The 576,716-nt window shown below is 39.2% G+C and overlaps 11 protein-coding genes and 1 long non-coding RNA gene across 19 annotated transcripts; 2 read left to right on the plus strand and 10 right to left on the minus strand.

The window, feature by feature from the left end:
• Positions 1 to 6,718: 6,718 nt before the first annotated feature.
• LOC307123488 (uncharacterized protein) lies at positions 6,719 to 18,319 on the minus strand. Of its 2 annotated transcripts, XR_013816172.1 has the most exons (5): positions 18,148 to 18,317; positions 9,342 to 9,728; positions 9,137 to 9,240; positions 7,512 to 7,617; positions 6,719 to 7,324 (listed from the first exon to the last, which is right to left on the minus strand). XR_013816172.1 is itself a non-coding variant. In XM_079812034.1 (4 exons), the coding sequence occupies exons 1-4, from the start codon at positions 18,254 to 18,256 to the stop codon at positions 9,046 to 9,048; spliced, it is 621 nt and encodes a 206-aa protein (XP_079668160.1). In that variant the 5' UTR covers positions 18,257 to 18,319; the 3' UTR covers positions 8,357 to 9,045. The 2 variants fall into 2 exon arrangements, 1 of the variants encoding a protein (XP_079668160.1); XM_079812034.1 differs by lacking the exons at positions 6,719 to 7,324; positions 7,512 to 7,617 and adding an exon at positions 8,357 to 9,066 and having other exon boundaries at positions 18,148 to 18,319.
• Positions 18,320 to 18,734: 415 nt separating this feature from the next.
• LOC307123489 (uncharacterized protein) lies at positions 18,735 to 24,832 on the minus strand. The gene is made up of 5 exons (XM_079812035.1): positions 24,671 to 24,832; positions 24,180 to 24,413; positions 23,991 to 24,100; positions 21,130 to 21,233; positions 18,735 to 21,022 (listed from the first exon to the last, which is right to left on the minus strand). The coding sequence occupies exons 1-5, from the start codon at positions 24,762 to 24,764 to the stop codon at positions 20,875 to 20,877; spliced, it is 690 nt and encodes a 229-aa protein (XP_079668161.1). The 5' UTR covers positions 24,765 to 24,832; the 3' UTR covers positions 18,735 to 20,874.
• Positions 24,833 to 57,064: 32,232 nt separating this feature from the next.
• LOC307122967 (uncharacterized protein) lies at positions 57,065 to 215,640 on the minus strand. Of its 2 annotated transcripts, XM_079811316.1 has the most exons (5): positions 60,544 to 60,736; positions 59,951 to 60,232; positions 59,711 to 59,832; positions 57,850 to 57,953; positions 57,065 to 57,646 (listed from the first exon to the last, which is right to left on the minus strand). In XM_079811316.1, the coding sequence occupies exons 1-5, from the start codon at positions 60,641 to 60,643 to the stop codon at positions 57,508 to 57,510; spliced, it is 747 nt and encodes a 248-aa protein (XP_079667442.1). In that variant the 5' UTR covers positions 60,644 to 60,736; the 3' UTR covers positions 57,065 to 57,507. The 2 variants fall into 2 exon arrangements, 1 of the variants encoding a protein (XP_079667442.1); XR_013816113.1 differs by lacking the exons at positions 57,065 to 57,646; positions 57,850 to 57,953; positions 59,711 to 59,832; positions 60,544 to 60,736 and adding an exon at positions 215,597 to 215,640 and having other exon boundaries at positions 60,098 to 60,232.
• On the minus strand, positions 90,799 to 210,693 carry LOC307122952 (complement C3-like). Of its 2 annotated transcripts, XM_079811297.1 has the most exons (41): positions 210,491 to 210,693; positions 210,220 to 210,415; positions 201,047 to 201,215; positions 199,734 to 199,807; positions 195,906 to 195,994; positions 195,674 to 195,756; positions 195,311 to 195,398; positions 187,664 to 187,766; positions 186,013 to 186,181; positions 185,801 to 185,916; positions 183,546 to 183,695; positions 183,210 to 183,413; positions 182,875 to 183,066; positions 182,648 to 182,800; positions 182,430 to 182,559; positions 182,210 to 182,281; positions 174,194 to 174,391; positions 169,221 to 169,323; positions 169,051 to 169,139; positions 168,168 to 168,310; positions 163,104 to 163,310; positions 157,901 to 157,958; positions 157,190 to 157,273; positions 155,168 to 155,371; positions 154,982 to 155,057; positions 145,748 to 145,907; positions 137,937 to 138,032; positions 137,647 to 137,803; positions 134,127 to 134,290; positions 132,524 to 132,682; positions 132,133 to 132,192; positions 131,959 to 132,049; positions 123,421 to 123,463; positions 116,269 to 116,359; positions 116,043 to 116,132; positions 98,791 to 98,896; positions 96,715 to 96,804; positions 96,173 to 96,253; positions 95,476 to 95,559; positions 95,177 to 95,312; positions 90,799 to 92,697 (listed from the first exon to the last, which is right to left on the minus strand). In XM_079811297.1, the coding sequence occupies exons 1-41, from the start codon at positions 210,559 to 210,561 to the stop codon at positions 92,553 to 92,555; spliced, it is 4,974 nt and encodes a 1,657-aa protein (XP_079667423.1). In that variant the 5' UTR covers positions 210,562 to 210,693; the 3' UTR covers positions 90,799 to 92,552. The 2 variants fall into 2 exon arrangements, 1 of the variants encoding a protein (XP_079667423.1); XR_013816112.1 differs by lacking the exons at positions 90,799 to 92,697; positions 95,177 to 95,312; positions 95,476 to 95,559; ... (4 more) ...; positions 116,269 to 116,359; positions 123,421 to 123,463 and adding an exon at positions 130,044 to 131,700 and having other exon boundaries at positions 131,863 to 132,049.
• Positions 215,641 to 219,025: 3,385 nt separating the features above from the next.
• LOC307122955 (complement C3-like) lies at positions 219,026 to 262,194 on the minus strand. The gene is made up of 41 exons (XM_079811300.1): positions 262,082 to 262,194; positions 261,184 to 261,376; positions 258,928 to 259,090; positions 258,765 to 258,838; positions 258,494 to 258,582; positions 258,151 to 258,233; positions 257,947 to 258,034; positions 256,938 to 257,043; positions 256,506 to 256,626; positions 256,272 to 256,387; positions 256,012 to 256,158; positions 255,722 to 255,925; positions 255,450 to 255,641; positions 255,218 to 255,373; positions 254,983 to 255,112; positions 253,602 to 253,673; positions 252,816 to 253,016; positions 252,486 to 252,600; positions 252,313 to 252,404; positions 250,578 to 250,717; positions 250,229 to 250,438; positions 247,689 to 247,746; positions 244,701 to 244,787; positions 244,418 to 244,621; positions 244,249 to 244,324; positions 243,979 to 244,138; positions 241,691 to 241,786; positions 241,413 to 241,563; positions 240,135 to 240,298; positions 236,406 to 236,564; positions 234,463 to 234,522; positions 234,292 to 234,382; positions 234,017 to 234,065; positions 233,648 to 233,738; positions 231,845 to 231,934; positions 231,382 to 231,487; positions 220,536 to 220,625; positions 220,366 to 220,446; positions 220,135 to 220,218; positions 219,625 to 219,760; positions 219,026 to 219,412 (listed from the first exon to the last, which is right to left on the minus strand). The coding sequence occupies exons 1-41, from the start codon at positions 262,150 to 262,152 to the stop codon at positions 219,274 to 219,276; spliced, it is 4,935 nt and encodes a 1,644-aa protein (XP_079667426.1). The 5' UTR covers positions 262,153 to 262,194; the 3' UTR covers positions 219,026 to 219,273.
• A 1,901-nt stretch (positions 262,195 to 264,095) lies between these two features.
• Positions 264,096 to 303,491, minus strand: LOC307122954 (complement C3-like). Its single transcript, XM_079811299.1, has 41 exons — positions 303,395 to 303,491; positions 302,851 to 303,046; positions 302,541 to 302,709; positions 302,343 to 302,416; positions 299,099 to 299,187; positions 298,885 to 298,967; positions 293,839 to 293,926; positions 293,590 to 293,692; positions 293,392 to 293,512; positions 293,028 to 293,143; positions 292,565 to 292,711; positions 291,924 to 292,127; positions 291,573 to 291,764; positions 291,252 to 291,404; positions 291,044 to 291,173; positions 290,899 to 290,967; positions 290,575 to 290,769; positions 286,671 to 286,788; positions 286,219 to 286,310; positions 285,987 to 286,126; positions 284,255 to 284,467; positions 283,803 to 283,863; positions 283,637 to 283,723; positions 283,355 to 283,558; positions 282,409 to 282,484; positions 282,163 to 282,322; positions 281,864 to 281,959; positions 281,630 to 281,786; positions 280,377 to 280,540; positions 277,213 to 277,368; positions 277,046 to 277,105; positions 276,868 to 276,958; positions 276,701 to 276,749; positions 276,462 to 276,552; positions 275,417 to 275,506; positions 274,971 to 275,076; positions 273,916 to 274,005; positions 273,743 to 273,823; positions 273,579 to 273,662; positions 264,947 to 265,082; positions 264,096 to 264,825 (listed from the first exon to the last, which is right to left on the minus strand). The coding sequence occupies exons 1-41, from the start codon at positions 303,463 to 303,465 to the stop codon at positions 264,684 to 264,686; spliced, it is 4,944 nt and encodes a 1,647-aa protein (XP_079667425.1). The 5' UTR covers positions 303,466 to 303,491; the 3' UTR covers positions 264,096 to 264,683.
• Positions 303,492 to 308,660: 5,169 nt separating this feature from the next.
• On the minus strand, positions 308,661 to 338,494 carry c3a.5 (complement C3a, tandem duplicate 5). The gene is made up of 41 exons (XM_079811298.1): positions 338,396 to 338,494; positions 338,120 to 338,315; positions 337,870 to 338,038; positions 337,482 to 337,555; positions 337,270 to 337,358; positions 337,086 to 337,168; positions 336,893 to 336,980; positions 334,107 to 334,209; positions 333,169 to 333,289; positions 332,233 to 332,348; positions 331,983 to 332,129; positions 331,696 to 331,899; positions 327,937 to 328,128; positions 327,709 to 327,861; positions 327,508 to 327,637; positions 327,350 to 327,421; positions 325,609 to 325,803; positions 325,213 to 325,330; positions 322,402 to 322,493; positions 322,186 to 322,322; positions 318,933 to 319,142; positions 318,739 to 318,802; positions 318,564 to 318,650; positions 316,666 to 316,869; positions 316,492 to 316,567; positions 316,131 to 316,290; positions 315,827 to 315,922; positions 315,594 to 315,750; positions 314,772 to 314,935; positions 312,171 to 312,326; positions 311,921 to 311,980; positions 311,751 to 311,841; positions 311,626 to 311,674; positions 311,036 to 311,126; positions 310,610 to 310,699; positions 310,354 to 310,459; positions 309,904 to 309,993; positions 309,729 to 309,809; positions 309,455 to 309,538; positions 309,190 to 309,325; positions 308,661 to 309,033 (listed from the first exon to the last, which is right to left on the minus strand). Exons 1-41 carry the CDS (start codon positions 338,467 to 338,469, stop codon positions 308,892 to 308,894), a joined length of 4,947 nt encoding a protein of 1,648 aa, XP_079667424.1. The 5' UTR covers positions 338,470 to 338,494; the 3' UTR covers positions 308,661 to 308,891.
• Positions 338,495 to 345,140: 6,646 nt separating this feature from the next.
• Positions 345,141 to 415,715, minus strand: LOC307122956 (complement C3-like). The gene is made up of 42 exons (XM_079811301.1): positions 415,580 to 415,715; positions 409,900 to 410,053; positions 409,632 to 409,824; positions 409,324 to 409,492; positions 408,648 to 408,721; positions 408,442 to 408,530; positions 396,668 to 396,750; positions 396,489 to 396,576; positions 393,334 to 393,436; positions 393,079 to 393,199; positions 392,890 to 393,005; positions 392,627 to 392,773; positions 392,186 to 392,389; positions 391,769 to 391,960; positions 391,542 to 391,694; positions 391,330 to 391,459; positions 391,043 to 391,114; positions 390,682 to 390,879; positions 381,434 to 381,536; positions 380,894 to 380,982; positions 380,654 to 380,793; positions 378,770 to 378,982; positions 378,572 to 378,632; positions 378,265 to 378,348; positions 370,064 to 370,267; positions 369,894 to 369,969; positions 366,974 to 367,133; positions 360,488 to 360,583; positions 360,238 to 360,394; positions 359,887 to 360,050; positions 359,651 to 359,809; positions 357,933 to 357,992; positions 357,759 to 357,849; positions 357,598 to 357,646; positions 355,476 to 355,566; positions 355,196 to 355,285; positions 352,838 to 352,943; positions 352,519 to 352,608; positions 352,182 to 352,262; positions 346,056 to 346,139; positions 345,817 to 345,952; positions 345,141 to 345,417 (listed from the first exon to the last, which is right to left on the minus strand). The coding sequence occupies exons 2-42, from the start codon at positions 409,968 to 409,970 to the stop codon at positions 345,276 to 345,278; spliced, it is 4,929 nt and encodes a 1,642-aa protein (XP_079667427.1). The 5' UTR covers positions 409,971 to 410,053; positions 415,580 to 415,715; the 3' UTR covers positions 345,141 to 345,275.
• LOC307122973 lies at positions 413,805 to 418,597 on the plus strand. The gene is made up of 3 exons (XR_013816114.1): positions 413,805 to 414,119; positions 415,877 to 415,924; positions 416,054 to 418,597. It is a non-coding gene; the product is annotated as an uncharacterized lncRNA (long non-coding RNA).
• Positions 416,498 to 440,797, minus strand: dennd1c (DENN domain containing 1C). Of its 4 annotated transcripts, XM_079811304.1 has the most exons (23): positions 440,599 to 440,797; positions 438,847 to 438,911; positions 438,275 to 438,318; positions 436,360 to 436,409; positions 436,146 to 436,265; positions 435,837 to 435,906; positions 433,920 to 434,000; positions 433,763 to 433,837; positions 432,821 to 432,874; positions 432,600 to 432,710; positions 428,917 to 429,017; positions 428,526 to 428,571; positions 428,330 to 428,431; positions 428,130 to 428,255; positions 427,948 to 428,049; positions 427,309 to 427,399; positions 427,184 to 427,224; positions 426,885 to 426,935; positions 425,346 to 425,393; positions 422,116 to 422,235; positions 420,884 to 420,969; positions 420,606 to 420,813; positions 416,505 to 418,173 (listed from the first exon to the last, which is right to left on the minus strand). In XM_079811304.1, exons 1-23 carry the CDS (start codon positions 440,613 to 440,615, stop codon positions 417,430 to 417,432), a joined length of 2,553 nt encoding a protein of 850 aa, XP_079667430.1. In that variant the 5' UTR covers positions 440,616 to 440,797; the 3' UTR covers positions 416,505 to 417,429. The 4 variants fall into 4 exon arrangements, with proteins under 4 accessions (XP_079667431.1, XP_079667430.1, XP_079667432.1 ...); XM_079811305.1 differs by lacking the exon at positions 433,763 to 433,837 and having other exon boundaries at positions 416,498 to 418,173; positions 440,599 to 440,793; XM_079811306.1 differs by lacking the exon at positions 422,116 to 422,235 and having other exon boundaries at positions 440,599 to 440,773.
• A 3,887-nt stretch (positions 440,798 to 444,684) lies between these two features.
• LOC307122962 (tubulin beta-4B chain) lies at positions 444,685 to 451,955 on the minus strand. The gene is made up of 4 exons (XM_079811310.1): positions 451,749 to 451,955; positions 450,808 to 450,916; positions 450,604 to 450,714; positions 444,685 to 447,485 (listed from the first exon to the last, which is right to left on the minus strand). The coding sequence occupies exons 1-4, from the start codon at positions 451,803 to 451,805 to the stop codon at positions 446,428 to 446,430; spliced, it is 1,335 nt and encodes a 444-aa protein (XP_079667436.1). The 5' UTR covers positions 451,806 to 451,955; the 3' UTR covers positions 444,685 to 446,427.
• A 27,203-nt stretch (positions 451,956 to 479,158) lies between these two features.
• On the plus strand, positions 479,159 to 572,620 carry LOC307122950 (complement C3-like). Of its 2 annotated transcripts, XM_079811294.1 has the most exons (42): positions 479,159 to 479,272; positions 479,347 to 479,542; positions 482,551 to 482,719; positions 492,994 to 493,067; positions 493,282 to 493,370; positions 493,566 to 493,648; positions 495,824 to 495,911; positions 497,215 to 497,317; positions 497,453 to 497,573; positions 497,701 to 497,816; positions 507,318 to 507,464; positions 507,588 to 507,791; positions 507,932 to 508,123; positions 508,198 to 508,350; positions 518,600 to 518,729; positions 523,844 to 523,915; positions 524,110 to 524,307; positions 525,146 to 525,254; positions 525,593 to 525,681; positions 525,858 to 525,997; positions 530,369 to 530,575; positions 533,940 to 533,997; positions 534,227 to 534,310; positions 546,550 to 546,753; positions 549,086 to 549,164; positions 549,291 to 549,450; positions 554,027 to 554,122; positions 558,092 to 558,184; positions 558,246 to 558,402; positions 560,003 to 560,166; positions 560,256 to 560,414; positions 560,759 to 560,818; positions 560,902 to 560,992; positions 561,099 to 561,147; positions 564,730 to 564,820; positions 564,955 to 565,044; positions 567,207 to 567,312; positions 567,503 to 567,592; positions 570,704 to 570,784; positions 571,324 to 571,407; positions 571,546 to 571,681; positions 572,072 to 572,511. In XM_079811294.1, the coding sequence occupies exons 1-42, from the start codon at positions 479,202 to 479,204 to the stop codon at positions 572,193 to 572,195; spliced, it is 5,007 nt and encodes a 1,668-aa protein (XP_079667420.1). In that variant the 5' UTR covers positions 479,159 to 479,201; the 3' UTR covers positions 572,196 to 572,511. The 2 variants fall into 2 exon arrangements, with proteins under 2 accessions (XP_079667420.1, XP_079667421.1); XM_079811295.1 differs by lacking the exon at positions 558,092 to 558,184 and having other exon boundaries at positions 479,165 to 479,272; positions 507,588 to 507,804; positions 508,020 to 508,123; positions 572,072 to 572,620.
• The last annotated feature ends 4,096 nt before the right edge of the window (positions 572,621 to 576,716 follow it).

Genomic DNA, 576,716 nt, shown 5'->3' on the forward strand with positions numbered 1-576,716 from the left:
CTAATAACACGAGGACGTGCTACACAGTAAAATCCCCAGAGTTAAATTAACACTGCTCAGAGAACATTTGGTCCCACTCTACAGAGTGTTAAAGTAACACTGAATCAGTGTTAAAGTTAATGAGATAATTGAGAGATTAATTAAGTGATAATTGACCATTAGTGGTGAACACCTGATGATAATGAGTAGAATCACTGAAGGAAAGAGAAAAAGAAAAACACAAGAACTACGACTGACTATTAAAAAGACATTCAATCTCTGAAGATCTCAGCAGAGGAGGATTAAACAACTCCACAAACAGCATTACCAGCTTCACACATTACTAACCAGACTGACTTTATTTCTATCAGATGACTACAGAAGCTCTTATTGAGGTTTAGATGTTGATGTTTTATTGAAAATTAAAGTTGTTTGAAGTTACCATTATTGTGATTAGTGTTTGCTTTAATTGGGCTCTTGACCCTTGACTTGCCAACATAAGTTTTTCTCTGGCTGCTGTAACTGTTCGTTACGGTGAAAATGGCAAGAAAATCTTGACGCTTGTTGTTTATGATACTGCTGTTATCATCATATAGTGCCTTATTTGCTGATCCCCTGAAAGTCATTGATTATAGGAGCATTGTGATTCTAGGGCAGAAGATCCAGCAATGTTATCATCAGATAAACTAAACAATTATCAAAAAAATTTTACGTAAGATTTGTACTGCGGTTTAATAACACATCACACAATAAGCACTTCTAACTCCTGCGAGTTTTACTCACACAGAGAGATCAAGAATCTGCCTATGAATCTCAACAATGGTGACATGCTTCATGCCACAATGCATTCTGGGTGCATCACGCAAAACTCATCTATGGCTCCCAGAATGCATTGTGGCATGAAGCATGTCACCATTGTTGAGATTCATAGGCAGATTCTTGATGTCTGTGTGTGAGTTCATCTCGCAGGAGTTAGAAACGATTAGTGTACAATCGGTTGCAAAACTTATTCAGCTTTTCTGATTAAAACAGTGTTGGATCTTTTCTAAAATCACAATAAAAAAAGTGAATAGTTTATTGCTCATACTCAGTCATAAAATCAATGAATTAAATCATTATACAATGATCATATTCTCATCATCGAGCAGCCGACAGCATCTGATTGTGTTTACTCTTGCTTTTCTTGCCATAGCAAACTCAGTTACAGCAGCCAGAGAAACACTAACGTTAAAACGTCATCAAACTGCCCAACTAAAGAAAACACTGATCACCATGATGGTCACATTAAAAACTAACAATTTTCACAACAAAATCAAACAAAACATTTGTTAATTCTCAATAAGAGACGTCTGACAGAAATAAAGTCAGTCTGGTTAGTAATGTGTGAAGCTGGTAATGCTGTTTGTGGAGTTGTTTAATCCTCCTCTGCTGAGATCTTCAGAGATTTAATGTCTTTTTTATAGTCAGTCGTAGTTCTTGTGTTTTTCTTTTTCTCTTTCCTTCAGTGATTCTACTCATTATCATCAGGTGTTCATCACTAATGGTCAATCATCACTTAATTAATCTCTTAATTATCTCATTAACTTTAACACTGATTCAGTGTTACTTTAACACTCTGTAGAGTGGGACCAAATGTTCTCTGAGCAGTGTTAATTTAACTCTGGGGATTTTACTGTGTATGGTCTTGGATAAAAACAAATTGAATGACATTGTCAGACTCAGAATGCTGCTGCTGAACTCAAGACTCGAGTTATGCTTTTATTATAATTAAGCATAACTTGCACGCTCCCGCAACCTTTACAGTAGCGTGGTGGAAGGATAAATATACATTTTCTGTATTAGCTTACCTGCTGATCGTGTAGTTTGAAAACTCGCGCGGCTAATTGCTGTGCTGTGTGCAGGCTGCGTGTATAGAGCTGAATAGGTAACTCCGCCTACCGATCCACCTCCGCCAAATTTTTTTTTTAAATAATACTTTTTGTAATATTGTTAGTGGTAAAATGGTATATAAGTGTATTGTTATTTATTAAAACATTTATAATAATAGTAATAAATATTATTTACTATTACCAGGGAGGGGCACATTACATTTTGAGACAAAAGGGGCAGGGGCTTGAGCCCCCCCCCCTTGTGCACGCCACTGGTCTGTGAGTTGCTTTGCAATTACAAATGTAAAATATGTCCACAATGAGCACATTTGAACTAGTTTTTAACCTTGAGGTTCCATGAACGTCTATATCGGACGTGCAGAACACGTCTAAAACAGACGTCATAAAAACTTTCATTCTGGCTCCTCAGTGGACGTCTTTTCAACGTACGCCTCTAGGGGCAAAGACATTGAAAAGACGTCTTTTGGACATAACTTTGCTCAGTGGGGCAGTGGGCGTTTTCACTGAAGTCTCACAGCAGACACGCCCCTTGAAACAGAGCATTCAGCCAGAAGGGTAATAACAGTACAGAAAAAATGCCTTTTATTTCTAAATTATGACATTTTTTTAATGTAATCATACTAACAATATAGTTACACCTCAGGAAACATTATAAAATAATAGAAAAATGCCATGCCATGGGACCTTTAAAAAGGTCAAGAGTCAAACTGCCCAACTAAAGCAAACAATATTATTCCAACCAAAATTCAACGTCTGCCCAACATCAAAATGTCAAACAAACTGTGTTTTTAGACATCAAACCAATTTTAATTTTCAACCAAAATCTACAGAGTCTACATCCTGTGCCTGCTGGGTAAACTCGAAATCTCCCTCTAGTTTTTAAAGGTCCCATGGCATGAAATTTTCATTTTATGAGGTTTTTCAACATTAATATGAGTTCCCCTAGCCTGAATATTGGCCCCAAGTGGACAGAAATGTTGCTCGGTGTAAACCCGAGTTCTGGCTGTCTTTCTCTGCCTTTGAGAAAATGACAGGCCAGACGAGCCAATCCTGAAGTCTCCTGTTATGACGTCCACACAGGAACGGTTTCCTCCCTTTCCTCCGCCCAGAGAATCTGCCACGCCCATGCAAACGCTCGAGAGATCATGGCTTGTGAACGAGTGAATGCTGGCAGTTTCTCAGTGTTTGGATGTACAAATGAAAATAGAAGTCTTTTTTCAGTTCCTTCTGATCTGTGATCAGTGATTTCTGATGTGTATCTAATTATTTATTATTCGTGCACACTCAGCGGCTTCTCTCTCTCCAGACAGAACGGTGTTTTCGTGTTTTCTATCTTGTGAGTCAGTGTTTTTGTACGTCCTCGTCGCGTCTATCTGTTCTAAAATGTGCATACAGTCGTTTCTGCTCAACATCGGCAGACTCACATCTCTTTAGAGATAAACCTCACGCACGCCGAAGCTCGGGCTGCACTGACCGGTCGGCCTTCAACATCCCCGACCCCCAGTACTGCATCTGGCCCACAGCGGAGGCACCAAACGCGGGTGAGATTAAGCAGAAGGGGGGTAAGCGTGAGCATATTCGGGCTAGCCAGCTTTCCCCACAATAAACTGGATTACATTCGATTACTGCTGTTGTGCTGTGTACTCAATGCGCGTCACTGACGCTTTTATTTTATTTTAAAAATAATGCTATTATCAACACTTACTTTTAAAGGTCCTGTTCTTCGTGATCCCATTTTTCAAACTTTAGTTAGTGTGTAATGTTGCTGTTAGAGCATAAATAATACCTGTAAAATTATAAAGCTCAAAGTTCAATGCCAAGCGAGATATTTTATTTAACAGAAGTTCCCTTTCAAAGCCTACAGCGAACGGCCGGTTTGGACTACATCCTGGTATTTCCTGCTTTAATTACGTCAGTAGAGCAGTTTGTTGACTAACCTCCGCCCACAAGAATACGCGAAAAAGGGGGCGTGGTCTTGTTGCTCCCTCGTGGAGAAGAGGAAGTGTTGGGTTGGGTTGGGTTCGGTTGCGTTTGTCGCCATCAGACGCTGTAATTTTCATCCCGGAGTCAAATCACCTTTGTTTGGCCTTCAGGGGCTGTAGTTTGAGCGCGTTCATCTCCCCGTTATGGTGAGAGGCGTGACCTTTCCGGGCAACGAGCGCTAAGCTGCTGTCGAATCACAACACGGGAACCGCTGGCACAATCAGAACTCGTTACGTATTTCTGAAGGAGGGACTTCATAGAACGAGGAAATTCTCAGGCCGTTTTGAGGACAGTGAAAACAGCGGTATACAGATAAGTAAATTGTGTGAAAAATACTGTGTTTTTTTACACATGAAACATGAACACATGTTATATTGCACACTGTAAACACAATCAAAGCTTCAAAAAAACACGAAAAACGGGACCTTTAACTCGTTCATCTCGACAGCTGTAATGGTACTTTGCATGTGTTACAAAGTTGGTAATAATGATGAAGACGGACTCGGTGTGACTGGGACTCGTGTTTATTCAGAACTCTCAGATACAAACACAATAAACTCGCGCTGACTGACAGCGCTCTCATAACTCAGTAGTTACTATAAATAACTGTGTTAGCAATCGCTGAGCTCAGTCTCTGGTCCATTAGTGATGTCCGGTTCGCGAACGATCTTTCTTTTGAACCAGTTCTTTTTAGTGAACCGAATCAGTTGTAAGAGTCGGTTTTGGTGCTAAGACAAAAGCTGAGATACACACCTCAGTAATTGAACAATAAAAGTCACTAATCTTGAGGAAAAGATCTCACAGAAACTGTGACAACACCCTGACAAACATTCCTCCCCCCTCGCCATTTTGCCCTCTCCTTGTCCTGGTTTCAAGTCACCAAATGCAGATATATCAGTGATGATGTATTTTGTAAATCTATTGTTTTATCCCTTTCATGTTTGATGTCTTTTTAAAGGTCTCAGTGCGAATGGTAAAATGGTCTCAGTTTCACTGCAGTCAATGGTAGTATTAGAAAGATTGGAAAACTAATGAGAATTCAGTCCTCCTTTGAGTAGTCTCTTCAAAGATATCTGATCCACTCCCCCAAAACCAGGTGGGGGTGTTGCAAATATTTACAGCCCTTTTGTTCTAGTTGGAGTATTTAAGGCTGGATGTTCTAACTCTCTGGGGGGAATACTCTGTAGCCAGACCCCCCGTGCAAACTGCATGTAGATGTGCCAGACATGATGACTCTTTTAAATTATTTTCATATTGCTTTGCAATTGTGTTTTATGTTTTTACGCTGATCAGTTGTGTACCATGGATTCTTGTTTACTTATTTACTTTTCCGGTCTGGCCAAAATAAATGTTAATCTTGATTTATTCTGTATCTTTCTGAAATCATTATTTTATTCATGTCCATGCGGGGTTTTGTAGGGGTTACCGCAGATCTCTCTGCCAGGGCAGGCCATACTGGGAACTCCATAGCGGGAGCATTGAGCCATGCATGAGGGAAAACCTGATTTCTGACCTGCCACTGTTATTATAAGTTGCAGTTTCCGTGACTATCACTAAAATTACATGTTTCACATGTGTGACTCACTTAGAGGTAAGATAGTTCACCCTGCAATCCTCTGTAATATCAGAACTGACTAATCTGTGACCGTTAGAGCAAGCGAAATCCGGACGCTTAGCCTATTTGAGACTCCGTGTCCCATGGAGGATATTAATATTTGAAAATAAGTGATACTATGAAAAATCATTGATCTAAATTAAATCGCAACTAATCTTCAAATCAGCTGATAAACTCTAAATGTAACACACTTTATGGAGTCAGATAGAATCGGAGTCAGATACAATTATTAATGGAGTCAGATTTAAAATGAGATATCAATAAATTAAAAGAACTTCACCTAAAGGCTGAAAAGGCTTACACGCAGAATTCCTTTTGACCACGTCATTAGTTTTCGGTTTTTGGGCTAATGGATGGAATTTTACACAGTTCACCAAATCGGACTGAATCGTTCTAAACGGTTCGCGTCTCCAGTCAGCGCTGATCCATAATTTACTAAAGTTACTAACTTTCTGACATGAGTGACAGCCCCTCCGACTAGAAATAAACTAATAACCTGAAGTATATGCTGTAACTACAACAGTTCAGACATGCTGAGAACTGATGTGAAGTGAACTCAGGTCCATCCGTCTCTCTGGCAGCAGCTCGTGCCTGCTCGTGCCTCGTAGACCTCGTTAAACCACGCCCCCTCCGCTCATTTCAAATGCAAAGATGTCAGCCAATCACAACAGTGGGCGTTTTTACTGAAGTCTCACAGCAGACACGCCTCTTGAAGCAGGGCATTCAGTCACAGGGCAAACATCAGTATAGAAAAAATGCCTTTTATTTCTAAATTATGACATTTTATGATGTAAAAGTCATACTAACAATAGAAGTACACCTCAGGAAACATTATAAAATAATAGAAAAATGCCATGCCATGGGACCTTTAAGAAAACACCCCATGTGTCACGAGTTCTTAAATGGTAAACCTACTTCCTCAAAGTGAGCATGTGCCCTTCACTAACCTTCTAGATGGAGGCACTTTGTGGTTATGTTGCTCACTTTTCAGTTTCATTTGGATCGACCGTTATTCAAGTGGCGTGGCATGCCTGTTATTCTTTGGCAATATATTATTTGCAGTGGTACTTTCTTAAGTGTAAAAAAAATACTGTATGTGTATCTTTTTTTTTTTGGATCTGACATTCTCTGATGATTACTTTAGTGGAATAAAATGCTGCTCTCTGCTGCATTCCTCTGGCTGCAGAAAATTTCAAAATCATGCATCAAGTACCCTGATGTAGATGTAATATGAAATAAATGCTTTGGTAATGATGGTTATTGACCATTTTATTATGTTTACATTACATTGACCATTTAAAGACAAAGCAATCCAACTCAAAGCATTTCACAGACAATCAATAACAGCATAATAAGGTGAATTATTGCATTCTGGGACACTTTAGACTTCTGTGGTTTACTGGCTCATCATAACAGCTAGAATAAGGTCAGACTGACATGAAGCTGCTGTGATGAAGCAAGACATGAACAGATCAGAGGTTTGGTCTCCCAGATCACCAAGCTAATGTTAGAAGTTTATTAAAGCAATACATTTAACAGTTTTACATTTTCATTTAATTTAATTAATTTCCATTTGTGGTTTTGTATGTTATAGAAAGTTATACAATTAAATCGATATCATGAAAGCAGTAAATGAAATTAAAGTAGGGGAGACCTCATTCAGAAATGTTACTATCATAATAAAATTGATTCCATTAAACAATACAATAAAAACATGCTCCCTTATTTCTCACAAATCCATTTTTTCTTGTCAGAGCATTTGAGATCATTCCAGTTGTTCAGGGTGTGTTTGTCTGGATTCAGTTCAATGCAGTCCTCATCTCCACCTGCATTGTTTGGTTCACCTCCATTCCAGAATCTGAATAACATGTGGCAAGAGTAAACTTAGCACTGAAGCAAGAGCAAAAGTAATGGAGAGAAGAGTTGTGTTTTGCTTAACAACCTTTGGTTGTGGTTTTTGTGGAAGAGTTGTGTATTCAGTTATTTTTATAGAGGTTGTGATGGTCTCATGTTTAAAATACATGTGTAATGGTTTTATCACTTACCCTTGATTCAGTGGTGAATTATCCACCCATTTCATTTTGCCCTCGTTCTCAATGTCAGTCAAACCAATCCACACTCTCTCCTTGATGAATGAAGATATGAACAGTGCTTAATTTGTAAAGTGGGAGGTCCCGGAGCGCAGAGGGGGGGTGGATCCGGCGACTCAAAACGCAGGTTGGAGGTAACGGAACAAAACATTTTTTACACTGCCTATAGCAGTGCTTCTCAATCTTTTTTCAATAACGTACCCCCTATCATTTTTTTTCTCAGCCAAGTTATTAAAAATCATTTGAGATAGAAATAAAAGTTATGACTATAGTGATATGCCCAGTCAGAATTATTAGATTTATTAAACAAATTAAAAACATTTGCAATAATAAACAATATCACTACCGATAACGAGCATCATATATAAATAAAATATAGGCCTATATTTTAAATATATATATATGTATTCGGGTGACATTATTTTTTTCCCACTTTCATTAAATTTTGCTTTGTAGAAAAAGCCTTTCTTTGAAACGAATTTCGTTTTGTATAAATTGTATATTCATTTTAGTAAATGTTGCATTAACTAATTGCTTGTATTTAATAAATAAAAAGCAAATATAACAGACAATATAATAACCGTGAAATGGAGGCACCGGTGCGCCGCGTTCAGTTGCATTGCGCGTGAACTGCAGCGCATCTAATCATAAATAAATTAAACTCAGCATAGGCCTATGCATACATTAGCCATTAAATATATTTGTTGCATTGGATGGTATCCTTTCTACAACAGACCAGGGATTTCTCGCGGCTCGCATCAGAAGAGCATTGCGTCAATAGACCGCAAAACAAACAAGGCCGCCTATAGCCTATTCAAGGCAATTTTTATTTTTATTTCAGAACATGCACTGCACGGGTGCGAAATGTAAAAAAATACACTGCATGAATTGTTTTCACAAGCAGTTATTTTTCGGAATATTAAATTAACCAAGAAAAAAAAGAAGAAAAACACTCCATCCAGATAAACAGCAACAGGCTATTGTGGGACTTAAATAAACACAATGAAATTTCATATAGTAGATACATTTCATATAAAACTATATAGTAGGCTATTTTAATGATGCACCAATAATCAACACAAACACATCAGGTCGTTATCCTATTTATCCAGAACGGCCCATACAGCATCGATAGTGCCCCCGGCCTCGATTCTGCTTCTTTCTCTACACCTCGTGTCCAGTGCATTTTTCTAACAGCGATCTCAAGGCTCGACAACAAGCGCGAATAGCATGTGTCACTTTAAGTGCTTCACCTTTCGTCGTCCCTCTCCCCTCCCCTTCCATAAAAAAACAAAAAAATGTATGGAACTTTCATAGGGAATAAATACGAACACAACCAATAACATTGAACACTACACAAATAGTATTTTTTTTTTTTTTTTAGACGATTAATTTGAATAGTGACATTTGAGGTGCCGGATTCAATAAAAAAGGTTCCGGATCCAACATCGGAGGTGCCGGAACATGTTCCGGCGTGTTCCGGCTCAAATTAAGCCCTGGATATGAACCTCTGTGTGTGAATAAAAACAGGAGTAAGTGTGATTCCTCTCATTCATGAACAGTCACTCACACAAACTCACCTGCTTCTCTTCAGTGTTGATAATGATCAGATCAGCTCCTCGATCCCTGCAGTACTGCCTGCTCTCAGACCAGCTCTTCAACTCACTGGATATGGTAAAAAACCCTGGACCACACAGATTGTCGTACATAAACACTTTGCAAAACTGTATACAGTAAAGATAAAAAAAGAAAAAAAGAAAAGAAAAAAAACAGTTGTGTACTAACCTCGTTTAGACACTTCTCTCATCAGTTCCTCACTCAAAGAGGTAACTTTTCTTTCTAACTCCAGTTTCTTCTGACTCAAAGAGTCAACTCTTCCCTGAAACTGACTTTTCTCAGCAGTGAGATCATTGACTCTGGTCTCCAGCTCCAGTTTCTTCTGACTCAAAGAGCTGAAGTTGTTCTTCAGTTGGTGTTTTTCAGTCATTAGATCAGTGTAATTGTCCTGTAAGCTGTTGATAGTGTGGTTGAACTCTTCAACTGTGTTCTTGGAACTCTTTAACAGGTCTCTCTCTGCTGTGATGGTGATGAGCTGCAGTATGACGAAGACCAGCAGAACAACACAAATGAGCCCGAGACACACTGTCATCAACACCAAACGCCTGCTTCCTCCTGACAAACACAGAGAAAACACACACATATCAGTGAATAGCTTTCATATTATTATAGTTAACCCATTTAATCCCATTTAATTAATAGTCTTCTGGCAACCCTGCAGATTGAACCATCTGCAGGAGTCCACTCTTACAAGAGCATTTCTTGGTGTACTTTTTATTTTAATAAATAATAATACAAAATATCAAAAGACATGGGATTCCTCTTAAGATCCATCAGTGGAAATAACACAGTAAATTCCCTGGTGTTGAATTAACACCGCTCGGTGTTCATATGGGAACCACCAGCAGGTGTTAAAGTAACACTGAAGCAGTGTTAGAGTTAATAAGATACTTAAGTGATTCATTGAGTGATGATTGTTTGATTATTTGAGACACCTGATGATAATGAGCAGAAACACTGAAGGACAGAGAAACACAACTACAGCCACAGATTAACTGAAAAGACATTAAATCTCTCTTAATATAGAACAGACTGACTTTATTTCTGTCATTTGTCTACAGTTATTTTTGAGAATTAACAGAGGTTTAGAGGTTGATGTTTTATGGGAATGATCAGTGTTTATTTTAGTTGGGCAGTTTGACTTGGCATTGTATGTCAGTTTGTGGTCTTAATAATAGTGATGGGCAGACCGAGGCTTCGTGAAGCACTGAAGCAGTTGAAGCAAATGTGTCATATTGTTTCGAAGCTTCGAATCAATCTGACACCCGTCTCTACGGCGACACCTAGTGGTCATTTCCATGTGTTGATCTGAAATACCTTGACAATGATCCATGTAAAAAAAAATGTTTTTAACATCTGTCTGACAACTACATGATCTTGGTTTTGTAACCTGTAGCCTCGTCATTGTAAAGAACTATATATTTTTTGTTTGTTATACAAAATGAACATTAATAAAATAAATAAAGCCACAATGTGTCACATTTGTCACAAAACATTTGTATTCAAAAATATGAATTGCTCTGCTGTTGAAGGACTCAGCTGACTTCTTTTTTTACATATAATTTCTCCAGCCTTTGAAAAAATCCTCTCACAAGGGACACTTGTTGCTGGCATGCACAAATATTTTTGGATGATGTAAATACATGGATGATGTATTGTTGCAGAAGGCTAGCTGCCTATCACAATACACACATCTCACTTTATTTGGTGCTTCCAAATGGAAATGCTCCCACACCACAGATGTACGGCATCTCTTGCGTGCAGCCTCCGTTTTTATATATTCTATTAATATATCTATCTATATATCACCTATGAATCTATATCTATATAGGCCTAATTCTATATATCTAACTTATGCTGTGCTATCTATCTGTCACTATCTAACTTAGCCTATATGAATGTGTCACTATATCTATCCTAACTATATGTCACTGTCTATACCTATCAGTCAATATATCTAATTTAAATCTAGCCTAAATATAACTAACCAAAGCGCACTATAAATCTCACTGCTATCACAAAATCACTGCTATCACAAAATCACTCTCCTCTCACAAAAACCCACGAGGTGAAGATTAGATACTTCACTTTTAAACTGTGGTGAATTAGGTTTATACAGATGTGTGACTGTGTGGCTTGTTCCCGCCCCCTTTAATCAACGCAGTTTCGGAAAGCACCACCTGATGAAACACTTTGTAGCTTCATTTAGCCATAGTCACGTGACATGGGTGTTTCGAATCACAGTTCGGAGCAGTGTTTCGAAACATCTGCGATTCGGGATCTCGGCAAAGCCCCGAAACGTCTGTTTCGCGTCTGCCATCCCTACTTAATAACAGAGTTTACTGGAACACGTAGCAAAGGAATGTGTTCCTTGCAAAGGAATCCATAAGCATAAATGATCAGGTGAAATAGTTATCATCATAAAGATTTTTTTTTTTTGAACAAACTAATCTTTGAGAAAAGTGGATAATAGAAAAGTTAATAAAAGTTGTTTTAATAGATTTTCACCATAAAAGCTTTACTGCCACAGATCAGTCATCCTAAATTTAGATTTTTAGATACATTTAGGGGGGAAAAGTTGTTTGCGCCCACAGACATCAAGAATCATCATATGAATCTCAACAATGGTGACATGCTGCAATGCATGCTGGGAGTCATGAGTGTTATCCTATGATGATTATATATCCCAGCATGCATTGCAGCATGAAGCATGTCATCGTCATTGAGATTAATATGCGGATTATTGATGTTTGTGTGGGTGTGCCTAAAGTGTTTTTCTTCACAATATATTTAAATAACAAATTTCAGAATATTTGATTTCTGGCAAGAAATGATTGCTGGTGAAAATCTACTATTAACAATTTGAAAATTAGATTTTTTATGTGTCAATTATCAGTCTCCTCTATGATGTTGAAAGATATATCATATAACCATCTTTGTTTACAGCTTCTTTCGCAACAAATTATGTGTTTGTGTTTGAGTAAACACTGTTACAAAGACCACAAACTGAAATCAATAGCCAAGAGTCAAACTGACCAACTAAATGAAACACTGATCACCATAATGGTGACCAAATATTTTCAATACAACATCAACCTTTAAACCTCTGTTAATTCTCAATAAGAACTTCTGTAGATGTCAGAAATGAAGTCAGTCTGGTTTGTAATAAGAGAGATTTAATTTCTTCTGTTGATTTCATCTAAAGCTGTGGCTGAAGTCAGTTGTAGTTCTTGTGTTTCTCTGTCCTTCAGTGATTCTGCTCATTATCATCAGGTGTCTTCAATAATCAAAAAATCATCAGTCAATGAATCACTTAAGTATCTTATTAACTCTAACACTGCTTCAGTGTTACTTTAACACCCTGCGGGTGGTTCCCATATGAACACCGAGCGGTGTTATTTCAACACCGGGGAATTTACTGTGAACGATAAAGAAGAAGAGGAACAAGAAGAGGAAGACAATCAAGAGAAACAAAAAAAGGGACAAAACGTACCTCTTTCTGTCCGGACGTTATTATTTGAAATTAAAAGGTTATTTAAAAAAAACAAATATCAGTCAAATCTGTTTTGGATTAAGTTGTTTTCAAATAAATATTTCCAAGTGATATCAGATTTTGTATGTGTTGTTTATTGTACTTACCCTGTAACTACATGAAACAAGAGAAGAACAATCACCACTTTAATTTACAGCCCGTAGATTCATACTGTGTTGCTATGGTGCGTGACTGCGTGTCTTGCTTGACTGCTCACTCGGACACGGCCTCCTCTATATTTTTTTTCTTTGTGTTGTAATAATTCTGCTCATTGTAAAAGTAAAATACAATAATTTTGTATCTGTAATCCCAGATTCATAATCTTCTGCTTACAACAGCGGTCGGGAACCTCTAGGCTCGCGAGCCATATGCCATTCAGTGAGCGCTTGTGGCTCGATGGCAGAAAAAAACAATCCAAACAATCACGATTTTGAAACCTTCATTTTCATCATTAATCAAAACTATTATTCGAAATGTAGGCTGTCAAGAAGGAGGCAAGATGGGCATTGTCTCTTAAAAAAACTGAAAGACACAATATATAATATTACAAAAAATAAAACTATATATATATATATATATATATATATATATATATATATATATATATATATATATATATATATATATATATATATATATATATATATATATATATATATATATATATATATATATATATATATATATATCATTAAAAAAGTATAAAAATCACTCATTTTTATAAAGTCACACTGTCCAAGAGCGACACCCGCAGGTAAAGTTACAGCAGGTTGCCTGAGCCCATTGATTTGAACACACCCATGAAAGTCGCACTATGATTGAACATCGGACAGCGTAGCGTGGCATGGGGATGTAATGACGTACCATTAATCGAACTATGTTCTGTAACATGTGAAACGGGAACATGAACGTAATATTCTAAAACCAACTCATGTAAACGCCTTAATCAGATTATTGTCTTATTCAGAATAAGGTCAATAATTAGATAACTGCTGTCCATGTAATATATTTGAAAAGCTCATTAAAAAATGGGTTTTGTGTCTGGTCACAATTGTGACCAGTGGTGCACAGAGAGTCTAGGTCTATGGTGTTAATGCATTTACAAAATGACAAACCTCCAGCAGTTAGTTTAAAGACTGGGTTAACTAGACGAAATTAGTGTTTTATTCCATTTACAAATAAGTAAACCTTGTCTGGCTTCCAGTTTCAAAAAGGACAAAATAGCATTCCTGTTTAGCCGAACCGCACAAATAATCAAATCAAATGCTGAAAGAATGATTTCCACCCCCAAATCATTCTTGTTGGCTATTGGCTGGAGCACTGTTTGTTGTGCTTCGTGGTCCAGACTGCACCAGTTTGTTTTTGTTGCAGTTTGTGGAGCTTAGTCGGACTACAGAGACCGTGTTTTTTTGCAGTGTGTTCAGGGGACAGGCAGCTAGTGGATAGTGAGGTGATGTTTGCTGTATGTGACAAAAAAATGTTGGCCTAAAAAACGTGTGACATTGCTTAGAGCACCTTTAAGCCGCGATTCCACCGCAGGCACTTTCCCCAGGAGCTAGGAACTTTGGGGTGGTACTCGGTGTGTTTCGACCGCAGGAACCAGGGTCTAAATTAAGTTCCGGGTATATATTTCCCCCTCCGAAAGTCCCTGCTCGCGAGGTAGTACTTTTTCAAAGTTCAGGAACTTTCGGGGGTGGGACTTGGCCGCTGAACATGCTGATTGGTTGAGCTCACGCAGCATTTTATTTCAAATTTCAGACAGATAGACAGATAGATAGACAGAAGTAAAGACAGATAGACAGACAGACAGACAGACAGACAGACAGACAGACAGATAGCCAGTGTGGTGGAAATTAATTTCCTTTCATGTAATGTATGTATTTGCATGACAACAAACAACTGATCTTAGTGGAAAATTCCTGTGTATGTGTGCTATCTCGTGTGTCAGAAGAAAGAAAAAAAATGAGCTGAAATTGTGTTTGCTACAAGATGTGTTAAAATCTACACCCTGCTATTTCTTAGAAGTGGCTCCTCTATCCGGGGCCCAGAGAATGAGAGATGGTCTTGTCTCCTCATATGGTATATATCTTCAATTTATTCAACATAACAGGAAAACAGCAGGATGAGGGGTAACATGGCATATAAGGCAGCTCGCACTGGGCAACCTGTCCTTCTCTGCAGAAACTTTGTCTGTATGTGAATGGCCTTCTTGCAAGAATAAAATACTTCAAAGACAAGTGGGTTTGGTTTTCATTGCAGTCTCACCACTAAAGAGATATTTTTCCACAACAACAGATAGACATACATACAGACAGACAGACAGACAGACAGACGGACAGACAGACCAAGATAGACAGACAGAAGTAAAGATAGACAGGCAGATAGACAGACAGAAGCAAAGATAGACAGACATACAGAAGTATATACAGACAGACAGAAGTATTTACAGACAGACATACAGACAGAAGTATAGACAGACAGCAGTATTTACAGACAGACAGAAAAATAGACAGACAGACAGATGTATAGACAGACATACAGACAAAAGTATTTACAGACCGACAGAAGTATAGACAGACATACAGACAGAAGTATTTACAGACAGACAGAAGTATAGACAGACAGATGTATACAGATAGACAGACAGAAGTATAGACAGACAGACAGACATAAGTATAGACAGACAGACAGACATACAGACAAAACTATGGACAGACGGACAGAAGTATAGACAGACAGATAGACAAAAGTATAGACAGACAGAAGTATATACAGACAGACAGAAGTTTAGATAGACAGACAGAAGTATAGACAGACAGACATAAGTATAGACAGACAGACAGACAGACAGACAGACAGACAGACAGACAGACAGACAGGAGTATGGACAGACAGAAGTATGGACAGACAGACATACAGACAAAACTATAGACAGACGGACAGAAGTATAGAGATAGACAAAAGTATAGACACACTGAAGTATTTACAGACAGACAGAAGTTTAGACAGACAGGCAGAAGTATAGACAGACAGTTATACAGACAGAAGTATAGACAGACAGACATACAGAATTAAAGACATAAAGACAGAAGTATATACATACAGACAGAAGTATAAACAGACAGAAGTATAGACAGACAGACAGACAGACAGAAGTATATACATACAGACAGAAGTATAAACAGACAGAAGTATAGACAGACAGACAGACAGACAGACAGAAGTATAGACAGACAGACAAACAGACAGAAGTATAGACAGACAGAAGTATAGACATACAGACAGATAGATAGACAGACAGACAGACGTATAGAAACACAGACAAAAGTATATACAGACAGACAGAAGTATAGACAGACAGAGAGATAGATAGACAGACAGACAGGCAGACAGAAGTAAAGATAGATAGACAGACAGACAGAAAGACAGAAGATAGACAGACGGCAGTATAAACAGATGGATTGACAGACAGAAGTATAGATAGACAGACAGACAGAGGGACAGACAGACAGTAGTATAGACAGACAGACAGACATACATAAGTAAAGATAGACAGACAGACAGACAGACAGACAGACAGACAGACAGAGAGAGCAGACATAAGTATAGACAGACAGACAGACAGACAGACAGACAGACAGACAAAAGTATAGACGGACAGAAGTATATACAGACAGACAGACAGACAGTCAAAAGTAAGACAAAAGTATAGACAGAGGGAGACATACAGAAGTATAGACAGACAGACAGACAGAGAGACAGACAGACAGACAGAAGTATAGACAGACAGACATACAGGCAGGCAGACAGACAGACAAAAGTATATACAGACAGACAGACAGACAGAGAGACAGACAGACAGTCAGTCAAAAGTATAGACAGACAAAAGTATTGAAAGAGAGAGACATACAGAAGTATAGACAGACGGACAAAAGTATAGACAGACAGAGAGACAAAAATATAGATATGTGGATTTCTGCTGAACCAACACAACAAAGTCAGTCATTTCAACTTTTTTCAAGTTATGTTTTTTACAGTGCAGACAGACAGTCAGAGAGACAGACAGACATAAGTATAGACATACAGACATACAGAAGTATAGACAGACAGACAGACAGACAGACAGACAGACAGACAGACAAAAGTAAAGATAGACAGACAGACAGACAGACAGACAGACAAAAGTATAGACAGACAGACATACAGAAGTATAGACAGACAGACAGACAGACAGACAGACAAAAGTAAAGATAGACAGACAGACAGACAGACAGACAGACAGACAGACAGACAGACAGACAGACAGACAGACAAAAGTATAGACAGACAGACATACAGAAGTATAGACAGACAAACAGACAGAAGTATAGACAGACAGACAGACAAAAGTAAAGATAGACAGACAGACAGACAGACAGACAGACAGACAGACAGACAGACAGACAGACAGACAGACAGACAAAAGTATAGACAGACAGACATACAGAAGTATAGACAGACAGACAGACAGACAGACATACAGAAGTATAGACAGACAGACAGACAAAAGTAAAGATAGACAGACAGACAGACAGACAGACAGACAGACAAAAGTATAGACAGACAGACATACAGAAGTATAGACAGACAGACATACAGAAGTATAGACAGACAGACAGACAGACAGACAGACAAAAGTACAGACAGACAGACAGACAGACAGACAGACAAAAGTATAGACAGACATACATACAGAAGTATAGACAGACATACAGACATACAGAAGTATAGACAGACAGACAAACAGACAGAAGTATAGATAGACAGACAGAAGTATAGACAGACAGACAGTAGATAGATAGATAGATAGATAGATAGATAGATAGATAGATAGATAGATAGATAGATAGATAGATAGATAGATAGATAGATAGATAGATAGATAGATAGATCTTAGAAAACGATCCTGTCATTTCTGAGCTTTGAAGTCATCATTGTGTTAAGATGGCAGTATCAGGAAATAAGTGACCAAACTATCCAAAAAAGTTTGAACTGCCCAGAACTCATGTAAACATCTTAAATTTGCATTATAAATGAACGTTAAGTTGCTTTGTAATACCACACTAAAATATGTGAGGAAAAATTGTGGTCACAATTGTGACCGGTTGGATTAAATGGGTTTCAAATCAACCTTTTTAGGTAATCTACCTGTGTCTTATAGTGCTTTCATATTCTTTTACAAGACAAACATTGATATAGCCTATGGTTAAATGACTAAAGATGAACACATTGAAAAAGTAAATTAAATCAAAACATTAATACTAAAGCAGAAACATTGACATAGCCAATTGTTCTTAGAAAAAAATATTTGAAATTGTATGTGACACTTCCTCAAACATTGACACCATTAATAACATGATCTGCGACACCAGACAACCGCCTTTAAAGTCATTTTCTGCTTACTGCGCTTTTCATCTTTTCCTCCTTCCTGACCGTTACTCTGTGTTCGGGGTCCAGTTGTGTCCTCAATATCTCTGCGTTCAACATTTTGATAAATGTCCTCTGAATCCATTATTCACTGTTTCTGACAGCACGTCTTCACAGATGAGTTGTGTTCTTTAAAATGATGATGTGTTTTTAATGATAAATGTGTTTTTACAGTATAGTGTTAAACCTTCACAGGAAGTGGTTTCATTTCACACTAGCCTTCAGCAAGAATTAAGACTTGTAATTCATCTTAAAAACTCTCTGCAGACTCATCACTGTGCTTGTGTATTGTACATTCACATGTTATCAGCTTCAAAATCCAACAAGAGGAATCTGTGACCACTCAAATGGACTCAAACAGCCTTAAACATGCCAAACTGGACCTTTGTGTTGATGATGCAGGAAACAGCAGCAAGTGCCCTGAATCTGATGTTTCTGTTCCTCTGATCACTTCAGTCTGATAAACCTGCTCTCTGCTGCGCCCTGCTGGACTGGAGCAAATATATCCATAGAGCAATAAAGCAGATGCACAAGGAAATATGGAAATAAAAACAAAATGCTGTGATAATAATAACTATTGACCATTTTATTTAAAGAGAAAGTTTCACATTCACACATTATCAGAATTGTTGTGATTACAGTGTTTCCATAAAATAATACAAGTGGGTAAAAAAAATACGTTAATCCACAGACCATATCCCAGCACAGCCATGTGTGGCCTAGATGGGTTTGACCTGGGCTGTCTAACTGGGGCACAGCCAGTTCATATGTAGGCTCCACATGGGTTTGACTTAGCCTAGATAAAATCAAGGGAAGAACTGGTAATGCTGTTTGTGGAGTTGTTTAATCCTCCTCTGCTGAGATCTTCAGATATTTAATGTCTTCTTTAATCTTCAGTTGATTTGATCTAAAGCTGTGGCTGAAGTCAGTTGTAGTTCTTGTGTTTCTCTGTCCTTCAGTGATTCTGCTCATTATCATCAGGTGTTCATCACTAATGCTCAATCATCACTGTAATGTAGTTTGTATGTTCAGGGAAGAAGGAGGCAGGAACTGGCGAACAATTAACACGTTTTTGATAAAATAAATCAACAAAATAAAATAACGGCGGCAGCTCCTCACGGACGACTGCCGTCTACGTACAAACACAAATATAAACAAACACAATTCAAATTCCAGGCCTGGTTCTCTCTCGTCTTGAACTGTCATTACTCCTCCGTGAGATGACCGGTGTGGTGCGCAGCTGGCGCTCATCATCACTCGCCACCGGCCCGCTCTCACAGTCCCTCGCCTCGCTGCTTGCCACAATCACTTTATTATCTCATTAACTCCAACACTGATTCAGGGTTACATTTAACAGTCTGTAGTGTGCACACTGAGCAGTGTTCATTTCATTTGGGCTTACCCATTTGGGGCCTTTACCGCTGTGTTGGCTGGGAAATGGTGACAGTTAAGGGGTTAAATGATAAACAGTCTTTAATATGTCAGAACACAGCAATAATATCAGTCTCAATGAAAAGTGAGAGCAGCTTTATTTAAAAAACAACTTAACACGAAATGGGCCTACATTTTTTTCACTACACTCTCAGAAAATAAAGTACATAATTGTACCTTTAGGGGTACAATGGCTTGTCACTGGGGCTGTACCCTTAAGGGTACATTTTGTACCTTTAAGTCAGGGGTAGGCAAGTTCTGTGGCAAGAAATTACTGTTGATGATTATTATTTATTAATGGTTTTAGTCAGTCACAAGTTCAGTTAAACATTTTTCTTCCTGACAATTTTTGTTTATGGCTTCTTTTGATTTGAACAGAGTATGTGTTTTGTTGACACTGTAACAAAAGCCAAGAGTCAAACAGCCCTACTAAACCAAACACTGATCACCATAATGGTGACCAAATATTTCCAATAAAACATCAACATCTAAACCTCTGTTAATTCTCAATAAGAGCTTCTATAGATGTCTTTCAGGGTTGGAGTCAAACTCTGCAGGACAGCGACTCACTAGGACTGAAATTGCTTGCAAATGGTTCATTGTAGGGGTAATTGCACCCTAAGGACCAATTGTGTACCTTTAAAGGTACAGTTATATGTTTTTTTTCCCCAAGGAACTAAATTGTACCTCCACTGTACCTTTTTTTCTGAGAGTGTAGGCTATATGAGCCACAAGAGAAATATTAAGAAAATACATAAAGACAGTTATACGTTATCAGCATATGTTGAAGTAGATTTATCTCTCGTTGCCTCTGAGAATATGCGTTGAAAGCTCATCAGATTTTACTTTCAGTTTCTGTAGTGAATCCACTGACTCGCCTTCATGATTTAAAAAAAAAAAAAAAAAAGATTCCAATATTGCGACATGGAATTTTTTTTCTCACCAATTGTCAAATTGACTCACGACAAACGATGCATGACAAAGCTGAAAATCGGCCCAAAATTGGACAAAAATCACACAGTGTATGCCCAGCTTTAGACGGTCCAGGTCAAACCCATCTGGGCTCCACATGACTGTGCTGGCTGGGATATTTTGTGCAAAAATATGAGAAACAAGATGTTGTCAGATTAAAGTGTAATAGCCAATTTGGAAACAGGAAATAAAAATATTAAAAAAGCATAAAATTATTTTGGTGACAATAGCTTTGAACCTTCAGCAGAAATTATGCAATTAAAATAATAAAGCAGAAAAAATATCAGCATCAAATCATTATTAACCATCATGAAGATTCTCACAAATCCATTTTTTCATTGCTGAGCATGGGATGTCATTCCAGTTGTTCAGAGCTTGTTTTGCAGGATTCAGTTCAATACAATCCTCCTTCCCCCCTGCGTCATTCGGCTCATTTCTTTTCCAAAACCTGAATAACATACAATCAGATTAAGTTCCTGATGAGCTCTGAAAGCCTTTACTCACTAGAACATGTGGTTAGTGTGTGTGGTTTTCTGTGAGTGTTTTATCACTTACCCTCGACTCAGTGTTGAATTATCCACCCATTTCATGTTGCCCTCGTTCTCAATGTCAGACAAACCAATCCACACAGACTCTTTGACTAAAGAAGATATGAACCTCTGTGTGTAAATATATAAAACATGAAAGAGTGGGAATCATCCTTACATTTGCGGTCTTTTTCTGGTATTAGTTGACTGTCAGAAGACAAGAACAGTTATATGAAAGATGTTTGTTATCATGCCTGGTTGGTTACCATTCACTATAGCAGTTTGCAGCGTCTTTATAGTCGTCTAAAATTCAATAGCCTGACTTGATAATCACCTTTGTTTTGCATGGTGCTTTGTAAAATGCAATGTATTTTTCAGTTTTGGGGTGGCTTTGCAGCGGTAAATGGGATATATCCATAGTTCATACAAGATTCGGTTATGAAATTATTAAAGGTCCCATGGCATGGCATTTTTCTATTATTTTATAATGTTTCCTGAAGTGTACTTATATTGTTAGTATGATTTTTACATTAATTTTTTTTCATAATTTAGAAATAAAAGGCATTTTTTCTATACTGTTATTACCCCTCTGGCTGAATGCCCTGTTTTAAGGGGCGTGTCTGCTGTGAGACTTCAGTAAAAACGCCCACTGTTGTGATTGGCTGACATCTTTGCATTTGAAATGAGTGTTAGATTATGTTGCGGAGGTGGCGTGGTTTAGCGAGGTGCACGCATGAGAGAGAGAGAGAGGCTGACTGTGCACTCGTGAACCATGGAGAGCTGGAGGAAGTTTTATTGTACTGAGTTGTTGTGAGCGCTGTGCTGTTAGCGTGAGCTTATTTGTATCTGAGAGTTCTGAATAAACAGTCCCAGTCACGTCGACTCTGTCTACCACCTTTTTCTACGAACTTTGTAACACATGTAATGTACCATTACAGACGTCAAGATGAACGATACGTCAAAGTGTGGATTATAGCATTATTTTATGATCTATTCCTATCACATGAAAGGCTGCAGTGATGAGCATTGAGTAGACAGACAGTCTGTTGATCATGTGAGAGCTTTTTGCAGCATAACAGTGTCATTCATTATAACGGCAGTTTGGGCAAGTGCGCATACACTCGCGACGTGTGATTGACAGATTGATTGCCACTTGCCTCCGGTAACCTGGACTAACCACAAGATAACCATGCAGATAAGTCCAATAATCATCTATGGATTAATGTATCTGTTGTCTGTGTGTGTTTATAAAGGGAATTTGGAAAAAAGATTGATAATGGTGTGAATATGTGTGTGTTATGTATGCTACTGAAGCGTTAACCTGACCCTCGTGTGCACCCAAGGGTAGGAAACAATAAACCAGGTGGATAATGGATCTGATCGCTCTCTGTAGTTTAATCACTTAAAAAATGGATTTGTTTCAGGCTACTAACAGAAACTATCGTTTTAGTCACTGGCTTGATTCACTGATGCATTATGCTTAGGGCATCAAGACCGCAATCATTAAACAATCTAGAAAGAAAGTCTGAGTGAACTTGAATGATTAGCTACACATCAGAAATCACTGATCACAGATCAGGCATTAATGAACACTGTTACTCTCTGTTTGTCGCGGTGCTGTTGAATACATATTGTAAAGTCTGTTTGTAAAGCCTGTGCTGACATCGCGACTGATAAACTGAATCAATTTTCTCCGAATGCTCTGGGAGGGCAAAGCAGAGGAAGGGGAGGTAACCTTTCCTGGTATGACGTAATAACAGGAAAATTCCAGATCGGCTCGTCTGAGCTCTCATTTTCTCAAAGGCAGAGCAGGACAGCCAGAACTCGGTTTACACCCATCAAGATTTCTAGCTACTTGGGATCCATGTAGAGGCTAGGGGAACTCATATCAATGTTGAAAAAGCTCATAAAATGAAATTTTCATGCCATGGGACCTTTAAGGGATAGTTTAAAGTTTAATAATTATGAAATTAGTTAATATATAAAGAGACTTAAAATAATAGTTCAAGTCACCTTTAAAGTAAAAAAAAAATGTATCTGTCTGATGTATAGAGTGAGTTAATTCCCAGCAGGCACAGGATGTAGACTCCAACGTCAGTCAGACGTTGGATTTTGGTTGAAAATGAAAATTGGTTTGACGTCTAAATCCAACGTTTGTTTGACATCAAGCTCCAACATTGCTGAATTTTGGTTGGAATAATACCAACAAGTTATTGAAGACACCTGATGATAACAATCAGAGTCTGAAGGACAGAGAAACAAGAACTACAACTGACTTCAGCCACAGCCTTAGATGAAATCAATTGAAGATAAAAGAAGACATTAAATCTCTGAAGATCTCAGCAGAGGAGGATTAAACAACTCCACAAACAGCATTACCAACAACTGAAGTCAGTTGTAGTTCTAGTGTTTCTCTTTCCTTCAGTGTTTCTGCTCATTATCATCAGGTGTCTTCAATAATCAAACAATCATCACTCAATGAATCACTTAAGTATCTTATTAACTCTAACACTGCTTCAGTGTTACTTTAACACCCTGCTGGTGGTTCCCATATGAACACCGAGCGGTGTTAATTCAACACCGGAGAATTTACTGTGCAGCAGCAGCAATAATCAACAGCAGCAGTTGCAGATCTATTCCGCCAAGACCAAAATACATTAACATATTTCATATCCATTACCAATGCGAAAAATCAGAGTTGTCATGATATAATTATTATTAAAGCATTGAAAAACATGAAAACATGAATCTTTGGTGTGACTGTTTCTTTTCATTACTTTGTGTATTTTGTGTAATGTTTGAATGTGTTTATTTATGACCAAATCTATTTCCGTATGTTCATTCACAATAGAATTGTCTTGAACTGTTTCTGTTTGCCACTGAACTCACCTGCTTCTCTTCAGTGTTGATAATGATCAGATCAGCTCCTCGATCCCTGCAGTACTGCCTGCTCTCAGACCAGCTCTTCAACTCGTTGGATATGGAAAACTTGCCATTTCCTTTAAAAAAACATAAACAGTTATATTTATTAATTGTGTTGTAAAGTGCAAATATACATATAAATCCATTTGTACTGACCTCGTTCATAAAACTTCCTTAGTTCAGTTTCTAACTCCAGTTTCTGTGTTAAATCAGTGTAATTGTCCTGTAAGCTGTTGATAGTGTGGTTGAACTCTTCAACTGTGTTCTTGTAACTCTTTAACAGGTCTCTCTCTGCTGTGATGGTGATGAGCTGCAGTATGATGAAGACCAGCAGAACAACACAAATGAGCCCGAGACACACTGTCATCAACACCAAACGCCTGCTTCCTCCTGACAAACACAGAAAACACACATGTATCAATTAACAATTCATATTATTAGATATAATATTTCAAATCAACCTGTTAAAATTACAAAGACAGTAAAATATGCAAACAAGAACATGCTGAGAAAGTAAATAAATAAATAAAAAATAATAAAAAATAATAATTCCATGAAATACACTTCATATAAAAGCAGAAATACAGTGTTCATAGAAAACCAAACTGAAATTGAGATTGTTTTCAGTTCCTAATCTTTCTGCTTACTTTTCTTTTCAGCTTGTCCTTCATCCTGACTGTGACTCTGTGTCTGAGGTCCACGCGTGTCCTTAACATTTTGATAAATCGTGTCTATCTCCATTATTCGACTTCACAGATGAGGGGTGTTTAGAAATATGAGTAGTTTCTACTCATAACGCGGCTAAAACTACAGAGGAAGTGATTTTCCCTGACAAACATGTTACAAAATCATGATTATGTGGTAACAGATGATGTAATCACGACTGGTGATTTAATCCTGACCATTTCTTTCTTCCCTGAAGCGTAAGGATCAGCATGCTTTATGCGAACGTAAACTTCAGAACAGATGAAAACCATAAAAGTTGTGATAACAGATCTGTGTCAGACAAAGAGCATCAAGCCCTTTAACAGGTCTCTCTCTGCTGTGATGGGGATGTTTGCTGAGCCTGTCCAAATACCGGTCTTGTCCCCTTGAGAGCATGTGTGCCCAACAGGAAGTAAGTGCACAAGACTGTTCCCTGTCTGAAAATGGCAAAGCGCAGGTTTGACTGTCGGGTAGAAGTCTGCTGCGAAGCTTGCGGGTTTACAGGCTTGGCAAAAGTGTGCATTGAGGGCGAGCACCCTTCTGAAACATAACATGATGAATGGGGCACCCTACGGTCTTTGGGACCGAAAGTGTGCGTGAAGTGTGTCATTTGGGACTTGACCTAATACCGCTTCAGAGAGGTCTTTTAGGCTAAATGTATCCCATCCTACATCACGTTCAGAATCTGACTTGACCCAACTTTGTGTCATGTCTAGGAGAACTTTCCAAAGTCAACTTTAAACTTTACAAATGTAAAACGTAAAATTGCACATTATTGGTGCAAAGACTGCAGAGATGTATTTTGTAAAATGTCTGCCCATGAAGCACTACAACCATGCAGTAGTTAAGTATGTCCCATTGTGTAAAAGTCTCAAAACACTTAGTCCTTTACACCCACTTGAACACTTTGGCCTAACTCCCAAAATATGCGGTCACGTGCAAAGACCTCAAGTCATCAACAGCACATATCTACTTCCTCCTGCCAAACTGGACTTTAATACTGCTACACATCTATTTGCCCTTCATGTCAGGAGTAGCATAAGCATTAAGGTCAATAGATAGAATGAGGAATCAGATCATATGGGAATCAGATTTTTGTCACGCAACTCGTGTTCGATGAAGACGAGGGCTATCCCTTACGAAAAATAACCATGGTTTTATTATAGTAAAAGTGTAGTAACCATGGTTTTTTGGCTAATTGATTACAGTAAATTCCCGGTTTTGAATTAACACCGCTCAGTGTTCATATGGGAACCGCCAGCAGGTGTTAAAGTAACACTGAAGCAGTGTTAGAGTCAATAAGATACTTAAGTGATTAATTGAGTGATGATTGTTTGATTATTGAAGACACCTGATGATAATGAGCAGAATCACTGAAAGAAAGAGAAACACAAGAACTACAACTGACTTTAGCCACAGCTTTAGATGAAATCAACTGAAGACATTAAATCTCTCTTATTACAAACCAGATTGACTTTATTTCTGACATCTACAGAAGCTCTTATTGAGAATTAACAGAGGTTTAGAGGTTGATGTTGTATTGAAAATCGTTGGTCACCATTATTGTGATCAGTGTTTCGTTTATTTGGGCAGTTTGACTCTTGGCTTTTGATGTCAGTTTGTGGTCTTTGTACCAGTGTTTACTCAAACACAAAATATGTTGTGAAAGAAGCCATAATCAACGATGCTCATATGAAATAACTTTCAACATCATAAAGGTGGCTGATAATTGAAACATAAAAAATAAAATTGTCAAATTGTTATTAGTAGATTTTCAACAGCAATCCTTTCTTGGCAGACATCAAATATTCAGAATTGTGTTATTTAAATACATTGTGAAGAAAAACACTTTATGCACACCCACACAAACATCAAGAATCAGCATATTAATCTCAATGACGGTGACATGCTTCATGCTGCAATGCATGCTGGGATATATAATCATCATATTATAACACTCATGACTCCCAACATGCATTGCAGCATGTCACCATTGTTGAGAATCATATGATGATTCTTGGTTTCTGTGTGCGCAAACATTTATCACCCTTAAATGTATCTAAAAAACAAAATTTAGGATGACTGATCTGTGACAGTGGAGCATTTATAGAGAAAATTTATTAAAACAACTTTTATTAATATTTCTATTATCCACATTTCTCAAAGATTAATTTGATCAGAAAAATAAATATCTTTATGATAACTATTTCACCTGATAATTTATGTTTATGAATTCCTTTGCAACAAAGTATGTTCCAGTAAACTCTGATACAAAGACCACAAATTGACAGAAAATGCCAAGTCAAACTGCCCAACTAAAATAAACACTGATCTACATAATGGTGACCAAACATTTCCCATAAAACATCAACCTCTAAACCTCTGTTAATTCTCAAAAAGAACTGTAGACAAATGACAGAAATAAAGTCAGTCTGGTTTATAATGTTGTTATGTAATGTCTTTTCAGTTGATTTCATCTTAAGCTGTGGCTGTAGTTGTGTTTCTCTTTCCTTCAGTGATTCTGCTCATTATCATCAGGTGTCTTCAATAATCAAACAATCATCACTCAATGAATCACTTAAGTATCTTAGGCTGCGTTCACACTGCAGGGCTTAATGCTCAATTCCGATTTTTTTGCAAGGCCGTTCACATTTCCAATTAAATGTGACCTTTTGTGATCTCCTGTGTGAACGTGAAATGACCCAGAAGTGACCCGCATGCGCAGAAGAGTACTCAACGGTCAACGACGTCACTTGTTGTTTACGGCCATTTCGCTGGAAATGTTTTCAAAAACCGCCCGGTTCCGATAAGAGCCCTCGAGTTTGGCCTGAATAGAGCTGTCCCCCCAAATATTAATTAACTCCGAAATCTCGCTTCCCTTCCACTGACTGGTCTCAGCATCGTCCGCCATAGTTGTTTATCTTTTCATTCCCGCCTACTTCAACGTACAATGATGACGTTTGTCGCGTATCAACGACGTGCGGGTCGGATACATGTGACCTGGCAGTTCAGACTGAAGACGCATTTCAAAAGATCGGATATGTATCGGATTTGGACCACATACCCAAGTGGCCTGGGTCGCATTTGAAAAGATCGGATCTGTGTCGTTTCAGCCTGCAGTGTGAACGCAGCCTTATTAACTCTAACACTGCTTCAGTGTTACTTTAACACCCTGCTGGTGGTTCCCATATGAACACCGAGCGGTGTTAATTCAACACCGGGGAATTTACTGTGTATAACCACAGTTGTACCACTAATACCATGGTTAAACTATGGTTAGAGTAGCAAAATCATGGTTAATTTGTGGTTACCATGTTTTAACTACAATAACCATGGTTTTTTGGTTTTATTTGTAGTAAAACCATGGTTAATTTCCGTAAGGGTACATATAAGTAAAAATTTGTATGCCCTTCCCTTGCTAACTTCCCTACATCTCGTTTACTAGGATGTACTGTAGTGATATAGTTAATTACTGCCCCCTACTGGGGAGTGAGGAATAAAATAAAGCGCATGTAATGACATCTCACCTGGCTTGTTTTAGCACTAAACATTGACAAATAGCCATTATAATGTGAGAGTGAGTAAAAGGGCACGCAAAATCACTCTGGACACTCTCTGTTTGAACTGTTACCGTCTGGTCGGCGCTACAGAGCACCGAGAACAAAAACATCCAGACATAGAAAAAGCTTCTTTCCTCAGGCCATCTACCTCTTGAACAGTTAAATGTTCACCTTGAGCAATAAATGTGTGCAATAAACAACTTCCGTCAGACTCTGCGTATATAGCACCTTAAAAATGTGTAAATTTGTATATTTAAAACACCTGTAGATCGTATAGCACCCGTATATACATATTATACACCCTACTGTGCAATAAATGTGTGCAATACTTTACCTCAGACATTTCACATATAGCACCTTATAACTTATATATAGTACCTATATTTATAAAACATCTGTACATATTCTATTCCATCCGAAGCGCTTCTGTCACATTGCATTTCCACCATTGTGTGTTTAACTTACATATTTTTATTTTTATTTTTATTTTTTTATGTTACTTGTCTCTTGTCTTGTCAATTTACATTGTGTACTGGAAGCTTCTGTAACCAAAACAAATTCCTTGTGTGTGTAAGCACACCTGGCAATAAAGCTCATTCTGATTCTGATTCTGATTCTGATTCTGATAACACAACATGTACATCGTAGCTTACGTTGCACGAGTGCCAACGACTGGAGGAACATTTTAAATGTGTTTAAGTGGAACACCCTGAGCCCTTGATTTATTATGAGCTGATTTATTATTTACAGTTGTTTTCCCTTATGAGTTAGTACAATACAATAGCCTATAACTGTGTAAAAAACAGTCAGCTTAAGGTATCTACTGTAATGCTGCGTTCACACCAAACGCGAATTGAGCGTCTGGCGCGAGTGATTTCAATGTTAAGTCAATGGAAAGGCGCGTTGACGCGCGTCTGGAGGTCCCGCGGAGCGGCGCGAAGCACGCGAATCCGCCTATGGCAAGCCAAAGTGTTCATATACGCTTGGACGGGCGTCTGATTGCACACTGACACGTCAAAAGCGTGCGATTTGACAGCAAAACGCGCGTCCTCGACGCGTGATTTACCATAAAAACGCGCGTTTTTAACGCGCACTTTGGGGTCACAGAAAACGCGCGTTTCCCACGCGTGTTTTTATATCAAAGCGCGCGTCCTTGCGTCGGAAACACAACAGAAATAAAGTAAATCTGCTTAGTAATGTGTGAAGCTGGTAATGCTGTTTGTGGAGTTGTTTAATCCTCCTCTGCTGAGATCTTCAGAGATTTAATGTCTTCTTTTATCTTCAGTTTATTTCATCTATGGCTGAAGTCAGTTGTAGTTCTTGTGTTTCTGCTAATCTATTTTCTCTGTTCTCTTCTCTCCTTCAGTGATTCTGCTTGTTAACAGGTTTATTGAAGCTGAGATGACTACATTTTTATTATACACAGATTTTGTGGCTCAGATAAGGTCCAGTTCTGGTTTATTTCTTTGCTCTTGGCTGACATGTGGCATTGCTCTGGCCTGCTTGTGGCCCAGATCTGGCAAACAGGAGTGGTCCACTCAAGGGCCGTCATTCAATGCAGCATGTGGGCCAGATCAGTATGCCACAAGTGCCAGATTTGGGCCGGATCTGGGCCGACACAATGTTGCTATGTGGGTTACTATGACAGCAAGTCCAGGATGTGCTTAGAAGAACCAAACAGTCCAAGATCATGCCAAATCGTCAACAATCAAATCCAGCTAACTGAGTTAGCGAGGTACGAAGAACGGGCCCCAGATGTATGAGGAAATATGGAATAAAAACAAAATGCTGTGATAATAATGACAATTGACCATTTTATTCAAAGAGAAAGTTTCACATTCACACATGCATCAGAAATTTTGTGATTACAGTGTTTCCATAAAGTGGGGAAAAAAATCAGTTAATCCACAGACCATATCCCAGCCAGCACAGCCATGTTTGGCCCAGATTGGTTTTTGCCTGGGCTGTCTAACTGGGGCACATCCAGTTTTGTCCTCAGTTTCTATGTAGGCTCCGCATTGGTTTGACTTCAGCCACAGCCTTGGATGAAATCAACTGAAGAACTGGTAATGCTGTTTGTGGAGTTGTTTAATCCTCCTCTGCTGAAATCTTCAGAGATTTAATGTCTTCTTTTATCTTCAGTTGATTTCATCTAAGACTGTGGCTGAAGTCAGTTGTGGTTCTTGTGTTTCTCTGTCCTTCAGTGATTCTATTAACATCAGGTGTTCATCACTAATGCTCAATCATCACTGTAACGTAGTTTGTATGTTCAGGGAAGAAGGAGGCAGGAACCGGCGAACAATCAACAAGTTTTTAATAAAATAAACCAACAAAATAAAATAACGGAACACTCTTCCGTGAGACGACCGGTGTGGTGCGCAGCTGGCGCTCATCATCACTCGCCACCGGCCCGCTCTCACAGTCCCTCGCCTCGCTGCTTGCCACAATCACTTTATTATCTCATTAACTCCAACACTGATTCAGGGTTACATTTAACAGTCTGTAGTGTTCACACTGAACAGTGTTCATTTCATCTGAGATAACCCATTTGGGGCCTACATTGCTGTGTTGGCTAGGAAACGGTGACAGTTAAAGTGTTAAATGATAAAAAGTCTTTAAAGGGGTGGTAAACCACGATTTCACTATTCTAACTTTAGCTAGCGTGTAATGTTGCTGCTTGAGCATAATCAACATCTGCAAAGTTGCAACGTTCAAAGTTTAAAGCAAAGGGAGACATTTGCTTTTAAAGAAATCGATTTCTAAGGACAACAGCAAACGGCCAGTAGGCGACTACACACATTCCTCCAGGGTTGGTGACATCACCAGCCGCAATATTTACATAAACCCCTCCTCCGAGAATATTAAATAAGGGGGGGGGGGGGGGGCATTTTGTATCGCTGCGCTGTTGTGGTTAGTAGGCTGGAGTGGTGTTGCTGCAAAACAGTTATTTTCATCCGGATTGCAGGTCTGGGGTACTTGCTTTGTTCAGCCTTTCTAGGGACGGGGGTGCGTTGCAGAGCGTTTAACATACAGCATGTTATATGCATGTGTGTATGAGACAGAGGGGAGCAGGTCGCAGGTCGCAGGTCGCAGATGCTGCCCAACATAAAGCACGAGACAGACAGGGGTCGGAGGAGAAGACTGGAAAATGTGACATAATGGACAATATTCATCTGTATTTGCAATTCATGGCTCGCGGCTCCCGCTGCACATTTCACGGAGGAAACCTTCCACAATCTTCGCAAGTTCAATGCAGGATTTGCACAACGTCAGCTGCGCAAGACAAACACTGCCAGTGCGTGGATGCAAGACGCGCGCGGGGCTCCCGCTGCACATTTCACGGAGGAATTAGCTTCCACAATCTTCGCGAGTTCAATACAGGATTCGCACAACGGCTTGTCCTGAAAGCTGGATTTACAAAAAGAAGCTGTTTACGGGCCACAACCTGTAAGTCTGATTTATTTTTCATCGATGTGTTTTCCTGTAATAGGTTAATTGTACGTTGTAGCAAGGAAGTAAACAGATGACAACACTGTTCTGCAAACCAGTCTGTTAAATGCTCATTCATACTTAACTTTATCCGACGAACACCGTTACAAACACCTAACGTTAAAGGTCCCATGGCATGAAATTTTCATTTTATGAGGTATTTCAACGTTAATATGAGTTCCCCTAGCCTGAATAATGTCCCCAAGTGGATAGAAATGTTGATCGGTGTAAAACCGAGTTCTGGGTGTCTCTCTCTGCCTTTGAGAAAATGACAGGCCAGACGAGCCAATCCTGAAGTCTCCTGGTTTGACGTCCAAGCAGGAACGGTTACCTCCCTTTCCTCCACCCAGAGAATCTGGCACGCCCATGCAAACGCTCGAGAGATCATGGGTTGTGAACGAGTGAATGCTGGCATTTTCTCAGTGTTTGGATGTACAAATGAAAACAGAAGTCTTTTTTCAGTTCCTTCTGATCTGTGATCAGTGATTTCTGATGTGTAGCTAATTATTTATTATTCGTGCACACACTGCGGCTTCTCTCTCTCCCGACAGAACGGTGTTTTCGTGTTTTCTATCTTGTGAGTCAGTGTTTTTGTACGTCCTCGTCGAGTCTATCTGTTCTTAAATGTGCATACAGTCGGGAGTTTCTGCTCAACATAGGCAGAGCCACATCTATAGAGATAAACCTCACGCACGCCGAAGCTCGGCCTTCAACATCCCCGACCCCCAGTACTGCATCTGGCCCACAGCGGAGGCACCAAACGCGGCGTGAGATTAAGCAGAAGGGGGGTAAGCGTGAGGGTATCCGGCTAGGCTATCCAGCTTTCCCCACAATAAACTGGATTACATTCTATTACTGCTGTTGTGTCTTTGTTTGCGCTGTGTACTCAATGCGCGTCACTGGCGCTTTTCATATGATTGGAACATATCTAGAAATAATGCTTTAATCAATACTTACTAACTCGTTCATCTCGCTGTAATGGTACATTGCATGTGTTACAAAGTTGGTAGAATAATGATGAAGACGGACTCGGCGTGACTGGGACTCGTGTTTATTCAGAACTCTCAGATACAAACACAATAAACTCTCGCTGACTGACAGCGCTCTCATAACTCAGTAGTTACTATAAATAACTTTGTTAGCAATCGCTCCGTCTCCGTGATGTCCGGTTCGCGAACGAATCATTCTTTTGAATCGGTTCTTTTTAGTGAACCGAACCAGTTCACCAAATCGGACTGAATCGTTCTAAACGGTTCGCGTCTCGAGTCAGCGCTGATCCATAATTTACTAAAGTTACTAACTTTCTGACATGAGTGACAGCCCCTCCGACTAGAAATAAACTAATAACCTGAAGTATATTCTAGTAACTACAACAGTTCACCCTGAACTGAGACATGCTGAGAGAACTGATGAGAAGTGAACCCAGGTCCGTCTCTCTGGCAGCAGCTCGTGCCTGCTCGTGCCTCGTAGACCTCGTTAAACCACGCCCCCTCCGCTCATTTAAAATGCAAAGATGTCAGCCAATCACAACAGTGGGCGTTTTTACTGAAGTCTCACAGCAGACACGCCTCTTGAAACAGGGCATTCAGCCACAGGGCAAACAGCAGTATAGAAAAAATGCCTTTTATTTCTAAATTATGACATTTTATGATGTAAAAATCATACTAACAATATAAGTACACCTCAGGAAACACTATAAAATAATAGAAAAATGCCATGCCATGGGACCTTTAAAATCTCAACAGCGAACTTGGCATTAGTGTAAATTATTCTTTGATTAGAGCTTTTATGTATTGTTTATCTACAGGCATGCTAAACATGGTTCTGTGTGTGATTTGGCTACTAGCAAAGCCAATGTTTAGTGTTCGTTTTGGGTTAATAGTTCTTGCGACAGATATTTGGCTATAATCCTTCTAAAAATACAAAAGTAACAGTGCCATTCAGTAGCGATCACTATAGATCCGCTCAAATTGGTATGGTTTTATTGATGCCATTGTCACTGACCAAAGCACAGTCTACTGGTAAAGGTAAGGGGCGTGACATTTCCTACAAACGTGCACTGCGGTTAGCGAATCACAACACACTGGGCCAGCTAACCAATCTGAGCCCATCGCGTATTTTTGAGGGACTGGCTTCATAGAACCCGGAAAGCATCAGACCGTTTTACAAGGAGGGACAGAGCAGTGTAGAATAAAGGTCAAATATATGAACAATAATGCAATTTTTTTTAAAACGAAGCATGAACACATGTTACAGTGCACCCCACAAACACACAGTAAATTCCCCGGTGTTGAATTAACACCGCTCGGTGTTCATCTGGGAACCACCCGCAGGGTGTTAAAGTAACACTGAAGCAGTGTTAGAGTTAATAAGATACTTAAGTGATTAATTGAGTGATGATTGTTTGATTATTGAAGACACCTGATGATAATGAGCAGAATCACTGAAGGACAGAGAAACACAAGAACTACAACTGACTTCAGCCACAGCTTTAGATGAAATCAACTGAAGACATTAAATCTCTCTTATTACAAACCAGACTGACTTCATTTCTGACATCTACAGAAGTTCTTATTGAGAATTAACAGAGGTTTAGAGGTTGATGCTTTATTGAAAATATTTGTATTGTCAAAATATTGTCACCATTATGGTGATCAGTGTTTCCTTCAGTTGGGCAGTTTGACTCTTAGCTTTTGCTGTCAGTTTGTGATTTTTGTAACAGTGCTTGCTCAAACACAAACATATAATTTGTTGTGAAAGAAGCCATAAACAAAGATGGTCATATGATATATCTTTCAACATCATAGAGATGACAGATAATTGACACATAAAAAATTTAATTGTCAAATAGTTATTAGTAGATTTTTACCAGCAATCATTTCTTGCCAGATATCAAATATTCTGAATTGTGTTATTTAAATACATTGTGAAGAACAACACTTTAGGCACACCCACACAAACATCAATAATCTGCATATTAATCTCAATGACGGTGACATGCTTCATGCTGCAATGCATGCTGGGATACATAATCATCATAGTGTAACTCTCATGACTCCCAGCATGCATTGCAGCATGTCACCATTGTTGAGATTCATATGATGATTCTTGATGTCTGTGTGCGCAAACAATTTTCCCCCCCTAAATGTATCTAAAAATCAAAATTTAGGATGACTGATCTGTGGCAGTAAAGCATTTATGGTGAAGTTATTATCCACTTTTCTCAAAGATTAGTTTGGTCCAAAAAAAAAAAAATCTTTTTGATGATAACTATTTCACCTGATAATTTATGTTTATGGATTCCTTTGCTATGTGTTCCAGTAAACTCTGTTACTAAGACCACAAACTGACATACAATGGCAAGTCAAACTGCCCAACTAAAATAAACAATGATCTCCATAAATTTCCCATAAAACATCAACCTCTAAACCTCTGTTAATTCTCAAAAAGAACTGTAGACAAATGACAGAAATAAAGTCAGTCTGTTTTATAATAAGAGAGATTTAATGTCTTTTCAGTTGATGTCATCTTAAACTGTGGCTGTAGTTTTGTTTCTCTGTCCTTCAGTGATTCTGCTTATTATCATCAGGTGTCTTCAATAATCAAACAATCATCACTCAATTAATCACTTAAGTATCTTATTAACTCTAACACTGCTTCAGTGTTACTTTAACACCCTGCTGGTGGTTCCCATATGAACACCGAGCGGTGTTAATTCAACACTGGGGAATTTACTGTGCACAATCAAGCCTTCAAAAGAATGTGTTTTACCACCCCTTTAATATGTCAGAACACTGCAATAATATCAGTCTCAATGAATAGTAAGAGCAGCTTTATTTAAAAAACAACTTGTTTAACACGAAATGGGCCTACTTGTCTTCTATTTTTTTTTCACTAGGTTATATGGGCCACAAGAGAAATATTAAGAAAATACATTAACACAGTTATACGTTATCAGCATATGTTGAAGTAGATTTATCTCTCGTTGTCTCTGAGAATATGCGTTGAAAGCTCGTCAGATTTTACTTTCAGTTTCTGTAGTGAATCCACTGACTCGCCTTCATGATTTAAAGGTCCCATGGCATGAAATTTTCATTATATGAGGTTTTTCAACATTAATATGAGTTCCCCTAGCCTGAATATTGTCCCCAAATGGCTAGAAATTTTGATTGGTGTAAAACCGAGCTCTGGCTGTCTTTCTCTGCCTTTGAGAAAATGACAACTCAGACGAGCTGATCTTGAATTCTCCTGTTATGACGTCATAACAGGAACGGTTACCTCCCTTTCCTTCGCCCAGAGAATTTGGCACGCCCATGTGAGCGCTATATTTGTCCTGGAGAGATCATGGCTTGTGAACGAGTGAATGCTGGCAGTTTCAGAAGTCTTTTCTCAGTTCCTTCTGATCTGTGATCAGTGATTTCTGATTTGTAGCTAATTATTCAAGTTCACACAGAACTTTATTTGAGCAAAAGCTGCGGCTTCTCTCTCCTGACAGAACGGTGTTTTCTATCTTGTGAGTCAGTGTTTTTGTACGTCCTCGTCGCGTGAGTTGTGAGTTTCTGATCAACATCGGCAGAGCAACATTTTTAGAGATAAACCTCATGCACGCCGAAGCTCGGGCTGCACTGGCCGGTGCCTTCAACATCCCCGACCCCCAGTACTGCATCTGGCCCACAGCGGAGGCGCCTTATGCGTCACGAGATTAAGCAGAAGGGGGGTAAGCGTGAGGGTATCCGGCTAGGCTAGCCAGCTATTCCCACAATAAACTGGATTACATTCGATTACTGCTGTTGTGTCTTTGTTTGCGCTGTGTACTCAATGCGCGTCACTGACGCTTTTCATATGATAGGAAAATATCTAAAAATAATGCTATAATCAACACTTACTTCGTAACTCGTTCATCTTAACAGCTGTAATGGTACATTACATGTTACAAAGGTGGCAGAATAAGGATAAAGACGGACTCGGCGCGACTGGGACTCGTGTTTATTCAGAAATCTCAGATACAAACACAATAAACTCGCGCTGACAGTTAATGAGATATTTAAGTGATTAATTGAGTGATTCAGCTCAATTGATGAATATGTCAAAACATAATCAAAACCACCTGCTCATCTTTTACTCTTTGCTTGACTGGCTGTTAAACCAACCAAAACATAATCTAATGTGTTGAATGTCAAGAGTCAAGATCCAAACTAAATCAAACACTTATCCCCATAATGGTGACTTAAGAATTGTGGTGTTCTCCTTTGGCGATTCTGCTTGTTATCATCAGGTGTTCGTCACTAATGGCCAATCATCACTCAATTAATCACTTATTTATCTCATTAACTTTAACACTGCTTCAGTGTTACTTTAACACTCTTATTTTAACACTTTAACACTCTTGAGTGTGGTCTCACATATACTCCCAGGAGAGTTAATTTAACACTGGAGTTTTTGCTGTGTAGTAACTACAACAGTTCACTGAACTGAGACGTGCTGAGAGAACTGATGAGAAGTGAACTCAGGTCCATCCGTCTCTCTGGCAGCAGGCTCTGCTCGTAGACCTCGTTAAACCACGCCCCCTCCGCTACAAGATCTGATACTCATTTCAAATGCAAATATGTCAGCCAATCACAACAGTGGGTGTTTTTACTGAAGTCTCACAGCAGACACGCCCCTTTAAACAGGGCATTCAGCCACAGGGCAAACATCAACATAGAAAAAATGCCTTTTATTTCTAAATTATGACATTTTATGATGTAAAAATCATACTAACAATATAAGTACACCTCAGGAAACATTAAAAAATAGAAAAATGCCATGCCATGGGACAAAACAAAAAAATTATTCCAATATTGCGACGTGAAATTTTTCTTTATCACCAATTGTCAAATGATGGACAATGGTTCACATTTCCCGTGATGATAAAATTAAGTAAATATTGACTAAATGAAAGTGAAACAAATAAGCCTAAATTAATGATCAAGTAGCTAAATTAATAAAATAGGTGCTGGATAGGCTACACAGTGGTTTGAAAGTCTCAGATTATCCATTACAACACATACTGCTTTGGCAGAAACTTCAGCTAATCGGGCAATAAGTTGGTAGCTCTGCTTCAGCTGTACGATACCCTCATGAGGGGCGACCAGAATTTCTGACATGGCAGGAATTCCCGACCATCTAATTGCCAATCGGGAGAGGTTTCTCAACCCTGTACACTGCACGAACACCTCACGAAAAATGACGCATGACAAAGCTGAAAATCGCACAGTGTATGCCCAGCTTTAGACGGCCCAGGTCAAACCCATCTGGGATCCTCATGACTGTGCTGGATGGGATATTTTAACAAGATGTTGTTAGATTAAAGTGTAATAGCCAATTTGAAAACAAGAAATACACATTTTAATTTAAATAAATTAAAATAATAAAGCAGAAAAAATATGAGCATCAAAGCATTATTTTAACCATCATGAAGATGTTAATTCTCACAAATCCATTTTCTCATTGCTGAGCATGGGATGTCATTCCAGTTGTTCAGGGCTTGTTTTGCAGGATTCAGTTCAATACAATCCTCATTCCCCAATGCGTCATTGGGCTCATTTCTTTCCCAAAACCTGAATAATATACAATCAGATTAAGTTCTTGATGAGCTCTGAAAGCCTTTACTCTCTAAAACATGTGGTTAGTGTGTGTGGTTTTCTGTGAATCACTTACCCTCGACTCAGTGTTGAATTATCCACCCATTTCATGTTGCCCTCATTCTCAATGTCAGATAAACCAATCCACACAAACTCTTTGACTAAAGAAGATATGAACCTCTGTGTGTAAATATATAAAACATGAAAGAGTGGGAATCATCCTTACATTTGTGGTCTTTGTCTGGTATTAGTTGACTGTCAGAAGACAAGAACAGTTATATGAAAGATGTTTGTTATCATGCCTGGTTGGTTACCATTCACTATAGCAGTTTGCAGCGCCTTTATAGTCGTCTAAAATTCAATAGCCCGACTTGATAATCACCTTTGTTTTGCATGGTGCTTTGTAAAATGCAATGTATTTTTCAATTTTGGGGTGGCTTTGCAGCGGTAAATGGGATATATCCGTAGTTCAGACACTATTTGGTTACAAAATTATTAAGGGATAGTTTAAAGTTGAATAATTATGAAATTAGTTAATTTAGAACTAGACTTAAAATCATTTAAAAAATCCACGCCATGGGACCTTTAACATTTTCATATCCATTACCAATGCTATAAATCTGAGTTGTCATGATATAATTATTATTATACACAGTAAAATCCCCAGTGTTAAATTAACACTGCTCAGAGCACATATGGTCCCACTCTACAGAGTGTTAAAGTAACACTGAATCAGTGTTAAAGTTAATGAGATAATTAAGAGATTAATTAAGTGATGATTGACCCTCAGTGATGACACCTGATGATAATGAGCAAAATCACTGAAGAAAAGAGAAAAAATAAAAACACAAGAACTACAACAGACTATTAAAAAGACATTAAATCTCTGAAGATCTCAGCAGAGGAGGATTAAACAACTCCACAAACAGCATTACCAGCTTCACACATTACTAACCAGATTTACTTGATTTCTGTCAGATGCCTACAGAAGCTCTTATTGAGGTTTAGATGTTGATGTTTTATTGAAATTAAAAGTTGTTTGAAGTTACCATTATGGTGATTAGTGTTTGCTTTAGTTGGGCTCTTGACCCTTGACTTGTTAATATAAGTTTTTCTCTGGTTGCTGTAACTGTTCATTACGGTCAGAATGGCAAGAGAACCTTGAGGCTTGTTGTTTATGACACAGTTGTTATCATCATATAATGGCCTTATTTGCTGATCTCCTGAGTTTTGTTGATTATAGTAGCCTTGTGACTCTAGGGCAGAAGATCCAGCACTGTTTTCATCAGATACACTAAATGATTATCAATAAATGTTTATGTAAGTTTTGTTCTGCGGTTTAATAACACGTCACACAACAAGCACTTCTTACTCCTGCAAGTTTAACTCACACATAGACATCAAGAATCAGCCTATGAATCTCAACAATGGTAACATGCCGCAATGCATTCTGTTTGCATCACACAAAACTCATCTATGGCTCCCAGAATGCATTGTGGCATGAAGCATGTCACCCTTGTTGAGATTCATAGGCAGATTCTTCATGTCTGTGTGTGAGTTAATCTCTCAGGAGTCAAAAGTGATTAGTGTACAATCTGTTTCAAAACTTATTCAGCTTTTCTGATTCAAATTGTGTTGGATCTTTTCTAGAATCACAATTAAAAAAAATTAATAGTATATTGCTCACACTCAGTCATAAAATCGATGAATTAAATCACTACACAATGATCATGTTCTTATCACTGAATAGCCGACAGCATCTGATTGTGTTTACTCTTGCTTTTCTTGCCATAGCAAACTCAGTTACAGCAGCCAGAGAAACACTAATGTTAAAAATTCATCAAACTGCCCAACTAAAGAAAACACTGATCACCATGATGGTCAAATTAAAAACTAACAATTTTCACAACAAAATCAAGCAAAAAATCTGTTAATTCTCAATAAGAGACGTCTGACAGAAATAAAGTCAGTCTGGTTAGTAATGTGTGAAGCTGGTAATGCTGTTTGTGGAGTTGTTTAATCCTTCTCTGCTGAGATCTTCAGAGATTGAATGTCTTTTTTATTGTCAGTCGTAGTTCTTGTGTTTTTCTTTTTCTCTTTCCTTCAGTGATTCTACTCATTATCATCAGGTGTTCATCACTAATGACCAATCATCACCTAATTAATCTCTCAATTATCTCATTTACTTTAACACTGATTCAGTGTTACTTTAACACTCTGTAGAGTGGGACCATATGTGCTCTGAGCAGTGTTAATTTAACACTGGGGATTTTACTGTGTAGCATTGAAAAACATGAAAACATGAATCTTTGGTGTGACTGTTTCTTTTAATTACTTTGTGTATTTTGTGTAATTGTTGGATGCGTTTATTTATAACCAAATCTAATTCCGTATGTTCATTCACAATATAATTGTCTTGAACTGTTTCTGTTTGCCACTGAACTCACCTGCTTCTCTTCAGTGTTGATAATGACCAGATCAGCTCCTCGATCCCTGCAGTACTGCCTGCTGTCAGACCAGCTCTTCAACTCACTGAATATGGAAAACTTGCCATTTCCTTTAAAAAAACATAAACAGTTATATTTATTAATTGTGTTAAGTGCATACATATAAATCCATTTGTACTGACCTCGTTCATTTAACTTCCTTAGTTCAGTTTCTAACTCCAGTTTCTTCTGTGTTAAATCAGTGTAATTGTCCTGTAAGCTGTTGATAGTGTGGTTGAACTCTTCAACTGTGTTCTTGTAACTCTTTAACAGGTCTCTCTCTGCTGTGATGGTGATGAGCTGCAGTATGATGAAGACCAGCAGAACAACACAAATGAGCCCGAGACACACTGTCATCAACACCAAACACCTGCTTCCTCCTGACAAACAGAGGAAACACACACACATATCAGTGAATGCTGTTCATATTATTAGATATTACATTTAAAGGTCCTGTTCTTCATGATCCCATTTTTCAAACTTTAGTTAGTGTGTAATGTTGCTGTTAGAGCATTTATAATACCTGTAAAATTATAAAGCTCAAAGTTCAATGCCAAGCGAGATATTTTATTTAACAGAAGTTCCCTTTCAAAGCCTACAGCGAACGGCTGGTTGGGACTACATCCATGTACATCCTGCTTTAATGACGTCAAAAGAACAGTTTGTCGACTAACCTCCGCCCACAAGAGTACGCGAAAAAGGGGGCGTGGTCTTGTTGCTCCCGCGTGGAGTAGAGAAAGTGTTGCGTTCGGTTGCGTTTGTATAGTTTGTTTGTCACCATGTCGTCGAGACGCTGTTATTTTCATCCCGGAGTCAAGTCACCTTTGTTTGGCTTTCCCAGGGACGCTGTACTTAGAGATCATTGAGCGCATGCATCCCCGTTATGGTGAGAGGCGGGACCTTTCCGGTAACGTGCGCTCTGCGTGCACTAAGCTGCTGTCGAACAGATAAGTAAATTGTGTGAAAAATACTGTGTTTTTTTACACGCGAAACATGAACACATGTTATATTGCACATTGTAAACACAATCAAAGCTTCAAAAAAACACGAAAAACGGGACCTTTAAAAAAAACCTGTTAAAATTACAAACTGGAATTGCTAGACAGTAAACTATGCGAACAAGAACATGCTAAGAAAGTAAATAGAAAAATAATTCCATGAAATACACTTCATATAAAAGCAGAAATGCAGTGTTCATAGAAAACCATGACTAAAACTGAAATTGAGATTGTTTTCAGTTCCTAAACTTTCTGCTTACTTTTCTTTTGAGCTTGTCCTTCATCCTGACTGTGACTCTGTGTCTGATGTCCACGCGTGTCCTTAACATTTTGATAAATCGTGTCTATCTCCATTATTCGACTTCACAGATGAGGGGTGTTTAGAAATATGAGTAGTTTCTGAAACAGTGCTAAACCTACAGAGGAAGTGATTTTCCCTGACAAACAGGTTAAAAATTCACAATGAAGAAGTGGCAACAGATGAGGTAGTCACCTCAACCATTGTTTCTTCTATGATGCCTGAGGATCAGCTTGCTTTATGTTAAACTTTAGAACAAATGAAAACCATGACAATAAAGTTTGAACAAACACTTGCGGTCTGTTCCCTGTCTGAAAATGGCAAAGCGCAGGTTTGACTGCCAGATAGAAGTCCGCTGCGGAGCTTGCGGGTTTACAGGCTTGGCAAAAGTGTGCATTGAGGGTGAGCTCCCTTCTGAAACATAACATGATGAATGGGGCACCCTACGGTCTTTGGGACCAAAAGTGTGCGTGAAGTTTGTCATTTGGGACAGGACCTAATACCGCTTCAGAGAGGTCTTTGAGAGCTGCGTTTAAGTTCAGTTTTTTTATGCCCTTCCCTTGCTAAATTTTTTCTAGCACACACAGGAAAAAATTATATATATATATATATATATATATATATATATATATATATATATATATATATATATATATATATATATATATATATATATATATATATATATATATATATATATATATATATATATAATATAAAATGCATTTTTTCCCCTGTGCTACAAAAAACAAATTGACGAAAAAAGAAAAGTTCTGGACGGCCGACCATCTGTGTGATTGTTGATTTTATGTCTGTCCATCAATATGAATGCTCACTGTATAGCCGGCCATTAGATTGATTGTAGGACTGTGTGCGAATGTATGGGCCGCCGTCAATATGAATGCTCACTGTATAGCTGGCCGTTAGATTGATGCTTGGGCTGTGTGAGAATGTATAGGTGGCCGTCAATATGAATGCTGTCTAACCGACTGCCCATCAGTTTCATTGTTCATGGGATGGCCTGTAATTAGAGTGAATGATGACAGTGTGATTGTTGATTGAATGGGCAAACTATACAGAAATAATACATGCAGTGCTACTTCTCATCCCTTTCCTTGCTATTCGGCATCAGGTTGAGTCTTCAGATGAGCTATGGCATCCAAGCACCAGCCAACCAGCAGAAAAGAGAAGAAAGCTTTCAGATTCTTCAAGATCTGCACTTGCTGTTGTAGACCTGAATCGGCCAGTAAAAGGCCAGTAAATGTTTTTTTTTTTACATTTGCAAATTGTGTGTGTTTTTATAGCTATATATTTATATTATATTGTTATTCATATTTATATTACTAGTTATATTTATAGTTATTATACTTATATTACTTGTTGTATTTTCAGTTGCAAAGAAGTTTAGCTATTTTTTATTAATATTTCATTTATTTATTATATTTTTATAAGTTCTGTTGTACAAATAAATCACTTATACAAAGTCTTATGGTTCTGCCTATTATTTTATAGTTGAAAAAGCATTCAAGCATCATATATGATGGCTAAAACAGCTTGCAGTACACTTCATAACATTAGGTTATCAAGTCTCCTGTAAGTTTCTTGGCACCTGGACATATTCTTAGAAAAAAGCATTCAGGAACCCCATTTTTCATGATATCTTCGTCAAATTTTAAATATAAACTGATGAGACTTGTGCCTTTCAATTCATTAACTAACTGGATTCCTCCAGGCTTATTTTCATATATTTTTACATCAAATAATAAAGTGTTCATTGTAGCACAAATCATCTTCAAGACACTTCAACTTCTATAACTGTTTGTCTTTCTAAGTTTTTTTCTACTTTAATGTTTGGGTAATAAACTCTAAAGTGTCTTCTTTTTAAAGATGTCTAAATTGTGCATGTAGTGCAAATTGTTCAGCAACTGCAATTGTTTTAGTTGGGAGATGTCATTTCTGGGGATGTGCCTCAAGCAGGCGGAGGGAGAAATGGAACAGACATAGTCTTGGAAAAAAGCTTGCAGGAACCACATTTTTCATTATATCTTCCTCAAACTTGAACTATAAACTGATAAGTCGTGTGGCTTTCAATCCATAACTGAACTGGATTCCTCCAGGTCTATTTTCATATATTTTTACATGAAATAATAAAGCATTCTATGTAGTGCAAATCATTTTTGAGGCATTTCAACTATTATAATTTTTTATCTGTTTGAGAATTCTTTTTAGTAGAGTTCCAAGTGTCTTCTTTCCAAATATACCTTAATTGTGCCTGTAGCACACTGTTCTCAGGAGCTATAATTGTTTTAATTCAGGTAGGTCGTTTTCAGCTGTGAGCCCCCTAGTGGGGGTGCAGCTTAACAGGCTAACTTCCCTCTATCTCGTTCACTCGGATGTACTGTAGTTATATGGTTAAATACCGCCCCCTGGTGGGGAGTGAGGAATTTGAGGAAATAAAGTGCATGTAATGTCTCAACTGTCTCACCTGGCTTGTTTTCGCATTAAACATTGACAAATAGCCATCCTAACGCAACATACATCAGGGGTTCTCAACCAACTGTCCTACAGAGTTTAGCTCCAACCTTGATCAAACTCAAAAGCCTGTAGCTTTCTCCTGAAGAGCTTCATTAGCTGTTTCAGGTGTTTGATTAGGGTTGGAGCTAAACGACTGCCCACGGCTGGAGGAACATTTGAAATGTGAACACATTTGAACACATTTCACATATTATTTACAGTTGTTTTCAGTTATGAGTTAGTTTTATGCACCATTCTATAGGCCTGTATGTATGCTTGGGCTTGTGCAGAAAATAAAAATAAAATACATAAATACAAATTACTATAATACAATAACCTATAACTATGTAAAAAAAAAAAACAGTCAGCTTAAGGTAACTACAAGTATTATGTGTTTAAATGTCAAAATACTAAATATCATACACTGGCGAATTCGGACACAGCAATTGACTCAATCCCTTTGTCAAGTGGGCGAGGCAGGTTTATTTAGACACTGATTTTGACTAAGTTGAACGGCTCTCAAAATGGTGGCAGGGATTTCCCCGAGGGCAAGTGCTTAGGGAAGTTTGCGAGTGTATGTCTAAAAGTGGAGTTAAACGCAGCCACTGTGTTACCTTAAACTCTGGGCTGAGAGCTCATTGAAGGAAGTTCATTCTTTCCAGATCAGAAAAACAAATCTGTTTTTGTAACTGGCATTTGTTTTTTTGTTAACAGTTATAGTCACTGAATGTTGTTTCCACCACTAGTCTTCTGATTCAGAGTAGGAGTTGAAATGTCCTAATTTTAAATATCTTCATTTCTACGCAGGTCTTCCTCAGCTTCTTTATTGTTGTTTTTATGTTCAACTGCTCTATTTCCATCACTTGAAAGAAACTATGCAGGCCCCGTCCACACAGAGACGTGTTTAGCTGTATCCAGATAAGCTTTTATCTTTAATTCATAACTCAAGAATCAAAACTTCACTTTTCTCAGCAGTGAGATCTTTGACTCTGGTCTCCAAAAGTCTTTTCTCAGCAGTGAGATCTTTGACTCTGGTCTCCAGTTCCAGTTTCTTCTGACTCAAAGAGTTGAAGTTGTTCTTCAGTTGGAGTTTTTCAGTCATTAGATCAGTGTAATTGTCCTGTAAGCTGTTGATAGTGTGGTTGAACTCTTCAACTGTGTTCTTGTAACTCTTTAACAGGTCTCTCTCTGCTGTGATGGTGATGAGCTGCAGTATGATGAAGACCAGCAGAACAACACAAATGAGCCCGAGACACACTGTCATCAACACCAAACGCCTGCTTCCTCCTGACAAACACAGAAAACACACACATCAATTAACGACAATTCACTCCATCATATTAGATAACATTTCAAATCATCCCTTGTAAGTAATCCAGCTTTGTCTGTAAATAAATAAATAATAGTTTTTCTAAAGAGTTTATTCTTTTATAATGACAAACATCTCGGAATTCCTATATAGTAAAATATGGCACATTTCATATAAAATCAGAAACAATTACACATATTTCGTAGAAAACAATGATATTTTACTTATCATTTCTCATGCCCTCAAACATTAGCGACACCATGTCTACTTCAAACGAAACGTTCTGCTTACTTTGCTTTCGATCTTTTCCTTCATCCTGGCGACGAGTCTGTGTTCGAGGGCCCGATCTGTTATTAATATTTCTGCATACATAAAAGGCCCCTGACTCCATTATTTGCTCAAATTTACAGTCTTTCAGTACAGTACGTGTTCACAGATGAGGTGTGGTCTAGGATGTGTGCCGTGTTTTTAAATAGTTCTAAACCTACACAGGAAGTGGTTTTATTAGTTCAGACACAGATACATCTAGATATTATTCACATTCTAAAACTCTCTGTACACTCACACTACTGTATGATTGAATATATATATATATATATATATATATATATATATATATATATATATATATATATATATATATATATATATATATATATATATATATATATATATATATATATATATATATATATATACATACATTGTATATTTGCCCTCATATAGTCAAAGCAATGAGTTTACCCTGTGATCATGTTAGCAGCTACAACGTCCAACAAGAGGAATCTGTGATCTTCCAAACCGACACAAACACCCTGAAACAGGCTGAACTGGACATGTGTATTAATGACCATAACTGTAAGGGGAAGATGATTTGCATCGCTGTGGTGCTCAGGGACAGACAGGAGGATGGTAGGAAAGAGATTGTGGGATGATGACTAACTGTTTACAGTCATACAAGTGGGTGACAACAGGATATTCACATTTTCATTTGCTCAGTATGTCACTGTTCTGCCATTTTCAATATGATGAATACATTAAATAAATAACCCTTTAACTTTGAGTTCAAATCTGAATGGTAGAAGCTTAGCAGACCCTCCAAGGACCCTCATCAGGAGTCAAAACTTCTGTTATTGGCGATTCACAAAAGTCACAGTCACTGAATCTCTCCTCCAACTTAAGTTTCTTCAGACACAAAGACCTGATGTTGGTCTGCTGCTGATATTTTGTCCACTGAACCTGGTCTGCACCCTAAACATCTACTTCCTCTTGCCAAAAGAGTGTGGCAATAACCACGATGTGACCTTTGAGATGTGACCTTTGGTGAGGAGTATTTTGATGATCTGAGATATTCAAGGCACTTTTGCACATCCAACTGGAACAAAACTATAGGCTATTATATATTAATATTGTACATACAGAATTATTTCATTTACAAGTTTCATGTTGTAACACATTATGTTAATTAAACGGCAAAATATTACAAAAGAAAATAGAAAAGAAGGGTTATTATTAGGAAAGGATTTTTTTTTTGAGGCATCGCAAAAATGTGGAAATACTGTATGTACCCCACACACACTCGCAAAAATATGGAAATACTGTATGTACCCCACACACACTCGCAAAAATATGGAAATACTGTATGTACCCCACACACACTCGCAAAAATGTGGAAATATTTACCCTACACACACACACACACAATACATAAGCATTTCAACCCTTAATATAGTATGTCAAATTAACATTCACAATAGTTTGTGCACAGTTTACCAAGTACAAGATAAGAAGTCAAACCTGAATGATGTCTAGAACATCAGGTAGTTCCCGCCGGAGCGCCGTATCGAAACTTGTATTGTTTTAGTGAAATGCACTCTAAAAAGAGATGTGTTAAAAAACAACACACTGAGTGTGTTGATGGTATTTTGACACATGTTGTGTAGATATAACACACAATGTGTGTTAAATGTTACTCTGGATGAACAGCAGTGGGTGTTTTGGCAGCCAATCACATCATGCCTCTTTTTCAATGTCTTTTCAAATGCTTTCTCCGCTTTTCACTTGTTATCACTGACCAGACTGACTTTATTTCTGTCAGACAGAAGCTCTTATTGAGACGAACAGGATTTGTGTTGATGATTCAGTGAATGTTTCATCTGAAGTCACCAGAATTGTGATTAGTGGCTCCTTTATTTGAGCTCTTGACCCTTGACTCTTTCACATCAGTTTTTCTCTGTTTGCTGTGACTGTGTGTTTATTATGCACACTTGAAGCAGCAGAATTAACCATGAGAAAACTATGATCAGATGATAATGTTATCATCGAATACATTTGCTGAGCTCAGGCAAGTGTTTGATATCTGAAACTTTACTGTAAAAAATATTTTGCGCTGTTAATAATTATTTTATAACATTGTTGTCATTATCTGCACATTTGTTTTTAGATACTCAGCACACATAGGATGTTCTAGTCTATGGTGTCACACAGGCACACACACATATCAAGAATCAGCTCATGAATCTCAATAATGGTAACAAACCAAAAGCTTCATCCCGCAATGCATTCTGGGAGTCACCATAGTACAAAACTCATCCATGACTCCCAGCATGCACTGCAGGATGAAGCGTTTGTCACCATTGTTGTGATTCATGATCTGATTCTTGATGTGTGTGTTTGACGAGTATCTGCTGCAGCTCTAAACTCTCTGAAAACATTGAATTTGTATTTATTTAAAACATGGACTAACTTCACAAAACTTTTATAGCTAACAGCACATAAATAAAGTAAATGTATACCATCCATTTAATCATAAACTGGATCAGATCTTGAGATTATGACGTGATCAAGAAACTTCTGATCGTGTTTTCTTTCATGCCATAAACATATGTGATTAAAAGGCAGTTACAGCAGAAAGAGGAGAATTATAAGACAAGTAAAGGGTCAAGAGCTCAAATAAAGGAGCCACTGATCACGATTCTGGTGACTTCAGATGAAACATTCAATGAACCATCAACATCTAAACCTCTGTTCATCTCAATAAGAGCTGGTGTGTGTAGATTCATGATGTCTAAAACATCCAGGTAATACAATAAACAGTCACACACTCTTTATTAAACGTCAATGGACTAAACACAAGTTACCAATACGTGTCAGTGTTCATCCAAACACGAAGTAACATGTAACACACATCTGACACACGTTGTGTAACTATAACACATTATTGTGTAAAAGGTTTCAACACACTTCTGTGTAAGAGGAATAACACATTAGTTGAGTTACAGGTAACACGGAGATGTGTTAAAGAAAACGACACAGGTTGTGTGTTAAATTTTACGCAACATGTGTTGTCCCTGAGCACACACACTACATGTGTTAACATCTACACAACATGTGTTGTCCCTGAGCACACACACACTACATGTGTTAAAATCTACACAACATGTGTTGTCCCTGAGCACACACACACTACATGTGTTAACATCTACACAACATGTGTTGTCCCTGAGCACACACACTACATGTGTTAAAATCTACACAACATGTGTTAAAATCTACACAACATGTGTTGTCCCTGAGCACACACAATACATGTGTTAAAATCTACACAACATGTGTTGTCCCTGAGCACACACACTACATGTGTTAAAATCTACACAACATGTGTTGTCCCTGAGAACACACACACACAATATGTGTTAAAATCTACACAACTTGTGTTGTCCCTGAGCACACACACTACATGTGTTAAAATCTACACAACATGTGTTGTCCCTGAGCACACACACTACATGTGTTAAAACTGACACAACATGAGTCAATTTTTAACACATCTGGTTGTGTTGTTCTCAACACATCATGTTATAAAGCACCGACACACACCATCATTGTGCATTGTATGCAGTGTTTATGTTCTCAAACAAACAGGCCTGAGTAAATAAAAGTTATTTATATAGAATGTTTTATCAGTTGCTACATTTTAATTTAATTCAAAGCGCAAACTCTGTCAACTGTTATCTCTTCATGATCTTTTCTCAAAAGCAGCATCGATGTGGTGTTGAAGTGTGAATAATTGAGTTTATAGAGTCATAGAGTTTGAAACATTTTACTTTGTGTGCACATGCGTTCTGTACTCGACTATTGATTAAATGCTTAATAATTTAGTTTCACTTTATTTTTAAAATTACATCTGAGTATGTGATTACCTGACACAATTAGTGTGTTAAAATGACTTACACATTTATTGTGTTAAATTTGACACAACATGTGTTGTCCCTGAGCACACTCACTACATGTGTTAAAACTAACACAACATGTGTCATTTTTAACACATCTCTTTTTAGAGTGTGCCGTCATCAGTGACATTCAAAACCTTGTTTGAACGCAGTGCTTCGAGAAGGGGTTCACTTTTGGGGTCCACACGGGCTGGAGGACGGAGGAGCAAGGAAACGAGGAAGCATCAATTTGAGTATTGAGAAGCACCCCTTGTTTGTGTATTGTACATTCAACCACATGTTATCAGCTTTAAAAGCCAACAAGAGGAATCTGTGGCCACTCAAATGGACTCAAACACCCTGCAGGCCAAACCAGGAAACAGCAGCAAGTGCCCTGAATCTGATGTTTCTGTTCCTCTCTGATCGCTTCAGTCTGATAAACCTGCTCTCTGAGAGAAAGATAGATAAGTGAATGAAATAAGAAACATTGAGTTGAACTTGTTCAACTCTCTAATTTTTAACTTCAAATTTTAATTTTTCAAATCTTAGTCACCACAGAGCACACACATTATATACAATACAAAATTATATCAATCTTCATACCAAATAATGTTCATATTACTGTTATTGCACACTGTTCAAAGATTTGGGTGAACAGGTTCTTGAAACATTCATGTCAATAAAGCACATCTGAACCGAGAAAAAAAAAATAGAGAGAGATGCAAGAAATCTGAATAGAAATAATATGACTTTTCCTGTCCTTTAAATATTTAAAACACACATTGCAGCAGCGCTACCTACCAACTGGATGCTGTCCCCTCTTTTCAACAAGTTCATTTTATATAAATAAATAGACATAAATTAGGGCTAAGTCTAGGACTTGACCAATATAAGTAATCTTTTGTCATACTTCTGCCTGCCCTGAGCTGTGTCCTTAAAAGCACTTCATATAGAGTACAGTACACAATAAATGACACAATCTAACACGTGATATTGTGACAGTCAATTATTATGATGACCTCTGTTATGCCTGACAATAAAAACGTCATATGTCTCAATCGACATTATAAAAACATGCCAAAATGAAGAGACGTACTCATAATATGTCATGTATTGTGTGGTAACGTTAAAGGGATAGTTCACCCAAAAATGAAAATTTGACATTTATCTGCTTACCCCCAGGCCATCCAAGGTATCTTTGTTTCTTCAGTAGAACACAAATGAAGATTTTTAACTTCAACCGTTGCTGTGTGTGACTCATAGAATGCATGTCAATGGGGTCTAATTCTATTAGGGTAAAAAAACATGCACAGACAACTTCAAATTAATCCATGCGGCTCGTGACGACACATTAATGTCTTAAGACACGAAACGATCGGTTTCTGAGAGAAACCGAACAGTATTTATATAATTTTTTACCTCAAATAAAACACCATGTCCAACAGCCCCGAAAGCGCAGCACTTCCGGGAAAGAAGGTCAATGTACGCGATCTAGTGTAGAGACCTCACACACAGGAAGTTAATCAGGCTGACTGTGAGCACGTGACAGCTAAAACATTACGATTATTTTAACTTACTTAAAATGAAGAAAAAAACAACGAGTAACTAACAGGCTTTCACAACTAACGTATTTCAGTTGTCTTAAGACACAATTGTGCTGTCACTAAGTCAACACAAGCTTGCATGCAAGATTAGTTAAACGAATGTGCTAACAATTAATTTACAGCACTATCTAATATACGTATGATAGCTATGCATTCAAGACTATTTAGCAAATCACGATCACTTCGGCTACGTTAACTTTCCAATGAAATGCATCACGATTGTTTTTGATGTTAAAATAAAAACTGATTCACATGTGATACTCACACTCTGATCGTCATCCATCTTTGCTGGTCCTTTAATTCGCTAGGTGGCATTGTCAATAAAAACCTAGGGTCCTAGAAATGCGGTCCTAGGACTGCGTTCCTGAAAATGCAGCCTCCGGTAGTGCAGGCAGATCTCCCTGAAGTGCGTCTTGGTCGAAAGCCGCCCCTTTTTCCTCGCACTGTGTGGATCGCAGAGGTACGTGTTGGTAGCAATGTAGCTTTGTTGTTGGAGTTGAATGCTATGTAGTGATATCATGCGAGCTTTACTTTAGTGTGACGTTGGTCCGCAAGAGCTGTGTGTGTGTGGTGTACTGCTTACCCTCAGGTACGTTTTAATGTGGTACATTCGGTGTTGTGAGAAGTTTGGTTTGAGTTGCCTATAGTTGTGCGTTTTTGCGCGGTGTGTTTACAGGGTGCCCACCTGCGTGTCCGGGCAGAACAGTAGACCAGTCGGTGAACCAGCTGTTAACCCACCAACTAAAGTAGCTACAGTATGACGTGTGTGTGTGTGTGTGTGTGTGTGTGTGTGTGGTTGTGAGTGTCCCGTCGTCTAATTATAAGGTGAGTAGCTTGTTTCTCCCTTGTAAATCGTGTATGTTTTAAGTTTAAAATGTAATAAATGTTTACGTTTAGGGTCCTCGTTAAGGCATTGCATTGTGCCTTCTCTCCCCTCCTCTCTCTCTCTCTCCAATCCACGCTCTGGGCCGCGCTGCTGCTTTGGGTCATCAACACTTCTAGTTTTGTAGGAGCTGAGTGTTCCTTGGGAGCGGACTGGTGCTGGGTTGCACAGGCTTCACTTTAATACAGGTTGTCATTTATTGCTGTGTCACTATTTCTGGTCATTATTTGCAGTGATTCTTTGTGGATGTGATTCTGATTGGTGGGATTTCTTTTGTGCACTGGGTGCACCATACTAGCCCGCTTCTCATAAAGGAAGCCTCACTCTCCCCCCTTGCATTGATTCATTTTTGGTTTGTTTTCTTTTCCATCTGACTACAACAATTAAATGCTGTGTTTGGGATTTTAAATTTTGTAAACTCTTTTTAACTTGAATAAAAATATCTGTTTAAACGGAAACTCACGCCTCTTGCCCTTTCCAAGTGGAGCTTATTTGCGTGTTCTTTTTGATAATTTCCCCGTTTTTGGGGTGGCGTAGTCATTACAAATCAGCCACATACTACATCTACTTTAAAGAAGGAAGAGAAACTGCAGGTCTAGATAAAAGATCAGAAAAGCTGCTCCGGATTATTCTTCACAAACCAGTGAGTATAGAGTTGCATACCTTAGCAGAGCCTATTATTGTAATTCTAAATCTATATTTATTAATAAAACCATTACTAGATAAGAAATACCCATTAGCATCTAACAAATCATGAATAAAATAATGCCTTTGTTATATCAATCATGTTTAAACAGAGACTAATAAAAACTGCCCAATTTTCCAGTGTTATGAGAATAATTTGTGCAAATACACAGCAAAATCCCCAGTGTTAAATTAACAATCCTCAGTGTACATATGTGTCCACACTACAGGGTGTTAAAAGTAACACTTAAGAAGTGTTAAAATTAATGAGATAATTAAGTGATTAATTAAGTGATGATTGACCATTAGTGATGAGAAACACAAGAACTACAACTGACTTCAGCCACAGCTTTAGATTAAATCAACTGAAGATAAAAGAAGACATTAAATCTCTGAAGATCTCAGCAGAGGAGGATTAAACAACTCCACAAACAGCATTACCAGCTTCACACATTACTAACCAGACTGACTTTATTTCTGTCAGACGACTACAGAAGCTCTTACTGAGGTTTAGATGTTGATGATTTATTGAAAATAATAGTTTTGTTTGACGCCACCATTATGGTGATCAGTGTTGCTTTAGTTGGGCTCTTCACCCTTGACTTGTTAGTATGTTTTTTCTTTCTGTCTGCTGTAACTGTTTGTTACGGTGAGAACAGCAAGAGAAACTTGATGATGACAAGTTGATGATAGATGATGTTGGCTTGTTGTTGGTGATACAGTTGTTTTCATCATATGGTGCCTTATTTGCTGATCTCCTGAGAGTCATGGAATATAGTAGCCTTGTGACTCTACAGCAGGAGATCTAGCAGTGTTTTCATCAGATAAACTGATCAATGTTTAAAACATTTACATAAGTCTTGTTTTCCGGTTTAATAACACATCACACGATAAGCACTTCTAACTCCTGCGAGATTTACTCACACACAGACATCAAGAATCAGCCTATGAATCTCAACAATGGTGACATGCTTCATGCCGCAATGCATTCTGGGTGCATCATGCAAAACTCATCCATGGCTCCCAGAATGCATTGAGGCATGAAGCATGTCACCATTGTTGAGATTCATAGGCTGATTCTTGATGTCTGTGTGTGAGTTAATCTCGCACGAGTTAGAAGTGATTAGTGTAGAATCCCTAAAACCTTTCAGCTCTACTCATTAAAACCAATCTGGATCTTTCCTGGAATCACAGTAAAACCAAAGTTAATCAGTGATATAAATCACTATACAATGATCATACTCTTATCACTGAGCAGCCGACAGCATCTGATTGTGTTTACTCTTGCTTTTCTTGCCATAGCAAACTCAGTTACAGCAGTCAGAGAAACACTAACCTTAAAATGTCATCAAACTGCCCAACTAAAGAAAACACTGATCACCATGGTGGTTTCAATCATGAAAAAAGTTTCAACACAAAATAAACAAAAATGTAATTCTCAATAAGAGCTTTTGTAGACATCTGACAGAAATAAAGTCAGTCTGGTTAGTAATGTGTGAAGCTGGTAATGCTGTTTGTGGAGTTGTTTAATCCTCCTCTGCTGAGATCTTCAGAGATTTAATGTCTTTTTTTATCTTCAGTGGATTTCATCTAAAGCTGTGGCTGAAGTCAATTGTAGTTCTTGTGTTTCTCATCACTAATGGTCAATCATCACTTAATTAATCACTTAATTATCTCATTAACTTTAACACTTCTTAAGTGTTACTTTTAACACCCTGTAGTGTGGACACATATGTACACTGAGGAGTGTTAATTTAACACTGGGGATTTTGCTGTGTATCATTTCCCAAAAATAATACTTGTTTATGAAATAAAGATACCTTCAAGGCAATAAAAAACAAGATCAAGATCACATCTTTACACAAATTCAAGGCCGCAAACTTAAAAAAAAATATAATTAGGAATATGGTAGCAAATTGAGCGTGACTTTGCCCAGCAGGCACAGGATGTAGACTCCATCGACAGATATTAGATTTTGGCTGAAAATGAAAATTGGTTTGATGTCTAAACCCAACGTTTTTTTATGTCATGCTTCATCATTGGGCAGATGTTGAATTTTGGTTGGAATAAACACAAAAAATTAAAAAATTAAAATAACACTTAAAAAATGGTGAAATGCATGGCAGTACAGGGTGCCAAACATGAAAATAACAGTTAAAGACAATTACAACTGACGTTAGCCACACTGCAAAATTCAACAGTTGTTCGAACTAACACTTTTTAGTTAACTTTACTTAATGTCGTAACTTAATTGTAGAAATGTTCTGTAGAAATCTAGTAATATGTGCTATTCACATACTATGCCTTGTTTACTCAGAATAACCAAGAAGTTTACCTCGCTAAATCTAAAATAATCGATTGGTTTTAAGTGCCATTTTGTCAAGAAAAAACAAAACAAAAAAAAACAACGGTTTTTGATGCGATTCTTAGACTTTTCACTCATTTCCTCCACTTCTGCAATTATCTTTCTCTGTTTGCATTCACTCATTTCCAAAAGGCATCTTGAATGTTGAATTGTCAATACAACTGAAACATTTGAGAGAACATCACATAAGCTGACTTCATAAACTGATGTTGATTTTCCTGAAATATATTTGTTTGAACTCACCATTATGGTGATCAGTGTTCCCTTTGGTTGGGCACTTTGAACTTCATGAATATCATTTTCTTCATATTATCTCTTTCTACATAAACAGGGAGTGGTTTCATTTCAGCAGCAGGTGCCCTGAATCTGATGTTTTTATTCCTCTCTGATCACTTCAGTCTGATAAACCTGCTCTCTGCTGCGCCCTGCTGGACTGGAGCAAATATATCCATAGCACAATAAACTAGAGTCCTGCACGGGCCTCAAACACTTGACTTGTCTTGCTAATAATACAATCCATAGATATAAAACACTTCAAGCATCACAATGTTAGTTTAAACGTTTAGCCAACTATCATCACCACCACCACAGTAAAAAGGCATTTTTGACAAGTTGAGGCAGGCTGATGTTGCTCGCAGACGAAAAGGGCTACACAATCTAAACAAATAAAAACAAAAAAACATGCAGGTTGTCTTACCTTACACCTCTCCGCAAAAAAGTCAGATCTTCAATTCTGCGCTATATGCACATTTAATGGAGTTCACGTCAATGAAAGCAACAGATATGAGCTGCATTTATTCATCAGCTCATTTCAAGATCAAAAAAACACAATATGAGAATGAGCGACCTAAGCACTGGTAAGAGCATTTAGTCTCATTCATTTTAATGAAGATGATTGTGTTTTTGAGCATCTAAGACGTACCTTATTTTCAGTTCCACTTGCAGCAGTTTGCTTGATGGCTTGCTTTACTCATTTGCAGCGACGTGTGTTGCATAGCGCCATACTCTAAACACTGTGCGAGCCAGGCTTGACAGTCGCGGTATCATAGTCTCATGTTGTTTCCACCAGCGCAGCACATCTCATTGTTTCTTTTAATTAATGAATGTCTAAAATATAAAACAAAGGAGAATCCTAAAAAAGGCCCGAAGCCCGGCCCGCGATTGAGGTATGACGTGAAAATTGGCCCAAAGCCCGGCGGGCCCTAGGGGCGTAAAAAAGTCGGGGCCCGTTGGGCTCGGGCAGAAATGCAGGGCTCTACAATAAACAGGTATACAAGAATTAAATATAAAATAAAAACAAAACATGCCAAATGCCAACGATGTAATGATGGTATTGACCATTTTATTCAAACAGTAGACAAATCAACACAAAAGCGGTTTCACAGACACTTAATATCAGAATAATAGGGGTAAATAATTGCAATGTGGGAGACTTCAGATGATTGTCAGCAACACTTCAGACCAACAAATGAGACGCATGATAACATCCAGAATAAGATCATATTCACAGTTGCTTATAATGAACACATCAGAGGTTTGGCCTCCCAGATTAAAGACAATTTTACCGTCCCTTTCATCTGAACATCAGCTTGTGATTTTGTATATTACAGAAAAGTATGAAATAAAATTGATATCATAAAAGCAGTTTATATAAATGAAAGTAGCAGGAGCCTCAGAAATCCTGAATTCTCGATACGAGTGATTCCATAAAATAAAAAATAATAGAAGTAAAACTATAACGAGACGGGATGAACCTTATTTCTCACAAATCCCTTTTCTCTTGTCAGAGCATGGGAGATCATTCCAGTTGTTCAGGTTTGAAGATAAAGGAGACATTATTTCAACACAGTCTTCAATTCCATGTTGGTCATTCGGCTCACCCTTGGACCAAAACCTAAACAACGTATTACATTTTCAATTATTCAAACCCTCACATTTTCTCATTCAGGAATACAAAATAAGCAGATGCTTTTTAATTTATGTGGTTGTTAACATGTTTGTAAAAAAGATGTCAAGGTTGTGATGGTCTTATTTGTATAATGAGAGTACAAATGACCAACCAACACAGTGATTTTCTGTGAGTGTTTTGTCACTTACCCTTGTTTCAGTGGTGAATTATCCACCCATGTCATGTTACCCTCGTTCTCAATGTCAGTCAAACCAATCCACACTCTGTCCTTGATGAATGAAGATATGAACCTCTGTGTGTGAATAAAAACAGGAATAAGTGTGATTCCTCTCATTTATTAAAGGTCCCATGGCATGAAAATTTCATTTTATCAGGTTTTTTTTTTACATTAATATGAGTTCCCCTAGCCTGTATATTGTCCCAAAGTGGCTAAAATGTTGATGGGTGTAAACCGAGTTCTGGCTGTCTTTCTCTGCCTTTGAGAAAATGTGTTCAGACGAACTGATCTGGAATTTTCCTGTTATGACGTCATACCAGGAAAGGTTACCTCCCCTTCCTCTGCTTTACCCACCCAGAGCATTCAGTTTATGTCCGCACAGGCTTTACAAACAGACTTTACAATATGGATTCGACAGCACCGCCACAAACAGAGAGTAACAGTGTTCATTAATGCCTGATCTGTGATCAGTGATTTCTGATGTGTAGCTAAATATTCAAGTTCACATAGACTTTCTATCTAGATTGTTTAATGATCGCCGTCTTGATGCCCTAAGCGTAATGCATCAGTGAATCAAGCCAGTGACTAAAACGATTGTTTCTGTTAGTAGCATGAAACAAATGCCTTATTTAAGTGATTAAACTACAGAGAGCGATCAGAGAACACTCTTTATAATGTTCGTGTGACAGAGGGCTCTGTCACGATGATGGCAGCACTACATTTTACACACATATTTGATCCATTATCCACCTGGTTTATTGTTTCCTAGCCTTGGGTGCACACAAGGGTCAGATTAACGCTTCAGTAGCATACATAACACACACATATTCACACCATTATTGCATCTTTTTCCAAATCCCCTTTATAAACACACACAGGCAACAGATACATTAATCCATAGATGTTTATTGGATTTATCTGCATATTATGTTTTGTTTTTGGTCGCGGTCTGTTTGTGTTGTGGTTAGTCCAGGTTACCGGAGGCAAATGGCAATCAATCTGTCAATCACACGTCGCGAGTGTGAACATCGCGTGTGAACATCGCGAGTGTATCTGCACACTTGCCCAAACTGCCGTTATAATGAATGACACTGTTATGCTGCACAAAGCTCTTACTGTATTCCTGTCAATGTTGTGTTAGCTGTTAATTGTGGTGAGAGCATTTTGTGAGAGAAAACGCGCTGCAATGACGAGATCACTGCATTCACTGATCAACAGACTGTCTGTGTACTCAATGCTCATCACTGCAGTCGTTAATGTGATGGAAAAAATTCATAAAATAATGCTATAATCCACACTTTGACGATTCGTTCATCTTGTCATCTGTAATGGTACATTACATGTGTTACAAAGTTCGTAGAATAAGGTGGAAGAAGACAGAGTCGACGTGACTGGGACTCGTGTTTATTCAGACTCTCAAATACAAATAAGCTCACGCTAACAGCACAGCGCTCTCAACAACTCAGTACAATAAAACTCCTCCAGCTCTCCATGGTTCACGAGTGCGCAGTCAGCCTCGCTCTCATGCGTGCAGTGCCTCGCTAAACCACGCCCCCTCCGCCACATAATCTAACACTCATTTCAAATGCAAAGATGTCAGCCAATAACAACAGTGGGCATTTTCACTGAAGTCTCACAGCAGACACGCCCCTTAAAACAGGGCATTCAGCCAGAGGGGTAATAACAGTATAGAAAAAATGCCTTTTATTTCTAAATTATGACATTTTTTAATGAAAAAATCATACTAACAATATAAGTACACCTCAGGAAGCATTGTAAAATAGAAAAACGCCATGCCATGGGACCTTTAACAGTCTCTCACACAAACTCACCTGCTTCACTTCAGTGTTGATAATGATCAGATCAGCTCCTCGATCCCTGCAGTACTGCCTGCTGTCAGACCAGCTCTTCAACTCGTTGGATATGAACAAGCCATCTAAACTACACTGGTGTCCTAACAGAAACACACACTTTTTATATGAAAGATAAAGAAAACTAGGAAAACCAAAATGTATACAAAAGCTTTTATCTTTAGTTCATAACTCAAGAATAAAAACTTCCCTGAAACTGACTTTTCTCAGCAGTGAGATCTTTGACTCTGGTCTCCAGTTCCAGTTTCTTCTGACTCAAAGAGTTGAAGTTGTTCTTCAGTTGGTGTTTTTCAGTCATTAGATCAGTGTAATTGTCCTGTAAGCTGTTGATAGTGTGGTTGAACTCTTCAACTGTGTTCTTGTAACTCTTTAACAGGTCTCTCTCTGCTGTGATGGTGATGAGCTGCAGTATGATGAAGACCAGCAGAACAACACAAATGAGCCCGAGACACACTGTCATCAACACCAAACGCCTGCTTCCTCCTGACAAACAGAGAAAACACATACCAATGAATAACGATTCACTCCATCATATTAGATAACATTTCAAATCATCCCTTGTAAGTAATCCAGCTTTGTCTGTAAATAAATAAATACTAGTTTTTCTAAAGAGTTTATTCTTTTATGATGACAAACATCTCGGAATTCCTATATAGTAAAATATGGAACATTTCATATAAAATCAGAAACAATTACACATATTTCGTAGAAAACAATGATATTTTACTTATCATTTCTCATGCCCTCAAACATTAGCGACACCATGTCTACTTCAAACGAAACGTTCTGCTTACTTTGCTTTCGATCTTTTCCTTCATCCTGGCGACGAGTCTGTGTTCGAGGGCCCGATCTGTTATTAATATTTCTGCATACATAAAAGGCCCCTGACTCCATTATTTGCTCAAATTTACAGTCTTTCAGTACAGTACGTGTTCACAGATGAGGTGTGGTCTAGGATGTGTGCCGTGTTTTTAAATAGTTCTAAACCTACACAGGAAGTGGTTTCATTAGTTCAGACACAGATACATCTAGATATTATTCTCATTCTAAAACTCTCTGTACACTCACACTACTGTATGATTGAATATATATATATATATATATATATATATATATATATATATATATATATATATATATATACATATATATATATATATATATATATATATATATATATATATATATATATATATATATATATATATATATATACATACATATATTGTATATTTGCCCTAATATAGTCAAAGCAATGAGTTTACCCTGTGATCATGTTAGCAGCTAAAACGTCCAACAAGAGGAATCTGTGATCTTCCAAACCGACACAAACACCCTAAAACAGGCTGAACTGGACATGTGTATTAATGACCATAACTGTAAGGGGAAGATGATTTGCATCGCTGTGGTGCTCAGGGACAGACAGGAGGATGGTGGGAAAGAGATTGTGGGATGATGACTTCCTGTTTACAGTCAAACAAGTGGGTGACAACAGGATATTCACATTTTCATTTGCTCAGTATGTCACTGTTCTGCCATTTTCAATATGATGAATACATTAAATAAATAACCCTTTAACTTTGAGTTAAAATCTGAATGGTAGAAGCTTAGCAGACCCTCCAAGGACCCTCATCAGGAGTCAAAACTTCTGTTATTGGCGTTTCACAAAAGTCACAGTCACTGAATCTCTCCTCCAACATAAGTTTCTTCAGACACAAAGACCTGATGTTGGTCTGCAGCTGATATTTTGTCCACTGAACCTGGTCTGCACCCTAAACATCTACTTCCTCTTGCCAAAAGAGTGTGGCAATAACCACGATGTGACCTTTGAGATGTGACCTTTGGTGAGGAGTATTTTGATGATCTGAGATATTCAAGGCACTTTTGCTCATCCAACTGAAACAAAACTATAGGCTATTATATATTAATATTGTACATCCAGAATTATTTCATTTACAAGTTTCATGTTGTAACACTTTGGGCCCTATCTTGCACCCAGCGCAATTGACTTTGTACACCGACGCATGTGTCATTCCTATTTTGCACCCGCGCAAAGCGCGCTTTTCCCTCCACAGAAGCACGTCGCTAAACTAGTGAATGCACTTGCGCTCCCTGGGCGGTTCAGCGCAAAAAAGGAGGCGTGTTCCGGCGCAAACAATCCCTGGTGCTATTTTGCTGTTCCATTAAACAATTGCGCCACTGACCAGAAAAAACCTAGTCTAAAGTCAGTGGCGCGTTGCGCGTTGTTCATTATGCTATTTTAAGGGCGCATGCTTGACCATAATGTATAGCGTGCACAACGCGCATACACTTTGCTCATGTAATCTACACAGATGCAACAGTTATTTTTGCAAATCATAAATTGTTACACTAAAAAAATATTAACACATGAGATGACGGAAATCATTGTGGTGTGCCACGAAGATGTGAAAAAATAGGCATAAATCTAGCTTACAAATGATTCAGGCTAATTGTAATAATTAAGGATAAGACCTGTTTGCCCAATAGTGGCAAGACATATATGTATATAAGGACATCTGACAAATTGGTTTGTCCGTCAAGAACCAGGAAAAAAAATCGACTGAAAAACTGAAAAAACTGAAAGACTGGAAAAAAAAAAAGACTGTGAAATCACCTTTACCATAATGTACAACATTACAACTTCACTTCTCTGTCTTTCACTGCTCTTACTAGAACATCAGTCTCCTCGGCTGTGAACCGCTCATGGCGTGCGCCTGGTAAATACGCCATAATAATAGCAATCCATAATGGAACTTGCGCACCTGCTTTTAAAGGGAATGTTGGATGACGCTCGGATTGGTTTATTCACGTTACGCCCAAACCACACCTATGAATAATGAAGCTACTTCAGACCAACCCATTTTAGATTTGCGCCGGGAAAATAGCAACAGCGCCGAGACCCGCCCACAAAGTTACTTGCGCTTCGCGTTTTTACACTTGCGTTTCAGATCGTTAAAATAGGGCCCTGTATGTTAATTAAACGGCCAAATATTACAAAAGAAAATAGAAAGAAGGGTTATTATTAGGAAAGGATCCTTTTTTTTTTTTTTTGAGGCATCGCAAAAATGTGGAAATACTGTATGTACCCCACACACACTCGCAAAAATGTGGAAATATGTACCCTACACACACACACAATACATAAGCATTTCAACCCTTAATATAGTATGTCAAATTAACATTCACAATAGTTTGTGCACAGTTTACCAAGTACAAGATAAGAAGTCAAACCTGAATGATGTCTAGAACATCAGGTAGTTCCCGCCGGAGCGCCGTATCGAAACTTGTATTGTTTTAGTGAAATGCCGTCATCAGTGACAATCAAAACCTTGTTTGAACGCAGTGCTTCGAGAAGGGGTTCACTTTTGGGGTCCACACAGGCTGGAGGACGGAGGAGCAAGGAAACGAGGAAGCATCAATTTGAGTATTGAGAAGCACCCCTTGTTTGTGTATTGTACATTCAACCACATGTTATCAGCTTTAAAAGCCAACAAGAGGAATCTGTGGCCACTCAAATGGACTCAAACACCCTGCAGGCCAAACCAGGAAACAGCAGCAAGTGCCCTGAATCTGATGTTTCTGTTCCTCTCTGATCGCTTCAGTCTGATAAACCTGCTCTCTGAGAGAAAGATAGATAAGTGAATGAAATAAGAAACATTGAGTTGAACTTGTTCAACTCTCTAATTTTTAACTTCAAATTTTAATTTTTCAAATCTTAGTCACCACAGAGCACACACATTATATACAATACAAAATTATATCAATCTTCATACCAAATAATGTTCATATTACTGTTATTGCACACTGTTCAAAGATTTGGGTGAACAGGTTCTTGAAACATTCATGTCAATAAAGCACATCTGAACCGAGAAAAAAAAAAATAGAGAGAGATGCAAGAAATCTGAATAGAAATAATATGACTTTTCCTGTCCTTTAAATATTTAAAACACACATTGCAGCAGCGCTACCTACCAACTGGATGCTGTCCCCTCTTTTCAACAAGTTCATTTTATATAAATAAATAGACATAAATTAGGGCTAATGTCACAGACACGTCAGGTTCCACCCTTCACCAATCACAGCGCACTCCATCCCCAGAGTACTGATCACTATCACCTGCACCTCATCATGGCACTCATCACCAGCACTATAAGAAGCACACGCACACAGCACTCCACGTCCGGTCTCGTTCGCATATACTGCTACCTATGCTTACCTCAAGGACTCTCCTATCGATACTACCTGTCTCCAGCGTGTATCCCTCCTTCCGTGTTTCCTGTCTGCTGTGTGGGTGTGTTCCTGTCCGTCCCTCTGACCTCCAGCGATCTCCAGTCTCCAGCGATCTCCAGTCTCCAGCAATCTCCAGGTTCCAGCGTCATTTTACCTTCTATGCAAAAGACAGTAACTCTCTCACTCATATCACCTTCCTAACTACCATCAACTGCTTAACTCACCTGCTCCACTTCCCATGCTCTACTGTGGTCAATAAACTACCATTCCTGTTAACACCTGTGTCTGCCTCCTTTCTACATGTAACAGAAGACCGGACCATAACCGAGACCCAGTATGAGCCAACCGGATCCCTTCCAGGAATTGGTAGATGCGCTTCGGCGCAAATTTCCTCCACAACCCACTCCAGTTACTGTCCATTCACCTGCACCAGCGAACACCAACCCATCTGTCAACAACCCTCCTTCACTACCTCCGTATGCTAGTCCCATGGCCAAACCGGCGCCCTACTCAGGATCGGCGGAGAATTGCAGTGGTTTCCTGCTGCAATGCACACTGGTCCTGGAAATGCAGCCGCACTTGTACCCGAGCGACACTTCCAAGATAGCCTTCATTATCTCTCAGCTCAGCGGCAAAGCAATGATGTGGGCCGATTCCATCTGGTCACAACAGGGTGCGGTAACGCAATCATATACAGCGTTCATTTCCCACTTCCGGGAGGTGTTTGGGAAGCCTATCACAGATTCGTCAGCTGGTGAGAAACTTTATAATTTGAAACAGGGATCCCTGTCTATTTACGATTATGCTTTGCAATTCAGAACGCTTGCAGCCGTCAGTGGATGGAATGAACAGGCGCTGACAACTACATTTCGGCAAGGATTGGAACCTCGGGTACGGCTGCATCTCGCTGCATGCGAGGACTCCATCGGCCTTGAGAAGTTCATCCAGCATTCCATTCGCTGCGCCACTCGCATGCAGGCGTGCATCCAAGAGCACCAGGACCAGTATCCCTTCAACGTGCCCTTCCGCCGATCCGAACCCGTCAGCTCCCCAGAACCAGCCCACGAACCCATAGAGTTAGAGAACTCCCGACTAACCCCTGAAGAACGCCGTCGTCGGCTGACCCTACGTCTCAGTCTGTATTGTGGTGAACCTGGGCATGTCATAGCTGCATGCCCCACCCGACCTCCGCAACCCATGGTGAGTGCCATTATTCCTGCTGATCATAAAATGAAACCACTCACCACTGTCGTCACCCTTACTGCCGCCAATGTCTCCCTTTCAGTGGTCGCGCTCCTTGACTCGGGGTCAGCCGGCAACTTCCTCTCCGGTGCCATCTGCCGCCAGTTACGCCTCAAGACCACTCCGTCTCCGACCACCTACAGGATCAGCTCAATAACCGGAAGACCCCTTAGTCGCAAGCACGTCCGTACCGTGGCTGGACCAGTCACTCTCCAGGTTGGGCTTTTACATCGGGAAGAGGCTCACATGCTGGTTCTGGAGGATTCCACCGCTGACGTGGTTCTGGGGCGCCCCTGGTTGGAGCAGCACAACCCTACCATCTCCTGGAAAACGGGCGAAATCCTGAAGTGGGGCGACACTTGCTTCTCACAATGTCTGACTGAACTTCCTCTTCCATCCTCATCTCTGCCTGATCTGACTCTTTGTGCCACATCCATCGAAAGTCCAGTTGAACAACGCTCTGTTGATGTTCCTAAGTGTTACGCCCCCTTCAGCGATGTCTTCTGCCCGCAACGGGCTTCCAAGTTGCCTCCACACCGGCCATGGGACTGTGCCATCGACCTGCTTCCGGGTGAACCACTACCAAGGGGTAAGATATACCCACTATCCATCCCGGAGGAGAAGGCCATGGAGGAATACATCCAGGAAGCCCTCGACCAAGGTTACATCAGGCCGTCTACTTCCCCTGCTGCGTCCAGCTTCTTCTTCGTGGCAAAAAAGGACGGAGGCTTGCGGCCATGCATCGATTATCGTTCCCTCAACAAGATCACAGTTAAGTTCAGATATCCCCTTCCTCTCGTCCCAGCAGCCCTCGAACACCTCTGTGGTGCCACTGTGTTCACCAAGTTGGACCTCCGCAGCGCGTATAACCTCATCCGGATACGTGAGGGGGACGAGTGGAAGACTGCCTTCATTACCCCTACTGGTCACTATGAATACCTCATCATGCCGTATGGATTGGTAAACGCCCCCTCCGTATTCCAGGATTTCATCCATGAGGTGCTCCGGGAGTTTCTCCATCGATTCGTCCTAGTCTACATCGACGACATCCTCATCTACTCCCGGAGCCAGGCCGAGCATCGCCAACACGTTGCGGAGGTCCTCAACCGTCTACGTCAGCACCATCTATTCCTCAAGGCCGAAAAGTGTTCTTTCCACCAATCTTCAGTTTTCTTCCTGGGATACCACATTGATCACAGTGGCATCCGGATGGACGAGAGGAAGGTGGAATCCATCACAACCTGGCCAGAACCCACCACTATAAAAGAACTCCAGCGCTTCCTAGGTTTCTCCAATTTCTATCGACGATTCATCAAAAGTTACAGTTCCATCACTCATCCACTCACCAGTATGTTACGCAACAAGCCCAAGTCTCTGTCCTGGACCCCGGCAGCCACCAACGCCTTCTGCCACCTTAAGAAAGCCTTCACCACCGCTCCCCTCCTAGTCCATCCAGACCCGGAAAAGCCCTTCGTCGTGGAGGTGGACGCCTCCACAACCGGAGTGGGAGCGGTGTTGTCTCAGCAGCAGGGGACGCCAAGTAGACTCCACCCATGCGCCTTCTTCTCCCGCAAGCTCAGCCCGGCGGAGGTCAACTACTCCATCGGTGACAGGGAACTTCTCGCAGTCAAGCTTGCCTTGGAAGAGTGGAGGCATTGGTTGGAGGGAGCCAAACTTGCGTTCCTGGTGCTTACTGATCACAAAAACCTTGAGTATCTTCGATCAGCCAAGAGACTAAACCCCAGACAAGCCCGTTGGGCCCTATTCTTCTCCCGCTTCAATTACACCATCTCCTATCGTCCCGGTACCAAGAATCTTAAAGCTGATGCTCTCTCCCGTCTTCATGCACCTGACGAACAGATCGAAGAACCAGAACCCATTATTCCAAGCTCCCTCATTGTAAGTCCTATTACCTGGTCCGAAGAAACCATTCCCTCCTCCAATGCCTCCACGAACCCTCCGCCGGGCTGTCCACCTGGCTTGCTGTACCTCACTCGGACACGACGCACTCCCACTATTCACTCGGCTCACACGTCACTCGGTACTGGTCACCCGGGGGTCAATGAAACCCTCTCGTTGCTAAAAGAACGCTTCTGGTGGCCAGGGATGGCAAAGGATGTCAGAAGGTACGTGCAGGGCTGTAGGGAGTGTGCCATTTCCAAGTCTCCACGTCATCTTCCAGCTGGTAAGCTCCTTCCTCTGCCCCTTCCAGAACGCCCATGGTCACACCTAGGAGTAGATTTCATCACTGACCTGACGGTCTCAGACGGTAATACCACCATCCTAGTGGTAGTAGATCGGTTCTCCAAGTCATGCCGTCTGATCCCACTCCCAGGTCTGCCTACTGCCATGGAAACAGCTGAAACACTCTTCAATCAGGTTTTTAGATACTTCGGAGTACCTGAAGATATTCTATCTGACCGAGGTCCCCAGTTCATATCCGAGTATGGAGATCGTTCTTCTCGCTCCTAGGTGTGGCCGTTAGCCTGACGTCGGGGTACCATCCACATTCGAACGGGCAGACGGAAAGGAAGGTACAGGAAATTGGCCGCTTCCTACGTACCTTCTGTCATGACCACCAGGACTCTTGGAACCAGTTCCTAGGTTGGGCCGAGTACGCCCAAAACGCCCTGAAGCAGTCGACCACTGGACTCACCCCATTCCAATGCATACTCGGCTTCCAACCTCCACTGTTCCCCTGGGATGGGGAACCCTCCGACGTTCCTGCTGTGGACTACTGGTTCCGAGAGAGCGAGAGGGTCTTGGACTCAGCTCACCATCAGTTGCAGCGGGCCCTGCGCAGACGCAGGATGGTCGCGGATCTTCGGCGTTCTGACACCCCCGTCTTCCAACCTGGTCAGTTGGTGTGGCTTTCTACCCGAGACATCAGAATGCGTCTGCCTTGCAAAAAGCTGAGTCCCAGGTTCATTGGCCCGTTCCCCATCATCAAGCAGGTCAACCCGGTCACATATCAACTCCGTCTGCCACAAGGGTATCGTATTCATCCTACTTTCCATGTTTCACTACTCAAAGCTCACCATCCCTCTGTTTTCCCCACAGGACCTGACGTAGTTCCCGCCGAACCCCCCCTTCCACTCATCCTGGAGGACGGTACGGCCTACAAGGTCAATGAGATCTTGAACTCCCGACGTCGCGGTGGTCAGCTGGAATATCTTGTGGATTGGGAAGGATATGGTCCCGAGGAATGCTCCTGGGTCCCAAGGAACGACAATTTAGATCCCAGTTTACTCCAGACATTCCACGACAGTCATCCTGAGAAGCCAGCTCCGCGGGGTAGAGGACGACCACCACGGCGTCGGGGTTCTCGGCCCTCTGGAGCGGGCCGTGGAGGGGGGGGGGTACTGTCACAGACACGTCAGGTTCCACCCTTCACCAATCACAGCGCACTCCATCCCCAGAGTACTGATCACTATCACCTGCACCTCATCATGGCACTCATCACCAGCACTATAAGAAGCACACGCACACAGCACTCCACGTCCGGTCTCGTTCGCATATACTGCTACCTATGCTTACCTCAAGGACTCTCCTATCGATACTACCTGTCTCCAGCGTGTATCCCTCCTTCCGTGTTTCCTGTCTGCTGTGTGGGTGTGTTCCTGTCCGTCCCTCTGACCTCCAGCGATCTCCAGTCTCCAGCAATCTCCAGGCTCCAGCGTCATTCTACCTTCTATGCAAAAGACAGTAACTCTCTCACTCATATCACCTTCCTAACTACCATCAACTGCTTAACTCACCTGCTCCACTTCCCATGCTCTACTGTGGTCAATAAACTACCATTCCTGTTAACACCTGTGTCTGCCTCCTGTCTACATGTAACAGCTAAGTCTAGGACTTGACCAATTAATTCATCTTTTGTCATACTTCTGCCTGCCCTGAGCTGTGTCCTTAAAAGCACCTCATATAGAGTACAGTACACAATACATGACACAATCTTGGTATTGTGGTATTTTGACAGTCAATTATTATGATGGCCTCTGTTATGCCTGACTATAAAAACGTCATATGTCTCAATCAACATTATAAAAACATGCCAAAATGAAGAGACGTATTCATAACATGTCATGTATTGTGTGGTGACGTTAAAGGGATAGTTCACCCAAAAATGAAAATTTGACATTTATCTGCTTACCCCCAGGCCATCCAAGGTGTAGGTGTCTTTGTTTCTTCAGTAGAACACAAATGGAGATTTTTAACTTCAACCGTTGCTGTGTGTGACGCATAGAATGCATGTCAATGGGGTCTAATTCGGGTAAAAAAAACATGCACAGACAACTTCAAATTAATCCATGCGGCTCGTGACGACACATTAATGTCTTAAGACACGAAACGATCGGAACAGTATTTATATATTTTTTACCTCAAATAAAACACCATGTCCAACAGCCCCGAAAGCGCAGCACTTCCGGGAAAGAAGGTCAATGTACGCGATCTAGTGTAGAGACCTCACACACAGGAAGTTAATCAGGCTGACTGTGAGCATGTGACAGCTAAAACATTACGATTATTTTAACTTACTTAAAATGAAGAAATAAACAACGAGTAACTAACAAGCTTTCACAACGAACGTAATACAGTTGTCTTAAGACACAATTGTGCTGTCACTAAGTCAACACAAGCTTGCATGCAAGATTAGTTAAACGAATGTGCTAACAATTAATTTACAGCACTATCTAATATACGTATGATAGCTATGCATTCAAGACTATTTAGCAAATCACGATCACTTCGGCTACGTTAACTTTCCAATGAAATGCATCACGATTGTTTTTGATGTTAAAATAAAAACTGATTCACATGTGATACTCACACTCTGATCGTCATCCATCTTTGCTGGTCCTTTAATTCGCTAGGTGGCATTGTCAATAAAAACCTAGGGTCCTAGAAATGCGGTCCTAGGACTGCGTTCCTGAAAATGCAGCCTCCGGTAGTGCAGGCAGATCTCCCTGAAGTGCGTCTTGGTCGAAAGCCGCCCCTTTTTCCTCGCACTGTGTGGATCGCAGAGGTACGTGTTGGTAGCAATGTAGCTTTGTTGTTGGAGTTGAATGCTATGTAGTGATATCATGCGAGCTTTATTTTAGTGTGACGTTGGTCCGCAAGAGCTGTGTGTGTGTGGTGTACTGCTTACCCTCAGGTACGTTTTAATGTGGTACATTCGGTGTTGTGAGAAGTTTGGTTTGAGTTGCCTATAGTTGTGCGTTTTTGCGCGGTGTGTTTACAGGGTGCCCACCTGCGCGTCTGGGCAGAACAGTAGACCAGTCGGTGAACCAGCTGTTAACCCACCAACTAAAGTAGCTACAGTATGACTTTGTTGTGTGTGTGTGTGTGGTTGTGAGTGTCCCGTCGCCTAATTATAAGGTGAGTAGCTTGTTTCTCCCTTGTAAATCGTGTATGTTTTAAGTTTAAAATGTAATAAATGTTTACGTTTAGGGTCCTCGTTAAGGCATTGCATTGTGCCTTCTCTCCCCTCCTCTCTCTCTCTCTCCAATCCACGCTCTGGGCCGCGCTGCTGCTTTGGGTCATCAACACTTCTAGTTTTGTAGGAGCTGAGTGTTCCTTGGGAGCGGACTGGTGCTGGGTTGCACAGGCTTCACTTTAATACAGGTTGTCATTTATTGCTGTGTCACTATTTCTGGTCATTATTTGCAGTGATTCTTTGTGGATGTGATTCTGATTAGTGGGATTTCTTTTGTGCACTGGGTGCACCATACTAGCCCGCTTCTCATAAAGGAAGCCTCACTCTCCCCCCTTGCATTGATTCATTTTTGGTTTGTTTTCTTTTCCATCTGACTACAACAATTAAATGCTGTGTTTGGGATTTTAAATTTTGTAAACTCTTTTTAACTTGAATAAAAATATCTGTTTAAACGGAAATTCACGCCTCTTGCCCTTTCCAAGTGGAGCTTATTTGCGTGTTCTTTTTGATAATTTCCCCGTTTTCGGGGTGGCGTAGTCATTACAAATCAGCCACATACTACATCTACTTTAACCCTCATATGTCCTTAGTTTCCTGTTTACACTCAGTGCATTTGGGGTCAATATGACCCCAAAATTTAAAGAATGATTGTAAGAAAAATTTACATTTTTAATAATACATATAATGTATTATTTTTTTTGTTTACTTCTCATCTATACAGTAATGCTGTGTTTTTGGATATACAAAGTACTTTTGTACCTATTTACCACACAATTCTTCAACTATACCATTAGCTTGCGTGTGAAATATAAATTTTTTATGAAAAAAATACTTAAATGATGATCTAAATTAAATATAATTTGTTTCTGGATATTGATCTAGGTGTTAGCTGTACAATTCTGCCATCTGTTGGTCAAAGACAAACCTGAAGGAATTACAATTTAAGAAAGAAATTGTTTTGTCCATAGAGACCCAGCAGAGGGCAATAGAGATCCATTCATTTTACTGGATGTGGCCAACTGCTCATATCATAACTTTTATGATACATTTTGTGAATTTATACATGTATAAACATTATACAAGACATTAAAAATAAATATTCTTTCAAATAGTAGAATTTTGGTAGTTTTTGATGCGTTTTGAAATGTCTGTTTTTACAAAATACCACAGAAATCGCCACATAAGAAACACCTAAAGTTTCTCTTGAATCAAGCAAGTAATCCAAAGTCTCCAGGAGAGTGTATTTCTTTGCCATACTGCCACAGAATGAACTGTGTGCAGGACACCAAAGACCCTCTTGTATACCTTTCGTGTGGGAACAATTTCTTTATTTTCAAAACAAAGTTGCAGCTCTTAGATCTCAGAGTAAACTTTCTCAAAGTTGAACAGGTTAGTTACCTTTCATCTCTCCCTTGCTCTCTCTGCATGTGTGTGTGTGCATGCATTAGGTCTCACTGATTCACTCACATGTGTTCTACATTTGATAGCTGATTTCATTTGACAAATTATTGCATTTGCTGATTTCTGATTTCATTTGACAAATTCCATACAGATGCTCTTTGTGACAGTCACACCTCTCTCTCTCTCTCTCTCTCTGTGTGTGTGTGCGAGTGTGTGTGTGTGTGTGTGTGTGTGTGTGTGTGTGTGTGTGTGTGTGTGTGTGTGTGTGTGTGTGTGTGTGTGTGTGTGTGTGTGTGTGTGTGTGTGTGTGTGTGCGTGTGTGTGCGTGTGTGTGTGTGTGTGTGTGTGTGTGTGTGTGTGCACGCATGTGTGTGTGTGTGTGTGTGTGCGCGCCCATGTGTGTGTGCATTAGGTCTCACCCCTTTTAATCTTAGTTCTGCATTTGTGGCTGATTGTATTTGGCTGTGGCAGTCATACCTATTTGTGTGTGCGTGTGTGTGTGTGTGTGTGTGTGTGTGTGTGTGTGTGTGTGTGTGTGTGTGTGTGTGTGTGTGTGTGTGTGTGTGTGTGTGTGTGTGTGTGTGTGCGTGTGTGTGCGTGTGTGTGTGTGTGTGTGTGTGTGTGTGTGCACGCATGTGTGTGTGTGTGTGCGCGCCCATGTGTGTGTGCATTAGGTCTCACCCCTTTTAATCTTAGTTCTGCATTTGTGGCTGATTGTATTTGGCTGTGGCAGTCATACCTATTTGTGTGTGCGTGTGTGTGTGTGTGTGTGTGTGTGTGTGTGTGTGTGTGTGTGTGTGTGTGTGTGTGTGTGTGTGTGTGTGTGTGTGTGTGTGTGTGTGTGTGTGTGTGTGTGTGTGTGTGTGTGTGTGTGTGTGTGTGTGTGTGTGTGTGTGTGTGTGTGTGTGTTTGAGTGAGCATGTCTATTCTACATTGCATTTTTGCTCTAGTACCAGGCCTTCATTTCTGTGTGGAAATTTTCAGATTTATGCTGGAATTATTGATTTTATTTGTCAATTTCTAAAAAACAAATGCTTTCAATTGGAGTCACACCTGTGTGTGTGTTTGTGTGCGTGAGCATGTGTGTGTGCAAGTGATCATGTTCGTTCTACATTACATTTGTGCTATAGTACCAGGACTTCATTGTGGTATGGAAATTTTCAGATTTATTCTGGATTTATAGATTTTTTTTGACAAAAGAAAAATAAAAAACATTTTTTTTTCGATTTTTCCATTCATTTCAATGTGGGGTCATATTGACCCCAAAGGTCATGAGTGTGACTTTTTTTTTACATACCTTTAGAACAACCGAATCAAGCCCAGATTTTTTTGTGTGTGTATGGTTAGATAACTTAGAAAAAGTCACAAGATTTCATTCCCCTGAGATATAGGGAACCATTTTTAAAAAAAGAAAGAAAAGTCGATTGGGGTCATATTGACCCCAAAGCACAAATGAGGGTTAAAGAAGGAAGAGAAACTGCAGGTCTAGATAAAAGATCAGAAAAGCTGCTCCGGATTATTCTTCACAAACCAGTGAGTATAGAGTTGCATACCTTAGCAGAGCCTATTATTGTAATTCTAACTCTATATTTATTAATAAAACCATTACTAGATAAGAAATACCTGTTAGTATCTAACAAATCATGAATAAAATAATGCCTTTGTTATATCAATCATGTTTAAACAGAGACAACATTTTCCAAAGAGTGGAGTTATGAGGATAATTTGTGCAAATATCATTTACCAAAAATAATACTTGTTTATGAAATAAAGATACCTTCAAGGGAATAAAAAACAAGATCAAGATCACATCTTTACACAAATTCAAGGCCGCAAACTTAAAAAAAATGTATAATTAGGAATATGGTAGCAAATTGAGCATGACTTTGCCCAGCAGGCACAGGATGTAGACTCCATCGACAGATATTAGATTTTGGTTGAAAATGAAAATTGGTTTGATGTCTAAACCAAACGTTTTTTTTTATGTCAAGCTCCATCATTGGGCAAATGTTGAATTTTGGTTGGAATAAACACAAAAAATAAAAAAATAAAAATAACACTTAAAAAATGGTGAAATGCATGGCAGTACAGGGTGTCAAACATGAAAATAACAGTTAAAGACAATTACAACTGACGTTAGCCACACTGCAAAATTCAACAGTTGTTCGAACTAACACTTTTTTAGTTAACTTTACTTAATGTCGTAACTTAATTGTAGAAATGTTCTGTAGAAATCTAGTAATATGTGCTATTCACATACTATGCCTTGTTTACTCAGAATAACCAAGAAGTTTACCTCGCTAAATCTAAAATAATCGATTGGTTTTAAGTGCCATTTTGTCAAGAAAAAACAAAACAAAAAAACAACGGTTTTTGATGCGATTCTTTTTGATCTGGGTGGCCAGAGTAGGAGGGTGGAAAGCTAATAGCACATTTTTTTAGCCAGGAGGTAGAATTAATTAGTGAAATCAGCTGACTGAGTTCATGAGTGGAATAAAAATATGGCAGGACTTTTACTTACTGGCCCTGGATTTGACACCTCTGCAGGTTTATTTCTTTGCTCTTGGCTGACATGTGCACAGTAAATTCCCCCGGTGTTGAATTAACACCGCTCTGTGTTCATACGGGAACCACCAGCAGGTGTTAAAGTAACACTGAAGCAGTGTTAGAGTTAATAAGATACTTAAGTGATTAAGTGAGTGATGATTGTTTGATTATTGAAGACACCTGATGATAATGAGCAGAATCACTGAAGGACAGAGAAACACAAGAATTACAAGTGACTTCAGCCACAGCCTTAGATGAAATCAACTGAAAATATATTACATCTCTTTATTTCTGTCATTTGTCTACAGTTCTTTTTGAGACTTAACAGAGGTTTAGAGGTTGATGTTTTATGGGAAATATTTGGTCGCCATTATGGGGGTCAGTGTTTTCTTTAGTTGGACAGTTTGACTCTTGACTTTTTATATCAGTTTGTGGTCTTTGTAACAGTGTTTAGTGGAACACATACTATGTTGCAAATGAAACCAAAAACCTATATTATCAGATGATATAGTTATCACCATAAAGAAAAAAATATTGACTAATCTAATCTTTGAGAAAAAGTCAAGTCAAGTCAACTTTATTTATACATTTTAACAATGTAGATTGTTTCAAAGCAGCTTTACAGTGTTAAACAGGAAAATAATGCAGCATAATTTTATTCAGCTGTATAGCCATTCTGGAAAAAACTCTGATGTCATCAGTTCATTTCAATTATCATACAGTGACAGTGTGGGCTTTAGATCAATAATTCGATCAGTAATTTAGTTTAAATGGTTAATTTAGTTTATTAATTATATTTATTTCGATGTTTAGTTGAAAAATTTAGTGTCCCCAGCTGAGCATGCCAAGCCAGAGGCAACAGGAAACCAAAACCCCATTAGGTGACCTAATGGAGAAAAATAAACCTTGGGAGAAACCAGGCTCAGTCGGGGTGCCAGTTCTCCTCTGGACAATTAACAAACAGCGTATGATTATTATTATTATTCTGGCAGCTTTACAGCTCAGAGGTCATAATAGATCAGAATATTTGAGGGACCGGGGGCAACATGCTGGAGACGGGTTTATTGAGGATGATGTTGATTAAATAAATATTAAAGTGCAATATTCAAATGATCGGAGGCAACACGCTGGAGACGGGTTTATTGAGGATGACATATCGATTTAAGTATTATTTAATTGTAATATTCGAACAATCTGAGTCAACACGCCTGAGACGAGTTTATTGAGATGCCGTGTCGATGAGGCAGTTGCAGTGGGAGTCTAATCACGGTCTCTGCAGTCTAATCACGGTCTCTGTTGGTCTTCTCTGGGCGCAGGTCCACCATCTGAACTGGATACGGCCCGGATCCGGCTGACTGCAGTAAACCTCGGGATAAAACAGAGAGACTATCATTAGCGTAGATGCCATTCTTCGTAACGAGTACATCAGGTGTTATGGGAAGTGTTCCCGGTTCCGGCTGACCTAGTTAATGCAGCCTAACAATCATTTCATTGAAAAAGTGTTTTATGTGTATGCCACAGTAAAGAGATGTGTTTTTAGTCTAGATTTAAACTGACAGAGTGTGTCTGCTTCCCAAACAATGTTAGGAAGACTGTTCCAGAGTTTCGGAGCTAAATAGGAAAAGGATCGACCACCTGCAGTTGATTTGGATATTCTAGGTATTATCAACTGGCCAGAATTTTGAGACCGCAGTAGACGTGATGGAGTATAATATGTTAAGAGCTCGCTCAAGTATTGGGGAGCTAAACCATTTAGTGCTTTGAAGTAATAAGTAAGATTTTAAAATGTATGCGATGTTTAATAGGCAGCCAGTGCAGTGTTGACAGAACTGGGCTAATATGGTCATACTTCCTGGTTCTAGTAAGAACTCGAGCTGCTGCGTTTTGGACCAGCTGGAGTTTATTTATTAAGCGAGCAGGGCAACCAGCCAGTAGAGCATTACAAAAATCTAGCCTTGAGGTCATGAACGCATGAACTAACTGTTCAGCATTTCGCATTGAGAGCATGTGCCGTAATTTAGATATATTTTTAAGATGGTAGAAAGCAGTTTTACAGATGCTAGAAACGTGGCTTTCAAACGAAAGATTGGTATCAAAGAGCACATCCAGGTTCCTCACTGACGACGAGGACTTGACAGAACAGCCATCAAGTGTTAGACAGTATTCTAGGTTACTACTTGTGGAGCTTTTTTGTCCAATAATTAAAAATTAAGTTTTTTCTGAATTGAGTTGCAGGAAATTACCAGTCATCCAATGTTTTATATCAGCTATACATTCCGTTAATCTTGTGAATTGGTAAGTTTCTTCAGGGCGTGAAGAAATATAGAGCTGAGTATCGTCAGCATTACAATGAAAACTAACGCCATGCTTCCTAATGATATCTCCCAGTGGTGCACAGTAAATTCCCCAGTGTTAAATTAACACTGCTCAGAGCACATATGGTCCCACTCTACAGAGTGTTAAAGTAACACTGAATCAGTGTTAAAGTTAATGAGATAATTAAGAGATTAATTAAGTGATGATTGACCATTAGTGGTGAACACCTGATGATAATGAGCAGAATCACCGAAGAAAAGAGAAAAAAGAAAAACACAAAAACTACGACTGACTATAAAAAATACATTAAATCTCTGAAGATCTCAGCAGAGGAGGATTAAACAACTCCACAAACAGCATTACCAGCTTCACACATTACTAACCAGACTGACTTTATTTCTGTCAGACGTCTACAGAAGCTCTTATTGAGAATTAACAGATTTTTTGTTTGATTTTGTTTAGAAAATTGTTAGTTCTTAATGTGACCATCATGGTGATCAGTGTTTTCTTTAGTTGCGCAGTTTGATGACTTTTTAATGTTCGTGGTTCTCTGGCTGCTGTAACAGAGTTTGTTATGGCAAGAAAAGCAAGAGTAAACACAATCAGATGCTGTCGGCTGCTCGATGATGAAAATATGATCATTGTGTAGTAATTAAATTAATAGATTTTATGACTGAGTATGAGCAATATACTATTAACTTTTTATTATTGTGATTATAGAAAAGATCCAGCAGTGTTTTAATCAGAAGAGCTGAATACATTTTGAAATAGATTGTACACTAATCACTTCTAACTCCTGCGAGATGAACTCACACACAGAGGTCAAGAATAAGCCTATGAATCTCAACAATGGTGACATGCTTCATGCCACAATGCATTCTGGGAGCCATAGATGAGTTTTGCGTGATGCACCCAGAATTAATTGCGGCATGAAGCATGTCACCATTGTTGAGATTCATACGCTGATTCTTGATGTCTATGTGTGAGTACAACTCGCAGGAGTTAAATGTGCTTATTATGTGATGTGTTATTAAACTGGAGTACAAAACTTATGTACACATTTTTTGATAATCATTTAGTTTATGTGAAGAAAACACTGCTGGATCTTCTGCTGTAGAGTCACAAGGCTACTATAATCAATGACTCTCAGGAGAACAGCAAAAAAGGCACTATATGATGATAACAACTGTATCATCAACAACAAGCCAACAACAAGTCAACATCATCTGTCATCAACTTGTCATCATCAATTTTCTCTTGCTGTTCTCACCGTAAAAAAACAGTTACAGCAGCCAGAGATAAACAATGCTGACAAGTCAAGGGTCAAGAGCCCAACTAAAGTAACACTGATCACCTTAATGGTGATCAAACAACTTTTATTTTCAATAAAACATCAACATCTAAACTAGGGCTGGGCGATATATATCGTGAGATTGTTATGCGCATCTCATCAGTAAAGCCGGTTAATTGATTAGTAGTAAATCGCCTTCACCTGCTTTCAGATGGCAAGGCATTTACTACAAAGAGCCGTAGTTAACTGACAAGCTGAGCCATATCGCATTAATATCCGGACGTATCGCCAGCGATAATTAATGCGATATGGCTCAGCTTGTCAGTTAACTACGGCTCTTTGTACACAGCAAAAACTCCAGTGTTAAATTAAAACTCCTGGGAGTGTATATGAGTCCACTCAAGAGTGTTGAAGGTAATGAGATAATTAAGTGATTAATTTAGTGATGATTGATCATTATTGAAGACACCTGATGATAACAAGCAGAATCTCTGAAGGAGAAAATCTCAAATTGTAAGCCACCGTTATGGGGATGGGTGTTTGCTTTAGTTGGGCTCTTGACCCTTATGTTATTAACTTTAGATTTTAACTGCCAGAAGAACAAAGATAAAAAGTGATCTGTTGGTTATTTTATGACAATCATCATTTGAACTATGTTTTTGATTTATGTTGTTGTTAACAGCATAACTGTGATTCTGCATAAGTATACAAAAGTTTAGATATAATATAAAGGATTTCTTAAAAGTTGTCATTTTAGGCACACACAGACGTCAAGATTCAGTCTATGCATCTCAACAATGGTGACGAGCAGAATATTCAATTAGGAAAAGAAAATTACATAGACAAATCAGATCATAATTTATTCATACCGCAATGCATGATGGGAGTCATTAATGAGTTGTGATTGGTGGTAGCCACTGCAACATGCTTTATTATTGTCACCATTGTTGAGACTCACAGGCTGATTATTGATGTCTGTGTTTCTAAATAAATTAATTTGAAAGTCTTTTGATCAGAACACTGTTCATTAAAAATTTTGGATAAGAAAAAAATGATAATCACATGCTGTAAAATCTCAGGCTGCTATCAAGTTAAACCAAACTACCTCAAAAAGTTTCATTTTTTTGATCACAGCATGATTATGTCAGAACATAACCAATAGAGGTGTGCGATACCGCTAGATTTGGTATCGATCCGATACCAAGTAAATACAGGGCCAGTATCGCCGATACCGATACCAATATCGATACTTTTTAATAATTAAGGTGGATGCGTCTTCAACCTAAATCTAAATGAATTTTCATGACTTTTAATTTGTTTTTGTGATTTGCATTTTGGGTTATTAATCAGTACTACAAAAGCTTTTGTTCAGAAACAACTTTTGGTTACTTCTGTTTTATTTAAATAAACAAAGTTACAAAATGATTACTTCACAAATATAAAAAATGTAAAAACAAAATCTCTTTTCAAGTAGCATGTTAACAAAAAATGTTTCTCCTCTTTAGTGCACTTCTTTTCAGGATTTTTTTCTTAAATAAACAAAGTCACAAAGTTTTACATACAACGCTCCTCTTTCTCTCTGCTGCCATTCTCCGCCTCTGACTGACTGCTGTTAGAAATGCGCGGCTGAGCGGCGCGCGCGCCTGACTGCTGGTGGTAGCGCTAGTGGTGAGTCACGTGACAGTACAACACAGGAGAGGGGGAGGAGAGCAGCGTCGAGCACGAGCAGCACTCTTGAGAGCTTGCTCTGCTCTGTGACAGCAGCAGCATTTCGACAAACACGGCCAGGTCGCAAAACGAGAGAAACTGAAACTTAAGTATCGATATTTTCACGTTGGTATCGATCAATACCGATACCAACGTTGGTATCGATATTATCGATATTAGTATCGATCTGCCCACCTCTAATAGCCAACACTATCAGATCACACTTTTCTTTGTTAATTTGACTGTTATAAATCAATAACAGCAGACAAACTAAATAAATATGAGGGTCAAGAGCCCAACTAATGCACACACCCATCCCCATAACGGTGGCTTACAATTTATGATTTTCTCCTTCAGTGATTCTGCTTGTTAACATCAGGTGTCTTCAATAATGCTCAATCATCACTAAATTAATCACTTAATTATCTCATTAACTTCTCTAACTTCTTTCTTAATTTAACACTGGAGTTTTAGCTTTGTAGTAAATGCCGCTCCATCTGAAAGCAGGTGAAGGTGATTTACTACTAATCAAGGAACCGGCTTTACTGATGAGAAGCGCATAACAATCTCACGATATATATCGCCCAGCCCTAATCTAAACCTCAATAAGAGCTTCTGTAGACGTCTGACAGAAATAAAGTCAGTCTGGTTAGTAATGTGTGAAGCTGGTAATGCTGTTTGTGGAGTTGTTTAATCCTCCTCTGCTGAGATCTTCAGAGATTTAATGTCTTTTTTATAGTCAGTCGTAGTTCTTGTGTTTTTCTTTTTTCTCTTTTCTTCAGTGATTTTGCTCATTATCATCAGGTCTCATCACTAATGCTCAATCATCACTTAATTAATCTCTTAATTATCTCATTAACTTTAACACTGATTCAGTGTCACTTTAACACTCTGTAGAGTGGGAACATATGTGCTCTGAGCAGTGTTAATTTAACACTGGGGATTTTACTGTGTAGCATGTACAGGGTGAAGAGTAGCGGTCCTAGCACTGAGCCTTGTGGTACTCCATACTGAACTTGCGATCGGTGTGACATATCTTCATTTACTACTACAAACTGATAACGTCGCATAGGTATGATTTAAACCATGATAAAGCAATTCCACTAATACCTACATAAAAAGAATGGTGTGGTCGATAGTATCAAATGCAGTGCTAAGATCGAGTTACACTAATAGAGAGATACAGCCACGATCGGATGATAAGAGTAAATCATTTATAACTCTGATGAGAGCAGTCTCAGTGCTATGATACGGTCTAAATCCTGACTGGAAATCCTCACAGATACCATTTCTTTCTAAAAAGGAACAAAATTGTGAAGACACTGCCTTTTCAAGTATTTTTGACAGAAAGGGTAGATTTGAGATTGGTCTATAATTGACTAATTCTGTAGGATCAAGTTGCGTTTTTTTAATAAGTGGTTTAATAATAGCCCACTTAAAAGTTTTCGGTACATATCCTAATGACAAAGATGAATTAATGATATTAAGAAGAGGATCTATGACCTCTGGTAGCATCTCTTTTAATAGCCTAGTCGGTATAGGGTCGAGCATACATGTTGTCGATTTTGATGATTTAACGAGTTTAGCCAATTCTTCTTCTCCTATAGCAGTGAATGAGTGTAATTTTTCCTCAGTGACACTACAAGGCTCTTTCTGATGTGATACTGTAGTAGACGGCTGCATGGTTAAAACATTTTTCCTAATATTATCAATCTTACATGTGAAGAAGTTCATAAAGTCATTACTGCTGTGCTGTTTACAATCATCAGAAGTTGAAGCTTTATTTTTGGTTAATTTAGCCACTGTATCGAATAAATACCTTGGGTTGTGTTTGTTTTCTTCCAAGAGAGTTGAGAAATAAGCAGATCTAGCAGTTTTTACGGCCTTTCTGTATGTGATCATGTGCTCTTTCCACGAATTACGAAATACCTCTAATTTTGTTTTCTTCCAGCTGCGCTCCATTTTTCTGGCTGCTGTTTTAAGGGCCCGGGTGTGCTCGTTGTACCACGGCGTTGGACTATTTTCTTTAATCTTCTTTAAGCGCAGAGGAGCAACTGTGTCTAAAGTACTGGAAAAGAGAGAGTCAATAGTTTCTGTTGCAACATCGAGTTCTTCTATACTATCTGGGATGCTGAGGAGATGATACTGATGAGGAAGATTATTTAAGAGGCAATCTTTAGTAGCGGCAGTGATTGTCCTGCCATTTTTGAAGCGAGGGGGCGGCTTTGCAACCTTAGCTAAATTAAGTATACATGATACTAAGTAATGATCTGAGATGTCATCGCTCTGCTGCAGAATTTCAACGGTATCAACATTTATTCCATGTGACAATATTAGGTCTAAAGTATGATTATGGCGATGAGGGTTGCCTAACTCCAATAGAGTTTAGTGTGTCTTTAAATGCTAATCCCAATACGTCTTTTCCGTTGTCTACATGGATATTAAAATCACCAACAATTAGTACTTTATCTACGGCCAGTACTAACTCTGATAGAAAATCAGCAAATTCTTTGATAAAGTCTGTATTATGCCCTGGTGGCCTGTATACAGTAGCTAACACAAATGTTGAACAGGTTTTATCATGTACACTACATAGCGTTACATAAAGCACCAAAACTTCGAAGGAATTATATTTGAAACTAGACTTCTGAGTAATGCTGAAGATATTATTATAAATTACAGCAACCCCTCCCCCTTTACCTTTCAGACACGGCTCATGTTTATAACAATAATCTTGGGGGGTGGACTCATTTAAGGTAATGTAGTCGTCAGGTTTTAGCCAGGTTTCTGTCAAACAGAGCACATCTAGATTATTATCTGTAATAATATCATTAACAATAAGCGCTTTTGGGGAAAGGGATCTAATATTCAGCAACCCAAGCTTTATCAATTGTTCATCTGTATTATATATTTTGTTTATTTGTTGGACATCAATTAGATTTTTACTGTTGAATGGTTTTGATGTTTTTTTTGTATTTACTAATTCGGGGAACAGACACAGTCTCTATATGATAATATCTAGGTGAAAGAGTCTCTATGTGCTGGGATTTATCTGACTCCGGTAACGTGAGACAGCTAGCAGACGGTCGGTTTAGCCAGTTTGTCTGCTTCCTGACCTGGGCCCTAGTGAGTCAAGGTTTAGCTCTAAGACTATGTGCCAAATTACTAGAGAGAAGAGCGGCACCACCCCAAGAGGGATGGATGCCATCCTTCTTCAACAGGTCAGGTCTGCCCCAAAAACTTTTCCAATTGTCTATGAACCCTATGTTATTTTGCAGACACCACTTAGACAACCAGCCATTGAGTGATGATAGTCTGCTAACTATCTCATCACTCCTTTTTACAGGGAGCGGTCCAGAACAAAAAACAGCCTCTGACATCGTACTAGTGAGTTCACACATCCTTTAATATTAATTTTGGTGATCTCCGACTGGCGAAGTCGAACATCATTAGTGCCGACGTGAATAATAATCTTAGAGAATTTACGATTAGCTTTAGCCAGCACTTTTAAATTTGCTTTGATGTCAGGTGCTCTGGCTCCTGGTAAACATGTGACTATGGTGGCTGGTGTCTCTATCTTCATGTTCCGTGTAATAGAATCGCCAATGACTAGGGCACTTTCAACAGGATACTCAGTGGGTGCTTCACTGAGAGGGGAGAACCTGTTTGATGTTCTAACCGGAACGGAAAAGCGGTTCTTTGGTTTGCGACATCTGAAGATAGATTAACTTTATTTCTGTCAGACGCCTACAGAAGCTCTTATTGAGAATCAACAAATGTTTAGATGTTGATGTTTTATTGAAAATAATAAAGTTGCCATGGTGATCAGTGTTTGCTTTAGTTTGGCTTTTGACCCTTGACTTTCTATCATATTTTTGTCTGGCTGTTTGTTATGGTGTGAACAGCAAGAGAAAATGTGATCTGTTGGTTTTGGTTCATAGATGATAAGAATATAATCCTCATGTTGTGACTTAATTCACTGATCTTATGTCTGACTTTGATATGGGTGACATTTGTTATTAATTTCTGTTTGATTATTGTTGTGATTCTACAATAAGAGACTCAGTTAAATCAAAAATGATCAGAATTCAATGAACACTAAACATTATAAACTCCTGTGAGATCAACTCACACTCAAACATCAAAAATCAGCCTATGAATCTCAACAAAGGTAACATGTTTCAATTCCGCAATGCATTCTGGGAGGCATGCATGAGTTTTGTATGATGCACCCAGAATGTATTGTGGCATGAAGTATGTCACCGTTGATGAGATTCATACACTGATTCTTGATGTCTGTGTGTCTAAACCTCACAGGAGTTTGAAAGTGTTTATGAACAGGAATAGCCTGGGAAAACCCAGTCAACTTCCAGCAAATTTTGATTTTTCTGGCTAAGAGCCCATTCAAACCCATTTCTAATCCCTCGAAATCACAACTATATACAATGATGACATATTTATAATAAAACGAAGTATAACACACCCTGCCTCTTTTCGTTTACATTTTAAAAATAATATATTAAACATTAATATGTGGTCACGTTTTCTCTTGTTATTCTCACCATAACAAACACAGCTACAGCAACCAGAGAACATTTGATGTTAGAAAGTCAAGGGTCAACAAACACATCAAACACTGATCAGCTGATAGCATGATTTTTCTAATCAGAAGAAAAATTTTTTCTTCATGACAAATTTTGTTTATGGCTTCTTCTGATTAGAACAGATTATGTGTTTTATTAACACTGTAACACAAACTCAAATAAAAGCCAAGAGTCAAAAAGCCAAACTATAGGAAACACTGATCTCCATAATTGTGACCCCACATTTTCAATAAAACATCAACATCTAAACATTTGTTAATTCTCAATAAGAGCTTCTGTTGACGTCTGACAGAAATAAAGTCAATTTATCTTCAGTTGATTTCATCTAAGGCTGTGGCTGAAGTCAGTTGTAGTTATTTCGTTTCTCTGTCCTTCAGTGATTCTGCTTGTTATCATCAGGTGTCTTCAATAATGCTCAATCATCACTCAATTAATCACTTAATCATTTAACAGCCTGTAGTGTGCACACTTCATTTTTATTTAATCTGGGCCAGAGGTGGAAAAGCCCAGGTTCAGAAAATAAAAAGTCCTGCTCTGTATTTTATTCCAAACACTTGAATTTGCTAATAGCACAGTTTTCAGCCAGGAGGTAAAATTAATTAGTGAAATCAGCTGACTGAGTTCATGAGTGGAATAACAATATGGCAGGACTTTTACTTTCTGAACCCTGGACTTTCCACCTCTGACAAGAACTAGAGATGCTCCGATCAGAATTTTTGGGGCCGATCACCGATCACCAAGATCATGATCTGCCGATTGCCGATCACTGCCAATCACTGAATGGCAGGGGAATGGCAATCTTTTATCTAAAATCTTGCAGAGTTTGCACCATTTGTAGAAATTAAACTAACTCTAAATTAACTGAGTCAAGATCTTGAAGAACCACCAAGTGTTTATTTTAGAAAATGAGATAACTTAAGGCTACTGTAGGCCATCTTTCATGGCTTTTCACTGACACTCAATTATATATTTCATCACGACCAGATGAAAACGCTAAATTATCTAAACTGACAGCGTGTGTTGATGATATTAAACACTGGATGACGTGTAATTTTCTGCTATTAAATTCAGATAAAACGGAGGTGTTACTTATTGGTCCAAAAAATTGCCCACAAAACCTCTCACAATACAACTTTAACTTGGAAGGATGTCCTGTCGCTTTATCCACTACAGTAAGAGACCTGGGTGTTATATTAGACCGCAACTTATCTTTCGAAAGTCATATTTCATATGTTACAAGAACGGCATTTTTCCACCTTAGAAACATTGCCAAGCTACGTAACATGCTATCTATTTCTGATGCAGAAAAGTTAGTTCATGCATTCATGACCTCGAGACTAGATTACTGTAATGCTTTATTAGCTGGTTGTCCTGCATCATCGATAAACAAACTACAGTTAGTCCAAAACGCAGCTGCTAGAGTTCTTACTAGGTCAAGAAAATATGATCATATAACACCAATTTTATCATCCCTACACTGGTTACCTATTAAGTTCCGTATCAATTACAAAGTATTGCTACTGACCTATAAAGCCCTAAATGGGTTAGCTCCAGTGTATTTAACTGATCTTTTATCGCCCTACAATCCATCGCGCTCTTTAAGATCACTAAACTCGAGGCTTCTGGTCATTCCTAGGATATCTAAGTCCACTAAAGGAGGGAGGGCATTTTCACATTTAGCTCCTAAACTCTGGAATAGTCTTCCGGATATTGTTCGAGGTTCAGACACGCTGTCCCAGTTTAAAACTAGATTAAAGACGCATCTCTTTAGCCAAGCATTCACATTATAAATAAGTTTTATACTACAGTTAAATCGCACCAACAGCATTAATATTCTGAACAGCAGCTATGCTAATTATTTCCCATCTGCTTTTCTGTTGTTATCTCGGGACACTAGTCCCGAGGTAACTAGTTCGTCAGCTCCAGTTTGTATCCAGCCTCTGATGGAGACTTCAGATGCCCCTGTGATGAGACGACTCGACGCCTGTGAAGAGACGACTCAACGCCAGCGTTGTTATGGCCTAAAATAATACATGAGTGATTAACTTATCCTAACATTTTTTCTTTAACATTCTCTTTTCTAACATTTTTCAATGTACATTTATGAAATGCACTTTCTGTGAAGCTGCTTTGAAACAATGTGTATTGTGAAAAGCGCTATACAAATAAATTTGAATTGAATTGAATTGAATCTTTCCCAAATAAATGTATACAATAAATGTATATAATTACCTCACCTAAATATTTGATCATGCAGTGCATTTTTGTTTTTAAAAACAAATTTTCAGGTAGGTCTAACATTAGTATTGAGGTAAGAAATACTAAAGACATTTAATAAGAAATCAAATGTAAATTAATATTGGTCTTCCCTGAATAAATTAAATTAGATTAATCCTTACACTTAAAGGGTTAGTTCACCCAAAAATGAAAATTCTGTCATAAATTACTCACCCTTATGTTGTTCGACACCCGTAAGACCTCCGTTCATATTCGGAACACAAATGAAGATATTTTTGTTGAAAGCTGATGGCTGAGAAAGGCTTCAGATGGGCCTCCATTGGCATTCAGTACACTTATACTCCCAAGACCGATAAAAGGCACTTAAAATGTCGTTACAAAGTCCATCTCACCACAGTGACTCTACAATAATCTTACGATGCGACGACAATAGTTTTTGTGCGCAAAAAAAAATCAAAATAACACCTTTATCCAGCTTGTTATTGCCTTCCGCGTGTGCCTCCACGACGCATGCGCGAGAATATGACGTAGCGCCGGTGTTCGGGAATCCATGAAATGCACACTTAAGCCCCATTTTGAGAACTACGCCGAGACCTAAAGCACGATCAATGTAGAATCCAACAGCTGAGACACGCGCGTCTTCCTCTGATTGTAAACAAATCGCTTCTGGGTCATCTGTCCGAACGCCGGATCTGCGTCATATTCTCGCGCATGCGTCGTGGAGGCACACACGGAAGGCAGTAACAAGTTGGATAAAGGTGTTATTTAGATTTTTTTTGCGCACAAAAACTATTGTCGTCGCATCGTAAGATTATTGTAGAGTCACTGTGGTGAGATGGACTTTGTAACGATGTTTTAAGTGCCTTTTATCTGAGTTTTCAGAGTTTACATTATACCTGACTGAGTTCATTATTTGCTCTTACTTACAGACTTTCAATACAGTAGCTTTTGTTCATTTGGCTTTTTTTATTTAATTTCCCTGTTTTCATATAGGTGACAACAAAATATTTGCATAGATATTTGATTCCATCCAAAATCCAAGGCACAAGGGGAAATGGATGAAATTTCCCAGTTTCTGAAACTAAACCAAACACCGATCACCATAATGGTGACTTAAGAATTGTGGTGTTCTCCTTTGGTGATTCTGCTTGTTATCATAAGGTGTTCGTCACTAATGGCCAATCATCACTCAATTAATCACTTAATTATCTCATTAACTTTAACCCTGCTTCAGTGTTACTTTAACACTCTTATTTTAACACTTTAACACTCTTAAGTGTGGTCTCACATATACTCCCAGGAGAGTTAATTTAACGCTGGAGTTTTTGCTGTGTACAAATGAATTAAGGATATGAAAATAAGTAAGTCTGAACAACAGGGAGATATATAAATGTGTGCGTCCATCAATTCACTAAAGTTATGGTATAACAGGTTCAGAAGACGTCGTAACATCTTACAATATCTGTTCATGACCTTCCTTCTGCCCATATATGTTCAGGGTAATTAGGACATTTGTCAAATAAAAATAAACAAAATAAGAACAAATAATCAAAGTACAAGCAACAGCACAAATACATATAATAGAGCTGTTGGATTTTGGTTGAAAATGAAAATTCGTTTGACGTCTAAATCCAACATTTGTTTGACATCAATCTCCAACGTTGGGCAGATGTTGAATTTTGGTTGGAATAAACACCCTGCCCCAAAAACGTACACTTATTACTTACTCTTATTGATAATTAACAGAGGTTTAGATGTTGATGTTTTATTTAAAACACCATTATGGTGATCAGTGTTTCATTTAGTTGGCCAGTTTGACTCTTCAATGTTTATGTGTAGTTTGTGGTTTTTGATACAGTGTTAACAAAAAAACATAAAATTATCATGAAGAAAAATGTTTGATTAAGCTCATCACTGACTACAAATGTAAATAAATAATCTTAACCAACAATGTTATTTTACCACAGATCAGAGATTCTGAAATCTGATTTTTAAATACATTCTATATGCCATCAGATTTGAGATGAACTGTGGTGCAAGTGCGTGTTGAACCAAGGGTGGAGAACCATACGGTTCAAAGTTTTACAGAGAACCGCTCATATATATATACCCAGCAGGCACAGTGTGTCAATGTGACGTCAGGAAGACGGTGGACTCCAACTAATCCAACATCAGTCAGGCGTCATATTTTGGTTGAAAATGAAAATCTGGTAACCCAACGTTTGTTTGATGTCAAGCTCCAACGTCAGACAGACGTTGAATTTTGGTTGGAATCATATTTAGAGACGTCTGACTGACATTGGATTAGTTGGAATCCTACACAGCAAAATCCCCAGTGTTAAATTAACACTCCTCAGTGTACATATGTGTCCACACTACAGGGTGTTAAAAGTAACACTTGAGAAGTGTTAAAGTTAATGAGATAATTAAGTGATTAATTAAGTCATGATTGACCATTAGTGATGAGAAACACAAGAACTACAATTGACTTCAGCCACAGCTTTAGATGAAATCAACTGAAGATAAAAGAAGACATTAAATCTCTGAAGATCTCAGCAGAGGAGGATTAAACAACTCCACAAACAGCATTACCAGCTTCACACATTACTAACCACACTGACTTTATTTCTGTCAGATGTCTACAGAAGCTCTTTTTGAAAATTACTTTTTTGTTTATTTTGTGTTGAAACTTTTTTAATGTCACCATCATGGTGATCAGTGTTTTCTTTAGTTGGGGAGTTTGATGACATTTTAATGTTAGTGTTTCTCTGGCTGCTGTAACTGAGTTTGCAATGGCAAGAAAAGTAAGAGTAAACACAATCAGATGCTGTTGACTGCTTCGTGATAAGAATATGATCATTGTATAGTGATTTAAATCACTGATTAACTTTGTTTTTACTGTGATTCCAGGAAAGATCCAGATCGTTTTTAATCAATAAAGCCGAGTATGTTTTAAAGCAGATTGTACACTAATCACTTCTAACTCCTGCGAGAGTAACTCACACACAGACATCAAGAATCAGCCTATGAATCTCAACAATGGTGACATGCTTCATGCCGCAATGCATTCTGGGAGCCATGGATGAGTTTTGCATGATGCACCCAGAATGCATTGCAGCATGAAGCATGTCACCATTGTTGAGATTCATAGGCTGATTCTTGATGTCTGTGTGTGAGTTACTCTCGCAGGAGTTAGAAGTGCTTATTGTGTGATGTGTTATTAAACCGGAAAACAAGACTTATGTACATTTTTAAACATTGATCAGTTTATCTGATGAAAACGCTGCTGGATCTCCTGCTGTAGAGTCACAAGGCTACTATAATCCATGACTCTCAGTAGATCAGCAAATAAGGCACCATATGATGATAACAACTGTATCACCAACAACAAGCCAACAACAAGTCAACATCATCTGTCATCAACTTGTCATCATCAATTTTCTCTTGCTGTTCTCACTGTAACAAATAGTTACAGCAGACAGAGAGAAAAATGCTGACAAGTCAAGGGTCAAGAACCCAACTAAAGCAGCACTGATCACCATAATGGTGGCATCAAACAAAACTATTATTTTCAATAAATCATCAACATCTAAACCTCAGTAAGAGCTTCTGTAGTCGTCTGACAGAAATAAAGTCAGTCTGGTTAGTAATGTGTGAAGCTGGTAATGCTGTTTGTGGAGTTGTTTAATCCTCCTCTGCTGAGATCTTCAGAGATTTAATGTCTTCTTTTATCTTCAGTGGATTTCATCTAAAGCTGTGACTGAAGTCAGTTGTAGTTCTTGTGTTTCTCATCACTAATGGTCAATCATAACTTAATTAATCACTTAATTATCTCATTAACTTTAACACTTCTTAAGTGTTACTTTTAACACCCTGTAGTGTGGACACATATGTACACTGAGGAGTGTTAATTTAACACTGGGGATTTTGCTGTGTACATGTTTCTGCCATCACATTGACATACTTGTGCCTGCTGGGTATATACATACACTAAGGTAAAACTTGACTACTGTATATAAGTTCAAGACACATTTAATCATTCACAAATCATTAGCAAACAATGGTTTTCATCTGCTTGGAGTTTATTTACTCCATAACCTATTTTTCTGTGACTGGGATAGTTAGACACAAAAATGAAGGACACATAAAGTGCCCTTATTATGCTTTTTCAGATATTTCCTTTCATGTAGTGTGTAATACAGCTGTTTGTGAATGCAAAAGGTCTGGAGTTATTTCCAAAATAAAGAATCTATTCTGAACAGCCTGAAATGAGTCATCAGTAATTCAAATCTCACTTCCTGCTGAACCTATTTAGGATTGTGACAAATTTGCATCATGCCTGCCTATGGTCTTCATCGGCTGCCCACGAACAATGTCTACTTTGCCCTGCCCTCAAACACTGTAGTTGTAGCTGATAATGGAAGCGCTTGGCTTGTGTTGTCAACATGTCGAGAAGACGCTGTTTTCTGTGCTGGTAAAGCACTGTAAAAGCAAAACTTTGATGCGCATCCAAAGGATGGACTTGAAACAGTAAAACCAACACTATCGTTACTGTTCGTATCACTGTGTATCAAGTGCTGAGGAAGATCTGGAGCTGAAATTCAGATTTCATAATGGCCGTTTAGTTTCTGACATGCTGTAAGTGGATGACCAATCAAAAGAGTGAAATTACAAATTTAAGAAAGTACATTGCATTTAGCATTTAAGGTAAAAATTATGATATCAGATGAATCAGTCTGCTATGCAAATCTTCCAGACCTGTTTTAGTGATTTCAGAGGCTCTAGCAAGAGTCTCCTTTTCTGCCAGATCTGTTTTCTCTATTGTGTTTTAAATGAGTCAGATCACTGAGATTCCACCTTTCGGAGCCCAGACGTTGCACCTTTTGTCTTAAATGGCTCTGGGATGGCTCTTGGAATTGGAGTTCCTGGCCAGTATCAGCATGCGAATAGTTATGCTGATTCAATGGGACTGGTAGGGCTTTCATAGTAGGGTGTGTCCTTTTACCTATACAACATTTGCATTGTATTGTTCAGAGTGTCTCCTCCCCTGCTGTATAATCCCTCCCCCTGAAATATAGATAAATTACAATGTATAACTCCTTTAGTTAGATTTGGAACCTCAGCCGAAGAACAGCACGATTCTCAATAAACGAGTAACGTCTGCTTTAAAGATATCCCAACGTCTCCTGGTCTCTTCTTCAAACGAGGAAAAGGAAATTCACAACAGCGGTTTTAACTGATATATCTTAAAATATGGCAGTGTCGTTGTTTTGTCTCAAGATGCACACAGTTTAATTTTTTCTAATGCATGTTTCTAAAAGTTACTTAAGTCTTAACTGAACTAAGGCCTAATCCTGGCTTGATCTAAGCCCTATGAAACCTGGCTTACGACAGTTAAAATTACCATATCATTCTAATCTTCCACTGTGGTTTTCTCATACTTTTATATAACTGTAGACTCATTTCTTTCATTTATATTTCTGTTTTATTCATTTGAAATAATGTTTAGCCTTTATTAACACAAATGTCTTGTATGATTAAAATGAGATACAGATTCAAAATATTATACAAAACAAATTCTAAAGTTGGATTTGTAATTCAAAAAAAAAAAAAAAAAAAGTCCAGGCACTGTATATCAGTTATCAGTGTATATTGCAACAAAGTAATTACAATAAAGTATTTAGGCTAAAACAATATTTGTAAGTGTTATTGAGAGTACTCAAGAGACAATGTTTAATTTCCTGTGATCAACAAATAGATCTTATATAATTAATTGGGACATCCTTCTTTGAGGAGGCTATTCTCGACTTCAGAGATGCCGATGTACAGATCCTTGTATTCTTTAGTAGTTTGGCTTTCCTCTCTTGTCGGCCAGTATTCAACCCAGGTCTCCTCTCCAAAGATGTACTGCAGACTAAAACAACAGAACAGAGAAGACAAAACAGACTGAATGACTGACTTGGCTAAACTGAATTATTAACAGATGTTAGGTGATATTTATACTTATAAATAAATTGCGGACACTATTTGAACCTCTGTGTTGTTGTAACTTAAACAGTATGTAATAAAACAGAGTGTAAATTATTATAATTGTTAGAACTACTAAATTAATGTTTCCTTAGTTGGACTTTAAAGCCCTTCCTAAACCTACTCCTAAACACACACTTAGACACTTTATCTCCACTTTTCAAATATTTTCTTCATTTTTACTGAAAATAAATGCCTTTCCGATATGATATGTGATGGGAATTCAGTGATTCTAACCAACACTTTTTAGTTAACTTTACTTAATGTCTTAATTGGAAAAATCTAGTAAATCTGTACTATTCACATAATATTCCTTGTTTACTCAAAAAACCCAAGTTAAGATTAAAGGGTTACTTCAGCAATTTAGCATTAAGCTTTGTATCAGTAGAAACCCGGTAGTATATTCAAATGATCAAATTCATGAAAACACAATAAAACTGTACAATGACAAACTCGCTTAAATAGGCGCATTTCGCTTTTTCAGTACATTTAAACCATTTTAATGTGACCAGTGCTGCAAGATCCAGCGAGAAACATTCCAGTTCAGCCCAGAGTTCTTCCATACAAACCACAAATATCTCAGTCATTTAAGCCACACAAGATTATCATAATTACTACAGAAATTTTTTTCTTAGAAGATATTTATTCAAGACATTGTAGTATCACAATAAATTCCCCGGTGTTGAATTAACTGGGCTCAGTGTTCATATGGGAACCACCAGCAGGGTGTTAAAGTAACACTGAAGCAGCGTTAGAGTTAATAAGATACTTAAGTGATTAATTGAGTGATGATTGTTTGATTATTGAAGACACCTGATGACAATGAGCAGAATCACTGAAGGACAGAGAAACACAAGAACTACAACTGACTACAACACCCTGCTGATGGTTCCCATATGAACACCGGGTGGTGTTAATTCAATACCGGGGAATTTACTGTGATTAAACCCATTTAAGCCCACCAGCAACTATAGTTGCCGCAGTGTATAGTTGTCATTTTCATTTTGTAAGTATTTTTATAGATAGTATCCATGTTTTATATCTCAATGACTTGCAAGAATACAACCAAATAAAGGATTTCAAGAGAAAAAAAAGGTATTAACTTCCTTCCTGTCACATGAGACTGCCAATTTCCTACCCCTACTTCCAGGAAGCATAACGAAGACAAACCCTCCCAAAGAAAGGTTATTTTCATGTTAATAATAAGTATTTTTGTTGACATATATCGTGAAGGTCTCTAGAATCATCCAAACAAAACAATTCTTACAAGAGATCTATAGTTTTTTTGTATACTTAGTCAAAAGTCCAAGCGGCAACTGGCAAATGACTTGTAAGTACATATAATGTGGGGTATACTGTGGTAACAGGTTCATAAATCAAGGTTTTTGGTCTTTAGTGCTTTTTGCTTTCAGAATATCCCACCTAAAACATAACTTAACCCACCCTTTAACTGACATCTCTACTGTACAGTAGACCTTAATTCGATAGGAAAAAATATCATATTTTATGATATTATGTCTTGTAAGGGCCAAAATATTGAGGACCCTTCATCCAGTTTGGAATGGATGTGTTTCATTCTAATCGGTCAAGGACCCTATTTCTTTTTATGACTAGTAGCTTACGATTCCATTATAATGTGGAAATTCAGACAAGTAGTGAGTTTACATTTACATTATTATATGAAATCACCTACTACACTCAGCCATTGAATACTATGGGACTATTTATTTATTTTTGTTATATAGATGTATTTTTTTCGTCATTATATTCATTTATTTTCATTTAACATTTTGATACACAATGCCCTGTTAGTTACTTTGTTCTGCACTATGTTCCACCACTTTAAGACAAATGTATTTGTTGTTTGTTGTATTTTCATATTCAACAGATTATAAGATAGATGCAGCTTTTTTGAGTTTGCATCGAATGTTCTTCGACTTTTATACATAATACATTTGTTTGTGATTGTTTGTGTAAAGATGATCTGTTGAAAGCAGTTATTTTGAGTTAGATGCCAAATGTTCTCATCCTAGTCAAATTTGACATTGAAGGGGTGCAACATATTTGCCCACCGGCAACTATAGCACATTCAAATACGATTTCCAAGAAAAAAAAAAAGAACAAAAACTTGGGGAAAATAAATGCAGAACACTATTAACATGACTATATGCATGAAACCATTCAGAAAAATGTGGGCACAAATTGGTTAACTGTATTTCTTAATTTATTCAACTTTTTTTCTAGTTTATTAAAAATTAATTATAGCAACAACAACACCAACAAAAAAACATGAACCATGAACAAAACTCAACAGACTTTAAACACAGGCAAATCCTGTTATTCACAGACACACAGTGGACACTTACCGTCCTCCAAAGTTTGGCAGGTCAGTGGATTTCCCCATGATGAGGTACGACTTGCCTTCTACCAATCCCAAATGTTCTCTGCAATTGGGATGAGCCAAAAATGATCTGACATTCCCCTCAACATCATCATCAGTGCCTACAGGACAGAACAGAGTTTAGGAAATACTTGCACTGCAATGCAATTTAACCTCATGCTGAACATGTATTTGAGAGGACAAACATCTTTTAACAAGAATCAGACACATTTCTAATGCATTTCATGATCAGTGGAGAAACATGGAGATAATATTGAACTGTACCTTCTTTCAGCACCTGCTCCACCGTCACATTATAGATGTCAGAGTACTGGGACAGATCCATCCACACCACTGAGACTTTATAAACTGTCAAACATACATGTTGTTATCTATGTGTAGAGCTGTAAGGCTGAATTTAATCGTTTTAAAATTGCATTTACACAAGGGTTTAAGGAAGTCCACACATAAACAAAAATGATAATTTACTCCCTCGTGTTGTTCCAGACCTGTATGACTTACTTTCTTGAGCAAATAATTAAAAAAAAACCTCACTGATTCGGTTGCAGTGGTTCTGGAGTTAGTTTACTGGAGGGGGATCATGTTCAGTGAATAACTTAAATTTGGGTCTGTTCCTCTCACAAAGCTAATTCAATTTCCGGAGACGTGGAATACAGTGCACAAGCCAAAGGATTTACTCTTATTGTGTGTTTGCCAGTTTTGGAGATTAACAGACATGGTCATTATGAAAAGAAATCTCGTCAAATGTGATTTGGCAAACTGATTTTATGAGCAATAGTGTGCTGACTTTTTGCATTTTGTCCATGATTATATATATATATATATATATATATATATATATATATATATATATATATATATATATATATATATATATATATATATAATTTCTCATCCCACAGAAAAACAACAGGATCCTGAACATGAACATGAATTAATACACAGAACTGAATGTGTTTACCATAATCCATGCCAGCTTCACAGGCTTTATCCAAACGCTCCTCTTCTTTTACACCGTTTTTCTTCTGATAAGTGCACTTTTCTGTGTTCAGAGAAGTTTATGATCATGCACATGTGTACACACTTGTAATCACACAGACACTGTTTTTTCTCGCCAGAATAAAAAAATAAATCATAACTGAATGTGTAACTTTTTCCATGTAAAGAGGCCATTATTACATAGCAGTTGGAATAATCATTTTCTCTGGTCTTTAGGATTCACAGTATCTATATTACTACATTCATATTACTGATTTGCTTTGGGAAAGCTAATGTAAATATGCATGGTATCAAACTCAAGTTCCAAAAGAGCATTGCAGAATATAGATGTGCAACCTCAAAAGCATGTTCAGCACGTTAAATGCCTGATTGTTTTCTGGTGGACAGCAGGGAACCAAATAAAATATTTCAACAGTACAGGATACAGTACATGATAATATCTCTTTTAACTATTGCATTGCAGTGTTTGTCAAGTGTTGTTTGTGAAGTGATGAGTCGTAATACCTTCAACACACTGGCACATGTCTCCCTTACACAGTCTGTGTAGAGTGCCGTCTTCCCTATCAGGGTGGTAGAACTTCGTACAACGTTTATCTGACACACACACACACACACACACACACACACACACACACACACACACACACACACACACACACACACACACACACACACACACACACACACACACACAGAGACACAGACACGTGCACACGCACGCACACACACAGGTTTAATGCATGAAGATCAACTGATTATATGTAAATAATAAATTCAATATAATCAATCTCAATAAATGTTATATAACAATATCTTATGAAAAATCCCTCAAGTAAACTATTTGAATAAATTGAATAATTTGTCGATTATAGTGTCAGATGAGAAAATCTTCGAATGGACAATGAATTTAATGGGCATTGAATTGAGAATTTATGGGGAATTACTATTTTTAGTTAACTGTTTTATGTTGTACTTGAGACTTGCACAGCAACTCTGCTCAGAGTACATATGTCCCCTCTCTACAAAGAGTCAAAATACGACTGAATCAGCGTAAATGTTAATGAGATAATAAAGTTATTAACTAAGTGATTATTATGCATTAATGATGAACACCTGATGTTAACAATAATTACTGAAGAACATAGAAACACAAGAACTACAACTGACTTCAGCCACAGCTTTAGATGAAATCAACTGAATATAAAAGAAGACATTATATATCAGCAGAGGAGGATTAAACAACTCCACAAACAACATTACCAGCTTCATGCATTACTAAACATTACTGACATTATTTCAGTTCAAATAAAAATAATCGTATAATTTCAGGTCATTATGATGGAGATCAGTGTTTGCTTTAGTTGGCCTCTTGACCATTAACATGTTTTTAATGTTTTTTAAAAGTTTTTTTGGCTGCTGTATCTTCCAAAATAAATGTGCTTCATAAACACTCAAAGCAAAGAGAAAATGTTATCAGGTGATGTTGGCTATTTAGTTATGATGACATAATAATTTTACAGTGAATGTGTTTGTTAGTAATAATTTAGGAAATATTTTTAAAATAAGAATTTTTTGTGCTTTATTTAAATTAGGATATTTTACTTTAATTTTAAGTTTTTTGTTTGTCAGCCATAGCTGACAGTCATTGACCATTTTTTAAAGGGGGGGGGGGGGGGGGTGAAACACTAATTTTCAGTCAATCTCATGTCAATCTTGAGTACCAATAGAGTAGTATCGCATCTTTCATATCTCCGAAAAGTCTGTAGTTTTATTATATTTATAAAAGAAAGATATGCTGTACCGAGTCTTTCTGAAAAAAGCAGAGTGGCTGGGGGCGTAACGTTCGGGCGGAGCTTAAGAATGACTAGCGTGCGCAGCTATTCTGTTGAGCTATGCATGTTTACATAGCTAACAACACAAAGACATTTGAAGCATTTTACTCACCGCCTGCTACCAACACACAACCGTGAACCTTCTTTTGCTCCATCTTTCACATTAGGCGAGCTACAAATCCGGAGTTGAATTGTACCTTGTTTATAAAACATTGTCGCCAAAATTCAGGGAACAAACAAACACTTGCACAACTCCGTTGCTGCTCTGGAAAAACATAATTGTCTTGCCATGACAACCAAAAACACACATCTTTGTTGACATTGTTGATTTCGTGAAGTCCTGTGACTGCAGAGGGCTTCCCTAAAGCGTTTGCTCTCTCGCTCTAGTCGCGCACGCCCTTCCGGGATAAGAGCCCGTATGGCCTGTACACGGACATTCCGCCCCCTCTGACGTCACATATACCCATACTCGAAAAAACCGGAAGGAGTATTTTTGGCACAGAAATACTCCATCAAACGTCCAACTTTTTTTTTAAAAACTTTGTCCATGTTTCGGATGGGAATCCAAGTCTTTCACAGTGTAAAAAGCTCAGTGTGCATGAAACAGCATTTCACCCCCCCTTTAACAATTTTTTTTTTACAGTGTACGTTCCCCATACTAAAGTGTTACTCAAAAGCTTCAGTTTAAATCAAACGAAAGTGTGTGTTTATGTGTGTGTGTGTGTGTGTACGTGCACCAATACCTCACCTGGTGAGTAATATTCATATATTGTGACTGCAGCAGGTTGAAGCAGACCCACATCAAGCTTCTTGTGCATTTTGAAGGCGAGTCTCTCTGTCTTTTTATGAGAAACCTAATGACACAAATAAAAATAAAAATTATATGATATTAAATATCATATTGCACACTGGAAACTGCCCACCATCTGGCAAGAGGTCACAAGAGGCATACGTTGAAAAGACTTCTTTTGGACATAACTTTGCCTAGTGGGAAATTCTGCAGGACAGTGGCCCTCCAGGACCGAAGTTGCCCATCCCTGGTCAAATGCACAGTAAAATCCCCAGAGTTAAATTAACACTGCTCAGAGAACATTTGGTCCCACTCTACAGAGTGTTAAAGTAACACTGAATCAGTGTTAAAGTTAATGAGATAATTGAGAGATTAATTAAGTGATGATTGGCCATTAGTGATGAAAACCTGATGATAATGAGTAGAATCACTGAAGGAAAGAGAAAAAGAAAAACACAAGAACTACGACTGACTATAAAAAAGACATTAAATCTCTGAAGATCTCAGCAGAGGAGGATTAAACAACTCCACAAACAGCATTACCAGCTTCACACATTACTAACTAGACTGACTTTATTTCTGTCAGACGTCTCTTATTGAGAATTAACAAATGTTTTGTTTGATTTTGTTGTGAAAATTGTTAGTTTTTAATGTGACCATCATGGTGATCAGTGTTTTCTTTAGTTGGGCAGTTTGATGACTTTTTAACATTAGTGTTTCTCTGGCTGCTGTAACTGAGTTTGCTATAGCAAGAGTAAACACAATCAGATGCTGTCGGCTGCTCGATGATGAGAATATGATCATTGTATAATGATTTAATTCATTGATTTTATGACTGAGTATGAGCAATATACTATTCACTTTTTTTATTGTGATTTTAGAAAAGATCCAACACTGTTTTAATCAGAAAAGCTGAATAAGTTTTGCAACCGATTGTACACTAATCGTTTCTAACTCCTGCGAGATGAACTCACACACAGACATCAAGAATCTGCCTATGAATCTCAACAATGGTGACATGCTTCATGCCACAATGCATTCTGGGAGCCATAGATGAGTTTTGCGTGATGCACCCAGAATGCATTGTGGCATGAAGCATGTCACCATTGTTGAGATTCATAGGCAGATTCTTGATATGTGTGTGTGAGTAAAACTCGCAGGAGTTAGAAGTGCTTATTGTGTGATGTGTTATTAAACCGCAGTACAAATCTTACGTAAAAATTTTTTGATAATTGTTTAGTTTCTCTGATGATAACATTGCTGGATCTTCTGCCCTAGAATCACAATGCTCCTATAATCAATGACTTTCAGGGGATCAGCAAATAAGGCACTATATGATGATAACAACTGTATCATAAACAACAAGCGTCAAGATTTTCTTGCCATTTTCACCGTAACGAACAGTTACAGCAGCCAGAGAAAAACTTATGTTGGCAAGTCAAGGGTCAAGAGCCCAATTAAAGCAAACACTAATCACAATAATGGTAACTTCAAACAACTTTAATTTTCAATAAAACATCAACATCTAAACCTCAATAAGAGCTTCTGTAGTAATCTGATAGAAATAAAGTCTGTCTGTTTAGTAATGTGTGAAGCTGGTAATGCTGTTTGTGGAGTTGTTTAATCCTCCTCTGCTGAGATCTTCAGAGATTGAATGTCTTTTTAATAGTCAGTCGTAGTTCTTGTGTTTTTCTTTTTCTCTTTCCTTCAGTGATTCTACTCATTATCATCAGGTGTTCACCACTAATGGTCAATTATCACTTAATTAATATCTTAATTATCTCATTAACTTTAACACTGATTCAGTGTTACTTTAACACTCTGTAGAGTGGGACCAAATGTTCTCTGAGCAGTGTTAATTTAACTCTGGGGATTTTACTGTGTGGGTGGAAGGATAGAGTTATGAGTAGGGTTAGGGTGTAGTTGGATCTTCTAGGACCTTCTTGAACCCATTATGCCCAAATTACATCCAGAGAGGGGGAGCTGGACTTCACGCTCCACCCATGTTTCTGCAGTGACCAGCCTCTTGATACATTGTTGTTGTTTTTTTTGTCTTTGTTTTTTTGCAAAGGACTGGCCCATCATGCAGGGACAGCGGCCCATTGGTTTGCCTTCTGTATTGACAGGCCAAAGCGAGAGACTTCCTTCTTCCAATATTAGGTGCTATTTTCAAATCGGAGCACACTCAAATACTCAAAATGTGTGAACTATACCTGAAATAGCGCTACCCGCAGCACGAATTCAGATCGGGATCAGTCTCATCCACACAGTGCTGCCCCTGCTCCATAAAGTGTTAAATATTCTACTAAATATTAAACTATAGTGGTGTCAACAATAATCGATTCAGCGATGCATCGCAATGCGGGGCATGCACGATTCAGCATCGATGCGGCAAAGTGCCATAATCGATTATGTCACCGTTTATTTTCTGGACTTGAGTTGGACAATAAAGTTGTGAAGTTTCAATTACTTCCCGGGTCATAACAACAACAATCAAGATGGCTGAGGCGGAGGGAGATGACCGCGATAGACGGGTATTAAAAACGCACCCAAAGATTGGAAAGCGGACATCTGGGCACATTTCGGATTCTGACGCCGGCTTCACACCGCACGCGGAGCGGTGGGTATGGAGAGCCGGAGCCCGCGCCCCCATTGTGGATTCACACTGGCAGCGTTTGTCTCGCGCGGATATTGCAAATGCAGACAAATATTGTACATTATGTCACATTTACGGTCTTCTCCTCCGAGCCCCGTCTGTCTCGTGCTTTGATTTATGATGGGCAGCATGCTGCAAATGCGACCGTGTTCCCCTCTGTCCCAAACACATATGCATATAACTTGTTGTATATAAGTAGTTCACATGATAAATGTAAGTTAACATTAAAGTGAATATATGCTTCTAGTTTTAATAATTTAAACAGGCTTTTGAAGTTTTGGCAAAAACTTCTGGCAGTGTTGTGTTTTAAATTTTTTTAACAGCTCTGGATGTCATATGGTGATTGTGAAACACACGGGGCACTTCACTACATGATTTCATGGTGAAATTTGTTATTTTCCATGTTAATCTGGTCAGTTTTGATCAAGAACAATCCACTGCCGCGCCGCCTCTGCGTGCGATGTGAATGCTCTAATCTGTTAACATGGGCGGCGAAAAAAAATATGCGCTGCTTACGCCCTGCCACACTAAAATCAAGCACGAGAATTGACGAGTCTCTAGTGTCAACGTTACTGTGTGTGTTGCACTGAATATTTGAATTGCTGGGTGCCTGGGTGGTGGTTGTTGTTACAATAGTGTGACTGTAATTACGGATTAATATTTGCACAGGAGTTCATGAAGTGCCCTGTCTCAAAGCTTTTTACTGTACCATTCAATTTCATTTTATTTAATGACATTTATGTCAAAGAGACAGGAGAGTGATAATACACACATAGCAGCCAATACAATCTGTTGTTCAATATCTGACTGCTTGTATTGCCTCATGACTGATAACAAATTTGCCTTGTTGTGTGCAGTAGAATTTTGATGCATCGCAATGCATCGTAGAATCGAATTGAATCGAATCGTTACCTGGTGAATCCTAATCGAATCGAATTGTGAGGGCAGTGCCAATGCACACCCCTATTAAACTATATTACTGATCTGCCTGCATTGACACCATTGTATGAGAATTGAACTGAGATGGATGATGACATCACTGTTTTCTCCTGAGCGACTATACAGTCGAAAAACAAATTGTGTTGCATTATTTTGCTGTTATCACTGTAAAGCTGCTTTGAAACAATCTATAAATAAATAAAGGTGACTTGACGACTTAAACGTGTGATATGGGAACATTAAAGGTTCTGTGGTGAATAGCTGAACACAGGTGAGAGCAGGTAAACTACATGACGAGGTAAACGGGAAAACGCCAATACACACAACTACAAGCTTGTCATTCCAGCACCACCCTTATAGTAATTTTCCTTGCAGCTACTAACACTGAAGAGAAATTATGCTTTGACAGACATGTATTTATTAGAAATGTTGATATTATTATTTACAATAAATGTTGCAGAATATAAATGCATTTTATAGAGGTTGTTTTCATATTTTTTCTACATGTGTTTACAATATTTCTTATAACAAATTGTATAGTTTATTATGATTTAATTATTTATTTCAGACATACCCATGGTAATGAGCTGCGTTTTACCTGTGTTAAACAGAACTACAGGGATTCTGTAGTGGCCTGAGGGTATTCCAGAAAGCAGGTTATGTGACATACCTTAGTATGTTTAAGAGTAAGTAAGTGGATAAGCTCAACTTTCGGTTCCAAAAACGGAGCTTTCAGGGTATGTAAGTAACCATAGCAACTCACTCTCTGAACATAACCTGCTCCGGAGTGGCTCATGATCCAGGGTTAGTTTGCTTAAGAGGAATTCAACTGTGTTTTATATTAATATATAATAAATCTAGGTCCCTGGTCCTAAAGAAAGGCAAAGTTGCCGACCGGTTCCGCTTTACCTTGGAGGGGTCACAAATTCCATCAGTAACAGAGAGACCAGTCAAGAGCTTGGGGAAGATCTTTGACAGCTCCCTGAAGGACACAACTGCTCTCCAACAAACCAGGAACGACTTGACGAACTGGCTCATTGTAGTCGACAAGTCAAGGCTTCCAGGAAAGTACAAAACATGGATGTACCAGCATGCAATCCTGCCGAGGCTTCTCTGGCCCATTCTCGTATACGAGGTACCCACGACAACGTTAGAAGCACTGGATCGAACCATTAGTCAGTTCCTCAGGAGGTGGTTAGGGCTCCCACGGTCCCTAAGTAACATCTTCCTCTACAGTCATTCCACCAAGCTGCAGCTTCCCATCAGCAGCTTATCCGAGGAGTTCAAGGTCACACATATCCGGGGGGTCATGGGTGCTTCTTCATTCTTATTTGTGCATCCTCGTTTCCTTTCCTAGCTTCCTTTCCTCGCGTCTTCTCTCCACCCCTTCAGGATGCGAGGGAAGGACACAAGGAAAAGATGCGAGGACGGAGGAATTGAATCAAGTGAAATGATATCCTCGCTCCCTTTAGCGTCACCTCAAAGCGTCGTCAAATAATGATGACTCTATACCAATGGATTTAGTTTGCACATAGGGATTCTTGAACATTAGAGATAATTATTTATATTGTAATAGTTTCTTCCCCTACAAAATACCACATTTGTCCATATTTTATTTAATATTACCAGTTATTAATAACAACTATTTATTCCCAATTATTAACTGCTTTTTTTTGTTGTTTATAGTATTACAGTTTGTTTCTTTCATTTTATTGTGCTTTGATATAATTCTGCAACTGTTGTTATTTGACATACATTTGTGTTAATAAACTGTGGCAAGATGTGAAGGGGGAGGAGAATTAATACGTGCGTCACGTTTAGTCGATAAAACATTTCCTCAAAGGATACACCCATGTATCCTCGCTCATGACTCCTTAGGAAGCTTCCTCACTCCTCGATCCTCGCCTCCTCGTGATGCAATTAGAGAATTGAGATGTCCTACAAGATGGCCGAGCTCGGTCGGTTTCCGGGTCATAGGATGGAGGAGCGAGGAAACAAGGAGGGATATTGAGAAGCACCCCTTGATGTACAGAGATTTCTTGGATGCCAAAGTCTCCTCAGCTGGAATCTGCGTTAAGACTTGAAGGAAGTGGCAGACACAAGAAGCGGTGGACAGAGCAGAGGCATGGCTGAGGCATGGTGTCCTGGTTGGTAACGTGGCGGTGGGACGTGCAGGCCTGGGCAGTTTTCCTAAGCCACGCTACAATAAAGCCAGAGGGAGGAAGAAGCGTCAGTTGGTGCAGGACGAGGTGCGGGCAGAGGTGGAGGAAGATCGCCTGACCAAGATATTTGGTATGCAGCAGCAAGGCGCCTGGACTAGGTGGGAGAACGCAGAGCAGCGCAAGATAACCTGGGCAGAGTTGTGGAGCTCTGAAACCACTGCGCATCAAGTTCCTCATCAGTTCAGTATACGACCTTCAACCTAGCCCATCCAACCTGCACCGCTGGGGCTTGGTAGACTCTCCAGCATGCCAACTGTGCCAGAGGAGTGGCACACTTGAGCATATCCTCAGCTGCTGTCCAAAGGCTTTGGGGGATGGGCGGTATCGCTGGCGCCATGATCAGGTCCTTAGGGCTCTGGCAAATACAATCACTGCAGCGATACAGAACAGTAAGTGTCAGTATCCCTGCAGGCATACCATCTTCTTTTTTAGAGCTGGGGAGAAGGCACAACAACAGCTACGCTCACTAGGTGGGCTCCTCTCCAAAGCAAGAGACTGGTACCTCCAAGTGGACCTGGGAAGACAGCTTAAGTCCCCGAAGCACATCACAACCACTTCACTCCGCCCAGACGTGGTGATAACATCAGAATCGACCAGGCAGGTGGTCATAGTGGAGCTTACTGTCCCCTGGGAAGACAGATTGGAGGAGGCAAACGAGCGCAAGAGAGTCAAGTATGCAGAGCTGGAGGAGGAGTGCAGGAGCAGCGGCTGGAAGGTAAGCAGCGAGCCAGTGGAGGTTGGTTGTAGGGGCTTTGCCGGACAGTCGTTGCTCCGAACACTCAAACTCCTTGGAGTTAAAGGACAACTGTGCAGACGAGCCATAGAGAACATCTCAGAGGCTGCTGAAAAACCCTCACGATGGCTGTGGATCTGGAGGGGGGATCCGTTGAGTAGCATGCCACTTGGACACAGGCCGTGGTCGCTGAGGCGAGGGTGTCTGTTGATTAAAGACCCGAAACACCTGTTGACCCCGGGATTCATCACTGATGTGTCCAAGTAGCACCAGACGGTGTATGGTAGAACAGTTATAATATAACTACATTTGTTATATAGTTACAGTTATATAATATACAATATTATATATTAATTCTAAAGCACTATTATAACAAGATAAGTTTTAAATGTTAATTAAATTCAAATATATGTATTATTTATTTTATTTTCATCTCACACATGGATCTGCATTCAAATAATTAACATCAAAAACAATATAATCCTTATTATCAGTGAATAAAGATTACTTATTAAATGAAGACATTGTTTTCAATGATTGCACAACCACCAAATAGGCGATGTGTAAATCGACATTAAACAAAAGAAGAGGAAGTAGAAATGCGCACTCTTTCTTATGCTGCGTTCCAGTTCGTTTTTATTATGCCCTTCACTTGCTAACTTCCCTCTGTCTCGTTCACTCGGATGTGCGTAATTGCTTACGTTGCATGAGTGTCCACTACTGGAGTAACATTTGTAATGGACTGAACTGGAACGTCCTAAGCCCTTGATCACTTGGAATCCACTATGGAGTTGATTTATTTTTTATTTTTTTCCTTTACGAAATTGTTTAATGCAGCATTCTATATGTATATAGGTGTGGTTGGGTTGTTTTAAATGTTTTTAAAAATAATTAAAATATCATAGAGTTGTTTGTGGTGGGGCAAATTAAACGCAATGCAGTGACGTCACATTCGTGTTGCATTGTGGTATATGAAGCTGCCTGAAGTGTACATATGAAGTAGAATTGCTCCCTCGGTCTAAATCTAGGGAGCGAGCCGGGTCTGTCCATATAAATTTCCTTTGTTCACTTCACGAAGTGGATCGCACTTCAAAATGGCGGCAGGGATTTCCCCGAGAGGAAGTGCTTAGGAAAGTTCACAAGTTTGTGTCTAAAAGTGGAGTGGAACATAGCATTAGCATCTGTTTCCATGGTGAATCATCAATGTGTTGCTCTGTTGAGAATGTCTTGTGTAATAAGATACTTAAAGGGATAGTTCACCCAAAAATAATTTACTCACCCCTATATTGTTCCAAACCTGTATGAGTTTCTTTGTTCTGCTGAACACAAATTAAGATATTTTGAAGATAGTTTGTTGCCAAGCAGATAGAGCAACAATTGACTGCCATATTAGGGAAAAAATACTATGGTAGTCAATGGTTGCTCTATCTACTTGGTTACAAACATTCTTCTAAACATCTTCTTTTGTGTTCAGCAGAACAAAGAAACTGATACAGGTTTGGAACAACTTGAGGGTGAGTAAATGATGACAGAATTTTAATTTGTGGGTGAACTATCCATTTAAGTGATTGATTTAGTGATGATTGTTTGATTATTGAAGACACCTGATGATAATTAGCAGAATCACTGAAGGAAAGAGAAACACAAGAACTACAACTGACTTCAGCCAGAGCCTTAGATGAAATCAACTGAAGATAAAAGAAGACATTAAATCTCTCTTATTACAAACCAGATTGACTTTATTTCTGTCAGACAACTACATAAGTTCTTATTGAGAATTAACAGAGGTTTAGAGGTTGAAGTTTTATTTAAAATATTTGGTCACTATTATGGTGATCAGTGTTTCCTTTATTTGGCCAGTTTGACTCTTAGCTTTTGATGTTAGTTTGTGGTCTTTGTAACAGTGTTTACTCAAACACATAATTGTTTGTGAAAGAAACCATAAACAAAGGCGGTCATGTGATATATCTTTCAACATCATAAAGGAGAATGATATTTGAAACATAAAAAATTGTATTGGCTAATTGTTATTAGTAGATTTTCACCAGCAATCCTTTATTGCCAGAGATCAAATATAGTTAGAACTGAATACTGCTATTTAAATACATTGTGAAGAAAAACACTTTAAGCACACCCATATAAACATCAAGAATCAGCATATGAATATCAATGACGGTGACATGCTTCATGCTGCAATGCATGCTGGGCTATATAATCATCATAGTATAATGCTGCGTTCACACCAAACGCGAATTGAGCGTCAGGCGCGAGTGATTTCAATGTTAAGTCAATGGAAAGGCGCGTTGACGCGCGTCTGGAGGTCCCGCGGCGCGGAAGGCGCGTTACGCGCGGCGCGAAGGACGCGAATCCGCTTCATTCGCGCGTCCAATTCGCGCCATTCGAATTGAGCGTCTTGCGCGATACGCGCGTTACACGCGAATGGTGCTTTTGTGCATTCACGCGTTTGAAGCGAATTCGCGTCTGACGCCCGAGTTGAAAAATTTGAACTTTGGCGTCAATTCGCACCGCGTTAACCAATCAGGAGCCTGCTCGCTGCTGTCACGTGGTAAAGTGACGTGTATGAGAAAACCTGCATAAATTAAAAACAGTACTATTGTGTCACAAAATGTAGTTTTAAGACGTTTTCAGGTGGGAATGTAGTTGTTTAAAGCTCAAATCTGTGGTTTATTTATAAAGAGAGCGCCTATTTAAAAAAAATAATCTTGTGTTTTTGGAGTTGTGAGATCCAGGCGATCACCGGGCAATCACTGCTCATAACCCCGGCGAAGGCAGCCTTTCCTCGGCCAGTCCTTCTGGCGTCTGCCGCTGGCTCTGATGTCCTGTAGTGGTTCGTTTTGTGTAGATCTAACGGCCGAGCTTTGCTCTCATGAATCTATAATTTGTTGTCTGCCAAATCGTTTTGACTGAGGGCAAAGAGAAGTTTAATAACTTTATATTTTAAGGATATTTAAATATACATGTACTGAAGATGATGTAGGAGTTGCCTGGACCACATTTGTGTGGCTATTAATGCTTAATATATATGTTTAATGAAAATGAAAAGAGGCAGAGTGGTGTTTTATGACATATTTCTCCTGGAGTGCCTTGAACGCGTGTCAATTTCGCTACCAGCGTTCGATTTCTACGCGCGTCCAATTCTCTGCGGACGCGCGAATGCATTCAAAATGTTCGCGCGTGAAATTAGACGCGGTAGACGCGATTTTGACGCTCAATTCGCGTTTGGTGTGAACGCAGCATAACACTCATGACTCCCAACATGCATTGCAGCATGTCACCATTGTTGAGATTAATCTGTGGCAGTAAAGCATTTATGGTGAAAAGCTATTAACACATCATCAGTTTTTCTATAAGATGAGCTTAGTCAATAATATTTCTTTATGATCGTAACTCTATTACCTGATAATTAAGGTTTATAACTTCCTTTGCAACGTATTATGTGTTTCAGGAAACGCTGTTACAAACTGACATAAATTGCCAAGTCAAACTGCACAACTAAAGGAAACACTGATCACCATAATGGCTAACATTTTTGATAAAACATCAACATCTAAACCTCTTTTAATTCTCAATAAAACCTGCAGACAAATGACATAAATAAACTCAGTCTGGTTTGTAATAAGAGAGATGTAATGTCAAACTTTTCAGTTGATTTGATCTAAAGCTGTGACTGAAGTCAGTTGTAGTTCTTGTGTTTCTCTTTCCTTCAGTGATTATCATCAGATGTTCACTAATGTTCAATTATCACTTGCGGCAGTGGCTCAGTATTTCATGTAGGTTGTCTACAAACTGGAAGGTTGGTGGTTCAATCCCCGGTTCCACCTAACCAAGTGTCGAGGTGCCCATGAGCAAGACACCTAACCCCAGCTGCTCCCGATGAGCTGGATGGCGCCTTACATGGCTGACACCGCCATCAGTGTATGAATGGGTGAATGTGAGGCAATATATAAAGCGCTTTGGATGGCCATGGGTCTGTTGAAAGTGCTATATAAATGCAGTCCATTTACTTAATTAATATCTTAAGTATCTTATTGACTCTAACACTGGTTTAGTGTTACTTTAACACCCTGCTGGTTGTTCCCATATGACCACCTAGCAGTGTTAATTCAACACCAGGGAATTTACTGTGAAAGTTAACCTCTTAACCGGATTGAGGGCGCATTCGTCCTTAAACTTTATTTGTTTAAATTAGCTCAAATGACTGTCAGAATTACAAGTGACAAACTATATCATTTAAAAGATCTGAGTCAAGCTTCCATTTTTTACCTCTGTTTTATTCTCAAAGTCTTAGTTCAAAAGTGTGCAGATGAGGAGAAATATTGATAGATTCTCATATGTCTGTGTCAAATTTCTAAACAGAGGAGTATTTTTTATTCAATACTTCCTCAAAATGTGCAGATGTAGCCTAATCATGAGCGATTGAGACTCCTATGTGTTGTTTTCAATTCATACTGGCAGCCGGAGGGCGCTCTGTGCACATGTAGTCCATATTTGGTACACACAGACGAAGAAGATACCATGTGCCATAATATAAGTCCATAATAAAAGCTTCCTGAGATCGCTAAAGATGCAAATAGAGACATTTGAAGATAATAAACACAATCGCGATTATGTATGGTTTGTCTGTGTTCTTTATACCATGTTGGGTGTATTCATAATAGATTATATTTATAATGCAATGCTATTCGACATAGCTTTTATCAATATGCAGAATATTGTAAAATGATATATTTTCTGTCTGATTTTTTGATCAGAAGGTTATTTAAAACATCCCACTTGTGATATAAAGTAATTTTGGAGAAAAAACATGGTTTTAATCTTTATTGTATTTTGATTGTGTGCTAAGCTAACATGCTAGCTAGCCAATGCACCTGCCACCTGGGCAAACACGTTATTTGTATTAATAATTTTGAATAGACTGAAATGAAAAAACAACTGAAATGTTTCTATTGTCAACAACGGCATTTGAGGCACTTTAGAAGGTGAAGTGAGAAGTTTGATCATAAATGAGGTTTGAATAGAACAGTTTGAATACAGAGTCGTCAGTGATTACAATGAAGACAAAAGAATAATTTAATAAGAGCCATAACTGGCCAGAGAGGTGTGAAAGTGTTCTGGGGAGACTAAAACTGAATGGGCAGTTTGCACCTCAAAACAATAGAGACAATAAACTGAATGGTAGCTCAGAAGAGATGGCAATAAACATCAGTTAACATTTTAGAGAAATCTCAAAATAAAATCATATGACATGATCTTGAAAAACATTTCATAAAATTCAGAGTTTTAGACTTATCATCTTCAGATTTGAAATATAACATGGTCAATATAACATAGTGCACTTCTAGATTGTTAAAATGCCAACTTCAATTTTATTTTCATAAAGATATTTCATACAAATATATTTCTAATAACTTTACAAAACTTTGAAGCTTATTATAGCTACACAGCAAAAACTCCAGAGTTAAATGAACTCTCCTGGGAGTAAATGCGAGACCACACTCAAGAGTGTTAAAGTGTTAAAATAAGAGTTAAAGTTAATTAGATAATTGAGTGATTAATTGAGTGATGATTGGACATTATTGAAGACACCTGATGTTAACAAGCAGAATCACCAAATGAGAAATATCAGTCACCATAATGGCGAACAGTGTTTGCTTTACTTTTCAATATTATATATTTTTGGTGCTGTAACTGAGTTGTAACAGCCAGACAAGCAATGATGAAAGCTGATTGCTTGGTGTTAGTTATGTTTTGACATCCTCATTACTTGATCTGAATCACTAACCTCATTTAGAGCCTAGTCTCTGAGTTGGGTTTATCTTGTTGATAATAATATGAGATCCTGCATTTTCAATATAATTCTAAGGATTTCTTAAAAATTGTTCTGATAAGATAACAAAAAAAAAACTTTATTTGTAGGTACACGCAAATCAAGAATCAGTGTAGGAATCTCAACAATGCTGACAAACAGCTCGTAAAGCTCATAATTTATTCATGCAGCAATGAATGATGGGAGCCATGGAAGAATTTTGATTGATGGCTCCCAGAATGCACTGCAACATGCTTTTTGATGGTCACCACTGTTGAGATTCTCAGGCTGATTCTTGATGATTGTGAAATTATTATTTTTATAAATTTTTTTGATCAAAACAACTTTTAAGAAAACCTTTGGATTAAGTTGAAAATGCTTGATTTTATCTCTTGGAATCACAAGGCTGGTGTAAACGCAACTCAGATATAAGGTTATAATCAATGATTCAGCTCAATTGATGACTATGTCTAAACACAACCAAAACCACCTGATGAACTTTTACTCTTTACTTGTCTGGCTGTTAGAGCAACCAAAACAAAATCTAATGTGTTAAATGTCAAGGGTCAAGACATGGATTACCATAATGGTGACTTAAGAATTGTGGTGTTCTCCTTTGGTGATTCTGCTTGTTATCATCAGGTGTTCGTCACTAATGGCCAATCATCACTCAATTAATCACTTAATTATCTCATTAACTTTAACACTGCTTCAGTGTTACTTTAACACTCTTATTTTAACACTTTAACACTCTTGAGTGTGGTCTCACATATACTCCCAGGAGAGTTAATTTAACTATGGAGTTTTTGCTGTGTATTTTTGATTATGAAAATAATTATAATTTTGAATTTACAGTAAACTGCCAAGTGTCTGCTTTCAAATGATGCAATACTTATGATTTTAGTGCAAATTAATCATTCCCACTGAGCAAAGTTATGTCCAAAAGACGTCTTTTCAATGTCTTTGCCCCTAGAGGCGTGCGTTGAAAAGACGTCCACTGAGGAGCCAGAATGAACGTTTTTATGACGTCTGTTTTTGACGTGTTCTGCACGTCCGATATAGACGTTCATGGAACCTCAAGTTTAAAAAATAGTAATGTGCTCATTGTGGACATATTTTCCATTTGCAATTGCAAAGCAACTCACAGACAGTGTGTGTTTGTCCAGAAATCATGGAAATAAAAGAAACTTAGCTCACACCTTTAGACACTTTAGACAACTTATCATCTGTAATTCACACATATTTGGTTGGTGAGAGAATCGTGGGATTCAATCCAGGATCTTCTTGCTGTGAGGAGACAGTGTTTCCCACTGAGACACTGGTGCTGCCCTTAATCACAGACATAAGACACACTTTGACTATTTCTGTCAGACGTCTACAGAAGCTCTTAATGAGAATTAACAGAGCTTTAGATGTTGATGTTTATGTTTCATTTGAAATCACCATTGTGGTGAGCAGCGTTTTCTTTAGTTGAGCTCTTGGTCCCTGTTTTTATGTTAGCTTTTATTTGGCTGCTGTAACTGTGTGTGTGAAACACAATAGTTGTGGCTGAGAATGCAAAGACAAAACGACATTAGGTGTTGTCAACTCCTTGATGATGACTAAATCCTCAGAAAGCGAGCATCTTTTTTGGCAAATAGTCATTTATTATATCCACTATAAGCTTGTGAGCCCACTGCATTGGTACCAATAGCAATAAAATGATCATTGTCCTGAAAAATGATAAAGTAATTGAAATAAACGTTGGTTTGCAGTATTTGCACACAACATTTTTAGCAAGTATTTCACAGTCACACACAGACATCAAGATTTTGCATATGATTCACAACAACGGTGACAATCAAAACAAAAAAGCTTAATGCTGCAATGCATGATGGGTAGCTTCATAGTACAAAACTCATGCTTGATTGTCATCGTTGTTGTGAGTCCTATGCAAAATCTTGATGTCTGTGTGTGACTATGTGAAATATTTGCTGAAAAAAATTTGTGCACATGCGTTTTCATCATCTTTCAGGATAAATGATAATTTTGGTGCTATTGGTGCTAATACAGTGGGTCCCCAAGCTTATGATGATTATTATAAATGACTATTTGCCAAACAAGCAAACAAAATTAAATTAAAACATCAGATGCTCATCAACAACAAGCTGACAACACCTGCAGTCACTTCATCTTTGCTTTCTCAGCCACAACTACTGTGTTTCACACACACAGTTAGAGCAGCCAAAGAAAAGCTAACTCAAGTATGGGGATCAAGAGCCCAACTAAATCAAACGCTTCCCACCACAATGGTGACTTCAAATGAAACAAACATAAACATCTAAACCTCTGTTAATTCTCAGTAAGAGCTTCTGTAGACGTCTGACAGAAATAGTCAAAGTGTGTCTTATGTCTGTGATTAAGGGCAGCACCAGTGTCTCAGTGGGAAACACTGTCTCCTCACAGCAAGAAGATCCTGGATTGAATCCCACGATTCTCTCACGATCCAAAGATGTGTGAATTACAGATGATAAGTTGTCTAAAGTGTCCAAAGGTGTGAGCTAAGTTTCTTTTATTTTCATGATTTCTGGACAAACACACACTGTCTGTGAGTTGCTTTGCAATTACAAATGGAAAATATGTCCACAATTTGAACTCGTTTTTAACCTTGAGGTTCCATGAACGTCTATATCGGACATGCAGAACACGTCAAAAACAGACGTCATAAAAACTTTCATTCTGGCTCCTCAGTGGACGTCTTTTCAACGTACGCCTCTAGGGACAAAGACATTGAAAAGATGTCTTTTGGACATAACTTTGCTCAGTGGGATTAACTGTAACGGTTTTAGTCTGATTATGCCATTTTTTAGGATTTTTTCAAAAAAGGGGGTGCAGGCTAACAGGTTAACCTTGCTTTCTGGAATACCCCATGATTCACTGATAACACTTAACTTGTACTGACATATCTTTAAATATCATTCAAGTCTCATTGAAAATATCATATCAAGTCTCATTGTTTTGACTCATGATACACACCTGCACAGTAAATTCTCCGGTGTTGAATTAACACCGCTCGGTGTTCATATGGGAACCACCAGCAGGTGTTAAAGTAACACTGAAGCAGTGTTAGAGTTAATAAGATACTTAAGTGATTAATTGAGTGATGATTGTTTGATTATTGAAGACACCTGATGATAATGAGCAGAATCACTGAAGGACAGAGAAACACAAGATCTACAACTGACTTCAGCCACAGCTTTAGATGAAATCAACTGAAGACATTAAATCTATCTTATTACAAACCAGATTGACTGTATTTATGTAATTTGTCTACAGTTCTTTTTGAGAATTAACAGAGGTTTAGAGGTTGATGTTTTATGGGAAATGTTTGGTTACCATCATGGAGATCAGTGTTTATTTTAGTTGGGCAGTTTGACTTGGCATTTTATGGTCATCATACTTTTTTGCAAAGAAAGCCATAAACATAAATTATCAGTTAGTTATTATCAGTATAGTTTTGACCAAACTAATCTTTCAGAAAAGTGATTAATAGAGATGTAAGTAAAATTTGTTTTAATGGATTTCCACTATAAATGCTTTATTGCCACAGATCAGTCATCCTAAATTTTGATTTTTAAATATATTTACGGGAGAAAAAATGTTTGTGCACACAGACATCAAGAATCATCATATGAATCTCAACAATGGTGACATGCTGCAATGCATGCTGGGAGTCATGATTATATATCCCAGCATGCATTGCAGCATGAAGCATGTCACCGTCAGTGAGATTAATATGCTGATTCTTGATGTTTGTGTGGGTGTGCCTAAAGTGTTTTTCTTCACAATGTATTAAAACAACAAAATTCAGAATATTTGATATCTGGCAAAGAAGGATTGCTGGTAAAAATCTACTAATAACAATTTGATAATTAATTTTTTTGTGTGTCAATTGTCAGTCTCCTTTATTATGTTGAAAGATGTATCATATAACCATATTTGTTAATGATTTCTTTTGCAACAAATTATGTGTTTGAGTAAACACTGTTACAAAGACCACAAAGTGACATCAAAAGCCAAGAGTCAAACTGGCCAAATAAACGAAACACTGATCACCATAATGGTGACCACATATTTTCAATAAAATATCAACATCTAAACATCTGTTAATTCTCAATAAGAGCTTCTGTAGATGTCAGAAATAAAGTCAGTGAGGTTTGTAGAGATGTAATGTATTTTCAGTTGATTTCATCTAAAGCTGTGGCTGAAGTCAGTTGTAGTTCTTGTGTTTCTCTTTCCTTCAGTGATTCTGCTCATTATCATCAGGTGTCTTCAATAATCAAACAATCATCACTCAATGAATCACTTAAGTATCTTATTAACTCTAACACTGCTTCAGTGTTACTTTAACACCCTGCTGGTGGTTCCCATATAAACACAGAGTGGTGTTAATTCAACACCGGGGAATTTACTGTGTGTAATGTGTTTTTCTAGTGTATGTTTAAAAAAGCTACTTAAATGCCCCAATTGAGCTAAAGCCTAATCCTGATTTAGGCTTAGCTCAGTCTGTGAAACAGGTTTCAAGTGCCTTTCTTTGTGATAAAAATGCTATATTAAGTTTGTTAACTGTATTTGCAGTAAATTCAATAATATATATTAGTATTTGCTCCTGTCCTTTCTCTTCTGCTTAAAGTATCATGTGAAATATGATTCTGATATGCAGTGTGTAATGTACCAGAACTATGCAGAACTGCATGGCCTTAAGGATTCAATTTAGGTTTCCTGATAAAAAAATAAAATAAAAAAAACAATTCAGTTTTTGACACCATCAGGCGACACAGTCTGCTGAAATACCTTATCCAAGTAGAGGATGAGGGATCCTCGCTCTGACAGCTCTTTATTTTTTTCATATTTCTGAATGTATCTCTCCTTCCCTGAAGACAACTGAGGGCATGAAAGTGAGAAAAAAATCCTCAATGCATGACATAACCAAAATGTTTTATGGCCTATCTGCAGATGTGTGTTAGATTACTCTTCTATAAATGTGAGGCATCACTGCATCAGTTTATCATCAAAATACCTCTTTAAGATCCTTTTCTTCAACATCAAATCCTGTCGGAATGCCAATGTCCAGAATAGTCATAGTAGCATCGGTTTCATTGTTTTTGAAGCTGTAAAGATTAAGATAAAGAGTAGATTTTGGTAACACTTTATAATAACTACACGCTATGAAGAATTAGTTAAGCATTAGTAAATAGTTAATTCATCATTTATAAAGCATCAATAGACATTACTAAGCAGTTTATAAATACAGCTATAAATGCTTTATTCTTGATTTATAAGCATATCTATAATGTGTTTAATAATTGTATTTTCATACTTTATAAATTATCAATTTATCATTTCTAAATTAAGTATTACATTATTTACAAACCAGTTATTTTTGAGTTGTCAGTGGTTCATCAGATCATTTATAAAGCGTAAGTAAAGGATTATTAATCTAAACTACTTAATATAAAATTCAAATTAAACCTCTTCAATGACATATAAAATAATATTCCTGTAGACCGGCAGAAACCATAACTGCAGTCAAATGAAACTAAGCCTCTGCAATCTGATATAAAAATAAATTTCTGTAAAGTGTAAACATTGCTGAATAAAAAATTATCAGGGGATTACACTGAATTACAGGAGTGCCAAAATACAACAAATAAAATTTAGATTAAAAAAAAAATATTAAAAACAAAGATTTTGCAGTGTCAAAACAGTACACTCTAAAAAGAGATTAGGGCTGGGCGATATATATCGTGAGATTGTTATGCGCTTCTTATCAGTAAAGCCGGTTAATTGATTATTAGTAAATCGCCTTCACCTGCTTTCAGATGGCGTGGCATTTACTACAAAGCTAAAACTCCAGTGTTAAATTAAGAAAGAAGTTAGAGAAGTTAATGAGATAATTAAGTGATTAATTTAGTGATGACTGAGCATTATTGAAGACACCTGATGTTAACAAGCAGAATCTCTGAAGGAGAAAATCATAAATTGTAAGCCACCATTATGGGGATGGGTGTGTGCATTAGTTGGGCTCTTGACCCTTATATTCTTAACTTTAGATTTTGTTTGTCTGCTGTTATTGATTTATAACAGTCAAATTTACAAAGAAAAGTGTGATCTGATAGTGTTGGCTATGTTTTGACATAATCATGCTGTGATCAGAAAAATGAAACTTTTTGAGATAGTTTGGTTTAACTTGTTAGCAGCAGCTTTGTGATTTTACAGCATGTGATTATCATTTTTTCTTATAATCCAAAATATTTAATAAACATTGCTCTGATCAAAAGACTTTCAATTTAATTTATATAGAAACACAGATATCAATAATCAGCCTGTGAGTCTCAACAATGGTGACAATAATAAAGCATGTTGCAGTGGCTACCACCAATCACAACTCATTAATGGCTCCCATCATGCATTGCGGTATGAATAAATTATGATCTGAATTGTCTATGTAATTTTCTTTTCCTAATTGAATATTCTGCTCGTCACCATTGTTGAGATGCATAGACTGAATCTTGACATCTGTGTGTGGCTAAAAGAAAGACTTTTTTTTTAAAACAACTTTTAAGAAATCCTTTATATTATATCTAAAATTTTGTATATTTATGACGAATCACAGTTATGCTGTAAACAGCAACGTAAATCAAAAATATAGTTCAAATGATGATTGTCATAATATAACCAACAGATCACTTTTTATTTTTGTTCTTCTGGCAGTTATAACTCAGATGCAGCAGCCAGACAAAATCTAAAGTTAATAACATAAGGGTCAAGAGCCCAACTAATGCACACACCCATCCCCATAACGGTGGCTTACAATTTGAGATTTTCTCCTTCAGAGATACTGCTTGTTATCATCAGGTGTCTTCAATAATGATCAATCATCACTAAATTAATCACTTAATTATCTCATTACCTTCAACACTCTTGAGTGGACTCATATACACTCCCAGGAGTGTTAATTTAACACTGGAGTTTTTGCTGTGTACAAAGAGCCGTAGTTAACTGACAAGCTGAGCCATATCGCATTAATTATCGCTGGCGATACGTCCGCGATATTAATGCGATATGGCTCAGCTTGTCAGTTAACTACGGCTCTTTGTAGTAAATGCCGCTCCATCTGAAAGCAGGTGAAGGCGATTTACTACTAATCAATTAACCGGCTTTACTGATGAGATGCGCATAACAATCTCACGATATATATCGCCCAGCCCTAAAAGAGATGTGTTAAAAATGACACATGTTGTGTTAGTTTTAACACATGTAGTGAGTGTGCTCAGGGACAACACATGTTGTGTAGATGTTAACACATGTAGTGTGTGTGCTCAGGGACAACACATGTTGCGTAAAATTTAACACACAACCTGTGTCGTTTTCTTTAACACATCTCTGTGTTACCTGTAACTCAACTAATGTGTTATTCCTCTTACACAGAAGTGTGTTGCAACCTTTTACACAATAATGTGTTATAGTTACACAACGTGTGTCAGATGTGTGTTACATGTGACTGTATGTGTGTATTTGCCAGAGTTACTTCGTGTTTGGATGAACACTGACACGTAATGTTAACTTGTGTTTAGTCCATTGACGTTTAATAAAGTGTGTTTGACTGTTTATTGTATTACCTGGATGTTTTAGACATCATGAATCTACACACACCAGCTCTTATTGAGATGAACAGAGGTTTAGATGTTGATGGTTCATTGAATGTTTCATCTGAAGTCACCAGAATCGTGATCAGTGGCTCCTTTATTTGAGCTCTTGACCCTTTACTTGTCTTTTAATTCTCCTCTTTCTGCTGTAACTGCCTTTTAAGCAAATATGTTTGTTATGGCATGAAAGAAAACACGATCAGAAGTTTCTTGATCGAGTCATAATCTCAAGATCTGATCCAGTTTATGATTAAATGGATGGTATACATTTACTTTATTTATGTGCTGTTAGCTATAACATTTTTGTGAAGTTAGTCCATGATGTCCAGCAGTGCAGAATGAATTCTTAAAAAAACACAAATTCAATGTTTTCAGACAGTTTAGAGCTGCAGCAGATACTCGTCAAACACACACATCAAGAATCAGCTCATGAATCACAACAATGGTGACAAACGCTTCATCCTGCAGTGCATGCTGGGAGTCATGGATGAGTTTTGTACTATGGTGACTCCCAGAATGCATTGCGGGATGAAGCTTTTGGTTTGTCATCATTATTGAGATACATGAGCTGATTCTTGATATGTGTGTGTGCCTGTGTGACAACATAGACTAGAACAGGGGTGTCCAAAGTCGGTCCTGGAGGGCCACTGTCCTGCAGAGTTTAGCTCCAACTTGCCTCAACACCTGTCTGGAAGTTTCTAGTAAGCCTAATAAGACCTTGATTAGCTGGTACAGGTGTGTTTAATTGTGGTTGGAGCTAAACTTTGCAGGACAGTGGCCCTCCAGGAGCAGGATTGGACACCCCTGGACTAGAACATCCTATGTGCACGGTGTATCTAAAATCAAATGTGCAGATAATGACAACAATGTTATAAAATAATTATTAACAGCGCAAAATATTTTTTACTGTAAAGTTTCAGATATCAAACACTTGCCTGAGCTCAGCAAATATATGCGATGATAACATTATCATCTGATCATCGTTTTCTCATGTTTATTTCTGCTGCTTCAAGTGTGCATAATAAACACACAGTCACAGCAAACAGAGAAAAACTGATGTGAAAGAGTCAAGGGTCAAGAGCTCAAATAAAGGAGCCACTAATCACGATTCTGGAGACTTCAGATGAAACATTCACTAAATCATCAACACAAATCCTGTTCGTCTCAATAAGAGCTTCTGTCTGACAGAAATAAAGTCAGTCTGGTCAGTGATAACAAGTGAAAAGCGGAGAAAGCATTTGAAAAAGACATTGAAAAAGACATTGAAAAAGAGGCATGATGTGATTGGCTGCGAAAACACCCACTGCTGTTCATCCAGAGTAACATTTAACACACATTGTGTGTTATATCTACACAACATGTGTCAAAATACCATCAACACACTCAGTGTGTTGTTTTTTAACACATCTCTTTTTAGAGTGTACTAACTTTAAAACGTTAGAGAACAGCCATGCAGAAGAGAACTGAGCCTTTAAATATATACTTTGTAAAAGCTTTACGAGGAATAAATAGTCCTCACTTTAGATGAGCTCACAAAAAGAGTTAACTGACAACTACTAAATGTTTTATAAATACCTGAATTAATCATGAATTACAGTAGGAATACATGTAAATAAATCATTTATTAACACACTGAGTAACTATTACTATATGTCTAAAAAATAAGATGTATAAATGCATATTTAAATAGTTTATTAATCCTTTACTTACACTTTCTAAATGATCTGATGAACCACTGACAACTCCTAAATAACTGGTTTGTAAATAATGTAATACTTAGAAATTATAAATTGATCATTTATAAAGTATGAAAATACAATTATTAAACACATTATAAACATGCTTATAAATCAAGAATAAAGCATTTATAGCTGTATTTATAAACTGCTTAGTAATGTCTATTAATGCTTTATAAATTATGAAATAACTATTTACTAATGCTTAACTAATGCTTCATGTGTGTAGTTATTATAAAATGTTCCCATTTTGGTTTTTCATAGGTCTTCAGTTTTGCTTCTTCTACTCTGTGTTTAAAGGGATAGTTCACTCAAAAATGAAAATTAGCCCATCATTTTTCCTCCAAAATGTATTTAAAAATCTAAATTTTGGATGACTGATCTGTGGCAGTAAAGCATTTATGGTGAAAATCTATTAACACATCATCAGTTTTTCTATAAGATGAGTTTAGTCAATAATATTTCTTTATGATCATAACCAATAATATTTCTTTATGATCATAGTCATAGTGGCACCGCCTCCCTGTTCAATTTATGGAATAAAATTGTTGCAAGTTCCCCTGCCGATCGATAGACTAACGCGACCAGGTATGCTCGTCATGATGTCACATACGCATCTTGAGTTTCACTTTCAACATTCAACACTTTTCCACGGAAGACAGTCGGCCGAAAGATTACTTGATAAAGTTTTAAATATGTACATATTTATACATATTTAAAACGTTATCAAGTAATCTTCATACAGTAAATTCCCCGGTGTTGAATTAACACCGCTCGGTGTTCATATGGGAACCACCCGCAGGGTGTTAAAGTAACACTGAAGCAGTGTTAGAGTTAATAAGATACTTAAGTGATTGATTTAGTGATGATTGTTTGATTATTGAAGACACCTGATGATAATAAGCAGAATCACTGAAGGAAAGAGAAACACAAGAACTACAACTGACTTCAGCCACAGCCACATCAACTGAAGACATTAAATCTCTCTTATTACAAACCAGATTGACTTTATTTCTGACATCTACAGAAGTTCTTATTGAGAATTAAAAGAGGTTTAGAGGTTGTATTGAAAATATTTGGTCGCCATTATGGTGATCAGTGTCCCCTTTAGTTGGGCAGTTTGACTTAGTTTGGCTTTTGATGTCAGTTTGTGGTCTTTGTAACAATGTTTACTCAAACGCATAATTTGTTGTGTAAGAAGCCGAAAACAAAGATTGTCATATGATATATCTTTCAACATCATAGAGGAAACTGATGATTGACACATAAAAAAAAGTGAAATTGTTATTAGTAGATTTTCACCAGCAATAATTTCTTGTCAGATTCAAAATTTTGTTATGAAATACATTGTGAAGAAAAACACTTTAGGCACACCCACACAAACATCAAGAATCAGCATATTGATCTCAATGATGGTGACATGCTTCATGCTGCAATGCATGCTGGGATATATAATAATCATAGTATAACACTCATGACTCCCAGCATGCATTGCAGCATGTCACCATTGTTGAGATTCATATGATGATTCTTGATGTCTGTGTGCACAAACAACTTTTCCCCCCTAAATCTAAAAATCTAAATTTAGGATGACTGATCTGTGGCAGTAAAGCATTTATGGTGAAAATATATTAAAACAACTTTTATTAACATTTCTATTATCAACTTTTCTCAAAGATTAGTTTGGTCAAGAAAAGAAATCTTTATGATGATAACTATATCACCTGATAATTTATGTTTATGGATACCTTTGCAAAATAGTATGTGTTCCAGTAAACTCTGTTATTAAGATCACAAACTCACATTAAATATCAGTCAAACTGCCCAACTAAAATAAACACTGATCACCATAATGGTGACCAAACATTTCCCATAAAACATCAACCTCTAAACCTCTGTTAATTCTCAAAAAGACCTGTAGAAAAATGACAGAAATAAAGTCAGTCTGGTTTGTAATAAGAGATTTGATGTCTTTTCAGTTGATGTCATCTTAAGCTGTGGCTGTAGTTGTGTTTCTGTCCTTCAGTGATTCTGCTCATAATCATCAGGTGTCTTCAATAATCAAACAATCATCACTCAATGAATCACTTAAGTATCTTATTAACTCTAACACTGCTTCAGTGTTACTTTAACACCTGCTGGTGGTTCCCATATGAACACAGAGCGGTGTTAATTCAACACCGGGGAATTTACAGTGCAAACGCGTTGATTCGCTTCAGAAGGCCTTTATTAACACCCCAGAGCTGCGTTGAGCAGTTATTTGACGGACAGCTGCACTTTTTATGGACTTCAAAAACAGAGCAACTATGAATCAAATTCTAATGCTTGGATTAGCCTGGACTTTTGTAATATAACTCAGATTTTATTTGTCTGAAAGAAGAATGTCATATACACCTAGGATGGCTTGAGGGTGAGTAAATGATGGGCTAATTTTCATTTTTGGGTGAACCAACCCTTTAAGGCTGCTTTCACACTAGAGATTTTGGTGTGAACCCGAGTCCGCTTGATTTCAGATTTCTTATATTGTAGTATAACTTAGAGCTGCTTGTCTCTGAATAAACTGTCTTTGAGTTCTGATGCGGATTTCTTCAGTGAAACTGGAGTCATTAATCAACAACCAGCTGTCCCTACTCACGTTCATGAAGCAAACATACAGAGAATGTGAAAAAGTGGGGCGGGATTGAACTCGGGGTCAACATTAGTTTAGTTTGAAAACATTAGTTTTGAAAATTGACTAATTACAAATCAAATGGTTTCTTGACTAAATAAATTAAGATGTTCACATACAGGAATTCCATAATGAAGTTGTAACTTGTGTCTTCTTCTTTTGCTAAAGGGAAACAAAAGTATTTGGTGGTTTTAGTTCAAGTCTTTCTAAAGGGAATATAAAAATACAATTAATTAATATGAGAATAGATAATAATATATAGTGGTATTTGAAGGGGGTTTAGTTCTAAATAGGTCTTTTCACACTTGAACACAGCAAAATCCCCAGAGTTAAATGAACTCTGCTCAGAGTATACACGGTCCCTCTATAGTTAAAATAACTCTGAATCAATGTTAAAGGGGTCATATAATGCCATTTTTGTACAGTTAAGTTAATATGATTCTTTAGTGTCTAAATTAAAAGACAATTAAAAATTCTCATTAGTATTGTAAGAAAACACTAATTTTACCTGGTCAAAACAGCTCTGTTTTCAGCAAGCCATTTCAGTGCATGTGACTTTTAAATGATAATGAGCTTTGCTCACCCCGTCCCTCTGTTCTGTGGGGCTTTGACACAACACACGTGGAGTGTTGCCTTGACAACAGTTGAAGGTATTATTTTGGAGAAAGAATAGCAACGGGAGTCTTTGAGGACACATCTGTGCAATTTGAACAGGAGTCAATGAAGCCCCAATGAAGGCCCCAATGAAGTTCGAACAGGACGTTTCTGAATGTTTGGTTAATGTAATGTCCCTTTGATCTATCTTTGTATGTAACATTACTGGCAGGGTACACAGCAAAAACTCCAGTGTTAAATTAACACTCCTCAGAGTTTATTTGACTCCACACTCAAGAGTGTTAAAAGTAACTCTGAAGAAGTGTTAAAGTTAATTAGATAATTAAGAGATTAACTAAGTGATGATTGACCATTAGTGAAGACACCTAGCCTGGATGCCAGCCGAACTTAGCCCCGCCCACAACATTTTTACTCGGGCAGTTTGGTCAGGACTTGATCGGTAGAGAAGTAATTATGCCCGAACAGAAACTGTTCGGACCAATGAAATTGTCAGGGCGGGCTTTAGACGATGATGGACAGATGATCAACAGTAACGTCATCATCCACATCATCAAAGGCCCTTGGGTTGAATTTGTTCTAATCCTAAACAGAGAACTTGTTGGTATATGCATTCACCTTTACTATTTCTCTCAGAAATGATGATCGTGTTGGTAAGTACTCTGTGTATCCTTAAATTCTTTTTTTACAACACCGGCAAAGATCGTTTATACTCATCTTTTTCTTCTAACGTTAGGCTACTTATTCCAGCGTGCGTGCAGACAGGGTTGTCAAGTTTTTACAATAAAACCCGCCCAATTGCTAACGTTCCTCAAAACTAGCCAAAAACAAGCCCAATAGCTTTCCAGGGGGGTTCTCCAGGAAAAAAAAGCATTTGGGGGGTAAATATGTGTTATTTTGGCAGGACTGCCTGCTAAAATTCGCATTCCTGGGTCTGTATATCACATAATTGGGGTCGCTTCAACCCGTGGACTTGGCAACACAGTGCAGTTGAGTTCTGTTGACATTTGACAATTAACGTTATGCGTCGCTCCGTTGCTCTGATTGGTTGTAGGTCTATCCAATTGAGGTCTTTCCTGGTTCGGTTGAAACACGCCCCATAATCACAGCCCAATGGAGCAGGATCAGACTCATATTCTGAGTAGAATTGAGTATGACAACATCAGGCTAGAAGACACCTGATTATAAAAAACAAAATCACTGAATGCCATTTTTAAGTCATCATTATAGTGATCAGTGTTTGCTTTGATTGGGCTCTTGACCTTGACATTTTAACATACTTTTTGTCTGGCTGCTATATTTTCTGTCATTTAGACACACAGAGACATCAAGAGTCAGTGCATGAATCTCCACAATGGTGGCCATCAAAAAGCTTTGTGCAGTGCATTCTGGGTGCACCAATCAAAACTCACCAATGGCTCCCAGCATGCATTGCAGCATGAATAAATTATAAGATTAATTGTTTTAGTAATTTATTTTTATTCTAACCATTTTCTTTTATTTTTGCTGTTTTATGTGACTTTTTAGTTGCTTGTTTTGTGATGTTCAGAGTTGATCTGTGTATCTGATATAGCTTTAAAGAGCTGTTGTACTCAATAATGTAATATCACCACATCCCCAACATAATTAGAGATTGGTCTCATAATGATATTAGTTCATCAGGTCACTAAATGAGGATAACATTAATAATGTTAATCTAAACATAATCAACTCCTGAACAGATTTTCTATGTCCTTTCTTTGCCATAACAAAATGTGTTTTCTAAACACGCAGTTAAAGAAGCCAGAGAAAATAAAACTAATGTTAAAAAGTAAACCCTTGACTTGATGATCCCAAATAAAGCAAACGCCGATCACCATAATGGTGAGTTAAAATGGCGACTCTTTCCTTCAGTGATTCTGCTTGTTATCATCAGGTGTCTTCACTTAATGGTCAATCATCACTTAATTAATCTCTTAATTATCTCATTAACTTTGACACTTTGTCAGAGTTACTTTTAACACTCTTGAGTGTGGAGTCAAATAAACTCTGAAGAGTGTTAATTTAACACTGGGGTTTTTGCTGTGTGTTTACTGATGTATTTTTGGTAACAATTAGTTCATTGTTACCATGTTAACTTTATCACCAGCGTACACAGTTTGTAATAACCATAACGTGTTTTTTCATTATAAACGTGGGATTATGAATTATATTGAGAACGTCATCATACATAGAAAGCCTGCCGTAATGTAACTTACTCTGTAAACTTTTCGTGAAGCGTGCAAGCGATTTGCAAAGATTAATATAAAGGTTAATAAAACGTTGCACTCACTTCTTCTGGAGGTGCAGCAGGAACATGAATAGTTGGTACCGATCCTTTTTTCAGGAGCAGCTTCTTAGCAAAACCTGCTTTATACTGACCCTCGTTTATAAAGCAGTCTGGTGAGAAATGATTTGCGCAAACATGAAAGCATTGACGTTGATCAGGAGGAATATTCCCTTCGAAAACAAAACTCAGCCACTGCGTCTTCATCGGTTCGGATTTAGGAAAATCAAAATGACTGCTGTGTTCATTATCACACCCAAGAACAGAACACCACAATCGCTTAGACACCATTCTACTCCAGCGTATCAACAATGGCGGACTGATGACCGCTCGCTCAGGGCGGGTCTGTGTTGAAACGCTGCTGTCAGTCAACAATCGTGGGAGGGGCGTACACCGTGTGACATCACACGGTCAGACGGCTCGATTTGAGACAGGGGAAAATATATAAGGAGATTAAAAAAAAAACACTGGATGGATTTTTATCATTATAGGATGGTTGTGTACTGGCACAGCCAACACACATTTCCGTACAATCAACTTGTAAAAGTGCATGTACCATTATATGACCCCTTTAAAGTTAATGAGATAATTAAGTTATTCATTAAGTGATGATTTTGAATGATCACCTGCTGTTAACAAGAATCACTGAAGGAAAGAGAAATGTTATACGTCTACAGAAGCATATAACGTATAAGTCTCTAATTGAGAATTAACAGAGGTTTAGATGTTGAGGTTTTATTGAATATTGGATTTTATGTGAGTTTGTGGTTTTTGTAATAGTGTTTACAAAACACATAATTTGTTGCAAAAATGTCAGAAACAAAAATGATCCAGCGACATAGTTTTCAGCCTCACAAAACAGAAAAATTCTCTAACCTCTTCAATCATGTTTATTTGTTATTATTAGATTATATTCACTACAAATAATTTATTATCACAGATCAGATCAGTTTTTCTAGAAACAAACAGACATCAATAATCTGCATATGAATCTCAACAATGTTGACATATTTCATGCCGTAATGCAGGGGTCTCCAAACTCGGTCTGGAGGGCCGCTGTCCTGCAGACTTTAGTTCCAATCCCAAATAAACACTCCTGAATCAGCTAATCAGTGTCTTACAAGGCCCTAGTAAGACACTGATTAGCTGGTTCAGGTGTGTTTAATTTGGATTGGAGCTAAACTCTGCAGGACAGGGGCCCTCGAGGGCCGAGTTTGGAGACCCCTGCTGTAATGCATCCTAGGAGCCAAACATTTTTAGCAGAGATGTAAAGTCCAGGGGTTAGAAAGTAAAAGTCCTGCCATATTTTTATTCCACTTATGAACTCAGTCAGCTGATTTCACTAATTAATTCTACCTCCTGGCTGAAAAACTGTGCTATTAGAAAATCCAGGTGTTTGGAACAAAATACAGAGAACGACTTTTTGTCTTCTGAACCTGGACTTTCCACCTCTGTTCAAATGTCAAAGTCTCTGCCGCCCTGTGGTGGACAACTTGAGACACTGACAAGATCTCAGCAGAGGATGATTAAACAACAACATTACCAGCTTCACACATTACTAACCAGACTAACTTTATTTCTGTCAGACGACTACAGAAGCTCTTATTGGGAATTAACAGAGGTTTAGATGTTGATGGTTTATTGAAAATAATAAAGTGTGTTCTTTAGTTTGGCTCTTGACCCCTGAATTTTTAAAATTTTTTGTCTGGCTGTTTGTTATGATGTGAACAGCAAGATAATATGTGATCAGTTGATATTAGCTAATTGATGAGAAGAATTTAATCGTGTTGTGGCTTAATTCACTGATCTTATGTCTGACTTTTATATGATTGACATTTGTTATTCATTTTTGTTTGTTTATTATTGTGATTCTTCAGCAAGAAACTCAGAAATGTATGTTTTATCAGAAATGATCAGACTACATTGTAAACTAAAGATTATGAACTGTTGTGAGCTCAACTCACACTCAAACATCAAGAATCAGCCTATGAATCTCAACAATGGTGACAGGATACTCTGCCGCAGTGCATTCTGGGAGCCATGAATGAGTTTGTATGATGCACCCAGAATGCATTGCGGCATGAAGTACATCACCGTTGATGAGATTCATACGCTGATTCTTGATGTCTGTGTGTCTAAAATTCACAGGGATTTTAGAGTGATTATAAACAAGAGAACAACAAGATCTGTACATAACTTTTTTTTAACACAGCACAGCGATGTAGCCCTCACATCAGTTAATCCTGAAGAAATTTAAAATAAATAAATAAACTTTCCTATCCTCTCCTCTTTCCCTCCCTACTCTAGCCTGAGCTACACTGAGAAATATACACGGTCTAAGTATTTCAGGCACTTGTTGCGCTTACTCGACTCTTCACAACCAATTGCTTATTGTACCCAAAAGTTGTAAATCGCTTTGGATAAAAGCATCTGCTAAATTCATAAATGTAAATGTAAATGTCTCCAGAAGCTCTTATTGAGGTTTAGATGTTGATGATTTTTTGAAAATAATAGTTTCGTTTGAAGTCACTATAATGGTGATCAGTGTTGCTTTAGTTGGGCTCTTGACCCTTGACTTGTCACCATATTTTTCTCTCTGGCTGCTGTAACTGTTTGTTATGGCAAGAACGGCAAGAGAAATTTGATGATGACAGATGATGTTGGCTTGTTGTTGGTGATACAGTTGTGATCATCATAGAGTGCCTTTCTCCTGAGAGTCATGAATTATAGTAGCCTTGTGGCTCTACAGCAGAAGATCCTGCAATATTTTCATCAGATAAACTGCGCGATGTTTAAAATGTGTACATAAGTCTTGCTTTCTGGTCTAATAACACGTCACATATATCTTCTGCAAATTATTCTCACACACAGAGATGAAGAATCAGCCTATGAATCTCAACAATGGTGACAAGCTTAATGCCGCAATGCATTCTGGGTGCATTATGCAAAACTCATCCATGGCTCCCAGAATGCATTGAGGCATGAAGCATGTCACCATTATTGAGATTCATAGGCTGAATCTTGATTTCTGTGTGTGAGTTTATCTCGCAGGAATTAGAAGTGATTAGTGTACAATCTGCTTTAAAACTTATTCAGCTTTACTGATTAAAACCGCTTTGGATCTTTCCTGGAATCGCAATAAAAACAAAATTAAAGGGTTAAATCACCCAAAAATGAAAATTCTGTCATTAATTACTTACCCTCATGTCGTTCGACACCCGTCAGACCTCCGTTCATCTTCGGAACACAAATGAAGATATTTTAGTTGAAATCTGATGGCTCTGAAAGTCCTCCATTGGCACAATGCACGGTTCACTCTCAAGACAAGACCCTTAAAAGGTACTAAAGACGTCGTTACAAAGTCCATCTCACTACAGTGGTTCTACAATAACTTTCAAAACACGGCCTCATGAAGATTCGAAGCGTTATGAATCAGTGAGTCGAATCATGATTCGGATCGCGTGTCAAACCGCCAAACTGCTCATTCAACTCACTGATTCATAACACTTCGAAGCTTCATGAGGCCGTGTTTTGAAATCGTCATCACTATATAAGTCGTTATTTAGGGTTTTTTTGTGCACAAAAACTATTATCGCCGATTCATAAAGTTATTTTAGAACCACTGTAGTGAGATGGACTTTGTAACGACGTCTTTAGTACCTTTTAAGGGTCTTGAGAGTGAACCATGCATTGTGCCAATGGAGGCCTTTCAGAGCCATCAGATTTTAACTAAAATATCTTCATTTGTGTTCCGAAGACGAACGGAGGTCTTACGGGTGTCGAACGACATGAGGGTAAGTAATTGATGACAGAATTTTCATTTTTGGGTGAACTAACCCTTTATTAGTATATTGCTCATACTCAGCCATACAATCAGTGAATTAAAACACAACACAATGATCCTATTCTTATCACTGAGTAACCAACAGCATCTGATTGTGTTTACTCTTGCTTTTCCTGCCATAGCTAACTCAGTTACAGCAGCCAGAGAAACAATAATATTAAAAAGTCATCAAACTGCCCAAATAAAGAAAACACTGATCACCATGATAGTGACATAAAAAAAACAATAACAGTTTTCAACACAAACAAGAGCTCAATAAGAGCTTCTGTAGATGTCTGACAGAAATAAAGTCAGTCTGGTTAGTAATGTGTGAAGCTGGTAATGCTGTTTGTGGAGTTGTTTATCTCTGCTGAGATCTTCAGAGATTTAATGTCTTCTTTTATCTTCAGTTGATTTCATCTAAAGCTGTGGCTGAAGTCAGTTGTAGTTCTTGTTTCTCTTTCCTTCAGTGATTCTGATTGTTAACAGGAGCTATCTTTACTAATGCTCAATCATTACTTAATTAACTCCAACACTGATTCAGTTTTACACTTAACAGTCTGTAGTGTGCACACTGAGCAGTGTTCATTTCATCTGGGCTAACCGATGTGGAGCCTCCGTCGCTGTGCTGGCTGGAAAACATCCCGCTAGCGGGACGGTGTCAGTTAAGGGGTTAATCATTCAGTTTATCTGACAAAAACATAACTGGATATCATGTTGTAGAGACACATGGTTATTAAAATCAATGCTACTCGTGCATACATCTGTATAATCAAGAAGCAGCCAAAATCATCTGATCACATTGTCTCTTGCTGTTTTCGCCATAACAAACACAGCTACAGAAATGAGAGAAAATCTGATGTTAAAAAGTCAAAGGTCAAGAGCGCAACTAAAGCAAATACTGATCACCATAATGGTGAATTTATTATTTTCAATAAATCATCAACATCTAAACCTCTGTTAATTCTCAATAAGAGCTTCTGTAGACGTCTGACAGAAATAAAGGGAATCTGGTTAGTAATGTGTGATGCTGGTAATGCTGTTTGAGGAGTTGTTTAATCCTCCTCTGCTGAGATCTTCAGAGATTAATGCTGCCTTCACATGCTCTTGGAATTATCGTAAATACAAGTTTCTTATATAAAAATTGCACATGGACGCTCTCCACTTTCGAAATTTGAATGGGATGAGCTTGTAATCACGACTTCAGAAGTGGGAATTATCAAATTTCATATGGCACGTGAAGGCAGCATCAATGTCTTCTTTTATCTTCAGTTGATTTAATCTAAGGTGGTGGATGAAGTCAGTTGTAGTTATTGTGTTTCTCTTTCCTTCAGTGATTGTGCTCGTTATCATCAGGTGTTCATCATTAATGCTTAATCATCACTTAATTATCTCATTAACCCCAACACTGATTCAGAGTTATTTTAACTCTATGTAGAGAGGGACCATATGTACTCTGAGCAGAGTTCATTTAACTCTGGGGATTTTGCTGTGAACTTTTTAACCCTGGGTCATTATAAACCCCTGGTAAACAGAATAATGTGATTTGTTTAACCTTTCATAACCTGTGTAAAAAGCAGTGTGAATCCCACTTCTAATGTTATTGTAGTTTAGTTACAATTGTCAAACGTTCCTAAACAGGGTTTCGCATTCTCAACCCTGGTCCTCGAGGGCCACTGTCCTGCAAAGTTTAGCTCCAACCCTAATCAAACACACCTGAACCAGCTAATTAAGCTCTTCAGGATTACAGGCAGGTGAGTTTGATCAAGGTTGGAGCTAAACTCTGCAGGACAGTGGCCCTCCAGGACCAGGATTGAGAACCCCTGGTTTAGAGTGACAATAACCCAGGGTTAAGCACAGTGAGAAAAGCCTTAATGCACAGAAAATGCTACAGAAATGCCTCTTTGTCAGTCTTACTTTCAGAATCGTGTTCCATTTTAACAGTCAGATTAAAGAATGTACAGTCAGACTTCTTCTCAACAGGTCTGGCGTAGTACAGCTTCAGAACCTGAAAAGAGCAGCATGCCTCAGATTAGATGTTCAGGCACTTTAATCTCACTGTTGACCGTATAAACGCTCATGAACACTCACTGAGAGAGTGGCTGTTCCAGTTCCTCTAGCCGTCACATTGAAGTCTTTGTTGATCTCCACCTGTTGAGTGAACGCAGATGTTATCAGAATACTCAAATCCATGATATAGTAGAGATACCTAAAGGTTTTATTGACCAAACACAACAAGTCCTGCCATATTTTTATTCCACTCGTGAACTCATTCAGCTGATTTCACAAATTAATTCTACCTCCTGGCTGACTGTGCTTTGGAGGTGAACTCTGTAGGATAGTGGGCCTCAAGGACCAGGGTTGAGAACCCCTGTTTTAGATGACCTCACATTGTCACATTGTGACCACATGTTGAGATCACTGTGAGTTCAAAATGTTATCCCTTCTAGCCACAACACAATTTTTATGAGTTATTCTTCACCTTGTCTGACCGTGTAAGATGCATATTATTCCTTTGAATCGCCCATCTGGTATGTTTGTTTCTTCCTGCCACTAACAGCTCCACATCCAGATTAAAGTTTTGTTGGTCCTTCACCTGTGTGCGATACTCTGCCACGGCCTGGAACACCATGATGGTCACCTGGAAAGCACAGAAAAGCATTCAAAGACACGGCTCCAGACTAAATTGTAATGATGGGAGAAACAATTTTTTTTTCAAAACTTTGAATCAATTGAACCAATTGCTTTGCAAAATGATTTGCTGTTTCAAAGCACTTGAAATGCCACACAATGGTGTGGCAATGTTCCAGTGAGTATATATATTTTTTCTTCTAGTATTATGACATCTCTTTGATCACAACAGATGGACAAAACCGCTGAACCACACCCAGGCAGAAGAGGTTTGCATGAGTCCATCTGCCATCCACCAGAAGGGTTACAGTGACAAGCTAAGTGCACAGTGCCTGCATCCCTCACATTCAGTAAAAGCTTCCAGCTTACAAAAAAGCGTAACCGCTGCAATGTATAATGTTGGACATAGCATAAGCATTTTAAACTGCGACAGATGTTACACTTTCTTCATAAGTTGATTACGGAAGGCGGTCTGGCGGGGGCATGATATTTTACTTTATATAGTTTTAAATATGCATATTTTTCTTACAAAAACCCATCGAATCGCTTCAGAAGGCCTATTTTTTTAACCCCCAGAGCCGTGTGGATTACTTTTATAATGGATAGATGCACTTTTTTGGTTTTCAAATGGGCTGCCATTCACTGCCATTATAAAGTTTGGAAGAGCCAGGGCATTTTTAATATAACTCAGATTGTATTAGACTGAAATAAGAATATCATATACACCTATCCCTTTAGTTATGACCAACCAATAATCTTGCACGGCTAGTTCACTGTTAGTTCATTTTTCTCAATCAGGCAATCATTAACCTGAGAATGAAACCCATCAAAGTGATCATATACACTTTGTTGAGGGTGCAAGGCTGCCATCTGACAAGATGACAGACACGGGGCAATTTACTGGAACCTCTATCTTTTAAATGGGGCCAGACAGTATCCTGACGTTGTGCTTCTTTGTAGTTGTAGTTCTTGGCTGAATCCGAAATCGCCCCCTAAACACTCAATCACTATTCCCTATGTTATCAACTAATATAGTTCCAATGAAGAAGTGAATGAAAACGGACATCTGTTGAGTGTACATTGGCTGTACACCCGTTATTGCGGTGCAATGTGGGATTGAATGAGTGCACTCAATAACATCCACTATGGTTTTGGACACCACTACAAATGCCTGTTCCTTCAAATAATGCCCTATTTGAGGGTAAAGGGGGTGATTTTGGATCAGCCCTTGTTTCTCTTTCCTTCAGTGAGTTTTCTCATTATCATCAGGTGTCTTCAATAATCAAACAATCATCACTCAATGAATCACTTAAGTATCTTATTAACTCTAACACTGTTTCAGTGTTACTTTAACACCCTGCTGGTGGTTCCCATATGAACACAGAGATTACAGTATGGGAAGCTGCTGCTATTGTTAATTTAAGCTACAGTCAGATGATGAGATGTTAGTGTACCTGTGTGGTGCCATAACCACCATAATGAGTCTGTTGTTTGCCCAGCAAGTGCACTGCCTCTCCTGCTTTATCAAAGTCTTTGGCCTTCACAAGCGCCAGCACAGCATAGGCCGTCGCCTCGAGTGTGTGATGATGCTGTCCAGGGACAGCCCAAAACCTGCCAGCTGATTCAAACACAAAACACAAAACAGGAATAGAAACAGTTGTGGAGATGAAGCTGAAGTGCGAAGGGGAACCTGTCAATCAACTCACATATGCTGATCCAGACCACTGAGCTTGATGCTTTGGCTTATTTATGAACTATTTGTGTTGCCGTTCCCTTTCTATTCATTCCATTACTATTATTGCCCAGCCAGCAGTGCCATGTGGGACCCAAATGGGTTTGACCTGGGCTATCTAACTGGTACCCAGCCAGTTTTGCACCCAGTTTCCATGTAGGCCCCACATGGATTTGCCCAGATGAAATGAACACAGCTTAGTGTGCACACTACAGGCTGTTTAATGTAACACTTAATCAGTGTTGGAGGTAATGAGATAATTAAGTGATTGAATAATGATTTTGTATTAGTGTAGAACACCTGCTGTTAACAAGCATAATCACTGAAGGAAAGAGAAACACAAGAACTACTTCCAGCCACAGCCTTGGATGAAATCAACTGAAGATAAAATACATTACATCTCTCAAGATCTGATTAAAAAACTCCACAAACAACATTAGCTTCACTTATTACTAACCAGACTGACTTTATTTCTGTCAGACATCTACAGAAGTTCGTATTAAGAATTAAGAAGAGGCTTAGATGTTGATTACTTATTTGAAAGACAATAAAATAACAATAAAATAAAAAACAATAAAATAGAATTAATAACATACTACCCGTATAAACCTCCCACATAATATCAATGAGTTAAGCCAATATATGATGATTATATTCTTATCATCAATCAGCTTACAGCATCTGATTATAGTTTCTCTTGCTGTTCTCGCCATAACAAACACACAACTGTCAACAGAAAAAAGAATGTTAAAAAGTCAAGAGCCTGATTAAAGCACACACTGATCGCCACAATGGTAACATCAAATCAAACTATTACTTTTAACCCTCATTTGTGCTTTGGGGTCAATCGACTTTTCTTTAGTTAAAAATAATGTTTCCCTATATCTCAGTGGAATGAAATCTTGTGACTTTTTCTAAGTTATCTAACTATACACACACAAAAAAACTGGGCTTGATTCGGTTGTTCTAAAGGGATGTAAAAAAAAAAGTCACACTCATGACCTTTGGGGTCAATATGACCCCACATTGAAATGAATGGAAAAATCGAAAAAAATTTGTTTTTTATTTTTCTTTTGTCAAAAAAAATCTATAAATCCAGAATAAATCTGAAAATTTCCATACCACAATGAAGTCCTGGTACTAGAGCACAAATGTAATGTGGAACGAACATGATCACTTGCACACACACATGCTCGCGCACACAAACACACACACAGGTGTGACTCCAATTGAAAGCATTTTTTTTAGAAATTGACAAATAAAATCAATAATTCCAGCATAAATCTGAAAATTTCCACACAGAAATGAAGGCCTGGTACTAGAGCAAAAATGCAAAGTAGAAAAGACATGCTCACTCAAACACACACACCCGCACGCACACATACACACAAACAGGTATGACTGCCACAGCCAAATAAAATCAGCCATAAATGCAGAACTAAGATAAAAGGGGTGAGACCTAATGCACACACACGGGCACACACATACACACATGCGCGCACACACACACACACACACACACACACACACACACACACACACACACACACACACACACACACACACACACACTCGCACGCACACACACACACACACACACACAGAGAGAGAGAGAGAGAGAGAGAGAGAGAGAGGTGTGACTGTCACAAATAGCATCTGTATGGAATGTGTCAAAGGAAATCAGAAATCAGCAAATGAAATCATTTGTCAAATGAAATCAGCTATCAAATGTAGAACACATGTGAGTGAATCAGTGAGACCTAATGCATGCACACACACACACACACACACATGCAGAGAGAGCAAGGGAGAGATGAAAGGTAACTAACCTGTTCAACTTTGAGAAAGTTTACTCTGAGATCTAAGAGCTGCAACTTTGTTTTGAAAATAAATAAATTGTTCCCACACGAAAGGTATACAAGAGGGTCTTTGGTGTCCTGCACACAGTTCTGTGGCAGTATGGCAAAGAAATACACTCTCCTGGAGACTTTGAATTACTTGCTTGATTCAAGAGAAACTTTAGGTGTTTCTTATGTGGCGATTTATGTGGTATTTTGTAAAAACAGACATTTCAAAACGCATCAAAATCTACCAAAATTCTACTATTTGAAAGAATATTTATTTTTAATGTCTTGTATAATGTGTATACATGTATAAATTCACAAAATGTATCACAAAAGTTATGATATGAGCAGTTGGCCACATCCAGTAAAATGAATGGATCCCTATGGCCCTCTGCTGGGTCTCTATGGACAAAACAATTTCTTTCTTAAATTGTAATTCCTTCAGGTTTGTCTTTGACCAACAGATGGCAGAATTGTACAGCTAACACCTAGATCAATATCCAGAAACAAATTATATTTAATTTAGATCATCATTTAAGTATTTTTTTCATAAAAAATTAATATTTCACACGCAAGCTAATGGTATAGTTGAGGAATTGTGTGGTAAATAGGTACAAAAGTACTTTGTATATCCAAAAACACAGCATTACTGTATAGATGAGAAGTAAACAAAAAAAATAATATATTATATGTATTATTAAAAATTTACATTTTTTTTACAATCATTCTTTAAATTTTGGGGTCATATTGACCCCAAATGCACTGAGTGTAAACAGGAAACTAAGGACATATGAGGGTTAAATAAGTAATCAACATCTAAGCCTCTTCTTAATTCTTAATACGAACTTCTGTAGATGTCTGACAGAAATAAAGTCAGTCTGGTTAGTAATAAGTGAAGCTAATGTTGTTTGTGGAGTTGTTTAATCAGATCTTGAGAGATGTAATGTATTTTATCTTCAGTTGATTTCATCCAAGGCTGTGGCTGGAAGTAGTTCTTGTGTTTCTCTTTCCTTCAGTGATTATGCTTGTTAACAGCAGGTGTTCTTCACTAATACAAAATCATTATTCAATCACTTAATTATCTCATTACCTCCAACACTGATTAAGTCTTACATTAAACAGCCTGTAGTGTGCACACTAAGCAGTGTTCATTTCATCTGGGCAAATCCATGTGGGGCCTACATGGAAACTGGGTGCAAAACTGGCTGGGTCCCAGTTAGATAGCCCAGGTCAAACCCATTTGGGCCCCACATGGCTCTGCTGGCTGGGTGATACTGACAAGCAACTATTACACCACAAATCTTACATAATTATTTCATAATTTCCTCTCTGGTTTATTTGATTGATCCATGTTAAATGAAGCACAACACATTTTGATGACTTGTTGGTGTGACTGACCTTCTCCTTTGGTGGAATGTTTCATCAAGACTTCTTTATTGAGTTTGCCAGCATTGGCCATGGCGTAGGAAGTCAACGTAACAGCGTAAGGATTGGTCAGTTTTGGAAGTTGACCTTCTAAGAAGTCTACAGCCTTCCTGATACTTTCATGCAGACTCTATAAAAGTGTGTGTAAGATGTTAAACCCAAAACAAACAAAAAAAAACCCCATCAAAATCAACTTTTAGTTTATCATTTATTTTTATTTATAATATTTGTGATTAACAAAACAGTGGAAGAGGTGTACTTACAACAACTGATCCAGCACAGATCTCTCTGCCCTCTTGCATGGCAATCACGACAAAGGCCGTCAGAGAGGCTTCGGCATCTTTGCCCTGTACGCCACCCTGGAATAAAACAGAAATAAACAGTATCATACAAATGTGTGTGTGTTTTTACTACAGTAAAAAAATAAGCAAAGTATTATAATAAATATAAGTTTTCATGATTGTCATTTAGGTTTGAATGCAACAATACTCCCCGATGAAGCAAAAACATTTTGTTATTTTCAAAATGTCAAATCTCTTTGTTTTTTCTTCAAATAAAGTGTACACTCTCAAAAAAAAAAATTGCCTTTTAAATACATGTTATGGCTGCTATGTGTCAAAATAATTTGGTTTCTGGATATGTGCTGGGTTGATGACATGGCCCTCTCTGACATGGCCGCACACCCAACACGAAGTGCGAGGAACATAATAAAGCTGATTGTGTGACTTAACTGTCACCATTTCCCAGCCAGCACAGCCATGTAGGCCCCTAATGGGTTTGCCCAGATTAAGGTACAAGTGGCCGTTACTGGGGTGTGAAGGGTGATATATTATTAATATATATATATATATATATATATATATATATATATATATATATATATATATACATATCCTACTTAAATTCATAATCAAAGCCTTAATCATTATTTATATTTCTGTATTATTATTATGATTTTTAATGATTCTCTCCAGTTATGATTTTGCTCCATCAAGAGGACCAATGCTTGTTTCTTCCTTTATATTTCTAAAGTTTGTATTTGGTCTCTGAGTGGTGACTGAGGGTCTGTCCTAGGGATGTGTGATGTGTTGCTAAACACTTGATATCAGAACATGTTGTTGTGTGTTTGGATTTTGGAGGTATCACACACCTCTAACTCGATGTAACAGTGCTTGCTCACTTAGCCCGGCTTCCAGATATGAAATATGGATTTCTCTTTCATTTTATATAATTGTATTTCATTTTATATTTCCTTTTACTGAAACACTAAAGACTTGGCCTGTCTAATTGTCTGTACCTCTCCCTGAGAGAAAGCACATGCTGTCAGTATGTTTTGTGAAACTTGGATCAGAGCTCAACCAACCAACCTTAGAGAGAGACTGTTTATCTGTGTGTGTGCGCTTCTGTGTTACATTATTGTAGGTGGATTACGGGCATCCTAAGTGATGGGTAAACTTGCTCTGGACAAGCTGGGGCCTGCTCCAGAATGTGGAAGGTCATTAGGTGCCTAATTCTGGGGTGAAAGCCTCAATAAGTGCACACGTGTGAATCTGATTAACTGACAATGTGTGGAAATTTACCATGATTCCATTTTCTCTGAGCCAATCAGAATCATCCACCTGGCAGTAATGACGTGTGTGCTGGACTTTAATGTCTTCTTTTATCTTCAGTTGATTTCATCTTAAGCTGGGCATACACTGTGTAATTTTCGTCCGATTTCGAGCTTAATTCTGACTCGTGCGACTCTTTTTTGGGTCGGGCCGATTTTCAGCTTTATCGTGCGTCGTTTGTCGTGAGGTGTTCGTGCAGTGTACAGGGGAAACGAGACGCGATAAACCTCTCCCGATCGGCAATCGGATGGTTGAATGAATTTCTGGCATGTCAGAAATTCTGGTCGCTCCTCGTGAGGTTATTAAACAGCTGAAGCAGAGCTACGAACTGATTGCTCTATTTCTCATCACTGCGCCTGCGCGAAAGCAGAAGTTGAACCATTTAATCTTTAATGCAGCAAGAAAGAAAATGAAAAGAGGGAGATCTTTAGGTTCTGTAGGCAGTTATCAAATAGCAGCAATTTAGCAAACTGTTGCTTGCCTCCAGTTCGTGTTGTAAAATGGATAATCTAAGACGTTCAAACCACCTGTTTAGCCTATCAGTGCCTCTTTTATTAATTTAACTTTGAACATTAATTTACTTGTTTTACTTTTACAAATTATTTAATTTACTATTATTTAATATTTACTTAATTTTATTCACCAGGGTTTTTCTCTCTACCATCTTAGGTGGTGTTTCCCGACCAAGGCCTGCCCTGCCATATAATGCAATTTTCATGCTTGTATCACCAACTAAATGATTTCTTAAGCCTAATTGCTCCCCTAATGCTGCGTTCACACCAAACGCGAATTGAGCGTCAAAATCGCGTCTACCGCGTCTAGTTTCACGCGCGTACATTTTGAATGCATTCGCGCGTCAGCAGAGAATTGGACGCGCGTAGAAATCGAGCGCTGGAAGCGAAATTGACGCGCGTTCAAGGCACTCCAGGAGAAATATGTCATAAAACACCACTCTGCCTCTTTACATTTTCATTAAACATATATATTAAGCATTAAAAGCCACACAAATGTGGTCCAGGCAACTGTACATTATCTTCACTACATGTATATTTAAATATCCTTAAAATATAAAGTTATGAAACTTCTCTTTGCCCTCAGTCAAAACGATTTGGCAGACAACAAATTATAGATTCATGAGAGCAAAGCTCGGCCGTTAGATCTACACAAAACGAACCACTACAGGACATCAGAGCCAGCGGCAGACGCCAGAAGGACTGGCCGAGGAAAGGCTGCCTTCGCCGGGGTTATGAGCAGTGATTGCCCGGTGATCGCCTGGATCTCACAACTCCAAAAACACAAGATAATTTTTTTTTAAATAGGTGCTCTCAGATCCACAGATCCAGATAACCACAGATTTGAGCTTTAAACAACTACATTCCCACCTGAAAACGTCTTAAAACTACATTTTGTGACACAATAGTACTGGTTTTAATTTATGCAGGGTTTCTCATACACGTCACTTTACCACGTGACAGCAGCGAGCAGGCTCCTGATTGGTTAACGCGGCGCGAATTGACGCCAAAGTTCAAATTTTTCAACTCGGGCGTCAGACGCGAATTCGCTTCAAACGCGTGAATGCACAAAAGCACCATTCGCGTGTAACGCGCGTATCGCGCAAGACGCTCAATTCGCGTCCAATTCGCGCGAACTGGACGCGCGAATGAGGCGGATTCGCGTCCTTCGCGCCGCGCGTAACGCGCCTTCCGCGCCGCGGGACCTCCAGACGCGCGTCAACGCGCCTTTCCATTGACTTAACATTGAAATCACTCGCGCCTGACGCTCAATTCGCGTTTGGTGTGAACGCAGCATTAGGTGGTGGCCATCTTGAAAAATGGCCACCATCTTGAAATTTCAAGTAGCTGTGGGTGGCTTATTGTCTAGTGACCATCAGAGACTGCTCATGCCAATTGTCATGCTTGTATCACCAAATAAACCACTATATCACTTAACTGCTCCACTAAGGTGTCGGCCATCTTGAAAAATGGCCGCCATCTTGAAATTTCAAGTGGCTCGGACAATTTTCTTGTCAAGTGACCCATGGAGACTGCTCATGCCAATTTTCACGCTTGTATCATAAACTGAACGATTATATCACTTAGCCGCTCCACTAATATTGCACCAATCCGACAAGCTCCTGCTGTTTAGGTGGGTAATGGCCTGGTGTACTGACTGTGATGCTTTCCATTTCCTTCCAGTCTGCACTTGGGCCATGTTGTTTTGCACTGCCGGATTCGGTGAGTCGTTCAGCTTGAATACCAGCCGCACTTTCTCCAGCTTGTAGCCCAAGCTGATGGATTTCATTGGAAGCCTCAAGGTGTTTCTTCCAAACAGGACTACATTTGACAGACATCGGGGAAGGCCCAGCCACTTCCGGATATAGTTGTTAGCCTTTGAGTCCTTCTTCTGGACTGCTGATATGCCGATGTCACACAGTTTGAGGGGCCACATCAAGCGATGGTACAAGGTAAAATGGTAACACCAGACCTTCATTTTGCCAGGTAGCAAGCTTTGGGAAATCTTTTCAAGGCCCTCAGAGAGCTGTAGGGTGATGGAGGCGGCCATGTTCTTGTCGGACAGGTCTGGTATGTAAACCCACTGAGCAAAGTTATGTCCAAAAGACGTCTTTTCAATGTCTTTGCCCCTAGAGGCGTACGTTGAAAAGACGTCCACTGAGGAGCCAGAATTAAAGTTTTTATGACGTCTGTGTCTGATGTGTTCTGCACGTCCGATATAGATGTTCATGAAACCTCAAGGTTAAAAACTAGTTCAAATGTGCTCATTGTGGACATATTTTCCATTTGTAATTGCAAAGCAACTCACAGACAGTGTGTGTTTGTCCAGAAATCATGAAAATAAAAGAAACTTAGCTCACACCTTTAGACACTTTAGACAACTTATCATCTGTAATTCACACATCTTTGGATCGTGAGAGAATCGTGGGATTCAATCCAGGATCTTCTTGCTGTGAGGAGACAGTGTTTCCCACTGAGACACTGGTGCTGCCCTTAATCACAGACATAAGACACACTTTGACTATTTCTGTCAGACGTCTACAGAAGCTCTTACTGAGAATTAACAGAGCTTTAGATGTTGACGTTTATGTTTCATTTGAAGTCACCATTGTGGTGGGAAGCGTTTGCTTTAGTTGGGCTCTTGGTCCCCGTATTTGTGATCGCTTTTCTTTGGCTGCGTTAACTGTGTGTGTGAAACACAATAGTTGTGGCTGAGAAAGCAAAGATAAAGTGACTTCAGGTGTTGTCAGCTCCTTGTTGATGAAGTCTAGAATCTTATGTTGTGCTTTTGAGTTTTATGATCTTGTTTGGCAAATAATCACTTGTTTATAGCCACTATAACCTTGTGAATCCACTGTATCGGGACTAATAGCAATAAAATAATGATTTATCTTAAAAGATGAAAAAACAGTATGTGCAGATTGTTTTGAGAAAATATTTCACAGTCACACACAGACATCAAGATTTTGCCTATGATTCACAACAATGGTAACAATCAAAACAAAAAAAACTTCTTGCTGCAATGCATGATGGGTAGCTTCAAAGTACAAAACTCATGCTTGATTGTCACTGTTGTTGTGAATCATATGCAAAATCTTGATGTCTGTGTGTGACTATGTAACATATTTTCTCAAAACAATGTGCAAATGCTTTTTTTTAATCTTTTAGGATAAATGATTACTTTATTACTATTGGTCCCGATACAGTGGATTCACAAGGTTATTGTGGCTTTAAACAAATGATTATTTGCCAAACAAGAACATAAAACTCAAAAACACTACATCAGATTCTAGACTTCTAATGATTTAGTCATCAACAAGGAGCTGACAACACCTGAAGTCACTTTATCTTTGCTTTCTCAGCCACAACTATTGTGTTTCACACACACACACACACACAGTTACAGCAGCCAAAGAAAAGCTAACACAAATACGGGGACCAAGACCCCAACTAAAGCAAACGCTTCCCACCACAATGGTGACTTCAAATTAACCATAAACATCAACATCTAAAGCTCTGTTAATTCTCAGTAAGAGCTTCTGTAGACGTCTGACAGTAATAGTCAAAGTGTGTCTTATGTCTGTGATTAAGGGCAGCACCAGTGTCTCAGTGGGAAACACTGTCTCCTCACAGCAAGAAGATCCTGGATTGAATCCCACGATTCTCTCACGATCCAAAGATGTGTGAATTACAGATGCTAAGTTGTCTAAAGTGTCTAAAGGTGTGAGCTAAGTTTCTTTTATTTTCATGATTTTTGGACAAACACACACTGTCTGTGAGTTGCTTTGCAATTACAAATGGAAAATATGTCCACAATGAGCACATTACTAGTTTTTAACCTTGAGGTTCCATGAACGTCTATATCGGACGTGCAGAACACGTCAAAAACAGACGTCATAAAAACTGTCATTCTGGCTCCTCAGTGGACGTCTTTTCAACGTACGCCTCTAGGGGCAAAGACATTGAAAAGACGTCTTTTGGACATAACTTTGCTCAGTGGGAAGCCTTCCCACACTTCTAATAAATACAATAACTAATCATAAAATAGAATAAATATGTAAAGGTAATTTCTAGACATTTGGACATATCACTGAAATGGATGAGAAATATCGTCCACTTATTTGTACAGGTATGCTGAATTTAGACTGGATGCGGGGACCCCCATCACCAATGGCTGTTCTGGAGCTTATGACCTGCAAGTGTTCTTGGATCTGTTTCGGGAAGCTTCCTGACTGTTCCTGTCTTGCCAACAAATTGAAGTGCACAGAATTGTGCAAGCTACAAACAAACTGCAGCAATCAGAAGGGGGAGGAGGAGGATACTGATGTCATGAAACTGGTTGAATATGATGAATATGATGAAGATGATGATGATGAAGATGATGATAAATAAACAGAAACCGTTTGCAATGACCAAATAAGTTCATGAACAAGGTAGAATTATTTTTGTTGTTCTTTGCAGGACATGTTCTGTTCAAATAAAGTTACAAGATTTTTTACATTTTTTGGCTCAACGGTTAGTCATTGAAGGCTGATTTCTGTGACAAAGCTTCCACTAACAAAGGTAACAATCATGTTGTAATATCATCTAGAGATATGGATTAAAACAAATAATCAAACTAGAATTTGCCACCTTGGGTGGTACCAATTAGTGAAAATTGTGGCCTGGGCCCATGGACTAGTGATTATGGGGCGTGTTTCAACCGAAATTCCTCTGCATTCAATTGGATAGACCTACAACCAATCAGAGCAATGGAGTAAGGGAGGTATGTTGAGCAACGCATAATAGTAGTGGGAGGTTCGGATCATTTTACGGACTCTGATCTTTGAATCTCGTTCAGCAAAATGAACAAATCTTTTTTCAAGCAATTTTGTTAATTTCAGCAGAATATAATTAAAATGTCACATGTTAAATTCCCCAATGCATCTAGTATTTATACAAACGTTGATCATAACGTTGATAATTAATAAATTATAAGCTAATGCAGCCAAGGCCAGACTTTAAGAAAGAAATGGTTCATTAATTGTTTAGCTGGGTCTTCAGGCTATGCAGACTGCACATAGTTCACCTCAGCTCCGAATCCGAGTCATTCTTTCTTTTTGTCACTTCACATTTAATCACTTCTGTGATGAGTTTGCCTCACGAGTCTTCAGGTTCGAGTCATTCGTTCACCAACTCACAGCCCCATAGGCTGAATGCAGAAGATCCTGAACAGAACCGATGGCATGTAGTGCATGCGCGGCCAACACAAAATGAACATATCGCTTTCTGAGACAACTCGTGTGTTAAAATCTTCACTACATGTGTTGTCCCTGGGCACACACACTACATGTGTTAAAATCTACACAACTTGTGTTGTCCCTGAGCACACACACTACATGTGTTAAAATCTACACAACATGTGTTGTCCCTGAGCACACACACACTACATGTGTTAAAATCTACACAACTTGTGTTGTCCCTGAGCACACACACTACATGTGTTAAAATCTACACAACATGTGTTGTCCCTGAGCACACACACTAGCCTACATGTGTTAAAATCTACACAACGTGTCATTTTTAACACATCTCTTTTTGTTTACAAATCCATGTGTATATTGTGTTGCGTGTAACTTAATGGTCATTTAGAGCATGCATTTGTGGGAAGCTTTATGCTTTTAATGAGAGCGAAATAAAATGGTCTGAATCAGAAGCCGATGACGTGCTGTCAGTCTCCCCTCATTCCCCTCAACTCCACCGCTAAACCACGCCCACTTTTATAGCATTTTTCAAAACTGTGGTGAGAACTGACGGCTGCTGAAACAGGGGGTTTCATGACCCTTTAAAAAGTATAAACATGTTGCAATTGAAAACATATTCACTGCATCTTACACATTAATTGTAGGTCACTGCAATTTCTCCTCCCCAGATGAGTTTAAATGCAGTCAGTCATTGGCACATTCAACTTACCACCATCTCTCCATGAATTACAGCTGTCTCCTCTTTAAAGGAGCCGTCTGGCAGTTGTTTTTGCAGAACAAGCCACTTGAGGGCACTGCAGAGCACATTATCCTCTATAACAATTAAGCTTCTGGCCATGGCGAAGACTTTAGCCACATATGCAGTCAGCCTTAAACAAACAGAAACAAATCAAATTATAATTTATAAAACACAAATAATAATACAAATTATAATTTTGTTTTTTTTAAATGACTGGGAATGGAGAAACAAATGCTCAGAGATGTAAAGTCCAGGGGTCAGAAAGTAAAAGTCCTGCCATATTTTTATTCCACTCATGCACTCAGTCAGCTGATTTCACTAATTAATTCTACCTCCTGTCTGAAAATCTGTGCTATTAGCAAATTCAAGTGTTTGGAACAAAATACCGAGCAGGACTAGCCTGATGTTGTCATACTCAATTCGAGTCAGAATATGAGTTCAATCTGCTCCATTGGGCTGTGATTATGGGGCATGTTTCAACCGAAACAGGAAAGACCTCAATTGGATAGACCTACAACCAATCAGAGCAACGGAGCGACGCATAACGTTAGTTGTCAAATGTCAACAGAACTCAACTACACGCACGATTTTCCCGCGGGCTGTTTTTCCAGGTCAACAGGTTGGAGCGACCCCAATTATGTGATATTTAGACCCAGGAATGCGAATTTTAGCATTCTTACCAACACGATCATCATTTCTGAGAGAAATAGTGAAGGTGAATGCATATACGAACAAGTTCTCTGTTTAGGATTAGAACAAATTCAACCCAAGCGCTCTTTGGTGACGTGGATGATTACGACCAAACTTCTCAACGTCAAATGTTGTGGGCGGGGCTAAGTTCGGCTGGCATCCAGGCTAAAGCAGGACTTATCTTCTGAACCTGGACTCTCCACCTCTGTTCACATTTCGAAGTCTCTGCTGCCCTGTGGTGGACAACTTGAGACACTGACAATCACAAGATCTCAGCAGAGGAGGTTTAAACAACTCCACAAACAGCATTACCAGCTTCACACATTACTAACCAGACTGACTTTATTTCTGTCAGACATCTACAGAAGCTCTTTTTGAGAATTAACAGAGGTTTAGATGCTGATGGTTTATTGAAAATAATAAAGTCACCATTATGTTGATCAGTATTTGCTTTAGTTCAGCTCTTGACCATTGTTTAATATTATACTTTGTCTGGCTGTTTGTTATGACATGAGCAGCAAGAAAAATATGATCAGTTGATGTTGGCTCATTGAAGAGAAGAATATAATCATCATGTTGTGGCTTAATTCACTGATCTTATGACTGAGTTTTAAATGGGTGACATTTGTTATTCATTTCTGTTTGATTATTGTTGTGATTCTGCATCAAGAGACTCAGTTTAATCACACATTATCAGAATGCATTGAACACTAAACATTTCGAACTCCTGCGAGGTCAACTCACACTCAGACATCAAGAATCAGCCTATGAATCTCAACAATCCGTGCTTGTTAAGTCGTGAAGTAAGGAACGCCATTTCTGGGTCCAAGCCTCAACTCGTTTCACTCGAGAATGCCATCAACGGCTGTTTATGAGCGCTATTTATTCATATTAAACATCAAACATTTTAGAAAGTTAAACATTTTAAATACTTACAGTCTATACAACAGTCTCTGTGCTCACAGCGTCACAGACATTAATATTTTAACGATTTATAAAAGATGAATCACTGTATGGCCATCTGGAATTTTGGTATGAAGTTAAAGGTTGTGATTATAAATTTTTTTGTAGTATTACACCACATTGTGTGTGTGTATATTTGCACCATTTGTTGTTTTTCTTGTGGTATGAGTTAGAGCGTTTGGACCCGGAAGCGCTGCCGCGTGACGTCAGACTTAACAACCGAACGGTGACAGGATTCTATGCCACAAGGCATTCTGGGAGCCATGGGTGAGTTTGTATGATGCACCCAGAATGCATTGTGGCATGAAGTCACCCTTGATGAGATTCATACGCTGATTCTTGATGTCTGTGTGGATCTGATTGATGTCATATTAACTTTTTGTGCTTTGTTAAAATCTAAGGTTACACTTTATTTTGATGGTCCCTTTTGAACATTCTGTTGACTATAAGTAACTTTGCACTTACATGTTTACTAACTCTCACTAGAATATTAGTTATGTATTAGTAGACTGGTAGGGTTAGGGTTAGAATAAGTTGACATGTAGTTGCAAAGTTACTTATAGTCAGTGTAATGTCTGTTGATGGACCATCACAATAAAGAGTTAGCAGATATTAAGCAGACGGTCTACTAATACTCTAGTGAGAGTTAGTTGACATGTAGTAGCAAAGTTACTTATAGTCAACAGAATGTTCAAAAGGGACCATCAAAATAAAGTGTTACCAAATCTAATAACTGATTATTATAATACTGCAGGATCTCACGCTTCTGTACGCAAGGTTTGTAGTGCAAATGTATTATTAAAGGAACACTCCACTTTTTTTTAAAAAATAGGCTCATTTTACAAGTCCCCTAGAGTTAAATAGTTGAGTTTAACCATTTTTGAATGCGTAAAATAAAGTGGAGTGTTCCTTTAACACAACACACTTGTTAGGCTCAAATAATACCAAGCAATATCATACATAAAATGTCATTATAAAACCATCACCAAGGTAATCATAATCACCGGATGTTACTGCTCTTTAGCTTCCTTTGCTATTTCAAATGTGTTTTACCAACATACATTCGCAGAAGCCAAAAGAGAAAGACAATTAATAAGAGTAAAGAGTCCAACTAATGGAAACACTGATCACTGTCATGGTGAGTTCAGATGAAACACATTAGAGTTAAACCTCTGTTAATTCTCAATAGGAGCTTCTGTAGTCGTCTGACAGTAATAAAGTCAGTCTGGTTAGTAATGTGTGAAGCTGGTAATGCTGTTTGTGGAGTTGTTTAATCCTCCTCTGCTGAGATCTTTAGAGATTTAATGTCTTTGTTTATCTTCAGTTGATTTCATCTAAAGCTGTGGCTGAAGTCAGTTGTCATTGTCACAATGTTGCTATCTGGGTAGGAGTCAGTAAAGACGTTGTCCATGAAGTTCTTCCTATGTGGTTCACGTCATGAACAAATTAGTTTCTGTGTGTGTTCAAATTCAACTGTTGCCATATATTATTTTATAAAATATACACAATCTTAAATCTACCCCCAGAGTCATCCTTGTATATTCCCTCTTTACTTGAAAATGTGATTGACTGAAAAGGCTATACCATTCCTTGTTTATTTTACTTGATGAGTTATTAAATTATGCAACTTGGACCCAATAATTACTCAACATTCCTAGAAACCAGATTTAATTGCAATAAAGAAAGCAGTATTTGGGTGTAATAAACCTTTAAAAACCTCTAAAAAAAATGGCTTAAAATACTGCCTTGGTGGCACTTGTTTCGGATCTCCAAAACTAGGGTCCTGGAAATGCATTCCTGGGATTGCGGTTCTCGATTCGGTAGGTGGCGCTGTCACAAAAAAATAGGGTCCTACACAGCAAAAACTCCAGAGTTAAATTAACTATCCTGGTAGTATATGTGAAACCACACTCAAGAGTGTTAAAGTGTTAAAATAAGAGTGTTAAAGTAACACTGAAGCAGTGTTAAAGTTAATGAGATAATTAAGTGATTTATTGAGTGATGATTGGCCATTATTGAAGATACCTGATATTAACAAGCAGAATAACCAAATGAGAAAAATCTTTAAAATATGTCACCATTATGGTGAACAGTGTTTGATTTACTTTTGATCCTGACCCTTGGCTTTTTTTAAGATTATATTTTGTTTGCTGTTAAATCGTAGCAGTCAGTAGTAGTAGTGGGAAGTTCAGATCATTTTACTGACTCGGATCTTTGAGTCTCGTTCAACAAAATGCACTTATCTTTTTTCGAGTCATTTTGTTCATTTCAGAAAAATATAATTAAAATGACATGTTAAATAGCCCAACCCATCTAGTACTTATGAAAATATTGATTACATTTGTAAAACTAAATAAAAATAAACTATAGAGTACTGCAACCAAAGCCAAATGATAAGAAACTGAAACGTTTAATTAATTGATTAGTTGTTGGGTCAGGCTATTGCAGTCTAACTCTGTTAGTTCACCTCACCTCCTGATCCAAGACATTCTTTCTTTTGCAACTTCATATTTATCACGTTTGTTCTCCGCCTCTGGTGTCTTCGAACTCCTCGAGACGTTATTTGTTGACTCGTCTGTGTCTGACTCTGATCTGGGACCGGGCCATGTGACACAGGTCCGGGAACAGAATGATTAGTTCATCTTTCGAGTCTCGAGTCTCGAGTTCGGGTTTGAGTCTTTCGTTCTTCCTGTCAGTCCCATAGAGTCTATGCTGTCAGTAACGGAAACAGAAAAGATTAGTTCTTACGAGTCTTTCGGGTTTGACGTTTGAGTCATTCGTTCTTTTGCCACGTGACTTCTCACCGTATTGAACACTAGTTCAAAAAAATAACTACGTGCTTGTTAGTAAAAAGGTTGTGAACTAGTGTTCAATAAGGTGACAAGTCACGTGGCAAAAGAACGAATGACTCAAACATCAAACCCGAAAGACTCGTAAGAACTAATCTTTTCTGTTTCTGTTACTGACAGCATAGACTCTATGGGACTGACAGGAAGAACGAAAGACTCAAACCCGAGACTCGAGACTCAAGAGATGAACTAATAATTTTTGTTGTTTCCAGTACAGATTCAGCGTAATGCGCATGCGCGGTCAACACAAAATGAACGAATCACTCTCTGAGACAACTTGGTAGTCCCGAGTCATATTAAAGAGTACCGAGTTATTTTTTTTATAGGCACACGCAAATCAAGAATCAGTGTAGGAATTTCAACAATGGTGACAAACAGCTTGTAAAGCTCATAATTTATTCATGCAGTAATGAATGATGGGAGCCATGGAAGAATTTTGATTGATGGATCCCAGAATGCACTGCAACATGCTTTATGATGGTCACCACTGTTGAGATTCTCAGGCTGATTCATGATAGCTGTGAAAATATATATTTATATGTTTTTTGATCAGAACAACTTTTAAGAAAACCTTTGGATTAAGTTGAAAATACTTGATTTTATCCTTTGTAATCTGAAGCCAGTTGTAAATGGAACTCAGATATAAAGCTATAATTGATGATTCAGCTGAATTGATGATGATGTCAGAACATCAGCAATACCACCTGATCAACTTTTACTTGTCTGGCTGTTAAAGCAACCAAATCTAAAGTGTTAATTGTTAAGGGCAAGATCCAAACTAAATCAAACACGTATTACCATAATGGTGACTTAAGAATTGTGGTGTTCTCCTTTGGTGATTCTGCTTGTTATCATCAGGTGTCTTCAATAATGGCCAATCATCACTCAATTAATCACTTAATTATCTCATTAACCTAAACACAGTGTTACTTTAACACTCTTATTTTAACACTTTAATGCTGCGTTCACACCAAACGCGAATTGAGCGTCAGGCGCGAGTGATTTCAATGTTAAGTCAATGGAAAGGCGCGTTGACACGCGTCTGGAGGTCCCGCGGCGCGGAAGGCGCGTTACGCGCGGCGCGAAGGACGCGAATCCGCTTCATTCGCGCGTCCAGTTCGCGCGAATGGCGCGAATTGGACGCAAATTGAGCGTCTTGCGCGATACGCGCGTTACACGCGAATGGTGCTTTTGTGGATTCACGCGTTTGAAGCGAATTCGCATCTGACGCCCGAGTTGAAAAATTTGAACTTTGGCGTCAATTCGCGCCGCGTTAACCAATCAGGAGCCTGCTTGCTGCTGTCACGTGGTAAAGTGACGTGTATGAGAAACCCTGCATAAATTAAAAACAGTACTATTGTGTCACAAAATGTAGTTTTAAGACGTTTTCAGGTGGGAATGTAGTTGTTTAAAGCTCAAATCTGTGGTTTATTTATAAAGAGAGTGCCTATTTAAAAAAAATAATCTTGTGTTTTTGGAGTTGTGAGATCCAGGCGATCACCGCGGGCAATCACTGCTCATAACCCCGGCGAAGGCAGCCTTTCCTCGGCCAGTCCTTCTGGCGTCTGCCGCTGGCTCTGATGTCCTGTAGTGGTTCGTTTTGTGTAGATCTAACGGCCGAGCTTTGCTCTCATGAATCTATAATTTGTTGTCTGCCAAATCGTTTTGACTGAGGGCAAAGAGAAGTTTAATAACTTTATATTTTAAGGATATTTAAATATACATGTACTGAAGATGATGTAGGAGTTGCCTGGACCACATTTGTGTGGCTATTAATGCTTAATATATATGTTTAATGAAAATGAAAAGAGGCAGAGTGGTGTTTTATGACATATTTCTCCTGGAGTGCCTTGAACGCGCGTCAATTTCGCTTCCAGCGCTCGATTTCTACGCGCGTCCAATTCTCTGCTGACGCGCGAATGCATTCAAAATGTACGCGCGTGAAACTAGACGCGGTAGACGCGATTTTGACGCTCAATTCGCGTTTGGTGTGAACGCAGCATAACACTCTTGAGTGTGGTCTCACATATACTCCCAGGAGAGTTAATTTAACACTGGAGTTTTTGCTGTGTAGAAATGCGGTCCTGAAAGTGCAGCCTCCGGCATTGCAGACGGATAATGTTGGAGTAAATGACGCTTGGGTTTACTGTATGTGTGTCACATGATGGCGGCTTTCTGCTCCCTGCAAGCGGAATCTTTTGAGGACACAGCAGATTGCCATTCATTTGCTGCCCTGATTACACTCGCTATGTGCAAATACACTGCAGGCTCACTCTTGCTCGTGTCCAAGGTAAACTAAGCTGATCTATTTTGCCCAGATCAAATACATTAACATTGCCATATCCATACCCATCACCACACTCACAGAAATATTTCACCCAAAATTTAAGATTTATGTAATTTTATTAAATGACAAATTCCCATTTATATTTTTTTCATAATTTTAACACAAATCTACCAAATAAACTTTACACAATTTATTTTCATTAGGATAATAAAACCTATTTATTTAAAATACATAAAGTTTATTGTATAAATTGCATAATAATTAAGAGAACTAAATCAGGATAATTAAAAAAGTTAAATAACATTTATTTGAATCATGTTAAATGTATATTCATGGCAGAGTTAGTTTTTATGCATTTACATCTATTTGATTTTATTTAAAAACTCATATTTTTAAAATCTATACATTAAAAGTAAATAAACTCTAAAAGATTTAATCAATTTTACAATTTATTTAATGCAATTAGTTAATAAATACTAACATTGTTTGAATAATAAGAGTGATAAAACAAACAAGATTCTGTTATTTAAAGTTTATGTGATTGGTTTTCATCAAAGTTATGAAAAAAAATCCATTTGGGAAACAGGAAACAACGTCACTTTCGCTGGACACAAGCCCTCGAGATATTGTGGGAATCCGTCACACACATCCCACTGAGCAAAGGCGTACGTTGAAAAGACGTCCACTGAGGAGCCAGAATGAAAGTTTTTATGACGTCTGTTTTTGACGTGTTCTGCACGTCCGATATAGACGTTCATGGAACCTCAAGGTTAAAAACTAGTTCAAAATATGGACATATTTTCCATTTGTAATTGCAACGGTGACAATCAAGCATGAGTTTTGTACTTTGAAGCTACCCATCATGCATTACAGCATGAAGTTTTTTTTTTATGATTGTCACCGTTGTTGTGAATCATATGCAAAATCTTGATGTCTGTGTGTGACTATGAGAAATATTTTCTCAAAACAATGTGCACCTGCTGTTTTATCATCTTTCAATATGAGTGATTTGTTTATTGCTATTGGTGTCAATACAGCAGATTCACAAGGTTATAGTATATAAACAAATTATTATTTGCCGAACAAGAACCTAAAACTCAAAAGCACAACATCAGATTCTAGACTTCTGATGATTTAGTCATCAACAAGAAGCTGACAACACCTGAAGTCACTTTATCTTTGCTTTCTCAGCCATAAGTATTGTGTTTCACACACACAGTTACAGCAGCCAAAGAAAAGCTAACACAAATACAGGGACCAAGAGCCCAACTAAAGCAAACGCTTCCCACCACAATGGTGACTTCAACTGAAACATAAACATCAACATCTAAAGCTCTGTTAATTCTCAGTAAGAGCTTCTGTAGACGTCTGACAGAAATAGTCAAAGTGTGTCTTATGTCTGTGATTAAGGGCAGCACCAGTGTCTCAGTGGGAAACACTGTCTCCTCACAGCAAGAAGATCCTGGATTGAATCCCACGATTCTCTCACGATCCAAAGATGTGTGAATTACAGATGCTAAGTTGTCTAAAGTGTCTAAAGGTGTGAGCTAAGTTTCTTTTATTTTCATGATTTCTGGACAAACACACACTGTCTGTGAGTTGCTTTGCAATTACAAATGGAAAATATGTCCACAATGAGCACATTTGAACTAGTTTTTAACCTTGAGGTTCCATGAGCGTCTATATCGGACGTGCAGAACACGTCAAAAACAGACGTCATAAAAACTTTCATTCTGGCTCCTCAGTGGACGTCTTTTCAACGTACGCCTTTGCTCAGTGGGATGTGTGTGACGGATTCCCACAATATCTCGAGGGCTTGTGTCCAGCGAAAGTGACGTCGTTTCCTGTTTCCCAAATGGATTTTTTTTCATAACTTTGATGAAAACCAATCACATAAACTTTAAATAACAGAATCTTGTTTGTTTTATAACTCTTATTATTCAAAAAATGTTAGTATTTATTAACTAATTGCATTAAATAAATTGTAAAATTGATTAAATCTTTTAGAGTTTATTTACTTTTAATGTATAGATTTTAAAAATATGAGTTTTTAAATAAAATCAAATAGATGTAAATGCATAAAAACTAACTCTGCCATGAATATACATTTAACATGATTCAAATAAATGTTATTTAACTTTTTTAATTATCCTGATTTAGTTCTCTTAATTATTATGCAATTTATACAATAAACTTTATGTATTTTAAATAAATAGGTTTTATTATCCTAATGAAAATAAATTGTGTAAAGTTTATTTGGTAGATTTGTGTTAAAATTATGAAAAAAATATAAATGGGAATTTGTCATTTAATAAAATTACATAAATCTTAAATTTTGGGTGAAATATTTCTGTGAGTGCATGCCAATCTCTCTGAGAGTCATGACAGAAATAAAATTGATTGAAATGAAAATACCATGTGCTGCTTGGCCTGTTTACAAAGGCAGCGTAGGATCCTTCAGATTTACGGTAAACCAGCTGTCGTGTGTAACCTTAATGCAAAATAAGATAAAGAAAAAAATACTTGTTGTTTATTGTTTATTCTGTTTTCTTTTATTTTAAATCATAGTCAAATTATTTATATCTGTTGTATTCTGCTGACCTGTGTTGATATGTTCAACGGCTTCACTACGGCGCTGCATGCCAACATTCTCCCACTGATTGGTGTTGTCCAGATAATGAGTGGCAATGAGAGGTAGAGTCATAAGGATCATGTTCTGTTCTCCACAATGACGGGGCTGGACAATAAGGCGACCCATGAAGTCTCCACTGATGGCCTGTGCGACTGTCTGAGAGATCTCTTCACCTGGAAGGAGGAAAAAGTAAATGCATGCTGAGAATTCAGTTTTTTACTAGCTATCTTTGTTACAAAGAGCTGTCATTTATGCAACACTATGATATGACTGGTAGATTTTTAACTGACAGCTCAAGCAGTAATGTTTTCAGACTTTACAACTCCTAGTGAATAGTGGATTTGGAAATTCTTTAGGAGCAATGCTGTAGAGTGTAGTAGTGTAGAATTTTATTTATTGTGAATTGCGAGAGAAAAATCGATGCATCTTTATTCTCTCTCCAACGATTCTGGATCAATTCTGAGAATTTGAGCGGTTAAACTAATCTTTTATAATGCAGTGTGTCGGTTATGCAGTGATACGTTATGAAATTGTTGCGGGGCAAATTATTTGTAATATCAATTTAATAATAAAAGTAGGCCTACCCTAATAATAATAAATTGGAAATACTAAATCCTCATGATATCGATAGCTGATGGGCTATCTCTCTATACACCATGTCATTGTCTATCGTTGCAACCCGGCAAGGGGGTTTATCACGCATATTTCATAGTGTGATAGTGTTGAGAAACAGGAAGTAGAATGTCCCTTGGTGACCGATATTTGAAACGCCTCCTCTCAACCTGTTGCTTTATTTTAGTTGCTGATGTCTTTTTATTTAAAATATTTTTAGTGGACTCAAATTAAATACATTCACAGTAATAATATGCTCACATTACTATAAATACTAGTTTATACATTTGAATGACAGTTGGCCAAAATAAGGCAGTCGTTTTCTTCAAATGAAATGAGTTTCACTCAAGTTTTTATGGTATTTTTACAGTAGCATACTGTGAAGTAGATTACAGTAAATAACTCTACAATTAACAGTAAATTAATGTCAACAGTGTTGTCAGTATTTTACTGTAAAAAAGCCTGGTAAGGTCTAACAGTGTTCTCTATCAGTCAGTCACGAAAAACGTTACGTCAGTGACTGACAAATTGGTATCTCGCCTGAGCCGAGCGTTTCTGGAGATGATTCTGCTCTGCTTTCATCTTTGTGGTGGCTGAATCATGCAGCCGCTGTGCTCTTGCAACACCTCACACTCCTGGGAGAGTGGAAACTCCACCCCCAGGTGGGCCAGCTGATTTGGACCCAGCAGACACAGTATATCAATGTGACGTCAGGAATACATTGGAACCCAACTAATCCAACGTCAGTCAGACGTCATATTCGGGTTGAAAATGAAAGTTGAAGTCTAAACCCAATGTTTGTTTGACGTCAAGCTCCAACGTCAGACAGAAATTGAATTTTGGTTGGAATAAGCACTGCACTGTAAAAAAAAACAATTCGTACAAAAGGGTGAACTGTATGAGCAGAGGAGGATTAAACAACTCCACAAACAGCATTACCAGCTTCACACATTACTAACCAGACTGACTTTATTCCAACCAAAATTCAACATTGGAGCTTGACGTCAAACCAATTTTAATTCGTCTGACTGAAGTTGAGGTCTACATCCTGTGCCTGCTGGGCAGACACATGTAAACCTGTTTGCTCCTCCGGACACATCCCACTGGCAGTTGTTTTACTCCCTGACTGAGGTAAGCAAGTATGTGTTCCCCCCAGTGAGCCTGCTCACACAAGTGCTATCTGGTTGTGTAAAAAAATAAATAAAAAAAGGTGAATAAAAGTGACTGCAATTATTACAAACCAGCCTCCAACAATACGTACAACAAAATGTTGTACATAGAAGAATAGACAGATGTAATCAGATAATGATTCTAGATATAGGCTCCATCTCTCTTTAAAGAAATAATCTCTACAAGTTCCTGAAAACATTGTTACTTACCAGTAATCGAGATGTAGGTGTTAGCAGGTGTGTCTGGAATTCGATCAGATGGTGTTTCAGCTCTAACAACTACAGGTCTCTCCCCTGATCCATTTGCGATGAGAAACAGAAGAACAGGAAGATGAAGGAGTCATGAGTCATGTGCTGATAAGATTGTGTAAGGTTTTGGTGAGTTTTGAGTAAGAAAAGAGCAGGAGTTGATTATAAACTCCTGATTAGCTAGAACTATATTGTCTGGCTATCACCAGACAAATCTCAATTTAAGATTGAACATTGGTCTGGGGAGTCTGCTCTGTTTTTCCTACTGCACAAGAGGCGTGATCAACTGGCATAATTCAAATGACTCTGTACGCAATTGGATAGTCCTTCAACCAATCAGAGCACAAGAGGCGTGATCAACAGGCAACGACCCATCGCTTCTCTATCCGTCATCGTGTTAAACCAGCCTATAGCACACCAGGGGGATAAGTCAGTCTGTGATTGGTTCCCGCAAAAGTGTAACAGAAGCAGTAGAAATGAATGTACAGGTTTCCAGAGTAAGCTGCAGGGTGAAATCAAATCGCCGTCAGATCAGACTGGGTTTACCCAGTCTAAGAACTATAATGATATTCATAAAATTTCTTTCATAATTTGCTGGAAGTGTAATGTGCAGTGTTGCATAACGGAAGAGTAACGCAATAATGTTATTGTGTAGTTCACAATAAATCTCACCATTCTTAACAGGATTGAGTTCCACATTTTGATGATATTTAGTCAGCACACCCTCAGACTGAAAGAGAGAGCAAGTTAACTATATGTGGTGCTCTGGTTTATCTATTCAGAAAAAAATGTCAAACATTTTTTATCATGATAGCAAGCCACCATTCGAAGTTCATCAATGTTAAATCAATGTTACTGTGTCGACGTTAACTGCATCGAACACACATTTGCACCCACAATTAATGTTGAAAAAATGTTGAAATTTCATCCAAAAATCAACGGTAATGGCATTGAATCAATGTTAAAATGTGATGTTGGTTCAGAAAATAAAACACAACAACTACAACTAAAGCCAACAGCCTTTGTGGACTTTGAATCAGTGTTAACCGAAACACATAACTTGTTGCAAAGAAAGCCAGAAACAAATATGATCAGGTGATAGTGCTCAGCATCATAAAGTAGAAAAATTCACCAATCACATCACTGACCAAAAGTGGCTATTTGTCATTAATAGATGATATTCATCAGCAACTCCTGTAAAAGATCAGAAAACATTTTAATCCCTGAATGACGGAAAAATTATTTAGACATGCACATTAAAATCCGCAAATGAATCTCAATAATGGTGACATGCTTTTGCAGCAACACTGATTATATAAGTTTTTGGCTTTCTTTGAAGCAAATTATGTATTTCAGCAAACACTGTTACATAGACCACAAAATCACATGTAGAGAACCAAGAGTCAAACTGCCCAACTAAGGAAACGCTGATCGCCATAACTGTGACTTGACATTTTCAATAAAACATCAAAATCAAAAACCTCTGTTAATTCTCAGTTTCTGCTGAGATCTTGAGAGATTGATTGTATTATTTTATCTTCAGTTGATTTCAGGCTGTGTGGCTTTAGTTGTAGTTGTGTTTCATTTTGTTAGAGTGAAAGCATGATGTTGAACCAACATCACATTGTAACATTGTTAAATCAATGTTAATGTGTCAATGTTAACTGCATTGAATCAACATCCCTTTTGCACCCGCAATTAATGTTGAAAAATGTTGACATTTCATCCAAAAATGAGTCAATGCCTTTACCATTGATTTTTGGATGAAATTTTCAACATTAATTGTGGGTGCAAAAGTGATTTTGCAATGATTTTTCAACAATTCAATGCAGTTAACATTGACACATTAACATTGATTTAACATTATTTAGATGGTGGCTTGCTATCTGGGTTAATCATTATATTAACAACCCACTGAGCAAAGTTATGTCCAAAAGACGTCTTTTCAATGTCTTTGCCCCTAGAGGCGTACGTTGAAAAGACGTCCACTGAGGAGCCAGAATGAAAGTTTTTATGACGTCTGTTTTTGACGTGTTCTGCACGTCCAATATAGACGTTCATGGAACCTCAAGGTTAAAAAACTAGTTCAAATGTGCTCATTGTGGACATATTTTCCATTTGTAATTGCAAAGCAACTCACAGACAGTGTGTGTTTGTCCAGAAATCATGAAAATAAAAGAAACTTAGCTCACACCTTTAGACACTTTAGACAACTTATCATCTGTAATTCACACATCTTTGGATCGTGAGAGAATCGTGGGATTCAATCCAGGATCTTCTTGCTGTGAGGAGACAGTGTTTCCCACTGAGACACTGGAGCTGCCCTTAATCACAGACATAAGACACACTTTGACTATTTCTGTCAGACGTCTACAGAAGCTCTTACTGAGAATTAACAGAGCTTTAGATGTTGATATTTATGGTTAATTTGAAGTCACCATTGTGGTGGGAAGCGTTTGCTTTAGTTGGGCTCTTGGTTGGGCTCAATGTATTTAAACAACAAATTTCTGAATATTTGATATTGGGCAAGAAAGGATTGCTGATGAACATCTAGTAATAACAATTGGCCAGATTTATTTTTTATGTTTCAAATATCTTTTTTATTTTATGCTATTGAAAGATAAATTACAAAACTCTGAAATAAATAAATTCTGTTCATGGCTTCTTTTGCAACAAATTATGTGTTTGAGTAAACACGGTTACAAAGACCACAAACTAACATCGAAAGCCAAGAATCAAACTGCCCAACTAAATGAAACACTGAATAAAACATTTTCAAAAAAACCAACCTCTAAACCTCTGTTAATTCTCAATAAGAACTTCTGTAGATGTCAGAAATAAAGTCAATCTGGTTTTAATAAGATAGATTGAATGTCTTATTTTATCTTCAATTGATTTAATCTAAGGCCCTGTCCACACGAACACGGGTATTTTCAAAACCGCAGCTTTTTCTACGCGGTTTGGCTGTTCGTCCACACGCAAACGCAGTATCCGGTTACTGAAACCGGACTTTTTTGAAAACTCCGGCCAGGGTGAAGTTTTTTAGAAACTCCGGTTACAGCGTTGTCGTGTAGAAGGTGAAACCGGAGATTTCGGCTTGTTAAGTCGAAATGTGCGCCGTTCTCTCCTTTGTTTGACATCAGATTGTGCGCCGTTATCGCTTTTGTTTATACATGAGTGGAGTCTATGCAATGGCGGACGTAACTTTTAATAACTCTGCTAACAGCGCTTATTACATACAGATACATGTGCAGTTATCTCATTGTATTGCAGAACAGAGGCGCCAGCATACAAAAATACAACATACCCGTAAATCCTCTAATATTTGCCTGTATTCCATTAGCGGCCGGGTCTCCAACATTGGCCGGTCTCGCTGTCACCGAAGGTAAATAAAGGCCGGTCTCTAATAGCGGCCGGGGCTATTATTAGAACCAACGTTTTTCTGGGCAGGCCTTAACATTATGCTTGCATGTGATAGTAACATGCAAGTACCACAGGGGTCATGTCAATCACCCAGACATCCCAAGTCTCCCGCATATTTATAGCAGCTCCCTGATGCCCGCAAATTAGTAAAATTCTCCCGCAATCTAGAGCGAGCGAGCAAGAGCGCGCATGCGAGACACAAACTGTGCACGCGCGCACGGCAGAGAGCGAGAAACCTTACGTGTGTGTGCTAGTGTGCACCTAATGAAGCGCATGTAAGACGGAGAGCGTCCTGATTGGCTTGTTTCGGTAAGTCAACCAATCAATTGTCAGTGTGGGCGGGCTTTTATCTCTTCGGGCTTTTATCTCTCGCCCCAAAAAACGAAAGTATAAAGTATAAACATAATGATAATCTTGCACGCTCTACAGTTTGTAACTAACATGTTATGGTTGAGTTAAACAAGTTTCATTTCATGTGCATATTTTTCAGGTCGGCTAGTTGCCAAGGCTACATGAAAACAACAAACTCCTTAGACCTGTTTAAAGTTGCAATGAAATATAAATAAAAGCAGTTTACATAAATAGTAGTATAAGCAGCTTATGTAAATAGTAAAAGTGATCTACATAATTTTAGGAGAGATACCTCCCTGAAATGACTTTTTTCAGGTTGGGATGTCTGATCAACTCTCTCGCACGTGAGACTTCAGTCACCGGGTCCGGTAGGCTAACGTTTACGGCGCGAGGATGAGAACAGACGCGCAGCGGTCAGCGGAACATGAGGATGACGAAGAGGATCTGTACAATAATTAACTTGTTGTAAAGGCTGGCGCGAGTGATGAGGAGTTTACAGGGAGAGATGAAAAGGAGGAGGAAACTGAGGAGGATGAGGATTAAACAGAATTGGAGGATTTTTTTTTTTATAACTTCAAACCAAACGAGACAGGAATGGTTAAACTTTGGAGCGGTAAGGTGTCTGTTGCCTTTTGTTATGAATCAATAACCTAATTATCACCGTGTATGGTTAAGTGTTTACAATGCACTACCGGTAGCCTATGTTTGCTACGTTTTTGTTACCATATTTCTACACTGGAATTTAGCCTGAATTACCGGTATTTGTTGTTAATGTTCTGTATGCATACCATAATGTTATGGTAACTGTACGTTTTCAATAAATGAACCTAGTATTTTATAGGTTGAAATAGACGCAAAATCTCATTTTTAGTCATTCTACTGGTAGTTTGATTTGCTCAAATAGAAATTGAGGCCTGCCTCTAATTCTGGCCTCCTTCCAATAAAGGCCTGGACCGCGATGCGCTTGAGTAAAATAAAGGCCCGGGCCTATATTAGAGGATTTACGGTAGTAAGGCAAGTGTGTGAAGCTTCAGTCCACTAGAGCCCTGCCCCTACAGTTACCTGTCAGTGTCACTGATTCCAAAGTAAACTTGTAGAAGGGTTTCACTGAGCCCATGGCATCCCTCAGTGCATCGGTGCCGTGGATGGGACCCATGTGGAAATCAAGCAGCCAATCATAGCGCAGTTTTGCGTTTTCATGTGGACGGAGATTTTTTTAAAACTGTGCTTGTGTGGACGCGATTGTTTTTTAAAACGGAGGAGGAAAAACTCTGGTTATAAAAATACCCGTGTACGTGTGGACTAGGCCTAAGGCTGAAGTCAGTTGTAGTTCTTGTGTTTCTCTTTCCTTCAGTGATTCTGCTCATTATCATCAGGTGTCTCAAATAATCAAACAATCATCACTCAATGAATCACTTAAGTATCTTATTAACTCTAACACTGCTTCAGTGTTACTTTAACACCCTGCGGGTGGTTCCCATATGAACACCGAGCGGTGTTAATTCAACACCGGGGAATTTACTGTGCACAATGGTGACTTCAAATGAAACATAAACATCTAAAGCTCTTTTAATTCTCAGTAAGAGCTTCTGTAGACGTCTGACAGAAATAGTCAAAGTGTGTCTTATGTCTGTGATTAAGGGCAGAACCAGTGTCTCAGTGGGAAACACTGTCTCCTCACAGCAAGAAGATCCTGGATTGAATCCCACGATTCTCTCACCATCCAAAGATGTGTGAATTACAGATGATAAGTTGTCTAAAGTGTCTAAAGGTGTGAGCTAAGTTTCTTTTATTTTCATGATTTCTGGACAAACACACACTGTCTGTGAGTTGCTTTGCAATTACAAATGGAAAATATGTCCACAATTTGAACTAGTTTTTAACCTTGAGGTTCCATGAACGTCTATATCGGACGTGCAGAACACGTCAAAAACAGACGTCATAAAAACTTTCATTCTGGCTCCTCAGTGGACTTCTTTTCAACGTACGCCTCTAGGGGCAAAGACATTGAAAAGACGTCTTTTGGACATAACTTTGCTCAGTGGGAAATGACTAAACCAAACAGAAAGGCTGAAAATATCAGAATACTCATCATACGTACCACCACCTTCAGGGTCTTTCTCACTCCATCCTCATACTCAAACATTGAAGCTTTGACCTCAATATCATGATCTCCCAGAGTCATGGGAATAATCACGTATGAAACCGCTGTGCTGGAGTCTTGGTCAATTTTTACTATTTTTCTGTATTTGCCTTTCTTACTGGCAAAGCTGCAAACATCAGCGGTCTCCATAAACTCCACACGCACCTGAGATAACAGAGAGAGAGACACAAATCACTTCAATATCTAGAGGAAACTTCCTCCAAAGTAAATGCATTTCAATTGAATATGAAATGTGTGATAAAAGAGGACATTTCTGTTTAAAGGGATAGTTCACCCAAAAATTAAAATTAGCCCATGAATTACTCACCCTCAAGTCATCCTAGGTGTATATGACATTCTTATTTATGGGGCGGCAGTGGCTCAGTGGTTCGGCCCCCCGGTTCTACCTGATCAAGTGTCGAGGTGTCCATGAGCAAGACACCTAAACCCAGCTGCTCCCGACGAGCTGGCGCTATATAAATGCAGTCCATTTACCATTTTATTTCAGACAAATAAAGTCAGAGTTATATTAAAAAAGTCCTGGCTCTTCCAAGCTTTATAATGGCAGTGACTTGTTCGGTCATTTTTGAAGTCCTTAAAAGTGCATCTATACATTATATAACTGCTCCACACAGCTCCGGTGGGTTAATAAAGGCCTTCTGAAGTGAAGTGGTGCGTTTGTGTAAGAAAAATATCCATATTTAAAACTTTATAGACTAAAATAACTAGCTTCCGGCGGTCAGTGGTAGCAAGTCGACTTGCGCTAAAAGAGTAAACCCTGACGCGATGTATAGAAGCATCCCAAGCTTTGACACCTCTCGTGGATAGTGCTGGGCAACAAACTCAAGCTCCCCTTCTCTTATACTGAAATCTTCCACCATTTCTCTTGAAAAATTATCGTTTTAGACTCTAATTCATGACGGGTGTTTTGTTTTGCTCTATCCTCTGAGCTTCTGCGTTCGTCAATACGCATGCGTCAAGGGTTACTTTTTTGCCGTAACTCGACTTGCGTACTGCTGACCGTTGGAAGCTGGTTATTTTAGTCTATAAAGTTTGAAATATGCATATTTTTCTTACACAAACGCACCACTTCATTTCAGAAGGCCTTTATTAACCCCTGAGAGCTATGTGGAGCAGTTATATGATGGATAGATGCTTTTTTTATGGACTTCAAAAATGACCCAACAAGTCACTGCCATTATAAAGCTTGGAAGAGCCAGGACTTTTTTAAATATAACTCTGACTTTATTCGTCTGAAAGAAGAATGTCATATACACCTAGGATGACTTGAGGATGAGTTGATTATGGTCTACTTTTCATATTTGGGTGAACTAACCCTTTAAGCACAGGGCATTATCCCACACTTTTCTACGGTTTGAATCACATGATTCTCAGAATCCATGTATCCAGTCATTAAATTATTTGACTCAAGCAAAAATAGTTATTACAATGCACGTGGTTTTAAGGGGGTCATGAACTGGCTTTTTCATTTTTTTATACTGTTGTCTGAGGTCAACTTATGACATTTGCGTGTTTTTTTACATTTAAAAACATCATAATGAATAAGTAATAGGCTATTTCCTAACCTGGTTTTGAGCCTAGCTCTTGAAACGCTTGGTTTTTATGGGTGTGCCGCATTGATGACTTGGAAGTAAATGCCCACTGCTATGATTGGATAACAGTTTTGTATATTATAATGGGTTTCTCGACCTCTGTCTTGTTTACAAAATAATCCGCTGTGAAATGAAGCAAACAAACACGCAATGTCTTACCCACGTGAACTGGATATTCATTAAAAATAAAGTTCAACTGCATTCCTAATATTGGAATATGAAGGAAGCTTATGCAGCAATTATGTTCTTCCACAACCAGGCACTGCATAATAGTGTTATTGCTTGGTAGCTCAATCCGGTTTAGCTCCACATAGGCCTATGTGACTTACCACACAGTAAATTCCCAAGTGTTGAATTAACACCACTCTGTGTTCATATGGGAACCACCAGCAGGGTGTTAAAGTAACACTGAAGCAATGTTAGAGTTAATAAGATACTTAAGTGATTAGTTGAGTGATGGGTGACCATTAGTGATGACACCTGATGATAACAAGCAGAATCACTGAAGGAAAAAGAAACACAAGAACTACAGCTGACTTCAGCCACAGCTTTAGATCAAATCAACTGAAAATACATTAAATCTCTTTATTACAAACCTCACTGACTTTATATATGTCAGATGTCTACATAAGCTCATATTGAGAATGAACAGGATTATATTTTGATGATTTATTGAAAATATATGGTCACCATTGTGGTGATCAGTGTTTCTTTTTATTGGGCAGTTTTACTTTTGACAGAAGGAAGTCATAAGCCAGTTTCTCCAGAAAAACGTGATAGTGTAATCGTATGATTTAATGCATAATCAGCCAAAATCTGCATATTTTTAAATATGCTTCACTTTTGCTGCATAAATTGCATATTTCTGCGGCTAACATGATTTCATAATCCCCGCATTTTTGTTGCAAAAAAGTCATATATATTAGTAGAAAATTGAAAAATTTTTGTTGACTTTTCACAGAGCCACCTTTACCCCCTATTGCCATGGGAACATTTTGAAGTGATGTTATTACCTGACACGAACATCATCGAAAAAGCTGCAAACCCCGTGGTGAAACCTTAGATATCGGTGAAACCATGATGAAGCACGCAAATTCCCATTTGCCGACAAATATAACAGCAAAAGGCCGTGCATAGCAGTTTCCCGGTGTGTTGACCGATTTCAATTTGGTAGTCAATGGTTGCTCTATCTGCTTGGTTACAAACATTCTTCAAAATATCTTCTATTGTGTTCAGCAGAACAAAGAAACCCATACAGGTTTGGAACAACTTGAGGGTGAGTAAATGACAGAATTTACATTTTTGGGTGAACTAAGCCTTAAAGAGATTGCACTTTGTGCATTGGAAGCACTCAAATGTCTGTTTTGTATAGCTACATCTGTAAAACAGAAAGTTATTTATTCATTTTTTCAGAAGTTGTAGCATATTCCTTTTGTAAACCTACAGAACTTGTTTGACTCAATGTTTTGTCAATTTGAGCCATGTGTTTATTAAGGTCATCAATAAAACAAGATGAGAACTTAAATATTCCCAGCACTTTTTGTGATGTAGTGCTTTTTTTTCTCTTTTTCATCAAACCGCAGTTTTTGCAAGTTCCAGCAATTTCATCGCATAAAATTGCTTAAATATCCCGCATTTTCCATCACATTTTTTAAGAAAACGGGCTGCATAATCAAGGATTTTTGCCCGCAACAAAAAAAAGCCACATTTTTCTGGAAGGACTGATAAGCAACGTTAATCAGTTGATATAGTTAATGCTGCCATAAAGAAAAAAAATTATGACAGATTGTTAGTTGTTAATAGCTTTTCACAAGAATATCTGAATTGTGATTTTAAATACATTTTGGGGGATTATTTAAAAGATGCACACAGACACAGCACATGAATCTTAACAATGGTAGCATACTTATGAAGCATATCACCATTGTTGAGAATCATATACTGCTTATTGATGTTTGTGTGCATAGAATAACTATTTATTTAGTCTTCAACCCTGCTCCTGGGGACCCACTGTCCTGCAGAGATTAACACCAACCATCAAAGACAGCTAAAGCTAATCAAGCTCTTCAGGAATACATATCAAAAACAGTGTGCCAGGTTGGAAATACATTTTGCAGCACAGTGGGTCCCCAGTAGCAGGATTGAAGACCTCAGCTTTATGATGAAAAATGCATCACTTGACAATCTTGGTAACACTTTATCAAAAACCCTACTAACTCACATGTCAAACTGCCCAACTAAAGGAAACACTGATCACGGTAATGGTGAGTGACCAAACATTTTCAATAAATCATCAACATCTCAACCTCTGTTAATTCTCAATAAGACCTGCAGACAAAAGACAGAAATCAAGAGATGTAATGTATTTTCAGTTGATTTCATCTAAAGCTGTGGCTGAAGTCAGTTGTAGTTCTTGTGTTTCTCTTTCCTTCAGTGATTCTGCTCATTATCATCAGGTGTCTTCAATAATCAAACAATCATCTCTCAATTAATCACTTAAGTATCTTATTAAAGGGATAGTTAATCAAGAATGGGGGGGGGGGTATTTGGTAGTCAATGGTTGCTCTATCTGCTTGGTTACAAACATTCTTCAAAATATCTTCTTTATATCTTCTATTGTGTTCAGCAGAACAAAGAAACCCATATAGGTTTGGAACAACTTGAGAGTGAGTAAATGACTGAATTATCATTTTTGGGTGAACCATCCCTTTAACTCTAACACTGCTTCAGTGTTACTTTAACACCCTGCTGGTGGTTCCCATATGAACATCGAGCAGTTAATTCAACACCGGGGATGCACAAATCGGTGGACGGGCCTATTTCGCCCAGCAACTCAGTCTGGAAACCAGTACATTAATTTCTACTGCTTCTGTTACATTTTTGCAGGAACCAATCACAGACTGGCTTATCCACCTGGCCCTATTGGAGGGATTATCATGATGACGGATAGAGAAGCGATGGGTCGTTGCCCATTGATCACGTCTCTTGATATCTGATTGGTTGAAGAACTATCCAATTGCGTACAGAGTCATTTAATTTATGCACGTTTATGCTCGCGTGTGCATTAGAAAATACAGAGCAGACTCCCCAGACCAATGTTCAATCTTAAATTGAGCTTGGTCTGGTGATAGCCAGACAAACAGAATTAGGCATTGAGCTTCTTCTATTGAGGCGGCATTTCTAACATCACAGGGAAGCAAATTCGCAGGTCCCTCTTTTGATGAGCCAGCTGTCAAAAAAACATTTATTTGAATAACAAGGAACTTTTCAGTTCCAAAACTTACAGGATATTCTTATAGTACGATTACCTTTTATACATCAACAGTTCAAGTAAAAGTTGATTTCTCAGTTCATGACCCCTTTAATGTATACCATAAAATCTGGATTTTTAATATCAAATCAGATCTACCTTCTTCAGATTCTTTGGTGTGTAGTTGTGAATAACGGCCTTGATTTCCAGTTGTTCTCCGCGTACAGCTGAATAAGGGATCTTGAGGTCAATGAAAAAGGGTTTAAAAACGACAATCTCCTCAGGTTCTGCCACACAAATGCCTTTGAGGAGGAACACAGACACACAGAAGGGTTTAAAGCAGCAGATCCTGGATGATGATGATGATTACATTTTTCAGATCATGGGCCAGATTTAGGCTACTAACAGCTTGCGTCAGCGCAAACCCTCCATTGCCGTTAAAAAAATGACAGTCAGGATTTACTAAAGACACCCAGTGATAAATTAGCACTGAAAAGGTGTGAACACCGTTAGTTTTGCAGCTGATATTATTGCATATTTATTTGTAGGAGTTTCCCTTTCAGGAGCAAAATTTATGGGAGGAGAGTATTTAAACAAATAATGCAAGGTGATTTACTAAGATTTGCGCTCGTCAACATACTGGTGTTTGTGCCATTATTTACTGGCCAAAAAAGGCACGTCTTAAACCAGACACTAACTGGTAGTTAGTCATTATAGAAATGATCTGGCTGCATCTGTGGTTCTTCTCCTCCAATCAGCTGGTGTGTGGTGGGCGTTCTGGCACAATATGGCTGCCGTCTCATCCTCCAGGTGGTGCTGCACATTGGTGGTGGTTGAGGAGATTAGAAAAGCACTATGTAAATGTAACAAATTATTCTAAATGAAAACTGTGTTCTTGAATTTGCGCATCTGCGTCGTTAGTAGATCACGTGCTGAACTTTACACTCCCATCTGAGCTTTTTTTGGACTTGTGCTCTCACGGTATTTTGCCCTGTTTAGTAAATCTGGCCCTGTGTATTCTTTGTTCAAAGCTTCATCTTACCAAGAGTTGGTGACAGACTGACAGCCAAGATCTGCCAGGTAGTAATAGACTCTTTCAGGTGGATCACTTTATCTGTGACTAATGCTGAACTGGAATATGAGGAAAATACAACAAAAACTGTTAAAGTACTCTTCTAATGGTTGTTTACCATCAGACAGTCTCCTACTCACCAATCCTCACACAGATCAATCTCCTCCCAGAGCCAACTCTCAGGGAACTGCGTACGAGACACAATATCATCAGAGTCTGTATAATAGTCTTCATCATCATCACCTGTTGTAACAGATAAAAATGTGACAGAATAGAGCAAAATTGACAAAAAAATGTATGCAGCTTGATTTTCTCTCCAGTGATTCTGAAGTGCTTTTGTGAATTTGAAAATCGATTCTGAGCTTTTAACCGCATATGCGCGATGGTGCTGCATGCACTAAAAGTAAAAAAGTACAGTGGAGGTACAATTTTGTAGCCCAGATTAAATGAACACTGCTCAGTGTGCACACTGCAGACTGTTAAGTGTAAAACTGAATCAATGTTGGAGTTAATGATATAATTAAGTGATTAATTAAGTGATGATTGGGCATTAATTATGAACACCTGATGTTAAGAATCACTGACCGACAGAGAAACACAAGAACTACAACTGACTTCAGCCCCAGCTTTAAGCCTAGTTCAGACTGCACGATTTTCAAACTCGTCGGATCACAGTTCTTTTCACACTGCATGTCTATCTTGGGTAGCATTCAGTCACTGCTGTGTTCACACTGCACGATGGATCGGCGTCAGGGGGTTTCACACTGCATGACTGTAGAAGAGGAAAAATCGCTGACAGCTCTGTCCCGTCCGCGAACTACGTTTCACAACCAAACACATGCAAGAAGTGAGAAGGAAACAACACGAGATCACACGTGCGTCAGACCAGAGTTCTCGCGCAAGACTGGAATTGTTATTAAAAATATAGACTGCAGTTCAGAAACTTGCTATCCAAATTGTCAGTGCGCTGATTTGCAGCAAAAAGGAGAAAAACAAAAAAAGATTATGGTCCCACTGAGCAAAGTTATGTCCAAAAGACGTCTTTTCAATGTCTTTGCCCCTAGAGGCGTACGTTGAAAAGACGTCCACTGAGGAGCCAGAATGAAAGTTTTTATGACGTCTGTTTTTGACGTGTTCTGCACGTCCAATATAGACGTTCATGGAACCTCAAGGTTAAAAACTAGTTCAAATGTGCTCATTGTGGACATATTTTCCATTTGTAATTGCAAAGCAACTCACAGACCGTGTGTGTTTGTCCAGAAATGATGAAAATAAAAGAAACTTAGCTCACACCTTTAGACACTTTAAACAACTTATCATCTGTAATTCACACATCTTTGGATGGTGAGAGAATCGTGGGATTCAATCCAGGATCTTCTTGCTGTGAGGAGACAGTGTTTCCCACTGAGACACTGGTGCTGCCCTTAATCACAGACATAAGACACACTTTGACTATTTCTGTCAGACGTCTACAGAAGCTCTTACTGAGAATTAACAGAGCTTTAGATGTTGATGTTTATGTTTCATTTGAAGTCACCATTGTGGTGGGAAGCGTTTGCTTTATTTGGGGTCTTGGTCCCCGTGTTTGTGTTAGCTTTTCTTTGGCAGCTGGAACTGTGTGTGTGTGAAACACAATAGTTGTGGCTAAGAAAGCAAAGATAAAGTGACTTCAGGTGTTGTCAGCTTCTTGTTGATGACTAAATCATCAGAAGTCTAGAATCTGATGTTGTGCTTTTGAGTTTTATGTTCTTGTTTGGCAAATAATCATTTGTTAATAGCCTCAATAACTTTGTGAATCTGAGGAATTGACACCAATAGCAATAAACAAATCACTTATCTGGAAAGATGAACAAAAAACTGCATGTGCACATTGTTTTGAGAAAATATTTCACATAGTCAAACACAGATATCGAGATTTTGCCTATGATTCACAACAACGGTGACAATCAAAACAAAAAAACTTAATGCTGCAATGCATGATGGGTAGCTTCAAAGTACAAAACTCATGCTTGATTGTCACCGTTGTTGTGAATCATATGCAAAATCTTGATGTCTGCGTGTGACTATGTGAAATATTTTCTCAAAACAATGTGCACATGCTGTTTTTTATCTTTCCGGATAAGTGATTTTTTTATTGCTATTGTTCCCGATACATCAGATTCACAAGGATATAGTGGCTATAAACAAATTAGCATTTGCCAAACAAGAACACACTAACATTAATTGTTTTATTAATGTTTGTGTTTCTCTGGCTGTTGTAACTGAGTTTGTTATAGCAGAGAAAATCAAGAAAAAACACAATCGGCTTCTTGATGATAAGAATATGATCATTGTGTAGTGACTTCATTCACTGATCTTATGACATGGTATGAACACTATCCTATTAACTTTGTTTTATTGTGATTCTTGAAGAGATCCAGCACAGTTTCAATCAGAAAAGCTGAAAAAGATTCAGAAACTTCCAGAGATTTAACTCACACACAGACATCAAGTATCTGCCTATGAATCTCAACAATGGTGACATGCTTCATGGCGCAATGCATTCTGGGAGCCATTAATGAGTTTTAAGACTGCTATAATCAATGACTCTCAGGAGATCAGCAAATAAGGTCATTATATGATGAAAACATCTGTATCATCAACAACAAGTCAACATCATCTGTCATCAACTTGTCATCATGAATGGTTTTCACCGTAACAAACAGTAACAGCAGCCAGAGAAAACTTTATGTTAAAAAAGTCAAGGGTCAAGAGCCAAACTAAAGCAAATACTGATGACTATAATGGTGACAAAATTATTATTATTTTTAATTAATCATCAACATCTAATCCTCTGTTAATTCTCAATAATAGCTTCTGTAGATGTCTGACAGAAATAAAGTCTGGTTAGTAATGTGTGAAGCTGGTAATGCTGATTGTGGAGTTGTTTAATCCTCCTCTGCTGAGATCTTCAGAGATTTACCCCCGGTTTCACAGACAATGCTTAAGCTAGTCCTAGACTAAAATGCATGTTTGAGCTATTTTAACTGAAAGAATCTTGCACTGACAAATCTTAAAATATGTCAGTGGCATTGTTTTGTCTCAAGATGCACACCAGTAATGTTTTTTTCTTGGGCATGTTTATAAAAGTTACTTAAATGTCCTAATTGAACTAAGGCCTAATCCTGGCTTAGTCTAATGCTGCCTTCACGTGCTATCGGAATTATCGTAAATACGAGTTTCCTAGGTAAAAATTGCACATGAACGCCCTCTGATGTCGTGTTTACCACTGGGAAGTTCGGAAATAATTTTGATACCCCAATTCCCGAGATGGGCGTGTCATAAGCTTTAAACATTGTGGCGGGGAGAACTACTGCTGTGGCAGGTGTGGTTTTATTGTTTTTTTTTCCAAAACAGCTTGGTCGTCTTATCTTGACATTAATGTAGTACATATTTACATGTAAGAGTAATCATATGAAGCGTATTGTATGTTTGGTACACAGCGAAAATAGCCTGCATTTGACTGAAATTACAGAATCAGCAGAGAGCGGACTATCTGGAATGTTTATATGGTTGTCGGTGCATGGGACACTACATATGATGTTGGTTTTAATAAGATTTTCCCAATAAATAGGCATGAATAACCTGGTGTCCACCATGATTCCTGTTCACTCCGACAACAAAGCACTTGAATGCAACAAGCTCGTAATCACGACTTCTAAAGTGGGAATTAGGAAATTTCCGATAGCACGTGAAGGCAGCATAAGCCCTGTCTGTGAAACCGGGCCTTAATGTCTTCTTTTTTATCTAAGGCTGTGGCTAAAGTCAGTTGTAGATGTTGTTTCTCTGTCCGTCAGTTATTCTGCTTGTTAACATCAGGTGTCTTCACTAATGCTCAATCCTCACTTAATTATCTCATTAACTCCAACACTGATTCAGCGTTACATTTAACAGTCTGTATAGTGTGCACACTGAGGAGTGTTCATTTAATCTGGGCTAACCCATGTGGGGCCTACATCGCTGTGCTTGCTGGGAAATTGTGACAGGGGTTAAAATTTTTTTAGTTTATTTGATGAAAACACTGCTGGATCTCCTGCTGTAGAGTCACAAGTCTACTATAATCAATGACTCTCAGGAGTTCAGCAAATAAGGCACTATATGATGATAACAACTGTATCATTAAGAACAAGCCAACATCATCTGTCATCAACTTGTCATCATCAATTTTCTCTTGCTGTTCTCACTGTGACAAACAGTTACAGCAGCCAGAGAGAAAAAATACTGACAAGTCAAGGGTCAAGAGCCCAACTAAAGAACACTGATTTGCCATAATGGTGACTTCAAACAAAACTATTATTTTCAATAAATCATTGACATCTAAACCTCAATAAGAGCTTCTGTATACGTCTGACAATAGGTGGCGATGTGCACTAAGTATGTTAGAGGAAGAAGAAGAGGAAGTAGAATGGCATGCTTTTTCTTCACGTCTGTTTCCATGGTGAATCATTGATTCGTTGCTCTGTTGAGAATGTCTTGTGTGTTCATGGTTATCATAATCTGGGTTGTCTGAACTTACTCCCGGACCTTGAGTAAGCAAGGTTTGGGTTAATCAACCGAGAGTTCAAGATGTATGGAGCAGGTTATGTTCAGAGAGTAAGTTGCTATGGCTACTTACATACCCTGAAAGTTACCTCCGTTTTTGGAACCGAAAGTTGAGGTTATCCGCTTACTTACTCTTAAACATACCAAGGTATGTCGCATAACCTGCTTTCTGGAATACCCCCCTGATGTGCTCTGAGCAGTGTTGATTTTTCTGTGTAGTAAATATTCACCCAGTATTGCATTAGTTGCCATTTACTACATAATGAAACAGAACCTCTTCAAACTGAAAATAAGTTAGCCCTCCTTTACTGGTCAGCGTCTTAAGATGTAAAGCACAAGGTGCAAAATTCGGAAAAGGCACAAATGCCAATATAAGAATATAAGAATGGCTACTGGCCCATAATGCACATAAAAAACAAACTGCAAAGCAGCTCCCCTGATGGTCTTAGTTCAGTGGTCTGGATATCATGATGGTATTCTACCGCATGACATAATTAAGATAGTGAAAATCTTAATCAGTTACTATACTTACTGCGTGCCAGAATCATCTCCTCTTCTTCAGCCTTCGTGTTTTTGCGGGTTCTCATCTCATTGCAGCAGTGGAGGAAGGCCTCGACACACTCTGGCCCATCTATGATGTAGGTGGCTCTTCGTTCACAGGTGTAGCTGAGTTTATTATCCCTCATCCCATCAACGCAGCACTGCTTCAGTTCACCAGAGTATTGACCAGCTGAGAAGATATAAGATAAGTGTAATACAATAAACTACTGGGGGGAAAGATAAAGTCATAAGCACGAAAATGTGACCTAAAAAGAGAAAGTTTCAGAATCTCTAATAGTAAAAATGCTCTGAAGATCGTTTCTGATTTTAATTGCAAGAGTAATAATAATAAATGTATTTTGTATAGCGCCTTTAAAAGTTGCTTTCTCAAAGTGCTTTACAACACAAACAAGCACAACAATAATAAAAAAACACTGAGTAAATAAACAACAAATAAATAGCAATTAAAAGCAATCCTGAAATAAAAAGTTTAAAGAAGTTTTAAAACTGACTAATGAATTTGCTTCCCTGATGTCAGATGGGAGAGAATTCCACAATTTGGAGGCATAACCCACTGAGCAAAGTTATGTCCAAAAGACGTCTTTTCAATGTCTTTGCCCCTAGAGGCGTACGTTGAAGAGACGTCCACTGAGGAGCCAGAATGAAAGTTTTTATGACGTCTGTTTTAGACGTGTTCTGCACGTCCGATATAGACGTTCATGGAACCTCAAGGTTAAAAACTAGTTCAAATTGTGGACATATTTTCCATTTGTAATTGCAAAGCAACTCACGGACAGTGTGTGTTTGTCCAGAAATCATGAAAATAAAAGAAACTTAGCTCACACCTTTAGACACTTTAGACAACTTAGCATCTGTAATTCACACATCTTTGGATGGTGAGAGAATCGTGGGATTCAATCCAGGATCTTCTTGCTGTGAGGAGACAGTGTTTCCCACTGAGACACTGGAGCTGCCCTTAATCACAGACATAAGACACACTTTGACTATTTCTGTCAGACGTCTACAGAAGCTCTTACTGAGAATTAACAGAGCTTTAGATGTTGATGTTTATGGTTAATTTGAAGTCACCATTGTGGTGGGAAGCGTTTGCTTTATTTGGGCTCTTGGTCCCTGTACTTAAGTTAGCTTTTCTTTGGTTGCTGTAACTGTGTGTGTGAAACACAATAGTTGTGGCTGAGAAAGCAAAGACAAAGTGACATTAGGTGTTGTTGATGAGTAAATCATCAGAAAGCGAGCATTCAGTGTTGTGTTTTAAGTTTTGTGTTCTTTTTTGGCAAATAGTAATTTGTTATATCCAATATAAGCTTTTGAATCTACTGTATTGGCACCAATAGCAATAAAATGATCCTTTGTCTTGAAGGATGATAAATAAAAGTTGGTTTGCAGTATGTGCACACAACGTTTTGATCAAATATTTTACATAGTGTAGCCGGTGAGGTGGTTACTGATGTAATTAATGGGCGTGGCCAGGTAGGGAGAGGGTTTTTAAGTAGGCACCTGAAGGGAGATCTAGAGACGGGGTCCGATTTGTTGTGTGGACGCGTGTGGTCTGGCAGCACTTCCGGGTTTTGCGTGGATGCGGTCTGGGTGAGCAGGTAGGCTGAAGTGAACCTCGATTTGTTTTGTCACTTATTAAATATTGTTACATTAAATTAGGTGTTTTTAACGTAGATGCAAACATTGTGCTGTCCGGCAGTGCTGCTGTGGCTGAGTGTGCGCGGACATGGTCTTGTGAGCAGGTAGGATGAGTGAATCGATGGGATGCATATCCATAAAGCCTTGTTTACTAAAATGAGGTATCATGTTTTAGTGCACTGCAGATGCAGAGAGCGTGGGTTTGCATGCCGTTAGTCACGCCCGTTTTCATGTGATCGTGAGTTGGTGGCCGTGTGGCAGGGAACTGTAGAAGTTTTTTATAGTGTCTGTAAATGTTTTTATTCTTTTTAGGATTAAAAAGTAAAACTATGTATTGTGTGTATTTTTTTGGTGTATAGTAATTTGTGTTTTTGTTTGTTTATTAGGCTTAGTTGATCGCTGTTCCTCCTGTGTTTGTTTTTGTTTTATTTTCCTCAGCTAGCCAGTCCCCGTATGTGCGCGCTGTTTGACTCCAGCGCAGTGATAAATTATGTTTGTACTGAACTGGACTGGCTAGTGAGGTGCTCTTTTTTGTTTGTATGCCATTTCCCAGCATCGTATTGCCAGCCAACCTTTTTACCCATACTACCGTATGGATGCTTTGAAACCACATTAATTCATTTGCATGAGATTTATGGTTGCCGTGGAGTGTACGTTTTCCTGGTTTGATTTATAGTTTCTTTTGAGTGGTTTTCCTTTGGTGTAATATGATTTTTGGGAACACTTATGTAATTCGTTTTTCTCTTTATTTCGAATTATGTGTGATTTAAGCTGGGATTGTGTTGGGGTTTATGGAAGGTTGGTTGGTCATTGACATCTTTGAAGGGGGAATTTAACTTTTTGTTATTTGTTGTATTTTTCTGTGTTGATTAAATTCAGTTTGTTATAATTATTTTTGTATAAATAAAATAAGTTATTTTCGTGAGATTCGTGTTTTTTGGTCAGGAAAGTGGTCACCCTTGGTTACAATAGTCACACACAGACATCAAGATTTTGCATATGATTCACCACAACGGTGACAATCAAAACAAGCATGATGGGTAGCTTCATAGTACAAAACTCATGCTTGATAGTCACCGTTGTTGTGAATCATATGCAAAATCTTGATATCTGTGTGTGACTATGTGAAATATTTGCTCAAAACGTGTACTCATGCCGTTTTATCATCCTTCAGTGTAGCGGGAAATTTCACTACAATGTAGGGGTAAGTGTTTTCTATTGCTCTACCTTGGACGACTAGGAAAATGACAGGATCTAGGTCCCCACCCCCTAGTACAATTAATTCCTATACTTATTGTCTAAGTATTTTTTTTCTGTGTCTTGATTTGTTTATGTCTTTCTCTTTTAGTGATGACTGGCGAGGAGAAGGCTCCAAGACTCAAAATGTACACGGTAGCTTCTCAGAGTTTGATTAAGTTAATTTTCCTTTTCCCGACGACCAGCCAACAAGACAGGAGGAATGCCCCTACTCCAAGGAGACAATAGTCTTAGACTTATTTACCTAAATGTTCAATAAAGAATAAACAAACAAAAACAAGTCATGAGATAAACTCTTGTTTCACTTCACTTATGTACACAACAAAATGTACAACAAAAAGAAATAAAGCTTTGTTCAGATTTACTCTTTTGTTCATCACTCTTTTGCCTCATCACGTCACATACCCACAAATCTGGTAACCAGCTGGACCTCATTTACACACGCAACTGCTCTACAGACAATATCTTGGTCAAACCTCTACACATCTCAGATCACTTTTTTATCACATTTAATCTTCAACTTACTACTCACACACCACCAGTTCCTCCACCGGTTACTTTCAGACGAAACCTGCGCTCACTCTCTCCTTCTCACCTTTCCTCTGCTGTCTCTTCCTCCCTTCCCTCATCCACACAATTCTCTTCTATGGATGTTAACACTGCAACTGACACTCTATGCTCCACTTTAACTTCATGTCTAGACGATATCTGCCCTCTCTCTTTTAGGCCAGCACGAGCTACTCCCTCTAACCCTTGGTTATCTGATGTTATTCGTGAACATCGGACGACACTCAGGGCAGCAGAGAGGAAATGGCATAAATCAAATCACCCATCTGATCTAGCTAAGTATCAGTCTTTGCTCTCATCCTTCTCGAATGAAGTACACGCAGCTAAATATTCTTATTTCCAAAACAAAATCAGCAGCACCTCAAACTCACGCACACTATTCAGAACATTCAACTCTCTGCTCTGTCCTCCTCCACCACCCCCCACCACCTCCCTATCTCCAGACGAATTTGCACAATTCTTCACAAACAAAACAACAACTATCAGCAATCAGTTCTCACCCCCACACACTGTGGATTTTAGATCAGCCACCCCCACGACCGAACATACTCTCTCCTCATTTTCCACACTCACTGAGGCCGAAGTATCTAAACTTCTCCTCTCCAGCCATCCTACCACCTTTCCTCTCGATCCCATTCCCTCACACCTCCTTCAAGCCATCTCTCCTACTCTCCTTCCTGCACTCACACACATCATCAAAACATCGCTCTGCACTGGCACTTTCCCTACTACTTTCAAGCAGGCTCGGGTAACTCCACTGCTTAAGAAACCCACTTTAAACGCATCACTCATAGATAACTACAGACCTGTCTCTCTCCTGCCATTCATAGCAAAAACTCTTGAACGAGTTGTTTTCAACCAGGTTTCATCCTTCCTCTCACAGTATAACCAGCTGGACTCTAACCAATACGGTTTCAAAAGGGGCCACTCCACAGAGACTGCACTACTGTCGGTCACCGAAGCCCTGCGGATAGCTAAAGCCGAGTCCAAATCATCAGTCCTCGTCCTCCTTGATCTATCTGCTGCCTTTGACACGGTAAATCATCAAATCCTTCTGTCCACCCTCTCATCACTGGGCATCACAGGAACTCTGCTCCATTGGTTTGAATCTTATCTCACAGGTAGGTCCTTCAAGGTTGCCTGGAGAGGAGAGGAATCCCAAGCACATCAACTGACCACGGGGGTTCCTCAGGGCTCAGTGCTTGGACCTCTCCTTTTCTCCATTTACACTACTTCATTAGGTCCCATCATACAGGCACATGGCTTCTCATATCACTGCTATGCTGATGACACTCAGCTCTACCTTTCATTCCAACCAGACGACCCCACAGTAGCTGCACGAATCTCCGGCTGTCTGGCTGACATCTCTGCATGGATGAGTAAAAATCACCTATAGCTCAACCTGGCAAAGACTGAGTTCCTCATCTTTCCCGCCAGTCCCACTATGCAACATGACTTCACCATCCAGCTAGGTGCATCCCTGATCTCCCCTTCAAAATCAGTCAGAAATCTTGGAGTTACATTTGATGACCAGTTGTCCTTCAGAGATCACATTGCTAAGACAGCTCGCTCTTGCGCTCTACAACATCAGGAAGATCAGACCGTTCCTAACAGAACACGCAACACAGCTTCTTGTCCAGGCCCTGGTTATTTCTAGACTTGACTACTGCAATGCGCTTCTGGCTGGTCTCCCCTCTTGTGCGATCCAACACTTCGAATGATCCAGAATGCAGCGGCACGTCTGGTCTTCAACGAGCCCAAAAGGACCCACGTCACACCACTCTTCATCTCTCTGCACTGGCTACCACTCGCTGCTCGCATCAAGTTTAAGTCGCTGACGCTTGCCTACAGAGCCACCACGCACTCAGCTCCTGCATACTTTGACTCGATTCTACGTCGCCACACCCCCACCAGAAGCCTTCGCAAAAAATCCCTTTCCAGAACATTTTCATTCAACGTTCCCTGCTGGTGGAACGATCTGCCCACCGCCATCCGAAATGCGGATTCATTGACAACATTCAAAAGTCAACTAAAAACTCATCTCTTCTGTGAGCACTTAACCTCCTAAAAAAAACAAAAACAAAAAAAAAACACTTTCCTTTCCTCTTTTCCTCCTCTTTCCCGCCCTACTCTAGCCTGTGCTACACTGAGAAATGTACACGGACTAAGTATTTCAGGCACTTGTTGCGCTCACTCGACTCTTCACGACCAATCGCTTATTGTACCCCCAAGTTGTAAGTCGCTTTGGATAAAAGCGTCTGCTAAATGCATAAATGTAAATGTATAAATGTAAATGTATAAATGTAAATGTTCAGTCTCTTTTCTTCAATTATGCTCAAACCAAACAGAAATAGGAAGACAACAACAGTTCTGATAGAATGTTCAAATGGTACTCAGTTCACTCAAAAGTACATAGACTTTACATTCACATCAGATATTTTTCATGTCAGTCCACATACCGGAGTGAGATCCACAACCCAGGGTTACATTTTTACCTCAAAGTAGAACTGAGCTGGAGTTGGAGTGTCCAGATATGGCAGGGTAATTGAATCAACAAATTGCAACCTGTTCAAAAACAGAAAGTCTCTTTCCTTTTTTTCAGAACACAAGAAAAACAGAGAGAATCCCCCCAAAAAATATATCATCCACGTGAGTGCTTCCAATATACGAGGCAGTCCTTTTCCACAAAAAAACACGTACCGTAATCGCTCAAAACAAAACTGTTACCAGTTCAAAAAGTGTATGCAGATTTATGCAGAAAGTTTATTTTAAAAAAAACTTCCAAATCTTAAAATGAATTTCACTGCAAAGTGTCCAAAAAAGGATTTTTAGAGAAAAATATAGAAAGGAAGAAAATAGTTTTCAGGGCCAATAGCTGAAATACTCACAATGGGAAGAAAAATACTGTCAGTGAAGATTTTCAAAGATTTCGCAATGCCGTTTGCATCCACACAGCGGCGCTAATGTGTCAAAAATGGCGAGCGAGGATTTTTCTCGAAACAACAGAGGCAAAAATCACTCGATCTGCATCAGCGTTATTCCACAGCAAAAATAATGTCCGTGTATTTTCTTCCGGATGTCAACTGTAGTTCAACAAACAGTGGAGAAAACTCACGGTACCTCAGCTCCCTTTAATCGGAGACAAACACTCGGGCCGTCGGACCGTCTCAGCCAGCACGACGAGCAATGCCCCTCTTCATAACACACACACACGCGCAGTTCAGTTCTTCAGCACCAGCGATCACGCTCGGCTGAAACTCACAACAGCACAAGCTCGGTCCAGCTTCTCATCAGCTCACCTAGAAACTTGTAAAAATGCTGTTCACGTAGAGTCCAAGAAGTCACGAGAAAAACTAAAACTTTTCTCTTTCCCTTCTCGCCGTATCTTTTCTCCCGCACGTGTAGCTCCTCCCCTCTCTCACGCACACACTTTTTCACAAAACCCCTTTCAAAATTAAAGTCCTCGTATACCTCCACATCAGGATAAATTATAATTTTGATGGTATTGGTGCCAATACAGTGGGTTCACAAGCTTATAGTGGTTATAATAAATGACTATTTGCCAAACAAGCACACAAAACTATAAAAAAAACATCAGATGCTCACTTTCCAAAAGTTTAGTCATCAACAATGAGCTGACAACAACTAATGTCACTTTATCTAAACTATTGTGTTTCACACACACAATTACATCAGCCAAAGAAAAGCTAACATAAAAACAGGGACCAAGAGCCCAACTAAAGCAAACGCTTCCCACCACAATGGTGACTTCAAAAGAAACATCAACATCTAAAGCTCTGTTAATTCTCAGTAAGAGCTTCTGTAGACGTCTGACAGAAATAGTCAAAGTGTGTCTTATGTCTGTGATTAAGGGCAGCACCAGTGTCTCAGTGGGAAACACTGTCTCCTCACAGCAAGAAGATCCTGGATTGAATCCCACGATTCTCTCACGATCCAAAGATGTGTGAATTACAGATGCTAAGTTGTCTAAAGTGTCTAAAGGTGTGAGCGAAGTTTCTTTTATTTTTCACATTTGAACTAGTTTTTAACCTTGAGGTTCCATGAACGTCTATATCGGACGTGCAGAACATGTCTAAAACAGACGTCATAAAAACTTTCATTCTGGCTCCTCAGTGGACGTCTTTTCAACGTACGCCTCTTGGGGCAAAGACATTGAAAAGACGTCTCTTGGAAATAACTTTGCTCAGTGGGAAGATGAGAAAGACCTATCACCCCTTGAGTGAAGCTGAGTTGTAGGAACAACTAAGAGCCCGCTCTGAGAAGAACGCAGGTTGCGACTAGGCATGTACGGTGTTAAAAGCTTGGTTCAGTACTGAGGAGCCAGATGCCTTATATGTTAACATAAGAACTTTAAAATCAACACAGAATTTTACTGGTAGCTAATGCAATGTTACCAAAACAGGGGTTATATGATCAACTGCCCTAGCCCCAAATACAATTCTAGCTGCCGAGTTTTGCAAATGTTGATATCTGCAAATATTCGTCTGAGTAAAGTCCAGTTCCTCACCCAGTGTACTAGTGATCTGCAGGAGACTCTCAGCTCTTCGTTTTCTCTTTGCAGGGACAGAACACTCAGGCACTAGGAATTTAGAGGAAAATTCATTTGAATTAATTAGTATATTGTAAAAAAAAAAACTTGGATTAAAAATTAAATAATAATTCAGTAAATAATGCTAATATAATATTCTCATTAGCTGAAATAAAATAAAATCATTAAAAAAAAAAACCATTTCTGGTGTTGGTTCCTCCTGCAGTGTTTGACTCAAACATCAGTCCTGCATCACTGAAAACCCCCATACTGTCCCTTCCACCTCCTGCCGTACAACCGGTGTCATGTTTCTCTACGATGTCCCAAATCTAGAGATGCAAAGAAAACACCAGGAATGTATGTTTTATGCCAGAAGCAGTCATGAGATGTTTTCCGATGATGAAGAAGCTCCTTCACCTTCGTCTGAGTGAGTCTGTTCTTGTTAAGGACTTGCACAGCCTTGTCAACCACCACCAGCCCAACTCTAGCTCCAGGATCTCCAGTGATCTGCAGAGTGACTTCATCTCCTGTGCCATAGGTATTCATCTTGTTCTTCACCTGAAGCTTGAGCTGTTAAAAGGAGAGACACTGATTCAGACCTAGTTGATCAGCACATCAGACATTTCTTGTGATGGTTGACCCACCGTTCCCATGCACGTGTCCTTCACGTCGACCCAGACTGAATCAGACACCACCTCAGACGAGCCCACATGATAATAAGCCACAAAGCGGAAGGACGGCACCATGTCTTCGGTTACAGGTAGAGACAGAGTCACTAGAGATTGTCCTTGCCTCTTAAACCTGTTTACTTGAACTATCTGACCTTTACTCAAGATCTGAAAATGAGGCAGACAAATAAAAACAAGAATTAAGCACTTTGTACGGTTTCAAACACAAGCTGTGGTAGTAAATCAAATATTGACATAATAAATTAATATATTTGTGCTGCAGCTGAACAATAAATAATCATAATCTTCACCATGTATGTGTAATCTTGATCTTTGTCTCCTGGACTTTGTCCAGTGTTCAGATTGACTGTCACTGAATCACGGATCTGAAGCTCTGCAGCATCAATGCCGATGTGAAGGTAGTTCTTGGAGCCGCCTTTTGGAACATAAGCCTGAGCCGTCATCGTCTTCACTGCCTGCTGTTCATCTCTTAATTGTGGATCTTTGGTCTTTGCCTGGAAATAATAAATTGATTGTTTTCTAATGTGGTGTCAATGCTCCATTTCTTGTTAAACCTCTGTTTACTGATCTATTTTCCACTAATTCTCCAGTGAAACATGAACATTAGTTGAGGTAGCAGGGCTTACAGTGATCTGCAGTGTGGAAGATCCTCCTGGAGTGTTGATGATAAACGTTGCAATGCCATTGGCTCTTGTTTTTCTTGTTGTTTTATCTCCAGGATTGACCTCCACTACCACATTTTTAGCAGGCGTCTGGTCAGGATTTGTCACGTATACCTTTTAAAGAACCCAGAGAAAAAAATATATATATTCCATATTTTTTTCTACAACCTATATCACATAAACTGTATACTTTAATCAATAAAAATAAAACACCCATTAAATCAAAGATTAGACAGATCAGATCTGCAAATCCATAAAGAGTCAAGGGTCAAGAGCCCAACTAAAGCAAACCATCCATCCATCATCTTCCGTTTTCTCTTCCGCATCATCTTTAGTGGAAGACTAAAGCAAACACTTTATCATTTTCAATAAAACATAATTTTTCAAGTAGGGAATAGTGAATGAGGGTATACTCTCAAAAAAAAAGAGTACAAAATTGTACCTTTTAAGGTACAAGTGGCCGTCACTGTGGTGTGGTCCCGTAAGGGTACATTTTTGTACCTCTGAGTCAGGGGTAGGCAAGTTTGGTCCTAGAGAGCTGATGTCCTGCAGAGTTTAGCTCCAACCCTACTAAGCCACCACAGTATAAAACACATGGCTCCCAGCATGCATTGCTGCATTTAGTATGTCACCATTGTTGAGATTCATATGCTGATTCTTGATATCTGTGTGCGTCTAAACTTTGTTTTTCAGATTGTCTGATATGTGGCAAGAAAGTATTGTTGGTGAATTTTTTTTTGTTTTGGTCAGTGATGAGTTTAGTCAACCATTTGTCTTCATGACAATTTTTGTTTATGGTTTCTTTAGATTTGAACAGATTATGTGTTTTGTTGACACTGTATAAAATAACAAACTTGCATAAAAGGCCAAGAGTTAAACTGCCCAACTAAATGGAACACTGATCACCATTTTATTTTCAATGAAAACAACATCTAAACCTCTGTTAATTCTCAGTAAGAGCTTCTATAGATATCTTTCAGGATTGGAGCCAAACTCTGCAGGACAGCGACTCACTAGGACCAAACTTGCCTGCCAATGGTTTAATTGTAGGACCAAGGACCAATTGTGTACTTTTAAAGGTACAGTTATACAAATACAATTATACTTCTTCAAGGAACAAAATTGTACCTCCACTGTACCTTTTTTCTGAGAGTGTAGGGTGTGATCTGTGTTAAAATGTGTTATTTTGGCAGGACTGCCTGCTAAAATTCACATTCCTGGGTCTGTATATCACATAATTGGGGTCGCTTCAACCCACGGACTTGGCAACACAGCGCCGTTGAGTTCTGTTGACATTTGACAACTAACGTTATGCGTCGCTCCGTTGCTCTGATTGGTTGTAGTGAGGTCTTTCCTAGTTTGGTTGAAAAAAACGCCCCATAATCACAGCCCAACGGAGCAGATCAGACTCATATTCTGACTAGAATTGAGTATGACGACGTCAGGCTAAAGGAACACAGCCTCTGAGTGTCAACTTTGAGCGCTGTTAATTCACAGTATATTCCTGTTGGCTATTTTCTCGAAAACTACAATTACCCAGAAAGCATTGTTTTCTATGCTATATTAATGTTTAATGGAAAAAGTATGTTACTGTCAGAATTTGGCCATATTTTTTATAGCAAGGTTTAACAGAGAACCTTTAAATTATATGGTTTTGAACTGTAAAATAGACAGAAAACTAAGTACTGTCCCGTAAAACCTAAAACCGTTTACAGTAAAAACAGCTGCTGTTTTTTTACAGTACATTTTACGAGGATTTTACCCCATAAATTAGGGTGACCATATTTTGATTGCCGAAAAAACATGACACTCGGCCTTGCAATGAGATACTCAAATGATACTCGAAGTTTACTCAAAGATTCATTATTAATTTAAATACATTTAAAGTATGCCCCCTCTGTATGGATAGAAAATTGTTATATTAGGGCCAGGACAGGACTTGAAAACAGGACATGTCCTGGGAAAACAGGAAACATAAATACCCCTTTGTTCTAAAATACTTACAGTATAAATAATTTGTTAATTTTCCTGGTAGTTACCCCTTTATTCTCCAAACTTTACATAGTGTTCCCTTATATCTTCCTGTACATATTTTTTAGGTACACTATACAACAAAAGTTACGCTGCTTTCTGAGCTTTAATCTAAATTGTTACTGTGCATTTGACCAGAATAGCCAAACTGCCAAGCTTAATGTGTAAAATCAACTATTGTTTTATACCGAGATGCCGAAGGGCATTCCAGGTTTGAAGAATTGTGGTGTTTTTTTGAAGTGGATGGTGTACGGTGACGTCACAATCTGAATGCCTCTCTTTTCTGCTTCCACCATTTCACTGCCTGAAACACACGCACACACACACAATTAGCCTGTCATATATAAAATCACACACAGGCATGTGAACATTAAGATGTACAGTATCTGTTGAGTCTTACCGCTTTCTGTTAAAAGACTGACTGAGACATAGATTGATCGTCCAACCAGCTGGTTCATGTCTGGAAAGGTCTCAGTGATCATCTCCCTGGTCAGTTCTGCAGTACCTGCTCCTTTATCTTTATCCTTGGTCAGTTCTGCAGTACCTCCTCCTTTATCTTTATCCTTGATCTATTCATATATGAGAAAGACAACAACATCAGTCTACAAGATGCAGTAAAATGTAATTTCATACACAGTAAATTCCCTGGTGTTGAATTAACCACCGCTCGGTGTTCATATGGGAACCACCAGCAGGTGTTAAAGTAACACTGAAGCAGTGTTAGAGTTAATAAGATACTTGAGTGATTCATTGACTGATGATTGTTTGATTATTGAAGACACCTGATGATAATGAGCAGAATCACTGAAACACAGAGACACAGAAACACAACTACAGCCACAGCTTAAGATGACATCAACTGAAAATACATTAAATCTCTCTTATTATAAACCAGACTGACTTTATTTCTGTCATTTGTCTACAGTTCTTTTTGAGAATTAACAGAGGTTTAGAGGTTGATGTTTTATGGGAAATGTTTATGGAGATCAGTATTTATTTTAGTTGGCCAGTTTGACTTGGCATTTTATGTCAGTTTGTGGTCTTAGTAACAGAGCTAACTGAAACACATACTTTGTTGCAAAGCAATCCATAAACATAAATTATCAGGTGAAATAGTTATCATCATCTTTTTTTTGACCAAACTAATCTTTGAGAAAAGTGGTTAAAAGAAATGTTAATAAAAGTTTTTTTTTTTTGTAGATTTTCACCATAAATGCTTTACTGCCGCAGATCAGTCATCTTAAATGTATATTTTTAGATACATCTAGGGGACATGAAGTATTGTCACCGTCAATGAGATTAATATGCTGATTCTTGATGTTTCTGTGGCTATGCGTATAGCAGTTTTCTTCACACTGTATTTAAACAACAAATTTCTGAATATTTGATATTGGGCAAGCAAGGATTGCTGATAAATATCTAGCAACAACAATTGGCCAGATTTATTTTTTATGTTTCAAATATCATTCTCTTTTATGCTATTGAAAGATAAATCACAAGACTGTTTCTGTTCATGGTTTCTTTTGCAACAAATTATGTGTTTGAGTAAACACGGTTACAAAGAACACAAACTACCTTTGAAAGCCAAGAGTCAAACTGCCCAACTAAATGAAACACTGATCATCATAATGGTGACCAAACATTTTCAATAAAACCAACCTCTAAACCTCTGTTAATTCTCAAAAAGAACTTCAGTAGATGTCAGAAATAAAGTCAATCTGGTTTTAATAAGATAGATTGAATGTCTTATTTTATCTTCAGTTGATTTAATCTAAGGCTGAAGTCAGTTGTAGTTCTTGTGTTTCTCTTTCCTTCAGTGATTCTGCTCATTATCATCAGGTGTCTCAAATAATCAAACAATCATCACTCAATTAATCACTTAAGCATCTTATTAACTCTAACACTGCTTCAGTGTTACTTTAACACCCTGAGGGTGGTTCCCATATGAACACCGAGCGGTGTTAATTCAACAACGGGGAATTTACTGTGTATTTAACTTCTATGTGAGGAGAAATGAGATTGATTCCAACATGTAAACCGTTTTCTCTCACCTGAATCTTTTGAAGAGAGGTAGGAAAACTTTTTTTCTTCTCACCGTCCATCACACCAAACACCACGAACGCATTTCCTTCCACATCCTTTCCAAACAGGTACCTATAAAAACATACAATTACAAGCTGTAAAAACTGAACAGTGATGATGACTGTCCCTGATCCACATGCAAAAGTTTTGGTTGCTCATTGTGTTATATAGTTGAATAAAGTGTCAGTTCTGGCAGGTCACGTTAGTCAAGCTCAGGAGCCAATTACCCTCCACCATCCCCAGCTCTTATCCACAGTCAGAATTTAGTTTCTGACATTCCAAAATGTGATTGTCATGAAAAACATTGATGTTAATGTTGCTTCGGTTTTGTTCATGGGGGATTTTATCGTTGTTCTTTTGCTTTTATCCATGTTAGGCTAGATGGAGGGGGGAGTTCTTGCCCAGAACAAAACCATACTGCCAATTCAAACTGTACTCTAATGCTGCGTTCGCACGTCAGCGGCAAATTGGACGCGCATTGAAATCCAGCACTGGAAGCGATATGGACGCGCGTTCAAGGCACTCCAGGAGAAATATGTCATAAAACACCACTTTGCCTCTTTTCATTTTCATTTCAAATATATATTAAACATTAATAGCCACACAAATGTGGTCCAGGCAACTCCTACATTATCTTCACTGCATGTATATTTAAATATCCTTAAAAAATAAAGTTATGAAATTTGTCTTTGCCCTCAGTCAAAAACGATTTGGCAGACAACAAAATATAGATTCATGACACCAAAGATCGCCCATTAGATCTACATAAGATGCACCACTAAAAGACATCAGAGCCAGCGGCAAACGTCAGAAGGACTGGCCGCGGAAAGGCTGTTCTCGCCGGGTTATGAGCAGTGATCGCCTGGATCTCACAACTCCAAAAACACAAGATTTTTTTTTTTTTAAATAGGCGCTCTCTTTATAAATAAACCACATATTTGAGCTTTAAACATCTACATTCCCACCTGAAAAAGTTTTAAAACTACATTTTGTGACACAATAGTAGTATTTTTAATTTACGCAGGGTTTCTCATCACGTCACTTTACCACGTGACAGCAGCAAGCAGGCTCCTGATTGGTTAACACAGCGTGTATTGACACCAAAGTTCAGATTTTTCAACTCGGGCATCAGCCGCAAATTCGCTTCAAACGCGTGAATGCACCAAATGCACCACTCGTGCGAAAATGAGGCGGATTCGCATCCTTCACGCCGCGCGAAATGCACCTTCCGTGCAGTGGGACCTCCAGACACACGTCAACGCGCCTTTCCATTTACATTGAAATCACTCGCACCAGACGCTCTATTCAAGCTATTCTCACACACAGACATCAATAATCAGCCTATGAATCTCAAAAATGGTGACATGCTTCATACCGCAATGCATTTGGGTTGAAAATGGACTTACCCAGCAGTTGGGTTAAATGTTTGCTTAAAACAACCCAATTGCTGGGTTAGTCCATTTTCAACCCAACTTGGGTTATTTTTAACCCAGCATTTTTTAGAGTGTAGAGGAAGACTATTCCACAATTTTGGATCAATAATAGAAAAAGCACGGTCACCCCTCGTCTTAAATCTCTGAAGATCTCAGCAGAGGAGGATTAAACAACTCCACAAACAGCATTACCAGCTTCACACATTACTAACCAGAGTGACTTTATTTCTGTCAGACGACTACAGAAGCTCTTATTGAGAATTAACAGATTTTAAGTCAGTCTGGTTAGTAATGTGTGAAGCTGGTAATGCTGTTTGTGGAGTTGTTTAATCCTCCTCTGCTGAGATCTTCAGAGATTTAATGTCTTCTTTTATCTTCAGTTGATTTCATCTAAAGCTGTGACTGAAGTCAGTTGTAGTTGTTGTTTCTCTTTCCTTCAGTGATTCTGCTTGTTATCATCAGGTGTCTTCAATAATGCTCAATCATTACTTAATTATCTCATTAACTCCAACACTGATTCAGTGTTACATTTAACAGCCTGTAGTGTGCACACTGAGCAGTGTTAATTTCTTCTGGGCTAACCCATGTGGGGCCTACGTCGCTGTGCTGGCTGGGAAACGGTGAAAGTTAAGGGGTTAAGTTTATCTGATACAAAAACTGCTGGATCTCCTACTGTAGAGTCACAAGGCTACTATAATCAATGACTCTCAGGAGATCAGCAAATAAGGCACTATATGATGATAACAACTGTATAATTAACAACAAGCCAACATCAGTTGTCATCAACTTGTCATCATCAATTTTATCTTGCTGTTCTCACCGTAACAAACAGTTCCAGTAGCCAGAGAGAAAAATGCTGACAAATCAAGGGTCAAGAGCCCAACTAAAGCAATACTGATCACCATAATGATGACTTCGAAAATAACAAAACTATTATTTTCAATAAATCATCAAAATCTAAACCACAATAAGAGCTTCTGTAGACGTCTGACAGAAATAAAGGGAATGTGTGAAGCTGGTAATGCTGTTTGTGGAGTTGTTTAATCCTCCTCTGCTGAGATCTTCAGAGATTTAATGGCTTCTTTTATCTCCAGTTGATTTCATCTAAGTGGTTGAAGTCAGTTGTAGTTCTTGTGTTTCTCTGTCCTTCAGTGATTCTGCTTGTTATCATCAGGTGTCTTCAATAATGCTCAATCATCACTTAATTATCTTATTAACTTATTTAACAGTCTGTAGTGTGCACACTGAGCAGTGTTAATTTCTTCTGGGCAATCGGATGTGGGGCCTACATTGCTGTGCTGGCTGGGAAACGGTGACAGTTAAGGGGTTAAGTCTAGATTTCGGAACCATCTTTGATTAGATGACTGTAGTGATCTAGTTATTTAAAAGCGTTTAGTAAAGCTGACTCAGTACTGTGATGTTATCTAAACCCACACTGTAAAAAGAGACGTGTTAAAGGTCCCGTTTTTCGTATTTTTTTTAAGCTTTGATTGTGTTTACAGTGTGCAATATAACATGTGTTCATGTTTCGCGTGTAAAAAAACAGTATTTTTCACACAATTTACTTATCTGTATACTGCTGTTTTCACTGTCCTAAAAACGGCCTGAGAATTTCCTTATTCTATGAAGTCCCTCCTTCAGAAACACGTAACGAGTTCTGATTGTGCTAGCGGTTCCCGTGTTGTGATTCGACAGCAGCTTAGCGCACGTTGCCCAGAAAGGTCACGCCTCTCACCATAACGGAGATGCATTTGCTCAATGATCTCTAAGTACAGCGTCCCTGGGACAGCCAAACAAAGGTGATTTGACACCGGGATGAAAATAACAGTTTCTCAACGACATGGTGACAAACAAACTATACGAACGCAACATTTCCTCTTCTCCACGCGGGAGCAACAAGACCACGGCCCCTTTTTTGCGCATTCTTGTGGGTGGAGGTTATGCTGCGTTCCAGGCAACCCGTAACCCGTGTTTTTCCAACCTTCTACCCGTGAAAGTGGACAGGAACGGCAGTCAACGTGTACTCACAGTTACGAGTTTTGACGTCACATAGCCCGCGAACCAACAATGGCAGCCCCCTACGGATGTGGTGTTTATGAAACAAATATACAAATAACGTAAAATAAAAGGTATAACAGCTTTTCTTGCCGTCTGCGCTGTTTTTCTCCTCCGTTTCCCTCAAATAAGCAAGGAGTAAGCACCTTTGGCGATAGAAAGGATTGTAAATGAGCATACACCCCGTACGGTCCGACATGCTTTGTTTACATCAAACTACCACACAATTCCTTGCGCTCAGGCAGTTTGGCGTGACTTTGCCTGGAACACTACAAAGTCGTGAGTCGTGGTTTGAAGTTGTAATTTACGGGCTCAAAAACCTGCCTGGAACACAGCATTAGACCACAAACTGTTCTATTGACGTCAGTAAAGCAGGATGTACAGGGATGTAGTCCAAACCGGCCGTTCGCTGTAGGCTTTGAAAGGGAACTTCTGTTAAATAAAATATCTCGCTTGGCATTGAATTTTGAGCTTTATAATTTTACAGGTATTATTTATGCTCTAACAGCAACATTACACACTAACTAAAGTTTGAAAAATAGTATCACGAAGACCAGGACTTTTAAATAACAACACATTGAGTGTGTTGATGGTATTTTGACAAAAATTGTGTTAAAATGTGACTGTTTCTACTGTAAAAATAGTATATTTCTTTTTATAGTTAATATTTTTGTAACAGTGTTGTCATCAACTGCACTTTTGGTTTTAGATACACATTGTGCATAAAATCTTACAATTTATGGTGTCTCACACACACACATCAAGAATCAGCTCATAAATCTCAACAATGGTGACAAACCAAAAGCTTCATGCCGCAAAGCATTCTGGGAGTCACCATAATAGGCTTGTTTGAGATGTGCCTCGCCTCGCCTGAAATTCAGCCGAGACTAGGCGGCTGCAGTGAGGGGAGGAGTAAAAAAAGTGCAGGCAAGCCGGACAATTCTCTCTTCTCGTAGTGGATCCGACACCTGCGAGATCAAAGGCGGATATCGCGGGATTCACACTCGTGCGCTTTGTTGCTGATAAACTGGATGTAATTTAAGTTCTGTTACTTTTATATGAAAATAAATATTATGAACAAGACACCCAAAGTTTTTGTTATTTATTTCCATTCGAAAGACGTGTTTATCAATCATTTTGACTTTAATTAGGCCTACATACATGTTTTTATATTTTTTTATATAAATATGACAACAATCACATAACCCACAGAGAGATCGCCTTTGTTAGAGAGTTTGGGAATATTCACACATAAAAACATGATCTCAGAGCTTTAAAATCAAACATTTAAAAAAAAGAACCATACATCACGGTTGTTTAAACCAATAAGCATTAAGCTGTGTCGTCAGCAAGTCGTTTCCCATCATGCTTTTGCTCCGCGCAGTCGGTGGAGAGCAACTGCGCTCAACTGCAGAATCCGACACATCGTTCTTTCGCTCGCCAGAGTTTTTTGACATACGTCAGCATGACATCAGAGCAAGGCGGACCGCCCTCGGACACATTTCTAACCGGAATGCATCTCGCGCTGATCACCGGTGATCGGTTCTGTGCAGATTTTTCTCATCTCAAACAAGCCTACCCACTGAGCACAGTTATGTCCAAAAGACGTCTTTTCAATGTCTTTGCCACTAGAGGCGTACGTTGAAAAGACGTCCACTGAGGAGCCAGAATGAAAGTTTTTATGACGTCTGTTTTTGACGTGTTCTGCACGCCCGATATAGACGTTCATGAAACCTCAAGGTTAAAAACTAGTAATGTGCTCATTGTGGACATATTTCCCATTTGTAATTGCAAAGCAACTCACAGACAGTGTGTGTTTGTCCAGAAATCATGACAATAAAAGAAACTTCGCTCACACCTTTAGACACTTTAGACAACTTAGCATCTGTAATTCACACATCTTTGGATCGTGAGAGAATCGTGGGATTCAATCCAGGATCTTCTTGCTGTGAGGAGACAGTGTTTCCCACTGAGACACTGGTGCTGCCCTTAATCACAGACATAAGACACACTTTGACTATTCCTGTCAGACGTCTACAGAAGCTCTTACTGAGAATTAACAGAGCTTTAGATGTTGATGTTTATGTTTCATTTGAAGTCACCATTGTGGTGGGAAGCATTTGCTTTAGTTGGGCTCTTGGTCCCTGTACTTGAGTTAGCTTTACTTTGGCTGTTGTAACTGTGTGTGTGTGAAACACAATAGTTGTGGCTGAGAAAGCAAAGATAAAGTCACATCAGGTGCGGTCAGCTCGTTGTTGATGACTAAATCATCAGATAGCAAGCATATGATGTTGTGCTTTTGAGTTTTGTGTTCTTTTTTGGCAAGTAATCATTGATTATATCCACTATAAGCTTGTGAACACTGTATTGGCACCAATAGCATTAAAATGATCACTTTTTCTTGAAGGATAAAACGGTATGTGCACACAATGTTCTGAGAAAATATTTCTCATAGTCACACACAGACATCAATATTTTGCCTATGCTTCACAACAACGGTGACAATCAAAACAAAAAAGCTTCATGCTGCAATGCATGATGGGTAGCTTCATAGTACAAAACTCATGCTTGATTGTCACCGTTGTTGTGAATCATATGCAAAATCTTGATGTCTGTGTGTGACCATATGAACTATTTGTTCAAAATATTGTGTGCACATACCGTTTTATCATCCCTCAGGACAAGTGATCATTTTGATGCTATTGGTGCCAATACAGTAGATTCACAAGATTATAGTGACTATTTGCCAAACAAGCACACAAAACTTTTAAAAAACATCAAATGATCACTTTCCAAAAGTTTAGTCAGTACCTGATGTCACTTTATCTTTGCTTTCTCAGCCATAAGTATTGTGTTTAACACACACAGTTACAGCAGATAAAGAAAAGCTAACTCAGGTACAGGGACCAAGAGCCCAACTAAAGCAAACGCTTCCCACCACAATGGTGACTTCAAATGAAACAAATATCAACATCTAAAGCTCTGTTAATTCTCAGTAAGAGCTTCTGTAGACGTCTGACAGAAATAGTCAAAGTGTGTCTTATGTCTGTGATTAAGGGCAGCACCAGTGTCTCAATGGGAAACACTGTCTCCTCACAGCAAGAAGATCCTGGATTGAATCCCACGATTCTCTCACCATCCAAAGATGTGTGAATTACAGATGATAAGTTGTCTAAAGTGTCTAAAGGTGTGAGCGAAGTTTCTTTTATTGTCATGATTATCTGGACAAACACACACTGTCTGAGTTGCTTTGCAATTACAAATGGGAAATATGTCCACAATGAGCACATTACTAGTTTTTAACCTTGAGGTTTCATGAACATCTATATCGGACGTGCAGAACACGTCAAAAACAGACGTCATAAAAACTTTCATTCTGCCTCCTCAGTGGACGTCTTTTCAACGTACGCCTCTAGTGGCAAAGACGTTGAAAAGACGTCTTTTGGACATAACTTTGCTCAGTGGGTGCAAAACTCATCTATGACTCCCAGCATGCATTGCGGCATGAAGCTTTTGTTTTTTCACCATTGTTGAGATTCATGAGCTGAATCTTGATTTGTGTGTTTGACAAGATTCTGCTGCAGCTCTAAACTTTCTGAAAACCTTGTATTATTGTTTTATTTTGAGAATTAATTCTGCACTGCTGGACATCATGGAGTAGTTTCACAAAACATTTATAACTAACAGCACATAAATAAAATAAATGTATACCATCCAATTATTCAAAAACTTAATAAAATCTTGAGATTATGACATGATCAAGAAATATGTAATTATATTTTCTCTCGCAATAACAAATGTTTTTTATTAAAATACAGTTACAGCAGGAAGAGAATAATTAAAAGACAAGTAAAGGGTCAAGAGCTCAAATAAAGGAGCCACTGATCACGATTCTGGAGACTTCAAATGAAACTTTCAATGAACCATCAACATCTAAACCTCTGTTCATCTCAATAAGAGCTTGTGTGTGTAGATTCATGATGTCTAAAACATCCAGATGATAAAATGTTTAAACAAACTCTTTATTAAACGTCATTGGACTAAACACAATTTTGAAAGAATGGTTGGGTCAAGGGTTTAAGCAAGGGTTTATATTATATAAATATGTTACAAAATATGTTTTCTTACTTGGCTTCAATGTCGACCGTCAGGCTCTGATCATCCACGTGGTAGAATGACCTACTGGGGTTTAATTTCACTTCAAAGGTTGGAAGCACTATAAACCAAACCAGACAAAAGACACAAAATAAATAAATATTTTTGAAATAAAAATGCCAAAGCACTTACGTTGCACTAAATTTGACTAAATAATAAAAAAAAAATCTCAGTAGTGCCTTGAAATATTCTGTTGTTTCTTTCTCTCATATATCCAATGAAAACGTATGGCTACACATGAGCTTATTCTCCTGTAGCACACTCAGTTGTCTTGTTTTGAAATACATATTTTTCAGATGTTATTCATAAACAACAGTTTGGTGACTCAGATCTTACCATATTCTTTGACCTCAAAGTCAGCAGTAAACTTCTTCTGAGGAGAGTTTGTGTACCAAGTGACCACCTTCCACATCCCAGTACTGAAACATACAGAACACAATCATGTCAGATTTTTATGACATTAAAAAAGATGATAACACCTTGAATAAGACACTATAGGCAATAAAAATGTTGTCGGTTCATTCGGCGCACGGTTGAATATCTTCAGTCCTGTCAGTGTTTTACACACCTGGCAACTTCAGGAATGGCGTAGAGTCCAGACGTCATCCCTCTGTCTGTAAATATCTTCAGTGATGAAACTGTGACATCTTGTGGATTCTTAAGAAACACAGCATAAACACTGCATTTGATGCGATCAGCAGTGAAATGAAATAATTGTGTTAAAAATAACCACAGCATTATGTTTACCTTATGTAAATAAGAGGCTGCCTTAACTTATTTCCACTCATTTCCACTTTTTTTTAAATCACATCCATCATTTTGAGATAAAACACAAGACAGAAACCCATTTTAACTGTAATGTCTATCTTCCTATTTTTTAAACAGGAGATTTAAATAATTAAATCATAATTAGGATATTGTTTTCCTATTATTAAATTAAATAACTGATTCTTGAGATAAGGGACAAAACATGTCCCAAACATTTCAAAAAAGCTTCAAAAACGTATGTTTAAAAAGTAAGAATGTCAACACAATAAAAATACTTTAAAAAGTTACATTTAAGGGAAATTTGGATACTCAGGAGATTCATTGCTTATTATTTTAAATAATTTATTTAGGATTATTTTAAAAGCACAGGAATAATGTAATTGAACCTGTCCTCAGCATGAGGTCACAATGTGAAACTGTCAAATAAAGTCTTTAAAAATGCAACAAATTACAAAAATACGGAGATCTTTAATGTACAGTATGTTTTAAAACGAGCTTTTCTGATTAAATCCATGCTGGATCTTTCCTAGAATCACAATAAAACAAAGTTAATAGTTAGTTGATTTCATCTTATGCTGCGTTCACACCAAACGCAAATAGCGCGTCAAAATCGTGTCTACCGCGTCTAGACGCGTGAACATTTTGAATCCATTTGTGCGTCCGCTGCGAATTGGACGAGCGTAGAAATCAAGCGTTTTAAGCATACCATGTGACCGCAGCGAGCAGGCTCCTGATTGGTTAACGTGGCGCGAATTGACGCCAAAGTTCATATTTTTCAACTCGGGCGTCAGACACGAATTCGCACCACTCGCGTGTAACGCACGTATCGCGCAAGACGCTCAATTCGCGTCCAATATGCGTCATTCGCACAAACTGGACGCGAAACTCGCCTTCCGCGCCGCGGGACCTCCAGACGCGCGTCAACACGCCTTTCCATTGACTTAACATTGAAATCACTCATGCCAGACGCTCACGTTTGGTGTGAACGCAGCATTAGGCTGTGGCTGAAGTCAGTTGTAGTTGTTGTTTCTCTGTCCTTCAGTGAATCTGCTTGTTAACATCAGGTGTCTTCAATAATGCTCAATTATCTCACTAACTCCAACACTGATTCAGTGGTACATTTCATCTGGGGCCGGTTGCATAAACCGTTAAGACTAGTCTTACAAGTTAGACATAAAAAAATTTTCTTTAAGACTGTTCATAATTTTTTTAAATCAGTTACATAAAAACATAGACTGGCCTAATTTGATACGAAAAGTAAGACTGAATGCCACTTGCCTAACTGCTAGAGGCTCATACTAGATCTTAAGACACTGTCTTAACATAATGGCTTAGTTTATGCAACTGGCCCCAGGGCTAACCCATGTGGAGCCTACATCACTGTGCTTGCTGGGAAGCGGTGACAGTTAAGTGGTTAAAAAAAACAATCCCAGCAGGCACACAAAGTAAATTCCGTCGTGTTGAATTAACACCGCTCGGTGTTCATATGGGAACCACCAGCAGGGTGTTAAAGTAACACTGAAGCAGTGTTAGAGTTAATAAGATACTTAAGTGATTAATTGAGTGATGATTGTTTGATTATTGAAGACACCTGATGATTATGAGCAGAGTCACTGAAGGAAAGAGAAACACAAGAACTACAACTGACTTCAGCCATAGCCTTAGATGAAATCAACTGAAAATACATCATACCTCTTTATTTCTGTCATTTGTCTTCAGTTCTTTTTGAGAATTAACAGGTTTAGGTGTTGATGATTTATTTGAAATGTTTGATCACCATTATGGTGATCAGTGTTTCATTTAGATGGGTTGTTTGAGTCTGTTATTATATCAGTTTGCAAACGTCAGAAGGACTAGCCGAGGAAAGGCTGCTCTGCTTTTTTTAAATGGGCGCTCTCTTTATAAATAATCCACAGATTTAAGCATTAAACAACTACATTCTCACCTGAAAAAGTCTTAAAAGTACATTTTGTGACACATTAGTAGTATTTTTTAATTATGCAAGGTTTCTCATCACGTCACCTTACCACGTGACAGCAGCAAGCAGGCTCCTGATTGGTTAATGTGGCGCGAATTGACGCCAAAGTTCAGATTTTTCAACTAGGCGTCAGACGCGAATTTGCTACAAACGCGTGAATGCACAAAAAGCACCACTCGCACATAACGCGTGTATCGCGCAAGACGCTCACTTCATGTCCAATTTGCGTCATTCGCGCGAACTGGATGCGCGAATGAGGCGGAATTGCGTCCACCACGCTGTGTGAAACACGTCTATCGCGCCGTGGGACCTCCAGACGCGCGTCAATGCACCTTTCCATTGACTTAACATTGAAATCACTCGCTCCAGACGCTCTATTCACGTTTGTTGTGAACACAGAAACTGTGTTTGTTATGGCAAGAAATGCAAGGGAAAATGTGATCAGATTATGTTGTCTTACTTAATGACAAAGATATGATCATATAATGGTCTGCTTCTCTGATGTCATCCAGAATCTATTCTTTTGTTACATGATCATTTTGTATTATTAATTATAGCAAGCCTGTAATTCTACGTTGTCCACTAAACATTTTGATCTCCAGCATCTATTAGACTCACACAGACATCAATAATCAGCAAATGAATCTCAACAATTGAGACGTGCTTAATGCCACAATGCCTTCTGGGAGCCATAGACTAGTTTTGTATGAAGCGCCCAGAATGCATTGCGGCATGAAGCATGTCACCATTATTGAGATTCATATGCTGATTCTTTAATGTCTGTGTGTATCTTTAAAATGATTTGGTGCACAATCCCTCAAATTAGAACACTGCTGGATGATCACAGGACTAATACAAGTAATAATGAGAAATGAATAATGTGATATCTAAACAAATAATAGACCCTGAATATGATCAATGAATCAAACACTACGTAATGATCATATCTTTATCATCATCAAATAGCTGACATCAGTTCTTGTTATAACAAACGCAGTTCCTGCAGCCATATAAAATCTAATGTTAAAAGGTTAAGAGTCAAACTGCCCAACTAAAGCAAATACTGATCACTGTAATGGTGACTGAATTGTCAACAAAACATTAAAATCTAAACTCCTGTTAATTCTCAATAAGAACTTCTGTAGATGCCTGGATCTGAAGATGACAGAAATAAAGTCAATTTGGTTAATAATAAGTGAAGCTGGTAATAAGTGTACTTTTTGTGTTTATTCCAAACAAAATTTAACGTCTGCCCAACGTTGGAGCTTGACGTCAAACAAACGTTGGATTTAGACATCAAACCAATTTTCATTTTCAACCAAAATGCAACGTCTTCCTGACGTCACATTGACATACTGTGCCTGCTGGGTCCACATGAGAAACAATTACCGTCCAAATAGGGCGTAAGTGATGCTTTTTGAAAATGTAAAACTGCAGAAAGTTGTGTGTAATTGGGTAGGTTTAGGGGTAGGGTAAGAGTAAGGGGAGATACTATACAGTTTGTACAGTATAAAAACCATTATATCCCAAAACATGGAAACCATTGTGTGTGTGTGTGTGTGTGTGTGTGTGTGTGTGTGTGTGTGTGTGTGTGTGTGTGTGTGTGTGTGTGTGTGTGTGTGTGTGCGTGCATGCTATTAAAGTGTGTACCATGATCCCCACAGTGACTGCAGAAGAATTCAGGTATTTCATGTTGGGCATCAGAGAGAAAATCCTGTAACGAACTGTAAAAGAGAACAAAGCAAAAACTGAAATATGAGTTCTGATTGTTTTGATTTTTATGCAGATTCAAACACTGATAAAAGGAGCAGTATACCCAGAATAAACTGAATACCCAGTCAGCAATTTGATCTCACAGTGAATTCACCATGAGCTCACAAGATCCTCATGATGTGGTCACAATGTGAGGTCACAGCGAACTAAAAGTGTAACCTCACAGCCCCCTGACTGTGTGTTCATACTATACTCTCAGACATAAAAGGTACAGAGGAGGTACAATTTTGTTGCTTGGGGGAAAAAAAAACGTATACATGTATCTTTAGTGTACAAACGGTTTTAAAACTTATTCAGCTTTACTGATTAAAACTTTGCTGGATTTTTTCTAGAATCACAATAAAACTAAGTCAGTAGTATATTGCTCATTCTCAGTCTTAAGATCAATGATTGAAGTCACTACACAATGATCATAACATCAAGCAGCCATGCTGATTGTGTTTTCTCTTGCTATCTTGTCATAACAAATTCAGTGACAGCAGCCAGAGGAACACTAACATTAAAAAGTCATCAGACTGCCCAACTAAAGAAAACAAACTTCTAAATCTCAAACGCAGTTTGACAGGCACCACCTGATGAAACACGAAGCTTCATTTAGCCATAGTCATGTGACATGGGTGATTTGAATCACAGTTCAGAGCAGTGTTTCGAAACATCTGCGCTTCGGGATCTCGTCAAAGCGCTGAAACATCAGTTTCGCGTCAGCCATCCCTATAAATAACACAGTAGTTCAAAATATTTAAGTCTTGTGATGGTTTAAAAATCCTTCATAAATGATTATGACACTGCTGGATCATACACCGTATAATCGTAGGTCTATTATAATAAATATATTTTAATGATTATGTTGTTATCGTCAATAACAAACCAACATTGTATCATAGAAATAAAGTCCGTCTGAGCTCATCATGTGAGACCACTGTGATAGTGTTGAGAAACAGGAAGTAGAATGTCCCCTGGTGACTGATATTTGAGCCGCTCATAACCTGCTCAACATTTTGAGTTCACAATGAGCTCACATATACAAACACTGTGAGTGTCACTGTATGAGAATGATGTGATCTCACTGTGATCAGCGCATGATATCATGGTGTTGACTGGCTGATGTCATGCTGATGACAACATGTTGAAATTTCACATTATGCATTAATTCACTCTATATTTATCATGTTTTTAGCACTTATTCTTACCTGTGCTAGCAGGCGTGTAGATGGGCTTGTCTGTCTGAACAAATATATATCCAGACTGGAATGAGACCATGACCACTTGCTCCAGGATTTTGGATGGAAATTGAGCTTCTAGATACACATACTGCTTCTCCAGAGGATCATCAGAGAAAATGTTCTGTTCATCAGGGATCTAAAGAAGAGAGAATTAATTAGTCCTTTAAATAATTTGAATAAAAGAAAAAGGCACGCTGTTAAACATTGCTCTAAAAAACATCCAAATTCTGACAATAACATACTATTTAACATTCAACAATAATATACCATAAAAAAAACAATGCATTCCGGGTAATTTGTCATTTTCAAGAAAAGAGCCTACAGGAATATACTGTGAAATAACAGCGCTCAAAGTTGACACTCAGAGGCTGTTTCAGATCACACCCTATACCCTCATTCACTATTCCCTACATTAGTTCACTTACATAGTCCATTTGACAGAGTGAGTGAAATTCAGACACGGATCCCTTGCTTTTAACAAGCACAATCACTGAATGACAGTGAAACCAGAAGAACAGAAAAAGAGAAGAGACAAGCAGAAACACAAGAACTACAACTGACTTCCAGCCAGTTTACCAGTTTACCAGTCAGTTTGACATTATTTATTTTATTGTCTTTATTGTCGCTCTTGTTGAGAATTAGCAGAGATTTAGATGTTGACGTTTTATAGAAAATTATAAACGTATGTAGTAGGGATGGAACGATTACCGGTTTCACGATAAACCATGATAAAATGTACAGACGGTTCCCACTGAGCAAAGTTATGTCTAAAAGACGTCTTTTCAATGTCTTTGCCCCTAGAGGCGTACGTTGAAAAGACGTCCACTGAGGAGCCAGAATGAAAGTTTTTATGACGTCTGTTTTTGACGTGTTCGTCACGTCCGATATAGACGTTCATGGAACCTCAAGGTTAAAAACTAGTTCAAATGTGCTCATTGTGGACATATTTTCCATTTGTTATTGCAAAGCAACTCACAGACAGTGTGTGTTTGTCCAGAAATCAGGAAAATAAAATAAACTTTAGACACTTTAGACAACTTAGCATCTGTAATTCACACATCTTTGGATGGTGAGAGAATCGTGGGATTCAATCCAGGATCTTCTTGCTGTGAGGAGACAGTGTTTCTCACTGAGACACTGGAGCTGCCCTTAATCACAGACATAAGACACACTTTGACTATTTCTGTCAGACGTCTACAGAAGCTCTTACTGAGAAATAACAGAGGTTTAGATGTTGATATTTATGTTTCACTTGAAGTCACCATTGTGGTGGGGAGCGTTTGCTACGAATTCAGCTCTTCTGATTAAAACACTGCTGGATCTTTTCTAGACTCACAATAAAAAAAATTAATAGTATATTGCTCATACTCAGTCATAAAACCGATAAATTTAATCACTACACAATGTTCACATTATCATCATCGAGCAGCAGACAGCATCTGATTGTGTTTACTCTTGCTTTTCTTGCCATAACAAACTCTGTTACAGCCGTCAGAGAAACACGAACAATAAAAAGTCATCAAACTGGCCAACTAAAGAAAACACTGATCACCATGATGGTGACATTAAGAACTAACAATTTTCTAAACAAAATCAAACAAAAAATTTGTTAATTCTCAATAAGAGCTTCTGTAGACGTCTGACAGAAATAAAGTCAGTCTGGTTAGTAATGTGTGAAGCTGGTAATGCTGTTTGTGGAGTTGTTTAATCCTCTGCTGAGATCTTCAGATATTTAATGTCTTTTTTATATTCAGTCGTAGTTCTTGTGTTTTTCTTTTTTATCTTTTCTTCAGTGATTCTGCTCATTATCATCAGGTGTCATCACTAATGGTCAATCATCACTTAATTAATCTCTCAATTATCTCATTAACTTTAACACTCTGTAGAGTGGGATAGGGCTGGGCGATATATATCGTGAGATTGTTATGCGCTTCTCATCAGTAAAGCCGGTTAATTGATTAGTAGTAAATCGCCTTCACCTGCTTTCAGATGGAGCGGCATTTACTACAAAGCTAAAACTCCAGTGTTAAATTAAGAAAGAAGTTAGAGAAGTTAATGAGATAATTAAGTGATTAATTTAGATGATTGAGCATTATTGAAGACACCTGATGTTAACAAGCAGAATCTCTGAAGGAGAAAATCTCAAATTGTAAGCCACCGTTATGGGGATGGGTGTGTGCATTAGTTGGGCTCTTGACCCTTATATTCTTAACTTTAGATTTTATTTGTCTGCTTTTATGATTTATAACAGTCAAATTAACAAAGAAAAGTGTGATCTGATAGTGTGGGCTATGTTTTGACATAATCATGCTGTGATCAGAAAAATGAAACTTTTTGAGATAGTTTGGTTTAACTTGTTAACAGCAGCTTTGTGATTTTACAGTATGTACTTATCATTTTTTCTTATAATCCAAAATATTTAATAAACATTTTCCTGATCAAAAGACTTTCAAATTAATTTATATAGAAACACAGATATCAATAATCAGCCTGTGAGTCTCAACAATGGTCACAATAATAAAGCATGTTGCAGTGGCTACCACCAATCACAACTCATTAATGGCTCCCATCATGCATTGCGGTATGAATAAATTATGATCTGAATTGTCTATGTAATTTTCTTTTCCTAATTGAATATTCTGCTCGTCACCATTGTTGAGATGCATAGACTGAATCTTAACATCTGTGTGTGCCTATAAGAAAGACTTTTTTTTTAAACAACTTTTAAGAAATCCTTTATATTATATCTAAAACTTTGTATATTTATGCAGAATCACAGTTATGCTGTAAACCGCAACGTAAATCAAAAACGTAGTTCAAATGATGATTGACATAATATAACCAACAGATCACTTTGTATCTTTGTTCTTCTGGCAGTTATATCTCAGATGCAGCAGCCAGACATAATCTAAAGTTAATAACATAAGGGTCAAGAGCCCAACTAATGCACACACCCATCCCCATAACGGTGGCTTACAATTTGAGATTTTCTCCTTCAGAGAATCTGCTTGTTATCATCAGGTGTCTTCAATAATGATCAATCATCACTAAATTAATCACTTAATTATCTCATTACCTTCAACACTCTTGAGTGGACTCATATACACTCCCAGGAGTGTTAATTTAACACTGGAGTTTTTGCTGTGTACAAAGAGCCGTAGTTAACTGACAAGCTGAGCCATATCGCATTAATTATCGCTGGCGATACGTCCACGATATTAATGCGATATGGCTCAGCTTGTCAGTGAACTACGGCTCTTTGTAATAAATGCCGCTCCATCTGAAAGCAGGTGAAGGCGATTTACTACTAATCAATTAACCGGCTTTACTGATGAGATGTGCATAACAATCTCACGATATATATCGCCCAGCCCTAGAGTGGGACCATATGTGTTCTGAGCAGTGTTAATTTAACACTGGGGATTTTACTGTGTAGGCCTATTTGCAACTGTATGTTGCAACTGGTTAACTGACAGAAAAAAAGTATTCATAATGCTTTTTAACAGGCGACCTGGCTGTTAAAAGCCTATGCTTTAATAGCCTACGTAACAGCTAAACCTATATACTTATCTAAAATTTGTTCTTAACCTGATTAATTAATTTCTCTCTTACATCGAGTGATACTGCTGAATAAATAAATATAAACACATTATTGGTCACAGCAAATACACAAGGATTGTCTCCGTCCTGTAGCCTATTTCCCGACATTACCTGTTCTTTGTGTGAAATTGTGTACAATTTCTAGCAAGGCGGCGCGCATTTTCAGTTCAATCATTAGAATAATCAATACTGTCAAACATCCAGAGACAATTCCTAGACCATGGCGCTATATCTTTTTTTTATTTATTCAATTTTTTTTTATCAATTGCCTATATCGTCTTCTTTTTTTTAATTTATTGGCCTTTGCACTTTAATAATAAAGCATTTTTTTTTTAAATAATTTAGCCAAGCAATGTGTTGTAGTCATTGGGCCTAAAGAAAACATATTTAGTTTCATATTTATGCTTAAATATGACTATTATAAAGTTTATTTTTATTTTTATTTAATCTATGTTAACTATGGAAAGTGAACTGCATGAGTAAGATCATAAGATGTGCAATATGTTTGGAGACATGGAGTGGGTCACAAATGATTTTGACCATTTTGTTTAATGGAAAGCCTTTCTTTAAAGTGAATTTCGTACCACCCCAGTGAAGGCCACTTGTACCTTAAAAGGTACAATTTTGTATTCTTTTTTTGAGAGTGTATGGTTTGAAAGAGAAACACATTTTGAATGCACTCTTCCCATAACAACAGCACTGATACACGGCATTTAAAGCAGAGAATTTACAACATTCTAATACTGCACATAATTTTATTGTTCATGATCAAAGTGATTACAGACATCACTGCACATTTTTGAAGCCATAATGAATTTATCTCACTGCAATACAGGGTGAATGTTATTTTGACTCTTTGTAGTGTGAACACTACAGGATGTTCCTGTGGGGTTGAAAGGGTTAAAGGTGTACGATAAAATTACACACCAATAAAATGTATGTTAACTTGTCTGGCTATCACCAGACCAAGCTCAATTTAAAGGATTAGTTCACTTTTAAATAAAATTTTGCTGATAATTTACTCACCCCCATGTCATCCAAGATGTCCATGTCTTTCTTTCTGCAGTCGAAAAGAAATTAAGGTATTTCATGAAAACATTCCAGGATTTTTCTCCATATAATGGACTTCAGTGGGCCCCAAACGTTTCAAGGTCCAAATGACAGTTTCAGTGCAGCTTCAAAGGGCTTTAAACGATACCAGACGATGAATAAGGGTCTTATCTAGCGAAACGATCAGTTTCTGCGAGAAACTGAGCAGTATTTATGCTATTATTTTACCTCTTAACAGACGAACGTGATCATCTCTGAGCTCCGCCATAACTTCCGCTAAGTGAGGTCAAAATACGAGCGTGGTCATAGATATATCAATCGTAGATGCCTCATTCTACTGATCCGTGCAAGCGCTAATGAGGCATCTACGCATACATCTATGACCACGCTCGTATTTTGACCTCACTAAGCGGAAGTAATGGCGGAGCTAAGAGGTGATCACGTTCATTTGAAAAGAGGTAAAATAATAGCAAAAATACTGCTCGGTTTCTCGCAGAAACTGATCGTTTTGCTAGATAAGACCCTTATTCATCGTCTGGTATCTTTTAAAGCCCTTTGAAGCTGCACTGAAACTGTCATTTGGACCTTGAAACGTTTGGAAACCATTGAAGTCCATTATATGGAGAAAAATCCTGGAATGTTTTCATCAAAAACCTTAATTTCTTTTTGACTGCAGAAAGAAAGACATGGACATCTTGGATGACATGGGGGTGAGTAAATTATCAGCAAAAGTTTACTTAAAAGTGAACTAATCCTTTAAGATTGAACATTGGTCTGGGGAGTCTGCTCTGTATTTTCTACTGCACAAGAGGCATGATCAACATGCATTATTCAAATGAATCTGTATGCAATTGGAGAGTCCTTCAACCAATCAGATCACAAGAGGCGTGATCAACGGGCATTGATCCATCGCTTCTCTATCCGTCATCATGTTAAACCCGCCAATAGCACACAAGGTGGATAAGCCAGTCTGTGATTGGTTCCCGCAAAAGTGTGACAGAAGCAGTAGAAATAAATGTACATGTTTCCAGCCTGAGCTGCAGGGCGAAATCAAATCAAATTACTGGCAATAGTAAATATTTTTTCTGTAAATAAGCCTGGTCTAACAGTGCATTTTACAATTTACAAACTAAAATGTACAATTGAAGATGAATTACACATACTGTACGTGTACATAATATGGTTGCGAGAAACAATCAATGCATTTTGATTCTCTCTACAATGATTCTGAATCGATTTTGTGAATTTGAGAATCGATTCAGAGCTTTAAAGGTCCCGTTTTTCCTGTTTTTTTGAAGCTTTGATTGTGTTTACAGAGTGCAATATATGTTCATGTGTTCATGTTTCACGTGTAAAAAAACAGTATTTTTCACACAATTTACTTTAGGGCTGGGTGATATATATCGTGAGATTGTTATGCGCTTCTCATCAGTAAAGCCGGTTAATTGATTAGTAGTAAATCGGCTTCACCTGCTTTCAGATGGAGCGGCATTTACTACAAAGCTAAAACTCCAGTGTTAAATTAAGAAAGAAGTTAGAGAAGTTAATGAGATAATTAAGTGATTAATTTAGTGATGATTGAGCATTATTGAAGACACCTGATGTTAACAAGCAGAATCTCTGAAGGAGAAAATCTCAAATTGTAAGCCACCGTTATGGGGATGGGTGTGTGCATTAGTTGGGCTCTTGACCCTTACATTCTTAACTTTAGATTTTGTTTGTCTGCTGTTATTGATTTATAACAGTCAAATTTACAAAGAAAAGTGTGATCTGATAGTGTTGGCTATGTTTTGACATAATCATTCGATGATCAGAAAAATGAAACATTTTGAGATAGATGGTTTAACTTGTTAGCAGCAGCTTTGTGATTTTACAGTATGTGGTGATCATTTTTTTCTTATAATCCAAAATATTTAATAAACATTGTTCTGATCAAAAGACTTTCAAATTAATTTATTTAGAAACACAGACATCAATAATCAGCCTGTGAGTCTCAACAATGGTGTCAATAATAAAGCATGTTGCAGTGGCTACCACCAATCACAACTCATTAATGGATCCCATCATGCATTGCGGTATGAATAAATTATGATCTGAATTGTCTATGTAATTTTCTTTTCCTAATTGAATATTCTGCTCGTCACCATTGTTGAGATGCATAGACTGAATCTTGACGTTTGTGTGTGGTCTAAAGAAAAACTTTTTTTTTTAAACAACTTTTAAGAAATCCTTTATATTATATCTAAAACTTTGTATATTTATGCAAAATCACAGTCATGCTGTAAGCCGCAACATTAATCAAAAATATAGTTCAAATGATGATTGTCATAATGTAACCAACAGATCACTTTTTATCTTTGTTCTTCTGGCAGTTATAACTCAGATACAGCAGCCAGACAAAATCTAAAGTTAATAACATAAGGGTCAAGAGCCCAACTAAAGCAAACACCCATCCCCATAACGGTGGCTTACAATTTGAGATTTTCTCCTTCAGAGATTCTGCTTTAGCCTGGATGCCAGCCGAATTTAGCCCCGCCCACAATTTTTTTTTGCTCGGGCAATTCGGTCTGGACTTGCTCCATAGAGGAGTAATTATGCCCGAACAGAAACTGTTCGGACCAATGAAATTGTCAGGGCGGGCTTTAGACGATGATGGACAGATGATAAACAGTAACGTAATCATCCACGTCATCGAAGGCTCTTGGGTTGAATTTGCTCTTATCCTAAACGGAGAACTTGTTCGTATATGCATTCACCTTCACTATTTCTCTCAGAAACGATGATCGTGTTGGTAAGTACTCTGTGTATCCTTAAATAATTTTATTACTGGCAAAGATCATTTACACTCATCTTTTTCTTGTAACGTTACTTAATCCAGCGTGCGTGCAGACAGGGTTTCCAAGTGTTTTTGCAATGTCGCGCACAATTGCTACTCAAAACTATAGCCCAAAACAATAACTTTCCGGGGTGTTCTCCGGTTAAAAATGGCGTTTGGTTGGCAAAATATGTTATTTTGGCAAGGTTGCCTGCTAAAATTCGCATTCCTGGGTTTATATAAGCACATAATTGGGGTCGCTTCAACCCGCGGACATGGAGAAAAACACGGACTTGGCAACACAGTGCAGTTGAGTTCTGTTGACATTTGACAACTAACGTTACGCGTCGCTCCGTTGCTCTGATTGGTTGTGGGTCTATCCAATTGAGGTCTTTCCTGGCTCGGTTGAAACACGCCCCATAATCAAAGCTCAATGGAGCGGTACCAGACTCAAATTCTGACTAGAATTGAGTATGGCCACGCCAGGCTAATTCTGCTTGTTATCATCAGGTGTCTTCAATAATGATCAATCATCACTAAATTAATCACTTAATTATCTCATTACCTTCAACACTCTTGAGTGGACTCATATACACTCCCAGGAGTGTTAATTTAACACTGGAGTTTTTGCTGTGTACAAAGAGCCGTAGTTAACTGACAAGCTGAGCCATATCGCATTAATTATCGCTGGCGATACGTCCGGATATTAATGCGATATGGCTCAGCTTGTCAGTTAACTACGGCTCTTTGTAGTAAATGCCGCTCCATCTGAAAGCAGGTGAAGGCGATTTACTACTAATCAATTAACCGGCTTTACTGATGAGATGCGCATAACAATCTCACGATATATATCGCCCAGCCCTAATTTACTTATTTGTATACCACTGTTTTCACTGTCCTAAAAACGACTTGAAAGATTTCCCTGTTCTATGAAGTCCCTCCTTCAGAAATACTTAACGAGTTCTGATTGTGCCAGCGGTTCCCGTGTTGTGATTCGACAGCAGCTTAGTGCACGTTGCCCGGAAAGGTCACACCTCTTACCATAATGGAGATGAACGCGCTCAAACTACAGGGCCTGAAGGCCAAACAAAATTTTCATCACCTGGGATAAAAAAACAGCGTCTGACGACATGGCGACAAACACAACCGAATGCAACACTTCCTCTTCTCCACGAGGGAGAGTAACAATACCACGCCCCCTTTTTCACGTATTTTTGTGGGCGGAGGTTAGTTGACAAACGGTTCTACTGACATCATTAAAGCAGGATGTACAGGGATGTAGTCCAAACCGGCCGTTCGCTGTAGGCTTTGAAAGGGAACTTCTGTCAAATAAAATATCTCGCTCGGCATTGAACTTTGAGCTTTATAATTTTACAGGTATTATTTATGCTCTAACAGCAACATTACACACTAACTAAAGTTTGAAAAATGGGATCATGAAGAACAGGACCTTTAACCGCATATGTGTGATGATGCTGTGCTTTAGAAACGCACTGTGTGTGAGCTTAACATCAAATATAGCGCGCCCGTGTGTGTGTGTTTGAAGAATTGGAAGCAAGCAGAATAGGGTGATCAGAAAAGATTCAGAATCAATGGAGAAAGAATCACGATGCATCGCACTGATTTTTTCTCGCACACCTGGTACATAAGGTTAAGTTTCTCATAGTGGCATTACCTTTATATCTGTAAGGATCTGGTAATCATTGTCTGCAGTCAGTCTCACTGATTTGAACTGTATCTCCTTGTCTTTCTTTGGGAAGTTCTTCACTGAGATCCTCACGGTCAGGTTTTCTCCAGAGTAATCCTGAGCCTCCACAAAAACATTCTCTGAGGAACCCACTCTCAGTAAATTAGGAGCTGTCAGAACAAACCTGAGGAGATCAATTCAAATCTTAAAAACAGATCTATTAGTAAGTCTATGAACAAATGGTGTGTTTAATACTCACAGCGGGTCACACAGTGTGAGGAAGGGTGAGGAGAGAAGAACAACGGTCAGACACAGCAGCTTCACGTCCATCCTGTCTGTCTGTCTGTCTGTCTGTGTGTGTGTGTGTGTGTGTGTGTGTGTGAGTGTCTGTGAACCTGCAGCAGATCAGATTTATACCCGCCCAGAGACCCTCAGAGTCCAAACTGTTATTTATCTTTCTCTGTTTGTTAGATTTTTCAGTTTGCATTTTGTTTTACTGGTAATCACACACTTAACTAAAGTTCACCCATGCAGAATTGAACTATATAGAAAGTAATAGCTATGTTTAAAATAATTGTTTGTTACATGGAGACAACATTCTACATTCTACACTTTGATTTCTTCCAGGAACCGAATTAATTTACCAATATTTCAGATTTGTCCACTAGACTTTGTTTAGTGACTCCTGTATAAGTTTGTCATTGTTACTGGTGACCATTTCATGATCAACAGGCTTGAAAACCACATATAGATGTCTATCATGACTGTAGAAACCGTAAAGAACACTTTTGCTGATGTTAGTCAAATACTAGTCTTCTGAGTACAGATTTCCCATAAATGAGCTGAAAAACCAACCTGATCTCACAGAATTCCGTGAAATGAACACGGGTCCCTTAACTCAAAATCCGTGACAGTTTCAAGGAATCGCCGAAAATTCCGTGATGGGTCCACGGAAGTGATTCCAATGCAAGTCAATGACAGTAAAAAGCAGACATGATTTTATGAATATTTATAGGCTACTTTCATATTTTGGACCAACTAACTCCACTCCTACCCTAAACCTACCCACTCTCAACAATATAAAACACATAACAGGCAAATACAAGTACAGTCACAGGTATTTATTGCAAAAACTGACCAAAAACAGTATATAAGTATTAACTCATGTTGCATTCCAAGTCACACGATGTCTTCATGTAAAGAACAGAGTTGATCTTAATGTTTTAATCGCTAAAATGATGATCCCGCCGCTCCGTGAACACACTCTTTCGTATCTGATTCAAATGATACACACGACTCTTCAGTGTGACGCAATCTGTCATGAGACACGAGAGCCAATGGCATTTTACAATCGAAGCCGACGTAATGATGCTATTGGTCACGAGACATACGACAGCCAATGCTGTCAAAGCTGACGTAACGTTTCTCCCGGCGGCAAATTTGAAATGTATTTTTGATCTTTGGCGGATGGACTCGACGCTACTGATCGCTTTTGGGGATTTTCTTCACACAAATTAATCGTTTGGCCTCGGAACACTTGGAATATTTGTACTTTTGGAATAAATTGTGCCTGCAGTCGTTTCTGCCTGTTATATCCTGTTTTTTTATAATACACATATGGTTAGGTTTAGGGAAGGGATTGGGTTACGTGTTCAAAACGTGTCTAAATACTGTAAAAAAAAAAAATTTAATAAATAAAATTATGCTGGCTGATTAAATCGAGAATCACACTCCATGTCATAATGGCAAAAATCATAGTTTCATGATGATAACCATGCCCAACGTGTCTGTATACTGTCATTGACTTATATAGGCATCACTTCCGTGGACCCATCACAGAATTTTCGGCGATTCCGTGAAACTGCCACGGATTTTGAGTTAAGGGGCCCGTGTTCATTTCACGGAATTCTGTGAGATCAGGTTGTGAAAAACAGTAATGCAAATTAAACCTTTGGAAAATTGGCAGCTGCGCTGTTGATCTTTTAAGGGTCATGAAATGTGCAAACCGATTGATTTTGAAAGGTTGTTGTTGTTGTTTTTTCAGTGGGGACAAAACATCCAATGAGCAGAAATTATAATGTCCCTGAATAACATTTTTAGGATCAGAAGCCCACATACACAGTAAAATCCCCAGTGTTAAATTAACACTGCTCAGAGCACATATGGTCCCACTCTACAGAGTGTTAAAGTAACACTGAATCAGTGTTAAAGTTAATGAGATAATTAAGAGATTAATTGAGTGATGTTTGACCATTAGTGGTGAACACCTGATGATAATAAGCAAAATCACTGAAGAAAAGAGAAAAAGAAAAACACAAGAACTACGACTGACTATAAAAAAGACATGAAATCTCTGAAGATCTCAGCAGAGGAGGATTAAACAACTCCACAAACAGCATTACCAGCTTCACACATTACTAAACAGATTTACTTTATGTCTGTTATACGTCTACAGAAGCTCTTATTGAGAATTAACAGAATTTTTGTTTGATTTTGTTAAGAAAACTGTTAGTTTTTAATGTGACCATCATGGTGATCAGTGTTTTCTTTAGTTGGGCAGTTTGATGACTTTTTAACATTAGTGTTTCTCTGGCTGCTGTAACTGAGTTTGCTATGGCAAGAAAAGCTGAATAACTTTTGATACAGATTGTACACTAATCTCTTCTAACTCCTGCAAGAGCAACTCACACACAGACATCAATAATCTGCCTATGAATCTCAACAATGGTGACATGCTTCATGCTGCAATGCATTCTTGGAGCCATAGATGAGTTTTGCTTAATGCACCCAGAATGCATTGCGGCATGAAGCATGTCACCATTGTTGAGATTCATACGCTGAATCTTGATGTCTGTGCGTGAGAATAGTTTGCAGGAGTTAGAAGTGCTTAATATGTACTAAACCTTTTTGATTATCGTTTAGTTTATCTGATGAAAACACTTCAGAATCTTCTGCCCTAGACTCGCAAGGCTCCCATAGCAAAAAAGGCACTATATGATGATAACAACTGAATCACCAACAACAAGCATCAAGTTCATCTTGTTGTTCTCACAGTAACAAACAGTTAGAGCAGCCAGAAAAAAAATAATGTTAATAAGTAGTGTTGTTCATGAATGATTCGTTCATTTTGAACGAATCTTTAATATGACTCGGGACTACCGAGTTGTCTCAGAGAGTGATTCGTTCATTTTGTGTTGACCGCGCATGCGCATTACGCTGAATCTGTACTGGAAACAACAAAAATGATTAGTTCATCTTTCGAGTCTCGAGTCTCGAGTTCGGGTTTGAGTCTTTCGTTCTTCCTGTCAGTCCCATAGAGTCTATGCTGTCAGTAACTGAAACAGAAAAGATTAGTTCTTACGAGTCTTTCGGGTTTGACGTTTGAGTCATTTGTTCTTTTGCCACGTGACTTGTCACGGTATTGAACACTAGTTCACAACCTTTTTACTAACAAGCACGTAGTTATTTTTTTATTTTATTTTTATTTTTTTATATATAATTCTCAGTTAATATCAGACATATACAAATATGGGAAATATATTGACTATTCAAGTCTAACATCATAAATTCAAGTCAATTAGACTATTACTCGTTTGAATCAACTATTTTATTTTTCTCTATTGAGTTGTGTCCTTGTGTTATTAATGAATAAAAATCTGTTTAAAAATGTTACCTAAACCTTTGTAACATAGCTTATAGGCCTATAGCACCTATACAAAAACATACACACACACACATATATGTGTGTGTGTGTGTTTGTGCTATATGATTCAAAACGAGTAATAGTCTAATTGACTTGAATTTGTGATGTTAGACTTGAATAGTCAATATATTTCCCATATTTGTTTATGTCTGATATTAACTGAGAATTATATATAATAAAAATAAAATAAAAAATAACTACGTGCTTGTTAGTAAAAAGGTTGTGAACTAGTGTTCAATACGGTGAGAAGTCACGTGGCAAAAGAACGAATGACTCAAACGTCAAACCCGAAAGACTCGTAAGAACTAATCTTTTCTGTTTCCGTTACTGACAGCATAGACTCTATGGGACTGACAGGAAGAACGAAAGACTCAAACCCGAACTCGAGACTCGAGACTCGAAAGATGAACTAATCATTCTGTTCCCGGACCTGTGTCACATGGCCCGGTCCCAGATCAGAGTCAGACACAGACGAGTCGACAAATAACGTCTCGAGGAGTTCGAAGACACCAGAGGCGGAGAACAAACGTGATAAATATGAAGTTGCAAAAGAAAGAATGTCTTGGATCAGGAGGTGAGGTGAACTAACAGAGTTAGACTGCAATAGCCTGACCCAACAACTAATCAATTAATTAAACGTTTCAGTTTCTTATCATTTGGCTTTGGTTGCAGTACTATATAGTTTATTTTTATTTAGTTTTACAAATGTAAACAAAATTTTCATAAGTACTAGATGGGTTGGGCTATTTAACATGTCATTTTAATTATATTTTTCTGAAATGAACAAAATGACGCAAAAAAAGATTAGTTCATTTATGCTGAATGAGACTCAAAGATGCGAGTTAGTAAAATGATCCGAACTTCCCACTACTATTGATAAGTCAAGGGTCAAGAGCCCAACTAAAGTAAACACTTATCACCAAGATGGTGATTTCAAATAAAACTATTATTTTCAATTAAACATCAACATCTAAACCTCAATAAGAGCTTCTGTAGACGTATAACAGACCTAAAGTCAGTCTGGTTAGTAATGTGTGAAGCTGGTAATGCTGTTTGTGGAGTTGTTTAATCCTCCTCTGCTGAGATCTTCAGAGATTTAATGTCTTTTTTATTGTCAGTCGTAGTTTTTGTGTTTTCCTTCAGTGATTCTGCTCATTATCATCAGGTGTCACCACTAATGGTCAATCATCACTTAATTAATCTCTTAATTATCTCATTAACTTTAACACTGACTCTGTAGAGTGGGACCATATGTGCTCTGAGCAGTGTTAATTTAACACTGGGGATTTTACTGTGTATGGACCCTTTATCAGTTAACTGTTTTGTTATTGTTTAATTACATATTAATATTGTAATTTTACATAAATTGTTAGTAATTTAATAAAATAGAAAAATAATGTATTAAAAAAATGTGAATTACTGTAATTTGCCATTAATGTCATAATACTTAAAATAACACTATCTGTTACTTTTACAAAAGAAAAGAAAATTACCGTAAAAAAAAATCACATTTATTTTCCGTAAAATTTAGATTTTTTTTTTTAAGGAACATGTTCATAATTACACAAATCTAAAAGTTCACTGTTAAAAATCAAGAACAATTAATGCTATTTAAATTATTGCTATTCAATTCCACAACTAAGATGACACTAAATGTCTTACTGCAGTTTTGAGCTCTTGCTTCGCTCTGGCTGAGTCTTCGGTCCTTTTATTAGCATAAATATCTTCATCTCTGTCCAGTCTCCTCTCATCAAACTTGCTGCAGGTCTCGTGGTCCCAGCCAGCAGAGTCATGTGGGGCCCATATGGGCGTCACCTGGGCTGTCTAACTGGGGCCCAGCCAGTTTTGTCCTCAGTTTCCATGTAGGCCCCACATGGGCTAGCCCAGATGAACTGAACACTGCTCAGTGTGCACACTACAGGCTGTTAAATGTAACTGAATCAGTGTTGGAGTTAATGAGATAATGAAGTGATTAATAGAGTAATGACTGAATATTACTGAAGACTCCTGATGATAACAAGCAGAATCACTGAAGGACAGAGAAACTGTCCGCTGAAGGCGTACGTTAAAAAGACGTCCACTGAGGAGCCAGAATGAAAGTTTTTATGACGTCTGTTTTTGACGTGTTCTGCACGTCCGATATAGACGTTCATGGAACCTCAAGGTTAAAAACTAGTTCAAATGTGCTCATTGTGGACATATTTTCCATTTGTAATTGCAAAACAACTCACAGAGAGTGTGTGTTTGTCCAGAAATCATGAAAATAAAAGAAACTTCGCTCACACCTTTAGACACTTTAGACAACTTAGCATCTGTAATTCACACATCTTTGGATGGTGAGAGAATCGTGGGATTCAATCCAGGATCTTCTTGCTGTGAGGAGACAGTGTTTCCCACTGAGACACTGGTGCTGCCCTTAATCACAGACATAAGACACACTTTGACTATTTCTGTCAGACGTCTACAGAAGCTCTTACTGAGAATTAACAGAGCTTTAGATGTTGATGTTTATGGTTAATTTGAAGTCACCATTGTGGTGGGAAGTGTTTGCTTTAGTTGGGGTCTTGGTCCCTGTACTTGAGTTAGCTTTTCTTTGGCTGTTGTAACTGTGTGTGTGAAACACAATAGTTAGTGCTGAGAAAGCAAAGATAAAGCGACTTCAGGTGTTGTCAGCTTGTTGATGACTAAATCATCAGAAGTCTAGAATCTGATGTTATGCTTTTGAGTTTTGTGTTCTTGTTTGGCAAAGAATATTTTTTTTTATATACTATAACCTTGTGAATCCACTGTATCGGGACTAATAGCAATAAAATAATCACTTATCCTGAAAGATGATAAAACAGCATGTTCACATTGTTTTGAGAATATATTTCACATAGTCACACACAGACATCAAGATTTTGCATATGATTCACAACAATGGTGACAATCATAACAAAAAAACTTCATGCTGCAATGCATGATGGGTAGCTTCAAAGTACAAAACTCATGCTTGATTGTCACCGTTGTTGTGAATCATATGCAAAATCTTGATGTCTGTGTGTGACTATGAGAAGTATTTTCTCAAAACAATGTGCACCTGCTGTTTTATCATATTTCAGGATGAGTGATTTGTTTATTGCTATTGGTGTCAAAACAGCAGATTCACAAGGTTATAGTATATAAACAAATTATTATTTGCCGAACAAGAACATAAAAATCAAAAGCACAACATCAGATTCTAGACTTCTGAGGATTTAGTCACCAACAAGGCGCTGACAACACCTGAAGTCACTTTATCTTTGCTTTCTCAGCCCTAACTATTGTGTTTCACACACACAGTTACAGCAACCAAAGAAGAGCTAACACAAATACAGGGACCAAGAGCCCAACTAAAGCAAACGCTTCCCACCACAATGGTGACTTCAAATTAACCATAAACATCAACATCTAAACCTCTGTTAATTCTCAGTAAGAGCTTCTGTAGACGTCTGACAGAAATAGTCAAAGTGTGTCTTATGTCTGTGATTAAGGGCAGCTCCAGTGTCTCAGTGGGAAACACTGTCTCCTCACAGCAAGAAGATCCTGGATTGAATCCCACGATTCTCTCACGATCCAAAGATGTGTGAATTACAGATGTTAAATTGTCTAAAGTGTCCAAAAGTGTGAGCTAAGTTTCTTTTATTTTCATGATTTCTGGACAAACACACACTGTCTGTGAGTTGCTTTGCAATTACAAATGGAAAATATGTCCACAATGAGCACATTTGAACTAGTTTTTAACCTTGAGGTTCCATGAGCGTCTATATCGGACGTGCAGAACACGTCAAAAACAGACATCATAAAAACTTTCATTCTGGCTCCTCAGTGGACGTCTTTTCAACGTACACCTTTGCTCAGTGGGAATTATCAATAAAAACTAAGATAACAGAAAGTCAATCTAATAGGTAAAAAGGGAAGCTGATAATGCTTTTGTGAAGTTGTGTCTGAAGTCTGTTGTGTTTCTCTGTCCTTCAGTGATTCTGCTTGTTATCATCAGGAGTCTTCAGTAATATTCAGTCTTTACTCATTAATCACTTAATTATCTCATTAACTCCAACACTGATTCAGTTACATTTAACAGCCTGTAGTGTGCACACTGAGCAGTGTTCAGTTCATCTGGGCTAGCCCATGTGGGGCCTACATGGAAACTGAGGACAAAACTGGCTGGGCCCCAGTTAGACAGCCCAGGTGACGCCCATATGGGCCCCACATGACTGTGCTGGCTGGGTAAAAATGCCCTCCAGTTCCATTATGACTTCTGCGTCTCTTCAGTTGATCTGTGGACTTTAGGAGGACGAGTGCCGGGTTTAATATAGAGAACCACCCCTAGAATTTACATATTGCTGACCAACATGAATCCAAACTTTGATGCCCTGTACATCTTCATAACAAAAATATGACCAATGTCAAACAAGTTGGGTGAAAGGATTCCACCCCCCAAAACTCAAACTCAACTGTAAATTAAGAAAATTTGTACAAATGTACCATAAATGTAAAAATATTTCCTACTTCTCTTGAAATTGGATAATTACGGTATACTTTTTAATATGTTTTGTTTCTGATTGATTTAAGAATATCTTTTTCTTGCGTATAGTGACAAACAGCACAGCTCATTGTGCAGCTTTCTTTAAATGCTGGTGAATATTAGCACAATAATTCTAGATTTTTGAGAATCTACTCACAAAATTAATTAAAACATTACCCTTTTATATAATACACTTTTTTGTTTAAAACAAAAACGCAAAGAGAAGCATTAAAAATGAACTTATGACCATTCTGAACTTTTGATTGAGTATTATTTGAGCTCAGTGTCACTATAAGGTGATGAACTTCAGACGGATGTGCTGTGTTAAACACAAACGCACATTTCCTTCCAAAGAAACTTTCATATAATTTTTCTTTTACATCCTGCTGAGCTTGAATTATTGGAAAAGTGCACTTACACAACATGGTTCATCTCACAACATAAGGTTACTCTAAAGTAATGTGCATTTCAGCATCAGTATTAAATCAGTACCCTCTAAACGTTTCTTGTTCTGGGACAGTGAATAAGGGGATGCTCAGACTGGATGACCTTGCTAGACTTCTTTTATTCTTTTATAATGGAAATTTGCTTAAACATGTATGTGCCACAACACTGCCTTACGCATGGCAAAGCTCCAACATGATTTGCTGAGTAACAGGAAAATTACTAAAAAAGCAACAGTCAACATTAACTCATGTTTAATTAAAGTTGAAAATTACGCTATTATGAGTTATGAAATATTTATTATTATGTCATCAAAAGCAGTGGTCTGGTATTAAGACCGTTCTGATGATTAGCCACAGCCAAAGCGCAGATCCTGCTGGAGACTCAACATGCCATCGTATTTTTCTTTGAGTTCAGCGCTCGTCTTGCTCTGCTCCAAGCTGGGCCAAAACTCAACCCACGTCCTCTCGCCCAGAGCATATTGAAGTCTAAAGAAGAATCAGAGGGAGTGCATGTTAACTGCATGTCAAACTGTTTTATCCGATTTAAATATCTAAATGTCTTTGCCCACTCCTTTGAATACAGTAAAAATCTCTAAATTGAACAAAGCATATATTTCACACTCTCTCATGAATACAAAGGCCTTTTCATAGATCAGGACACAAACACACGCTTTGGACCACGGGTCACGTGCACTTACTCTCCAGCCTCCAGTTGGACATCATCAGACTGGCCCATGATCAGATAGCTCTCACCCCGCTTCAGATTCAACGCTTCTTTGCAAGAGATCTGGACGGTGAAAGTGCGCCGCTTCCCCTCCACATCATTTCCCGGCCCTATACAAATATGCAACATTTAAATTGTGAATGTAACACAATGCACCGTGTTAAATATATAACACACATACACAAGTATGGTGACAATGATTGTGTCATGTCATGGCCATGTTTGTGTTTATTTTAGTGTCAAGTCCTTTTTTTGTTTGTTTATTTTGTATTTGTTCACTCTGTCAGTAAAATTGCACTTGGATTCTGCAACTTGGACAATCCAGTGGACAATCGTTACACCAGGGCGCTAAACTTAAAGATATCAGCAGAACATCTGTACATCACTTTACATCTTACTGCTGAAATAAGAGGGAAATCATTTATTTTTTAATTGACACAATTTACAAATGTATACACATTGTGGTTGGAGTGAGGAATCTTACCTTTTTTGAGGACCATTTCAATCCTCATATTGTAATAAACTGTTGAAGCGTCGTCCTCTTCACTCAACAAAACAGCCTTATAAACTGTAAAAATTGATAAGTTTGATGTAGCATCTTAGTTATCACCTGATTAACCAATAATTATACAAATGCTAAAGATATTCTCATTAGCTGCAGTGCATGATTTGGATAAAAATTTGCACACAATTGTACACACGCATAATAAATTACCGTAATTCATTTTCTGTTCACATGCTTTCTTATTACGCTGAGCCTCGTGAATGTTCTCCTTCCTTTGAAGACTGCAGTTTTCTGTATCGGCGATAGACAGAGAAATGAGCCTGCTGTAGATTAACAGCATAACTTGTGCATTTGTTCTTCATGGAAGAAAATTCAATTACCTTCAGCACACTGACAAACGTCATTCTTACAGATTTTCTGAAGAGCTCCTTCCTTCCTGGTCGGATGATAAAACTTCACACAGCGATTTTCTAAACATGGAGGAATCATGATATCGCATGGGTCACACAGGTACTGTATTCAGAGAGCAGTCAGCCATGAAAATAATCTCCAAATAAATCATAAATGGGTAAAATAATCAGTGAACCTATACAAAATCCTTTACAGTAATCATGATCGCGGACTCTAACATTCAGAATTAATCATAATTTAAAAATGGGTATTACCATTTAGAGGAGGATTACAGTTACGGACAGAGACATTTGATGTTGTATGTTAAGATGCAAAATACTACGTTTTTTCAGTTGTTTCATGTCAGCGGAATCCTGAGAAATTAACTTTATGATAAATTGCTTTAATTATGATTCAATATATATTTTGTTTTAGTATCTTTAATGTTTATGGGCATTTTATAATGTCTAATGCTTTATTGTCTAGTTTATTTTCTAGAAAAAGTCTTATATGGAGAATGACGTAACTGTTATATAGGTATTTTATTTATAATACAATGAATAAAACATTTATATGATGTCTTATAGTGTTCACCCAGTGGTACTGTAAATGTGTATAGAGCAGAAATGGTTAAATTCGACATCAAAGAGATGCATTTTTTTTCTTTCTTCTCTCATTTCTTTATAACTGACATGAAAGTGTGATTTGTGTGTGGGTTATAGTTGCTTGTATTTGGCCAGTATTTGATGCTGGGCTTTAAGAACAAAAAAAGAGAGAAAAATAAATGGAGTATCTATTTACACTAAGTGCAAATAGCCCACCTTGTTGGCAAATGCTATTTGCACTAACTCCGATGTCTGGTTGGGATAGACAAAAGGACAGAACACACTGGTTCATGTACATCAGCAATTGTAGGGGTAAAGTACGTGGTGGAAAGTTTTGACGCAAGGCTCGAATCTGCCTTTTGCTGAACTCACTCTACTCCCTTTTCCCATCACATATCATATACAATGGCATAAGAAAGGCATTTATTTTCAGTACAAGTTAAGAAAGTATTGGAAAAGTGGAAAAGTGTGGCAGGGGGCATTATTATCCCAATAAGGCGGCATTCATTTAATAATTTTAACAAATATAATCATTCACACTCTGTTATTATTTCATACTGTTGTAAGGATCGGTTTTGGTGCTAAGACAAAAGCTGAGATACACACCCCAGCAACTGAACAATAAAAGTCACTAATCTTGAGAGAGGATCTCACAGAAACTGTGTGACACCACCCTGACAAACATTTCTCCCCCCTCCCCATTTTGCCCTCTCCATGCCCTGTTTTCAAGTCACCAAATGCAGATATACCAGTGATGATGTATCTTGTAAATCTATTGTTTTATCCCTTTCATGTTTGATGTCTTTTTAAAGGTCTCGGTGCGAATGGTAAAATGGTCTCAGCTTCACTGCAGTCACTAGTGGTATTAGAAAGATTGAAAACTAATGAGAATTCAGTCCTCCTTTTAAGGAGTCTTTTCAAAGATATCTGATCCACTCCCCCAAAACCAGGTGGTTGAGTTGCAAATATTTACAACCCTTTTGTTCTAGTTGGAGTATTTAAGGGAGGGTAACCTAACTCTCGGGGGGAATATTCTGTAGTCAGAACCATGTGGTGCAGGGACACTGCACCCAAACTAAGTTAAGAGAATAAAAGAAACTCTTTGAGACACTGACCCAAACTGCATGTATTGTGCCAGACATGATGACTATTTTAAATTATTTTCATATTGCTTTGCAATTGTGTTTTATGTTTTTGCGCTGATCAGTTGTGTACCATGGATTCTTGTTTACTTGTTTACTTTTCCTGTCTGGCCAAAATAAATGTTAATCTTGATTTATCTTGTATGATTCTGAAATCATTATTCCAGTATGGATCGATGTATACTCCTTTATTACCGCAAAATCTAGGGTTATGATAGATCACACCGATGACGCCACGACTGAAGCATGGGGAGCAGCGTGCGCGATATTCTGATTCCTGACTATTGCTGGGTTAGCAAGTTGTAGTCCGTGAATATGACTAAAATTACACTTTTTGTTGAGTGAGCATGTGCAACCACTTAAAGGTAAAATATTCACTCTGCATCCTCTGACTAATTACAGAAGTAACCATTTTGTTCCCGTGAACGCGCGTCCGGAAGCGTCTTGTTTCTCTGCGATATTGGGTCTCTCGATGAACGAATATGAAAACTAGGAAGATACAAAGAAAATCAACGATCTAAATTAAATCACAACTAATCGTAAAATCAGCTGATAAACTCTAAATGTAGCACACCATATGGAGTCAATTAGAATTGGAGTCAGATAAAATTATTAATGGAGTCAGATTTAAAATGAGATATCAATAAATTAAGAGAACTTCACCAAAATGTTGAAAAGGCTTACACGCAGAATTCCTTTTGACCAAGTCATTAGTATACGGTTTTTGGGCTAATGGATGGAAATTTACAACTATTTTTGAATATAGGCTAATTTTTCCAACTACCGATCTCCGGGTCTGGCGGTAGCACTTTTAGCATAGATAATTGAATCTGATTAGACCGTTAGCATCTCGCTCAAAAGAGTTTAGATATTTTTAATATTTAAAACTTGACTCTTCTGTAGTTACATTGTGTACTAAGACTGACGGAAAATGAAAAGTTGCGATTTTCTAGGCCAACATGGCTGTGCAATGATATTACACAGCGCCTGAAAATAGTCCCCAGCACGCTCCCTGTGCAAGCAGGTTGTCACGTTGGTTGTATGGATGGAAGTTAGCATATTTCCAGGTGCTGCATAATATCATTGCGTTCCTTGATTATTACGCCATACCCACTGAGCAAAGTTATGTCCAAAAGACATCTTTTCAATGTCTCTGCCCCTAGAGGCGTACGTTGAAAAGACGTCCACTGAGGAGCCAGAATGAAAGTTTTTATGACGTCTGTTTTTGACGTGTTCTGCACATCCGATATAGACGTTCATGGAACCTCAAGGTTAAAAACTAGTAATGTGCTCATTGTGGACATATTTTCCATTTGTAATTGCAAAGCAACTCACAGACAGTGTGTGTTTGTCCAGAAATCATGAAAATAAAAGAAACTTAGCTCACACCTTTAGACACTTTAGACAACTTAGCATCTGTAATTCACACATCTTTGGATCGTGAGAGAATCGTGGGATTCAATCCAGGATCTTCTTGCTGTGAGGAGACAGTGTTTCCCACTGAGACACTGGTGCTGCCCTTAATCACAGACATAAGACACACTTTGACTATTTCTGTCAGACGTCTACAAAAGCTCTTACTGAGAATTAACAGAGGTTTAGATGTTGATGTTTATGTTTCATTTGAAGTCACCAATGGGAAGCGTTTGCTTTAGTTGGGCTCTTGGTCCCTGTTATTGAGTTAGCTTTTCTTTGGATGTTATAACTGTGTGTATGAAACACAATAGTTATGGCTGAGAAAGCAAAGATAAAGTGACTTCAGGTGTTGTCAGCTCCTTGTTGATGACTAAATCATCAGAATGTTGTGCTTTTGAGTTTTATGTTCTTGTTCGGCAAATAATAATTTGTTTATATACTATAACCTTGTGAATCTGCTGTATTGAAACCAATAGCAATAAACAAATCACTGTATTGGCACCAATAACTTTAAAGAGCACCTATCATGGAATTTTGAAATTTACCTTTCATGTAGTGTGTAACATAGATCTAAGTGAACAAAAACATCCTGCATAGTTTGAAATATGACAGTGCACCATATATATAGTTATTTTCTTTCAAAAGTAAGAGTCGACTCTGAGTCATTTTTAAGAATCGTTAGAAGACCGAAGCTTTTTCTCTGACTAGATGACGTCAACTTGTCAAGTTATTTGAATATGATACGCCCACTTATTGCGCTCCAAGACGCCAGTGAAAACTAGAAAACATCATGGCCACGAGACGCTGTGTTCTGAAGTGCGACTCAAAAGCAAACTTTTTTCATCTGCCCAAGGATGAGCATTTGAAGACTAAGTGGCTTGAAGACAAACCATACATCGTCGCGATTGAGTGTTTATTTGTCGTCAAATGTATGTTTCGCGATCTCAGGAAGCTTTTATTATGGACTTCTATTATGGCACATGGTTCTTCGTCTGTCTGTACATGGACTACATGTGCACAGAGCGCCCTCCGGCTGCCAGGATGAGTTGAAAACAACACATAAGAGACTCAATCGCTCATGATTAGGCTATATCTGCGCATTTTGAGGAAGTATTGAATAAAAAATACTCCTCTGTTTAGAAATTTGACACAGACATATGAGAATCTATCAATATGTCTCCTCATCTGCACACTTTTGAACTAAAAGCCCTGAGGGATGTTGATTTGTCACGAGTCTTCGTGAGGAGAATAGAGTTTTTTTTATGAATGAGATCAGCTGAGGCTCATATTACAATCAAACGGTACAGACGCGGTTTTCATATTCATAACTCCAGACACATATTAACAAATTACTGTCACTATAAGACTTTGATGGGCGTTCCGTTTCCGAAAATATCTGCACAGACTATACCAATCACAACTGACTGGGTCATCGGACCAATCACCGCAGATTAGCGTCATGTAAAGGCGGGGTTTTGAAAAGTGAATCACTAAAGGAATCATTTGAGAATCGCTGTCAAAACAGGTAAAAATAAATGCATATTATAAGAAAACTAAAGTCTTTTTTGTCATTGCATGCATGCAAAACTGTTGTTGGGGACTTCTAAAACAATATTTGGAACATTTTAAATGCCATGATAGGTGCTCTTTAAAATTATTATTTATCCTGAAGGATGATAAAACAGTATGTGCAAACAACGTTTTGAGCAAATATTTCACATAGTCACACACAGACATCAAGATTATGCCTATGCTTCACAATAACAGTGACAATCAAGTTTGAGTTTTGTACAATGAAGCTACCCATCATGCATTGCAGCATGAAGGTTTTTTTTAATGATTGTCACCGTTGTTGTGAATCATATGCAAAATCTTGATGTCTGTGTGTGACAGTGTTAGGGTAGTTACTCAAAAAAAGTAATTAGATACTAGTTACTAGTTACATCTGTAAATTGTAATGAGATTACTTTACTAGTTACTGTATTTGATAAGTAACTTCACTACTTATTACTTTACTTTTCCATTACTTAATTTACCGTGTAGATACAAAGACAAATATCATATTGCTCTGTGCAGTGTTTCCCCAAACAAACTAAAAGGACTACTGTCAATTAAAGATAAAGAAAATAATAAGAACAAATGATTTAAATTCAAGCAGCAGCACAAATAAATACTATTGAGCAAAGACACTAATAAAATAAACAATGCTTTTCAGGTTTTTCAGGTACGTCTAACATTAGTTTTCATGTACAGAAATTTACCAAATGTAAAATAACATTGCATATTTGACTGTATAAATTAAAGATTAATCCTATTAAATTTACAAAATCTATTCAATCAAGAGCTCCTCCTTGAACTGCCACCTTAACGTGGTGGAGGGGTTTGAGTGCCCGAATGAACCTAGGAGCTATGTTGTCCGGGGCTATATGCCCCTGGTAGGGTCATATAGGCTCCCAAGGCAAACAGGTCCTAGGGGACGGGTCAGATTAAGAGCAGTTCAAAAACCCCTTATGACGACAAGGAAAACGAGGACGTGACGTCGCCCGGTACGGCGCAGCCGGGGCCCCACCCTGGAGCCAGGCCTGGGGTTGGGGCTCGTATGCGAGCGCCTGGTGGGCGGGCCTTCCCCCACGGGGTCCGGCCGGGCTCAGCCCGAAGGAGCGATGTGGGGACACCTTCCCGTGGGCCCACCACTCACAGGAGGGACCGTAAGGGGCCGGTGCGGAGAAGATCGGGCAGCAGTCGAAGGCAGGAGCCTAGACAACCCGATCCCTGGACAAGGAAACTGGCTCTTGGGACATGGAATGTCACCTCACTGGCGGGGAAGGAGCCTGAGATTGTGCGTGAGGTTGAGAGGTTCCGACTAGAGATAGTCGGAATCACCTCTACGCACGGCTTGGGCTCTGGAACCACACTCCTCGAGAGAGGATGGACTCTTCACCACTCTGGAGTTGCCCATGGTGAGAGGCGGCGGGCTGGTGTGGGTTTGCTTATAGCCCCCCAGCTCTGCCGCCATGTGTTGGAGTTTACCCCGGTGGACGAGAGGATCGTTTCCCTGCGGCTTCGGCTCAGGGATAGGTCTCTCACTGTTGTTTGTGCCTACGGGCCGAACGGCAGTGCAGAGTACCCGGCCTTTTTGGTGTCCCTGGGAGGGGTGCTGGAAAGTGCTCCGACTGGGGACTCCGTCGTTCTACTGGGGGACTTCAACGCCCACGTGGGCAATGACAGTGACACCTAGAGGGGCGTGATTGGGAGGAACGGCCCCCCTGATCTGAACCTGAGTGGTGTTCAGTTATTGGACTTCTGTGCTAGTCACGGTTTGTCCATAACGAACACCATGTTCAGGCATAAGAGTGTCCATCAGTGCACATGGCACCAGGACACTCTAGGTCGTAGGTCAATGATCGACTTTGTGGTCGTTTCATCTGACCTGCGGCCGTATGTCTTGGACACTCGGGTGAAGAGAGGGACGGAGCTGTCAACTGATCACCACCTGGTGGTGAGTTGGATCCGATGGTGGGGGAGGAAGCTGGACAGACCCGGTAGACCCAAGCGTACTGTAAGGGTCTGCTGGGAACGTTTGGCCGAGCCCCCTGTCAGAGAGATCTTCAACTCCCACCTCCGGCAGAACTTCGACCGGATCCCGAGGGAGGCTGGAGATATTGAGTCCGAATGGACCATGTTCTCCACCTCCATTGTCAAAGCTGCCGCTCGGAGCTGTGGCCGTAAGGTCTCCGGTGCATGTCGAGGCGGCAATCCCCGAACTCGGTGGTGGACACCGGAAGTAAGGGATGCCGTCAAGCTGAAGAAGGAGTCCTATCGGGCCTGGTTGGCTTGTGGGACTCCTGAGGCAGCTGACATGTACCGGCAGGCTAAGCGGACTGCAGCCCGGGTGGTTGTGGAGGCAAAAACTCGGGCCTGGGAGGAGTTCGGTGAGGCCATGGAAAAGGACTATCGGCTGGCCTCGAAGAGATTCTGGCAAACCGTCCGGCGCCTCAGGAGGGGGAAGCAGTGCCCTACCAACGCTGTTTACAGTGGCGATGGGCGGCTGTTGACCTCAACTGGGGATATCGTCGGACGGTGGAAGGAATACTTTGAGGATCTCCTCAATCCCGCCATCACGCCTTCCATTGAGGAAGCAGAGGCTGGGGGCTCAGAGGAGGACTCGTCCATCACCCGGGCTGAAGTCACCGAGATGGTCAAGAAACTCCTCGGTGGCAAGGCACCGGGGGTGGATGAGATCCGCCCTGAGTACCTCAAGTCTCTGGATGTTGTGGGGCTGTCTTGGCTGACATGCCTCTGCAACATCGCGTGGCGGTCGGGGACAGTGCCTCTGGGATGGCAGACCGGGGTGGTGGTCCCTCTTTTTAAGAAGGGGGACCGGAGGGTGTGTTCCAACTACAGGGGGATCACACTTCTCAGCCTCCCCGGGAAAGTCTATGCCAGGGTACTGGAGAGGAGAATACGGCCGATAGTAGAACCTCAGATTCAGGAGGAACAGTCTGGTTTTCGTCCGGGCCGTGGTACACTGGACCAGCTCTATACCCTCTACAGGGTGCTGGAGGGTTCATGGGAGTTTGCCCAACCAGTCCACATGTGTTTTGTGGATTTGGAGAAGGCATTTGACTGTGTCCCTCGCGGCATCCTGTGGAGGGTGCTCGGGGAGTATGGGGTCCGGGGTCCTTTGCTAAGGGCTGTCCGGTCCCTGTACGACCAAAGCAGGAGTTTGGTCCGCATTGCCGGCAGTAAGTCAGACTTGTTCCCGGTGCATGTTGGACTCCGGCAGGGCTGCCCTTTGTCGCCGGTTCTGTTCATCATTTTTATGGACAGAATTTCTAGGCGCAGCCAGGGGCCGGAGGGTGTCAGGTTTGGGGACCACGCGGTTTCGTCTCTGCTCTTTGCGGATGACGTTGTCGTGTTGGCCCCTTCTAACCAGGACCTTCAGCATGCACTAGGACGGTTTGCAGCCGAGTGTGAAGGGGCTGGGATGAGGATCAGCACCTCCAAATCCGAGGCCATGGTCCTCAGTCGGAAAAGGGTGGTTTGCCCTCTTCAGGTTGGTGGAGAGTTCCTGCCTCAAGTGGAGGAGTTCAAGTATCTAGGGGTCTTGTTCACGAGTGAGGGGAGGATGGAACGGGAGATTGACAAACGGATCGGTGCAGCTTCTGCAGTAATGCGGTCGATGTACCGGTCTGTTGTGGTGAAGAAAGAGCTAAACCGTAAGGCGAAGCTCTCGATTTACCGGTCAATCTACGTTCCTACTCTCACCTATGGTCATTAGCTTTGGGTCATGACCGAAAGGACAAGATCCCGGATACAGGCGGCCGAAATGAGTTTTCTCCGCAGGGTGGCTGGGCGCTCCCTTAGAGATAGGGTGAGGAGCTCAGTCACTCGGGAGGAACTCGGAGTAGAGCCGCTGCTCCTCCACATCGAGAGGGGTCAGTTGAGGTGGCTCGGGCATCTGTTCCGGATGCCTCCTGAGCGCCTTCCCGGGAAGGTGTTTCGGGCATGTCCAACCGGGAGGAGGCCCCGGGGAAGACCTAGGACACGCTGGAGGGACTATGTCTTCCGGCTGGCCTGGGAACGCCTCGGTGTTCCCCCGGAAGAGCTGGAGGAAGTGTCTAGGGAGAGGGAAGTCTGGGCATCTCTGCTTAGACTGCTGCCCCCGCGACCCGGCCCTGGATAAAGTGGAAGAAGATGGATGGATGGATGGATATTCAATCAAGAGCAGTGAGTGATGTCCTTGTCTTTTGTTGTTTGACATTAAACAGACAGCAGTAAAGGCTACTGCCCCTTTAAGACCTAATCCTGGACCTAATGCTCGGATATGCGTCGTTTTAAGGCATATACAGACTATGTCTGCTAGGATACTCATCAAGATGGGCATGTTGACATAGTTTTTGTGTGAGTTTGTCCGTTCAAGAGCAAAACTTGAAAGAGAACTTAATATTTGCGCACTGTGAGACGGGTGCACGCTTTCGGATGAGTGCAGTACAGACACAAAATCTTTTCACAGCGCGCGTGACTTCTCATTTGTGATGACAGCAAAAATGAGTGGTCTTATTCAAACATACGGCAGCACTCGCATGAATTGAACAAAGTTTACAAAGAGAGAATTTGAAGGACTTTTACACGGCACTCCTGCTCTTGTCAGACGGCACCTCGGTTGGGAAACACTGCTCTATGGCAACGGTGCAAGAAGCACTTAAACATATCAGATCTTTACACACAGGCAAACACGGCTTGAGTAACGCAGGGAAGCGCGTTCCTATAGTCTAGTAAAGTAGTGTAGTTACCAATATTTTTAGTGTAATGCGTTACTTTACTTCGTTACCCAAAAAAGTAATATCGTTACTGTAATCCGTTATTTTGTAACTCGTTACCCCCAACACTGGTGTGTGACTATGTGAATTATTTTCTCAAAACAATGTGCACATTCTGTTTCATCATCTTTCAGGATTATTGACTATTTTATTGCTATTGATGCCAGTACAGTGGATTCACAAGGTCATTGAGATCACAAAACTCAAAAGCACAACATCCGATTCTAGACTTCTGATGATTTAGTCATCAACAAGAAACTGACAACACCTGAAGTCACTTTATCTTTGCTTTTTCAGCCACATCTACTGTGTTTTCCACACACACACAGTTATAACATCCAAAGCAAAGCGATCACAAAGACGGGGACCAAGAGCCCAACTAAAGCAAACGCTTCCCACCACAATGGTGACTTCAAATTAACCATAAATATCAACATCTAAAGCTCTGTTAATTCTCAGTAAGAGCTTCTGTAGACGTCTGACAGAAATAGTCAAAGTGTGTCTTATGTCTGTGATTAAGGGCAGCACCAGTATCTCAGTGGGAAACACTGTCTCCTCACAGCAAGAAGATCCTGGATTGAATCCCACGATTCTCTCACGATCCAAAGATGTGTGAATTACAGATGCTAAGTTGTCTAAAGTGTCTAAAGGTGTGAGCTAAGTTTCTTTTATTTTCATGATTGCTGGACAAACACACACTGTCTGTGAGTTGCTTTGCAATTACAAATGGAAAATATGTCCACAATGAGCACATTTGAACTAGTTTTTAACCTTGAGGTTCCATGAACGTCTATATCGGATGTGCAGAACACGTCAAAAACAGACGTCATAAAAATTTTCATTCTGACTCCTCAGTGGATGTCTTTTCAACGTACGCCTCTAGGGGCAAAGACATTGAAAAGACGTCTTTTGGACATAACTTTGCTCAGTGGGTATCGGTCTAGAAAATTGCAACTTTTAATTTTTAACTAGAGAAGAGTCAAGTTTTAAATAGGAAAAATATGGAAACTCTTTGGAGCGAGATGCTAACGGTCTAATCAGATTCAATGATCTATGCTAAGCTTAGCTAAAAGTGCTACCACCAGACCCAGAGATAGGCTGAATGGATTAGAAAATGGTAAAACTCAACTGTTTAACGCTAGGGGAGCTGGAAAATGAGCCAATTTATTTTTAAAAAGTGGCGTGTTCCTTTCAGTTTGTATGATATCAATCAAAGACAGCTTATTCAGAAGCATTCGTGGTTGGGTCTGGTAAACAAGGCCATGTTTCCAGGTGGACTGATAAAATCTTTCTGCATTTTATGTCAGGCTACTGTGTGTGTTTGTGTTTGCATGCACATCAGTTTCATACCCATAGAGTAGTATTCATATACATTGACCGTTGCTGGTTGAATGAAGCCTCCATTCATAATCCTGTGCAGCCTGAAGGCAATCCTATCTTTCCTTTTATGAGAAACCTGTAAGTGTACATGCACATAGAAGGCACTTTATAGTAGGGATGTGGGAGGGATATTTTAAGTTTAATTTCTAGTTAAAATAAAACAAAAGTACGTTTTGTCAAATTTAATTAAAAAAAATTTATTCAAAATTGATTGGCTAGTTGTTATTGGAAAGTCGCAGCATAGTGTAATCACTTTAAAAAATAATATGATTTATGTATTCGTTTTTATAGTAATTATTATTTATAGTAGTTAGTCAATTTAGGGAATAATCTAGGACTGAGTTATATTCAGTTGATGACAGTCTCACTTAGCCTTTTTTTTTATTACAACCCCTTCCTATCAGTGTTTTCAGAGTAAAACTGACACAGAGACCTTGTCCAGGTAGATGATGAGGGATCCTCGCTCTGAAAGCTGCTTGTCCATCTCAAATTTCTGAATCAGCCTGTCCCTTCCAGTTGACAGCTACAAACAGGAACAGAAAGTTATTTTTGCAGAGCTTGACAACTTTACTGCTTCTCTTTAGCCTCAGTGGGCACCACAAGTTAGGGTAAGAAAATTAATCATAAAATGAATTCTTGGAAATGCTCCACAACAGGACAAAGCAATATTGACAGACGCTAAATGTGTTTAAATATAACATACTAAAATGTTATTCCCACTATAGTTAATAATATATACTATATTATAATTAGTTGTGCAATTAGTTATAATTGAAAGTAGAAATATAACAGAAAGAGTTATATTATATACTAGAAGCTCGTGTAGCACTGAAATTTTAGCCAAAATATTTTTTGTAGTGGGAAATATAATGCAGTTTGTTGGGACTAATATGCACATTTCAAGTAAAAGTCTATGGACTTCATAGTGATTATTCCATTTTGGCAATAGCAAATTATCTACTGCAAGTATCGATAGTGTGTAGGATTTCTTTTAACTTTTGAGATTTTTGGATTTTTGTATCCTTTTTCCTACAATCTCAAAAAAAAGTACAAAATTGTACCTTTTAAGGTAAAAGTGGCCGTCACTGGGGTGGGACCCTTAAGGGTACATTTTTGTACCTCTAAGTCAGGGGTAGACAAGTTCGGTCCTAGAGAGCTGATGTCCTGCAGAGTTTAGCACCAACCCTACTAAGCCACCACAGCATAAAACGCATGGCTCCTAGCATGCATTGCAGCATTAAAGCTACACTGTGTAACTTTTTTAGTTTATTCTTAGCTAAAAACACTTAGTTCTTTCAAAAATATATGTGCTCATTTATGTATATTTACTTATTTCAAGTAATAAAGTATAATATGCCATTGAAAATACATACGGTAATGGGTTCGAATGCGGGTCGCCATGTTGCCCCTCCATCTTGAAAGTACATCAGCCAAAGAAGGACATACCCGTGAATTCAAGCTTCGCTTTTCGCGTTTTAACACTCGATGGCACCGTGTCGAATGTGGACGAGGTCGAACTGGAAGCCATATTAATCTTGGACTAAATCGGCCACCGTAGGAGTTAAAACGAAATCGGAATTGAGAAGAAGAGAAACTAATATTCACTGGATGGTCATATACCTTTTAACCGCTAGATGGGGGAAAATATCACACAGTGTAGCTTTAAGTATGTCACCATTGTTGAGATTCATATGCTGATTCTTGATATCTGTGTGTGTTTAAACTTTCCCCACATTAAAATGTATTTAAAAATCAGAATTCAGAATGTCTGATCTGTGGCAAGAAAGTATTATTGGGGTACATTATTAATGAATATTTTTAGTCAGTGATGAGTTTAATCAAGCATTTTTCTTCATCACAATTTTGTGTTTATGGCTTCTTTTTATTTGAACAGATTATGTGTTTTGTTAACACTGTAACAAAAACCACAAACTCACATAAAAAGCAAGAGTTAAACTGGCCACCTAAATGAAACACTGATCACCATAACGGTGAACAAACGTTTTCAAACATCAACATCTAAACCTCTGTTAATTCTCAATAAGAGCTTCTATAGATGTCTTTCAGGGTTGGAGCCAAACTCTGCAGGACAGCGGCTCACTAGGACTGAACTTAAAGGTACTGTACATTTTTTTCTGAGAGTGTATGCCCCTGTTTATAACCAACAAGTGTGCGATGGTAATTGTCAGTTAATTGGCAATAGCAAATGTGAAAATAATGGAAAAATTATCCATACCGCCTTCAGATCATTCTCATCCACAACAAATCCCGTCAGTAATGATATGTCCAGTATAGACATGGTGGCATCCCTGTCAGCTGACAGATATCTGTGGAGTCAAAGAAAATGTGAACTAAAATAAGAGGTTCAGACTGTTTTCTCCAGCTCGCCTCTACATGTGAACATGTATTAACATAAAAAAACCTGCACACATCAACTTTAACAGAATAGAGTAAATGCCATTATACTGTAAAATGTAATCATTTGCTAATGTAATTCACTAAACTGAGATACTGTTTAGTGGAACTGATATTTGAAAGTTTATACTTTTATATTCAGTTGATTACAACAGAAACATTGTGAGAAAAACGGCACTTATTTCCACACCTGGTATTGATAGTGAGTTTATAAGTCTCAGTTGATTCCCGATATGTTACTAAAAAGAAAGAAAGAGAGAAACAAATTGCTTGTGATTTTCCTCATTTGCATAAAAGGATAAAAGTACCTGCAAAATGTAAATGTACAGCCTCATTTATCTTTATGCAAAACCTTTTGACATAACCACCAAATGACATCTGTGAGGACCAGCGCGATCATACATTTGGAATAAATTGTATTTATGATCATGTCTCTCTCTGAATATTGAAAACACAAAATCTAACCTTTATCCTCCCTTTCAAAAGTCAAATCAAGCTCAAAGTTCTTGCAGGTGTCGCTCCTCTCTTTTGGTTTTGAATAGTACTCAGTCACAACCTGCCAAGGAGAAAACAGACAAGGTCTGGTGTATTGATAAATGCCTTTAGCTTTGAGTATTGCTTTCTTCAGTCACTTACAGTTACAGAGGCCTCTCCAGAACCCCTGGCAATGATAGTGATCTGCCTGCTAGATGGAAGCTGTTGATGGAGAGAAAAAAAAAGATGTATAATGTATACTGTAAATTAATTAATCTTGATCAAATATTTCAAATGTAGCTGATCTTACAAATAGAGGTTTCATCTTAACCCAGGTGTACATTCACAATAATTGCTCATACAATATGACATGTGAAGGTAAAGCTACACTCTGTGACAAACGGTACTTTTGTCAGGACCGCTTATCGTCAAAGATGATTGATTGACTATTAGCATACAGTTTGGATTGGCGGTATGGTTCTGTTCTGGGCAAGAAAACCCTGCGCATCAATAACTCCCCTTAGGGTAAACAGAACAAAACCAACATAATGTATTGCAGATATTAATAACTCTTTCCCCCCCCAAACATGGAATTTTCCGGGTTTTCACTGTTATACGCTAGGGGATATAAGATGCATGTTGGTCTCAATTGTAGTTGTAATGCAGCGAACTATAGTTGGACTAGCGAAAGAAAGAACTACAACACCCAGGAATAAACACACACACACACACACTCTAAAGCGCTGTGGGAGCATTTCAATGAGCAATAGAGGTAGCGTTACTTGAACGTGGGAAAATTAAGACCTGTTTAAAATGATTTAAGACGTAGAACTCAATACTTCAGCGAATATAAGACTTTTTAACTCTTTCCCTGCCAAATAGTTAATTTTCCAGGTTTCCGTGTTTTCACTGTTATGTGCTAGGGGGCGCTATTACGCATCTTCTGAATGAGTACAGATTCTCCTGATCAACTACAGGACTGTGAAGCTTCAGGGGCGTTGATGGACTCCATCTCCTCCATCTGTGTTTGATCATCGCTCTGAATCTGATCTGGATGTAGTCTTTGACAAAAATGTGATTTTCTCAGCTTTTTGTTCAAAATGTTGCTTTTTTATAAAACTTACCCATATATAAGTGTTGATAAAAAAGCATGCATGAAGCTAGAATAAAATGGTTAAAAGCAGAGGGTCTGCTCTTTCTTTTGATATATGGCATGCTCGGATATTCATACAACTAAATATTCTATGGGCCATTACATTTTTGTGAAAATTATCAAAAACCCTGGCGGGGGCTTGCAACCTTTTTTAAAAAATGCTGGCGGGGAAAGAGTGTGTCACTATTAAATGTACAAATTAATTTGGGAATTTAGTCTGATTTAAGGGGAGTCAAAATATCAAATCCTGACTGGACGAGAGGAGGAGCTGGGGATGGAGGAGGTTAAATGAGCTCTGGAGAAAAGCGATAGCTGATAGTACTGGTCCTATAGGTAGATGTGGATTAGCTGACAGTCAGCTGATGCAAGCTTGACTAACGTGACCTGCCAGAACTGACACTATGCTTGATTTTATATCTGACTGTATGATATACATCCCTTACATGACATTAATATTTCACAAACACGTGTTTTTCACTTTCAGAACAAAATCAAGCATTCTACATTAGTTCAGACAGACGACGTAGACAAGCTCCACTATCAGCTGATTGGAAAAATTCCAACCCCGCCCATATCAGCTGATCCGATTCCAATGCTCTTTATTGGCATCTCTCAAACAGGGCGCCTTACTTTAGCGTAGCTTACATTCAGTCTGCCTGCTTGGCTGCTTCCACTGCACGCTGCTTTGCAGCCCAGCTCCTCCCCAGCTCCTCCTTAAACTTTCTTTAACTTAATCAATGTCATTCTGTTGTTATTGATGCATGCTCTGTTCTCAATGGGGAATTTAAAAAAAATGGGAGGTTGTCCCCAGAAGCTGCTGCTGTTCCCAGTTTTGGCTTTTCATGGAGAAATTTAGAACAGAACCATATCGCCAAATGTAAAATTTGCTAAATATGCCATTAAAAAGTTTGTCTATGGTGTTTTTGACTTCAGTGGACCTGACTGAACTCACCTTTGTTGTTTGTGCGAGGTGAGAGTTGTCTTTGTTGAACTTCCACACAATCGGCTGCTGGCTGCCTTCCACTCGGATCGTCATCTCCAGGTCTAACAGCTTTATGTCTTTCACTTGAATCCTGTATTCAGCTACAGCCTGGAACACCATGATGGTGGCCTGGGAGGGAGGAGATGCATTTCTTAAAGATCTTATTTAATTTGTTAGCCCACATTACAGGTCTTAGGGTGAACAACTAATCTGTGCAAGTTATACACAGAAAAATAATTGTTTGCCGTGGTAATCTTTAATCAAAATCTGAATAGTAACTTCCGGTCTGGAATGGCGTTCCCTTTCTGATGACGACTGTGTGGCGGCTTGGTTTTGAATATCCTTAACCACTCCCCTCCAACCGTTAGTCTGCTATGAGTGAGAAATGGAGAGGAGGAGCGCTGAAGAAAAACCCTGCCCTCTAGTCAATATTCTGTTTCACTTGGAAATGCGTCACAGCACTGAAATAAAATCAGTTGCAACTTCCGGTTCACTGGGACCTTAAAGAGTTTATTCTCATGCTAAACATGGCCAAAGATAAAAACAATTAGTTGGACTTTGACAGAGTATTTTTGAGCCAAATACACTCCTTCAGTATTCAAACAAGTTTCTGAAAGTTTTTTTTTTCTTTCGAGTATGGCCCTGTATGACTTCATAAAGGGAGGAATTCCTTGTATGGGCACTTCTCCCGGATGAGCGCACACACACATCAATCAGAGCGAGAGTGAGAGCAAGAGCGCGTCCATCAACGAGCTTCACTCGGGTTAAAGGAGCTGTCAGGTGCTCTGTCATTTTGTTTTTAGACCACTAAATCAACAATGTTACTAAAGAAGCGTGTTTTGTTTGTGAGAGAGTGATAACCTTGCTTGCCAACGAATCCATCATTATGGAGAAAGTGGATGCAGTTCATTTTCCCGGGCAGCAACAGAGTTGTACAAGTGTGTTTTTGGTTCCCGCTATTTCGGTGATGAATGTTTTATATACAAGTCCCAGTTCGATGCTGGATAGTTTGAAACTGAAAGACAGAGTGGTCCCAGCAATTAAAAGAACCCGGTCATGAGTCTGAACCACAGGCGGTGATTGAAGCTGCATGAAATGTCTGTGATGTGTTGGCACGTAAGTGCTGTAAACAACACGAACATATAGTGAATCAAAAGTTATCCAGGGATAATGACATGATGTATTTACGTTATGAACTCAAACGGATACTTTGACAATTTTCAATCTGGTTTCCGTCTGCATCACAGAACAGAGACAGCGCTCATAAAGATAATAAATGATATTCGCTTCAATACAGATACAGGCAAAACATCAATTCTGGTACTACTCGACCTCAGTGCTGCATTTGACACTGTTGACCACAACATACTTCTTGACAGGCTAGAAAATTGGGTTGGGGCGTTCTGGAATGGTCCTCAAATGGTTCAGGTCATACTTAGAAGAGAGAGGTTATTATGTGAGTATAGGTGACCATAAGTCTGAGTCCCACATGGGTCAATTCTTGCACCACTCCTATTCAACCTGTATATGCTGCCACTGAGCCAAATAATGCAAAATAACAAAATGGCTTACCACAGCTATGCTGACGACACCCAGATCTACTTAGCCCTATCACCTAATGACTACAGCCCCATTGACTCTCTATGTAAATGCATTGATGAAGTTAACAGTTGGATGTGCCAAAACTTTCTTCAGTTAAACAAAGACAAAACTGAAATCACTACATTTGGAAACAAAGATGAAATTTTCAAGGTGAACGCATATCTTGAGGCTAAAGGTCTAAAATCAAAAAAATCAAGTCAAGAATCTTGGTGTGATTTTTTGAGTCAGACCTGAGTTTCAGTAGTCATGTCAAAGCAATAACTAAATCAGCTTACTATCATCTCAAAAATATATCAAGAATCAGATGCTTTGTTTCCAGGCAAGACTTAGAGAAACTTTTTCATGCTTTTATTACCAGTAGGGTGGACTATTGTAATGGTCTTCTCACTGGCCTTCCCAAAAAGACCATTAGACAGCTGCAGCTCATACAGAACGCTGCTGTCAGGATTCTGAGCAGAACCAGAAAATATGACCATATCACACCAGTCCAAAGGTCTTTACACTGGCTTCCAGTTACATCTAGGATCGATTTTAAAGTACTATTACTTGTATATAAACCACTCAATGACCTAGGACCTGAATACATTGTAGATATGCTGATAAAGTACAAACCCAACAGATCACTCAGATCATCAGGATCAAGCCAATTAAAAATACCAAGGGTTCACTCAAAGCAAGGAGAGTCTGCTTTTAGCTATTATGCCAGCCGTAGCTGGAACCAGCTTCCTGAACAGATCAGATGTGCTCCAACAGTAGCCACTTTCAAATCCAGACTCAAAACACATCTGTTCAGCTGTGCATTTACTGAATGAGCTGTGCCACTGTACTGACTGATTGCACCTTATCTTATGCATTTACTGAATGAGCTCTGTGCTTTGTCGAAACTGCTTGCACTTTAATTATGTTTCAATTTAACCGTTTTATTTTTATTTTGAATTATACTTTTTATTTTTTATTATTTTTTATTTTGTTAAGGCTGTCTGGGTGGAAGAGGTTGAGAGACGGGGGAGCGATAAATCAAAATCCCTAAAGTAAACCTGACTCTCCATTTACTTCCACCCCAGATAGGGGATTTCATCTTTATTTTTTCTTTTCTTTTAATTCCTATTATAACTGTTTTTATTTAACTAATTTTTATTTTTATTTTATTCTCTTATGACTATTTTAACTTAATTTCTGTGTAAAGCACTTTGAATTGCCATTGTGTATGAAATGTGCTATACAAATAAACTTGCCTTGCCTTGCCTTATTGTGTGTGTGCTTGTGACTCTTTAGCCCTGCCTCACGGCTCCAGGAGCTCATCAATTTTCAAAGAGAATCGGTACAGCGTATCTGTATTTTATAAATCGGATAAAACTAAAGACTCTTTGGAGATATGAAGGATACAATTCTACTCTATGTACTCAAGATTAACATGAAATTGGCAGTAACTGTGTGTGTTGTGCCCCTTTTGTGGGCTAAACTGTGGATCATTTATCAATGCTTTGATAAACCTTGCTTTGGAACAAAATGTACTCACTGACTACATGGTTCAAATTACACAACAAATGCCAAAACCCTGTGTGTCTACAGACCGTTTTGCACATTTATAGAAAGATGCTCAGGACAGTTGACGTGCCAGTGCTGCATCACCACAAAAGTTTGAGCCTTGGCAAATTAAATATTCAAGGAATGTGAAAGGGAGCTCAATTTGTTACTCATTACCGAAGCATGCGCCCAGAAATCCACATCTCAGACAGCATGCAAATACAGAATTAAGAACAAAATGATGTCAAAAAGTCTGTTTCGCCAAGTATCCTCGTATGCATAGTCTGCTATATCTTAAGTGAACGTAAAAAAATGCATGTGTATCAGTATATTGGATCTGTGAAGCTCTTAACGTGACAGCAGCCTAATATTTCTGCTGCTATTTTGGAAGTTTCAGTGCATTTTTTATTGTGAAATGAACTGCTGTGCCAAAGTGAAAGCTGGTAATGAGAACTGTGTGAAGAGTTTTGAAAAATTAAGAAATGTGTCTTAGTTATTGTAAAAAAAAAAAACCTGCATATTAAACATACTGTATGGATCGAAAAACAGTGTTTAATGTACACTACAAACCTGAGTTGTGCCATATCCTCCACTGGACTGCCTTTGGTTTTTGAGCCAGTTTACAATGGGCGCAGCGCTCTGAAAGTCTCCAGCTTTTACAAGAGCCAGGAGTGCATAGGCTGAAGCCTCGATAGTAAAGTAAATGCTTCCAGGGACGGGCCACTGACTTCCATCTGTATGGGATTCATTCAGTTCAGTGTTATTCGTATAGCACTTTTCACCAAAGCAGCTGTACTTTATTGTTGAAATAGAGTTGTTGAAAGTGCAAAATGACAGTGAACAACACACAACAGGTATAAACATGAATATAAACATGAATATTCATGACAACACAAGACTTTGTCTGCATTCCTTTGAATGAATGTTATATGGCGGGACATATCGAACAGCTCCTACAATAGCCAATAGCGTTTAGCCGTTGAGCTTGATAAAGCCGCAGTTTCCTCCTAATCTCTAACCATTTCTCCTCCTAATCTTCATATCGCTTTAAAATACAGCATTCTGTGCATAATTCAAACGAGACCGGTCTGTGGCGACTTGATCATATGATCCGCTCTGTGCTATTGTGTCTCTGGACCGGAGGTGCGGCGGTTCACTGACACTGAAACCAGACTTCATTCACCCCAATGGAAAGCATATTTATACTGTCTGAATCGTTCCCTATCCCCTATATAGTGCACTGTCTGAATCGTTCCCTATCCCGTATATAGTGCACTGTCTGAATCGTTCCCTATCTCCTATATAGTGAACTGTCTAAATCGTTCCCTATCCCCTATATAGTGCACTGTCTGAATCGTTCCCTATCCCCTATATAGTGCACTGTCTGAATCCTTCCCTATCCCCTATATAGTGCACTGTCTGAATTCTTCCCTATCCCCCTATATAGTGCACTACGTGCCATTCACCATGTAGCAAACAGTAAATGTGTGAACAAGCGAGCGATTTTAGCTGCAGCTTTAGCATCTGTTTATACTGCAGGGGGCGGAGCTTCAGATTCTAGAGAGCATTTGATTGGACAGAAAATCTGCAGTGATGTCATCAAGATCGTTCATCTAAATGGGCGGATGTGTGAGACTGTAAATCTTCAAAATGTGAATTTTGTCATTGTTTTGGAGCACACTATCTTCTAAATAACAGTAAGGCTCACATATTCATACTAAAATCCCCCCAAAAAACTATTAATAAATGTCATGGTGACTTTAATGCTGATTGGATGAACAGTTGTGCAGCGTTGACAACTGAACATTTCCAGCACAAACAAACATACAGAAAAGGCTGTATCTTTACCTGCAGAGGCTTTTCTCAACAGGGCTTGTTTGTCAAGTGCGTTTCCATTAGCTAGAGCATAAGATGTCATCGCCACTGCGTATGGATTGGTCAGACCATGTAATCGAGATCTAAGGTACGTGATGGCTTTATATATGCTACTGTCGAGACTCTAAAGAGGAATAAAAGCAATTCAAATTGTTTGAATAAATCACATGCATGACAGATAATAAATGAACATTGCTTATCATTAGTTCAATGAAACTAGAAACATATTAACTCAAAGCAGCAGGACTCACTGAGATTTGGCCAGCACAACGGCCTCTCCCCTCCTGCAGGGCAATGAGCACAAATGCCGTCATGGATGCTTGTGAGTCTGTCCCACGTACGTTCCCCTGTGTCACAGTGGTGGCAAAGTGATGTCAGAAAAAATGCAGAAGTAAATAATTTTTTGAAAATTTTGCAGGTGAAATCCAGTCATTTACAGGTGCTCTATGTAACATTTTTTTCAGTAAAATATCCAAACACCACTAGGCCAGTGTTATATATTTTGTTCAGTTGAGTACTTACAAATATCCCAAATGTTTCCAATGATTTGTAAACCATGAGAAAATTGCTCTATTAACCAGGAAACCGGGACGTGTAATAACAAAAGTCCCGCTGCTCGCGAGGCGTGTGTTGCTTTCATCTTATTATCAATCGCTTCATCGGCCTTGCTCAGCTCCACAACAGTCGGTCCTGCTCTGCTTCAGACTACAGTAATGTTAATAATCACATCCATCAACATGATTTCTGCCCGAGTCCTATCCCGATTCTTTTCCACCGGCTGTGAGGTGAAGACCACATGTCCCAAGATTCTGCGCTCAAACGTGGCGTCATCAAACTACACCTTTGTTTTGAGTAGGCGACCTCTAGCGGACGGAAAAGTTATAGTGCAGCTTTAAATGGGATTTCGCCAGATAAACTTCCAGGGACAAAGAAACGTTCTCAACACAAATTCGGATTGTTGACCAATAACACGCTTCTTGGTTGATGTTTGACAGCGACTTCTGTGTGGGTAGAGACTAAACAAAAGAAGCACAATGGAAATCTGCACCTACTCTGCCATTTTTGTACAACACTACACTTAAATATTATATATACATATAAGGGCTGTCAATAGATAAAAAAATTTAATCACAAAGGTGTGATTAATCGCACTCTTATCGTGAAATTAGGCATACACCATGTATCATATTAAACACATTAATTTGGTCATAATTTGCTATATCCAAAGTAAACAATCAGATTGAAGGGTGATTCTCACAAAACTGTATTTTCTGCAAACTTCAAGGATCATTGGAGACGCAAAATAACCAGATATAAGGAGTCCATATAATTATATTATATAATGCATTTATACACACCTAAGCACCGATTAAAAAATACATTACAGAATTCACAGTGTTTAGTATGTGTACAGAGCAACAACAATGAGATTGTTTTCATTTTAGACATTTTATGTGAAATGTAAATTTAAATGTAGACCAGTCAAGCTGCGATGCCGAACAGGACCACACGGAGACGCCAAAAAACCCCTCCTAAATCAACCGCTTTGATGGCATAAACCTACGATTACTAAACACAACAACGTTGTTCACTGCACTGCACACATGCTCAGTATATCAGCTGCTCTGCTACTCGTGCTCATCATCATAAGTTCTCTCTTAAGAGTAGGTTAAGTCAGTGTAGCTACTGTTGGAGTAACTGAATAACTCTGGGATGTTGGTTTATTTCGAGTCAGAGGAAGTGTCAGACACGTCAAAAAGTGAATAACTTTAGAAATGTGTGAATTAGTGCTTACTAGAGATGCCAACTGTTTGGAACGGTTCAGTCCGATTTGGTGAACTTGTTCGATTGGTTCACTAAAAAGAACCGGTTCAAAAGAACAATTTGTTCGCGAACTGGACATCACTAACGTCCACTTTTGCTAGTTTAACGACGGGAAAAAAATGGTTGGCACGCCAGGCGCATGGACCAAAAGGGTTGTCCCTAGTCCCTTAATGAGTCATGGGTGTGTTTTGGGTGTAATGTGCAATAAACCAATCAGAGTCTCATCTCCCGTTCCCTTTAAAAGCCAGTTGTGCTCACGCCATGGCGGATTCACTATTTACATGGCAGAATCTGTGAGCGGAAAGACTGAACACTTCGCCGGAGAGGAATCCTTTTTATTTTTAATATTTGGCATGTTTGTGTGTTGCTGCACATTCCTGTGTGTGTGTAATAAGCAGAGTGTACGCACGTTGTGCACCGCATATAGGCGCATATTACTAACGCTCCCTTTGAAAAACAGACCAGGTTTTTGTTGGTCAATGGCACAGTCATTTTCAGTTCCTCAAAATAGCAATGCGACTGAACACACCTGGTATTCAGAACAGCACGCCCATGGGCGAACAGAAGGGTGCGAGTGCATTTGCTATTTAAACAACGTGGCGCTAGACGTGAAAACGACAACTGCGTCAGGCTGAAACTGGCAAATAACACTTGCATCGCGCCTGGCGCCGGGTGTATGATAGGGCACATGGTGTTTGAAACAGGTCACACTCACAGTCATCTCTCCATGAATTACAGGAGCATCTTCTTTGAAAGAACCATCAGGTAACTGCTTGTGCAGAATGAGCCACTTGAGAGCAGAGCACATCACATTCTGGTTTATGTCTATGATGTTACTGGCCATGGCAAATACTTTAGCAACATACGCTGTCAGCCTTTAGGAGAAAGAAAACACAAGTAAACTCTTAAACTCTTAATCATGGTGAGATGCCTAATTAATGCCCATTACCAAACAAGCAGAACTATTGAGAAAAATAGCAGTTACCAAGTGCTGCTGGGCCGACTAATCCATGCAGCATAGGACCCGTCACTTTTACGATACGCCAGCTGTTGATTGTAACCTGTACATCAACACAATAAGATGGCCAGACTCTATACAAGAATGTGAAACAATGAGTGGTATAGTTTGCATTCCAGTCTTAAATTCAGTTTACCTCTTGTAATATAGGAAGCAGCTGTCTGCCTAAGCCCAGCACTCACGGTGTGCCACTGATTGGTTTTATCCAAGTAATGCGTTGCAATGACAGGCATTGTTAGGCCTATCATGTTCTGCTCCCCACAGCCACCAGGCTGGATAACCAGGGAACCCATGGCATGACCACTAATAGCCGCCTCTATTGTTATGCTGATCGTGTCTCCTGTGCACAAAGAGATTGGCATAATGGTAAAAACCAAGGCATATTTTGTTTTACTTATCACAGATGGTAGATGAGTCACCTATCGCTGATACATATGTGTTCGCAGGTGTGTTGGGTGCCTGGTCTCTCAGTATAAGGCTCCTGATAACCTCCACATGTTCACCACCTGTTCCAGAAAATGGGAAATGTACAGTCATGCTTCATTCATATTTGTACATGCGGGACAGGAATTTGAATGACACGTGTGGCCTTTATTTATTATTTACATATAAATTATCCAGGGCTCAATTTTAAATATTCACAAATATTCACTATTTTAATGGTTGGCGTGCCCGGCGCATGGTCCAAAAGGGTTTTCTGTATTCTCTTAATGAGTAATGGGTGTGTTTTGGGCATAACGTGCAAGTTTGGCTCCAACCCTGAAAGACATCTATAGAAGCTCTTATTGAGAATTAACAGAGGTTTAGATATTGATGTTTTATTGAATATGTTTGGTCGTCATTATGGTGATCTGTGTATGGTGTTTCCTTTAGTTGGGCAGTGTGACTTTTTATGTGAGTTTGTGTTTTTTGTTACAGTGTTAACAAAACACATAATCTGTTCAAATCAAAAGAAGCCATACACAAAAATTGTCATAAAGAAACATTTCTGATTAAACTCATCACAGACTAAAAATGTTAATAAATAATATTCCCCAACAAAAATGTCTTGCCACAGATCAGACATTCAGAATTTTGATTTTTAAATACATAATTAAGATAATTAAGAGATGATTGAGCATCAATTATGAACACCTGATGTTAACAATCATAATCACTGGGGTACCTCTCAGTCAGGGGTAGGCAAGTTCGGTCCTACAGAGCAGATGTCCTGCAGAGTTTAGCTCCAACCCTACTAAGACACCACAGTATAGAACTCATGGCTCCCAGCATGCATTGCGGCATGAAGCATGTCACCATTATTGATATTCATAGGCTGATTCTTGATGTCTGTGTGTGAGTAAAACTGGCAGGAGTTAGAAGAGCTTATTGTGAAATGTGTTAGTAAACTGGAGAACAAAACTTATGTACACGTTTTAAACATTGTTCTGTTTATCTGAGACAAACACTGCTGAATCTCCTACTGTAGAGTCACAAGGCTACTATAATCAATGACTCACAGGAGATCAGCAAATAAGGCCACTAGATGATGATAACAACTGTTTCTTCAACAACAAGCCAACATCACCTTTCATCAACTTGTCATCATCAAATTTCTCTTGATGTTCTCACCGTAACAAACAGTTACAGCCGCCAGAGAAAAAATAATGTTACAAGTCAAGGGTCAAGAGCCCAACTAAAGCCCATCACTGATCACCATAATGGTGACTTCTAACTATTATTTTCAATAAAACATCAACATCTAAACCTCAACAAGAGCTTCTGTAGATGTCTGACAGAAATAAAGTCAATCTGGTTAGTAATGTGTGAAGCTGGTAATGCTGTTTGTGGAGTTGTTTATTCCTCCTCTGCTGAGATCTTCAGAGATTTAATGTCTTCTTTTATCTTCAGTTATCTTTGCATCTACCACGTCTAGTTGGACGCTTGAACATTTTGAATCCATTCGCACGTCTACAGCGAATTGGACGTGCGTGTAAATTGAGCATTTGAATGCTCTCGCTGGGGTTAATGAGCGCTGAGTGCCCGGTGATCGCCTGGATCTCACAACTCCAAAAACGCATTCTCACCTGAAAAAGTCCTAAAACCTCATTTTGTGACACAATAGTAGTATTTTTAAATTATGCAGGGTTTCTCATCACGTCACTTTACCACGTTACCGCAGCGAGCAGGCTCCTGATTGGTTAACGCGGCGCGAATTGACGCCAAAGTTCAAATGTTTTGACTCGGGCGTCAGACGCGAATTCGCTTCAAACGCGTGAATGCACAAAAGCACCACTCGCGTGTAACACGTGTATCGTGCAAGACACTCAATTTGCGTAATTCGTGTGAACGAGGCGGAATCGCGTCCATCGTGCCGTGCGAAACACGCAAAATCAGTTGTAGTTCTTGTGTTTCTCTGTCCTTCAGTGATTCTGCTTGTTAACATCAGATGTCTTCAATAATGCTCAATCATCTCTTAATTATCTCATTAACTCCAACACTGATTCAGTGTTACATTTAACAGCCTGTAGTCTGCACACTGAGTAGTGTTCATTTCATTTGTGCTGTGCTTGTTGGGAAACGGTGACAGTTAAGGGGTTAAAAGGTACAATTTTGTACTTTTTTTTGGAGAGTGCATTCCCTTTAAAAGCCAGTTGACCTTGCACCATGGCATATTCGCTATTTACATGGAGGAATATAGACACCCTCAACATGCCGAATCAGTTTAAATACAAGTGTTTATTGCCACGATTAAATATTCATTCGTCATTACTGAAAATAGGTAAATCTGATATGACTATCCATTATGACATGTAGGAATTTTTATCTTTATGTACACAATAATAATCTTTTACATTGCAATCGTTTTATTTTTCATATTTGGCATGTTTGTGTGCTGCTGGCCATCCCTGTGTGTGTAATAAGCAGAGTGTACGCGTGTTGTGTACCTGCCTATAGGCGCACATTACTAACACTCCCTTTAAATAACACAAAAAATACTGCGCTATTGACTTTAGACCAGAGTTGTGTTGGTCAATGGCACAGTTGTTTTTAGTTCCTCAAAATAGCAACGCGCCAACAATGTACCTGAACACACCTCGTTTTCAGACCAGCACACCCATGGGTGCACAAATGAGCGCAAAAGCATTTGCTATTTAAACAACGTGGTGCAGGACATGAAAATGAAAACTGGGTCAAGCTGAAACTAGAAAAAAAACACTTGCGTCGCGCCTGGTGCTACATTGCACCGGGTGTAAGATAGGGCTCCTAGATGTAAAGAAAACAACTCATGAAATGCATATATAAAAGGATATACATGTTTAATGCCCATATCAAAAATGCTTGACAATTCCAAAAGATACAAATTGCCCCTTAAATATATAGTCATAAAGAGTATGTAAATGTGTGTTTTGTTGGAATCATCTTACCTTTCTTATTAGGACTGAATTGCAGATTTTCACTAAGTTTGGTCAAAACGCCTTCAGACTAAAGAAAGACAGTGAAGAGTGAGTGTGAGAGAGAACAAATGCCACTTGTAAAAGTACACACTTAAAAAAAAGTATATATTTGTATGTGATTGCTTAGAAATCAACAAGGTTTCTGTGACTATTGATGTTGCTAAAGTTGTGCTGTCTTTGAAACTTGAGGAAAGCTGTGGGGAATGTATGCCAGTCCATTTCTTTATGTCTCTGTATGAAATGTGTATGTTTTCGAATCTGTTGTATTCTGTTCACAATATGTTAAAGGCACAATATGTAAGATTTTTTATTAAAATATCCCAAAACCACTAGAACAGTGTTATATATTTTGTTGACTTGTGTACTTACATTACCCCAAATGTTTCCGAGAATGTTTAAATCCAGAGAAATAAGGAATTTTAACCAGGACACGGACCGTGTCAGTGCGTCGCCTATCAATTACATAATACCCGCGTTACCCTCGATTTCCGGTTTTATTTTGTAGAAACCATGGAAACACCAAAGACACTTTAATATATGATGAGTTGTATTAGACAGGTGAGCAACTGTTTGGATCATTCATTGACTTAAAACTAATGATTGATATATAGCTCAACACAGTTAGTCTTATATTGTTTAAATTTACCTTGAGTCCATGTTTTACTGTGCCTAATATTGATCTAGCTCACTGCAGTGGGAACAAGTGTCTCATAGTTGCCGCCGAGCAAATGCACAGAGTAGCATTATAACATAGCTTTCTACACACTCAAATGTATCTAATATGATAAAACAGCACTGCGTTACCCCACATACGCTTGAGCAGAAGAAGGGGAAGTGAGTCTGCGGCAGAATAAAAGCTCCATGAAATCAAGGCGCCATCAAGCTACGCCTTTGTTTTGACTAAGCAACCTCTAGTGGCGGAAACTACATATTGTGCCTTTAACCCTTGTGTTATGTTGCGGGTCAATTTGACCCGTTTTGATCTTTAAGTTGTCAGAAATATCAGTTAACCTATGTTTTTTTTCTTAAAATTGTGTGACTTTTTCTCATTTAGGGTCATGAACATGCATGCAAAGTTTCAACACGCTGATGTGTTTTGACATATACACACATATTTACTGTTACGCTCGTGATGTTCACGGGTCAATTTGACCCGCATATTTTAATGTTCTATGGCAATTGTAGAGACCCAAAATAATAACATTTCTTGGTTATTTTTTGTTTTTTACTAACCTATGAAGCTAAAAAAAAATAGCTTTTCCCCCTTTTTTCAATACAGAAATATTTTTTGTATGCCACAAATGGTAAAAATGAGCTATATTTTCTTTTTTCAATCTATCTGAAATACTATCTAACCTACATTGTTTTTTTTTTAAATTGTGTGACCTTTTCTCCTTTAGGGTCATTAACAGGCATGCAAAGTTTCAACATGCTGATGCGTTGTGAAATGTGCATATCAAAATGTTATACACTCTTGCTGTTTGTGGGTCAATTTGACCCGTATAGGACAACTATTCAAAAGCAACTGTACAGACACAAAATACAAAACACTTTGTTGTATGTCAGAGCTCTTCAACTCTAGTCCTGAAGTGCCAGTGTCTTGCTGAGATTAACAACTTCATGAAGCAGTGTTTTGAAATCGGCCATCACTGTATAAGTCGTAAAAGTAAAGTTTAAAACAAGTTATAGTAGTTTATGAACATGTAAAATATATAACATATATATATTTTATATAAAATATACATTTTACAAACATTTTCAATTCTAAAACCTCAAGAAAATCAAAGATAAATATCTGAACAAATTCTGTGCCAAATTTTAGGTTGATATCTCAAAAAAAAAATGTGTGCGCAGTACCAACGTTTTCCACTAGATGACATGTAGACTCTTCGATTTCGATAAATGGTTTGAGTGATCTGAACGTTATATTTTGATACTTTTCAAAATATCTATGAAGTAGACATCCTATTCAGAAGCAGTTTGGGCAGTAATGTTAATATTTGATTTGAATTCAATCTCTAAAATGCATATAAAAAACGATATGGAAAGAGTCAGAGTGCGCGTTATAGTTTGGCACTGCATTACAAATGACGAATCTATCGCTATTTATCTACTGCTCTGTCATCTCTTTTGAAAATCAGTCACCAAATATGAAAATTAGAGTCCGAAAGCTTTAAAATGCTATATAGTTGGTCAAGATTACTTTAGGTTTAGACTAAGATATTATTGTTCTAAATGTATAAAGGCAAGTGTCCTAAGGGCCAATCTTAAAAATAGTGGTTAAAAGTATTTTTATAAATCGTAAATTCAGATATTTATTCTTTGTAATGTGTGAAAAGTATTGATATTAAAAGTGAATTGTTTGTACTTGATTGTATGTGTTTTATCATAGTGTGATTTTTGGGGAATTGTATTGAAACCATAAGGAGTGTAACCAGAAATCGAACAGTGCACAAGGGTTAAACATACACTCTGCAATGATATACTGTATTTTTGTTCTCTGAACTTACCACCACTAGGAGATCTTTCTTCACACCATCGCTTCCACGTCCCGCTGCAGCTGCCTTCACTTCAATGGCGTGGCGTCCCAAAGCCATTGGGACAATGACAAAAGGTACTGAATATGATGATTTAGCATCTACCATTACTGTGACTTGGAACTTTCCTCTATTACTGGCCGGGCTGCAGATGTCTTTGGTTTCCTTCAGTTCCACACGAACCTAATACAAGAAAGGAAAATCACATACTCCTTAAGAAGAAAGCAGGGCTAGTAATAGACAAAGCAAAGCAATTTTGCTATCATGTTATGAGCGCCTGTCTGATAAGGTTTGCCACAGTAAATCATTCTTCCAATCTGACCTTTACTTTTCTGCTGTAAAAGTTGTGGATAATGGCCTTGATTTCAATTTGCTCATTGCGCACAGCTGAATATGGAATCTTTAGGTCAATAAAGAAGTTCTTCATCACTGTCATCTCATGGACATCTGCCACACAGATACCTTTGTAGAAAAAAAGAGCAAGCTGTCACAGATATGTTTCAAAGGCCCACAACACTGTAAGACCGAACAGGGCTGGATTTCCCAAAACCTTCTTAACACTACGTCGTTCTTAAGTTATACCTTAAGGTGTACCTTAACGTTAACACGTGTTTCGTAAAACAATCTAAGTTAAGTATGCCTTCTGTAAGTCATTCGTTCATAAGGTTGGTCTGGATCACTCTTAGCTATACCTTATCACTATTGACAGTTAATTCCGATAGTGGCCACCACTTTTTCTTTACATCTCAGTCTATACTAATATGATTCTGCTAATTTAAGTGTTTTCATGCAAAGACTACAATTGTCATTACACTGATGGTTGTTAGCTTTTTAATTTTATTATCCAAAGGTAGCCTACATCAGCTGGCAAACCATTATGGAGTCTATTTAAAGGGAATGATTGTGGAGGGGACTTTTGGTCAAACTATGGCAGCGATACAGCAAATAGTTGTGCTAAATAAAAGACGGCGCCATCCGCGGAGCCATTTCTATGTGCTCTATTTCATCCATGAAAACTTTAGTCCCTTGGCTACCATGTCAGAAGGGTTTGTCTGCCATGGCAGCAAATTCAGCATCTTTTAGATCTTGTTGGTCCGACTATGTCAAAACAAACCTGACTGAGCGCCCCGAAATTCACCTGTTGCCGCTCTCCTCTTTGTTTCTTTTTTCTCCGCTATGCTGTTGATTTTAAGTTCTGCGTGTTGCGCCATTATTGAGTAGGTCATCCAATAACAGAAATGAGTGATTTACACCAATAATGTGATGCGGCCAATTATCCCTGCTTGTGGAGTAAATGAAGACTATGGTAAAATATATTATGATAATACAAATGGCATACTGCCAGTATAATGGGTTGGTGCATGACACGTTTGGGCATGGGAGGTTGCGGGTTCGCACAATCATTTCAAAATGATATAAAATATCCATGGTTAGATTTAGTTTGCAATTTGGATTATATTTATAAGATCTCACAAGTCCTGATTTCAACGATTTCTGAGGTATTTATTTTATAAAGAACACCGCTTTCTCACATAGCAGAGTTAATAATGGATTTTTGGGCCATTGAAAAACCAAATCAGCACCGCCGCCACTGACAGCACCTGGTAACGTCGCACTTAAGAAGGTATACCTTAAGCAACCTCCTAAGGTATAGTCTGGGGAACAGGCCTAGAAATGGTATACCTTTAGAGCAGGGGTGTCCAAAGTCAGTCCTGGAGGGCCACTGTCCTGCAGAGTTTAGCTCCAACTTGCCTCGACACACCTGTCTGGAAGTTTCTTGCATGCCTAATAAGACCTTGATTAGCTAGTACAGGTGTGTTTAATTGGGGTTGAAGCTAAACTCTGTAAGATCAGGATTGGACACCCCTGCTTTAGAGTCTTCAAAGCGCGCGCTAAGAGACAACGTTATCGGGAAATGCAGCCCAGAGCAATGTTTTACCATTATTGTCTGGGGTAATCAACAGCATGCCACAAATGCAATGCGAAAGGTTGAAAAATTCCCATGAATATTATTTTAATATGGACAAGAGGCTTGTGTGTTTACTACAAGTCTGTACCATGAGTCTTGGACAAGCTGATGGCTGTGATTTCCCAAGTAGTTATGGAGTCTTTCAACTTGAGGCCATCTCTGGGTAAGGTGGTTGTTTGGCTAAAAGAGAGGTCATCTTTTACTAAAACAGGAACATCACCGGCTGAGCACTGACTGTTGGAAACTGCAAGTCACACTCACCACTGGCGGTTCACTGATGGGCAGTTAGGCAACACCACTTCCTCCCAAAGCCAACTTTCAGGGAAGAGTGTACGTGTCACAATGTCATCTGAGTTCACAAACTCTTCGCTTTCACCTGTGGGTAAGAGAGTGGTTTTACACAAAACAGAAGCAATCCTTAAACAAGTAAAATTTCCAATTTGATTCGTTCCTGAGGCAGAACCTCAACTTGCAACAGTTCTGGGGTAAAATATCTGGCTCAAAACACAGCTGACGCAGGATATGACTCCAGGTGAATTCGCTGGAGTGTTTAAATTGAAATTTGTATGCTATTGTTGAGAATGCTCTTACTGCGGGATAGAATCTCTTCGGCCTGTTTATCCAACTCTTTGTTGCGGTTGGTTATCTCAGTGCAGCAGTGCAGGAAAGCCTGTTTGCACTCCTCTCCATCCACGATGAATCCTTTCCGATACTCACAAGTGTATAGCGAATCAACCATATACTTCATTCCATCCAAACAGCATTCCTTCTCAAGGCCAGAGTACTTGCTCACTAGAGGTGGATCATGTAAAAGATGAGAGATGGGCAGAGACTGATTAAAAATCAAATGATGCTGTAAACCCAAGGTCACATACAATATGGTTAGTCTAAATGATGTTCATGTTGTGCAGTTAACTACGCAAATCAAACATGGAGATTAAAAAACAAGGATCGTTGCTGTGTGCATTGCTAATTGCTTAATATCTAAACCTCTGTTAATTCTCAAAAAGAGCTTTTGTAGACATCTGACAGAAATAAAGTCAATCTGGTTAGTAATAAGTGAAGCTGGTAATAAGTGTAGTTTATTTTTGAGGGGGTTTACATTGAAAATTCAACGTCTGCCCAACATTGAAACTTGACGTCAAACAAACGTTGGATTTAGAAGTCAAACCAATTTTCATTTGGCCATCTGGTCAAATACTACTCACATCTTCTTGATATACCAAACCATTAATCTATGATCCATCAATTTCTTGGCAATTATTTTAATTCAAATGAAACATAGTACCTAACCTTGAGATCATTCCCTGAGTATAAAATATGAGGTTTGCTATTTGTGGGTAAAAAATTGTAAAAGGAGGAATGCAGCTTCCTAACCTAGAGTCTCCCAGACCTGCCTTATGGTTACTTCTCGTTTTTTCCTTCGAGATGAGGACAGGCATGCGGCATCTGGAAAAGACGAGTTTTAAAAATGGAATTAGTATGCATTCATTGATAATAGTGAAGTCAGGGGCGTAAATCACGGGGGGGACGGGGGGGACAGGATCCCCCCAATCTGAGGGCTGCCCCCCCCCCCCCCCCCCCTAAAAACCATGCTGAGTATTGTAAATAATATAATGATATATACTTAAAATAAATGTGTAAGTAGTAAAACAATACAAAAGCAAACGGGACAAAAAATGCGTTTAAGTTTAGAAACATTTTGAGTCCCCCCTCCCCCTTGCCCCACAGTGGTTTGATCCACTGCGCACCTCAACTAACGTTACCCATTGAACGTAAAAAAAACTACCACCACAAGTTTGGGGAGAGAACAAAGCTCTTCAGACAGCAGTTGTGAAACTCCAGTAAGCTGTCAACACTATTTTATTCACTTTAAACATCAGATGAAGTGACTCTTTTCTCTTTAATACAGATTAGGCAAAACACTGTTAGCGTCACTTGCCCACCGCGGCACCGCCCCGGGCCACCGTTGTTTTAATTTTTATAGTAATAAAATAATTTTGTTTAGTTAGAGAACAGACACAACAATTAAAAACTGAACGTGTCTGCTCAATACAGCACGAGCCGAACGAGAGTCAGATTTCATTCATCATTAGAGCAAACAGCTGACAGACAAGATGATTGCGGAAGTTTTGGTTTCAAAGCGAAATGTAAAAGTGCCTATTTAAGGGAGTGTGTCATTGTACTGTTTTCTTGCTGTGTTTTTCATTAAGAATAATAGGCCAGTGAACCCATAATTCAAGCAACCCACCCTCGAATTGGCGCTAATTCTAAATCTAAAATATATTCTGCGGCGCTCTGTCAGATCTGTGTTGGGTTTTGCTCAATATGATAATACGTGGCAGATCAGAGGGCTTGCTGCAGTTGAATATCTAAAGATCTGAATATCATAGTATAAAATACTATGTGGAGGATGCAAGATAATTTTAAATAATATGACTGTGTGGTGAACCTACTCATATTTAAACAACTATTGCTTTGTGTTGTTGGTCAGATAAAATGACAGAGAAAAGAAAAACGGACATTAGATAATTATTCAGTGCACCAAAACGCCAAATAAGCACTTTTTTTTTTTTTTTTTGTGGTACACATATCCTTACAAGTACGATTTTGGCTATATTATTTGTGTCCCCTTCAAAAATTGCTCTTGAGAAATTTCATGTTTATCGTCCCCTCCTACTGTTAGATAAAATTTACGCCCCTGAGTGAAGTTTGTACATGGACCATTTTGACTAGGTCAAAAACATAGTGCAAGTACTTTTTCTGACGCTGGTGCCTCCAGCAGAGCTGGACTCAAACAGCAGGCCAGCATCGCTGAACACTTGGAAACTGTCTTTTCCACTTCCTGCCGTGCAGCCAGTGTCATGTGACTCAACAACATCCCAGATCTGTTGGAGGAATTAATGACAAGGAGGATGAAGTCAATATGTTCAGGTAAGAAAATGATGCCTCTTTCCAGTTACATTGGATAGATTAAATTCTGATCTTCCAACCTTTGATTGAGTTAGTCTATTCTTGTTGTTGAGAACATAAACGCCTTTATCCACAGCAACCAAGCCAACCTTGGCCCCGGGGTCTCCTGTAACTCTCAGGCCAAACTTTTCACCAGGCTCATAGACATTCACAGGATCGTGGACTTCCACTTTAAGCTGGGAGAGCAAAGAACATATGTCAGAAAACAAATGAAGATCAATTCACAGTGTTGTATGACCAGGGCCAAATTACCGTTCCCATGCACGTGTCCTTCACGTCGACCCAGACTGAATCAGACACCACCTCAGACGAGCCCACATGATAATAAGCCACGAAGCGGAAGGACGGCACCATGTCTTTGGTTACAGGTAGAGACAAAGTCACTAGCGATTGTCCTCTCCTCTTAAACCGGTCTGCATGAACAATCTGACCTTTACTCAAGATCTGAAAATGAGAGAGATGAAAGACACTGAATACGTTTTTGAAAACATTTTCACTGCTTGAATCATAAGACAGTCTCTCACCATGTACGTGTAATCTTGATCTATGACTCCTGGACTTTGTCCAGTGTTCAGACTGACTGTCATTTGACCACCGATCTGAAGCTCTGCAGCATTAATGCCGATGTGCAGGTAGTTGTTGGAGCCGCCTTTGGGAACATAAGCCTGAGCCGTCATCGTCTTCACTGCCTGCTGGTCGTTCCTTAATTGTGGATCTTTGGTCTTTGCCTGGAAATAATCAATACATTGATTTCTGATGAACTGTTTCTGTTAATCTAACTGAACATCAGAGCAGTTGAGTTAGCAGGTCTTACAGTGATCTGCAGTGAGGAAGATCCTCCCTGAGTGTTGATGGTAACCTTCACAATGCCATTGGCTCTAGTTTGACCTCTGACCCCTCCAGGATTGACCTCCACTTCCACATTTTTAGCAGGCGTCTGGTCAGGATTTGTTACATACACCTTTATGCAAAACCCAGAACAAAAAATAAGGAACACAGGTAATATTTACTTAAACATTGCTCTTAAGTTTTTTTAAGTTTGTTTTTTTTTTGCTTCTAGTCTATGCTTTATACCGAGACATCGAAGGGCATCCCAGGTTTGAAGAATTGTGGTGTTTTTTTGAAGTGGATGGTGTACGGTGACGTCACAATCTGAATGCCTCTCCTGTGAGCCTCCACCATTTCACTGCCTGAAACACAATAATAATGAGGAATTAGCACATGCACATTACATAATGTTTTTGAGGCCTGAAAATGTCCATGTTGTTGTCCAAGAAGAAGGTATGCCAGACATTGTGTAGTTCTTACCAGACTCGGTCAGCAGACTCACTGTAACGTACAGTGATTTGCCAACAAGCTGTATGATGTTTGGGAAGGTCTCTAGGATGTGTCTTCTTTTAAGTTCTGCTGTTCCACTCCCATCCCAGATCTGACATTCAACACGGAACAAAGAGAATTCGAACTTGATCAGATCTGTGCAATTGCTTGTGTATTTGTCAACTATCAACTATCATATATGGACTTATTATACTTTGTGTGTGTCTGCATAAGTAAAGCATTTTTTTTTACGTCATTCATGAGGAAGGCCTTTTTTAATAAAAAACAACAACAACAGAAACGGTTCATATATGGAGCAAATAATCCTAAAATCTAAGTCTAATATACATATCTGATGCCTATCTGGAATTTTCACAAATATGTGTGTCAGTGTGTGTGTGTGTGTGTGTATGTATGTAGTACCTTCACTCTCTGTAAGGAGCCTGGTATACTTATCTTCCCTTTATCTTCAGTAATCACACCAAATACAACAAATCCATGACCATTTACTGTCTCCCCAAACAAATACCTTCAGGATACACAAACACACACTTACATACATTAATAGATAATATATTCTAAAACACTTGTGCAACTGTATTTATATTTGCTACACTGTAAAGTCTAATTAGTTAGACTTACTTAAAAAAGCATCCAAACCGATTACCTTAAAAAAAACAAGTAAAGTGAAATAGGAATAGTATGTTGTGCTGACAAATGCTTAGTTAGTATAGTTTTAATTTAGGTTTACTCTTGACTTTGTATTGCTACCATTGTTGTTTTGATATTGAATGTTGAAGTGTGTGTGTCACTCAAGCATGATCAACTGCAAGATATTGTTACAAATATAGAGGAATTATTTAAACCCAATTAAACGTTTCACAAGGTGATTATAACGTAAATGTTAGCAATAAAATTGTAAACAATCATTATACGACAAGAAGGAAAAATATTGAATAGGTTACGTTTAAAAGGTGACCTCATTTCTGATGAAATCATTAACTATAATTAATTATTCAGTCAGAAGCTAGGGCAACTTTTAAAAGCAACCTATGTATAACTCCTCTTCCTTAGAAACTAAATAACTGTGATTTCTTGTTGCATCAGTAGGAAGAGAATTACAATAATATATGAATGTTCCAAGTGTCCAACCAAAGTGAACACTGATTACCATAAGGGTGAGTTTTTTTTCTCCGATTGACAAAATGGCACTCAAACCAATGAATTAATCTTAACTTGGGTTTTCTGAGTAAACAAGACATATTATGTGAATAGTACATATTACTTGATTTTTACAATTAAGTTAAGACATTAAGTAAAATTAACTAAAAAGTGTTAGTTAGGATCACTGTTGGATTTTACAGTTTAGCTATTAAATTAGAAAACATGTATATTGCCTATACAATACTCAGTACAAAAAAAATTACTGTACTTGGCTTCAATGTCGACTGATAGACTGTCATCGTTCACATAGAAGAAGGCTTTCTGTGGTCTCAAAGAGACCTCGAAGCTGGGCAGGACTGCAAGAGGAAAAGGAAGAACCTGAGCTGATAACACTGGATTGCAAATGTCATGGGTGTATTGTGTAATGTTGCTTCATAACTGCTTGCAAAACGACCCAACCAGAGACACCTACCATATTCCTTGACTTCAAACTCGCTGGAGAAGTTTTTCTGTTGGCTGTTCTTGTGCCACGCCATAAGTTTCCACATCCCTGGGCTAATTAAAGCCACAGTCTTATTAAAAGATAACAGGTACTTTCCACAAAAAGGGTACACAATTTTTCAAAAAGTGGTCAGTTCTCATTTTAAAGGACATGATATTTGTGACTTCATTGCTTTACAATAAAGGCACAAATATGGGACAACAATTTGTGCAGTACTCTATTTTTTGGAAAGTGCAAACAAACTAAGCAATATGATTTTAAGTATCTTCAATACCCCATGAAGTACTCGAATAGTAGGCTCACACATACTCACCTGGCCGGATCAGTCAGGCTGAATGTTCCTGAAACCATTCCTCCATCGGGATAAACGTTTTTGCTCTGAAGGCTGATGCCGTCAGGTGTCTGTCAACATTGAAGATTAATAATTATTCTCTAATTGCATCGAAACTGTTAGACAAACTAAATATATACATATTTGTATACTGTAGAGTACAAAAGTGTCCACAAATCTGCCAGTGGTCTCAGACCTTTGGACCCCACTGTACTTTAATACGCACAAATACACAGACGGAAGGCACATTTACCAAGATCTCCACTCTGACTCCACTTTCCACAGGCCGTGTCATGCCTGGACTCAGTGAAAACACCCTGTAATAAACTAGAAGGAGAAGACAAGCATCTGTGCCATTGCATGATCTCAAGTATTAGGAGACAATAACAACCAACTGTAGAGGAGCACATTTCTACCTGTGCTGTCTGGCGTGTAGATGGTCTTATCAGTCTGTAAAAATATTTGTCCAGATTGAAAAACCACCATGACCTGTTTCTCCAGCAGCTTCTGTGGAAACTGAGCTTGCAGGATGGCATATTGCTGCACGTCCTTCTCAAAGGAATACACATTACGGGGTACCTACAGGCACACGACACAAGGACGCTCAAACAGTGTTCACCAACAGAGCAAACCATCCATCATATGCATACTAACATATGGACATTTTGACATACAGTGACAATAATCTGCAGAATCTGTGAAAATGCGAATCATTTTAACTAAATAAGAGAGATCATACAAAATTCATGTTATTTTTTATTTAGTGCTGTCCTTAATAAGATATTTTACATAAAAAAGTTTACATGTAGTCCTCAAGACAAACAAAAATGCTGAATTTATTAAAATTACTCTTTCAAACGTTTATGAAACCCTTGATTATAAATACTGTGTGTTGTTCCCTGGATGATCCATGGCAGTTTTTTTTTTTTGTGTTTTTTGTGATGGTTGTTCATGAGTCTCTTGTTTGTCCTGAGTAGTTAAACTGACCAACGTTCTTCAGAAAAATCAACTTCTTCGAAATTCTTCCGTTTTCCAGTATCTTCAGCATATTTGAACCCTCTCCAGCAGGGACTGTATGATTTTGAGATCCATCTTTTCACACCGATGATGATTGAGGGACTCAAACACAACGGCTAAAAAAGGATCAAACATTCACTGATGCTTCAGAATTAAATGTGATGCATTAAGAGCATGAAGAGGGGGTGAAAACTTTTGAACAGGATGAAGATGTCCACATTTTTTATTATTTTGTTTCTTATTTTTTATCTTTTTTTTTCATTTAGTACTACCTTCGGAAGCAACATATGATGAATTAAGAAATTGAGTACCATTTACCTTGATCAAATTCAAAGTGTTCACCCCCTCAGCCAAGTGAATTATAGGTAGAACACTGGAAATCTGTCAATTAGATGTTTTAGTAATGAAAATGATAAAAAATCTGGAGCTCAAACTTGACTTTTGACCCCTATTTTAAAGTTACTGTACTCTGCCTTTGTATTGTCTACAAGAAGTGAGACGTCACACCAAGGCAAATGGCAGTAACTTACATTATCAATATTTGGTTGCTGATAGCCATTTGCACAATAATTATAGTAACACCTGTATAAAATCTAGTGATCATGGCATTTAATTTGGATGATTTACAATTGCTTTTTTATATGGAGCAGATTGGTAGCCTATTCATTGGATAGCTGACTAGCCTATTCATGCTATAGGCTGCTAGCTAGCTAAACGAAGTAGATTGCGATCTATCTAATTTGTTAGTCTTACGCATCTTTTTTACTACACAATGTCTTACATTGACCTTGATGTCTGCGTTTCAAAGCCATTTCAACCATCCTTAAACGTTATTAGTAAAATCAACCTCTCAACTAACACTTTTATTCAGGTATCGTGTGTGTCAGAAGAGCTTCATTGACACAGGCTACACCGTAATTTAAACACAGCAAATTTTAATGGACAGTAAAAATAAAAGGCAGAATACAGTAACTCCAGGCCGACACAGTAACTTCTAAACAATAGCAGAGTATTCTAACTCAATTTGAGCGTTCTAAAGCAGGGGCAAAAAACAGTAACTGGAGTTACGTTGTTCTGCCTTGGTTTCTCCTGGGCTTTTGGAAGTTACTGTTAAGACATAAGACTCAATATACTTATCCACATGATAAAGGAGGTCTTGAATGTCCCAAAAATATCAATAACTCATTTTCAACCAAAAATAAAGTTACTGCCTTTTGCCTTTGTAGGACAGTGCTGGAAAGGGTTCAAATATGCAGAAGATGATGGAAATCTGAAGAATTTGCAGAACCTGGAGGATTTGTCTGAAGAATGTTGGTCAGTTTAACATCTCAGGACAAACAAGAAACTCAAGAACAACCATCACAAAACCCACACAGCCGTGGATCATCCAGGGAAAGACACACAGCACTGAGAATCAAGGGTATGTCAACTTTTGAACGGGATAGTTTTCATAAATTCAGCTATTTCTTGTTTCTTGTGGACTATATGTAAACATTTTAATGTAAAATATCTTATTCAGGACAGTACTAAATAAAAAATAACATGCATTTTGTATGATCTCTCTTATTTTGTTAAAATTATTCACAGCTTCTGCAAGGGGTTCACACACTTTTTCTTGACACTGTAAAGACAACCTTCTGGTTGGAACACCTCACCTCTATCTCAACCAGATCCTGGTAGTTCTTGGCAGACGTCAGATCAACTGATGTACTCGTCACTTCACGATTGTCTTTCAAGCTTCTCACTGAGATTTTAACATTCAGGCTTGCTCCAGAATAGTCCTGCGCCTCCACAAACACTTTCTCTGGCGACCCGACGCTCAGCAGGTTCGGGGCCGAGAGAATGTAGCTGAACAATACAGGTTCATTTAGGAGGAGAAGGTAGGAACACTTTTATTTTAGAATATTTTAACACAGGAATATTTTACACAGCACTTTTACAAAGGATACAGAACTAAATAATTTATTATTTATTGGAAATCAGGGCTTCCAAAGTTATCTTATGAGATGAAATAAATACAATACTGTATGTTTAAAGGGATAGTTCACCCAAAAATGAAAACGTTATCAATATTTACTCACCCTCAAGTTGTTCCTAACCTGTATGATTTTTGAGATGTTTTGAAGAATGTTGATAAGCCGACCGTTGATGGTAGCCATTGACTTCCATAGTAGGAAAAACAATTATGGAAGTCAATGGCTAACGTCAACTGTCGGCTTACCAACATTCTTCAAATGATCTTCTTTTGTGTTCAACGGAAGAAAGAACATTATACAGGTTTGGAACAACTTGAGGGTGAGTAAATATTGATAACGTTTTCATTTTTGGGTGAACTAACACAATTTAACAGTTAAATTTACACATTTACCCACAACTATCTCATTCTGTTCTGAGTTATTTGGTTGAAGTCATCAGAACCTCGGGAAAAGCAAATAAACAAGGCACACAACAATCCTATAGCTGTAATTTCTTAATGATGGAGAAAGACCTTAAACGCTATCTTTATAATCACAACAATCACAACTCGACAAGTATCACTTGTGTTATACTCACAGGGGGGCGCAGAGGGAGAGGAGCGGTAATGAGACGACTACAGCCGCCAGCCACACCGAATTCACGCGCATCGTGCCTGTCTGTATCTGAATAATCAGACGCTTTCACAATATATTCATCCTCGCTTGAGTCCCTCCCTGAGTAAAGATCACCATCATCATCCTCGCTGTCAGTTATTGGGTAACATGGGTGGAGGGACCTGCACTATGATTCAGCGTGTGCGATTAAAGTTGTGACACCTTCGCTTCCCTCTCCTCTGCTTCAAAGCATCACTGCAACATCATGCAACGTCATGGAACAATTTGCCAACCCATTTAATCCCACCGGTCACAATTGTGACCGCGTCTTTTTTCTTATTTCTGAAAGCTCTAAAAGTGTTTTTGTTGGCAAAAATGTTTTACTTTTAAATGAAAAAATGTATTAAAATGTATCAATGTCATGTGACTAGTGTGAGAGGTTACATGATTAGAGCACACTCTCAGAAAAAAAAGGTACAGTGGAGGTACAAATTTGTTCCTTGGGGAACAAAACGTATAACTGGACCTTTAAAGGTACTCAATTGGTCCTTAGGGTACAATTATACCATTGTTTTCTTCTACTTAGAGCAGGGGTAGGAAAGTTCAGTCCTAGAGAGTCACTGTCCTGCAGAGTTTGGCTCCAACCCTGAAAGACATCTACAAGAAATAACACTTATTGAGAATTAACAGAGGTTTAAATGTTGATGTTTTATTGAACATATTTAGTTACCATTATGGTGATTAATGTTTTTTTCTTTAGTTGGACAGTTTGGCCAACTGTTCAAATCAAAATAAACCATAAACAAAAATTATCATGGAGAAAAATGTTTGACTAAACTAATCACTGACTAAAAATGTTAATAAATAATATTCACCCAATAGTTTAGACGCACACATATATCAAGAATCAGCATATGAATCTCAACAATGGTGACATTCTTAATGCTGCAATGCATGCTGGGAGCCATGGGTTTTATACTGTGGCGGCTTAGTAGAGTTGGAGCTAAACTCTGCAGAGAATCAGTGCGAAACAGCCCACCAACCAGGCAGACCACGAAATGGTGATGTCCACGAGAACCAACCATTGTGACCCACCCCCCATCTCAGCACACCAACCGGCTCTTTTCAAATAAATAATTTGTATGAATTCTGACTATGCTGTTTCCAACCAGTCACTATTGTGACTGAATATAAAACCTAATGCTTCACTAACTTAACCAACATACAATCAAAGAGGACATGAAGTTTGTGTTAGGGAGAAAAAAAGAAAAAAAATTGGGATTAAACGGGTTCAATCAGTCGATATATATATATTACTATATATGATATATATATATATATATATATATATATATATATATATATATATATATATATATATATATATATATATATATATATATATATATATATATATATATGTATATATATATATGTATATATATATATATATATATATATATATATGTATATATATACTATATATAATCAGTCGATATATATATAGTATAAATGGTAAAAGTATATAAATGGATCAATCAGTCAATCAAGATTTTATATTATGTAAATGTTTGTACTTTGTACCCATTGACGTCTATTTAACATTCAACACCCAGTTTATCTGTCGTTATCAGCCTGCATATGCAAACTCATAGTAAACATGAAATAAAAACCACAATTGCACAATAGGTCGAGTTGCTGTTCGTGTTTGTAACACTGTAGCAGCTCTATATTATAGCTCTAAAGGACTCATGTGTCTTTCACCTTTCCCTCCATTTTGATTAATACTGAATGAAGTTGTTTGATCTCATGTAACTTTACTTTTCAAAGTTCTGAAAGTTCAGAAGTGTATGAAGATTTGTGGTTTAGACATTTATCAATTTATCATGCAAGGACTGTCTTTCGTGTGTGTGTGTGTGCGTGTGTGTGTGTGTGTGTGTGTGTGTGTTTGTGTGTATAGGTCAATAAATATAATATGGTTTTGCAACCAAAGAGATGAGAACTGAGAACAAATTAATTTTATTTGGCTAATTTGTTCAAAGCTCAATTAACTTAAAAATGGTACAAATAGACTGGGGCGAGATGCCACATGAGGAAAGCTCTCACTATGATTAGATCAGTCTAGTAACGTTAACACTAATTAAAACACTAAGACATTGGTCAATACAATAATTAATTTGAATTCAATGCACACTAAAACCTTATATGATCAATAAGTTGACATCATATTGCTTTAACTCATCAAAATGAGCAATTTTCAACTTATTTTTTTTTATAAATTATATAAGATTCAACACATTTTTATGATTAATTTAAATTGAAATGGCAGCAACTTTTTTTTATACCCTGCCATTGGGGCATGTTGTCACAAACGGAAAATGTATTAAACTAACTCAATGTTAAGACTTTTCTATAAAGAATAAACCAACCCCAACAAATATTCAATTGAGTAAAATGTGTGACAACTTTCTCCAGTTTTCCCTATTACAGAAAGGCTGTTGTCAGTACATTTATCATTTGTTTCAGTGAATCAGAAGCAATACAAATAAAGCAAAGTTTACAGATGTCACATGTGACGAGGATCTTTATGTTGTGCACCCGAAGTTGAAGAGCTGGTCAGTGAGTGCAGCGATGCCGATGTGCTTGTCTTTGTATTTTTCAGTTTGGGCCTCCTCTTGTGTCGGCCAGTATTCAATCCAGGTCTGCTCACCCAGGTTGTACCTCAGTCTAAAAAAAACCCACATAAACACATGAAGATCAATCCATATGGTGTATGAACTCAAGTTCAGACCAAACAACTGTATGTAAGTGAGAGGGATCGTTCCCATAATGCTCATAAAGCTCCTACCTTCCACCAATCCTAGGAAGTGATGTGGTTTGGCCCATGATCAGGTAGGTTTTGCCTTCTTCTAACTTAAGAAAGTCTCTACAGTAAGGATGAGCCAAGAAAGACCTGGTCTGTCCTTCTACAGCTGAATCAGTGCCTGAAAACCGTACAGTCTTAAATGTGTTGTAAATCTATTTTTCTAGTCAAAAAACAGCCTTATGGCACTTAAAAAGCACATAATACGCCAGAGTTTAAATATGTTTGCTTCCTGTAATGCATTCATTACGCTTTATATATATATATATATATATATATATATATATATATATATATATATATATATATATATATATATATATATATATATATATATATATATATATATATATATATATATATATATATATATATATATATATATATATTCAATTACGTTTCATAAAATAATCTATGGTAATTCAATTTTAACCCTTCAAAAACCTTTATGAAGATTTCCCATATAGCTCAAACTGCAATTAACATATTAACTGCATAATTCATTCCTCATGCAAGCCTACACGATAAATGTGTTCATTATTATTATTATTTATTTCCAATACTTGCAGACAGAGTAAATGCTGGGTAAATTATTAATTAAATGTAAGTAAATGTTTACACTGACCTTAAAATGTCAAATTGTGTAACATTTAAAATTAATTAAAGCTACGCTGTGTACCTTTTTTTGTTTATTCTTAGCTAAAAACACTTAGTTCTTTCAAAAATATATGTGCTCATTAATGTATATTTACTTCTTTCAAGTAATAAAGTATTCTCGTAAGTTTATAATATGCCATTGAAAATACATACGGGTGAGGGGTTCGAATGCGGGTCGCCATGTTGCCCCTCCATCTTGAAAGTACATTAGCCAAAGAGGGACAAACCCATAAAGTCAAGCTTCAACTTTCGCGTTTTAACACTCGATGGCACTGTGTCGAATGTGGACGAGGTCGACCTGGAAGCCATGTTAATCTTGGACTAAATCGGCCACCGTAAGAGTTAAAATGAAGTCAGAATTTAGAATTGAGAGGAACAGAAACGTCTCGGTTACGTATGTAACCCTCGTTCCCTGAGGAGGGAACGGAGACGTACGTCAGCGACTGACGAATGGGGGTTTCGCCTAGAAGCCAATTACCTTCGAGGTGTTTAACAGCGCCCAATGGCGTGCCAATGCCATGGGCATGCGGAATTTGCATGCGTAACTCCGCCCCACCTCGTGGGTATATAAGGAAGTACGCTAGCAACATCGCATTATGTATCTGCTGCGGAGCCAAGATCTGAACTCTGCGTTCCAGCAGCACAGCTGACGTGGCTGAGGAACGTACGTTTCCGTTCCCTCCTCAGGGAACGAGGGTTACATACGTAACCGAGATGTTCCCTTTCGTTCAGTCACTCCGACGTACGTCAGTGACTGACGAATGGGGGTTCCAATATAACCGCGCCACTCAGCTGTCGTCCAGTGCCCTGCGTAAGTGTGAGATCCCGCCACTTAAGGCCGTAGGACTCCCACTTATCACAGGATTACCAAGGTACACTGGGAAGCATTTCCCAGTGAGGGAATGCCAAAGATGCCTACCCGTGGGGAGGACTTAGAGAGTACACATACACAGTAAAATCCCCAGAGTTAAATTAACACTGCTCAGAGAACATTTGGTCCCACTCTACAGAGTGTTAAAGTAACACTGAATCAGTGTTAAAGTTAATGAGATAATTAAGAGATTAATTAAGTGATAATTGACCATTAGTGGTGAACACCTTATGATAATGAGTAGAATCACTGAAGGAAAGAGAAAAAGAAAAACACAAGAACTACGACTGACTATTAAAAAGACATTCAATCTCTGAAGATCTCAGCAGAGGAGGATTAAACAACTCCACAAACAGCATTACCAGCTTCACACATTACTAACCAGACAGACTTTATTTCTATCAGATGACTACAGAAGCTCTTATTGAGGTTTAGATGTTGATGTTTTATTGAAAATTAAAGTTGTTTGAAGTTACCATTATTGTGATTAGTGTTTGCTTTAATTGGGCTCTTGACCCTTGAGTTGCTAACATAAGTTTTTCTCTGGCTGCTGTAACTGTTCGTTACGGTGAAAATGGCAAGAAAATCTTGACGCTTGTTGTTTATGATACAGTTGTTATCATCATATAGTGCCTTATTTGCTGATCCCCTGAAAGTCATTGATTATAGGAGCATTGTGATTCTAGGGCAGAAGATCCAGCAATGTTATCATCAGAGAAACTAAACAATTATCAAAAAAAAAATTACGTAAGATTTGTACTGCGGTTTAATAACACATCACACAATAAGCACTTCTAACTCCTGCGAGTTTTACTCACACACAGAGATCAAGAATCTGCCTATGAATCTCAACAATGGTGACATGCTTCATGCCACAATGCATTCTGGGTGCATCACGCAAAACTCATCTATGGCTCCCAGAATGCATTGTGGCATGAAGCATGTCACCATTGTTGAGATTCATAGGCAGATTCTTGATGTCTGTGTGTGAGTTCATCTCGCAGGAGTTAGAAACGATTAGTGTACAATCGGTTGCAAAACTTATTCAGCTTTTCTGATTAAAACAGTGTTGGATCTTTTCTAAAATCACAATAAAAAAAGTGAATAGTATATTGCTCATACTCAGTCATAAAATCAATGAATTAAATCATTATACAATGATCATATTCTCATCATCGAGCAGCCGACAGCATCTGATTGTGTTTACTCTCGCTTTTCTTGCTATAGCAAACTCAGTTACAGCAGCCAGAGAAACACTAATGTTAAAAAGTAATCAAACTGCCCAACTAAAGAAAACACTGATCACCATGATGGTCACATTAAAAACTAACAATTTTCACAACAAAATCAAACAAAACATTTGTTAATTCTCAATAAGAGACGTCTGACAGAAATAAAGTCAGTCTGGTTAGTAATGTGTGAAGCTGGTAATGCTGTTTGTGGAGTTGTTTAATCCTCCTCTGCTGAGATCTTCAGAGATTTAATGTCTTTTTTATAGTCAGTCGTAGTTCTTGTGTTTTTCTTTTTCTCTTTCCTTCAGTGATTCTACTCATTATCATCAGGTTTTCATCACTAATGGCCAATCATCACTTAATTAATCTCTCAATTATCTCATTAACTTTAACACTGATTCAGTGTTACTTTAACACTCTGTAGAGTGGGACCAAATGTTCTCTGAGCAGTGTTAATTTAACTCTGGGGATTTTACTGTGTATGACCCGCTGTGGGCTTTATATGGGAAACTCTAGGGTACCAGCCGAAGGTGGATTTTTAACCCTAGGGGTGGCAGGGGCTTGCCAAGGGAAAGACACCTCCTCACTGAGGAGGCTTACGGTGGAAATACTCGTGTGGGGGTCGCCGGAGGGGAACCATGCAAACGGGGCACCTGGCCGGACATGAGGGTCTGGGCTCGAAAGGGCAGACTGAACTGATGTCGGCGTTGACAGTGCTGGAGGAGCTCAGGGCTCTCGGGGAGCTCACCTGAGGAGAATATCGCACGTATCCAGTCCGTGGAGTGGAGTGGCGAGAAAGCAAAGACACCAGAGCCTGGTCCATTACCGGCCCCTCGGGGGGGCGAGTACATAGTCGGACACTGGCTCCACTCGGAGATTGTAGAATCTGGCGAATGTGTTGGGTGTCGCCCAGCCTGCAGCTCTGCAGATGTCTGTTAGCGAGGCGCCATGCGCTAGAGCCCAAGAGGAGGCCACACTCCGGGTGGAGTGTGCCCTCACACCAAGGGTACATGGTCGACCTTGCTGCTGGTAAGCCAAAACAATGGTGTCCACTATCCAGTGAGACAACCTCTGCTTTGAGAGAGCTCTTCCCTTCCGCTCTCCACCATAACAGACAAAGAGCTGGTCTGAGGTCCTGAAACACTGCATCATGTCTACGTAAGCGCGGAGAGCGCGTACTGGACAGAGCAATTCCAAGGCTGGGTCTGCCTCCTCCAAAGGCAGCGCTTGCAGGTTCACTACCTGATCTCTGAAGGGAGTGGTAGGAACCTTGGGCACATATCCAGGCCGGGGTCTCAAGGTCACGTGAGAGTTAGCCGGCCCGAATTCTGGGCACGCTTCGTCAACTGAAAAAGCCTGCAGGTCCCCGACCCTCTTGAGAGAGGCCAATGCGGTCAGCAGAGCCGTCTTCATCGACAGAAACTTGATATCGGCCGACCGCAAAGGCTCAAAGGGAGGCCTCTGCAGAGCACTTAGGACTACTGAGAGGTCCCAAGAGGGAACGAGAGGAGAGCGAGGAGGATTCAGTCTCCTCGCCCCCCTCAGGAACCTGATGATCAGGTCGTGCTGACTTACCTTTTTGTCTCCCAAGAGGTCGTGATGGGCAGATATTGCAGCCACATACACTTTCAGGGTGGAGGGAGACAGCCTTCGCTCCAGCCCCTCTTGGAGAAACTCAAGCACGGACCCGATCGGGCATTTCCAGGGGTCTTCTTGGCGGGAAGAGCACCAGGTGACGAAGAGGTTCCACTTCAACGCATAGAGGTGTCGTGTAGACTCTGCCCTAGCGGAAGTGATGGTGGCGGCCACCGTAGGCCACTCAAACCTGCCGCGTCCCGTCCAGAAGCCACACGTGGAGCTTCCAGAGCGCTGGACGCGGGTGCCATAGGGTGCCCCGTCTCTGAGAGAGGAGGTCCGGTCTCAGAGGGATAGGCCAGGGAGGGGCTGTCGCAAGGAGTAGCAGTTCTGAGAACCAGGTCTGGCCGTGCCAATACGGGGCGACCAACATGACCTGCTCCTTGTCCTCCCTGACCTTGCACAGTACTCGTGCGAGAAGGCTCACTGGGGGAAACGCATATAAGCGTAGGCCCTGGGGCCAGCTGTGTGCCAGTGCATCCGTGCCGAGCGTGCCCTCGGTCAGGGAATAGTACAGGCTGCAGTGGGAAGAGTCGTGGGAGGCAAACAGATCTACCTGTGCGTCGCCGAACTGTTCCCAAATCAGCTGGACCGTCTGGGGATGGAGTCTCCATTCTCCAGGAAGTGGCTGAATCCGTGAGAGCTCGTCGGCTGCACGGTTCAGTTCTCCCGGGATGTGGATAGCACGAAGGGACCTCAGGTGCTTCTGACTCCATAAAACGAGATGGCGGGCGAGTTGAGACATACGGCGGGAGCGTAGACTGCCCTGGTGGTTGATGTACGCTACAGTGGCCGTGTTGTCTGTCCGGACAAGTAAGTGTTGACCCTTCAGCAACGCTCGGAAGCGGTGCAGGGCGAACCGTACTGCCAGCAACTCGAGGCAATTGACATGCAGAAGGCGCTGGGGTCCTGTCCAGGAGCCCGCGGCTGCTTGTCCATTGCACATGGCACCCCAGCCCGTGGAGGAGGCATCCGTTGATACAACAACATGCCTGGAAACTCGTTCTAAGGACACGCCGGTCCGTAGAAAACTGAGGTTTCGACCACGGAGTGAGTGTCTGTAAGCAGGCCCGGGTTATTTGGACCCGGAGCGTGCCAGACCGCCATGCCCATCTCGGGACTCGATCGTGAAGCCAGTGCTGAAGCGGTCTCATATGTAGCAATCCGAGCAGCGTTACTGCGGCTGCAGATGCCATATGCCCCAGGAGCCTGTGAAAATGTTTCAGTGGAACCGCACTCTTGCTCTCGATTTGACGGAGGCAAGTCAGCAGAGACTGCGCGCGCTCGCTCGTAAGCTGCGCGCACATGGCGACCGAGTCGATCTCCATACCGAGAAAAGAGATCCTCTGCACGGGGCAGAGTTTGCTCTTCTCCCAGTTGACCCGAAGGCCCAGACAGGCTAAGTGGTGGAGAACCAGATCTCTGTGTTCGCAAACCTGCTCTCGAGAGTGACTCAGTATGAGCCAGTCGTCGAGGTAGTTCAGGATGCGAACCCCGTGCTGCCGTAGGGGCGCAAGGGCTGCCTCGGCAATCTTCGTAAAGACGCGAGGGGACAGAGATAGCCCGAATGGGAGGACCGCGTACTGGTATGCCCGCCCCTCGAAAGCAAACTGTAGGAACGGTCTGTGTCGAGGTAGGATGGAGACATGAAAGTAGGCGTCCTTCAGGTCGATCGCTGCAAACCAATCGCCAGGACAAACGCATTCGAAAAGGCGTTTCGCTGTCAACATCTTGAACGGAAGCCTGGGTAGGTAACGGTTCAAGATGCGCAGGTCCAGGATTGGTCTCAACCCACCGGTCTTTTTGGGTACAATGAAGTAGGGGCTGTAAAACCCGGACTTCATCTCGGCTGGAGGGACAGGTTCGATCGCACCCTTCGCCAGTAGGGTGGCAACCTCCGCTCGCATGACAGGGGCATTGGCCCCGACCATAGTAAAGTGGACTCCCCGAAAGCAGGGAGGAACCTGCGCGAACTGAATCGCGTAGCCGCGCCTGACTGTCTTCGCGACCCAGCGGGACAGCCCTGGAATCTGAAGCCAGGCTCCCAGGAACTGCACCAGCGGGGTCATTCGGACTACAGACGTACCCGGTGTGGGGCAGCGATGCAGCGTTACCGACCCGGACAAGGGAGGCTGTTGGGCGTCCCGGTGTGGGGGTGCAGTTAACGGCTGCGCCCTGACAGAGGGGACCAGGGAAGGACGCACGTTCCACTGGGGTCTGCTCTGCCAGGAGGCTGGCGACAGAGAGGGATGCGAGTGGCGGGACCCGTGGGTGGCGCGCACTGACATCGCCGATCTCTGGGGGCTCAGGGATGGGAGTGTTAATTCTTTCTTTGACCAAATTAGGGTGCTGCTGACCCGGGGGCCAGCAGCTGAACAAAGGATTCTCCCCCGGCCCTCCACCGGGGGAAGGAGTGGTCCTGCCACCATCTCCTGGAAAGAATTTCCCATCCCTGAGCCGTCCGTCTCAGGAGCGCCGCTTGGCCTGGCGTTTAGCGGGGCGCGGGGCGGCCTGAGGGGACTGGGACGACTTCCTACGGCTTCCTCCGCTACCCGGCCCGGGTGAAGGCTGCTGCTTGGACCGGGTGGGAGGGGCGGGAGCCTTAGGAGGGCGTCCTCGGCGGCGAGCAGGCTGAGGCGACTGTGCCGGCGGCTGGGTGGAGGCAGCAGCTGGCCGCCGGGGCAGTATATGCTTGATTGCCTCAGTCTGCTTCTGGGCGGTTGAAAACTGTTGGGCGAAGTTTTCAACCGCTCCGCCGAAGAGGCCAGCCTGGGATATGGGGGCATCGAGGAAACGTGTCCGCTCGGTGTCCCGCATATCGGCCAGGTTTAGCCACAGATGTCGCTCCTGGACCACATTTGTGGACATCACTTGACCCAGGGACCGTGCGGTCACCTTCGTCGCCCGGAGAGCGAGGTCGGTGGCGGCACGCAGCTCATTTAAGAGCCCCGGATCAACAAACGAAATGCGCGAGGGAGCCGGAGCTGGCCCCGCGATTTCAGCCTGGACACTCGCGGGTTGCGGAGCGCTAGAGGGGGGTGTGGCCCGAGGCATGAGCGTCGGGGCTTTGTTCCACACCGTAACCCTCAGGTCACCCTGACCACCAGCCGAAGTACCGGCCACGGGGGGCACGGTAGATCGGGGTGTGGTTGAAGGGACTCTCACTTCATTACGAAGATCCTTGAGTCTCGACCGCAGCACCGCGATGGTCATGTTCCCGCAGTGGGAACATGACTCATCCACAAACGCTGCTTGAGCATGCTGAACGCCCAAGCATACCAAGCAGAGATTGTGCCCATCAGAGGAAGTCAGCGACCGGCCACACCCAGAAGTACACGGGCGAGACATCCTGAAAAGGACGTGCCACGTGTAAGCTCTTTTAGAGAGGAAGCTTCGCAGAGACGCCGAAGCGCCCATGGACCACACACCAGCTGTCAGACGGACCACTGCGCAGATCAGCAGGCAGGCAGTATGCGATCGCTGGAACGCGCCGTAGATCCAACGCCTCTGGAAAGCTGTTCGTCTCGAAGGCTGACAAAGACTCAGTTAGCAGGCTTGAAGGAGTGAAGAGATACTCTTGGCTCCAAAGCAGAAACATAATGCGATGTTGCTAGCGTACTTCCTTATATACCCACGAGGTGGGGCGGAGTTACGCATGCAAATTCCGCATACCCATGGCATTGGCACGCCATTGGGCGCTGTTAAACACCTCGAAGGTAATTGGCTTCTAGGCGAAACCCCCATTCGTCAGTCACTGACGTACGTCGGAGTGACTGAACGAAAGGGAACTAATATTCACTGGATGGTCATATACCTTTTCACCACTAGATGGGGGAAAATATCACACAGTGTAGCTTTAAGTGTAGATTAAGTAACTCTATTAATATTTCTGAGTTGTGCCATCTTAAAAAAGTTCAGATTGGTCTCTTTATGTTTTTACATGCCAAGCCATTTGGAATTCTGTTCTATAATTTTTACAAATATAAAATGATAGAAGTTAATGGCAACAGTGGCTGAATCAATACAATTACTGATACAAATATGATAAATACTTAAAAAGTTGTTAGATGCATTATTTTCAAATGTATGCATATTCATTTGCCATACTTGCATATTCATTCTTTCAGAACTGAAACTATATTTCCAATCCCCCACAAAGGTTGATCATTTGATATTGCGACATGTTTTCTGCAGATCACAGTGCGCTTTTGGACGGTCATACCTTCCTTCAGCACTTGTTCGATGGTCATGTTGTAGATGTCTGCTTGCAGGGAAAGCTGCTTTCCCACCACCCTGGTTTTATAAACTATAAAAGAAGTGAGTAACAGCATATAAATCCCAGCTCTTCACAGAGAGAAACACATTTAGAAAAGCAGAAAACTTTACCGTATTCAACTCCAGGCGCACAGGCCTTTTCAGCACGCTGAGACTCATCAACGTGACGCTTCCTTTGGAGACTGCAGTTCTCTGTGAATACAGACGGGTTTATCTACAAATGCACACAGACACACACACAAGGGAATTCAAACAGTTTGCATTCAGTTCATAGATGCACGCACCTTCTGCACACTGGCACAGGTCTTCATGGCAGAGTCTGTTCAGAGCGCCGTCTCTCTTATGAGGATGGTAGAACTTCACGCAACGATCATCTGCGTGTTAGATTAAAGTCACCATGAAATGAGCAATTCTTGTTTTTTTATGGAGTATTGCAGTATTTATTATAAAGGATTTATCTGTACACGTCGTAATTTTGTTAAAAAGTTGACCTATTATTCCTTTTTACAAAGTTTTGATTTTGGGCTCTACTATAAAGGTTTTCATGCTTAAATGTTCAAAAACACATTATTCTCCATTGTTGCAGCTCCTCTCTTCCCAGTCTGTCAATAACACTCTGTGTAGTTCCTGTCTCTATGAAGCCCCTCCTAAAAAGCACAATGTGCTCTGATTGGTTGGCTGGACCAGTGTGCTGTGATTGGTCAAGTGCTTCCAGTGTTTGGGAAATGTCCCGCCCCTACCATAACTGTCAGTTTCAACACACTACTAACTAACTCAACCAGGCACTGCCCCTGTATTCGGCGTATTAATTACTTAAATGAGGAATATTGTGAAATGCATGGCAGCACATTATCAGATTAAACAACTCCAAAACAGCATTACCAACTTCACTTATCACTAACGAAAGTGAATTTAGAGTTTAGATGTTGATGATTAGTTTGAAGTCACCATTATAGTGATCATTGTATCATTTAGCTGGGCTGTTTGACTTCACTTTTTACCATTAGTATTTATTTGGCTGCTGTAATTGATTTTGTAACGGCAAGAAAATCAATAGAAAATGTGATCAGATGATATTGTCTACTTGATAATAAAGATATAATCCTCAATCAAATCCCCATTTACAAAAAGTCCAATCCTACATACTGTTTTGTTTGAGATTAGAACATACATCACAATAGTGAAGACGACTATTGCAGCTTCCGTTTCACATGACTTTAAGAGCAGTGTGTATACAGTATGTTATCAAACTAACTGTTCTTAGTGCGAATACATCTTGCCTTTTCCACTTTCTTGCACTGATTTTACTGTACACTGTGTAATGAGTGACATCATGTACCTGGAGCGTTGTACTCGTACACAGTCACACCGGCGGGCTGCAGCATTCCCACTTCATTGATCTTGTGCATTCTGAAGGCAATCCTTTCCCTCTCTTTATGAGATACCTAATGAGAGACATGCACCATTATTATGACTTTACATTCACAAATCTTTTACAGTTATGCAATCCAAGCTTTTCCATACATAGGTAATAACGTATTTGTCAGCCATCAGCGATTCATACAAGTCATGCTTTACCTCCATACAGGTACATTTTATAAAGGAAATATCAAAACATGTAATTTGCATAAATTCAATGCACATAATTTTGCATTGAACAAATTGTTATACTTTAATTCTGCCAAATTGTGTTTTGTTATGTATTGAATCATAGAGATTATTTCATACTGTCTACACATTTATTTAGACAGTAAATTAATGTGTTAAAGGTTTAGTTATCAGTACCTTATTCAAGAAGATGATTAGTGATCCACGCTCTGAAAGCTCCATGTTCATCTCAAATCTCTCAATGTACTTCTCTTTGCCTTTAGATAACTAATGGAAATAAATCAGAAAGTTCGAACACTGAGAAGAAAATTATTCATTGTGGTAACCACATCCATAATATATGTAATAGTATATACATTTAGCTAACACTCCCATTATTGGGGCATTTACACGACAGCACTTTCAACTAAACACTGAAAACTTTTAGTGTTTTCATTTATACGACGACATTTAACAGCATTTTGGGGGCCTGGAAATGCAAACTTCTGAAAGCGAAGCTGTTATTGTCTCCTTGTAAAAAACAAAACGTGAATTTGTGAAAACGGTGACGTCATGCCAATACGGATAATGTGTTCAGTCTATAGGCGTGTAGAGTTTCTTTAAAAAGCAACATCGCCATCTACTGGCCTGGCAGCAGAATACAACATTTACAATTGTTTTCGCAGATCCGTAAACAGGGATTATTTTGACAACATTTTCCATCTATACGCAAAAAAATGCAAAGGAAAAAAAACGTTTCTTGTACATTGTCGATGTGTAAACGTACAAAAACATTTTCTGAATGTTCTCTGAACATTCAAAACTCAGTTTATATTTTTTTAAGAATGTTTTTTTCTTGTACGAACAATAAGGGAACATTCCAGTTTATCATGGAGATTGTTACTTTTGAATTTTTTCTAACATTCTCAAACAGTTAGTACAGTAGTTAAATTTAAAAAATGAGGAACAAAAATTCCAGAAAAGAGTTCCATGAGCGATCTATGTATTATGTTTTTGAGCTAACACTTTGAAAACATTATTATTATTAGACAAGATAACACTCTATTAACGTTACTAGAATAATGTTCGTTCATAACTTTGAGAGAACCTTTGCCAGAACTTTCTGAGAAAAATCCCTGTTAGCTGGACAGGTGTATGATTTATTTACTTGGTGATCTGCAACAGTTATGAAGTTGTTACAGTTGTTATATGTGGTTTTATTCCATTTCTGAAACATTTTTACCTTAGAAAGATCAGTATCATCTACTTTAAATCCTGTTAACAGGCCAACATCCAAAACAGACATGGCAGCATCTCTCTCCGGGTTCTTAAAACTGAACAGACGGATTAAAACAAAGCATGTGAGGCAGAAAGATGATCAGTTCATGCTCTTATTCAAATCTATGTCACGTCTTACAGCTGGCATAAGGATGGACGGAAATGATCAGCATCTGCTTATACTTTACATTAGCTTTTACTCACTAGGTTTCAATGGTGAACAGATAACTTTCAATGGCTCCTGGATGTGACACTGCATGCAGTGCAGATTGAGAAGATGTAAAAGTTAAACGTCACTAATAAGTGAGGTCTTCGTGAACAAATGTATTTACTGAAGACATGAATACAGATGAACTCATGGTAAGTCTTACCGTCAAGCTGTTTCTCCATCTTCACACTGAGATCAAACACATTACATTCATTTTCTCTCTCTTCAGGTACAGCGTAATATAAAGAAAACACCTGATGACAGATAACGCTGTAAATTGTTTTCAAGGGTGTGTTTTAAATAACATGTAACTGAAGTCGTGAGCGTTCACGAATACACACCGAGAGGGTGGCCATCCCATTCCCGTGAGCAGTGACGTTGAATTTTTGTGTCAGTTTGACCTGTTGTGAGAACATTTTACTTAGTTAAATTATATTATGCATGATTTAAAGTCATGACATTAAACATATCAAGAGCAAAAGCGAACTGTGCATGTCTGTTCGTTCACCTTGTCTGATCGCGTCAGATGTGTGTTGGAACGAGTGAAAGTCCATCTGTTATGCAGTTTTCTTCCCTCCACAGAGAGTTCAATGTTCAGATTCATGTCCTGCTTCTTTGCTTCCATGCGATATTCAGCCATGGCCTGGAAAACGATGATGCTCGCCTAAGAGACAAGGCCGAACAAATATACAGCATTCCTTTATTTTTGAAGCAAATGCTCCAGTGTTTTAGTAAGGGAACCTAAGCATTTGTTGGGAGATTTTCAATTAATTTAAGTTGCCACGGCTCACGTAAGCACTCGGTGGGATCGCTACACCAATAGGACGCCCATTTCTCTATCAAGTGCATTTTTAAATGGACAATACCCGTACCATGGTAAGGTGGGGTAAAAGACCCACTGACCTGTGGTGGACACCTCTGGGGGCACCCTCGCTGGGGGACAAAGTGCCTATGTGTCCCCTGGCTGTATATTCTTCACCGTAGTCTTCCTCTTGTTCACAAAGTGCCTAAATTGTCCCCTCCCTGCCTAATATTCATCCTTTTGTCCACGAGTAGCCTAAAGTGCCCCCTAACTGCCTTTTCTTCACCATAGACTTCCTTTTGTTCAGGAGTAGCCAAAAGTGTCCCCTGACTGCCTAATATCTGCCTAATCAAGGGTCCCTGTACGCAGTAAGTGTACAATGCATTAATGGGTCACATTTCATGTTTACAGTGGTTTTATGAGGTAAAACCAACTGTACACCACACAGAGGGCACAATGTAACACACCGATTTACATTACAGCTATTAATAAACATCTATTAATTATGCACCACAGTGGGGCGAAATAGGCCGAAAGGGGACAAATGCGCACTCCGTGGCTGGAAGCGGATGAATTCTTGGAAACTTTTTGTCAGATTTGTAGGAAACATCATCACATATGGTAAAGTACACCTATAACTTATTTGACAGGGTCCCTGTACGCGGTCCGTTTTCAATGCATTAATGTACAATGCATTAATGCGACCTTTTGACCCCTGCTTTTCCAATTAGGCCAATTAAGCACGAAAATAGGCCAGAGGGACACAGAACTCTTGGCACCGTCCCCGGGGCCCGAGACGAGACACATATGTCAGTCTTGGGGCGGTCTGACTTTTCCATCCATTGTACACGAAGAGCCTATGAAAATTAATGGTATAGGTTGTGCATGTCCATTGACAATATTCGGTCCCCAAGGGCCAGAGAGACCCCAAAATTCACGTGCTGGTCGTCTAGGGGCCCCACCACAGCATATTAGGATATCATAGGCAGAACCCCGTGGCTGGAAGCGGATTAAATCTTGGAAACTTTTTGTCTGATTTTTAGGAAACATCATCACATATGGTAGAGTACACATGTAACTTATTTGACAGGGTCCCTGTGCGCAGTCCGTGTACAATGCATACATGGGACATATTTCATAATTAAAGTGGTTTTATGAGGTAAAACCAACTGTACACCACACAGGGGATGCAATACAACACACTGATATACATCACAGCTATTAATTATGCATCGTTAGCCTATATTTGAACCGTACACGGACTGCATACAGGTGCCCTGTCCAATAGATCACAGGAATGGATGCTGTTTTGGACTTCGTTTTTTGGAGTAGATGAATTCTCTGAAACTTTATGTCGGATTTTTAGGAAACATTATCACATATGGTAAAGTACACCTGTAACTTTTTTGACAGGGTCCCTGTACGCAGTCCGTGTACAATACATTAATGGGTCATATTTTATATTTACATTGGTTTTATGTGGCAAAACCTACTGTACACCACAGTGGCCACAATACAAAACACTGATGTACATTACAGTAATTAATTAACAGCTATTAATTATGCATCACAGTGGGGCGACATAGGCTGAAAGGGGACAAATGCACAATGCGTGGACGTCCCCGCCCATCCCATTACTTTGGCCAATGGCTGGGGGCTGGAGGCGGGACATGGGGCCAAATAGGCCAAAAGGTCTACGAACTGCGTCCCACCCCGAGTCAGTTTTGCAGCTTGTGTACCCTGGTGTAAGGTCACTTCCCTAATGGGAGACCAGGGATTATCAAGAGGGTGTCAAAGCTAACTTTTAAAACATGTAAATATGAAAATAAATGAAATAATATGAATAAATACAAATTATTATTTTATATAATGAAATGGTAACACTTTACAAAAAGGAAGCTAACATTGATTAACAATGAGCAATATACACTGTGTGCAGAATTATTAGGCACGTTGATTTTCTGATCATATTTTTTTTAGGGGCACATTTGACCAATTCAATCCACAGTAATCCTAATAACTCTTGAAGGACCAGCATCACATCCTCTTGCACCCCTGTTTGAAGAATTCATCTTCCAGAATCTGGCAGTAAGTTTTGGGAGTTCACCATGGTGACTTCACTTAAACTATAATTTTCATTAAAACAGAAATGACAGAAATAAAGTCAGTCTGGTTAGTAATGTGTGAAGCCGGTAATGCTGTTTGTGGAGTTGTTTAATCCTCCTCTGCTGAGATCTTCAGAGATTTAATGTTCTTCTTTTATCTTTTGTTATTTCATCTAAAGCTGTGGCTTAAGTCAATTGTAGTTCTTGTGTTTCTCTTTCCTTCTGTAATTATGCTCATTATCATCAGGTGTTCATAATTAATGCCCAATCATCACATAATTAATCTCTTAATTACTCAACTGCAACATATATTAAGAATCATTACAAAAATATTTATATTAGTGTACTCAACTGAAATGAGCGTAGAGTACTCATAACTGTTGGTTTTTAAACTCAAATTATTTGAGGTAATAAGTTTCCTCAAATGTAATGAGTTTGCTTAACTCATTGGGTTTGACTTTGTGTGTGCTATTGTGAGCTAGCAGTAACTAGCAAGCTCTCTGAGTTAATTTAAAGTTTGTTATTTCAGTTGTTTTACTCATTATAGTGAATTTTAGCTGTAAAAAGTATTTGAATGCAGTGTAAAGTTTAATTGGATATTAAGAAATATCTTTGGTTTAGTGGACTCAATTAAAATAAGTTCAGAGTACTCATAACTACAGATTTTCTTTACTTTAATTAAGTTTGTTAAACTCAATTTAATTGAGATAATCAGTTACCTCAAATTAAATGAGTTAGCTTAACTTGTTGGGTTTTACAGTGTACCTGTGTGGTTCCACTGCCTCCATAGTGAGCTCTCTGCGCTCTCAGCCAGCGTACAGCCGCACCGGCGCTCTCGAAGTCCTTCAACTTTACCAGGGCAAGAAGCGCATAACCTGTGGCCTCCAGAGAGTGGTGACGAAGTCCAGGAACTTGCCAAAATGTACCGACTGTTTAGAAGACACAAATGGAAAAGCTTGACGTGGACAATCGAAAAGGTTTAGTTAAATTATAATGCATCAATTAGGCATTTCTCTAAAATTTCCAAACTCATTATGCACCAATCAGGCATAACATTATGAGCACTAATATTGTGTGACCTGTCAAGGCATGGACTCCACTAGACCCCAGAAGGTGTGCTGTGGAGGTTAGCAGTAGATCCTTTAAGTTCTGTAAGTTGTGAGTTGGGGCCTCCATGGATCGGACTTGTTTGTTCAGCTCAACCCACAGATGCTCGATTGGATTGAGGTCTGGGGAATTTGGACACTGACCACTGCAGACCGGAACACCCCATAAGAGCTGAAGTTTTGGAGATGCTCTGACCCAGTCGTCTAGCCATCACAATTTGGCCCTTGTCAAACTCACTCAAATCCTTACGCTTGCCCATTTTTCCTGCTTCTAACACATCAACGTTGAGAACAAAATGTTCACTTGCTGCCTAATATATCCCACCCACTAACAGGAGCCGTGATGAAGAGATCATCAGTGTTTATTCATAATGTTATGCCCTACATTTGTTCTTGTTTGTGAAGCGGTTCACTCGGATATACGGCACAATAGGGAAGAAAAGATTATCTCAACTTCCGTTTCATGACGACTTCAATAATAAATAGTTTTTAATTTGATTGTATTGTTTATCTCATTGTATCTTGTATATTTCTAGTATTAATTTTAGGTTTTCTTCCTGTTCCAACTGGTTATACACAAATTACACTTTATCAGAAAATGCAGGAAGTGAACAGTGGCTGGTTGTTTTACATGTCAGCCAGACAGCTGATTGGTCCTTTCTGCAACACACTTATAGTCTAAATGCTTGGAAGAGTAAAGGTAAATACGAAAAGTCCTTTACTCAGAATTGCATTGATAGTTTTTATTTGTACTTTATTGTCCATCCATTCTTCTAACCACTTGTCCGATGTAGGGCAATTTGGTCATGGGGTAATTTATTGGTATGTTTATTTATTTATTTATTTTTGAATTTCCTACATTTCATGTTTATAGTTTATAGTCAATGTATTTGCACTGTTGATTTGACTGACCTTCGTTCTGGGTAGAATGACTCATCAAGATGTCTTTATTGAGTTTTTCAGCATGGGCCAAAGCGTAAGATGTCATAGCGACAGCGTAAGAGCTGGTCATACTGTGAACTCTCAGTGCCAGGTAATTAACAGCTCTGTTTATACTGCTCTGAAGACTCTAGTATTGAGAGAGAGACTCAGTGAGATTGATGTGATGTATCATAGCGCCATTTTTTTTCTAGGAATAACACTTACTTGGACAGATCCAGCACAGATCCCGCGCCCCTCTTGCATGGCAATCAGAACGAATGCAGTCAGAGAGGCGTCACCGTCTTTCCCCCGTACATCACCCTGGAATTAACATTCACTCAAAATAACAAGATCCCAAACAATTGTTATGAAAAACTCGAAACACTAGAGCTTTTTTCTCCAAATTAGTGACCCTACTAGTACGGAATAGATCAAAATTAAACAGAAATAAAACAGAGTTGTTGATTGCAAAACCTTATCATGATATTAAATAAATGTATTTTCTTAATCCGGATGTAACTCACAAGCATCTCTTCATGTATAACAGGGGCGTCTTCTTTAAACTTGCCATCTGGCATCTGTTTGTTTTTGGCCAGCCAGTTGAGGGCATTACAGATCACATTCTCCTGTATGACGATCAGATCGTTGGCCATTGTGAACACTTTCGCCACATATGCTGTCAGCCTGTAATGACCAAAGAAAACAAAGCAGTAAAAAAAATGACAATAACATAACTAAGCAGATAAATATGGCAGGGATGCTTGTCTCACCATGTGCTGCTGGTCGTGCTCATCGAGGCAGCAAAGGACCCATCTCTTTTACGGAAAGTTAGCTCTCGCTGATAACCTTGAAAAGAACGGTACAGTAAATAACTTATGACTTCATTGCTTTTGTCAGCATCATCAATTTTACGTGGTTTTTGAGCATCATTTTGTGTCCGCACCGCAGTGTGTGCACATCTGGTAAAAATCCACCCAGTCTTTTTTTATATTCCCCATAAATCAGAAACATTGTCTCTCCTCCAATCACCTGACTCCATTCTAGTATGCAACGCCCACTTGCAATCAAAAGGATGCAATCATTTCCTAGTGGACAATATGGAAGCCCATTACCACCACATTGGAAACAAATCATGCTTTTGTAAATCATATTTTATGACATACTAGTCTGTCAAAATTCTGACATCAAAATTTTTTAATTATGACAGAAAAATTATAACATGCTGAGTTATATTTGAGATTCGAAAGTTGAAAATTATGATTCAAAGTCATGGTGAAAAAAAGTTCTGAAAAAGTCATTTAAGATGAAAATTCGAAATAATGACAGTCATAATTATGACATAAAGCCACAATTATGACATTAAAAAGGCGAAATTGTGACATGAAGAAATTTATATAAAAAGTCGAAATTATGACAGAAAGTGGCAAATTTATTAAACTTAAATGTATTAAGTTAATTTCACAGAATGACATAGAAAACCATAATTTTAACTTTTTCTCTCATTTTCTAGTTTTTAATTTCATTATTATGTCACAACGACTTGTGACTTGACAATGACACACATCAACTTGCTATGTCATAATTGTGTGGTGGAAATGGGCTTCTATAGGATAAAGCTATGCCCCGCCCTTCATTTCTACTCATTAAATATGCTTCTCTCAGAAATGAATCAGATTAAAAGTTATGTGTTTATATTGGTGAGAGTGGTCAGCTGACCTGTGTTGATATGGTTAACGGCTTCATTACGGCGGTTCAAGCCAACAGCCTCCCACTGATTGGTGCTGTCCAGATAATGAGTGGCAATGACAGGAAGAGTCATATAGATCATGGTCTCCTCTCCATCACCACTGGGCTGGACAATAAACCGTCCCATGAAGTCTCCACTGATGGCCTGCTCGATCATCTTACTGAACTCCTGACCTGGAGTAACAGACAGCGGTCAGGACTGGATGAGCGGATGAACAAGCAGAATAAATAAGCGTAAAGATTTCTCCTTACTCTTCACTGTGATGTACGTGTTAGCGGGTGTGTTGGGGACCTGAGTGTCTGGTTTGAGACTCCTGACAGACACTTGCTGTACTCCACCTGATTGAAAGAAGAAAAAGGGATCTGTCATCGGAGGGACTTTTTTGGATATTTTGGAGGAAAGACTCCAATAACTCACCCAACTTAGCAGGATTGAGCTCAACATTTTTCTCCTGTATCATAGTGAGCACACCCTCAGACTGAAACAAAGAGATTTGATTGTATCTGTTTAGGGTTTTTGAAGCACATAATGAAATCAAGCTTCTATAATGACAGTAAATGAATGGTTGTCAAGTTCACTCAAAACCAAACAATACATACAGTACGTCTTAATTACTTTCTTACAGCAATTATCATATAATATCTGTTCTTTAATAATGTTTTCAAAATGTTAGCATTTACAGCATGGAACGTTTTTCTGAAACATTTTAGTTGGTCTAATGCTTTTTAAATGTTACTACTTGTTTCATAATTTTAGATACAAGAAGAGGAATTGCCCGTTTGAATGTTGGAATTTTGCATATTTATGGAATGCCAAAAAAGAGCTCAGCTCTGTTATTTTATTAGTGGACAGAATGGAAGTTCACTCACCACCACCTTCAGGATCTTCCTCACTCCATCACTGTAGACAGAGTCATACGCTGCTGCCTTCACATCGATCCAGTGATTACCCAACTCCAAGGGAATAATCACATACGGGACGGACCTGGATGACATAGACTCAACCTCCACTTCTATTTGGTAGGAGCCCTTTCTGCTGGCGGAGCTGCAAATATGTTCAGTCCCCATGAACTCAAGTCGTGCCTGAAGGAGAAGCCAACAGTTGGACAAACGCACCCATTTACCGATGTCCCAGATAGCAAGCAACCATAGAATTAATGTTACATTAGTGTTAATGTGTCAATGTTAACTGCACTGAATCAACATCACATTTGTACCCATAATTCATGTTGAAAAATGTTGACATTTCATCCAAAAATGGACGGCATTGAATCAATGTTACAATGTGATGTTCGTTTAGAAAATGAAACACAACAACTACAACTAAAGCCACACAGCCTGAAATCAACTGAAGATAAAAGAAGACAATAAATCAGCATAAGTTATTTTTGAGAATTAACAGAGGTTTAGATGTTGATGTTTTATTGAAAATGTTTGGTCACCGTTATGGTGATTAGTGTTTCCTTCAGTTTGACTTGGCTTTTTATGTCAGTTTATGGTCTTTGTAACAGTCAGTGTTTGCTGAAACACATAATTTGTTGCAAAGAAAGCCAGCAACAAAGATGACCAAGTGATTGGAGTTCAGCATCATAGAGTAGAAAAATTCACTAATCTCATCACTGACCAAAAATGGCTAATTTGTCACTAATAGATGATATTCACCAACAATTCTTGTAACAGATCAGACATTCTGAATTTTGATTAATAAAATACATTGCAGGAAAACAAATTTAGACACACACAGACATCAAAAATCAGCATATTAATCTCAACATTGGTGAAATGCGTCATGCTGCAATGCATGCTGGGAGCCACCATCGTATAAAACTCATGGCTCCCAGATAATCTACTAATAACAAATACCCACTTTTTTTCAGGGATAAGATTAGTGAATTATTCTACTTTATAATGCTGGAAACTATACTACCTGATCATCTTTGTTTCTGGCTTTCTTTGCAACAAATGATGTGTTTTAGTAAACATTGTTACAAAAAACACAAACTGATATAAAAAGATCTTGAGAGATCTTGTGAGATTTAATGTCTTCTTTTATTAGCTGATTTCATGCTGTGTGGCTTTAAGTCAGTTGTAGTTCATTTTCTGAACCAACATCACATTGTAACATTGATTTAATGCCCTTACCATTGATTTTTGGATGGAATTTGTTCAACATTATTTGCGGGTGCAAACGTGATGTTGATTCAATGCAGTTAACATTGACACATTAACATTGATTTAACATTATTTTGATGGTGGCTTGCTATCTGGTTTTACTGTGTTTGCACGTGTTTTGAATGTATGTGCTTTGTGTGAGATTTAGCATTTAAAAAAAAAAAAAATGGTGCAATCCACAATTGTGGTTAAAGATACCTTGTTTACTTGTTACCTAAAAAAAAAAAGTAAGATTTTGGAAAATGTAAGACCTAATTCTAGTCCTTAGTATACTAGCCTTGTCCTTGCAAACAACCATGTAAAACCTGTGAACTTGGACTCCCAGAAGTAATGCATGATTGAAACAACTCTAATTTGGCTTATTGGCACATTTATCCTAACGTTAGTAAAGTATCTGTTATCGAGGACCAAAAAGACTGCGACTGTTTACCCTCATTTTCTTCTGGGTGTAGTTGTGGAGGATGGCCCTGATTTGTAGTTGCTCATTGCGCACAGCTGAGAACGGCACCTTTAGGTCAATGAAGAACCTCTTATAAACTATCATCTCGTATGGATCTGCTACACAGATGCCTTTGGAAAAGAAAAGAAAACAGTAATGGAGTATTAGCATGATGCTACATGTCTACTATAAACATACTTCACCCTAACATAAAATGTTTTACCATGAGTTTTTGACAGGCTGACAGCAAAGATTTGCCAAGTAGTGATAGATTCTTTCAGGTAGATTTTGTCTCTTGTGAGTGATGTTGTTCGACTGGGATAGGAGGAAAAAGAAAATGATTAAAACAGCTAAAGAAAGGAAATTCCCGCAAAAGATGCTCATGTCAAAAAAAAATTATAATCAGTCTATGTTCTACCTGCCACCATGACCAAAAGTTTGAACAGAAGTTTTAACAGAAGAGCCAGACAAGTTCAAGCTAAAGGAGCATATAACCCGTCTATGTCAACATAACCATTTCTCTTTGAACTCAATCTAATGCAATCTACTTCATTAGGTTGGACGTGCATGTAAGACAATCTACAGATAATAAGTAACCAGTAACTATAATAATTTCCCATTACTTTCTGCTCATTTAAACTCACTCAAACTCAATAATGTTTGTCTCATACTCACCACAACTTGTTATTAGCTGGGCAGGAAGGTAGAATCTCTTCTGTCCAAAGCCAGCTCTCTGGGAACTGTGTACGTGATGTGATTTCATCAAAACTCTCATAATAGTCGCTGTCCTCACCTGTCCAGGTAAAAAAAAAAATATATATATATTTCTTCCGCTCATATATATGTGGGGTAACGCAGCACTGTTTATCATATTAGATACATTTGAGTGTGTTGAAAGTGATGTAATGAAAGTGATGTTATGTGATGAGTGATGAGGCCTCACGCATGCGCATGATTGTTGTCTGACCGTGTGTGTCTGCCGCGTGGTTTGAATTTGGAGCTCTGCCTCGCTGACTCTAAATCCTCGATTTTTCTTCTTATATCAACTCATTTTCTCATTTTATAGCGGGTGAACATATCCTTGATAGAATTCTATATCTCAAACAAACAGATTGCTTTGATATCACTACTTATATCCATATTTCCGAACATCCCCTACTAGCCTTAGCCCGCTAGCATCACAAGCGTGGTCGCGCATATTGCTCGCGCTGTTTACACTTGTAAAACTCAAGAAATTACTATGTTCTAATGGCGAATACATCGGATATATGGCGAATGCATCGGATATATGTCTAACGTTACCTATATATATTGTGAGCAACTAGGAATTCACTCATACACCAATCACAATAGACTGGGTCATCTGACCAATCAGAGCAGAGTAAACCAATCACAACAGACTAAGCCATCTGACCAATCAGAGCAGAGTAAACCAATCACAACAGACTGGGCCATCTGAACAATCAGGGGCCCGTTCTTCGTACCTCGCTAACTCAGTTAGCCGGATTTGATTGTTGACGATTTGGCATGATCTTGGATTGTTTGGTTCTTCGACGCTCATCCTGGACTTGCTGTCATAGCAACAGGTCCGTTAGCTTAAACCTGCTCGCGAGCAGGCTTATTTCATGTAAACAGGATTAGATTGCATCTTGAGGTGATACTTAAAATCTGTCCCAGCCACTGCTACTTTATTACAAGAGTTCTTTACTGAACCAGGGGCAATACTAATCATTTTAAATAATAATACTATACAATTTTTTTAATTGTATATGTATATGAGAATGAATATAATATTATAATGTTGTGTATAATACTATAGACACAGCCACTTGATTGAGCGATTTATTTGTGATGGAATAATTACTTTATAATTTTATTGGAGGTTTGCACACATGTTGTACAGTTCATCTGAGCCGTGCATTAATTTAAGTGATGACGGATATTATGGGATGGCTTGATGCAGCGCAGGAGATGCGGAGAATTTGATCTTGACCCTTAAAAACGTTAATACTGTCACGTTACAAATCTGCTTCAAATTGATGAATTATTACAATTAAAAATTGAATTACAACATTGAAATAAAAATGTAAAGGGTGTACAAATACTGTATAAAATCGTGAATAATTGGTAATCATGTAACAAAAAAAACATTTATCATTGATCTATTATAACTTTTATGTTGGTTTGGTCGTTTAGCCATTTCCTTATAAAGCTCCAGATATTCGTGGGTTTTTTTTGTGTAATTTGCCAAGTTTTTTGCCAGGTGGCTTTTTTAATTATATGATGTCATTACGTTGCTGTCTTGACGCCAGCCAATCGCTGCATTGCTGATCGTGGTTTCTAGTATCGATGCATCTGCCCTCTTCAGGGAAAACAAGAACGCACAGTGATCTTAGATCATTCAATCCAGATATTTAAATCCAATCCGCAAATTCGTTTGAAGAACCAAATTATCCAGACATCAGTTATCACGATTAAAAGATCTGGGATCTGTCAAATCATCTCAGATGTATTAAGTGAGGTACGAAGAACGGGCCCCAGATTAGACCAATCACAACAGACTGGGCCATCTAACCAATCAGATCAGAGTAGACCAATCACAACAGACTGGACCATCTGACCAATCAGAGCAGAGCAGACCAATCACAACAGACTGGGCCATCTGACCAATCAGAGCAGAGCAGAGCAGACCAATCACAACAGACTGAGCCATCTGACCAATCAGAGCAGAGTAGACCAATCACAACAGACTGGGCCGTCTGACAAATCAGAGCAGAGTAGACCAATCACAACAGACTGAGCCATCTGACCAATCAGAGAAGAGTAGACCAATCACAACAGACTGAGTCATCTGACAAATCAGAGCAGAGTATACCAATCACACACAAAAAAGTTGTTGTTAGCCTGTGGAAGCATACTGTTAATATCATGAGTACACAGCAAAATCCCCAGTGTTAAATTAACCCTCCTCAGTGTACATATGTGTCCACACTACAGGGTGTTAAAAGTAACACTTAAGAAGTGTTAAAGTTAATGAGATAATTAAGTGATTAATTAAGTCATGATTGACCATTAGTGATGAGAAACACAAGAACTACAACTGACTTCAGTCACAGCTTTAGATGAAATCCACTGAAGATAAAAGAAGACATTAAATCTCTGAAGATCTCAGCAGAGGAGGATTAAACAACTCCACAAACAGCATTACCAGCTTCACACATTACTAACCAGACTGACTTTATTTCTGTCAGACGTCTACAGAAGCTCTTACTGAGGTTTAGATGTTGATGATTTATTGAAAATAATAGTTTTGTTTGACGCCACCATTATGGTGATCAGTGTTGCTTTAGTTGGACTCTTCACCCTTGACTTGTCAGTATTTTTTTTTCTCTCTGGCGGCTTTAACTGTTTGTTACGGTGAGAACAGCAAGAGAAACTTGATGACAAGTTGGTGACAGATGATGTTGGCTTGTTTTTTATGATACGGTTGTTATCATCATATAGTGCCTTATTTGCTGATCTCCTGAGAGTTATTGATTATAGTAGCCTTGTGACTCTACAGCAGGAGATCCAACAGTGTTTTCATCAGATAAACTGATCAATGTTTAAAACATGTACATAAGTCTTGTTTTCCGGTTTAATAACACATCACACAATAAGCACTACTAACTCCTGCGAGATTTACTCACACACACACATCAAGAATCAGCCTATGAATCTAAAAAATGGTGACATGCTTCATGCCGCAATGCATTCTGGGTGCATCATGCAAAACTCATCCATGGCTCCCAGAATGCATTGAGGCATGAAGCATGTCACCATTGTTGAGATTCATAGGCTGATTCTTGATGTCTGTGTGTGAGTTAAACTCGCTGGAGTAAGAAAGTGATTAGTGAAGAATCTGCTTTAAAACCTATTCAGCTCTACTGATTAAAACCAATCTGGATCTTTCCTGGAATCACAGTAAACACAAAGTTAATCAGTGATTTAAATCACTATACAATGATCATATTCTTATCACTGAGCAGCCGACAGCATCTGATTGTGTTTACTGTTGCTTTTCTTGCCATAGCAAACTCAGTTACAGCAGCCAGAGAAATACTAACATTAAAATGTCATCAAACTGCCCAACTAAAGAAAACACTGATCACCATGGTGGGTGACATTAAAAAAGTTTCAACACAAAATAAACAAAAATGTAATTCTCAATAAGAGCTTCTGTAGACGTCTAACAGAAATAAAGTCAGTCTGGTTAGTAATGTGTGAAGCTGGTAATGCTGTTTGTGGAGTTGTTTAATCCTCCTCTGCTGAGATCTTCAGAGATTTAATATCTTCTTTTATCTTCAGTTGATTTCATCTAGAGCTGTGGCTGAAGTCAATTGTAGTTCTTGTGTTTCTCATCACTAATGGTCAATCATCACTTAATTAATCACTTAATTATCTCATTAACTTTAACACTTCTTAAGTGTTACTTTTAACACCCTGTAGTGTGGACACATATGTACACTGAGGAGTGTTAATTTAACACTGGGGATTTTGCTGTGTATGACAATAATTTGAACAAAATTTAGATACGTACTCCGAGCCAGAATCATCTCCTCCTCTCCAGCTTCCATACTATGGGCCACCACGTCATTGCAGCAGTGTAGGAAGGCCCGGACACATTCCTCTCCATCTACGATGTACATGGCCCGCCGTTCACATGTGTAGCCGAGTTTATTATCCCTCATGCCGTCCACACAGCACTTCCTCAGATCACCAGAGTACTGACCAGCTGAGAAGACAATGTTGGACAATCAGGACAGGAGGAGAAGAACTGCTCAAGAACGAGCATTAGAGAGATTAATTCATCCTCTCCAAATAATTTCCTTTCATCCTAAAAAGAAAAGCTCCAGCTTCTCACCCAGTATAGTGGTGACCCGCTCACTCTCAGCTCTTCTTCTTCTCTTTGAAGGGACGGGGCACTCTGGCACTACAGGATGTTTAAATAACAGGCTAAGACACTTCATACAGCTTGATAAAACTGAAAGAGTATAATTTATATATACCACTTCTGGTGTTGGTTCCTCCTGCAGTGTTTGACTCAAACATCAGTCCTGCATCACTGAAAACCCCCATACTGTCCTTCCCACTTCCTGCTGTACAGCCGGTGTCATGTTTCTCTACGATGTCCCAAATCTAAAGCAACAACAAGACCATTTATAAGCCAATTCCATGTGTCCACTGCCTGTTGAGGTGCAGATAAAGGACCTTGACCTTCATCTGAGTGAGTCTGTTCTGGTTCAGTCCATGCACAGCTTTATCCACCGCCACCAGCCCAACTTTAGCTCCAGGATCTCCAGTGATCTGCAAGCTGAACTCTTCTCCTGGCTCGTAGATCGGTCGAGGATCCTTCACCTGAACCTTCAGCTGTGAATCACAAAGATGATCTACTGAATCCAATAGTATCTATTCCTGCTGATCATGCATTAATATAATTTAACTTCTAATGCCACCGATATCCAAATGAGCCATTTTTGCAGTTTCAATTCTTGATGTCAAAAGACCATTAATAATAATAATATGTGATTGACCCACAGTTCCCATGCACGTGTCCTTCACGTCGACCCAGACTGAATCAGACACCACCTCAGACGAGCCCACATGATAATAAGCCACGAAGCGGAAGGACGGCACCATGTCTTTGGTTACAGTTAGAGACAGAGTCACTAGAGATTGTCCTTGCCTCTTAAACTGGTCTGCATGAACGATCTGACCTTTACTCAAGATCTGAAAATAAGAGGGAAATTTGACATTCAACCTTGACATTCATGCAGTAGGTTTAATTCTTCTAGTAAACCAATATTTATTTGATGTGCCAAATCATACAGAATAATGACACAAGATCATTTCATTTGGGCCAAAAGTGGAAACAAGACTGTTTCTCACCATGTAGGTGAAATCTTGATCTCTGACTCCTGGACTTCGGCCCAGGTTCAGATTGACTTTCATTTGATCACCGATCTCAAACACTGCAGTATCAATGCCGATGTGCAGGTAGTTGTTGGAGCCGCCTTTGGTTATGTAAGCCTGAGCCGTCATCGTCTTCACTGCTTGCTGGTCATCATCTAATTTAGGATCTTTGGTTTTTACCTGAAAGTGAAGATATTGATGATTTTAATGCTTTTCTATGCTATAAAAAAACAACAAAAAGAGAAAATTACAACAGCCTAAGCTAGTGTGCGGGGCTGGTCTCTATTGATTAGTGTTAAAAACCAGCTTAAAACAGTCAATACCAGTTTGGCCAGGCTAAAATAGCTTAACCCTCCTTGTTTGGGAGTTAAACTTGTGGTCTTTGCGGTCAAAAGTGACCGAACCCCTGAAATGCAACTCATTCAGTCAGTGAAGCAAAAATAAAGTAAGTGAAGTCAAATTTCAAAATGTTATTTTTCTCGGTTAAAAGTGACTGAAGAGCACCATAAGACTGGCAAGCAATCTTAGGCTGGTTTAGGAAGAGGGTTTTTTTTCCCAGTACGCCTGAGACACATCAAACTCTTTAGTTCAGTAATAAATCCAACATCAGATCTTACAGTGATCTCTAGTGTGGAAGATCCTTCTTGAGAATTGACGGTAAGCTTCGCAATGCCATTGGCTCTCGTTTGGCCTCTGACCGCTCCAGGATTGACCTCCACTTTCACATTTTCAGCAGGCATCTGGTCAGGGTCTGTTATATAAACCTATGAAAACATCAATTATGTTTTTGCTAGACCTGATTGACTGTTTCTAAATGGCCTTTAACGGTGCGTTTCAAGTCATGTTGGATAGACATGTTAATGTGTTGAACAAACATGAGCGGCATCACAAAATCATAATAACAAGTGGGGAAACTCAGTCAAGATTTTCTTTGAGAGTATCTGAGGCGTGACAATGAAAAAACATGGCAGACAATGGATGTAGTTGCTTGACATAATTACGAATTACAAAAATAGCAGGCAAGTGTTTTACGAATAAAGATTTGCTTATTCTTTTTGCAAGAACTGAAATATTTCTTACCGAGACACTGAAGGGCATCCCAGGTTTAAAGAATTGTGGGGTCCTTTTGAAGTGGATGGTGTACGGAGACGTCACAATCTGAATGGCTTTCCTTTGAGCTTCCACCATTTCACTGCCTGAAACACACACCAAATTGTATATAATACAATATTTAAAATCTAAATTAAGAAAAAGTCTTGAGATCCTTGCGTTCTGCAATATCAATGAGCAATTATTCACACTAAATAAATGCATTACTGGCCTAATATTTACATGACTCACTTTTGAAATGGCTCTTTTTAGAGCCAAATTCATGCTTTATTTGTTGTGATTCGGAAAAGCATGTATTATTCTAGTTTGGCACTGCACTTTTGATTACACTTACCAGTGTCAGTTAAAACACTGGCTGAAATGTAGAATGATCGTCCAACCAGTTGGCCGATGTCTGGGAAGGTCTGAAGTATCATCTCCTTTGTCAGGTTGGCAGTGCCTTCTCCATCTGATATCTGTGGTTTATAGTAAATGCCAACATCAGTCTGCATTACTTTAATACGTCAGGTGTGTTTTTGTCTGTGACGCTCACCTGAACTCTTTGAAGAGAAGAAGGAATACTTGTTTTCCTCTCAAATTCCATCACACCAAACACCACAAACGCATGTCCGTTCACATTGTTTCCATGCAGGTACCTAGACAAACAGACTCCATGAGTGACATCAGGATCGAAGTGCTTTGGTAAGTATACAGGGTAAACACAGCAAATGTGGGAGAATATGATATGAAACATATATCAATACTCAGACAGAATAATAAAACATACTGACGATTGCCTTACCTGGCTTTAATGCTAACTGTCAAACTAGCATCTTTCACACAGAAGAATGACTGGCTGGGTGATAATGTGACTTCATAAGTGGGAAGCACTATAACAATAAACAAAAATAATGAACACTAGATAGCTGACCATATGTATGCTGTCGGTTCCAAAAGTTAAATGTCACACTGCATATTATGTCATTCGTAAATCATTTATGTAACGAGGAATAAGAAATATCGGGGGGAAAAAAATTCAGTTCCATTGATGTTATTGTTAACTAAACATATTAAAAGCATTTTCTGTAACTGAAATAAAGCTGAGATAAAATAAAATACATGGATGAAAACCTTGAATTTGAACTAAAACTGAAATAAAAAATGATGGCAAAAGCACATAGCAAAATGAATAAAACTTAACCTACAGACCAATTAAAATGAAAACTGTAAATATAAAAATAAAAGCCAATTCAAACTATTAATAAATGTTACAATAGTATATACACCAATCAGGCATAACATTATTATGAAGTAAATAACACTGATGATCTCTTCATCATGGCACCTGTGAGTGGGTGGGGTATATTTGGTAGTAAGTGAACATATTTTCCTCATAGTTGATGTGTTAGAAGCAGGAAAAAAGGGCAAGCGCAAGGATTTGAGTGAGTTTGACAAGGGCCAAATTGTGATGGCTAGACGACTGCACAGCAAAATCCCCAGTGTTAAATTAACACTCCTCAGTGTGCATATGTGTCCACACTACAGGGTGTTAAAAGTAACACTTAAAAAGTGTTAAAGTTAATGAGATAATTAAGTGATTAATTAAGTGATGATTGACCATTAGTGATGAGAAACACAAGAACTAATACTACAGCCACAGCTTTAGATGAAATCAACTGAAGATAAAAGAAGACATTAAATCTCTGAAGATCTCAGCAGAGGAGGATTAAACAACTCCACAAACAGCATTACCAGCTTCACACATTACTAACCAGACTGACTTTATTTCTGTCAGACAACTACAGAAGCTCTTATTGAGGTTTAGATGTTGATGATTTATTGAAAATAATAGTTTTGTTTGACGCCACCATTATGGTGATTAGTGTTGCTTTAGTTGGGTTGTTGACCCTTGACTTGTCAGCAGTTTCTTTCTGGCTGCTGTAGCTGTTTGTTACAGTGAGAACAGCAAGAGGAAATTGATGATGACAAGTTGATGACAGCTGATGTTGTCTTGTTGTTGGTGATACAGTTATAATCATCATATGGTGCCTTATTTGCTGATCTCCTGAGAGTCATGGATTATAGTAGCATTGTGACTCTACAGCAGGAGATCCAGCAGTGTTTTCATCAGATAAACTGATCAACGTTTAGTATGTGTACAATCTTGTTTTCCGGTTTAATAACACATTACACAATCAGCACTTCTAACTCCTGCGAGATTAACTCACACACAGACATCAAGAATCTGCCTATGAATCTCAACAATGGTGACATGCTTCATGCCGCAATGCATTCTGGGTGCATCATGCAAAACTCATCCATGGCTCCCAGAATGCATTGAGGCATGAAGCATGTCACCATTGTTGAGATTCATAGGCAGATTCTTGATGTCTGTGTGTGAGTTAATCTCGCAGGAGTTACAAGTGATTAGTGTAGAATCTGCTTTAAAACCTATTCAGCTTTACTGATTTAAATCAATCTGAATCTTTTCTGGAATCACAATAAAAACAAAGTTAATAGTATATTGCTCAGACTCAGCCATAAAATCAGTGATTAAAATCACTATACAATGATCATATTCTTATCACTGAGCAGTCAACAGCATCTGATTGTGTTTTCTCTTGCTTTTCTTGCCATAACATACTCAGTTACAGCAGCCAGTGAAATACTAATATTAAAATGTCATCAAACTGCCCAACTAAAGAAAACACTAATCACCATGATGGTGACATTAAAAAAAGTTTCAACACAAAATCAACAAAAATGTAATTCTCGCTTCTGTAGTTGTCTGACAGAAATAAAGTCAGTCTGGTTAGTAATGTGTGAAGCTGGTAATGCTGTTTGTGGAGTTGTTTAATCCTCCTCTGCTGAGATCTTCAGAGATTTAATGTCTTCTTTTATCTTCAGTTGATTTCATCTAAAGCTGTGGCTGAAGTTGTAGTTCTTGTGTTTCTCATCACTAATGGTCAATCATCACTTAATTAATCACTTAATTATCTCATTAACTTTAACACTTCTTAAGTGTTACTTTTAACACCCTGTAGTGTGGACACATATGTACACTAAGGAGTGTTAATTTAACACTGGGGATTTTGCTGTGTGGGTCAGTGCATCTCCAAAACTGCAGCTCTTATGGGGTGTTCCCGGTCTGCAGTGGTCAGTCTCTATCAATAGTGCTCCAACCAAGAAAAAGTGATGAACCGGCGACAGGGTCATTTTGGCTCATTGATGCATGCGGGGAGCGAAGGCTGGCCCGTGTGGTCCAATCAAACTGTCGAGCTACTGGAGCTCAAATTGCTCAAGAAGTTAATGCTGGTTCTGATAGAAAGGTGTCAGAATACACAGTGCATCGCAGTTTGTTGCGTACGGGGCTGCATAGCCACAGACCCATGCTGACCCCTGTCCACCTCCACACAGCAAAATCCCCAGTGTTAAATTAACACTACTCAGTGTACATATGTGTCCACACTACAGGGTGTTAAAAGTAACACTTAAGAAGTGTTAAAGTTAATGAGATAATTAAGTGATTAATTAAGTGATGATTGACCATTAGTGATGAGAAACACAAGAACTACAACTGACTTCAGCCACAGCTTTAGATGCAATCCACTGAAGATAAAAGAAGACATTAAATCTCTGAAGATCTCAGCAGAGGAGGATTAAACAACTCCACAAACAGCATTACCAGCTTCACACATTACTAACCAGACTGACTTTATTTCTGTCAGACGTCTACAGAAGCTCTTATTGAGAATTACTTTTTTGTTTATTTTGTGTCGAAACTTTTTTAGTGTCACCATCATGGTGATCAGTGTTTTCTTTAGTTGGGCAGTTTGATGACATTTTAATGTTAGTGTTTCTCTGGCTGCTGTAACTGAGTTTGCAATGGCAAGAAAAGCAAGCGTAAACACAATCAGATGCTGTTGACTGCTCAGTGATAAGAATATGATCATTGTATAGTGATTTAAATCACTGATTAACTTTGTTTTTACTGTGATTCCAGGAAAGATCCAGATCGAGTTTAATCAGTAAAGCTGAACATGTTTTAAAGCAGATTCTACACTAATAACTTCTAACTCCTGCGAGAATAACTCACACACAGACATCAAGAATCAGCCTATGAATCTCAACAATGGTGACATGCTTCATGCTGCAATGCATTCTGGGAGCCATGGATGAGTTTTGCATGATTCACCCAGAATGCATTGCGGCATGAAGCATGTCACCATTGTTGAGATTCATAGGCTGATTCTTGATCTCTGTGTGTGAGTTAATCTCGCAGGAGTTAAAAGTGCTTATTGTGTAATGTGTTATTAAACCGGGAAACAAGACTTATGTACATGTTTTAAACATTGATCAGTTTATCTGATGAAAACACTGCTGGATCTCCTGCTGTAGAGTCACAATGCTACTATAATCAATGACTCTCAGGAGATCAGCAAATAAGGCACCATATGATGATAACAACTGTATCACCAACAACAAGCCAACATCATCTGTCATCAACTTGTCATCATCAATTTTCTCTTGCTGTTCTCACCGTAACAAACAGTTACAGCAGACAGAGAGAAAAATGCTGACAAGTCAAGGGTCAAGAGCCCAACTAAAGCAACACTAATCACCATAATGGTGGCGTCAAACAAAACTATTATTTTCAATAAATCATCAACATCTGAATCTCAATAAGAGCTTCTGTAGTCGTCTGACAGAAATAAAGTCAGTCTGGTTAGTAATGTGTGAAGCTGGTAATGCTGTTTGTGGAGGTGTTTAATCCTCCTCTGCTGAGATCTTCAGAGATTTAATGTCTTCTTTTATCTTCAGTTGATTTCATCTAAAGCTGTGGCTAAAGTTGTAGTTCTTGTGTTTCTCATCACTAATGGTCAATCATCACTTAATTAATCACTTAATTATCTCATTAACTTTAACACTTCTTAAGTGTTACTTTTAACACCCTGTAGTGTGGACACATATGTACACTGAGGAGTGTTAATTTAACACTGGGGATTTTGCTGTGCAGAAGCACCAACAGTGGGCATGTGAGCATCAGAACTGGACCACGGAGCAATAGATAAAGGTGGCCTGGTTTGATGAATCACATTTTCTTTTACATCTCGTGGATGGCCGGGTGCGTTTGCGTGGCTTACCTGGGGAAGACATGGCACCAGGTGCACTATGGGAAGAAGGCAAGCTGGTGGAGGCAGTGAGGCTTTGGGCAATGTTCTGCTGGGAAACCTTGGGTCCTGCCATCCATGTGGATGTTACTTTGACACGTACCACCTACCTAAGCATTGTTGCAGACCATGGAAACCCTTTCATGGAAACGGTATTCCCTGGTGGCTGTGGCTCTTTCAGCAGATAATGCGCCGCCACAAAGCAAAAATGCTTCAGGAATGGTTTGAGGAGCACAACAACGAGTTTGAGGTGTTGACATGGCCTCCAAATTCCCCAGATCTCAATCCAATCGAGCATCTGTAAGATGTACTGAACAAAGTCCGCAAGTCCTTACAAGACTTAAAGGATCTGCTGCTAACATCTTGGTGCCAGATAACACAGCACAACTTCAGGGGTCTAGTGGAGTCCATGCCTCGAAGGGCAAGGGTTGTTTTGGCAGCAAAAGGGGGATCAACGCAATATTAGAAAGGTGGTTATAATGCTATGCCTGATTGGTGTAAATACTACTAAAATAAGTGTTGCTTTCATTAAAGCAAAAAAGACACTTGACAAATGCAAAGACATTCTCAAAATCATGTGTTGATGATCCATTCATCTTACAGTCTCAGATTTTGGTTCCAACTGTATACTGTATGCAGTATGTAATTTGTTAACAAAAATATAATAAAGCTTTTACCATATTCTTTGACTTCGAAATCAGCAGTGAAATTTTTTTGTGGCGTGTTTATGAATCTTGTGACCACCTTCCAGATCCCAGGGCTACAATTACAAGCAGATCAATAAAAAGATGATTAAAGACCTGTGAATGAATATCCTTCTCCTCTCTACAGACAAACTGAGTAATAATCGTGTCTAGTAACGTCAGGTCTCAGTTTTCAGTATAAACGCACCTGGCAGGCTGAGGTACGGCATATTTTCCGGATCTAATCCCTTGCTGTGGAAATACGGTTTCTCTCATAGTTGTGACGCCTTGAGGATCCTATAGAGAGAAAAAAAAACGAATTTTTAATTAGTTATATATTCATTGAATATATAATTAATTAATTAATTATATATTCAACGCTTTTTTAATTTCATTGTTATCATATAGCTATTATACAGCCAGAACAGATCACACAAATGTTCAATGAGGCTGGCCTGGCTCGCATTCCCCACGGTTCAGGTCCCGCATCCGCTGAGGCGGCGCAGCGGCTCAGATCGTGGGGTTCGCAAATGAATCTGTCAAGAGGGCTTGAGACTGCTGCGGCACTTTCTCAGTCCTCTGACAGTTCTGGAACCCGATGGCTGAGCGATCTGATTCTGAGGAATTAGATGTGCTTAGCATCGAGGCAGTTGAAACATTAAATGAATGCTCGCCACTTCATAATGCAAGGCTCGATCTCGTGTTTGTTTCATCCTTGCGTTTGTTGACTTTCTTCTCGAGGGAGGAAAGCCAAATATATTGTGAACGGCTCGAATCTCGCGTTTGCCGAGGCAATGTGTAGATTACGAGACCGTATACATAAATATTAAAACAGTACCGTCTGGTGATTATGGCTGCATTTAATTCTGAGGAATTAAAATTCAATTTTATCTGATTTTGATAAGTTAGATATTTTAAATTAGCCTATCATCCAAACCGTGTTTCACTTGTCTGAATAATCATCTAAGATGGGAGCAATGTATGCAAGGACAGTTTCTTCCCTTGTATGCAAGGGCATGTTTTCGGTGTGGCATAGTGGGCATTTCATTCCCTAAAGTGTAGTTACCAACGCAGTGCGAGTTCCCTCGAAAGGGAATGTCTCAGGTTACGCCTGTAATCCTTGTTCCCTGAGAAGGGAACAAGACACTGTGTCGCATTGCCATGGGTCTCTATGCCTGGGAGTGTCTTACTTCATCTCGAAAGCTAACTCTGTTGTGTGCCGGTTTAACGGAGGCCAGCTAGTAGTTCGTTGTGCGAGTAAACCTCACTCCTCTGATCTCAGGAGATGCTCTGGCGATTAACACTAGAGGTTGGAGCCTTAAGCCTCCTTGTTAGAGCGTCCGGCTCTCATGCAGACCGACCCGGGTTCAAGTCCCGCTTGGAGCAGGGCGGTTCGAACAGGAGGGGTTACACCAGCGTCCCTTTATAATGCCGGATATGCCGTCACATGCTACGTCATGACGCAGCACCAACCAGGATTGGTTTAGTTTCATTCATACACAGTAAAATCCCCAGTGTTAAATTAACACTGCTCAGAGCACATATGGTCCCACTCTACAGAGTGTTAAAGTAACACTGAATCAGTGTTAAAGTTAATGAGATAATTAAGAGATTAATTAAGTGATGATTGACCATTAGTGATGAACACCTGATGATAATGAGTAGAATCACTGAAGGAAAGAGAAAAAAGAAAAACACAAGAACTACGACTGACTATGAAAAAGACATTAAATATCTGAAGATCTCAGCAGAGGAGGATTAAACAACTCCACAAACAGCATTACCAGCTTCACACATTACTAACCAGACTGACTTTATTTCTGTCAGACGTCTACAGAAGCTCTTATTGAGAATTAACAGATTTTTGTTTGATTTTGTTTTGAAAATTGTTAGTTTTTAATGTGACCATCATGGTGATCAGTGTTTTCTTTAGTTGGGCAGTTTGATGACATTTTAACATTAGTGTTTCTCTGGCTGCTGTAACTGAGTTTGCTATGGCAGGAAAAGCAAGAGTAAACACAATCAGATGCTGTCGGCTGCTCAGTGATAAGAATATGATCATTGTGTAGTGATTTAATTAATTGATCTTATGACTGAGTAAGAACAATATACTATTAACTTTTTGTATTGTGATTCTAGAAAAGAGCCAGCTCAATTTAATTAGAAAAGCTGAATAAATTTTGCAACTGATTGTACACTAATCACTTCTAACTCCTGCGAGAGTAACTCACACACAGACATCAAGAATCAGCCTATGAATCTCAACAATGGTGACATGCTTCATGCCGCAATGCATTCTTGGAGCCATAGATGAGTTTTGCTTAATGCACCCAGAATGCATTGTGGCATGAAGCATGTCACCATTGTTGAGATTCATAGACTGATTCTTGATGTCTGTGTGTGAGTAAAACGCGGAGGAGTTAGAAGTGCTTATTTTGTGATGTATTTTTAAATTGGAGTACAAAATTTATGTACAAATGTTTTGATAATCGTTTAGTTTTTCTGATGAAAACACTGCTGGATCTCCTGCTGTAGTGTCACAAGGTTACTATAATCAATGACTCTCAGGAGATCAGCAAATAAGGCACTATATGATGATAACAACTATATCGTAAACAACAAGCATCAAGTTTCTCTTGCTGTTCTCACCATATCAAACAATTACAGCAGCCAGAGATAAAATAATATTAACAACTCAAGGGTCAAGAGCCCAACTAAAGTAAACACTGATCACCATGATGGTGACTTCAAACAAAACTATTATTTTCAATAAAACATCAACATCTAAACCTCAATAAGAGCTTCTGTAGACGTCTGACAGACATAAAGTAAATCTGGTTAGTAATGTGTGAAGCTGGTAATGCTGTTTGTGGAGTTGTTTAATCCTCCTCTGCTGAGATCTTCAGAGATTTAATGTCTTTTTCATAGTCAGTCATAGTTCTTGTGTTTTTCTTTTTTCTCTTTTCTTCAGTGATTCTACTCATTATCATCAGGTGTCACCACTAATGGTCAATCATCACTTAATTAATCTCTTAATTATCTCATTAACTTTAACACTGATTCAGTGTTACTTTAACACTCTGTAGAGTGGGACCATATGTGCTCTGAGCAGTGTTAATTTAACACTGGGGATTTTACTGTGTACTTCAGACGCACTACGCTAAGGGAGTATCCTCAAAGTGTATCCAATGCAAGGTTTGTTTCCTTCTCAGGGTTGCAGATGTAACCCGAGATATATTTATATTAGAGTTTATAGAATGTGAAAAAGAACAAATCGTCTTATAATTTACATAGAAAAAGATCCTTGTAACCCTTCGCTGAAATAATAGGTTCTTCTTATTTTTTTGTTTTTTAGTTATGTATGTTTATGTTGCATAATATGTTGTTACGATGACTTTTTGCAGTGCATGAATCATTTTTAGGAATGTTTTAGTGCAGTCTTTTTACAGTACCATGATTTCCACTGATATTCCAGCATGTTCAACTGGTTTCAGACCAGGCGTCAGCGAGAAGACCCTATACTGAACTGAAAAAAGGATATTTTATTTTTATTTAACAGACATAAATAGTTTATGTTGTGCTTTGTATCATGACATTCAAAGGAAGCATCTAATGTTGAAGCTTTAAGTCATTGCATATTTTTTTCTTACCTGCACTACCAGGTGTGTAGATGGGCTTGTCTGTCTGTACAAATATATATCCAGACTGGAATGAGACCATGACCACTTTCTCCAGAGTGTTGGATGGAAATTGAGCTTGTAGATACACATACTGCTTCTCCAGAGGATCTTCAGAGAAATAGTCCCTATCACTGGGAATCTGAACAGCAGTAAATAATACAACACGCATTAAATCAAACAAACTAAATAAAATAGCAGATTGTACAAATATGAAGTTTGCCCTCTGATGAATGACACACATATGCTTACATAAGGACAAAGTATCTCATAGTGGCATCACCTTTATATCAGTAAGGATCTGGTAATGGTTGTCTGCAGTCAGTCTCACTGTTTTGGACAGTATCTCCTTGTCTTTCTTTGGGAAGTTCTTTACCCAGATCTTCACATCAAAAGCGTCTCCAAAGTAATCCTGAGCCTCCACCAACACATTCTCTGAGGAACCCACTCTCAGTAAATTAGGAGCTGTCAAAACAAACCTGAGGAGATCAAATCAAACAGCTGTAAATTACTATATAAAAGGACACTGGGGCTAGTTGTCACTTTTGAATATTTCGCATGGTAGATATTTATTTTTGAAAGTCACTCTCTGTATAGAAGGAGGGATACCTTAAAATCTAAAAAGAAAAATTTGTGATAACATGCCCCAATAGCATGGCACAGAGCTGTCTCACTATATGGGGCAAGTTGTCACCACGGAATCTGCCAAAAAAAGGCTGTTTAGGCAATAACAATCGAATGAAACACAAAAAGTTATAGGTAGCCTATAGATTAATGAACCAAACTAACCTAGAAATAAGTAACTTATTCATAAAAACGGTACTCACAGCGGGTCACACAATGTGAGGAGGGGTGAGGAGAGAAGAACGACGGTCAGACACAGCAGCTTCACGTCCATCCTGTCTGTGTGTGTGTGTGTGTGTGTGTGTCTGTTAATGTTTGTTTGTGCAGCTTGCTATGATGTAAAACTCCTCCCGCTATCAGTTCAACAACTCGCGAAAACACTCGAGCACATCAGGTAGCCTACATTATTTACATAATCAATGCTAAAAAATTCTTTAAAATGGTTTTATAGCTCTTTAAAACTGCCAGATATGAGCAGATTTCCATAAATCTTCAGCAAAAAGGAGACCACATAAACATGAAATGGAGTGGAGGCCATTCCACAACAAAAATTGGCTCAGATGAACAATATGGCTAGAATATAATTGTTTGCATTTCTTTTTTCAAATGAAGACAGTAAACTGATAGCCAATCAAAATCCTCCCTCATTTAAAGTGTGCAGTGAATAAAATAGCTTTGAATAAACAGTTATCATCTGTTGGTGTGGATGCTAAAAGAATAGGCTAATGCAGTTTTCATGCTTGGTGTGAACGGACCTAAAATTCATAAAACTGGAGTCGTTGTCAATTAAACGGGTTACTGTGATCAGAAAAGAGATTCTTGTGGAACTTTATGGGGTAGAGAACAGAGTTCACGGCAGTAGATTTCCTGTAAATGACCTACACAAACCTGTTGTGCAAATGCAACCTTTGGTAAGTCTGATCTTCTATTGATCAGTCCGGGTTGGAAAAAATCCCAGGATTTCAACTTAATTATGCTGTTGAACAAAGTTCATTTGGGGTTTTTCCAGAAATGGGACGTTTAATATTTGAGTTATATTAGCTGGTATGCTGTGATTTTGGCTATACTTTTACAGCCAAGATTCAAAATTATTCAAAAATACAAATCCAAAACAGATTCTGGTGGACAAAAACAAAAGTTCAGCATCTGTTAGTGACACACCCAAAAAAAATTCTCCCCATTTTTTTTTCTCAAACACTAGGACTGAAGCCTTGGTGCCCAATCCGGCAATGAAGATATCATGTGTATGAAGGCAACGCCTGAGGAAAATGTTTTCAGACTACCAAGGTAAACCTAATGATCTAGAACAAATCCAACTGAGCTTAAAAAAGAACCAAAGAAGAACCTGAGGACATCCTAGGTGTATGGCTTTCTTCTTTCTGATGAACAAAATCAGAGTTATTTTAATAATAACGCGGAACAGGCCCGGCTCCAGCTTTGAGATGCAGGGTGGGCCAATTGAAATTCCTGGTGGGCCCAGACTTTTAACATGATTTTTTCCCCGTAACAAAACTTAATTTTATAACAAATAGGCAGGTCTTGAAAGGAACTCTCTATATTTGCAGGGCACAATGCAAAGGAGCTTTTCTACAGGTCCATTCTGGTCCAGATTTTTACTTGCCCTGCAAAAATTTGCACTGGCCCCACCACAAAAAAAGTATGAGTATTTTAATAAATATTAAGACAAGTAAACAGTCAGTACTAAAATAAGAACAAATTAAAAAATTACAAGCAGTAGCACAAATAAATAGAATCAGGGCACTGGGCATATCTGTGTCCTCTTATGTCAGATCAAAATGTTACATCTTATGTTAAAATGTAACGTACCCTTCACCCTTTAAATATTTTGGCCAGTTTAAGAATAATTTATGCAATTTTATATTATTTATTTGATAGAATTAAAAGAGCAGTTTCATGTCTGTCTTTATATTGTTCAACTGGTCGAGGTTGATATGGGATTTAGAAAGTAGGCTACTTAGTAATAACAAGTAATGAAATGGTTTTTAGAAAGAGAGCAAATAGTAAAGTAATCTAATTACACTGTTGAAGTTGTAGCCTAATTAGCCTAGCTAGTAACTAATTAAATGATAGGCTACTTTTTAAATATGAAACTAAAATGGTCATCATGGTGCTGTATTGAGTGAGTTGAATTGCAAAATTGCAAACTTTATTTCTGAATGTGTAGCTTAAATAAATAATTGACTCAAATGATTTGTTCAAATACGCTGATTCTTTGTGGAATAAAACACAGTGTTGCTCGGAGACGCAGCGGTTAAAGAGCTCATTAAATAGATTTTTCACACATTCTGGTGACATTTCTGCCCGGCTATGGCCGTGAGACGGAAGAGAGCATTGAAAACCCTTCAGATCGCATAGTTTAGTGGAAAAAGTCACAGAAACGATCATTCTCAAGAAATGATGCATGAACATGAGAAGCAAAAGGGAACCATCTAGACGCGGCTCTCTGCGCGTGCTCTGGGTGCATGTGCAGAGAAAACAGCGCGCAAGTTCTTACGCGTCTTTCCACAAACTGGTTTCAAATAGTCATAAACTGAAAATAAGAGACTTAAAACAGGCTTTCTAGTTTCTAAATAACAAGGACATTTTTTTATGAAAAGCAACCGAAAACCATGATCTCTCTCAAAATCTGGAGCTGAAATATTGAAATTGCTTATTTGACGTGGGGCCAGGGTGGGCCAAGCATCTGATTGGGTGGACATAGCTCACCCTGGCCCCCCAGCCGGGCCTGATGGGGAACATGAGTTTGAAGCTTAAAAAAGTGCATCCGTTCATCATAAATGTACTCCACGCAGATCAGGGGTAAATAAAGGCCTTCTGAAGCGAAGTGTTGCGTTTGTGTGAGAAAAACATCAATGTTTAAAACGTTATAAAGTAAAATATCAAGCTCTGCCAAACCGCCTTCCGTATTCAACTTAAGGAAAAAGCGTAACTGCCGCGATGTATGACTTCGGACGTAACGTAAGCATTGTGAACTTCGAGAGGCGTTACACTTTCTGTGTGAGTTGATATTTTACTTTATAGTGTGTTAAATATGGATATTTTTCTTACAAAAACCCATCGATTCGCTTCAGAAGGCCTTTATTAATGCCACAGAGCCATGTGGAGGATGTTTATGATGGATGGATGGATGGATGGATGGATGCACTTTTTTGCGCTTCAAACTTGTGAGCCCCATTCACTGCCATTATAAAGCTTGGATGTGTCAGGATATTTATTAATATAACTCCGGCTGTGTTAAAGAAGAAAGTCATATAGCCACCCACAAAAAAAAAAAAGAGTAAAAAATTGCCGTCACTGGGGTGGTACCTAAGTCAGGGGTAGCCAAGATCAGTCTTAGAGAGCTGATGTCCTGCAGAATTTAGCTCCAACCCTACTCACAGTAAATTCCCCGGTGTTGAATTAACACCGCTCGGTGTTCATATGGGAACCACCAGCAGGGTGTTAAAGTAACACTGAAGCAGTGTTAGGCCATGTCCACACAAACTTTTTCTACGCGGTTTGGCTGTTCGTCCACACACAAACTCAGTATCCGGTTACTGAAACCGTATTTTTTTGAAAACTCAGACCAGGGTGAAGTTTTTTAGAAACTCCGGTTACAGCGTTTTCGTGTAGATGGTGAAACCGGAGATTTCAGCTTGTTAAGTCGAAGTGTGTGCCATTCTCTCCTTTGTTTGACGTCAGATTGTGCACCTTTAACGTTTACATGAGTCGAGTCTATGCAATGGTGGACGTAGCTTTTAATAACTCTGATAACAGCGCTTATCACATGTATACAGATACATACGCAGTTATCTCATTGTATTGCAGAACAGAGGCGCCAGAATACAATAATACAACATAGTAGGGCAAGTGTGTGAAGCTTCAGTCCCCTGTGTATATACAGTTACCTGTCACTGAGTCCAAAGTAAAGGAACTTTTAGAAGGGTTTCACTGAGCCCATGGCATCCCTCAGTGCATCGGTGCCGTGGATGGGACCCATGTGGAAATCAGGGAGCCAATCATAGTGCAGTTTTTACATTTTCATGTGGACGGAGATTTTTTTTAAACCGTGCTTGTGTGGACGTGATTGTTTTTTTAAACGGAGGAGGAAAAACTCTGGTTATAAAAATACGTGTGGACTAGGCCTTAGAGTTAATAAGATACTTAAGTGATTTATTGAGTGATGATTGTTTGATTATTGAAGACACCTGATGATAATGAGCAGAATTACTGAAGGACAGAGAAACACAAGAACTACAACTGACTTCAGCCACAGCTTTAGATGAAATCAACTGAAAAGACATTAAATTGATCTTATTACAAACCAGATTGACTTTATTTCTGTCATTTGTCTACAGGTCTTTTTGAGAATTAACAGAGGTTTAGGTTGATGTTTTATGGAAAATTTTTGGTCACCATTATGTAGATCAGTGTTTCTTTTAGTTGGGCAGTTTGACTTGGGATTTTATGTCAGTTTGTGGTCTTTGTAACAGAGTCTACTGGAAGACATACTATGTTGCGTCTAAAATAAAAAATCTAATCAAAATTCTGAATTCCTGACCTGTGGCAAGAAAGTATTGTTGGTGAATATTATTTATTAACATTTTAGTCAGTGATGAATTTAGTCAAACATTTGTCTTTATGACAATTTTTGTTTATGGCTTCTTTTGATTTGAACAGATTATGTGTTTTATCACACTGTATCAAAAACCACAAAACTCACATAAAAAGCCAAGAGTCAAACTGTCCAACTAAAGCAAACATTGATCACCATAATGGTTTCATTTTCAAGAAAACATCAACATCTCAACCTCTGTTATTTCTCAATAAGAGCTTCCTCATATTTAATCCCCTGGTTGGGTTTTGGAAATTGGCATTGGTTTGGTATTTACTTGCTAATTAGTCATTATTATATAAATTAAAGGCTGTGCTCTTTCTGGACCCTTTTTCACAGACTTGATGACGCATTTTAAAGGTAAGCAGCATTTCAAAATATATATATTTTCATTTCAGTTTTCATATTTTATTATATTACCTTTGCATCAAATTACAAAAAAACTGTTAACGCTGTGAGGGTGTTTCTAATACAGCAGCTGTGGAAGTGGCGGTAAAATTGACATCTTTGTCTCTATTTTATCCCTCTTTTTCAAAGAGTTTTTCTTTTGCTATTTGAGCAAATGGGAACACACAAAATAATGTTAATATATTTAATAGTCGCTCATTCACCGCTATAGAAAATAGAAAATGTGAAAAGGGTCACTTGCAGATTTTTCTTTTTTATACAATACAACACAACTTTATTGTCAGTTTACACTAAAACTTGACTTTTATGTGCTAAAATACCAATAGAAAAATCCACTTTGCTGCAGCCAAACCTTCCTTCCCACAACCAGCACAAACCTAAATCTCAAAAAAGTGACTGTGAATCCGATTGAAAGTCTTGCAAAGAATTAAGAATATAGACTATTGTATGATTGTATGATTGAAACTTGATTTTATTTGACACATGACTTCAAATGATTTTATTCCAGTTGATAAACATTATGTTGAACAAATTTAATTAAGCATACTGCATGAACTTTAAATCAAAAAGGCTGTAAATGCTTGTAAATCAGGAAATATACTAGAATTAAAAGCTTGTTAAGTTGCTGCTGTAAGGCTATTTTAGATTAGTAAATGAATTTCAGCTCATGAAAATACTTATGTAGAGCATCCAAATCGGGAGAGATTGTCGGCAAGCGAGGTGATGCCGATATACTTTTTCCGATATTCTGCCGTCTGTGCTTCCTTGCCTGTCGGCCAGTATTCAATCCAGGTGTCTTCACCCAAGTGGTACCTCAACCTGAGATGATTGAGAAGAGTGAGAACATTTTTCATTAGGAGCAGATACGCCATAATATTTCTACTCAAAATGCAAATGCATCGTTGTCAAACGTCTCAAAATTTAAGTGTCAATCTCCACATAAACCAAATCGCCATCATCCTCCAAATGTCATACTTTCCGCCAATCTTTGGAAGGGTTTTGGTTTGGCCCATGATCAGGTACGTCTTGCCTTTTTCAAATTTCAGAAAGTCTCTACAGTAAGGATGAGCCAAGAACGACCTCATATTCCCTTCCGCATCTGGATCAGTGCCTGAAAACAGAAACACACACATAAAACCTTTGGGCGTAAAGCCAGTGCAATGGAGATGAATGAAACTCAGCTGACATCTTTCATGTTGTTTGTCACTGACACAGTAAATCAGAAACTGGCAAACCGTACCTTCCTTCAGCACTTGTTCAACCGTCATGTTATAGATGTCTGCGTGCAGTGAGAAGGCCATGTCCAGCAACCTGGTTTTATAAACTAAAAGACAAAAATGTGTTACATGATCATCTACAAAACAGCTCTAAACATTTTTATTTAAATAAAAGCTAATCTGACAAGAACTGTTGGCCGTACTGGGACTTTAGGAGATAAAACTGTCCTGAGAGGGGACGCTATTGTAAAAGAAATGATCAAACATTCTCTATTGCTAGGTTTTCTGGGTGTTTACCGTATTCCACTTCATGTTCACAGGCCTTTTCTTCACGTTTCACCTCATCTATGTGTTCATTCTTTTGCAAACTGCAGTTTTCTGTCAGGAGATTTCATACGTTTACCACATTTATGGAGACTTCATGAAGTTTTATTTTTAAATCATATTGTACGTTCATCTTGCGTGTACATACCTTCCGCACACTGGCACAGATCCTCACTGCAGAGTCTGTTCAGTTCGCCGTCTCTCTTATGAGGATGGTAGAACTTCACACAACGTTTGTCTGTTCAAATGTTAAAGTGCAGAAGTTAGATAAAGTGTAGCATATCGTCGCTGTCGGGTGGAAACTGTGTTTGACCAAAGTAGGAAATAGAGAAAACATAGTATTTTTGTAATTGATCACGCCTCTTGTGGTCTGATTGGTTGAAGGACTATCCAATTGCATACAGAGTGATTTTTGATCATGCCTCTTGTGCAGAAGAAAATACAGAGCAGAGTCCCCAGACCAATGTTCAATCTTAAAAGATTGAGCTTGGTCTGGCGATAGCCAGACAACACCTCGAAAGGAATATCGTTACTTTTCAAGTCCTCTTGACACAGATATGTGTTGGTTTCTTCATGTGTGTGTGTGACTGTAATGTACCTGGAGCGTTGTACTCGTACACAGTGACACCGGCGGGTTGCAGCATTCCCACTTCATTGATCTTGTGAATTCTGAAAATAATCCTTTCCCTCTCTTTATGGGAAATCTAAAAAGACATTTAGTAGAAGGTCAAATGAAGCATTCACTATGCCAAAAAGCAATTTACCAAAGTGCTCACAGAAAAAGAGGAAGAAATCAGTGGCAATCACAAAAAGATAAATGAAAAACAAAATATATGGGAATAGTGGCGCTGTACCTTATCTATGTAGATGATAAGAGATCCCCGCTCTGACAGCTCCTTGTTCAACTCAAAGCTCTGAATGTACTTATCCTTACCAGAAGATAACTGGTGGAAAAATAAAGACGGGGAAAAAAAATCTAATTTCAGGTATAAAATGTCTGTTATATGAATGTAATAGCATTTAATAGCATGTTTACGATTTTACAATCAACTTTCACAATCATTAGCCAGGTTTCCATTCTGAAGGATTTTTTGGTGGAAAAAGGTTTAGAGCATCAGAATGATATAGCTGATGCAAATGCCAATTAACAATAATGTTGACACAATCTTTTTCCTTTTAACTGCAGCTCGTCAAAATGCACACCGTTTTATCTGCAAAATGCCAATTGAATGGAAACAGGCTTACGCATATTCACTGGGCTATTGACACTGTATATTTACCCTTGAAAGATCACGTTCATCCACTTTAAACCCCGTCAGCAGTCCAATGTCCAAAATAGACATGGTTGAGCTTCTTAACGGGTCCTTGAAACTGCAAAGGAGAGGCACACATGATGCAGACTGATTGATGACATCGGCTAAAACCATCAATGTCTATTTGCTGCTTTTGCAGTTTACCATCATAGATCAAAGCTTCCGCTTGTACAACTTGCACAGCAAAAGCTCCAGTGTTAAATTAACAAAATATTCTAAACACACAGTTAAAGCAGTCAGAAAAAAAATAAAGTTATAAAGTCAAGGGCCAAGAACCCAACTAAAGCAAACACTGATTAACATAATGGGGACTTAACAAATGGTGACTCTTTCCTTCAGTGATTCTGCTTGTTATCCTCAGGTCACCACTAATGGTCAATCATCCCTTAATTAATCACTGATGAGAGTTAATTTAACACTGGGGTTTTTGCTGTGTGTTAAAACTATTACACAGTTTGATGCAATCTTATTTCTGGTCTTTCCGTACATTTCAGAAAAGAAGACAAATTAAATGAGACAAATGGTCTGTGAATCTTTTTTAAAGTTAGTATACTCACATGTATTCAATGGTAAGTTGATAACTATCAATGGCTCCATCATAGGACACTACATATAGAAAGAAAACAACTTCACTTTACAGCACAGCAGTATAGTAGTCATGTTCTCACGATATAAATCCTACCATCACGCTGTTTGTCCATCTTCACACTGAGATCAAACACAGTACAGTCATTGTCTTTCTCTTCAGGCAGAGCATAATACACAGAAAATACCTGATAGGAAAGGACAGGAGCTTTTAACACAGAACTACAGGCTGGTGAAGATTTCAAGAGTTTGTCTGTGAACACTCACTGAGAGCATGGCCACCCCAGTGCCTTGAGCGGTGATGTTGAAGCTCTTCGTAATGTCAAACTGTGGCAGTCAGTCCGTTAAAGTAGACGGATAAAGACAACACACTTGTATGTGAATCAGTTAACACATTAACATGTGAATCAGATTTTTTGTATGCATTTTAATTCCATTTCTTAACAATACTATTGATTTCTGACTGAGTGCTGTTTTAAGGCCACAAACACTGGTTCATACAGTCATATTTACAGACCTTGTCTGAGCGTGAAATTTTACTGTTGGAATTTGTTATAGTGAAGCTCTTTTTTCCTGATCTCTCCTGCACAGCGAGCTGCAGGTCCAGATTAATGTCTCCCTTCTTAACCTGAATGCGGTACTCAGCCACGGCTTGGAACACCATGATCGTTGCCTAAACAGCAATTAGACAAGAGAAACATTTTGTTGGAGGTATCAAGTTAAAAGACATGGCCAATTAACAAAATACATTAATACATAGCACTTCATTTATTTCCCCCTAATATACTGTGGGAAACGTTACTCCAGTGAATCTTATCATCCATTGCCAAGTAGTCTCTCCGTTATAGTGCATTATTAATCGTTAAAAGATTGTGATCTCTATTCCAAAACGCATGCAATCTCATTCCTAAATGACAGCAATTTACTACAATTGAAAATATTTGGTCACCATTATTGTGATCAATGTTTCTTTAGCTGGGCAATTTGACTCTATGTTTATTGATCACACCAGAACATTTAAATCTGTGTTTGTGCTGCTGTGGACCCAGAGAAAGCTTATCAATTCAAATTATCACAGAAGAACTGGGATAAAAGTTTATAGTTAGGATATAAACACTGATTAGATTAGATTAGATTAGATTAGATTCGATTCGATTCGATTCGATTCGATTCAACTTTATTGTCATTACATAAGTAGTACAAGGCAACGAAATGCAGTTTAGGTCTAACCAGAAGTGCAATAGCAGCAAGTGCAGGATATACAATGGTTGCATAAGTGCAGGACATGGACATATGTACTGAGTATATATAAATATGTATAAATAGAGAGATGGTTATTACTATAAACAGAACTGAATTTACAGGTGAATATGTACAGTGAATAAATATACAGATGGCTATTACTATAAACAGAATTTACAGGTGAATATGTACTATGGATATAATATACAGATGGCTATTACTATAAACAGAATTTTACAGATAGAGGTATACAATGATATGTTAGGCTAAGATGAGGAATATAGCATTGGATTAAGGTAGTGCAATAAATTATGGACAGAAGCTATCCGAAAAAAGTGTAAAAGTGCAGCAGTGTAAAAGTGTCTACAGAAGTGATCAAGATAGAGTAAAGCAGCATCTGAAAGTAACTTGGCACTTTAAATAATCAATTTCATTGTTACATCAGTAACTGGCAACAAGTGACTGTTAAAAAAAGGACTTGTCATTGAATTATTTATTCAAGCAATTTGTTCAAATTTGCTAAATGTTTTAAATAGACTGCAGCATGCAGCAATTAACGTTTTGTCAGAATCTCTACACTCTACAAAAAAAAAAACGTTTTTTTTAGGTACTGGGGTGATACCACTAAGTCAGGGGAAGTCAAGTTCAGCCCAAGAGAGCTGAATTTAATAATCAAATAGCCCAACTAAAGAAACATTAATCCCCATAATGGTTTTCAATAAATTTTTAATAAAACATCAACATCTAAACCTCTGTTAATACTCAATAAGAGCTTCTATAGATGTCTTTCAGAGTTGGAGCCAAACTCTGCAGGACAGCGGCTAACTAGGACTGAACTTGTCTACCCCTGCTCTAAGTAGAGGAAAACAATGGTATAATTGTACCCTAAGGACCAATTGTGTACCTGTAAAGGTACAGTTATACGTTTTGTTTCCCAGGCAACAAAACTGTATCTCTTTTTTCTGTGTAGTAAATTACATTATTTTGTTTAGTTATCTATTCAGAGCCGTGAGAGAATCGTGATTCAAATTGGATTTGATCTTTTGATATGTGTACACTGCACAAATATACAGTTTTCCCACTGTTGGTGCACATAAACCATCATCCAGCATCACTTCTTGGTTTTAAAAAGCAGACTAATATTTATCTATTTCGGGTCCCGAGTAGACAACAAGCACATTACTATTGTGCCATGCTGCTTGTATTTATCATGCAATAATGCCCCTTCTCACACCTGTGGACGAGTCAGAAGCAAAGGACTGCTGGGATGACATTGTCCTAAAGCACTTCATAGACGTTCATTTTAGAACGACACAAGTATAATTTATTACACAATATTCAATGGCTCATTCTGTGCGTCATATGTCATTACGCCACTTTGACTTCATTGCACATGCACAGAACTTTAAATGTCCAATCTAATCAAGTGTTAAGATGTACTATCGAAAATATTAGAAAAAGATTTAAACCAATTATTTAAAATCTGAATATTGGATATTGCCAATTAATTCCATTTGACTACAAACGGATAAATCAGGCCCAAACCTGTATGATTCTGTTTTTTCTCTCAGAAAGTCCAAGTTTCCAAACAATGGAAGTGGGCACTAAAGTCTCACAATTCACACTCGTTCAGGCATTCAAAACTGCTGGAGTATTTCTCAGTCTGCATAGTTACTAAACCACTAAAGTGGCGTTTTCTTGGTATATTGATAAAATGCAGTATGCACTATTCCTTTAAATAAAATAACTCCTAGGGTAAACACATGTGAACAAATCTAGACACAACTAACAAAATGAGGAGGACTATGTACATTGTAAACTACATAAATCGGTCGGTCCACAAAACCATTCATTTGTTCGTCATTTGATGAAATACCTGTGTGGTGCCATAACCTCCGTAGCGTGTCTGTTGCTTTCCCAGCCAACGCACTGCCAGTCCGGCTTTCTCAAAATCCTTAGCCATCACCAGGGCAAGAACTGCATAACCTGTGGCCTCGAGAGAGTGATAGTGCTGCCCAGGAACTTGCCAAAATATGCCATCTAAACAAATTGTGATATCACAGTAATGATTTCTGATAATGTCACAATACAGATTTCTATGTTAAAGTTTAGAAACTGTTGGAAAACAACTGACTGAAATGTAAATTGCAATATATAGTAGGCTAATATATCAAAATGGATTTCAAATACTCAAAGAATAAAAAAAGAGAAGATACTTTTTTGCATTTCTTTCTTATTTTAAGTTTTGGATGTTGAATGAGACCTTACTGGCAACTATATATGATTATCATATATAAATACATTCAGGTATTACTCAAATTTACAACAGTTGAAAAAGTTACTATTTTATACCAGTATTTCATACAACCTAGCATTATTTTAGTACAATTGACTTTTATAGGTTTTGATAATAGTTTGAATTTCTTTTTTTGTATTTTCCAAGTTTTAGTAATTTTGTTGTTGTTTTTGACAGTTTTTACTAGTTTATTTCAGTTTTAGGTATTTTAGCACAACGTTAAAATAAATTAAAATGAGAAGTGCTTCCTTGACAACTAGCTGGATTTTTTAAAAACATTAAAAAAAATATTTGTTCAGTTGTTCAAGTAACATTTTTTATGGTTTTAGTTTTAGTTAACTAAAAACCCTGGTAGAACCATCCTGAACGTTTTTCATGGAGAAGTTGTTGTTGTTGACTGACCTTTGCTTTCGGTGGAATGACTCATCAAGATGTCTTTATTGAGTTTTCCAGCATGGGCCAAAGCGTAAGATGTCATAGCGACAGCATAAGTGCTGGTCAGACTGTGAACTCTCAGTGCCAGGTAACTAACAGCTCTGTTTATACTGCTCTGAAGACTCTAGTATTGAGAGAGAGACACAGTGAGACCGATGCGACGTATCGCAGCGCTGTTTGTTTCTAGGAATCACACTTACTTGGACAGATCCAGCACAGATCCCGCGTCCCTCTTGCATGGCAGTTAGGATGAATGCAGTCAGTGAGGCATCGGCGTCTTTCCCCCGTACGTCACCCTGGAATTAACATAAACTCAAATAATAAAATATAAAAAGAAGGTTGGGTCCTTCTGAAGTGCAGAGTGTAGGTGCTACTCGCATCCAGGAACAGCCCACAGTTTGGCAGACTTACACATTGAACTTGTTAGATCTTCTGGTGCACAGGAATACATTTATGGGCTCCAACTCTTGTACTTGACTTTTAAAGAGGACATTTTTAACTTACAATCATCTCACTGTGATACACAGGGGCATCTTCTTTAAACGTGCCGTCTGACAGCTGTTTGTTTTTGGCGAGCCAGTTGAGGGCATTACAGATCACATTCTCCTCTATGGCAATCAGATCGTTGGCCATCGCGAACACTTTCGCCACATATGCCGTCAGCCTGTAAATTAAGTGTAATGCAAGAAACACAATCATTATCTCTCCATATTTGTTCATAATTGATTAGCTTTGCAACGTTTACGGTTGAACTGAATTGTTATAATGAAACTATTCTCTTCTGTTGGGCTGCTTTAGAAGTAATTTTATCAGAGCTGAATTTTGCAACACTGTTATTTTCAGTTATTTATTAGCATTATTTCACCATGTGCTGCTCGGATTGTTTATCCAGACAGCATAGGACCCATCAGGTTTACGGAAGGTCAACTCCTGACGATAACCTTCACAAGAACAAAAAAAAAAAAGTATGACATAGTGGCATGTGCTCAGCACTTTAACTCAATTAAACAATTGGGAGTACATTAATGTTAAAGCTGACCTGTGTTGATATGGTTAATGGCATCATTACGGCGGTCTATGCCAACAGCCTCCCACTGCTTGGTGCTGTCCAGATAATGAGTGGCAATGACAGGTAGAGTCATATAGATCATGTTCTGCTCTCCACATCCATGGGGCTGGACAATGAGCTGACCCATAAAATTTCCACTGATGGCCTGCTCGACTGTGCGCGTTATCTCCTCACCTGCAACCATGGAAGGTAAATGGCTTTTAAAGTGCCCCTATTATGCTATTTTAAAGTTTCCTAATTTTTATTTTCTCATAATATACATTGCACATCACCACAATGTTCAATGATTATCAAATCACTCGATGGATGAATCAGCCTCTCTAAATCCCTCCTTTCCGCGAGCCTACTCTGCTCTGATTGGTCAGGTGATCCAGTCTGTTGTGATTGGTCTACTCTGCTCTGATTGGTCAGATGATCCAGTCTGTTGTGATTGGTCTACTCTGCTCTGATTGGTCAGACGGCCCGAACTCCAGCTCAGCCCAGAGGCTTCTCAGCGATAGAACACGCTGTAAAGACAGTAACGATGGCAGTGATTTTACTTCAATTCCAGCAAGTCCAAATCAATGATGAAACATTGGAAGAACTAGGTATTCAACACGAACCTTGAGCAGGACGTTTCTCACTGATGTTACTCGGTTTGAGGTACATTATGAGATGTTTCAACTGTAATTCCTCACCATCAGCATCATATAGAAACAAGCATATCCCAGTCCAGAGAGGACTCCGTCTCCTGTCCCGAGTCCAGAGAGGACTTCACCCGGGCCACCTGCTCAGCCTGCTCCGCCGTGGGGGTCTTCTTGCCCGTCTAGTCATATGTGGTCATCTGCTCCGCCATCGGGGTCTTCTAGCCCGTCTGCACTGCTGTGGTGGTCGTCTGCTGGATCCATGGTAGGTCTGGGTTTCACTTGGCTGCTGGATCCAGCAGTACGTCTTGTCCGCCTTCTTCAGGTAACTCAGTCACTCGAGGACCACATCCAGGACTTTCTAGGTATTGCTAACTTCACTGACCTCCCAGACTATGCTCTCATTGACTTTTTTTGTTATAGACTCAACAATCTGTTACAATCCATACTGATCTGTGATGGTCCTTGAGGATCACTGAGCGAGTTCATAGATTATGCCCTTCAGATGACTGGGTCATCCTTCACTGTTGAGGAGATTGAGGAGGACACATGCCCCAAACATTTTTTGTGGAGGGGCACTATGCATCAAGCTCCGATGGCCACGGAGCTTGGCCCATCACGGTCACCAGCATGTTTAGTGATGAGGCTCGGCACTCCCGTCCTTTAAGCACCTTACTGTCCTGTGGTTTCCCCACCTGAACCTGTCTGTGGCGTCCTTGGACAAGATGGCTGCCACTCCTGTGTCGTCAGACAAGAAGGCCACCACGCCAGTATCTTATGCCAAGATGGCTGCCACTCCTGTGTCGTCAGACAAGAAGGCCACCACGCCAGTATCTTATGCCAAGATGGCTGCCACTCCTGTGTCGTCAGACAAGAAGGCCACCACGCCAGTATCTTATGCCAAGATGGCTGCTGCCATACCTGAGCCAGCATCTTCTGCCAAGATGGCTTGGCATGCACAGATCCAGCAGTCGAGTGAGACCCAAACAATGAGTGCTGATGAGTCCGGGCATAGGGTTATGGGTTATGTAATCTTTGAGGGAATGACAGTCCGGGGTGGAAATCAGGGGCACTCTCACTGGTGAATTGTGACATCTGTCATGATTTTTAATTATTAGACATGGATTTTGATTACTAAAATTTTACAAATAGAAAGGAATCCAGAGAAATTTAAATGGAAATAAAATTGTGGATTTCACTGGCCCCTATAAACCTCAGAAAATAAAATTGCAATGAGATTGTCACCTATCACTGTGATCAATGTGGAAGCAGGTGTGTTGGGAACCTTTCGGCGTGGGATGTCACTCCTCATTGACACGACCTGCACACCGCCTGTTCAATCAAGAGGGAATATGGTGTTTGAACATGATTTTCACCATCTCCATTGCATATCCAGCATGTGTTTTTAAAGAACCTGCACCTGGGTGCCCAGAGGGGTTGATCTCCACAACTCTCTCTTCAACTTCGGTTAGTACACCTTCAGACTGAAAGAGAAATGGACACAAAAGCAACTTGGTGGACACGTTGGAAATCACATTGAAATAAAGTGATTGCGGACAGATTCCTGCAGGAACTGCCAGAGCCTTCCTCTAAATGTTGACATGGCAGACTCACCACCACCTTCAGATTCTTTCTAATTGCGTCATTGCGATTGGAGCTGTATGCTTCAGCTTCGATCCATTGGTCATGGAGATCCATGGGGATGATGATGAGAGGAACAGCTACGGAGGACATGGAGCCAACAGAAACTGTTATCCTCTCTTTCTGTTTTTTTCTGGCACTGCTGCAAACGCCGTCGGACGTCTTGAATTTGATACGCACTGACTGGTATAAGACAAAATGAGATCTTCAGCACAGCGAGAAACCACTGTACAATTTAACCTTATAAAGCCTGACCTCAATTCTATTAAGATTACAAAATATGCCATTTATAGCAAATGCGAGTGCTGGTGGAACGACTTCATGTTTTTTTTTTATTCGACATTTATGTGATTGAAGTCGAGTCGACGAGTCACTGATTGCTTCATTAATGAACAAGTAAGCCTGAACCCTGAGCTGAGCCTTGAACGCGGGTTTTCTTGTGCACAGCTATGCCATATGACACGGTCATTGCTCCTACACATATATTTACATATATATATATATATATATATATATATATATATATATATATATATATATATATATATATATATATATATATATATATATATATATATATATTATTATTATATATATTTTTTTTTAATCAGCTTTTGTGTGTGAATTCATTCTTCATGGCAGCGTCTCTCTACTAATAGTGAAGCCGTGGGAAAGAACATTTTAGATGTAAGCTATTTTATTATTAAATCACAGAACAGTGTTGACAATACATTTCTGCACTACTGAATGTTTCTGTGTGCGTGCAGTGTGTGAGCTACTGTCTGTCTGTGTGTGTGTGTGTGTGTGTGTGTGTGTGTGTGTGTGTGTGTGTGTGTGTGTGTGTGTGTGTGTGTGTGTGTGTGTGTGTGTGTGTGTGTGTGCTACAATTAAGCATGCAATAGTTTAGAACGGTGATTAACTTAGGAGTAGCTGATTAAAACGTGCATTTACCCAATCAATTTTGAGCATCCAGATGGTGTAATCAAACATATCTTGTGGAGCGCTCTCGGGAGTATTTATTTATTTGTCATTTTAACTGTTGGAAAATGAGCATAAAAGTGGACTTCAAAGATTTTGTTATCCTGTTGCGCCCTCTATAGGCCATGATTAGCAACTAGTCGACATCAAGCTTAAAGGGATAGTTCACCAAAAAATGTTTAATTCTGTCATCAGTTACTCACCCTCAAGTTGTTCCAAACCTGTATGAGTTTCTTTGTTTTGCTGAACACAAAAGAAGATATTTAGAAGAATGTTTGTAATTCCATTGACTACCATAGTATTTTTTTTCCCTACTATGGTAGTCAATGGTTGCTCTCTCTGCTTGGTTACAAACATTCTTCTAAATATCTTTTGTGTTCAGCAGAACAAAGAAACTCATATAGGTTTGGAACAACTTGAGGGTGAGTAAATGAAGACAGAATTTTCATTTTTGGGTGAACTATCCCTTTAAAGCGACATTAGCCAAGTTTCCATCCACTTTATCCACTGTTTTGTTATCGACAAAGTTAATATGCGTTAAAAAAGATTGCGCAATTTGCTGTCTACAGCCTGTTTCCACCAACTGGCCTTTTACCGATAAAATGATTTTATCATAAGTTTAGTTGTATCACTAAAAAAAATCTGCCCTCAAGTCGTTTCCATAAATAACTTAATGTAAAACACAAATTATATTGTATCTTTCATCTCCCAAATATTTGTAAAATGCAGAGAGTAATACGAAGATTGAAATTTACTTCAGAATAGGCTAATAGGCGATATACTAAATTAGGGAATACTAATCAGAAGATCACGGAGAAGTGGGACAGTTTGTCTGACGGCTGCATGTAACTGCCTTTATGACAAAGCCCATGGGTTTGGACACAGGGCCGCTCATTTGTCCTGTATGCAACATTTTACCATCCATAAAAAAGATTGGTACAGTAAAATGCTCGGTCATTAGCAACAATCTTTAACGTAAACCTTGAACATGCAGTTGATGTGGCCGAGAACACATGAATTCAGACCATTCAAATCAAAAAGTTAGCCTCTCTGGTTTCAGAGTTCAAAACCATAAAATCAATCGAAAACATCAAATTGCTGCTGATTTTTTTTTCTCTCTGAGACAGATGCAGCTGTAACCTAAACGTTTTATTTTTGTAACCTATATTTAATTTTTTTAAATGGTCTAGATTAACTGATGCCATCTTAAAGGAACACTCCACTTTTTTTGAAAATAGGCTCATTTTCCAGCTCCCCTAGAGTTAAAAAGTTGAGTTTTACCGTTTTTGAATCCATTCACAGCTGATCTCCGGATCTGGCGGTAGCACTTTTAGCATAGCTTAGCATAGATCATTGAATCTGATTAGACCGTTAGCATCTCGCTCAAAAAATAACCAAAAAAAAAGCGGAGAGTTCCTGTAACAATTCTAAAATTTAGTTAGTGCTTTTTGGATTCAACTGACTAAAATTATGAGATAAAATTATTTTACATATTAATACATTTTATTAATAAAATTATGTTATTATCAAGTAATAGTAATAAAATAATTTAAAATATAAATTAATAATATGAATATAATAGATTTAGTGCACCTTTGAACTACAGAGAAACGGTCCTTTAACGGGAGCAATGCCACGCGCTAATTCTGTCATGTGACACCACATTTATTTGCGGTTTTCTCTACAAAAAGTGTAAACGGAAAAAGAATGTGTCGACATTTGCAAAAAATTATCGATAATTTGCATTTCCGTCAGCTATATATTGGTAAACATTTTGACGCGCTAAAAAATCCTTGGGTGGAAAACTGGCTATAGGCAGAGCATTAAAGTCGACTAGTCAACCCCAAACATTCCTCAAAAGCCTGATGATCATATTTGAAACTCGCATTAACATGCATAAACTTTCCCCCCTAAAATGTATTTAAAAATCAGAATTCAGAATGTCTGATCTGTGGCAAGAAAGTATTGTTGGTGAATATTATGTATTCATAATTTTTGTTTATGGCTTCTTTTAATTTGATAAGAGTATTTGTTTTGTTAACACTTTATAAAAAAAACAAATTCACATAAAAAGCCAAGAGTCAAACTGCTCAGCTAAACGAAACACTGATCACCATAACGGGGACCAAATATTTTCAGTACAGTTTGTCCCCAAGGAACAAAATTGTACCTCCACTGTACCTTCTGAGAGTGTACAGTAGGCTTTGATGAGTTAACACGATGTCCCATGCCAGTAAACTGCACATACCAGCTTCTGGTTGCTGTAGTTGTGAACAATAGCCTTTATTTCAAGTTGTTCATTCCGCACCACTGAATAAGGCATCTTCAGATCGATAAAAAAATCCTTCTTAACGATGATCTCATAAGGATTTGCCACGCATATTCCTGCAGAGAACATTAGGGAGTGTCAAAAAACAGCTAATGATAAACAGAATAACAAATTAACAAGAGCTGTGCTTTTTACCGAGGGTCTTGGACAGGCTGATGGCTGTGATCTGCCAGGTTGTGATGGAGTCCTTCAGGTATATTCCAGTTCTTAAGGTAGACGTTTCATCGCTAGACACAAAAAAAACAAACAAACAAAAAAAACAGACACTGTCATTTTCAAATCTTTTCAACATCTATAGCCTGTCATGAGTATGTTTCATTGTGTTCACTAGACCGCTGTTTTCTCCATGGTTCTGCTCTGTTCCTGTTTGCCTGTGTTCCCTTTGCTTGTTTGTTTCCATGGTTTCTGATTAGTTGCGCACTTGTTTCCGTTCCAGTTAAGTATTTTACCCTGTGAAATTAAGCCTTTAGTTTCCTTTGTTGAGCGTTCGGTCAAAGCCACTAGATGACAAGCCTGCAACCATTAGCCAAAAAAGCGTAACGACTAATGCTAACGCTGCGCCTGCCAGTAAGCACGAAAGGAGACCAGGCTGTTTTTTTAAAGAGCACCTATCATGGCATTTAAAATGTTCCAAATATTGTTTTAGAAGTCCACAACAACAGTTTTGCATGCAATGACAAAAAAGACTTTAGTTTTCTTATAATATGCATTTATTTTTACCTGTTTTGACAGCGATTCTCAAATGATTCCTTTAGTGATTGACTTTTCAAAACCCCGCCTTTACGTGACGCTAATCTGCGGTGATTGGTCCGATAACCCAGTCAGTTGTGATTGGTATAGTCTGTGCAGATATTTTCGGAAACGGAACGCCCATCAAAGTCTTATAGTGACAGTAATTTGTTAATATGTGTCAGGAGTTATGAATATGAAAACCGCGTCGGTACCGTTTGATTGTAATATGAGCCTCAGCTGATCTCATTCATAAAAAAACTCCTCTATTCTCCTCATGAAGACTCGTGACAAATCAACATCCCTCAGGGCTTTTAGTTCAAAAGTGTGCAGATGAGGAGAAATATTGATAGATTCTCATATGTCTGTGTCAAATTTCTAAACAGAGGAGTATTTTTTATTCAGTACTTCCTCAAAATGCGCAGATATAGCCTAATCATGAGCGATTGAGTCTCTTATGTGTTGTTTTCAATTCATACTGGCAGCCGGAGGGCGCTCTGTGCACATGTAGTCCATATATGGTACAGACAGACGAAGAAGATACCATGTGCCATAATAGAAGTCCATAATAAAAGCTTCCTGAGATCACGAAACATACATTTGACGACTAATAAACACTCAATCGCGACGATGCATGGTTTGTCTTCAAGCCACTTAGTCTTCAAAGGCTCATCCTTGGGCAGATGAAAAAAGTTTGCTTTTGAGTCGCACTTCAGAACACAGCGTCTCGTCGCCATGATGTTTTCTAGTTTTCACTGGCGTCTTGGAGCGCAATAAGTGGGCATATCGTATTCAAATAACTTGACAAGTTGACGTCATCTAGTCAGAGAAAAAGCTTCGGTCTTCTAACGATTCTTAAAAATGACTCAGAGTCGACTCTTACTTTTGAAAGAAAATAACTATATATACGGTGCACTGTCATATTTCAAACTATGCAGGATGTTTTTGTTCACTTAGATCTATGTTACACACTACATGAAAGGTAAATTTCAAAAATCCATGATAGGTGCTCTTTAATGGAAGTCAATGGAGAAGAGGATTCACTACACTAAATAAACTGCTTTTGTGAGGAAACAGCTTATCATTTAATGAATCAACTGTTTGTCCGCTAATCATGTTTTAAGGTAAACAATATATGTTTGTTAGGAACAATATGTAGATTTCACAGATGATATAAGGTTATTCTATAAGGGAAGGCAGAGAAGGGAATGGTAGGACTCATTTACGGCATAGTATTTTATAGTAATATTAAGTGATATTGTCTAAAGAAAGTATAAAATACAGACGTTTTCTTTCTTTGGCTTTCAGGTTTTACCAGTTATGATACGACTTGAATGATAATGACTATCATAACTGCATGTATGCACATGACGTTAATTTAAATTATGTTATATTGTATGTTGTTTAATGAAAATAAAAATATATATAGTATTCTTTCTATCACTGCCAGGTTAGTCTTGTGCTGTAATGAATTATGATTCTGCTGTGTGACTAATGATGATGATATAACGCTTTATAAATGAATTAAATATGTATTCATTTACTATTAAGTTTTTAGTGTTTAGTTTGTATTTGCACTCTTTTTTTTCCCGCTCAGTAGAGCACATTCCACAAACAATGTAGTCCTACTGTACCTTTACTAGCGACCTAACACCAAATAGGCCTATAGAACATTTATTCACAAGACCAATGCGCTAATCTACAAGAAACTGATTAACGTAAACTGTACCTGACTTTGAAAGGCAGGCACTGACGTCACTGCCATTACACGATAGGCTGAGAGGTTCTGCCCATGATCCAAGTTAGCCATCACGCTTTCTTCAATGGTAAGAGATACAGATCTCATTTCAGTTTACGTGGTTGTTGATTTCTAACTCCTGAGCTTTCTTGGTTTTGATTTAGGACTATAGACTGTTTTATGCTACTCCATAGTCGTGCGATTCACATGTTAAATAGCCAGTCCCTTCAGGATTTTGCAAACGAATTTGCTCACTGTCACTTTAGTTTTCAGTTGAATATTTACCTTTATAAAGTATAACGCATCAATAAAATTCATTTTTATAGCTGATTTTTAAGACAAATAAAAGTTTGTCTGACAAAGATTGTCTCTTTTTTTGGAAGAAACCGGAAGAAGAACCGCATTGTGGTTCCCACAAAATGTTGTATGGTACAAAATATATTAGTTAATATAACATATTCGAATCTCATATATCTCACCATGACTGTTCTTGTGGACAGACAGGTAGATTGATCTCCTCCCAGAGCCAGGTTTCCGGAAACTGTGTGCGTACCAACACGTCATCTGGTTCAAAATCATCAAAATCCTCTTCCTCACCTGAACAAACAAACAAACTACCATTCAAATATTTATTCCGCAAGAACACTTTAAATTTGATCAGAGATTTGTAAATTTACAAAAGATTTCCATTTCAAATAAATACTTCTCATCAAAACGTCTAAAAAAGTATCACAGTTTCCAACAAAAACATGATGAAGCAGAAGAGACTTTTTCAAAAACATTAAAGATCCCACATTTTTTAATTGTTGTGCATTTACTTCAATTTTAAGCTACAAAAAATATTAGATGCAAGTCAAACGAGGCTAAAATCTCACTGCGGGCCAGAAATATCTCATCCTCATAGTATGTGCTCTTGTGGTCTTTGATCGCATTGCAGCAGTGCAGGAAGGCCTGGACACATTCATCTCCATCCATGACGAACCTGGCTCGCCGTTCACATGTGTAGCCGAGGTATTTCTCTTTCATGCCGTCCAAGCAGCACTCCTTCAGTTCGCCAGAATATTTACCGGCTGAGAAGATGGAGGGCAGACAATGAGGGCAGAAGAGAGAAACTGCATACAATTATCTTCGATAAGGGCTGAACAATTTGGGGGGAAATCTAATAGCAATTTTTCTGATAAAAAAAATTAAAGGACCCACTTTATATTAGGTGGCCTTAACTACGTGTACTAACATTTTAAGTGTACTAACATTTGTACTAACATATGTACTAACATTTTAATTGATCATTTGATACAATGCACTTATTGTGTACATACATGTTTTTACATTGTATTTACATTTAAAAAAATACCTGCATGTAATTACGTCTGTAATTAATTTCTGTAGTTACATTTGTAATTACACAGTTCGTAATTACACAGTTGACACTTCCCTTACACCTATGTTGAACAACCTTGTGTAAAGCACTTTGTGCATTTTAGCGTTAAAAGTGCTATATAAATACAATTTTACTTACTTACTTACTTACTTACTTACTTACCTAACCCTACCCTTAAACTTACCCATATCACCACACCTGTCCCAACCCTACCCATATCCCACCTCAATATCAGCAAAGGTTTTTTGCAATACAATTTGAACACAGTAAGTACATTGTACTTATTTTCTGATGTAAGTACATAGTACTTAAGGCCACGTAATATAAAGTGGGGCCAAATAAAATAAAATGTAAACTTAAAAAAAAATCCAGGTTTGCTGTGCTTGCTAGTAGGGCTGTACAATTTGGCCAACATTTTGTTATCACTATAAAAAAGGCCTATAAAATAATAGTAATAATAGGAAGGTAGTATTAGTAAAAAAAAAAAAAAAAAACTAATATATTAATAATATAATACCATTACAATTGTAATATTTCACTGTAAAACACAGAAAATCAAGTATTTGCTAAAATATTATAACAATTACAATGCTATCTCACGACCAATTCGTATGTATTTGTACGAAGTGGCTAATTTGTACGAATTCATACGACCACACTCGTATGAATTCATACAATTTGGCTATACTGCAGTGATGGGTAGGTGTAGGGGTGGGGTTTGAGGTTAGGTCATTTGCATGAAATAATACGACCAACTCGTCAAATCAACCAACTCGTCAAATATATACGATTTAGCAAAAATCGTACCAATTCTTGTGAGGTTGTTTCCATTACCCACCTCATCAAATATGTACAAATTGCCGTGAGATTGGGTTGAACAATTATTATTATTACTACAGCTAAATAAAAATTAGTAAAAAGTTATATTACTATTACTACTACAACATAAAAATATTACTATTGTAATATTTCACTGAAAAATGCGACCAATTGAGTATTTAAGAAAAAATATATAATAACAAAAACATAAATAATAATAATAATTGCATACATAATAATAATATTCCACATTACAACTGCAAAATTAGAGCACTAATATTTATGTCAATTTGTATTTATCATACATTTTATTAAAATCACAGCCTTTCTGTTTTGATAAATCGCACTAAGATTCAGCTTAAGATTCAACTTTTTATTTCAATTAATCATTCAACCCTAATAAACAGATTCTTTACCCAAAGTAGTGATGACTTGCAGAAGACTCTCGGCTCGTCGTTTTCTCTTAGTCGGGGCAGGGCACTCGTTATCTACAAGAACATGAAAGATTAGTTTGGAAATGTATAGCACAAAAAAACAAAACAGTTCAATTCCAACTACAGGAATCAATCAATACCTGTTCTGGTGTTGGTTCCTCCTGCAGTGTTTGACTCAAACATCAGTCCTGCATCACTGAAAACCCCCATACTGTCCTTCCCACTTCCTGCTGTACAGCCGGTGTCATGTTTCTCTACGACGTCCCAGATCTAAAGCAGCAAAGAGACTTGGTAATTTTAAGTCTGAAACTACTGAGGTTATTGTACATGAGGTTAATTACCTTAGTCTGAGTGAGTCTGTTCTTGTCATTAAGGACATATACACCCTTATCTACAGCGACCAGCGCAACTTTAGCTCCAGGATCTCCGGTTATTTTCAAGCTGAGCTGATCTCCGGGTCCGAATTGCGCCTGGTCCTTCACCTCGACTTTGAGCTGGGAATAAAAACAGTAAAGAGATACTCAGAAATGATGATGGTAGTGGGAAAACTTTTTTCTCGGTTCACCCACCGTTCCCATGCACGTGTCCTTCACGTCGACCCAGACTGAATCAGACACCACCTCAGACGAGCCCACATGATAATAAGCCACGAAGCGGAAGGACGGCACCATGTCTCTGGTTACAGGTAGAGACAGAGTCACTAGAGATTGTCCTTGCCTCTTAAACCGGTCTGCATGAACGATCTGACCTTTACTCAAGATCTATGGGAATAAAGATAAATACAGCCATAAATTACGTTAAAGGGGTGGTAAACCACGATTTCACTATTCTAACTTTAGCTAGCGTGTAATGTTGCTGCTTGAGCATAAACAACATCTGCAAAGTTACAACGTTCAAAGTTTAAAGCAAAGGGAGATATTTGCTTTTAAAGAAATCAGTTTCTAAGAACTACAGCAAACGGCCAGTAGGCGACTACACACATTCCTCCAGGGTTGGTGACATCAACAGGCTCAATATTTACATAAACCCCTCCTCCGAGAATATTAACTAAGGGGGGGTGAGGCCATTTTGTATCGCGGCGCTGTTGTGGTATAGTAAGGCTGGAGTGTTGTTGCCGCGATGCCGAGGAAACGCTGTTATTTTCATCCGGATTGCAGGTCTGGGGTACTTGCTCTGTTCAGCCTTCATAGGGACGGGGGTGCGTTGCAGAGCGTTTAACATACAGCATGTTATATGCACGTGTGTTTGAGTCAGCGGGGAATCAGGCGCGCGACGGGCTCCTGCAGCACATCTGAGGAAAACATCCACGTCTTCGCGATTTCAATGCCAGATTTGCACAACGTCAGCTGCGTGAAAAAAACACTGCCGGTGCGTGGATGCACAACGCGCGCGCTGCATATTTCACGGAGGACAACACAAACTTCCACAAACTTCGCGAGTTCAATACAGGATATGCACAACGGCTTGACCTGAAAGCTGGATTTACAAACAGAAGCTGTTCACGGGCCACAACCTGTAAGTCTGATTTATTTTTCATCGATGTGTTTTCCTGTAATAGGTTGTAGCAAGGAAGTAAACAGATGACAACGCTGTTCTGCAAACCAGTCTGTTAAATGCTCATTCATACTTAACGTTATCCGACGAACTCCTAACGTTACAAACACTAACGTTAAAATCTCAACAGCGAACTTGGCATTAGTGTAATGATTCTTTGATTAGAGCTTTTATGTATTGTTTATCTACAGGCATGCTAAACATGGTTCTGTGTGTGATTTGGCTAACTTACTAGTTAAAGCCAGTGCTTAGTGTTTGTTTTGGGTTAGTTCTTGCGACAGATATTTGGCTATAATCGTTCTAAAAATACAAAAGTTAAAGTGTCATTCAGTAGCGATCATTATAGATCCGCAGTCTTTACTCTTGAGGACTGAACAGGTTCTGCTCGATCATCTTCACTCAAATGTTCTGGGTCTGATTCGGGCTCAGATTGGTGTGGTTTTATTGACGCCGTTGTTTCACTGACCAAAGCATAGCCTCCGGTAAGGGGCGTGACGTTTCCAACATACGTGCACTAGGCGGTTAGCGAATCACAACACACTGGGCCAGCTAACCAATCAGAGCCCACTGCGTATTTTTGAGGGACTGGCTTCATACAACCCGGAAAGCATCAGACCGTTTTACAAGGAGGGACAGAGCAGTGTAGAATAAAGGTCAAATATATATGAAAAATAAGGCATTTTTTTTTAAAACGAAGCATGAACACATGTTACAGTGCACCCCACAAACACAGTCAAGCCTTCAAAAGAATGTGTTTTACCACCCCTTTAATAGATTTTCATGAACACATCTGATGTAATACTTTATTTGAAAAATATGAGTGGCATTTACAAGGTACAAAGACAATTAGTGGCCACATTAAATATGACTATTAAATTTCCCATTTAAATGAGATTTCATCTTTTTAGTGTATTTAACTTGAATAAAACTGTGACCTCCACAGGAGAACGTGTTATTCAACTAAATATGTATTCTACACAAAGTTCCCTGAAGATTGTATTGAGATGTGTCACTAAGCTAATTCGCTTACACTCTTTATTTTTTTTCCATTAGGTCACCTAATGGGGTTTTGGTTTCCTTGCCACTGTTGCCTCTGGCTTGGCGTGCTCAGTTGGGGACACTACATTTTTCAACTAAACATCGAAATAAATCTAATTAATAAACTAAATTAACCATTTAAACTAAATTACTGATCTAATTATTGATCTAAAGCCCACACTGTCACTGTATGATAATTGAAATGAACTGATGACATCAGCGTTTTTTCCAGAATGGCTATACAGCTGAATAAAATTGTGCTGCATTATTTTCCTGTTTAACACTGTAAAGCTGCTTTGAAACAATCTACATTGTTAAAAGCGCTATATAAATAAAGTTGACTTGACTTGACTTGACACTCCACACAGCAAAAACTCCAGAGTTAAATTAACTCTCCTGGGAGTATATGTGAGACCATACTCAAGAGTGTTAAAGTGTTAAAATAAGAGTGTTAAAGTAACACTGAAGCAGTGTTAAAGTTAATGAGATAATTAAGTGATTAATTGAGTGATGATTGGTCATTATTGAAGATACCTGACGTTAACAAGCAGAATCGCCAAATGAGAAAAATCTAAAATTTCAGTTACCATTATGGTGAATAGTGTTTGCTTTACTTTTGATCTTGACTCTTGACATTTTAATATTATATTTTGTTTGGTGCTGTAACTGAGTTGTTACAGCCAGACAAGAAATGGCAAATGCTGATTACTTGGTGATGGTTATGTTTTGACATTGTCATTACTTGACCTGAATCACATACCTCATTTAGAACCTAGTCTCCGAGTTGGGTTTATCTTGTTGATTGTTACATAAAATCCAGCATTTTCAATATGATTCTAGGGATTTCTTAAAAGTTGTTCTGCTTAAAAAAAATTAGCACAAACAAATCAAGAATCAGTGTAGGAATCTCAACAATGGTGACAAACAGCTTGTAAAGCTCATAATTTATTCATGCAGCAATGAATGATGGGAGCGATGGAAGAATTTTGATTGATGTCTCCCAGAATGCACTGCAACATGCTTTTTGATGGTCACCACTGTTGAGATTCTCAGGCTGATTCTTGATTTTTGTGAAAATGTTTTTTTTGTTTTCTTTTTTATCAGATCAACTTTTAAGAAAACCTTTGGAATAAGTTGAAAATGCTTGATTTTATCACTTGGAATCACAAGGCTGGTGTAAACATAACTCCGATATAAGGTTATAATCAATGATTCAGCTCTATTGGTGACTATGTCAAAGCATAACCAACACCACCTGATCAACTTTTATTCTTTGTTTGTTTGGCTGTTAAAGCAACCAAAACAATATCTAATTTGTGAAATGTCAAGGGTCAATATCCAAACTAAAGCAAACACCGATCACCATAATGGTGACTTAATAATTGTGGTGTTCTCCTTTGGTGATTCTGCTTGTTATCATCTGGTGTTCGTCACTAATGGCCAATCAACACTCAATTAATCACTTAATTATCTCATTAACTTTAACACTGCTTCAGTGTTACTTTAACACTCTTGTTTTAACACTTTAACACTCTTGTGTGTGGTCTCACATATACTCCCAGGAGAGTTAATTTAACACTGGAGTTTTTGCTGTGCAGCAATGATGTAGGTTTTCCCAAAAAAATGTATGAATATAATTTGCACAGTAACTCATCCCTAAATAGATGGAAAATATATACAATTGATATCAAACATCTAGGATATACAAAGCACCAATTGTGCCATGTGATCCTCACCAAATAGGTGAAATCCTGGTTTATCACTCCAGGGCTGTTTCCCAGATTCAAATTGACTTTTATTTGATCACCGATCTGAAGCTCTGCAGCATCAATGCCGATGTGCAGGTAGTTGTTGGAGCCTCCTTTGGGCTTGTAGGCCTGAGCCGTCATCGGCTTCACTGCCTGCTGGTCGTTGTTTAATTGTGGATCTTTGGTCTTTGCCTGAAATAAATAATTATTTTGCAGGTTTGCAAAACTTCAAAAGTACTTGAGTTGGAGAGTTTTCACCCAAGCTACGATCTTACAGTGATCTGCAGTGTGGACGATCCTCCTTGAGTGTTGATGGTAACCTTCGCAATGCCATTGGCTCTTGTTTGGCCTCTGACCCCTCCAGGATTCAACTCCACTTCCACATTTTTAGCAGGCGTCTGGTCAGGATTTGTTACATACACCTTAAAAAGAAATATTTAACAATACCATCATGTATCTTAGTTCAGCAGAGGGGAGTATGATCCCGTTCTTAGATTTTTTGTTAACTTTGTCATAGTTTTATACCGAGACATCAAAGGACATTCCAGGTTTGAAGAATTGTGGGGTTCTTTTGAAGTGGATGGTGTACGGTGACGTCACAATCTGAATGCCTCTCCTGTGAGCCTCCACCATTTCACTGCCTGAAACACACACAGACAGTCATCAGTCATTTTTCAAAGTGAAGTCAACAAATGCAAAAGTCGTCTGTGCATGTAACCGGTCCTACTCGACCTGCTCCAAAGCGAGATTCGAAGAGTGGTCTTCGGTGTGGGAGGCGGGCACTCTAAGAAGGACGCTAAAGACCGTAGCCTCTAGCATCAGTCAGTAGCGGGCCTCTTGAGTTCAGGGGAGGGAGGTTTACTGGCCTACTCTTGCTTGCCTACATCCGTTACACTCACCCCACTAAACCCCACTCCCATCTGGGTCATGGCACCAAATGTAACCGGTTCTAATCAAACTGCTCAGATTGGGAGGCGGGCACTGTAACAAGCACGCTAAAGACCACAACTTCTAGGATCAGTCGCTAGCATGCCTCTTGAGATCAGGGTGTGGAGTGTGGTTTACATGCACAGCTCTTACTGGCCTACGTCCATTACACTCACCCCACTAAACCCCATTCCCATTCATACACTCGCCTCACTAAACCCCACTCCCATCCGGGTCATGGCAGCAAATGTAACCGGTTCTATTCATGCCTCTTTGGGTTCTACTGGTTCTACTCGACCCACTCCAAGTGGGATTCAAACCGCGGTCTCCGGCATGAGAGGCGGGCGCTCTAATAAGGACACTAAAGAACGCAGCCTCTAGCATCAGTCCCTAGCATATTTCTTGAGGTCAGGGTAGTGAGGTTTACATGCACAGCTCTTACTGGCCTATGCCCGTTACATTAGGATATAAAACCTTCTAGCAACTCTCTAACAAAAATCCAAAGGTTGTCGCCTCTTAGTTAAATTTTCTTACCAGTTTCGGTTAAAACACTGGCTGAAATGTAGAATGACTTTCCAACTAGCTGGTGGATTTCTGGGAAGGTTTCCTTGATCATTTGTCTTGTCAGCTCTGCCTCTCCTTCTCCATCAAATATCTACAGAGAGACAAATACCACCATCAACTCCCTGTACAGTAGTTTTTATTACTTTTTTAATGTTTATTATTAAAAAAAAAAAAGTTTACTATTTTATAAAATTACTATTATGTAAAGATGGCTTGTTTAGTTTCACTCGAAGTTGATTGGGCTCGCAAGCGAGATCCCATTTCGTTGGATCATCTCTGATGTATACTAAGATTTAATTTCAGTATATGTAATTTGTATACTGTCACAGTCGGTTACAGTAAAGGAGAGTTGTTTAGGCAGGATCTAATAACAACAGTCACTTTTATTAACAAAAGCACATGATAATGCAGGAATAACAGCCAAAAATATCAGTGTATGAGGGCTTTTTATACACAGACTAAAGGAATGGAGAAAACAAGGAAGAGGTGAGATTAATCAATAAACAAATTAGTAACCATAGCATCCAATGAACTGGGAAAAAGGAAATATGAACACAGGAAAAACTAGGAAGTACAAATGACACAAAGTCCACTAAACAGAAACCTGTGACATATACTGTACATTTCTATTCATTTATAAATTATATATTTTTTTTTATAAAATTACTATTATAAAGTAGTACTCTAAAAGTACCCAAACACCATTTTGCTATTACATTAGGATTGCAACACTCCTATTTATGTTGCTTAATCATTACGGAAAACGAAAAAGGCATATCATACTGAAACTGCAGTTATGGTGAACAACATACATACTGTACAAGCAATGCCTTTTTCTCTCCAAATTAAGATGTTTGTGTTATGTGGGATTATAATATATAAATGTATAGGATAGGAATAGGACTCACATGAACCCTTTGCAGTGAGGCGGCCATGCTGATTTTCTTTTCGTTGTCTATCACACCAAACACCACAAAAGCACTCCCTCGAACCTTATTCCCAAACAGGTACCTAATAAAACAAACATAGGGGCAGATTTACTAACAGCTTGCTACTGTCAGGATTTACTAAAGACATGCAGTGAAAAATTAGCGCTGAAAATAAATTTTTGCAGCCTTATTGCATTTGTAGGAATTTCCCTTTCAGATTAAACATTTATGGGAGGAGAGTACTTAAACAAATCATGTGTTTTGCTATGTTTTGTGCTAATCAATATATGTGTTTGCGGCATTATTTGCCACTCAAAAAAGCATATCTTAAACCAGACGCTAATTTGCAAAAACAACCCCACGAATAATAATGTCACAGAAATTAAAAATACACATAATATGCCAGAACAACTACTACACTGTAAAACCTAACAGTTGTATGTACTAAATAAAAATGAGTTTACTGCACTCAAACATTACCGAATGTTGTGTGGACACAATGACTGAAACAGAACTCAAAATTAATGAGTTATAGAACATTTCTAGTTCCCAGCATGATAATTGGATAATAATTGTATTGTTAAGTGATTAAATAAGTGATAATATCAAATTGGTGGTGACACCTGATGATAATGAGCAGAATCACTGAAGGAAAGAGAAACACAAGAACTACAACTGACTTCAGCCACAGCTCTAGATGAAATCAACTGAAGGATAAAAGAAGACATTAAATCTCTGAAGATCTAAGCAGAGGAGGATTAAACAACTCCACAAACAGCATTACCAGCTTCACACATTACTAACCAAACTAACTTTATTTCTGTCATTTCTGATATATTGAAAATAATAGTTTTATTTGAATTCACCATGATGGTGTTCAGTGTTTGCGTTTGTTGGGATCTTGACCCTTGACAAAACATGTCTTGCTCTGGCTGCTTTAACGAAGCATATTTGATATGATAAGAAAAGCCAAGAGGAAATGTGATCAGCTGGAGTTGGTTGTTTTTTGCTGATGATATTATCGTTATGTAAAGACCAAATCACTTATCTTATTCAGAGTGTAATGCTATGGTTATGGAGATTTTATGTGTTGTTTTTTTGTGTATTCATGGAAGAACCTATATGATTCTACAGCACAAGATCCAGGATGGTTGCGGAAATCGAACATTATGCAGGGTATAAATGAATAAACTTAATGCACAGAAGGTTTTAATATACATTAGTACTTGGACACACACAGACATCAAGAATCAGCGTATGAATCTCAACAATGGTGACAATCAAAAAATATATTCAGATAAACAGATCAACTTTGAACATAAAACAAGCTACACAAACATCACAACAAACACAGCAAAAGTAAAAGCAAATAGTAAGAATCAAAGAAAATTAGTCACAATTCAGATGCATAATTTATTTATGCCGCAATGCATGCTGGGACCCATGAGGGAGTTTTGATTGGTGGTACCCAGCATGCACTGCAGCATGAAGCTTTTCATTGATTGTCAACATTGTTGAGATTCATACGCAGATTCTTGATATCTGTGTGTGTCTAAGTAATGACAGATTAAAACTGCATTACAACTTTTGAGCACTGCATGATTTAAAAATTTTGCATATTCAATTACCACAACAGTGCTGGACCTTGTGCTGCTGAATCTCGTAGGCACCATTATGAATAATACAAATATTAAGAACACAATACTGCTATAACCAGAGCATAAGACATAAGTGAGATCAGTGACTTAAGCCACCACATGATGATTGTACCAACATCACTATATAGCCAACATCACCTATTCACATTTTCTCTAGGCATTTCTTACCACAACAAATGTGCTTCCTAAACACAAAAGTTAAAGCAGCCAGAGGAAAACAAAAATAAACTAAATGTTTAAGCCCAACTAAAGAAAAGACTCATCTCCATCATGGTGACATGATGAATGAATTATCAATTAAACTATTATTTTCATTAAAACAGAAATGACAGAAATAAAGTCAGTCTGGTTAGTAATGTGTGAAGCTGGTAATGTTGTTTGTGGAGTTGTTTAATCCTCCTCTGCTGAGATCTTCAGAGATGTAATGTCTTCTTTTATCTTATGTTATTTCATCTAAAGCTGTGGCTTAAATCAATTGTAGTTCTTGTGTTTCTCTTTCCTTCTGTGATTCTGCTCATTATCACCTGGTGTTCATAATTAATGCTCAATCATCACTTAATTAATCACTTAATTACTCAACTGCAACATATATTAAGAATCATTTAAAAAAAATTATATTAGTGTACTCAACTGAAATGAGCGTAGAGTACTCATAACTGTTGGTTTTTAAACTCAAATTATTTGAGGTAATAAGTTTCCTCAAATGTAATGAGTTTGCTTAACTCATTGGGTTTGACTTTGCGTGTGCTATTGTGAGCTAGCAGTAACTAGCAAGCTCTCTAAGTTAATTTAAAGTTTGTTATTTCTGTTGTTTTACTCATTATAGTGAAGTTTTAGCTGTAAAAATTATTTGAATGCAGTGTAAAGTTTAATTGGATTTTAAGAAATATCCTTGGTTTAGTGGACTCAATTAAAATAAGTTCAGCGTCCTCATAACTACAGTTTTTCTTTACTTCAATTAAGTTTGTTAAACTCAATTTAATTGAGGTAATCAGTTTCCTCAAATTAAATGAGTTAGCTTAACTTGTTGGGTTTTACAGTGTAATGAAGAGTACTAGATTAGATGTTTGCACAGTGAAACAGTTCAATAAACAACTCCCAGCGTACTTAGCTGATATGTCTACTTTCAGAGATCGCTCATTTACATAGAAGAAGGGTTTTCTTGGATTTAAGGTCACTTCAAAGCTCGGCAACACTACAAAAATAAAACAAAAGTTCAGCGATTATTCAATATTTCATACGGCTTTCAGAATCATTTCGAATAGAATAATCTGTTCTCTAGGTGAGGCAGTAAACGTACCATATTCCATAACTTCAAACTCAGTAGTGAAGTTCTTTTGTGGCGTGTTCGTGTACTTTGCGATCAACTTCCAAACCCCAGCACTTCAAAACAACACCAGCAGAAAACACAAGAGTCTTATTAACAGAGATTGTCTGATAATTGATAATTGACTGATCAAACCTAACTGAATAGTGCAACAAACCTGGCAATTTCAGGCAAAGCAAAGTTTTCGGCCCTGATGCCTCCCCTTGGTAGGAATGTATCTCTGTCGAGTGTGATACCTTGAGGATTCTTATTAAACAGTAAAAAAGCAACACAAATTTAGTTGTGTTGTGCCAAGAGGAATCAATGATAAGACAATACAGTAGCTTGTTATTTCACCAATGCTTGTAAATAAAATATTTAACTGAGTACCATGATATCGATTGAGACAGAAGCTCCATCAAATGGATGTTGATCAGGAGTTAAGGAGAAGACCCTGTAATTAACTGGGGGAAAATGTGGTACATCAAATATTACTTGTTAACATTTTAATGTTAAAATGTAATGCATATATCTTATTGTTGTGATTCTACTCCATGGACAAAGCTTCCTTTAAAGGTCTGCGTTTTTACATGGCAGGGAAATATATCAAGTTCTCGACATCCTCTCTAAAATTTCTATTCAGGAATGTGTTAAAGGACCTTAATGTAGGTTTGATTCTCTCGTCTTTATTGTTATAGAAATGATAACTTTTAGTAACAAATTATCAAAAGAACCTCCAATATCACATAATTGTAATGTTTTTAGCACTGAATCGTACCTGTGCTAGCAGGCGTGTAGATGGGCTTGTCTGTCTGTACAAATATATATCCAGACTGAAATGAGACCATGACCACTTTCTCCAGGGTGTTGGATGGAAATTGAGCTTGTAGATACACATACTGCTTCTCCAGAGGATCTTCAGAGAAATAGTTCTTATCATCAGGGATCTAAAGAACAGATAATCAGCCTGAATTATATCTGATAATAAACTAATGAGAATCACAGCACTGTAATTATGGAGCTCTCACCTCTATATCTGTAAGGATCTGGTAATTGTTGGCTGCAGTCAGTGTCACTGGTTTGGACAGTATTTCCAGGTTCTTCTTTGGGTGGTTCTTCACTGAGATCCTCACATTCAGGTTTCCTCCAGAGTAATCCTGAGCCTCCACAAACACGTTCTCTGAGGAACCCACTCTCAGCAAATTAGGAGCTGACAGAACATATCTGAGGAAGTGAAAATTAAGATTTACAAGATTTCACAAGAAACTATCCTTTTTTGACGTTTTGAAAATGAATGTACTTACAGTGGGGCGCATGATGTGAGCAGAGGGAAGCACAGAATGATGGCAGTCAGCGTCACTACATCCACATCCATCATGTTCACCTGCTCCTTTATCTGTGTTTGTGACTAAAACTGGAGCATTGTTTTGTCTTTTATCACTCATCTATGTCCCTCCTCGTTTCAAGATATCATCATTGTCCTCAGAGCTAACTGGTGAGTAACTCAAGTGGAGTAACTGAAGAATGATCAAGCAGAAGAGCAGCTATTGGTGCGCAATTGTGTTGTGCAATTGTGTTCAAAAGAAAGCGATTAAGACAACCGTTACATTCTTGGTTGCCTAAAATCTAATGTTCTCCACCCAGTTTCACAATACAGGTGGCTTGTGTCTTGTCTTTAAACTAAGGGTGACATGGCAAACCAAATCCACCGATGGCAAAGACAATGTGTGCTTCAACTGCTTATTTGCACATTCTTCTTTCCTTTCTTTGCTGGAGGACGAAGGTGCAAGGAAGCTTTTTTTACATTTTGAGAAACACAGAACGAAAACGATCACAATGCAAATGGTCTTTGCCCTTGCCAGTAATATATAATCAAACGTGCTTTCATTGTAAGCAGCATGAGGGCTAAAAATGTTGTTAACACTTTGTTTTAAGGTGACATAGTTACACGTTATTACATGTTCTTACTATTGTAATAGCATTAAATTATGCATAATTACTTGTAACTAACCCTAAACTTAACTCTAGTAAGTACATGTAGTTCATTAATATCACTCAGTACTTCTTTGAGGAAGTACAATGTAACTACATCACCTTGAAATAAAGTGTAACCATTACAAGCCAAACCATTAGATCCATTAAAGAGGTAATGACATGAAAACCAAACAAATATTAAAATGGCAGTTTCTTGCAAAAATGTCAATCAATTAATAAATCGTTTGCTCTTGTTATGCCAATAGAGAATGTCTAAAATGCATTCATTTATTTACTAGTTATTTACTAGTTTTTTTTAACTGTCTTTTTGAATATTTTAATTGAAAATAAATGAAGGATTTTGATGTTAAGTGAGCCACACAAACTTTGTGCAGGTTAGAATTTGCTGACTTCCTGATTTCTCCACCCATAAGTTATTTCACAAAAGCGTCTGTGCCTTCATATGCAAACTCAAAATAAACCTGAAATTAGAGCCCACAAGCTCTCAATATAAAAAGGATGCAAATGTGCAATATAAGTTCATGTTAAAAGAGCTCTCCGACATTTGAAAGAATTTTATTTTATTTTTTTTATTTTTTTTTTTTTATAATTACAGGTTGTTATTACACGTGAGCAGGGATGAAGCTGAGTGAGAATCCAAGTGCAGCATGAATGATTTAATAACAAACAACAAACAGAAAATACAAGAACAAGGGTATCCACAAAAGAGGCAGGAGCGCAACGAAAGAAACACACATACAGGAGCAACGCCTCACAAACAACAGCTGAAACACTGGGGTATACTGTATATACACAAAGGGAAAACAAGGTTAACAAGATAACAAGGGGGTATGGTAAATGGGAAACACCTGGGAAAACTAAACAACATGAAAAACTACAAAGGACTACAACACATGGCACAAGACTGGAAATAACAAAAGAGTCCACAAAAAACAGGGAATTTATGACAGAGCCCCCCACTTAAGGCTTCCAGACGCTCAAAAGAAAATGCCAAAACAAAGAGTTCAGGTAGAAGGTTGAGTGGAGGTAGACAAGGGGAAGGGAGGGTGAGCCAGGCCCATGCAGGGGAACAGGACATGGGCCCTGGCATGGCATAGATGGGCCTGGGAGCGTGGGCGGACCTTGGCCTTGGAGTGCGGGCAGACCTGGGCCGTGGAGCGTGGGCGGACCTGGGCCTTGGAAACGTGGACGGACCAGGGCTGTGGAGTGTGGGCGGACCTGGGCCTGGAAGCGTGGGCGGACCATGGCGACTCGGACAGTTCAGGGAGCTATGGCGGCACAGACCCTTCAGGGCTAGCCTCCATGGGTAGGAGGCAGAGTCCTCTCTATCTTGACTCTGGTCAGGGGATAGAGCCCTCTCTGGACACTGCTCAGGGGATGGAGCCATCTCTGGATGCTGGTAAGGAGCTGGAGCCATCGCTGGACTCTGAACAGGAGGCGGAGTCCTCTATGGACTCGGGACAGGAGGCTGCACCAATGTATGTGCTGCCCACACACACCACATTGCCGTGGCCACAATGGTCAGTGCTGCACACTCTAAAGATGACTCTGGTATTAGAGACTCTGGTGTGGCAACAAGACGGGACGAGACTCTGGCGTGACGACCATGACGAGACAAGATTCTGGACTGGCATACATGAGGAGATGAGACTCTGGACTGGCGGTCATGACGGGATGAGACTCTGGACTGTTGGTCATGACGGGATGAGACTCTGGACTGGTGGTCATGACGGGATGAGACTCTGGACTGTTGGTCATGACGGGATGAGACTCTGGACTGGTGGTCATGACGGGATGAGACTCTGGACTGTTGGTCATGACGGGATGAGACTCTGGACTGGTGGTCATGACGGGATGAGACTCTGGACTGGTGGTCATGCCGGGATGAGAGACTGAACTGGCGGCCATGACGGGACGAGACTCTGGACTGGTGGTAATGACGGGATGAGACTCTGGACTGGCGGCCATGACGGGACGAGACTCTGGACCGGCGGCCATGACGGGACGAGACTCTGGACTGGTGGTCATGACGGGATGAGACTCTGGACTGGCGGCCATGACGGGACGAGACTCTGGACTGGTGGTCATGACGGGATGAGACTCTGGACTGGGGGCCATGACGGGACGAGACTCTGGACCGGCGGCCATGACGGTACGAGACTCTGGACTGGTGGTCATGACGGGATGAGACTCTGGACTGGCGGCCATGACGGGACGAGACTCTGGACTGGTGGTCATGACGGGATGAGACTCTGGACTGGGGGCCATGACGGGACGAGACTCTGGACCGGCGGCCATGACGGTACGAGACTCTGGACTGGCGGCCATGACAGGACGAGACTCTGGTGTAGCAGTCATGACAGGATGAGACTCTGGTGTAGCAGCCATGACGGAACTGCTACATTCATCCTCTGCGACTCCCACAGTGAATGCCGCTAACCTGAAGGGCATGATCAAGGAACTCTCTCAGTGACCCTCAAGGACCATCCCGGATGAGTTTGCATAGAGACAGAGCGTATTTAGGCCACGCCCACACCGGGGGGGGAAACTATTCAACGCTCTCCATTAAGTTTGCATTGCGGGAGGCTGCCTCATTGTCATTTCGGACTTATAACAAAAAACAGAACAATGTCTAAAAGCTGATATGTGACAAGGTGTACAGCAAACAAGCTAAAAAACACAGAAATAAGTTTTTATAAGCTGTCGACCCAAAAAAACGAGCGTTTAAGAAGATAGAAGTGGATACAGGCAATACGAAGTGAAGCTTCAGCAGGAAGAATGGGTAAATTTTGGGATCCTGACACTCAGTATGCCTCAATATGTCTATGTGTGCAGTAAACATTTTGTCACTGTTAAGTCAAATATCCAAATGTCCGTTTTATATATTATATTTAATGTCGCTGATTACGTTCCCCTCTAGTCGTCGTAGTTCTCAGTGTAAAATGACCCGCGCGCTCTGTCTCAATGCCCTGAATCCACTTTTTTGTACTTAAACGCTCGTTTTTTTGGGTCAACAGCTTATAAAAACGTCTGGGTTTTTGCTTCTGGGTTTTGTTTAGCTTGTTTGCTGTACACCTTGTCACATATCAGCTTTTATACATTGTTCAGTTTTTTGTTATAAGTCCGAAACGACAATGAGGCAGCCTCCCGCAATGCAAAGTCAATGGAGACGGTTTGATTGCCCCCCCCCCCCCCCCCCCGGTGGGCGTGGTCTTCAGATTATGACGCGTGTCGCTCAGTCTCTATTGTATATAGATAGATGCGAGATGTAGCCCATTTACATAGAAAAGCAATGGATCTTTTTTTGTGTTTGTGTGGGGGGGCATGCTGCATACTTAATGCTGCAATGCATGCGGGGAGCCATAAGTTTTATACTGTGATGGCTTAGTAGGGTTGGAGCTAAACTCTGCAGGACATCAGCTCTCTAGGACCGAACTTGCCTACCCCTGACTTAGAGGTACAAAAATGACCACCCCAGTAACGGCCACTTGTACCTTAAAAGGTAAATTTTTTATTTTTTTTTGAGAGTGTAGAGAGGAGCATAGACTATGTTTTCATATAATATTTATATTTTTCCTTTACCTGCTTTAATGTATGTTTGAATAAATCCGTCATGAAAGTAATGACAGCCAACAATGTGGTAACACTTTATTTTAAGGGTCCAGAATAATGCATTAGTTAAACTATTAATTAATTATTTGCTTGTTCACAACTAAGCATTAGTTAAGCACGAACACACTAGTAATTAATGATTAACTTTACATTTTAATGGTCCGTAATTATGCATTAGTTAAACTAGTAATTAATGATTTGCTTGTTCACAATGATGCATTAGTTAAGCATGGACACAATAGTTATTAATGATTAACTTAACATTACAGTGAGGGCATATTAGACATTATTTACAACTTAATAAGCCATATATTATTTTTCTGTAGCTGTGTAATTATATGTCTTTCTGTTAAAGGGTTAGTTCACCCAAAAATGAAAATTCTGTCATTAATTACTCACCCTCATGTCGTTGGACACCCGTAAGACCTCCGTTCATATTCGGAACACAAATGAAGATATTTTAGTTGAAAGCTGATGGCTGAGAAAGGCTTCACACAGGCCTCCATTGGCATTCAGTACATTGACACTTCCAAGATCCATGAAAGGCACTTAAAACGTCGTTACAAAGTCTATCTCACCACAGTGGCTCTACAATAATCATACAATGCGACGACAATAGTTTTTGTGCGCAAAAAAAAATCAAAATAACACCTTTATCCAACTTGTTCTCGACTTCCGTGTGCGCCTCCACGACGCATGCGCGAGAATATGACGCAGATCCGGCGTTCGGACAGATGACCCAGAAGCGATTTGTTTACGAGCAGAGGAAGACGCGCGTGTCTAAGCTGTTGGATTCTACATTGATCGTGCTTTAGGTCTCGGCGTAGTGCTCAAAATGGGGCTTAAGTGTGTATTTCATCGATTCCCGAACACCGGCGCTACGTCATATTCTCGCGCATGCGTCGTGGAGGCGCACACGGAAGACAAGAACAAGTTGGATAAAGGTGTTATTTTGATTTTTTTTTGCGCACAAAAACTATTGTCGTCGCATTGTATGATTATTGTAGAGCCACTGTGGTGAGATGGACTTTGTAACGACGTTTTAAGTGCCTTTCATGGATCTTGGAAGTGTCAATGTACTGAATGCCAATGGAGGCCTGTGTGAAGCCTTTCTCAGCATCAGCTTTCAACAAAAATATCTTCATTTGTGTTCCGAATATGAACGGAGGTCTTACGGGTGTCCAACGACATGAGGGTGAGTAATTAATGACAGAATTTTCATTTTTGGGTGAACTAACCCTTTAAGTTAACTGAACAATAAGCTAGTAATTATGTTTAATTACTGCTGATTTTGCCGTTATAAATTGCTAAAATAGTGTAATAAAGCCCCTATTCTGAAGTGAAAGTTGTATTCTCATTAATTATGGCACTTATTGAATGATATTTAAGTTTATTAACCAGAATAAGCCAATAATTAATGAGGATTAAACTTTCACTTTAGAAGAGGGGGTCAAATTGCCTTTATTAGTACTGTATTAATGGTAGTTAGGCTTAATTATTTGCTTATTCTGGTTAATAAACTTAAATATCACTGAATAAGTGCCATAATTAATGAGGATTAAACTTTCACTTTAGAATAGGGGGTCAAATTGCCTTTATTAGTACTGTATTAATGGTAGTTAGGCTTAATTATTTGCTTATTCTGGTTAATAAATTTAAATATGATTCAATAAGTGCACTAATTAATGAGAATAAAACTTTCACTTCAGAATAGGGGCTCAGATTGTCTTTATTACAGTATTTTAGCAATTTATAACGGCAAAATCAGCAGTAATTAAACATAATTACTAGCTTATTGTTCAGTTAACTTAACAGAAAATACAGACATATAATTACACAGCTACAGAAAAATAATATATGGCTTATTAAGTTGTAAATAATGTCTAATATGCCCGTACTGTAATGTTAAGTTAATCATTAATAACTATTGTGTCCATGCTTAACTAATGCATAATTGTGAACAAGCAAATCATTAATTACTAGTTTAACTAATGCATAATTACGGACCCTTTAAATGTAAAGTTAATCATTAATTACTAGTGTGTTCGTGCTTAACTAATGCTTAGTTGTGAACAAGTTAACCCTTAATTAATGCTTAACTAATGCATTATTCTGGACCCTTAAAATAAAGTGTTACCAACAAGGTTTATATTTCAAACAAATTCATTGTAGTAGAAACATAATTATGTCATTAAAAAGTAATTATAACATTATTAGGATTTTTTTTTTAAACTGCCATATATGAAATTTAATCGAATCATGAAATTTGTCAATGCCTAGCCCTATAAGTCCTGTGATGTCTTTTATGATTATACGCAGAGAGACTATCAAACAAAAACAAATTATAATTTTGGATTTATAATTCAGAATGACAAAAGAATAATGCATGTTTTTGTCAGGCACTGTATATCACACAATGAATAATTGGAGTCCAAAACAAAGTTTTTTTCTTTCAGTTTTTATTCACACAGTGTTTTCTTTATAAAACTACAATTGTTATTTTGGACAATATATGAAGATGTATTGAAAGTCTGCAAGAAAAGTTTCATTTTTTGTAATCACCAAATGTTGATATAATTAATTAGCACATCCTTCTTTGAGGAGGCTATTCTCGACTTCAGAGATGCCGATGTACTGAACCCTGTATTTTTCAGTTTGGCTTTCTTCATTTGTCGGCCAGTATTCAACCCAGGTCTGCTCTCCAAAGATGTACTGCAGACTAAAACAACAGAACGGTTAAGAGATAAATGACTTGGCTACACATTAATAATTTCCAGTATAAGGGTCAATGACAAATAAGAAGGTGATAAATACCACTATTTCATGCATTTAAAAAAACATTTATACCATTTTTCTACCAAGATCTTTCTCAAAATGATTCAGTTTCCACAGTAACAAAATGTGCCTTTGAATAAATTATATCTTTATTATATCTCATATGAGTGTCTAATGGTTACGCCATAAAAAATCCATACAAAGTATTTCAGATTTTTCTTCACCACATAAGACCATTTTTTTCTGAACTATGTTTCTTAATGCATCTCTTAAATAACAGACCAGAACTTTAAATAAATGTGGACACAATTGGAGCCTCACATCACAAAGACTGGACACTTACGTTCCTCCTAGCTTTGGCATGTCAGTGGATTTGCCCATGATGAGGTACGACTTGCCTTCTTCCAATCCCAAACTTTCTCTGCAACTGGGACGAGCCAAAAATGATCTGACTTTCCCCTCAACATCATTATCAGAGCCTACAGGACAGAACAGAGATTAAGAAGCACTTGCACAAAAATGCAATTTAGTCTCAGCATTTAACAGGAATCAGAGTATCATGGAGAGAATATTGAACTGTACCTTCTTTTAGCACCTTGACCACCGTCACATTATAGATGTCAGAGTCCTGTTTCAGATCCATCCCCACCACTGTGGCTTTATAAACTGTCAAACATACATGTTATATTGTTATGTATGTGTAGAACAGTTGTCTTTGATTTGTGTTTAAGCATTAAATTATACAGTGCAGCACTTATAAACCAGCATTATACGGAGGTAAGAAGAAAATATAAATGCACAGCAAAATCCCCAGTGTTAAATTAACACTCCTCAGTGTACATATGTGTCCACACTACAGGGTGTTAAAAGTAACACTTAAGAAGTGTTAAAGTTAATGAGATAATTAAGTGATTAATTAAGTTATGATTGACCATTAGTGATGAGAAACACAAGAACTACAACTGACTTTAGTCACAGCTTTAGATGAAATCCACTGAAGATAAAAGAAGACATTAAATCTCTGAAGATCTCAGCAGAGGAGGATTAAACAACTCCACAAACAGCATTACCAGCTTCACACATTACTAACCAGACTGACTTTATTTCTGTCAGACGTCTACAGAAGCTCTTATTGAAAAGTACATTTTTAATGTCACCATCATGGTGATCAGTGTGTTCTTTAGTTGGGCAGTTTGATGACATTTTAATGTTCGTGTTTCTCTGGCTGCTGTAACTGATTGTTACAGTGAGAACAGCAAGAGAAAATTGATGATGACAAGTTGATGACAGATGATGTTGGCTTGTTGTTGGTGATACAGTTGTTATCATCATATGGTGCCTTATTTGCTGATCTCCTGAGAGTCATTGATTATAGTAGCATTGTGACTCTACAGCAGGAGATCCAGCAGTGTTTTCATCAGATAAACTGATCAATGTTTAAAACATGTACATAAATCTTGTTTTCCGGTTTAATAACACATCACACAATAAGCACTTCTAACTCCTGCGAGAGTAACTCACACACAGACATCAAGAATCAGCCTATGAATCTCAACAATGGTGACATGCTTCATGCCGCAATGCATTCTGGGTGCATCATGCAAAACTCATCCATGGCTCCCAGAATGCATTGCGGCATAAAGCATGTCACCATTGTTGAGATTCATAGGCTGATTCTTTATGTCTGTGTGTGAGTTACTCTCGCAGGAGTTAGAAGTGATTAGTGTACAATCTGCCTAAAAACATATTCAGCTTTATTGATTAAAACCGATCTGGATCTTTCCTGGAATCACAGTAAAAACAAAGTTAATCAGTGATTTAAATAACTATACAATGATCATCTTCTTATCACTGAGCAGTCAACAGCATCTGATTGTGTTTACTATTGCTTTTCTTGCCATTGCAAACTCAGTTACAGCAGCCAGAGAAACACTAACATTAAAATGTCATCAAACTGCCCAACTAAAGAAAACACTGATCACCATGATGGTGACATTAAAACAGTTTCAACACAAAATAAACAAGAAAGTAATTCTCAATAAGAGCTTCTGTAGACATCTGACAGAAATAAAGTCAGTCTGGTTAGTAATGTGTGAAGCTGGTAATGCTGTTTGTGGAGTTGTTTAATCCTCTGCTGAGATCTTCAGAGATTTAATGTGTTCTTTTATCTTCAGTTGATTTCATCTAAAACTGTGGCTGAAGTCAATTGTAGTTCTTGTGTTTCTCATCACTAATGGTCAATCATGACTTAATTAATCACTTAATTATCTCATTAACTTTAACACTTCTTAAGTGTTACTTTTAACACCCTGTAGTGTGGACACATATGTACACTGAGGAGTGTTAATTTAACACTGGGGATTTTGCTGTGTGCCTTCGAAACTTTCAGTTCAACAGTCCCCACTAGAAATATAGTACATTCATATGAACCCCTACCCCCAATTCAATATATATATATATATTTTTCTTTCAATATTTCAGGCATTGCAAAAAGTGAGCTTGCTCCGTTCTCCTCTTTGCGCCTGTCTTCAGTGTGTTATGTCTCTGGCCTGTGTTAATGTCCTATTTGCAGACTTTGTAATATTTCCACACAAATACAATTTTGGGAAATTACTGCAATGCAGTTTGTGCGTAAGTCTGGAATAGAGACAAAAAACTGTCTGGTTTCAAAGCTGGTCAACCGGTGCTTCTCTAGCATTAAATGTTTCCTATGATTTACAATTGTTTTGGCTGTGTGCCTAATTTTTTTATTTTTTTAGTGTGAAACACTCATTTATATAAGATTAAAAAGAGCAGTGCCAAAAACATTCCTTTTGCGTTCCAATGAAAAAAGGAGCATTCAGTTTTAGAACAACATGAAGGTAAATAAGTAAAGTTCACAACGCAATTTCGGGAGGAGTGAATCAATATAATCTTTCAATTAGTAAAGTTTACAAACGCAAGATCGGGAGGCGTGAACCCATCTAATCTTTCAATTAGTGAAGTTTACAAACGCAAGTTCGGGAGGCGTAAACCCATCTAATCTTTCAATTAGTGAAGTTTACAAACGCAAGTTCGGGAGGCGTAAACCCATCTAATCTTTCTATTAGTAAAGTCTACAAACGCAAGTTCAGGAGGCGTAAACCCATATAATCTTTCAATTAGTGAAGTTTACAAACGCAAGTTCGGGAGGCGTGAACCCATGATAGCTTTCAATTAGTGAAGTTTACAAACGCAAGTTCGGGAGGCGTAAACCCATCTAATCTTTCTATTAGTGAAGTTTACAAACGGAAGTTCGGGAGGCATGAACCCATCTAATCTTTCAATTAGTGAAGTTTACAAACGCAAGTTCGGGAGGCGTGAACCCATCTAATCTTTCTATTAGTGAAGTCTACAAACGCAAGTTCGGGAGGCGTGAACCCATCTAATCTTTCAATTAGTGAAGTTTACAAACGCAAGTTCAGGAGGCGTAAACCCATCTAATCTTTCAATTAGTGAAGTTTACAAACGCAAGTTCGGGAGGCGTGAACCCATCTAATCTTTCAGTTAGTGAAGTCTACAAATGTAAGTTCAGGAGGCGTAAACCCATCTAATCTTTCAATTAGTGAAGTTTACAAACGCAAGTTCGGGAGGCGTAAACCCATCTAATCTTTCAATTAGTGAAGTTTTACAAATGCAAGTTCAGGAGGCGTGAACCCATCTAATCTTTCAATTAGTGAAGTTTACAAACGCAAGTTCAGGAGGCGTAAACCCATCTAATCTTTCTATTAGTGAAGTTTACAAATGTAAGTTCGGGAGGCGTAAACCCATCTAATCTTTCAATTAGTGAAGTTTACGAACACAAGTTCGGGAGGCGTCAACCCATCTAAGGCCCTGTCCACACGAACACGGGTATTTTCAAAACCGCAGCTTTTTCTACGCGGTTTGGCTGTTCGTCCACACACAAACGCAGTATCCGGTTACTGAAACCGGACTTTTTTGAAAACTCCGGCCAGGGTGAAGTTTTTTAGAAACTCCGGTTACAGCGTTGTCGTGTAGACGGTGAAACCGGAGATTTCGGCTTGTTAAGTCGAAATGTGCGCCGTTATCGCTTTTGTTTATACATGAGTGGAGTCTATGCAATGGCGGACGTAACTTTTAATAACTCTGCTAACAGCGCTTATTACATATATACAGATACATGCGCAGTTATCTCATTGTATTGCAGTACAGAGGCGCCAGAATACAATAATACAACATAGTAAGGCAAGTGTGTGAAGCTTCAGTCCACTTGAGCCCTGCCCCTGTGTATATACAGTTACCTGCACAGCAAAATCCCCAGTGTTAAATTAACACTCCTCAGTGTACATATGTGTCCACACTACAGGGTGTTAAAAGTAACACTTAAGAAGTGTTAAAGTTAATGAGATAATTAAGTGATTAATTAAGTCATGATTGACCATTAGTGATGAGAAACACAAGAACTACAACTGACTTCAGCCACAGCTTTAGATGAAATCAACTTAAGATAAAAGAAGACATTAAATCTCTGAAGATCTCAGCAGAGGAGGATTAAACAACTCCACAAACAGCATTACCAGCTTCACACATCACTAACCAGACTGACTTTATTTCTGTCAGACAACTACAGAAGCTCTTATTGAAAATTACATTTTTAATGTCACCATCATGGTGATCAGTGTGTTCTTTAATTGGGCAGTTTGATGACATTTTAATGTTAGTGTAACTCTGGCTGCTGTATCTGAGTTTGCTATGGCAAAAAAAAGCAAGAGTAAACACAATCAGATGCGTTGGCTGCTCAGTGATAAGAATATGATCATTGTATAGTGATTTAAATCACTGGTTAACTTTGTTTTTACTGTGATTCCAGGAAAGATCCAGATTGGTTTTAATCAGTAGAGCTGAATAAGGTTTTAAAGCAGATTCTACACTAATCACTTGTAACTCCTGCGAGACTAACTCACACACAGACATCAAGAATCAGCCTATGAATCTCAACAATGGTGACATGCTTCATGCCGCAATGCATTCTGGGAGCCATGGATGAGTTTTGCATGATGCACCCAGAATGCATTGCGGCATGAAGCATGTCACCATTGTTGAGATTCTTTGGCTGATTCTTGATGTCTGTGTGTGAGTAAATCTCGCAGGAGTTAGGGGTGCTTATTGTGTGATGTGTTATTAAACCGGAAAACAAGACTTGTGTACATGTTTTAAACATTGATCAGTTTATCTGATGAAAACACTGCTGGATCTCCTGCTGAAGAGTCACAAGGCTACTATAATCCATGACTCTCAGGACAACAGCAAATAAGGCACCATATGACGATAACAACGCTATCATCAACAACAAGCCAACATCATCTGTCATCAACTTGTCATCGTAAATTTTCTCTTGCTGTTCTCACCGTAACAAACAGTAACAGCAGACAGAGAGAAAAAATACTGACAAGTCAAGGGTGAAGACCCCAACTAAAGCAACACTGATCACCATAATGGTGGCGTCAAACAAAACTATTATTTGCAATAAATCATAAACATCTAAACCTCAGTAAGAGCTTCTGTAGACGTCTGACAGAAATAAAGTCAGTCTGGTTAGTAATGTGTGAAGCTGGTAATGCTGTTTGTTGAGTTGTTTAATCCTCCTCTGCTGAGATCTTCAGAGATTTAATGTCTTCTTTTATCTTCAGTTGATTGCATCTAAAGCTGTGGCTGAAGTCAGTTGTAGTTCTTGTGTTTCTCATCACTAATGGTCAATCATAACTTAATTAATCACTTAATTATCTCATTAACTTTAACACTTCTTAAGTGTTACTTTTAACACCCTGTAGTGTGGACACATATGTACACTGAGGAGTGTTAATTTAACACTGGGGATTTTGCTGTGTGTCACTGATTCCAAAGTAAACTTGTAGAAGGGTTTCACTGAACCCATGGCATCGGTGCCGTGGATGGGACCCATGTGGAAATCAAGCAGCCAATCATAGCGCGGTTTTGCGTTTTCATGTGGACGGAGATTTTTTTAAAACCGTGCTTGTGTGGACGCGATTGTTTTTTAAAACGGAGGAGGAAAAACTCTGGTTATAAAAATACCCGTGTACGTGTGGACTAGGCCTAATCTTTCAATTAGGGAAGTCTACAAACACAATTTCAGGAGGCGTAAACCCATCTAATCTTTCAATTAGTGAAGTTTACGAACGCAAGTTTGGGAGGATTAAACCCATCTAATCTTTCAATTAGTGAAGTTTACAAACGCAAGTTCGGGAGGTGTGAACCCATCTAATCTTTCTATTAGTGAAGTTTACAAACGCAAGTTCGGCAGGCGTGAACCCATCTAATCTTTCAATAAGTGAAGTTTACAAACGCAAGTTTGGGAGGCGTGGACCCATCTAATCTTTCAATTAACTGCCAAAGCTTCCTTCTGACATTAGCTGTTTTTGCATCCCTCCTCCTCCCCAACTCCACCAACATAAATTTAGGCATCTCGTTTACCATCCTCCACTTCCTACCACTAGTAGTCCCTGGGGGTTAAATCTATGCTCGAGTTGAAGCTGCTTCCTCGAGCCCCTCCACCGTGGACAGCAAGCCAAATACGGTTAAACCTTATTTGCTAAAGAGTATATGGGTAAACAAACTTGTGAATTAATCTTAATTTCTTGAACTATGACAGTCATGAACATGAATTACAGTACAAACACAGAATTAACACAGAGAACTGAATGTGTTTACCATAATCCATGCCAGCTTCACAAGCTTTATCCAAACGATCCTCATCTTGGGCACCATTTTTCTTCTGGTAACTGCAGTTTTCTGTGTTAAGAGAAGGTAACAGTTCATACAGTTATTGTTTTTCCATCATTCACAGTCAAGAGTAAATCATAACTGAATGTTTTGAACTCTTTTCCCAAGGGTTAAAGGCTAGACGTGGAGATGATTTTGGTCCAACCTCGACAGCACATTAATGGTATTTAGAGTCATTTGTTTCTGACACTTTGACTGGCATTGGAATAAAATAAAAAGCAGGATATGGTCACTTTACAGGATATGAACTCTTATTTATCAATACCTTCTGCACACTGGCACTGGTCTCCCTTACATAGTCTGTATAGAGCGCCATCTTGCCGCTCAGGGTGGAAAAACTTTGTACAGCGAGCATCTGGAAAACAAAAACATACAAGGGTTTAATTAATTTCATGATATGCAAATGCAATTTTGACCAAGTGTGACATAGTCAGACACAACTTATTTGTTTGGAAAAGGTGTCAATATTGTACAATATTTGCTGAGAAATATGTCCAAATGAAGATTATTCAAAGGCATGACTGTGGCAGATGCTAAATCAATGAATGGACTTTGTGCACATACTGTATGCACCAAAAACTTACTGGGTGAGTAATATTCATATATTGTGACTGCGGCAGGTTGAAGCAGACCCACGTCAATAATCTTGTGCATTCTGAAGGAAATTCTGTCTGTCACTTTATGAGAAACCTATTAATACAAAAAAACAAAGCAAATGTATGATCACATACATTGAACACTAAAAGCAACAAATCTAAAATAAAAATAAAAAACATCTATAGCTACATTCACACTGCAAAGACCAAGTTGCATGTTGCATTGCTGTACTTTGTGCTTTGAAATAGTATGTGAAATACGACTCGGGCTGCAATGTCCACAAACAATGAAGATGCAGTAACAAAGAACCGCATGCTCATGCATGGACTGGGTGTTAATGAGCACTGTGGATCATGTCAACCAGTCAGAATCAAGAATTTACTACACCTAATATAAATATAAAGCAAAGAACATGCCCACTGAGCAAAGTTATGTCCAAAAGACGTCTTTTCAATGTCTTTGCCCCTAGAGGCGTACGTTGAAAATACGTCCACTGAGGAGCCAGAATGAAAGTTTTTATGACGTCTGTTTTTGACGTGTTCTGCACGTCCAATATAGACGCTCATGGAACCTCATGGTTAAAAACTAGTTCAAATGTGCTCATTGTGAACGTATTTTCCATTTGTAATTGCAAAGCAACTCACAGACAGTGTGTGTTTGTCCAGAAATCAGGAAAATAAAAGAAACTTAGCTCACACCTTTAGACACTTTAGACAACTTAGCATCTGTAATTCACACATCTTTGGTTTGTGAGAGAATCGTGGGATTCAATCCAGGATCTTCTTGCTGTGAGGAGACAGTGTTTCCCACTGAGACACTGGTGCTGCCCTTAATCACAGACATAAGACACACTTTGACTATTTCTGTCAGACGTCTACAGAAGCTCTTACTGAGAGTTAACAGAGCTTTAGATGTCGATATTTATGATTAATTTGAAGTCACCATTGTGGTGGGAAGCGTTTGCTTTAGTTGGCCTCTTGGTCCCTGTACTTGAGTTAGCTTTTTTTTGGATGTTATAACTGTGTGTGTGAAACACAATAATTATGGCTGAGAAAGCAAAGATAAAGTGACTTCAGGTGTTGTCAGCTCCTTGTTGATGACTAAATCATCAGAAGTCTAGAATCTGATGTTGTGCTTTTGAGTTTTATGTCCTTTTTAGGAAAATAATAATTTGTTTATATACAATAACCTTGTGAACCTGCTGTATTGACACCAATAACAATAAACAAATCACTCATTCTGAAAGATGAAAAAAAAGCAGGTGCACATTGTTTTGGGAAAATATTTCTCACAGACATCAAGATTTTGCATATGATTCACAACAACGGTGACAGTCAAGCATGAGTATTTTTATACTTTGAAGCTACCCATCATGCATTGCAGCATGAAGTTTTTTTTTGTTATGATTGTCATCGTTGTTGTGAATCATATGCAAAATCTTGATGTCTGCGCGTGACTATGAGAAATATTTTCTCAAAACAATGTGCACATGCTGTTTTATCATCTTTCAGGATATGTTAAATTATTTTATTGTTATTAGTCCCGATACAGTGGATTCACAAGGTTATAGTATATAAACAAATGATTATTTGCCAAACAAGAACATAAAACTCAAAAGCACAACATCAGATTCTAGACTTCTGATGATTTAGTCATCAACAAGGAGCTGACAACACCTGAAGTCACTTTATCTTTGCTTTCTCAGCCATAATTGTGTTTCACACATACAGTTACAGCTACCGAAGAAAAGCTAACACAAGTACAGGGACCAAGAGCCCAACTAAAGCAAACGCTTCCCACCACAATGGTGACTTCAAATTAACCATAAACATCAACATCTAAAGCTCTGTTAACTCTCAGTAAGAGCTTCTGTAGACGTCTGACAGAAATAGTCAAAGTGTGTCTTATGTCTGTGATTAAGGGCAGCACCAGTGTCTCAGTGGGAAACACTGTCTCCTCACAGCAAGAAGATCCTGGATTGAATCCCATGATTCTCTCACGATCCAAAGATGTGTGAATTACAGATGCTAAGTTGTCTAAAGTGTCTAAAGGTGTGAGCTAAGTTTCTTTTATTTTCATGATTTCTGGACAAACACACACTGTCTGTGAGTTGCTTTGCAATTACAAATGGAAAATATGTCCACAATTTGAACTAGTTTTTAACCTTGAGGTTCCATAACCGTCTATATCGGACGTGCAGAACACGTCAAAAACAGACGTCATAAAAACTTTCATTCTGGCTCCTCAGTGGACGTCTTTTCAACGTACGCCTTTGCTCAGTGGGTGGTTTCCAGGTCAAAAGAAAATTAGATGAAATGATCAGGCAACACAGTCTGTTGAAATACCTTATCTAAATAGAGGATGAGGGATCCTCGCTCTGACAGCTCTTTGTCCATCTCAAATTTTTGAATGTATCTGTCCTTCCTTGTGGACAACTGAGGGCATGAAAAAAAAAAGCAAAAATCAATACATGATATGATCAAAATATCCTGTCTGTAGATGTTTATTAGATTCCTCTTCTATTTACATACAAGCTATTAAAAATGAAACGCGCCACACGCGTTTCTAGAATGGAATAATTTACACAAATATGGGCATCACTGCATCAGTTTATCTGCACAATACCTCTGCAAGGTCTTTGCTTTCCACTTTAAATCCCGTCGGTATGCCAATGTCCAGAATAGTCATGGTGGCATCGCTTGTAACACTCTTGTAGCTGTGAAGACAGACAGACAGATCAAGAGCTAATTTTATTAACAGGTTTCGTAGGTCTTCAGTTTTCCTCTAACTGATTCTACATTTAAAAGCTGCTTTCACACTAAAGCTTTAGCAAACTCGAGTCCGTTTGATGTCAGGATTATTATACGGTAAAACACAGCCATCTGTCTTAAAAGAGCAAGATGCATCCACGTTAGAACGCAGTGATTTTGAGTCTCAGCTGGAATCCTTATCTAGATCACGGTGGTAAATCTGCTGCTATTAGTAATCATGTTCATGATGCAAACATACCTCAGTTGTGCACAGCAAAATCCCCAGTGTTAAATTAACACTCCTCAGTGTACATATGTGTCCACACTACAGGGTGTTAAAAGTAACACTTAAGAAGTGTTAAAGTTAATGAGATAATTAAGTGATTAATTAAGTTATGATTGACCATTAGTGATGAGAAACACAAGAACTACAACTGACTTCAGCCACAGCTTTAAATGCAATCCACTGAAGATAAAAGAAGACATTAAATCTCTGAAGATCTCAGCAAAGGAGGATTAAACAACTCCACAAACAGCATTACCAGCTTCACACATTACTAACCAGACTGACTTTATTTCTGTCAGACGTCTACAGAAGCTCTTACTGAGGTTTAGATGTTGATGATTTATTGAAAATAATAGTTTTGTTTGACGCCACCATTATGGTGATCAGTGTTGCTTTAGTTGGGTTCTTGACCCTTGACTTGTGAGCAATTTTTTCTCTTTGGCTGCTGTAACTGTTTGTTACAGTGAGAACAGCAAGAGAAAATTGATTATGACAAGTTGGTGACAGATGATGTTGGCTTGTTGTTGATGATACAGTTGTTATCATCATATGGTGACTTATTTGCGGATCTCCTGAGAGTCATTGATTATAGTAGTCTTGTGATTCTACAGCAGGAGATCCAACAGCGTTTTCATCAGATAAACTGATCAATGTTTAAAACATGTACATAAGTCTTTTTTTCCGGTTTAATAACACATCACACAATAAGCACTTCTAACTCCTGCGAGATTAACTCACACACAGACATCAAGAATCAGCCTATGAATCTCAACAATGGTGACATGCTTCATGCCGCAATGCATTCTGGGTGCATTATGCAAAACTCATCCATGGCTCCCAGAATGCATTGTGGCATGAAGCATGTCACCATTGTTGAGATTCATAGACTGATTCTTTATGTCTGTGTGTGAGTTACTCTCGCAGGAGATAGAAGTGATTAGTGTACAATCTGCTTTAAAACAAATTCAGCTTTATTGATTAAAACCGATCTGGATCTTTCCTGGAATCACAGTAAAAACAAAGTTAATCAGTGATTTAAATCACTTTACAATGATCATATTCTTATCACTGAGCAGTCAACAGCATCTGATTGTGTTTCTCTTGCTTTTCTTGCCATTGCAAACTCAGTTACAGCAGCCAGAGAAACACTAACATTAAAATGTTATCAAACTGCCCAACTAAAGAAAACACTGATCACCATGATGGTCACATTAAAAAAGTTTCAACACAAAATAAACAAAAAAGTAATTCTCAATAAGAGCTTCTGTAGACGTCTGACAGAAATAAAGTCAGTCTGGTTAGTAATGTGTGAAGCTGGTAATGCTGTTTGTGGAGTTGTTTATTCCTCCTCTGCTGAGATCTTCAGAGATTTAATGTCTTCTTTTATCTTCGTTCGTCAGTTGTAGTTCTTGTGCTTCTCATCACTAATGGTCAATCATGACTTAATTAATCACTTAATTATCTCATTAACTTTAACACTTCTTAAGTGTTACTTTTAACACCCTGTAGTGTGGACACATATGTACACTGAGGAGTGTTAATTTAACACTGGGGGTTTTGCTGTGTGGGAAATGTAAGCGCAGGATCAAACTCGAGCAAACAGTAAACAAACCAAATGTGTAAACAGCCTAAATGAGCACATGCTGAATAATTACAAATACAATGGTTTCTTGACATAAAAATAAATGTATTAGGGAATTTGTTCACATACAAAAAATCCATAGTGAGCTTGTAAGTTTCAATGGCTCCTTCTTCTTTTGCTAAAGGCAAAAAATTAGAATTAGAATTAAAAAAAAAAACATTTATTTATTTTGGAGATTTCATATTAGCGCCAAATGTATGGAAAGTGATTTAACTCGCTGTCAATCTTACTTTCCGTGTCTGGCTGGATTTGAACAGTCAGATCAAAGACTGAGCAGTCAGACTTCTTCTCAACAGGTCTGGCGTAGTACAGCGTCAGAACCTGAAAAGAGCAGCACGTCTCAGATTAGATGTTCAAGCACTTTAATCTCGCTGTTGACCGTACAAACTCTCATGAACACTCACTGAGAGAGTGGCTGTTCCAGTTCCTTTAGCCGTCACATTGAAGTCTTTGTTGATCTCCAACTATTGAGAGAATGCAGATGCTATCACTCAAATCCATGATATAATGGAGATACCTGAAGACTTTATTGGAGAGGCTGTTCACCGCAGAGCCAGTGGGTGGAGATTGACATTCATCTCCCCCTCTTTGGACATAATGGGTGGAACTTGAAAGTCCAGCCTCACCCTAACTCTAATGCGGTGTTCACACCGAACGCAAATTGATCATCTGGAGTGAGTGATTTCAATGTAAAGACCCGTTGACGCACGTCTGGAGGTCTTGCGACGTGAGAAACGCATTTAGAGAGGTGCGATGGTCGCGATTTCACCTCATTCGCGCGATTAGTTTGCGCCAAAGAGATAAATTGAGTGTCTTGCGCAAGTGATTTTATTTGGGGCTATTTGTGCATTCACGCGTTTGAAGCGAATTCATGTCTGAAGTTGAAAAATCTGAACTTTGACATCTGTTTGCGCCACGTTAACCAATCAGGAGCCTGCTTACTGCTATCATGTGGTGACCTGGAGAGTGATTCTCTCCCCAATGCGGGACAACAGGTCATCAAACTGAGCGTGGGACTGGCGGAAGTACCGCTGAAAGTGGCCGTCATCCAGGCGTGTCAGGGATCAATAAGGGAAATGGGAGCGAGGACTCATTTGCAGGAAGATAAGGTTTTATTAATAACAAAATAAACAAAAAAAACACCCATGAGGGGGAAAACCAAACTAAACAAGAACATAATACCAAGGGCAGGAAACATACTCAGGTCCAGGAACAAGAAACATCAAACAGGGAACATGAGACGTCAGACAACGATCCAGCACAGGCCTGCAGACACGAGGAGACTATAAAGGTTAACAAATCAGGCAGGTGATGAGGGAGAACAGGTGGGGCCAATTAAACATTAACCAGATAACAAGATGGGCGGGGTTGACAAGAGACCAGAGACATGAGATCAACCAAAACATGACAAACACACCACATGTGCTGTACAGGACAAGACAGACATGTGACACGTAGCTCCTGGAGCAAGTGGTGAAACTCGCCAAACTGGGTTCGCCTCTGGAGGGTCTGGAGGACACAAGTACGGCGACAATGACCCCTACACCGCTGTTTTGCTCTCCAGTGTAAATACAGAGTGGTAATTCTCTCGATGAAAGCACGATCAACATCAGCCATCTTGCAAACAGACAACCGGCTAGCACTTGCCCCTCCCACAAGAAGCGAATTTCGCCTCGAACGCACATCTATTTCGCATAAAATACTTGCATTATATGCATGTCCAATTCGCTTTTGGACGCACGAGTGGATTCAAAATGTTCAAGCGTCCAACTAGACATGATAGATGCGAATTTGACGCTCAATTCGTGTTCGGTGTGAACGCAGCATAACCTTACTCCATCCCTAAACCTAATTAGGTTAAGCTTCACCCAACAGGTCCACATAGGAGGAGCGGAACTAGGTGACGCTCCACCCATTATGTTGATAGAGGGCAAGCTGGACATGATTTGACTCTGCAGTGAGCTCCTCTTGTTTTATTGAACAAACACAACACTATTGAAATAGACAACTAAATATGATGGATGACGAATAACAAAACTCCCCAAATTCATCTTTTACTATGATACAGCAAAAACGTCCAATTGACATGAGCAGCACACCGGGAGGAAGAGTTACTCTTCACCTTGTCTGACCGTGTAAGATGCACATTGTCTCTTTTAATAGTATATTTGACAGGTCTGCTTCTTCCTGCCACTGTCACGTCCACGTCCAGATTGAAGTTTTTTCCGTCCTTCACCTGCGTGCGATACTCTGCCACGGCCTGGAACACCATGATGGTTGCCTGGAAAGCAAAGAAAAACTTTCAAAGACAAACTCTGCACCTGTTTATTACAGTCAGATGATGAGATGTTAGTGTACCTGTGTGGTGCCAGAACCACCATAATGAGTCTGTTGTCTGCCCAGCCAGTGCACTGCCTCTCCTGCTTTATCCAAGTCTTCGGCCTTCACAAGCGCCAGCACAGCATAGGCCGTCGCCTCTCGTGAATGATGAGGTTGTCCAGCGACAGCCCAAAACCTACCGGCTGATTCAAACACAAATCAGGAATAGAAACAGGACTGTGTTGCTGTTCCCTCCAGTCGTTCCATTACTGTTACTGACACCAACAATCAGTGATCATTACACCACAAAACTCCATTATTTGCATTATTTGGCTTAGAAGTGTTACATGTTATATAAAGCACAACTATTTTTGATGACTTGTTACTGACCTTCTCCTTTGGTGGAATGTTTAATCAAGATGTCTTTTTTGAGTTTGCCTTCATTGGCCAAAGCGTAGGAACTCATCGCAACAGCATAAGGATTGGTCAGTTGTGGAAGTCGACCTTCTAAGAAGTCAACAGCCTTCCTGATACTTTCACGCAGACTCTATAAAAGTGTGTGTAAGAGGTTAAATAATCAACTGATAATTTATAATGTAATGTTTTTGATAAAACAAAACAGTGGAAGAGGTGTACTTACACCAACTGATCCAGCACAGACCTCTCTGCCCTCTTGCATGGCAATCACGACAAAGGCCGTCAGAGAGGCTTCGGCATCTTTGCCTCGTACATCACCCTGGAATAAAACAGAAATAAATAGTATCAGAGAAAAAAAATCTTATTAAGGGGAAGTTTACGCAACATCATTTTTAACTAAAAATGGAAAACATTATGCATTTTGGCCCTTTATTCACACGTCAACAACGTTTTGGGGAACTGAAAGCACAAACTATTTGAAAACGGGTTTCTAAAGTGAATATCTGTGTAAACTACAAAAATTTGAACTTGTGAAAATGGTGATGTAATGTGCATATGTATTGCATATTCAGTCCATTAGTGCGTAGTTTCTGCAGAATTCACTGAGCTCCTGAGTGAGACCCATTCTTTCACAAACGTGTGGTAGAAGCGTCTGCATGCATTGTGCTTGATTTTATACACCTGTGGCCATGGAAGTGATTGGAACACCTGCACAGCAAAATCCCCAGTGTTAAATTAACACTCCTCAGTGTACATATGTGTCCACACTACAGGGTGTTAAAAGTAACACTTAAGAAGTGTTAAAGTTAATGAGATAATTAAGTGATTAATTAAGTCATGATTGGCCATTAGTGATGAGAAACACAAGAACTACAACTTTAGCCACAGCTTTAGATGAAATCAACTGACTATAAAAAAGACATTAAATCTCTGAAGATCTCAGCAGAGGAGGATTAAACAACTCCACAAACAGCATTACCAGCTTCACACATTACTAACCAGACTGACTTTATTTCTGTCAGACGTCTACAGAAGCTCTTACTGAGGTTTAGATGTTGATGATTTATTGAAAATAATAGTTTTGTTTGACGCTACCATTATGGTGATCAGTGTTGCTTTAGTTGGGCTCTTGACCCTTGACTTGTCAGTAGTTTCTCTCTGTCTGCTGTAGCTGTTTGTTACAGTGAGAACAGCAAGAAAAACTTGATGATGACAAGTTGATGACAGATGATGTTGGCTTGTTGTTGGTGATACAGTTGTTATCATCATAAAATGGCCTTATTTGCTGATCTCCTGAGAGTCATTGATTATAGTAGCCTTGTGACTCTACAGCAGGAGATCCAGCAGCGTTTTCATCAGATAAACTGATCAATGTTTAAAACATGTACATAAGTCTTGTTTTCCGGTTTAATAACACATTACACAATAAGCACTTCTAACTCCTGCGAGATTAACTCACACACAGACATCAAGAATCAGCCTATGAATCTCAACAATGGTGACATGCTTCATGCCGCAATGCATTCTGGGTGCATCATGCAAAACTCATCCATGGCTCCCAGAATGCATTGCGGCATGAAGCATGTCACCATTGTTGAGATTCATAGGCTGATTCTTGATGTCTGTGTGTGAGTTAATCTTGCAGGAGTTAGTAGTGATTAGTGTATAATCAGCTTTAAAACATATTCAGCTTTACTGATTAAAACCGATCTGGATTTTTCCTGGAATCACAGCAAAAACAAAGTTAATCAGTGTTTTAAATCATTATACAATGATCATATTCTTATCGCTGAGCAGTCAATAGCATCTGATTGTGTTTCTCTTGCTTTTCTTGCCATAGCAAACTCAGTTACAGCAGCCAGAGAAACATTAATATTAAAATGTCATCAAACTGCCCAACTAAAGAAAACACTGATCACCATGATGGTGACATTTAAAAAAGTTTCAACACAAAATAAACAAAAAAGTAATTCTCAATAAGAGCTTCTGTAGACGTCTGACAGAAATAAAGTCAGTCTGGTTAATAATGTGTGAAGCTGGTAATGTTGTTTGTGGAGTTGTTTAATCCTCCTCTGCTGAGATCTTCAGAGATTTAATGTCTTCTTTTATCTTCAGTTGATTTCATCTAAAGCTGTGGCTGAAGTCAATTGTAGTTCTTGTGTTTCTCATCACTAATGGTCAATCATGACTTAATTAATCACTTAATTATCTCATTAACTTTAACACTTCTTAAGTGTTACTTTTAACACCCTGTAGTGTGGACACATATGTACACTGAGTAGTGTTAATTTAACACTGGGGATTTTGCTGTGTGGATTCAATGATTTGGAGGAGCGCTTAGATCGGGCCCAAAAAAATCAAGCCCGACCCTATCCGAGCCTGTGCACGGTGTGTCCGAGCCCAGCCCGGCCCAACACATTAACTGTAATTATGAGCCCAAACCGATTTAAATGACAATTTTTATTTTATCTTAACGGAATAGTTCTCCCTGGAATTAAAATAAAGCCATATTTTACTTGCTTTTGTTCCAATGCTCTATGTACTTCTATCTTTTTTGGACCTCAAAAGCAGAAATAAAAAATAAAAAAACGTCCTCCACGCGCTCCTCCATATAATGGCAGTGAATGGTAACCAGGCTAAAACTTTATGAAACAAAAGTATCACGCAATGATACAGTGAGACGCGTGCCATATATGGAAAGTGTTCAGAAGGCATACTATAAGGCAGGGGTGGGCAACTCCAGTCCTCGAGGGCCACTGTCCTGCAGAGTTTAGCTCCAACCCTGATAAAACTCACCTGTCTGTAGCCTTCTACACAGTAAAATCCCCAGTTGTTAAATTAACACTGCTCAGAGCACATATGGTCCCACTCCACAGAGTGTTAAAGCAACACTGAATCAGTGTTAAAGTTAATGAGATAATTGAGAGATTAATTAAGTGATGATTGGCTATTAGTGATGAACACCTGATGATAATGAGCAAAATCACTGAAGAAAAGAGAAAAAAAGAAAAACACAAGAACTACGACTGACTATAAAAAAGACATTAAATCTCTGAAGATCTCAGCAGAGGAGGATTAAACAACTCCACAATCAGCATTACCAGCTTCACACATTACAAACCAGACTGACTTTATTTCTGTCAGATGTCTACAGAAGCTCTTATTGAGGTTTAGATGTTGATGTTTTATTGAAAATAAAAGTTGTTAGAAGTTACCATTATGGTGATTAGTGTTGCTTTAGTTGGGCTCTTGACCCTTGACTTGTCAGCATTTTTTTTCTCTGGCTGCTGTAACTGTTTATTACGGTGAGAACAGCAAGAGAAAATTCATGATGACAAGTTGATGACAGATGATGTTGGCTTGTTGTTGATGATGCAGTTGTTATCATCATATAGTGCCTTATTTGCTGTTCTCCTGAGAGTCATTGATTATAGTAGCCTTGTGACTCTACAGCAGAAGATCCAGCAGTGTTTACTTCACATAAACTAAATGGTTATCAAAACATGTGTACATAAGTTTTGTACTCCAGTTTAATAACACATCACATAATAAGCACTTCTAACTCCTGCGAGTTATACTCACACATAGACATCAAGAATCAGCCTATGAATCTCAACAATGGTGACATGCTTCATGTCGCAATTAATTCTGGGTACGTCACGCAAAACTCATCTATGGCTCCCAGAATGCATTGTGGCATGAAGCATGTCACCATTGTTGAGATTCATAGGCTTATTCTTGATGTGTGTGTGTGAGTTATACTCGCAGGAGTTAGAAGTGATTAGTGTACAATCTATTTCAAAACGAATTCAGCTCTTCTGATTAAAACGCTGCTGGATCTTTTCTAGAACCACAATAAAAAAAAGTTAATGGTATATTGCTCATACTAAAATAAAATCATGGAAACCCATATAAAATCGTTTAATTGAATTACTGCACAATGATCATATTTTCATCATCTGGCAGCCGACAGCATCTGATTGTGTTTACTCTTGCTTTTCTTGCCATAACAAACTCAGTTACAGCAGCCAGAGAAACACGAATATTAAAAAGTCACCAAACTGCCCAACTAAAGAAAACACTATTCACCATGATGGTCACATTAAGAACTAACAATTTTCTAAACAAAATCAAACAAAAAATCTGTTAATTCTCAGTAAGAGCTTCTGTAGACGTCTGACAGAAATAAAGTCAGTCTGGTTTGTAATGTGTGAAGCTGGTAATGCTGTTGTTTAATTCTCCTCTGCTGAGATCCTCAGAGATTTAATGTCTTTTTTTATAGTCAGTCGTAGTTTTTGTGTTTTTCTTTTTTCTCTTTTCTTCTGTGATTCTGCTCATTATCATCAGGTGTTCACCACTAATGGTCAATCATCACTTAATTAATCTCTTAATTATCTCATTAACTTTAACACTGATTCAGTGTTACTTTAACACTCTGTAGAGTGGGACCATATGTGCTCTGAGCAGTGTTAATTTAACACTGGGGATTTTATTGTGTAGTAATCCAGGAGACACTGATTAGCTGGTTCAGGTGTGTTTGATTAGGGTTGGAGCTAAACTCTGCAGGACAGTGGCCCCCGAGGACTGAAGTTGCCCATGCCTGCTATAAGGCAGGGGTGGGCAACTCCAGTCCTCGAGGGCCACTGTCCTGCAGAGTTTAGCTCCAACCCTGATAAAACTCACCTGCCTGTAGCCTTCTACACAGTAAAATCCCCAGTGTTAAATTAACACTGCTCAGAGCACATATGGTCCCACTCCACAGAGTGTTAAAGTAACACTGAATCAGTGTTAAAGTTAATGAGATAATTGAGAGATTAATTAAGTGATGATTGACTATTCGTGATGAACACCTGATGATAATGAGCAAAATCACTGAAGAAAAGAGAAAAAAAGAAAAACACAAGAACTACGACTGACTATAAAAAAGACATTAAATCTCTGAAGATCTCAGCAGAGGAGGATTAAACAACTCCACAATCAGCATTACCAGCTTCACACATTACAAACCAGACTGACTTTCTTTCTGTCAGACGTCTACAGAAGCTCTTAAGGAGGTTTAGATGTTGATGTTTTATTGAAAATAAAAGTTGTTTGAAGTTACCATTATGGTGATTAGTGTTGCTTTAGTTGGGCTCTTGACCCTTGACTTGTCAGCATTTTTTTTTTCTCTGGCTGCTGTAACTGTTTATTACGGTGAGAACAGCAAGGGAAAATTCATGATGACAAGTTGATGACAGATGATGTTGGCTTGTTGTTGATGATACAGTTGTTATCATCATATAGTGCCTTATTTGCTGTTCTCCTGAGAGTCATTGATTATAGTAGCCTTGTGACTCTACAGCAGAAGATCCAGCAGTGTTTACTTCACATAAACTAAATGGTTATCAAAAAATGTGTACATAAGTTTTGTACTCCAGTTTAATAACACATCACATAATAAGCACTTCTAACTCCTGCAAGTTATACTCACACATAGACATCAAGAATCAGCCTATGAATCTCAACAATGGTGACATGCTTCATGCCGCAATTAATTCTGGGTACGTCACGCAAAACTCATCTATAGCTTCCAGAATGCATTGTGGCATGAAGCATGTCACCATTGTTGAGATTCATAGGCTTATTCTTGATCTGTGTGTGTGAGTTACACTCGCAGGAGTTAGAAATGATTAGTGTACAATCTATTTCAAAACGAATTCAGCTCTTCTGATTAAAACCCTGCTGGATCTTTTCTAGAATCACAATAAAAAAAAGGTAATGGTATATTGCTCATACTAAAATAAATTCATATAAACTCATATAAAATCGATTAATTGAATTACTACACAATGATCATATTTTCATCATCGGGCAGCCGATAGCATCTGATTGTGTTTACTCGTGCTTTTCTTGCCATAACAAACTCAGTTACAGCAGCCAGAGAAACACGAATATTAAAAAGTCACCAAACTGCCCAACTAAAGAAAACACTATTCACCATGATGGTCACATTAAGAACTAACAATTTTCTAAACAAAATCAAACAAAAAATCTGTTAATTCTCAATAAGAGCTTCTGTAGACGTCTGACAGAAATAAAGTCAGTCTGGTTTGTAATGTGTGAAGCTGGCAATGCTGTTGTTTAATTCTCCTCTGCTGAGATCCTCAGAGATTTAATGTCTTTTTTTATAGTCAGTCGTAGTTTTTGTGTTTTTCTTTTTTCTCTTTTCTTAAGTGATTCTGCTCATTATCATCAGGTGTTCACCACTAATGGTCAATCATCACTTAATTAATCTCTTAATTATCTCATTAACTTTAACACTGATTCAGTGTTACTTTAACACTCTGTAGAGTGGGGCCATATGTGCTCTGAGCAGTGTTAATTTAACACTGGGGATTTTATTGTGTAGTAATCCAGGAGACACTGATTAGCTGGTTCAGGTGTGTTTGATTAGGGTTGGAGCTAAACTCTGCAGGACAGTGGCCCTCGAGGACTGGAGTTGCCCATGCCTGCTATAAGGTTTTACGAGAAAGATACTGCATTATTCAGTCAAAATATTAGGATAGTGGACACTATCCCGAGGATAGTGGCAGGAAATATCGGGGTGTATTGAGGGATGTCCCAATACTTTTGGCAATATAGTGTATATGGCAGTATGTCCACTTATAAATTACATTTCACACATAAATTGTAGTTAAGTAAATCAGTCATATAGTGACGTTCAACTTACCACCATCTCTCCATGAATTACAGGTGACTCCTCTTTAAAGGAGCCGTCTGGCAGTTGTTTGTGGAGAACCAGCCACTTGAGGGCGCTGCAGAGCACGTTATCCTCGACAACAACAAAGGTACTGGCCATAGCAAAGATTTTGGCCACATACGCTGTTAACCTTTAATGAACAGAAATGAATGCAAATTAGTAAGAAATAATATTTTTTTTACTTATAATCATAAAAACATAAATTAAGACATGAGAAACTGGGCATTGAGGCGCATACGTCCTCAAGCTTTATTTGTTTAAATTAGCTCAAATTACTGTCAGATGTAAGTAATTACCATGACAATCTATACATCATTTAAAAGATCTAAGAGTCAAGCTTCCATTTTTTATCTCTGTTTTATTCTCAAAGCCTTATAGTGACAGTAATTTGTTAATATGTGTCAGGAGTTATGAATATGAAAACCGCGTCGGTACCATTTGATTGTAATATGAGCCTCAGCTGATCTCATTCATAAAAAACTCCTCTATTCTCCTCACGAAGACTCGTGACAAATCAACATCCCTCAGGGCTTTTAGTTCAAAAGTGTGCAGATCAGGAGACATATTGATAGATTCTCATATGTCTGTGTCAAATTTCTAAACAGAGGAGTATTTTTTATTCAATACTTCCTCAAAATGCGCAGATATAGCCTAATCATGAGCGATTGAGTCTCTTATGTGTTGTTTTCAATTCATACTGGCAGCCGGAGGGCGCTCTGTGCACATGTAGTCCATGTACAGACAGACGAAGAAGATACCATGTGCCATAATAGAAGTCCATAATAAAAGCTTCCTGAAATCGCTAAAGATAGATAAACACACAATCGCGATGATGTATGGTTTGTCTGTGTTCTTTATACCATGTTGGGTGTATTCATAATAGATTATATTTATAATGCAATGCTATTCGACATAGCTTGTATCAATATGCAGAATATTGTAAAATAAAATGATATATTTTCTGTCTGATTTTTTGATCCGAAGCCAAATGAGACCACAGAAGGTTATTTAAAACATCCCACTTGTGATATAAAGTAATTTTGGAGAACAAACATGGTTTTAATCTTTATTGTATTTTGATTGTGTGCTAAGCTAACATGCTAGCTAGCCAATGCACCTAGGGCTGGGCGATATATATCGTGAGATTGTTATGCGCATCTCATCAGTAAAGCCGGTTCCTTGATTAGTAGTAAATCGCCTTCACCTGCTTTCAGATGGAGCGGCATTTACTACAAAGCTAAAACTCCAGTGTTAAATTAAGAAAGAAGTTAGAGAAGTTAATGAGATAATTAAGTGATTAATTTAGTGATGATTGAGCATTATTGAAGACACCTGAAGTTAACAAGCAGAATCTCTGAAGGAGAAAATCTCAAATTTTAAGCCACCGTTATGGGGATGGGTGTGTGCATTAGTTAGGCTCTTGACCCTTATATTATTAACTTTAGATTTTGTTTGTCTGCTGTTATTGATTTTTAACAGCCAACTAAGAAAAATGTGATCTGATAGTGTGGGCTATGTTTTGACAAAATCATGGTGTGATCAGAAAAATCAAACTTTTTGAGATAGTTTGGTTTTACATTGTTAGCACCAGCGTTGTGATTTTACAGTATGTGATTAACATTTTTTCTTATAATCCAAAATGTTTAATAAACATTGTTCTGATCAAAAGACTTTCAAATAAATTTATTTAGAAACACAGATATCAATAATCAGCCTGTGAGTCTCAACAATGGTGACAATAATAAAGCATTTTGCAGTGGCTACCACCAATCACAACTCATTAATGGATCCCATCATGCATTGCGGTATGAATAAATTATGATCTGAATTGTCTATGTAATTTACTTTTCCTAATTGAATATTCTGCTCGTCACCATTGTTGAGATGCATAGACTGAATCTTGACGTCTGTGTGTGCCTAAAAGAAAGACTTTTTTTAAAAAAACAACTTTTAAGAAATCCTTTATATTATATCTAAAACTTTGTACATTTATGAAGAATCAATGTTATGCTGTTAACAACAACATAAATCAAAAACATAGTTCAAATGATGATTGTCATAATATAACCAACAGATCACTTTTTATCTTTGTTCTTCTGGCAGTTATAACTCAGATACAACAGCCAGATAAAATCTAAAATTAATAACATAAGGGTCAAGAGCCCAACTAAAGCAAACACTCATCCCCATAACGGTGGCTTACAATTTGAGATTTTCTCCTTCAGAGATTCTGCTTGTTATCATCAGGTGTCTTCAATAATGATCAATCATCACTAAATTAATCACTTAATTATCTCATTACCTTCAACACTCTTGAGTGGACTCATATACACTCCCAGGAGTGTTAATTCAACACTGGAGTTTTTGCTGTGTACAAAGAGCCGTAGTTAACTGACAAGCTGAGCCATATCGCATTAATTATCGCTGGCGATACGTCCGCGATATTAATGCGATATGGCTCAGCTTGTCAGTTAACTACGGCTCTTTGTAGTAAATGCCGCTCCATCTGAAAGCAGGTGAAGCCGATTTACTACTAATCAATTAACCGGCTCTACTGATGAGATGCGCATAACAATCTCACGATATATACAACTGAAATGTTTCTATTGTCAACAACGGCATTTGAGGCACTTTAGAAGGTGAAGTGAGAAGTTTGATCATAAATGAGGTTTGAATAGAACAGTTTGAATAAAGAGTCGTCAGTGATTACAATGAAGAAAAAAGAATAAGATAATAAGCCATAACCAGGCCAGAGAGGATTTTAGTGCAAAGGAATCATTAACTGTAACGGTTTTAGTCTGATTATGCCATTTCTTAGGATTTTTTCAAAAGGGGGGGTGAAGGCTAACAGGTTAAATAATAAAAAAACAAATAAGATTGAAATGAATACCATGTGCTGCTTGGCCTGTCTACCCAGGCAGCGTAGGATCCATCTGATTTACGGTAACCCAGCTGTCGCTGATAACCTTAATGCAAAATAAGATAAAGAAAGAATATTGTGTTGTTTTCGTTTATTTCAAATCATAGTCAAATTCTTTATAATTGTTGTATCCTGCTGACCTGTTTTGATATGTTCAATGGCTTCATTACGACGGTCCATGCCAACATTATCCCACTGATTGGTGCTGTCCAGATAATGAGTGGCAATGAGAGGTAGAGTCATATAGATCATGTTCTGCTCTCCACATCCAACGGGCTGGACAATGAGCTGACCCATGAATTTTCCATTGATGGCCTGCTCAACTGTCTGAGAGATCTCTTGACCTGGAAGGATGAAAGAGGGAACGTAGTCTGAGAATTCAGTTTATCTTTGTTATGATGAGCTGAATTGATTGGTTTGCTATTGGTTGATCTCATGTGAATGAGAATTTGTCCTCCCTGTGGAATACAAGTTAGTTTGTTTAAAGATTACAAGGGCATATTCGTTTCAATGATGATCAGCACAGATACATAATTTACAATAAATACTGCAATATTCTTTTTTTTTTTTAAGTATTAATAGTCAAGAATTGTCCATTTTGATAACTTTAACATTCCCTATAAATATTGGATCTGGAAATCCTTTATGTGTAATACATTTCTAGTGTGTTCTAGTGTGGTCCTTCTATCTCCAGGTAAGAGGCTTGGGAAGAGAGCACTGAGGGCAGCACCTTCGCTGGGTAAATTCCCATGAGCCAGCACACTTAGTTCCTGAGTTTCTACACAGCAAAATCCCCAGTGTTAAATTAACACTCCTCAGTGTACATATGTGTCCACACTACAGGGTGTTAAAAGTAACACTTAAGAAGTGTTAAAGTTAATGAGATAATTAAGTGATTAATTAAGTTATGATTGACCATTAGTGATGAGAAACACAAGAACTACAACTGACTTCAGCCACAGCTTTAGATGCAATCAACTGAAGATAAAAGAAGACATTAAATCTCTGAAGATCTCAGCAGAGGAGGATTAAACAACTCCACAAACAGCATTACCAGCTTCACACATTACTAACCAGACTGACTTTATTTCTGTCAGACGTCTACAGAAGCTCTTACTGAGGTTTAGATGTTTATGATTTATTGCAAATAATAGTTTTGTTTGACGCCACCATTATGGTGATCAGTGTTGCTTTAGTTGGGGTCTTCACCCTTGACTTGTCAGTATTTTTTCTCTCTGTCTGCTGTTACTGTTTGTTACGGTGAGAACAGCAAGAGAAAATTTACGATGACAAGTTGATGACAGATGATGTTGGCTTGTTGTTGATGATAGCGTTGTTATCGTCATATGGTGCCTTATTTGCTGTTGTCCTGAGAGTCATGGATTATAGTAGCCTTGTGACTCTTCAGCAGGAGATCCAGCAGTGTTTTCATCAGATAAACTGATCAATGTTTAAAACATGTACACAAGTCTTGTTTTCCGGTTTAATAACACATCACACAATAAGCACCCCTAACTCCTGCGAGATTTACTCACACACAGACATCAAGAATCAGCCAAAGAATCTCAACAATGGTGACATGCTTCATGCCGCAATGCATTCTGGGTGCATCATGCAAAACTCATCCATGGCTCCCAGAATGCATTGCGGCATGAAGCATGTCACCATTGTTGAGATTCATAGGCTGATTCTTGATGTCTGTGTGTGAGATAATCTCGCAGGAGTTACAAGTGATTAGTGTAGAATCTGCTTTAAAACCTTATTCAGCTCTACTGATTAAAACCAATCTGGATCTTTCCTGGAATCACAGTAAAAACAAAGTTAATCAGTGATTTAAATCACTATACAATGATCATATTCTTATCACTGAGCAGCCAACGCATCTGATTGTGTTTACTCTTGCTTTTTTTTTGCCATAGCAAACTCAGATACAGCAGCCAGAGTTACACTAACATTAAAATGTCATCAAACTGCCCAATTAAAGAACACACTGATCACCATGATGGTGACATTAAAAATGTAATTTTCAATAAGAGCTTCTGTAGTTGTCTGACAGAAATAAAGTCAGTCTGGTTAGTGATGTGTGAAGCTGGTAATGCTGTTTGTGGAGTTGTTTAATCCTCCTCTGCTGAGATCTTCAGAGATTTAATGTCTTCTTTTATCTTAAGTTGATTTCATCTAAAGCTGTGGCTGAAGTCAGTTGTAGTTCTTGTGTTTCTCATCACTAATGGTCAATCATGACTTAATTAATCACTTAATTATCTCATTAACTTTAACACTTCTTAAGTGTTACTTTTAACACCCTGTAGTGTGGACACATATGTACACTGAGGAGTGTTAATTTAACACTGGGGATTTTGCTGTGTAGATGAGTTAGGCGGCTCACACATGAGTGAGCTTAATTTGTCATTAGGGACTCACAGAGATGATGAGTTATCAATCGCAGCAACGGAGGGTGGGCTTTTGCCTTCTGATTCTGATGACTTCACCTGGGCTTCCAACTTTGAGTGTGATAGCGCAGTATGAATCTGATGCTGAGTTTGCTGCCGTGCTTGCTAGATGATTGGTTCCTGGGGTCGGAGTGCGATGAGCAAATCACACACCGCTCCGGTTTCATTTTACACAAGGAAATCACAAAGACACAGAAGCCACCGTTTTGGAGCAGAACACACTTTGCTGATTCCTCCATCCTCACTACCCTCGATGGTGGAGCAGTGTGGGGGTACTTGTGCTATTGTGGTACATTTATGAAATGCCCAAGGCTCTCGTCCAAAGCCAGTAACTTAACCTCGTCTCTGACGGTGAGGGCTTACACTGCTGCTGGCCAGGCCACCTCCGCCCTGCATGCAATGGCCTTCCTGCAGGTATACCAGGCCAAAGCGTTGAAAGAACTGCACGTTGGTAGTCCCGACTCAGAACTGTTGCCGAAACTGCGATTGCAGGCAATGTACACATTGGTGGTCCAGGAGCGCCACCTGTGGCTAAACCTTGGCGAGATGAAGGATGCCGAGAAAATTTCTCAACGACTCCATCGCCCCAAGGCGGCCACTTCTGCGTTACTGTAGAAGACTCCGCTCAACAGTTCTCGCATTAAAGAAACATACATCAAACACATCCTGCCTTGGCGTGGCTTTGCTTCCAAGGAAGTCAGAACCCCAAGGTCCCAGGCCCTGTCAACAGACCAATTAGAATCCTCGTAAGGCTTTGAAGCAGCCCTGAGATGGAGAGGCTGCGGATCTGTTTACCCCCGTACTGCAGGCGAGCCTCACTCCCACCAGGAGTCACAAAAAGGTTTACAATGTCACAAAAAGAGGTCCTCTGTCCATGGGTCACATACATACACGCACACTCACTCATGGTGTTTTCTGCAGAAGGGAATCGCAAACCTTTTAACGAAGGACCAAGATATCCACCTGGCCGAGATGAAGAAGGGGTTATACAGCCCCTACTTCATCGTACCCAAGAATGGAGGTGGGTTAGAGTGTCGGTTCAACAACATATCGAACACGACATACGGTAACCCTCATAACCATGGAGAGAACGGAGACATGGTGTCCCTCCTAACACAACAAGATGTTACCTGAAGTGTGTATTGCTGTATATACCTGTATGTGGGGCGTGGCCTGGCATGCAAATTCCACATTTCACTGGCCTATTCTGATACTCTTAGAGTTGATTGGGGCTCCCATGGATGACCCCCCTAGTGTTGATTCCACGCCACGCTTACGTTCCCTCCTTTAGGGAATGAGGGATACCATAAGTAACCAAGAAGTTTTGTTCTAATCAGCTTCTACAGCGATATGTGTCAGGGCAGGGATAATATTTGTGAATGGTTTCTACTTCTGCGCACCACAGTTATGTAAAAGGCCTTCGAATACAGCTTTCGAAGGATGCAGCCTCTGAAATGGAACGCAGCTCATGTGAGGGAGAGTTCTGAGGGTCTAGCTAGAATATATTTCTAAAGGCATGCTACATTCCAGAATAGCCTTTCTAAACTGATTATAGACAATCAATACTGTGAAGGGCGATAAAGAAGTCCAGCGCAATGTGAGGCAGAGCTGTGAGGGCGCGATAGAGATTGTTTGAAGTCAAAACAAATGTTTGAAGTCATATTTCAAGATTAACACATATGAATTTGCAGGATTTGTAATCAATACAAAAAGGAAACGAGGGAACTATTACACCGAATTAAAATGCTTTATTAAGGTTGCGTTTACAAAACATACTCTGTCACTGGCCAATTTGAAAAACACTGACAGTTAAGTTTTTAATCATTTTCAAATGACTAATGTAAAACCATACTTTAAAACCAAGTCCCACAGTAAAATGTGTTAATGGGGATCAGAAGTGAAGGAAGCTAAAGTTTTCAGCAATCTGCTAAATTGATAGAAAACAGCAGCTTGAATTAAGATGGTAGATTAATGATACATAAAATGCACAACTGCAGCTTTTTGCAGATTTTCAAAGAATTTTCTTATAGCGTGGATATTGAAGATCAAATAAATGTAGTTTGAGCGACTGATGAAGTAGTTCTGGCAGACCATGGCGTGACAGCCAGCTCACAGCTGATCCGGAACTCCTCCCACTACGATTAATAAAGGCATAAATTAATCCGTACACTCACTTGCTTTAGTCTGTTGCACAGACATGCTTTAATCCAGCTTTCAGTTCACACACTTGCGCTTCAGTACAGACGTGTTAAGCTAGCTTCAGTCACTCGCACAGACACTTGTTAAGTCAGCTTTCAGACATGCTAAGACAGCTATTCGGTCACTAGTCTGTTGTACAGACACTCGTTTCTAGTTCGACGCGAGGCATTTTCTCAAGAGAGCTTTAAACGCTCTATTGCTCAGACATTTGCAGACAGCCCCCAAGTTAAATCGTTAAAACACTCATTCAGGAGGACAGCTTTCAAACAGATGTAAGATTTTTCCCCGCACAAATGTCATCGCTTTATATATCATTACAGTATGGCAATGGACTCTATGCTCATGAGCTTGCTGAAGTAATGTGAATGCAACAAGAACAAATTCAGTTGAGATCGGCCCTTCCAACATGAAGGAGTATGATACCAATACACAGTAAAATCCCCAGTGTTAAATTAACACTGCTCAGAGAACATATGGTCCCACTCTACAGAGTGTTAAAGTAACACTGAATCAGTGTTAAAGTTAATGAGATAATTAAGAGATTAATTAAGTGATGATTGACCATTAGTGATGACACCTGATGATAATGAGCAAAATCACTGAAGAAAAGAGAAAAAGAAAAACACAAGAACTACGACTGACTATAAAAAAGACATTACATCTCTGAAGATCTCACCAGAGGAGGATTAAACAACTCCACAAACAACATTACCAGCTTCACACATTACTAACCAGACTGACTTTATGTCTGTTATACGTCTATTGAGGTTTAGATGTTGATGTTTTATTGAAAAGAATAGTTTTGTTTGAAGATCGGTGTTTACTTTAGTTGGGCTCTTGACCCTTTGAGTTATTAACATAATTTTTCTCTGGCTGCTGTAACTGTTTTATATGGTGAGAACAGCAAGCAAAACTTGATGCTTGTTGTTTATGATACAGTTGTTATCATCATATAGTGCCTTATTTGCTGATCTTCTGAGAGTCATTGATTATAGTAGCCTTGTGACTCTACAGCAGGAGATCCAGCAGTGTTTTCATCAGATAAATTAAACAATTATCAAAACATTTATACATAAGTTTTATACTCAAGTTTAATAACACATCACACAATAAGCACGTCCAATTCCTGCTACTCACACACAGACATCAAGAATCAGCCTATGAAACTCAACAATGGTGACATGCCGCAATGCATTCTGGGTGCATTAAGCAAAACTCATATATGGCTCCAAGAATGCATTGCGGCATGAAGCATGTCACCATTGTTGAGATTCATAGGCAGATTATTGATGTCTGTGTGTGAGTACATCTCGCAGGAGTTAGAAGTGCTTAGTGTACAATCTTTATGAAAACGTATTCAGCTTTTCTGTTTAAAACTGTGCTGGCTCTTTTCTAGATCACAATAAAAAAAGTTAATAGTATATTGTTCATACTCAGTCATGAGATAAATTAATTCAATCACTACACAATGATCATATTCTTATCACTGAGCAGCCGACAGCATCTGATTGTGTTTACTCTTGCTTTTCTTGCCATAGCAAACTCAGTTACAGCAGCCAGAAAAACATTAACATTAAAAAGTCATCAAACTGCCCAACTAAAGAAAACACTGATCACCATGATGGTCACATTAAAAACTAACAGTTTTCTAAACAAAATAAAAAAAAAATTATGTTAATTCTCAATAAGAGCTTCTGTAGACGTATAACAGACATAAAGTCAGTCTGGATAGTAATGTGTGAAGCTGGTAATGCTGTTTGTGGAGTTGTTTAATCCTCCTCTGCTGAGATCTTCAGAGATTTAATGTCTTTTTTAAAATCAGTCGTAGTTCTTGTGTTTTTCTCTTTCCTTCAGTGATTTTGCTCATTATCATCAGGTGCTCATCACTAATGGTCAATCATAACTTAATTAATCTCTTAATTATCTCATTAACTTCAACACTGATTCAGTGTTACTTTAACACTCTGTAGTGTGGGACCATATGTGCTCTGAGCAGTGTTAATTTAACACTGGGGATTTTATTGTGTAAGGACATTAAGCATCCCATCACATCTGGCTATATTTCACACTCCATTCAACTGAATGTCTTCATAAAACTAAGCTAAGTTTTATTTTCATGCTCATTGCTTAAAGCTATTGGGTTATTGGTAACATGTGTACCTAAATTTCAGTAATATGCAGCTGCTAAGGCTCATCTTATCATTTTGACTTGCTGTTATCTGTCTTATTGGAAACATGCTTGTTTGCAAGGATTTTATGTTTATCATTGGAAACATGGAAACATTCTCTTTGTTTAAGGCTAAGCTGTTTTTAGGAAACATGCTGTTGCTTAAGGCTTTCTGGTTATCATTGGAATGATAACATGTTGGTTATTGGGAATATTAGCACATATACTCATTCCTTAAGGCTATCTAGTATTTATCGGTAACATGCTGCTTAAGGAATTTGTTTATTATATGAAACGTATTGTTGCTTAGGCTTTTGGTAATTGTATATTCTGTCCTAAGCTTATCGTCTATCAGCAACCTGCATATCTTTAAGCTTATTTAGTGCATCAGTACATGCTGTTGCCTTAGGGTGTACTCACACTATGCACGGTTACCTTTTACCGTGCCCAAACGCAATTGCTTTAAGAAAAAGTACAAAATTGTACCTTTTAAGGCACAAGTGGCCATCACTGGGGTGGGACCCTTAAGGGGGAGATTAATAATTAAGCATTATTTCTCCCTCTCATGGGGTCTATTCAACATTATATCTGATGTAACATGAGTTTAAGTATACCCTCACCAATTGCCTTACCATAGAACAGCATTCCCGATTATAAATTGAAATACACAATCTCCGTCAGCTGAGACAAAGCGTCTGCAAGTGACCATCAGCCTCGACTAGATTGGACTGAGAATCAGTGGAGAAAAGACCAGTCGAGGGGAGGTGCACAGACCAATGCTCCACTGATGGTTTGATTACAGCAGTTTATCTACCTTGGGAGCATAGTGGCCACTGATGGAGGGAAAGAGGCAGACGTCAACCACCGAATAGGGAAAGTGTCTGTAGTTTTCCAGAAAACACGTCCAATTGAATACGCTGACCATATATGCATCGACCAAGGTTAGGCTCTGCAATATCACCATCATCCTGATCACAATTACGCCAGCGAAACATGGAAACTAACAGAGAAAGGTGAAGTGGGACTCAACGAATCCCAGAAACTGTGACTGTGCAAAAGATGAGCCTCACTTTCCTACAATTGCACAAACATCAGCTTCCAAAGACAGTTATGAAGGGACCCCACAAGGAGGACGCAGAAAAGATCAAAGACATGGAGATAGATATTTCAAGAAGACCTGAGGAATGGTGTCCAAAGGAAAGATGTTGAGATGGATGGATTGAATACATTGGAGGATTCTTGTTACCCAATGTGCCCAAAGACCTTGTGATGATAAAGGTGAAATCTCTGAAGAGTAAAGAGCTGCTCTCTATAAATATCAAGGTGCGCCATCTCTTCCAACCATTCAGGGAGCCGAGCCCTGATCGATCTTAGAATCGAACATACTACGCCATTGTGTTGGGGGAATAGACAGATGTAATCAAATGGCTGTAGATAAAGGCTTCATCTCTCTTTAAAGAAAACATGCATACAAAACTTTCAAGAAATAATCATTAAACAATCATGAAAACACCTTTTTCCTTACCAGTAATTGAGATGTAGGTGTTAGCAGGTGTGTCTGGAACCCGATCAGCTGGTATTTCAGCTCTAACAACTATAGGTTTCTCCCCTGATCCGTTTGAGATGAGAAACAGAAGAACAGGAAGATGAAGAAAGAGTCGTGAGTCATGTGCTGATCAGATATTGTATGAGTATTGAGCAAGAAGAAGAGCAGTTGATTGAAATCTTGTTGGCTGGAACTATAATGATATTCGTGTCTGGATAGAAGTAAACTGACATTCAATGATTTTATGATGAAGTATAAAGTTTCCATGGTTGACAGTATATCTCACCATTCTTAACAGGATTGAGCTCCACATTCTGGATATGTAAAGGAACCAGCACACCCTCAGACTGAAAGAGAGAGAAAGAGAGTTAACTACTTCTGGTGCTCTAGTTTGTCTATTCAAAATATGACAAGCACCTATTAATCACTATATTAAGAAATGGCCAAATCCAATGAAAAGTGACAGAATTTCCATCAGACGTACCACCACCTTCAGGGTCTTTCTCACTCCATCAGTGTAGTGAGAATCATATGCTGAAGCTTTGACCTCAATCATGTGATTTCCCAGAGTCATGGGAATAATCACATACGAGACTGATATGCTGGAGTCTTTGTCAACGTTTACTGTTGTTCTGTATTTGCCTTTCTTACTGGCAGAGCTGCAAACATTTTCAGTCTCCTTAAACTCCACACGCACCTGAGAAAACAGAGAGCGAGACACAAATCACTTCAATATCTAGAGGAAACTTCCTCCAAAGTAAATCAAATATAAAAAAAGCAATGATCAGTATCCTACACTTTTCTTCAGTTTGAGTCACAACCAGCTTAAAAATTTAAATGAGTTTTAGAATCCATGTATCCTGTAAATGACTTGACTCAAGCAGAAATGATTATTATGATGCACAAAGTTATAATGTATATGTGCCGAGCAGCGAGGCCGAGGGACCGTGAGGGCGGGACGAGGCGGCGCTCATCAGGGAGGATGAGCACCAGCTGCGCGCCGCAGCGATCTCGGCCCTCGCGGAGGAGTGAGGGACTATAAAGGAGGAGCGACGACAGTGAGGGACGAGAGAGGACCAGGCCTGGAATTTGTGTTGTATTTTATTTATCTTTTGTTATATGTTCGCTGCAGTCGTCCGTGAGGGGCTGCAGCCTTTTATTTTCATTTGTGTTGTTTGTATGTAGGCGACAGTCGTCCGCGAGGGGCTGTCGCCGACATTTTATTTTGTGTTTGTTTAATTAAAGTTTGTTTGAACGTCCGCCGGTTCCCGCCTCCTTCTTCCCGTACAAACAAGCTTTACTACAGTGGTGCCGAAACCCGGGAGGAAGGAGGGACACGCTGTCGAAGAGCCCTCGCAGCTGAGGGGGATCGCGGTGCCGCGGAGTTCGGGCAGCGCGGAGGAGAGAAGTCCGCGAGCGGCTGCCCGAAGCGGTGGTGCTGGAGCGGATGAAGGTCGGTGGGACGGAGAGCTCGCTGCCGCGCCCCTGGGTCGAGGTGGGGTTGCTGCCGTCCGCGAGGGGGCGAAGGAGTCCCCAGCGCTTGCCCGGAGCCGAAGCCTGCTGCCGTCCGCCAGGTTGGGGAGGAGCAGGGAGCGCGGGACGGGGACTTGCTTCCGGCCGCCCTCAGAAGGAGGAGCCACCGCCGGCCGCCAGGGGGCGGAGGAGTGTCGAGCCGTCCAGTACCACCGCATGGCACCGCGAGGAAGAGCCTCTCGGCTAGCTGAGGACCGAGCGGCAGTGTGTCTGGGAACCGGACCAGAATTTTTTTTTTTTTTTTTTTCTCTCTCCACTCTCTCGTCTCTGTCGCTCCTCATGTTCCTCGCTCCGTTCTCTCACCTCGCTGTTCTTACCCCCAGGTCCCGCGGCCGCCGTGATCGGGCCCCCGGGGAGGGGGGGGGGGGGGGGGGTAGAGCGCAGGCTCGGGAGTACCCCCCGGCCTGCGAAGGCAGCGAGGCCGAGGGACCGTGAGGGTGGGACGAGGCGGCGCTCATCAGGGAGGATGAGCACCAGCTGCGCGCCGCAGCGATCTCGGCCCTCGCGGAGGAGTGAGGGACTATAAAGGAGGAGCGACGACAGTGAGGGACGAGAGAGGACCAGGCCTGGATTTTATGTTGTATTTTATTTATGTTTTGTTATATGTTCGCTGCAGTCGTCCGTGAGGGGCTGCAGCTTTTTATTTTCATTTGTGTTGTTTGTATGTAGGCGACAGTCGTCCGCGAGGGGCTGTCGCCGACATTTTATTTTGTGTTTGTTTAATTAAAGTTTGTTTGAACGTCCGCCGGTTCCCGCCTCCTTCTTCCCGTACAAACAAGCTTTACTACAGTATACCATAAATCTAAATGTATTTTTAATAACAGATCAGATCTACCTTCTGTGTCTTTGGGGTGTAGTTGTGAATAATGGCCTTGATTTCCAGTTGTTCACCGCGCACAGCTGAATAAGGGATCTTGAGGTCAATGAAAAGGTGTTTAAAAACGACAATCTCCTCAGGTTCTGCCACACAGATGCCTTTGAGGAGGAACACAGACAGACAGAAGGGTTTAAAGCAGCAGATTCTGGATGATGATGTTTTCAGATCATGTATCCTGTGTTTACAGCTTCATCTTACCAAGAGTTGGTGACAGACTGACAGCCAAGATCTGCCAGGTAGTAATGGAGTCTTTCAGGTACATCACTTTATCTGTGGATGGTGCTGGACTGGGATATGAGAAAAGGAGAAATGTTAAATTACTCTTCAAATGGTTGTTTACAAGCTAAAAAGCTTAATAGGGAAACCTAAAAGCATTATGTTTCACTAGGACAAGATTCAGGTGTTTTCAAATTATAAGCACATTAAATATAGAAAATAGAAAATTTGTATTCTGCACTCCTTTCCATTATTTTGAAACTGTGTCCCCACTCTAATATTTAGTCTTAACTCCTCACTGGTCTTAAACCTAGAACATAGTTAGTTTGCTAGTAGGTGTTCCCATTACTGGTTTCCTATTAACTTTCAGCTTTCCTTGCAGCTAAAAATAAACTAATTCTAGTGAGGATTAGTGCATAAAATGCATAATATAAAAAAAAGATCATTAAGAAACAATGCATGCTCTTTGTTTTGTAAGGCTTCATTTACAGCTTTTGTCTAATAGTCTCTTACAATACTCACCAATTCTCGCACAGATCAATCTCTTCCCAAAGCCAACTCTCAGGGAATTGGGTTCGTGACACAATCTCATCAGAGTCTGTATAAAAGTCGTCATCATCATCACCTGTTGTAACAGATAAAAACAATAGCACATCAGATAACGATAATCAAATACATTTTGTCATTATTCACTCTGATGACTATCCACTTTCATAAACAACTACTTTCCAAAGTACACAAGATTCAAAATACCAGTATCCGTCACTGCCACTGGACTCATGCAAGTTTGAGTTCGAGTTGGCTTCATAATGTGCTGATTGAGTGTTGACTGTGTCAAATTTATCTTAATGAAACCAGAAAACTAAAATCTTACAGATTAGCCTCTGAAGAGAACCAAGACATTGTAGTTTTAGATCATTTAAATGCGTAATACATGAAAAATAACCACCAAACACAGATGGATAATAATATTATTGTCTTCTGTACATCTGCTTTATAGCTGAAATGTAAGTTGTAAATGTAATTTTCCAGTTTATTACTGTGATGCTGATTGTATAAAGCACTATTGAATTGACTTAAAGGTGCAGTGTGTAGTATTTATGAGGATCTACTGACAGAAATGCAATATAATATACATAACTATGTTTTCAGTGGTGTATAAAGTGGTGTATATATATGTTTTTATGACCTTAGAATGAGCCATTTCTATCTACACACACCGTGGGTCCCCTTATAGTGAATGTTTCATACAGTAGCCCTAAACAGACAAACTGCTCTACAGAGCGCTAGCTACTCTCTGTTGTCTCAGAAGACAACATCTTTGTCCTGTGTTAGCCACCATAGCTTCTCTATGTGCGAAAGGGAGGGGTGAGTGGTGTGCGGTTGCAATTAGCAACCTCACCACTAGATACCGCCAAAATGTACACAGTGCACCTTTAAATGTGAACTTAAATGGACATTATAGTTGTGAAAGTGCCACTTACAGTTTAGGGAACATCATGAAAACACTGTAAAGTAGGGATGTCCCGATCCGATCATGTGATCGGAAATCGGGCCAGATCACGTGGTTTGAGACTCAATCGGAATCAGACGTTACCTCCCGATCAGGACTCGTATATATTGTATATATGTACAGGGCTGGATTAACATAAGGGCTAGCTGGGGCTGAAGCCCCAGGGCCCGAGCACAGAGGGGGCCCGTGATTGGCCGAGGAAATGATTGACAGTCGATCGGGAGAACCTAAACTTTTCCTGGAGCACCGCTCGCCAAACCCCACCACGACCCCACATATTAAGCGCGAGCGCATCCAACAGACTCGAAGCACGAGAGCAGCTGGATCGTCTCACACACATCGCTGACGAACTCGTTCGGCGATTTTGCCGCTCTATTGAAGTGATAACGAGTTACGAGCACCAGGCAGTTGCTTTATCCATTTGAATTTGATACAAGCGCAACATATTGTGTACAGTAAAGGCTCTGTGGAGAAACTAGCTGAACAAGACTGAATAGCTCCGACCATGTAAACTGAAATGTTGAGGTAAACTAGGCTGCCTACACGATGACCGTAGAAAAATATGAGGTCTGGACCTCTGTATTTTGACGAGGTGTACATAATACATTAGTCATTTAGTAGACACTTTTATCCAAAGTGACTTACAAATGAGAGCAATAGAAGCAACGTCTCGGTTACGGATGTAACCCTCGTTCCCTGAGGAGGGAACGGAGACGTAACGTTAGTGACTAACGAATGGGGGTTTCGCTTAGAAGCCTATCAACTTCGAGTTTTGAGAAAACGCCCAATGGCGTGCCAATGCCATGGGGCATGCGGAATTTGCATACGTAGCTCCGTCTCAAAGCGTGAGTATATAAGGAAGTACGAGGCAATATCGCATTATGTTACCAGGCAACACAGCTCGATGTGGCAAGGGGACGTTACGTCTCCGTTCCCTCCTCAGGGAACGAGGGTTACATCCGTAACCGAGACGTTCCCTTTCGTTCAGTCACGACGACGTAACGTTAGTGACTAACGAATGGGGGTCCCAATATAATCCCGCCACTCAGCTGTCTTCCAGTGCCCTGCGTAAGTGTGAGTACCCTGTCGTAAGACTAGTACGGACGAAGGACTCCCACTTAACACAGGAATACCAAGGTACACTGGGAAGCATATCCCAGTGAGGGAATGCCAAAGATGCCTACCCGTGGGGAGGACTTAAGAGACACATATGACCCGGAGAGGGTTGCATATGGAAGATCTCTAGGGTACCAGCCGAAGGTGGATTTTTAACCCTAGGGGTGGCGGGGACACGCCAAGGGAAGAAACGCGCTCACTGCGGAGACTTACGGTGAAATACACATGTGGGGGTCGCCAGAGGGAACCATGCACATGGGGCACCTGGCCGGACATGAGGGTCTGGGCTCGAAAGGGCAGACTGACCTGATGTCGGCGTCGACAGTGCTGGAGGAGCTCAGGGCTCTCGGGGAACTCACCTGAGGAAATATCGCACGTATCCAGTCCGTGGAGTGGAGTGGCGAGCAAGCGAAGACACCTGAACCTGGTCCATCACCGGCCCCTCGGGGGGGCGAGTACATAGTCGGACACTGGCTCCACTCGGAGATTATAGAATCTGGCGAATGTGTTGGGTGTCGCCCAGCCTGCAGCTCTGCAGATGTCTGCTAGCGAGGCGCCATGCGCTAGAGCCCAAGAGGAGGCCACACTCCGGGTGGAGTGTGCCCTCACACCAAGGGGACATGGTCGGCCTTGCTGCTGGTAAGCCAAAGCAATGGTGTCCACTATCCAGTGAGACAGCCTTTGCTTTGAGAGAGCACTTCCCTTCCGCTCTCCACCATAACAGACAAAGAGCTGGTCTGAGGTCCTGAAACACTGCGTCATGTCTACGTAGGCGCGAAGGGCGCGTACTGGACAGAGCAATGCCAAGGCTGGGTCTGCCTCCTCCAAAGGCAGCGCTTGCAGGTTCACCACCTGGTCCTTGAACGGAGTGGTGGGAACCTTGGGCACATATCCAGGCCGGGGTCTCAGGATCACGTGAGAGTTAGCCGGCCCGAACTCCAGGCACGCTTCGTCAACCGAAAATGCCTGCAGGTCCCCGACCCTCTTGACAGAGGCCAATGCGGTCAGCAGAGCCGTCTTCATAGACAGAAACTTAATATCAACCGACCGCAAAGGCTCAAAGGGAGGTCTCTGCAGAGCAGTTAACACTACTGCGAGGTCCCAAGAGGGTACGAGAGGGGAGCGAGGAGGATTCAGTCTCCTAGCTCCCCTCAGGAACCTGATGACCAGGTCGTGCTGACTTACCTTTTTGTTCTCCAAGAGATCGTGGTGGGCAGATATTGCGGCCACATATACCTTGAGGGTGGAGGGAGACAGCCTTCGCTCCAGCCCCTCTTGGAGAAACTCAAGCACGGACCCGATCGGGCATTTCCAGGGGTCTTCTTGGCGGGAAGAGCACCAGGTGACGAAGAGGTTCCACTTCAACGCATGGGCATGCCGAGTGGACTCTGCCCTAGCGGAAGTGATGATGGCGACCACAGTAGGTGGTAGGCCACTCAAACCTGCCGCGTCCCGTCTAGGAGCCACACGTGGAGGTTCCAGAGGTCGGGACGTGGGTGCCAATGGGTGCCCCGTCTCTGAGTAAGGAGGTCCGGTCTCAGAGGAATAGGCCAGGGAGGGGCTGTCGCAAGGAGTATGAGTTCGGGGAACCAGGTCCGGCCGTGCCAGTACGGGGCGACCAAAAGGACCTGCTCCTTGTCCTCCCTGATCTTGCACAGAAGCTGTGCGAGTAGGCTCACTGGGGGGAACGCATATTTGGGTAGGCCCCGCGGCCAGCTGTGCGCCAGTGCATCCGTGCCGAGCGTGCCCTCGGTCAGGGAATAATACAGGCTGCAGTGGGAAGAGTCGTGGGAGGCAAACAGGTCTACCTGTGCGTCGCCGAACTGTTCCCAAATCAGCTGAACCGTCCGGGGATGGAGTCTCCATTCTCCCGGGAGAGGCTGAAACCGCGAGAGCTCGTCGGCTGCGTGGTTCAGGACTCCCGGAATATGGACAGCACGAAGGGACCTCAGGCGCTTCTGACTCCATAGGATGAGATGGCGGGCGAGTTGAGACATGCGGCGGGAGCGTAGACCGCCCTGGTGGTTGATGTACGCTACTACGGCCGTGTTGTCTGTCCGGACAAGCACATGTTGGCCCTTCAGCAACGCTCGGAAGCGGTGCAGGGCGAACCGTACTGCCAGCAACTCGAGGCAATTGACATGCAGGAGGCGCTGGGGTCCTGTCCAGGAGCCCGCGGCTGCTTGTCCATTGCACATGGCACCCCAGCCCGTGGCAGAGGCATCCGTCGATACGACAACATGCCTGGAAACTCGTTCTAAGGGCACACCGGCCCGTAGAAAGCTGAGGTTCGACCACGGGGTGAGTGTCTGTAGGCAGGCCCGAGTGACTTGGACCCGGAGCGTGCCAGACTGCCATGCCCATCTCGGGACTCGATCGCGAAGCCAGTGCTGAAGCGGTCTCATATGAAGCAATCCGAGCGGCGTTACCGCGGCTGCAGATGCCATATGCCCCAGGAGCCTCTGAAATAGTTTCAGTGGAACCGCATTCTTGCTCTCGATTTGTCGGAGGCAAGTCAGCAGAGACTGCGCGCGCTCGCTCGAAAGCTGCGCGTACATGGCGACCGAGTCGATCTCCATACCGAGAAAAGAGATCCTCTGCACGGGGCAGAGTTTGCTCTTCTCCCAGTTGACCCGAAGGCCCAGACGGGTTAAGTGGTGGAGAACCAGATCTCTGTGTCCGCAAACCTGCTCTCGAGAGTGGCCTAGTATGAGCCAGTCGTCGAGGTAGTTCAGGATGCGGACCCCGTGCTGCCAAAGGGGCGCAAGGGCTGCCTCGGCGATCTTCGTGAAGACGCGAGGGGACAGAGATAACCCGAATGGGAGAACTGCGTACTGGTATGCCCGCCCCTCGAAAGCAAACCGTAGGAACGGTCTGTGTCGAGGAAGGATGGAGACATGGAAGTAGGCGTCCTTCAGGTCGATCGCTGCAAACCAATCGTACGGACGAACGCATTCGAAAAGGCGTTTCGCAGTCAACATCTTGAACGGAAGCCGGTGAAGGGATCGGTTCAAGATGCGAAGGTCCAGGATTGGCCGTAACCCACCGGTTTTCTTGGGTACAATGAAGTAGGGGCTGTAGAACCCCGACCTCATTTCGGCTGGAGGGACAGGCTCGATCGCACCCTTCGCCAGTAGAGTGGCAATCTCCGCACGCATGACGGGGGCATGGGCCCCGGTCATGGTATAGCGGACTCCCCTGTAACGGGGAGGAGCCTGCGCGAACTGAATCGCGTAGCCGAGCCTGATGGTCCGGGCAACCCAGCGGGACAGCCCCGGAAGCCGAAGCCAGGCTTCCAGAGACTGCACCAACGGGGTCATACGGACGACAGACGTACCCTGGGTGGGGCAGTGAGGCAGCGTTACCGGCGCGGACAGGGGAGGCTGTTGGGCGTCCCCGGGTCGGAGCACGGTTAACGGCTGCGCCCTGACAGAGGAGACCAGGGAAGGACTCGCGTTCCACTGGGGTCTGCTCTGCCAGGGGGCTGGCGACAGAGAGGGACGAGAGTGGCGAGACCCGAGGGTGGTGCGCACTGCCGTCACCGATCTCTGGGGGCTCAGGGATTGGGTTGTCAGTTCTTTCTTTAACCACATTAGGGTGCTGCTGACCCGGGGGCCAGCAGCTGAACAAAAGATTCTCCCCCGGCCCTCCACCGGGGGAAGGAGCGGCCCTGCCGCCGTCTCGTGGAAAGAACTGCCCATCCCTGAGCCGTCCGCATCAGGAGCGCCGCTTAGCCTGGCGTTTCTTCGCGGGCTGCGGGGCTGGAGCGGACTGGGACGCCTTCCTGCGGCTGCCTCTGCGCGGCCCGGGTGGAGGCAGCTGCTTGGGTGGCGCAGAGGCGGAGGAAGCCGCGGGAGGGCGTCCTCGGCGGCGAGCAGGCTGAGGCACCTGCGCGGGCGGTGGGGTGGAGGCAGCAGCTGACCGCCGGGGCAGGATGTACTTTATAGCCTCAGTCTGCTTCTGAGCGGCCGAGAACTGTTGGGCGAAGCTCTCGACCGCTCCGCCGAATAGCCCATCCTGTGATATGGGGGCGCTGAGGAAACGTGTTCGCTCAGCGTCGCGCATATCAGACAGGGTGAGCCATAAGTGTCTCTCCTGGACCACATTTGTGGACATCACCTGACCCAGGGAGCGTGCGGTCACCTTCGTCGCCCGGAGAGCGAGGTCGGTGGCGGCACGCAACTCATTGCTGAGTCCTGGATCAGCCCCTCTCTCGTGCATATCGCACAGCAACTTGGCTTGGTAAGCCTGAAGAGTTGCCATGGTATGCAAAGAAGCGGCGGCCTGCCCCGCAGCTCTATAGGATCTCGCCACCAGGGATGACGAAAACCTACAGGCCTTGGAGGGGTGCTTTGGGTCACCACGCCAGGACGAAGCGCTCTGTGGACACAGTTGCATCGCAACAGAACGTTCGACTGGGGGGACCCCAGTGTACCCATGAGCCGCGGCTCCATCGAGAGAGGTAAAGGCGGAAGAGGCCGCCAAACGTTCACGGGAAGACAACGGGGCCTTCCAGGAACGCGCGACCTCTTCATGCACCTCGGGGAAGAAAGGTATTGGAGGAGCGGCCGGACGGGTGTCCGGACGCGCCGCCCCCAAAAACCAATCATCCAACCGCGAACGCTCGGGCTGAGGCGGAGGGTTTCACTCCAGTCCAAGCGCTGCGGCGGCCCGAGACAGCATGGCTGTCAATTCTGGGTCCGACTCGGGCAATGCTGGCACACCCGAAGGTGGCAGCACAGCCGAATCATCATCCTCAGATGACTCCAGCCCACCTTGTGATGCGGCGATAGACATCACCTCCTCCTCCGCCGCGCCAAACGCCACAGTCGGGACAGCAGGAGCCGGCCCCGATGTAGACGCCTGAGCGCGGACCGGGTCAAGTGCCTGAGAGGGGGGTGTGGGCCGAGGAACTAGCGTCGGAGCTTTGTTCCACACCGTCACCCTCAGATCACCCTGGTCACCAGCCAAAGTGCCGCCTCCAGAGGAGACCGCAGATTGGGGGGTGGCGGAGGGGACTCTCGTTCCGGCATCAGCACGGAATTCATGGAGTCTTGATCGAAGCACTGAGATGGCCAGGTTCCCGCAGAGAGAACATGAGTCATCCACGAGCGCTGCCTGAGCGTGCTGAAAGTCCAAACACGTCACACAGCGCTCGTGCCCGTCGAAAGAAAAAAGTGATCTACCGCACCCAGAAGTGCACGGACGAAACATCCTGAAAAGGACGTGTCACGTGCAAGCTCTTTTTGTGAGAGGAAACTTTGCAGTCGATGCCGAAGCGCCCAGGGAAACACACACCAGCTGGATGCAGACCACTGCACAGATCAGCAGGCAGGAAGTATGCGATCACTGGAACGCGCCGTCACACCAACACCGACTGGAAAGCTGCTCGTCTCGAAGAAGCTGACAGAGTCTCAGAAGGCTGTAGGAGTGAAGAGGTAGGTACTCTTGGCTCCGAAAGCAGAAACATAATGCGATATTGCCTCGTACTTCCTTATATACTCACGCTGTGAGGCGGAGCTACGTATGCAAATTCCGCATGCCCCATGGCATTGGCACGCCATTGGGCGTTTTCTCAAAACTCGAAGTTGATAGGCTTCTAAGCGAAACCCCCATTCGTTAGTCACTAACGTTACGTCGTAGTGACTGAACGAAAGGGAACTAGAACAGTCAAGGGCAACAAAGTGTTAATATGTGTTAAATGTAATAAATGTTGCGAAATAATTGCCTAATAGAGTATTAACACTACTTTAGTGCTGCAAGGATATCTTCTTATCTGATATGCCCTGCCTGCGGTCTGTCACCGTCACCGCTCATCAATATCAAAATATTTAAGATGAACAATCAAATTAAAGTATGCAGGCTTTATATGCAGAAGCTGCTGTGCGAGTAACACAACGCTTCAGTAAACGGTGATGCAAGTAGCCAAACTAAACATTTCATATTTGACAGCTGTTTTAATATATCAAATGTTAAAGGGTTAGTTCACCCAAAAATGAAAATTCTGTCATTAATTACTTACCCTCATGTCGTTCGACACCCGTAAGACCTCCGTTCATCTTCGGAACAGAAATGAAGATATTTTAGTTGAAATCTGATGGCTCTGAAAGGCCTCCATTGGCACAATGGCACTTTACACTCTCAAGAACCTTAAAAGGTACTAAAGACGTCGTTACAAAGTCCATCTCACTTCAATGGTTCTAAAATAACGTTATGAATCGGCGAGAACAGTTTTTGTGCGCAAAAAAACCCTAAATAACGACTTACATAGTGATGACGATTTCAAAACAAGGCATCATGAAGCTTCGAAGCGTTATGAATCAGCGAGTCAAATCAGCGGTATGAATCGCCAAATTTTAGCAGTTTGACGGTTTGACACGCGATCCGAATCATGATTCGGCTCACTGATTCATAACGCTTCGAAGCTTCATGATGCCGTGTTTTGAAATCGTCATCACTATGTAAGTCGTTATTTAGGGTTTTTTTGCGCACAAAAACTATTCTCGCCGATTCATAAAGTTATTTTAGAACCACTGTAATGAGATGGACTTTGTAACGACGTCTTTAGTACCTTTTAAGGGTGTTGAGAGTGAACCGTGCCATTGTGCCAATGGAGGCCTTTCAGAGCCATCAGATTTCAACTAAAATATCTTCATTTCTGTTTTGAAGATGAACGGAGGTCTTACGGGTGTTGAACGACATGAGGGTAAGTAATTAATGACAGAATTTTCATTTTTGGGTGAACTAACCCTTTAAACAATGAAAAGACCATCAGCCAGAGCTCAGCTTTAGGAGGGGAAGAGTCAGGGCAAGAGAAAGAAAAAAGAAAGAGTGATGTAAATTAGGAGGCTTATAGAAATGAGAGAATGATGAAAAAAGGAGAGAGGAGGTATGACAGATAATCTACTGCCCACTAACATATAGAAGTATATACTTATATTATAGAAGTATCGGATCGGGACTCGGTATCGGTAGATACTCAAAATCAAATGACTCGGACTCGGACTCGGACTCGAGGGCAAGAAAACCTGATTGGGACATCCCTAAAAGCCTTCACATTTTGACACAGAGCACTGCACGAGATGGTGGAGCTATCTAGAAGCTTAAGATATTGCAATAACCTTAACTAGTTTATACTTACTGCGAGCCAGAATCATCTCCTCTTCTTCAGCCTTCGTGTTTTTGCGGGTTTTCATCTCATTGCAGCAGTGGAGGAAGGCCTTGACACACTCTGGCCCGTCTATGATGTAGGTGGCTCTTCGTTCACAGGTGTAGCTGAGTTTATTATCCCTCATCCCATCAACGCAGCACTGCTTCAGTTCACTAGAGTATTTACCAGCTGAGACAATATAAGATAGTGTAGAACAATGAGAGGTAAAATGAAGTTCCCTAAAATATAAACCTTGAACTAAATGTGAAGGGCTCTGGATCTTTAGCCCAGTAAAAAAGCTCAGAAGATCTTTTCTGCAAGAGTAAAATCAGAGTAAAGTCCAGTTCCTCACCCAGTGTACTAGTGATCTGCAGGAGACTCTCAGCCCTTCGTTTTCTCTTTGCAGGGACAAGACACTCAGGCACTAGAGGACAATTTATTTTAATGAATTAGCATATTGTAAAAAAATATGTTAAAGAAACCAAGAGCAGCAAGATCTGTTTTGTGAACCTACTCAAATATAGATATTCCAAAAAAACAGGGAACCAAAGAACTCAATAGAAAAGTCATGGTACAACATTCAAGATTCAGTGAGTAAAACTGTACAATACGAGAAATAAAAAAAAAATAAAAAAAAACCTATTCTGGTGTTGGTTCCTCCTGCAGTGCTGGACTCAAACATCAGTCCTGCATCACTGAAAACCCCCATACTGTCACTTCCACCTCCTGCCGTACAGCCGGTGTCATGTTTCTCTATGACATCCCAGATCTAGAGATGCAAAAAAGATGCCAATTACAAGTGTTTTAAATTAGAGCTGATTGTGCCATGATGTCTGAGGAACATCCTTTACCTGAGTCTGAGTGAGTCTGTTCTTGTTAAGGACTTGCACAGCCTTGTCAACCACCACCAGCCCAACTCTAGCTCCAGGATCTCCAGTGATCTTCAGAGTGACTTCATCTCCTGTGCCATAGTAATTCATCTTGTCCTTCACCTGAAGCTTGAGCTGTTAAAAGGAGAGACACTGATTCATATCTAGTTGATCAGCACATCAGCCATTTCTTGTGATGGTTGACCCACCGTTCCCATGCAGGTGTCCTTCACGTCGACCCAGACTGAATCAGACACCACCTCAGACGAGCCCACATGATAATAAGCCACGAAGCGGAAGGACGGCACCATGTCTTTGGTTACAGGTAGAGACAAAGTCACTAGAGATTGTCCTCTCCTCTTAAACCGGTCTGTTTGAACTATCTGACCTTTACTCAAGATCTGAAAATGAGGCAGATGAAAGACACTAAATACATTTTTGAAAACATTTTCACTGCTTGAATCATAAGATTATAATGATTAATTGAATTAAAAAAATGAGCCAGACAAGTAAAAAAGATGTAAGCACTTTGTATGTTTTCAAACACAACCTGTGATAGTAATCAAATACTGATGTAATTGATGTATTGCTGGTACAGATGAATAACAAATAACCATAATCTTTACCATATATGTGTAATCTTGATCTTTGACTCCTGGACTTTGTCCAGTGTTCAGATTGACTTTCATTTGATCACCGATCTGAAGCTCTGCAGCATCAATGCCGATGTGAAGGTAGTTCTTGGAGCCCCCTTTGGGAACATAAGCCTTAGCCGCCATCGTCTTCACTGCCTGCTGTACATCTCCTAATTGTGGATCTTTAGTCTTTGCCTGAAATAAATAAATAAATAAATAAATAAATAAATAAATAAATAAATAAATAAATAAATAAATAAATAAATAAATAAATAAATAAATAAATAAATAAATAAATAAATAAATAAATAAATAAATAAATAAATAAATAAATAAATAAATAAATAAATAAATAAATAAATATATATATTCCTGCTGATTCACAACAACTACAAATAACTATAAACAAACTACATTTATCCTATGCCTTACAGTGATCTGCAGTGAGGAAGATCCTCCTGGTGTGTTGACGGTTACTTTTGCAATGCCATTGGCTCTTGTGTGACCTTTGACCCCTCCAGGAAAGACCTCCACTAGCACATTTTCAGCAGGAGTCTGGTCAGGATTTGTTACATAGACCTTTTTATAAAACCAAGACAAAAAAACATCAGCCACCATCATGTCTATTAATATATTGTTAAAATTGTTCCTAAGTTCCTATAACCCTTCAGGTTTGTAAAGTAACATTTCTATACCGAGACATCGAAGGGCATTCCAGGTTTGAAGAATTGTGGTGTTTTTTTGAAGTGGATGGTGTACGGTGACGTCACAATCTGAATGCCTCTCCTTTCTGCTTCCACCATTTCACTGCCTGAAACAAACACACAGACAATTAGCTCTCATAAACAATCACATACATATGTACTGTCTCTGTTGAGTCTTACCACTTTCTGTTAAAAGACTGACTGAGACATAGATTGATAGTCCAACCAGCTGGTTCATGTCTCTAAAGGTCTCGGTGATCATCTCCCTGGTCAGTTCTGCAGTACCTTCTCCTTTCATTATCTATTCATATATGAGAAAGACAACAACATCAGTCTAGACTCTAGAAGATGAGGTAAAAATCTTTTTTTTTTTTAATTGTCCTGTAGGTGCGGAGAAATGAGATTGATTCCAACTTGTAGACAGTTTTCTCTCACCGGAACCTTTTGAAGAGAGGTAGGAATACTTATTTTCTTCTCACCGTCCATCACACCAAACACCACAAACGCATTTCCTTCCACCTCCTGTCCAAACAGGTACCTATAAAAGAACGTACAATTTCTGTTGTACAAACTGAACAGTGACGATGACTGTGCTAGATCCACATCCAGTTTCAGCACAATATATTTCAGTCATATTAAACAATACTGTATATCTCATCCTCAAGTCTCCTTCATTGACGCTGGTCCCACCCAGCTCAATCTTTAGTTGCTGCTAATGATACACCCACCCAGCCACTCTCTCCCACCTCCTCGTCCCCCCACTCTTTTAATAAAACATACATTCGTCCCCCGCACTTTTACCGGGTCGCACCGGTCCTAGTCAACCTGCTCCGTGCGGGATTCGAACCGACGTCTAGTCGCACCGCTCTTACTGGCCTACGTCTTCACACATCTTTGGATCGTGAGAGAATCGTGGGATTCAATCCAGGATCTTCTTGCTGTGAGGAGACAGTGTTTCCCACTGAGACACTGGTGCTGCCCTTAATCACAGACATAAGACACACTTTGACTATTTCTGTCAGACGTCTACAGAAGCTCTTACTGAGAATTAACAGAGCTTTAGATGTTGATATTTATGTTTCATTTGAAGTCACCATTGTGGTGGGAAGTGTTTGCACACCTGAAGTCACTTTATCTTTGCTTTCTCAGCCATAACTATTGTGTTTCTCACACACACAGTTATAACTAGGGTTGGGAATCGTGAGAAATTTTCCGGTTCCGGTTCCGGTTCCGGTTCCGCCTAACGATTCCGGTTCCGATTCCGGTTCCATTAAAATTATTAAACAAATAGTGGTAAAGGAAAAAGGCACAATACGCTACTCAAACAATCCATTTTGTGTTTATTACTTGCTCTAAAATTTATTTACAGGTTGGAAATGTCAAAAAAGTCCTGTACTGTACATATATTACAGTATTAATTAAGCCATTCTTGCAACACATTTTTTTTCAAATGAACACCTCTGAAATTGTCTTATTACATTTTATCTCTCTGTCTCTGAATAAAACCAAGTTATAAATTATATTTATTAGTTATATTTATTAATTAGTTATATATTAATTTAATAGTAATTCAGTTTTTCAGTGAACTTGTAAATAATAAATTGCAATTCAGCATTACAAAGGTAGCCTAATTGTGCCTAAACGCTTACCTAAACCATGGTGACTCAACGGTTGACAAATATATATATATATATATATATATATATAGGCCTTTCACTATAAATCTGGTATAAGCCCTGTGGCACTCTGTGCTGTAGCAAATGTTTTGTCAAATTGCTAGTGCAGGCTCCTTTGCATGTTATTAACTTTTCACGTGTTACATTTTGCTTCATTATCATTCATTCTTTGGAAATGAATCCATACTTGTGACTTTCTCTTCGCTATGCTGGTGGTCAACGAGAAAATATCTGACGCAAAACCGTAAATGTGTAGCGCGAGGGCTTTCAGTGCTGAACTGCGTTGCCCTCCTGGAAGCGGCAGGCAAGGTAATTAATATTCATGATGAGGTGAGCCAGGGTTGCCAGGTTTTCACAACAAAACCCGCACAATTGCACAATCGTTTCAACCCGCGGACATGAAACACAGCCCGCGGCAACAGTGGAAAACGGGAAAGCGGGAAAATCACGGAGTTGGCAACACTGGCTGTCACTCGCTATGAAAGGATACGCTTCCAGCGCTTCGCACACACATTGCACCAGAACCGTTTTCGGAACCGAAACTTAGGAATTTCGCGCGGTTCTGGTATTTTTCAAAAATCAGTTTCGGTTCTGCATAAGAACCGGTTCTCGGTTCCCAACCCTAGTTATAACATCCAAAGAAAAACAAACACAAATACGGGGACCAAGAGACCAACTAAAGCAAACGCTTCCCACCACAATGGTGACTTCAACCATAAACATCAACATCTAAAGCTCTGTTAATTCTCAGTAAGAGCTTCTGTAGACGTCTGACAGAAATAGTCAAAGTGTGTCTTATGTCTGTGATTAAGGGCAGCACCAGTGTCTCAGTGGGAAACACTGTCTCCTCACAGCAAGAAGATCCTGGATTGAATCCCACGATTCTCTCACCATCCAAAGATGTGTGAATTACAGATACTAAGTTGTCTAAAGTGTCTAAAGGTGTGAGCTAAGTGTCTTTTATTTTCATGATTTCTGGACAAACACACACTGTCTGTGAGTTGCTTTGCAATTACAAATGGAAAATATGTCCACAATGAGCACATTTGAACTAGTTTTTAACCTTGAGGTTCCATGAACGTCTATATCGGACGTGCAGAAAAAGTCAAAAACAGACGTCATAAAAACTTTCATTCTGGCTCCTCAGTGGACGTCTTTTCAACATACACCTCTTGGGGCAAAGACATTGAAAAGACGTCTTTTGGACATAACTTTGCTCAGTGCGCTGTGTCCGCTCCAGAGACTGAAATTCCTGAGTCTGCTCCAGAGACTGAAATTCTTGAGTCTACTCCAGAGAGTAAAACCACTATGGCCGATCCTTGCTCCATTGTCATGACCATGCAGACTTCTCCCCCTGGCTCCCTGAGCTACTGGCACCTCCTTGTCTCCTTGTATTGCCAGTGCCACCCTGGAAGCTCCTCTGGGCACCTGCCCATTACCTGAAATGACTCCAGGGCAGTTGCAATTAAAGATTTTTTTTTTTTACTCCCTTATCATGCGCTTCCTATAAGCCACTAACTCTAACAATTAGTGTATTCATAAATTAACATTAAGCAAGATTGATAAATTCTGTAAAAATATTTTTTTTAGTTCATAATATGCAATAATTATCTGAAATTTCACCACATATGTATCATGCATATATATTGGGAAGTGACCAGCATAACTGAAACAATATCAATATTACCAGTAAAATAGAGAATAACTACTACTTGAAAAAATACTCCTTTTGAGACTAAGATAAAACGCTTAATTACTTTGCAAGTATTCTATATCAAACATACTGGAATGGCAGGACCACGTTTTGGTTGCTCATTTTACATTATTTCAGTTTATATACAAATCTATTTTAATCAGTGTGTACACACATAGATTTATTTTCAATACAATGAAGCAGAACATTTGTTGTCTTACTTGGCTTCAATGTCGACTGTCAGACTTGGATCATCCACATAGTAGAATGGCCTACTGGGTTTTAATTTCACTTCAAATGTTGGAAGTACTGAAACCAAGCCAGACACACAAATAAATATATACATTATTTTAGTTATCACATTTTTACACAACATATAGTTTTCTGACACACATCTTACCATATTCTTTGACCTCAAAGTCAGCAGTAAACTGCTTCTGAGGGGTGTTTGCGAACCGTGTGACCACCTTCCACATCCCAAGACTGGAAAATACAGAACACATCCAGAAACATAACATCTGATTTCATGACATCAAAACAGACCATGTTTATTGATAAAGCATTAGGTATTGTCCAGAAGTACATGCCATAGATCAGGTTTCCTCAATTATGTTTTAGCATGGGCCAAATTTTTACAACAATACATAGCCAAGGGCCACCGACCTCAATGTTATGAAATGCCATATGACAGACCTCCGCAGTTTGCATACATAAAGCACACATTGGCTTAACGTTGTGGTCCATGCACTTTTGAAGTGTCCATTTTTTTTTCTTCACAATTGCAATGTTTTCTCTGTTAGCCCTCCTGTTACCCTCAAATATAGTAACATTTGTTACCCACTGGGGTCAATTTGACCCCAGCAATTTAAACCTCCAGAATATGATTGTTTTTTTTTTTTTTTTTTTTTTTTTTACAAAGGTTTATGTCTCAGGTAATTTATGTCTGACAGCATATCTGGTGGGCCCTGGAACCATTTTGATGACATTAGCAGCACTATGGCTACCCTGTCATTTACGTGGTGGGGCAGGACCATAATAATGTGAACTACTAGTGGTTCTCGCAATACTACAGGTATGGTTTGGTTTGGTTAGGTTAGATTAGAGCCCTAAATCAGAGGGAAGTTGTTTGAATGTTACATTGAATATATAAAATTAAAGCATGCTATAGTGACCTCAATAAAACAACCTAAACAAATGGGTGTAAAATTTGATTTTTCTTATGTTTTATACAGCTAAAAGAGCCTGGGGTCAAATTGACCCTAAAGAACACAGATGCTACAAAATGTGTACAGGACATTGGAGAAATATGATCATGTTAATTTTATGTTTACAGAGTTGTCCCCATTAAATTAGGAAAAGTCATTAAATCTAAATCAAAAAAAAAAAAAATGATGTCAATCGTGTTTTTACAGACGTTAAACATTGAATGGGGTCAAATTGACCCCAAAGATAATAGGAGGGTTAAACTAAAGGCCCGTTCACACCAAGAACAAAAACTATTAAAGGTCCCATGGCATGGCATTTTTCTAATATTTTATAATGTTTCCTGAGGTGTACTTATATGGTTAGTATGATTTTTACATCATAAAATGTCATAATTTAGAAATAAAAGGCATTTATTTCTATACTGCTGTTTGCCCTGTGGCTGAATGCCCTGTTTCAAGAGGCGTGTCTGCTGTGAGACTTCAGTAAAAACGCCCACTGTTGTGATTGGCTGACATCTTGCATTTGAAATGAGCGGAGGGGGCGTGGTTTAACGAGGTCTACGAGGCACAAGCTGCTGCCAGAGAGACGGATGGACCTGAGTTCACTTCACATCAGTTCTCAGCACGTCTCAGTTCAGTGAACTGTTATAGTTACAGCATATACTTCAGGTTATTAGTTTATTTCTACACAGTAAAATCCCCAGAGTTAAATTAACACTGCTCAGAGAACATTTGGTCCCACTCTACAGAGTGTTAAAGTAACACTGAATCAGTGTTAAATTTAATGAGATAATTGAGAGATTAATTAAGTGATGATTGGCCATTAGTGATGAAAACCTGATGATAATGAGCAGAATCACTGAAGGAAAGAGAAAAAGAAAAACACAAGAACTACGACTGACTATAAAAAAGACATTAAATCTCTGAAGATCTCAGCAGAGGAGGATTAAACAACTCCACAAACAGCATTACCAGCTTCACACATTACTAACCAGGCTGACTTTATTTCTGTCAGACGTCTCTTATTGAGAATTAACAAATGTTTTGTTTGATTTTGTTGTGAAAATTGTTAGTTTTTAATGTGACCATCATGGTGATCAGTGTTTTCTTTAGTTGGGCAGTTTGATGACTTTTTAACATTAGTGTTTCTCTGGCTGCTGTAAATGAGTTTGCTATAGCAAGAAAAGCAAGAGTAAACACAATCAGATGCTGTCGGCTGCTCGATGATGAGAATATGATCATTGTATAATGATTTAATTCATTGATTTTATGACTGAGTATGAGCAATATACTATTCACTTTTTTTATTGTGATTTTAGAAAAGATCCAACACTGTTTTAATCAGAAAATCTGAATAAGTTTTGCAACCGATTGTACACTAATCGTTTCTAACTCCTGCGAGATGAACTCACACACAGACATCAAGAATCTGCCTATGAATCTCAACAATGGTGACATGCTTCATGCCACAATGCATTCTGGGAGCCATAGATGAGTTTTGCGTGATGCACCCAGAATGCATTGTGGCATGAAGCATGTCACCATTGTTGAGATTCATAGGCAGATTCTTGATCTCTGTGTGTGAGTAAAACTCGCAGGAGTTAAAAGTGCTTATTGTGTGATGTGTTATTAAACCGCAGTACAAATTTTACGTAAAATTTTTTTGATAATTGTTTAGTTTCTCTGATGATAACATTGCTGGATCTTCTGCCCTAGAATCACAATGCTCCTATAATCAATGACTCTCAGGAGATCAGCAAATAAGGCACTATATGATGATAACAACTGTATCATAAACAACAAGCGTCAAGATTTTCTTGCCATTTTCACCGTAACGAACAGTTACAGCAGCCAGAGAAAAACTTATGTTAGCAAGTCAAGGGTCAAGAGCCCAATTAAAGCAAACACTAATCACAATAATGGTAACTTCAAACAACTTTAATTTTCAATAAAACATCAACATCTAAACCTCAATAAGAGCTTCTGTAGTCATCTGATAGAAATAAAGTCTGTCTGGTTAGTAATGTGTGAAGCTGGTAATGCTGTTTGTGGAGTTGTTTAATCCTCCTCTTCTGAGATCTTCAGAGATTGAATGTCTTTTTTATAGTCAGTCGTAGTTCTTGTGTTTTTCTTTTTCTCTTTCCTTCAGTGATTCTACTCATTATCATCAGGTGTTCATCACTAATGGCCAATCATCACTTAATTAATCTCTTAATTATCTCATTAACTTTAACACTGATTCAGTGTTACTTTAACACTCTGTAGAGTGGGACCATATGTTCTCTGAGCAGTGTTAATTTAACTCTGGGGATTTTACTGTGTAGTCGGAGGGGCTGTCACTCATGTCAGAAAGTTAGTAACTTTAGTAAATTATGGATCAGCGCTGACTCGAGACGCGAACCGTTTAGAACGATTCAGTCCGATTTGGTGAACTGGTTCGGTTCACTAAAAAGAACCGATTCAAAAGAATGATTCGTTCGCGAACCGGACATCACGGAGATGGAGCGATTGCTAACAAAATTATTTATAGTAACTACTGAGTTGTGAGAACGCTGTCTGTCTGCGCAAGTTTATTGTGTTTGTATCTGAGAGTTCTGAATAAACACGAGTCCCAGTCACGCCGAGTCCGTCTTCATCATTATTCTACCAACTTTGTAACACATGCAATGTACCATTACAGCGAGATGAACGAGTTAGTAAGTGTTGATTATAGCATTATTTTTAGATATGTTCCAATCATATGAAAAGCGTCAGTGACACGCATTGAGTACACAGTGCAAACAAAGACACAACAGCAGTAATCGAATATAAGCCAGTTTATTGTGGGGAAAGCTGGCTAGCCTAGCCGGATACCCTCACGCTTACCCCCCTTCTGCTTAATCTCCCGCCGCGTTTGGTGCCTCCGCTGTGGGCCAGATGCAGTACTGGGGGTCGGGGATGTTGAAGGCCGACCGGTCAGTGCAGCCCGAGCTTCGGCGTGCGTGAGGTTTATCTCTAAAGAGATGTGGCTCTGCCGATGTTCAGCAGAAACTCACGACTGTATGCACATTGTAGAACAGATAGACGCGACGAGGACGTACAAAAACACTGACTCACAAGATAGAAAACACGAAAACACCGTTCTGTCGGGAGAGAGAGAAGCCGCTGTGTGTGCACGAATAATAAATAATTAGCTACACATAAGAAATCACTGATCACAGATCAGAAGGAACTGAAAAAACGCTTCTGTTTTCATTTGTACATCCAAACACTGAGAAACTGCCAGCATTCACTCGTTCACAACCCATGATCTCTCGAGCGTTTGCATGGGCGTGCCAGATTCTCTGGGTGGAGGAAAGGGAGGGAACCGTTCCTGTGTGGACGTCATAACAGGAGACTTCAGGATTGGCTAGTCTGGCCTGTCATTTTCTCAAAGGCAGAGAAAGACAGCCAGAACTCGGTTTTACACCGATCAACATTTCTATCCACTTGGGGACAATATTCAGGCTAGGGGAACTCATATTAATGTTGAAATACCTCATAAAATTAAAATTTCATGCCATGGGACCTTTAAGATAATTATGTAATGGAAGAGGCTGGCACTCATTCATTCAGCCACCGGAGGGAGCCCTCTCCTGAATACTAACTTGGACTCTTGCTCGTTGGTTACTTTCTGTTACACTCCTGTATAAATAGTCAAGCAAGATCCACTGTTACTTTGCGAAGTATTGCCAGTTATTCACTGCCTTACCAAGCATTTCCTATTACCTGTTTCATGGCCTTCTTGTTACTGACCTTTGTGCCTGTTTGTTGAATTTTTGCCTTTTGGATTACGCTTTTGCTGTGGTTTCTTGTTTGGACTGATTACTCATCACTGTTGATTCTGCCTGCTTTAACGACTACGTCTCTACCTGTTGTTTAGGATTTGGTTGCTGTTTTCTAATAAACTTCCAGCCTTTGGATCCCATCTTGCCTCCATGTCGAGTCCCTCACAGTATAAATGTAAGAGTTAATAACTATATTATATATTATTGTCCATACCAACGGACAATAACGTTACATTTATTGTAAGTGTGCACAGCAGTCTGCTGTTTTAAATGCTCAAGATTTTTAAAGCAGGGTGGATTCTGATTGGCCGCCAACAAATCAAAATCAAGCACAGGAACTATTCATTTTATAAAGGATATGTATATATTGTAGTCTATGAGATTTTCAGTTGATGAATGAACAGAACTTTATAGCTAGTTATAATAGTTACTAGTTACAGCACAAAATAAACATGAATGAACATCAGAAGGAATGTTGAAAGAAACAGTACAACTTATGGAAATCCATATCATGTCTCATGTAATTGCTCAGTGTTTCAACAGTGGAAAGATGCCACCACTTTGAGAACAACATGTCACTGGCTTAACCACTGGCTTAGTAGAGATCTTTCCATTTTTAGGCGCAATTTATTGTCCAAGGCTGAGGATATATCCAAACTGATTTATCCATGTCAGTCTCTTTACATTGCTCCAAAAAACGTGAGGAAAATTAACTCTATTATATATACATTTCTCTGGAGAAATAAGACCTACTATGTTAAAAAATCTCAGTTGGTTAAGGAATATAATAGGGGGGGTATAAAAACAGTGGATTTTGAGGCAATGTAAGGAACATTTAAAATAAAGTGGTTAAAAGAGTTTCTATTGAAGCCGGATTCATTATGGTTTCACATTCCAAAAAGCATTTTTAAGAAGTTCGGGGGGTTAAACTTTCTTTTGAAATGTGACTTCTTTTGAAATTTCTAAAATACCTTTTAAATGATTTTGCATCATTGGAAGATGGTATTTACCCATAACTTTACCCCTCACTGTGCCACCTTGTGGAATAATAGAGTAATTGTATCAAACAAAAAGTCTTTGTTCAACCAGCTTTGGTTTGACCAAGGTATTATCTTTGTTCATGACATTTTAGATACAAAGGGTGAAATCTTACAGTTAAAAGATTTAAAAATCAAATTTAATAATATTCAATGTTCTCTTAAAGAATATAAGAAAATCTGTAAAGCTATCCCAGTGAATTTGATACAGATGATAAAAAACACAATTAGTTTTTCTAATGTCCAAATCAAACTTCCAAACTTAACGATAGGAGAATTAAACATTACGGACAAAAAATGTGACAACCAATATTTAAATAAAGCTTTCAAAGGATATATAGTAAATCATGATAATGAAAGGAAGATAAAACTTAAAATATTAGATAATCCAACAATTGTAGGAAAACATTGGGAATTTATAAAATGACCAATTGCACCCAAAGTAAAAGAAATGCAATTTAAAATTCTTAACAACTATTATCCATCTGCGGAGACACTGAGGGGCAGATTTGGTTTTGAAGTTGACCCTTGTGACTTTTGTCATGAAAACCCAGAACGAACAGAGCATTTATTCTTCCTTTGCTCAGTTAGTAGGACGTTTTGGAAAGAAGTACACAGCTGGTTAAATATTAAAATTAGTGAACTTTAACAATTTACAATAGAAGATATTCTTATTTATAACTCTAAACTGACGAGGGATCTTTCACCTTTGATTAACCTCATCATCATTATGGGTAAATACCACATACACAAAAGTAAATGGAAAAAACAATTGCCAAATGTAAACTGTTTTAAAAATGAATTTTGTATGTTATTATCCTCCTTGAATCTTGTAAAAAATTCTAAACAATATGTAGAAGCTAGACAAAAGAGAACTGGAGCGCTGCTGGAATCCCTTGTATCCTCTGGTGCTCTTGGAAGGGTTAAATGTTGAAAAAGAATTTGGAAAAAAATCCAAGTCAAGGCACTCAATAGGATGCAAAAGTAAAAAGCCTTTATTAGTTGGGCTAAAACATTAAAACACCAACGCGTATCGGCCCATTGGCCTTCTTCAGGGTGTTGGTAACAAACAGACAGGATCAAGCAATACTTATAGTTGCATTGGTTTCAGGTGTGCCACTCTGGCACTTGCAACACAATTTTTGGCCACTAGAGGCAATAATTCAGATAATGGCTATTGCCAAAGGTTAGACTATACAAATACAAGGCAAAATAAGAGATCTCCAAGTGGAAAAAAATAGGAGTGACACCAATACAAACATCTTGTGTACTCCACACAGTTATGTCCCTGAAATCAATAAATGTTAATAGGCTAGTTACCCATCTTACTTCTGAATTCATTGTCAAGATAGTTCTAAAACAACAGAAGAAAAAATGTTATGGGCATTACAGTACATTCAAAGAATAGTCAACATTCACGGACAACAATACACTGTCCCTAATGAGACACAGCCATTACAAAAAAGGTGAGAGGTCAAAATCTTCATTGAGGCCTGGATGACTGGTGGCCCTCAAGGAATAGATCCAATATGTCTCCCTTTGTTTAAGGCGTTTGATGATATCCCCACCCCTGGCATCAAGGCGAATAGCCTCAATACCCACTACTCTTAGGGTCGAATCACTCCCATGTTTGGCCATTGGATAGTTCATGTTTCCAGTCCGAATGGCATATCTATGTTCAGCTACCATGTCTCTTAGTCTCCTTTTAGTTAGGCCTATGTAAAAACAGCCACAAGTACACTCTAAACGATAAACAACATGTGTAGTATTGCAATTTATAAAACTATTAATAGTGTAAGTCTTATTGCTAAAAACATCCATAAATTTGTCAGTTTTAGCAATATTCTCACAATAATTACAATTACCACAAGGAAAGAGTGTGGGGGCCCTCCTAAAGCTGATCCCAGGGGGTTTCGTGAATATTTCCCGTAAAGTCGGGTCACATTCAATAATGTTCCAGTTTTTCTTTATAATGTGTAATGTGACCCGACTTTACGGGAAATATTCACGGAACCCCAGGGATCAGCTTTAGGAGGGCCCCCACACTTAAAGACAAGTTAGTAAGAAGTTACCTCCCTGCTCCTAAACGTGAAACTTGGCTTCGTCAACCCAAGGGAAACTTTCCTTGTGGTAATTGTAATTATTGTGAGAATATTGCTAAAACTGACAAATTTATGGATGTTTTTAGCAATAAGACTTACACTATTAATAGTTTTATAAATTGCAATACTACACATGTTGTTTATCGTTTAGAGTGTACTTGTGGCTGTTTTTACATAGGCCTAACTAAAAGGAGACTAAGAGACAGGGTAGCTGAACATAGATATGCCATTCGGACCGGAAACATGAACTATCCAATGGCCAAACATTATATAGACGCAAAACATGGGAGTGATTCGACCCTAAGAGTAGTGGGCATTGAGGCTATTCGCCTGGATGCCAGGGGTGGGGATATCATCAAACGCCTTAAACAAAGGGAGACATAGGCTGCGTCCCAATTCGCCTACTTATACTACGTCCTAAAAGTATGTACTCTTTTTGTGAAGAAAAAGTACATACTTTTGAGTGTGTAGCAGAAGAGTATGCAAGCTTTGGGACATACTACTTCGTCATCTTTAACGGACTCTGTAACGTGCGTCCCGTCACCGTTTAAACTGTCAATCATCGTCACAGTTAAAATCCCCCACTTTAAATTTAATTTCCTACCGTATCGGAGAGAAATGTAGTCGCTCGTTGATCTGCCTTTCGTGGGTCTTTAGACTCCTCTCATGTGTTTGCAAAGTTAATGGCCAAACGTATCATTACAAAAGTTCTCAATGCTGCTGCAGGTGAAATATAATGTGGATAATATTGAATAAATATCTTTTCGTCTGGTTAAATACTGATAATTGATCACTCAAACCACTTTATCTAATCTTCTCCACTTAACCGTCAGACTCGCGTAACCGTCATGTTTGTAGTTTTTTAACACTTTTTATTCGCGTTTGTAGTTCTAATCGAATCCTCGTCCATCTCGCAATGGGTTGTGGGCAATATCAGCCGTTAGAGTGCGCATCGATCTGCACTTCGGATTCTGACCGGAAATAGTAAACCATCCGGGAATCTTTGGAATACTCTTTTCAACATACTACGATTTGGGACATACTAATTCTTTTTTCGAATACTATTTAGTACGGATAGTATGCGAATTGGGACGCAGCAATATTGGATCTATTCCTTGAGGGCCACCAGTCATCCAGGCCTCAATGAAGATTTTGACCTCTCACCTTTTTTATAATGGCTGTGTCTCATTAGGGACAGTGTATTGTTGTCCGTGAATGTTGACTATTCTTTGAATGTACTGTAATGCCCATAACATTTTTTCTTCTGTTGTTTTAGAACTATCTTGACAATGAATTCAGAAGTAAGATGGGTAACTAGCCTATTCACATTTATTGACTTCAGGGACATAACTGTGTGGAGTACACAAGATGTTTGTATTGGTGTCACTCCTATTTTTTTCCACTTGGAGATCTCTTATTTTGCCTTGTATTTGTATAGTCTAACCTTTGGCAATAGCCATTATCTGAATTATTGCCTCTAGTGGCCAAAAATTGTGTTGCAAGTGCCAGAGTGGCACACCTGAAACCAATGCAACTATAAGTATTGCTTGATCCTGTCTGTTTGTTACCAACACCCTGAAGAAGGCCAATGGGCCGATACGCGTTGGTGTTTTAATGTTTTAGCCCAACTAATAAAGGCTTTTTACTTTTGCATCCTATTGAGTGCCTTGACTTGGATTTTTTTCCAAATTCTTTTTCAATATGTAGAAGCTATTTGTCATGCTGCTGAAATGTTTTTGAGTCTGTAACACATATTATTTATTTTGAGAACAATGCCTTTTTTTTTTTCCATTATCAATCTGCATTTTGTTGTTGCCTTGCCTGTCGTTTTTTTGTTAGTTTTTTTTTCTTATGCTGTTGTCTCCACGAGAGTTTGTAATAAACATAAAAAAAAAAGCTATTTTAGCGACCATAAACTTAGTCAGTTAGAATTTTTTTAAATTTTTTTAGCATGGTTAATTACTGTTCTTCAGTACACTCTCAGAAAAAAGGTACAGTAGAGGTACAATTTTGTTCCTTTGTTCCTACACAATTGGGAATCTACCTAGATTTATACCATTGTTTTCTTCTACTTAGAGCAGGGGTAAGCAAGTTCAGTCCTAGAGAGACACTGTCCTGCAGAGTTTGAAAATGTGATGATCACCATTATGGTGATCGGTGTTTCCTTTAGTTTTAACTTTTTTGGGCAGTTTGGCTCTAGGCTTTTTATGTAAGTTTGTGGTTGTTGTTAAAATGTTAACAAAACACATAATCTGTTCAAATCTAAAGAAGCCATAAACAAAAATTATCATGAAGAAATTTTTTTTGACTAAACTCATCACTGACTAAAACTATCAGCATATGAATCTCAACAATGGTGACATACTTAATGCTGCAATGCATGCTGGGAGCCATGAGTTTTATACTGTGGTGGCTTAGTAGGGTTGGAGCTAAACTCTGCAGGACATCAGCTCTCTAGGACCGAACTTGCCTACCCCTGACTTAGAGGTACAAAAATGTACCCTTACGGGTCCCGCCCCAATGACACCACTTGTACCTTAAAAGGTACCATTTTGTACTCTTTTTTTTGAGAGTGTATTGTATATTTGAATAAATCCTTCAGGTTTGTATAACAACGTGTCGTCACCATGCACAATCGTTGTCAGCTTTCAACACTACAATGTCTTTCTACAAATCAAATTAGCGAAGTAGCACAAGCACATTGAATACGTCAGAAATAGAATGGGATATTTGTTTACTCGTCGCATCGTGCCGTGCCACATCCAGTGTAGAGAGCGTCACTGATTTGAGTTCGCTATATTTGCTTTTGCCCCACCGTGTGGCGCCATTCGCATCTGGTGTAGACACTGTACAGTTTGTCACTGACGCTGCTTTTGAATTATCAGCGATTTTGCGCAAGCAACATGATTACAGTGACATTACTCTGACAGAAACATTTGACTTTAGTGTAGGCCCTCTGTGCAGTGATGGGAATAACGGCGTTACAGATAAACGGCGTTACTAACGGAATAATTTTTTTCAGTAACGAGTAATCAAACGAATTACCGTTTCTCCCGTTACAACGCCGTTAGCGTTACTGAGGAAAAAAAATGCGGCGTTAGTCGCGTTACTATAATTGAGCTCACTGAAGCGCTTTTCATCCGAACAGGCTCTCTGTCAGTCGGACCTGCAACGTGTGTGTGTGTGTGTGTGTGTGCATGTGCGCGTGTGCGTGCGCACCAGTCATGCGTGTTGGGGGTGGGTGCGGTGGTACACATAACTGATGATGTTTGGTGGGTGGGAGACAAGGTTGAAGTTGATAGGTTGAGTTCACACCTATTTTTTTCACGGTCTATGGTTCACACAAACACACACACACACCTATGACGCACACGCATATGCACATTCAGCGATGGTCCAACGACTTCAAAGGTAGCTTTCGCAAACTGGAAGTATAAGCGCTACTTTTCCCTCGTTGAGGTGAAAGGTAAGAATATTTATGTAACGTGCAACTTCAGGAAGAAAGAGTCTCTCCACGCCGGTGGCAAGTGATTCTGAAGCACCTCACATCATCATATGCCACAAAATTAGTGGCTAAAAACCCAGGTGATAACGTGAGCTCCACTACCAAAGGAAAGTATAGTACTGATAATATTTACACAATATTTACACTATAGTAGGCCTACTGATAATATTTACAATAATGCATTGAATTTGATAGGTGTCTCTCACATTGTCCCACAGCAACATTACAATAGTGTACATTAATGTACAATGTTTTATAATAATAATTTATTCTATTTAGTGTCCAATTAATTTATTTAACATATCTAATATTGGGGGCATCCAAGTTATTTGACATATTTGAACATTTGGAAGAAAAAAAAAAGTAACGCAGTAATTACTTTCCCTGGTAGTTACTTTTATAATGATGTAACTCAGTTACTAACTCAGTTACTATTTGTAAGAAGTAACTAGTAACTATAACTAATTACTTTTTTAAAGTAATGTGCCCAACACTGCCTCTGTGTAGTGTTTTACATACCTTGCAACCTCAGGAATGGCGTATTTTCCGGACTTCATCCCTTTCCCTGGATATATCTTTTCTGATGAAACTGTGATGCCTTGTGGATTCTTAAGAAACAGTTTGTTGAGATAGTCAGTTGAATGATGCTCATTACAGCTGAAATGTCACAAATGAATGAATATGTGAACGAACATGTATGTGTGCGTGTGCTATTTTTTGTGTACCATGATTTCCACCATGACTCCAGACTGACTGAGAGGGTTCAGGTTGGGCGTCAGAGAGAAAATCCTGTATTGAACTGCAAAAAAGGTCAAAGCAAAAACTGAAATACTTTGTTTGAAAGTTTTAAATGATTTTAGTTTTTACGTAATTTGAGATACTTGTCATTCAATGTGTTAAAAAAAAATTGCACTATAGCCATTATAGCAACAACAATTCAATAGGCTTGTAACAGTTGTATAAATGATAAAATGTACTTTATAATGGCATAATGCAACCCCTCCTGTTTGAACCACCCGCTCCAAGCACGACTTGAACCCAGGTCTGCCTGCATGAGAGTTGGACGCTCTAAAAAGGAGGCTAAAGGCTTATATTCCAACATATATTACATTCGTTTAGCTTGAGATGGCTTGAGGTCAAATGTAATTTATTATCACTTGTCTGATAGAACTTCAGTTTTTTAAAAAAATATAATAATAATAACACCCTTCCCAAAAAGCTAATGCAGCTCTTTCGTTGTACAAACCAGAGGCCATTCACACTCCATCTGTCCTATATTTAATTGGTAGTATACGTGCAAAAGTACACAATCTTTATGATGTCATGCTGATGTAACACATTTAACGTTCACATTGTGTTAATGCACTCTATATCTTTCATGTTTTTAGCACTGAATCGTACCTGTGGTAGCAGGCGTGTAGATGGGCTTGTCTGTCTGAACAAATATATATCCAGACTGGAATGAGAGCATGACCACTTTCTCCAGGAGTTTGGATGGAAATTGAGCTTGTAGATACACATACTGCTTCTCCAGAGGATCTTCAGAGAAGAATTTCTGATCATCAGGGATCTAAAACAAAGAAAATGAATTATTCCTTTGCAAATTTGGAAACAAGGAAAAATATTTTTACAATTTAAAAACTTAATTGTACAAATGTAGATGATGAATCACACAGATACACTCACACAAGCAAAACATATGGCATCACCTTTATATCTGTAAGGATCTGGTAATTGTCTGCAGTCAGTCTCACTGTTTTGGACAGCATCTCCTTGTCTTTTGTTGGGAAGTTCTTCACTGTAATCTTTACATCAAAAGCTCCTCCAGAGTAATCCTGAGCCTCCAACAACACGTTCTCTGAGGAACCCACTCTCAGCAAATTAGGAGCTGTCAGAACAAACCTGAGGAGAACAATTCAAATCTTAAACACAGATCTATTAGTAAGTCTATGAACAAACGGTGTGTTTAATACTCACAGCGGGTCACACAGTGTGAGGAGGGGTGAGGAGAGAAGAACAACGGTCAGACACAGCAGCTTCACGTCCATCCTGTCTGTCTGTCTGTGTGTGTCTCTGTCTGTCTGTCTGTCTGTCTGTGTGTCTCTGTTTCTTCCTGTGAGTGTCTGTGAACCTGTAGCAGATCAGATTTATACCCGCCCCGTGACCCCCAGAGTCCAAACTGCCCTCTCTCACTGACACCCCTTTTCCCATCATGGTGATTAGGTAACACATTCGGGAATGGGAGGATCTTGGAAAGATTTTTTGCAGGATTTCCAAAATTACGAAAGAATATTGCACTTAAAATATTGTTTATTAGTATATGTGTGTGAGGAAAAAACATTATTATGATGAAGCTGTGTCTCAATATCCTGTGCTTTTGTCAGCAACCATTATTATTATTTTTTTTAAATATGTTATCATGCATCACCTGCAAACTCAAACCAAAGAAATGACATATCCAGACTAAAATGATTTCAATTTTTGAAACTGCTAAACTATAGGCATAATTGTCTCCTGACAAATCGTCAACTGTATGTCATTATGCATTCATGAGTCTGACATGCACTTTACTCATGTAACACAGAAGCAACTACTCTTAGAAATCTGTAGAAACTGAGCTGATGGTCAAACAGTTTTGTGTATCAAAATTATACGTATAAAGAGTTTGAGAGTTCTTAGTTGTGCATTTCAGATTTCCTGTAAATCATTATGCTTGTTGTGCAAATACAACCTTTGGTAAATGGGCAGCTGCTCTATTGATCTTTTAGGGGTCGAGAGAACTATTGAACAGTATATTTTCATGAAAATGTGCCAAAGCTGTTAGGTGCACTGGAATGAGGTTTGTTGATTAATTTGTTTTGCTCAACATTTAACTTTTGTAACACTGGCAGGAACAAAAGAGATGGCAGGCATAGAACCGATCTGTGTGCAGGGTTCATCATTGCAAATGTAATGGAGGCCAGCTTGTAGTTGCTTTGTGAGTAAACCTCACTCCTCTGATCTCAAAAAATGCTCTAGCGACTGATGTTCAAGGTTGCATCCTTTAGTCTCCTTGTTAGAGCGTCCATCTCTCATGCCGGCGGACCCGGGTTCGTGTCCCGTTTATAGTGTGGCGGTTCGAACAGGAGGGGTTACATTGGTGCCGTGACCCTGATGGGAGTGAGGTTTAGGGGAGTAAGTGTAACGGAGTCCAGCTTGTAGTTGCTGTGCGAGTAAACCTCACTCCTCTGATCTCAAGAGACACTCTGGCGACTGACGCTAGGGGTTGCAGCCTTAAGCCTCCTTGTTAGAGCATCCGACTCTATTGCCGGGGGACCCGGGTTCGAGTCCCGTTTAGAGTGGGGTGGTTCGAATAGGAGGGGTTACATTGGTGCCATGATCCGGATGGGAGTGAGGTTTAGGGGGGCAAGTGTAACGGAGGCCAGTTTCAAGTTGTTGTGTGAGTAAACCTCACTCCTCTGATCTCAAGAGACGCTCTGGTGACTGACGCTAGGAGTTGCAGCCTTTAGCCTCCTTGTTAGAGTGTACGACTCTCATGCCGGCAGACCCAGGTTCGATTCCCGGGCGGACGGTTTTTGAACAGGCGGGGTTACATTGGTGCCGTGACCCAGATGGGAGTGAGGTTTAGGGGGGTGAGTGTAACGGAGACCAGCTCGTAGTCACTGTGCAAGTAAACCTCACTCCTCTGATCCTAAGAGATGCTCTAGTGACTGATGCTACAGGTTGCCTCATTTAGCCTCCTTGTTGGAGTGTCCGACTGTCATGCCGGCGGATTCGAGTCCCATTTAGAATGGGGCGGTTCGAACAGGAGGGGTTACATTGGTGCCGTGACCTGGAAGGGAGGGAGGGAGGTTTAGGGGGGTAAGTGTAACGGAGGCCAGCTAGTAGTCGCTGTGCAAGTAAACCTCACTCCTCTGATCTCAAGAGACGCTCTGGCGACTGACGCTAGGGGTTGCCTCCTTGTTAGAGCGTACAACTCTCATGCCGGCGGACCCGGGTTCGATTCCCGCTTGGTCTGGGCGGTTTGAACAGGAGGGGTTACATTGGTGCGATGACCCGGATGGGAGTGAGGTTTAGGGGGGTGAGTATAACGGAGGCCAGCTAGTAGTCGCTGTGCGAGTAAACCTCACTCCTCTGATCTTAAGAGATGCTCTAGCGCTGACCCTAGAGTAGGGCTGTGCGATATATCGCATGACATTGTTAGGCGCATCTCATCAGTAAAGCCGGTTCCTTGATTAGTAGTAAATCGCCATAACCTGCTTTCAGATGGAGCGGCATTTACTACACAGAGCCGTAGTTCACTGACAAGCTGAGCCATATCACATTAATTATCACGGACGTATCGCCTGCGATAATTAATGCGATATGGCTCAGCTTGTCAGTGAACTACGGCTCTGTGTAGTAAATGCCGCTCTATCTGAAAGTAGGTGATGGCGATTTACTACTAATCAAGGAACCGGCTTTACTGACGAGATGCGCCTAACAATGTCATGCGATATATCGCACAGCCCTACCCTAGAGGTTGCATCCTTAAGTCCAATTTCTTATGCTCAGCCCCATCACATAAAATTAAGATGGAAAATTATTATTTTAAATTTTTTTATTTTAATCCATTAGTATACGCAATGTACTTATTTAATTGCTGCCACATGATCTACTCTCCTATACACTACAGAAGAAACAGTGGCCATTTTGTGAAAAAAAAACATGAATGAATCATTTTAATAATAAAAAAATTGTCAAATAGTCAAAATAGTAAAGATATACTTATCAAAATCATGACAACATATAATTGTGATATAAATAGAATATTTGAAGTAATGTGCCCAGTTAAACTTCAACAAGCCTACGTCAGAAATGGCAGCCACATCAGCAGCAGAAATACTGTGTTGTGCATGTAGGCATTAAAATAAGGGCACAATATGAGAGAGATAGAAAAAATAAAATAATAATATATATATAAAAAAACTGAAGGCAATGTCTCCCTTCAAAACTGTGCAGTCTTCAACCCCGCCACACTATTTTTTTCTTGGAAAAAAATCAAGACAATTAAAAATTACTTGATTACCATTTGATATATTAAAGACTAACACAATACAAATGTGTTTTTAGTTAAACATCTAAATTGTGACCACGGACCACAAAACCATATAAACCAGTAAGTCGCACAGGTATATTTGTGGCAATAGCCAACAATACATTGTACGGGTCAAAATTATTGATTTTCCTTTAATGCCAAAAATAATTACGATATTAAGTAAAGATCATGTTCCATGAAGATATTTTGTACATTTCCTACCATAAATATATACAACATTTATTGTTAGTAGTAATTTGCAGTGCTTGACTTCATTTGGACAACTTTAAAGAAGATTGTATCAATATTTACTCAGATTTTCAAATAGTTGCATCTCTCCCAAATATTGTCCTATCCTAACAAACCACACAAGGGAAAGCTTATTTATTTACCTTTATGACTGGTTTTGTGGTCCAGGGTCACAATTGAAAACATTGTGTACAAAAACAAAGAGACCACAGACACACAATTAGTCTATTTTTAACTTCAGTCCCATACAAATGTGAGAATTATCATAAATATTACATTTGTAGTTATTCAATTGTTATGAGGGACAAGTGGCCAAGCTAGATGTTTCTTTTATAACTATAGTTTGTGTAAAATCCTTTTTTGAACCAATTCCATATTGTCCGGGTTGAGAATAAAAGGTGTATTAAAAAGTCATTGCTTACATAAAAGGTATTTAATGCCTGAGGTGGGAAAAGATGGTTAGTTAAAGGTTTGATATGTACCTAATGATGTGAGGTATTTCGAAAATTAAGTGTAGGCTATGTAGTCTAGTTTAAAACAAACAAACAAAACAAACAATCAAGGATGAAATATTACCATGACACAGCCACAATAATTTAGGCAGTTTGAGGATGAGTTTGTGTGAGCGCGCGCTTTGAAAAAAAAAGTGGGCGTTGAGATTCTAGAGTGAGTTTCACGTGAGTTTCGCGAGTGGAACAGGTACAGCGAGTTTGCGCGCTTCCGGACGCAGGTGAGAGAACCGCCGTCATGAACGCGCGGATCAAACGAGGCTGCGTCGCGCTCTTCGCTTGGACGCCGAGGTCGTGATCGGTTTGGATTAGAAATAATACAAAACAACAGTTCCTCCGCGGATGTCACTCCATTTTCTCAGGTGAGTAGTTTCTCTTTCAAACGGATGGTTATTCCTCCGAGGATGTTTTGAGAACAGCTCGTCATACCGGCTGCGCCACCGACATTCCGTGACTGACTGACTGAGGAGATAAAGCTCATTTATCCCCAGCCCTGTTTGCTTAATAATACATTATCTCCAGAAAATACTAATCCTTACACTTGCAATCTCGTATTGTAACGAATAGATAATCAGTAAGACCCTTATATCAGGTATTGGATGGCAATACTTAGAAATAGGGGAATGTTTTGACGTGCCTAAATGATGCAATGTGACTGTGAGGTAAACTTGTGTGTAAAATTAAACTTTTAATGTAACGCTGAAATGCTTAACATTGGTTTTAAATATGGGTAGTTAACAAATAAGATTTGTTTTTGTAAAACATCACTTTTGAAGAAAAAATGCATTATGTGAAGTCTGATGTTTGAGAAAATATAAGGGGTCACTAACTTTGTGAATTCATTCACTGTTTTTTGAACATTTTTACTGAAATGTGTCCTATGGTGTGACCTGATCTAATGGTTCTCTATATTGATTAGTGGGTGTGACACAGAAAGAATTAAGAATACAGGGGTGTCGCACCAAAGGTTAAATTAACACTTTTAATAGTGGTTCCAGAAAAGTTTAATATTTGAACAACCTGAGACAAAACCTTATCATGGGCTTCAGTAACACAACCTTGAATGGGGTTCTTCAACTAATTAAACTTGTCAGTGAAATTGCCCGATTTAAAATCAGGATATAGTGTCACACCGGAGGACATTTCAGTGACAAAAGGTATCAAGTTCCTACGCTTTCAGAAATGTATGGCTGAAAAATGACTTTACTTAGACACTAAATATTCCTGAGGTATTTATTAGCATTTGTATGCTTTTCTTTATCATTTATAAAAGTTGTAATTTGTTGAGACAGTCACACCATAGGACAATTTTGAGATTTGGCTCAAAAAATCTAAAGACAAAGCAGTTTTTATATCAACAGGTTAATGTAAGACAAATACATTTTTTAACCATTTGCTGCATTTTTAGTGATGACAATACAAGTTATATTCTTTTTTTTTATCTTGTGTGACAGTGAAAATGCCATGTCACGTCAACAACCCATATATAATTGGTGCCTGATTATAAATCTGCCAAGATCACTTTATAAAGTCGGTTGAGCTCTGAAATGGTCATTACATAATTGTTTTTATTTCATTGTTTTGATGGCATTCTAAAATATGAGTAATATATAGTCTAAAACCAAAAACATTTCAGTGTCTAGTTTGTTTTGAAAATCTAAATATTACAATCATGGTAGTGAACAAAACGTGATATAGTATATATTTTATGCTAGTTTTCAAAATGTAAATTCTGTCATTTTTCTCATCTTCGTGTAATTTCCGAACCCGTATGACTTTCTTTCTTCCGTGGAAAACAATAAAAGGAAGAGTTTTAGCTTACTGGTAAAAATGAATGGGCTCTGAGGCTTTCAAGCTCCATGCAAAAACACCATAACAGTAGTCCATACAACTCATTTGCTCTACTCCAAGTCTTCTGAAGTCAAAGAGAGTTTTGTTTGAGGAACAGACAAAAGTGTGGATGTCCTTGTAATTGTAGGTCAGTGTTGTTCTCCCAGACTAATAATTAACCCCATCAGTCCACAGCAGAACAGTGGACCCTTTTTACATTATCTTCTCATCTGTGAATGTGAATGTGTTTGTGTTTTCACGTCTCACCTCTACCTCACTCTTCCACTAGGTTAAAATCCCCTTCCAAAATGACCACGGTGTAGTCGCTATTAACCAGGTACTTTGCTTCTCACACGCACACGCACACGGATGCTCAGATATTGTATCTTCTTGAACAGACACACCCTTGGAACATAAAAGTGCATATATAGATATTCTCAGTCTGTGTTTGTTTTTACATGTGGAGCATCATGAGTTCGGCGAGCGTCTCGGGCCTGTTCATGCCAGTGTTGTTCCTGCTGGCTCTGGCCGTGGTTTTGTTCTCGTGCGTGCTTCGTAAAAAGAGGCAGATGGAGGGATCGTACCAGCCCAGTGCGGAAGAGCGGAAACAAGGCAAGAACAATGGAGCCGAGAAACCCGGTCTCGCCCTCCCACTGCCCAAAGAGGAAAGACTGATCTGAACGCAGCCCTCAGAAAAGATGCTGAGGTGAAACAACACACCACTGTTTAGGTCAACCAGGGAAACCTAAACAGAACTTTCCTCAGGATGTACCATAGTCCAATCGCCATGCCAGACGCACATGTGTGCAGACAAGGGACATTTGAAGTGGTGGTGGGTATTTATTCAGCGTTTTCGATGGAGATGCGAGAATGCTTTCACACCTTAAAAGAGTTTAAACACTTGAAGACACGGGCAAATGCATTTATCAAAAGCAAAGAAGTCAGATGATTTACATGGACAGCCAAACCAGTTTTTGTTTACTTTACTTGTGCTTCCTTTAAGTTTACTCACCCGTGAGTCCATGTGAAGGATACACACGCCAGCTACACCTCTAAAGTAGTTTAGCTTTACTGTATTAAATGCTTTAAATATCCACAAATGAGCTTTGTTGCAGCTCTTTCAAAGGTAGAGCACAAAAATATATATATTGCACTTTGCCAACTATTGTTTTGTGTTGTGTTATGTTTGCGTTTTCATAATGTCTGTGATGATGTGAATGTGTCATTGTGGTTGATTAAAATGCATCTTTGAGTTAAAAACCTTGATTCGGAGAGACGTGTGGTTTTGACGGTCAATGTTTGCTCCATGTCGGCAGCCGGTGCTTTGCCCTCTCTGATAAGCCTTTTATAAATGATTAAAGAGGTTGGGATAAAAGGGGTTGGACTTGCTTTATTTGTCAGAGTTGACATTGTTCACATATGTTGTATTTTCTTTTATTTTAGCTATCATTTAAAAATCAAAATGGACCCAATTTAATGCATGTTTCTGGTCTTATTGTGAACGATTCATCTGTCTACGTTTTTTCCAAAGGGGGAAAAGTCTGTCACCAAAATGTAATAACTTGCACTGCCTTTGAATCGACTTCCTTTATTGACTGATGTCAACACTCAAGTTTCAGCGGTGCATGGGGCATTTCATGAGGTGAGTGTCCTTCCACAACCTCAAAGTCTAGTATAGAACACCAACTTTTCACCATCCAATCAAAACCCAATGGACACAATCAATTTGATCTTCTTTGACTTTGCAAAAAACGAAACGTTTTGCAAATTGTCAAGTGGACTCGAAATCTTAAGAATCTGAAAAAGTCATTTTTAGTATTGTTTTACTCCAAAATGCTTGATTTATGATGCTTCGAATCTCTTCTTCAGCTCGGAGACCTTAACGGGAGCCTGGTCTTGCTCTTCTGGAGTTGATGTAACGGGCGATTTTGTACTTTGTTCTTCAGTCTGCACTCCTGTTTTTGACCCCACGTTGATTTTGAAGGTTCTTATGGGAGATTTCAGGGGGTTTTCCCTTCCTTGGGAACCAGAAGAGTCAGCCAAGGACCTGGACTGGAACAGAGCTAATGTAGAAGAGACATTCGGTGACGAAGGTTCAACACTTTTCTCTTCTGGCTCTTCTTCTTTGTCTATCTCTACATTGAGGGCGACTGCGGAGGCGATTCCTCCATTTGCAGGTCCATTTGACCCCAAGTCATTGGTCATGTTGTGCTCTTCCTGATGTTCTTCTTCTTTGTCAGGTTGTGTCTCTGTCCTCTCTTCAACTGTTGTCTCGGTATCCAAGCTTTCCTCCATTGTTCCGTTCATTTGTCCATCTTTTTCCGACCATTGACCCTCTTGCACCTCTTGAGAACCCACTTCGGGAACCACTTCTAAACTTTGCAGATCTGAACACAGACTTTCCCCTAAATCGTTCAAGTCCTTCTCTAATTCGTTAAGCTCATTTTCTGGCCTGTCAATCATGGCATCAGACTCCTCCCTCTCCCTGCCAGGCCCCTCCTCTAGCTCCTCCTCCCAGCTCATGAGACTTCCGCTGTTTCCAAAAGAGTGACTCAGACTCTCCTGACTTGGGGTGGTGAAACTCTTCTGAAAGAGAAATTAAATGGTGAGAGTTTGTGGACAAGTGTATGTGCTTCTCTTTTTCCACTGACAGGTTCCTGGTGATGGAGGGGAATGGCCCTGTTCGACTATTTCAAGTTTTCAAGAAACGGCAGTCAGGTAAGACTGCCACAATGTACCACAATGGAAACACATGTTCATATTGGGATAGTTATTAATTATTAGTTATTAATTTTGTTTAAGTGTTTAGTATTGTTTTTTGGGGACTGTGTTAAAATTCAATATTCATTTTAGACAAAATCCTTTTGGGATTAATATTGACACGTGACTTGTTGGAGATAAAAATTAGGGATTTCTACCGATTTCTTGTCATGGTGATCAGCCGATACCGATCCCGATTCCAATGCTTCACTGATTTGTAAGCTCTCTGATCACTGTTAACCTTTTTCAGAAAAAAAAAAAACTATAGATGTTGCCTTTTATTATATTTTTGTTACATTTTTATAGTAATTATGTGCTGTAATGTAACTATTGTTTTAACAGGGTACTAAATAATCATTATAAAATTATTCATTATACAGTGGACACTTTAATATGCCTTTTAAAATGGGTTTTCTGCATAAAACTATGCATATCAGGATACTTAACATACTATAAACAAATACAGTGGATGTAATGTAGGCATGTATTAATAATTTTATTTTTTAATTCACTGAACTAAAAATGAAAATAAAAACAAAAGCATATTAGCCTATATTTGATTACCCCATTCTAATGGTCACTTTCATAAAAATATACATACTTGTAGGTTTAAAATTCTACATATGGCACATTTATTGTCCAACATCAAATATTTTAGAAATATGTATATTTTAGTCAGAATTGTTGCCTTCTATTGCGCTCCGTCTGTTTGGCGCGCGTGCAAGCGATTTTTAATAATAATTTTATTTCACATCCTGCCCAATGATGTCCTAAAATCAATGTTGATATTGAAGGCTATAAACAAATACAGTGGATGTAATGTAGGCATGTATTAATGATTTTATTTTTTAATTCACTGAACTAAAAATCAAAATAAAAACAAAAGCATATTAGCCTATATTTGATTACCCCATTCTAATGGTCACTTTCATAAAAATATACATACTTGTAGGTTTAAAATTATACATATGGCACATTTATTGTCCAACATCAAATATTTTAGAAATATGTATTTTTTAGTCAGAATTATTGCCTTCTATTGCGCTCCGTCTGTTTGGCGCGCGTGCAAGCGGCGGCGCTCGCGGAAGTCTGAATTTTGGCGGGGATTAACATGCAGAAGGCTCATCGTCGCCTGACAGCAAAATGGACATATTTGCATGACTTTCTAACATTTACAGATGGAGAATATCCCTGTGAAATGTATGCACCGAGGAAAGCACCACATATCAAACGCATTAAACACCGCAGGTATTGATCTGTCTGTCAGCACAAGTATCTCTCAGAGCGTCTGACAGGACGAGCTGCTTTAAACTATACGTGTTAACAATATCTAACCAGTTATTTTAAAGCCCTTAATATACAGCATGTGTCATGTTCAGGACAAATTGTATCATGCACTTTCCCTGCATCAGCTCACTCTGCGTACGCCGCTATTTTTCAGATTCGTTCGTATCAAACTACTGTATATCGATACTTCTGAACGGCGTTCGCCCATCCCTTAGGACCGACTGACCCGTGAACTGCTGTTCACATGGAACCCTTCTCCACTTCAGCCTTCAAAACGCCCTCACGTGATGACGTCATCAAATTGCGATGGTTCGTGAGATCGGCCAAGTTAGTGAGTACCGATCAAGTCATAAAATATGATTATCGGCCGATGCCGATTGATCGGAACATCCCTAGTAAAAATGCATCAATTAAAGAAATATTAAATCAAGCAGAAATAGATCATTTTAAAGAAAGCCATTTTCTGACCATTTTCCATTGTGGTACAGGCATGCCAGTTGACAACAATTCCTCAAAATCTTTTCTTATTAGAGCTATTTTATGTCATAAATCACATGGGGGGAAATTAGGCCTGGTTCCACAGATAGGGTTTAGATTAATCCAGGATTAGGCTTAAGTTAAAATAGGACATTTAAGAAGCATTTATAAACGTGCCTTAGAAAAAAAAAAACATTACTGGTATGCATCTTGAGACAAAACAGTGGTACTGACATATTTTAAGAAGTTACTTTCCGTTAAAACGGCTCAAACATTCATTTTAGTCTCTAGCTTAAGCCTTGTCTGTGAAACCAGGGGTATATAGTGTTAAATACCTTCTGATGGTCTGGTTATGGGACAAAGACTTTAAAATGCGCTCATATAAACAAAGACTGTAATGTGGCATGTTTGTTGCAGGCTGTGCCGTTGACAAACCCATCCAGCACAGTTTAGATGGAATGTGTGAGACTAGAGTGAGAGGATCCAGGTCTTACATGTGTGATGAAGTCGCTGCTGTCAGGGCTGAAGAGGTCGAGGCTGCGTGTGCCGTACAGTAAGCCCGGCTCTCTGGAGCTCTGAGCGCTCAGGGTGTCAAAGATCTCCCCAAGCAGGTCCATCTCCTCCGGGTCAGCCAAGAGAGAAAGGTCATCGTCTTCCTGCAAGTCGCTGGTGCCAGAACACTGCTCAAGACTTTCTGTTGCACTGCAAAGGGACATGCGTTTAGAAAAGACATAAGGCATACAAGCTATGCATCTTTTTCCTCTCCTCTTACCTGTCCTCATAGGTGTTGTCATCCTGTGTCTGTTGCTCCATGTCCTGGTTGCTGGAGTGTTTGCGTGCCGGCCGCCGTGGTCGAGACTGAAAGCAGAGCAGCACAGAAAGTGTAGGGAAAAAAAACAAAGCATATTTAGAAAGTAAAGTGCATGTGCTGTACTGCTGTTGAACACAAGGTGGAGCCAAACAGCTACAATTTTCACACTCGGGTGAATTAGATTTTTTTGTTTTAGGTCTTTTGAAATAAATAAATGGCTATTTTCACTAGGTGCCTTTGACGCAATAACATATTTAAAATATGCATTGACTTTTATATAATATTAATGTATGTGTATATACAGCAATCAGGCATAACATTATGAGCACCTTCCTAATATTGTGTTGGTCCCCCTTTTGCTGGCAAAACATCCCTGACCTGGACTCCACTAGACCCCTGAAGGTTTGTTGTGGTACCTGGCACCAAGATGTTAGCAGCAGATCTTTTAAGTCCTGTAAGTTGCAAGGTGGGGCCTTCATGGATCGGACTTGTTTGTTCTCGCAGATGCCAAGTCAACACCTCAAACTCATTGTGAAGCATTTTTGCTTTGTGGCAGTGCATTATCTGCTGAAAGAGCCACAGCCACCAGGGAATACCGTTTCCATGAAAGGCTGGACATGGTCTCAACAATGCTTAGGTAGAGGTGGTACGTGTCAAAGTAACATCCACATGGATGGCAGAACCCAAGGTCTCCCAGCAGAACATTGCCCTAAGCATCACGCTGCCTCCACCGGCTTGCCCTCTTCCCATAGTGCACCTGGTCTGTTTGATCGGTCCACACAGGCCAGCCTTCACTCCCCACGTGCATCAATGAGCCTTGGCCGCCCATGACCCTGTCACCGGTTCTCCACTGTTCCTTCCTTGGAGCACTTTTGATAGAGACTGACCACTGCAGACCGGGAACACCCCACAAGAGCTGCAGTTTTGGAGATGCTCTGATCCAGTCGTCTAGCCATCACAATTTGGCCCTTGTCAAACTCTCTCAAATCCTTACACTTGCCCATTCCTGCTTTTAACACATCTGCTTTGAGGACAAAATGTTCACTTGCTGCCTAATATATCCCACCCACTAACAGGTGCCGTGATATAGAGGTAATCTGTGTGATTCACTTCATCTGTCAGTGGTCATAATGTTATGCCTGCTCAGTGTATGTTTGTATGCATGTATTTGAGTGCCTTCAGGTGTCACTCACCCTGCCAAAGTGCTGTGTGATTGGTAGACGGTTCTGAAGGCAATCTGATTGGATGAGGCGATACGTGTGAGTTCCACACACAGAACCGCCCCTCTGTAGCATGTGAGATTCTGTCTGATCCTGAGAGGGAAAATCATCTCAGTTACATATGTAACGAACGGAGACGCCACGTCGGAGACCGACGAATAGGAATCTCGCGGGCGAGAGCCAATCTACTTCGAGTCTAACTAAACGAGCCAATGCACATTGGCATGCAATGATTGCACCAGCTGCTCATGCCACGTAGCGTGGGTATGAATGAGCTACAGGTGTTTGCATCAAATTAGTTTTTCGCTGAGGAGCCGAGTAGGTGAACTTGGCACCCCAGCGGGGCACAGAGGACATGGCAACGGGACGTTATGTATCCATTCCTTCCTTCTGGGAACAAGGACTGCATACGTAAACGAGACGTTCCCATTCAAAGTCGGTCACTTCCGACGCCTCGTCGGAGGCCGACGAATGGGAATCCCTACCAAAGCGTCATGACCTCTGCCCCCTTCCAGTGCCCCGTGTGCGCCTCCTGAGCTCCCTTACCTGATGAGACGGGGCTCACACAGAGAAGTCCATCACTGCTGTTCCGCATGACCCAATCAGTGACTTATTGGATAACACTGGGAAAGCGTGCCTTCCTAGTGGGAAGGAATACTATGGAGGCCTCATCGTACCCTGAAGGAGTTATGTGGGGTATAAGCGCTCGCAATGCAAAAGGGGGCTCCCCTGCCTGACTGAGAGGGGGGCTCTCCCAAGTGAAAGACACAGGCTTACATTTAGGAGCGACCGTGGTAAAATATATAGGATTCCCGCAGGGTCACTCATACATACCCAGTTCTCAAGGATTCAGCAGGAATAGGCCTGAAGCCAGACGCTCCGCCATGAGGATGGTGGAGGACTCGACAGGATTTAATCTGGAGAATATAAGCGCCGTAGTTCAGGGCGCAGGTAGCCGACAAGAGCCTGGGCCTCTCAGTGCTTCTACCCGTTTGAGGTGAGAACACAGGAGGAAACCGGCTCTACACGAAGGCTATAGAATCTAGCAAACGTGTTGGGTGTCGCCCAGCCCGAAGCTCTACAGATCCGACAGCGAGGCGCCATGTGCCAGCGCCCAGGACGATGCAACACTTCTAGTAGAGTGTGTTCACACCTTGAGCGGGCAGGGCACACCTTGTGCTTGGTAAGCCAAGGTGATGGCATCCACTATCCAGTTACAGACAAAGATTGTGACCGACAAAGAGCTGATCTGAGGTCCTGAAGCTTTGTGTTCTATCCATGTACAGTCGCAGAGCACGGACGGTACAGAGCAAAGCCAGGGCTGGGTCTGCCTCCTCCGGGGGCAGCGCTTGCAGGTTCACTACCTGGTCCCTGAAGGGAGTGATAAGAACCATAGGCACATAGCCAGGCCAGGTTCTCAGTACCACGTGGGTGTCACCCGCCCCGAACTCTAGGCATGATTTGTCGACTGAAAATGCCTGCAGGTCCCCTACCCTCTTGATGGAGGCCAGTGCAGCCAGCAGCAAAGTCTTCATAGACAGAATATTTAGCTCTGCCGACTGCAGAGGCTCAAATGGGGCATTCTGAAGTGCCCGGGGCACCAGAGTAAGATCCCAAGAGGGTATAGAGGGAGGTCGTGGAGGATTTAACCGTCTTGCCCCCCTAAGGAACCTGACGATCAGGGGCACGTTCAAAGCTCAAACCGGTGCGCAACGGTTTCCGGTTGAACGTCATGTTTCCTGGAAACGGTGTGCAACAGGTTTGAGATGCGTTTTATCTCGTTTGGTGGGTGTGTCAAAAATATCAGCAGCAACATGTATTTAAACCACGCGGTATTAAAGAGACAGCTTACACAATGGGTCCAAGTAAAGTTGTTTACAAATGTGTCTGCTGCAGCTCAGTATGTATACGCAACAATTGAAGATATTAGAAGACATGATTGTCGTAAAAAAAAAAAAAAAATTATACAGTGTATATATATATATATCAACATCATGATGTATTTATTTATATTTTTAGCTTCATTGCTAGGCAAATTTCATATATGGTAATTAAGTGCTTTACATAATGAGAAAGAAAATACAAGCTATTAAAAAAGTAAGAACTAGAAAATAAAATAAAATAAAATTAGAATTGATTACCAGGAGATAAAAAAAAAGTTAATTAAATGGGATTGGGATGTTGTCTTTTATTCTGGACGGCAAGGGCAGTGACTGCATGTTTTTTGCAGTATTAAACATGTATTTATATTGATTTCATCAGGCTCCAAAAATCCCTCAAAAAGAACACAAAGAATGGCCTTCTCGGCTGCCATAGTTACAACTCTTGCATCATCAGAACAGGGTGTTCAACGCAGCACCGTTTCCGTTTAAAAAACGTTTTGCAACATTTTGTCTGGGCTGAATGCAGCCCTGGTCGTGCTTCCCAATGGACTTGCCTTCCACGGGGTCGGGATAAGCAGATATTGCAGCAACATAGACTTTGGGGGAGGAGGGAGACCGCCTTCGCTCCAACCCTTAGGGTGAGTCACCTAGAACCTCCGCGTCCCGTCCACGGACCAGACATGAAGTTTCCAGAGGACAGTTGATGTGCAGGTGTGGGCCCGTCCATACCCATGACACTGCATGCCTGTCGTACGTGGCCCCCCCAGCCCATGGCAGAGGCATTTGTGAATACCACAGCATGCTTGGACACCTGTTCTAAGGGCCTTCTGGCCCGAAGAAACGAGGGCTCTGACCATGGGCTGAAGGTTTGGCAACAGGCCGGTGTGATACTCACCTGGTGAGTGCTGCATTGCCACGCCCATCTCGGGACTCGGACATGCAGCCAATGCTAAATCGGTCTCATATGAAGCAGACGAGTGGTGTTTCTGCTCATGCGGCTGCAATATGCCCCAGGAGCACTGTTTCAGTGGGACCGCCGTCCTGCCCTGAAACGTGTTCAGGCAGCTCTGCATCAACTGGGTTCTTCTGTGAGGCAGATACTGAGCAGCTGGTGCAATAATGTGCATTGGCTCTTTTAGTTACACTCGAAGTAGATTGGCTCTCGCCAGCGTGATTCCTATTCATCGGTCTACGATGTGGCGTCTGAAATGACCGACTAAATGGGAACCAAAGGTCCAACTAACGCACACAGATGTGAATTAACTCACTTATTTTGTACACAAAGAGAAACCACATACAATTTATAGAACATAAACTCACCTTTGATGTCAGGAGGTTTTTCAGCCCAAATTTGCTTTGATATTTGCTCTGAGTGAGATATTAACAGATGTATGTCAGGTAACTACAATCAAAATGGAAACTGTATTGATGGAGAATATGCAATATTTAAAAATACAAAACGGCACATTTTAAATTAATATAATAGAAATATGCATTGTCATTATTTATTTATTTATTTATTTTATTCAGCAAGGCTGCATTAAATTGATGGAAAGTGACAGTACAGACATTTATACTATAAAAGGAAATTGTCTATTAAATAAATGTTGTTCTTTTGAACTTTATATTCATCAAAGAAAAACACAGTTTCCACAAAAAATTACTGAAAAACACACGAATGACTGTCAGCCAAAAAAAAAAACCCTGTCGTAAAACTATCCTAATTTAAATAAACAGGTATTTCCTGAATTATTAGGTTCAAATACCTTCACTGTAAAAAAAATAAAAAAACATTTTTTTACTCAAATGACTGACAGCAACAGCTGCCAAACAAAACCCCTAAAATTAAAGTGAAATATCATAATTGAAATAGAGCAGCGGCTATTTAAAGCAGAATAAAGTAGTAGTTTAAAATATTTTATGCACAACAAAGTTTTAAATTTACACAATTTAATTTTTAATTGCAAAACTCTTTGATTAGGGACTTTAGATGCAATCAGGCCAGGTTACTATGTTAATGTATTTATTCAAATCTTCTGATTTCACTGCTTTATAACATAAATATGCATATGCATTGTTGAAGAGAAAATGTAACATATGAAGTGAAGGGTCAAGAGCCCAACTAAAGCAAACACTGATCTCCATAATAGGGACAACCAACTTTATTATTTTCAATAAAACTTTAACATCTAAACCTCTGTCAGTTCTCAATAAGAGCTTTAGTATGAAATAAATAAAGGCTATAATAAGTGAAGATGGTGAGGTCTTGAGAGATCTGTTAGTGTTTAATGTTCTGTTGGGATTTAAAGGGTTTCTGTATCATGTTTTGTGTGTCAGCATTGAGCTGAAGAGTAGAGCCTGTGCTTCAGTCCAGGACGGGTTAGTAAACATTGGTGTTGTGCTGTGTGTTGCTTTATTTAAAGGCTGTCGAGTGACAGAAAGTTACATTCATGCATGTGTGATATTTCTGGTTACCTGCAAGAGATTTGCATTTTACAGTGAATGTGTTTGTTAGTAATAATTCAGGAAATGTTTGTAAAATAAGTGTTTTTTTGTACACTATTTAAATAAGTGTATTTTACATACATTTTATGGTTTTGTTTGGCAGTGATTTGACCCTTTTTTTGAAGATTGAAGTGAAGGTATTTGACCGTAATAATTCAGGAAATACCTTTAAAATATCAGTTTTTCTGTAAAACATCTAAGAAAAAATTATGTGAAAGTGTTATGCACTTTTTTAAAAAATTGGATATTTTACTTTAATGTTACGGTTTTTGTTTGACAGCCGTAGCTGACAGTCATTGACCATTTTTTTAAGTTTTTTTTTAACAGTGTAGTGTACATACAGTATATACTCACTGCTTTGTTAGCTGTAGACTTCCATGTCACGATCAGGGCTCCTCCCCCTTTCTGTAAAGAGAGATTATTTTTATTTATCCAATTTCGTGTAATTGGCATACTTTTGGAAGTCCATTCGACTTAATTTGTCACACTGGAAATGGAAAGTGATGCTCAAATTGATGCGTACTGAATACTGAAAATTACTCTTTTTTTCAATTTGAATGTATTGTGTGCATTGTATACATACTGCAGATATAGTATAGTCTGCCAGAGTTACATTTTGTTTATAGTTACAGTCTGAGTAAAACAAAACGTACCTTCAAATTTCCCACCCATTGTCGACGCAGTTTAGAGCCACCTAAAGGGAAAGTGAGCAGAAGGGATGTTAAAACGAGCCCCCAAAGTAAACAAATCTGATTCTCTGATGGATGTAAATACACACCCGATGAAGCTCCGCACTGCAGCACCTCTTCCTCAAACGCATCATCCGGCTCTTTGCCCTGGTTCAGCATTTCCAGCCGGCCGTCAATAAACTGAGAACAAAATGAGATTATAATGGGAAATAATATGCAGTGATGTCACGGTTTGTTTAATATCCTTTTCATCTTTTATAATCTTACCCTCCATTGTAAACCTTGAGTTTATTTTTGTGTTGTGAATATCACGACTAGCATGACACCAATGATTGTTGCATACTGTGTAACCAATCACATAACGTTGGCGTAAGTGCATGCACAAGTTGCCAAGATGATATGACTTAAGAAAAAAACTGAAGTCGTTTGGATAGAATTTAAAGGTTTTATGGTGCGCTTTTTGCAGCTCAACGCAAAGCAGCTTGAACATTCTTCGAAACATCTCCATTTGTGCTCCACGGAAGAAAGAAAGTGGGTTTGGATCGGCATGAATGTGAGTTATTTATTCTTGGTTGAATTATTCCTTTTATGTGTATTTTGGATACTTTTTTCGACTAGTCTAAACATGTAATGAAAGCAAAATAGCCCTCACATTTGACCAGTGCATGAAAAAACAATGGTTCTGCCTGTAGTGACTTGCCTTAAGATGATAATGTGTTTGCAGTTACCTCTTTGAAACACTGCAGGTGAACCGCGCTCTCCAAAAACTCTCGCATGCTTTGAGACTTATGACTCAGAAACAACTCGTTGCAGAACATAACCGGCCCTTCCTTTAAAGTAAGAGAGGGGAACATTAACGTAAGCATTTATAAACCTAAGGCTAACGTTTATGTAAATGCACGTCACTCACGGCTGGCGACTGTAAGGCGTCTCTGTACCCTCCAAACAGCAGAGCCTGCGCTCTGAGGAAAGCGTGAGCGACCCCTGACCCGGCCGACGCCGCCTGCCTCTTCAGCCTGACCTTCAGTCCCGCCACCTGCAGAAACAGTGTTTGCTGTAAACCTTCAACCGCTGTGTGTCACAGACCTGCGAGGAGTAAACCAGTCTCACCACGTCGGGCGGGATCTTTTTCAGGTCCTCGTGGGGCGACTCCAGGGTGTTGGTGTCAACGTTCAGTATGACCACGTCCTCCAGAGCTCGACTCTTGACTCTCTGTCGTACCGAAGCAAACAGAAGGCACAGCGACGTGAGTGTGAATGTGACGCAAACTGTGAGAGAAAACTATGAGGTGAGGGAATCGTCGTACCTCCGCCAGGCTGGAGTGGATTCCAATGAGGTACGGCATTGGCGCGCTAAAAATGAGGGTGAGGTAGAATTAGGCGCCGTTGAGCACTTTGGGTCATACAGTTTCTTTTATATGCGCTTTAAAAATAAATAAATACATTTTGATTTTTACGTGTGTGTGTGTGTGTGTGTGTGTGTGTGTGTGTGTGTGTGTGTGTGTGTGTGTGTGTGTGTGTGTGTGTGTGTGTGTGTGTGTGTGTGTGTGTGTGTGTGTGTGTGTGTGTGTGTGTGTGTGTGTGTGTGTGTGTGTGTGTGTGTGTGTGTGTGTGTGTGTGTGTGTGTGTGTGTGTGTGTGTGTGTGTGTGTGTGTGTGTGTGTGTGTGTGTGTGTGTGTGTGTGTGTGTGTCTCATACCAGCAGTAGTCGAGCAGATGAGGTGGCAGCACTGGAATGAAGATGTGCTGCCAGTACATGGGGAAGAGCATCCCGTTACACGCGTGTATGCAGGCCGTGAGCTGAACACACACAAAACACTGTCAAATGCAGTTTGGTGCATGTCCTGACTAGATGCAACTCAATAACGTTCTGTTATCAAGTGACTTTTCTGCCTTCACAGAAAGAAATTATGGTAACACTTTACTTAAGGCCCTTATGAAGAATGCATTATAAAAGTGTTTTTAATGCAGTAATTATGCTGGGAAATGACCTTATAATGCATTATATGGTCTCATGAACAATTGTAACAACAGTTATAATACATTATAATCCTCATCTATTCTTGAACACCTCTTTATAAATTATAATGCATTAAAACACATGACAAAAAACCATTTTCAGAATCTGAAAATATTATAATGTGTATTATAACTGATTACAATTATTTATGAAATGTACAGTACATTAGAAATACCTTAAATACCATTATACATAGGGGCTTTAAGTAAAGTGTTACCTAAATTACAAATTCTCTGGCAATCTGAAGGTGTTTAATCAAATTTGTAATATAAGTAGAAACCAAAGAATATGCTCCAGCTGGTTGGGGCAAAAACTGAGATTTTTTCGCATGTAGATTCTTTGTGTAATGCACTTGAAATAGTGGACAGGATGTACAAACTACTTTTGTTTCAGTTTTAATCAGTCACTTTGAGAAAAGAGTTGCGTTGATATTCTTTGAAATTCTTATTTGGTTTTCCGTGGAAATGACAGCATCCCAGCTAACAAAGTATGTTCTATGAACATTTTGCTAACATTAAGTTATGAAAACGTTGTTTGTGAATGTTCTCTCAACGTTTGAAACATCACAGGGGTTTTTTTTATTCTCGAGTATTCGAACGTTAAGGGAACCTTCCATTATGCAAACATTATAGGAACGTTAGTTTTGAATGTTCCCAGAACGTGCTGAAACAGGTAGTAACATTTAAAATGATCTATAGAGGAACTAAAATGTTTCAGAAAAAAAGTCCCATGAATATCCATAATAAATAATGTTTTTGCACAAATGTTTTGAGAAATGTTATTACAGACCAGATAACTTTGAATTAATTTTCCATTAACGTTACTGAAAAAAAAAACTTGTTCATAACTTTAATAAAACCTTTGCAGAACGTTCCCTGTTAGCTGGGGTTACAGGTTGGATCAACATGACCCAGATAGCAAGCCACCATCAAAACATTGTTAAATCAATGTTAATGTGTCAATGTTAATTGCATTTAATCAACATCACATTTGTACCCACAATTAATGTTGAATTTTTTTTTATTTTATTTAATCCAAAAATCAATGGTAATGGCATTGAATCAATGTTACAAAGTGATGTTGGTCCAACATCATGCTTGCTTTCTCAGAAAATGAAACACAACTACAACTAAAGCCACACAGCCTGAAATCAACTGAAGATAAAATAAGACAATATATCTCAGCAGAAGCTCTTAGTGAAAATTAACAGAGGTTTAGATGTTGATGTTTTATTGAAAATGAAAATGATCACTGTTATGGAGATCAGTGTTTAGTTGGGCAGTTTTTCAACATGAATACTGGGTGCAAATGTGATGTTGATTCAATGCAGTTAACATTGACACATTATCATTGTTTTAACATTGTTCTGATGGTGGCTTGCTGTATGGGGAGGGTGTTTTGAGTTAGCTGTTCCTATAAAGGGTTAGTCCACCCAAAAATGAAAATGTAATTTTTTACTCACCCTCATGCCGTTCCACACCCGTAAGACCTCTGTTCATCTTCGGAACTATATTAATATTATAAAGCGACGAGAATATTTCATGAAACTTCATGAAGCTTTGAACTGTTATGAATCAGTGAGTTGATTCATGATTCAGATCGCGTGTCATACGGCCAAACTGCTGAAATCACCTGACTTTGGCGCTCCGTACCGCTGATTCGATACGCTCCTAAGCTTCATGAAGCAGTGTTTTGAAATCGGTTATCACCTATATAAGTCGTTATTTAGTCTTTTTGACACACCAAAAATATGTGTTGGGGAGTAGTTAACAACAAGTAGCTAAGCTACTAACTTACCTACATTTTTCAGTAGCTTGTCAGTAGCTCAGTTACTTTTGAAACAATGTAGCTTTTCCAGAATCTAACTACTTTTTCCAGCAAGCAGCGGTTATAGCGCGACCAAAAGCTACATTCCGTTTTGTTTTAACGAGCCTGCAATGCATTGAAGCAGCACAGTGTTTTCTTCTTGTTTGATCACATACTAAAATTGTGCGTTACCGCCATCTATTGTTTCATCACACATCTTGTGGCTTTACGGTTCACAGAGAAGAGATCGACTGATGATTATGTAAAGGACGTACAGAAGTGGGTTGATAACTTCACACGAATCAACTAGTAAAGGTTACACTTGATTTATATGAACAAAAGATTAAAACGCTGTCTGCGTCGAAGACTTTAAGGACATACAGGTGAATAATAGCCTTTTTATATTGATTATCCTGCTATATATATATATATATATATATATATATATATATATATATATATATGCATTTTTGTCTACTCCTGTTTCTCAAAGTTGGTTATATTTTGTTCTTGCATTGATGTGACATGATTTTGCACTTTGACAGTCAGTTTGAGATATAGACTACATTTGAGTATTGTATATTTGGATAGTTTACAAAATAAAACTACTCTTATCATAATTGTATTGCATTGTGTTGTTTTAAACCCCACACATTTAACTTAAAACATTCTTCATTAACGATTATTCAGTTATTTGTAAATGCAATTTAAAAAAATCAAAGTAGTTTCGATGTAGCTAGCTACATTTTGGTAGTAACTTGTAGTGTATCTAACTACTTTTTCAGAAGGGTAGCTTGACTGTAGTTTAACTACTTTCATGTATAAGTAGCTTGTAGCTTGTCAAACTACTGTTTCAGAGTAGCTTCCCCAACACTGCCAAAAATATTATCGTCACTTTATAATATTAATATTGAACCACTGTACGTACTCACATGAGTTGATTTAAATGTTTTTAGTACATTAATGGATCTTGAGAGAGGAAATGTCATTGCTGGCTATGCAGGCCTCATTGAGCCTTCGGATTTCAACATAAATATCTTAATTTGTGTTCCGAAGGTGAACGGAGGTCTTATGGGTGTGGAACGGCATGAGTGTGAGGAATAAATTACATTATTTTCATTTTTGGGTGAACTAACTCTTTAAGTTTCATATTAATATGCATTTTGATAGATGCTTTAATACAAAGCAAATTTAATCACAGTCAATATGCATTTATATTTATATATATTTTATATTTATGCATTTGGCAGACGCTTTTATCCAAAGCGGCTTACGGTGCCCTTATTACAGGGACAATCCCCCTGGAGCAACATGGTACCTTGCTCAAGTGCCTTGCTCAAGGACACACTGGTGGTGACCGCTGGGATCGAACCAGCAACCTTCTGCGTATCAGTTCCATGGTTTAACCCACTGGACCACCATCTCACAATAGTACATGTATTCCCTGGGATTGGATCCCATGACCCTGGTGTTGCTAGTGCCATGCTTTACTGCTTTCATTCAAGTTTTAGTAGCCGAAGCGAATCAAGACACAACATTTGCTGCACTGAACTCACTGTGCTGAGTTTGCTGCAGTAAATGAGGATCCGTCTCTCGAACAACATGCTGGCGTAGAGCTGCAGCAGGTTCCCCACGTCCACGGCCACCACCAGCTCAGTCAGGTTCCTCTGATACACACACACACACACACACACGTATAAGAACCGAGAAAAGACCAGGCAGTTCAAATTCACACGTTATTGAAATGATAGAATAGAAATGATGGGGAACAACTCACACTCTCTGGTATAGAGGGCAAGGCCTTGGGATCTGGCGCGATAAAGTACGGGATCTGTTGGAGAGAAACATTATTTCACTAAAGTCCCAAACTAAATTGCATGTTTGGATAGCAGCTCCAAGATAGCAAGCCACCATCAAAACAATGTTAAATCAGTGTTAATGTGTCAATGTTAACTGCATTGAATCAACATCACATTTGCACAATGTAATTAATGTTGAATTTTTTTTTCAATTTCATACAAAAATCAATGGTAATGGCACTTAGTCAATGTTACAATGTGATGTTGGTTCAACTCATGCTTACGCTCTCAGAGAATGAAACACAACTACAACTAAAGCCACACAGCCTGAAATAGACTGAAGATAAAAGAAGACAATACATCTCTCAAGATCTCAGCAGAAGCTCTTACTGAGAATGAACAGAGGTTTAGATGTTTATTTTTTTTAATAAAAAAATACCATTATGATGATCAGTGTTTCCTTTAGTTGGGCAGTTTGACTCTTGGTTTTTTAAGTGAGACAAACTCACATAAAAAGCCAAGAGTCAAACTGTGCCATTGCCATTACCAAATGTCATTACCATTGACTTTTGGATGAAATTTCAACATTAATTGCGGGTCGAAATGTGATGTTGATTCAATTAACATTGACACATTAACGTTGATTTAACGTTGTTTCGATGGTGGTTTCCTATCGGGGACCACATGAAAGAAGTTCTTCGAATGAGTCTACCTCAAGGGTTTTAGGTTAGATGAAAAATAAATCACAAAACCAAGTTTTAGTTAGTGTTTTAGTTAAGCATTGATTAAGGTTCTTTTTGTGGTTATTTACAGATGCTGGATTAGGTCAATCCCATATTATGTCATGCATTAGGATTTATTAGACGCTGGAGTGAAGGTTTAGTCCGGTCGGCTCGTTGTAAAGCGGATCAGGGACTCACCCCCTCTGACTCCTCCCCTTTTGGGGCATGTCCACAGATGCCAGGCATCACACTTCCGATCATTAGCTTCCCTCCCTCAGTGAAGAACAAACGACCCTGATTGTGATGTCACATAGGATGTCATGAACGGAACGTGCAGCAGCCAATCAGCACTTACCATCTGCAGCGTGATGGCGTCATTCGCCGGAGGGACGGGGTGCTTGTAGAGAATCGAGAGCAGCTCTTTCATCTCATTGGTCTGCCAGGGTGTTCAAATAAATACAATGCCTTTTAGATACATTAATGGTCAAAAGTTTGGAATAATTTGGAAAATGTTTTCAACACTGATACGTGTGTGTGTGTGTGTGTGTGTGTGTGTGTGTGTGTGTGTGTGTGTGTGTGTGTGTGTGTGTGTGTTGTGTTGTGTTGTGTTGTGTTGTGTTGTGTTGTGTTGTGTTGTGTGTGTGTGTGTGTGTTGTGTGTGTTGTGTGTGTTGTGTGTGTGTGTGTGTGTGTGTGTGTGTGTGTGTGTGTGTGTGTGTGTGTGTGTGTGTTCTGGATTGTGCCAGATTTATTGTATATTTTTTGACAAATAAGAAAAAAATCCTATGAGTGTAAAATTGACCCATGAGGGAAGGATTTGTTACTATTTTGTTACCTTGGAATTATAGGTTCTATTTGACATTTTTTATCAAAATTGAGTTATTCACATATTCTTATTTATTTTATGTGCTTTAAACAAAAGTTAGATTGTATGTGCAATGTACATTTTGGGACTTTGTAGGTAGTTTTCTAAATAAAAAGTCAAACTCCCATCCATCCATCCAATCCCATCCATCCATCCATCCAAACCAATCCCATCCATCCATCCAATCCCATCCATCCATCCAAACCAATCCCATCCATCCATTCAATCCCATCCCCCCATCCATCCATCCAATCCAATCCCATCCCCCATCCAATCCAATCCCATCCCCCATCCATAATCCATCCATCCATCCAATCCCCCCATCAATCAATCCATCCAATCCCATCCCGCCATCCATCATCCATCCATCCATCCAATCCCATCTCCCCATCCATCCAATCCCATCCCCCATCCATCCAATCCCATCCATCCATCCATCCAAACCAATCCCATCCATCCATCCATCCATCCATCCATCCAATCCCATCCATCCATCCAAACCAATCCCATCCATCCATCCAATCCCACCCCCCCATCCATCCATCCATCCAATCCCATCCCCCCCTCCATCATCCAATCCCATCCATCCATCCCATCCATCCATTCCCATCCATCCATCCATTCCCATCCATCCATCCAATCCCATCCCATCCCATCCATCCATCCATCCATCCATCCATCCAATCCCATCCCCCCATCCATCCAATCCCATCCCCATCCCCAAGCACTCAGAATGCAGATAGAACCGTATAATTCCAAGGTGGCAATTATTATTACAACCACATAAAACCCTTGAATCCAGTCAATTGTTTGTGTGTGTGTGTGTGTGTGTGTGTGTGTGTGTGTGTGTGTGTGTGTGTGTGTGTGTGTGTGTGTGTGTGTGTGTGTGTGTGTGTGTGTGTGTGTGTGTGTGTGTGTGTGTGTGTGTGTGTGTATTCCAAGTTCAAGTGTGACAACAGTCGTAAGGTCTTGGACCACTCATATAAACACAATTATTATTTTTTTATTAAAAGAGAATGAATTTTGGGTAAAAAACAACCCTAGTTGAGTCTGAGAAACCAATAATAATTGAGCAGCAAATCACCATATTATTACTGAAGGATCATGTGACAGTGAAGACTGGAATAATGATGCTGAAAAATTTGATTTCAGCCTTGATCGCAGTAATAAATTACATTTTACAATATATTCACATAGAAAACAGTTATTTTGAATTGTAATAATATTTCACAATATTACCGTTTTTACTGTAGTTCTGATATTAAAAAAATGCAGCCTTGGTGAGCAGAAGATATTTTATCAAGATCTACTTTAACTAGATCTTAATTATTCCAAACTTTTTACAGGTAGTGTAAATGCATACGCAGCTTTTTAAATGTAGATAATCAGGAGTCCGTTAAAACCTTACCTGTCCTTTCGTCGAGTAGTCGGCTAGGTTATTCAGAAGTTTGTAGAAGACCTCAAACCATGGCAAATAACTGAGTGTGAAAGAAATCGCACTTAAGTCAGGTCAAACAACTGCTTTGAATCTACTTATTGAGAGTTAAAACTAAGAAGTTAAAAGCTAATCATAACTCTAACATTCACTGTTTATTGCACTGGTTTATTGCAAGTGAATGTGGTTAGCAGACTGTTAATCATTAACTCATTGATGATCATGTGCATTGAGAATGAAACTAACTGCGCTGTTTTTGTGTGTGTTTTGTGTGTTTGAGACCTGAGTATGCACAAGCAGGTCTGAGAGCTGGATGTGAGTCTGCAGAAACCGAAGCGCTGACATCCCTCCAGATCGGTCAAGACGAATGTGAAGTGCTGCACGGCAACAGAGTCCTTCACCCTGTCGATCGACCGACCGGTTAATCAGTCATAAAAGCTAAATAAATGTACCATATTTATTATTATTATTAATATTAATAATGAATGAATTTCACCTCTCTATGTCATAAGGGAAACAGAAGCGAGGCAAGGACTGCAGAGACTCCTGTGTGGGAACAGCAGAAGCGTCATTGCTCAATATCTGCGCAAATATTCCTTTGCATTTGGAACCCATTTTAAATGCATAATGTGAGATATTTCTGAGTTCAACAGGTAAACTCCGTAGAGACTGGAGTGGATCATGAAAACTGGGTGTTTGATACCAGAATGTGAGTGTGCAGTGGCTTGGTGGATCTGAGGAGACTTTCTGACCCAGATGCTTAAAATCACCCGCTAAGGTCTACCCTCCTTTTTTTCCTACTATTGGTGTAATCTCTATTATATTAATGTTAATAAATGTTCAAATACTTTTCACCATTTTCTACAGTTTAAAAAAAAAAAGTCTAAAACAATGACTATACACCGATCAGGTATAACATTATTTTGTTGGTCCTCCTTTTGCTCCTAAAAGAGCCCTGACCCGTCGAGGCATGGACTCCACTCCATCCTACACTCTAAAAAAAAAAAAGGTTCTATATGGCACCAAAAATGGTTCTTGGCTCGTAATCATAGGGGAACCTTTTTTAGTGCTATATAGCACCAATTTTGGTGCTTCAGTGGTTATTCAGCGGTTCTTCAGAGGTGCTATATAGCACCTTAGTCAAGGAACCTCTGAAGAACCACTGAAGCACCAAAATTGGTGCTATATAGCACTAAAAAAGGTTCCCCTATGATTACGAGCCAAGAACCATTTTTGGTGCCATATAGAACCTTTTTTTTTTTGAGTGTATAAGTCCTGTACGTTGCGAGGTGGGGCCTCCATAGATCGGACTTGTTTGTTCAGCTCATCCCACAGATGATTGATTGGATCGAGATCTGGGGAAATTGGAGGCCAAAGAAGCCATGGCCATGCTGTGAGATGGTGGTCCAGTGGGTTAAACCATGGAACTGACACGCAGAAGGTTGCTGGTTCGATCCCAGCGGTCACCACCAGTGTGTCCTTGAGCAAGGCACTTTACTCCATGTTGCTCCAGGCGGATTGTCCCTGCACTGTAAGTAAGGGCACTGTAAGTCGCTTTGGATAAAAGCGTCTGCCAAATGCATAAATGCTTAGGTAGGTGGGACGTGTCAAAGTAACATCCACATGGATGGCAGGACCCAAGGTTTCCCAGCAGAACATTGCCCAAATCATCACTGCCTATGCCAGCTTGCCTTCTTCCCATAGTGCACCTGTTGCGATGTGTTCCCCAGGTAAGAGACGCACACACACACTAACAGGTGCCGTGATGAATATATAATCAGTGTTATTATGTTACGATTAGGTCATAATGTTATGCCTGATCGGTGTATATTGTTAATATAATGTATATTAATAGCTCTTGTGTCGGCTGAATCATGAAAAGTAAATCGGGTCAGTTTACATATTGACCATAACCTATATAAAGTTATTTCTAAATACATAATAATGAATAAATACATTTTATTTATGCATTGTTATTTATTTATGCATTTATTTTGAATGCATTATAATTTCCCTTATTCCTCAAACTTACATACATGGTGAGCGGTGGCTCAAAATAAAATACTAGTTATCAGTTATATTAATATAAGTACAATTAATAAACAAAAGACGTCAACACTTTAGTTTAGGGTCCAACTCTCACTATTAACTGCTTGTTAGCATACATATTAGTAGGAAATTGGCAGTTTATTAGAACTTATAAATCATTTATTAATGCTTTTTTCTGCATGACCTTATTCTACATCCCTTAATCCCACCCAATACCTAAACTTAACAACTACCGCACTAACTATTAATAAGCAGTAGGCTTAAAGTCATAGTTAAAAGTGAGAATTGGGCCCTAATCTATGGTGACCAGATAGCTAAATAAAAACCAGAAGGAAAGAACCACAGTGATCCCGAGGACTAACCTCATCATTAAAGTCTTCAGGGAACTGAAACAGCACATCAGGATCTACTCAAATAGAAAGAAAACACACACAGGGGTCAGGCACATCAGTTCATTTCTCAACTAGAGGATGTGGTTAAAGTCAGGTCAGTGTTATCCACAGCCTGGTTCTTACAGCCAGACCCGGTCCAACCCCATCCCTCTTTAGACCGTCAGTGTGTCCTATCGCCGCCCTGTTAGCAGATGACGGCATACTAACTAGTTCCCCTGCCTTTTCTCATTCTGTTGAGCGTGTACCGGCCCTGCCGTGTGGTTTTTCTGGTTTAGTCATGTGACAGGAAGAGCCATTCTCAGAAAAGACAGGCTTGTGTGAGCATGTGTGTGTTTATTGCATCAGTTTTCTGTGTGTGTGTGTGTGTGTGTGTGTGTGTGTGTGTGTGTGTGTGTGTGTGTGTGTGTGTGTGTGTGTGTGTGTGTGTGTGTGTGTGTGTGTGTGTGTGTGTGTGTGTGTGTGTGTGTGTGTGTGTGTGTGTGTGTGTGTGTGTGTGTGTGTGTGTGTGTGTGTGTGTGTGTGTGTGTGTGTGCTGTGCCCACCTTTATCTCTGGCGATTGGACATGAGGCTTGAAAGAACCAGTAGAACGTTTTATCAGGGTTTTCTCTGAGAACAACAAAACCATGAGCAAAATAGTCATCATAACGAAACAACCATTGCAATCACACCAGAAAAACATTAGACACATCTGACGTGAAAAGCAAATGCTATCAGAATGACCAGTGACTCTGAAAGGGATCAGCGATGAATCATTATCTTCTGTTCTTCTCATAACATCTTAATACAGCGCTTCATGCGTGGAACAGGATGTGGTCGACTGCTAAATTAGTTGAAGCACATCAACAGAAAATACTTCTGACTGAACATTTCCAGTTATATATTCGGCCGGTCTTAAATGTGTTCATGCAAATGTTTTGACCCAAAATATCCGTTTTTTGCTCGAGTGAATTGATAAGAAATGTTTGGTTTGAAAAAGTCATATTGAAATCTATGACTTTTAATGGCAGATCAGAGCGCAATTTGAGAAGGATCTGAGAACGAAAAATCTCCATTTGTGAATATAAGAGATGCTATTCATGCTTTTTCCTTCCTACACTCTCAAACAAACAAACAAACAAACAAAAAAAGTAAAACATTTAACCTTTTAAGGTACAAGTGGCGTCACTGGGATGGTACCCTTAAGGGTACATTTCTGCACCTCTAAGTCAGGGGTAGGCAATTTCGGTCCTACAGAGCTGATGTCCTGCCAAATTTAGCTCCAACCCTACTAAACCACCACAGCATAAAACTCATGGCTCCCAGCATGCATTGCAGCATTAAGTATGTCACCATTGTTGAGATTCATATGCTGATTCATGATATCTGTGTGTGAGTCTGATCTGTGGCAAGAAAGTATTTTTGGTGAATATTATTTATTAACATTTTTAGTCAGGGATGAGTTTAGTCAAACATTTTTCTATATAATTTTTGTTTATGGCTTCTTTTGATTAGAACAGATAATGTGTTTTGATAACATTGTATCAAACTCGCATATAAAGCCAAGAGTCAAACTGCCCAACTAAAGGAAAGACTGATATATTATTTTCAATAAAACATCTAAACCTCTGTTAATTCTCAATAAGAGCTTCTATAGATGTCTTTCAGGGTTGGAGCCAAACTCTGCAGGACAGTGACTCACTAGGACTGAACTTACCTACCCCTGCTCCAAGTAGAGGAAAACTATGGTATAGTTGTACTCTAAGGGCCAATTGTGTACCTTTTTAAAGGTACATTTATACGTTTTGTTCCCCAAGGAACAAAATTGTACCTCCACTGTACCTTTTTTTCTGAGAGTGTAAGATAGTGAAGATGTGTTGAAGATGTTAATAGTTAATGTGAATTTCTACAAACTGAAAAGTACAAAAACACCTACGCATTTCCATCACAATTAACAACGATGAAGAAAGTGACGTGCGTCCTGCATCATTTCAGTGCACATACAGACACTTTTTATTTTGCTGTCTAATGCAATGACATCAGACAGATTCTAGTCTGACTTGAAGCACTTTTGAGGCCGCGTGAAATGAAGGATGGAGAGGATCTGCTCTGCTCGAATCTCAGTGGAAATCTGTCCAAACTCTCCATCTGCAGATCTCATCTCCGCACTCGCTTTGGAGTTTGAGTTTATTCACTCAATCTTGACATGATAGAAAGCCTCACGTCCGAGAACGACAGAGCGAGGAAGAGGAAGTAAGCAGGAGACCACAAATGTGAGCAAACGCAGAAATCGAGAGACAAACGGAGAGAATCTTACTTTATCCTGGAGCCCATGATGCACTTGTGTGTTGGGGCCCATTCGGGGTGTTCAGGACATCAGCAGACCAAAGTCATTAGATCCTTAATTAACATGCATCGACACACACTTCTGCACACACACATCCTCACATCAAACAGCCAATTCCGCCGACTTGCACACAACTCAAGACAGCACTTCCTGATCTCTCTGTGTGTGTGTGTGTGTGTGTGCGTGTGTGTGTGTGTGTGTGTGTGTGTGTGTGTGTGTGTGTATATGTGTGACCTACATGACGTTTGTTGGTCTACTGACGCTATAATATCCATTTTAAAATCCCATAGGCCTATTTCAATAAAAAACTGAATATTTTGGTAGATCAAGTCTCATCTTAAGGTTGAATAATTTCAGAAACTCTAATTTAAAATTTGACTATTTCAAATTATTATTATCTCACTTATTATATGTAACATTTCATGCACTTTTATTATGTTAAATGTTTTGTGTGGTTTTATTTTACAGTGTTAAAGCTTTCTAATATTTTGAACAGGCCTCTAGCGAATGTGAATGTGTGTTCATTCATACACTGTAGGATAAACCCACACTTTCACCTTGTGATGGTTGAAATCATAAACACATGGAAGAGGAAATACAGGAATGGACTTCCTCTATTGTATCACTGCTGTTTTGCTCTCATCATTACTCATGTGTTTGCACTCTCTCTTTCTCTTAGTTTAACACTAAAGGGCGATCAACATGGATGACATGGATTTCCAAACAGGTAACTTTATCCTATTCCCACTCACAGACACTAACAATTCTGACGTCTCCTTTTGACTAATATTGTCATTGCATTGAAGTATATCCAAATTATTGGTACCAATCGTTTTGTGCAAACTGGTTCCCTCTAGTGTTCAGTGGACAAATAGCATGACAGATCAGTTGTGGAAACATGTCCAGTTTTGTGAGTAAAATGTTATTTAAAGCTTTGAGTAGGCCTATTATACCTAAGGATGTTTTCAATTTAATGTGTCAACTTTCTACAAAAGCTGGTAATTGTGACTTTATGCATTTATTTTTTAAATTAGGATTAATTTTGTAGAATCCAGACATCTAATATGCTGAAATGGATTCATTTTGCATCTTGCCGCATTTTTGAATTACGAAGGAACTACGTAGGCTATATTTTCAATTGAAACGGCTAAATTTGACCAAAAAAGTTGAATATGCTACTTTTCATCACTGGGTATAACCGTCAGTAATTTAACATTTCTGTCGTAAAACAGTAAAATATAAAATGTTTAGCTACACATCTTATCTCTGCATGCTCTCTTTGACCGTTAACTGATCGCGCTTAAAATTGCACACATCAAACCAATAAATCATATTTTCCCACCTCAGGCAATAACCTTTCATGCATGGAGGTCACTACAGTAGACAGCTATTCAAATGGGTTTTGATGACATGGTTGTACATCTCTACAGTAGACCCTTGTGCATCAACCTATATTGCCACTAAGAGGCAAGCCGTATATTTTTTTTCCCCTCCAAACCAAGATGGCTAAGTATAGGTATAGCTAAGTAATAGGAGTTACCAGATCAGTGGGCGAGGCCATAAAAAGAGGGGCGTGTTTTACTGCGTTACCTGATTTGCCCAAGTCACAGTGAGGTAGGGTTTAAGGGTGGGGTCGGGTGAAGGGGATAATTTTCATTGCGTAGTTTATAAACACCCATAAGTTTAGAAACGCTCCTCAACCACCACCGCTGTGCAGCACCACCTGATGATGCGACGGCAGGCATATTGCGCCTGAACGCCCACCACACACCAGATGATTGGTGGAGAGGAGACAGAGTGATGAAGCCAATCAGGATATGGGGATGATTAGGAGGCCATGATGGGACAAAGGCCACTGGGCAAATTTGGCCAGGATGTCGGGGTTACACCCCTACTCTTTTTCCGAAGCGATTCCACAGAGAGTTAGGACCTCGTTTCAACGTGTCATCCGAAGGACTGTGCTCTTTGACGGTATCGTGTCCCATCACTATACTGTGGTGTTTGGACCCACACAGACCACAGGGTGAGCGCCCCCTGCTGGCCTCACTCACACCTCTACCAGCAGAAGCCTAGTTTTCCCAGGTGGTCTCCTATCCCGGTACTGACCAGGCTCAGCCCTGCTTAGCTTCAGTCTTGGGTTACAGGGTGATATGGCTGCTGGCATCGTGAATCAATAGCTATATTTCAGCTACAATTCATACTATTACTGTAAGTATTGTTCTTGAAAATATTTAATCTGCAGTCACTTTTTTTTTTTTGACTGTGAATAAATTCATTTATGTTATTAGAATGTAATTTGCATCAACATTAAAGGGGTGATGAATTGAGAAATCAACTTTCCCTTGAGCCTTTTATAGATAAGTTTCGGAGCTGAAAACTTCCTTGTTAGTCAAAGAAAAGCTTTTATTGACAGAAAACGCTCGATCTCAGAATATGTCGAATATTGACGTCAGAGAATGCAGAAGCGCCACCTCAAGCCAGCCCACCGACTAGTGGAGTTAAACGGGTCGCGCTACCGAGCAATAAACATGCCGGTTCCAGCTCACGTGCGTAAGATATTTGGCATGTTTGTTCGCTTCATTTCACCCCAGAATCGATTGTAAACAAGATACAGGTCGAGACTGGATTTGCAGACATATTGAGATTAAAACATAATGCTGTGCCTTCTATATTGGATCAGACAGGAACGGTGCAACACACTTGTGTGAGTAAAACATGTTTTTTGTATGTGTTAGTATTGCATTGTTACAGATCGCTTGATATCTATTGATTACATACCTTAGCACGCTGTCACAGGCTAAAGAAGGTGTTATTGGTTCATTCGTGACCAGACTCGGACTTGTAACGTTATGGGCTAAGGCTCGCAAAGCCCAATGACGTAGAATGGTTGCACTCTGCAATCCACTGGCGCTACCAGTAGCTATTCTTACCACAATACAACTCGAAAAATGTGTCGGAGTTAAATAAAACCAATGAATTGCTTTGTGATTGCATTTAAAACACATGTGCACACACACACACAGATCAGATCGGTGCGCGCTAACACACACGCACACACATCCACGCACTGCACACACACACGCTCAAACAGCTGTAATGTTATACTTGAGGTTGACTTGACTCGGCAGGCCAGCACTACCTGACTGAATCCGAAATCACGCTATACCCTCAAATAGGGCATTATTTGATGTACACTCAACGGCTGTCCGACTTCACACACTCATTTTCATTCCCTCATCAAGTGGACTAGGGAATAGTGAATTAGGGGGCAATTTCAGATTCAGCCCCTGTCGTGGAGACTGACAAGGGCAGCCCATAACACCTCTCGATTGAGACAGAGCAGTCTGTCAGATGTGTGTGTGTGTTTGGGTGCGCACGCGATCTCGATTGAGACAGCAGTCTGTCAGATGTGTGTGTGTGTGTGTGTGAGCGCGTACGCGCGCCGATCTGTTGGTGTGTATGAGTGTTTGTGAGAGAGAGTTTGTGTGCACATGTGTGTATGAGTGCGTTTTAAATGCAATTACAAAGCAATTAATTGGTTTTATTTAACTCTGAAACATTTTTCGAGTTGTGTTGTGGTAGAAATAGCTATGGGTAGCGCCAGTGCATTGCCCAGCGCAACCATTCTACGTCATCAACCTAGAACGCAAACAAAATGGCGCCGCCCATTGTCCAAATATATAATGGATTTTTTAAATAACGTAGATCTTTCATGGGTTTTCTACAACATATTTCAGTAAGAGACAACATTAATGTTAAATTAAGCCATACAAGTCTTAACACCATGGGATCCCTTTCAGAGAGCCTCAAAACCAGGGCAGAAAGTAGCCTATTACTTATTCATTATGATGTTTTTGAATATAAAAACCACGCGAACGTCACAAGTTGACCTCAGACAACAGTATAAAAAAAATAAAAAAGCCATTTCATGTCACCTTTAAAAAAAGTAATCTGATTACACAATGCATGTCACTTGTAATGTGTTACCCCCAACACTTGAAACTTGTGTGTTCAGATGCGTTTGCAATATCATTTTTGTATATATTTTATAGTTTGCATTATGATCTTATAGTTTTATTGATTGGTTTGTTAAATACACACAATATTACTGTGTTATGTTTAATACAGTATCTCTTCAGTTTTAACCATATACGCATGCTGTCCACTCGAGTGGACATCTGGGGAAAAAAAAAAAAGTACCGGTTTTTTTCATGCCCTAAGAGCAATAAAGACACATAGGAAAAAAATCCTGACTGAGGTTATTATAATTCATGCATGAAAGGGTTAAAGACCTTTTATTATTTTCATTTTGTTTTCCAGATTTAAACATATTCCATATTACCAACCCCATAATGGACAAAAATTTTACACAAACATTTTTTTTGTGTCTGTGGTCTATTTAGGAAAAAAAAAAAAAACGTAGATGTTTAACTAAAACCACAAGTGTATTGTAATAAGCAAGAAATGCATTCATTTTTAATCATCTTCCCTATTTTTTTTCCCCCAAAGAATAGTGTGGCGAGGGGTTAATTTTGTGCCCTTCATCCTGGGAAGTCTTTCTGCTTCTGATGTGGCTGCCATTTCTGACATAAGATGCTTGCCGATGTTTAAGTGGACACATCACTTCAAATATTGTATTTATATCAAAATTATTTTATCGAGTTGTCATTATTTTGGTAAGTATATCTTTCCTGAAACCATTATATGTTATTTAAATTCAAATGATTCAAATGAAGTGAAAACTGTACCATCACTTTTGCTGTTTCTACAGAAATGTGATGGGGTAAGTTTTTTTTTTTTTTAGCTCAAAATGGCCGCTGCTCCTCGTGTAGTGTAGGTGAGTAGACCATGCATGGCAGCAATGAAATAAGGAATAAAAAAGACCATCTTAATATAATGTGATGGGGTTGAGTTGTACCCTCCCTGACATATTACCCATCAAAAAATATGAATGAAAAGTATGAAACTACTTACCATATTTTGCACCATTGTTAGAGAGCTGAATGATGTCATTTCTGGTAAATTATGTCAAATAGGGGTGGAGCCTAAATTATTGGCCTGGCGGGGTTGTAACACAAGAAAGTAACACAAATACAACATTCCCCAAAATTACAGAGACCGTACACATTTTGTACTTTGCCTCAGGGATGTGACACAATGCTTGGTGTACAATAAGAAAAGAAATAAGACATAAAAGTGATTTAAATGCAATAATTACAGTGATTTAAATGCAGTAATTACAATGGATTTAATATTAAGTGAAAAGCTTTCAACATTTAATTTACTCCAAGTAATGAAATCAATCTGTAAATCACACAGCACAACAGGTTTTTTTTTCTTTTCAGTTTTGTCATGTCTTTATTCAGTGAATCCATGGTCATTTTAACAAAAATGAGGAAAGGGCTAGAATCACAGAAGAATTCGAATCACACAAGAATGGATTTTTCTCCGTTTAACAGAACTGGGATATTAACTAGTCAACAATATTATTGATCAGACTGCACTGACGCTGTTGCATGAGAACTGAACCGAGCTGGACGATGACATTTTTTTTTCTTCTTCTTCTTCTTCTGCAGAACTGCTTTATAGATGAACTAATTTAATAATCGATGATCTTTACATCGGAACTCAATAATCAACACTGAACTGACTTCAGCTGGAATGCATCGATTTCCTGTTATTACCGTAAAGCTGCTTTGAAACAATCTGTATTGTAATAAAGCGCTATATAAATTATATAAATAAAGGTGACTCGACTTGAGAAGGAGATGAAGCAGAAGATGGTGGACGAGATGGCGCTCAAGCGGCCTCCTCTTCGCCCTCCTCCTCAAACTCGCCCTCCTCCGCGGTGGCGTCCTGGTACTGCTGGTACTCGGACACCAGGTCGTTCATGTTGCTCTCCGCCTCGGTGAACTCCATCTCGTCCATGCCCTCGCCGGTGTACCAGTGCAGGAAGGCCTTGCGGCGGAACATGGCGGTGAACTGCTCGGAAATGCGCTTGAACAGCTCCTGGATGGCCGTGCTGTTGCCGATGAAGGTTCCGGACATCTTGAGCCCGCGGGGCGGGATGTCGCAGACGGCTGTCTTCACATTGTTTGGGATCCACTCCACAAAGTAGCTGCTGTTCTTGTTCTGGATGTTCAGCATCTGCTCGTCCACCTCCTTCATGGACATGCGTCCGCGGAAAACCACGGCCACGGTCAGGTAGCGTCCGTGGCGCGGGTCGCACGCGGCCATCATGTTCTTGGCGTCGAACATCTGCTGGGTGAGCTCGGGAACGGAGAGCGCGCGGTACTGCTGGCTCCCCCTGCTGGTGAGAGGAGCGAAGCCGGGCATGAAGAAGTGCAGACGGGGGAAGGGCACCATGTTGACCGCCAGTTTGCGGAGATCGGCGTTCAACTGTCCGGGGAACCTCAGGCAGGTGGTGACGCCGCTCATGGTGGCGGAGACGAGGTGGTTGAGGTCGCCGTAGGTGGGCGTGGTGAGCTTGAGCGTGCGGAAGCAGATGTCGTACAGCGCCTCGTTGTCGATGCAGTAGGTCTCGTCCGTGTTCTCCACCAGCTGATGGACGGACAGCGTGGCGTTGTAGGGCTCCACCACCGTGTCCGACACTTTGGGGGACGGCACCACGCTGAAGGTGTTCATGATGCGGTCGGGATACTCCTCGCGGATCTTGCTGATGAGAAGCGTTCCCATGCCGGAGCCGGTTCCTCCTCCCAGCGAGTGCGTGAGCTGGAAGCCCTGCAGGCAGTCGCAGCTCTCGGCTTCCTTGCGAACCACGTCCATCACGGAGTCCACCAGTTCGGCGCCCTCTGTGTAATGACCCTTAGCCCAGTTATTACCCGCTCCGCTCTGACCTGCAGTACGAGCAGGACACAAAATCCATTAGCGCTTCATGACGCAAAGTTATTCAAATGAAAACTGAAATACTGAGCATGTTGCTAACATGACTTAGTAGTTTGCTGGCATTTTTTAACGCATTCCTAACATGAATGAGCACATTGCTAGCATGTTTTAACACATTGCTAACATTATTTAACACTTTGTTGACATGAATTAGCATGCTAGTATGTTTTAACATTAATAACATAATTTAAAACTTTGCTAACATGACTTAGTACTTTGCTAGCATTTTTTAGCACATTGCTAACATGAATGAGCACATTTGATAGCATTTTTTAACACATTGCTAACATGACTTAGTACTTTGCTAGCATTTTTTAGCACATTGCTAACATGAATGAGCACATTGCTAACATTATTTAACAATTTGTTGACATGAATTATCATGCTAGTATGTTTTAACATTGATAACAAGATTTAAAACTTTACTAACATGACTTAGTACTTTGCTAGCATTTTTTAGCACATTGCTAACATGAATGAGCACATTGCTAACATTATTTAACACTTTGTTGACATGAATTAGAATGCTAGTATGTTTTAACATTAATAACATGATTTAAAACTTTGCTAACATGACTTTGTACTTTGCTACAATTTTTAGCACATTGCTAACACGAATGAGCACATTGATAGCATGTTTTAACACATTGCTAACATGACTTAGTACTTTGCTAAAAAATTTTAGCACATTGCTAACATGAATGAGCACATTGCTAACATGTTTTAACACATTGCTAACATTATTTAACACTTTGTTGACATGAATTACCATGGTAGTATGTTTTAACATTAATAGCATGATTAAAACTTTGCTAACGTGAATTAACACTTTGCTAGTATGACTTAGCATTTTTTGATAGCATTGCTAGTATGACTTAACACATTGATAGTATAATTTAGAGCTTTGTTAACATGAATCAGCATGTTTTACCACATTTGATAACATGAATTAGCATGTAGCTATCATGTTTTAACACATTGATAACATCATTTAGAAATTTGCTAGCGTGAATGAACACGTTGCTACCATGTTTTGCACATTGATAGCATGAATTAGAATGTTTCTAGCATGTTTTCATACATTGATAGCATGATTTAGAACTTTGCTAACATGATTTAGCATTTAACTATTATGTTTTACCACATCGTTAACATGAATCATGTTTTAACACATTGCTTACAATAATTAACATGTTGCTGGCATTAATTAGCATGTTGCTAGCATTAATTAACCTTTTCACACATTGCTAACATGAATTAACGTGTTGCTATCAAGTTCATACATTGATAGCATGATTTAAAACTTTACTAACATGAATTAGCATATTGCTACCATGTTTTAATACGTTAGCATGATTTAGCACTTGCAACCATGAAGTGGCATGTTTGCTAACATAAATTAACATGTTGCTAGCATTAATTAGCAAGTTGCTAGCAGGAATTAACATGTTTAAAGACACTGCTAACATGAATTAGCATGTTGATATCACGTTTTAACACATTGTTACCCATATTTAACACTTTGCTAATATGAATTAACATTTGCTAACATGTTTTAACACATTGTTAGCATGATTTGGCACTTTACTAACATGAATTAGCATATTGTTACCATGTTTTAATACGTTAACATGATTTAACACTTTACTAACATGAATTAGCATATTGATAGCATGAAAACATGTTGCTAATATGATTTAACAATTTGCTATTGCTATTTAACACTTTTTTCAGTGGCATGTTTGCTAACATATATTAACATGTTGCTAGCATGAATTAGAAATTTGCTAACACGAATTAAAACGTTGCTACCATGTTTTACACATTGATAGCATGAATTAGCACGTTTCTAGCATGTTTTCATACATCGATAGCATGATTTATCACTTTGCTAAGATGAATTAGCATTTTGCTAACATATTTTACCACATTGCTAGCATGAATTAACATTTTGCTAACATTAATTAACGTTTTCACACATTGCTAACATGAATTAACTTGTTGCTATCACGTTTTAACACATTGAAAGCATGATTTAACACTTAACTAACATTAATTAACCATGTTTTAAGACGTTAGCATGATTTAGCACTTGCAAGCATGAAGTAGCATTTTGCTAACATAAATTAACATGTTGCTAGCATTAATTAGCAAATTGCTAGCATGAATTAGCAAATTTTGCTAGCAGGAATTAACATGTTAACGTGAATTAACATGTTTTAAGACACTGCTAACATGAATTGGCATGTTGATATCACGTTTTAACACATTGTTACCCTTATTTAACACTTTGCTAATATGATTTAACATTTGCTAACATGTTTTAACACATTGTTAGCATGATTTAACACTTTGCTAGCTTTAATTAGAATGTTGATAGCATGATTTAACACTGCTAACATGAATTCACTTTGCTAGCATTGTTTTAACACTTTGCTAACGTGTTTTAACACATTTTCATGCTTTAGCATTTTGCTAACATATTTTACCACATTGATAGCATTATTTAGCACTTTGCTAGCATGAATTAGCATTTTGCTAACATATTGTACCACACGATAGCATTATTTAGCACTTTGCTAGCATGAATTAGCACGTTGCGGGCATGATTTAACACATTGATGAGCATGATTTAGTCAATATACTTTGTCAAACCAACATTAATAAAACATTTTCATTTTCAAGGCCACTGGGAGCCTGTGATTTATCTTTAATTTTAAATTAATATAAAGGGATACTCCTCCCAACATTTGGTCACCCTCATGTTGTCCCAAACCTGTATGACGTTCTTTCTTGTACAAAATAACACTGGACCGAACTTACTTTCATTTTCAAAACCTTCATTTGTGTTTCAGAAGAAAAAAAGTCATACATAATAAAGTAAAGGTAAAAATATAAATGTAATTTTCTGGCTATCCCTTTAATTTCGCAATAGAAATGTCCGTACACAGGTTTCATTCAAAAATATGAGACCCGTACCAGCGATATCTTCAACATTAGCTGCACTTGTACACGTGAATCGCTGTGTAACAACACTCAAAAATGTATAAGTGGAGGGGGTTTATATACCAAAAACAAAGTTGTCAGGTCTGAATATCTGTCCAAAAGGCCCTGAGCGGACAGAGTCCATGGTTCCTGGCTCCAGATCCACAAGGATGGCACGTGGGACATACTTTCCCCCTGAGAAAACAGACAACGCACCTCAAACATTAGGACTTTCTATGGATAATATTAATTTATAATCGTAATAATAATATAGTCAGATGTGCCTACCAGAGGCTTCGTTGTAGTAAACGCTGATCCGGTCCAGCTGCAGGTCACTGTCTCCATGGTAGCTGCCGGTGGGGTCGATGCCGTGCTCATCACTGATCACCTCCCAAAACTGGAGAACAAAAGAGAGAAGCCTCACTGATGCTGTGTAACAGGGCCGGGGCTAGTTGTCACACATTAATGCCACATAAGGCGTTGTATTGAGTCAAATGCATTTTTTCTGTACACCGAACACCTAGTTCACAATCATCTTGAATATCGAATATATACAGTATATATATATAAAAATAAATAAAAAATAAAACCGTATGTTATAAAGGCACATTTTTAACAGAAAGCTTGACCTGTGTTCTTAGAACAAGGTTATTAATATATATTAGGATGTCACTTTTTTTTTTTTTTTTTTTTTACATTATAAATGCATACAATTTATGAATTATCATATTTCCTGGCCAAAACAATTCCCATACGAAACAGTCACAATATAACCGGACACTCCTCAATGTCACAATGTATCTGCTCAGAGCAAAACAATAATGAGAGCATCTTCCCCACCCCCCATCGCCAAACGTCTGGCATCGCTTCCTACGCACATTAAAAAAAGAAAAACACGACGAAAATAGACACTGATATATTCTACTAAACGTGTCGTTATAATCAAAACGCGTATTTATAATTATCTTGCAATATTTTGGATGATTGTTAATCGAGTTGAAGCAAGAGCCGTCCGCCACACCCCTCTCGCGCAGCCGGCGAGACATACGCATCAAACAAATACGACGCCAGGAAGAATTCACCGACAGTCATTTAACGTTACATAGTATTTAACAAGCCATCGATAACATTCACAAATGGTTCGTTAGTAACAACGCAAAGCAAAATGATATTTTGATGATATGATTAGGCCTGTTATAAAACGAAGCAAATCGTTTTTGCTCTTCTACCTTCGCCCCGATCTGATTCCCGCACTGGCCCGCCTGAAGGTGCACTATCTCACGCATGTTGATTTCAAAGAGGAGAAAATAAGGTGAAAATCTGTAGAATCTCGATGGCCCGTTCTCTCACACCCTCTCCGGATTACTGTCTCGCCCAGACTAGTGCGTAGTGCGCGCTCCCGTCAGCCTGCCTCCAGTGTGTTGCCAGATTGGGTCGACGATTCTCAACCCAACCCGCCCACTCCAAGAAAATCCGCCCAAAACGTTAAACCACCAAAATACTGTGATTGCATTGTATTGCCGTGTCAATAAAGTTCGAGAAGGACGATTTGTATCTCCTTAAAACAAAACAATGATTACAAAAATTAAACAAAAATAAATCAATTTCCCAGGAAGAACGGATCAACGGGGCCAATACATTACAGATAATCAGCAAATATGACTAACATGTCCTTTGTTAAAACGGCAGTGAATCAAGGAATTAACAGATGACTTTAACCCTTGGAAAAACACATATTTTCAAAGTCAAAAACAGTAAGAATAAGCCAATTTAAGTGCCAAAAATATGTCAATTGTTGACACACTGTAAAATCCAACATTAACTAATACTTTTTAGTTAATGTCGTAACTTAATTGTACAAATTGAGTGATCTGTACTATTCACATACTATGCCTTGTTTACTCAGAAAACCCACGTTAAGATTAATTGATTGTTTGAGTGCACTGAAAAAAATGATTCTTTTAATTTACTCCATTTTTTTATCGTAAGTGGTTGCAATCAATTTATTTTATCTCAATTTAAACAAAAACACATGCAATTCCCATAGAACCAAATCATTTTTTAAAATTAAAATTTAAAAAAATAATTTAAATTATTAAAACGAGTACCAATTAATTATGCTTAATTTAATCGGGCCATAATCATTTTTTTGAGTGTGGCATTTTGTCAATCGAAAAAAAAGAAAGAAAGAAAAAAACACCATTGTGGTGATCAGTGTTCACTTTGGTTGGGCACTTGGAACATTCATACTATTGTAATTCTCTTCCTATTGATGCAACAAGAAATCCCTTTTTTTTTTTTTAAAGGAAGATAAGTAATGCATAGATTGCTTTTAAAAGTTTCCTATTGCGTCTGACTGAATAATTATATAGTTAGTGATTTAGTCAGAAATTAGGTCAACTTTTAAAATTAACCTGTGTAATATTTCCCTTCATGTCGTTTAATGATCGTTTACAATTGTATTGCGAACACTTAAGTCATAAACACTTTGTGAAGCGTTTAATTGTGTTGATATAATCGCTTTATATTTGTTACAATATCTTGCAGTTGATGCTTGAGTCACACGCACACTTCAACATTCAGCATCAAAACACAACATTGGTAGCAAGAGACTAAGTCAAGAGTAAATCTAAAGGTAAAGTACAGGTACTCTCTACAGTTCTTTTTTAGTTACTAGAACTCTTATGTAAGTGAACTATACTAACTTTGCACAAGAATTAAGCATTTGTCAGCACAACATACTATTCCTATTTCACTTGTTTTTTTTTTAAGGGAATTGGTTTGCATGTCTAACTAAATTAGATTTTACACTGTACATATTGTACGATAATCCAACAACGGAAAAAGGGATGGCAAGAAGCTTTAAAAGTTATATTTTAGTCTGGTTTGCCTCAGTGGTCCAACAGCGCTCGTCCATGTCACAATAACTGAGATTTCCCATCTCTATTCTTTCCGGTGAAATCACAAAACAAAATGCACACAAATGTGTCCCTGCCCTTAATATACAATCATTAATGAACATCTTTGATTTTAATTAAAAAAAAACTATATGAGAGCGGATTAGAACCAGAAACCTTTGACACAAAAACTCTACCACCAGACCACTAGGGAATTTAAATGTCACCAGCAGATCTATGTTTTTATTCACTAATGTGAAGGATCTCGGGACTAATAATATATTTGACACAAGTTAATGCAAATAATGTTTGCAAATAGTCTCAAAAGGATTATTTCCCAACTAGAATTAGACCTAAAATTCCGTTCACTGTTTTGTTTCTTTATGCTTTATAAAAATAAAATAAAATAACTGGCACCCGCAATGTTCAAGACATGGTTACGGTAGGGTGACCAAACGTCCTGTTTTCAAGTCCTGTCCTGGCCCAAATATATCAATTTTCTATCCATACAGAGGGGACATACTTTAAATGTATTGAAATTAATAAGGAATCTTTGAGTATCATTTGAGTATCTCATTGCCGGGCCGAGCGTCCTGGTTTTCGGTAATCAAAATATGGTCACTCTAGTTATGGCCTTGTTGTACGGCATATAGGCGTACATTCTTTCGTGAAGTACATTTCGTTTTCGATTAAATAATTAAATTGTGCTCACAAATAAGTTTAAAAAAGCCTTCGAGTCATTGCAGGTGTAATTCACAGTTTGAGGATTTATACCGTGCAACTTATATTTAGGCCACTTTGGTATTGCGATCACTTGAATATATAGGTACAAAAGTTCAAAATATGGTCCTTTATCGCGCTTAAACCCTGTCACTCAGGAGACTTCGTCTCTATTACCTGGCCCAAATATGTGTTAAGAGAAAAAATGTGTACACTTCACATTATTTTTCTGTTTATTATACTCGTCTAAACTTCGGACATATTAAAATAGCATGACTAAATATGAAAGCGAACAAAGAAAGTTATTTAAAAAAAACCAGCCCAAATTTTGTTAGCCCAATTCCCTTTTCTCCGCTTTGATCTGAACAAAAGAAGCCCAATAGGGCGGTGGACGCGCCCAATCTGGCAACACTGCGAACAGTGCTGCATTATGACGTGATCATCTCCATGACAACAGAGCGGATAAGACGGTCCAGTTCCCCCATCTTTCTCTTGAGAGGCGCATGTAGAGTCTTAGCTGAGTCATTCCTGGGATTCGGTGCCTTTTGTGTCCCCAAGATTATGATCTTACTGTATTGAACAATATCAATTTCACAGCTGTCTTAGTCACAATTTGAACTCTAATCATATAGTTGATTAAAAAAAAATTGACAACATTTTGAACCACAGCACGATGTTCCCTATGTACCCAGGCTTGTGTATCCCGATTTCATGTTAAATACAGTATATAAGCCTAATATTATCTTCACTGATATACCTAACAATGGACACATTTTGATGATTTTCTCTCATATATAGAGTTTGTATTATTATTATTATTATTATTATTATTATTATTATTATTATTATTATTATTATTATTAATTATATTAAAGGTTTTTAGCTTGCCCTCAGGTTATTGTCCATTGTTATTTTTGACTACTTTCCCTTCAAATAAAAGTTGGAAAAATTAAATAGCATCATAAAGCAACCCTCACTTTGAAAGGAAAACAACTTGGGAAAAGGAGGGAGATCATATCGTGTATATATATATATATATATATATATATATATAAATATATATATATATATATATATATATATATATATATATATATATATATATATATATATACTGATATAGCTATTTATTTACTCTGTAACTTAATTTGTCAACTCTATCTGTCTTCAGTTATGTAATACTGATGTTCAGTAAAGGAGCTAAGTCATAAAATACATTCTCTGTTTGTTTTTTGTTAGGATTTAAACTATTATGAAGAACCCAGTTTCTAAATTCCTTTTTTTATCCTCCCTTTTAATATTAAACCATATCACGATGTAATTAAGACACAATAGTATGTAGTTCCATTGACGTTTTAACATTTTTACGCAATCAATTGAAAAAATAATGACATTTCTTTCAAAATTAACAAAAACCTTCACCTGACGGTGTAAAACACTGACGGAGTTGACAAATACTAAAAGTGTTGACAAATGCTGACGGCGGTGACAAATACTGACAGAGTTGACGAATACTTACGGAATTGACAAATACTAATGTAGTTGACAAATACTGACGGTGTTGAGAAATACTGATGTAGTTGACAAATGCTGACGTAATTGACAAATACTGACGGTGTTGAAAAATACTGATGGTGTTGACAAATGCTGACGTGTTGACAAATGCTGACGTGTTGACAAATACTGATGTAGTTGACAAATACTGACGGTGTTGACAAATACTGATGTAGTTGACAAATGCTGACGTGTTGACAAATACTGACAGAGTTGACAAATGCTGACGTGTTGACAAATACTGACAGAGTTGACAAATACTGACGGTGTTGACAAATACTGATGTAGTTGACAAATACTGACGGTGTTGACAAATACTTATGTAGTTGACAAATGCTGACGTGTTGACAAAAGCTGACGTGTTGACAAATGCTGACGAGTTGACAAATACTGACGGTGTTGACAAATACTGACGGTGTTGACAAATACTGATGTAGTTGACAAATACTGACGTAATTGACAAATACTGACAGAGTTGACAAATGCTGACGTGTTGACAAATACTGACAGAGTTGACAAATACTGACGGTGTTGACAAATACTGATGTAGTTGACAAATACTGACGGTGTTGAGAAAATACTGATGTAGTTGACAAATGCTGACGTGTTGACAAAAGCTGACGTGTTGACAAATACTGACAGAGTTGACAAATACTGACGGTGTTGACAAATACTGACGTAGTTGACAAATACTGACGGTGTTGACAAATACTGATGTAGTTGACAAATGCTGACGTGTTGACAAATGCTGACGTAATTGACAAATACTGACTGTCACAGGGTAAGCCTGCGACTAGGCATGGACTACACACAAACATACACAGGCACGTTGCGCTCACACACCGGTGTCATGTATTATCAGTCTGTTAGCGGACATACATTCATGTATGCATAGACCTGTGTAATATTTGATGTAACTGTGTTGTAAACTGTTTGTACAATGTCCTATAAAGAGTTACCTGAGTAAAGAGAACTAGTAATCAAGTGCATCTGATAGCATAATAAAACTGTTTTCTCAGATAGAAATAAATCACCACCACAAGTATTTGCTTTACATAGTTTATTGAATACAGTATGAAATACAGATTATGCTTACCAGATTTGAGTAGTCGTTGGCCAAACCTGTTTAGTTCGACAGCCAATCTATTTATAGGTGTTTGTGTCCGCCATCTTGTGGCATGTTCCTGTGAGTGACATCATTGGAGAGTCAACTCTCAGTGGTAGGAGAGGAAGGCTTCTAAAGTGATGTTTCCTTTCAATATGTATTTTTGTTATATATATTTGCAGATGATTTCTCGCTTGCATGTTTATTTTGTATTTAATTATTCTTGGTATTGTTTTGGTTATTTTTGATTATGTATTCCTGTGATGTATGTGCACCATGTCACCTTCTGAATGGTATGTTCCAAAGTAGGAGGAGTCAGGCCTATAAAATGACTCCAGAAAGTTAGTTGGGCAGTGCAGAGATAGGAGGTGTGGAGAGGTCTAGACTGACCATGGATAGTCTGAGTCTACACCTGGAGACTCTGAGAGACTGTGAGAGAGTCTCTGAGAAAGTGCTGCTTATGTAGTGCAGTTGCACATACAGGTTATGTTTTGTTTATAAAAATTGTTTTGACCTTATGTTTTGTTCCGTTCATATTCTGTTGCATCTGAGTTTTTGATTTTTGTTTTGTTTTTGTTTTCTTCCCACAAATTTGGAGTGACTGTCACTGTCAAGCATAATAAAAGCACTGTTAACCACAGCAACTGTTTCCTCTGTCCATGGGAGCCTCCAACCGCTCAAGGCGTTCGTAACAGTTGGTGTCAGAAGTAAAGCTTCGCAACATTTGGGGTTGGCAGTAAAGGAAACCTAACAGTTGGTGTTAACAGCAGTTAAAGTGACAGTGCCTCAAAATGCCACCAAAAACCAGGGGTCAGGTGACTACAGAGGGGGAAACGGAAGAGGATCAAGGTGCAGTGGGTGGCATTCCAGCAGAAAGTGTCCAACCTGCTGAGGGCCCAAACACCACAGGGGATGCAGCGGTGACAGCCCTGGCAGAGATGTTTCAGGCCTTCCTGCAGTACCAAAAGGAAAGGGATGAGAGGCAAGAGAAAGAGTCGGCACGACGGGAGCAGCAATACAAGGTTCTCAATCATCAGGTCACACATATGCAGATGGACGTGGAGCGTGCCAGGCAGAAAACTTCCTGTGTAGATCAGCCAGGTACACGAGGGCTAAATCATGTGCCGCCGTTGTCAAAACTACAAGACAGTGATGATGTGGAACATTTTCTGACTACATTCGAGAGACTGGCAGAGGTGTACAGGTGGCCAAGAGAGGACTGGGCGGTGCATCTGATTCCCTTGCTTACTGGAAAAGCGAGAAGTGCTTTTGTCGCCATGGCGCCTGCCTTTACCTCTGACTACGAGAGCGTCAAACAGGTAATTCTCAAGAAATATGAGATTAATCCAGAAACGTATAGACTGAGATTTCGTTCATTGAACACAGCTGCTGATGATTCCCCAACAGAGTTGTACATTCGCTTAAAAGACTTGTTCTCAAAGTGGGTCCAGTTGGACGTAAGTAGCAAAACAGAGATGATGGAAACCTTGGTGTTGGAGCAGTATATGAAAGTGCTGTATCCGGACGTGAGGACTTGGGTGAAGGAGAGAAATCCCAGCACTGCAGGAGAAGCAGCTGACCTGGTAGAGTCCTATATAGCAGCACGGAGGGGATCTTCTGGGACTTTTCGGTACTCTGGGGTCTTTCCGGTGGCAGGAGGTAAGTCTGTGGGGTCAGGGGGTAGTTCGTTCTCTCAAAGTCAAGCCCAAAGTTTTAAAATCACTCACCCGAAGCCAGTAGTCACACGCCAGATATGGCCTAGAGACGATATAGTATGTTATAATTGTGGAGAGGTAGGACATACTAGCCCACATTGCCCTTTGAGAAAACCTAAATCTGCCAGTTTATGTTATGTGCCCCAATCGAGCCCTAAAGTAGTAGTGAAGCCGGATAAGGAGCCCACCATTTCAGTGTTGTTGAATGGTAAGCCGCTTACGGCATTAGTAGACACCGGGTGTACACGTACTTTAGTACAGTCAGAGTATATAGCCAGAGAGTCATGGACTGAAGAAACTGTAACGGTTTGTTGTGTGCATGGAGATAAGTCAGAATTGCCTACCGCAGAGGTGTATTTGGAGGTTAACAAGCAGTCATTTTTGATGAATGTAGGTGTTACCACAAACCTGCCCTATCCGGTGTTGCTAGGCACTGATATGCCCATATTAGCAGACTTAGTGCAGGAGACAGCTTGGTGTGGGATAGTTACACGAGCGCAGGCTCAAAAGTTGACACAGGTAGCACAAACCGAAGATTCTGTAGATAGCACCCTTCACGAGATGCCATTTTTTCTGGAGGAAAGTCTAGATGACGAACGGCTGTCTGAGGAAGATAGATTGGACAGACGAAGGAAAAGAGTTGCAGATTTGATGGATAGCTCCGAGCAGACAAAGTTTGAGTGGGAAGAACCTGAGATTGAGGAGTCAGATTTTGTTATACCCAGGGAACTAAGGCAGCTGCAGAAAGAGGATGCTACCTTGGCTGAATGTTTTGGGAAAGTTAGCAAAGGTGCAACTGTGAGTTCATTATATGGTGAGACGTTCGTAATAAAACAAGGTCTACTTTACAGACAGAGTGAAGAGGAAGGTTTGCAGCTAGTGGTACCCAAAGCTCAGTGCAGAAAGGTGTTAGAGCTCGCCCATTCGATTCCCTGGTCAGGTCACATGGGATTCATGAGGACATTGATGAGAATTTCCAAGCGCTTTTATTGGCCCGGTATGTATACCGAAGTGAAAGAGTATTGCAAGACTTGTTCTGAGTGTCAGTTAGCAGTTGGTAGAACACCTGCAAAGGCACCTCTTATTCCGATACCTGTAGTGGATACACCTTTTGAGAGGATAGGGGTGGACATTGTTGGACCGGTGGAGAGAAGTCAGAAAGGGAACCGGTTTATTTTGGTAGTTTGTGATTATGCAACCAGATACCCAGAGGCCTACCCTTTGAGAGACGTTACTGCAAAACAGATTGCAGCTGCACTTTTAAACTTCTTCTCACATGTAGGCATCCCTAAAGTAGTGTTGACTGACCAAGGCCCCAATTTTATGAGTCACACCCTAAAACAGGTCTATCAGCTACTGGGCATTAAGAGAGTTCGTACTACTCCATATCACCCCCAGACTGATGGTCTGGTAGAAAGATTTAATCAGACTTTAAAAGGCATGTTGAAGAAGTTTGTCTCTGAAAATGGAAAAGACTGGGACAAATGGCTGCCTTACCTTTTGTTTGCGTACCGTGAAGTTCCTCAAGCCTCCACCGGGTTCTCTCCTTTTGAATTGTTGTTTGCTCACCAGATACGCGGTCCATTGGACGTTTTAAGAGACAGTTGGGAAGCCAGTGACAAGCCTACCAAGCAGAACGTTCTCTCGTACATCCTCAAAATGAGAGAGAAGTTGCAACAAGCATCCACCCGGGCACGTGAGAGCGTGCAAGAGTCACAAGTGAAGCAGAAGACATGGTATGACCAGAAGGCCAGGTCCCGAGTTTTCCAAGCAGGAGAGCAAGTTTTATTGTTACTTCCGACATCAGAGAACAAACTGTTGGCCAAATGGCAAGGTCCGTACCAAGTGAGGAAGAAAGTTGGTCCGGTAACGTATGAAATTGAAATGCCATCTAGGAATAAACCTTTACAAATTTTTCACGTCAATATGTTGAAGAAGTGGTACAGTCCATCTGCACAGCCAGAACCAGTGAGAGCGGAGGTGAAAGAGCTCTTGGTGAGGGCAGTACATGAAGAGGATGAAGTAGAGGAGCAATACATGCCTGTTCATGAAAGTGAGTACCCTTTAAATCTTCAGCATTTGACAGCTGAACAAAGAATTCAGCTGAAAAATTGTATACCTGAGCAACTGTTCCAGGATATACCTGGGAAGACAGACTTGGTACAGCATCACATTTATTTGAAGGATGTGAAACCGATCCGACAATCAGTGTACAGAGTTCCAGAAAGGCTGTTGCCCACCATGAAGCAAGAGCTGGAAATGATGCAGAAACTGGAGGTGATAGAACCATCAGTCAGTGAGTGGAACAACCCCATTGTGCTTGTGCCCAAGAAAGATGGGTCCCTCAGATTCTGTCTGGACTTCAGAAAACTCAACTCGGTGAGCAAATTTGATCCTTACCCTATGCCCAGAGTAGACGATGTAATTGAAAAGCTTGGCAGTGCACAGTACCTTACAACTCTTGATCTGTGCAAAGGCTACTGGCAAGTACCCTTAAGTCCAGACAGTAAAGAGTTTACAGCATTCAAGACTCCGTTTGGGCACTATCAATTCCGCGTGCTTCCTTTCGGGCTTTATGGGGCTCCTGCGACTTTTCAGAGGATGATCAATCAAATCCTTAAGGGGACTGAGAGGTACGCAGCAGCATATCTGGATGACATTATTATTTACAGTAGGACATGGCAGGGTCATCTAGTGCATCTCAAGGAGGTGTTAACTCGAATAAAGAATGCTGGTCTTACTATTCGCTCAGACAAGTGCACGATAGCTAAGGAAGAGACCTGCTATCTTGGTCATGTGCTGGGGCATGGAGTCATACGCCCTCAGGTTGGGAAGGTTGAGGCCGTTAAACAGGCTGAGCGGCCTGTAACTAAGAAGCAGGTGAGGTCTTTCCTTGGCCTGGTGGGATGGTATAGACGCTTTATCCCGAACTTTTCTGAGAAAGCCGTAGCCCTTACTGAACTCACGAAGAAGAACAAACCCAACAAGCTTAATTGGACTGCAGACTGTGAGCGTGCTTTCATGGACTTGAAGGATGCTTTATGCAAAGAGTCAGTGTTACAGAGTCCAGATTTTGACAAAGTTTTTACAGTGCAGACTGATGCTTCACAGTTGGGCCTGGGGGCTGTGCTTTTGCAGGGAGAGCAAGGACATTTGAGACCCATTGCTTTTATCAGCAGGAAACTCCTTCCACGAGAGACCCGTTATTCAACTGTAGAGAAGGAATGCCTGGCTGTCAAATGGGCTTTAGACTCTTTCAGGTACTACCTTATAGGTAGGAGGTTTAAATTAGAGACTGATCATCGGGCATTGGTTTGGCTTGGCCGAATGAAAGACACGAATGCCCGTATAACACGATGGTTCCTGGCTCTGCAGCCCTTCGACTTTGAGGTTGTGTATCGGACTGGCTCTGAAAACTGCACCGCAGATTTCCTCTCCAGGACACCACAAGTGGTGTCTGGGGAAGGGGGAGGAAATGTCACAGGGTAAGCCTGCGACTAGGCATGGACTACACACAAACATACACAGGCACGTTGCGCTCACACACCGGTGTCATGTATTATCAGTCTGTTAGCGGACATACATTCATGTATGCATGGACCTGTGTAATATTTGATGTAACTGTGTTGTAAACTGTTTGTACAATGTCCTATAAAGAGTTACCTGAGTAAAGAGAACTAGTAATCAAGTGCATCTGATAGCATAATAAAACCGTTTTCTCAGATAGAAATAAATCACCACCACAAGTATTTGCTTTACATAGTTTATTGAATACAGTATGAAATACAGATTATGCTTACCAGATTTGAGTAGTCGTTGGCCAAACCTGTTTAGTTCGACAGCCAATCTATTTATAGGTGTTTGTGTCCGCCATCTTGTGGCATGTTCCTGTGAGTGACATCATTGGCGAGTCAACTCTCAGTGGTAGGAGAGGAAGGCTTCTAAAGTGATGTTTCCTTTCAATATGTATTTTTGTTATATATATTTGCAGATGATTTCTCGCTTGCATGTTTATTTTGTATTTAATTATTCTTGGTATTGTTTTGGTTATTTTTGATTATGTATTCCTGTGATGTATGTGCACCATGTCACCTTCTGAATGGTATGTTCCAAAGTAGGAGGAGTCAGGCCTATAAAATGACTCCAGAAAGTTAGTTGGGCAGTGCAGAGATAGGAGGTGTGGAGAGGTCTAGACCGACCATGGATAGTCTGAGTCTACACCTGGAGACTCTGAGAGACTGTGAGAGAGTCTCTGAGAAAGTGCTGCTTATGTAGTGCAGTTGCACATACAGGTCAGGTTATGTTTTGTTTATAAAAATTGTTTTGACCTTATGTTTTGTTCCGTTCATATTCTGTTGCATTTGATTTTTGTTTTGTTTTTGTTTTCTTCCCACAAATTTGGAGTGACTGTCACTGTCAAGCATAATAAAAGCACTGTTAACCACAGCAACTGTTTCCTCTGTCCATGGGAGCCTCCAACCGCTCAAGGCGTTCGTAACACTGACGGTGTTGACAAATACTGATGTAGTTGACAAATACTGACGGTGTTGAAAAATACATATGTAGTTGACAAATGCTGACGTGTTGACAAATACTGACGGTGTTGACAAATACTGATGGTGTTGAAAAATACTGACGGTGTTGAAAAATACTGATGTAGTTGACAAATACTGACGGTGTTGACAAATACTGATGTAGTTGACAAATGCTGACGTGTTGACAAATACTGACAGAGTTGACAAATGCTGACGTGTTGACAAATACTGACGGTGTTGACAAATACATATGTAGTTGACAAATGCTGACGTGTTGACAAATACTGACGGTGTTGACAAATACTGATGTAGTTGACAAATACTGACGGTGTTGACAAATACATATGTAGTTGACAAATGCTGACGTGTTGACAAATACTGACGGTGTTGACAAATACTGATGTAGTTGACAAATACTGACGGTGTTGACAAATACATATGTAGTTGACAAATGCTGACGTGTTGACAAATACTGACGGTGTTGACAAATACTGACGGTGTTGACAAATACTGACGGTGTTGACAAATACTGACGGTGTTGAAAAATACTGACGGTGTTGAAAAATACTGATGTAGTTGACAAATACTGACGGTGTTGACAAATACTGATGTAGTTGACAAATGCTGACGTGTTGACAAATACTGACAGAGTTGACAAATGCTGACGTGTTGACAAATGCTGACAGAGTTGACAAATACTGACGGTGTTGACAAATACTGATGTAGTTGACAAATACTGACGGTGTTGAGAAAATACTGATGTAGTTGACAAATGCTGACGTGTTGACAAAAGCTGACGTGTTGACAAATACTGACGGTGTTGACAAATACTGACGGTGTTGACAAATACTGACGGTGTTGACAAATACTGACGGTGTTGACAAATACTGACGTAGTTGACAAATACTGACGGTGTTGACAAATACTGATGTAGTTGACAAATGCTGACGTGTTGACAAATGCTGACGTAATTGACAAATACTGACGGTGTTGACAAATACATATGTAGTTGACAAATGCTGACGTGTTGACAAATACTGACGGTGTTGACAAATACTGATGGTGTTGAAAAATACTGACGGTGTTGAAAAATACTGATGTAGTTGACGAATACTGACGGTGTTGACAAATACTGATGTAGTTGACAAATGCTGACGTGTTGACAAATACTGACAGAGTTGACAAATGCTGACGTGTTGACAAATACTGAAGGTGTTGACAAATACTGACGGTGTTGACAAATACTGATGTAGTTGACAAATACTGACGGTGTTGACAAATACTGATGTAGTTGAGAAATGCTGACGTGTTGACAAAAGCTGACGTGTTGACAAATGCTGACGTGTTGACAAATACTGACGTAATTGACAAATACTGACAGTGTTGAAAATACTGATGTAGTTGACAAATACTGACGGTGTTGACAAATACTGATGTAGTTGACAAATGCTGACGTGTTGACAAATACTGACAGAGTTGACAAATGCTGACGTGTTGACAAATACTGACAGAGTTGACAAATACTGACGGTGTTTACAAATACTTATGTAGTTGACAAATACTGACGGTGTTGAGAAAATACTGATGTAGTTGACAAATGCTGACGTGTTGACAAATGCTGACGTAATTGACAAATACTGACGGTGTTGACAAATACTGATGTAGTTGACAAATACTGACGGTGTTGACAAATACATATGTAGTTGACAAATGCTGACGTGTTGACAAATACTGACGGTGTTGACAAATACTGACGGTGTTGACAAATACTGACGGTGTTGACAAATACTGATGTAGTTGACAAATGCTGACGTGTTGACAAAAGCTGACGTGTTGACAAATGCTGACGAGTTGACAAATACTGACGGTGTTGACAAATACTGACGTAGTTGACAAATACTGACGGTGTTGACAAATACTGATGTAGTTGACAAATGCTGACGTGTTGACAAATACTGACGGTGTTGAAAAATACTGATGTAGTTGACAAATACTGACGGTTTTGACAAATACTGATGTAGTTGACAAATGCTGACGTGTTGACAAATACTGACAGAGTTGACAAATGCTGACGTGTTGACAAATACTGACAGAGTTGACAAATACTGACGGTGTTTACAAATACTGATGTAGTTGACAAATACTGACGGTGTTGAGAAAATACTGATGTAGTTGACAAATGCTGACGTGTTGACAAATGCTGACGTAATTGACAAATACTGACGGTGTTGACAAATACTGATGTAGTTGACAAATACTGACGGTGTTGACAAATACATATGTAGTTGACAAATGCTGACGTGTTGACAAATACTGACGGTGTTGACAAATGCTGACAACGTTGACAAATACTGAAGGTGTTGACAAATACTGATGTAGTTGACAAATGCTGACAACGTTGACAAATACTGACGGGGTTGACAAATGCTGACAGAATTTAACAAATACTTACATGTTGACAAATACTTAAGGAGTTGACAAATATTGATGCCGTTGACAAATACTGACGGTGTTGACAAATGCTGAGGGAATTGACAAATACTTGAGTTGACAAATACTGATGCTGTTGACAAATACTTGAGTTGACAAATACTGACAATGTTGACAAATACTGAAGTTGTTGACAAATACTGATGTAGTTGACAAATGCTGTCGGAGTTGACAAATACTGACAGAGTTTAAAAATGCTGACGTAATTGACAAATACTGACGTGTTGACAAATACTTTAGGTGTTGACAAATACTGATGTAGCTGACAAATGCTGACAGAGTTGACAAATGCTGACGGTGTTGAAAATACTGATGTAGTTGACAAATGCTGTCGGAGTTGACAAATCCTGACAGAGTTTAAAAATGCTGACGTAATTGACAAATACTGACGTGTTGACAAATACTTTAGGTGTTGACAAATACTGATGTAGCTGACAAATGCTGACAGAGTTGACAAATGCTGACGGTGTTGAAAATACTGATGTAGTTGACAAATGCTGTCGGAGTTGACAAATGCTGACAGAGTTTAAAAATGCTGACGTAATTGACAAATACTGACGTGTTGACAAATACTTGAGTTGACAAATATTGACAACGTTGACAAATACTGATGTAGTTGACAAAGACTGACGGTGTTGACAAATACTGACGTGTTGACAAATACTGATGTGTTGACAAATGCTGACAGAGTTGACAAATACTGATGCTGTTGACAAATACTGATGTAGTTGACAAATACTGACAGTGTTGACAAATGCTGACAACGTTGACAAATACTGATGAGGTTGAAAAATGCTGACGGAATTGACAAATACTGACGTGTTAACAAATACTGACGTGTTGACAAATACTGACGGTGTTGACAAATACTTGAGTTGACAAATACTGACGGAGTTGACAAATGCTGACAACGTTGACAAATACTGATGAGGTTGAAAAATGCTGACAGAGTTTAACAATGCTGACGGAAATTACAAATACTGACGTGTTAACAAATACTGACGTGTTGACAAATACTGACCGGGTTGACAAATACTTAAGGAGTTGACAAATACTGATGCCGTTGACAAATACTGACAATGTTGACAAATACTGACGTGTTGACCAATACTTGAGTTGACAAATACTGACGGAGTTGACAAATGCTGACAACATTGACAAATACTGATGAGGTTGAAAAATGCTGACGGAATTGACAAATACTGACGTGTTAACAAATACTGACGTGTTGACAAATACTGATGCCGTTGACAAATACTGACAACATTGATAAATACTGAAGGTGTTGACAAATACTGATGTAGTTGACAAATGCTGACAACGTTGACAAATACTGAAGGTGTTGACAAAACTGATGTAGTTGACAAATGCTGACAGAGTTGACAAATATTGATGCCGTTGACAAATACTGACAACGTTGACAAATACTGAAGGTGTTGACAAATACTGATGTAGTTGACAAATGCTGACGGAATTGACAAATACTTGAGTTGACAAATGCTGACGTGTTGACAAATACTGAAGGTGTTGACAAATACTGACAACGTTGACAAATACTGAAGGTGTTGACAAATACTGATGTAGTTGACAAATGCTGTCGGAGTTGACAAATGCTGACAGAGTTTAAAAATGCTGACGTAATTGACAAATACTGACATGTTGACAAATACTGACGGGGTTGACAAATACTTAAGGAGTTGACAAATACTGATGCCGTTGACAAATACTGACAATGTTGACAAATACTGACAATGTTGATAAATACTGACGTGTTGACAAATGCTGACGGTGTTGACAAATACTGATGAAGTTGACAAATCCTGACAACGTTGACAAATACTGACGGAGTTGACAAATGCTGACAACGTTGACAAATACTAATGAGGTTGAAAAATGCTGACAGAGTTTAACAATGCTGTCGGAATTGACAAATACTGACGTGTTATCAAATACTGACGTGTTGACAAATACTGACGGGGTTGACAAATACTTAAGGAGTTGACAAATACTGATGCCGTTGACAAATACTGACAATGTTGACAAATACTGACAACGTTGACAAATACTGACAACGTTGACAAATACTGACGTATTGACAAATGCTGACGGTGTTGACAAATACTGATGTAGTTGACAAATGCTGACAACGTTGACAAATACTGACGGTGTTGACAAATGCTGACGTGTTGACAAATACTTGAGTTGACATACTGACGGAGTTGACAAATACTGACAACTTTGACAAATACTGAAGGTGTTGACAAATACTGATGTAGTTGACTAATGCTGACAGAGTTGACTAATGCTGATGGTGTTGACAAATACTGATGTAGTTGACAAATGCTGACAGAGTTGACAAATGCAGACAACGTTGACAAATACTGACGGAGTTGACAAGTACTCACAGAATTTAAAAAAATACTGACATGTTGACAAATACTGATGTAGTTGACAAATATTGATGCCGTTGACAAATACTGACGGTGTTGACAAATGCTGACGTGTTGACAAATACTTTAGTTGACAAATACTGACAACGTTGACAAATACTGAAGGTGTTGACAAATACTGATGTAGTTGACAAATGCTGTCGGAGTTGAAAAATGCTGACAGAGTTTAAAAATGCTGAGTTGACAAATACTGACGGAGTTGACAAATGCTGAAAACGTTGACAAATACTGATGAGTTTGAAAAATGCTGACAGAGTTTAAAAATGCTGACGGAATTGACAAATACTGACGTGTTAACAAATACTGACGTGTTGACAGATACTGACGGGGTTGACAAATACTTAAGGAGTTGACATATACTGATGCCGTTGACAAATACTGAAGGTGTTGACAAATACTGATGTAGTTGACAAATGCTGACAGAGTTGACAAATGCTGACAACGTTGACAAATACTGACGGGGTTGACAAATGCTGACAGAATTTAACAAATACTTACATGTTGACAAATACTTAAGGAGTTGACAAATATTGATGCCGTTGACAAATACTGACGGTGTTGACAAATGCTGACGGAAGTGACAAATACTTGAGTTGACAAATGCTGACGTGTTGACAAATACTGAAGGTGTTGACAAATACTGATGTAGTTGACAAATGCTGTCGGAGTTCACAAATGCTGACAGTTTAAAAATGCTGACGTAATTGACAAATACTGACGTGTTGACAAATACTTAAGGAGTTGACAAATACTGACGGTGTTGACAAATACTGATGTAGCTGACAAATGCGGACAGAGTTGACAAATGCTGACGGTGTTGACAAATACTGATGTAGTTGACAAATGCTGTCGGAGTGGACAAATGCTGACAGAGTTTAAAATTGCTGACGTAATTGACAAATGCTGACGTGTTGACAAATACTGACGTGTTGACAAATGCTGACAGAGTTGACAAATACTGATGCCGTTGACAAATACTGATGTAGTTGACAAATACTGACAGTGTTGACAAATACTGACGGAGTTGACAAATGCTGACAACGTTGACAAATACTGATGAGGTTGAAAAATGCTGACAGAGTTTAACAATGCTGACGGAAATGACAAATACTGACGTGTTAACAAATACTGATGTGTTGACAAATACTGACCGGGTTGACAAATACTTAAGGAGTTGACAAATACAGATGCCGTTGACAAATACTGACAATGTTGACAAATACTGACGTGTTGACAAATGCTGACGGTGTTGACAAATACTGATGTAGTTAACAAATGCTGACAACGTTGACAAATACTGACGGTGTTGACAAATGCTGACGTGTTGACAAATACTTGAGTTGACATACTGACGGAGTTGACAAATACTGACGGAGTTGACAAATACTGAAGGTGTTGACAAATACTGATGTAGTTGACAAATGCTGACAGAGTTGACAAATGCTGACGGTGTTGACAAATACTGATGTAGTTGACAAAGGCTGACAGAGTTGACAAATGCAGACAACGTTGACAAATACTGACGGTGTTGACAAATACTCACAGAATTTAACAAATAATGACATGTTGACAAATACTTAAGGAGTTGACAAATATTGATGCCGTTGACAAATACTGACGGTGTTGAAAAATGCTGACGTGTTGACAAATACTTTAATTGACAAATACTGACAACGTTGACAAATACTGAAGGTGTTGACAAATACTGATGTAGTTGACAAATGCTGTCGGAGTTTAAAAATGCTGACGTAATTGACAAATACTGACGTTTTGACAAATACTGACGTGTTGACAAATACTGACGTGTTGACAAATACTGATGGTGTTGACAAATACTGATGTAGTTGACAAATGCTGTCGGAGTTAAAAAATGCTGACGTAATTGACAAATACTGACGTGTTGACAAATACTTAAGTTTGGATAGTGCATTTTCATGTGTATTCTAAAAAGGGGGGTGACAGTTAAAGGGTAAAGGAGTTGACAAATACTGACGGTGTTGACAAATACTGATGTAGCTGACAAATGCTGACAGAGTTGACAAATGCTGTCAGAGTTGACAAATGCTGACAGAGTTTAAAAATGCTGACGTAATTGACAAATACTGACGTGTTGACAAAACTTAAGGACTTGACAAAAACTGACAGTGTTGACAAATACTGATGTAGCTGACAAATGCTGACAGAGTTGACAAATGCTGACGTAATTGACAAATACTGACGTGTTGACAAATAGTTAAGGAGTTGACAAATACTGACGGTGTTGACAAATACTGATGTAGCTGACAAATACTGACAGAGTTGACAAATGCTGACGGTTTTGACAAATACTGATGTAGTTGACAAATGCTGGCGGAGTTGAAAAATGCTGACAGAGTTTAAAAATGCTGACGTAATTGACAAATACTGACGTGTTGACAAATACTCAAGGAGTTGACAAATACTGACGGTGTTGACAAATGCTGACAGAGTTGACAAATACTGATGTAGTTGACAAATACTGATGCCGTTGACAAATACTGATGTAGTTGACAAATGCTGACAGAGTTGACAAATGCTGACGGAATTTAACAAATACTGACGTGTTAACAAATACTGACGTGTTGACAAATACTGACGGGGTTGACAAATACTGATGTCGTTGACAAATACTGACGGTGTTGACAAATACTGACGTGTTGACAAATGCTGATGGTGTTGACAAATACTGATGTAGTTGACAAAAGCTGACAGAGTTGACAAATGCTGACAACGTTGACAAATGCTGACGGTGTTGACATACTGATGTAGTTGACAAATGCTGATGGGGTTGACAAATGCTGACAGAGTTGACAAATGCTGACTGAATTTATCAAATACTGACATGTTGACAAATACTGACGGGGTTGACAAATACTTAAGGAGCTGACAAATAATGATGCCGTTGACAAATACTGACGGTGTTGACAAATGCTGACAGAATTGACAAATACTGACTGTGTTGACAAATGCTGTCGTAATTGACAAATACTGATGCCGTTGACAGATACTGATGTAGTTGACAAATGCTGATGGAGTTGACAAATGCTGACGTAATTGACAAATACTGATGCCGTTGACAAATACTGATGTAGTTGACAAATGCTGACGGTGTTGACAAATGCTGACGTAATTGACAAATGCTGACGTAATTGACAAATGCTGACGGTGTTGACAAATACTGACGCTATTGACAAATACTGACAACGTTGACAAATACTTGAGTTGACAAATGCTGACGTACTGATGTAGTTGACAAATAAAAAAAAATAAAAAAACATTACCATTATGGTGATCAGTGTTTGATTTAGTTGGGCTCTTGACCCTTGACTTATCAACATTAGATTTACTCTGGTTGCTGCAAGCAACAGCAAGATAAACTGTGGTCAGATGATTTTGGCTACTTGTTGATGATACAGATGTAATCATCATGTACTGGAATTCTCTGTGTTTGCATATGTCATGAGAAGCATTGATTATAGTAACCATGTGACTTTCAGCATTATATCCAACAGCTCTAATCAGATAAACTGAATTATTAGAAAAAGTTATGTACATTTTTTGCACTCCTTTTTATAAACTTGTATAAACACTTTCAAACTCCTGTGAGTTTTAGACACACAAACATCAATGGTGACGTACTTCATGCCACAATGAATTCTGGGTGCATCATACAAAACTCATAGCCTGGTTTTACCAGACTCTCGTACATTTCATTTGTACATAGAGTCTGGCCACTCTCCATTGACAAGCGTTTACTTCCTTGAAGGCGGGCACTCTGTTGAAGTTTAAAACTATTGGATCTGCCAAGAGTCACTCTGGATCTGCTTAACCAATCACTAACGTTTGGTCGTGACGTATGTCACGCGCCGTTCGCCTTTGATTCTCACATTAACTGTGCACACCACTTCAGTATCAGTGATAAAACCTTGTGCATTCAGATTGTGATTTATTCACGGTGGAGAGGAGAGTTTTGTGATCGGAACGCGCTGCTCTCGTGGTGCATATCTCGTGCAATCATAACATGATTGAATGCTGTCAATAAAATGTCATATGCTTGGTGTGATAAGAATAAATGCTGCCGTGAATAACAGCCCAATTCAAATGTTTACGTGCTTTTCTTCTTTTATTTTTTGAGCGGTGATTAAATATTTTGCTCTTGTAAACACTTGCCAGTATTTAAATAAATACAAGTCTAGAAATGCAAATTACAGCTCACGCAACCGCACAGTGCTCTGAAAGGGTCTATAAAGGATATAAACAGTGAATTTTGAAGTGATATATTCTTGAAAACTCAGAGATGTGGATTCGGACAGCAATTACATTACCACACGACCTTGGTGTTTGTCAAAAGCAGTCGATAATTCAGCCTGGGTTTTTCTCGCGGGTGGTGGGAGACGGACGGCTTCAGCAACTCCTTCACCACTAACGGAGCGAGCTGAAAAATACTTTTCCTGGACCACAACATCAGCAGTACAGCAGTGATTGTTCTTGCTCCGTGTAACGGGAGTTCGTTTGTTCAGGGAAGAAGGAGGCGGGAACCGGCGAACAGTTAACAACTTTTAATCAAATAATAAACACAAAATCAAAGTAAAAGCGGCAGCCCCTCACGGACTGCCGCGCACAAACATAACAAAACACAACTTAAAATCCAGGCCAGGTCCTCTCTCGTCCTTCACCGGTGTCGCTCGTCCTTATATGCCTCCGTGCTCCCTCATGAGAGGACTCGAGACCGGTGTGTCTCAATCACGTACACCGGTGTCACTCGCTCGTCCACCTCGCCACACTCGGGTTTTAACTTCTGGACATTCGTCAGCGCTGCCACACACTCGCATCTTTCACCGCCGCCATTACTGAACTACAACTCAAACTAGCGCACGACATCAACGTCATCGCTCTCAGCCACTCCCTCTGTTCGCTGATTGGACCGGTAAAAATTTTTCGGGGGAAAACCTAAGCATACACCGCAGTCCCAGACGTAGTACTGAAGGAAAATGAAAATTGAGCGGAAGTACGTAGGAGGGCGGAGCCAGGCTACAAAACTCATCCATGGCTCCCAGAATGCACTGCGGCACAGAAACCTGTCACCATTGTTGAGATTCATAGGCTGATTCTTGATTTTTGAGTGTGAGTTGATTTTGGAGGAGTTTAAAATGTTTAGTGTTCAATGCATTCTGATAATTTTCAACTTCTGTAGTCGTCTGACAGAACTAAAGTCAGTCTGGTTAGTAATGTGTGAAGCTGGTAATGCTGTTTGTGCAGTTGTTTAATCCTTCTCTGCTGAGATCTTGTGATTGTCAGTGTCTCAAGTTGTCCACCACAGGGCAGCAGAGACTTAGAAATGTGAACAGAGGTGGAAAGTCCAGGTTCAGAAAATTAAAAGTGCTGGTCTATATTTTGTTCCAAACACTGGATTTGCTAATAGCACAGTTTTTCAGCCAGGAGGTAGAATTAATTAGTGAAATCAGCTGACTGAGTTCATGAGAAAATATGGCAGGAATTTTACTTTCTGACCCCTGACTATACACCTCTGCAATTGTGTACCTTTAAAGGTACAGTTATATGTTTTGTTCCCCAAGGAACAAAATTGTACCTCCACTGTACCTTTTTTTCTGAAAGTGTGTAAACTGTTCAATAAATCTCTCGACCTCTCAAAGAACAAGTGGCGGCCAATTTATCAAAGGTTGAATTTACACAACCAGTTTTCGAAGATCATTTACGGGAAAATCTGAATTTGACTGCTGTTAACTCTTCAAATCAAATCTTTATGATACACAAAACTGCACTCTCTATCTCTGAAACTCTCTATCTCTGAAGGGATAATGTAATGTTTTTCATTTTGTAATATCTTATTTGTTTAAGATGATGGGCATTCAATATTGCTGTCATTAAAGAAGTTATTAGTGACCACATCTCCTCCCCCATTGTGGCAGTGAGTTACAAAATACCAGAAGAAGATGGCACTTATCCTGGAGTTCATTCAAAGGTAAGCAACACGTTTTTTTTATGAAATTGTGTATAGATATTTTTGTTGTGTTGCTGTTTATTTAGTTGAAAATAATGAAACCACATAAGATGTAGTTGAAGTGAAAAGCATGCAAATGGAGTCCATTGGAAACACAAAGTTATACAATGTTTGAATTGGAAAGTATTGGGATCAATTCATAATTTAATGAGCTTAAAATACTGTGTGATGGATATGGTTTTCCACCTCAGCTTGGTCTGCATTTTACTCTGTTCAGTTTCATTCATTTAATTTATTGTGTAAATAACACAATATATGTTTCTTTAAATAACTTTCCTGTGCAGAAATCTTGAATGAGGGTCGACAAGGCTGTGATGAGGAAACCAAATGGCTACACATTCCTCCAAGACTGCTGAAGTTCCTGTATGTATAACAACTTTGAAAATCCTTGTAAAACTGTAGCTTTTGTCAAATCGCATAATGGAACTTTTAAAGGGTTAGTTCACCCAAAAATGAAAATTATCCCATCATTTTCCCATTCCGGTGTATATGACTTTCTTCTTTCAGACAAATACAATGAGAATTAAATAAAAAATGTCCTGGCTCTTCCAAGCTTTATAATGGCAGTGAACGGCAGTACCAAATTTGAAGACCAAAACAGTGCATCCATCCATTATAAAAGTAATCCACACGGCTCCAGGGGTTAATAAAGGCCTTCTGAAGCGAATCGATGGGTTTGTGTAAGAAACATATCCATATTTAAAACGTTATAAAGTAAAATATCTAGCCTCTGCCAGACTGCCTTCCGTATTCAACTTACGCAGAAAGTGTAACGCCTCTCGCAGTTCAAAATGCTTGCGCTACGTCATTGTCGCACCATTTACACTTTCTTCATAAGCTGAATACAGAAGGCGGTAATTTCTGTCTGTACATTATCCATTTTTTTTCATATAATTTTTTTTTACTGTGTACTGCTGGTAGTTTCGTAGTAGCTTTATTTACCAGGTCCAGTTTAATATCAAGAGACCACGTAATCAAAGGGGGCAGATGATCTCAGCCCATGTCAATTCCCATAGAAAAACAAGGAGGCACAGACAACGCCTGTTATAACAACTCACTTAATTATCTCATTAACTCCAACACTGATTCAGTGTTACATTTAACAGCCTGTAGTGTACACACTGAGCAGTGTTCATTCAATCTGGGCTAACCCATGTGGAGCCTCATGGAAACTGAGGACAAAAGTGGCTGTCCAGGGGCCCGTTTCAGTAAGGAGATTCAACCAACTCTGAGTTTAAACTTGAATTCTGAGTTGACTAACTCTGAAATGGGGAAACTCTGAGTTTTGGGTTTCAGAACAGCTGAATTGAGGTAGTTCAATCAACTCTGAGTAGACTGACTCTGAGTTAAGCTCATGCACTCCAACTATGAAAATCCACGACCAATGGAGCTCAGAAATTATGATTCACCATGGCAACAGCACCCAACAAAAAGACGTTTACATACTTCCGGGTCAATATGTAAGTTTAATTCTTAATTATTTTAATTAAGTTTAATTTTCATGGTATCCAAAAGGCAAAAAAAGAATGTGGCAGCAGCTAAAAATGAAAATAAAAACATAATTCAATCAGGTAACGCTATAAGCATAAAAGGTTCATGGGTTTAGGTTTAATGACTTTACAAACATTTGACATATTAAATAAATATCATTCAGTGTCCAATGTGCAGCAGCACATAGACCCTTTTCACAGACTTTGACCATTTTAACAGTGATCAATATCGTAAATCCTGCAACGTTTTTTTGTATTTTTTTTTTTTAAATGTATGTACATTTATAACACTAATACTTAGTATTATATTACTTTTGCATCAAATTACAAAAAAACAAGTTACCGCTGCTGTGAGGGTGTTTCTACAGCGTCTATGAGAGTCATGGTAAAAATTAACATCTTTCTCTCTTTTCACTGCCGTTATCAATCTCACTCTATTTTTTTCCCTCTTTTTGAAAGTTGTGAAATCGCTATTGTGGAGTTTTTCTTTTGCTATTTGAGCAAATGGGGACACAAAAAAAATATTATTCTCTCATTCACAGCTATAAAAGTTAACCCAACTACGATGACTTCCGCTCTGAGAAACCCGGAAATGTGAAAAGGGTCTATGCTCTTTTCACAAAATGAAATGTTACCTGATCCCGTCTGTTACATTTATTAATCAGGGTAATGACATTAACATTTGACTTCTACTCAGGCCAGCCAAACACCAGCACCACTGACAGATGAAGAGGAGATGGAGGAAGAATATTAACATCCAACAGGAAAAATAATAAAAATAAAGATGACCATGAAAATTGTAAATAAATGTATTTAACAGCTGTGGTGGTGGTTATGGCATATATCTCGGACTACCATCTGGCAGCATCCTTCCATCCCATACAGTAATCCGTTTTCAGAAAGTGTGATAATGGGTATATGAGTGTCATAAATGCGTCCAACCACTGGAAATCCTAAAGGAAATTCTAATTATCAGGGATACTTCTAGAGGTTTATCAAGTGAACGTCAGGATCCTTCCTGTATAAAAGGACATGCCATTTTTGTCACTTTGACAGTGTCCCCATGATGAAAATATAAGCAATGAATGAATGTTCCTCCACTGCAAAGAATGCTTTTCTTACTTTGTATTTTTGTCAAGTAGCAGATAATTTAACTTGTTTTAAGTAAACTTTGCTTACTTTAGATTTAATGTATAATATTTTGATATTTGTACTTGAAATACGACAAAATAGTAATATGACAAAATAATATGAAAAAGCATTTGTGCAGTTTGAATGAATGAATGAAGTATTTAAACACCGCTGGCACTTTAAAAAGGGGAGGAGACTGAAAGAAACTCTGGGTTTACCAAAGAAAACCTGCTCCTGACCAGGTTAGGTTCACAGAGTAAGTTACCCTGTTAACTAAGTATAAGTTACCTCTCTTTCAGAAACTCACTTGACTTACCCTGCTTTCTCGGGTTTGAAATACCTCCCATTCTGAAACTGAAAACCCAGAGTTTCCCTCATTTCAGGGTTAACATACTCAGAGTTTTCACTTAACCTCCTTTCTGAAACGGGCCCCAGGTCAAACCTGTCTGGGCTCCACATGACTGAGCGCACAAGTTAATTGCTATATGCTAATCTAATGCTGAAGAATTATAATAATAACCTATCTAGAACAATTCTTGCTGAAAAATTGATTTGAACAAAATGATGAATAAATTATCTTCTGATCATATTTTTCTCATGGTTATTTCTGTTGCTTCTAATGTACAAAATAAACACACAGTCACAACAGACAGAGAAAAACTGATGTGAAAGAGTCAAGGGTCAGGAGATCAAATAAAGGAGCCACTAATCACGATTCTGGTGACTTCAGATGAAACATTCAATGAATCATCAACACCAAATCCTGTTCATCTCAATAAGAGCTTCTGTCTGACAGAAATAAAGTCAGTCTGGTCAGTGATAACAAGAGAAAAGTAGTGAAAGCATTTGAAAAGACATTAAAAAAGAGGCATGATGTGATTGGCTGCCAAAACACCCATTAATCTTTGAGTTTTTGTATATTAAGATTTTATTTATTCATTTTATTTTAATGTATTGTTTTATTTATTTTAGAGCTTTTTATGGGATACCATATAATATAAATACAAATATACCTATAATTTTTTTCATAAACACAAACTGCCCTCCACCCAGTGCTATTCTATCCACATTGTGTGTTGAATCTACACAACATGTGTCAAAATACCATCAACACGTGTGTTGTTTTTTAACACATCTCTTTTTAGAGTGTACACTCTCAGAAAAAAAGGTACAGTGAAGGTACAATTTTGTTCCTTGTGGAACAAAACTTATAACTGTACCTTTAAAAGGTAAACAATTGGCCCTTAGGGTACAATTATACCATTGGCAGGCAAGTTTGGTCCTAGCGAGCCGCTGTCCTGCAGAGTTTGACTCCAACCCTGAAAGACATCTATAGAAGCTCTTATTGAGAATTAACAGAGGTTTAGATGTTGATGATTTATTGAAAATATTTGGTCACCATTATGGTGAACAGTGTGTCATTTAGTTGGCCAGTTTAACTCTTGGCTTTTTTCTTGTGAGTTTTTACAGTGTAAACAAAACCCATAATCTGTTCAAATCTAAAGAAGCCATAAACAAAAATTGTCATGAAGAAAAATGGTTGACTTAACTCATCACTGACTAAAAAAATATATATATTGACCAACAATACTGTCTTGCCACAGATCAGGCATTCTGAATTTTGATTTTTAAGTACATTCCAGGGGGAAAAAAGTTTAGACGCACACAGATATCAAGAATCAGCATATGAATCTCAACAATGGTGACATACTTAACATTTGTTTTTTTTAAGAGTGTACACAGTAAATTCCCTGGTGTTGAATTAACAAGTCAGTTGTAGTTCTTGTGTTTCTCTTTCCTTCAGTGTTACTTTAACACCCTGCTGGTGGTTCCCATATGAACACCGGAAGGTGTTAATTCAACACCGGGGAATTTACTGTGTAGCAACAAACACAATCCACAGGCAGAAAAAACCCCTGCAGTGCAACAGTGAAAACGACCCCTTTCAAAATCAATCTAGTTCTGCTGTTTACACATTTCATGAGCCCTTAAAAGATCAACAGAGCAGCTGCCAATTTACCAAAGGTTGCATTTACATTTCTGGTTTTTGCAGGTAATTTACAGGAAATCTGTACTCAGTTTGACTGACAGCAGCAAAAGTGTTCTTTACGGTTTCTACAGTCATGATAGACATCTATATGTGGTTTTCAAGCCTGTTGATCATGAAATGGTCACCAGTAACAATGACAAGCTTATACAGGAGGAGTCACTAAACAAAGTCTAGTGGACAAATATGAAATATTGGTCTTTGATCATGAATATTTTTTTTTTAAATAAATTCAGTTCTTGGAAGAAATCAAAGTCTCCATGTAGAAAAAAAAAAAAAAAAACAGTTTTACAATTTAAACATAGCTATACTTGCTATATTGTTAAATTCTACATGGGTGACCTTGTGTGATTTCCAGTGAAGCAAAAGCAAACAAACAGAGAAAGATAAATATAAAGACAAAAATAACAGTTTGGACTCTGAGGGTCTCGGGGCGGGTATAAATCTGATCTGCTGCAGGTTCACGGACGCTCACAGGAAGACACACACACACAGACAGACAGACAGGATGGACGTGAAGCTGCTGTGTCTGACCGTTGTTCTTCTCTCCTCACCCCTCCTCACACTGTGTGACCCGCTGTGAGTATTAAACACACCATTTTTTCATAGACTTACCAATAGATCTGTTTTAAGATTGGATTTGATCTCCTCAGATATGTACTGTCAGCTCCTAATTTGCTGAGAGTGGGTTCCTCAGAGAACGTGTTGGTGGAGGCTCAGGATTACTCTGGAGCAGCTTTTGATGTGAAGATTACAGTGAAGAACTTCCCAAAGAAAGACACAGATATACTGACCAAAACAGTGAGACTGACTGCAGGCAACCATTACCAGATCCTTACAGATATAAAGGTAATGCCACTATGAGGGACTTTAACCGTACACAGCAAAAACTCCAGAGTTAAATTAACTCTCCTGGGAGTATATGTGAGACCACACTCAAGAGTGTTAAAGTGTTAAAATAAGAGCGTTAAAGTAACACTGAAGCAGTGTTAAAGTTAATGAGATAATTAAGTGATTAATTGAGTGATGATTGGCCATTATTGAAGATACCTGATGTTAACAAGTAGCCTGGTTAAAACCAGACCATTCTCAGTAGTAACTGAGTTATGGTCTGGCAAAGCTTCATTGACAAATCATTTCCAAAGGGGCGTCACCAACGGGCGTCGCTCAAATGCCTCTGGGCGCAATTGGATGGACCTAAAACCAATCAGAGCGATGAGGGAGATGACGTATGCAGAGCAACGGAGAAACATCTGACTGGCCGTTTCTCAATATGCGTTCTTGTCTGTACCACTGTCTATGGTCTGTACTTGTGTTCTCAAATAGGAAATGTCCCCGGTTTCCATTTCAGAAATCTGGTCACCTTACCTAAACCACATATTAATGTTTAATTCTTTTTAAAATGTAAACGAAAAGAGGCAGGGTGTTTTATACTTCGTTTTATTATAAATATATAAGATAATGAATGTAGGCCTAACTACGCGTTGCCTGAACCACATGTGTGTGGCTAATATGTTTAATTTTTTTTTTTTTTTTTTTTTTTTTTATGAAATGAGGCAGTGGTGTTTTATGACATAGTTCGTACGCGAACTTCTGACTTGCGTCCGTGACTTACCAAGTTTGACTCCGGAGAATGAACTCCCGATGACGGTAATAGTTAATATTAAACATATTATAGCCACACAAATGAAGTGAAGGCAATGCATATTATCTTCAATGCATGTATATAACAAAACGAAATATTTAAAAAAAAACTCGGCCTCTTTTCGTTTACATTAAAAAATAAAAACATGTAATATGTGTGCATAATATAGGCTATGATTATCACTGTAATACAATGAGATATGACATAAAACAAAACCCAGTCTCTTTTTGTTAAATGTTAGTTTAATGCGTGATCAATATCCATTTTAAAAGTATAAGTAAAAGGTATAAGAAGCTATACAATACATAAAGCAATTCAGTCAAAGAAAGTCAGCGCTAGGAGACTACAACGATAAAGTTTAATTGCTTACAAATATAAAGTTATGAAACTTCACTTTGCCCTCAGACAAAACGATCTGTCAGGGAACAAATTATAGATTAATGAGAGCAAAGATCAGCCGTTAGATCTACACAAGACGATTCATATCTTCACATCAGAGCCAGCGGCAGACGGCAGAAGGACTGGCCGAGGAAAGGCGCCTCTCGGTGGGGTTGAGCAATTGAGCGCCGCTGGTCCACTGGAGCTCACAACTCCAAAAACGGCAGATCACATTTTCAAAAAGGCGCTCTCTTTATAAATAAACCACAGATTTGAGATTTGAGATTTAAAAACAACTACATTCTCGCCTGAAAAGAACTTAAAACTATATTTTGTGAAACATTAACACTACCACAAGCAAGCTGGTATATCAGACTTTTGCCGAATCCAGTCGGTAAGACAGCGATAACATCTTTTTTAGATATGAAGGCTTCTAGTGTTGGTCTTTGCTCTGGTTTTAACGGAATGGAAAAGTTTAAATCGCATAAAACAGCCGCGATAGCTGATAGTGATGTTCCACTGCTGCATCCATCTTTGTAGTCAGTGTACAGAATCTGCTTCACTGTCGCTGCGCTGTCGTCATCGTGTAAAGCCCGCCTCAACGTTTCTGATTGGTGCCTCGATTTCTAGGGCTTAGAAATGGGTTTGAATGGGCTCTTTGCCAGACTACTTGCAGAGCAAATCTAAATTTGCCGGAAGTTGTCTGGGTTTTCCCAGGCTAGTTAACAAGCAGAATCACCAAAAGAGAAAAAAAAAAAGAAGCATTTAATGTGTTAAATGTCAAGGGTCAAGATCCAAACTAAATCCAACACCGATCACCATAATGGTGACTTAAGAATTGTGGTGTTCTCCTTTGGTGATTCTGCTTGTTATCATCAGGCATCTTCATTAATGGCCAATCATCACTCAATTAATCACTTAATTATCTCATTAACTTTAACACTGCTTCAGTGTTACTTTAACACTCTTAGGCCCTGTCCACACGAACACGGGTATTTTCAAAACCGCAGCTTTTTGAAAAACCGTCCACACGCAAACGCAGTATTCGGTTACTGAAACTGGACTTTTTTGAAAACTCCGGCCAGGGTGAAGTTTTTTAGGAACTCCGGTTACAGCGTTGTCGTGTGGATGGTGAAACTGGAGATTTAGGCTTGTTAAGTCGAAATGTGCGCCGTTCTCTCCTTTGATTGACGTCAGTTTGTGCGCCGTTATCGCTTTTGTTTAACGTTACATGAGTCGAGTCTATGCAATGGCGTACGTAGCTTTTAATAACTCTGCTAATAGCGCTTATCACATGTAGCCTATACGGATACATGCGCACTTATCTCATTGTATTGCAGAACAGAGGTGCCAGAATGCAATAATACAACATAGTAAGGCAAGTGTGTGAAGCTTCAGTCCACTTGGGCCCTGCCCATGTGTACAGTTACCTGTCACTGAATCCAAAGTAAACTTGTAGAAGGGTTTCACTGAGCCCATAGCATCCCTCCGTGGATGGGACCCATGTGGAAATCAGGCAGCCAATCAAAGCGCGGTTTTGCGTTTTCATGTGGACGCGATTGTTTTTTTAAACGGAGGAGGAAAAACTCTGGTTATAAAAATACCCGTGTACGTGTGGACTAGGCCTTATTTTAACACTTTAACACTCTTGAGCGTGGTCTCACATATACTCCCAGGAGAGTTAATTTAACTCTGGAGTTTTTGCTGTGTAGTTACATGTACAGTATGTGTAATTCATCATAATTGTACAATTTAATTTGTAAATTGTAAAATGCACTTTCTTTTATTCAAAATCTGCAAAGGACTAATTACTTTTCTGAATTTTTTTTTTTAGATCACTGATGATCAGAACATCTTCTCTGAAGATCCTCAGGAGAAGCAGTATGTGTATCTAGAAGCTCAATTTCAATCCAGCACCCTGGAGAAAGTGGTCATGGTCTCATTCCAGTCTGGATATATATTTGTACAAACAGACAAGCCCATCTACACACCTGGTAGCAAAGGTATGATTCAATGCTAAAAACATGACAAATACAGTATGTATTAAAATGTTTTTTTGTTTTTGTTTGGCTTAGTCAGATGTTCAATTATATAAAATAATCTTAATTTGCAACAAAAATGTTATGTCTAATTCTATCTTTAGAAGAACAATTCTGAACAGCCTGAAATCAGTCGTCATTAATTACAGTCTTACTTCCTGCAAAAACTGACCTAGATTTGTAAAAAAAATAGCATAATGCCTTCCTGGTCTTCACTGGCTGCCTGCGAACAATGGCGCCATCGTTATAATGCATTTTGAACGCGAATTGGGCGTCAAATTCACGTCTATCGCGTCTAGTTGGAGTTGGACACTTGAACATTTTGAATCCACTCGTGTTTCCAAAACGAATTGGATGCATTTGAAGCGAATATCAATCGTTATCATATCATCTCTGCAATATCAGTCGTTCCTCCATGTTGAATGAGTGACTTTTTTTTAATTAAATGCATGAAAGAATAGTAACAACAATTTTCATCATTGTAATACCATAATAATTCAGTCCAGATTAATTGCCCAGTCCTTAAACACAGCCACTGTTTTTAATGAGTGACTCCGGGCAGGCCTGCCCCCATTTATCACATCACTTCACCACGTAACAGCAGCAAGCAGGCTCCTTATTGGTTAATGTGGCGCGAACAGATGCCAAAGTTCATATTTTTTATTTCGGGCATCAGATGCGAATTGTATCGCGCAAGACACTCAACCCTGTACAAAAAGAAAAGTTGACATAACTTGTAAGTAAATAAATTGTAAGGCAACTTGCTGGACAGCTTTTTTGAGTTCACTCAACTTTTAAACAAAGTAGTTCACTTAACTCAATTGACTGAGTATTGTCCCATGGCCAATTTAAGATATTTTGTTAAGCTGATTGAGTTTTTATAGGTTTTTGATTTTGTGTTGAAACCTATTTGGTAACACTTTATTTTAAGGGTCCAGAATAATGCATTAGTTAAGCATTAATGAAGGGTTAACTTGTTCACAACTAAGCATTAGTTAAGCACGAACACACTAGTAATTAATGATTAACTTTACATTTTAAGGGTCCGTAATTATGCATTAGTTAAACTAGTAATTAATGATTTGCTTGTTCACAATTATGCATTAGTTAAGCATGGACACAATAGTTATTAATGATTAACTTAACATTACAGTAAGGGCATATTAGACATTATTTACAACTTAATAAGCCATATATTATTTTTCTGTAGCTGTGTAATTATATGTCTGTATTTTCTGTTAAGTTAACTGAACAATAAGCTAGTAATTATGTTTAATTACTGCTAATTTTGCCGTTATAAATTGCTAAAATAGTGTAATAAAGACAATTTGAGCCCCTATTCTGAAGTGAAAGTTTTATTCTCATTAATTATGGCACTTATTGAATGATATTTCAGTTTATTAACCAGAATAAGCCAATAATTAAGCCTAACTACCATTAATACAGTACTAATAAAGGCAATTTGACACCCTATTCTAAAGTGAAAGTTTAATCCTCATTAATTATGGCACTTATTCAGTAATATTTAAGTTTATTAACCAGAATAAGCCAATAATTAAGCCTAACTACCATTAATACAGAACTAATAAAGGCAATTTGACCCCCTATTCTAAAGTGAAAGTTAAATCCTCATTAATTATGGCACTTATTCAGTGATATTTAAGTTTATTAACCAGAATAAGCCAATAATTAAGCCTAACTACCATTAATACAGTACTAATATAGGCAATTTGACCCCCTATTCTAAAGTGAAAGTTTAATCCTCATTAATTATGGCACTTATTCAGTTCGTGCCGCAGGACCTCCAGATGGGCGTCAACGCGTCCTTACATTGACTTAATATGGAAAGCACTCACTCCAGACGCTCAAATCACGTTCGGTGTGAGCACAGCATTTCAAGTGCTGAAATTCAGATATGGTAACAGTGGCGGCTGGCCAATAGGGGGCGCTGGGGGTATTGCCGTAGGTGGCAGGCCACTCAAACCTGCCGCGTCCCGTCCAGAAGCCACACGTGGAGCTTCCAGAGCGCTGGACGCGGGTGCCATAGGGTGCCCCGTCTCTGAGAGAGGAGGTCCGGTCTCAGAGGGATAGGCCAGGGAGGGGCTGTCGCAAGGAGTAGCAGTTCTGAGAACCAGGTCTGGCCGTGCCAATACGGGGCGACCAACATGACCTGCTCCTTGTCCTCCCTGATCTTGCACAGTACTCGTGCGAGAAGGCCCTGGGGCCAGCTGTGCGCCAGTGCATCCGTGCTGAGCGTGCCCTCGGTCAGGGAATAGTACAGGCTGCAGTGGGAAGAGTCGTGGGAGGCATACAGATCTACCTGTGCGTCGCCGAACTGTTCCCAAATCAGCTGGACCGTCTGGGGATGGAGTCTCCATTCTCCAGGAAGTGGCTGAATCCGTGAGAGCTCGTCGTCTGCACGGTTCAATTCTCCCGGGATGTGGATAGCACGAAGGGACCTCAGGTGCTTCTGACTCCATAAAACGAGATGGCGGGCGAGTTGAGACATACGGCGGGAGTGTAGACCGCCCTGGTGGTTGATGTACGCTACAGTGGCCGTGTTGTCTGTCCGGACAAGTACGTGTTGACCCCTCAGCAACGCCCGGAAGCGGTGCAGGGCGAACCGTACCGCCAGCAACTCGAGGCAATTGACATGCAGAAGGCGCTGGGGTCCTGTCCAGGAGCCCGCGGCTGCTTGTCCATTGCACATGGCACCCCAGCCCGTGGAGGAGGCATCCGTTGATACAACAACATGCCTGGAAACTCGTTCTAAGGACACGCCGGTCCGTAGAAAACTGAGGTTCGACCACGGGGTGAGTGTCTGTAAGCAGGCCCGTGTTATTTGGACCCGGAGCGTGCCAGACCGCCATGCCCATCTCGGGACTCGATCGCGAAGCCAGTGCTGAAGCGGTCTCATATGTAGCAATCCGAGCGGCGTTACCGCGGCTGCAGATGCCATATGCCCCAGGAGCCTCTGAAAGTGTTTCAGTGGAACCGCACTCTTGCTCTCAATTTGACGGAGGCAAGTCAGCAGAGACTGCGCGCGCGCGCTCGTAAGCTGCGCGCACATGGCGACCGAGTCGATCTCCATACCGAGAAAAGAGATCCTCTGCGCGGGGCAGAGTTTGCTCTTCTCCCAGTTGACCCGAAGGCCCAGACAGGCTAAGTGGTGGAGAACCAGATCTCTGTGTTCGCAAACCTGCTCTCGAGAGTGACTCAGTATGAGCCAGTCATCGAGGTAGTTCAGGATGCGAACCCCGTGCTGCCGTAGGGGCGCAAGGGCTGCCTCGGCAATCTTCGTAAAGACGCGAGGGGACAGAGATAGCCCGAATGGGAGGACCGCGTACTGGTATGCCCGCCCCTCGAAAGCAAACAGCAGGAACGGTCAGTGTCGAGGTAGGATGGAGACATGAAAGTAGGCGTCCTTCAGGTTGATCGCTGCAAACCAATCGCCGGGACGAACGCATTCGAAAAGGCGTTTCGCTGTCAACATCTTGAACGGAAGCCTGGGTAGGTAACGGTTCAAGATGCGCAGGTCCAGGATTGGTCTTAACCCACCGGTCTTTTTGGATACAATGAAGTAGGGGCTGTAAAACCCGGACTTCATCTCGGCTGGAGGGACAGGTTCGATCGCACCCTTCGCCAGTAGGGTGGCAACCTCCGCTCGCATGACAGGGGCATTGGCCCCGACCATAGTAAAGCGGACTCCCCGAAAGCAGGGAGGAACCTGCGCGAACTGAATCGCGTAGCCGCGCCTGACTGTCTTCGTGACCCAGCGGGACAGCCCTGGAATCTGAAGCCAGGCTCCCAGGAACTGCACCAGCGGGGTCATTCGGACTACAGACGTACCCGGTGTGGGGCAGCGATGCAGCGTTACCGATCCGGACAAGGGAGGCTGTTGGGCGTGTGGGGGTGCGGTTAATAGCTGCGTCCTGACAGAGGAGACCAGGGAAGGACGCACGTTCCACTGGGGTCTGCTCTGCCAGGAGACCCGGGGGCCAGCAGCTGAACAAAGGATTCTCCCCCGGCCCTCCACCGGGGGAAGGAGTGGTCCTGCTACCATCTCCTGGAAAGAATTTCCCATCCCTGAGCCGTCCGTCTCAGGAGCGCCGCTTGGCCTGGCGTTTAGCGGGGCGCGGGGCGGCCTGAGGGGACTGGGACGCCTTCCTACGGCTTCCTCCGCGACCCGGCCCGGGTGAAGGCTGCTGCTTGGACCGGGTGGGAGGGGCCGGAGCCTTAGGAGGGCGTCCTCAGCGGCGAGCAGGCTGAGGTGACTGTGCCGGCGGCTGGGTGGAAGCAGCAGCTGGCCGCCGGGGCAGTATATGCTTGATAGCCTCAGTCTGCTTCTGGGCGGTTGAAAACTGTTGGGCGAAGTTTTCAACCGCTCCGCCGAAGAGGCCAGCCTGGGATATGGGGGCATCGAGGAAACGTGTCCGCTCGGTGTCCCGCATATCGGCCAGGTTTAGCCACAAATGTCGCTCCTGGACCACATTTGTGGACATCACTTGACCCAGGGAGCGTGCGGTCACCTTTGTCGCCCGGAGAGCGAGGTCGGTGGCGGCACGCAGCTCATTTAAGAGCCCCGGATCAACTCCACCCTCGTGCATGTCCCTGAGGATCCTGGCCTGGTAGACCTGAAGGATCGCCATGGCATGCAAAGAGGCGGCAGCCTGCCCCGCAGCTCTGTGAGATTTCGCCACCAAGGTTGATGTGAATCGACAGGCTTTGGAGGGGTGCTTAGGATCACCTCGCCAGGTTGAAGCGCTCTGAGGACACAGTTGCATCGCAACAGAGCGTTCAACCTGGGGGACCCCAGTGTACCCTTTGGCCGGGGCCCCATCAAGAAAGGAGAAGGCGGAGGAGACTGCAGACCGATCACGGGAAGACAACGGGGACTTCCAGGACCAGGCAATCTCCTCATGCAGCTCGGGAAAGAAAGGTATTGGGGGCGGGGACTGACGTGAGTACACAGTAAAATCCCCAGAGTTAAATTAACACTGCTCAGAGAACATTTGGTCCCACTCTACAGAGTGTTAAAGTAACACTGAATCAGTGTTAAAGTTAATGAGATAATTGAGAGATTAATTAAGTGATGATTGGCCATTAGTGATGAAAACCTGATGATAATGAGTAGAATCACTGAAGGAAAGAGAAAAAGAAAAACACAAGAACTACGACTGACTATAAAAAAGACATTCAATCTCTGAAGATCTCAGCAGAGGAGGATTAAACAACTCCACAAACAGCATTACCAGCTTCACACATTACTAACCAGACTGACTTTATTTCTGTCAGACGTCTCTTATTGAGAATTAACAAATGTTTTGTTTGATTTTGTTGTGAAAATTGTTAGTTTTTAATGTGACCATCATGGTGATCAGTGTTTTCTTTAGTTGGGCAGTTTGATGACTTTTTAACATTAGTGTTTCTCTGGCTGCTGTAACTGAGTTTGCTATAGCAAGAGTAAACACAATCAGATGCTGTCGGCTGCTCGATGATGAGAATATGATCATTGTATAATGATTTAATTCATTGATTTTATGACTGAGTATGAGCAATATACTATTCACTTTTTTATTGTGATTTTAGAAAAGATCCAACACTGTTTTAATCAGAAAAGCTGAATAAGTTTTGCAACCGATTGTACACTAATTGTTTCTAACTCCTGCGAGATGAACTCACACACAGACATCAAGAATCTGCCTATGAATCTCAACAATGGTGACATGCTTCATGCCACAATGCATTCTGGGAGCCATAGATGAGTTTTGCGTGATGCACCCAGAATGCATTGTGGCATGAAGCATGTCACCATTGTTGAGATTCATAGGCTGATTCTTGATATGTGTGTGTGAGTAAAACTCGCAGGAGTTAGAAGTGCTTATTGTGTGATGTGTTATTAAACCGCAGTACAAATCTTACGTAAAAATTTTTTGATAATTGTTTAGTTTCTCTGATGATAACATTGCTGGATCTTCTGCCCTAGAATCACAATGCTCCTATAATCAATGACTTTCAGGGGATCAGCAAATAAGGCACTATATGATGATAACAACTGTATCATAAACAACAAGCGTCAAGATTTTCTTGCCATTTTCACCATAACGAACAGTTACAGCAGCCAGAGAAAAACTTATGTTGGCAAGTCAAGGGTCAAGACCACAATTAAAGCAAACACTAATCACAATAATGGTAACTTCAAACAACTTTAATTTTCAATAAAACATCAACATCTAAACCTCAATAAGAGCTTCTGTAGTCATCTGATAGAAATAAAGTCAGTCTGGTTAGTAATGTGTGAAGCTGGTAATGCTGTTTGTGGAGTTGTTTAATCCTCCTCTGCTGAGATCTTCAGAGATTGAATGTCTTTTTAATAGTCAGTCGTAGTTCTTGTGTTTTTCTTTTTCTCTTTCCTTCAGTGATTCTACTCATTATCATCAGGTTTTCATCACTAATGGCCAATCATCACTTAATTAATCTCTTAATTATCTCATTAACTTTAACACTGATTCAGTGTTACTTTAACACTCTGTAGACTGGGACCAAATGTTCTCTGAGCAGTGTTAATTTAACTCTGGGGATTTTACTGTGTAAGCGCGGGCTCCCAAAAACCAATCATCGAGCCGCGAGGGTTCGGGACAGGGTGGAGGGTTCCGCTCTAACCCTAAACTCGTGGCTGCCCGAGACAGCATGGCTGTCAGCTCTGGGTCCGACTCGGGCAATGCTGATGCGCCCGAAGGCGGCAGCACAGCCGAGTCATCATCCTCAGAGGACTCGAGCCCACCTCGTGATGCGGTGACCGACATCGCATCATCCTCCGGAGCGCCAAACGAAATGCGCGAGGGAGCCGGAGCTGGCCCCGCGATTTCAGCCTGGACACTCGCGGGTTGCGGAGCGCTAGAGGGGGGTGTGGCCCAAGGCATGAGCGTCGGGGCTTTGTTCCACACCGTAACCCTCAGGTCACCTTGACCACCAGCCGAAGTACCGGCCACGGGGGGCACGGTAGATCGGGGTGTGGTTGAGGGGACTCTCACTTCATTACGAAGATTCTTGAGTCTCGACCGGAGCACCGCGATGGTCATGTTCCCGCAGTGGGAACATGACTCATCCACAAACGCTGCTTGAGCATGCTGAACGCACAAGCATACCAAGCAGAGATTGTAACCATCAGAGGAAGTCAACGACCGGCCACACCCAGAAGTACACGGGCGAGACATCCTGAAAAGGACGTGCCACGTGTAAGCTCTTTTAGGAGAGGAAGCTTCGCAGAGACGCCGAAGCGCCCAGGGACCACACACCAGCTGTCAGACGGACCACTGCACAGATCAGCAGGCAGGCAGTATGCGATCGCTGGAACGTGCCGTAGATCCAACGCCTCTGGAAAGCTGTTCGTCTCGAAGGCTGACAAAGACTCAGTTAGCAGGCTTGAAGGAGTGAAGAGATACTTGGCTCCAAAGCAGAAACATAATGCGATGTTGCTAGCGTACTTCCTTATATACCCACGAGGTGGGGCGGAGTTACGCATGCAAATTCCGCATGCCCATGGCATTGGCACGCCATTGGGCGCTGTTTAACACCTCAAAGGTAATTGGCTTCTAGGCGAAACCCCCCATTTGTCAGTCACTGACGTACGTCGGAGTGACTGAACGAAAGGGAACATAACGGTTCATTATGTAAGGTCTTTAAACACCACTGAAAAAATAGTTATGTATATTATATTGCATTTCTGTCAATAGATCCTCATGAATACTACACACTGCACCTTTAAATACTCAGTAATCCAAGTCAGTCAGACATTTGATTTCGGTTGAAAATGAAAATTGGTTTGATGTCAAGCTCCAATGTTGGGCAGACGTTGAAATTTGGTTGGAATAAACAGCAAAAAAGTACACTTATTACCAGCCTTATTTATTACTAACCAGATTGACTTTATTTATGTCAGACAACTACAGAAGCTCTTATTGAGAATTAACAGAGGTTTAGATGTGAATGTTTTGTTGAAAATGTTTGACCTGACGGAGTATCAGCGACTGAACCGCCAGCGCAATGTGGCTATAGCCGTTGATAGGGAGAAGTTCTGGCAAGCAGAAGCTAAACATCTAGAGTCTGCGGCCAATAACAACAATATGAGCCGTGTCTTTAGTCTGCTGCGCAAAGCTCGTAATGGCCCACACATCAAGACAGCCCTGGTGAAAGATTCTGATGGTAACCTTATAGCAACTGAAGCAAACTGCCTCGAACGCTGGAAAGAGCACTTCAGCCTCCTTCTGCAGCATGGTACCTCCCCGGCTGATCCCGCCATCTCATCGGCCGCTAACGCTGCAGCCCCCAGTGCTGTCTGCAGTACAGACCCTGTCACACCTGAGGAAGTCAGAGTCGCTCTGGAAAAACTTAACAACAGGAAAGCCCCCGGCATCTGTGCAATAACCGCTGAGATGCTAAAATCAGGCAGTGAAAGCATTGTTGACTGGCTTACCCACATATTCAATGAGGTGTGGGAGACAGAGAGGCTTCCCAACGACTGGACCAGAGGAGTCATCTTGCCCTTCTGGAAACAGGATCTTGCTCACTCGTGCTCTCCCAGCCATCAGAAGCAGCCGCCGTCCCCAGCAGGCTGGCTTCATGCCTAAGCGCTCCACAACAGACCAAATCTCTGCCGTTCACTTGCTGATAGAGAAGACCTATGAATTCCGTAAAGACCATTGACCATCTGATGTCCAGGGTTTGTGAGCGGGTCCCTGGAGTGTCCTTCGGCAGTTACACCCTGACTAACCTGGAGTACGCTGACGACACCATCCTGCTCAGCATGTCCTACAGCCAGCTGAGAGATGCTCTGGGCATATACAGTGAAGAGGCTGAGAAGCTTGGCCTCCAGGTGAGCTGGACGAAAACCAAGTTCATGTACGTCGGTGACAGACGTTCCCTGTGGCTTGGCAATGACATTGTAGAGCCTGTCATGTACTTTGTGTATCTGGGATCCATAGTGACAGACAACGGGGACCTAAAACCAGAGATTACCCGCAGAAGAGCCCTGGCTGCGTCAGCCCTGCAGTCTCTCTGGAAACCACTCTGGCGGCACCAGACCATCTCACGCAAGACGAAGCTCAGATTTACAACTCAGCAGTACTCTCCATCCTGCTTTATGGCTCAGAGACTTGGCCTTTAAATAAGACACTGGCTGCAAGATTAGATAGCTTTGATAGCAGGGCTCTCAGAACCATCGAGAACATCAGGTGGTCCCAGCGGGTTTCCAATCAAGTGCTTAGAGCCCACATGTGCCAGCCCAGAGCATCCTGCCTAGCTGCGCAATGTCGCACCCGCTGGTTCGGCAATGTCCTCCGCCTCCCTCCTGACCATCCGACGAGAGCCATTCTCCAGATTGTTCCGAGAGCCGCAGGCTGGAGACGACCACGAGGTAAATCCCGCACCCGATGGCTTGACGTCCTTGCGGGCGACCTCCAACAACATGGAGTTGCTGTGGAGGATGCAGAGCATCTGGCACAAGACCGTCAGCACTGGAAACAACTGGTTCATCTGGTAGGCTCAACACACAGGGATAGGACACCCCCCTACCCATTGCAGGAGCCAAAATAGAAAAATTGAATAGAAAATAGAGTGGGTCTAATAGAAGCTGGAGATCAAAATGTTTAGTGGACAATGTAGAATTACTGGCTTGCTATAATTAATAATACAAAATGATCATGTATCAAAAGATTCGATTCTGGATGACATCAGTGAAATAGACCACTATATGATAATCATGTCTTTATCATCTGATCACATTTTCTCTTGCTTTGCTTGTCATAACAAACACAGTTACAGCAGCCAGAGAAATCTGTTCATTCTCAATAAGAGCTTCTGTAGTCGTCTGACAGAAATAAAGTCAGTCTGGTTAGTAATGTGTGAAGCTGGTAATGCTGTTTGTGGAGTTGTTTAATCCTCCTTTGCTCATACATTTCACCCTTTTTTAATGTTTTTTTTATTTTTTTATTTAATGTTTTTATTTTATTTTATTCCAAACAAAATTTAATGTCTGTCTGACATTGGAGCTTTTACTTCAAACGAACGTTGGGTTTAGACGTCAACTCGACTTGACCAAAATATGACGTCTGACTTACGTTGGATTATTTGTCTAACGTTAGTCTAACGTCTACCTGACGTCACTTTGACGTACTGTGCCTACTGGGAAGAGTCTAAAATGCATGAAAATAAGAGTCCATTAAAACATTCTTTTGCAGTTCATTACAGGATTTTCTCTCTGATGCCCAACCTGGAACCTCTCAATCAGACGTTTATCTCGTTGGAAATCATGGTAAACACTTACAATGTACAAAATAACACACACTCACTAACTCACTCACTCACTCACTCACTCACTCACTCACTCACTCACTCACTCACTCACTCACTCACTCACACACACACACACACACACACATATTACATTTTAGCTGTAATGAGATCATTGCACTGACAATCTGACAATGTCAGCAAACACATTCTAATTACTGTCTGTGTTTCTTTAGAATCCACAAGGTATCACAGTTTCATCAGACAAGATATTTACTGAGAATGGAATAAAGTCAGGCGAATACGCCATTCCTGATGTTGCCAGGTGTGTAAACCACTATCAGGGCTGAACTTTTTTAACCTGAGTGAACCTATCAGGCTTCATTTTTAACTGACTCTGCTTCAGGACAACACCTAATCATTTATTTATCAACACACTGTTCATGGTTTATAATCTGTGTTAATATCATGAAATCTGAAGTTTACAATATGTACAATATATGTGTTTCGTGTGTTTCAGTCTTGGGATGTGGAAGGTGGTCACTCGGTTGTCAAACAGTCCTCAGAAGACGTTTACTGCTGACTTTGAGGTCAAAGAATATGGTAAGATGTGTGTAAACAATCTGTCCCACTGAGCAAAGGCGTACGTTGAAAAGATGTCCACTGAGGAGCCAGAATGAAAGTTTTTATGACGTCTGTTTTTGACGTGTTCTGCACGTCCGATATAGACGTTCATGTAACCTCAAGGTTAAAAACTAGTTCAGATGTGCTCATTGTGGACATATTTTCCATTTGTAATTGCAAAGCAACTCACAGACAGTGTGTGTTTGTCCAGAAATCATGAAAATAAAAGAAACTTAGCTCACACCTTTAGACACTTTAGACAACTTAGCATCTGTAATTCACACAGCTTTGGATCGTGAGAGAATCGTGGGATTCAATCCAGGATCTTCTTGCTGTGAGGAGACAGTGTTTCCCACTGAGACACTGGTGCTGCCCTTAATCACAGACATAAGACACACTTTGACTATTTCGGTCAGACGTCTACAGAAGCTCTTACTGAGAATTAACAGAGCTTTAGATGTTGATATTTATGGTTAATTTGAAGTCACCATTGTGGTGGGAAGCGTTTGCTTTAGTTGGGCTCTTGGTCCCTGTACTTGAGTTAGCTTTTCTTTGGCTGCTGTAATTGTGTGTGTGAAACACAATAGTTATGGCTGAGAAAGCAAAGATAAAGTGACTTCAGCTGTTGTCAGCTCCTTGTTGATGACTAAATCATCAGAAGTCTAGAATCTGATGTTGTGCTTTTGGGTTTTATGTTCTTGTTTGGCAAATAATAATTTGTTTATATACTATATAAACTGCTGTGTTCATTGACCTTTTTTTACTGACGAAAACAAGATGACAACTTAATAAACTCAGTTTTGAATGACAAAAACAATTACAACATTTTCGTCAATGAATAAAAACGAGATGAAAATGTTAGGGATGGACGATTTGGGAAGAGATTGAGTCAGAATTGATGTCCTGCGTGAGATACGCACATCTAAACTGTAACAACTGTTGCGGGACATAAGTTTCCATACACATAAGCATGATGACGTGAAGAAGAGCTCAGTTCAGTCCGGTTTTCTGTGAAAGCTACCTCTCAGATGCCAGAGCATGAGTACACTTTAAAAAGAGATGGTGTGTTGATGGTATTTTGACACGTTGTGTAGATTTTTAACACATGTAGTGTGTGTGCTCAGGGACAACACGTGTAGATTTTAACACGTGGTGTGTGTGCTTGGGGACAACACGTAGTGTGTGTGCTCAGGGACAACACATGTTGTGTAGATTTTAACACATGTAGTGTGTGCGCTCAGGGACAACACATGTTGTGTATATTTTAACACATGTAGTGTGTGTGCTCATGGACAACATATGTTGTGTAGATTTTAACACATGTGGTGTGTGTGCTTTGGAACAACACATGTTGTGTAGATTTTAACACATGCAGTGTACAACCAACTGACTTCAGCCATTCATTCTGATGTTAAACCGGTGAACAAAACATACACGTTTTAAAAATCGTTCAGTTTATCTGATGAAAACGCTGTTGGATCTCCTACTGTAGAGTCACAAGTCTACTATAATCAATGAGTCTCAGCAGTTCAGCATATAAGGCCTCTATATGATGATAACAACTGCATCATCAACTTGTCATCATCAATTTTCTCTTGCTGTTCTCACCGTAACAAGCAGTTACAACAGCCAAATAAAAATTAAAGTTAAAATGTCAAGGGTCATGAGCCCAACTAAAGCAAACATTTATCACCATGATGGCGACTTCAAACAAAACTATTATTTTCAATAAAACATCAACATCTAAGCCTCAATAAGAGCTTCTGTAGTCGTCTGACAGAAATAAAGTCAGTCTGGTTAGTAATGTGTGAAGCTGGTAATGCTGTTTGTGGAGTTGTTTAATCCTCCTCTGCTGAGATCTTCAGAGATTTAATGTCTTCTTTTATCTTCAGTTGATAACTGATTACTACTAGTTTAATGTTTACTCTATATCATTATTTGTGTCAAAATATAATTTGTTTACGTAAGTAAGAATATTATTGTACACTGTATCTGCAAATTAAGTTTTTGGGATTTTTTTGTGCTAATGTACATAACTTAATAAAGAGAATGTTCAAATTAAAAAAAAAAAAACTAAAAATGTATGTTGTGTATGAATAATGACTGAAAATATATATTTATTTATTAGTGTTTTTTGTCTGGTTTGGTTTATAGTGCTCCCAACATTTGAAGTGAAATTAAAACCCAGTCGATCATTCTACTATGTCGGTGACATGAGCCTGACAGTCGACATTAAAGCCAAGTAAGACAACATATATTATGAGCAACCAAAACTTGTCCTGCCATTCCTAAAAATGTGATTCATGTGGCAACTTTTATACTAACTAGATTTATTTAGATATTGTATATCATTGAATATGATTGAATTGACAACATTATACCAACTAAAGTAAATTCATCAGATCAGGTAACACAAACGTGGAACGATGTGGAACACAAAAAGTCCAAGCTGCTTTTCCCCCCTGTAAATTGAAACCCAGTCATCTCATCATTTGGTCAACGTGATCTAAAAGTGTAACCTCACAGCGCACTCACTGTGTGCTCACACTATGGCCTAAGAATGTTCTGAGAATGTTGTGTTATGTTCTTGTAATGTTTTCAGTAGCTAGTTTTATTTTTGTTACTAGAATGTTCTGCTAAAAGGTAGGATAACATTCTCTAAAAACATCTAAACATGTCTAGTGATAAGATTTATAGAACATTATCCCCAAACAATTGTATAAAGTTTTAGTGGGAAGTTCTTAGTTGGGATCTTTAATTGGGATCTTTGGCCTTGGATTTTAAATGTTAGTTTTTCTGGTTGCTGTGATGATTTGTTATGGCAAGATCAGCAAGTGAAATGTGATCAAATATGTTAGTTACTTTTTGAAAATGATCACTACATTCTTGGATTTTCCAGCATGAGAACCAGTGGTGTTTTAATTAAGGCATCTGGAGAATTTGATGTAAAAAAAAAAAAAAAAGTATGATAAGTTTTAAACCCTTCTACTGAGACAATCACAAACCTCAATAATCAGCGTATGAATCTCAATAACGGTGACATGTCACCATTATTAAGATTCATACACTGATCTTGATGCTTGAGCGTCTAGAGAAACAGTGGTTAAAATGGTTCAGTGGTTCAATGTTTTTGAATCATACACACTGTTATTGAAACACTGTTGAATAAAATGCTGTAGAAACATTACTATAGTCAATTACATGAAGTGAAGATGATAATGCTGTTTGTCGAGTTGTTTAATGACGACCTGAAAAGTGTTTCGCCGTCAACCCAATTTTCATTTTCAACCAAAATTTGGCATCTGATCAATGTTGAGTCCACGTCCAAAAACATTTCTGACTTCTGTGACCTCACATTGTGGTCATAGAATGAGCACACTGTGAGTGCCCTGTGATGTTACACTTTTAGTTAACTGTGACCTTATATTTTGACCACATGGTGAGATCACTGTGAGACAATGTGTTGACAGGGAAACGGATGTGAATCAGGAACAGATCAGAACAATATTCAGTTTTTACAGCAGTAATTGTATCTGCTTTTATAGGTACCTGTTTGGAAAGGAGGTGGAAGGAAATGCATTTGTGGTGTTTGGTGTGATGGATGGTGAGAAGAAAACAAGTTTTCCCACCTCTCTGCGAAAAGTTCAGGTGAGAGAAATTAAACATCTTACAAGTTGAGATCAATCTCATTCCTCCTCACTTAGATGATGACTTAAATAAATCTCAAAGTATTTTTTTTTTTTATCTTGTAGACTGATGTTGTTGTCTTTCTCATATGAATAGATAATGAAAGGAGCAGGTACTGCAGAACTGACCAGGGAGATGATCACTGAGACCTTTAGAGACATTAATCAGCTGGTTGGACGATCAATCTATGTCTCAGTCCATCTTTTAACAGCAAGTGGTAAGACTCAACAGAGACTGTACATCTATATGTTTTCATATTTACATGCATGTGTGTGATTGTATATGACAATCATGTGTTTGCATTCGTGTGTGCGTATGTGTGTGCGTGTGTGTGTGTGTTTCAGGCAGTGAAATGGTGGAAGCAGAAAGGAGAGGCATTCAGATTGTGACGTCACCGTACACCATCCACTTCAAAAAAACACCACAATTCTTCAAACCTGGAATGCCCTTAAGTGTTTCGGTATAAACAGTAGCCTAACTCCATAAATTACAGTAAAATGTTTAGATTTACTTTCCCAGAAAACAGGGTCTCACGGCATTTAAAAGTCCCGTTTTTCGTGTTTTTTTGAAGCTTTGATTGTGTTTACAGTGTGCAATATAACATGTGTTCATGTTTCACGTGTAAAAAAACACAGTATTTTTCACACAATTTACTGATCTGTATACCGCTGTCTTCACTGTCCTCAAAACGGCTTGAAAGATTTCCCTGTTCTATGAAGTCCCTCCTTCAGAAATACGTAACGAGTTCTGATTGTGCCAGCGGTTCCCGTGTTGTGATTCGACAGCAGCTTAGCGCACGCAGAGCGCACGTTACCGGAAAGGTCACGCCTCTCACCATAACGGGGATGCATGCGCTCAATGATCTCTAAGTACAGCGTCCCTGGGAAAGCCAAACAAAGGTGATTTGACTCCGGGATGAAAATAACAGCGTCTCGACGACATGGCGACAAACACTATACAAACGCAACACTTCCTCTTCTCCACGTGGGAGCAACAAGACCACGCCCCCTTTTTTCTCGTATTCTTGTGGGCGGAGGTTAGTCAACAAATCAAATCAAATCAAATCAAATCACTTTATTGTCACACAGCCATGTACACAAGTGCAACAGCAGGTGAAATTCTTGGTGCAGTTCCGAGCAACATAGTAGTCACGACATGACATGTACAACATTTAGAGCAGCATCAGATTACACTGATGCGCCCACAATTACTCACAGCACAGTAAACTCTACAATAAACAATAAATAATTTACACAATGTGAGTGTGGTTCTCACAGCTTTAACCAATATACACATACTTACAATATACATATACTTTAAACAATATACTTTAAACAATATACACACTAAAACATACATTAAACAATATACATTACGCTATAATAATAATAATAATAATAATAATATACAATGTACAGTATACATTATTATTCACAGTAGAGATCCAATGTGCAATAGGTGCTATATGATAAATAATAAATTATAATAAATGTGTATATAATGTGTGTGTATCTACAGTGGGTTGTGCTGAGTGATATTCTGTCCGGTGTGTGTTATGATCCTGATGGATCAAGAGTTCAGGAGTCTAATTGCTTGTGGGAAGAAGCTGTTCTGGAGTCGGCTGGTGCGTGTTCTGATGCTGCAGTACCGCCTGCCTGATGGCAGCAGTGAGAGCAGCCCATGGCTCGGGTGGCTAGAGTCTCTGATGATCCTCTGAGCTCTCTTCACACACCGCCTGGCGTAAATGTCCTGGAGGGAGGGAAGCTCACCTCCGATGATGCAGCTGGCCGTGCGCACTACCCTTTGCAGGGCTTTGCGGCTGCGGGCGGTACTGTTGCCGTACCAGGTGGTGATGCAGCCAGTCAGCAGGCTCTCTGTAGTGCTGGTGTAGAACCGTGTGAGGATGTGGCGGTTCATTCCAAACCTCCTCAGCCGTCGCAGGAAGAAAAGGCGCTGATGAGCCTTCTTCACAACGGCCTCGGTGTGGACGGACCATGAGAGTTCCTCTGTGATGTGGACACCGAGGAACTTGAAGCTGCTGACTCTCTCCACCGGTGCTCCATCGATGGTGATGGGGCGGTGTTCTCTCTCATTCCTCCTGAAGTCGACCACCAGCTCCTTGGTCTTGCTGACGTTGAGGGAGAGGTTGTGCTCCTGACACCATCGTGTCAGAGTGTGCACCTCCTCTCTGTAGGCCGTTTCATCATTGTCAGTGATGAGACCTACCACCGTCGTATCGTCAGCAAACTTGATGATGGTGTTGGAGCTGTGGGTTGCCACACAGTCATGTGTGTACAAGGAGTACAGGAGTGGGCTGAGAACACAGCCCTGAGGGGCTCCAGTGTTGAGAGTCAGTGGTGAGGAAATGTTACTGCCCATTCTGACCACCTGGCGTCTGTTTGACAGGAAGTCCAGGATCCAGCTGCATAGCAAGCTATTTAAGCCGAGAGCCCGGAGTTTAATGTCAAGTATGGAGGGCACAATGGTGTTGAATGCTGAGCTGTAGTCTACAAACAGCATTCTCACATATGTGTTCCTCTTTTCCAGGTGGGAGAGAGCAGTGTGAATAGTGGATGAAATGGCATCATCAGTGGAGCGGTTTTTGCGGTATGCAAACTGCAGTGGGTCCAATGAGGGGGGGAGAACAGAGCAGATGTGGTTTCTGACTAGTCTCTCAAAGCATTTGCTGATGATGGGGGTCAGAGCAACAGGACGCCAGTCGTTTAAGCAGGTGGTTTTTGCTTGCTTCGGTACAGGAACAATGGTGGACGTTTTGAAGCATGTGGGGACCACAGACAGGGAGAGGGACAGGTTAAAGATGTCCGTGAAAACTCCAGCCAGTTGGCGCGCGCACGCTCTGATGACGCGGCCCGGAATGCCGTCTGGACCCGCGGCTTTACGGACGTTCACCCGCCGGAAGGATCGGGTAACATCCGCTACAGATACGGAGAGTGCACTAACCTCTGTATCTTCAGCCACGAGCTCTCTCTCCGCGAGGGCGGTGTTAGTTCCCTCAAAGCGAGCATAAAAGGTGTTTAGCTCGTCCGGGAGAGAGGCAGCGGTGTTCACGGTGGAGTTTGTGTTCCCTTTGTAGTCCGTGATGGTGTTAATTCCCCTCCACATGCTTCTGGAGTCGGTGGTGTTGAACTGTCCTTCAATCTTGTCCCTGTACTGGTGTTTTGCTGCTCTGATGGTTTTCCGGAGGGCATAACTTGCTTGTTTATGCTCCTCCGCATTACCGGAGTTAAAGGCGAAGGTCCGCGCATTGAGTGCCGCGCGAACATCCATATTTAGCCACGGCTTCTGATTTGGGTACAGCCGTATTGTTTTGGTCGGAAAAACGTCTTCTACGCACTTCCTGATGAAACACGTTACGCTATCGGCGTAGACCTCGATGTCGTCATCAGAGGCCGACCGGAACATCTCCCAGTCCGCGTGATCAAAACAGTCTTGTAGCATAGAGTCCGATTGGTCCGACCAGCACTGGATGGTTCTGAGGGCGGGTGCTTCCTGTTTCAGTCTCTGCCTGTAAGCGGGCAGAAGGATGATGGAAGCGTGATCCGATTTGCCAAATGGTGGGCGCGGGAGTGATTTGTAACCATCCTTGAAGGGAGAGTAACAATGATCCAGAACTCGGTTCCCTCGTGTGTTGAAGCTAACATGTTGGTGGTATTTGGGTGCGATGCGCTTGAAGTTGGCTTTGTTAAAGTCCCCGGTCACAATAAACGCAGCCTCAGGATGCGCGGTTTCCTGCTCACTCACTATCCTATACAGTTCTGTCAGTGCCCGGTCTGTGTCGGCTTGTGGGGGAATATACACCGCTGTGATGATGACCGCTGTGAATTCCCTCGGTAGCCAGAATGGTCGACACATAACCGTGAGAAATTCCAGATCAGGAGAACAGAAAGACTTGATAGAATGTACGTTCCTCTGATCACACCAGGATCGGTTGATCATAAAACATACACCCCCGCCTTTGCTTTTCCCGGAGAGATCTTTTTCTCTGTCCATCCGATGCACAGAGAACCCCGTGGTTTCGATGGCCGAATCTGGAATCTCAGCGGACATCCAAGTTTCTGTAAGGCAGATAATGCAGCAGTCCCTCGTCTCTCGTTGGAAAGAGATCCGTGCTCTCAGCTCGCAGAGTTTATTGTCCAGAGACTGAACATTTGCCAGTAAAATACTGGGAAGCGGGGGTCGGTTTGCGCGGCGTCTTACTCTGATGAGCACGCCGGCTCTGCTTCCCCTTCTCCGGCGGCGTTTCCGTGGTCGGGCCGCCCAAACAAAAGGATCCGCTGCTGTGTTTGTAAGCAGCGGTTCGTCACTGGAGAATTTAAAGTCCGGTTTTCGATGTGCGATTGCCGAACCAATGTCCAAAAGTGTCTGTCTGTCGTACGTAGTGAGGCAGACAACATCCAAGACAAAAAACACAAAAACTATAAACAGAACAAACAAAAAACTACAATGTTTCAGCAGAGCTTGCGACGTTGCGGCCATCCTCGGCGCCATCTCGACTCATCAACAAACTGTTCTACTGACGTAATTAAAGCAGGATGTACAGGGATATAGTCCAAACCAGCCGTTCGCTGTAGGCTTTGAAAGGGAACTTCTGTTAAATAAAATATCTCGCTTGGCATTGAACTTTGAGCTTTATAATTTTACAGGTATTATTTATGCTCTAACAGCATCATTACACACTAACGAAAGTTTGAAAAATGGGATCACGAAGAACAGGACCTTTAAAAAAATTCTTTATTTCTGTCTATTTTTCTACAGTTCTTTCTGAGAATTAACAGAGGTTTAGTACAATTCAACGCACCCGCAAAAAAACAAACAAACAAACAATGAAAACAGTTAATAGTAACCATTGTAAATAACAAGCAGTTCAAAACAATATTATAACATGAATTAACAAAAACACATTACAAAAATAAAACATAAATATGATAAATAAAACTATTTAACAAATATTTTAACATTTTATAATTATATTTTATATTTTATAAGTATAAATTACTATATAAATTACTTTTTTTTACTTCAAATGTTTTGTTTTCGTTTGTGCTTGAAAAAAATCGTACTATTCTTAATTGGTCATTTTAGGCGTATTTTAAGCAGAAAGTATTTGTATTCTGCATGTATTTGTTGCAAGTGTAATTATTATTTTTTTTTTTTATAGTTCAGATGTGTGGTAATCACTGCTTTGTGACTGCGGAACAAAACAGTCCCACACCCTGTTGGGGCTCCGTTATAAAGTACATGCAAACAGAATTACTTTAATTTAACATGAATCGTGGGTATGTTACTACCTTGAAAGCGTTAACGATGTTTCTTTGATATTTGACTATAATGATGCTCTGCTCTCGGTTACGTTCTTAGAGGCGGCGCGCGACCAAGTAGCGCCAGTAGCGTTATCATGGGGGTTTCTCCTCCACCATTACTGATCGTCATGTCCGTTGGTGCGAGATGCATTCTGGGATACTGGTCTGTCTGAAGTCCACACAAGTCTCTGGCATCCTCGATAAAAGGGGCGGATCAAGGACACATCCGGGGACTTGATCTGTACTTTGCTAGATTTGAACTTTGAATTGGAACAGTACTTGGGCAGCGACTGATGACGTTTCACAAGTCCACGAGAACACAAGTACAGACAAGAACGCATATTGAGAAACGGCCCTTGTGTTTTTCTTTTTTCTCTTTTCTTCAGTGATTTTGCTCATTATCATCAGGTGTTCACCACTAATGGTCAATCATCACTTAATTAATCTCTTAATTATCTCATTAACTTTAACACTGATTCAGTGCTACTTCAGTGGCCCCGTTTACACGTAGGGGAGCGCGGGGCACAACCTAACGCGGGGTTAGATGTAACACACATGGTTTAACACTTTCCACACATGCCAGAATGACGAAACTAAGTGTATTTACTAGTTGCCATATCAACGTTATTTTGAGAAAAAATTGCGCCACAATTAAAACATCTTTGGAAGATATTACTGAATGTTTAAATAGTGAAAGTTTATTTCTTATCTAAGTAAATTTTTCATCTCTATTTTTTGTGTTTATTTAAAATAAGATATATCTGATATTATATAATCTTATATCTGTTATTTAACAGTTGAGATCGTTCTTTAATGCTGATCTAACAGCAGAAGACACGAGCCGCGGTTTAAATTCCAGTTGCGCCGGTGGGGTGTGTTGTAACACTGCGTCACAATGAGCCCCTATTAGAAATGTGCCATTATACTCTATACTTTTATTAAAAAAAAATTAAACCACGAAAAAAGGGTGAATAATGACTGAGAGTTAATGTTCAAAAATGATTCGTTATTATTATGTTTTTAAATATGCTGTTTAGCCAACCCATTCTCACTCCCAAGGCGACAAAATCCGAAGCATGGTCAAGTGCCTTCCGCGTCACATCGAAGACGCTAAAGGCACCCCTAGGCATCACTATATTGACGCGCTGGGTGCTCTATTCATTTCAGTTGTTTACCCAATGCGTCAGATCAAGATGCATTTTATTGTTTGCATTTGTAAAAGCAGACATGATTTTATTAATATTTTATTAATATTTAAAGGTTACTTATTTTTTTGTACCAGCTAACCCAACTCCTAACTTAAATCTACCCACTCCTAAACAATATAAAACACGTAACAAGCAATTACAAGTACAGTCACATCTATTTATTGCAAAAACTGACCAAGAAGAGTATAAAAGTATTAACTCATGTTGCATTCCAAGTCTTCTGAAGTCACACGATGTCTTTATGTAAAGAACAGATTGATCTTAATGTTTTAATCGCTGAGATGATGATCCCGCCGCTCCGTTAACGCACTCATTCATATCTCATTCAAATAATACACACGCCTCTTTAGCATGACGTATTCGGTCACAAGACACACGAGAACCAATGACATTTTACAATCAAAGCTGACGTAATGACGCAATTGGTCACGAGACATACGAGAGCCAATGCAATTTCACTATGAAAACTGACGTAACGGGCGGCAATATTTGAAATTTAATGTGTTTGTGATATTCTGAGGATGGAGACGCTGATTGCTTTTGGGGATTTCCTTCACAAAAATCAATCGCTTGGCCTCAGAATATTTGTACTTTTTGAATAAATTGTGCATGCAGTCGTATCTGCCTGTTATCTGTGTTTTATATACCACACAAATGGGTTGGTTTAGGCATGGAATGGGGTTGGGTTACATGTTAAAACGTGTCTAGATAGCGTAAATCAAATTATGCTGGCTGATTAAATTTAGAATCACAGTCCAACATGTCATAATGGCAAAATCATAACCCAATATATGATCATCATGACGATAACGTTCCCATGCCCAACGCGTCTGTGTATGGTTTCTCATTCAAATGAATGGAGCACTCAGCGCGTCGATATAGGGACGCCTAGGAGTATCTTTAGCGTCATTATTGTGACGCGGAAAGCATTTGACCATGCTTCGGAATTTGACGCCTTGGGAGTGAGAACGGGTTGGTTTAGCTGTATTTAGCGATGTGTTTGTTGTTAAACTCAAAAATGAGTATATTTTTAATTATTAAAAAATGCCATTATTTTATTTTAAAAAGTTAATAGTTGTATTTTATTGACAAAATATTTTATTTTGTCTCTGATATTTTTTTGATTATGTCAGGTAACATTTTAAGCTGTCATTTGCTCATGTTACAATGTACCCCTAACATGTTACAATGTACCCCACCTATGGGGCATGTTGTCACATTTCACTTCCGTTCTTTCAGGGTAAATCAAGAAAAAAGTATACACTTTATTAATGAAACAAAACCATATAATTGTACTAGACATGTGTGACATTAATGTGGGATAAAATAAATACTTTCAACCCCAAGTGGATTTACACAAACTGACACAGTCAAAAAGCGTTAGGTTGTGCCCCGCTCTCCCCTACATGGTTATTTTGAAAAACTGAGACATTTCCTTTCGTTTGTGCCCTTCGTTTACACGCAAACGGAGAATTCGCCTCTGAAAACCTCTGAGTCTCTGAGTCTTTCTAAACACTCCGACCAGAGTGGAGATTTTGAAAATCTTCCTTTGCACGTTCGTATGTAAACTGAGACAAACTCTTCTCGTGTGTTTGCATTTGCAAATACAGCTGCCATTATGTCGAGGAGCAGAGATGAATGAGTGCTCGGAGGTCAGCAATTTTGCAATAACTTCTCCCTCCAACACGAAACCCGCGTCACCGCCAGCGCCGGCCGGTTTTGGGTCCGACCCGGGCGAACTGCTGTCTATTTTCATGATTCTGATTGGCTTACGTGGGCCTGAGCTTCTCGTTACACCGCCACCTACAGGTTTGGCATGCTCTTGACGGCATATATACACGGGTACGTGTAAATGAACACTTTTCTGAAAACTGACATGTGTGCACAATGTTATTTTTGAAAACGGAGAGGTTGAAATGTCCATTTATGAAAATAGCCGCCCACGTGTAAACGTAGCCTATACGCTCTGCAGAGTGGGACCATTTGCTCTGAACAGTGTTGATTTAACACTGGGGATTTTACTGTGTACACATACATACTTTATAGTTGCACTATTATTACCGAAAGTTACGCTGCAAATTCGCTTTACTTATGTAGGACTTTCTGGGCCGTAATCTAAAGCGTTACCCAATTTTGTTCCTTGGGGAACAAAACGTACAACTGTACCTTTAAAGGTACACAATTGGTCCTTAGGTACAATTATAACATTGTTTTTCTCTACTTAGAGCAGGGGTAGGTAAGTTCAGTCCTAGAGAGTCACTGTCCTGCAGAGTTTGACGCTCTTATTGAGAATTAACAGAGGTTTAGATGTTGATGATTTATTGAAAATGTTTGTGTTTCATTTAGTTTGGCAGTTTGACTCTTGGCTTTTATGTGAGCTTGTGGTTGTTAACAAAACACATAATCTGTTCTAATCAAAAGAAGCCATAAACAAAAATGATCATGAAGAAATATTTGATTAAACTCATCACTAACTAAATATCAATAAATAATTTTCACCAACAGTACTTGCTTGCCACAGATCAAACATTCTGAATTTTGATGTTTTAATACATTCTAGGGGGGAAATGTCCAGATGCACACAGAGATCAAGAATCAGCAAATGAATCTCAACAATGGTGACATGCTTCATGCTGCAATGCATGCTGGGAGCCATGAGTTTTATACTGTGGTGGCTTAGTAGGGTTGGAGCTAAACTCTGCAGGACATCAGCTCTCTAGGACCGAACTTGCCTACCCCTGACTTAGAGCAGTGGTTCCCAACCACGTTCCTGGAGGACCCCCAACAGAGCACATTTTGGATGTGTCCTTTGTCTGACACACCCACATCAGGTCTTGGAGTAGCTACTAATGAGCTGATGACCTGAATCAGGTGTGTTTGATTGAGGAGACATGCAAAATGTGCACTGTTGGGGGTCCTCCAGGAACGTGGTTGGGAACCACTGACTTAGAGGTACAAAAATGTACCCTCAAGGGTACAGCCCCAGTGACGGACACTTGTACCTTAAAAGGTACATTTTTGTACTCTGTGTATGGTGATCAGTGTTTCCTTTAATTGGGCAGTTTGGCAGACTGTTTGCTGTTTATGAGTTTGTGGTCCTTGTAACAATGTTTACTAATACTCACTGACTAGAAGTGGTTAATCAGATATTCAGATTTTTTATTTTTTTTAAAGATTTTTAGATTATGGTATATTAACATTAAGGAAACTGGACATTTTTATCTTGTAATGTTGAATTGTTAATCAAAATTAAGTTGAAAGAATGCTTGAGAAACATCATACCTTTTAAAACATGTTCCTCTAACACCAACAAAACTTTTGGAAATTTTTCACGTTCCAAGAACCAACGCTGAATATTTAGAGAACGTTCTTATAACAAAAATCTGTTTGTTTTGTGTGTTTGTTTTTTTTTGCTCTGGGTTCTATAAAAAGGTTCATGTAACAAATCCTGACCAGACACCTGCTGAAAATGTGATAGTGGAGGTCAATCCTGGAGGGGTCAGAGGTCAAACAAGAGCCAATGGTATTGCGAAGGTTACTGTCAACACTCCAGGAGGATCTTCCTCACTGCAGATCACTGTAAGACCTGCTAACTCAACTAATGTTCAGCCAATTTCAAATAGATCAGTTAACAGATGTTGAACAAGCAATAGAGCATATTGTACACAGCACATCAGAAAACAATATATTTATTCTTTGCAGGCAAAAACAAATGATTCACAATTAAGAGATGAACAGCAGGCAGTGAAGGCGATGACGGCTCAGGCTTATGTTCCCAAAGGCGGCTCCAAGAACTACCTTCACATCGGCATTGATGCTGCAGAGCTTCAGATCGGTGATCAAATGGCAGTCAATCTGAACACTGGACAAAGTCCAGGAGTCAAAGATCAAGATTACACATATATGGTGAAGATTATGGGTATTTCTTATTCAGCTGCAGCACAAATGTATTAATTTATTATGTCAATATTTGATCACTACCACAGCTTGTGTTTGAAACCGTATGAATGTCATAAATAGTGTTCACTCGTCTGTCTCATTTTCAGATCTTGAGTAAAGGTCAGATCATTCAAGTAAACAGGTATAAGATGGAAAAACAATCTTTAGTGACTCTGTCTCTACGTGTAACCAAAGACATGGTGCCGTCCTTCCGCTTCGTGGCTTATTATCATGTGGGCTCGTCTGAGGTGGTGTCTGATTCAGTCTGGGTCGATGTGAAGGACACGTGCATGGGAACGGTGGGTCAACCGTCACAAGAAATGGCTGATGTGCTGATCAACTAGACCTGAATCAGTGTCTCTCGTTGTAACAGCTCAAGCTTCAGGTGAAGGACAAGATGAATACCTATGAACCAGAAGATGAAGTCACTCTGCAGATCACTGGAGATCCTGGAGCTAGAGTTGGGCTGGTGGTGGTTGACAAGGCTGTGCAAGTCCTTAACAAGAACAGACTCACTCAGACGAAGGTAAAGGATGTTCCTCAGACATCATGGCACAAACACACAGTAAATTCCCCGGTTTTGAATTACCACCGCTCTGTGTTCATATGGGAACCCCCAGCAGGGTGTTAAAGTAACACTGAAGCAGTGTTAGTGTTAATAAGATACTTAAGTGATTGAGTGATGATTGTTTGATTATTGAAGACACCTGATGATAATGAGCAGAATCACTGAAGGAAAGAGAAACACAAGGGGTGCATTCCATTCGACAGGGTCCCTACTCACTGTTCACTGCTCCCTACTCCCTGAGCAGGGTATATCAATTGAAGTGGACTTCGCTGACAATAATCACTCATTTGGTACGCCCTGCAACGTCATCGAAGAAAGGCAAAGACGAGGTCGCGCAGATTAGGATATAACATAAATTAATATTGTAATTTACTTTACTTTCAAATTTAAAACCATATAATAAGTATACATTTACAAAACACACAGTATGTATCTAAAACATATAATCAAAACATTAGTTTTATTAGTTTACATATAATTTGTATTGACTATGAACACATTTGAAGCTGCACCTGTCATTCAATATGAAAATACATTTTGATTTGGTTAACTATGTATAACTATCTTAATCAATGGTCTTTGTAGTGGTCTCATCTTGTGCTCATCTAGAGGTAAATAAAGGAAAATATAAAACAAATGACAGCCCACAGCTGCTTCTCAACACTTTTAATTTGTTTACATATTCATAAAATATAATATGCAAATTGCCATAACCATTCATAAATACTCTAGTTTGTATAATAACTATGAATATTCAAATGCTATAAACTCCTCCATCGCAGAGCTGTTTAAAACTCTTTCAACGGCTCTGCTCCGTTCAGACAGGTGATGCGACCCTAGACAGTAAAAGGATGCGACGACGACGCGCAATGACAGTTGGGTGTTTTTCACTCTCCACTTCCTGTGAAGTGATGTATCGATGTTCCCTTCTTCCCTACGCTGTTCACAGTACCCTTCGAACTGAACATGTTCGCTCCCTTCACAGTCCACTTACGGTCGAATGGAACGCACCCAAAAACTACAACTGACTTCAGCCAAAGCCTTAATTTGAAATCAACTGAAAATACATTACATCACTTTATTTCTATTTCTCCAGGTCTTATTGAGAATTAACAGGTTTAGATATTGATGTTTTATGAAAAATATTTGGTCACAATTATGGAGATCAGTGTTTCCTTTAGTTGGGCAGTTTGACTTGCCATTTTATGTCAGTTTGTGGTCTTTGTAACAGTGTTTACTGGAACACATACATTGTTGAAAAGGAAGCCATAAACCTAAATTACCAGGTAATATGTTTATTGGGGATGTTACATCTGACACTGACGCTCAGAAGCTTGCTTCAAACTCGAACGGTCCTTGCAATGAACCACTGCTTCGGAGCTTGTATCATTACGTCACTAGTCACGTGAAAATGACTTCTGAAGCAAACACACTGGTTCACTCCTGTAGTGAAACACCTGACTGCTTTGACAGCCTGATCCAGTGTTGACAGGTTTGAAACCTGGCGGCTGAATTTCTTATAAAAGTGAAGCCGAACCATGGCAACACCGTGGGTTGCAGTAGTCGGTGTTTGGATTGGCGTTGTTGTTGAGGAGAGTGGATTGAGTTTATTTCAGTGTCACCCTCTGCCACATTTTTTTTATTTTTTTTATTATTAATTAGAGAACATATGAACATTGTTACATAAAAACATGCATCAAAGACAGAAACTTCAAAAACCCTCTGCTACATTATACAAGTACAACCAGTTACACAAGCACATCCTTTTTTAACATACAAAAATATCAGTCCCACCAGTTAACAAGTTATAGAGTTTTGCTTCCCACAGCTAAACAAGATAAAGCTATCACACATGATACTGCCCTGCTAAAAAAAACTATAGAAACCATTACAGAAATTCTATTGGATTTAATGGTTTTCATGGGAATTGTATTGGTTGTAATGGGAATTATAGTGGTCTCTGTGGGTTTCTACTGATATGTGTTGGGTTCTATTGGTGGGGGCATTAAATCCTAATGGAATATGTCCCAAACACACTACAAAAAAGAATTCTGTAGTGGTTTAAATGGTAAAAGCCAATGGTTCCTATTGGTATTTGAATAGAAACCATTAGAATTTCTGTGATGGTTTCCAACTTTTTTAAAACTGGTTTGATCTTCTGTCCTTGTCTAAAGAAATAATTACACACACACACACACACACACACACACACACACACACACACACACACACACACACACACACACACCATGCTTAATGTTTTATTATCAAGGTGAACACATGAAATTCATCAGTATCTGTAAAATTCACCTACATAAATGAGTTTCACAGCACTAACACTGTTTCAGCTTTGATCGCCTCGGTAAACACGTAATAAACGGGCGTTAACAAATAAGCCTACTTGCATTTTATGGTTGTCAGCTTTGTTGCATTACATTTACTCCACCAGGAGATGGTGCTGCAATTTCTATCTGAATGAAGCTTCGAGTAATGACCCATTTTCGACACAATTGTATCAGAAAACAATAATGCTTCGAAACGCTTCATTTGGCCATCACTAATGGTTATCATCATAAAGAAAAAAATATTGACTAAACTAATATTTGAGAAACATGGTGATATGCAGAGCCGGCGGCAGAAACAAATCAATGGACGGGCATTTAATAATCTTGGGGGGGCCTAATTATGACATCCAATACATTTTTCTATAGGACAACAACCAACTATTGCTACAACAGTTTCACGGCGATTTCAATATCCTAACTACAATTAGCCTATTGCCCACTCATATTTCGGTTACTGAAGATATCACGTTACAGTTATAGCCTTGGTCTGCATTGTTCCGTGAACACAGCATGCTATAAGCCAACTTCCTAATAACAGCCTAATAGTCACAAATCTCAAGTTAAGTATTAAATCAACCATGCATAATCAACTACGACACACTCACACACATATAGCATATCAGCAGCTGCGTTTCCATTACAGATTTGCGCAGCTGTTTTGCGCTATTATCTAAATATCGATAAAAAACTATTTCGAGATATTTTCAATTCGCAATTTCAATTTGCGCAATTTGAAGGGTAATGTAAACACGGCTAGTGTCAAATGTATAATTTACACCACAGCTGGTGCAACTTAAGAAGAGTAATAAAACCAACTGCCCTACTCACGTTCTTAATACAGCTGAAGTCGACGTTTTTGGGAGTGGAATCTCATAAAAAAAAACATAGCTTGGATCATGACTGGTGCTGCTAGCCGAGGCTCCACCACCTTCTGTCGTTGTAGCAGGTGTTTCAGGCGCCACAGGTGTCAGTTTCTTCCCTCCAGAAGCTGACGATTTGAAAACGCTTCGTATATCCACATTTTAATATTTTCACTTTCACGATTAATTTAAATTTAACCTAGCTAGCTAGCTTAGGCAAAACCGAGCGCACGTCACTTCGCTATAACTTTACCGAGATGCTGCCGTTAGAGCGGGTCAGCGGGAAACCCCTTTTTTGTAAACAATCAGTCAAACTTCACGGGTGTTTTTTTAAATAAGATTATGAGTCAAATATTACACTTAAATACACACATCAATAAATATATAAATACTACACGTAAATTATTATTATTTTTTAAATAATTTTTAAATGTAACTTTGATGGAGGGGGGGCACAGGAGCTCTGTGGGCGGGCCCGGCCCCCTAAGGCCCGCCCATAGCGCCGGGAGTGGTGATGTATTAATAGATTTTCACCATAAATGCTCTACTGTCACAGTTCAGTCATTCTAAATTTAGATTCTTAAATACATGTAGGGGGAAAACATTTTTACGCACACAGATATGAAGAATCATCATATGAATATCAACAATGGTGACATGCTGCAATGCATGCTCGGAGTCATGAGTGTTATACTATGATGATTATATATCCCAGTACGCATTGCAGCATGTCACCGTCATTGAGATTAATATTCTGATTCTTGATGTTTGTGTGGGTGTGCCCAATTTTAATTTCTTCACTATGTATTTAAATAACAAAATTCTGAATATTTGATATATGGCAAGAAAGGATTGCTGATGAAAATCTATTAATAACAATTGGCCTATTTTATTTTTTATGTTTTAAATGTTATTCTCCTTTACGCTGTTGAAATATATATCACATTGCAGTGTCTGTTTATGGTTTTTACCACAACAAATGATGTGTTAAGGTAAACACTGTTTCAAAGACCACAAACTGACATCAAAAGAACAAATAAATGAAACACTGATCACCATCATGGAGACCAAACAGTTTTAATAAAACGTCAACCTCTACACCTCTGTTAATTCTCAATAAGAACTTCTGTAGACGTCAGAAATAAAGTCAATCTGGTTTGTAATAAGATATTTAATGTCTTAATTTATCTTCAGTTGATTTCATCTAAAGCTGTGGCTGAAGTCAGTTGTAGTTCTTGCTTAATTAATCACTTAAGAATCCTAAAACACAGGACGTGATGTTGAACTGTCCATTGTGCCAATAGATGGTATGCACATCATGGGTGCATTCCATTCGACAGGGTCCCTACGCACTGTTCACTGCTCCCTACTCCCTGAGCAGGGTGTATCAATTGAAGTGGACTTCGCTGACAATAATCACTCATTTGGAACGCCCTGCAACGTCATCAAAGAAAGGCAACGACGGGTGCAGATTATGATATAAATTAATATTGTAATTTACTTTACTTTCATATTGAAAACCATATAATAAGCATATACATTTACAAGACACACTGTATGTATCTAAAAAATATAGGCTAATCAAAACATTGTCCATTAGTTTTATTAGTTTACTTATAAGTTACCTGTATTGACTATGAACAGACTTGAAGCTGCACCTGTCATTCAATTGAACATACATTTTGATTTGGTTAACTATGTATAAATGTAGGCTATTGTTAATCAATGGTCTTTGTAGCGGTGTCATATCGTGCACTTTCTTTCCCAAGTGCAGCTGCATAGTAAACCCTCCTGAGGTAAATAAAGTAAAAGTATAAAAAATTACAGCCCTCAGGTGCTTCAACACTTTTAATTGGTTTACATATTCATAAAATATACGAATGTAACAGTTATTGCCATAACCATTCATAAATACTCTAGTTTGTATAATAACTATGAATATTCAAATGCATATGTAAACTCCTCCATGGCAGAGCTGTTTAAAAACTCTTCCAACCAACGGCTCTGCACCATCATTAGTTCAGACCATAGGTTCAGACAGGTGATGCATGCAACGCACAAAGGCAGTTGGGTGATTTTCTCTCTACTTCCTGTGAAGTGATGTATCGATGTTCCCTTCTTCCCTACGCCGTTCGCAGTACCCTTCGGACTGAACAGGTTCGCACCCTTTGGATTGGAATCTCACTTAAAATGGCGGAATTCCCTCTGAAGTCCACTTCGCAGTCCACCTACAGTCGAATGGAACGCACCCCATGTTTGCCTTGATGTTGAGAGTGCGTGAGAGATGTATCTCAGAAATGGGAAAGATGTTAATTTAAGCCTAGTTCAGACTGCACTTTTTTCAAACTCGTCGGATCACTGCTCTTTTCACACAGCAGTGACTGAATGCTACCCAAGATAGTCATGCAGTGTTCACACTGCACGATGGATCGGCGACAGGGGGTTTCACACTGCATGACTGTACAAGAGGAATAATCGCAGACAGCTCTGTCCTGTCCGCAAATTACGTTTCACAACAAAGCACACGCGAGAAGTGAGAAGGAAACAACACGAGATCACACGTGCGTCAGACCGGAGTTCTCGCGCGAGACTGGAATTGTTATTAAAAATATAGACTGCAGTTCAGAAACTTGCTATCCAAATTGTCTGTGCACTGATTTGCAGCAAAAAAGAAAATAGATTATGGTGGAGGAAAAGTTTGGGCAGACACAGGGAGCAAGGATTGTGTTATGCAAAGAGAGTTTGAGGTAAATAAATAATTTTGCAGTGTGCTGCTGCTGCGGCTGGTCAAGCAAATGTTTGTGCTTTGTTTCTGCTTGATATAACTGTAAATATATATATTAAAAATACGGATATTCTGGTCTATAACTCCTCCTTGAACCTCCCGCTGCCCTGTATCTTGCTCTCTCATTGGCTGTCGGTCATCGCCGATGTATTTTTCAGTCAGAACTCATTTCATACACCAGGATTTTGAATCGCCGACAGGTCCAGATATTTAGCATGCCAAATATCTCGCGGGCGTCTGCGACTCATCGGCGATTCTCTCTGATCACATCTTTGATCATTCACACTGCATGATTGTCACTCACGTGCACGAGCACCAATTTGCCTATGATTTCAGGCATTTGTCTGCGATTTCCCGAAACCTGTCGGCGAGTCAAAATCGGGGCTAAAATCGGGCAGTGTGAACTTGGCATTAGGAACACATCATCAGTAGTGTACCTTTGAATCAGGGGGTGTTTTGGCCTTTCAACACTAGACATCATCATCAAAGGTGGCCAGCTACAGGGTGATCAAACCTGAGCTTGTGTCCCATGCCCAATCATGAGAATTGTCTGGTTGTTTTAAATGGCACAGCCCACGGGACTTTGCAAGGCAGGGGTCGTCCTCTTCCCTGAGTCAAGCCTAGAGCTGACCGCATACCTTATTTACCCTCCTCCTATAGAGGGTTGTGACCTGGGTTCTCAAGTGGGGTATGGGGTGGGGGGATTAGTGAGCGGGTCCTGTTGTTGCTCTTTGAGCCCAGCAAGGGTCCTTCCACTTAATCCATATCCACTGGCTGCTTCTTTCGGCCGTTTCAGAGACTGATCTAATTATCTGCCGTAGAGCCTGTCCATGGATGCCCAGGTCTTTCAGCAGTCTGATGGTAGAAGAACCCACAAAACCTCTGCATCCCACTTCAACCGGATAGACTTTCGCTTTCCATCCTTGTTGTTGAGCGTCTGCTGCCAGTTCTATGTAGCGCAGTTTCTTGCGCTCATAGGCCTCTTCTGTTAAATTCTCCCATGGAACTGTGAGCTCTATGATGTAAACAGGCTTCAATGAAGGGGACCAGAGTACCAAGTCTGGCCTAAGGGTGGTGGCTGCTATCTCAAGTGGGAAGAGTTGCTGGCCAATATCAACTAGCATCTTCCAGCCCCGGGCCATGGCTAGCTCTCCAGCTTCTGGTTTGGTAGGGGGATGGTTGGGCTTTTTTTGTCCCTCCGATGAAGGTTGGGGCCGTGATGGAATTGGTTGCTCTCAGGGGCAAGAAGTTGGTGGTATTCCTCTTGCTCTCAAGAGCTGCTGCCAGACTCTTCAGGACCTGGTTGTTTCTCCAGTAATGACCTTGTGTGAGGCTGGTCTTACAACCGCTCAAGATGTGTTTGAGAGTCACTGGAGTTGGCCAAAGGGAAAAGGTTGGGTCCTCGCCATACCATTGGCAGAGGTTTTTTGGAGATGGGAGCACATCATTGGTGGCTCTGATGATAAAGCTGATGTTGCTTGCCTCTCATTTCCTCATTTCTCAGAGCTCCCTCCAGCTGAGCTTTCTCCTCTCCAGGCCTTCCCACCTTATACATTGTCCCTGCTTAGCAAGAGAGACAGCCTTTGCGCTTCTTTGCACGTCCTCTTGACGGCGCACCTCATCGACCACCATTTTACTCCTCTCTGATGTTGAGGCCTTATGCCAAGTTGGCTTACTTGCTGTAAGGCCAAAGCCTCCTCTTCCCAACTGGATGTGCCCTACAATGTCACTGTTCCTCAGGGCTGACGTAGCTTGCTACACCGCGTTGGATGATGTCCATTTCCGTCCAGTTTACTGGGTTGGAACGGCATTACTGATGGTCTGGTCTTTGAAGTCCTTCAAAGTCATCTGGAGTCTTACTTTAGCGCACTTGTACTCTTCGGTAAGGCTCGTGATAGGCAATTCAAGGACCACTCTGCCGTAGAGGCTGATATTAGTCAGACAGCGGGGGACGACAAGCCATTTCTTTACGTATGAAGTCATTGTTTGCTCCATCTTCTCCACAGTTGTTATTGGGAGCTCGTTGATAGTGAGTGGCCACATTACTCGCGGGAGAAGTCCAAATTGCAAGCACCAGAGCTTGAGCTTCCCTGGCAGTAGAGTACTGTTGATGGTTTCCAGACTGTTGGTAATGTCCTGCCTTACTTGTTGCACTTGGTCTTTGTCCATTAGGCTTGCATTGTACCATCTTCCCAGGCTTTTTACAGGTTGCTCAGACACTGTTGGTATAGGGTCGTCACGAATGCAGAACTTCACGTTTTTAAGCGGTCCCTTGACTATTTCAATTTAAATTTCTCTTTTATTGTCACATATCATGTACACAAGTGTACTGGCAGTGAAATGCTTAGGTGCAAGTCTCTTTTACATGGCAGTACATAGATTAACAATATACATAATAACAATAACCACATTTATTAAAGTGCAGTGCATGGATAAGTGAGTTGTGCTACAAAGTGTTGCTATAGTTCAGAAGTCTAATCGCCTGTGCAAAAAAACTGTCACGTAGTCTACTGGTCCGGGCCCTAATACTCCGATACCGTCTACCAGACGGCAGCAGTGAAAGCAGATCATGGCCCGGATGGCTGGAATCCCTGATGATCTTTTTTGCTTTCCTAACACATCGCTGGGTGTAAATATCCTGGAGGGAGGGAAGCTCACCTCCAACAATATGCATCACTATTGAGATGCTCCGTGACTTGTTCGGTTTAATTTTCATCCGGGCCCACTTGATGTTCTCCTGCAGTTTTCCAAGTAGCAAGTAGCCTGGTGCATGCTGCAGTAGTTGTCAGAATGGTCATGTCATCGGATATGGGATGCTCGGATGGGTGGAAGGCGGGTTCTGTTCTTAGTCCCCCCCCCCCCCCCCCCACCCATCTTGAGGCCCTGATAATTACTTCCATGGCCATTGTGAAGGCCAGTGGTGAGATTGTACAGCCTGCTTCTACCCACTGCCATGATGTTGTAAAGTCGGCTGTTGTAAAGCACAGTTGCAGGTCTTCGAAGTAGGCTTCTACTAGACTAGTGACAGATGATGGAATCTGGAAGAAGTTGAAGGATTCACAGAGGAGTTTATGGGGAACTGATCCAAAGGCATTGGCCAGGTCAAGGAAAATTACATGGATGTCTCTTTTGTCTTTCTTCGCTGCTTGGATCTGGTGCCAGATCATACTGGAATGCTCCAAACAACCAGAAAACCCAGGAATGCCAGCCTTCTGTACAGATGTACCAATTTACTTGTTCTTCTCCAGGTAGGTGGACAATCTCTGTGCTATCTCGCTGAAAAATACGTTGAGAAGGCAGATTGGCCTGAATTGACTTATGTCTGTCGCATCCTTCTCCTTGGGAATTAGAACCCCTCCAGCCCTTCGCCACGCCTTAGGTATTATTCCCTTTTGCCACACTATCCTCATCCTCCAAAGACAACTTAGAACATCTGGTGCATTCTTGTAGAGCTTATACGGTACTCCATTCGGCCCAGGGGCCGAATTGTACTCTCTTCTTCCTTCCATTTTGGAGGGCCAGTCTCTAGGTTGAATTCAGGAGGTTGAATAGTTGGGATGTCTTGTGAGATAACTATCTGTTCGTGCCTTTTTGTGTCATGGTGGACCTTTTCCAGATGTTTTTCCAGTTCCTGCTTTGGAATTTTCAGGATTCCGTTTTTTTTTTCTTTAGTGAAAAGGTCTTTGACGACCTTGAAGGGTTTTTTGTAGAATTGAGTTCTTATGTGTTCCTTCTTCTTGCGAAGTTTCCTCAGATTCTCTGCTCTTCGCAAGGTTGCCAGCCGACACTTGATGTCCCCCTGGAGTAGCTTGAGACCATCTCTCTCTGCATCAGAGGCCTTCTTCCACTGCTTTCTCAGCTGCCTTCTCTCTTTGACCAGCCTTTCGATCTCTTGCTGCCTCCTGGATTTGGCTGTTGCTGGTGTTGCTTTGTTGCTTCTCCTTGTGTTCACTCCAAAGCGCTCTTCTCCGTAGTGGTAGATGATGTCACCCATCCTTTCCAACTTTTTCTTTGCTTTGATCTTTTCCTATTTGGGAGGTCTCTGTGGTTGGGTGGGTTTCTCCTCCGGCATTCCTGTGCTTGTATTATCCTCCTCAGTGACAGGGGTGCTGATGCTCTGTAAACTTTGGTTTTTCTGCAGGCTGCAGGCTGCAGCCAGGTGCTTCTCGCTCTGACATGAAACATATGTAACTGGTGTCTTATTTTTGCACCTCTAGATCTGGGACGTCATAGAGAAACATGACACCGGCTGTACGGCAGGAGGTGGAAGTGACAGTATGGGGGTTTTCAGTGATGCAGGACTGATGTTTGAGTCACACACTGCAGGAGGAACCAATTCCAGAACAAGTAATTTATTTTTTTATTGATTTCATCTAATTAAAAAAATATTAGCATATTCTAAGGCCCGGTTCTATGGGGATACAAATGAACACAAAAGTGCCCTCAGTTTAAACTGAAAAAATAGCACATTGATGTGAAAAATCTGACAACATTTAGGTGTATATTGGTGTTTGTGCTCTGGAGAATGTCAGAAGTTTTTGCTCTGTTGGACATTGCAGCCAATCACAAACATGTGTGATGATCTCTTGAATGCAATAGCCAATCAGAGGTATTTAAGTTAGTCTGAATCCGCTCAATCCGTTCAAATGAAAAGTTTTTGTTCAGGTCTGAGTTCTGCACACTTGTGAATCCTCTTATTTACAAATAAGCTGTAGAGACACAACATAAACCACTGAGCAAAGTAATGTCCAAAAGACGTCTTTTCAATGTCTTTGCCCCTAGAGGCGTACATTGAAAAGACGTCCACTGAGGAGCCAGAATTAAAGTTTTTATGACGTCTGTTTTAGACATGTTCTGCACGTCCGATATAGACGTTCATTGAACCTCAAGGTTAAAAACTAGTTCAAATGTGCTCATTGTGGACATATTTTCCATTTGTAATTGCAAAGCAACTCACAGACAGTGTGTGTTTGTCCAGAAATCATGAAAAAAAAGAAACTTAGCTCACACCTTTAGACACTTTAGACAACTTAGCATCTGTAATTCACACATCTTTGGATCGTGAGAGAATTGTGGGATTCAATCCAGAATCTTCTTGCTGTGAGGAGACAGTGTTTCCCACTGAGACACTGGTGCTGCCCTTAATCACAGACATAAGACACACTTTGACTATTTCTGTCAGACGTCTACAGAAGCTCTTACTGAGAATTAACAGAGCTTAAGATGTTGATATGTATGGTTAATTTGAACTCTAGTACCCTGGCATAGACTTTCCCGGGGAGGCTGAGAAGTGTGATCCCCCTGTAGTTGGAACACACCCTCCGGTCCCCCTTCTTAAAAAGAGGGACCACCACCCCGGTCTGCCATCCCAGAGGCACTGTCCCCGACCGCCACGCGATGTTGCAGAGGCGTGTCAGCCAAGACAGCCCCACAACATCCAGAGACTTGAGGTACTCAGGGCGGATCTCATCCACCCCCGGTGCCTTGCCACCGAGGAGTTTCTTGACCACCTCGGTGACTTCAGCTTGGGTGATGGACGAGTCCTCCTCTGAGCCTCCAGCCTCTGCTTCCTCAATGGAAGACGTGATGGCGGGATTGAGGAGATCCCCGAAGTATTCCTTCCACCGTCCGACGACATCCCCATGAGGTCAACAGTCGCCCATCGCCACTGTAAACAGCGTTGGTAGGGCACTGCTTCCCCCTCCTGAGGCGCCGGACGGTTTGCCAGAATCTCTTCGAGGCCAGCCGATAGTCCTTTTCCATGGCCTCACCGAACTCCTCCCAGGCCCGAGTTTTTGCCTCCACAACCAACCGGGCTGCAGTCCGCTTAGCCTGCCAGTACGTGTCAGCTGCCTCAGGAGTCCCACAAGCCAACCAGGCCCGATAGGACTCCTTCTTCAGCTTGACGGCATCCCTTACTTCCGGTGTCCACCACCGGGTTCGGGGATTGCCGCCTCGACATGCACCGGAGACCTTACGGTCACAGCTCCGAGCGGCCGCTTTGACAATGGAGGTGGAGAACATGGTCCATTCGGACTCAATATTTCCAGCCTCCCTCGGGATCTGGTCGAAGTTCTGCCGGAGGTAGGAGTTGAAGATCTCTCTGACAGGAGACTCAGCCAAACGTTCCCAGCAGACCCTTACAGTACGCTTGGGTCTACCGAGTCTGTCCAGCTTCCTCCCCCGCCATCGGATCCAACTCAGCACCAGGTGGTGATCAGTTGACAGCTCCGCCCCTCTCTTCACCCGAGTGTCCAAGAAATACGGCCGCAGGTCAGATGAAACGACCACAAAGTCGATCATTGACCTACGACCTAGAGTGTCCTGGTGCCATGTGCACTGATGGACACTCTTATGCCTGAACATGGTGTTCGTTATGGACAAACCGTAACTAGCACAGAAGTCCAATAACTGAACACCACTCGGGTTCAGATCAGGGGGGCCGTTCTTCCCAATCACGCCCCTCCAGGTGTCACTGTCATTGCCCACGTGGGCGTTGAAGTCCCCCAGTAGAACGACGGAGTCCCCAGTCGGAGCACTTTCCAGCACCCCTCCCAGGGACACCAAGAAGGCCGGGTACTCTGCACTGCCGGTTTGGCCCGTAGGCACAAACAACAGTGAGAGACCTATCCCTGAGCCGAAGCCGCAGGGAAACGACCCTCTCGTTCACCTGGGTAAACTCCAACACATGGCGGCAGAGCTGGGGGGCTATAAGCAAACCCACACCAGCCCGCCGCCTCTCACCATGGGCAACTCCGGAGTGGTGAAGAGTCCATCCTCTCTCGGAGTGTGGTTCCAGAGCCCAAGCTGTGCGTTGAGGTGATTCCGACTATCTCTAGCCTGGCCGGACCCCGTGGGGGAAGGCCCGGCAACCAGGCGCTCGTATACGAGCCCCAACACCAGGCTGTACCGGGCGACTTCACGGTCCTCCTTTTTTTTTGTCATCATAATGGTTTTAAAAAAAAAAAAAAAAAAACTCATAACAAAGTAAATTGATTAAAATACAGTTACATCAGCAAAATAATAATTAAAAGACAATTAAAGGGACAAGAGCTCAAATAAAGGAGCCACTGATCACGATTCTGGTGACTTCAGATGAAACATTCAATTAATCATCAACATCTAAACCTCTGTTCATCTCAATAAGAGCTTGTGTGTGTGTGTGTGTGTGTGTGTGTGTGTGTGTGTGTGTGTGTGTGTGTGTGTGTGTGTGTGTGTGTGTGTGTGTGTGTGTGTGTGTGTGTGTGTGTGTGTGTGTGTGTGTGTGTGTGTGTGTGTGTGTGTGTGTGTGTGTGTGTGTGTGTGTGTGTGTGTGTGTGTGTGTGTGTGTGTGTGTAAATCTAATCTTCATGATGTCTAAAACATCCAGATGATAAAATGTTTAAACAAACTCTTTGTTAAACGTCACTGGACTAAACACAAATTAACAAAATGTGTCAGTGTTCATTCAAACACGGGAAGTAACTCTGGCAAATACACACATACAGTCACATGTAACACACATCTGACACAAGTTGTGTAACTATAACACATAAGTGTGTAAAAGGTTTCAACACACTTCTGTATAAGAGGAATAACACATTAGTTGAGTTACAGGTAACACAGAGATGTGTTGAAGAAACGACACAAGTTGTGTGTTAAATTTGACACAATGTGTTCCACCTCAACTGTCACAGAATGGAAAGCACAGGATTCTGGGATATCAAAGGCAGCGAAGGATACAAATAGCTTAGCTTTAGATGAAATAAACTGAAAAGACATTACATCTCTTTATTTATGTAATTTGTCTACAGTTCTTTTTGAGAATAACAGGTTTAGATGTTGATGATTTATTAAAAATGGTGATCAGTGTTCCTTTAGTTGGGTAGTTTGACTCTGTTTTTTATCAGTTTGTGTTTTCTTTAACAGTGTTAACAAAACACCAAGATTTAATACAAAAGAAGCCATACACAAAAATAATCAGGTGATATGGTTATCATCATAAAGAAAAGTGATTGACTAAACTCATCTCTGACAAAAGCTGGTTAATTGTTTTTAATGGATAGATTTTCACATAAATATTTGCCACAGATCAGTCATCCTAAATTTTGATTTTGTTAATACATGTTGGGGATTTTTTTTTTTGATGCACACAAATATCAACAGCATATGAATCTCAACAATAGTGACATGCTTAATGCTGCAATGCATGCTGGGAGCTATGAGTTTTATAATATGGTGGCTCCCAGCATGCATTGCTACAGAAGCATGTCACCATTACTGAGATTCATATACTGATTCTTGATGTTTGTGTGTGTCTGAAGTTTTTCATTGAGTTTCAAAAACAAAATTCAGAACAGTTGAACTCTGGCAAGAAATCATTGTTGGTGAAAATCTATTAACAAAGTAATATAAAGCTTAATTTTTTTTTATTCATTTTTTTTATTTTTCAAATACTTTTCTTTATGATGTAAGATATATCTCCTGACTTTCTTAGGTAATCGGTTATTTTAAACAAATCATGTGTTTTGGTAAACACTACTACAACAACTAACATCAGAAACCCAGAGTCAAACTGCCCAACTAAAGGAAACACTGATCATCATAATAAAACATTTTCAATAAATCATCAACATCCAAACCTTTGTTAATTCTCAGAGAAAAAGAAAATAAACAGAGCAGGACTTTTTATTTTCTGAACCTGGACTTTCCACCTCTGGCCCAGATGAAATAAAAACAAAGTATGCACACTACAGGCTGTTAAATATAACACTGAATCAGTGTTGGAGTTAATGAGATAATTAATTGATGATTGATCCTTAATGATGAACACCTGATTATAATGAGCAGAATCACTGACGGACAGAGAAACAACAACTACAACTGACTTCAGCCACAGCCTTAGATGAAATCAACTGAAAATAAAAGAAGGCATTAAATCTCCGAAGATCTCAGCAGAGGAGGATTAAACAACTTCACAAACCGCATTACCAGCGTCACACATTACTAAGCAGACTGACTTTTATTTCTGTTTTATTGAAAATAATCATATAATTTGTCACCATCATGGTCACCATGATGGATATCAGTGTTTCAATATGATAAGTGATCATTTTGACCCTCATTTTAAAAACAATTTTGGCTGCTGCATTTATGTGTTTTTGTAGCACATTTATTTTTGCAATGCAAAGAGAAAATGTTATGTTGGCTGTTTATTAATGATGACATGACTTCCATGCAGGTGTGAGTTGGGGCTTGTTGGAGGTAAACTGTGCAGAGCTGTGGCCCTCCAGGAATGGAGTTTGAGACCACTGTTTTAACTCTCTGTAGAGTGGGACCATTTGTGCTCTGGGCAGTGTTGTTTTTATACTGGGATTTAGTCTTGTAGTTACCTGTTTTTTGGAATATATTTGTTCTGACTTACTAAATCTTCAAACATCATTTTTACAATATGCTAATTAATTCAAATTATCTTTTTGTAGAACCTGAGTGTCCCGTCCCTGCAGAGAGAAAACGAAGGGCTGAGAGTCTCCTGAAGATCACTAGTACACTTGGTGAGGAACTGGACATTACTTTTACAATTTTATTCCTACAATTCAAATCAGAAAGCATCTTCTTGGCTTTTTACTATGTTAAAGATCCAGAGGCCTTCTTGTTCAGGTCACTGTTCATGTTTTATGGAACTTCGTTCACCCCAGTGGTTCTCACCATGTTCTCCTACTTCTCTCATTTCTCATTATCTTCTCAGCTGGACAATACTCTAGTGAACTGAAGCAGTGCTGCGTTGATGGGATGAGGGATAATAAACTCGGCTACACCTGTGAACGAAGATCCACCTACATCATAGATGGGCCAGAGTGTGTGGAGGCCTTCCTGCGCTGCTGCAATGAGATGAAAACCCACAAAAATATGAGGACCAGAGAGGAGGAGCTGATTCTGGCTCGCAGTAAGTATAGCAACTGATTAAGGTCACACGGTAGAGTTACAGTATCATGATGCACAGACTACTGAACTCAGACCACCACCCAGCTAACATTTTTTTTTTTTTGTGAACTTTTTCCAAATGTTCAGTCTTGGTTATGGAAACGTTAACATATTCATTACATTTGCTTGATGTTAGTGGAAACATTTTTAAGGTTAGTTTGATGTTCCTAAAACATTCTTTCAATTTGTACTAACAACTCAACATAAGGAACATTTATTTTTAACATTTGAAGAAGATAAAATGTTGAGTTTCTTTAATGTTAATAGAACGGTTAGTATGAGAAGGGAGAAAACATTGATGCATTCTCCCACCCCTAGAATTAGTATGATAGAAACATTTGAATACCATCATTGATAATCATGTTAATTATAGGCATATAATTCCTTGTTTAATTGGGCTAAACGTTTTTAAATAATGAGGAGTAAGCTAATCTATCTATTTATTATTATGCAGTGTGTCGTTTATGCATTGATGCGTTGTGAAATTGTTGCGGGGCAAATTAAATGTAACATAAATTTATGGCAATCCATTTGCATGCTTTTAAGTAAGTCAAGCTAATTTGATTTTAGTTGTATTTGAAATAAAAGCTATTTCACGAAGAAATGTCCAGCATTTTGTCTGAGAAATAATAAAATGACACCATTTCATTTATAATTTGTTTTAAATCTCATTTTGTTAAAATTCTGGGAAATTCTTATTGTGAAACCATTATTGTGAATCAATTGCATCCTGGATTGAGTGAATCATTGCATCCTTTCTCATACTTATTGATTTTTTTTTTTTTTATCTGTTATATCAGGTGATGATGATGACGACTTTGAAACAGACTTTGAAGAAATCACGTCACGTACATATTTCCCTGAGAGTTGGCTTTGGGATGAAGTTGATCTACCCAATTGCATTAAATGGTGAGTAGGAGACTTTGTCACAAGCTGTGAGATAAAGGGGTAGTACACCCAAAATTAAAATGTGTTTACTCAGCCTCAGTCGTTCCAAACAAATAAAACTTTTGATCATCTGAAATTATTATAATTTTTTTTCTTTGATTTAGCGGTTCTTTATAGTATCAAATGTGGACACTAAATACGTTTATTAATTATAACTTAAATGAATGATTCCTGGTTGACAGTGATGTTTTTTTTTTTTCCTTTTTTACTGTAAAGCAACTTTGAATCAGCCTATTGTAATATATATATTTTAGAAGAGTACTTCAACAGTTTTTACTTGTAATTTTCTCATGTTCCAGTACAACATCACTGAGTGAGAAGGCAATCCACCTGCAAGACTCTATTACTACCTGGCAGATCTTGGCTGTCAGTCTGTCACCAACTCTTGGTAAGATGAAGCTGTAAACGAAGGATACATGATCTGAAAAACATCATCATCATCATCATCATCATCATCATCATCATCATCATCATCATCATCATCATCATCATCATCATCATCATCATCATCATCCAGGATCTGTTGCTTTAAACCCTTCTTTGTGTCTGTGTTCCTCCTCAAAGGCATCTGTGTGGCAGAACCTGAGGAGATTGTCGTTTTTAAACCCCTTTTCATTGACCTCAAGATCCCTTATTCAGCTGTGCGCGGTGAACAACTGGAAATCAAGGCCATTATTCACAACTACACACCAAAGAAACGGAAGGTAGATCTGTTTTTATATGAAAAATACTATTGATGTTATAAATTAAAACCATGTGCATGCGCATCGTACCCAGTCAACATGTGGTATCATGTGATGATCACAGTGGCATCACATCATTCTCATACGGTGACACTCACAGTTTGAGTAATATGTGAGCTCATTGTGAATTCAAAATGTTGAGCAGGTTGAGAGGATACGGCTCAAATATCCGTCACTGGGGCATATTCTACTTCCTGTTTTTCAGCACTATCATACACAGTAAAATCCCCAGTGTTAAATTAACACTGCTCAGAGTATATATGGTCCCACTGTACAGAGTGTTAAAGTAACACTGAATAAGTGTTAAAGTTAATGAGATAATTGAGAGATTAATTAAGTGATGATTGGCCATTAGTGATGAACACCTGATGATAATGAGTAGAATCACTGAAGGAAAGAGAAAAAGAAAAACACAAGAACTACGACTGACTATAAAAAAGACATTACATCTCTGAAGATCTCAGCAGAGGAGGATTAAACAACTCCACAAACAGCATTACCAGCTTCACACATTACTAACCAGACTGACTTTATTTCTGTCAGACGTCTCTTATTGAGAATTAACAGATTTTTTGTTTGATTTTGTTGTGAAAATTGTTAGTTTTTAATTTGACCATCATGGTGATCAGTGTTTTCTTTAGTTGGGCAGTTTGATGACTTTTTAACATTAGTGTTTCTCTGGCTTATGTACCTGAGTTTGCTATGGCAAGAAAAGCAAGAGTAAACACAATCAGATGCTGTTGGCTGCTCAATGATGAGAATATGATCATTATATAGTGTTTTAATTCATCGATTTTATGACTGAGTATGAGCAATATACTATTAACTTTTTTTTTATTGTGATTCTAGAAAAGATCCAACACGGTTTTTAATCAGAAAAGCTGGATACGTTTTGAAACAGATTGTACACTAATCATTGCTAGCTCATGCATGCTTAACTCACACACAGACATCAAGAATCTGCCTATGAATCTCAACAATGGTGACATGCTTCATGCCACAATGCATTCTGGGAGCCATAGATGAGTTTTGCGTGATTCACCCAGAATGCATTGCGGCATGTCACCATTGTTGAGATTCATAGGCTGATTCTTGATGTCTATGTGTGAGTAAAACTCAAAAGAGTTAGAAGTGCTTATTGTGAGATGTGGTATTAAACTGCAGTACAAAACTTATATAAAACATTTTTGATAATTGTTTAGTTTATCTGATCTGAAAACATTGCTGGATCTTCTGCCTTAGAGTTACAAGGCTACTATAATCAATGACTCTCAGGAGATCAGTAAATAAGGCACTATATGAAGATAACAACTGTATCATAAACAACAAGGATCAAGATTCTCTAGCCATTCTCACCATAACAAACAATTACAGCAGCCAGAGAAAAACGTATATAAACAAGTTAAGGGTCAAGAGCCCAACTAAAGCAAACACTCATCTTTTCAAGAATTCACTCAAGAATTCATCTTCCAGAATCTGGCAGTACGTTTTGGGAGTTCATTTTAGTCCATCCTGAAGTCCGTTTTGCAGAGATGGACTAAAAATGAACTCCCAAAACGTACTGCCAGATTCTGGAAGATGAATTCTTCAAACAGTGGTACTAGAGGATGTGGTGCTGGTCCTTCAAGAGTCACTCTCAACCTATCTGTCCATAAAGCCTATAAAAAAACCTTCTTCATGTATTTTACAACACTTCAGCTTGTGATTCTTATCTAGTGGGGGTCATTTTTTAGGATTCTTTACCTAACTGAAGTCTCTGAGATCCTGACACCTTGCACTTCTGGAGACTCCAGGTAGGTTGCAGCTATGGAAAATGGTGGCGCTGGAGACTAAAGGGTTCCTGATGGTTTCACCCTTAATTCTTCACCTTAATTCTTAATTCTTTTGCAGTTAACAGGTGTCTTTTCTTCACCACCTGTTTTTGTCAGATCCTGCTGACCCAACGAGCATTTCACTGTCCAATGGTCACGCCTTAACTGCAATGTCTAGTATTGCATTAGTATTGCATCCTTCTCATGGGCATTTAATACTTTTTGACTTTTCAGTCTGAGTTAAATCTCTTTTTTGGCTCAATTTATCTGTAAAAGAAAACATGCCTAATAATTCTGCACACCTGAATATAAGGTGATTTTCATTTCCAGCCTTCATGAACAATTATATATCACTTATACATTATTAAATACTAAATCAATAGTAGTCATTAGGATTACTGTGGTTTGGAATTGGTCAAATGTGCCTGGAAAAAAAATATGATCAGAAAATCAACGTGCGAGTGATCAACGCGCGTAATTCTGCACTCCCTGTATATATATACGATTGGTATCATCCCTGTCTCCTCTCCACCAATCAGCTGGTGTGTGGTGGGCGTACTGGTGCAATATGGCTGCCGTCGCATCATCCAGGTGGATGCTGCACAGTGGTGGTGGTTGAGGAGATTCTCCCCTTCTATGTAAAAGCGCTTTGAGTGAGTGCCTAGAAAAGCGCCATATAAATGTAATTTATTATTATCATTATTATTACATTCCAGTGTTGAGCTCAGCAATGATTGATATCAGAGATATCACTGTAGTTAATATTTTTTCATAGCTTTATTACATTGTCATCATTATCTACACATTTGGTTTTAGATATACAGCGTGTACAAAATGTTATAATCTATGGTGTCTCACACGCGCGCATGCGCGCACACACCAAGAATCAGCTCATGAATCTCAACAATGGTGACAAACCAAAAGCTTCATGCCGCAATGCATGCTGGGAGCCACCTCAGTACAAAACTCATCCATGTCACCATTGTTGAGATTCATGAGCTGATTATTGATGCGTGTGTTTGATGAGTTTTTGCTGCGACTCTAACTATTCCCAAAACATTGAATTTGTATTATTTAAAGAAATCATTCTGCACTCGCAAAACCTTTATATATTAACAGTACATAAATGAATACCTCTTTACTATCAATTTACTCAATATGATCAGATGTTTCATGATCATGTCACATTCTAAAGAACTGATCAGGATATGATTAAAATGCAGTTACAGCAGAAAGAGAAGAATTAAAATACAAGTAAAGGGTCTAGAGCTCAAATAAAGGAGCCACTGATCACGATTCTGGAGACTTCAGATGAAACATTCAATGAACCATCAACATCTAAACCTCTGTTCATCTCAATAAGAGCTGGTGTGTGTAGATTCATGATGTCTAAAACATCCAAAAGATAAAATGTTCAAACAAACTCTTTATTAAACGTTTCAGTGTTCATCCAAACACAGGAAGTAACTCTGGCAAATACACACCTACAATCACATGCAACACACATCTGACACAAGTTGTGTAACTATAACATATTATTGTGTAAAAGGTTTCAAGACACTTCTGTATAAGAGGAATAACACATTAGTTAAATTACAGGTAACACAGAGATGTGTTGAAGAAATGACACGGGTTGTGTGTTAAAATCTACACAACATGTGTCAATTTTTAACACATCTGGTTGTGTTGTTCTCAACACATCATATTATAAAGCGCGACACACACCATCATTGTGCATTGTATGCAGTGTTTATGTTCTCAAACAAACAGGCCTGAGTAAATAAAAGTTATTTATATAGAATGTTTTATCAGTTGCTACATTTTAATTTAATTCAAAGCGCAAACTCTGTCAACTGTTATCTCTTCATGATCTTTTCTCAAAAGCAGCATCGATGTGGTGTTGAAGTGTGAATAATTGAGTTTATAGAGTCATAGAGTTTGAAACATTGTACTTTGTGTGCACATGCGTTCTGTACTCGACTATTGATTAAATGCTTAATAATTTAGTTTCACTTTATTTTTTAAATTACATCTGAGTATGTGATTACCTGACACAATTTGTGTGTTAAAATGATTTACACATTTATTGTGTTAAAACTGACACAACGTGTGTTGTCCCTGAGCACACTCACTACATGTGTTAAAACTAACACAACGTGTCATTTTACACATATCTTTTTAGAGTGTATTGTGTGGTTCTATTAATTTTCTATTTTTAATTATAATATTATTATGTGACTGTGACCTTACATTCACGAGTATCCTGGGAGCTCATGATGAGATCAAATTGTTGAGGTATACCGTTTCTGTTTGAATTCAATCATTTGCTATCAAGATACGTGGATCCTGAGACTCATTTCAACTGCTTATTTTTTAAACTGCTTGTGACCGAAGAAGAGTGTAGGATACTAACCTGTGCTAAACAGAATGTCCTTCATTACACTTTTCATTTTTTATTTACTTTGGAGGAAGTTTCCTCTAGATATTAAAGTGATTTGTGTCTCACTCTCTGTTTTCTCAGGTGCGTGTGGAGTTTATGGAAACAGCAGATGTTTGCAGCTTTGCCAGTAAGAAAGGCAAATACAGAACAACAGTAAACGTTGAAAAAGACTCCAGCACAGCGGTTTCATACGTGATTATTCCCATGACTCTGGGAGATCATGACATTGAGGTGAAAGCATATGATTCTCTCTACACTGATGGAGTGAGAAAGACCCTGAAGGTGGTGGTACGTATGACAGAATTAAAATAAAAAAAAATATTTTTTTTTTTTTCTATTTTGTTTGATTTTTGGTAATTTGTATCACATAATAATCGGTAGATGTTTGTCACAGTAAATTCCCGGTGTTGAATTAACACCGCTCGGTGTTCATATGGGAACCACCAGCAGGGTGTTAAAGTAACACTGAAGCAGTGTTAGAGTTAATAAGATACTTAAGTGATTAATTGAGTGATGATTGTTTTATTATTGAAGACACCTGATGATAATAAGCAGAATCACTGAAGGACAGAGAAACACAACTACAGCCACAGCTTAAGATGACATCAACTGAAAAGACATTAAATCTCACTTATTATAAAACAAACTGAATTTATTTCTGTCATTTGTCTACAGTTCTTTTTAAGAATTAACAGAGGTTTAGAGATTGATGTTTTATGGGAAATGTTTGGTCACCGTTATGGAGATTAGTGTTTATTTTAGTTGGGCAGTTTGACTTGGCATTTTATGTCAGTTTGTGGACTTAGTAACAGAGTTTACTGGAACACATACTTAGTTGCAAGAGAATCTAAAAACATAAAATATCAGGTGAAATAGTTATCACCGTAAATAATTTTTTTTTTTGACCAAACTAATCTTTGAGAAAAGTGGATAATAGATATGTTAATAAAAAGCTGTTTTAATAGATTTTAACCATAAATGCTTTATTGCCACAGATCAGTCATCCTAAATTTAGATTTTAGAGACATTTAAGGGGGAAAAATTTTTGCGCACACAGATATGAAGAATCATCATATGAATCTCAACAATTGTGACATTCTGCAATGCATGCTGGGAGTCATGAGTGTTATACTATGATGATTATATATCCCAGCATGCATTGCAGTATGAAGCATGTCACCGTCATTGAGATTAATATGCTGATTCTAGATGTTTGTGTGGGTGTGGCTAAAGTGGTTTTCTTCACAATGAATTTAAATAACAAAATTCAGAATATATGATATCTGGCAAGCAAGGATTACTGGTGAAATTCTACTAATAAAAATTTGACAATAACAATGACAACTAATAAAAATAATAATTCTCCTTTATGATGTTGAAAGATATATCATATGACCAGCTTTGTTTATGGTTTCTTTTGCAAAAATTATGTGTTTGAGTAAACACTATTACAAAGAAGGCTGGGCGATATATCGCATGACATTGTTATGCGCATCACGTCAGTAAAGCCGGTTCCTTGATTAGTAGTAAATCGCCTTCACCTGCTTTCAGAGAGAGCGGCATTTACTACACAGAGCCGTAGTTCACTGACAAGCTGAGCCATATCGCCTTAATTATCGCAGGCGATACGTCCGTGATAATTAAGGCGATATGGCTCAGCTTGTCAGTGAACTATACGGCTCTGTGTAGTAAATGCCGCTCTCTCTGAAAGCAGGTGAAGGCGATTTATTACTAATCAAGGAACCGGCTTTACTGACGAGATGCGCCTAACAATGTCATGCGATATATCGCCCAGCCCTAGCCAAGAGTCAAACTGCCAAACTAAAGGGAACCCTAATCACCATAATGATGACCACATATTTTCAATACAACATCAACCTCTAAACCTCTGTAAATTCTCAATAAGAACTTCTGTAGATGTCAGAAATAAAGTCAATCTGGTTTGCAGGGCTGTGCAGAGAGTTCTTCAGGGGCAGGGGCTCAAATGTAAAAAAGGGGCAATATATATATCCTTATGCTCATCGAGCCTGCATTTATTTAATAAAAAATAAAACAGTAGCCTAATATTGTGAAATATTATTACAATGTTCTTTTTAACTTTTTATTAATCAAAGAATCTTGAAAATAGTATCACAGTTTCCATCATTGACATTAAATCCTCATATTAGAATGATTTCTGAATGATCATGAGACACTGAAGAGTGGAGTAATGATGCTGAAAGTCCAGCTGTGATCACAGGAACAAAATATATTTAAAATTATTTAAAAATAGAAAACCATTATTTTAATAATATTTCACAATATTGCTGTTTTTAATCAAATAAATGCAGGCTTGATGAACATAAGAGACTTCTTTCATAAATCGTGCTGCATAATATTAAAAACTGGTAACGTTAATATAATAAAGTCCTTTCACTTAACCATTTCACCAGCCTACACTTCGCATAATAGGTCTGTAGATGCCGGTGGCAGTTGGGTTTTGTTAACTTTGATAGTTTCATGAAATAGTAAACAGTGTATCAATATACATAAATACAAGTGAATTTAACACTACTTACCATTAATGCGACTTTTGCTGCTGTGGTTTTGTGCATGTGCAGTGATTTATTTGTTGTCAGTTAAAATCCATTTTGTCAGTGATGCAATTTATAAAATGACACAAACCGCAGGAAATCGTTCCACAAACGTTAGTTCGTCTGTCCATGTAATTTTCAACCGATTTATGAATAAGAACAGAAAATTACCGCTTCTCATCGCCCAATGGAATTTGAACTTGCTTTGCCAGATCACGATTGGTTGGTGTATATACATGAAAAACGGGCATTGGTGAATTGTGTAATACTTTAAAATATATAATATATATATTTGTAATTAAATCAACACATTAGCTCTGATTATGGAGGGGGAAAAAAAAATTGTTTATTTTTCCCGTAAGGCCACACACTCTCTGAAAGGACCATATTTGGCTCGAGAGCCGTTTCCGAACAGAGGAAAATCAGCTGTCAATCAAACCGCACGCAACCCATAGCAACGCGTTATGGCAACACCTCAACAGAAATGTCCGACTTTTGAGCCGTTCGTTACTATTGTATACATTGTCATGTTATAATAATCACATTTATTTAGTTTTATTGACCACGATATTATCATTGATATTTGTCTGAGAGGGGCACTTTTGATTCATTTTGAAAAAGGGCAGGGGCTCGAACACCCAAAGCCCCCCCCTCTGCACGTGCCTGCTGGTTTGTAATAAGAGAGATTTAATGTCTTCAGTTGATTTGATCTAAAGCTGTGGCTGAAGTCAGTTGTAGTTCTTGTGTTTCTCTGTCCTTCAGTGATTCTGCTCATTATCATCAGGTGTCTTCAATAATCAAACAATCATCACTCAATTAATCACTTAAGTATCTTATTAACACCCGGGAATTTACTGTGCATATTTTGATTAGAAAACGCCACAAGTAGTTAATGCTCTCTCTCTCTCTCTCTCTCTCTCTCTCTCTCTCTCTCTCTCTCTCTCTCTCTCTCTCTCTCTCTCTCTCTCTCTCTCTCTCTCTCTCTCTCTCTCTCTCTCTCTCTCTCTCTCTCTCTCTCTCTCTCCTCTCTCTCTCTCTCTCTCTCTCTCTCTCTCTCTCTCTCTCTCTCTCTCTCTCAGTCTGAGGGTGTGCTGACTGAACCACATCAAAATGTGGAGCTCAATCCTGCTCAGAATGGTGAGATTTACTGTCAACCACACAATCACATTACTGTGTTATTCCTCCGTTATACTACATTACACACATTACACTTCCATCCAATTATGAAAAAAAAAATTCTATGAATATTATTATGGTTCCAGCCAATCAATAGATTGGTCTTATAAAACCAAAGATAGTCTTACAAAATCTGATCAGCACACGACTCATCTTCCTGTTCTTCTGTTTCTCATCCCAAACGGATCAGGGGAGGAACCTATAATTGTTAGAGCTAAAATACCATCTGATTGGATTCCAGACACACCTGCTAAGACCTACATCAAAATAACAGGTAAGAAAAAATATGTTTTCATGAATATTTCATAATTATTTCTTTAAGTTGTAAATTAAGTTGTATGCAATTTTTTTTCTTTTCCTTTTGAAAGATGAAGCCTTTAGCTACAATCATCTTATGATATCGATTATTCAATGACAAACTTATTGTAGTACTTGTATAAACATTGTTTTGCAGTATTTAATGTCAAGCTCAAACGTGGGCTACACTCAAAAAAAAACTCAAAAATGTACCTTTTAAGGTACAAGTGGCCGGGGTGGTTCCCACAAGGGTACATTTTTGTACCTCTTATACCCCTTTTGGTCCATGTAACGCTTCCCAATTCAATTTTCAGACCATATAGTGCAAATACAAAAAATAAAATATTGAAACACACATCCATTTTTCCTTTTTCTCAGTTACATTGATTAACTCACACACAGAATCAAGAATCTGCCTATGAATCTCAACAATGGTGACATGCTTCATGCCACAATGCATTCTGGGAGCCATAAATGAGTTTTGCGTGATGCACCCAGAATGCATTGCGGCATGTCACCATTGTTGAGATTCATAGGCTAATTCTTGATGTCTATGTGTGAGTTAAACTCCCAGGAGTTAGAAGTGCTTATTGTGTGATGTGTTATTAAACCACAGTACAAAAACTTATGTAAACATTTTTTGATAATCATTTAGTTTATCTGATGAAAACACTGCTGGATCTTCTGCCTTAGGGCGTTTTCACACCTACCTTGTTTGGTCCGGATTTTCGGACTTTTCAGTTTGGTCCAAATCAAAATTGCAGGTGTGAAACCTCCCCCGGACCACGGTCCGGACCAAACAGACGAAATTTGGTCCGACGAAAAGAGGTAGTCTCGGTCCGGATCAAACTGAACAAAGGTTCGGTTCGTTTCTAGTGTGAAAGCATTTTATGTATGGTTCGGACTTTCAGACCATTTACAGAAAGTTCCTGTTTATGTTTAAATATTATAATGTTATTTTTAAATTCAATCTAGGCTACATTGATTATGAAAAGTGAAACTATGCGCAATATGTCAGAAGACAGAAAGTCAGAAATAATTTTGAACGAAATTTTGTATGATTTTGCTTAGAAAGCATTTCTTTAATGGGAATTTCGTTTTGTATAAATTGTATCTTGATTTTAATCAACGTTTAATCAGATAATTGCTTGGATTTAATAAATAAGAAGCAAAAAGTCTAATAGCAGACAATAATCGCGGGAGCGATCACATGCTTTACACATGAACTGGAGCGGGTCTCAAATAAACCGAAACTCAGCAGGCTTGCCTCACAAACATGAGAAATATGTGTATATAAAGCTTGAAATGTCCACTTTTAAACGTAACGAATAAAAAATAGTCAAGCAATGCGCATTGCACACTGTTCAATAGTGGCGGTGATATGCGTCTGTTCATTCATTCTTATCAAAGACGCTGACGTCAGACGCACGTCCGTTTACAAACCAATCAATGTCCAGATGCAGCCCACAAGGATGATGACGAGTGGACGCAAGTGCGTCATATAAAGTTCTTTAGTGCGCTCGCATGATTGCAATGTGAAACCTAACCAAAACTAACCGAATGTATAAAAAGTATCAAAACATGAACTTCGGTTCGGACCTTGGTGTGGACTTTCAGGTGTGAAAACGCCCTTAGAGTCACAAGGCTACTATAATCAATGACTCTCAGGAGATCAGCAAATAGAGCCATTATATGATGATAACAACTGTATCATAAACAACAAGCATCAAGATTCTCTAGCCATTCTGACTGTAAGGAACAGTTACAGCAGACACAGAAGAACTTATGTTAACAAATCAATGGTCAAGAGCCCAACTAAAGCAAACACTCATCACCATAATGGTAACTTCAAACCACTTTTATTTTCAATAAAACATCAACATCTAAACCTCAATAAGAGCTTCTGTAGACGTCTGACAGAAATAAAGTAAATCTGGTTAGTAATGTGTGAAGCTGGTAATGCTGTTTGTGGAGTTGTTTAATCCTCCTCTGCTGAGATCTTCAGAGATTTAATGTCTTTTTTATAGTCAGTTGTAGTTCTTGTGTTTTTCTTTTTTCTCTTTTCTTCAGTGATTTTGCTCATTATCATCAGGTGTCATCACTAATGGTCAATCATCACTTAATTAATTTCTTAATTATCTCATTAACTTTAACACTGATTCAGTGTTACTTTAACACTCTGTAGAGTGGGACCATATGTGCTCTGAGCAGTGTTAATTTAACACTGGGGATTTTACTGTGTAGCCCTTACACTAAATATTTTTCACAAATAATTACCAAATTAAGATGACAAAACGAAAATACACTGAATCCGTTAGCTTTGAAGAACCGGAATTAGTTAAATAGGTAGAGGTAGATAATATACTATATATCTTTACATATATAGGCCTACTATTCTCTTAAAACCATCATTTCGTTTATTTTACTAACCCAAATAATGATTCATCCGCTAGGTTGCACGTGAGGGGGAAAAATAGGTTCCTTCCACTTAAGAGTTGAGCTCTTTTTATTTTAATATATCTCTTTACATAAATACTATTTTCTACTTTTAAAAAAATAACTTCATTATTTTACTAACCCAGTGTTTTGTATGTGAATGCTGTTTCACGTGAATATTACCAAAGGAGTGAAGCACAAAGCTTTGTTTAGCCTAGAAAGGGAATAATGGTCAGATAGCACTTTTTCATTCTGTTTTGTGATCTGGATATGGTCACTCAATTTTCCGTGAATTTGAACAATAGGCCTAGTCCATTTTATTCCAATGGACATGGACATCTCGTTTCTTTTCCCAACTCTTCACTCACGTCGCACCCATGTTCGCAGGGGATTATAAACGTTTATTCCTTTCGTTTGCTTATAAATAAGTCTATTATAACTATTCACATCCTTTACTGTGGGAAAGTATAAAAAACACTGTAAGACGAATACCTTTTTACTTTAAATTTTATTTAACACAGTTTGTTCTTGTTATTAAACTTGGTAAGGCGCGTCAAGTTTGGTTTATTTGAATAGCGCATTTCACGCACGCCTGTGATTTTAGTTTCGTTTTCTCTGGCAGTGAATAATCAAACATTGCCTAAATGTCTTGACCCTGTGGACAATAAAATCCTCTCTTCAGACCTTTTACAACAAGTGTTGCTTTGCAACATCAGTAGAATATATGAAGACGAAGATATTCGAGAAGGTGTCTATCCAGATTTTGTCCCACATTCCTCTCTAAGCGCAGAGCGGTATATGACGCATCTTTGCGGGGAAACAGTATGAAATTGCAACAAATATTTTTCTAACTAATATTTAATTTTCATATATTCTTGAGGTTACCATTATTTACTGAAAATCGTTTTTTGTTTTATAGGCTGTGTTGTTTCACTGGCGGAAGTGCTAAAATAAACACGCATGCTTATGGATGTTTCAGCCTCAAATGATTTTAAAATGTAGGCTATATATCTGGCATAGACTACAGTATTTGAAATAGCATATATGCATTAGTTACATTCTCAATTTAATTTACAGAGCAATCCCTGCTAAGTTTTTAGTTTAACTAATAGGCTACTATAAAAGAGGATTAGTGTGTGTCGCACACAACAAACTCGCAACGGGACGTGGCATCATGATGGTGGCGCTCCATCTTGATGTCGGCACAACCCTAGCGCGCGCCTCCTGCGCTCTCCGTTGGGTTGTTCTTTGAAACGACAGAGGACGACTCGGGGTAAATTTTCTATAAACCATCATGAAATAGCAGCGAGAAGAACATACACGACAATGTTTACTTTAGTAAACTTGACCAAAACAGTTAATAGTCAATAGCATCCCTACACTACTGTGGACGTTGTTCACTTCATTAATGTGTTTACTGTGATAATGGACTGCGGATGGGAGTAGGATTCGGTATTCGGTTACGGATTCACACCGAAATCCAGATTTTCGGGGTTCGGCCGAATCCACTGGTTAAGATTCGGCCGAACCCCGAAAATCTGGATTCGGTGCATCCCTAGTTATTAGTGCACGCACACACGCACACACACACTCACATGCACACATGCACACACACACACACAACTACTTTATTATATTGATGCATGCCTCGATGTACCCGAATGGTTTAAGAACTCGCCATTTGATAATTAACCGATACAAATTATGAATCCTCTACTCTTGACTTGCAGCATATCATTATAGCCTACATATACATACACTCTAAAAAGAGATGTGTTAAAAATGACACATGTTGTGTTAGTTTTAACACATGTAGTAAGTGTGCTCAGGGACAACACATGTGTCAAATTTAACACAATAAATGTGTAAGTCATTTTAACACACAAATTGTGTCAGGTAATCACATACTCAGATGTAATTTTAAAAATTAAAGTGAAACTAAATTATTAAGCATTTAATCAATAGTCGAGTACAGAACGCATGTGCACACAAAGTACAATGTTTCAAACTCTATGACTCTATAAACTCAATTATTCACACTTCAACACCACATCGATGCTGCTTTTGAGAAAAGATCATGAAGAGATAACAGTTGACAGAGTTTGCGCTTTGAATTAAATTAAAATGTAGCAACTGATAAAACATTCTATATAAATAACTTTTATTTACTCAGGCCTGTTTGTTTGAGAACATAAACACTGCATACAATGCACAATGATGGTGTGTGTCGCGCTTTATAATATGATGTGTTGAGAACAACACAACCAGATGTGTTAAAAATTGACACATGTTGTGTCAGTTTTAACACATGTAGTGTGTGTGCTCAGGGACAACACGTTGCATAAAATTTAACACACAACCTGTGTCGTTTTCTTTAACACATCTCTGTGTTACCTGTAACTCAACTAATGTGTTATTCCTCTTACACAGAAGTGTGTTGAAACCTTTTACACAATAATGTGTTATAGTTACACAACGTGTGTCAGATGTGTGTTACATGTGACTGTATGTGTGTATTTGCCAGAGTTACTTCGTGTTTGGATGAACACTGACACGTATTGTTAACTTGTGTTTAGTCCATTGACGTTTAATAAAGTGTGTTTGACTGTTTGTTGTATTACCTGGATGTTTTAGACATCATGAATCTACACACACCAGCTCTTATTGAGATGAACAGAGGTTTAGATGTTGATGGTTCATTGAATGTTTCATCTGAAGTCACCAGAATCGTGATCAGTGGCTCCTTTATTTGAGGTCTTGACCCTTTACTTGTCTTTTAATTAATCTCTTTCTGCTGTAACTGCATTTTATTCAATTATGTTTGTTATGGCATGAAAACACGATCAGAAATTTCTTGATCAAGTCATAATCTCAAGATCTGATCCAGTTTATGTGTAAATGGATGGTACACATTTACTTTATTTGAGTGCTGTTAGCTATAAAAGTTTTGTGAAACTACTTCATGATGTCCAGCAATGCAGAATGAATTCTTAAAAAAATAAATGTTTTCAGAAAGTTTATAGCCGAGCAGATACTCATCAAACACACACATCAAGAATCAGCTCATGAATCACAACAATGGTAACAAAACGCTTCATCCTGCAGTGCATGCTGGGAGTCATGGATGAGTTTTGTACTATGGTGACTCCCAGAATGCATTGCGGGATGAAGCTTTTGGTTTGTCATCATTATTGAGATTCATGAGCTGATTCTCGATATGTGTGTGTGCCTGTGTGACACTATAGACTAGAACATCCTATGTGCACTGTGTATCTAAAAACAAATGTGCAGATAATGACAACAATAACATTAAAAAATTATTTAGATCTGAAAATAGTTTTTACAGTAAAGTTTCACATATCAAACACTTGCTGAGCTCAGCAAATGTAAGCGATGATAACATTATCATCCTATCATAGTTTTCTCATGGTAATTTCTGCTGCTTCAAATATGTTTAATAAACACACAGCCACAGCAAACAGAGAAAAAGCTGATGTGAAAGAGTCAAGGGTCAAGAGCTCAAATAAAGGAGCCACTAATCACGATTCTGGTGACTTCAGATGAAACATTCACTGAATCATCAACACAAATCCTGTTCGTCTCAATAAGAGCTTCTGTCTGACAGAAATAAAGTCAGTCTGGTCAGTGATAACAAGTGAAAAGCGGTGAAAGCATTTGAAGAAGACATTGAAAAAGAGGCATGATGTGATTGGCTGCCAAAACACCCACTGACGTTTTATCCAGAGTAACATTTAACACATATTGTGTGTTATATCTACACAACATGTGTCAAAATAGCATCAACACACTCAGTGTGTTGTTTTTTAACACATCTCTTTTTAGAGTGTAGGCATATCAAAGCCTATCATTCTCAGCAAACGGCTTGTAGTGAACCGAGTTAATGACTGCTAAATTTAAGGGCACGAGAAGATGTGAGAAGCAGTATAGGCCTATTCAATGAAAAGTTCAATGTTGCCGTGGAAACGAAGAATGATGATCACTAAGTGAATACATTGGCAAAGGAGTTTATTTAGGCCCAAATATTGTGTATGTTTGCATGTAGGCTAAGATGTGAATAAAAGCTAACAAAAAATTTGCTGAACTTTATAACTTCACAGTAAATTCCCCGGTGTTGAATTAACACCGCTCTGTGTGCATATGGGAACCACCAGCAGAGTGTTAAAGTAACACTGAAGCAGTGTTAGAGTTAATAAGATACTTAAGTGATTCATTGACTGATGATTGTTTGATTATTGAAGACACCTGATGATAATGAGCAGAATCACTGAAACACAGAATTTTCACCATAAATGCTTTACTGCCGCAGATCAGTCATCTTAAATGTAGATTTTTAGATACATCTAGGGGACAAAAAATGTTTGCGCACACAGAGATCAAGAATCATCATATGAATCTCAACAATGGTGACATGCTGCAATGCATGCTGGGAGTCATGAGTGTTATACTATGATGATTATATATCCCAGCATGCATTGCAGCATGAAGCATGTCACCGTCATTGAGATTAATATGCTGATTCTTGATGTTTGTGTGGCTGTGCGTAAAGTAGTTTTCTTCACAATGTATTTAAACAACAAATTTCTGAATATTTGATATTGGGGAAGAAAGGATTGCTGGTGAATATCTAGTGATAACAATTGGCCAAATTTATTTTTTATGTTTCTAATATCATTCTCTTTTATGCTATTGAAAGATAAATCACAAGACTGTTTCTGTTCATGGTTTCTTTTACAACAAATTATGTGTTTGAGTAAATACGGTTACAAAGCCACAAACTAACATCAAAAGCCAAGAGTCAAATTGCCCAACTAAATGAAACACTGATCGACATAATGGTGACCAAACATTTTCAATAAAACCAACCTCTAAACCTCTATTTCTGACATCTACAGAAGTTCTTATTGAGAATTAACAAAGTCAATCTGGTTTTAATAAGATAGATTGAATGTCTTATTTTATCTTCAGTTGATTTAATCTAAGGCGGAAGTCAGTTGTAGTTCTTGTGTTTCTCTTTCCTTCAGTGATTCTGCTCATTATCATCAGGTGTCTTCAATAATCAAACAATCATCGCTCAATGAATCACTTAAGTATCTAATTAACTCTAACACTGCTTCAGTGTTACTTTAACACCCTGCGGGTGGTTCCCATATGAACACCGAGCTGTGTTAATTCAACAACGGGAATTTACTGTGTTTAACAAAATTATAAAGAAAGAAAAAGTGAAAAGAGAGGTCACAGACATAGGCTACCAATTCAGATAGATTTTAAACATTTTGCCTTATGTAAATATAGACAGCTATTTGTTACTTTTTTTCATTTAATTACAATTGCTATGTATTATAATTTTTTACTTTAATTTTATATTTACATTTCATTATTTTTTTTAGTAGACTTGGAACCTTCAATAAGACTACTAGCCCCAAAAAACTGCTTTATTGATAAAAATAGAAACCTTAGAAAATATCACACTAAATAACAAGAATAAACATGATGATACCTTTTGGAATATTTTTTTAACTGAAATATCACTTATATCAATGTTATAGCCTACTTATTGTAAAGTGGTGTGTAATGTTCATGTACATGTCCAGAGCATCCCAAAAGACACACAGTAAATTCCCCGGTGTTGAATTAACACCGCTCGGTGTTCATATGGGAACCACCAGCAGGGTGTTAAAGTAACACTGAAGCAGTGTTAGAGTTAATTAGATACTTAAGTGATTCATTGAGCGATGATTGTTTGATTATTGAAGGCACCTGATCATAATGAGCAGAATCAGCGAAGGACAGAGAAACACAACTACAGCCACAGCTTAAGATGACATCAACTGAAAATACATTAAATCTCCCTTATTATAAACCAGACTGACTTTATTTCTGTCGTTTGTCTTCATTTCTTTTTGAGAATTAACAGAGATTTAGATGTTGATGTTTTATGGTAAATGTTTAGTTACCGTTATGGAGATCAGTGTTTATTTTAGTTGGCCAGTTTTAATTGGCATTTTCTGTCTTAGTAACAGAGTTAACTAAAATACAAACTTTGTTGCAAAGCAAACCATAAACATATATTATCAGGTGAAATAGTTATCATCATCTTTTTTTTGACTAAACAAATTTTTGAGAAAAGTGGATAATAGAAATGTTAATAGTTTTTCACCATAAATACTTTACTGCCGCAGATCAGTCATCTTAAATTTTGATTTTTAGATACATTTAGGGGAGAAAAAATGTTTGCGCACACAGACATCAACAATCATCATATGAATCTCAACAATGGTTGCATGCTGGGAGTCATGAGTGTTATAATATGAGGATTATATATCCTAGCATGCATTGCAGCATGAAACATGTCACCGTCATTGAGATTAATATGCTGATTCTTCATGTTTGTGTGGGTGTGCCTAAAGTGTTTTTCTTCACAATGTATTTAAATAACACAATACAGAATATTTCATATCTGGCAAGAAATTATTGCTGGTGAAAATCTACTAATAACAATTTGACAATTTTATTTCTTTGTGTCAGTTATCAGTCTCTTATGTGATGTTGAAAGATACATCACATTACCATATATTTTTATGGCTTCTTTTGCAACAAATTATGTGCTTGAGTAAACACTATTACAAAGACCACAAACTGACATCAAAATCCAAGAGTCAACCTGCCCAACTAAAGGGAACACTAATCACCATAATGGTGACCAAATATTTTCAATACAACATCAACCTCTAAACCTCTGTTAATTCTCAATAAGAACTTCTGTAGATGTCAGAAAAAAGTCAATCTGGTTTGTAATAAGATTTAATGTCTTCAGTTGATTTCATCTAAAGCTGTGGTTGAAGTCAGTTGTAGTTCTTGTGTTTCTCTTTACCTCAGTGATTCTGCTCATTATCATCAGGTGTCTTCAATAATCAAACAATCATCAGTCAATGAATCACTTAAGTATCTTATTAACTCTAACACTGTTTCAGCGTAACTTTAACACCCTGCTGGTGGTTCCCATATGAACACCGAGCGGTGTTAATTCAACACCGGGGAATTTATTGTGGCTTGTTCGAGATGCATCGGCGCTGCAGAGACCGCGTCCACGTATGATATAAAAAACCGCATGAGTGAATCAAAAGCATAAGGAGTCTATATATGCTCTCACTGGACTCATTGTCATATGGCGATCGGTTTGGGCAGCACACAGCAAAATCCCCAGTGTTAAATCAACACTGCTCAGAGTGTATTTGGTCACACTCCACAGAGAGTTAAAATAACACTGAAGCAGTGTTGAAGTTAGTGAGATATTTAAGAGATAATTATGTGATGATTGGTCATTAGTGATGAACACCTGATGATAATGAGCAGAATCACTGAAGAAAAGAGAAACACAAGAACTACAACTGACTTCAGCCACAGCCCAGAAGCTCTAATTGAGAATTAACAGAGTTTTTTTGTGTTGATTTTGTGTTGAAAATGTTTTGGTTTTTATGTCACCATCATGGTGATCAGTGATGTCTTTAGTTGGGCAGTTTGACGACTTTTTAATGTTAATGTGTCTCTGGCTGTTGGAACTGAGTTTGTGATGCCAAGAAAAGCAATAGAATACACAATCAGATGCTGTCGGCTGCTCGATGATAAGAATATGATTGTCGAGAAGTGGCTTAATTCACAGATCATAAAACTAAGTATGAGCAATATACTATTAACTTTGTTTTGTTGTCTATAATCTAGAAAATATTCAGCATGGGTTTAACCAGAAAAACTGAATGAGTTTTAAAACAGATTGTACACACTAAGCACTTCTAACTCCTGCGAGTATTAATCATACACAGACACCAAGAATCAGCCTATGAATCACAACAATGGTGACATGCTTTATGTCGCAACACATTCAGGGAGACACCATAGTATAAGATGAATGGCTCCCAGCATGCAGTGCAGCATTAATTATGTCACCATTGTTGAGAATCATAGGCTGATTCTTGATATCTGTTTGTGTCTAAAATATTTTTTCTATAATGTTTTTAAAATTTCATTACAGAATGTCTAATCTCTGGCATTTTTTTTTTTATTAATTACCTGTTCCGATTAATGATGAGGTTAGTGAATCATCCAATCCTACAATGAAAGCTACATCATCCAATCAACTTTGCTTCATACTTCCTTTGTAACAAAGCATGTGTTAAGGTAAACACTATTATAAAGACCAAATATGAACTTAGAAAAGCAGAGTCAAACTGCTTAAATAAAGGAAACACTATTCACTGTAATGGTGACAATTTTCAATAAAACATCAACATCTAAACGTCTGTTAATTCTCAAAAAAGAGCGTCCGTAGACGTACAGTATGACTAATCGTGTTGTTTAATCCTCCTCTGCTGAGATCTTCAGAAATGTAATGTCTTTTTTTATCTTCGGTTGATTTCATCTAAGGCTGTGGCTGAACTCAGTTGTAGTTGTTGTGTTTCACTTTTCATCAATTATTCTGCTCATTATCATCAGGTGTTCATCACTAATGAACAATCATCACTTAATTAATATCTTAATTATCTCATTAACTTCAACACTGCTTCAGTGTTACTTTAACACTCTGTAGAGTGGGACCAAATACATTCTGAGCAGTGTTAATTTAACACTGGGGACTTTGCTGTGCACCAGTGCGAACAAGCCTTCCATCAACGATGCAAACGTTTGTAGTATTATTTATTGGATTTGGGCACTTTATTATTTATTTTTTTATTTGGAGCCTAATGCACGATGCGCTGTGCCCACTGTTTGTATTAGTTTTGAGTATATGCTTTTATATACTCAGTTATACTCAGTTATATATTTTTTATTTTGTTTCTGTTCGTGATCTGGCTTGTTTAATAAATATTCCTTTTTTATTAAAGGGAACGTGCCTTTTGTGTTTAAGAGTAAAAGCTTTAAGTTAATAGTCTATTCATGTCTCAGCCGCGGAGCTGAGCTGAGCTCCTATGTTGATAGTGAAATTATAGTGTCTGTCAGTTATTGTAATACATATGACAAAAACAATTGTCTAAATTATGTTGCATATTCCTCGAAAGTTCTTGTGATGATATCACTAGTTGACAACATAGTACTATATTATCGGAAATCATAGGCTAAGAAATTGTGCAGGTGCACGTGATGCAACGCTGTCAGAGCCGACAGACTCGTGTGTCAGACTTATTTCAGTGCAAAATAATCAGGTCAAAAACGATTTAATATACTGCAAATAGCCTACTAGTTTTTTATGTTTATGTATAATTCATCTAGGCAGACAACAAGGCTACTAAGTACTGCGCACAGTGCGCAGCGAATTAATTTAACATGGTTTTTTTTCCTAACGTAATTTTTAGTCAATTTTTTGTTGAAAATATCAGGACTTCAGTCGATCAAGATTTTCATTGGTTTATTTCAGCCCTATTGCGAACTTTTATGTGCAGAATCTCATACTGTAACTTCGTAGAGCTGTTGTAATCAATGTAACATCAACACATCACCCATTCAATTAGAGATTGGACTCGGAATGATATTAGTTCATCAGATCACTAAATGATGATCACGTTAATAATGTTAATCAGAACATAATCAAGTCCTGATCTGATTTTCTCTGTGCTTTCTTTGCCATAACAAAATATGGGTTCTAAACACGCAGTTAAAGCAGCCAAAAAAAGGAGCCCAACTAAATCAAACACTGATTGCCGTAATGGTGACTTAAGATGGTTAAACAAGTAAAGGAAATAATATATCCTTCTTTCCTCTTTCCAGGTGAAGAGATCTCTCAGACAGTCGAGCAGGCCATCAGTGGAGACTTCATGGGTGAGCTCATTAAACAGCCCGGTGGATGTGCAGAGCAGAACATGGCCCGTATGACTCTACCTGTCATCGCCACTCATTATCTGGACAGCACCAAGCAGTGGGAGAATGTTGGCATGGACCGCCGTAGTGAAGCCATTAACCATATTAAAACAGGTCTGCAGAATACAACAGATATAAAGAATCTGACTATGATTTGAATCTTTTGACATTTAAATCTACATTTTTACACTTAAATAATAATACTTTTATATAATATACACAGCAAAAACTCCAGTGTTAAATTAACACTCTTCAGAGTTTATTTGACTCCACTCTCAATAGTGTTAAAAGTATCTCTGAAAAAGTGTTAAAGTTAATGAGATAATTAAGAGATGAATTAAGTGATGATTGACCATTAGTGAAGACACCTGATTATAACAAGCAGGATCACTGAAGGAAAGATCTCAACAATGGTGACAGGTTTCTTCAGAGATCTTCAGAGATTTAATGTCTTCTTTTATCTTCAGTTGATTTCATCTAAGGCTGTGGCTGAAGTCAGTTGTAGTTCTTGTGTTTCTCTGTGATTCTTATATCGATACAATGCTTCTAAACTGAACTTTTTAATTATTAAATTATTGAAATTACTAAGAGTAAAATGTAACATTATATTTAAAATGTATTTTAACATTCAATATGCCTTAATTGCAACTTATTAGATAGTATTTTTGTTTACGCATGGTTAAAATATGTTTACTCGTAGTGTTAACCATGGAAATGTACAAATGGTTAAACTACGGTGACTGTTGTAAAAAATAAACCATGGTTAATTTTCATAAGGGACTGCCAGTGACAGGACGTTGCACACATAAAATGCAACCTTTTTATTCTGACATTATTTATAATTTATACAGTTATTTATACATTAGTTACAGAATATAAAGAGTGTAATGCACTATGTAGGCAACAATTTCTATTTGTTTATTGTGAAATAACTCAAACATATGTTTTTTTTTTTTGTCTTCTGATTAGCATTGTTCAGAGCTGCGTTTCCAAAAGCATCAATGATAGTTTTGGGAAACGCAGCTCTGTTTGAATACAGTGTCATCAGTGAGCGAATGTTCTCTCTGTGATTGACTGGTTCTGTCTTGCAGCATTAGCGTGCGTTCACATCATGGTTCAGATGAGCAGGAAAATAGTTCTATACTACACAACTATTATGTTACATAGGTTATTTGTATTGTATGCAATAAATAATCTTTTTAAACTAAATAAAAAAAAACACCTTAGTATTAATATTTTTATTTGAGTATCAATACTTCATATCGATATGCCCATCCCTAACAAATGTCACCCTTATAAAAGTCTGACTTATGATCAGTGAATAAAGCATCAACATGATGATTATATTCTTATGATCAATAAGTCGACATCAACTGATCATATTTTTTCTCTGGCTGTTCACGCCATAACAAACAGTCAGACAATAAATTATATTTAAAAGTCAAGGGTCAAAAGCTAAACTAAAGGAAATACCGATCACCATAATGGTGACTTTATTATTTTCAATAAAGCATCAACATCTAAAAATCTGTTGATTCTCAATAAGAGCTCCTGTAGACGTCTGACAGAAATAAAGTCAGTCTGGTTGTCAGAGTATCATGTTGTCCATCACAGGGCTAGCCTAGCAATCTAGATGCACCCTACACAGTAAAATCCCCAGTGTTAAATTAACACTGCTCGGAGCACATATGGTCCCACTCTACAGAGTGTTAAAGTAACACTGAATCAGTGTTAAAGTTAATGAGATAATTAAGAGATTAATTAAGTGATGATTGACCATTAGTGGTGAACACCTGATGATAATGAGCAGAATCACTGAAGGACAGAGAAAAAGAAAAACACAAGAACTACGACTGACTATTAAAAAGACATTAAATCTCTGAAGATCTCAGCAGAGGAGGATTAAACAACTCCACAAACAGCATTACCAGCTTCACACATTACTAACCAGATTTACTTGATTTCTGTCAGACGTCTACAGACGTCTACCACAGCTGACTGAGGTCATGAGTGGAATACAAATATGGCAGGACTTTTACTTTCGGACCCCTGGATCTTACATCTCTGCATTGCTGTACCCCTTCTAGCCACAACTCTTCTTCTCCGACTTTAGAGTATTTCTGTAGCAGAATTACAGCGCCACACACTGGTCTGGCATGTATACCATATACAAGTGTCTGTCTCTTATGTCTGTGATTATGGGTAGTGCAGTGTCTCAGTGGAAAACACAGTCACCTCACAGTTATAGAAGGTCCCTGGTTTGAACCCCGGCTGAGCCTGAAGGTCTTTCCCTCTGGTCTGGTTTCCCCACACAATTCGAAGACGTGTGAATTGCAGACACTAAATTGTCTAAATGTGTTAATTAGCTTGTGAATCAAAATTGAATTGTGAAATTTGTGTCTATACCCAGACCTAACAAAATATAATTTTCCAATCTTTTTTAAAGGTTTTCAAGGGCAACTGAAACACCGCAGATCATCAGATGGAGCGTATGGTGGTTTTCCAGACAAATCAGGCAGCACATGGTAGTTTTTTATTTTTATTTCTTTTCATGCCCAGTTTCTCCTGTCATATTTTAAATTCTTTTGTTGATTAATAGTTGCTAGTTATTACTTTTGTGATTAATATACATTTGTTTCTGTCTTTTAAAGGCTGACTGCATATGTGGCCAAAGTCTTTGCAATATCCAGTAACTTAATTCCTATAGAGGGTAATGTGATCTGCGGCGCTCTCAAGTGGCTGGTTCTGCAAAAACAACTGCCAGACGGCTCCTTTAAAGATGATGCTCCTGTACATTCAAGTCATCTAGTGGTAAGTTGAATATGGCTATGACTGACTGTACATAAACTCACCTGTGGTGCAGAACAGGAATTGTGGCTCACAGAAGTGCATAAAGTAATTGCAGGGACCAACAGTTAATGTGTATTAATATACTTCTTTTAAACTAAAAATAAGAAAGTATACTTTGTCTACTTTTTATGTACTTACATGACTTTCTTTAGATGAACGCAAAGATTTTTAGTTCATGTAATGCAAATGTACAGGACTGCTTCAAAAACATGAACCACAAAAAGTGAACACAACAGCAATGTTTTAAAAATATAAATGTATTTCTTACACATTACACATTTTGTATTGTTTCGCTTATGACATTGATTCATCAACTGGAGTTACAGTTTTCAACAGGATTACCGCTGCCTTCGCTTTGTCTAGTTTTTTAAGCGTCAACTTTGAACGACCATGTGCATTGCAGAGCTGGATTATTTTTCCAAAAATCTTTGTTTTCATTAGAAGAAAGTCATATACTGTACATATATCATATGTGGGATGGCATTAAAGGGGTGGTAAAACACATACTTTTGAAGGCTTGACTGTGTTTGTGGGGTGCACTGTAACGTGTGTTCATGCTTCGTTTAAAAAAAAAATTGCCTTATTTTTCATATATTTGACCTTTATTCTACACTGCTCTGTCCCTCCTTGTAAAACGGTCTGATGCTTTCCGGGTTGTATGAAGCCAGTCCCTCAAAAATATGCGATGGGCTCTGATTGGTTAGCTGGCCCAGTGTGTTGTGATTCGCTAACCGCCTAGTGCACGTTTGTCGGAAACGTCACGCCCCTTACCTTTACCGGAGGCTGTGCTTTGGTCAGTATTAGAAACAACGGCGTCAATAAAACCATATGAGCCCGAATCAGACCCAAAACATTTTAGTGAAGATGATCGAGCAGAACCTGTTCATTCCTCAAGAGTAAAGACTGCGGATCTATAGTGATCGCTACTGAATGGCACTGTTACTTTTGTATTTTTAGAACGATTATAGCCAAATATCTGTCGCAAGAACTAACCCAAAACGAACACTAAGCACTGGCTTTAACTAGTAAGTTAGCCAAATCACACACAGAACCATATTTAGCATGCCTGTAGATAAACAATACATAAAAGCTCTAATCAAAGAATCATTTACACTAATGCCAGGTTCGCTGTTGAGATTTTAACGTTAGAGTTTGTAACGTTAGGTGTTCGTCGGATAACGTTAAGTATGAATGAGCATTTAACAGACTGGTTTGCAGAACAGCGCTGTCATATGTTTACTTCCTTGCTACAACCTATTACAGGAAAACACATCGATGAAATATAAATCAGACTTACAGGTTGTGGCCCGTAAACAGCTTCTGTTTGTAAATCCAGCTTTCAGGACAAGCCGTTGTGCATCCTGTATTGAACTCGCAAAGTTTGTGGAAGTTTGTGTTGTCCTCCGTGAAATGTGCATCCACACACTGGCAGTGTTTTTTTCACGCAGCTGACGTTGTGCAAATCCGGCATTGAAATCGCGAAGACAGTGGATGTTTTCCTCCGTAAGATGTGCTGCAGGGAGCCCTGCGCGTGCCTGATTCCCCGCTGTCTCAAACACACATGTGCATAACATGTTGTATGTTAAACGCTCTGCAACGCACCCCCGTCCCAAGGAAGGCTGAACAGAGCAAGGCAAGTACCCCAGACCTGCAATCCGGATGAAAATAACAGCGTTTCGTCGGCATCGCGGCAACAACACTCCAGCCTAACTATACCACAACAGCGCCGCGATACAAAATGGCTTCACCCCCCCTTATTTAATATTCTCGGAGGAGGGGTTTATGTAAATATTGAGCCTGGTGATGTCACCAGCCCTGGAGGAATGTGTGTAGTCGCCTACTGGCCGTTTGCTGTAGTTCTTAGAAACTGATTTCTTTAAAAGCAAATATCTCCCTTTGCTTTAAACTTTGAACGTTGTAACTTTGCAGATGTTGTTTATGCTCAAGCAGCAACATTACACGCTAGCTAAAGTTAGAATAGTGAAATCGTGGTTTACCACCCCTTTAATGTTCCCATATCACACGATTGTATAAAACAACATTCGGAGTCAAAGTGCCGGTTCATCACTTCATAGAGCAGCAGAAACGCAGCGCACGTTCGTCAGCGGCAGCGCTGTTGCGCGGATATTCGCCTTTTGCAGTTTCATGCGCCCAAATTTTTAAACAGCGCCTAATATGAACACAGTCTATGGAGAAGGGAAGGTCCCTCTCGCTTTGGCCTGTCAATTCAGAAGACAAACCAATGGGCCGCTGTCCCTGCATGATGGGCCAGTCCGTGGCAAAAAAAAAAAAATAATAACCTTGTATCGGCCCCAAAGTGCGTCGGCATACCGGGAAATGCCCGGTATGCCAGATTACCAGTCCAGCCCTGGTGACTCTACAGCAGAAGATCCAGCAGTGTTTTCTTCACATATACTAAATGATTATCAAAAAATGTGTACATAAGTTTTGTACTCAAGTTTAATAACATCACATAATAACCACTTCTAACTCCTGCGAGTTTTACTCACACACAGACATCAAGAATCAGCCTATGAATCTCAACAATGGTGACATGCTTCATGCCGCAATTAATTCTGGGTGCATCACGCAAAACTCATCTATGGCTCCCAGAATGCATTGTGGCATGAAGCATGTCACCATTGTTGAGATTCATTGGCTGATTATTGATGTCTGTGTGTGAGTCAAAATTGCAAGAGTTAGAAGTGAATAGTATACAGTCTATTTCAAAACGAAATCAGCTCTTCTGATTAAAACACTGCTGGATTATTTCTAGAAACACAATAAAAAAAGTTAATAGTATATTGCTCATACTCAGTCAAAAAATCGATTAATTTCATCACTACACAATGATCATATTTTCATCATCGAGCAGCCGACAGCATCTGATTGTGTTTACTCTTGCTTTTCTTGCCATAACAAACTCAGTTACAGCAGGCAGAGAAACACTAATGTTAAAAAGTCATCAAACGGCCCAATTAAAGAAAACACTGATCACCATGATGGTCCCATTAAGAACGAACAATTTTCTAAACTAAATCAAACAAAAATTCTGTTAATTCTCAATAAGAGCTTCTGTAGACGTCTGACAGAAATAAAGTCAGTCTGGTTTGTAATGTGTGAAGCTGGTAATGCTGTTTGTGGAGTTGTTTAATCCTCCTCTGCTGAGATCTTCAGAGATTTAATGTCTTTTTTATGGTCAGTCGTAGTTCTTGTGTTTTTCTTTTTTCTCTTTTCTTCTGTGATTCTGCTCATTATCATCAGGTGTTCACCACTAATGGTCAATCATCACTTAATTAATCTCTTAATTATCTCATTATCTTTAACACTTATTCAGTGTTACTTTAACACTCTGTAAAGTGGGACCATATGTGCTCTGAGCAGTGTTAATTTAACACTGGGGATTTTACTGTGTAGGAATATTATTTCTTATAAAACAAAGCAGAGAGACAATCTTCAATTATCTTTAGTTAATAATCTATTAGAAGTAATTATTCTAATAGTATATCTGGCTTTGGTGAGTGACATTTCATATATTACTCTGATTTATGGATCACCAAAATGCTTTTGTTTTTTGTCAAGTTTACAACCAACTTATTATTCTGTATCTACTTTGACCAATTGAAATTACTCATCCAAAGCAGTAGACGACTGCTTAATTGATATTGCAGTTAAATATAATATTGTTTCATTGTTTCAAAGAACTTCCTTGAGGCACACCACATTGCAGCTCTTTCACAACTGAAAAACATCCAATATAACATACACAATGTCCCCTATTAAACAGATAACTTTTTAACCAATGTACAGTATGAAAAGTAATTGTAAAATAAACTCTAACAATACTGCTCCTAATTTATTTTCCTCAATCTGTGCTAAGCAATCATCTATTATCTGTGTTAATGCTGTTCCTGTTGAGTTTCCCTCTCAATGTGCATGCTGAAAATTATTAAAGACTTACATTTGCTCACAAACTATTGTTTCCAACACTTTGCTAAGAACCATTATCAAACTTATTGATCATATTTACGTTCACTTATTTTAATGTAACATAAAACATTATTTGCTTTTTCCTATTAATTTTTGTTACTTAAATTCTTAATTTGCAATTGACCTCCCAATCCTCCTTGCTCCCAGTTCTGTTGGCTGTACCCTTTGAATAAGTTATATGATCGTTTATTATATAAGTTATTTTTGGTTTTCGAAGGGGTTACATGCTTGCTAAATAAAACATAATATCTTTTTATGCATATGTGCTCAAAGACCTTAAACTGCTTGAACCCCGATAAATGCTGCTTGCAGCTTTAATTATTATTATTATTATTTGTATTATTATTTATTTATTTACTTTATTATTTTTTTTTACATATATATATATTTTTTGCTTCCCTTGGATGGGAATCCTGTTGGCAGCCATGGTCCTGGGAAAAAAGAGTTTCAGCAGGCTATGTTTGCTTGTTTAATAGGAAAAAAACAAATTTTGTGTTTTATATATATAATATATGGAATTTTTTTTTATGTGTGTGCTTTATTCCAGGGTGGCGTACGAGGCAACAATGCTGATGCCTCTTTGACGGCTTTTGTTCTGATTGCCATGCAAGAGGGCAGAAAGATCTGCGCTGAATCATTTGGTGTATGTACAATTCTTACACACACACACACACACACACACACACACACACACACACACACACACACACACACACACACACACACACACACACACACACACACACACACACACACACACACACACACACACACACACACAGCAAAATCCCCAGTGTTAAATTAACACTACTCAGTGTACATATGTGTCCACACTACAGGGTGTTAAAAGTAACACTTAAGAAGTGTTAAAGTTAATGAGATAATTAAGTGATTAATTAAGTGATGATTGACCATTAGTGATGAGAAACACAAGAACTACATCTGACTTCAGTCACAGCTTTAGATTAAATCCACTAAAGATAAAAGAAGACATTAAATCTCTGAAGATCTCAGCAGAGGAGGATTAAACAACTCCACAAACAGCATTACCAGCTTCACACATTACTAACCAGACTGACTTTATTTCTGTCAGACGTCTACAGAAGCTCTTATTGAGAATTACATTTTTTTTTATTTTGTGTTGAAACTTGTTTTATGTCACCATCATGGTGATCAGTGTTTTCTTTAGTTGGGCAGTTTGATGACATTTTAATGTTAGTGTTTCTCTGGCTACTGTAACTGAGTTTGCAATGGCAAGAAAAGCAAGAGTAAACACAATCAGATGCTCTCGGCTGCTCAGTGATAAGAATATGATCATTGTATAGTGATTTAAATCACTGATTAACTTTGTTTTTACTGTGATTCCAGGAAAGATCCAGATCTGTTTTAATCAATAAAACTGAATATATCTTAAAGAAGATTGTACACTAATCACTTCTAACTCTTACGAGACGAACTCACACACAGACATAAAGAATCAGCCTATGAATCTCAACAATGGTGACATGCTTCATGCCTCAATGCATTCTGGGAGCCATGGATGAGTTTTGCATGATGCACCCAGAATGCATTGCGGCATGAAGCATGTCACCATTGTTGAGATTCATAGGCTGATTCTTGATGTCTGTGTGTGAGTTAATATTGCAGGAGTTAGAAGTGTATTATGTGATGTGTTATTAAACCGGAAAACAAGACTAATGTGCATGTTTTAAACATTGATCAGTTTATCTGATGAAAACACTGCTGGATCTCCTGCTGTAGAGTCACAAGGCTACTATAATCAATGACTCTCAGGAAATCAGCAATTAAGGCAACATATGATGATAACAACTGCATCACCAACAACAAGCCAACATCATCTGTCATCAACTTGTCATCGTCAATTTTCTCTTGCTGTTCTCACTGTAACAAACAGTTACAGCAGCCAGAGAGAAAAAATACTAACAAGTCAAGGGTGAAGAGCCCAACTAAAGCAACACTAATCACCATAATGGTGGCGTCAAACAAAACTATTATTTTCAATAAATCATCAACATCTAAACCTCAGTAAGAGCTTCTGTAGACGTCTGACAGAAATAAAGTCAGTCTGGTTAGTAATGTGTGAAGCTGGTAATGCTGTTTGTGGAGTTGTTTAATCCTCCTCTGCTGAGATCTTCAGAGATTTAATGTGTTATTTTATCTTCAGTTGATTTCATCTAAAGCTGTGGCTGAAGTCAGTTGTAGTTCTTGTGTTTCTCATCACTAATGGTCAATCATAACTTAATTAATCACTTAATTATCTCATTAACTTCAACACTTCTTAAGTGTTACTTTTAACACCCTGTAGTGTGGACACATATGCACACTGAGGAGTGTTAATTTAACACTGGGGATTTTGCTGTGCACACACATACCTATATATATATATATATATACACATACATATATATATATACACATACATATATATATATACACATACATATATATATATACACATACATATATATATATACACATACATATATATACATACACATACACATATATACATACACATACACATATATACATACACATACACATATATACATACACATACACATACATATATACACATACACATACACATACACATATATACATACACATACACATATATACATACACATACACATATATACACATATATACACATATATACATATATACACTGATTAGTTGGTTCAGGTGTTTTAATTGGGGTTGGAGCTAAACTCTGCAGGACAGTGGCCCTCCAGGACCGAGTTTGGAGACCCCTGCTCTGTAGAGTGGGACCATATGTGCTCTGAGCAGTGTTAATTTAACACTGGGGACTTTACTGTGCAGCAGTCAAAGCGGCATTAGGTCGTGAAAGTGTGGACTCAGAGGAAGACCGAGAGGGTTTAGGGCAGTGGTTCTCAACTCCAGTCCTGGGGACCCACTGCTCTGCACATTTTGTATGTCTACCTTATTTAAGGCACCTGATTCTGATCATCAGCTCGTTAGGAGAGAGCTCCATGAACTGAACTGAGTGTGTCAGATAAGAGAGACACAAAATCTGCAGAGCAGTGGGTCCCCAGGACTGGAGTTGAGAACCACTGGTTTATGCTGCGTTCACACCAAACGCGAATTGAGCGTCTGGCGCGAGTGATTTCAATGTTAAGTCAATGGAAAGGCGCGTTGACGCGCGTCTGGTGAATCCGCCTCATTCGCGCGTCCAGTTCGCGCGAATGGCGCGAATTGGACGCGAATTGAGCATCTTGCGCGATACGCGCGTTACACGCGAATGGTGCTTTTGTGCATTCCCGCGTTTGAAGCGAATTCGCGTCTGACGCCCGAGTTGAAAAATTTGAACTTTGGCGTCAATTCGCGCCGCGTTAACCAATCAGGAGCCTGCTTGCTGCTGTCACGTGGTAAAGTGACGTGTATGAGAAACCCTGCATAAATTAAAAATAGTACTATTGTGTCACAAAATGTAGTTTTAAGACTCTTTCAGGTGGGAATGTAATTGTTTAAAGCTCAAGTCTGTGGTTTATTTATAAAGAGAGCGCCTATTTAAAAAAAAATAATCTTGTGTTTTTGGAGTTGTGAGTTCCAGGCGATCACCGCGGGCAATCACTGCTCATAACCCCGGCGAAGGCAGCCTTTCCTCGGCAAGTCCTTCTGGCGTCTGCCGCTGGCTCTGATGTCCTGTAGTGGTTTCTTTTTGTGTAGATCTAACGGCCGATCTTTTCTCTCATGAATCTATAATTTGTTGTCTGCCAAATCGTTTTGACTGAGGGCAAAGAGAAGTTTCATAACTTTATATTTTAAGGATATTTAAATATACATGTAGTGAAGATAATGTAGGAGTTGCCTGGACCACATTTGTGTGGCTATTAATGCTTAATATATATGTTTAATGAAAATGAAAAGAGGCAGAGTGGTGTTTTATGACATATTTCTCCTGGAGTGCCTTGAACGCGCGTCAATTTCGCTTCAAACGCTCGATTTCTACGCGCGTCCAATTCTCTGCGGACGCGTGAATGCATTCAAAATGTTCGCGCGTGAAACTAGACGCGATTTTGACGCTCAATTCGCGTTTGGTGTGAACGCAGCATTAGGGTGCCATTTGGGACAGGACCTATGTCAGGGGTAGGCAAGTTCGGTCCTAGAGAGCTGATGTCCTGCAGAGATTAGCTCCAACCCTACTAATCTACTAATCCACCACAGTATAAAACACATGGCTCCCAGCATGCATTGCAGCATTAAGTATGTCACCATTGTTGAGATTCATGTACTGAATCTTGATATCTGTGTGTGTCTAAACTTTTTCCCCCACTAGAATGTATTTAAAAATCAAAATACAGAATGCCTGATCTGTGGCAAGAAAGTATTGTTGGTGAATATTAATTATTAATAGTTTTAGTCAGTGATGAGTTCAGTCAAACATTTTCTTCATAACAATATTTGTTTTTGGCTTCTTTTGAATTGAACAGATTATATGTTTTGTTTAAACTATTACAAGAACCACAAACTGAAGCCAAGAGTCAAACTGCCCAACTAAAGCAAACAACAATATTTTCAATAAACATATTTTTAAACATCTAAACCTCTGTTAATTCTCAATAAGAGCTTCTATAGATGTCTTTCAGTGTTGGAGCCAAACTCTGCAGGACAGCGACTCACTAGGACTGAACTTGCCTGCCAATGGTTAATTGTAGGGGTAATTGTACCCTAAGGATATGTATAAAGAGGTTCTTTTTTTTTACTTACACACACTATAGAATCTGGATGAAAGAATCAGGAAGGCTGTTGACTTCTTAGAAGGTCGACTTCCAAAACTGACCAATCCTTACGCTGTTGCGATGACGTCCTATGCCATGGCCAATGCTGGCAAACTCAATAAAGAAGTCTTAATGAGGCATTCCACCAAAGAAGAAGGTCAGTTGCAAATCAGCAAAAACTGTTGCTTTATACCCCAGCCAGCAGAGCCATGTGGGGCCCAAATGGGTTTGACCTGGGCTATCTAACTGGGACCCTGCCAGTTTTGCACCCAGTTTCCATGTAGGCCCCACATGGATTTGCCCAGATGAAATGAACACTGCTATTTGTGCACACTACAGGCTGTTTAATGTAACACTTAATCAGTGTTGGAGGTAATGAGATAATTAAGTGATTGAATAATGATTTTGTATTAGTGAAGAACACCTGCTGTTAACAAGCATAATCACTGAAGGAAAGAGAAACACAAGAACTACTTCTAGCCACAGCCATGGATTAAATCAACTGAAGATAAAATACATTACATCTCTCAAGATCTGATTAAACAACTCCACAAACAACATTAGCTTCACTTATTACTAACCAGACTGACTTTATTTCTGTCAGACATCTACAGAAGTTCGTATTAAGAGTCAAGAAGAGGCTTAGATGATGATTACTTATTTGAAAGTAATAGTTTGATTTGATGTTACCATTGTGGCGATCGGTGTGTGCTTTAGTCAGGCTCTTGACTTTTTAACGCTAGGTTTTTTCTTGACAGCTGTGTCTGTTTGTTATGGAGAGAACAGCAAGAGAAACTATAATCAGATGCTAATTGATGATAAGAATATAACCATTGTATATTGGCTTAACTCATTGATATTATGTGGTAGGTTTATACGAGTCTCAACAATGGTGACATGCTTCAATGGTGCAATGCATTCTGGGAGCCATGGAAGTTTTGTATGATGCACTCAGAATGTATTGCACCATGAAGCACGTTCAGATGTAGTTCTTGTGTTTCTCTTTCCTTCAGTGATTCTGCTCATTATCATCAGGTGTCTTCAATAATCAAACAATCATCACTCAATTAATCACTTAAGTATCTAATTAACTCTAACACTGCTTCAGTGTTACTTTAACACCCTGCGGGTGGTTCCCATATGAACACCGAGCGGTGTTAATTCAACAACGGGGAATTTACTGTGTATGCTGCTGCGTCCCAATAAAGATTCTAGGTTTTTATAGGTGGATTCAGCACAACTCCAAAAAGGAGGACAAATGAGTGTCCTGCTTGAGGCTGTGCCGGACGTCGGACAGGGAGCTTAAAATCCGGACTGTCCGGCCAAAATCCGGACGTATGGCCACCCTACAATCCTGTCATATTAACTGCTTGCTATCGACTTACTCAAAAACAGTTATCCCACTGAGCAAAGTTATGTCCAAAAGACGTCTTTTCAATGTCTTTGCCCCTAGAGGCGTACGTTGAAAAGACGTCCACTGTCTAAAGTTGTGAGCTAAGTTTCTTTTATTTTCATGATTTCTGGACAAACACACACTGTCTGTGAGTTGCTGTGCAATTACAAATGGGAAATATGTCCACAATGAGCACATTACTAGTTTTTAACCTTGAGGTTCCATGAACGTCTATATCGGACGTGCAGAACACGTCAAAAACAGACGTCATAAAAACTTTCATTCTGGCTCCTCAGTGGACGTCTTTTCAACGTACGCCTTTGCTCAGTGGGCTGTTTCTATTCCTGATTTGTGTTTGTATCAGCCGGCAGGTTTTGGACTTTCCCTGGAGAGCATCATCACTCACTCGAGGCGACGGCCTATGCTGTGCTGGCGCTTGTGAAGGCCGAAGACTTTGATAAAGCAGGAGAGGCAGTGCGCTGGCTAGCCAAACAACAGACTTATCATGGTGGTTATGGCACCACACAGGTACACTAACATCTCATCATCTGCTGTAATATACAATAAAACAGGTGTTTAAACGAAACAGGATTTGAAAGTTTTTCTGTGTTTTCCAGGCAACCATCATGGTGTTCCAGGCCGTGGCAGAGTATCACACGCAGGTGAAGGAACAACAAAACTTAAATCTGGTTGTGGAGCTGTCAGTGGCAGGAAGAAGGAAACATGTCAAATGGACCATTAAAAGAAGTAATATGTATCTTACACGGTCAGACAAGGTGAGGAGAAACTCAGTGTTTGTCATTAATGTTTTATTGACATTAAAGCAATAATTACAAAGATTAAATAAGATTATTATAAGTTTAAAGAAAGCAACCTCTCCCACAAGCTTACAATACCAAAAGGGAAGAAGAGGAGACAAAATAGGAAGTTATGTTGGCTCATGACATAACAACAATTAAAGGGGAAATACTCATTTCAATCAGGCAGCCACATTCGGTATATGTAAATCAACAACTTTGTGTGAAATCTACTTAACAATACTTACATTTAACAGTACAATTTTTATACCTGTTACATCATGGATTTGATTATTTTGAAAACTTCTGCGTTCACTCAACAGCTGGACATAAACAAGGACTTCAATGTGACGGCTAGAGGAACTGGAACAGCCACTCTCTCAGTGAGTGTTCATGAGCGTTTATACGGTCAACAGCGAGATTAAAGCGCCTGAACATCTAATCTGAGACTTGCTGCTCTTTTCAGGTGATGACGCTGTACTACGCCAGACCTATTGAGAAGAAGTCTGACTGTACATTCTTTGATCTGACTGTTAAAATGGAAAAAGACCCTCAAAGTAAGACTGACAAAGAGTTTCATACATTTAGAGCTAAAATAAAACCTTCACAAAACAAAAAGCTTTGATATTTTTCAGTTTTATTTATTACCATTTTTCCCTTTAGCAAAAGAAGAAGGAGCCCTTGAAAACTACAAGTTCACTGTGGATTTCTTGTATGTGAACACATTTCCTAATTCGTAAATTGTTATGTCAAGAAACCAGTTTATTTGTAATGAATCAGCATGTGCTGCTCTATGCTGTTTTTTACATTTGGTTTGTTTACTTGGTTGGAACCTGAGTTCGATCCTTCCCCACTTTTCCCACAACCACATTATGCATGCGTCATAAATGTACAAGTATAAGCGGCAACTGGTTACCACATGACTACCCACTGAGAAAAGTTATGTCAAAAAGACGTCTTTTCAATGTCTTTGCTCCAAGAGGTGTACGTTGAAAAGACGTCCACTGAGGAGCCAGAATGAAAGTTTTTATGACGTCTGTTTTTGACGTGTTCTGCACGTCCGATATAGACGTTCATGGAACCTCAAGGTTAAAAACTAGTTCAAATGTGCTCATTGTGGACATATTTTCCATTTGTAATTGAAAAAAAGCAACTCACAGACAGTGTGTGTTTGTCCAGAAATCATGAAAATAAAAGAAACTTCGCTCACACCGTTAGACACTTTAGACAACTTAGCATCTGTAATTCACACATCTTTGGATCGTGAGAGAATCGTGGGATTCAATCCAGGATCTTCTTGCTGTGAGGAGACAGTGTTTCCCACTGAGACACTGGTGCTGCCCTTAATCACAGACATAAGACACACTTTGACTATTTCTGTCAGACTTCTACAGAAGCTCTTACTGAGAATTAACAGAGCTTTAGATGTTGATGTTTATGTTCATTTGAAGTCACCGTTGTGGTGGGAAGCGTTTGCTTTAGTTGGTCCCTGTACTTGAGTTAGCTTTTCTTTGGCTGCTGTAACTGTGTGTGTGTGTGAAACACAATAGTTGTGGCTGAGAAAGCAAAGACAAAGTGACTTCAAGTGTTGTCAGCTCCTTGTTGATGACAAAGTCATCAGAAGTCTAGAATCTGATGTTGTGCTTGTGAGTTTATGTTCTTGGTTTGGTAAATAATAATTTGTTTAAAGCCACTATAGCTTTGTGGATCCACAGTATCGGCACCAATAGCAATAAAATAATCACTTATCCTGAAAGATGATAAAACAGAATGTGCACATTGTTTTGAGAAAATGTTTCACATAGTCACACACAGTCATCAATATTTTGCATATGATTCACAACAACGGTGACAATCAAGACAAAAAAAATGCAATGCATGATGGGTAGCTTCAAAGTACAAAACTCATACTTTATTGTCACTGTTGTTGTGAATCAATCTTGTGTGTAGATTCATGATGTCTAAAACATCCAGGTAATACAATAAACAGTCAAACACTCTTTATTAAACTTCAATGGACTAAACACAAGTTAACAATACGTGTCACAGTTCATCCAAACACGAAGTAACTCTGGCAAATACACACATACAGTCACATGTAACACACATCTGACACACGTTGTGTAACTATAACACATTATTGTGTAAAAGGTTTCAACACACTTCTGTGTAAGAGGAATAACACATTAGTTGAGTTACAGGTAACACGGAGATGTGTTAAAGAAACAACACAGGTTGTGTGTTAAATTTTACGCAACATGTGTTGTCCCTGAGCACACACACTACATGTGTTAACATCTACACAACATGTGTTGTCCCTGAGAACACACACACAATATGTGTTAAAATCTACACAACTTGTGTTGTCCCTGAGTGTCCCTGTTGTCCAGTGTCTCAGTGGGAAACACTGTCTCCTCACAGCATGAAGATCCTGGATTGAATCCCACGATTCTCTCACGATCCAAAGATGTGTGAATTACAGATGCTAAGTTGTCTAAAGTGTCTAAAGGTGTGAGCTAAGTTTATTTTATTTTCATGATTTCTGGACAAACACACACTGTCTGTGAGTTGCTTTGCTATTACAAATGGAAAATATGTCCACAATGAGCACATTTGAACTAGTTTTTAACCTTGAGGTTCCATGAACGTCTATATCGGACGTGCAGAACACGTCAAAAACAGACGTCATAAAAACTTTCATTCTGGCTCCTCAGTGGATGTCTTTTCAACATACGCCTCTAGGGGCAAAGACATTGAAAAGACGTCTTTTGGACATAACTTTGCTCAGTGGGAGGCTTGACATTTTATCACATTACTTTGTTAACTCTCTCGAGTCGGCCGTCGCGCCGGCGTGATTGGATTGCTTTTTTTCTTATCAGTGCCAAAGAGACTCAAATAACTCTGTTGTTTTTTATCATTCAGGCAAGTATTATACATCATTATAATCTGTTAAGTTTCTATTTTTTTTTTGTGTACATGTTGCATACATGTTGCTTAGATATTATGGTAGCCCAGTTTGTACTGAATACAGTGTAATTACACTTTTGCCATTAATATGTTTATAAGCAACTGAAAAAAACGCAAATGTATGAGCATGTCAAAACCTCTAAAGGGCCCCAAAACGGCTCAGACTCCAGAGGGTTAACAAGTCAATTCCAACACAGGATATTTGGTGAAAATAACTTATTTTCTATAAGGAAAAACTCTGAATATTCAAGAACAATTTGGATAAAAGCGTCTGCTAAATGACTAAATGTAAATGTAATCCTTACTGTCATCTTGCTATGTCGTCCTCTCTGTCATCTTGCTATGTTGTCCTTACTGTTGTCTTGCTGTGTCGTCCTCACTCGCTGGCTGAGTGAGACGATAGTGAGGACGACATAGCAAGACAACAGTAAGGATGACATCGCAAGACAACATAGTAAGGACGACAGCAAAGATGACAGCAAGACGACAGTAAAGACAACACAGTAAGGACGACAAAACAGAGAGCATACACATAAACATATACTCATTTATCTGAACAAGTAGGCAATGACTGTTGACAAGAACAAATGTATAGTACAAAGCACAAATCAGGCGACTTATTTTTTGGCACAAATGGAACCCCATAGTCTAGTGGAACACAAGATTGCTGTCATGCAGTAAATCCGGCTAGTCATGGAACAGCTGTGTCGTCATCAGAGCCAATCGTGAAACAGCTGTGTTGTCATCAGAGCTTGTGCAGCCGTTTTGGAGAAGCTGCGCTGGCTAAGAGAGGTCTGCTCTCGAATCGTAACTGTTATTTAGAATACGTCATAGTCTCAATTTGGAAAAAATTTCTTACTGCCATGCACTTCAACTCAGCCGCCAATCGGTTTGCTCGGCCGTGCATGAAGTCGAGCAAGCATTTTGCAGCAACAAGCACCTCCACCATCATGAGTTACACGCCCCCTACTGCTAATTGGTTCACTCTCTCTCCTCCCCCATCATGAGTGGTCATGCCCCCTACTGCTGATTGGTCCACTCTCTCTCCTCCCCCATTATGAGTGGTAAAACGCCCCCTTCTGCTGATTGGTCCACTCTCTCTCCTCCCCCATTATGAGTGGTATAACGCCCCCTACTGCTGATTAGTCCACTCTCTCTCCTCCCTCATTATGAGTTACACGCTACGCTTAAATATAAATTCTAACTGTACAAAGACAATTTATTTAAAGACAAGCAGCTCTGTGTTATACTCCAATTTACTAAATACACACCAGTGTGTGAAAGCAGCCTTAAAAAACATTTTCTTTTGATCTGTCCATTTTCACAGATACAACAGCAGTGCAACCGATGCCACCATGACTATTCTGGACATTGGCATACCGACGGGATTTAAAGTGAATGAAAATGATCTTAAAGAGGTATTATGATGATAAACTGATGCAGTGATGATGCTGTATGTCATTTATTTAGCAATGTGTAAATGACTGTGCATGTGGAGCATCTCAGTTCTCTAAAAATCTGTAAATAGATAATAAAATTTTCTTGCCCTCAGTTGTCCACAGGGAAGGAGAGATACATTCAGAAATATGAGATTGACAAAGAGCTGTCAGAGAGAGGATCCCTCATCCTCTATCTAGATAAGGTATTTTAACAAACTATAGGCCTATTTCCTGATCATTTCATTGACGGTATTATTTTCTTTTGATCTGGAAACCATGTCCTTTGCTTTATGTTTCTGTAAAGTATTGTTGAAGTTGTGATTCTGCACAGTAAAATCCCCAGTGTTGAATTAACACTGCTCAGAGCACATATGGTCCAACTCTACAGGGTGTTAAAGTAACACTGAATCAGTGTTAAAGTTAATGAGATAATTAAGAGATTAATTGAGTGATGATTGACCATTAGTGGTGAAGACCTGATGATAATGAGCAAAATCACTGAAGAAAAGAGAAAAAGAAAAACACAAGAACTACGACTGACTATAAAAAAGACATTAAATCTCTGAAGATCTCAGCAGAGGAGGATTAAACAACTCCACAAACAGCATTACCAGCTTCACACATTACTAACCAGACTGACTTTATTTCTGTCAGACGTCTAAAGAAGCTCTTATTGAGAATTAACAGATTTTTTGTTTGATTTTGTTTTGAAAATTGTTAGTTTTTAATGTGACCATCATGGTGATCAGTGTTTTCTTTAGTTGGGCAGTTTGATGACTTTTTAATGTTAGTGTTTCTCTCAAACTGAGTTTGTTATGCCAAGAAAAGCAAGAGTAAACACAATCAGATGCTGTTGGCTGCTCGTTAATGAGAATATGATCATTGTATAGTGATTTAATTCATCGATTTTATGACTGAGTGTGAGCAATATGCTATTAATTTTTTTTATTGTGATTCTAGAAAAGATCCAACACGGTTTTAATCAGAAAAGCTGAATTAGTTTTGAAACAGATTGTACACTAATCATTTCTAACTCCTGCGAGATTAACTCACACACAGAGATCAAGAATCAGCCTATGAATCTCAACAATGGTGACATGCTTCATGCCGCAATGCATTCTGGGAGCCATAGATGAGTTTTGCATGTTGCACCCAGAATGCATTGTGGCATGTCATTGTTGAGATTCATAGGCTGATTCTTGATGTCTGTGTATGAGTAAAACTTGAAGGAGTTAGAATTGCTTATTATGTGGTATGTTATTAAACCGGAGTACAAAACTTATGTAAACATATTTTGATAACTGTTTAGTTTCTGGTGAAAAAACTGCTGGATCTTCTGCCGTAGAATCACAAGGCTACTATAATCAATGACTCCCAGGAAATCAGCAAATAAGGCCATTATATGATGATAACAACTGTATCATCAACAACAAGAAGAAGAATCAAGTTCCTCTTGCCGTTCTCACCGTAACGAACAGTTACAGCAGCCAGAGAAAAACTTATGTTAAGAAGTCAAGGGTCAAGAGCCCAACTAAAGCAAACGCTGATCACCATAATGGTAACTTCAAACTACTTTTATTTTCAATAAAACATCAACATCTAAACCTCAATAAGAGCTTCTTTAGACGTCTGACAGAAATAAAGTAAATCTGGTTAGTAATGTGTGAAGCTGGTAATGCTGTTTGTGGAGTTGTTTAATCCTCCTCTGCTGAGATCTTCAGAGATTTAATGTCTTTTTTATATTCAGTCGTAGTTCTTGTGTTTTTCTTTTTTCTCTTTTCTTCAGTGATTTTGCTCATTATCATCAGGTGTTCATCACTAATGGTCAATCATCACTTAATTAATCTCTTAATTATCTCATTAACTTTAACACTGATTCAGTGTTTCTTTAACACTCTGTAGAGTGGGACCATATGTGCTCTGAGCAGTGTTAATTTAACACTGGGAAATTTACTGTGTAGAAGAATCCCCATAAACACACTCTTAAACCTGTGGAAACCCTTCCCAGAAGAGTTGAAGCTGTTACAGCTGCAAATGGTGGGCCAACTCCATATTAAACCCTACGGATTAAGAATGGGATGGCATTAAAATTCATGTGCATGTAACGGCAGGCATCCCAAAACAAAGTGTATCTAGCCTATGTCTATAATAGATTTTTATTTTGTTTACTGTTGTCTATGCAGCAGGCAACACTGTGTTTGCAGTGTAAATGCAACTAAATATTGTTAAACAGAGGCAAGATAGAAACACCAATCGCAATTAATTTGTATTTAGTTGTTATGGCTTCTGCAAATGTTGACGCAGACAGTTTCCAGTGGTTATAGTATGAGATATTATACATTTGTGTTGATTGCTGTCTCATTAGGTTTCTCATAAAGATACAGAAACAATTTCCTTCACAATGCACAAGATGTTTGATGTGGGTCTGCTTCAACCTGCCACAGTCACAATATATGAATATTACTCACCAGGTGAGCTATTGGTGTGCATGCATGAACACATGAACAAGCAGTCAGTAACTATGCTGATTTGAGTTTCACGAGTCTCAAGTACAACAGAACATTGTTGCAAATCATTTTCATATCATGAAATTTAGTACAATTATATTTTTTATTCAATTGACCTTCCTGCATTAAACGTGTGTGTGTTTTTCTTTTCCAGATACTCGCTGTACAAAGTTTTACCGCCCTGATAATAAAGATGGCGCTCTATACAGACTATGTAAGGGAGACCTGTGCCAGTGTGCAGAAGGTATTGCCACCCAAAAATAAGTGTTCATATCCTGTAATATTGTAGCATTTTATTTTATTTCCTACTGTCCACTTGTAATGCTCATAAAAATGTCTGCAAAAACAGTCCTTAAAACAGTCTGATCTAATGTGCTGAACAATGTAAAATATGATTAGACTTACTTTTAAAAAAGCATGCAAAAAACAAAACAAAAAAACAAGTAAAGTTAAATAGGAATAGTATGTTGTACTGACATATGCTTAGTTATTATAGTTAACCTACTCCAGAGGTCTAGTAACTAAAAAACAATTGTAGAGAGTACTTGATAGTTTATTTTCGATTTACTCTTGACTTAGTGTATCTACAATTGTTGTGTTTTGATGCTGAATGTTGAAGTGTGTCTGTGACTCAAGTATCAACTGCAAGATTTTGTTATAAATATAGTCAAGTAAAGTCAACTTTATTTATATAGTGCTTTTAACAATGCAGTTTGTTTCAAGGCAGATTCACAGTATTAAATAGGAAAATAAGGCAACAGAATTTTATTCAGCCGTATAGCCATTCTGGAGAAAACGGTGATGTCATCAGTTCATTTCAATTATCATACAGTGACAGTGTGGGCTTTAGATCAGTAATTAGATCAATAATTTAGTGTATATGGTTAATTTAGTTTAATAATTAGATTTATTTGGATATTTAGTTGAAAAATGTAGTGTCCCCAACTGAGCAAGCCAAGCCAGAGGCAACAGTGGCAAGGAAACCAAAACCCCATCAGGTGACCTGGAGAAAAATAAACCTTGGGAGAAACCAGGCTCAGTCGGGGTGCCAGTTCTCCTCTGGCCAATTAACAAAAAGCATATGACAATTATTCTGGCAACTTTACAGGTCAGAGGTCATAATAGATCGGAATATTCGAAAGATAAGAGGCAGCACACTGTAGATGGGTTTATTGAGGATGTGTTGATTAAATAATTATTAAATAGGAATAATCGAAATATCGGAGTCATCACACCGGAGACAGGTTTATTGAGGATACCATATTGATGAAACAATTATTAAAGTGCTATATTCAAAGGATCGGAGGCATCACGCCGGAGACGGGTTCATTGAGGATGCCATGTCGACGAGGCAACTTCAGGGGTAATCTACACAGCAAAGTCCCCAGTGTTAAATTAACACTGCTCAGAGTGTATTTGGTCCCACTCTACAGAGTGTTAAAGTAACACTGAAGCAGTGTTGAAGTTAATGAGATAATTAAGATATTAATTAAGTGATGATTGATAATTAGTGATGAACACCTGATGATAACGAGCATAATCATTGATGAAAAGAGAAACACAACAACTACAACTGAGTTCAGCCACAGCCTTAGATGAAATCAACCGAAGATAAAATAAGACATTACATATCTGAAGATCTCAGCAGAGGAGGATTAAACAACTTCACGATTATTCCTGTCATACTGTACGTCTACAGACGCTCTTATTGAGAATTAACAGGCGTTTAGATGTTGATGTTTTATTGAAAATGGTCACCATTACGGTGAATAGTGTTTCCTTTAGTTAAGTTCATTTTTGGTCTTTGTAATAGTGTTTAGCTTAACACATGCTTTGTTACAAAGGAAGTTAGAAGCAAAGTTGATTGGATGATGTAGTTTTCATTGTAAGATAGGATGATTCACTAACCTCATCATTAATTGGAACAGGTAATTAATACAAAAAATTATTATAAAATAAATTAAATAAACTAAAATGATCTATTTTAGACAAACAGATATCAAAAATCAGCCTATGATTCTCAACAATGGTGACATAATTCATGCTGCACTGCATGCTGGGAGCCATTAATTTTATACTATGGTGTCTCCCTGAATGTGTTGCGACATAAAGCAGGTCAACATTGTTGTGATTCATAGGCTGATTCTTGGTGTCTGTGTATGATTAATACTCGTAGGAGTTAGAAGTGCTTAGTGTACAATCTGTTTTAAAACCCATTCAGCTTTTCTGGTTAAAACCACGCTGAATATTTTCTAGATTATAGACAGTAAAACAAATTACTGTTCATACTTAGTTTTAAGATCTGTGAATTAAGCCACTTCTCGACAATCATATTCTTATCATCAAGCAGCCGACAGCATCTGATTTTGTTTTCTATTGCTTTTCTTGCCATCACAAACTCAGTTACAACAGCCAGAGAAACATTAACATTAAAAAGTCGTCAAACTGTCCAACTAAAGAAATCACTGATCACCATGATGGTGACATAAAAAACAAAACATTTTCAACACAAAATCAACACAAACAACTCTGTTAATTCTCAATTAGAGTTTCTGGGCTGTGGCTGAAGTCAGTTGTAGTTCTTGTGTTTCTCTTTTCTTCAGTGATTCTGCTCATTATCATCAGGTGTTCAACACTAATGACCAATCATCACATAATTATCTCTTAATTATCTCATTAACTTCAACACTGCTTCAGTGTTATTTTAACTCAGTGTTGATTTAACACGGGGGATTTTGCTGTTAATAGAGTAATTATATCAATCCAATTAAAAGTGTTCATTGCAGGCATAGAATGTAGACTTGCACATCAGTCAGACCTTGGATTTTGGTTGAAAATGTAAGTTGGTTTGAGACATTAAAGAATCAGCAAATTAATCTCATAAACGGTGACATGCCGCAATGCATTCTTGGCACATCATACAAAACTAATCTATGGTTCCCAGAACGCATTGTGTCATTAAGCACCTCACAATTGTTGAGATTAATATGCTGATTATTGATATCCGAGTGAATCTATTAAATGCTGGAGATCAAAATGTTTAGTGGACAAGGTAGAATTACAGGTTTGCTATAATTAGCAACTCTTACAGCTGACTCTGCGCTGGCCTGTGGGACTGATTTTATGGACGCTTGAGTTTTGTTTATCAACCAATTAGACTATAAAATGTAGATGTTTGAAAGCCGCCAAACTGACTCCAGACCAGCCCAAATTTTGTCCACCCGACCCATTTTTACCTGCACTATCAAATTCAACACCTCTCAATTGAATGGGTAAAGCCCTGTTTGTGTGTGATTTCAAGTGTGTATGTGTGTGTGTTTAACATTATTTTAACTTCTAACTTCTCTTGAAACAGAAAACTGCAGTTACCAGAAGAAAAAAGATGTAAAAAATGAGGAGCGTTTGGTTAAAGCCTGTGAAGCTGGCATGGACTATGGTAAATGCATTCTGTTCTCTGTATTAATTCATGTTCATGACTGTCATACTTCAAGAAATTAAGATTAATTATTTACACTCCTTCATGTTGATCGAAACCTTAATGCTCCTGTTTTCAGTCGAACATATAAAAGTAAAGTTTTTTCATGCTGCCTTTTTCTTATTAATGAACAATCTTGCACAACAGCCACTTATTACTAACCATATTGACATTATTTATGTCAGGCGTCTACAGAATTAACTGTTGACTGTAAATGTTACCATTATGGTGATCAGTGTTTACTATAGTTGTGCAGTTTGTCTTGAATTTTTAACATTATTTTTCTCTGTCTGCTCTAATTGTGTTTATAGCAAGTGAGTGATAACTGTGATTAAATGATATTGGCATTGTGAGATATTTAATCTTTAAGATTTAATTTTTTTGAATTTTTGTTTTTGTGTACAGCACAGCGATTATTCCAACCAAAATTTGACACTTTTGTGATGTTGGAGCTTAAGACTAAACAAGCAATAACAATATATTACACATATGTTTGACAGTTTATAAAGTCAAAGTGGTGAAGATGGATCTGTCACAGGACTCTGATGTCTATCACATGAAGGTGGACCAGGTGGTGAAAGAAGGTACGGTTTAATATTCTCTCCATGTGTTTAAATTTCTGATTCCTGTTAAATGCAGTTTGTCCTCTCAAATATATGTTCACCAGAAGAATGAGTTGCATTGCAGTGCAAGTGTTTCCAAAACTCTGTTCTGTCCTGTAGGCACTGATGAGAATGTTGAGGGGAGAGTCAGAACATTTATGGGTCGTCCCAGTTGCAGAGAAAGTTTGGCTTTGGTAGAAGGCAAGTCGTACCTCATCATGGGAACATCCATTGACCTGCTTGGACAAGGAGTGAAGTACGTGTATACGTTATCTGTATATCTGTGAATTATGGGATTTGCCTGACCTTTATATGTTTAAGTCTGTAGAGTGTTGTTTATGGCTCAATGTAAATCATTTTATTTAATTCTACCTTTTGTCATCTTTAATTCTAAAAAAATAATAATCTGAAAATTGAGTAACCCTAAGAATAATATTTGGTATAAATAATGGTATAACAATTTTCAAAAATGTATGAAACCAAAATAAATACAAAGATTTTTAAAGAGGGTCATGAACTGCAAGGCTCTGGCATGTCTGGTTCCTGCACTCTACAATTCAACAGTGATTCTAACTAACACTTTTTAGTTAACTTTATTAAAGGTGCAGTGTGTAGTATTTTTCCATCACTTTTCTGTTGTTTTTAGTCTGCAGTACACATTGGGAGGGCAGACCTGGATTGAATCCTGGCCCACAGAAAAGGACAGCCAAACTTCAACTGGATTCTCTAAATTCATAGATGAGCTCACCACAAAAGGATGCCCTACATAATTACATAACAGAATAAAAAAAATAAAAAAAAAACATTATTGAAATTGTAAATTACTGATTTACTGAAAATTTGCACGAGATAATGTTGTTTAAGCCATAATACTTTGTAATTGTATAAAAAAGGCTGACTGAATGAAACTTGAAAGTGTTCATTTTGGACTCTATAGTAAATTAGATTTATTTTGTCATTCGGAATTACAAATCCAACACTATATATATCTATTTTTTTTGGTGTAATATTTTGAATCTGTATCTCAGTTTAATTGTAAATAAAGGCTAACAATTATTACAAAGCAATAAAACTGAATTTGAAATGAAATAAAGTGTCCAGATGTATATGGTAAAACTATGGGGAAAACAACTGTTAACATTCGAATATTAGATTAAATTGGTTATATGATATTTTTTAAGGGTTAGTTCCCCCCAAAATGAAAATTGTGTCATTATTTACTCACCCTCGTGTCATTCCAAACCTGTAAGACTTTTGTTTGGCGTACCAGCAATATCATATAAAATATCTTTCTAATTAGTCTGGTGTCTAACAGCTGAGAAAAAACATTCATAAAATAAAAACAATGCAGTCAAATGTAAAATAAAACCACTTAAAGGATTAGTTCACCTCAAAATGAAAATGTCCTGATAATTTACTGAGGCAAGGCAAGCCAAGTTTATATGTATAGCACATTTCATACACAGTGGCAATTCAAAGTGCTTTACACAGAAATGAAATTAAAATATTCGTAATTAAAACAGTTATAATAGGAATGAAAAGAAATAAAAAATAAATAAAGATAAAAATAAAGAGTATAATTAAAAATAAAAAATAAAAACAGGGTTAAATTAAAATGCAAGCAGTTCAGACAAAGCACGTACAGTGGCACAGTGCTCATTCAGTAAATGCACAGCTGAACAGATGTGTTTTGAGTCTGGATTTGAAAGTGGCTACTGTTGGAGCACATCTGATCTGTTCAGGAAGCTGGTTCCAGCTACGGCTGGCATAATAGCTAAAAGTAGACTCTCCTTTCTTTGAGTGAACCCTTGGTATTTCTAACTGACTTGATCCTGATGATCTGAGTGATCTGTTGGGTTTGTATTTAATCAGCATATCTGCAATGTATTTAGGTCTTAGGTCATTGAGTGATTTATATACAAGTAATAGTACTTTAAAATCTATTCTAAATGTAACTGGAAGCCAGTGTAAAGACCTGAGGACTGCCCACTGAGCAAAGTTCTGTCCAAAAGACGTCTTTTCAATGTCTTTGCCCCTAGAGGCGTACGTTGAAAAGACGTCCACTGAGGAGCCAGAATTAAAGTTTTTATGACGTGTTTTTGACGTGTTCTGCACGTCCGATATAGACGTTCATGGAACCTCAAGGTTAAAAACTAGTTCAAATGTGCTCATTGTGGACATATTTTCCATTTGTAATTGCAAAGCAACTCACAGACAGTGTGTGTTTGTTCAGAAATCATGAAAATAAAAGAAACTTAGCTCACACCTTTAGACACTTTAGACAACTTAGCATCTATAGTTCACACATCTTTGGATCGTGAGAGAATCGTGGGATTCAATCCAGGATCTTCTTGCTGTGAGGAGACAGTGTTTCCCACTGAGACACTGGAGCTGCCCTTAATCACAGACATAAGACACACTTTGACTATTTCTGTCAGACGTCTACAGAAGCTCTTACTGAGAATTAACAGAGGTTTAGATGTTGATGTTTATGTTTCATTTGAAGTCCCCATTGTGGTGGGAAGCGTTTGCTTTAGTTGGGCTCTTGGTCCCCGTATTTGAGTTAGCTTTTCTTTGGATATTATAACTGTGTGTGTGAAACACAATAGTTGTGGCTGAGAAAGCAAAGACAAAGCGACATTAGGTGTTTTCACACCTACCTTGTTTGGTCTGGATTTTCAGACTTTTCAGTTTGGTCCGAATCAAAATTGCAGGTGTGAAACCTCCCCGGTACCACGGTCCGGACCAAACAGACGAAATTTGGTCCGACGAAAAGAGGTAGTCTCGGTCCGGATCAAACTGAACAAAGGTTCGGTTCGTTTCTAGTCTGAAAGCATTTTTTTTATGGTTCTGACTTTCAGACCATTTACAGGAAGTTCCTGTTTATGTTTAAATATTATAACGTTATTTTTAAATTCAATCTAGGCTTCATTGATTATAAAAAGTGAAAATATGCACAATATGTCAGAAGACAGAAAGTCAGAAATAATTTTGAAAAAAATTTTTATATGATTTTTCTTAGAAAGCATTTCTTTAATGGGAATTTCGTTTTTGTATAAATTGTATCTTAATTTTAATCAACGTTTAATCAGATAATTGCCTGGATTTAATAAATAAGAAGCACATAGTCTATAGCAGACAATAATCGCGGGAGCGATCACATGCTTTGCACATGAACAGGAGCGCGTCTCAAATAAACCAAAACTCAGCAGGCTACTTGCCTCACAAACATGAGAAATATGTGTATGTAAAGCTTGAAATGTCCACTTTTAAACGTAACGAATAAAAAATAGTCAAGCAATGCGCACGGTTCAACCACGATATGCGTCCGTCCGTTCATTCATTCTTGTCAAAGACGCTGACGTCAGACACACGTCCGTTTACAAACCAATCAATGTCCAGATGCCGCCCACATAGATGATGACGAGTGGACGCAAATGCGTCATGTAAAGTTCTTTAGTGCGCTCGCATAACTGCAATGTGAAACCAAACCAAAACTAACCAAATATATAAAAAGTATCAAAACATGAACTTCGGTTCGGACCTGGGTGCGGACTTTCAGGTGTGAAAACGCTCTAAATCATCAGAAAGCGAGCATCTGATGTTGTATTTTAAGTTTTGTGTTCTTTTTTCGGCAAATAGTCATTTATTATACTCACTATAAGCTTGTGAATCTAGTGTATTGGCACCAATAGCAATATAATGATCCCTTATCCTGAAGGATGATACATTAAATAAAAGTTGGTTTGCAGTATCTGCACACAAAGTTTTGAGCAAGTATTTCACATAGTCACACACAGACATCAAGATTTTGTTTTGGTGACAATCAAAACAAAAAAAGCTTCATGCTGCAATGCATGATGGGTAGCTTCATAGTACAAAACTCACGCTTGATTGTCACCGTTGTTCTGAATCATATGCAAAATCTTGATGTCTGTGTGTGACTATGCAAAATATTCGCTCAAAACATTTTGTGCATATCCTATTTTATCATCCTTCAGGATAAATGATATTGGTGCCAATACAGTTGATTCACAAGTTTACAGTGGCTTCAAACAAATGACTATTGTTCCCTTACGAGAGTACTCTCGAATTGCGTTTTGCTAAAACGCTAGGGGGAATTCCTTTCCTCGAGATATTGAAGCAAATTTTTATCCAAAAATACCTTTTATACGCAGTGCAGCTGCACAACTCTCAGCAGGAAGCAGCTGCGTGCTGATTGGCTGTGCCGCTGCAACTGCAGCAACCTATAGCGAGACCGTGGGGCGGGACGGACCAATCAGGTCCTTCCAAATTCCCGCCTCAAGGGGCAACAGAATTTGCATAGCCAAGGGTATATAAGACCCACTCTCGCAAGGTTAGTCACATTAATTCTTCTTCAGCGACTTGCAATCGTTGAGCTCTGGATCGAAGCCTGCCGTCGACACGCACCCAGCGGAACACTGCAGCCTGAGGACGTCGGATTCTCCGCCTTCAGCCTGCCTTCCAGCTGCGCCATCCGGCACTATATCCTTTCATACCTTCTGTTTTACAAACATTCAAAAAGAGCCGAGACGTTGTTGCAAATGTCTCGTTCCTGCGCCTCGTGCAGAGGTTTTATCGCGGACGAGGATCGGCACATCATCTGCGTGTCATGTCTCGGACGAGACCACACGCAGGCTGCACTCAACCAGGGCGGCTGCCCTGAGTGCGACGAGCTGACGCTGCAGACCCTTCGGGCTCGGCTCACCAGCTTCGACTCGGATCCCGTCCCTTGCTCCCAGCCTCTCGAGCCACGGAAGAAAAAACGTTGCGACCAGAGGCCACCGGAGCGCTCTGACGAGCACACGCCGGGCATGTCCCCGCGTGCCTCGCCATCGCCCGTATTGTTCGTCGAGGAACAGCACAGCTCCCCTCGCATGGCGGCTGCTGCTATTTCCTTCGGCGGACCGGAGGAGGAAGAGGATGACAGCCTTTCCCTTTGCTGCATCCGGAAGCGGGTGGTCGGATGCCGCCTCGGAGCACACCCCTTCGACGCGGACGGCTAGCGGCATTATAACCTCAGTCGACGCTGAGCTTATGCGCTTGCTCACCAAGGCCGTGGACGACCTCGGTATTGACTGGTCTCAGCGCGAGGAGCCCACGAGAAGCCGACTGGATGAGTGGTTTTTCGAAAACCGCCGTCAACCAACCGCTCAAAGACCCGCTCCCTTCTTCCCAGAATTCCACGAGGAGCTAACAAAATCGTGGAAGGCGCCATTTTCTTCTCGCGCCAAATCCTCCTTTTCTCCAGCGCTCTCGGTAGTCGATGG

The sequence above is a fragment of the Gobio gobio genome (assembly GCF_949357685.1).
Source record: "Gobio gobio genome assembly, chromosome: 3".
NCBI classification, from domain to species: Eukaryota; Metazoa; Chordata; class Actinopteri; order Cypriniformes; family Gobionidae; genus Gobio; species Gobio gobio.

Bases quoted from the DNA above. Each gene is read 5' to 3' on its own strand.
- LOC307123489 (XM_079812035.1), bottom strand. From the start codon at position 24,764: ATGGAGATAGACACGATTTATCAAAATGTTAAGGACACGCGTGGACCT. The intron at 24,414-24,670 runs GTAAGCAGAAAG...TGTGTTTGTCAG, and splicing joins AGGACAAGCTGAAAAGAAAA to GAGGAAGCAGGCGTTTGGTG. The intron at 21,023-21,129 runs GTAAGTGATAAA...TATGTTATTCAG, and splicing joins AATTCAACACTGAGTCGAGG to GTTTTGGAAAAGAAATGAGC.
- c3a.5 (XM_079811298.1), bottom strand. From the start codon at position 338,469: ATGATGGATGTGGATGTAGTGACGCTGACTGCCATCATTCTGTGCTTC. The intron at 338,039-338,119 runs GTGAGAGCTCCA...TCTGTTCTTTAG, and splicing joins AGATCCTTACAGATATAGAG to ATCCCTGATGATAAGAACTA. The intron at 328,129-331,695 runs GTGAGGATCACA...TTATTCCCATAG, and splicing joins ACCAGGATTTCACCTATTTG to ATCTTGAGTAAAGGTCAGAT.
- LOC307122955 (XM_079811300.1), bottom strand. From the start codon at position 262,152: ATGCGCGTGAATTCGGTGTGGCTGGCGGCTGTAGTCGTCTCATTACCG. The intron at 250,718-252,312 runs GTACAGACTTGT...TTTTCTACAAAG, and splicing joins CAGCTTGTCCAAGACTCATG to GTATCTGTGTGGCAGATGTC. The intron at 219,761-220,134 runs GTAAGATTCCTC...ATATTTGTATAG, and splicing joins TGAAATGGTCCTCAAAAAAG to GGCCGGGAAATGATGTGGAG.
- dennd1c (XM_079811304.1), bottom strand. The intron at 432,711-432,820 runs GTGAGTTGTTCC...TGTGTGTATCAG, and splicing joins TGCCCTCTATACCAGAGAGT to AGGAACCTGACTGAGCTGGT. The intron at 428,432-428,525 runs GTACGACGATTC...TCGGTACGACAG, and splicing joins TCCACTCCAGCCTGGCGGAG to AGAGTCAAGAGTCGAGCTCT.
- LOC307122954 (XM_079811299.1), bottom strand. From the start codon at position 303,465: ATGGACGTGAAGCTGCTGTGTCTGACCGTCGTTCTTCTCTCCTCACCC. The intron at 291,405-291,572 runs GTGGGTCAATCA...TGTGATTCACAG, and splicing joins AGGACACGTGCATGGGAACT to CTGAAGGTTCAGGTGAAGGA. The intron at 283,559-283,636 runs GTAAGGAGAAAT...CTGTTACTCCAG, and splicing joins CACGTACATCACAGTGAAGA to GTCAGGAGTTCAGTAAGATG.
- LOC307122956 (XM_079811301.1), bottom strand. From the start codon at position 409,970: ATGGACGTGAAGCTGCTGTGTCTGACCGTTGTTCTTCTCTCCTCACCC. The intron at 391,115-391,329 runs GTTTTTTTTTAT...ATTGTCCTCTAG, and splicing joins AGGAACCAACACCAGAATAG to TGCCTGAGTGTCTTGTCCCT. The intron at 370,268-378,264 runs GTAAGGAAAAAG...TCATCCTTCCAG, and splicing joins CACCTACATCTCAATTACTG to GTCAAGAGATCTCTCAGACA.
- LOC307122952 (XM_079811297.1), bottom strand. From the start codon at position 210,561: ATGGACGTGAAGCTGCTGTGTCTGACCGTTGTTCTTCTCTCCTCACCC. The intron at 96,805-98,790 runs GTGAGGTATTGG...TGTGTGTGTCAG, and splicing joins ATATGAATATTACTCACCAG to ATAAACGTTGTACGAAGTTC. The intron at 95,560-96,172 runs GTAAACACATTC...TATGTTTGACAG, and splicing joins TGAAGCTGGCATGGATTATG to TTTATAAAGTCTCAGTGGTG.
- LOC307122967 (XM_079811316.1), bottom strand. From the start codon at position 60,643: ATGGAGTCAGGGGCCTTTTATGTATGCAGAAATATTAATAACAGATCG. The intron at 59,833-59,950 runs GTCAGTTTCAGG...TGTTTCTGTTAG, and splicing joins AGATCTCACTGCTGAGAAAA to GACACCAGTGTAGTTTAGAT. The intron at 57,647-57,849 runs GTAAGTGACAAA...TACGTTGTTTAG, and splicing joins AATTCACCACTGAAACAAGG to GTTTTGGTCCAAGGGTGAGC.
- LOC307122962 (XM_079811310.1), bottom strand. From the start codon at position 451,805: ATGCGTGAGATAGTGCACCTTCAGGCGGGCCAGTGCGGGAATCAGATC. The intron at 450,715-450,807 runs GTAGGCACATCT...CTGTTTTCTCAG, and splicing joins TTACTACAACGAAGCCTCTG to GGGGAAAGTATGTCCCACGT. The intron at 447,486-450,603 runs GTATATAAACCC...CTCGTACTGCAG, and splicing joins ACCTGACAACTTTGTTTTTG to GTCAGAGCGGAGCGGGTAAT.
- LOC307122950 (XM_079811294.1), top strand. From the start codon at position 479,202: ATGGACGTGAAGCTGCTGTGTCTGACCGTTGTTCTTCTCTCCTCACCC. The intron at 524,308-525,145 runs GTAAGTATAGCA...CTGTTATATCAG, and splicing joins GGAGCTGATTCTGGCTCGCA to GTGATGATGATGACGACTTT. The intron at 533,998-534,226 runs GTGAGATTTACT...CAAACGGATCAG, and splicing joins GCTCAATCCTGCTCAGAATG to GGGAGGAACCTATAATTGTT.
- LOC307123488 (XM_079812034.1), bottom strand. From the start codon at position 18,256: ATGGATTCAGAGGACATTTATCAAAATGTTGAACGCAGAGATATTGAG. The intron at 9,729-18,147 runs GTAAGCAGAAAA...TGTGTTTGTCAG, and splicing joins AGGAAAAGATGAAAAGCGCA to GAGGAAGCAGGCGTTTGGTG. The intron at 9,067-9,136 runs GTGAGTTTGTGT...ATTCACACACAG, and splicing joins TCAACACTGAAGAGAAGCAG to AGGTTCATATCCAGGGCTTA.